The sequence below is a fragment of the Molothrus ater genome, chromosome 10 (genome assembly GCF_012460135.2).
Source record: "Molothrus ater isolate BHLD 08-10-18 breed brown headed cowbird chromosome 10, BPBGC_Mater_1.1, whole genome shotgun sequence".
Lineage (NCBI taxonomy): Eukaryota > Metazoa > Chordata > Aves > Passeriformes > Icteridae > Molothrus > Molothrus ater.
Window position 1 is genome coordinate 5906508 of NC_050487.2, and position 433249 is coordinate 6339756.

General features: G+C 46.3%; 14 protein-coding genes across 25 annotated transcripts; 7 read left to right on the forward strand and 7 right to left on the reverse strand.

Moving 5' to 3' along the window:
* The first annotated feature begins 9186 nt into the window (after window positions 1-9186).
* KY (kyphoscoliosis peptidase) lies at window positions 9187-27602 on the forward strand. The gene is made up of 12 exons (XM_036388371.2): window positions 9187-9334; window positions 10295-10357; window positions 12275-12337; window positions 14318-14392; window positions 14524-14556; window positions 15158-15208; window positions 16280-16362; window positions 16732-16840; window positions 19441-19558; window positions 23735-23923; window positions 24860-25050; window positions 25870-27602. Exons 1-12 carry the CDS (start codon window positions 9202-9204, stop codon window positions 26778-26780), a joined length of 2019 nt encoding a protein of 672 aa, XP_036244264.1. The 5' UTR covers window positions 9187-9201; the 3' UTR covers window positions 26781-27602.
* A 3514-nt stretch (window positions 27603-31116) lies between these two features.
* On the reverse strand, window positions 31117-52278 carry CEP63 (centrosomal protein 63). Of its 4 annotated transcripts, XM_036389144.2 has the most exons (16): window positions 51929-52278; window positions 49563-49630; window positions 47834-48014; window positions 46558-46653; window positions 44298-44417; window positions 43358-43471; window positions 41541-41588; window positions 40769-41002; window positions 40382-40527; window positions 39537-39671; window positions 38631-38745; window positions 36574-36771; window positions 36303-36389; window positions 34573-34772; window positions 33754-34042; window positions 31117-31634 (listed from the first exon to the last, which is right to left on the reverse strand). In XM_036389144.2, the coding sequence occupies exons 2-16, from the start codon at window positions 49604-49606 to the stop codon at window positions 31476-31478; spliced, it is 2166 nt and encodes a 721-aa protein (XP_036245037.1). In that variant the 5' UTR covers window positions 49607-49630; window positions 51929-52278; the 3' UTR covers window positions 31117-31475. The 4 variants fall into 4 exon arrangements, with proteins under 4 accessions (XP_036245037.1, XP_036245038.1, XP_036245036.1 ...); XM_036389145.2 differs by having other exon boundaries at window positions 38631-38724; window positions 49563-52278; XM_036389143.2 differs by having other exon boundaries at window positions 49563-52278.
* ANAPC13 (anaphase promoting complex subunit 13) lies at window positions 52263-55873 on the forward strand. Of its 2 annotated transcripts, none has more exons than XM_036388366.2 (3): window positions 52263-52352; window positions 53171-53296; window positions 55420-55873. In XM_036388366.2, the coding sequence occupies exons 2-3, from the start codon at window positions 53198-53200 to the stop codon at window positions 55543-55545; spliced, it is 225 nt and encodes a 74-aa protein (XP_036244259.1). In that variant the 5' UTR covers window positions 52263-52352; window positions 53171-53197; the 3' UTR covers window positions 55546-55873. The 2 variants fall into 2 exon arrangements, with proteins under 2 accessions (XP_036244259.1, XP_036244260.1); XM_036388367.2 differs by lacking the exon at window positions 52263-52352 and adding an exon at window positions 52413-52522.
* Window positions 55874-57994: 2121 nt separating this feature from the next.
* On the forward strand, window positions 57995-70812 carry LIPH (lipase H). The gene is made up of 10 exons (XM_036388937.1): window positions 57995-58046; window positions 62466-62833; window positions 63506-63614; window positions 63693-63794; window positions 64757-64846; window positions 65903-66070; window positions 66857-66952; window positions 67851-67962; window positions 68928-69101; window positions 70648-70812. Exons 1-10 carry the CDS (start codon window positions 57995-57997, stop codon window positions 70718-70720), a joined length of 1344 nt encoding a protein of 447 aa, XP_036244830.1. The 3' UTR covers window positions 70721-70812.
* A 349-nt stretch (window positions 70813-71161) lies between these two features.
* On the forward strand, window positions 71162-74527 carry TMEM41A (transmembrane protein 41A). Its single transcript, XM_036388525.2, has 5 exons — window positions 71162-71306; window positions 71383-71536; window positions 72312-72473; window positions 73020-73158; window positions 73667-74527. The coding sequence occupies exons 1-5, from the start codon at window positions 71209-71211 to the stop codon at window positions 73885-73887; spliced, it is 774 nt and encodes a 257-aa protein (XP_036244418.1). The 5' UTR covers window positions 71162-71208; the 3' UTR covers window positions 73888-74527.
* Window positions 74528-77677: 3150 nt separating this feature from the next.
* MAP3K13 (mitogen-activated protein kinase kinase kinase 13) lies at window positions 77678-147153 on the reverse strand. Of its 3 annotated transcripts, XM_036388522.2 has the most exons (17): window positions 147090-147153; window positions 138444-138558; window positions 120954-121099; window positions 99672-100246; window positions 92661-92844; window positions 92310-92501; window positions 91307-91465; window positions 88397-88555; window positions 87082-87190; window positions 86395-86504; window positions 85207-85323; window positions 84605-84742; window positions 82910-83624; window positions 81677-81747; window positions 79363-79660; window positions 78611-78708; window positions 77678-78522 (listed from the first exon to the last, which is right to left on the reverse strand). In XM_036388522.2, exons 4-17 carry the CDS (start codon window positions 100171-100173, stop codon window positions 78486-78488), a joined length of 2889 nt encoding a protein of 962 aa, XP_036244415.1. In that variant the 5' UTR covers window positions 100174-100246; window positions 120954-121099; window positions 138444-138558; window positions 147090-147153; the 3' UTR covers window positions 77678-78485. The 3 variants fall into 3 exon arrangements, with proteins under 3 accessions (XP_036244415.1, XP_036244417.1, XP_036244416.1); XM_036388524.2 differs by having other exon boundaries at window positions 77678-78708; XM_036388523.2 differs by lacking the exons at window positions 120954-121099; window positions 138444-138558; window positions 147090-147153 and adding an exon at window positions 112237-112274.
* A 6097-nt stretch (window positions 147154-153250) lies between these two features.
* On the forward strand, window positions 153251-178910 carry EHHADH (enoyl-CoA hydratase and 3-hydroxyacyl CoA dehydrogenase). Its single transcript, XM_054515922.1, has 8 exons — window positions 153251-153321; window positions 159684-159787; window positions 160519-160691; window positions 162086-162104; window positions 162287-162397; window positions 162619-162723; window positions 168734-169075; window positions 176436-178910. The coding sequence occupies exons 1-8, from the start codon at window positions 153251-153253 to the stop codon at window positions 177704-177706; spliced, it is 2196 nt and encodes a 731-aa protein (XP_054371897.1). The 3' UTR covers window positions 177707-178910.
* A 4423-nt stretch (window positions 178911-183333) lies between these two features.
* C10H3orf70 (chromosome 10 C3orf70 homolog) lies at window positions 183334-203821 on the forward strand. Its single transcript, XM_036389121.2, has 2 exons — window positions 183334-183651; window positions 200756-203821. Exons 1-2 carry the CDS (start codon window positions 183474-183476, stop codon window positions 201307-201309), a joined length of 732 nt encoding a protein of 243 aa, XP_036245014.1. The 5' UTR covers window positions 183334-183473; the 3' UTR covers window positions 201310-203821.
* Window positions 203822-204675: 854 nt separating this feature from the next.
* VPS8 (VPS8 subunit of CORVET complex) lies at window positions 204676-268828 on the reverse strand. 3 transcript variants are annotated; one of them, XM_054515919.1, is made up of 45 exons: window positions 268685-268828; window positions 267934-268002; window positions 266383-266513; window positions 264884-264977; window positions 264316-264348; window positions 262907-262961; window positions 257772-257896; window positions 256249-256335; window positions 255183-255250; window positions 254441-254594; window positions 254279-254338; window positions 253382-253489; window positions 252514-252594; window positions 251773-251943; window positions 251036-251110; window positions 250530-250565; window positions 248257-248326; window positions 247121-247167; window positions 246877-246966; window positions 246435-246481; window positions 245721-245943; window positions 244896-244985; window positions 243721-243772; window positions 243423-243465; window positions 242783-242855; window positions 240795-240914; window positions 240163-240234; window positions 237660-237779; window positions 236524-236580; window positions 236099-236181; window positions 234751-234835; window positions 233672-233770; window positions 230679-230768; window positions 230198-230244; window positions 226200-226341; window positions 225514-225603; window positions 225031-225073; window positions 224159-224262; window positions 223035-223113; window positions 221808-221890; window positions 215889-215969; window positions 214466-214635; window positions 213756-213924; window positions 206034-206114; window positions 204676-205383 (listed from the first exon to the last, which is right to left on the reverse strand). In XM_054515919.1, exons 1-45 carry the CDS (start codon window positions 268790-268792, stop codon window positions 205243-205245), a joined length of 4146 nt encoding a protein of 1381 aa, XP_054371894.1. In that variant the 5' UTR covers window positions 268793-268828; the 3' UTR covers window positions 204676-205242. The 3 variants fall into 3 exon arrangements, with proteins under 3 accessions (XP_054371894.1, XP_036244769.1, XP_036244770.1); XM_036388876.2 differs by having other exon boundaries at window positions 248236-248326; XM_036388877.2 differs by lacking the exons at window positions 248257-248326; window positions 250530-250565; window positions 251036-251110; ... (12 more) ...; window positions 267934-268002; window positions 268685-268828 and adding an exon at window positions 247622-248216.
* A 103-nt stretch (window positions 268829-268931) lies between these two features.
* NME9 (NME/NM23 family member 9) lies at window positions 268932-275264 on the reverse strand. Its single transcript, XM_036388954.2, has 8 exons — window positions 275203-275264; window positions 274985-275108; window positions 272533-272590; window positions 271895-271998; window positions 270698-270769; window positions 270146-270259; window positions 269665-269740; window positions 268932-269046 (listed from the first exon to the last, which is right to left on the reverse strand). Exons 2-8 carry the CDS (start codon window positions 275015-275017, stop codon window positions 269042-269044), a joined length of 462 nt encoding a protein of 153 aa, XP_036244847.1. The 5' UTR covers window positions 275018-275108; window positions 275203-275264; the 3' UTR covers window positions 268932-269041.
* A 1417-nt stretch (window positions 275265-276681) lies between these two features.
* ARMC8 (armadillo repeat containing 8) lies at window positions 276682-339589 on the reverse strand. 4 transcript variants are annotated; one of them, XM_036388857.2, is made up of 23 exons: window positions 339454-339589; window positions 337503-337579; window positions 324328-324399; window positions 313599-313741; window positions 313402-313499; window positions 305992-306084; window positions 302653-302712; window positions 301387-301467; window positions 300014-300089; window positions 299838-299928; window positions 296149-296209; window positions 293224-293424; window positions 290515-290610; window positions 289074-289156; window positions 288728-288809; window positions 287438-287524; window positions 286358-286450; window positions 285744-285893; window positions 283996-284091; window positions 281954-282049; window positions 281411-281483; window positions 280426-280519; window positions 276682-279174 (listed from the first exon to the last, which is right to left on the reverse strand). In XM_036388857.2, the coding sequence occupies exons 1-23, from the start codon at window positions 339496-339498 to the stop codon at window positions 279141-279143; spliced, it is 2082 nt and encodes a 693-aa protein (XP_036244750.1). In that variant the 5' UTR covers window positions 339499-339589; the 3' UTR covers window positions 276682-279140. The 4 variants fall into 4 exon arrangements, with proteins under 4 accessions (XP_036244750.1, XP_036244753.1, XP_036244752.1 ...); XM_036388860.2 differs by lacking the exon at window positions 339454-339589 and adding an exon at window positions 336150-336222; XM_036388859.2 differs by lacking the exon at window positions 324328-324399.
* A 1476-nt stretch (window positions 339590-341065) lies between these two features.
* Window positions 341066-349322, reverse strand: DBR1 (debranching RNA lariats 1). Its single transcript, XM_036389074.2, has 8 exons — window positions 349125-349322; window positions 348907-349031; window positions 348736-348816; window positions 347633-347718; window positions 347017-347241; window positions 346135-346215; window positions 344062-344207; window positions 341066-343571 (listed from the first exon to the last, which is right to left on the reverse strand). The coding sequence occupies exons 1-8, from the start codon at window positions 349319-349321 to the stop codon at window positions 342896-342898; spliced, it is 1617 nt and encodes a 538-aa protein (XP_036244967.1). The 5' UTR covers window position 349322; the 3' UTR covers window positions 341066-342895.
* Window positions 349323-366383: 17061 nt separating this feature from the next.
* LOC118690157 (serine/threonine-protein phosphatase 2A regulatory subunit B'' subunit alpha) lies at window positions 366384-406545 on the forward strand. The gene is given in 14 exon segments (XM_036388885.2): window positions 366384-367725; window positions 367727-368414; window positions 380968-381228; window positions 382636-382739; window positions 385211-385313; window positions 387020-387094; window positions 392088-392174; window positions 394385-394541; window positions 395318-395366; window positions 395849-395938; window positions 396924-397099; window positions 397551-397669; window positions 398435-398541; window positions 402747-406545. Coding segments are annotated over 14 exon segments (3357 nt in total). The 5' UTR covers window positions 366384-366475; the 3' UTR covers window positions 402838-406545.
* A 2078-nt stretch (window positions 406546-408623) lies between these two features.
* On the reverse strand, window positions 408624-425076 carry MSL2 (MSL complex subunit 2). Its single transcript, XM_036389099.2, has 2 exons — window positions 424501-425076; window positions 408624-412757 (listed from the first exon to the last, which is right to left on the reverse strand). Exons 1-2 carry the CDS (start codon window positions 424640-424642, stop codon window positions 411160-411162), a joined length of 1740 nt encoding a protein of 579 aa, XP_036244992.1. The 5' UTR covers window positions 424643-425076; the 3' UTR covers window positions 408624-411159.
* Window positions 425077-433249: the final 8173 nt, after the last annotated feature.

Here is a 433249-nt window from a genome sequence, read left to right on the forward strand (position 1 = left end):
GCTGGGGACAGGGGTGTCACTGCAGTGACACTCAGCATTTACTGCTTTGGCTCTGCATGTCCTGACCTGCACTAGCGAGAAAGGCTCCCTGCCCCAGGGGATGTTCCCAGGCACTGCCACGACACAAATAAATAACAACAACAATGCTCCGAGGGTGGCGGTGGGTGGGGCTGTCATCTGACCCAGCAGCACCGATGGAAAGAGCGAAGCGCTGGAGCCTGGGCTTGCCCCCAGCCCTGTGAATGCTCTGGCATTCAATCACCAGCGGGAAGGACTGGAGGGTTCTTTGGAGAGGAGCAGCCACGGTCACAGAGAAGAGCTGTGCTGGCGCTGGCATCCACACAACTCCAGGCTCTGCTGGGGTGTCCAAACACCAAACATACCAAGCACAGCCCCCACAACTAACGTCCAGAAGCTCTTCTCTTACCTTTTGTATGGCTGCTTATTTAAGGAGTACTTTTAGAGTGATAAAGATCTTTGCCTCTCCAGGGTATTCCCTCACTGAATGAGGACTGCTCCTCATTTCCTTGGGTCTTTGGGGTTGGGTCATTTGAGCTTGAATAAGCCTAGAGCAGAAAAGGACACAGATCAGGAAGGCAAGACATGCCCTCAGCCCAAAGGCACCAGCTCCAAACACAACCCTGAGCCATGGGCAGGGAGGAGGAAGAAGCAGCTGCCATGTGCATGTCACCAATGGATGTTCCCTTGCCTCCCTTGTGTGGAGGAAGCAAAACACAGGTTTGAGGGAGCACCACTCCCTTGCAGGTCTGCAGCTCTGTCTCTCAAGCACTGAGAAATGACAGCCATGTTTTCCTTGCAGGCTCTGCCCAGGCTTTGCAAGTGAGGATGACAATAAAGCCAATGACCTCAGTAAGTCAGTTGTGAGACCAGCACTGGAATGACAGACCAGGTGACACTGGTACTTAAAAATGTGACCATAAGTACAGCACCCTAGGGTTCATGGAGGACATGGCCTTACCTCTTCTGCTTTTCCACTTTTGGGGGGTCTTGGGAAAAACAAAAAGAGCTTTCTCCAATTCTACCAGTCAGGAGGGATAAACTCCAAGTGGTGCTGTATGGTGGATGCAATACCAGATTGCCACTGGCACCACCCCAGTTCCCCAGCTCCCAGGGAACTAATGAATGTTCATAGAATCAGGGCATGGTTTGTGGTGCCATGGGCAGGGACACCTTCCACCAGACCACTGTCCAACCTGGCTTTGAACACTTCCAGGGGTGGGACAGCCACAGCCTCTCTGGGCAACCAGTTCCATGAAGTTATAAAATATTTCTAGAAAGACAGAAAAGAACTAAATGCCAGGCTCTGCTGGGCACTGTGGCAAACCTGGGACTTCTGTGGGCAATCTGAAGGGGCCTGGGAGAGAGAGGCAAAGCAGAGCATCACTTCTGGGGTAAGAGCCAATGCACACTCCTGCCCTGAGGCTGAGCCCATCATGTTTCCAAGAGGAATGCTGAGGGAACAGCACTGTCCTTGCAGCTGCCTCAATGACAGGAATAATGTGCTGCAGAGCTAAGGGGAACAATGGGATGATGATAATGAAAGTACAGGAGTGAAAACTCATTACTGGAGATGCTCTGGAGGCATCCTGAGGGATCCCCTTAGGCTTCCTGGGCTGCTTTTACCCTTTGGGCGTGGCTCTGGTACTCAAGCCAATGTGCTGTGCTGCTGACTGTGCTTTCCTCCTCTTTTCCTCCCATTTCTTTATGAAAACAACTTTCGCTTTCTCCACACAGAGCACAGTGCACATCACAGCACGGACCTGCTGTGCCCTTCAGCACTCAGCTTCCTGGGACTGTGCATGCAGAGCAAAAAGCATAATGGGGTTTCTGGGTAGCTGGTCCAGAAAAGAGTCCAATAATATTTTCTCCTATTCCAGCAGTTCACATGGAGATGGGAGCAGTGACTGAAGAAGACAGGCAGCCCAGCTCCACAGGTGAGCTCATTCCCTCCCAAGGGGAGAAGTCTCTCCTGACTGCTTTTGGGCCTCCTGGAGCAGAAGGAATGTGTTTCAGCATTGTTAATGTTGCTTAGGATGCCCTGGCATCCTGCCAGGTTCCTGAAAAGGTAGAGATGCCCATCAGGCATCTCCATGGCAACTCTGGGATGCTGATCCCAGCTGGGTGCAATGTCCATGTTGGAACAGCAAGCTGCCAGGTTCATCTTCCCTGGTCTTTTGGAAGGGCAGAAGGAACTGAGAGGGGCTCTGATTCCTCTTGATGCATTCCCAGGCTGCTGGAGGAGCAGCACATCAGACACCCAGGGGCTCTGACCTGTGGAATGAGCCAAATGGCTCTGCCCAGCTGGAGGCAAAATTCCTGGCAAAGGTAATTTTGGCAGGTTTTTTGGAAGGTACCTGGTAAAAGAATTTTTGGAAGGTTTGGCTGGTACAAAATGATTTGGAGTTTTGGGCTTCTCCCACAGCCTGGAGGTGTGCAAGCAGCCCATACCTGGTGGGTGTTTCATACCCCAGCCCATATCAAACACCCCAGCATCCCCATGGCAGGGCAGCAGGAGTACAGGACACCACTGTGGTGTTGGGATTTTGGGTGGGAATGGCAGCAACTGCCAACCTGAGAGAAGGTGTGACCCTCAAGGAAGACAGGAGATGCAGAAAACGAGGATTTTCTCCATACCTGCAGGGCCTTAGCCAAAAGAAATGAGTTTATGTGCAGAAGAAATAGTCCAGCCTCCCCTGGGGACACATTCTTCCTGCCACCCAGCTTCACATGTTGTGGGGGACACAACAGACCTCCTTTGTGTCACTCCAGTCCTGAGGACACACAGAATCAGCAGGGTTCCAGGTCCAAGGATGCCCAAAGGCAGCCAAACCCAGCCTGACTCACCCTGAATTAAATATGTATTAAATAGGTATGACAATACCTTTTGGCATTGTCACACCCCATCCCACTCAGACAAGCACCAGATTCTTCACCCAAGAGCACCTGAGACAGTGTTTTGGTGACCATAGCTCAGAGGGGTGCCCAAAGAAACACCAGGGGTACTTCTTCAAACAGAAGCCTTGCAGCAAATTCCAACTGTTCAACCCCTGCTCCTGACACTGCAGAAAGTCTGGATAGAGCTTCTCAAAAACAAGAGCCAGTTACCTCTACACTTCTCCAAGGCAGTGGTGAATTTGTTTCTATTGCCAGCGTTGTGTCCTCAGCTCATCCAACAGCTCAGGTGTCCAAGATCACCATGAGAGCATCCAGCTCCCTCCACAGCGTCCTGGCACCTTGGGTTAAGGAGAAATAACCCCAGTGAGGGCTGTTCCATGCCCTTGCCCCCAAGTGACCACTCAGGTCCTTCAGCTCTAGCCCCTGTAAACCCAACCAGGAGCCTGTCCTCCTGCAGGCCAAGCTCCCAAGGAGCAACAGCCCCACTCACAGGGTGTCTCAGCAAGGAAGGTTTGCAGGTTCGGCCCCCCAGGCTCCCTGTCGCTCCGGAAGGGATGAGATTCCTACTGCGTCCACTTCCCTTCAAACACCATGACTCACACTGAGCTCCAGGTATTTTTTCCAAACTTGCCTTCCATTTACCTTTGCCATTGTATTAGAGAACACCAGGCTGGCTGGGCAGTCGAGATAACTCCTTTGTCCACTGGGTCACCAAGAAGGGCTTTGCTCATCCCTGCAGCAGAGAGATGTTGATAAAATGCAGGAAAAGTACTTTCTGCATCTCCCAGGATATGCCATGCTGCTTGTTTAATTAGAAGGGGCAAAACTCCCTCCTGAATAAACCAGAAATAGCCTTCTAGGGAAAAAATAACCCTGCTTGGGTATTCTGGGGGATTCTTTGAAAGAACAGCTATACAATCTCCCCCAGTCTTGCACAGTACAAGAGCCAGAATTTTGGAGGAGGAATCTGCTCTGGGGGAGAAACCTCCTTCACCTTTAATGCTGGTAAAAGGAAATAGAGTGTGTTTTCCTCTCCCCTTCATTTCTTCTCCTATGTGTTTTCATCTGCCCATCTTGATGCATTTGGTGTCAGGGGGCAACTTTGTAGGGGGTGCTTGACAATAAAGCACATCTCCAAGGGCACTGCTAATGAATAATGCAAATTATCAGGACACCTGAAGAAAAGAACCCTAAACCCTCTACAGGGTCCCACAGGCCCCCACTGCCTTCAAAGGATGAGTTTTTTGAAGATTACAAGGATTAATGTCTAATGACTGCATGCAGCCTGGCCAGGACCACTCCCCTCATGCAGAAATGCCAGCAGCAAACCCCAACCCTTAGGTCAATGATCCGTGCTCAGGCAGGGCAGGACAGCTCTGGAGAGCCTGGCAGCCTCTGCCAGCAGCCCCATCCTGTGTCCCGGCAGCGCTGGGCAGAGCCGAGCCCCATCCAGCTGCCGGGGCAGGAGCAGCTCCCTGCCAGCGCCACCCGGGCCCCTCCTGCACGTCTCTGCCCCGGGACATCCATGGGGCATTTTTTGTTTTTAAGAAACCGTAGCAAAACACCTGCTCAATCTCCAGCTGCTTCCAGAGCTTGTTCTTGGAGGAACAAAGCAGCAGTGGTCACAGCAATGTCTTTTGTCGCTGAAGGAAGGGAGAGTAGAAAAAACCGGAGCGCTGAGCTGCGACACGCCCCGAGCACACCCCGCTGCTCACACAGCTGTTCCCACAGCTCTCCGCAGGCAGGGTGTCCCCAGGCTCCTCATGGAAGGAGTGCTATGAGCCAGGGAGCAGCCAGGCTGGCCTTTTATCGCCAGCAATCCCACTCAGAATGCAGGACCTCCTGCCAGAGGCTCACCCACCTGCGGGCAGGTATTTCCCCACAGGAGGCAGAATCCCCCTCCAAAGCATCAGCCCCGCTGAGTCTCCCAGGGCTCACAGCATCCACTCCAGCCCTCATTGTCTCCCTGACATCTAAACACGTCCTTGACCTCCCTGGCAGGGCTGCCCCTGCCATCAGCTAGCTTGTGTGGATACCAGGAAACTGAATACATGGGCTTACAGCTCAGTGGAAAGTTCTGCTGCCGTCTTAAATCATAAAGCACGGCTGCTGACACAGCAGAACTGCAGAATGAGGCATCTGAGCAGCCTGGCTTGGAAAACGCCAGCAGGAGAATAAGGGCAGGGAGGGAGAAAGGACAGGGAGGCCAGGAGAGCAGATTAAAACTCACCAGAGTGCAGCTGTAATGTGTTATCCACCATGGATGTGCCCAGCCCTCCAGAGTGCATTTGCAGTTGGGAAAGGAAACAGGAGCTGAGATTCAATATCTGCAAATGCAAAGTAATGGCTGGTTAAAATAAAAACAACAAACCCCAGACTTCAAACATATCTGCAAACATACACATGATAATGAGCTCTGAATGAGACATTCTGAGGAGGAGAGGGATCTTGGGAGTCTGGGTGGAAAGTGCAGGGAAAGCAGCCAGCTCCTGGGTGGTGAACAAAGCCAGCCTGAGGCTGGGATGGCTTGGGCAGGGAGGGAATGGAGACCAGGACAGGAGGCACTGGCACATCTGCACGTGGAGTGTGGCTGGCCTTGGTCTCCCATCTCAAAAGGGACACAGCAGAGCTTACAGAGCAGCAACAGGGAACAACTCCTGCAGGCTCAGAGGTGACACTGGAACTGCTTCATAGACAGCACAGCTGGCAAAACCAGGGACACTTTGCTGTGACACAAAGAATGCCAAATAAAAGGCAAAAGTTTCAAATAATGGGTATCAGCCATTGATCAAAGGGTCATCAGGATATGTTAGTTCCAAATTACATTAAGGGGAATTCACCTTTTGATTACTTTGGTGTTGCCTCCAGTGGGGCTACAGGCCCAGGCTTTCTCTCCAGACAGTGGAGAAGGTCCTGAAACACCAGGGTGTAACATGGGCCCCAAGGTGGACAGCCAGAGCAGGTCACCACACCAAGGAGAAGGGCAGCCCTGGAACTTCTTCCAATGCAGGCATCTACAACACTCTTGGAAAAACATTTGGACACCCTCACCCATGGCCCTGGCAGGACCAAGACTCACAGCAGCCTCCCTTCGACAAGCAGAGGTGGAATATCTTCCCAACACACCTTCTGCTAGAGCCTTTACAGGCCTTTGTGAAATCAAAACACCTGCACAAGAGTCAAAACCCTCTCCAGGAACGCAGCCTGCAATTTCCCTTTCCACCCAATGGGATTCTGATAACCTAATTCTTGCTCTACATTCATACACTCCCTCTCTCCCCCAGATCCCCCCTAGAGAAACACCAGCCATGTGGTAAATACATGTAATCATGGCACTCTGATAGCAGCTTTTGCTTTCTGGCCATTAATTCTTCTCCCTGGGACCTCGGTGAGCATTTGAAATCCTGCAGCAAATCCAATGAGCTGCCTTTATTTGAAAATCAACATGGCATAAAAGGTTTTCTCCTTTCCCTCCTCAAAATGTAGATATTTTTAGCTTGAAAAATATCCTGGCCCATTGACAGATGTTGCTGGTCACGTTCTTATCTCAGGCCAATGAGGAGGTTACTGTTTTCCTTGGAAAACTCATGGAGCAGGAGGACTCACTGCTGAATGGGAGGCAGCAGCACCCACCTCAGGCACAGCCTGGGCCTTCCTCATGGTACATGCCACAAATCACCATCAGAAACCTTCCCTTTCCCCTCTCCAGAAAAAAGAGAGGATAAAACAGGAGAAAGGAAAATGCAAAAGAGCCTTTCAAACCCAACTACCCTCTCCCTGAAGACTGACATTTCCAGGAAAGCAGGAGCTCTCTGGAGATGCTTTCAGTGTGCTGGAAATACCTTGTGGCAGGACATGGGCATGCAGGAGGGAAGCAGGGTGTGCTCCACCCCTGGGCAGCCAGGCTGGGAGCAGCCATCTCATCACTGAGAGAAAAGGAGGTTTGAGAGATTTGTACAGCCTGGCAGGAAGGGCAGAGCCAGCAGCCCCCAAAGGCAGCAACCACCACCACATGCTCAGCTGTGGAGGCTCCAGCTCAGAGCTGCCAAAGAAGAAACAGCTGAGCTCCTCAGCTGGTACCACCAGAGTGTCCACAGCAAGGTCAGCTCAGGTCCCAGCATGGCCTGGGAACTGGAACTGGCTCTTACCAACACCCCCAGATAAGAACCATCACATCACCAGGCTGGAGAGGAACAAGGACAAGAGCAGACCTGGAGGAGCAACAAGGCCAGGACACACAGGGAAACCCCTGCAGATGGGAGGCAGGAGCAGAGTGAAGAGGGTTGGGGCAGATTTTGGTGCAGGACCTGGGTGACACCAGGTTTAGGATTCAGCTGTGCCAATGAATAGCTCAGGAGAGCAGACTGTCCCAGCTGGGATGTGAGGGAGGAGGGACACCAGGAGCAGGAGCTGCACCCCAGGTGAGCGGCCGGGGAGGAAAGGGTGCTCCAGACCAGGCAGGAGCTGTGGGGCTCAGTGACAGGTGACAGGGGGGTGCTAAAGGCCAACAGGCAGATGGTGAAACTGTGATTAGAAAGTCACTCCAGCCATAAATCTCAGGGACCTGAAATGGAGATGGGCAAGCCCCAGATGGCTTGGAAATCTGCTTGGCAGAGTCCAGCATGGCTCAGCATGCATCTGGCCCTCCTTCCTCCTCATCCTCCTCTTTCTCACCAGGTTTAACCACCTCCAGCCAGCTCCTCACAGCCAGAGCTGATCCTGAAACAAAATTCAGGGCACCCCTGAAACAAAAATTCCTCTAATGCGTGAACTAAAGAGCAAATCCTGGGTCCCAACAACATTGTCATCCACCCTGGCACGGGACCCTGGCCACATTGCTGGGGTTACAGGCACATCCCATCCCTGGTGCCCCTGCCTTGGCAAGAAAGCTGTGGCACCATCCAGGGGGGCACAGGTGGCTCAGGACTGTACCACGGGGCACCAGCAGAGCTGGATGGATGCAGGTTCCCTGCAGCCACATGCTATTTCTGGATATGCTGAGGAGCTGCTTAGGGTTGGATTTGCAGGCAAGCACGGGGGTATATCAGCTGTCCGTGCTCTGGAAGGGGCTCAGGAACAGAAAAGGGGCAGGAGATTGGGAGGGGACAGGTTTTATATAAAGATCCACGGGAAAACCCGCGTCTCCAAACACAGTAACCTAACACCAGGTAGTAGTACCAGCTCCTGCCCGTGAAATCCAGGACAACAAATTTCCCCACCTGCAGGCAGAAGAGCCCACTGCTCTCACACTCCTGCCCGGAAAGCACCAGCAACACCTACAAAAAGCCCCCCAGCCCATGCCAAGCTCCCGAACCCCCTCTCTGCCCACGGGTGCCTCCCACAACCTTTCCCAAGGCTGCCGGAGAGCCCTGCAGCCCACAGGTGCTGTCGCTCCCCCGGGACCCCCGGCCAAGGCGGGGGCTGGCAGCACGGCCGGGACAGGGGCCAGTGGTAAAATTAGAACGCGTGTCCCTGCCAGCCCCTTCTGCGAGCTACAGGGACCAGCTGAGCCCGGCTAACCCGCACTGTAACCCTTCATGTCCCCCGTTTGGTGGGCTGGGACAGTTACTAGAAAGCCAGGGATTTGCAGGGCTTTGCTTTTTGATCAGCCGTGCCCAGCTACCCCAGACAGCCAGGCTCACAGGCTGATGGGGCAGAGGGGGTGGGTTTTTTGGATCCTTTGGGACAGTCAGGATTGAAGCCTGCAATTCCCTTCTCTGCTGTCCCTTTCCACAACAGGCAGTCCTGCAGAAACCGATCCTCCCCACTTCAAAGGTTCGTGTCTCCTTTCCAGCCCCTTCTCCCCACCGCTGCCCTCCTCCTGCAGCAGTTAGTGTTATTATTTACGCTCCTAAGCATCCTCTGAGTTCTGCCGGGGGACAGGATCCAAAGAGAAAGCCTTTTAAGGATTTGTGCCAGCGCCGGGAAGCGAATCCCCCCCAGCGAACAGTGGTGCTGGGGGATTTGAGTGTAGACAAGTGCTTCAAGCTGAAAAGGGCAGAGAGAGGGGAGGGAGCCGGGGGCACGCTCTGAAACCAGACCCCCCCCCCCGCCCGAAACGCAGCTCCTTCCTCTGCTTTAGGAAACGGATCCCTCCTGGGGTTTCCTTTCAAAGGTGACTTGTAACCTCTTCATTAGGGTCGGCTTTGGCAGAGCCCCGATGGTGCAGCTGGCAGGGCCGGGGCTGCGCTGGGCGGGAGCGCGCTCGCCGTGCCAGGGCTGGGCAGCACTCGCGGCTGCTCCGCGGCGCAGCGGCGGCAGCACCGGCGCCCCGGCCATGCGCTGATGGGTACCATGGACTTTAAGACAGATGCCAGTGCAGTCACCATCAATCTGCTGCTTATTGTGCGCCCCGAGGAGGCAGCGAGCAAGGAGAAAGGGCAGCGAGAGGGGCAGACGGAAGGCGGCCGAGGCGCAGGTAACACCGCGCCTGCAGCGGGCGAGGGAGGGCAGGGCAGGGCTGCACACGGAGAAGAGAAGCAGCAGCTCTGGAGCAGGATTTGGGCTTCCTTCTGCTCTTTGCACACTTGATGCCAAACTCCAAAATGCCAACTTTTTGCAGAAGCCCAGCGTGTCCCTGCTGGTGCAGCAGAGCCCGGCTGGAGCCCCGCTCCGAGTGCAGCCTGTCCGGCTGCAGGGCGTGCAGCCCCGGGAGGGCACACACGGGGACACCAACCCCAGGGCTGGCTTTGCACCTTGCTGTGTCCTGCGCCAGCCGCGAGGTGCCCCACGGGCTCTCCGGGCTGTGCAAAGGGAGCAGGGAGAGGGCTCGGCAGTTTCCAGCACTCAGTGCCCTGGAGTACAGGAGCAGAAGTGTTTTGCTTGCAGCGTGCCCAGGCTTTGTCTCCGAGGCTCACTGTCCTGAGCCATTTATAGCTACAGTTTGGGACAGTGTCCCTGGCCCAACTCCCTGTTCTGCAGAGGGTCTTCTAAAAAGCTACAGCTGTGCTCTGCAATTGCAAGGGGAGCCTCCCTGCAGAAGTAAAGGGAGGAGAAGGAGTATTCCTGCTCTAAAACCTGGGAGAGAAGCTGAATTTTCAGACAAGCAGTCCCAGGCTAACAACTATAGGCAGAGCTATCACGAAGTGGTGTCCATGCTCCATCAAGCACAGCATTCAGCACCTGCTCAAATCAGAGCAAATCCCACCAAAGCAGCTTAGGCCTGGACTATTGCACTTTCTGCCCCCTGGTATTTCATAGTTTAGCAACAAGAACTGCAAGCCAAGGCTGCAGATGAGACAGAAGGTGGATCCTGGTGACACCTGGCACCAGCTGGGTTAATGGGTTGCATGAAAGGGTTTGGGGTGTTTGGCCTTCAGGCAGCACCAACACTTCAGTCCAGGAGGACCCTTTCCAATCTCCCATTTCTATCTCACAGGTTCCAAGGGTGATGGCAATGGAAACAGCAGATCCCAGCCACCTCAGGGCACAGGACTGAATGGTAGGTCACCCTCTCCCTCTGTGAGAAACCAGCCCCAGCACACAACCCAAAGCTCCAAGCTGAGTCTCTCCAGCAGAAATGTGCTTCACACAACCCATCCCTCTCCAGTGCTCTCAGGGGAGGCACATGGAGGGCCTGGCAAGCTTCCCCTCCCCATGTGCTCCCCATGCCCCATGGCCAGGATGCAGGGGTGGCACTGCCGAGCCCCCACACCTCCATCCCTCTGCAGGGATTCTCCTGCCACGGAGCTCGGTTGGATTACAAGTGCACAGAGCTCTTACATTTCACAGCCAGCTGATGGCAGGGGAAATTCAGTGCCCCCAATTGCTCAGGCTGCAGCTAGAGCTTCCAGAGACTTCCCCTGCACTCAGACAGCTTAAAGGAGGGTCTGGGGGATGCAAAGAACCTTTTCAACCTTCTTTCCACCAGTCCTTTCTTCATCTCCCCCCCTCAGAGACTGAGCACAAGGCAGGTGGGACTGCTGACTGATGATGTGGATTCTAGTTCTCGATGTTCCACTGCTAATTCCCAGGGTTCTGCCCTAAAATAGTTGAGGGGGAACATCTGAGAAGGTGACCCCAGAACTGTGGAGCAGCTCCCAGGGAAGGGACTCAGATCATCCCTCTTGTTTTCCTGGCAGTCTAAGCCTGCCATGGCTTAGCAGAGAAAGGCAAGGGCAAAGGTAGAGCAAGACACAGGTAATTCTCATGGTACCAGACAGTGGATTTCAGTTACATCAAGGAGGAACTTTGCTTCCACAGGTCAAGCAATAGCAGCATGCAAAAGCCAAGGCTGCTCCCAGCAGGATGCCTGGCAGGAGCCCTGATCCAAGTCCCTCTGTAATCAGTGGTGGCTGGAGGCTGCACGTAGTCTGGGAGCAAACAGTATTTCATGGCAAGGCACTACTTTGAGGCATTCTTTACAAAGCAGATAACAAAAGCCTCCACTCCAGGAAGCAGATAAATATCCTGCTTTCTCTCCCTCCGTCATGCTCAAGAGGTTCTGCAATCAGAGCTGCAGAGTCAGCCTCCTCCAAGAGTGAGTAAGAGGCTGGTATTGATCATTTCCCACCCTGAATTACTGGCAGGGGTATTTAGCATGCACATGGGAATCCTTCCCTTGCAGGTCTACCTTAAGCACAATTTCAACACCTGGGAGGGGGGAATTCAGGTTCCAGAGGAGCAGGCAGAGCTTTGGCTCCTCTGGCACCACAAGGGTTAATGAATTGCCCTTTCACCAGCCCTGTTAGTGTCCCTATGAGGCCTCTGACACCCCTGCTGCTGCCACAATATTTGCAAGCTTATATAATGTCCAGCCCCACTGAGTCAAAGAGGCTGTGGCCCCACTCTCGTTGCTCTGGGGACTGGTCCTTGTCATGGCCACATGGCACAAATGGCCTCGGACAAGCTGTGAGATCCAGGCTCCCCCCGGCTCCTGGTGGGATGGGGATCCCAGGGCACTTTGAAAAAGAGTGAGAGTTCACCCTGGCCACCCCCCAGCAGAGCCTGGAGCGAGGGCTCAGTGTCCCCTGGCGTTGCTGCCTCCCCCTGTGTGAGCCCTGGGCACACCAAGGGCTGCCCACACCTCCCTCTGCCCCAGCACTCCAGCTCCAACACAGCCGGGCTCTCCCAGCGGGGAGAGGTGAGGATGAGCTGCTGACAGCCACACCAAAGTTCCCACTTTTCCTCCAAGCCCCCAGCACTGCCCTTGTGTCCCACCCACCTCTCCAAACTGCCCGGGCAGCAGCAGCAGGCTGGGCTGGAGCATCCCTCCCTCTGCTGAGGGGTCAGGCACCAGGAGCAGTTGAGCTTCCTGAGTGTTCCTCACCTGAAAGCTGAGCAGGGCAGATTTAACCCCATCCTTGCTGGCTGTTTGGCTCTCCCCAAGGCACTGAGCTGTTCCCTGTTGTGCCCCCAGGCCGGCGTGGCCCCACAGATCCCTGTGAGCAGACACCGCCCATCACTGCGGGCCCTGACAAAGGTAAGTGGGGAGACAAGAGACAGAGCAGGGCTTCACTGAGCTCCCAACAAGCTTTTTCTCCAGTAAAATAACCTCAGAATGTCCCAAAAGAGAAAATATCCCACCCTGGGACAGCTGCCCCTCAAAGTACTTACTTGCCTCAAAACACAAGGAGAGCAGCAAGTGCTTCTCTGAGCTTGTAGCAAACTGGTCTAGTGGCAAGGAGTTGGAGCAAGAGGATCTTTAAGGTCCTTTCCAACCCAAACCATTCTATGATTCTTTATGAAGGATATCTCAATTAGGAAAAATTAAATAAAAGATCATAAAAGTACCAGCAAACATTTCAAGCCACCAGTTTTTAAAGCAAGGATACAGCACGTTGAAAAATTCCTGTGGAATTACATTTTTCATTTGTTAAATGCCTTTTGAACTCATCTGCAGAAGGCATTCATCACTAGTAAGTTTGTCTCTTGAAAACAAAGATTTTTAATTTATGGGAGGAAACTTAGTAAGTGAAAGTTGGGGACAAAAAGCCACTAAAAAACAAAGTAAAAGTAATTTTGAGCAATAAAAAGGACCTGAAAATATCAAAAATTTAAGGAAAACAAACCATTTACATAAAGTCTTCTCTTTGAGAAACAACTTCATTCTATCTTTGAATTAACTGACAAAATACACCAGCCAGCTCTGTTCTGACACCCTGATATCTGCAACCACCCTAGAACTGGAGTCAAACTCTGAGATTTAGGTCTTTACAGCTTATACAGTTTTTCTTGCTTTCTGATTTTGGGCCTTAAAGGACATCAAATCTCTCTGCATAATCACAGGAGAAACTTCACTTTTCTAAAGGTAAAGCCAGCAGAAAAACTTAATCTTTGATGAAAATGTAGATTCCCACTTAATTAGCCAGTTCCAAGAGCTGACTTTAAAGGAAAAGCCCAAACGTCATGAGGTGTAGGAGGCACAACTGGATGGCAGCCCTGAGGTGCATTAACAACTTGACCTTCAGTCTCCCAAGTAACTTCTGCCTGATCCAAAAGAGAAGCCCAGGAGCACATGGAGCTCCTCCAGGGAACCTCAAGAGCTGCAAACCCTTCTGAAATACCTGCCAAAAAATGCAGCCTCTGTCAAAAAGTTCAGGTGGTTTTTATAAGAGATTCCCTCACTCTTTTTCTGGTGTTTGCCTTTCTGAAACTTTAAAGACCAGAGCCCAGGTTTCCTGGGGAGGTTTTTCTGGAGCATCAGGGCATGCCTGGACCACAGCTGGCTCCTCCAGGATGCTGCCTCTTACAGGCAATGGGCTTTGCCAGACATTTTAGTATCACAAGTCCAACCATTTTCATCACTTCAAGCCTTTCTCTGTTTAATTCCAAGAAAAATCAATGCAAGGCATTGATTCTCTGCTTGCTGTAGCTCCATCAAGAGCTCTTTATTATGGTGATAAACCTTGGTTATCATCAGAGCTGCTGCTCTGTCTAAAGTTAAGAGCTGCCTCGGCACACACTCCTGCCCTCTCCTCCATACCTGTGGCATTCACATTCTCTGAAAAAATCCCTTCTCCCAGGATTTTTCTCTCCTTCTCTGAAGCTGAGAAGCCTCAGAGAAAAGGAAAACAGTTCTTATCTCATTTGCTTCTCCTGTGTTTTGCCCCTTTGGAATGTGTTTGGAGACTGTTTACCCACGGGTGATTGTTCCATTGGATTCTGCTGGGAGTTGTTTCCACTCTTTGGCCAATCAGGGCCAGGCTGTGTCAGGACTCTGGAAAGTCATGAGTTTTCATTATTATCTTTTGAGCATTGTGTAAGTATCCTTTCTGTATTCTTTAGTATAGTTAGTATAGTGGTTTTTGATATAACATAGTATTATAAAATAATAAATTAGCCTTCTGAGAACATGGAGTCAGATGCATCATTCCTGCCTTTGTCAGGGCATTCCCAGCAAATGCAATACATATCCTGGTTAGTTTTCCCTTTTTAGGGGGTTTATCACTGTTTCTTGCAGGAACCCAAGTGACAGTGGAGATTCACCACGAGGACACCAGCCCCCAGCTCATCAAGAGACTCTCCTTGGGAAAAGGTACAGCCCAGATTTAAACCCTGGCAGAGGCTCAGCCCATCCTCCCTTCCCTGGAGCCAGGGAGCTCCAGGGGATGCTGCAGCCTGGGCAGGGCTGAGGGGATCCCACTAACCCTGCCTGGCCTGTTGCAGGTTCCCAGAGGCTGAGAGGACACAACAACAAAGGTGAGGCTCTGCTCTATCAAGCTCTGCTCTATCACAGTGTCTCCAAGCTCTCCCTCCCCTGGGAGGCTGCTCCCAGGAGGAGACAGGCTCACCATTCCCATGGGGACGCTGCTGAAGGGCACCTGCTGCTGGACCCTGCCCATGAGTGGGGCTTGAGGAGCAAAATCCTTCTGCTTTTGGGCTGTGGGTGTCTCCTCCTCCTCCTCTGGCCCTGGGATAATGTGGGTGGTGACACTCCAGGGTCCCTCAGCAATGCCCCAGCTGCTGCAGAGCTCCCACTGGGGTTATCCAATAGCTCTGGAGCCCAGCACTCCCTTCTTCCACACCTGGAGAGGTTTGGCCATGGTGGGCTGGGGTTTGATGTCCCCATGCCTTGGGCTAGAACAGGAGATGCCTGTCTGCTGGGGAATGTGGGCTCTGCAGGAGCACATTCAACAGGATGCTAAAATCCATGTCCAAACAGAAGGGAATGGGCTAAGAAGAGCCTCAGTTCCAGCTTTTCCCACCCAATCCTGCTCACCATAATGATTTATTTCTAGTTGGTTTTTTTTCTGTGGGCAACAACCTCCTCCCTCCCTCCCTCTCCTTCTCTGCTTTGCAGGCTTCCAGAAGACTGAGGCCCCACGGCCACCAGGAGCAAAGGACCTCCATGGTAACCACCCATCAGCACCAGCAGGGCTCAGCTTCCCAAGGCCCTGACCTTTGGGGTGGCACAGGGGAGTGGCTTTGGGAACACCACACATGCCCAAGGGAAGGCAGACAGGCACAGGACTGTCGGATGTGCTGTGGATCCCCCTCCTGCACAGAGCCTCTGCAGACAGAGCCTGGCAAAGACAAAACCTGATAACCACATTTTAAAAAAAGACCATCCCCCAACCAAAAAGACAAGAAGTAATTTTCAGAGCTGTGGAGAGTGGGAACCTTTAAATGTGTAAATCTTCTTTCTCTCTCTTTAGGTCAGTGTAGTACCTCTTTTCACGAAAAATACAGATAAACAAACCAGCCTGTTAAGAAATAGGCTGCCTGTATGCTGATTTTGGCAGACAGGAGCCTGCCTGCACAGGGATATGTCCATCCATTCCCCATGGCCCACTGATGGGAGACAGCAGTGTCAGCTCATTCCAAGACTGTTTTAAAAAATCAGTTATCTGGTTAATTAGGGCAAGTTATTAACCCTTTGTTCACACTGAGTAGAACCAGGAGCTCAGAACCTGCAAAGATGCAGAGGGTAGGCTCTGAACAGTGGGTTCAGTCCAACTGCTCCCAGTGTTACATTCCTCATGTGCCTGAATTCCTGCAGAATTGTGGCCCTTTACCACAAAATACTCCTAGAGAAATCCAGCCCTTTATTGCTGGGTTTTTTTAAGAAGTCATATATTTTCTAAGGCTTGCACAGTACAGGTTTTCCCTGATACTTGTGCATTGTTCTCCTGCCCCTCCATGCAATATCCCAGGATTTTCCATGCTGTTAAGCAGTGCCAAAGTTGCAGGGGCAGCTCACACTCCAGCACTGCACAAATCCTAGCAGTCTAGACAGGATGGCTCCTGCTTTCCATGCAGCTGGCAGGGCCCTCCTGTGGGTGCCCTCGTGTCCTCTGCTCCCTAAGACCTGCTGATGGATGTGTCCATGGGCCAGGCAGGAGCTCTGTCCCCTTGTTCCACCATACTGCCAGGAAAAACACTCCCTCCCTTCCCAAAACAATGACAACTTGTTTCTTCCCAGCATATCCATGGGACAAATCCTCTTTGAAATCCATGCCAGTAGATCTGCAGCAATTAGAGAAGCTGGATGCCTATGCATTAAAAGTAAGTCTTGCTTTTGCCTCTGCCCTCCTCCCAGCTCCCCTGCAGCAACATTCCACAAACCTGGCTCCCAGCACCAGCTTAGGCTGAGCTATGGGGCAATGGCATTAGAATCTCCCAAACAAGTGAAAAACCTTTTCCCTTTGAACATTAGCAAAGAAATCCCACTCTGGGAACTATAACCCAAAATACATGGACCTACAGCACTGCAGCTGTATTTTCAAGGAAGCTGGAGGCAGAGCAGCCTCTGGCAGGTGGGGTCTCACTGGCTTCAGAAGAACAAGAGGTGGGGAGGACAGGAGATCTACCACAGGAGATCTCTACAGGGTAGATCTTCACCATGACCTTGCAATGCTCCCTCCCCACACACAGGTGAACGTCACAAACAGTGTGGAGGAACTGGTCAAAGCCCTGCTGAAGCAAGCCCGGACTGACCTGGAGAAGGTTCGAGCCATATGGATGTGGATTTGCCATCACATAGGTAGGCTGAGGTCTCTGACTGAAGATAAGGCTGTCACCCTCACCCTTGTCCCACTGCCATGGCATTTTACTGGGTGTTTGTGGGTTATTTCCATTTGGGGAGTGGAATGAAGGCTTTCTGGAGGTTTTTATCCAGAAATGCATCCAGAGGGTCTCTCACCACCTCTGTTGCCCAGTCTCTCTCCTCACACTGCCAGGCTCCACCAGGTTTGTGTGCCCATGATTAACCTGTAACTCCATTTGAGGTGTGACCAGACAAGTCCCTACCATCCAAGAGCCAGAGCAAAAGCCAGGCTGCCCAACACCAGGGCCCTGCTTGTCACCTTCAGAGCCACCCCACACCACCAGGGCCCAGTTTTGAGGGGGTGAACAGGGAGCAGGTGATGATCCAGATTTCAGAAGGAACCTGGTTTAGTGGAAGGTGTCCCTGCCCATGCCAGGCAGTTTGGAATGAGATGATCCTTAAGGTCCCTTCCCACTCAAACCATTTTAAGTTTGATCTCCATCCTGTGCCAAGTCCCCACAGCCCAATAGAGCCCCTCCAGCACAGTCTGATGCTGGTGCCTTTGCTCTGGGAGGGTCCCAGTGTCACACAGGTACCACCAGGAGCCATCCAGCTGCTTTGCCCAGCTCCATGTCCCACACTGGCACCTGTATGATTGCAGTTCCTACACCTTTCCAACCCTCCAGAGAGCTGCACCCACTCAGGCTCCCCTGCCCTTTCCTACTCAGTCCAAAGGCTGGAGTTACACAACAACCAGGAGATGGGAGGAGGAGGAGGCAGCACTTGTAGCCTCTCCCATCTTGCACATCAAAAGGGGCTTCTTGCCCCTTTTGGGGGAAAACTGGGTATGCAACATGGAGGCATTTTGCATAACATAAGCAAAAATGTTTATTTCCCATTAAGTCTTGGGGGCAGAGAGGCAGAGTTGTCCTTTCCCTCACCTCCTACAGCTCCTGATGGGGCACTGCTGCAGTGAAGGCCAAGTGATGGAGAGGAAAGGAGCAGTTTGGGCAGCACTGGCCTCATCTCACACCCACTGAGATCAGCAGCTGCAGGGTTAGCATGGTTAGGTCAGGCCCAAACTGCTGTAGTCTTGCCCTGAAATATGGAGAGCGCCGATTTCACAGCATGCCCTGAAGCCAGGCTTTGACTCACCCAGCCCTGGTTGTTCTGTCTTTCCACTGTTAACCCATTTCTGCCCACACTACCTGGGCCAGGCCTGGTTGGAGTCAGTCCATACTCCTCAACGTTCAGGGGATGTCTCTGGCCCTGACAGCTATGCTGGATCTCCTCACAAGATCTTTTACACCACCTTGGCCCTGACTCTCATTCCTTCCTGTGAGACTGACCCCTATTTACACACACAGACAAGAAACAGAGTTGGGAATTTAAATCTGCTGGCAAAAATGCAATGTATCTATCCTGGAATTGCACTGATGACATAAACTCCTTCCTTGGATGGATTTTAAGTGAGAGCACTGCTCTCTGGGCATCTCTTCCCACTCTGTTCAATTCCTGCCTGTGATGTGCTGCTATGCATCAGTACTAAAGGAAATTATTATTTCAGCTGTCATTTGCAGCACAAATAGAAAGGCCCATGGAGCCAGCACCCCTCCAAGTGCCTGGAGCTTTGCTGGTGGTCAGTGAGCAGCCAGGGTGGAGCAGGCAGCCTTTCCCAGTGCCTGGAGCAGCACTGGGGGGACGTCGGCCGAGCCCCTGGGATGAATGACAAGCAATGGCAGCATTTCATCAAACACACACAGCCTACTGCTGCTTTTCTTCCTCTGCCCCAGCACTGAGGGCAGGGGGAACCAGCTGATGCAGCAGCTGGTTCCTGAGAGCTTTGTCAGAAAAATACATCTGTATTTTAAGAAAGGGGTTATGGATAGGGCCAAGGTTGGTGGTATTGAATTAACCTCCCCAGACCAGCTCTGCAAGCTCTGTCTGAAGGAGTCCTGCTGTGCTGCTGTTGTGTACTCACTCCAGCAAATCAAGATCTCCAGAGCTTCCAAGTATTGATATGACCAGACTGGACAGGGCTTGGAGCAACCTGGTCTAATGGAAGGTGTCCCTGCCCCTGGCAGAGCATTGGAATGAGATTACCTTTAATGCCCCTTCCAACACAAACCATTCTACAATTCTGTGACTCACAACAAAACACTTCAAGTGTTTCCCAACAAGCTGCTTTTGAAGTATTTTTAATATAAATTGCTTGTAAAGAGTGAAAAAGGCTCAGCAGTTTCTTTTGAGGTAACACCAATCTGACTCCTCCAAATGCAGCATGCTCTGGTTTATACTGGGAACTCTTCAGACTGTAGATCCTCCACTTGAGGATACCCATTGTGTCCAAAAATCAAAGTTTTCCTCCCACTTGGATTCAATGCTGACCCCCGGGCCAAGCTTAGAGCAAAGGGTGATGAGGGACAGACAGAGCTGTCCCTCTGCCCAGCAGTGTCCAGGCCACCCTCCCCAACACAGCCACTGCCTGTTTCCCTCTGCTCACAGAGGTGAAAAGCAACCTGAGCATTGCTCCTGCTGCCCGTCAGCCCCTTGTCTCAGGCTGCTGGATGAACTCTTGTCTGTGTTCCTTCCCCCAGAATACGACGTCGTGGGCTACCACAACAAAAGCCAGCTGTCCAGCAAGCCCAGAGACGTGCTTCAGATGGGCAAGAGCATTTGTGAGGGCTATGCTGAGCTCTTTGAACATATGTGCAGGTAAATGAAGTTCAGAAACATTCAATGCTGTGGACAGTTAACATTCCCTGTCACCTCCATGCCTATCCCGTCTACCTTTGCCTTGACTGACGTGACTTTAAGCAGGACGTGGAACTTCAGCTTTCCAACCATGCTGTGGAAAAACAGCAAGTCCTAGAAAGGTCAATTTTGCTCTCTCCTCCACTCCCTCCACCCCCCTCCCCAGCATAATTTACTTGGTGCCATCTGCTGAGCTTCGCATTGCATTAACATAATGGCAGATGAAAACACACAGATAATTTGATTAGAAGAAGTAGGATTTTCCTTGGGGTATCTGGATGTGAAGGTTAAAAGCATTGCAAGACTTAAACAAGGAGTACTGTCTCCAACATGGTCCCTAGCAAGAGGTAGGCAGAGTCCCAGGAGGAAGTTTCCCTAAACCCTCTGGAATGCCCTGTCCCCTCCAGGAGCACCCCAGGAACACTGCCTTGCACTTTCCAATCTGTTCTGTGCCCAGTCTCAAGGTACAGCACTGTGGAGGCCAATACTGCCATTCCCATTTTGTACCTACCACTGGCATCTAATGACTAAAATCCTTTCTTCCACCAACAAAATCTCACGGACTTCATCGGGGGTGAGTCACCTCAACGTCCCCACAGAGCAGGGCTTTGCAGTCACAAAGCCATTCTAAGAGGCAGCCCCTTCCTTGGTAAGGAGACAGGGATGCAGCCCCAATCCCTAAGGAAAAGAGAACCCCCAAAATCCACAGCAAGGAAAGCAGTGAAGGTCCTTGGAGGTTTGGGGATCAGCCTTAGGCAGAAAGGTTGACCAAAAGGAGAAAACTGGACCTAACACCTCAGGGAGAGGAGATTGGAAGGGACTTGCTAAAGTAATCCTAAGAGGGTGGGCTTGCAAGATGGCCCTCCCAAAAAGGGGCTTCCATTCTCTTGGAAAAATCACAAACTAATTATTAATCACACATGTAAGTAACAATTGGCTTTCCACACAATCCAAAGGAATTTGAGAAGGTTTTTACCATGGAACAGACAAAATCTACAGGGAAAAGGAGAGATTAAAAAAAACCCCAGCATACTGTGCCAGATGCTGAAGTGGTAAATACTTCCAGCCAACAACATATCCCACAATATACATTTGGTCCATTCCAACCCAAACCATTCTGTGACACTGGATCTCGTTTTCTAAAGAGTAAAGAAATAGGATGGTGGAGTATGCATTTATAGCTGCAACCTATGGAACAGTTATTAGCAGTTAGAAGGGGGGAATTTGCATCTGTTCATTAAAAAGCATATGCTTGGTTCATTAAAAGCATTAATCTTTCCAAGGATATCTCTGACTATTTAAAGGCTCTGTTGATTTACTCTCGATTCCTCAGTTCCAGGCTGATTAGTCACTATGTGATTCAGGAAACCTCCAGTCATCAAGACTATTATATTGTCAAATATTAGCAAAATGTTTAGCTCCTGTCGTGAAAAACTGTACTTAAAGACAGCACCCCTTTCTTGAACAGAGATCCCCTCATCCCTTCTCCCCATGCTCTGTTCTGCTCTTACACTGAGTCTAAGCAGAAAGGCAGGAGGCCAAGAGCACTCATCTTACAGAAAGGTTTTTCAGAGCCAGGTTTTTGGGGGGGAAAAGGTGTTTTAACCTGCCTTTTTTTCCTAGCTCCTGTGAGGGAACTTGAACAAACAAACCAATTTGCCAGTCACCCTAAAAGTCCTGCTGAAGGCAACGGCTGACATTGATTGAGTCCTACTTGTCCCAGTGCCAGAGGGAACAATTCCCGTTGCAGACACAACACTGTCACCTCTGAGCACAGCTTTGGCAGCCAGACTTCCTCCCATTAGCTGAGATTCCTGTCACAGAGGCAAGGTGGGCACAGATAGTGGGAAGCTGGCCATAAGGCATCACTTTCCAAACATCAGGTGTGATAGCAAGGAATGCAAACACAGGCTCCTGACCAATGTTTCAGCAGCACCTATCAAGAACTGGCTTCTCAGCTGACAAGCAGACTCGAGGAGTCTGGCTAAGTGAAGCACTGCAAATTCATGAATCCAATTTAGGGCAAACCTCACAGCCTGGAATTAGGGAGACACTCGCTCACCAGGGTCAGTGATGAAGGCACAACAATTATTTTCCCAGGAGAGGTTTCAGCAGCCCTGGGAGCAAAGCTGGCCTCACTGCCTAAAGGGGATCTGATCAGTTAGCTAGCTGCTCCTTCTTCCTAACCAGTCTGTAAATATCCCAGATTTCACATCCTCTTGCTTCTCCCATTTCCTGCTTTAGGCAGTAGCTTTCCCTCTTTTCAGGGACAGAGGCGTACACCTACCTACCACAAGCATAAATCATTCTGTTCCCTTCTGGAGAAGCCAGATTTGCTCCTTTTTTAGATGAAATGATCAAAGTCAACCTAAAATCAAAGGGAAGAAGATGCCATTGAATTCCAGTGACACCTGTAGTAAGAGCCAGACTATTTCCTATGGTTTTTGAGGCAGAAGAGCAATTTTGTGTTTAATCTCTTTGCTGCACCAAGCAAACATTGCCAACTGTTTCTTAATTCATTTCTTCCAGTCCATTTTGTATCTAGGTCATCTTCAGCCTCACACTGCCACTTCAACCAGTCCTGGAGATCTTCCCAATCTCTGCCTGCCTAATTTATCTCTATGAAGTCACTGACATGAGAGACATGAGCACCCTTTTCACCAATGCAGAATTGCTCCTTTACTGGATGTTTTAGCTTGGATTTTTGTCTGCCCATTACTAGAGAGACCAGTTTAAATGCTCTGGTCTTTATTTTGAGAGCTTTGAACACATCCAAGCACAAACTCTTCTTGCTGCTTTGCCAACCTTCACTGTAATTGAGAGCACCCTGAGAGCAGAACTTGTCCCTTAATGTTCCCTCTGAATATCCCAGCTAACAAGAATGTCTAGAGAAGCCTGGAAGGATTAGATCCAATCCCCATGAAATTAGTGGGAATTTGGTACTGAGCTCCTTGAAACTCCTAGGATCAAATCTTCACTAAAGCTCCCAGGCCAGCTCCTAGTCTCAGTTACATCATGCAAATCCAAGCTCTCACCAGTCTTGTCAGTGGAGTTGTTCCAGATTTACTGCCCAGCTCCATGTCAGAACTTCACTCACAGGGGCCTGCAGGCTGGCAAGGGCTTTCCAGACCACCTGCAGTACCAGGTTTCTTCATGGCATTCCTTCCAGCCTGGCCTGTTTTTTCTGGATACTCATGGAACAGGCAGTGCCTGCCATCACTGCTCCATCCTCTCCTTTGCTGAGGTGCCCTGGAAACCAGCATCCTCTCCCTGGAAAAGCAGCCCTCCCTACAAGCTCCACTGCACTGACAGTCACCAGCCAGTATCTGTTATCAGGCCTCGACTTCTTAACAACCATGCTAATTATCTTCTCCATAAATATCACTTTTCTCCTGAGCTAAACCCACATTATGCAGACAATCTCACTCTGAAAGCCTGCACACTTTATTACTTAAGGTAGTTGTTCCATTTAACACACTTCTCTATGAAGAAGAAAAATGTCAATGCTGTCCTACACAAAAGACAACGCTCCAAGTGAAGCAATTTTAGATTAATGGTGAAATAAGATGCCAATGTTAGAATCCATCAGCAGAGAGCTTATTAACACAGTGCTTATTTAAATCTTATTTACACATCCACGCAGGTATTCATCATGCTTTTAGAAAGAGACTCTTTAATCATTTCTACCCTGGGCAGGCACAAGCTCATTCTGTCAGGAAACTAAATCAGCATCCACAATCCCGTGAGGTCTGAGATTCCTTAGCTGGTGTCAAACACCAGGCCCACTGTCAGGGGGAGAGAACAGCCTGTGCTTTTAATTTATAATTACATGGGCTAATTGTGGACAGCAGCAAAGGGATTCCACTGAGTAACAAGATAGAGAGCAATTAAGCACACTTTATCTTGTCATCCTCTAACAGCGCTGAATGGATGGTGCATCAGGCAAAAAGACAGGGAATATGCAAAACTGGGAGAGAAAAGGCCCTTCCTCCAGCAGGATGCTCTCAGAATCTCTGTGCAAAGACTACAAAAACAAACAGCCCCACCCAACACCTCAGGCACCTTTTCTCCTTCCCCAGAAGTACCTGACAGGTTTAACACAGAACTCTCCTGCTGCAGCTTATCATTTCCTTTCAGTCTTGCAGGGATTCAGTGCAAGAAGCTCTCAGGACATGCCAAGGGACACGGGTACAAGACAGGGCAGACCTTCACAGGGGAGTCTGACCATGCCTGGAATGCTGTCTACCTTGAGGGAAGGTGGCATTTACTGGACAGCACCTGGGGGAGCGGGTCTGTGGATGATTCCTTCACCAAGTTCACCTACAGGTAAAGGCCTTCCTCTCTCTGAGTACACAAACCCTCCACAAAGGCAGAAGGAAAGCTGATGGCATTGGCAAACCAAACAGGCACATTTGGGGCCATAAGAAGACCCAAAGCTGTCACAGCAGATGTCACAGTATGTGCCGCAGTCAAAAGGGCCACAATACACAGAGTGTCACCATACAAGCACTCACCCAAACACAATAACACCTTACCTCATCAGAAGGCTTCAGGCATCTGCCCATAAACAGTAACACCACGGCACTTCAGAAGGCTGCAAGAGTCTGCTCCTCCTGTTCTTGAGCCCAGCCTTTTATCCCCTCCTGTTGATGCCCTGCACCTGTGTGCCCTCTGCTCCCTTTGGTGGTTGGTCAGTGCCCCTGGGCACTCCATGGCTCATTGCTGTCAGTGCTGCTCACCTGCTGCTCACAGCTGTGCCCATTGAGGCTCAGCCCCACTCTCAATTACCACAAACCGTGTGCCTACACAAAGGCATGAGCAAGGTAGCCAGGCTGTCTGTACAAGGCATGGAGCATAGCCTGTAGAGAGGTAGTTGCCCTGAGCAGCAAGTCACAAACTGCTAGAAGCCAGCTGGGTTTGCTTGTCACACCTTCAGTTTAGGCAATAGTCTGTGGCACTCGAGTCACAGCTTTTGTGAATTGATTGCACTCAACACCCAGTGACTCCCTCTTTTTCCAGGAGCCTGTGGGTGCAAGGGAATAGTGCAAATACCCAGGGTTTATCCTAAAGCTCAGCATTTGCCCTGGAAACAGAAGACCAAAGCTCAGGTTTCTTCTCTGCCTGGGGAATTTCAAACCCATGGATCTCAGTTTATCAGCAGCTCAAACCACTCCAACATCCTCCTGCTGAAACCACCACCACGTGGGGGAAGAATTCCCTGTTTGTAATAACTCATTTTCCCTAATTTCTCCCTTCTCCCAGGTACAATGAGTTTTACTTTCTGACTCACCCGGCCCTGTTCATTAACAATCACTTCCCAGACAACAGTAACTGGCAGCTCCTTAAGCCCACGCTGACGCTCAAGGAGTTTGAGAACAACATGCTGCACAACAGCAACTTCTACACGCTGGGGCTGCTGGCCGCCCGCCCGGACACCCCAATCATCCAAACAGGTAACGGAGAGGCCATGGAGCATCTTCCCACATGTGCATCTTCCCACACCCAACACACACCACCGTGCACCTCCTCAGGCAATGCTGAGTGAGTCCAGCAGCTCTTTTAACATAAAACCACTCAGGTGACACAACTGAACATTTAAACCCCCCTCCCTTGGATCAAGAGCTGCAGGAATTTAACTGGATGGCTAATTTGTGAATGCTAAAAACAGAGTCAAAACTTATGGACATCAACATTTTAGAATGTAATGAAGACTTCAAGCTGTTTGGGAACAGGCTCACAGGGAGGTGGATTAATCTCATTCTACATACTGGAGAGTTCCTGCAATTTGAAGCTCCTGGGAGCAGCTACTGGGCTGGCAATCGGGTCTAATCACCTCTAATTCAGCTCTCCATGATCACAGAATTCCATAATAGTTTGAGTTGGAAGGGACCTTAGAGCCCATCTCATTCCAACCCTCCACCATGAGCAGGGACACCTTCTACTAGACCAGGTTGCCCCAAACCCCATCCAATCTGGCCTGATGGTACTTTCAGTTACATTTCACACAGGCTTTCACATTCTAGCTGACCACAGCTCCCTGTCAGGGTGTATCAGAACAGGCTAAATGCACATCTCCCAAACAAAGGCCACTCTCATTCTTTCTGAGGGACACTGGTCTAAGCGGACAGATGTGACCTGCCAGTTGCAGCTCTTGGTTTTACTTCTAGAGAAACAGCAATTTACTGGGCCAGATTAACCTTCTCAGAACAGGGGGTACATTAGGGTTAAAAACTGACACTTCTATGCAGCCTCTTTTCTTTTGTATTTCCCAGTAAATGGAAAAGCCTCTGTGTCCGTGGACTGCCGTTCTGGCACGTTATTTATGTTTAAGCTGAAGGGAACAGATGAACACGGTTTGATGACTTTGAAACGACATGGAATGGAGCTGGATATCTACCCACAGCAGACAGGGAGCCACAAGCTGGAGATCTTTGCCAAGCCCTCCAAGGCTGAGGCTGCGGATGACGTCTACAAGTGCGTGCTGGAGTACGTGGTGGAGTGCGAGTCCGTGGACAAGGCCATGCGCTTCCCCAAGGAGCTGCACCAGCCCGTGGGGCCCAGCTGGTTCTCCGAGCGCCAGGGCTTCCTGCGGCCATCCCACAGCCAGCCCATCCTGCACACCAACGACGGGCGCTGCTCCCTCACCTTCACCCTGAGCAAAGACATCAGCGTGCTGACCTCGCTGCACACCGATGGCAGCAGCAGCCTCAGCGAGGACATGGGCAGGCGGCACGTGCTGCAGATCCACCGCAGGAACCAGATCGAGCTGAAGGTCCATCTCCCGCACGCAGGGAACTTCGTGCTCAAAATCTACTCCAAGAAGAAGTCGGACCCTGGTAATTACGATTACATCTTCAACTACCTCATCAGGTGCCTGAACACAGAGGTGAAGTGGCCAGCCTTCCCCCAGAGCTACAGCAAGTGGCTGCAAGACTACGAGATCCTGGAGCCGCTCTCGGGCCTGCTGCCGGCCAACCGCAACGTGCAGTTCAAACTCAAAATGCACGGCGTCGCCAAGGTGCTGGTCCAGGCTGAGAACACCTACCCTCTGACCCAGAACAAGGGCTGCTGGGAGGGAACCTGCAACACCTCGGGGTGCAGAGAGGTGTTTGTGATGGTGCACGAGAACGCCAACCACAGCTTCTACTCGCACGTCCTCAAATACGAAGTTGAGACCCAGTAACACCCACTCCTTGTTCTTTCACTCACCTGCATGAACTGACCTCCCCAACATGCCCCAAACCAGCACAGCTTTAGGAGATTGCTCATTCTCTCAACCAAATCTGTTCTTTCAACAAATGCAGGACAACACTTGCAGGCTTTTGCCAGACTGCAGGTTCAAAGATGGTCAAGGAAGCAGAAAATCCTGTTAAAAAAAGGAGCAGCAGTGGAAGACATGAGATAAAACCATCACCTACATTTCAGTAACGCTGTCCAGACAAATATTTAGAAGAATACAACTGACTGTCTGCAGGGCATTCTGTGCCAGCAGGGATTGCTGGTTTCCAAGTTATGGACCATAAGAAAAGTCTTACGAGGGCTACTCCAAGAATTCACCTAGTTGTGGGGCAGGATGAAGAAAGTGTACCCTGGTTTTGAGCAGCAACACTGGACACGAGGAACTTCGGGATATTTAAACCAACGTTCATTATAACTGTAGTCAAGTTGCAAAATACATCCAAGGAGAGAGAAGAGTTAGGAAGAAGATACAACATGAAGTTTCCTTGTGCACTTCACTGTCTTACAGATTTCAATAATACTGGAAAAATTCTTTTTACACTGACTCTTAAATACAATAAACAAAATTATTTTTATCTTTTTATATTAGAGTATTGTAGAGACTTTTTCTGCTGTAATTACATCTGAAGCATATAGGTGTTTCCATAAGGAAAATTAAAGTAAAAATGAGAGTAAAGTTCTCAGAAATCACTCCTTCCTCCAACCTGTCTATGCAATACTGCAGCTATAAACTGATGGGGTCACATGGGACAGCAGGCTGAGTGACATTATTATCATGTAACAAATCATTTGGTGCTGTACTCTTGGAAAACACCTCCATGCACAAGGCAAAGAGGGGCTTCTGCTGAATCCCACCACAACTGCACATCCTGAGATGGAGCAATATTTTCATAACTGATTCAGATGCCTGTGAGCGTTAGCATGACCCAAGAGGTATTATGTTTGAGCTTGTATTGAAAATAAACTTGTTATGTTTTTGCACTCTGTTTCATTGACCAAACAATATGAATTCTCTTCCTAAAGCTGCTGTATCTTACATGCAAAAGAGGTGGGTTATTCCTACATTCCCTCCTTAGTGACTGGGTGGCAGGAATTACTCACAGGGCTGCCCACCTGTAGCAGGCTCACTCCTACATTATTCCTTTGGCCCTAGCACCCCATGTGAGCAGGTTAAGTACCTGCAGCCAGATTCCAGGATCAGCACTCTCTGTGAGGATGCAGGCTGCTGCAGACAGGAGCTGCAAGCATAAACACCACATGGAAGCTAACAGGGCTTACTCCAGGGTAAGCTGGGAGCACAGCAAAACTTCGGGGTCTTTTTGTACTTGGCGACAAGAGGCTCCATTTGCAACATAAAAGTAGATTTTAAGTCCTCCCCTAAACAGCTCAGTGTCTTTGCCCTCAAAAACTGGTGGCAGCAGCTCCTCCCTGCAGGAACACTCACAAGCCGTGGAGCCCAGCAGGCTCCCACTCCCTGGGCGTCAGCACAGACTGAGCAGCACAGATGCAAGGCAGATCTTTTGTTTGCCTAAGGACCTTGAAGGCTAAAGCAAGTATTGTCTGTCAGCACAGACAGTCCTGGTTTATTTTGGTGCCTGGCAGAAGGGTTCTTTTTTCTCAGATCCCACTTTTCAGATCAAGGACGATACACTGCAGTAGCTTTCATTTCACAGGTCAAGCTGGTCCAGTCAAGTTTGTTACTTCTTACAATGGCAGGATAAGGAAGCATCCCAGAGAGTTTAGTGACTAAAGAAAACAACTACCAAACAGGGTCAAGAATACCAAAGTACAGACACTGTTCATGGAACCACACATTTGATGCTCACAAATAGGCACAAGCACACAAACAGACACTTGGGTAAAACCTCTCTGCAGGTAAAGTTCTCAGAACTTTGAACTATGAACGTGGTCCCTGCTCCTTGTCTCAAAGACTCACTTCCACAAGCCCTCTCTCTAAGCTTTATTTGTGTCTCAAGATGGCAGGGGGAACAAAAACTGACCCCAAGAGAGCAGAGAGGACAGTTTATTGCCCCCTATTTAGCACAGCCTCAGGGAGTATTCCCTGTTCCTGCAACCCAGTCTGCAAAACCCAGGTACCTGCAATTGCACACATCTATAGAGTCCCAGATTCTTTAACTCCTCAAAGCAAGGAGTGACCCCCAAGCACTGTCACACCCACAGCAGAACATCTGTAACACACTAAAGACAGATGAAGCCTGCACAGCTTCCCACTCTACAGATGTACAAAAGGAAGTGCTGCAAATACAGTTCCACACTTTTGTCTCAATCAGAAAACAAACATTGGCTCTGCCCTGCAAGAGTGTAAGAAATCCTTTAGTGCTATTGAAGGCATAAGTTCAAAGACACAAACCCCCTCTCCAGCTTCATTAATTATAAAGTTTCCAGGGCCAGGTGATTATTCCAAGGGAGCTTTGACACTGCAAAGGCAGAGAATGCCTGAGAAACCCTGCAGCCCCAGATAAAAGCACCTCAGAAGTCTGCACTTGCTGTGACATCTCCCTCCAGGATAAACACAGCTCCTTCTCCTCCTCCTCATAAAAAATGCACATTCTTCAGTGCAGCCAAGGTTCCAACACCAGGAGAAGAGTTCTGGAACAGACTTCTAAGTTCTCTCAGGGCATCTGCAATGAGAGAAAGGGGGAAAGACAAAGCACACACACACCAACACAGGGAAGTAACTCAGCAATTCCCCTGCTGCAGATGCTACTTCAGATTACATTAGTTCAAATTTTTAGATGAATGAAGCTGATGAATGAATTCTCCCTGAATGAAGCTGCTTATTACAGGTATTATAAATTGATAAAACTGTAGGATTATAGCTGCTAATTAAGCAAATGGATCATCTTCAGTCTTGCTCTTCCCCTCTGCCAACATGAACTGCCAAATATCTCTGAAGGGATATGAAAGAGCATATCAGAAACAAGGCAAAATGTCTCCTGAACTGCTGAAAACACCAACAGCATGATGCAACACTCACTAACTAATCTGACAAATCAGGAAATACAATACCACTTGCAAGCTATCATTTAAAAAATGAAATTGGTGGCCTCACTGAAGGCTGTGAGGGATCCTTAAGGGTTCTGGCATATCTCACACACCCAGTGCATCTATAGGTTCATCTGCAAAGAGGAAACAGTTTGGTGCATTCTGCTGTTCAGATTTTATCAAAATGCCCCATGCCCAACAAGTCCTTACTTGAGATCTGAACAGACAGGGAGGATGTTCCAAAACCACCCATGGACAGCTCTGCAGAGGATCCAAGGCCAGTGCTGGATGATCACAGCCCTGCTCCAGCTGGGGGCAGTTCAGCACCTCATTACCAAGGCTGCACAATGAGAATCCAGAATGGATTTGAAGGTTTTACCCTCATGCAAGGAACTCCACAGAAAGCCAAAACACAAGGACTTTTGGATTGGAACATTTCTAAACTCTGGGATGCAGAGGTGCATGCCCAAGTGCAGTCCCAGTCTGCAGCCAGGCACCCCCCTGGCTGAACTCACCTGACACAATAGTTGGGCTCTGTGTACATGTGGTGCTTTAAATTCCTGTCCCTTGACAGCATTAAGCTGCTCTAAGACAAGGTGAAGCTGATGAAAAGGAACAGGAAACTTATGGACATGGAATGTCCTCATCCCAAGGTTTGCCTGCACAAAGACCATAAAGACTCAGCCACAGGAGAACAGCAGAGACCCCAAAAGAAAACAAGTCCATAGGAAAGAAGTCCTGTTCACTCACTAACAACTTACTTCTCTCAAGGAAATACTGAATATTTTCCCCAAAAGAGGTCACAGATGTATTTTGATGCAGCAGTTCCATTGGACTGTCCAGATTCAACCCAGGCTGGCACCAGCTCACAAGGCAGCTGAAATGTAGATGAGCCTCACCTGCTTGTGGGTTCTCCTCCCACCCAGTCTCATTTCTATTTTTCTTTTCCAAGAGCCACATCCAGAATTCAGCCACTCATTCCTCAGCTATCCTGCAGTACTTCAAGCACCCTGTACAGCAAAATAAAGACACCAGATACTACACAAATTGGAAAGGGCAGAAGCTACAAGAACCAGGAAATATTAAGAAATTACACTAAGGGCAAATTAACTGGAAAAAATGCAGACAGCCTAAAGGAAAGAGGAATTTTATTCCCTGTTCCTTGAAGAGCATAGCTATGCTGTGATGGAAAAGGTGTTGATCCAAGTTCCTGATGAGAAGGGAATATAAAGCACAAGAGTCACTTTGTGTATTTGTATAAACAAGAAAAGAGGTGTTCGCCATTCTGATTTATTTCAATGCTTTTACACGTATAAAATATACTTTAAATACATAAAAACTAGGAAATGTTTTGCTTTTAAAAAATACCCTCAACTTTGTGAGTGAGCACAATAGCTGTGATGCAGGTCTCTGACCTATGGCAAGCTGACTAAAATGTTTGTGGTGTAACACCCCTCATCAGAGCAAGCATGTAGACACGAGTTCCTTTTCCTCAACTCCCTCCTGCTGACTCAGCTCCAAGTGGGACACATGGCCTCTCACTCAAGCTCCAAGCCCAGCTGGATACAGGCACCTTCCCAGTCACAGTTTGGAAGCACATAAGGAAACCAGCATTCCAATTCCACAAGGAACATTATTCCTGGTGTTCAAATCGTCTCACTATCTTTGCACTCTCTTTTTTCAGTTCCTCAATGTGAGCATTTAGGCACTCCAGGATGTGCTGGGATCTCACTTCTTCATCTTCCAGGTATCGTGCAGCAATGGATCCCACAGAAGCTGTAGGCAAGGGGCACTAAAGGGAAACAAAGGGATTATCAGGCATTCCTTCATTCCAAGTTTTGGCCAGAAACACCACTGATCTGCAAACCACACCACTGAACAGGCTCCTAGAGGGCTCATTTCCATCTAAGTGGCCAGACTAAGCACTCAGATCTCCATTTGTATCACAGATCACATCCCTCCCAACAGCCAGCAATGATTGCTGCACGAAGCCAAGACCGCAAAAAAATCACTACTAAAACATCACAACTAGAGAAGGTCACTCTAGAATATCAAGGAGTTTGCCCTGGGTGTTGGTGCAATATCATCCTGCTCCTTGTTTCCATAAAAATCCCAGTGAATGGGAGCACCTCAGAGTTTGGGTTCAGAAAAGGGAAAACACTGCCAGACGGTTTTTTCTACCACATATTCCAGACTGGGAATATCTCTGCTTTCTTTCATACACCTCCTCTTCTTCCCCAAAGTAACAGGCTCCTGGTACAATCCCACAGGCAAGTACAGGCCAAACTCCCATTGCAGCTCACAGAACAGCACTTCAGTCCAGCCAGCAATGGCCAACAAACTACTCCAGATTCTTTCCTTTACAGTCAACAACTATTCCTGCTCCTCACATCACTTACCCACAAGTTATTAACTTACAAAAACAACACTGTAAACCAGGCTTAATGTACAAGTTGATGAAGAGAAGCCTCGTGCACAGGGGCTGGCACGTGAAATATTAAGGTTACTAAGGGGCTGCTTTCCATTACAGACAAGTTGTCTCAGTGTCTTGGCAAGAGAAAATAACTGGTTATTTCCAAATCCTGGAGTCTTGTGGTTTTCAGGTCCTGTCAACAACCAGGAACAAAGGGAAACAGAAAAGGCTACAGACAACAAGCAAATCTCTCGCACCCCACTACTGCCTACTGATGAGAGTTCTGTTCTCTCAGTGCTAAAGGAATTGATTTAAAGACACTGAGCCAGAGGGAGCCTGACCCAGTCAACACCCGGAGAAATATCTGCATTTCCTTAGAAATCTTATTTCTACCTCTCAGAATAAAAAGCAGCCCATTCTCTTCTATTAAACATCAAGCCCTAGAGCTTCTCAGACCCCGAAGTGAAACTGTTCACACTTTGGGTCCAATCTTGCAACCTGAAGAGTTTTCATTTACAATACTGCAGTTCCCTAATTTCCCAACACTGTTTTCTGGGTATGTGCACAAGCTATTTTAGTCTTGAAAAATCAAGACCTGTTCTTGGTCATAAACTTCATCAAAGACATGACAAGCCTCAACTTATCTGTGCATTAGCCTTTGAGCCTCTTCTCTGGACTATAAAAAGATAGCTAATAGTTTAATAGTTGTCACTGCTACCAAAGCAAAAACAGAGGAGAAACTGCTCTGAACACTGCTAGGGCAACACATCTGGAACAAGGACCAGTGCTCAGCATTCTCCCCTCCCTAAACATGACAGGAAGAATTGATTCAGTGCAAATTTTCTATATCTTGGTCAAGTGCTTCAGCAACTGAGCTGAGTTAGGACAGAGAAAGTGCTAACACTGCTCCTGATGAAAAAAGTACCATCAGCAACTGGGAGAAAGAGCAGGCTCCCCTTGTGCAGTGAAGCAGGGATTTCAGGCTTTGTCATCTGTAAGCATAAGCAGCTTTAAGTTCAGTGTGCTGACTGCTGCAGCCTGTTTGAAAAGGGGTAAAACTCACCCTGTGCTTTACAGATGTGCAGCAACCAGCCACCCAGAGACTGTGAAATACTGACATACTCAGCACTCCACATCCACTCTGAGCCTCTACTACAGACCCAAGCCAAAAGCTGAAGCAGAATTCTGAGGGGACACAAGCAGGTCCTGGTACACACTGAGGTACAGCACCATGAGCTCCTGGAATTAACTGAGCGAGCACACAAACACAAAGCTCCTCTCCAAGGAGCTCTGAAGAGCCTCTATATGGAACCTCCTGGCCAAGTCTTAACCATTCAGCAGTGGCTTTCCTTCCCTGTTTAACATTTGATTTACTTAGAGGATCACACACAACATGCAGTTAGGTCATGCATTCCAATGCCTGTCCCTTTTTGCCAGATAAGAACCCAGCTCTATTTTCAGCTGTTGAGCAGCAAGTAGCTCCTTTACAACTGCTTACCAAAACCACAGATTCTCTGTGATGATTTAAGGCAGGCTGCTTAGATGCTTCCTCTGCAAAATCTTTGTTTTCATGCACCACGTGAAGCACAGACTCCATTCCCAGCCAGGCACATGACTCCTTGCAGTTCTTGCTGCTGCTCTGGGAGGGTGGCTCACCCATCTCGGGGGTCACAGCTCCTGTTTCAGCAGCCTCACACCTTTGGGAGTGCCTGTGATGATGCTGAGCAGTCCTGTCAGGCTGGAGATGTGTGCTCCCTGCGTGTTCATCCTGCTCGTGCTGTGCTTCCCTGGAAGGCAGGTTTGAGCACAGAACTGAGTTTGTCTCTTAGCAGCTGAACTCCAGCAAAAACTCACACAGAAGCAACAATTAACATAAACGTTACTAACAGCCCTGGCAATCCAAACTTGTTTCCATAGCACTTCCAGACACACATTCAGTCAGTCCCCGTGGAATTCTCTCTCTCTCTCTTCTGCTACTGTAGATACCAAAACCCACAGCCTGCACATCCTAGCAGAGCAACAGAAAGGAACACAGCTGCCTGGGCCACATCTAATCCTGTCACCAAAAACAGCAGAGACTGCTGCTCCAGAGAGAAGCAAAGGCAGACAAAAGACAAACAGTGCTGGCTCTGCAGAACACAAACCAGCTGGGACTCAAAGCTACTGCACTGCTTAAGGCATAAAGGCAGATTCCCAACCAGTCCTTGTGTTCTCCCAGACACACGATGCACTGGAGAGACACCCAGCATGCCATTAAACCCCACACATCCCCTGCTCTCCTTCCCCCTGAGGAAGCAGCATCCCTGGGGTCACTCACCTGTGCTGTACATCCCTGGGCTCTCTGCCTTGCCCCTGCTGAGCCATGCCCTCAGGTTCACCTGGGCACACCTGTGCAGTGACCCCCAGTTTCGCCCTGGTCTCTGCGAGGTCCTTCCGCAGCTGCTGGTTCTCAGCTATTAATTTCTGGAGCTCAGCAGTGTAGTCCTCCCTGAGGGCTCTCAGGGTGCCATCACCCCCCTAACAGACAAAGAAGGACAGAAGTCAGAAGTTCTGGTTTGCAAGACACCACAGTCACATCCAGAGCAAAGGCCAGCAAGAGATTGTTTAAGGCATATCCCCTAACCTCATTTTGACTGGCAAAACCTTCAAGACTTTCCTAGGAGAAAATTAATTATATATATGCCTTACTGGGCCTGCATCCAGACTCACTGTGCTTATCTGCTTGGGATGGTCAGTCTCTCTCACCACTGGATTCCTTTTAAAACAGGAAAACATAGACCTAGGATAGTTCAGATGTACCTGCCTCTGGCCTTTCTGAACCTCTGAACAACTTGCTTCTTCCCATCATCTTCTGTTTACTAGGCCAGGTGAGTATAATTTCCACTGCTTCTACCCCTGTGACATTCCCACTTGCTTTTTGCCAATTCTATTAAATTTAGATGCTTAATTAATTCTCATCAGCTCAGTATCTAAGGCTTTCCCAAATGTGCATTAGGACTGCCAGGCCAAGATCCAGCTCCTGTGCCTTGGGGCTGTGGGGCTTTTTTTTAAGGAAGATTTCCTGCTTTTCACACTGCTGGCACATTTTTGGGAATTCACACACGCAAAAGCCACCAGGCACTTTTCAAGCAGAAAGTAATGGGCCTTAAGTTATTTCAGTTTCAAACCAGCCCTCCAGAAAGCTGTGCTTTTAATCCATCTCACCAGCCACAAGCTTCTGTTCAGCACTTTGCCAGGAACTTGGCACATTTGACAATCACCCAAACTAATACTAAGAGGTGAGTATTTCCTTCCCACAGATCTAACAGGATAAAAGCTCTGACATACTCTCATGAGGTTCTCAGCTGTCTGAATCCAGCCCTTGCCCCCTACAGGGAAGCAGCCATTCTGCTTAAGTTGAGATAGAACTTGCAAACCTGCCATTCCTTCACAAAATGAGTCAACTTCTTATTTCTGCCAAAGCTGTACCTCTGCCATGCAGGCTCCTCTTCTCCCCTCTGCCTCAGGAGTTTTGGAGGTTTTGTTCAGCTGCAGGAGCCCACCAGAGGGCCCCTTCCAAGAACACTGCCCCAACACATCCAGCCCATATTCCCAGTCTGCATCCCACTCATGGAGAGCAAAGGAGAGCCCTGCTGAATGGCTCCTCACCAGGGGAGAACATCCTCTCACCCCAGGCATTTCAAGGGCCAGAGCAGTTACATCTCTCAGACAGGTCAAAAGGACATCACAGGTTGAGAATCAAAGGTTTGAGGTAAACTGGCTTAAAATGGAAGTGTAATTAAATGTACTAAAAATCGTGGGCTAAAGCCCATGGAGAAGACATGGAAATTGTGGTTGCTTCTGCAGTTCTCTTCACCAGTCTCTGACTGGACAAATGCTTGATATTTCTGCACCTTATTTCCTCTCAAATTGCCTCTTTTGCTTGGGTTTAAAGCTCACTGAGCTCTATTCCCCATTTTGAGAGGCCTAGGCAAAGACTCTGACTATTCCCAGGCAGGTACACAAGGCTAGCCCATTCCCAGCTCCTGGTCCTCAATATCTTCATACCTTCAGCTTACCACACTCTGTTTTTTCCAAAATCTCTGAGAGATGACGGTTTTCCAGCCTCAAGGTTTCCAGCTGGACCAGAATTACCTGAGGAGACAAAGGCAACCAACAAGCTCAGAAAAAGAACACAATGCAGGCCCACAACACCCTCAGCTTTTGTACAGAGGCTAAAGATAGAAGGAAACTACTAATGTAGCTAAAAACCAGGATGGTGTTCCAAGCCTTCAGATCCCTTAAACAGATAGCATAAGAATCTTGTGCCTTTTTTTACCCTGTGCTCCACTGCTTTCCTCTCTGCTCTTTCAATCTCTGCTCTGAGCTGCTGCTCCAGGTTTGAGGTGGAGCCACTTGCTGATGCAATGGTGATGTCCCGCTGCTGCAGCTCCTGGGTCAGCCTGGAGATCTCCCTTTTCATCCCCTCCAGCTCACTGCTGTGCATTTGTTCAGCCTGAGAGAGCTGGTCTTTGAGCTGGAGGAAGACATGCACATATCACCCATGAGCTTTTAAAACATGTTTCAGCTAAAAAAGCAAAAGTATTGCACATGGGAATGTGAAATCTCAGTCCTGGAAAACAAAAAGCTCCATGTAACAAACCCTCTGCACGTGCTCACGTGCTTGTCCTTCCTGATTGAAAGCCACCTCATCCCAATCCCTACCCACACCACACACTGCCAACTGGAAAGAAGTTTCATGCCATGAGGTACTTGATAAAACCCACAATTTATCAAACCAACAGCCTCTTCAGCTCATCATTCAACCTCTGTAGGCAAAGCCAGAGAGCCAAAGGTTCACTGTGACTGGGGAAGCACAGTAACTCTTGCAAAATATAACCCTGCAATTTGCCACTCTGCCTTCCTGAGGTATTTGAAGATACCATTTAAAGATGGTAACTTTAAATAGCTCGAGCTGGCTTTTTCTTCCAGGAATTAATTTGCCCTAAGTCTTTTGAATCAATATTAGAGTTGAATCAATGTTAGCTCGTAGCAACTAAAGCTTCCCATGGCAAGCTTCCACCAGCCAGCTATGCACAGGGTAAAAATACATCTCTTTGTTTTCATAACTCTGTGTGATGACCACTAGGCCCTGTATGATGAGAGAATAATCATTCCCTATTTACTTTCCACATGACAGGCATGATTTTATTTTCTGTCCATTCAATCTCATTTATCTCTTTTCCAGTTTGCTAAGTCCTATTCCATTCAGCTGTTGTTTGTATAAAAACGACTCCATCCTTTATGGTCATCTTTTTCCATACCTTATCTTGGTTTATTCAATGCATTTTGAGGTGGCAGACCTGCACCACATACAATATACTGGTAGGCACACTTTATATTTATTCGGTGGCACGACAGACCAACAGCAGCATAATTCCTTCCCGAGGACTCCATTCCATTAGTCAGAAATATAAACCACCCAAACACACAGGATTTTTCTGAGAATTACAAGCATTTTAGAAAATTGAACCAGATGATCTCTGCCTACCCATGTAAATACTGTTCACATGGTGATTTATCTCCATGTCACCTCAATGCCTCCCAAGTATATAAAACAGAAACAGCCTTCATAAATCTCTCCCTCCTCCCCAGCAGCCTGTGGGAGATTCATTTACTGTGTGGCTGTTTAGATGTGTAACCAAGCACACATCTCTGGCAAGATCTGCACCTCTGTATGTTCAGAATAAAGGATGAAGGATTTCCACACAAGTGAGGTTTTTCACTCAGGTTCAATGAGGCTTCCACTCTACCAGGCTCCAGTGAAAGCTCTCACATGAGCTGATGCAGACCATTATGAAGAGCCAAGTGAGTGGAGGGCCTGCCCCCTTGGGTGCTCAGAGCTCTGGGGTGAGCCCCTCATGGCAGGTGAGCTGCTCCATTCCTCCCAGCCCCTGCCCTCATGCCCAGCTATCCAGCCTGAAACACACTCCCTTATTCACACAGGGACCAGGACACATTTGAAGTCCTGCCTCAAGTGTGACAGGACATATTACAGCAAACTCACTCCTTCTCCGCTCTTCACCCTATATTAGGCTTAAACTCAGGATTCCAGACCCTCATTTCTTTGCATATTTGCCCCTCCAGCAGTAATTCAAATATCTCTACAGTGTACAGAAGTACTGGGGGAGGCCCAGGAGATGCTCACAAAGCCAGGTTCAGACACCTGCAAACAGGTGTCCTCTCAACCCTTCCTCTGCCAGGTGGATTCCTTACCTGCAGCAGATCCCTGCCTGCCAGCAGCCCTGCCCTGGTGCCACTGCTGAGGCACTGGCACACAGGGATCAGCTCACCCCACCAGTGCCATCCCACTCCCCAGGAACAAAGCCAAGTTACCTTTTTAATCTCTGCCCTTGACTCAGTCTGGTCTTCTTCCAGGGACTGCAGCTCTTTGATATTCTCACCCAGCTCCTCACTCAGCTGCACACACCTGGCATTTGAAGACACCAGGCTGAGTGCCAAATGCAAAAGTATAGATTAGAATAACCCAAGGAGGAGGAAATGGTCAGAGAAACTTTGATCTTTCAGGCAGTCCTTTATGTCCATTACAACAGAAACTGAACTCAGCCTACAAGTTCCTTACCAGTCCTCTGGGTTTGTTTTCCAAAATGATTTCACAAGAGATCAGGAAGCTCATCTAACAGATAACAGCTGTTTCTTACTTGTTTATTTACAAACTAAGATTACAAAATTTATATGTAAACACAAGTCTGAAAACCACAAACTTGGAGCGGAATCATAGAATCACAAAATGCTTTGGGTTAGGAGGGACCCTAAAGCTCTACCCCATACCATTTGTTCCACCCCCTGCCATGGGCAGGGACACCTTCAACTGGACCAGGTTGCCTCAACTCCCATCCAGCCTGGTCTTGAACACCTCTAGAGACAGGGAGTCCCCAGTCTCTCTGGAGAGATTCGTTTATAATCCTCACTTCACAGGAAGGTCCAGATCTGGCTCTTACCAGCTGCCTAACAAAGACTCCTTAGCCTACTGTGAGTGAAGGTGCCCAGCCTAAGCAAGCTGGAACCCTGAGAGCACCCACCATGTGCAGAGAGAGGCAGCCAATCAATTAGCAAAGCAGTCACTATTACCCTGCAAAATGAATAGTACTTGATTTCTTTGGCCCTTTGATATTTAAAACAAGCCTATAAAAATCACTGGTTAACTTGATGAACACAATTAGGTGCTGTGTTATTATCCAGAACCACTTGCACTTGCAGAGGGAGCAAGCAGAGGGTTACCTGTTCTCAAGACGAGTCACCTCTGACTGCAAGTGCTGTTCCTTCTTCTGGGCAACACCCAGCTGCAGCAGCACCTGCTCCAGCTCCAGCCCTGCAGAGGACAATGGCTTCCCTTGCAAGCGCTCCTCCAAGGCCCTACACAGAAACAGCAGCTTTAATCCAGCACAGAAACATGTCTGAGTTCACTGGTACAGGGAACATAACTGCTGTTTTTCTGGAGTTCTCTGAAAAATACACAGCACTGAAAAGCAGGTGACCAGTGTGAGTAAGCAAACACAGCAGCTGGGTGACAGCCCCTGCTTGAGTTAAGGCTGAGTGGAAAAGACTACATTTTATTTTGATGTTGGCCTCCCTGTCAGAGACTGGTAGGTGACCAACACCCAAACCTTCTGCCACAGCCACCAGAACCCAACAGCCTCTGCACATTGCCAGGGCAGAAGGCCAACATGATTTTGTCACAGATGTAGTTACATCACCAAGCCCCAACCAGTGAGAACTTTCACCTAGGTTAATAAGCATGTTATCAAACCCTGAAAGGCCTCCAGCACTTGGCTGAAAATGCCTGGGAGAAACATCCTCAAAAGCCCTGCACTGCCTCCAGAAACCCAGCTGAGAAAAGTGGATTCCCTCCATACCCTTCACTGATTATCTGCTAATTCCAAAAGCAATGCAAATTGAAAAATGCTGCAAGGCAGCACAGTGCTTGTGATAAACTGCAGTGCACTATGTTAAATACAACCAATACAGATCCAGCTGCATGAAAATGCTGTTACTGTCCTCAGTGAGAAACCTGGAACATAGATCTGGATTGAAGAGCCAAAGTACCAGCAAGGCACAGATGCTACCTGATGAGGAGTTCTTTTGTGTGAAGAGTTTCAGTCATCCTGTCCAGCTGTTTCTGTAACTGTTCCTGGTGCAGTTTCGAGCTGCTAATGAAATCTTCTTGAGACTGCAAGGTGGCTCTCAGTTCCATCTTCTCATCCTGCAGCACCTGCACAGGAGGCAGAAGGAATGACTGCTGCAAGATGGACCAAACCAGTTAGTTGCAATGTGACAAGAGGTTGATCAGATTTTTTAGGACCCTTTGAAATACTGCAGAGCAGCACATGCCTATAAAGTCAATTTTGATGCTAATCAGGACCTTTACAAAGGCTCTAGAAAGAGACAAAAACTCCAGGATGAAAAGCCTTCCCACACTTCAGACCCGGTTTCTTAAGAGTTCCTCCACTGACCTCTAACATTGTCTTGGACTGTCTTAATTCCTCTTGAACTCTGCGCTGATCTTCCAGAATGATGCGATTGTCCTCACTGAGGTCATCCACCCTCATGCTGAGCCTCTCCACCTCCAGCTCATTGGCACTGATGGTGTCCTTGGCCCTCTCCAGCCTGCTGCTCAAGTGCTGGATTTCCGAGCGGTTTGCCAGCTCCACCGAGTCCAGCATCTGCTTCCGACTGGCCAGCTGGGTCTGCAACAGCAAGCACCTGCTAGAGCTAAACTGCAAAACCACCAAAGTTCTACCAAAGAGACATTCCAACACAGCTACTGATTTCTTAGTCCAATGAGCCACATTCTCATTCTCAACAATACCTTCCAGGGACTTAGGGACAGTATTGTTCCAGAGTTACATGATGGATAAAACTTCCCAAGGCAAATAGAATAAGTAAAAATTAAAATGAAAAAAGGGGGAGACATTTGATTCCAAAAGCAGTTCAAAGAAAATCTGGAAAATGAGAATCTCAAATCCCTCCAGCTGCCCAAGTATGATTTGTCTAAGAACAAAGCCTCCTGCTATTATTTTGCTCATGAGCTCAAGGCTAGACCAGGACTAATAGCTGCAGGTAAGAAAGTTTGTAAACCAAACAGGGCAGAGATTACCCAACCATTAATTCCACACCAGGACAGAAAGCAGCTCAGGGTGCACAATTGCAAAGCCACAACCACCAAACAGCCCCAAAACAAGCCAGTTGTAACAGCCAATTTGCTTTGCTCTCTGCAGTAAATACCTGGTTCCAGCAGCTTGGGGGAGTGCTCACTTTGAATTTTTCAGTGTTCTAATGGCAGACAAAAAAGTTACAAGGAATTTATGAGTAGCAGACAATATCTGCTCTATAATTTATAGGCACAATACTTTATTTCATAGCATTTCTTTACACACAGCTAGCTGGTGAAATTTAACAAGCCAGCTCTCACATAAGCTTCTAGGAACATTCATGTAGTCCCTTATTGTATAAAATCTTTGAATTTTTAAAGGCTCAAACAAAATATTTGAGCAGTCCTATCTTCCCAGTTTCAAAGAGTAGCAACGCCTGCCAGCTTCAGAAGCATCACATGGCTTGATTTACACAAACTGTAAGAACTGCTCATTTGCAAGGCTATGGCATAGTTTTGATTACAGCCTTTTATTATTATTTAAATAGTCATGACAGAAAAGGTAATCAAGAGGGCCAAGAGTTTAGAGCAGAGCCTCTCTTCACCCAAGAAGCCAGAGTATCAGACTGCCTGAACATTTATTTCTGCATTAAGAAAACATTTAAGCTGTCTCTTGTTTCCAGCCACACAACATCCAGGCCAGCAGAGAATTCCAGGCTTTTAGGAAAGGCTGACTTTAAAGGCTGCAGGTGCTCCAGAAGGTGGTCTGTACTGGGGAAAATTCAGGCTTCCCTAAGCTGCTGTGGAAGAGCTGAGGGGAAGCCAGATGAAAGGAGAGAGAGGGGAAGTACTCCATGGTCATGGATCTCAGCTTGACCTTGTGCTAGAAAGACAACTAAGCATGTAAAATGTACAGAAACATCCAAGGCAAAAAATTTAGCACTTCCATGCTGGGCTTTTCAAAGCAATTGAGGATTCAGGCAGTCTCTTCACAGTACCTGTGCACCTAAGGCACTTATGCTGCTTTGGGAAAACCTCCCCAGCCTCCTGGTTTTCTGCTGCACGGTAAGACAAGCTCCTCTGTGCCCCAGTGTCCCAGCCTGAGCTCCAAGGACACATCTGTTCCCAAACAATTGAGCTATCAACGACACACAGACAGCAGAGCAGCAAGACCTTCTGCTCAAGGACTCTCTCTGCATTTGTAGATCTCCTGGTGTCAGCCTCTCACAAAGCCCCTGTCAGAGCCAGCTTCAATCCTGTCATCACAGTCTCCCTCCTCGCAGGAGCTTCCACTCAAGAGCAACTCAGGAGCCCATTAAGGCAAAGTCCCCAGCAAGAGCTTCTTATCAGTGTCTGCTGTGATTGTGTCTGTGTGACTTCACAGCTGTGCTCTAGGTCAATTCATCTTGCTCTGCTGCAGCACCACTAATTCACTGAGCCATCAGCTTTGCAGAACAGCAGCCCCACTACTTCTTGCCTTTGAGAGACCTAAAACAAGGGGTGGGGGGCTGAAAACTGCTGTTGCTTCAGTATTTTATGGAAGTCTCTGCTGCAGGGGAAGATTGTTTTCCAACAGTACCCTCTGAGCTGGACCCACAAGGTACATATCTACCTGCTGGCAGGTACACAGCTTTCAAGTAGACAGCACGATGTAACATATTTTAAAGTGTCATATGCTGTGGTTTCTACCTCTCAGGGAAATCTGCATCCTACTCTCTTCTCTGCTCACCAGAGTGATGGCAGGGAGAGCTGCACAAGGTTTATCTAATCTCTGATAACAGACTCCAGTCCTTTTTTCCATACAGCACTCGTACAAGCAAACCTTATTTCGCCAGAACATTAAAAGTCACTTCAATGGCAATCTGAACTGGATAGGAGCCTGAGAGATTTCATTAGCCTCTCCCTCCCTGCCACAAACAAAGCAGAAACTTCCAGCACACATTAATTGTACCTGCATGAGCTCGGAGTGCTCTGCCAGAGCCTTGCGCTGCGCCTCCAGCGATGCCACCTGCTGCTGGTACTGCAGGCGCTGCTTCTCCCAGTCAAGTGATTTCTGACGGAACTCCTGCAAGGACAGCAGGGGTGGCTTGGAGCAGTACATCCCCCTCCAGTTCACATCCACGTATGCTTCTCTCCCCACCGTATCCTCACACCTTTCCCCCAGCAGGGAAACCATTAGGCAGTCACCTGATGCAGCAGCTCAGCAGTGCAGAGCCCTCACACACCATGCTCGCTGCACTCCTTCCCCATCTAAGGTAAAGCTCACAAATGTTAAGTGCCAAAACATTCATGGCTGATTTCATGGCTTTGCTGTCAGGGGTTTAACAATTCAGACTGGCTTTGGCTTCCAAAACATGCTGCTATTGAAATCACCAAGATGACAAGAATTAAATACAGAATTTGACTGCTAATCTCTGCTCCAAAAATTGGGCACTACATCAGTCAGATGTGTGTTGTTACCACATCTCTCAGGAGGAGAAAACTGAGTGGGGTTGAGCTCAGCAGAGCAGAAAGATTAGAAGATGAGACAGGGTTGAGAAGAAGTTTGACATGTAGCTCCCTCCTCCTCAAAGAAGTGAGAATACAACCTCCCCACACTGGGATTCATTCCATTCACATAATTAGTTACTCTTCCAGTACCTCCTTCCTTTTATTTAGTCTAAGGGTAAGAACAGCACTAAGGTTTATGCAGTGCAGTCAGAGGCCCCAACACATGAAGCTGCCTTTATCACACATGCAGTTGAGAAGAGCTGCACCTGGAGAGTGGATGGGCAGTGCTCCTTAAGCAGGAGTCACTGTGCACTTCCTAGTGGACAGTTCAGTCACCAGTGAAGCCCAGTAAGGCAGTTAATACATACAAGCTGGTCAGCACTTGGTTTTTCACCACATACCTCCAGCTTCCTGGTCAGTCGGCTCAATTCAAACTTGTCCTCCTCTTGTCCCTTGTTAGCTTCTCCTCTGCTTCTTTTTTTCTTCTGCAGCTTCTCATAGTTCCTCCTCAGCCGGGACAACTGCAGGATACAGTGCAAGAGAGAGCTTTGCTCAAGGCCTCAAGACAAGAATTAAACAGCCCTTTGAAAGTGGTTCACACAAACAATGCCCTCATCAGGGCCACACAGCTCCCAAGTGAAGGCTTCTATTTGGATAATGAGTCTTTTACTCCAACAGCACAGCAAAACACACGAGTTGTATGAGAGTAGCAAGATGCCACTGAAGTCATGACATCAGCAGCTTTAACTAAAGCTCTGTTCGTACCATAATTAAAGCATGACTGAAATATTGATCAGATGGAGGTTTACAGCCAGCTGTCAATGCAGCAAGAACACAGCATCCCCCTCTCTACAGGTGGTTCCCAGCCCCAGGAAGAGCCAGCAGCATCTGTGGCTGATCTGCTCACCCACAGGAGCACACCCACCACACCACACACAGGTAAATCTTGTGTGATCAAAATACACTTGTGCAGCTCAGGTGGGAACTGGAACTCTCCTGCTTAGTGGCAGAAGGAAGGTTTGAGAATTGCCATTACCCATAATATCAACACCACTTCATCTGTCATTTTCTGCTTAGATACACTGCGTATTTCACAATGAGTGGAGAATGCCAACAGAAAATATCACTCCTACGCCTGCTGCTAGGATGCTGAAGTTGTATCAGAAGCGGGAATGAGGAAAAAACTCTTGACATTTAAATGACCCTCCGTGCAAATAATCACTTGCAACTAGCAGCAAATTTTTCATATGATGAGCTCCCCCCTATTTAACTATTAAATAAAAGGCTTCCAAATAGCCACATGAATTTGAAAAGCCATCACTGCTGTTTTACTGATGGACAAAGCTAAGCCCATGGATGAACAAAAGGACCATGAGAAGAAAAAATATCTGATTCGAGACCTGATGCTTTCAGTAGTTTGGTGTGTTCAGTGGGAACAGACAGATGTTCAGGCTTAGAGTTAATACCAACATCTTTTGCCAAACATATCAGGAGATAAGAGGTTTATTCTTTCAACAGTCTCAGTAAGTTAGACACTGTACCTGTAATTGCACTGGAAATGGTGGTAAACAGAGACAGAAATAATTTCCCCAAACAGTAGTAAAAACAGAAGACTGAGGAATATTGGAGCTCAATGTCATCAGCATTAATACTGTGTAGGTAAAATACCCACAAAATGCAATTTAGGCCAAAACACACAGGCTGTATTTCAGCCATAGCAATTTAGGCTGATCTGCCAATGTACCTCAGCTTTGCTCTGCAGCTTATCCACAATTCCAGTGAGAACACCCAGCGAATGAGGCCTGTTAGTCATATGGAATAGTGAGGTGTTTTTAAATGAGAAAAGATGCCTTCTGTCATCAGAGCAGAGACTACCAAATTAATTTCACTTATGGCTTACAGTGAGCAGGAACTAGGCCCAGCCCTCCAGAGAAAACAGGTCAGTGCTCTATGAGCTGCTCATGCCAGTTCACTCCCTGCTACTGGCAAGTGCAGACAGGCAAGGAGTTCAGGCATAAATCTGGAATGCTGTTATACCACCTGCAGGACAGGTATCACCTTGCACTGAGCAAGAGGCTTTGAGATGGAAGCTCTGATACTACTATCAAACAGCATTTTCTACATACACTCGGTTTTTATAAAAGGTATTAAGACTAATATTCCTTGAGAGTACAAAATCCCTGCTAAAGTCATCAGTGTTAACAAAGGTAAAAAGATGAGACTACACACCACCATTATTTCCTCATCTCACACTAGCCAAGCCAGTTACATCTCCATCCTTTTTGAATTTCAGAAGTGCTGAAAGAGCAAACTGCTGCTGCCTGTACCTGTGGCAGCTCCAGAACCAGCCCTGTGACAGGTGGGATGGGCAAACACAGGACATTCTTGCAGTGAACTTCTGCAGATGTCCAACATATGAAAACGTTTCTACTCCAACAGTTCTCTGTCTGTCACCAACCTCCTCCAAATCACAAAAAACAGGCCAATTGAGCCATACAAATGTCACTTAATCTATGCTCAATCCTCTTTTTGCTAAGCACACAAACACTAACAGAGTGGGCAGTTTTAAAACCACAGCATTGAAACAAAAACAATGACACAAAGTAATTGATCCATCATCAACTGGGAACTAGAAACCAAACTTCTCCTTTTGCAACTCACCTCCTCCTGAAATTTCTTCAGCTGTTGTTCATACTCTCTAACCATGTCCTGCTTGGATTTTTCCACATCCTCAACCTGGCGACGCAGCATGCCAACCTGAACAAAGGGATAAAAAGCAAATAAATACAACAGAAAGGGACTTTATTGCCTTTATGGATATTTCAGTGGAGCCCATCATTATGAAATAGATGGAGGCTTTGGTAGGCTAGGCCCACAGCTGTTTCTGTTGTGGTCTTGTTTTGACCCAGTTTCTGGATTTCCCTCCTGGGGACAAAGCTGACGTATTTGGCTTGTGCCTACTTCTATTCAGTATTTTCATAAACTCATCACAAATATGCATTATGATTTCAAGCTATCTACCAAGAGAAAAGTTGGCCATGTCATCATCTTACTATGCTCAGAGAAAGGAGAGAATTCTAATAGCAAGGAAAAAGTAAGAAAAGGGGTTTTGAAACACATAGAAAAGACTTCCCTGACACTGATTCAACTGCTCCTGTGACTCATTTTTCTCCCTTTCTTTTTTTCCTCCCATCTTTTTCCCAACCACAACCTGAGTGGTCACAAGCCAACAAATTAAAATTAAAAGAAAACCCACAGAAAATTCATATGACTAAACTAAAAGTGTGAATATACTCTAGCAGTGACTTCAAACATACTTGACAGTTCAGTTTGAAATCCATGTTTGCTTTTGGTGGTAAGAGACATTTCAAGTGTCTTGAGAAAACATAATTGATAATAATAACAATAATCTATATGATAAGAATCATCATTCTTGCAAATGAAAATCCTGTGGCTCAACTGCACCTTACGGTCCACATCCTGCACAAAAACTTTGCTTACTAATAATTTTCCACCAATATTTTTTTGTACTTCCCTCAGGCTTTCATTTAAAGATCACAAAACCAGAGCTCTGTAAAAAAGCCCATGGAGAGTTTCCCAGCAATATCTTGGTGTAGTTCATAGGAGGAAATGGTTGTCTTGGTGTAGTTTATATAGTAGGAAATGGGTTTTTTCTACCAATGACTGCAGGTTGCTCGGCTGTTCATTACTGCTGTAGCCAGAACCAGTGCCCCTGGGCTCTCTCTAATAAGTCTAACAGTTCAATATGTGGACTTCCACCAACCCTAGAGGAGCAGACCACTTGAACTGGATTGAGTTATGAACCAGACACCTTGTTCCAACACGTCCTTTAAAAATTCTATTCCTGATTTCCTGATTCTAACAGGTAAAACATACCGCCGACTCCAACCAAAAAATAGTAATGAAACCAAGGTACCTCCTTTTGTTTTTCCTGCAGAGCTGCCTTGGCAGAGGAAAGTTCCTGCTCCCGAGCACTCAGACAAGTTTCCAAAGCCTGTGTCTGCCCTTCCCATTCAGATTTCTTGTGAGCCACCATGATGTCTATCTGTTTCATCAGCTCCTGCAGCTCGGCCTCACAGGAGGTCAAGAACCCACCACTGGAGGGGAGAGAGCCTGGAGTTAAAGCAGGTCCCACCCAACACATTCAGTGTCCCAAGCCAACAAAGGCAGCAGAACTGACTGGCACCAAGGCACCAACTCTGCACACTCAGTGCTTTGAACTCTCTTCAAATGAGTTTGCACAGAATAGAATCACAGAATCATTAAGGTCAGAAAAGATCTCCAAGATCATCAAGTCCAACATTTTACCCAATACCATCCATGCCACTAAACCACATCACCTCACACTTGGGCATTCAGCCTTTTGCCTCGGGTACTAGGCATTATGTAAGTAAACCAAAGCGTGTTTAATTCATATTTTGTATTGCCTTAACTGCTCTCTAGGCAGTGGCATTTTATAGCAGGTTTCAGTCACCAGAGGAATCTCACAGCCAAGCTATGAGCTCCCAAAAACAGAAGTTTATCACAAATGCAGACAAACCCTGAAGCAGAGGGGGCTGGATGACAACATGATAATGAAGAATCAAACCCTCACAATCCATCGGGGAGCACAAGCTCCCTAGCGATGCCCAGATTTCTAATTTGGTGCAGTAATTATTGAAGCCAATTCAAGTAACTCCTCTAAAACTTCCCAGCTGCCAAGACAGGGACAGTATTAAGGTTTGCCAGACACAGCCCTAGAGGGTGGTGAACTCCATAATGATCTCTACCCCTTTAATTTGCCTGTCAAAGGGAAGAACTGAAAAGAAATGGAAATCAATAGGTTAAGGGATGGAAATTTCTCTGATCCCCCAGGGCATATGCACACTTCATTACTTGGCACTTTTTCTATAGGAAAAGAAATACTTCTTAAAGGAGCCAAAATCAGTCACATTTGAAGTTCACCCTGTCCTGTGAGTTAACCAAAAATTAGCAGCTATTATGCAGAGCAGGAACATTTCCTTCACAGCATCTGCTAATATGTAGCAAATTCTAAACTCGATTTCTGCCACCAGCTCTCTAAAGAAGATACAGTATCAAATAAATTTGTGTCACATTCTCAAGGATGACTAGGAAAATGGCACCAGTGACTTTTGCTTCACGGTTGTTTAACACATAAAGCATTTTGTTCTGTTATTGTCACTACAGTCTCTCTCGGGGATTGAAAAGTCTAGAGACTCTCACCTTAGAGCATTAAGGATTCACTCAGAGCTGAGTGGGACTCTGCAGTTTCAACACAAGCAGGAAATAATCAGATGTTTTCAGTGAAATCGGATAACAAAGTCACATCTCATTAACCTTGCAAGGCTGTTACAAAATAAATATTTATTCACAACCCTATTTACAACTGCTCCTGATGTTGGACAGTAAGAATAGTTTACAACAACTGAGAAAAAAGAGACTGAGGTTTCAGGAAGATGTGCAACTAAATTCTGACAATTAAGACTATAAGCAGGGATTAGTGCAGAGCCAGCTCCCCCAGTGACTTCACTTCTGCAGCAGCTGAAGGCCACTGCACACTTACACCAGAGGATTTATTCTGAGTAAGAGGCAAGATTAATACTTAAATCATTTGGAATGACTGCTGTGTACAGTTGCATACATACCCTCCCCGCCCACTTCTTTGCATTCCTTCCAGCAAAGCCTCCATCGCTGAATCCTGGTGGCTTCAGTTCTAGGGAAGTACAGGAAAGCAGTGGTCACCCATGGCAATGCACAAACCAGGCTGCTTCTCCATCCAGCTGCAGGAAAAGTGGAAGCCCACAAAGCAAAGAAGTCAAAAAACATACAAGGAGCATGCAGTTACAGGAGAGGAAAACAATGGCACCTTCATGAACTTACAGCCAAATAGAGGAAAACAGATTTTTCTACCAGAAAAATATACCCAGTGCACCAGCACCACCAGCATGGAACATCTGGGCTCCAAAGGGGCCAGCCCAAGATCCACCTCTGGCAGGGAAGTTTGTCACTTCAGAGGGAAAACACCAGAGAGTAGCAGCAAGAATTCATCCATAAATTACATCTTTTCCAGGCCTCTATTACAGACTAGGTTAAAGAGACCATGCAGGTTACCACCACCCTCAGAACACACTGGTTGTTCATACGGTTGTGTTAAGAAAACATAAACTCCTTAAAATTTCCTCTCAAATTATGCCTTAAATTATGAAAACAAGTTGGACAGCTTTACAGTAGCAGTACATTGCTTCAGTTATAAATTACACCTTTTAAGTAACAAACATATGCATACTCAAAGAAATTTCAGATCTTGGTGAAAGTGAGAAGGGTTTACATTAAAACCAAAAATGGGGAATTAGAAGTTGCCATGAAGCGGGAATTTATTTCAATGCCTCCTTCATGAAACTGCATTTAACACAAAAATGGTTAAACTTGTCCAGAGCTATTAACACAAATTTCTGTGTCCAAAATCTAAACACTTTCCAAATACTGAAGATGGATCCTTCCATCATCTTTCCTCTACAGATTAATATGGCATTATTAAGCAATCAGCAAAAGGGGAGCAGGTCACAGCAAATGCAGTCTCAGCTTAGCTCTCTTTCTCAAAGAACCTTCTATCATGCTCCTACAGCACTTTAAAACACAATTTAGGGATTAAAAGCTGTCCTTGGGAGCTGTGTTTTAAACCACAAGCATATAAAAAATGCACAGAAGAAAATCCTATCCCTATTCTGACAGTGTTTTGTCTGTCTTTGGTCCTGTTTGTGCGTAGCAAAACTCAATCAGTATGCAGAACAACTTGGTGGTTCTGCTGAGGGCAGGGTGCTGAGGAGAGCAGATGAGCAGATCCCCTGAGCTGCTGACAGCATTCCAAGAGCTCTCCAGGTGGCAACAGCAGACATTAGACAGTAGCAGCTCTCCTCTTTCATTCTAATCACACCTACACAGAATCAATTTTCAGCGGGCAGAGAGATGAGGAGACAGACAGCATAGAATTCAAGAACAGTTTGGGTTGGAAGGGATCTTAAAGCCATCTCATGCCAAACCCCTGCCATGGGCAGGGGCACCTTTCACTATCCCAGGCTGCTCCAAGCCCTGTCCAACCTGGCCTTGGACACGTCCATGGAAGTGACAGCTCTGTGCCTCTGCCTTACCACTCTCACAGCCTGCCAGCTTTGCTAACTTTGCTGGCATACCCAGATTTTGGGGAAAAGCCTTAAATTCAGACACTTCTAGCCAGTTTTATGCTACATAAGGTTTGCTAACTTAGTATTAAATTTTGGCCTCTTCTGTTTGCAAGTTGCAATGTGCAAGTTACAGGCACCTGAGTAAAGACCCACAAGAGGAAACAAGGAAACAATCTCCTTCATTAACTACAGCTGAAGCAAGGGGAGCTGGCTGGTCACTTATTGAAAGTGAAAAAAATTGAAGTTTTTCCAAAAAAAAAAAAAAAAGCTCAAAACAAGACAACACATTTAAAAATAAACAAGGTTTAACACCCCAGCTCAAGGCAGAATTGTAGCAGAGTTAAGTGGAGAGAACTTTACAATACGCAGGAGGGATTTAAGAATAGCGCCCATGAGACAAGACTGGGATTAGTCCGCATTTAAAAACACAGAAAGATGCGATCTTCAAGCGGTGCTGGAAGCATGCTTCCAATGAACACAACAGGAGCAGTAACCTCCCACAGGCAATACCACAGGTGAGCTCCACTCGCCAGCGGCAGGAACGGCACCTGCGGCTGGAGCCCGGAGCGAACCACCCCTCGCAGGGCGAGAATCCCAGAGTCACTGAGCTTGGAAAAGTGCTCTGAGACCATCAGGTCTAATCTGTGACCCATCCCCACTTTGTCACCCAGTCCAGAGCACTGAGTGCCGCGTCCAGTCTTTCCCTAAACACCTCCAGGGATGGGGACGCCACCACCGCCGCCCTGGGCAGGCCCTTCCAATATCCAATCAGCCCTTCGGCGAAGGAATTCTTCCTGATGTCCAACCCAAGCCTGCCCTGTGCAGCTTACGTTTGTGAAGGGGCCGGGGCCAGCGTGCCCGGGCAGCGCTCCCCGCTCCAGGCCCCGGAGCTGCCTCCGGCAGGCATTCCCCACTCCCGCCGAGCCGAGCCGCTCCCGGCCGAGCCCTTACAGAGCCTGCCCCGCCACCTGCCCGGGGCCCTTCCAGCGCCGCGCCCCGGGGAGCAGCCCCGAGCCCCCGGGCCAAGCTCCGCTCCGGGCTGCCCGACACCCCAGCTCTGGCTGGCTGGCCGACCGCTCTCCTGCCTTCCTTGCTTGTTTCCTTCCTTCCTGCCTGACCTCCTTGCTTCCTTCCTTCCCTTCCTCCTTCCCGCCTTTCCCACCCTGGCGGCGGGCACGGCCCGGCCCCGCGGCGGCAGCGTTGAGCATGCGCTGGGGCGGCGCCTGCGCAGCGCCGGCCCCGGAGATGGGCAGGGTAGGGCGGGCAGGGGAGCGCGGGGACGCCGGGGGGACACGGGGGGACACCGCGGGACACGGGCGGTCACGGAGCCGCGGTGGCCGGGAGAGGCAGGGATCGCAGCGCGCCGCGGCTGGGATGCGCTCAGCCCCCATCGCGGCTCCGGCAGCCGGCGAGTGCCAGGCCTGGCGAGTGTCACTTCTCCCATCATACCCGCCAGGATCGAGCTACCTGCTGCTGCTGCCCCGCAGGGGGACAGCGGGGCGAGGGACTGGGGTGGCCCTTCAAGGAGGGCAGAGTACAATGAAACACTCTGGAGTAATTATAGGAGCTGGGAGTGAAAGATAGGTCTCGTTTTGCTTCTGTTTCACCGGTTTCCCTGGACTTCAGGTTGGGGAAGAATTTTGGGTACCTTGAAGTCCTTTGTTGTGGCTCTCCCAGACATGTGAAGGAGTCGGTAAGGCACGGCACTGGTCAGGGGCTGTAAGCCAGCAGTCAGCAAAGGGTTTTGGGCAGTTCTAGGTGCTCAGACTCACTCAAATTAGACTTCTAAAAGTCAGTCGGTAGATAGAAACACACATAAATATAATCAATAATAACCAGATGGTTTTATAAATTCATCTCTGATGCATATCAATCTGCAATTCACTCTGATAGAGTTCTTTTCAGATGAAGTTGTTCTCTGTGGTTATAACCCCTTTTTGAGTGGATTAGGGAAATCAAGGTATCGTTGTAGGTTTAAACTTCATATGGATTGCATCAAAACTGGAGCATAGTCCAGACTCCAGCTCCTTGGCTGGGGATGTTGTTAAAACAGCATCTGCTTTGTGTCACAGATTTAGCTGCTCTCCCCTGCTGTGACGATGGACAGCGAGGTGCAGAGGGATGGCAGGATCCTGGATCTGATCGATGATGCGTGGAGGGAAGATAAATTGCCCTACGAGGACGTGGCCATCCCTCTGGTAGGTGAATTGCTACTTATCAATCTGAGTTAAGGCTGCTGCTTTCATCACAGTCCCTTCCAAGAAAAGGCACAGAGTGTTGCTTGTGGTGCAATTACTTTGTACAAGAGGCTCCTGGATCTGACTACCTCTTGCCCTTTATGCCAGTCATTCCTGAGTGCATGAGGACATGGATGCCTCTGTCCCTTGTCCCCTGAGCAGTTCCTGAATCCTCTCAAAACTGTAGTGCCCTTCCCATTGCACTGTCCTGGGTTTGGTATCAGGGAGAAGTAGAATCATCCTTTCTCTCTACATCCCTTTTTTGTTCCTGGTGTTGAGGTACTTTCCTGGTTGGAGAGCAGAGGATCAATCTCACACTGACAGTTCCAGTCTTGGTTACACTTTATTTCCACTTCCTACAATGCCATTAAAATAAGCTGAGACATTTTCATACATGTTTCAAAGCAGTCTTTGCCAGATACAGTGTTGTTGTTGGCACTTCCAGGACAGCAGGGAAGGAATGGCAGGTGCAGCAGGACTCTTGCCTGCAGTGCTGTGCCCAAGGCATGGCACCTCTCCTTTCATCCGGGGTACAACTGCAAGGCTAGAGAGGGGCAGCAGGGGAAAAGCTACTGCTGATCACACAGAGTCCAGAGCTGAAACTTCAGATCTCCCACATTGACACCTTTCCTTGGCTATCTTGAAATTTCCAGGGAAGTTAAAGGTAGCTGAGCATTTTCCCTTCCCTTTTTCACTCTGGTACACCAGCTTTACCCCAGCTAGCACAGGTAAAGCAGCCATGGAGATTGTGGGGTGCTGGTTTCTTTCAGCAGAGAGACATTTCCAAATCTGTGACATGGTTCAAGCTTTAGCCCTGCCACCACTGGCTTTTCAGAGAGAGCAAGGAGCAGCTGCCCAACTCAAAATCCATATGTCCAGCACACATTTTCCTGCCAAGATTTGGGCTTGAGGGAAGCATCTTGCAGAAGCATAATTCTCAGCTAAAAGAGCCCAAACTCTCCTTTGCTTGGGATAACCTTTATTAGGCAAGCTGAGTATCATAAACAGGGGTTCCTTGTTGACAAGTGCCTTCACCCTGAGTCCAAACATTACTGTTTGTTCCCTTAGAGCCATCTCATGATGGCTTACAGTCACATACAGATAACAGCCTCAGAGAAGCAAGCCTCACCAACTACCAATAGAAAGAAAGGCCTGGCTGTGATATGAAGATCCCCAGAGATGGGATTGGTTCTGATCTCATAGAAAAACCAGCATAGATTCACAAAAAGAAGCAAGCTATTCTGGTTGCAAAAGAGCAACCAGAATAGCTGTGAAAGTGGTATTTGAGCCTGTCCTGAGAGTCTGCTCCAGTGCTCACTCAAGACATTTCTGGGAACTCAAATGGGTTCGAATCATTCATTGTTTTCAAAGCTGAAACATTTTATTTAGCTCATACTGACATTTCCAGAGATCTAGAACTCTGAATTCCTGCCTAAATGGTATCTGGCAGAATAGCACACACTCAGTGTGACTACACCAATACAGCAAGACAGAGAACAAACAATAAAAGGAAGGAAAATGAAATCTCAGTTAAACTTTCCTTCCCTCTACTGTGCTGTGAGCAGCTCTGTGGCACACCTGGCAGGAGGTTCTGGCTTCTGCTGTTGATCCAGCACAGCTACACCTGAGTCCAGCATGCAGACAGGAAGGACTTCTCACCTGCCATAGGAAAATAACATTTTACAGAACCAGTTGTCTGCAGTATTTGTATTCTTGGCAACAGCAGAAGCAGCACATTGCAAACAAACAATGGAATAATTGCATTGTACTGTTATTTACTTACTTTGCATTTGCTGTATATTCTCTCTCACTGCGTGTGCAGTCTGAGTGTATAGCAAGGCCCCAGGGTCCTGAAAACAATTTACCTTTCAGATTAAGCACCACATTCAAATGAAAAGAATACTGTTCATGATGGGACTCAGCAATATTTTTAAGTGGATCAGTATGTATGATATTTATTGTTCAGATACACCCTCTGGTCTCATTTGTGGGGTTTTGTATCTATCCATACAAATCATAACAACCTGCTGCTTGCAGAAAGTATATTACATGTGGAATCCATTCCACTTGTGTTTTGTTCTCAGAATGAGCTCCCTGAACCAGAGCAAGACAACGGTGGCACCACTGAGTCTGTGAAAGAGCAAGAAATGAAGTGGACAGATTTGGCTCTCCAGTATCTCCATGAAAACGTTCCACCCACAGGAAATTAGTGAATCAGAGGGATTTCATACAGTGGATGCATAAATGCAACATAAAAATATTTTTTGGCTGACCATTGCTGTCATAAGCTGCCCTAAGAAAGAAACAACATTTCTGAAACTTTCAGATTCCAACAGTGGTTCTGCTCACAATGAAGAGTTTAAAATGCTTCTTTCTTGAATGTGAAATAGCAGAGGCTCTGACATCTCAGAGCCAAGTGCAAAATGTTCCATGCCTATAACATTATTTCATGTTTTCTGTTAATTTGTTCTTAAGTTGGTGCCAATTCTGATCTTAAATGTTTTCTACACATGATTAAAAAGTTTTTACTGTCTCAAATTGCAATTAATTTCAAAGCTCACAGTGGGATTATTGTCTAGAGCTCAGTGTACAAAACCCAAATAGCTGTGAGTTGTTGCCATCTTTAACAAGTGTGTGGCTGAGGCAGGATGTGTGGGGCAGGTGTGAAAGGTTAGTCAGCAGAACCTGTAAGCACTTGAATTCCTGCTCTCAGGATCTGATGGTGGTGGTGGACAGCATTTCCAGTGCTGACATCCTGGGAATGTTTGCCAATGTGTACAGTGAACAGACAGTCTAATCTATGCTGAAATGGTGGTTACTCAAAATCATGGTGTTCCAAGGGCTGGTTGAGAGTTCCAAGGAGGAACCTGCCAGTCCCAGTGTAGGCCTCTTGACGTGCAAGCCACTCAGATGAGCAACCTCAGATGGGAAATTAAAATTAAAAAAAAGTGATGGGGAAAAGAAATGAGGAGGGCTTAGCTTCAGGCAACAAATTGTTACCTCTTTTTGTATTGAGATGAAAGGCAAGGCCCTCAAGGACCTTATTTTATCTCTGATTCTCAGATGCCTTTTGCAACAGGTAAAAGCCTTCTGTTCTTCATGTTTCACTGTTGGACCAATTCCGTCTCACCATTGGCAGAACTTCTTGCTAAGGGAAAATATTTTGACAGAGTTTAGGATTACTGGTAGAGGTGAGAAAGGAGCTGGAAGGAAAACAATGTTTAAATTATATTCTTTTGTCAGTGCAGCAGAAGAAGCACTGTCCTGGAGCTTCCAGATCCACAAATGTTATTTGGTGTCTTTTTTCAGAGTTTATCATCTTCAAAATAACAGGCCCCAACTTTTGCCTGGGTGATTATCAACATGGTACATGTTCAGTGAGACTCAGATTGCTGAGCTGCTTGAGGCTGAAGAGCTCAAGATTCTTGTGAAAGAATCACGCTAGACACATGCTCTGCCTCAAGTGTGATCCATGCCTGCACCACAGGAGCAGCACACACTTGTCTGAAGGAAAAGGAGCTGCAGACAGCAGGAAGAGTTAAGGATTAACCTGAGAATTAGCAAAGTCAAAAAGCTTAATAAGTGCAGCATGGACCAAAGAACCAGCTATGCCACTGGGAGCTCTTATAGTTCAGTTCCTCATTGGATCATCACCAAGGGAAAGAAAGCAGAGCCTGGGCTTAATGAGGTGTTTCTAATCCACCCCACATTCCCTTTCCCTGGCCTATGTTAGAAGAATTTGCTAAGAAAACACCAAGCAAAACTACCACCCAACTTCTATCCAGCAGCCATCCCTGCTCCCTCCCTTCTCATCCCTTTACAAACTCCCCACCATCTTCATTTTCCAATTTTGCCACTATACCTTCCAGCTCCAATTTCAGATTTCCTTTCCTGCCCCTGATAGTTGTCTTTCCTTGGCAATCTCCTTCCTCCCATCCAGCAAAAAAAAAGCCTTCCTTACTTGAATTAGAGCTGAATTTATGAGGTTCCAGCAGGTCTGTGAGAAAATGTGGGAATGCCAGTTGTATGAGTGTTATCCAAAACTGCAGTTGCTTGGGAGCCCAGTGGAGAGCCAGACACCTCCAAGTGGTACTTTGTCACAACACAGTGCTGTACACCTGTCTCCTACCTGAGGTGGTGACAGGATTTGTAGAAGGGACTCTGGACTATGGCATTCAGGAGAGCAGGAGGGACATGGAAGATATTAGGGATCATCATGAAATCTCCAAAGGCAGGGCCCTGTGAAACCAAGCACCGGCCCCACCCAGATGCTTATCAGACTTGCAGTGCCATCTGCAATCTTCCTGACATTCTTTGCAAAAGACAAATAAGCAATAATTTCATTAGTTTCAACAGGTGTAGTCAAATTGCTGCTTACAGCTACCAACCCATTTGTGTCTTTGATTAGTCATCCCCCAAGGCAAACTATATTTAAATTAAGGAAACCTGCTAGAATAGAAGGTGCCCCACCTTCTTCAGAAGAAGCTTCATTTCACTGGTCTTCATTTCTTGGCTGGTAACTTCCTCCTTTCACCACACCTACTGTTACCGGCAGAAAAAAAAGCAAGCAAACTGCTGTCAGAGCCAGCAGACACATGCCAGAGAAATTGTGGGATCCTTCAAATCTCCTACCCGTAGAAGTTCCATGTGGAAGTCCATATGCTGAGGCTGTGTGTTGTGTTCATCTGCCTTTTGTATGGGGTGAAAACAGGTAAGAACTCAACCATTTGTTTTGAATGTTTTTGTCAAATATAACACATTTTCTGTGCTTTACAGCAACATGAATGTACCTGCCCTCTGCATTTACAGGTACTGCACAGGGTTTCTCACTAGCATTATTTATTTTGGCAAAGCAGATTATACTGGTTACATGAATGTAGTCAGCTCTAAGAGTTCCAAATGGAAAACCAGAACTATTTTTTATTTTCTTTTCCTCCCTTTGCAAACATTTCTCTTATATAAGTACTATCCATCGACACTGAAAATGTCATTCGAAATCTTCAGAGAATAATGATTTCTTCTCAGGGGTGTCATGTATGGCAGAGGCAAAGGATGAATTACCATTTATGAACAGTAAGCTCCATTTGATAGCCTCACAGCTCTACCAGAACAAACCCGTGTAACAATAAACAAATGTACTGCCTTGTGTTAGCATACACACGGGAGCAAGGTAAGTTACAGCTCTCTGCTTTGCAGGGAAAACAAACAGGGTTAAAAAAAAAATGTTTTTATAAATAATAACTTGTGTTTCATCGGGTCCTCTGGAGTAATCTCAGGGTCGCCTTTTGCTTGGTTTGTTTGGTTAAGACTCTGTAAGAAATGCAGTCATGAGAAGTGGGAAAAGAGAACGGTCTGAAAAGGCACCAGTGAAATGCAGTGAGCTATTGAGCACCGGTTTAGGAGTGGAGAGCACATCCTCTCGGTGGAAAAGTGATGGAAATCTGCACTACTAAAGCCCTCGAGATTTTTGGTGTGGTAGTCAAGTGTGCTTAAAGGGGGATAAAGATATTGTTGGTGGTTAAGACCAGTCTGATGACATTCACTGTAAAAAGCCCAGGCAAGGTGGCAGGAGCTGCAGGGTCAGAGCTCCTGCAGATAGAGAAGCAGTGACACACTCACCTGAGCTCCATTCAGTGGAACAAGGAGCTCTGTGTCCCAAGGACCACAGCTGAGACAGCCACACATCCAGCCAAGTGACCACTGACCCACTGAGGTGATCTGTTGGAACATCTCTTTGCAAGAGGACAGGCTGGTAAAAACCTCAGCTGCTACTTTATTCATGCAAATAGCTCGGTACCACAGCCCCAAAATGCCACCATGGCAAACCCTGCCTGTCCACAGGATCAACGTCAGAGAGAAAGCCTCCAAACACCATCTCCTAGAAAGGAATGAGACACACCAGGGGAAGACAGGCCTCAAGAGCACTGACTGCAGTAAATACCAGGAGTCTGCCCAGGACTGTTCCACTCCCTGCAATACTCCCACCTGGGAGTATACCTAATTTCAGAATATATATATATATATATATATATATATATATATATATATATATGTATGTATGTATGTATATGTATAACTTCAGAACCAAGTAATTCTGAAGATGCCTCCACTGCTGCAATAGCACCTTGGAGGCTGATCTCAGGCTTGAGACCAAACGTGTCCAGCTCCCTGGCAGGTACATGGATTTAACACATTTTTATGCTCCCTGGTACGAGTTCTGAGAGATCAGAGCATCTTGCCCAGCAAACCAGTGTTTGCCTCCTATTTTACATATCAAAAAACAGAGCAGAAGGAGAATGGGGATTGCCAGAGGCTGTCTAGCAAGCTAAGGCAGGGATGCTGGGTTAATGGCCATGTTCATTCCCCTTTACTGGAGGGAAGTGACCTGTTGGACATGGGTTAAGTACAGTGCCAGGGCATAAGTTTCTACCTCATTTATTTGCTTGCAGAGTAAATCTCACTAAGCCACCTGCCCCAGTCATTCTGGAGTTTCAAAGACACTTCCAGCCATTTGGGTAGGAGTCACTGTGCTCAGCAGAAGGAAGAGCAAAGCCAGGTTAACTGGCCCTCCTCATGTGTCAGTTTTTGAACACATGGTGATGAGGCTGGGATTGGCACCAGCTTGCCAGAAGAGAAGCTGGCAAGTTTCCTCCCCTTATTAGCACTGATTTGATTTTGTTAATCAAAACAGAACCAATCTAACAGACCTGGTGCAGATATTATACAGTCCTGTGTTAGGTACCAGCAAATGCTGACCAGCTTTTTGAAAGCACTTCTGTACCAGAAGGTTTGGGCTGTTCTGATGACAAACATAGTGCTCCTCTGGGCAAGCCTCAGCACAGTGCAGGAGATACAGAAACAAATTAAGCAATCAGTGCAATCTTGCACCATATAGAAGTAATTCTTGCCTGGCATTTCTGCCTGTATTGCTACAGTTTCAGTGACAGTAAAGCTAATTAACAACACTATATAGTGCTACTATACAATAACTGAAACAATGCCTAGTTATTAGTAAAATACACAGTTTTATTTTTTTTTATGCTGCAGTAGCACCTAGAGGACAGTCACTGAGTCTCACCGTGTGAGCTGGTGTGCATGAGCAAAAAATGTTAATTTTTCTCTGCTAGTTACTTTGGGGTCTCCACAAGAGCAGTGTCACAGAACTCTTGCTGCTGTTTCCCTGGAGCATCTTGGCACTGTAAGAATAAGCTGAGAGCAGGCTGGCCAGGAGGGAGCCACCCAGGCCACCTTTCCTCTTGGGAGCAGGGCCCAGAGTCACACTGTTCCTGGGAGCTCTGAGTGAAGCATTGCAGAGGCAGGACACCCTGCATTAAAAGGCCTCTGATTTCACTGGGCCTGGCTGGGAGCTCATTTCCCACCACTCCTGTCACACCATTCATATGTTACCATAGGCTTTAAACAGGAAGGACTCAATGGATTTCAGATGTTAAAATTTATTTCTGAATTTATGGTAGCAATTAAAAATATTCAGTTGGACTTAACTGCAACATCCTTTTAGCCTATTAACTTTTATTTCTAGAGCTCCTGGGGCTTCTGCAAAGTAATTAGCAGAACTGTGGCAAGTGAGCAGATTGTTTAATGTGCTGGGCACATAGCATTTATATCACTCTCATGCTCCTGATTTCCTGAGGAGGAGAAAAGGGAAAGTTGCTCATAGAAACTGTGAGAGTTTCATCATTCACAAATTAAAATGCACAGAGCATTGGAGATTTGCTAGAGCATAATTAACTTACAGCTGCAGGTTTTCTAAACCCTGCTACCTACTGAGCAGTCCTTTAAGCAACCAAGATCAGGGAAATTCCTCTAGGAACTGTAGCCTGAACAATCACTGCAGCCCAGGACATATGTGTGAGAGAGACACTCTCCCTCACAAGGTTCCTCAATAAGATTATGAGGATTTGAGGTAAAGGATTATAAGCCAGGAAGAGGCTACTAAACCTGGGAGGGCCTTCATAAGTAGTGTCTGTCTGGAGACAGTTATTCCATTCCCTGCCAGTGCCCTGTTGGAGACTATGGGGCTCTGAAGGCTCAGCTGGTGTTCTGCTGGAAAAGCAAAGAACAAAGACAGGATTTCCAATGGCACAGGCCATCCCATCGAGCAGTACTCACATAAAATTCAGTTACACTTCAGCTGTGTATAAAGCACAATTACCATCTCACAGACCCAAGGGTGCCCCATGTTGCAGTCTGTAATGCCAGGTCACATCTGCACATACAAATGAAGCCTTGAGCTGCCCCTCACCATGGCAAGACTCTGCAGCTTGGCAGCTCCAGGCTGGAGGTACAAACCAACCCCAAGGACACCTGTTTGGCTGAGAACCTATTGATGCAGGACAACCCCCAGCTAGGGAATAGCATGCAGTGACTCCAATGATTCAGGAGGCTGTTCAATTGCTTTATTAAGCTATACTATATTAGATACTATACTAAACTCTATAGTAAAGAAAAACCCGTGACCTCTTACAGACAGTCACAGCACAGCTTTGACCTAATTGGTCAATCAGTCCAAACACCCATCACCAGAGTCCAATTAACAAATCCCTTCTTTGATAAACAATCCCCATAACACATTCCACATGTGCCAAACAACAGGAGCAGCAAGTAGAGATACAAGTTGTTTTCTCTTCTCTCTCTGAGCTTTCTCACTGCCTTCCCCAGGAAAAATCCTGGGAGAAAGAATTCTGTCTCTCTCTGTTCAAAGAGTATGTGAATACCACAGAGAACCTGTCCAGAGCACCTGAATGTGGTCACAAACCAGTACAGCAACCATCCCACCTGTTGGTCTCAATACCTTCCTCACACCAATGAGATATTTGGACAGAGTCCCTGCCAACTCCCAGCTGCCACAGGAAGCAGGGCTGTGGTGTTTCAGGGAATGCTGCTCCAAAAATATGTGATTGCTCTCTCTGTTCCAACACAGCAAGAAAACCTAAGCTCAGGTACTCAGTCATGAGCAAGAGAGAGTGGAGAGGGAGAGAGGAGACAGGAGCAGCCCCTGTGCTCAGACAACGCACAACACACTTCCCTGCCCTGTGCAGGATTGGCAGGTACAAGAGGCTAAAGAAAACCCCTTGGTGCCAAACTCCAATTGCCACTCTGCTCCTTTCAGATCCTCAGGAGACATGTCCTGCATTCACAGCCCTCAGCTTCGGGAATGCTTTGATAGGGACAGATCTGAAAGTGAAGCTGCTGCTCTACACCCGGCAGAACCCAAGCTGTGCCGAGGAGCTCCACTCAACAGCCTCCAAGTTCCTCAATGTGACCAAGAAAATTACCTTCATTGTCCACGGGTACCGATTCACAGGCTCTGCCCCCGTCTGGATCCCTGACCTGGTGCATCTCCTGCTTTCTGTAGAGGACATGAATGTCATCGTTGTGGACTGGAACCAGGGGGCAACAACTCTCATCTACAACTATGCTGCCAGGAAGTGCAAAAGAGTTGCTGAGATTCTGAAGAAACTTATAGATGAAATGTTGGTAAGTTGGACGCTCATGCTACGATACAGTCATTAAGGCACAGTATGTAAAGGGCACAAAGGAAGTGCTTAAACCAGCAGGAAGTCTGGGAATAGAAACTCCTAAAAAAGGAATACATTAATTTTTGGAAGTGCATGTGTACTGCAGTGCCAAATCCTACCCTTGGACTTGGTACAATGGTATTTTGGTGTAATATTCAGTTTACACTCTAAGTCTCTACATTTCTGGGTACAAAGCTCTCCAGACATGTTTTCTCATACACAGAAACTCTACTTCCACTTTCTGTATATCCAAAGGCAGCTTAAGGGGATCAGCTACATTTCACAGCTCCTCTAAGGTGTTGCACAGGCAATGATGATGCTGGATCCTTTAGGATCTGCTAATTCCTTGCAGGAACCACATGTGGGGCAACTGGAATTTTACTCCTGGGGCCCATCAGTGGTTCCTGTCCACACTTGTAGTCACTGCCCCAGGAAAATACAAGCATTGCCTGAACTGTTCTCATCACAGCTCTCAGAGGTATAGGCCTTAAACAGCAATGCTGGCTGCTCTGTGGGACTGTCAATGGGGAAATATCTACACAAAGTGCAACACTGAGAGATGTTCCATTCCTCCTCCTGATTTTTTTTAATTTTCCAAAAACACATGACCACGAGTACTTTTACATCTCAGATTGATGGAGCGTCCCTTGACTCCGTGCACATGATAGGAGTGAGCCTGGGAGCACACATCTCTGGCTTTGTGGGACAGATGTTTGATGGCACACTGGGAAGAATCACAGGTAAGCCCTGCTCCAGCAGTCCTGCTGCCCCAGGGAAGGGCAGCGAGGTGATGCCACGCCCATGGCTTTGTGCTGCAGGCCTGGACCCCGCGGGCCCCCTGTACAGGGGCACGGCACCGAGCGAGAGGCTGGACCCCACGGACGCACAGTTTGTGGATGTCATTCACTCCGACACCGACGGTAGGTGGCATTCCAGCTCCCTCCTGCACACGGAAACCCGGAGACTGACGGGGAGGAGCGCGAGGGGGGCTGCTGGGGGGCAGCAGCGCTGGGCTCCTCGCTCCTTTGGCCCAGGAGCGCAACAGGCTCCCTCACTGAGCCTCCGGGGTGCTGTGCTGCCCACGCTGTCCCCAGCACTCCCTCAGGAGCTGCTGGTTTATTTGCATTCCAAAACGTGCTGCTGACACAGCATTATCACCTGGCCCATGACTTACAAGGACTTCCTTAGGAACCGGTGGAGGAGGTCCTGCAGCACAGTCCTGCCAGAGCAGGACACACCAACATCCCACCAGGGGTCAGGCTGCATCTGAGCACACAGCATTTCCAGAGCTGATCCCACAGCTCAGTGACATGCACAGCAAATCAGTTATCCCCAGCCATGTTTCCCTGCATGATGCTTCCAGTCTCCATCCCACCTTTAGGAGCTAAACTTTCCTCTAGGGCAAATCTGGACTCTCCCTCAGCCCTGTCCTTTTCCAGACCCACCAGCCAGGCCACCAGTGCAATGCCAAGCCCCCCATGCTGCTCCCATGGCCACCTTACCACTAACACTTGGCTTTCCCACCTATTTGCTGCCTCTCTTCTCCCAGCCCCTCTAGAAGTCAGATTTCAGCATCACAGCAACATCCAGGTTTCACATCCCTTTTCCTCTCCTGCACACAAGTGACACAAACCCCCACATTTTGTACTGTTGCATGCACAGACTTATTTTAGGTAGTTGATACCATTGTTAAAATGACCCAGCTGGGACACAACTGTTTGGCCTGCTGCCTAAACAGAGGGATGACATTAGTATTCCTGTACAACCAGGCATCTTAGAGCTAAATAACTACTATTTTTTCCAGTTAGGTTGCTGTATTTCCTTCTTGTGCATTTTGCAATTTAATGTTCCCTCCCTGAGCCCTGGTATTCCCTTTTGCTAGGACTGGGTTATGGAGAAGCACTGGGCCATATCGACTTCTACCCCAACGGCGGGACCGACCAACCAGGCTGCCCACTGACAATATTTTCTGGTAATTAATCCTGCCCTGAACTGCACAAACCCTGACAAACTGTTTCCAATCAGAAAAAGAGGAGAAAGGCAGAGAATCATCATCACTGCTTAGAAAATACATGAAATCCATACTCTGGGAAAGCCATGGCAGCAACTGGTCTGACAGGGGTTTAGCTGATGTGCAACAGGGAGAGGTGAGAGTCAGGGTGACCTCTCTGTGCCCCTGTCACAGTGCAAAAGGGACTAATCCTCTGTGCAAAAAGTTATCAGGTAGATGTGTGCCTTTGTTTTGTTGCTATGTCCAGAAAATCTGTGGGATTTTTTGTTTCTAATTACTTGGAGCACACGAAAGCCCAAGGCCTAGCAGTGGCAAGGACCTGTTCAGAAAAAAGGCTCAAGATGAATGTGGAGCAGGCAGTTATCCCAAATCAAAGACACCTTCCTTGGCAGTGACAGAAGGTGCAGTCTGGAAGGCACAGCCCTAGTCTTGAACAAAAGAAAGCTTTTTTTCCTTTCAGCCTGGCAGCAGAACTGGTTTGATGAAAGCTGGGTAAAGAAGATACCTTACAGAAGGAAATGCAGTATTGTGAATTCAACCCTTATCAGACTCAAGAGAATCTACATAGGAGAGCAGCCTGAGCTAAAAATCCCTAGGAAACGAGGCTTCACTGATTTTGCTGCTCATGCAACAACTCATTTTATTAGTTATGTCTTTCTAAAGAGTTTTTAATACCAAAATGGAAAGTCAGGTGCAAAGCTAAAAGCAATATCCAGCTGTCAGGCCTGAGCTCAGAGAGGAGAGAACACCAGAGACAGAAACTGATCCATAGCTGGATCCTCTGGAAATGCAGCAACCACACAAACAAATGTTTTAAAACCAAAAAGACAAGAGGAAAAGCAAAGCAGACACAGGCAGAGCTAAGTGCACTCAAAGGGAGAGGCTGTGTGCTCAAATGGAGAGCCCAGTGCTCCCCAGTGCAATTTGTTGGGTTCAGACTGGTCAGTGACTGTCCACTGGTGTGTCCTGAGACATGAGGATTGCTAATGAAATATTTCTTCCCTATACATGATTAAGGGTTGCAGTATTTTAAATGTGACCACCAGAGGTCTGTTTTCCTGTTCCTGTCCTCCCTGACACAGAACTGCAATATCACCACATACCCCTGCAACTCGTACAGGAACTACAGGAATGGCAAATGCACCAGCTGTGAACCCTTCTGGCCCATGCCATGCCCCATCCTAGGTAAGGATCCAGGGAATGTCCATCCATCCTCAATACTGAGCTGCCTGTTGGCACTGTAACTCGGAGGGTGATGTTTTGCTGGAGGACTAACATGACATGGTGCTTTGCAAAAGCATCAAAGTTATTTCACTGAGGTGTTTGAGGCATCTCAGGCCTGCTCCTTGTAATATCAGATCATGGTATGATTTAGAACAGAAATCCACAGGTAAAGGATCCAGAACTAGGAAAGCCAAAACTAGACTTGGGATCTTTACACTAAAGTCAGAGAAACAGTGAATTTAACTCCCTCAGTTGCAGAGTTTGGGGGACAGGGGCCTGTTCTTGCTAAAATAAGATTTACAAGTAAATTCCCAGCACCACAAATCCCTCTGTGCTCTAAAAGGAATGGCAAATGGGTGAACAAAGGGAATTCCTGGACTTGTCTGCCCCAGCCTGGGTGTGACAGCCCAACCTCAGGCTGGCAGCTCTGAAATGTTGATGCTGAAACACCTGACACTTCCAGAAAGGAACTGGCAAAGCCAAGGGGATGATTTTCATTCTGCACTGCAAAATGAAACCCTTGACCATGGATAGCAGATGTGGAAAAATGTCAGCTTGAAGAAAGTGCTGAACAGTAACCAGGCATATTCAGTGCTAAGCCTTTGGAGTACAGGAGGATGGGTGTCAATGCTACTTGGCAGCTGGCAGACAATGCACTATTTCTTAAATACTTGCTTATTTTCAGCCATTTAGTGGCTCATCTACCTGTGCAGTAACTTGGTTTCATTTTCAAACTGTCACCTGCAGGTTATTATGCCTATGAGTGGAAAAGCTATTTAACACAACAGAGCCATCCAGTGACAAGTATGTTTTTCGACACGGCGGACAAAGGGCCATTTTGCAGTAAGTGACTGAGATTTCTGAGATTATTTTTCTTTGTGCATTGCCTCTGTCAGCAGCAGCCAAGCAGAGATAGTTATTTGCTGGTGGTGTTACAGCCAGCATTTTAAAAACTCCAGTTGCTGCTGGATGAAATTGTGTCCATCTGTGGTTTGCCAAAATCTTCTTTTATCTGCCAACCTGTCCAGTGCTGGGAAAGCCAACTTGCTTACAGTTCTAGGAAATTGATTGAGAACTTTCAAATTAAGTTCAAATCATGTTTCAAAGCAACACACCATTCTTTTGTCAAACTAAGAGGTGTGTGGGAACAATAAGAGAGAAAGGCAGGTTGTACAGGTGAAAAAGCTACCCCAGAGAAAAATGAGAGGTGCAGGGAGAGGAAGAGAATCTGTGGAAAAAGGTTTCACCAAGGTGAAAAGTTTCATCTCATCCCTGTGATTACCAACATACCAGGGCATGGGCTGGGATTATGGCCTGAGCTCCAGTGCTGGTCAGCAAGTGAATTCAGACTGACGGATCAAAGAACAGAAAATTCTGCTCTGTGACAGAGATGACAGATACAAAGAACAGAAATGGAGGGGTTCAGAGGGGGATCAAAGAAAGAAATACAGTCTGGAAGTGAAGGGGGAAGGCAGGCAGTGAAAGGCGGCGTGCTGGGAACCACACAGAGACCATCCTGCATGGATAACCCTTGCTGCAGTGCTCTCCTGACACCTCCTAGTGTTTCTGGTTGAAATCTCTGCAAAGGGAGATGGAGAGAAGGGAGGAGAGAGGGATTTTCCAGATGAACTGCAGGGGCTGTGTCCATGCTGTACCCACAGCTCTGCTCCCAGACAGTGCACAGCCTGGACAGCAGACTGAGCCCACAGGGCCTAACCCCACTCACTCTCTCTCCCCTCAGTCTATCACTACCTGGTGGATATTATCACATGGAACAGAGACACCAGGAGAGGCACCTTCAGCATCGTGCTAGCTGACGAAGATGGGAGGAAGGCAGAATCAAAAGTTAATCCGTAAGTTTTACTAGTCTGAGCTTTTCTAAGTGTTAGTGCATCCCTTGGTACAACTGCATCTGGGAGGAGGTGACACAATGACACAATTTCACAATTTCCCAATTGCTCTGCTGATACTTGCTAGTGCACATGTGATTTATTGGCCCTAAGGGATTTCCACAGCCTCCCCCAGCACACAGCCCTGACAGCCCAGCCTTTTGGTTTGGGCCCTTCTCTGTCATCTTAAGGACTGAAGTGTACAATCTCAGCCAGCAGCACAGCTGCCCTAGGCTTCCACCAAAGCAGAAAGAAAATATATCCCCCTGTTTCCTTCCTCTCACAGGGTGTGTTCTGTTCTAGTTCCCAGTGCCCAAGACAGTTGGGGATTAACCTGGGCCTGAATATGTTACATCCAAAATCAATTCATTCCACTCAGAGAGACAAATTAATGGTGTTTATGTGACATGGAAATTCCTGAGTGATCAGAACTACACTTCAGCCAAACAAACCTGCACAACTAGTTTTCCCAAGTTTCTCTAAGTGCACATTCCCTCAGGCATATCTGATATCTGCTTGCACTGGAGCAATCAGCATTGATCCCACACCAAGGCCAGAGCAGATTTCATGCATATCTCAAAGTGACTCCGTGTTCAGGCCTGCACAGACAGCCAGGCACAAATATCACATGGGTCCAGTCCACTTGGGATCAAAGCAGAATCACAGCGAAAATTCTGGTTTGGGACCACATAGCATCCAACCTCTGTGTCCCCACTTCCACCCCAAAAACCTGAGGGCAGAAGTGGCTGAGCAGGTTGACACCAGGAGACCCGAATCCATACCCATTTCCTGTAAATCAGAAACTGATCACTGGGGGAAGCTCAGGCCGCCTCCCCCAGCCTGTTTCTCATATTACAGTGACTACATTAAACCCAGTGCTATTCCCTTGGTGACTCTCTGACACTCTCTCTTGTCTTCTTCACCTTTAGAGAAGCTGCCACCTTCCAGAAGTACAAACAAATCACTTTGCTCATTGGGTTTGACCAGGATCTTGAAAATGTGGAAAGAATTTCCTTGACATTTTCCACGGGATCTGTCATTGGCCCAAAATTCAAACTCAGGATTCTCCAAATGAGGTTCCACTCACTGACAAACCCAGAAAGGTGAGCAGATATTTACAAACCAACCATTTCTGTTGGTGCAGACTGGACACAAGTAAAGGAATCTCCCAAATTCCTGGCCTGGCTGAGTATGTGCAGAAGAATTAGATTTATTTTACATTTAGTAATTCACATACACATATTTTGGGAATAATTTCCTCTTTAATGGAATCCCACAGCTGAATACTTACTCGAACACAGGGGCTGTCTTATTGCACTGGGAACATGTCATGGGCGATGTGACTCTGACGTGGCCTGACACCTCAACCTTTGGTCAGGAAAATTACCTTTGGGAAGCTGCCCAGGCCTGAGCTCTAGGATGGAGGGAAATGCAGAACTCTGGGAAGAACAGATGCTCAGCCCCAAATACACATTTTATATCCCAGTCAATTTGTATGGCTAGTGAAGCAGGGAGATTAATTTACTCCTGGAATTCCAGCAAGTGGGAGCTGCTGGCTGCTTTGCCCCAAAGCCCTGGCTGGTACCCACAACATCAGGGGTACCTCTCAAGCATTGCTGATGAGATTTCTATCACCTCATTAGCCTCTGTCTGCTCTGCTGTCCTACCCCTAAGCTTCCCACCTCTGGAGGTTTGGAGCTCTGCCTGAGCTCAGCAAGCACAGAATCTCTTACCCTGCCCCTGTGTGCAAGGGCACTGTGGACACCACAGCATGCTCTGAGTTTGGCTTAAAACAAGGCTGGAAGATCACAGGCTCAGGAGGGTGAAGCAAACAGACATACAGAGCCGCAGAACATGTTTCTTTGCATTTCATGAGGTCTGCTACCCTTATCCTAGCCTTGGAACAAGGAAAAGATTGTGTATATCTACTAAACAAGGTCCTGCAGCTCTCCCCTTGCTGCCACCTCGTCTCCTGTCCCACACCTCCACAGTCACTTCCAGTCCCAGATACACATTTAGTCTTTTAAAAAGCAGACACAAATGCCCCCATATTTAATCACAGGATGCTGTCTCTCCCCAGTGAGGGGCTGCCACAGGCTATAAACACAGTTCAGGACTTTCAACACATCATCTAATCAGTCATTGCCACAGGGAGGGATGTCCTGCCCTCTCCCCTTCCCTGTTGCTCAACCTACTACACAGGGCTAATGTTCATATTTCCCTAGTGAAAGCCCAAGTATTTCCTCAGTTTTTTTGGCTGGACTAGGTCCAGACCAGATCTGTGTTTGGACCCTGGTTAGAGCAGTGGCAGAATTTCTCATGCCTGGAGCAGGGAAGGGGCAGAACAGCCAGGTGGGTAGAAGGACCTCCTTGTTTTGTGGACTGGATTAAAGGGAACCATGGACTCTGCAGCCAGTGCCCGTCTGTTTGCTGGATTTTTTGTGATCCTTTTTTTCCACAAGCAAAAGATAACATAGAACAGAATGGTAAAATGCTCAAGGTATCCCTGGCTTAAAGCCAACCTCCCTTCAGGTGGACTTGGAGCCAGTTCTCTTGAGAAGATGACTTATTTTATGTGGGCCTTCAGCAGGTGGGGAGATGACAGAAAAAACCACCGTTTTTGTCACTTTTGGCCGTGTTTTCACACAGACCCCAGCTGTGCCGGTACGACCTGGTCCTGACTGAGAACACCCAGAAAACCTTCAAGCCCATCCCATGCTGAAGCAGGAGCTGAGTCCCGAGGACGCTGTGCCCGGACAGGGCAGAGACGTTTCCCCGCCGTGTGGGGACTCACCTGGTGGGGCCCGGGCGCCTTCTGAGGGGACCGAGCAGCGGGACCGCTCTCCACGCAGTGTACAAACGGGCTGGGGGAGTGACAATAAAACCATGGCGGCACACGGCTTTAAAGCGTGGCTTTAAAAGGGGGGCTCAAAGCGAGGTTTTCAAACGGGGATTTAAAGCGTCTATGCGCGGCGTGGAGCCCACATGAGCAGCAGGTGCCAGCCAGCTCCACGAATACCCCGCAGCCCCCTCACGCCCACGCCCACCATCGCTGCCCAGAGGCCCCGCCCCTTACTGAGGCCCCGCCCCGCGCCTGCGCAGCCGCTCGGGGTGCTGAGGGCGGCAGGGCCGGGCCGGGAGGGGCTGGGTTCGCTCGGCTCGGCTTGGCTCGGCTCCGTCCGGCGGCGGCAGCGGCGGCCCCGACCCGGGATGTGGCGGCGCCCGGCTGGGCTCCTGCTCGTCTTCGTGGCCGCCACGGCCGCGCTGTGGCTGCTGTCGGTGCGGCTGAGCGCGGGGCAGACACGCAGGTAGGTGTGGGCGGCCGGCGCTGCCCGTGGGTCCCTCCCTTCCCCCGGCGCTGCCCGTGCGTCTCTCCCCTCGCAGGGCGCTGCGGTTCCCGGCGGACCTGGAGGAGCTGCGGGATCTGGCCGAGGCGCTGCGGGACTACGAGCGACAGCACCGGGGCGCGGCGCTGGCCCTGTTCTGCGGCGCGTACCTGTACAAGCAGAGTTTCGCCATTCCCGGCTCCAGCCTCCTGGTACGGGCGGGCGGCGCGGGGCGAGGGGCCGGGGGACTCACGGATCGGGCAGGAGGAGCCGGAGGGACCGAGCGGGCCCGCACCTGAGCAGGAGTAACCCTTAGTAGCAGTACGGGTCGGGGCTGACATGCTGGAGAGCAGCTCTGCTGGGAAGGATCGGGGAGTGTTGGTGGATAATGTGTCCTGAGGGCCAGGAAGGGCAGTGAGATCCTGCATTGCCAGCAGGTCAGGGAGTGATCCTGCCCCTCTGCTCAGCCCTGTGAGGCACAGCTGGAGTGCCAGGTCCAGATCTGGGCTCCTCAGGAATATAGAGACAAGGAGGAGAGGGTCCAGTGGAGGCCACAAAGAGGTGCAGCTGGAGCATCTCTCTGATGAGAGATGGTTAGTCTGGAGAATACTGAGAGGGGATCTCATTAATGCATATAAATATCTCCAAGGGATGTCAGAGGATGGTGCCAGACTGTTCAGTGGTGCCCAGCAACAGGACAAGGAGCAATGGCCATAAACTAAAACACAAGAAGTTTCACCTCAATATGAGGAAGGACTTCCTTCCATGGAGGATGGGAGAGCACTGTGAACAGCTGTCCAAGGGAGGGCAAAGTCTTCTCTGGCGGCATCCCAAACCCACCTGTTCCTGTGTCACCTGCTCTAGGTGACCCAGCCTTGGCAGGGCATTTGGACTGGATCATTTCCAGAGGCCCTTTCCAACCCTAACAATTCTGTGGTTCTGTGACACACCATGTCCCCCAGGCCTCACTCCATGTTGTCCCCACAGAATGTCCTGGCTGGAGCACTCTTTGGACCATGGATGGGGCTGGTGCTGTGCTCAGTGCTCACGTCTGTGGGAGCCACCTTCTGCTACTTGCTCTCTGCAGCTTTTGGCAAGCAGCTCATAGTGCACTTCTTCCCTGAGAAGGTGGCTCTGCTGCAAGGGAAGGTAAGAGCTGGCAGTTCTGCTGACACCCATGATGGCCCTGGGCCAGGCTGCTCTTGGGGTGACAGTGAAAGCCAGTGTATGCAGGGGATGCACCAGGCCTGCTGAGGGCACAGTCTAGGAGCAGGCTGCCCTCTTGGAGCAAGCCTGTTGGCAGAGGGGCTGCCAGGAAAATCCTGGATCCTAAGGAAAAGCAGATATGAAATAAAGGAGGATTTGGGAAGTCTCTGTGCTCCAGAACTGCCTCTATCCATCCCATGCTGTGTTGTACACTAGAGCTGGTTCTGCTCTTGACTTTCTGATCTTTCATTCTGGTGAGATCCCATTTCCACCCCTCTTTGAAGAGGGCTGGCTCACCATTAGGCTCCATACAGACACAGTATTGCTGCTTTCCCTCAGTTCAGAACTGATGGTACACGTCATGGTACACAGTAATTTTTCTTTTAACATGGTGGCATGTTAGAAGAAGAATTCACTCCAGTATCGTGGCCATTTGAATGTTACTGCTGTTTGAGGAGCAGGAATGATATGGAACATTTCTTTTGGCAGGTAGAAGAGAACAGGAGCTGCTTATTTTTCTTCTTGTTGTTCCTGAGGCTGTTCCCCATGACACCAAACTGGTTTCTGAACCTCTCGGCTCCCATTTTAAACATCCCCATGTCCCAGTTCTTTCTCTCCGTTCTCATTGGTAAGGCCTGGGGACACAGTCTGAGGGGACAGTGTGACACTGCTGCTCACTGAGCCAAGGAGGGCAGAGCTGGGACTCTGACCCTTGGTCTGTTTCCTCTGTGCTGCCCTTGAGCATTCTGGAGGTGTCACCTGTGCTGCAAATTTTGCTTTATACCTGGTTCTTTCTGTTACAAGTACAAACCCCAGTGTCTGTGTAATGGCTGTACATTAAAACACTGAGTTCTACCTCAACATGAGGAATAACTTTCCATGGAGGGTGGTAGAGCACTAGGACAGCTGCCCAGGGAGGGCATGGAGTCTCCTTCTCTGGAAATGTTCAAGATTCCCCTGGACACATTCCTGTGTTACCTGCTTTGGGTAACCCTTCCTTAGCAAGGGGACTGGATGATCTCCAGAGGTCCTTCAAACCCTAGCAGTTCTGTGATTTCTGTGTCTGACTTTGGGCATATTTAGCTAATTTTCTCTAGAGGGGAACTAACAGCTTTTTTCTGCTCTGATTCCTTCAGGCCTTACACCATACAATTTCATCTGTGTGCAGACAGGGGCCATTCTGTCCCAGATCACCTCTCTGGATGCCATCTTCTCCTGGGACACACTGCTCAAGCTGCTGGCCATGGCTGTGGCAGCGCTGATTCCAGGGACCCTCATCAAGAGATACAGCAAGAAACACCTGAAGCTGGACGGAGACAAGCAAGCTCAGACACTAAATGGCAGAAAGAGCTTGTGATGGCTTAGGTGCCCCAGTTTTGGGGTAAAAGCTGCAGGACTCTCTTCCCAGGGGTTATATTCTGCATGCTCTGTGCCACCAAGGACAGTGGCAATTTTTAATCATCCTTCTCATCTCAGAGGAGGTGTCCATTCTTATTTTTAATGAATGTTTATCTGTGCATGTATCTGCACGGAGAGAGAGATACAGGGGTTTTGTGAACACTCAGTTAATTTGCCTGTTTCATTTAAATCAGTCTCCTGTGTGCCTGAGGCTGTGGGGAATAAAAGGAGTACTGGCATCCTGTGAGGAAGGCAAACCAGAACCCAGCTGTGGATCACTGGGCAAGCACAACCCTGCAGGCAGTAGGCAGGCCCTGCTCCCTCCAACTGCAGACAGATTTAGCATTTTTGGCCTGAAATGATGAGCCATGTGCTCCTGTGCAGCTGTACAAGCACCAAGCTGAAAAAATAATGGTGTTTCAGGGTGCAGCTGTAGAAGATTCTTCTTTGATTCCCATGTTAAACCAGCACACTGCAGCAAAATGCTGGCGATTGGAGCTGCCTGAATCAGTCATGTCAAAACACTTGAGACAGCTTCTCTGGTCTGCCAGTGGCTGCTACTCCCCATGGAGAATAAAGGAGGAAAGAACAGGAATGGATGTGCCTGACTGGCAGAGATTTGTCCTTGAAAAGCACCTTGAAACCCACACATTTGCTCCTGTATAACTAGGAGAATTCCAAATAAAGAGGTGGGCTCTGTCCCAGCTGTGGAGAACATAGCCATCGCAAAATGGTTTGGGTTGGAAGGGATCCTAAAGCCCATCCTGTTTCACCCCCTGTCATGGGCAGGGACACTTCCAGTATCCCAGGTTGCTCTAAGCCTCATGCAGCCCGGCCTGGGACACTTCCAGGGATCCAGGGGCAGCCTCAGCTTCTCTGGGCAACCTGTGCCAGGGCCTCACCACCCTCCTCCCCCTGGGATGATACTCTGCTCTTGGGGTTTAGGTATTTGCTCTCCATAAGGAGATCCACTTGGATGATAAAGTAACCTTCCTGGTATGGAAGGGGGCAGATGGGAGACCCCAGAGCTTCATGACATCATCCCAAAGTCCATGAGAACCCATTCCCAGATCACCAAACCAGCCTACAGCATTGAAGTACACTGGCTTTTTATTCCATGCATTGTTTGCTTTGATAGTCATTCTTGTTTCCATCACTGTACACTGGTCAATACAAAAAAAAATCAAGTTTGTCTCAGGAATCCACAGAGCAGGGAGGAGGGGATGAACACTACTGGACAGGGCCAAGATGAAATGGGTACTTAACACGACAGTGGGGAGGGCAACATTCAGCTCTGGGAGAAAATCTAGGCTAGTGTTCAGGAGCTGTCAGCAGCCACGAGAACGGGATCAGGGAACTCGGGATGCTGGAAAGGAAACCCACAGTTTACTCCGGCCCTGGAATGCGCTGTTACTACAAGGAGTAAGCAGGCTCACCTGCACCTCTCAACCCAGACCCTGCCAGGAGAGGACGTGCAAGGAACCATAGCAGAGGTGCCAATACAGCAATGTGGGGACTGTGTCTGTGCAATCCAGGGAGGTGTCACTAAGGAAAATCCTACACAACCCCCCCAGAATTGACAGCAACCACCCCGGCAATGCGGGGGTGCTGAGCCAGCTCTGCCCACACACAGCGAGGCCATGGGAGGTGTGCAGGGGAGGCTGAGGTGGCACCTCCATGGGCAGGGGAAAGGGCTGCCCTAGTGGCATTCCCAGAGGGATGCAGGGGCAGGAGCAGCAGGAGGAGCAGTAACACTGGACTGGAACGGTGCAATGACCCGGGGGTGTGAGAATAGAGCTAAATGTGGCAGACTGGAGGGGGCAGCTATGCTTGCCCAGGCAAGGATGGGGAGGAATCAGCTGCATCCAGGACAGCTGGCCCAGAAGAGTCTCAAAATCCCAAACACCAAAGCTCTGCGAGCCCAGTGAAGCTTCATCCCATGGTGGAGCCTACGAAGAGACCACAGGCGCCCAAATCCCTCTGGAATCTGTTTGTCAGGGACTGGATCACCACAGGCCAGAGGCCCTGGGGACAGTGACAGGCCTGAGCTGGAGGCAGCTCTGCTTTGGGGCTGTTTGTGGGACTGCCCAAGGATACCAGTGCTGCCAATGGGTCTCCCAGAGCCTGCCAGGTCTGAGCAGAGTCTATCCAGGGACACAGGGCTTGCCATCCTCTGATGGGGACACCTGATGGCAGTTCTCCAGCTCTCTTTACACCACAAGATGTTATGTGCACACAGTTCTCCACTGCTAAATTCCCACACCTTGGCCACCAGCCTCCTGAGTAACCATCTGCACCACCAAACGCCCTCTCACACCACAACAGCAAAGCCATCTCTGGCCCTGCCGGCTCCTCCTGCCACTGGCTGAGAGACAAAGAACATTGGGGAGGAGAAACAGAGGGTGGGAAGAGAGAGGGAAGGAGCCAGGAAAGAACTTCACTCCTCACAGGGTTCTGCCTCTGCCCAGAGCAGGGTGAGCAGGTCACTCCCTCTCCAGGAGCCTGTTTGGTCCTTGCCCAGGTGATCCACTACATGGACCCACTGCCCAGGGCAACTGCCCTCCTCCCTGACATCGTTTTGGATGCTCTGGCCAGGGAACTCTTGTCACAGTTATTCACTCTGTGATCAGTTCAAAAGCCTCTCACTCCCTGACCACCCTTCCCACATTCCCACCAGTTCAGTGGCTGCCAACCATCAGCAACGTGAGCAAACTGCAGCTCTGCCCACGAGGAACCTGACTGCAGCATCCAGCCCTCTCTGTTCTCTGCCCTGGAGTAAAAGCATCCCTGGAAATCACGAGAGGCAGCAACTCCTGACAGCCACTGAGCCCAGCTCTGCTCCCACCCCTCTGGCGAGCAGGGAGAAGGTAACATCACACACAGAGATTACAATTGTGCTAGCGGTGAAGCCAACCTTCTGATCTACAGAAATGATAATAAATAATAAAATAACATCATAACTTAAGATCTGTCTGTAGTCCAGCTACAAAAATTTAAAAATATGGGATAATTTAACTCATACAATACTGCTCTCTGTATAAGTAAGACATTTTCCTTCACTTTGCCATGAGGCTATAAATTACCACAGTTAAGTTCAAACCAATATTTTAACATAAAATGTAAACAAACAAAGCAACAGAAGTACCTGTCCATGGTCCATTCCTGCCATTCACCTCTGGCTGGCTGTGCCAGCACACTGGGAAGGGCAGAGGGAGAGCTCTTGCAGGGGGACATCAACTAAGGAAGGGGAGGGGAACGTGCTCTATCGTTTTGTTCTCTTTCAATATTGTTTTAGAAGAGTAGTGTTTGAAGGGAAGGCACTATGAGTTCTATCAGAAAACAAATTTTTCTCATCTGCCAATGCCTCGGCCTGTCACATACCAGTACTATCCTCACTTGCACCTGCAGAGTTTCAGCTTGGAGGAGAAACAGAGGCCTCGGGGCACACCCGAGACGCAGCGGTGCCACAGCCATGTCAGGATTCCCTGCACAAGGCCTGCCATGAAGGGCAGGCAGCTGCTAATGCTTCCAAGAATGTACAGTGAATAAGGAGACAGGGCAGGGCTGATGCTCTCAGCCAGGCCAGCGATTCCCAGTCTTCCCCCTCAACACACAGCCCTCTGCTGGTTCTTGATGCTGCTGTAGGTGAGAGGCTGCTTCTCCCAGTCCACTCCAGGCGTCTCCAGCGTCCTCCCCAGAAGTGCTCGGGCTCTGCGGAATGTGCTTTCCATGCTTTGCAAGTCCTTGCTTGGCCAACACTGAGTTGATTGATTTCTTTGACTGACTGAAACAGACAGGAGGTAAGAGGAGGAAGTAAACTGGGAAATGGCACACTGCATCTGAGAGAGGTTTCCCTGCTCAGCTGGAGGTTGACACTCCCAGAGTGAAGCAAGGACGGTGGTAAGAAGTGCTCTGATACCAATTCTCAAGAGGACGAGGTTAGAATACATTTGCAGGATCTCACAACAAAATGCTGATTAAAAAAAGAAACTAAAAATCCTTAAAATAAAACCCATCATTACATTCCTGGGGATGTATCGACTCAGAAGACCCTGGTTGTTAGCACCTCAGTACCAGTTTTCTCCAGGAACATGTCCACCTTCTGATTAAAAATGACCCAGCTGGTTATACTGAAAACACTTTGTTCACAGGTGACCCTACAATCAGGTCTTTTTCTGCTTTTCCTCATTTGATAAGACTGAGTGGTTTAGTTTTCTTGATCTGTTCTCCAATCTTCAGGGCCACGAGGCCTGGTCCCCTGTGCAAGCAGCAAGAGAATCCCCCGCGTCTGTACACAAAGCTGTCCAGGCAGGACTCCCAGGATGTTTCTCTGTAGTGTGCTTGCTTTCTGAACTTTTTTTTTTTTGCAACAAGTCTGTGTGTCTATAAATACAATCCACTCTTTACAGTAAAAAGTGTTAAAATGTCAAAAAAATAAATATCCATGTTACAGTAACTAGATTATTCAATAAAATACATCCCTGCCATTCTTGATTGAAATGCTCAAAGAGAATTAATTTCATTTGGACATTTTCCAGAGATTCGGGTTATTGCAAATCACTCCTGGGGTGGGAAGGAGAAGCATCTTCTCTTCCTGTAAAGTGTGATGAAGGGGAATGAAGTGGAATCTCAGGGAAATCAAAATGCCAGTACCAGGAAGCTTTGGGGGAGATCTGTATTACCAAGTAGCAGAGCTGCAGGGCTTATTGGTCCTGACCGTGGCATCAGAACACTCCCCTTCAGAAGAGTCACAGTCTGATTCTCCAAACTGTGGTGGGTTCTGCAAGACAAAAGGAAAGGGGGCGACTTGAGCACCATTCCTCTACTGCACATCACCTACACATCTCAGTCTGTCACAGCAGCCAGGTAAAGGTCACCACCTGCAGAGGAGAATGGCACACATGGGAGAGGGCACAGCACACGACTGCCCCACCAAAGGTCACTTGTCTCCCCTAAGAGAGGGGACAGCACAGAAATACCTGGTCACAGCACTCTTAAACACAGAGTTGTGAGGAGATCATGCAGCAGGCTCTGCCCTACCCCTTCCCAAACACTTGAAAGGCAGAGAAAGGAAGAAAGTCATCCCAGCTTTGTCAGCAAGGCTGCCAATGGATATGTCTGAGGCAGTTTATATCCACTCCATTTCATTATGTATTTTTATCCCACGTAACGCAACTGCAAATCTGATGGGCTCCCAAGATCACACTCATCTTGACCAGCACATTATGTTCAGCTTTGTTTGTGCTACTTTCCCCCACCCACTCTTCTGCCAAGCAGGAGGAAGACTGGATATTGCAGCACTTGCTTTGCCATAGTACACCTACCACAGCATTTTCTAGGCAGTGTTCCAACTTTCTGGTCCCTGGATTCCTTTCCATAACATTTATGCAGTTTTTTTCCACTGAGTAGAAAGAGGAGGGAATAACCAACTCACCTCACAGCTGTGTTCATCTGCACAAAGTTTGCCCAGAGACATCTGAGTCTTGACCCTCCGCACAGCACACTCTTTGTCCGAAAGCCCATCCGACTGCGTGGAGATTTCAATGGGGATCTCTGGAGTCTGGGACAAAATGTCCTCCAGCTTCTCAGCCAGCTCATCCTCCAGCTTGTTGGCCAGCTCATCCGGGCTGTTCGAGTGGTCGCTTGTGTTCCCCTCCTCTCCATCCGACACAGAGAAGTTCTCAGAGCTGAAGGTCGAGTAGGACTGGCAGCTACTGATGCAGCGGTGGGGTCTGCAAACAGGGAGAAGTTCAGTGCTCACCTTGGATGGCAGTCACAGGGAACTTTCTGGGTGCTGTGTTCACTGCTCTGCTACACCAGGCCTTGTGGAGTGCCTTCCACATCCTGGAGCTACAGAATTCTACCCCTTCTGAATGATATAGTTCAAGACCTGCATCTTTAAATTCATCTCTTCTATCCTGTCTGGTATGTCCTTGTTAGCTGATCTGCCCTGCAGCATATTTTTCTTGGCCAGTGCATTTTCCTAAAGTGCTAGGCTATACTGTGGAGTTCTGTTTAGTATTTTTATTGATGACATGGATGAGGGTATTGAGTCTTTTATCAGTAAATTTTCAGATGACACTAAGCTAGGATTGTGTGTGGATCTCTTGGAAGGTAGGGGGGCTCTGCAGGGAGACCTGGAATGGTTGGATGGATGGGCACAGTCCAATGAGATGCAGTTTAATAAGTCCAAGTGCCCAGTCCTGCATTTTGGCTGCAATAACCCCCTGCAATGCTATAGGCTGGGGACAGTGTGGCTAGACAGTGCCCAGGCAGAAAGGGACCTGGGGGTACTGGGCAACTGGGAAATTTAGGTTGGATGTTAGGCAAAAGTATTTTATGGAAAGCATGATAAAGTACTGGAATTGTCTGCCTGGGGAGGGGGTGGAGTCACCATCCCTGGATGGGTTTAAAAAATGACTGGATGTGGCACTGGGTGCCATGGTTTAGTTGAGGTGTCAGGGCATGAGTTGGACTTGATGATCTTAAAGGTCTCTTCCAACCCAGTGACTCTGTGAGTTCAGGCAGGAAAGAATAATCTGGGAGAAGTATGAGAACGGGGTATGCAGACAGAGCCTGCTTTCTCCTGGCATCTCTTCCTGGCCTGTACCATTCAGCAGATCTGACTTCCTAGCAGAAGCTCAAACCCAGATGACAATGCTAACAGTCACTGATGGATCCGTACTCCAGAAATTTTGCACTTACGGCTCTTCATGCTCTGATTTCCACAGCACACCTTGACAATGAGCTGCACATCTGAAAATGTTCTGGATGGAAAAAGCGCTTCCTTTTGTTCATTTTACCCTGTTTGCTTCACTGGCTGCCCCTACTATGAATGTGAAGAATCATTCCTTGTCTATTTTCTCCACATAAATTACAATTTCATGCACCTCCGGTGTTGCCTTTCCTCCTGCTAGAGAAACATTTCACATGGGTTTAATCTCCTCTTCTACAGAAACCATCCCTAACCACTCCTGTCACACTTCTCAGAACCTTTTCAAACTTTACTGTGGTCTTTGAGCTGGGGCAATGAAGGGAGCATTAGGATTTAAGCTTCGGGTGTGCTGTGAATGCACATGACAGGAGACAAGATTTTATTTTCTTCTCTGGTCCTTTGAATCAAACCTTTAGCCTGTTTGCCTACGGGATCACTCCTGCACTTGAAGCAGCTGTTTCATGAAGCTGCAGCACCAAGTCCATGATGTTTCCCTGGGCATAGTACTGTAAATCCTGCTGGTCCCCAGGCTTATGTAGGAACACTCCCCCTAACTCTTATTTTACAGGCAACACCATCAAATTTGATCTGCTGTTGTCTCCTAGTTCTGCAATCTTATCTGAATTCAGCTACAAAGGTGCCAGGCTGGAGTCTGACCCACTGCAACAACAATTAATAAACAACACTGGAGTAGCCCACAAAGGGTTCCCACGTCCACTAAGTCTGATCCTGGTGAAACAGATGCAGCAGCTCATTTACAGAGGCAGAATAACATTATCAAGTGTGATCAAGTTGTGCTGCTAACAGCCTGCAGGAAAGCCAGCAGGAAAGCTGGGCCAGAGAGAACATCTCAGGACTGGCTGGAACAATGAGTGGACATGAGAGATCAGCTGAAGGTGGATGGGACACATTGAATGGGATTCTGCTCTTCTGCCAGCACCTTCACCAGTTTCAGTGCTGGTGTGCAGGTGCTTTGAGAGTTCTCCTCAGTTTTGTCCCACCAAAGAGAGATTAGAGTGAATTCACCTTTTACCTTTGTCTACGAGGAAACTCCACTTCACTGTCAACTTCGCCCTCCTCCTCTTCTGATGACTCATCCCCGCTCTGGCAGAAAACAAGGACAAAAAGGGTGTCATGTTTGGGGAAGTTCAAACATATCTGACCCCTTGGTCCTTCAGGAAAAAGCCACTGCAAAACAGTGCAAAATCCACAGGCTGCAAGAATCCAGACCAGAAAACGGCCTGTGTGTCAGGAACACTGACTCAGACATTGCCAACTAGGAGGCTGTTTCAGACAGTCTCAAGGCTGCTATTCCCAAATCTGGAGTGACTGACTGGGAAATACACTGGAGTATTTCAGCAGGTATGGAGTACAGAATGTTCCAGATTCTCACTGAAGCAAATCAAATAATGAGTATCACATGGAAACCCACATAAATTATGGAGCTGATTTGGCACTCTTGGCTTTATCCTCTTCTACCACAGCACATCAATAGAGCAGGATGGAGGATGACACAGCCTTTGCCAATGGGTTTCCCCAACTAGGAGAACCTGGGATTTGTTTCATACTCAGTGAACACAGAGCCTTTTATTCTCCTTCTCCCATCCAAATCTACCCCCACACTGTTGTTTCTTTACAGCCTCCTTCTATCCTATCCAACCTGTCAGCCCCTCATTCAGATTAAGCCTTTATCTCATCCCATCCCCTTGTCTAACAAGGTCCTAGTCCCATCATGCTGAGGCCAAACCACACTCTTGGTCTAGTAACTACATTATTTTTCTTGACTTTTCCAGCCAGGCTCAGATTTCCTGCCCTTTAAACTCAAACTGGTTCTTACTTCTCTCACCACCTGGATGGAAGCAGGAAGAACAAAGAGCTGCTTCTGTACAACTGTGTCATAATCTCCTTTTTACTCTTGCAAAATCTTCACAAAATACAGGAGAACTATAACTTTTAGTGTAGGGGGGCAATTTCTGACAGGTGCAGCAAAAGGGATGTCTTCAAGACCATGGGAAATGTTGAATCTTTGCCTCGAGACATAGCAGCACCACAGATTCTCAAACAAACTCTCACATGATATTACAGAACAATTTAAAGAATGCATTTATCCCTTCATTTGGAGAAAGGCTTTAAAGCTTTTTGAGACTGTTTCAACATCAAAAACTGAGTAGAACAAGCTGCAACTCAAACCAATTGGCGAAAGTGCACATAACAGAACCAGGCCCTACCAAAACCACATCTTCAAACGGCAGTGGTCCGTCCTCACCTTTTGGAGGGATCTCGCTTTGCAGGGCAGCCCTGAGGAAGCCAAGTGCTGGGGAGTGCCCAGGGCGGACACTGCCGTGCCCTGCTCCTCCAGCTTCTCCATGAACTGCGCGCTCTCGTAGAGGGACGCGGGGGACTGGGGGCGGCTCCCGCCTGGCTCCACAGCCGCCATCTGTGCCTGGCCACTGTCCTCATCCCTGCACTGCAGGCAGGGGTCGTAGGGATCCGCCTGGCAGCACTCCCAGCGCTCGGCCGTGCTGTCCCTGCTGTCCCGGCCGCGGCGGCAGTCGGCCTCCATGGCGGTGGAGATGAGGTCGGGGCTGGAGCCGGAGACGCGGCGCTGCGCGTGGTTGCTGAGGGGGCTGCGCAGCGCGGCCGCGGGGCCGAAGTAGCGCAGGTTGTTGGCGCAGGTGGCGATGTCCTGCCCGTGGGCGTGCAGCCGCGAGTGCTGCCCGTGGGGACTGTGCCCGGGCTGCTGCGGCGCTGCGGGGGCGTGGGGAGGGCCGGGCTGGGGGGCATCATCCTGCGCTGGCTGGTTTTTCAAAATCCCTGCAAATTCATTGTAGCTGCCTTTGCTGTTCCCCCGGCGGTGCCGGGGCTTGCTGCGGTACCGGCTTTTGCCACTCAGGGTTGACATCTTGGGACTTCCTGAGACTGGGGAGCCATTGGATGCTGCTTCTGTGCTGGGTATGCCCTCTGACTTCAGTAGATCTGGCCTGGGAGACAAGGAGAAGTTACATGTCAAGCCACAAACAAAGAAGTGACACCGGCCCAGAGCCAGGTGGGAAGAGGCAGCTGGAGCCAAAAGCACTCTCTGCTTCCTAAAATCTACAGGCTGCCCTCCCCTTCAGCTGCTTGACTCCTGCATTTTGGTCCCTATGATTCTCTCCACTCAACATCCTCTCCATTCAGCCCATCCTGCTCTACACTCTTGTCTTGCTGTTTTTCCAATAGCTGTCACACACTCTCCTTTTCCACTCTTATTTTGATGTTCTCTCCCAAAATAGCTCCCTCTCAGGACCCTGGGGTAGAGCATGGCTCTCACTCTGTGCATGTACAATGGCGGTGATCAGGCTGCTCATCTAAGAGCCATGTGGGGATATTAATTCAGAAGTGATTATTCACTTGTAATCAGGACTAACTCCTGGAAATCCCCAAAAAAGTAAAGACTAAGACAACTCTTTTAGAAAAAAAAAATCTCCCTATCTAAAAGTCATGCAAATGAGATAAAACTGAAAGGACAGCATGAATTCCCAAATCTCAAATCCCAAATTAATTCCTCAACAATGAATCCAATCCTTCCTGAGGCCTGCCTGATTTCTACAATCCCTTGCCCTGCTTATTCCCATCCAAGTCAAGGACGATCTTGGACAGCTAGGAATTTGAGAAAACACAAGAGATACCTCCTGTCCAAGCATCATCACCTGCTCAAAAATCACATGGACCAACAATTAATTCATTCAACCAAGACATACTGTGATTTCGTGGTTCCAGAGAGCTGCCCAGATGGCAGGGATGGCAGGATTCATCCCCTTCACCTTAAGATCATTAAATAATTATGGTTCTGAGGATCAGACCAGGCTTAAGTGTGAAACCCCTTTGTCCCACCCTGCATTTCATCAGGCTCAAAGGGAAGGAACTGCCCAGTGGGGATCTACCACTGGCTCTGGCACAGGACTGGGTTGTTACTTCTCACCGTTTGGTCTGGCTGCCTGGTTTATGGGAGACCCCTTTCCTCTTCATCAACTTCTCCACTGTATTGGGGTGGATGATTGGTCTGACTGGGTGGCGTTTGTAAGTTCCAGGGTACTTCTTTTCCACTGCTTGTTCCCTCCTGAAACATCAGGAAAAGAAAAAAAAAGAAAACCACATCAGTTGTGTCTCTCTCCATTTGCTGCTCCCGCTGGACAGGAACTGGCTCTGCAGGGAACACGTTACATATCCCATTGCTCTGCTGGGAAAGCACACAGACACTTCTAAACTCCTTCTAAATTCCTTCTAAATCAGGTAGCAGGCACAAGGCCCTGGCACACAGTCCAGGAGCAGCACTGCCATTCCCTTCATGCATGGGCCAAAGGATGACAGCACCAAATGGGAAGGTGCCTTTCTCCAAGTCAGTAACCACTGACAGTGGTCTGCAGGAATTCACTACAAAGGGAATTGCTGGTGAGCAGGGAGAGGTCCCTAACTGTTGTGGTTAGTCAGGGGACACTAAATCTGCAATCCAGTTTAGAAATGAAGGGCTGTTTGTGCTCTGCTGTGTGCAGACTGCTCACATCACCATGCCCAGACACGTACTTGATGAGCTCCTTCTCCCGCACCTCCAGCTGCAGCATGATAGCGCTGAGCTCCATGTACAGGTTATTGGCTCGCTCCAGCTTCCTCTCGTAGTGCTCACGGATATCCAACGCATGTCTGAAAGGCACAAAAGGCTTTAGTCCAGCCTGACTTCCAGGGACCAAGAGAAGAGAATGAGGAAAAGTACAGGTGCTTTAGGAAAAGGCCTTTTAAAAGTCAAATTTGCCAGCTGTACTGCACTGAATCCCAGATACAGCTGACAGTGAATGATGACTGATTAAGAGCCTGACACAGCAATAAATCATGGTATGGTTTAGAAAGTGTTTAACAGCCTTGAAAGTGTGGCAACACTTCTCCCAGAAGAGCTGCAAATGCATCACACACACCCAGGAGCCCTCTGGCCAAACCCTGATCAGCCTGTTTGCACAAAGAAGAGGCTAAACCAGCCTCTACAGAAACAGGAAAGAAGTCATGTGTCTGTATTTCATTAACAGCAGGGTGTCCACCAAGCTCCAGTACAGCTGAAATACATGGCCACCCAAAGCTCCCTGGGGATCTTAGAGTTTTATGTTTCCTGTCTACTGTATTTGCAAATTTGTATCACAGGATACAATTTCCCTTCTTTAAATAAACCCTCTGCTTTCATTTTTAAGCTGGTATAATCAAAATGCATTTCAGTGGGCTGTTTATATGAAGTATGTTCACTTCTCTGTAATAACTAACCCAAAGAAAGTATCAGGGCAGAGAAAGCTCATAGCCACCCTCAGGATGGATCTCCCACTGAGATGGATGTCTCTGCTTCAGTGTTGTTATCACAAACACCAATTCTCAGGCAGAAATATTCCCTGGGAAACACACAAGCCTTTGCCACCCTCTCTGGAGCAAACTGTTGAGACTGCCCAAGAACAGCAGCAGCTCCCACTGCGTCTCTCCAGATTCCATGAGCCAAGTGCTCATGGCCTAGGCCAGGCCCATGGCAATTTTGGTTTCCAGGTTCACAAGGAATTTTGGCTGCCTGAACCACCAGGAATACTGGGTCCTGTTTTGGGAACCTCAGTACAAGAGGAGAATAAAAAGAGTCAGGGGCTGGAGCAGGAGGCCCTGTGAGAACAAGCTGAGGGCTCCTTTAGCTGGGAAGGGAAGGCTGGATAGGAAAAGCAAACAGTACACACAAAAGACTGAACAGACCTCAACTCTTCTCTTCGACGGCGAATCAATTCTTCATCCAGCCGGTGGATACAAGTTCCTTCACTTTTAATTTTCTCAAAATGTTTCTTCACTTCTTCTCTCCATTCAGCCTAGGAAAGCAATTTACCTTTAGCTATTTACAAAGAATTGGGATCTGTAGGTGTATCACAAAAAATTCCTGGGCAATGTTGTTTGTGTCTGCAGAAAATTACAGCTTTGGGTTGAGAATGTATTTTTGTTAGCTGAATTATTTTGGGTAACAACACCACAGCACATTTAGTGCCAGCATTTTCAAATGGTATTTACAATTCTGTGCTTCAAACAGAGAATTTACAACATATCTACATTTTCTAAGAAATATTTTTTTAATTCCTAGAGTTCTTTTTCTTCTAAGAGAAGATTTTCTTTACTTTTGGCAGTGAAAATAGGTAGAAAGGTTCATGATTTTGAAAGCCCCATGATGATGCCTGTCTAGAGTGAGAGTCTATTTGCCCCTTGAAGCCCTGCAGCAGAAATCTCAGCATGGGAAAGTTTGGATAAAAGATTTCCAAACACCCATCAGGTTGCTCCTCCCCAAGATTCAAACTGAAATCATGGATCCAGAATTTCTCTACTCAGTGCACTCTCCAGAATCAGATCCTTGGAGCTAATTCCAGTACTCACAGGCTACAGCCTTTCCCCAGTTACCTGGGATTTGAAGTAGGTTTCCTGAGGAGTAGCCAGCACATCAGCAGAGGCGATGTCCAGGTGCATCAGCGTCTGCCGGAAGGACGGACGGTTCCGGGGCTTGCTCTGCCTGAAACAAAACAGAAACAGCCAAGAGTGAGGTGAGGGATGGGCACTGCCAGCCTCTCCTGTCCTTCTGGGGGGAGGGATGGGCACTGCCAGCCTCTCCTGCCCTTCAGGGGGGAGGGATGGGCACTGCCAGCCTCTCCTGCCCTTCAGGGGGGAGGGATGGGCACTGCCAGCCTCTCCTGCCCTTCTGAAAGGGTCTCACGAGATCCTATTCTCTGAACCAAGCAGCTGACAGGTTAGAGCAAAGGAGCTTTTCTGGTTTTCTCTTTTGCTGAATACAATTTAATTATGCTAGAGGTGGTTTGTGATGGACCATTCTGAAGAAACAAAAGAGGTGCAAATGTTTAAAACCAGAAAATGAGAGTACAGAGTGAAAGATCACAGAAAAGTACAAAAACGTTTGGATTTTTGAGAAAAAGGACCAGCACTTGAGTTTCAGCACAGAATCCACCTTGCACAGGGCAAGAGCAGCTTCTTGAGCCTCCTCTCCCCTACCAACCACCTCCTTCCACTAGGTGGGGATACAAGTGTTTGTAGGTACTCTGTTGTACCGAGCTGCCACAGCCCCACTGCTGCAGCTCAGGGTAAACAGCCACTGGGAGAAATCCACACGTGCTCTGGCCTGGTGTCCCCTTTGTGCCATGGGGAGGATGGCTGGTAAAACCCATGGAGTGGAAAAATGCTGGAAGACCCTTTACACTGTGTCAAGATGTAATTACAAAGACAAAGCCTCAGTGTGAAACCCAAGACAAAGAATATCCAATCTGGTACATGGAGGAAACTGAAAGCATTTTCTATATCTGAACCTGGAAAATCTGTGTTCCAGAAGGAAAGCTCGTATTTCTCTTTGTCTAGTCCAGAAGTCAGTTGCTCACAAGGGGTTTTCTGAGTGAAAAAATCAGATCCCTTCACTCTGGATGTGGCCTCAAGGAATTTTACCCCTACTTCCAGCTCCTTTTGTCTTCCCACAGAGCCACCTTTTATCCCCCACTTTGCTACAGCAGAGCAACACCCTCTGGGAAGGCTCCTGAAGATGTCTTGGCATCCAGGCCTGCTGCCACGAGGAAGCAGAATCCAGAATGTTAAAACTCTCCCAGGACAAGTGTGAGAGTATTTCAGAGTCCTCTGCTCTGGGCTCCATACTCCCACCCTGACTTTCCTGGGTTTTTGCTGGGAGGTCTGTGCTGTGTGGGGTTCAGGCTCTTACCAGGTTTGCTTCATGAGGATTTTGAAGCCATCTGGGCAGGTGGAAGGGACAGGAAGGTGGAGGCTGTTACTGCCCACTCCCCAAATGATGGCTGAAGAGTCCACATCCTTGTAGGGAATCTCTCCTGTGAGCAGCTCCCACAAAACCACCCCAAATGACCTGATGAAGAAATAAACCACGATAAGCTGAGTTCACACAGCAGCTGTTAACAGAAACACCTGGAGCTTGAAAAAAACAGTTTGTTGGGCAAAACAGGGAAATAGGGATGTCTGGTCCAAAACTGCAAGTAGGTGCAACAGTGGTTTTTAGCACACCAGGTAACTCCTCTGCTTCAGCACAAAACCACACTGGTTTCCACCCATCCTTTCCTGCTTCTTTGTGAGATTTTAAAGACCCTGAAAGCACATTTTCTGTACAGATTAAGTCTTGTTCCTCTTAAATTAAAAGACTCCAAAGTCTACTCTCATATAGACTTTGGACTGTTCTTGCTGGTAAGAACAGATGATTGACTACTGCACAGACTGACAAGTGTCTTACAGAGACAACACAACAAAGGTTTTGTGGCTTTTTTACATTTCATTTAACTGGTTTTCTTTTCTTTTCCCTAACCAAAGGCTCCCTCTGCTGTTACCTGTAGTCCCAGGTAAAAGTGTCAAGGTCTGAGATTCAGCACTACAACTACTGCAACACAGAAATTAGGAAACAAATGCTACTTGCATAACTGTCAGTACCAAAAGCACATGAAGTCTCATCTGATATTCCTTTTGTTCTGAAGAAAGGAAGGATTAAGCAAAAAAAAAAAAAAATTTAAGAGAACTCAGGGAAACAATCTCCCACAAGAACTGAAAGATGTAGTTAAGAAAACTCACTTTGCTTCTCTTCCTTAGTGAAGGTACCAGAAAGAACCAAAACTTAATTTTTAACAGCAAATATTTGTTTTGTATACAATCATCACCCAATAAAACATCAAAGAAACACCAAACCAGTCAATACAGAGATAAACAAAATGCTGCTGAGAACCATCACCACTGTTACTGCACATCAACAACGGGGCTGTGATACAGGTGAGGCACCACCATCCCTATTTCCAAGCCAGATGTGCCAGCTCACTGTGTCCCACTCCTCTGTGGGACACCAACCCTGCCAAGCTGCAGACTAGAGCCAGGTGAAAGGTGAGAAGGATGTTTCTGGCTTGTACCAATATCCAGTGCTTTTATTAAGTACAGAAGAACTTCTAAGGGACAAACTACCAGGTCTGAATGACCATCAGTCAGGAAATAACTTCATGTGAAAAACACTGCACTTTCAAAGCCCATGGGTTTCAAATCATGTAAAAAAAACAAAGCAACAAACAAGCAGAATTTGAATATATCTCGCCTAAAAATCCTTTTCTGTGAGCTCTAGGAAAGCAGGGATCCAGGAGGCTGGACAAACTACCAGGGAAAGCTCATCTGGTTTCATATTTGTTATGACTAAGAACTGAGAAAGGACTTCAAGACTCCTGATAAGATTATAGATTTATTTTTCTGCATGCTGTTAGAGATGAGAGAGAGCAGACATATAAGCAGCTCAGGAACTGTTCTCATTTGTTGGCAGCATTCATGAACATCATTTTTATTCATCTTGAAGGAGGATGGCAAGGGAGAGTCTGAGCAATCACCACTGTTGTGAACTCCAAAGGAACTGCACCAAAGAGCAACATCTCCACGTCACTGAGGGAAGGAGCAAAGGTTTTATTGGACAGGATGTTCTGTGAAATATTCCTGAACAGAAACCACTCTAAAGGACAGAAAGCTGAAGGTAGAAATCCAGCACCACTTGTCCTCACAATCCTGTGATTCAAAGAAAGGGGTTCAGCAGACAAATGCAGGGTATATTTTCTTTCCAGAACTACCCAAGTGTTCTTCCCAGAGGAGCTGGCTGTGCTGTGACCTGGACATCCAAAATAAACACACAGGACACCGTGGGCACAAGAGCAGCTGCACCATCACCTGCCCTGCAGGAAATCTTGCCCTTCAGGTCAAGCCCAGGCCTGAGCTAGAACTCCAGCAGCAGCTCCTGACTCCACTGCACCCTGGACCACCCACAGCTTTGTCCAGCAGCTCCCTGCCCTGCCAGGGAAGGGACAGCAACTGAAGCTAAAAAACCACAGGAAGCAAAATCCCTCCTGGCTGTAAAGCAGGGAGAAGGGCATTTGTCCTGGCTGCTGACATTTATTATGCAGAAATAATGAGGCAGAAACAGAGATGCAGATCCCTTGAGGGCTCTGAAACCTGTGGAGAGGCTTCCCAAAGGAACTCCAAGGCCAAGCCCTCTCAAGCATTTTTAATAGCACGGAGACTGAACCATTCCTTGTGTTCATTTGGACACAAAGCACGTTCCACATCGATGGAAACAAGCTCCAGAACTCTTACAATCTATCCTGCTTCCTCCCTCTTGGATCTGGGATTGGATTCACTGGACTGTAATCCTGAGGCTGCCCACACAACAACCAGCCTGGTGTGCAGGAAGCACAAGGGGTGGGGAGCAGAGAGGGGCCTCCCCACAGCTCCAGAGTGGCCCTGAAGAGGACCAGAAGCGATGGAAAAACCACCCTGGCTGTGGAGGCTGCTGAGGGGGCCCTGAGCACAGCACTAGGAGAAAGCTCTGGGCTGGATAAAGACACAGAAAAGAATTTCTGCATTTGCTTCCTGCAAGACACAAACTGCACTGAGCCTTAGCTGGAACCTGTGTCATTTCCCTTTCCATGAGAGCCCACCAAAGCTCAGGGCACCAGGCAGAAGGAGAAATGAACAGCCCACCACAGAGCAAACCATGCTCAGGCACAGGATGAGGAAAGGACATGGAAAGTGCTGGGAAACCAAGGGACTGAAGAGAAGGTGAAGGTACATGACCATGAACACCACTCACCAGATGTCCACCTTCTCAGAGACGGGCTCGTTCCGTATCACCTCCGGGGCCATCCACGCCACTGTCCCCGCAAAGGACATTTTGGTACTCTTGTCACTGAGCTCTTTAGATGTACCAAAATCTGAAATCTTTACTGCATCTGTGTGTGTAACCAAAACACTGGAAAAAGGGAAAAAAAATAAGTCATCACTACTTTGTGATTTTTCTTGCACCACAACAGCCACTGAAGTAAATCCCTTCTTAACCAACACAGCCTGTTGATGAGGCCACACTGCTCACAAGTGCAGTAAAAAAGAAAATATTTTGTATTTTCCCCAATAAAAGCTCTCACTCTCTTTTGGGTGGTTGTGTTTTGTGCCTTAAATGCATTTCTTAATGCTACGAGTCAAAAATCAATCTCAATAAAACTGCAAATTAACAAGTAACTGAGGATCCAGAGGCAAAGCTGTACCTTAAACTGTGCTGCAAATCATCTAAAAGCATTATCTTAATGCACTGTCACAGACTAAAGAAGTAATAAACATCTAGGGAATAAGAATATAAAGAAGCCAGAACATTTTAGTCAGAAAGCAACAGAGAAACGAGGAAGACACATTCCAGAAAACCAGGGAAATAATAGGAGAATAAGATGGAAAACTAAAAAGGCAGAAGGCAACAGAATATCCCACTTTTTGGAAAGACCAGATATCATCAGATCATTAAATATCTCCTGACTGCTATTTATCACGGAAGATACCAGTAAAATTTCCACTCTTGTTAAGTGCCAACAAGTTGCAATAGTTTCACTCTCATTAGTTTTGAGTCAACATGGGGCAAAAAATAGTAGAGCCTTTTGACCAAACTTTAAACTATTTCTCAAGAAAAGGAAAAAATAGCCCCAACCGAGGGATGTTTAAGCAGCTGAGACTCACTTTGATGACCCGAAGAACCACAACTGGGGGATGTTTAACTTTGGTGACTTGAGGAACCCAAACTAAGGGATGTTTAAGCAGCTGAGACTCACTTTGGCGACTTGAGGTCTCGATGGATGATTTTGTGGAGGTGCAGGTAGTTCATGCCGCTGGCAATCCCCGTGGACCAGTCCACCAGCAGCCGCGGGGTGACCTTCCTGCCGGCCCGCAGGACCTCGTAGAGCTGCCCGTGGGCACAGTACTCCATGATGATGCAGTAGCACGGGGCCTGCGTGCAAACTCCCCTGGCAAAGACAACACACAGTGAGGAGCAGCAGACAGACAACTGCACAGGAAGGGTGACCATCGCTTTGTCCTAGACACAGGATTGTAAAAGCCATCCCAGAGAACTTGAGCCAACGGCTCTTGCCTGGGCAAAGCTCCTGACAAGGGTCACAACCTACTTGAAGGCGATGATGTTGGGATGCTTGAGCTTGCGCAGGTGCTTGATGTCCGTCTCGTTCTGGTCCCTCACTTTCTTGATGGCCACCTCCTCTGCGCGGAACTTGCCCAGGAACACGGCGCCCTGAGCCCCGCTGCCCAGCCACTGCAGCTCCGAGATCTCCTCGAACGGCACCTCCCACGTGTCTGGGCACAGGGCAAACAATGGATAATGGAAAAGGTCAGGAACATGGAAACTGTCAGAGCACACCAGGGCAGCACCTGCCACCTCCTGCACCACACGGTGGGCTCTTCTGGAGGGAGTAGGTGACATCTGCTCCTGGCACACACTGCATGTGCTCAGCCCAACAACCCAGCCACCTCCAGCCTGCTCATTCCCATCCTTCCAGCTTTTTCACCACCCTGCTAACCAAGCAGGGTGTGAGCCACTCAGCTTGGAAGGCAGCAATTCACCATACCAGGGACCCTGGACTGGTAATTTTGGGAGGAGATCCTCTACCCCAACACTGAACAAAGTGAGTGACTCCATTGAAAAGCATAGATTAGAAGAAACATTTAGCATTCACAAGTGATCTAAAAATATTGAGGGTCTTTTTCACTCCCTGAATTAAACAAAAATAGGAAATAAAAGTCAGAGGTGGCAGGCTGTAAAACACAGAGCAGCAACCACCAAGATAGCCAACACAAAGCATATCAACCACCAGCAGCAGGCACAGAAATAGGTCCTTCCCACAACAACATCGTGTATATCAGTGTCAAACAGGCAAAACAACCTTAAGCAATTCCTCCTCTTTGGTACCCACACACATTTGTAGGGATAGTGCTGGAGAGGTCCAGTGACACTGTATAAACTGCTTCAAGAGAGCTGTACCCATCAGAACAGAAAGCCCTGTTCCCTGTCAGTCACCTTGAAATTACCTTAAATCTCACAAACAGCAGGATAAAAGGCAGGCAGCTGTTTATTTACTGTAATTCAATAAAGATCTACATTTGGAGAATAAATTATTTAGCAGCAAAGCCAACAAGTAACCCACTGATTTCTGAAATAAAAGGAAGTCACACCTGTACAGATCTCTGTTTCAGATGACTACAAAGGTTGTCTCATCCAGATTCTGAGCCTTTGGGATGTTCCCAGGGCTGCAGCTGGGATTATGCCAAAGTGTCTCATTCTGGATACTGTTATCACTGAAGGGAAACTTGTATATCCCATCTCTCTGTGGGCTGATCCCAGTTCAAAGCTCTCCCTGGGATCACTCCTGGGACAGGCAGGGCAGAGGCTGCTGTCTCCTGTGCTCCCCTGGCATGGCCATGGAAAAGCTGCTCTCCCCCAGAGCCAGACCCCAGCACTCCTCCTGCTCACTGAACTAAAAACAAAAATATTGCTCATCCCCAGCAGAAATTCCCTCCCCTTGGCAGGGCAGAGTTCAACCCCCAGCAAGATGTTCCTTCCCAGACACAAGGCTCCATGCTCATGGATCTGCTCACAGCTCTGAACACAAACTGGAATTTAAATCTTTGGACATTTAAACACTAAGAGATTTTAAATATGAAAATAATTAGATCATTAATAAAATTCATTCATTCATGATTAAATCAAGATCTGTATTTCAATTTAATTCACACATGCATCACTTCTGAAAGGAGGTGGCAAATAGAGGTGATTTTTGTGCATGTTGATGAACAGTATTTTTATATGGGCAACATCAAAACTATTCTGTTGTACTAAAATAGCTGTTTCTTTTATAGAATCATGGAATGGACTGGGGGGAAGGGATCAAGGGATCTAAAAGCCCGTCCAGTCCCACCCCCTGCCACAGGGCAGGGACACGTTCCACTATCCCAGGTGGCTCCAAGCCCTGTCCAACCTGGCCTTGGACACTTCCAGGGATCCAGGGGCAGCCACAGCTTCCCTAGGCACCCTGTGCCAGGGCCTCCCCACCCTCACAGGAAAGAATTTCTCCCAAGTATCCCATCTATCCCTGCCCTCTGGCAGTGGGAAGCCACTCCCCGTTGTCCAGAGTCTCTTTCCATCCTTACCTGTGGGAAGTCTGTCTTTCCTGTACAGGACACTGACATTCATTTCCATGAGGCATTTACAGTTTGTGAGCACTAATGGATAACTGCATCCCCTTGGAACCCTAGTTTGCTCTTAGTATTCCCTATCAGGTAATATCACCTTCCTCTAATATTCCCTCTTCAATGGCAAAGGCTGAGAGAGGCTGTAAGCAAAGTAAGCAAAAGTTCATGTGGTTCTTTCTGCAAAGTCATCTCGTGTTTATTTCAGAACACAGATGCTCTCCCATATCCCATTTGCATCCTGACTGTCAGGGGCACAATTCAGGAAAGAGGTTTCAGTGTAGTGACAGTGAAATATCCCACATCTTGGGGAATATCAAGAAGAACAAAGAGCCAAACCATAGGTAACACACAGTGCAGTAGTCAGACTCTTCTGGGCCCTAAGAAACCAGTGGGATACTTCCCCTAAATAAATTACAGTGTAATAGCAGCAGGAATTGCACAAGAACTTGCGTTTCTGAGGTGATTAAGAACCATTTGAGTAGAATGATGAGAATCTATTTCCCATGGGGAAGAAACGCAGGAGCAGCCTGAGCCATTGAACCAATCTCTTTGGAGGAAGCTTTTCCCAGCACTGGCTGCTCTCCAGCACTGGCACTGTGACAAGAAGCATCTCTGGTTTATACACAGACCCCCTCAACACAAGCACCCTCTGACAGGCACCTGCTCTCCAGGTAGACACAAAAACTCTCACAATGATGGTAAACACACAAGTTGTGAAAGGGAAGGTGAAAGCAGCTCCTGGACACAGCTTCTTAATCCAAAGGAAATGGCTGGGAAGTCTAATGAGTCTCTAGGAAACACAAACAAGTCTTGCTTTAAAGTGCTGGAGTCCCCACAATCCCAATTAAATAACTGGTAGATGCAAATTAAAGAACTGAGTGTGTCTTCCAGAAAGCACTCACCAATAGCCTTTAGAAATCAGGGTAAACAACTAGAAAAACATAGGAGGGAGGGATTTTATGGGTCAAACCCCAAGTACTTAAACCTCAGATAATCAGCTGGCACTGAACAATATAAAAGCAAACATTCCCCACAGGAATGACTCCTCACCAAGCAGTGATTGGCATCACTTGGTCAACCAGCACAGAGCCTGAGCAGCTCCCAGCTGACCAAGGCTCTGCCCAGCCCGTGTCCTGCAGGGAAGGACAGGCAGATCCCTCTTGTTGACCATTTAGGTGTCAGGAAGGACACTCAAGCAGTAATTTCTACAAGAAGATAATGCAGAATCATGTAAAAGCTCTTCTTATCTCTTCCCTCTTTCACCAAGTCACAGCCAAAGCTTCACAGGCAATATGGGCTCAAGGACATGAGACCCATGTCTTTTACTACTTGGCAACCACAACACCACCACCATGTCCCAAAGAATGGCCTGCAGGGCAGCCAAAGCAGGTGGACAGGGACACCAGGGAGCAGCAGAAAGTACCACAAAGCACCTGCAGGCAAAATAAAATTGTTTGGGTTGGAAGGGATCTTAAAGCCCATTCCCTTCCATGTCCTGCCGCAGGCAGGGACACCTCCCACTATCCCAGGCTGCTCCAAGCCCCATCCAGCCTGGCCTTGGACCAGGGATGCAGGGGCAGACACAGCTGCTCTGGAAAGCTGTGCCAGGGCCTCAGCACCCTCATAGGGAAGGATTTCTTTCTAATCTAATCTTAATCTCTCTTCTATTAGTTTAAAACCATTCCCCTTGCCCTATCACTACTTCCCCCTGTAAAAAGTCGTTCCCTCCTCTTTAAGTTCTGGAGGGCCACATGGCTGCAAATCCAAACTGGACTCCTACCCCTGTTGTTGATTCAGCCTAACACAAAGGATTACTCCTGGGTGAGGCTTTAAGTAGTTGTCTCATAAAGAAGGGAGGAAAAAATCATCTGCACAGATCCATGGCAGCAGCCCAAAGCTGTAAAGCAGCTCCCAGGGAAATGAAAAGCCACCACAATCCTCTCCCTGCTGCTGAAAGAGCCCCAGACATTTCCTCAGCCACACAGCACTTGCACAAACACAATCCATGCATCCTCTGTGCTCTTGCTATAAGACAGCAAAAATAAAAATAATCACATACATCAGTTAGTGAACTGCTGGCTTGTATGTAGCTGATGAAATGCACACAAAGATGATTTTCTGGTGGCAAGAAGCAAGAATGAGATCATCTGGAAAAGAGAACATGAATATTCTCACAAAATCCTCAAGTTTCAGCACAGAAGCAGTTTGAAAAGGTTTATCCTTGGGTAGCAGAAGTGTAGTACTGCCATTAGGGTAACAGATGTCATCAAAATAAGACAATAGAGGAGCTCCAGAAGAAAAAATAATTATTTTTTTTAAATCTTCTTTTCACTCCCCTTTCTAACAATGAAGACACTGAAAATGCAGCTCAACCACACAGCTACATATAGCTGATCCCAATTAATCCTCAGCCTTACCACATCTGTAGCCAGTTCAAATCTGCCCTTTTAGAAGGGCCTGATGCCAGCAGCAAACAGCAGAGTGCCCCTGGGTGTGTGGCTCTGAACATGCTCCCACCACAGGGAGCAGCAAGACACCCTGTGCACAGGAACGAGCTCTGTGTGCACCCTCCAGCCCCAGCACTGCTCTCAGCTGCTCCTTTTCATTCATTAGTGCTTCCATCTTTTAGTTTGGTGTGTGAGTGTCCCCAGTGGGTCACCAGAGCACAGATTGCACTGTGGGCTCCAGTGCAGCTGCTGGCCCTGCTCAATGGAAATGGGATCTCTCTGTCCCACGGGCAGCTCTCCCAAAGCCACCACTCTGAGGTGACAGGGACACACCAGCACAGGACAGCTCAGAGACAGCAGTGGGGACAGGTGTGGGACACACAGAGAATTGCTGGGAGTAGCCACTGCCACTCTGCACCTGTGGCCTTTCCTCTGAAATTTTTAGCTTCCCTTACAAACACTGAGCATCCAACCCAAAGCACTGTCACACAGACACTGCCCAATGCCTGCTCTGAATAACATCTGACTGCTCAGAACCTCCTTTTCCTTCCCAAGGGAGACTCCCCACCCAGACAGCCCTTCCAAAACTGCTCACCCTTTGTGCAATCACCCCAGCAGCCTTAATTCCCCAGGGAATTTCTGTCACTGTTTTTATTTATAGTCTGAACCACATGTGCCACACCAAATTTACAACATGCAAACAAAACACAACCAACTGTGCCAGAGAATTTCAAAGCAAGCAAACCCTTGCACAGAGAGCTGCTGTTCAGGAGACACCTGGAATGTAGAGATGCATTTCCTGCTTGCTTATGAACTAGAAACAACTGACTCTAGAAAGCTGATTTCAAGGCAAATTCATCCAACATGTTATTTAACAGCTCTGTTCCCTCATACTAGGAGCTGTTCCCTATCCCTCTGGGGTTTAGATTTGAACCACTCAGACAGGTTTCTGACCTTGTATCTTGTAATTTGTCAGTGCCAAAAAGCCATTTGATTATTACTGAGGGATGCTCAAAGGAGGCTTTGCCCCATGGTACTGCGATGGCCAGGCTGTTCCCATTTTCCATAAGCCTCAACCGTTTCAGCTCCTTAATTCTAATGACAGCTTGTTCCTTTCCCATCTGCCACCTCCCTCCCCCTGTGCTAAGGGAGAAATCAGACACCAACAGCAGAGCATACTCTGCTCTTTGGTTTTCAGTACCCCCTAAAATATATATAGAGATAGATATATAGATATATATGCAGTCAACTGGGACATCACTTATTATCAAGCTACAGATTTTATATGTATTTATACTCACATACACTTACACATTTATGCTTACACATCCAAATGGAAAAAGTATAAATATTGAAAAACATATTTCTGGAAAGACAAGTACTAAATGATATTTTAAAGAGGAAAATTACTCCTGAATGAAAAGAAATAAAACCCTTTTTAAAAGAGAAGCAATACTCCTGCTATTTGGTGGTCAACCGGGGACAGCCTGCACCTGGAGGTTCTGAAGTGGAAGTGCCTATGTCAGTGTTTTCCATCTGGCATAAAAATTAACACAGGGATTAGAAATTAACACAGGGATTGTATCAAGTACTTCAACACAATTCTTTCTGATCCCCATGCTCAGCTTAGATTCAGGCCTTGTCACAATGGCCCAAGCCATGGGGCTGAACAGGTTGTGACTCCCTCACTGTGGGAACCCAGAACATCCCTCTGGCTTGTCCAGGACGGCCAGGACCCCTGCCAGGGGGCTCAGAAGCCCTGGCACAGAGCCCAAAACACCTGTGGGTTTGATTATGACCTATGGAGCAAATTACCAACCTTACATGAAGATCTGCAAGCCACAACAGTTTAGGTAGAATAATAGTGAAGTTATCATAGGGTGGAAAAGTAGATTTTGGGGTTTCTGGTAGGGGGGTTCAGGGGGCCAGATGGAGGGAACTGGGCGTGTCCAGCCTTTCTCCGTCTTCTTCTTGGGCTCCATCTTCTGCTGTGATGTTGGCACTTACAGATTGGTTTAGAGTAGAAGCTCACTGTCTAACATAGGTGATGGGTATTGGAAAGTAATTGTAAACATTGTATATGTAGTTTTTAGTATAAAGACAAAACACCACCCCGAGGGCAGGCAGAGTGCCTGGAACTGTCCTGCTGGATGGACCTCAGCAGGACAGGAGAAAGAATTTTATAGATAAGAAACAATAAACAACCTTGAGACCGAGAAATGAAGAGCCCTGACTCCTTCAAGCGCCGGGCTGGGAAAAGAGACTTTCGAACTTTTCTCGGGGTCACTCTGATAAGCTAGAAATCCTGACACCTCACGAGCTGCCTTTGCCACACGTGATGGCTGTTGGCTCCATAGTGCAGGATTTACCCCTGGAAACCTGTGGCAGGGCTGGACAAGACAAAAACGGCCAAAAACGTGGCGAGCTGGGGAAGAGCCCAGGCTCACTTGCCTGACCCCACCCAAAGCAGCGAGTGCTTCCCCTCACCTTGCTGCTGCAGTTTGTAGTCCGTGGAGTAGGCCTTGCCTATGATGTTCCACACGGGCCGCAGGCACCCGAAGAGCCCCTCGAGGAAGCCGCCGCTGCCGCTGCCCGTCCTGTTGAACTGCACCTTCACATCGTCGCCGGCACCGTTGGTGTCGCCGTCGCCGGGGCTGCGGGTGCCCTGCGGGAGCCCCGGCTCGGGCTCGTCGTGCTCCCGCAGCTGCAGCACGCTGTTCTCGAAGTGGTCGCGGGCGTCCTCGCTGACGCTGCTCAGCACGGCCGCCGTGCCCGGGCTGCTGACGCCCTCCAGCAGCTCGGCCGGCAGCGAGCCCCGCTCCCGCACGTCCTCCAGCAGCTCCGGGGACGGGCGGCTGCCGGCGGCCGGGGGCTCCTCGGGGAACCTCCCCGAGTCCTTGTCCTCACAGAACGCTTTGCCGATGGAGCTGGGAGAGGAAGACAGGCTCAGGCGCTCCTGGGTGCTGGCCATGATGCCGTGAGTGTGCATCAAGGAGACGGCCCGACAGGGTGCTCAGAGCATCTGGAGGACACAACTCACATGTGACATGTGGGCCCAGTAGCTGAAACAAGAGGAAAAAAGAACAACTTTCAATTTTTTATTGAAGTATTTTCACTACGTGCGGTTTCACTGAGGTGAGCTGATAATTAACTAGACTTTCCAGACAGCCGCTGATACTTGGTAAATAATTACTGCCCTAAAAGAAACAAATAAATGGTTCCAACAGAAACTCCACTCAGGCAATACTCTCGGTAACATACTGCAGGAATTGCCCAGGAAACAAACACCACAATTTTATACAAGAGCCAAAAGGTCAAAATCGTGAAAGATTCTTTGCAGAGAGTTCCCATAGCATTCCCAGACTGAAGCTGGCCCCAGCTCAGCTGTGGTTTGAGTCCCACCACTGTTCCTGGGCCTGGCACAGCCCACAAGCTCAGGATCCCTCTGCAAACCCTCAACACAAGGTGTTAGAGAAATAAAGCCCGGTGATACAGGTACCTTGATTCCACCAAGGGATGGTTTGTGGCTGCTCCCTCAGAGCCCCACCTAGTTATTACCATCCTGGACCTTCGACTGACCCTCCATGCCCATTGTGGCAAGATATGTTCAATTCTCTAACCACATCCAAGCCATCCTCATGAGCAAGTAAAACTTTGAGTTTCACAGAACAGCAGACCCTCCTTGCTGTTCTCCCAGCACTGCTCTCCACTTCTCCCCTGCAGGAGCTTCTGGGAGGGTGCACATAAAACAAGAGCTGGGATCCCTTTTAAGAAGTGCCTCCGTCTCTTGCTCCATGCTCCACTGAGGTCTTTTTTCCACAACCCATGGTGGTGCCACCTTCCCACAGAGCCAGGCTGATGGCTGGGGGTCATGCTGCCAGAGCTGCCCACCACAAAAACAGTTCTGGGATAGTCCCTTCTGGAGCAGGAGGCTCTAACACTGGGCCACAACAATTAAGTGAATTCAGCTTGCAACACGGAACAAAGTCCAGTTTTAAATTCCATGAGAAGCTGAGAGTGGGGCAAAAAAAATGGCCTTAACAGAAAGTACTTTGTTAAAAAGTAAGATCAGTTACAGTGGGTGCAAATTTCCAGGCTCTGCAAACAGCCATTGGAAGGAAGAAAGAGGTGGCCAGGTAGGACACAGCCAATGGCAAGGGAACAGCTCAGTGCCATGACTCCTCAGGATGAGGTCACTGCAGAGAGGAGAGATAAGCCCTTCAGCCCACAGGATGAAAAACCCTGGGCTTCAGCCCCTCTCCAGCAGCAAACAGGAACAGCCAGGAACCTGGATTACCTTCCTGTATCCTGCCTGACCACATGGGGCTTGCATAAAAGCTTTATTTAGGTTGTAAACTTTGTTCTTTAAAAGAAAGCAAAACAGCAAGTGAGGCAGAGGTTGCAGCACAGCCCAAACCAGTAGAGGAGCTGAATCAGACCCATATGGGAAGCTGGAGAGTTGGTTATTCCTGACCTGCTGGTGACCAGCACTACAATGACAATTCAGCAGCGTGGGAAGCTGCAGTGTGACCTCAGAGTACAATTACTACCAGCAGTTGTTCTATTATCACAGACTTTGTCAGAGATAAGAAGATGCTTCAGACCTGAACAGAATTTCAGAAAAACACCAGGCCAGGCCCAACTCAGTGTTCCTGGGCACAGCCCCAGCTCATCACCTAAAGTCAGGGAGTGATAAGTGATTGTTTAAACTAGAGCAAAATGTGACCACTGCACCTACAGAGAAATCTGCTTTTTGTAACATAGAATATTAAGCAATGCAAATAAAACATCAGCCAGGTATCCTGCATGAAACCCAATGTAAAGGCTAGAATTTGAGGTAACAGTGTCCCACAGTGTCTCAAATTTAAGCCTTGGGAAGTGCATTAAGGATTAAATCAGACTTGGAGGATAAAATAACTTTCCTATTATGCGACTCTCAAGAGTACACTACTACAGTGTAAGGTTTTGCTTTTACATTTTTACAGTTCTCTGCCTCTGGAATGTTTGATTGTGAAGGTTTTACAGGGAATGAAGAGCTTTTCACTACACAACTCAGCCAAGAACAAAGCCCCAGATTCAGGGATATCAGGTCTGTTTCCCCAGATCAAATTGCTTTCCCCAACACTGAGATGTTTCAAATAAAAAAAGCCTTCAGGCACAGTGTCCTGCCACTTTACATGCCCCTTTATGTGCTTCATGGGGAGAGAAGGCATATAAAAGTTATGGAATTATTCCAAACTAGCATGATACAGCCTTATTTAGGCCCTTACATAAGCAGCCTAATTTTCAGAGGTGTAGCAAACTCATTGTTTGGAGAGCATGAGACAGCAGCACTCCTTTTAAAACAACTTCCTCTCAAGCCAACTTGAAGCAAAGTGGTGCAGAAACCCTGGGAAGGGGAGAAAGTGGTTTCTGCCACACCACATCAGTGCTGACTTGTTGGGGGAAATTAATTTTTTAATTCTCTTCTATTGCAGTAAATTCTGCAATGTGCAATCTCTTGCTTTAGCAAAATATTATTTAATCCAATGAAATTAGGCTGGTTTAGATCTCACCATCTCTTGAAACAAGAGAAGAAGAGCATTTCCCAAGTTCTATTGTCATAGTTTATGTTATTCTTTTAGTCATAGTACCAAAAGGCTGAGATTTTTCATGTTGACCTCTTCCCAATAAAAGAAAAGGCAAATAAAAACATTTTCTTAAAAGTTTTAGGTTTCATTATATCCAAACTGCCATTCAGGATGTACTCATAAGGGCATGTAGAGCCAGGACAGGGTGGAATGGCCTTCAGCTGAAGGAGGGCAGGTTTAGCTTAGATATTAGGAAGAAATTGTTCTCTGTGGAGGCAGGGAGGCCCTGGTACAGGCAGTGTCCAAGGCCAGGCTGGACAAGGCTTGGAGCAACCTGGGATTGTGGAAGGTGTCCCTGCCCATGGCAGGGGGTGGGACTGGATGGTTTTTCAAGTCTCTTCCAACACAAAGCAGCCTGGGATCCCATGTCTATGATCTGCATGTGCATCATGAGCTTTCCCAGGGAAAGGCCTGGCCAAGGCTGTGCTATTTCCATCCGAGTGATGCTCCTGCTGCAGCAGCCTCCCAGTCAAAAGCTGGAAGCTCCATGTGTGGGAGGACTGTGCATATTTAAGAGATTGAGATTTCACAAAGTGCTGTTGCACACACTGACTTGAAGGCAGACCCTCAGATTTGAACTGTTTTGATGAGTTCATGCACTCTGCACTAACAAATTTCTTTTCTGTCTGGAAGGAGATTCGAGGCTCGATGTAATTTTGTACAATCACAACTTCTCATAAATGACTCCATTTCTATCAAAAGTATTTTTTCCAGGCAAAATCCCACCACCCTCAGACAAGAGGAGCGTGAAATGCACCTCTTCTCAAAAGAGTGAGGCTGCTCCTCAACATGTCAGACAGCCCAAAATTCAGTCTGAAACTACAGATAAGTGAGAGTTTACCTGAATCACCAAGTGGGTGAATGAGCTACCAAGGCACCCTCTCACCTTGCCTGATATTGTGCCTGTCCAAGGAAAGAGCCATCCAGGAAGCGTCCTCACACTCCCCCAGAGCCACCAAGGCATGTGGCTGCCTATGCAAGTTCAGTATTCCCAAGAGTGTCAACACAATGGTCAGGTTTGCAGCTGAGTTAAGCCAATGCCTTGTGTGAACCATTACTGAAGCTCCTCCTCTAAAGTTTCTCCTTTAAAGACCTATGCTAAAAATTGAGTGGCAAATCAGACACAGCATTCCAGACAGCACACAAACCCAACCAAACAACAAGTCAGTGTGCTGGAAAGGTGGTGTAAGCTCAGAGGCCACCATTCAGCCTCGTGACAGCCCAAGTCTCCAGTAACACTACGTTTGCTTCCTTGAATGCTATTTCTTTCTTAGCCAGTGAAGCATAATCTCTGCTTGCACTTGCAACATGCAAAGGGAATAAAAGCAATTGTCTGACCCATGTTTAGGGCTGAAGCAGAGCTGCTGGCAGAAATTATCCAGCTGGGACATGGAACTACCACAGACAGAGGAGATTCCTGCCCAGATCATTACTTACAGCCAAGCCCTGCAGTTCCCTTGCTTCTTCCTGGTACCCAGTGTGATTTCCTGCTGGCTGCAGTGGGCACAACAAGGTAACTGCACATCTCCTCACTGATAACACAATTGGAATTTATGGGTGTGTCATCTCAACTAGTGGCTTGTGACAAAGCTTTAAAAATGTTCTAAAATCTAACAAAACCACAAAAAGCATATCTATAAGGCACAGACATCATGTTCTCCTGCCTCTTGTGACTCTCTCTCAGATTCTACAGGGAATTTTCACAACACATTGAAGCACAGTCCTCTCCCATTGCTGTACAACTCCAGCACAGGAACAACTGAGAGTTGCTGAATTGGCAAGTCCCAGAGCTTTTGTTGTCACTTCTGACCTTTGGGGGTGGTTTTACTATACAGGATTTCAACAGACTTTCTTTCCTGGTCTCCTGATGAAGAAAATATTACATGAATGGATTAGATACTCCTCTTCTGACACATGTTTTACCTTACTTGGAATATAGGTTTGTGTTCTGCATGGTTGCTTTGAAAACAAAAAGTAGAAGCAGATTTATCAATAGAGAATGAGTTACATATCACCAAAAGGCAAACTCTTTGTTTTCAGGAGGGTTGATTTTTTTTAAAGTTACATTATTACATTAATTAATTACATTACATTTTTATAAGTTGCATTATCTGTTTTGTTAGGTTATAAAAAAAGAAATCCCACTATGAAGCATGCCCACATTAACTTGGTATAACCCAGCCCAGGCTATAGGCAAAGCTTTAAGCCAACTATGGAGTAGCCCAAGCAAAAGCCTGGGTGTTTTTAAGCCATCAATCTCCTTCTCAAGACACTGCTCCTTCAAGGAAGAACATTTCTTCCCTTCTTACTCCCACATGAATGCCCAGCCACAACCCAGCCTTATCTTTAAATAGTACAATTACATAGCCAAAACATCATCAATGGCTGATAAAACAAGTGAAAATTCTTCATCTGACCCAGCTGAGACTTCCTGTTGCTACAATATCTCTGTTTATGTTTATGCATATAAACATTTCCTTACAACCAACAGCATGTTTACCTGGGAAAGTTAAGACTTGTCACATTGGCTTTTTTGTGCTTTACACTGCTCCTTCAGGTTGTCAGATAAACACTACAGTACTTCTGCACCTCCTGCAGAATCCTGACTTGAGCACATACTGTTGCTTCCTCTCTCCAATAAATATTTGGATGCCATGTTAACATAAGACAACTTTCTTCTGCAGACACCATAATCCTCACCTGAGTGATGCAGTAGCAACTGCTTAGAGCTCACAACTATAATAATCATCATCATTTTAAAACATTAATAAAATATTAAGATAACCATGGGCATTAAGCACGTGAGACCACAGACATGTAACTATGTTGTGTGTAGTCTCTGTTATCACAAAAAAACCCTGACTTTGTGATAATTTAATTTAGCTTTTCAATATATTCCATCTATCTGAAAACAGAGATATATCATTTTTTGAAAAGCGATTTTAGTTGTGCTATCCTTTTGTCTGTGGCTGTACCAGTGAGAAAGAGAACCCTGTCCAGCTCAGTGGCCTGAACCTTTCTGACAATGACAAAAATAGCAGCATGTACCAGCCAAGAAACACCCTAATGGCTGAACTCCTGCTCTGTGCAGGGCCAGCTGCAGGTTTGCTTCGCACCTTGCACACCCCAAGCAGGCCTGCCTGAGGAGAAAGAAGTGGCACCTGGGCTGCAGCAATGGGATGAAGCCACAGAAGCTCAGGAGGTCCATCCATGCCCCTTTCCTGCTGCAGAGCCAGGGGAAGGGTGTGCAGGCAGGCAGAGCTGCCCCCAGCAGTGCCACCAGCTGCCCTGCTCACAGCACACTGGGCTGGGGCTGTGCCTCTGCACACAAAGCACTGGGCCTGTCTGGGCAAATGGGCCAAGGAATTTCTTAACCAGAACACCTCAGCAAACACTGGGCTGTGGCAAGGAGTTTTGTAGCTTAACTCTGTGTTGTAGAAGGTAACACCAGCCCTTCTTCACTTTGCATGCCTTTAATTCCTTCATTTCTTGGAACAGCCAGTTGTTCACTGCTTCAGTGGCACCTGAACATATTATCTCTAATTCCAGCTGTGATTTTAAAAATTATCCCATCCTCCAACTCCAACATTCTTTCTCAAGTCTAACAATTCTCACTTGACCTTCTCACTCTCCCTATGAAACTTGCTCTGAGTCTTTGATCACCTCTTTCCCATTTCTCCTGTATCACCTTAAAGTTATAGAACATAGAATCACAGAATAGTTTGAGTTGAAAAAAGCTATAAAAACCTTAAAATTCATGGGCAGGGACACCGTCCACTAACCCAGGTTGTTCCAAGCCCCACCCCAACCCGGCCTTGAACGTTTCCAGGAAAGGGGCAGCTTCTCTGGGTAGTTGAGGAAGTCAGACCACAGCCAGGATTCCCAAAAAGGACAGAATGCCACAGAAATGCACAAAGGCACAATGGTCATTTTGGCTCCTCAGGATGCTGAGCTAACTTCCATGGGTCTCTTACTACCTAAGATCTCATTACTGAGCAGAAAAAGCTATGTCAGAGCCTAATTCTGGCTGTTGAGACTGATATTAAGACTGAATTGTGCTTAATCAACACTAAATTGAACTGATATTTTATCATCCAAGTTCACTGGAGGCTTCCACTACTCCCTGCAGGTGGCCTCCATAGTTATTACCCTCAACACCTTCCTTGTGAAGTCTCACAGCCTAAACAGAATATTCCTAAAATATCTGGATAAGGGAAGAAAAGGTGGGAAGAGTATGAGTAGAGCCATCTCCAAAGCAGAGAAAAATGTTTTAACATTACCATCCTTTTATCCCTACTCTTATTCCGTATCATTTAACCAGTAATCTGTCTGCCAGCCTGGTGTCTCAGTTATTTAATAGCTGTTTAGCCTCTTTAAGAGCCTCTGGTAAGTATTCCTGCCAAAATCCCAACAGACTGTATCAACCAGATCCCCCTTCCTACCATGCTCCTGTCTCCTCCAAAGATATTTAATAGATTTCCAAAGCAGACTTCACCTTAAAAGAACTGAAGAACTGGGGACTCTTATCCCCACATGCAATGTGTGCATCTGCCCTGGCTCTCAGCATAGGAATGAATTTCTACCTCCAGCACCATGCGACAAATGTTTCACTAGAACCTCCTTCAGCATAAGGTCACAAATTTGTGGGGGGTGGTGAAGCTGTGCTTGATTTGGAAAGAGAAATCAAACATCCACTTCTTTTATTTTTTCAAAAGGAATTTAAAAAAAAAAGCAATAAAAGTTCCTCTTGGTGAGGAAGAGACACAAAGAGCCCATCCAGCCTCCTGTGAGTGCAGGGAGACCTCTCGGTGGCAGGGAGAGCACGTCCTGCTCCACCTGGCAGCCCTGCCAGCGCCGGCTGGGAAATAAGCACCTTACGTAACGGCGTATTTTCAGCACTACACACAGAAATGCTGCCTCTACCCTGCAGAAGGTATTTTTGGATCTGCTAAAATGCTACTGTGTTCTTCCAGGGCTTTGCATTCTTCTGCTCAGAAATTGCATAATCTGATGCCATAGGAAATAAGTGGTGTTGCATAATGACTCTTGTATTGGCTGCAGGGACCAGGGACTGCCCGTTCCTGCTGGAGAGCAGCCCTGCTCTGAGCCCAGGTGCTTGGGGAGAAAGGGGAACCCACAGCCACCTGCCCCTGGGGAGCAGGGGAACACAGCAAGGACCATGCAGGTACCTCACAAAAATCAGGGTAACTAAGTCACCCATTTGCTCTTTGTTCCCCTCCCCATGGCTGCTGCGTGCACACAGGGAATACCAGCAGCCCCACACACCATCTCACCACTGACACTCTCCACCACAGGCCCATCAGAAACACTGGAAAACATTCAGCTGGGATAAAGACAGACTAAATGCTGATCAGCCTTTTATACTATGGAATTACTACTGAAATTTGTCTCAGACTAAAATGTAGAAATGACCTTAAGTTACACTCTTCTCTTTCACCTTTCTAGCTGTCTCCATAGTAGGAAACAACTTTTCAAACCCAGTCACAGGCTTCAGGCTCTGTTCTCTTCTCTTCATCCTTCCCAGTTCTGTACTTTTACCTCATTGACAATCCCCATGCTATTATCGATCCATATGTTATTATATTACTATATAATTACTACATGTTGTCATATTACTATATAATTACTATATGTTATTACTATTACTGCACAACAACAAGAGATTTAAGGATTCAAACTGAAATATTTTACAACAACAAACGCCAGTAAAATTTCCAGTTTAGTTCACAGAGGCCTTACAGCCTCACATTTCCATATTAAGGCACTAAATGTTCCAGTCCTATCAACAAACAATATCTTGGAATTTCCCCCCCTTACAGAACTGTAACACCCTATTTTCCTCCAAAGAGTAGCATTAAAATTAATTAATGTCTGAAAGATCTTTGAGGATGAAGATCAATATCACAGTGCTGCTTTCAGGAATCCAGTGAATGAATCAAAGTCTCACTTTAATTCACGTGAGGTGTCAGACTGGTCTCAGGTAAACTCGTTCACTCCCACGCTTGTTTTTATTTTTATAGTAGATATGAATTATTCAACATTTGCAAAGCACATTCAACATGTAAATGCTACTCACACAAACTTCTCAGGACTAAGAGCTTATGTGCTTCACACCCAGGACTAAACTCAACAGCTGTCCATGAAAGTACAACAATTCCTGGGGTAGGGGCAGTGCTCTGGCCCCTGTCACCCCACACCAGGTCCATGCCTGGGTGTACCTGCTGGGAAGGGGAAGGACACTCAAAATCCAGCTGGCAGATCTGGGAAGGGAAATGACAGCAGTACTAAGTTGTATTTAGCAAGCACCATACACACAAAGAGGATTACTCCTTGACAGAGGCAGCACAATGCCCTGCTCAGGAGCCTCTTGTAAGCCTGTATTAGTGACAGTGCAGGGTTAGAGGTGTGAGCCTGCTCCACTACAGCTCTGTGTGCTGCTAACACACAAACAACACTGACCTGGGCCTGCTCCTGAGGCCTGGCACAGCTCCTGCCACCCAACCCTGCAGAGACCAGCACTCAGCACACCCCAACTGGACCACTCTTGGGCTGCAGCTGATGGCTCAACACCTGAGGATCTCCTCAGGCCCAGAAGGACAGTGAGGCTGGACTTCCCGTGTTTCAGCAGGAGAGTCACAGCTGTACAGCCACATTACTGATTTGGGTGTCCTCCAGAAGGTAACAGAGATGGGGGACAGGACAAGCATCACTGGAATGAACAGAATGTCTGCACAGAGACCTCCATTCCTCCAGCCCACCAGCCTCTCAGCCCTGCCAGGACTTTCTCCTTCCTTCCCTCCCAGCACCTCGGTGCTATGTTACCAACAGCTCCAGAAGGAACAGCACCAACAATCACAACTTCACCAGAGGGTTGTAAATCACAGACTTTACACAGACAAATCTGCTCTTCCTCCTGGCCTGCACCCAACTGTTGCCAAAGCCTTTGAACCCCCTCCAACCACCAACTTCTCAGCTGAAGTTGTAGCAGGGAGAGAGCACAAAGGTCAAAGCACACACTGAGTATTTACAGGGGTGGGAGTAACTACACACAGAGCTGCTGCTCCTGGCCCAGCCATAGCTGCCAACTTGGTATTCAGCCCTAAGTAGTCTGTGTTTTGGGTGAAACATTTATACCCCACTACCCAAGAGATGAGACAGATTTGCTGCAATGACACAAAACAGGAGCCTACAAAAGCCTCTGCACGGGATGTATTTTTGCCAAGGAGGGATAAAAGACAAAGTCCCATAAGCTGGACAGAGCTTGGTGAAGTGCCAAACTCCTGAGAGCTTCAGAGGTAACACTTGCCTCAGTTGACTCATTTAGATTCAGTTATGGCTGAGAACTCACTGGAAGTTGTACAAGCAGTGAACCTCCTGCTGCCTTCCTCCACTAAGACCTCAGGTCAGAGCTTGGCTAAAAGGCTCAATGCACCTTCCCCTGCCTGCCCTGGCCCCAAGGACCAGAGCTGAAGGGCAACTAGCACTGATTTAAAATCTGTTCACACAAGCCATGCCAGATTTATTTTTATCTATTTTTAAAAAGTTTTATTTTATAACTCTGCCATTTTGAGAAGCCCTACCCTCGAAAATCCACTACCCACATCTCAACTACAGACAGCCTGGAACAGGTACCAGGCAGGAACAACTCAAGCCTAATCAGTCACCATCTCACATTTGCAATTAAAAAAATCCTGAGAAAACAGGAAATACTTAAAACTTTTCTTATTCTGCCACTGCTTAGAGCAGACCCCTGTTTAAATAACTTGTAATTGTGAAAGGTCTTACCTAGGGAGAGATTTTCAAATAAACCATTACTCAATTTTCTGATCCACTGGAGATAAGCAACTTACCTAGTCTTTACAATAGGAGATGAAAAAGGGAGGTTGAAAATGCAACCAAAAAGCCCCCAAACAGGATTAAACCCAAGTTCACCTATAGCTGGGGAACAGTGGGAGTCCCTACCATTTATTCTGTGCTAGAAGTTACTTGCTAATTCCAGGCACAAGGGTCAAAATGAATGCTAGCTATAAATTTAACTATCGGGCAGCAGGGGACAAAGACAAATCTGAATGACAGGACTGCTCCAGATCAAAGACTCAGACTGAAGGCCCCAAAGACAGAAAACAAAACTGGTGTTAGAGCAAAACAAACAAACAAACAAAACCCCCACTACATCAAAATCTGGATTGATTTGTGTTTCTCAGCGGAAGGCTGTCACAGACAGAGTTCAAAGGGCTGCCTCTCTCTAGAAACAAAACCCGTATACATTCATTCAGGAGCACAACAAAAAGGGTAGTGACAAAAACTTTTAAACCCATGACAACTCTACCCTCCCCATTCTAGGGTATCCCAAGGTGTCTGTGGCTACCCACACAGCAGGTACTGTGGAAAGTGCCCACATTTCCAGCCAGACTGACTGCATCTCTCTCCTTTCAAACATTTTCATGTTTTCTCCCTCAAAATTATTGATCCAAACACATTCCTTCATCTTCTTCTACTGAACAGATTGCCTACTGCTAAAATCAGTATATCCAAACACATGGGCCTGATGTCATCTTTCTCCAGATCTACTTAAAATATCCCATTTTTCATTTACTTAAGGGAGACATGTGGTTTGATATGATTAAGCTACTGCAGCACCTAAACCACCCCCCAAAACAAAAATAAAGAGGAGCTCTTCTTTTCATTGGGAGAAAACATGACATCATGCCCATTCAGGTGAGCAGGAATATGACAAATCTTGCCCCAGTGAACAGTATCGTTAACTGCAAAGGTACTCCCAGCTCCCTCGTTTATTAGGAAAATGAGGGGTGAAAATTGTGTTCAGCACATCAGAGACAGCTCAAACTGCTATTTTCAATAATACAGGAGCAAATTCCTACCCAGCTGACTGAAAGAAAAACACACCTCCTTCATCTCAGAAATAAAATTAAATTATTTAACACTGTAACACACAAGAGGAATTGTCTGATTAGCCCACAAGGAAAAAAAATTACAATTCCCCAGAAAAGCAAAAATTACAATTCTGCCTCTTTACACTGTCTAGTAATTCTTAAGTCATTGGATATAAATGGAATATACAAGCATTCTCCATTGCCATTCCCTTCCCCTTTAAAAGGGGGGCACAAGAAGATAACGTGCAAAATTGCAAGTGAAAAATGTCCAGCACACCGACAGGCAAAGGCCAGGCCAGCTCTCAGATTCATATGCAGTGATGGATAAATTAAGGTTTCACGTTTCCTCTTCCCTTTCTCAGCATCATTTTTTCAGCCCTTTCCCATCACAAATGCAACATCCATCTGTCCTTCCGAAATAAATGGCGAGAGGGGAGCGCTGACCATGAAACACCACACACAAACACACACCCCTCACAGAAACACACTTCCCCCTCAAATACTCACAAGGATGAAGATTTCCTATGTGATGCTCCATTTTCTTGTTTTAAAAAGATGGAAGGCAAAAAAAAAAAAAAAAAAGGCAAAAAAAAAAAGGCAAAAAAAAAATAAAAAGGAAGTGTTGCAAAATAAAAGGAAATTCCACCCACACAATCCTGCAGCCTGCTGCAAAGAAGCACCGAGCGTGCTGACGTCACGGATTCATGAATGGATGGAAACGGGGCTGGATGGAGCCCGGCGGGGGCTGCGCACCGGCAGCGCGGCCGGCAGTCCCCGCCCGCTCCGGGCACCGCCGGCAGAGCCCCCGAGCGGCGCCGCCGGGCCCGGGCATCTCCGCGGCCGCGGTGCCCGCCGCTGCCGGGAGCAGCCCCGCATCCAACAGCAGCCATCTGCCGCGGGAACCGAGCGCGTTCGGCAAGCAGAAAAGGAGTTCGCCGCCGCCCCGGCTTCTTACGGGATTACAAACCACGCGGATTATTATTAAAATAACTAAATATAAACACGGACAGGGAGGAAGGAGCCGGGAGAACAATAGGAGGCTTGTGTTTGATTAGCGATGCAAAAGCACCAGTAAAATAAAAATAGGAGCATTAACAAAATCCCACATTCGGCTCCAGTCAAACATTCCCGGCAGCAGGAGGACAAGCTCTCAACCCCAGTGAGGTCTGGGAACAAAGATCAGAGCAGGCAGAGTTTCACTCGGGCTATGTAAGGCATGGGGGGCACATCACCCACTCCCATTTCCACCCCTGTGCCAATCCCAAACCAGTGGGATCCACTTCACTGTGCAGAACATCCAAATCTTTGGCAGAGTCCTGGTAACCACCTGCAAGAGCAGCTGTGCAGCTGGATATGGACAGGGAAGGAGCACAAGTTGTGCCAATCCCAGTGCCAATCCCAAACCAATGCGATACACTGCACTGTGCAGAACATCCAAATCCTTGGCAGAGTCCTGGTAACCACCTGCAAGAGCACCTGTGCTTCACCTGGATATGAAGAGGGAAGGAGCACAAATTCTGCCAATCCCAGTGCCAATCCCAAACCAGTGGAATACACTTCCCTGTGCAGATCAGAGGCAAGGAGACCAAAATCTCTGGCAGAGTTCTGGTAACCACCTACAAGAGCAGCTGTGCTTTACCTGGATATGGACAGGGAAGGAGCACAAGTTCTGCCTTCTTTTTGTACCTTTGAAACATGAGGGAAGGAATGGAGGGATGAGCATGACAAGGAATGAAGGTGAAGGTTTGAAGGATAACCTGGGCTTCAAGCTCTGCAATTGCACCATCTCAGAGTTGACCAGAATTCATCAATTTGGCCTCAAACTCCTTCTGAACAATTCGCAGCCTCAAAATTATTAAGAGACAGAATTCCCATATTTTCACCACACCATTTCCTCACCACTAGGAAGCAATTACGCCAAAACAGGGTGTCCCAAAACTTACTCTGGTGGAACACATCTGAAAATAATGTCTGAGACAATCCTACCTTTCCTTATGGAAAGTGGGTAACATCCCAAAATTAACCAGGATGTAACAACAAGACAGATCGGGGTTGAAAAACCAAGGATTTTGTGCCTACTTGATCTCATGTGAACAGCACCACTTCTGCAGAGAGGGGAGGAGGGCTTGGATTTTGGACTGTGGTTTCTGAATTGAGATTTATAAATCTGGCTAGGGAAAATGAAAAGGAATGCAAATTTCTTATTACCTACTTTCAAGATCAAAGAAACCACAAATTTAGTTTTGCTTTAGAAATATCTCTTCTTTAAGAGCTAAAAGTCACCAAAGCACAAGATTTCTGCTCAGGCAGCATCACTGCTGCAGCCTGAGCACTCCTGTACCCAAGGGGAAGCAGGAGTGGTGGGATAGAGACATCTCCAAAGGGATCACTCTCTGTGCCCCATTTCAAATCCCAGCTGCACCTGCTTTGACTCCCTGCCTTGCCCTCCAGAGCCCAGCACTCAGCTTTCCACTACCAAGAGACAGAGACAGCTTCCAGATTTCCCTGGCATTTTCAAAACAGACAAAAACATGAATTTACTTTCTTACCCTAAAGGGATCAATTCAGGAACTAGAAGGGGGAGTACAGTAGCACATGCAAGAAGTGGAAGAAGAGGAGAAATATTGCTATAGAATAAGAAAAGTCAGAATAAAAATAAAAGGAAATAATTTTCAGAGATTTCCAAGGGTTAATTGCAGTGACATTTATTAAAAAAAAAATGCAGCAGAGAAAATAAGTGGGAACAAAGCCCCAGGAGGACTCCAGGAGAAGAAAAGAGTTTGTGCATAGAATTTCATATTTTTTTGTCCATGGTGGTTTGGTTCAGTATCCCAACGCTTGATTTCATCTATACCTCAATGGCTCAGGTTAAAATTTTTAAACACAAAGGTCCTGAATTTAATACAAGGTAATGCCTTAAATCATTGTGAAACAAAAAATCAATCCACATTGTCCTAAAATTGATGGCTGCTACACGATTATGTTGTGTTGCAACCAGGTAAGTATTTTCATAGTATACATTACACAGCTCCTTTGATCAGTAACTAAGTTGATCAATATTAAGAAAGAGAAATTATTCTCCTCTCACTCAGACAAAATCATTGGTAAAAGCAGGGAACTCAAGTATCAGATGCCAAATATAATTTGGTTCAGTATTAAAGTGAAAACAGAGGAAAAAATGTACTATATACAACAAAGGTATAAGATACTAAAAATCCAAAGTTCTTAAGGGACCACAAGAGTGCCAGTGAAAAATTGACAGGCAACAGGATTTCTGAAAGAAATTATGGGCAACCAAGTAACTAAACTAGTAGAAGAAATACCAGGCTAAACTGATGGCAATGGGTGCAAAAAGAAAGCTAAAAGTATTTTTAAAACTAACTAGTTTACCATATTTGAAAAATACAAGATAATTAAGTATTTCCAAGCCAATTAATAACTAATAGGAATGTTATACAGCATCTGCTAGGCATAACATTTCTAGTTGGCACATCCTATTGATTTGAGCCCAGTCCTAAAATAATCATTTAACAAGTTCTCCAATCCCGTGACCTTCAATTTTAATAAATTGGTGAACAACTAAAATTGCAGAAGACTGAAATACCAATATTATGCCAATACTCAAAAATAGCATACGGTGTTATTTGTAGGCCTTGGCAACTTGGGAAGAAATCCTAAGCCAGCCTTGGACAAGGAAGGATGGTTCTGCTGCCCTGGACCAAGGGCTGAGTTGTCCCAGGATCCTGCCTCTGCCAGTGGCCCATGGCAGCCACCCAGGGAAGCACAAACCCAAAGCACACACTCAATGCTTCCCCTGGCATATTCCTCTGACAGCAGCAGCAAATTAGAAAAGAGATGGGAGTGACTCAAAGGTTAATTTCACAATTATGCAGCACTTAGGCTGTTAATAAACCTACTCAGCACACACTTGGAGGTACAGGAGGGACTGCTCTGTGAAAAGTTCCTACCTGGATGAGTAAATAAGTGAATTGAAGCAGCAAATGATTCTCTACCAGGAAAAAGCTTGGGTGAATATTTGCATAGATAAGGTGGCATTTCATTGTCAAGTCCTAAACACCTGTGAAACCTTGAATCCACTCTTCCCAGCCCTAGACACACATCCCTTCTCTGAGTGTCCAGGAAGGAAAGAATCAGAATCACAGAATCAGATTCTTGTTTGTGCTGTCATTATGTCCAGACCTGAGCTGGTGCAGCTCACTTTTCTCTTTTGTAAGGAGCAAAGCTTCTATTTCACACCCTTCCAAAGGTGCTGTTTACAGAGATTTATGACTGGACCCTATCTGATGCCCCACACATTCCAGAAATATCAGTTACATGAAACTGGAATATTGTGAAAAAATTGAAAAATTGAGCATGCAACACAGTAGTATAGGGCAATTTATTTTATTATTTTTCCTTTTTTTTTGTAATTTTGTATCTCTCTTACACACTCAATAGGGCAAATACAACACAGTTGTCTCAATGGCACTTTACTAAGACCAGAAATGAAATTTATGTATTTATCACTTAGGATTTTATCCAGAATGTGCCCAGACCTGGGACTTGAGAAGTCCTCCCTGCAGCGGCAGGTGAACAAAACTGTAATTTGACAAGACCAGCATTGAGACCTGAGAAGCTTGACAAGAAGAAAAGAGAAGAAGCTCCAAAATGGGACATGTGCAACATCCAGAGAAAGGTGAGCAGCACTTCCAGTCAGGAGCCTGTTTGGAAAGGGAGGCTGTTTACAACAGAACAGCCCTGGTGATTTCAGACCCCGTTCCTGAGTCACCACAGCCCATGGCTGGGAGAGGAGTCCCACACAAATTAAGGGGTAAAACAAAGCTGGGGGTAGGTTTTGGTGCCCAATTGCTCCTCCACAAGCAAAAGGGCTGTGCCCAGAACATGGCTCAGAGCCTCTCAGATCAGAACTTGAGATGTGCCTCTGCTCTCTGAACAGCAGCTTCAGTGAGCCACCAAGAGATCTCTGAATCTCAGAATCACAGGGTTGGAAGAGACCTTCAAGATCATTGAGTCCAAGCCATTCCCTGACACCTCAGCTCTCTGGGTCTGCTTAAACACGAAGGCAGGGAGCTGGAAACAGGCACAGACTCGCAGATCTGCAATACCCCAAGGGAAAGCTCCCTCTTCTTGTAAGTGTATCCCTAAAAGCTACTCAAGAAAACTCAGAGACACTTGTACCACCACTGCACAGTCTCCAAATCAAAGTATCAAAGTACTACAACTGCTGTTAGCCAGGAGTGAGGTTACTTACACAAAGCACCTTCCACACTGTTGCCTGGTGTGTTTTGAGTGTGCTCACGTGGGTAGGAGCACATAACAACTCCAAGGACTTCCTCTAACCTTGTATTGCCTTCAGCAACACTCCAGGAACAGAGAGCAAAGTAAAATAAAGACACTAAAGGCACTAAATGACAAGGCAAAAAGGAGTATGTGTTTAGGCATGGGGTTAGTAAGGATTCCTTTTTTAAGGAGTTTCTGAGTGGCTTCCCCTCCTCTTCCAGGTGAGCCCTGCCTCTGCAGTTCCAGTCTGTGTAGTTTTAGGAGGAGACATAACACTGTAATGCCAAGAACATGCATTGATGAGGCTGGGAAAGTTCAAAACACTACATTTGCAGACTACCTTCTCCTGAAGGATGGCAGCCCAGCTCCTGGGACATAAAGAGAAGTTCTGGAATTCTATCAGGAAGGAATATGGTGCTACATAAGAGACATTACAGCTGCTGAAAGGGCAGCTAATGCAGCAAGTGAGCAACAGCCTCCCCAGACTGACAGTGGTGGTGGCCAGCTGAGCAGAAACCATGAGAGAAAACCAGATCTATTTATTCAGGGAAACAGGCACAAAATAATATCCCCCTCAGAGAACAGGCTGAAATCAAGTCTTCCATAATAATAATGAACTCTAATAGGGTTCTCAGCAGTGAGAAACACTGAAGAAAAGAATTTTAAAAATAAGTATTCATCAATAGCAGTTATAAGGGACACTTGTAAAGCCAGCTGAGCCACTGTCACTTTTCCTCTGGCAGGTGAGGAACCTGCAAAGAGCAATGAGAGCTGACAATGAAGCCTCAGTATTAGTGCCATGTGGAAAGAAAGTCCTATAATTTATGTTGTTGCCACAAAAAGACATGCATAAATGGGAAGCCATTGCAGGGAGGAATTAATGAAACTGAAGAAGTGATTAAAAAATGCAGTCCAATTCCCCAAGGTCAAGTGTTGTTCAGAGAAAAAAAAATCACCTGCATAAATATAGAAACAACTGCTGAGCAGCTGCACAGTAGATAAGGATTGAGGATGGAGAGGATCAGAGACTGAGCACAAATTATAAATATCCAGCTGTCACAAACAAGGCAACTTCTATCCATTGACAGGAATACAAATTCCTGATCCCCTCAGATTTGATGAAGCCTTGGGGAAAGTCCATTTTTGGGAAAGGCTTGCTGGGAATGTGAGCAACCACCCCAGAATGACGAGCAAAGGCAGCCAGGTCACCAGGTGAGCTCTGAGGGATGGGGAGGTAACTCAGAGAGGTGGCCCAGGCTGGACAGAGTGAAATGAGAAGCTAGGAATGAGATATGTATGTTTCTACTAAATGCACAAATGGTTTCTTCAAAGAAAGAGGGAAGTCCTGCTCCTCATCTGCAGTGACCAGGAAAAGCAATGGACTCAAAGTGCAAGAAGAAAAAAATACTCAGGCTGTGAGAAGAACTTTTCTAAATGGTAAACAGCTCCAGCCTAAGGAACTTAAGTTGTTTCCTCTATTAGGAAGGAAACAAATATCATTTCACAAAAGCTGTCCAGCAATAGTGATATTGCTTTGATGCAAAAGATCAAGATGAACTATTGGAACCTCTGAGGGATCTTCTCTGAAGATACTGAGGCACTGAAAGCTTTACAGCAACAGCAGAAGCTGAAAAATTCCTCTGATCTTTTGCAGGGCAAGGTCTCACCAAATTTAATCTTTCTTATCCTTGCTACTGTTACACAACCCCTTTGAGGAGTAATATTCAGATTTTCTACCAAAAAACCTACAAAAACTGGAGAAAGCCCATTAAGAAAGCAGAACTCAAGTCATGAGACTGCCAGAATAAGGCTCTATATTTAGCACCAACAGTTTTCTCTGTAGTACTGTGATAAAGTTCCTTCAAGAAGAGTGGATCAGCTCTATGTAAATATTCCCAAGGCAAACAAAACCTGCTCAGCATCTTCCTCCCAGACCCATGTCACTCATGAAGCTTTCAGCAGGTTTTGCTTTTTTTTCCTCCCTCCCAAGAGGCTTCTGCTCCCCAGTGCTCACTGCAGACCAGAAGAGTCTCTGATCTGTGAGGTATCACAATGCAGAATTACTCAGTTCAGGAGTTGTGACATCACTTTAAATAGCAGAATATTCGAGTTTAGAACTCTGAACTTGTCAGCAGTGGGGCTTGGTCCTTGTTTTCAAGCACAACATTGGACACTGCAGTGTGATGGAGAAAGCACCCCAAAGGGGTCACTGCACAGCACCCCAAGTATTTTCTGAATTAAATCACAGAACTGATCTTAAGGGACAAGCAAAAGTTAAACAGACTTCACCCAAGGGGCACATCAAACTTTGCCATTGTCCTAATACTCTTGCCCAAACCACCAGCTTTGTATTGCACAGCTTTGTATTTGCCCATCTTGGGAAAAACCAGCACCACATCAGTAAATTCAAGTCATGGCTAAGAGAGGCTGACTGAGAGCCATGTTCAAAAGCACATCAGCTGAAGCATTAACCCTGGGACCCTCCAGAGCTTCACAGAGTGTTCTGTAACCTCCAGTGCTCTATAAATGTCACAGTGCCCCTTAGGGCCAGACCTTCCATCCTCAAGCCTCCTCTACTCAGCACCGCCATACAGAGCGCTCCCATATTGAGTGCCTTGCCTATTAACCACAAAGAATCAGATCAATTAGAAGCAACTGATGAATTGTCACTGATGAAGCAAGGACAGGGTGCTTCAAGCAACTAATTGCTTTCACAGAGATGGAACCAGGTTCAAATCAAGGGAGAATTCAATTCTTCAGCAAAATAATTCACCTTAATAATAGCTCGTAACAAGAGACAGCCAGAATCTAAATATATGGATGCTCTGCCTCTACAGCACCCACCACTCCTCACAGAATGGGTAAAAATTGACAGCTTTTATATTAGGAAACAAATCCTAAAATGTAGCTCCATCTCACATCTTCCTGCAATCCCACTCAGAGGTGGCTCAGGCACATCCTAAAATTATGTATCTGTAGCTTTCTCTGCATGAAGCATCTCTGTACAAGAAAGATCACACAAACGTAAAGAAGATGTGTAGAACAAACCCATTTTCAGTCTCCTGGAGTAAAACAACTACTTTTTTTTGCATTACACAGATACCCAGCCACCAAGTGAAGAAAACTCTAAATAATTTTATAGACAAGAAAAAATGATTTTTCAAGCAGCATCTACAAAGAAACAAGCAACTATTTTTTACATATTCTTCTGAACTTAATTCCCCAAAGCTTACAGAGTTTTTATAGAATTAGCTCCTTTTCAACTCTTCATATAGACAGATATATGTGGTTTGCTAACAAGTTTTACCACTTAATTTTTAATACATAAGATAAATGTAGTTAAAATAAAAAATTGCACATATGACATAGAATCAAGAGATTATATATTCCTAGGAATGGCAATATCCAAAATAAACCATGGATTTCTGCTTTTCTGGAACTTTGCTGGTGTCTCTACTCCAGCTACAACAGCCTTGATTCCTCTGAGAATCTGCATTCTCCAGCCAATCATCAGGGAAATACCATAAAAAAGTACTCATAAGAATGGAAAATAATGTGCTAAAGCTGTCCCCTCACAAAATCAATACAGCCAAATTAATAGATTCAAATGCTTTCAGACTCCAAGTTATACTGGAAAAATGTAAACGTTTACTTCACCTCCATCTATGCACCAACCCCTCTGGCACTAATCCCTTCCTGTTACTCCCATGGGAGCTGGATCCCATCAGGTCTCTACAGGTTCAGCAGGGAAATGGCTTTGGACACAACATAAAACAAGAAGGTGAACTCAGCTCATGCCTACCTTAGAAAGGCAAGTGTATTTAGAAATTAAGGACAACTGCAGGAGTGAGCACATTATCATTTGATATCTCTTTGAGTTTCTGACTGGTAACTACAATTTGAATATCAACAACTGCTGGTACCTGATCATTGTTCCAGATGCACTGGAAGCCCATGTCCTCTCGGCTCACTGCACATGTGCCTCCTCTTCAAGTCACAGAAATCAAGCTGTCCTCGGAAGCTGCACCATGGGTAGTGTTTAGGACAGTCCAGCACTGAATTCTTCTCTCTGGAAAGAACAAGGAAGCTCAGAATCCTGCTGAAGTGCATTGAAAAAATGCTCCCAGGACCAAGCCAACACATCCCCGCAGCACATCGTGATGTTACGTGGCACATTCGAAGGCAGCAGAGAACATCCAGAATTAAGTATGCACTCTCAAAAAGGAGCTGGGAGTAGAAAAATACCCCAGCATATTTAGTACATCCTTTCTTAGCACAGGCACACACTCTGTAATCCTTTTATGGTACAATTTTAATCTAAATTAAGCAAGCAGCTCCAGTAAAAGAGCTCAAAGCTTTCCACGTTACAAAATTACATCAGGATTGGATTAGCCTGTAAAATAACATACATCAAGGTAATCTATTAATAATATTTTACACCTAATTTTATACTCAAACTCCAAGCTATTTGTTTTCCTAATTTTAAGCAAATTTTAGGAAAGCATAACTTACTTCAGTCCTCCTACATACATATAACTCAAAATATCATTATTCCTGTTACTACCAGAACTATGCAAGGAGAGAGACAACAACTACTGAGACTCCCAGTCCTGAGCCCACTGCACTTTTTCCACCACCCCAGCCCCCTCTCCCCCCCCAAATTTACCAGGCTGCAGGACTTAGCCCAGTTCTACATAAAATTAAAGATAAACCAACACCTTGAAATTACAGACCTTTAATGCAAACTCAAAACTACCGGGTCTTAAAAGAGCTCCTCTCTACCCACACATATGGTTTCCCTCATATGCTTCAGCATCCTTCAGACACAACCAAGCTACTACAACACTGAGGAAGAGGGTTAGAAATATCAGCACAGTGACCTGCCAGAATTAAGAGACTTAGACAAAAAAAATCCAAGTGGCACCACCCGCCTCATGTTCTGCACCATAATTCAGCTGCTCTCAAGGCCACCCCCAATGTTTGGGAAGTTCAGCTCATTCCTAATTTTTTCCTGAAGTAGGAGCAAGGGCCAATTGTATTTGAGAAAAATACTAAGTTTTGTCACTACTGTCATTTAATTTTATATCTCTCCTTATCTTTGCTGGCTTGCCACAAAAACAGGACAGGTAATTCCACATTCCCAATAAGGGAAAACTTGTGAGGTCTGGGTCAGGCTACATTCACAGGAGGATGATGATATAACAATATTCTTGCACAGGAAAGTACCAATTTGGAGCCTGTGTGGCCCCATATCAGGCCTGCATTAACTATTTTAATTACAGAACAATTTCAAAGTAAACTCTAGAGAAAACATACATGTATCTTAACAGTTTTGTTAGACAAACTTTAGAGTTTATACTTTATGTATTAAAAATGTAAATATTTGCCTTTATTCACAAGAAAACTATATGGTTCAATTAAATCAATGAAAAAAGCCTCAAAAGCTAGTAATTATAATTTTTCCCACTATTTTAAGACAGGAAATGATACATGTAAGTATAAGGTTTATTTTCTTGCTTAAGAAAACAAATACTGTAAGCAATACTACAGATGAAACAATAATAAGATTGAAAGAATCAAAACCACACAAAATAGGAAAAAATATATTGGAATACCTTATCCTTGTAAACACAAATCATATACATGTATAGGAGACAGCAGAGAAAATTGGAGAGATGTTCATAAAAAACATGAGACACCAGATGCCCAAAGTTGGCCAAATGCCACTGGAATAAATTACTGCATTTCACATGGGAAAAAAATTACAGGTTTTAAGGACAGGTTTGAAATCACCATTTATCACTGGCAGCCAAGGTGGGAATAGTCAGTGCCTAAATGGGAAGGGACTTGTGGGGCTGGAGGACTTTCAGCTCTTCCTGCAGTTCCATTTACCACCACCTTTTATAGCCTTGGATTGGCTTTTAGCACTTGCTTCCCACATCCAACCTGAAAGATTTCATGCCTCTATAATCCAGTCCAGGAGCCAGCATGGTGTGTGGCAGCCTCAAGCTCTTAAAGATGCATAAAAGCACTTACTGACAGTGTAAAAACTGCCAATGTGAACAGGAGAGACCCAAAGGCCAAAGGTGTGCAATACAGAAACCACCCCCGCTGGGAGCAGGGGCACAAACACACCTGCTGATTGAATTTTCTTTTTCTCCTTTAACATAATCATTGTGGACCCAAAGAATTCTTTCAATCTAGTATCCTACCAAAATAGCAGCAGAATTCCAAGTATTTGGATTCAAGTGCAGACCCCTGCAGATGGATTTTTGTTTAACACACTGAACAAACACAACATTATTTGCTTCGAAATTCTTCTACTTGTGATGAAAGCCGAGCTGTGCTGAAATCAATAGGACTGTTGGCATTGTTTTCCACTGAGCTGGAATTTCATTTCCTGTACCCCACTTCAGATCTGCTAAAAACCACTAGAACAGAGTTTTGACCTTTCACAACAACATCTACAGCTCAAAATAAAGCGTTTTGTGCAAAATAAATACTTACAGGGCAGGTTACGTAAACAGCATGAAAGCAGCAGCTGTGGCTGCTTTCTTCAGAGAGAAAACTTTGCCCCCAGCCTGGCTGCTCTGGATTAATGATGTTCCTGTTCCACACCATGGCTCTGAAGCCTTGGGAAGTCCCTATCCCAACCCAGCAAGGTGGAAAGGTTTGTTGTTTTAACTGTTGGCTGATAACAGCTTATCAGCAAGTTTTCAAAGGTTAAGCTCAACACACACCATGGCACAAGTGCAAGGAAAGGACAAAGGAAGTGTTGAATTAGTGCTCCCTCTCCTCCTGCAGCAAGGGACAGAACTCTCTCATACCCCATGTCCTGCAGCACTGCCAGCAAAGAAACTTGAACCAAAACTCCTGTTTGAACTGAAAACATCTGAGAACCCAACAGAAGTGCCTTGTTTCAAAGGAGGAGCTTGCTCTGCCTGCTGCATTCCCACTGGCTGCCACGTGGGAAAAGCTAACCAAAATCTTTAAATTTGGTCCTTAAACACAAAGCAGTTTTATTACTGCTGCCAAATTTATCACTGACACCAAGCTCCATGACAACTCACTGGAAAACAAAAACAAAACAAAATCTTCAATTTAGGGCATGCTATGATTTTTATTTCTATCCCAATCATGTTACTGAACTATAAAGGGCTGATGCAACCTTAAACCAGAAAAAAAAAGCACCCAGTTACAGACTCATTACTAATTCATCCTGGCTGAAGCTGCATACCAGCAGCTGCTGCCTCTCTCAATTAACAGCAAATATTGAACAGTATTGTCATTTAACGGTGTTTACTGCCTGCTGCCCTGTCCACTGCTGCATTTTCAAATGCTCTGGCACAATTTAATGCATCAACAGGAATAAACAGAGCTTAGTTTAACCCCTTATGTATCACAGCAGAAGTTTTACTCCCTTCCTACATTCATGAGGTGCTTGGCAGAAGCTGAAGCCCAAGGATGCAAGGTGCCACCAAAATGGGATTTGTAATTCAGAGGCCCACAAGGTGCCTGGTTTCTGCAGAGGGCTGAGCACAAGTGTGAAAAATGATGGCAGTAACTCCAGCAGAGCAGCTCTTTAGGAATTATTGCCAAAAAGTTGAAACAAAAGATGAGAAAAAGGAGGAGACCACACATTCAGCCTCTGCTGTTGAAAATTTAAAACAAATGGGGTAAAAAACTTTAAAAAAGCCATTCTTCAGGGAGAGCATATCAATGCTGTGACTCCTGATGAGCCCATCTCTGCACAGGGGAGTCAAAAGAGCCCAGATTTGGACCTCCCTTCCCTCTACTGTGCCCACAGCTGCCTTTTGGCCAGGCTGGGTTGGAAGTAAATGATTATACAAACAATGCAGCCAGAGCAGGCAGCTGGAAGTGCAACACTTCCACTGCAGGCACCTCTGTGCCCTGCTTGTTCCATGGTGTCAAGTTTGCCAGAAGCCACTGCTGTATAAGGGACTGCACAGATTCTACATTTCATTGCCACGCTGTGTTCCCAGCACACAGCAGGAGGGAACATCTCCAGGCTCTCCTGGGAGCCCACTGCCAGCTGGGCCAGGGCCAACACGTGGATACTAAGGACCTGGAGAAGGGAAGGGATGCTGGGCCAGCCCAGCTTGACTGCAAGGTGCACACTGGCAATTTAGATACTACAGGAAAAGATCAAGCAGCTTCTGCACTGCATTTATTAGAGCAGAAGCTAGGATAATGTCATTCCAGCTGATCCTGAAATTGGGGAATTCAGTTATTTCTGAGGTACCTGGACCTTTGTTCTACCCCTTGTGCAGAGGGAACAAAGCATGGGAGCCCCAAGGAGTGATGCTCTGAGAGCTTGTCAAATACATGAGGGAATGGCTTGGAAAACTGGGCAGATAAATGTAGGCCCAGGCTCTGGCCAGGGCTCTCTGTGAACATCCCTTCCTCAGGTTAGCATCTGGCTGCAAGTCCCCTCATTTTCTCAGGTCACTCTGCCTGTATCCTGTGCGACTCCAACAGCCAGCCTGGTCTGCTGGAAGGATTCCTTCCCTCTAGGTTCCCCCAGCACCTTTGTGCCATGGGGTCTGAGGTGCTCAGATACATCAGGTGATATGACTAATACCTGCCATCTGCTCATTGTTACCTTCCCTCTCCTCTCCTGAAGAGGAGTCAGCACTAAAGTGCTCGTTCTACTCGATCTATTTTAGGAGCGTGGGCTTTCAGCATCCATGCAGCACTGCTTTAAGCTAGCAAACTTAAATCAAAGAAGTAGACCATGCTCTAGAAGGGAAAATTGAGCACTAGGTCCTGTAAAAGTCTCTGGCAAGGCTCAGGAATGGCCCTTTTTTTGCAAAAGTTATCTGCACTCCAGCATTCCCAAGGAACAGAACTATTGCCCAGGTTTGACTCCGGGCCACAAAGCAGGGGCAGATGAGATGCAGGCCTGGGAAGGATCCCACTGCTCTCCATGGAGACCAAGTCAGCAACACAGCCTGCAGCATCAACAGGCAGTGTGCTGCAGCATTGGGTTATTCCCTGCTTCCAGCAGTGAGGAGCTCCTACACAATCACACCACCTTGGAACAGGCCAGGGAACAGAAACAGGTACCAACAACTGAGAGCACATCTCTGCCCATCAGACTGGGGGGAACCTCAACTCAACCTCAATAAAAACATTGATTCTACCAACAGCTGCTCCCCATATGTCATGGTCAAGGGAAAAAAAGCAAACCAGGGACACAAAGGAAAGATGGAGAGAGAGACAAGTGGAGAATAATTTGATTTCACTGTAATTCTTAGAGGAGCTGTGTCAAAATGCAAAGAGAAAAATCATCACAGTGTAGGAGGCTGAAAGATTTGAGATGGAGCAGTGAGGAGACTCTGGCCCCATAAATGTTTAATTTGAGCAAAGCAGCAGATAAGTAGTAAGCACAGTTTTGCTGCTGTTGCTGAACTGCACACTCCTGCTTTGATTTCTAGATGACACACAGTGAGAACATAAGTATAAAATAAAAGCACCAGGGAGATTTTCATACCTGACACTACAGACAGAGCTGCACAAGCCAGTCACACTCAGCTCCCTTCCTTCTCTCTGCTCAGGGCAGCAGCACCAGGGTGAACAGCACACAGGGAGCTCTGGAGTGCTCCCAGCCCTCAATTTCACAGCTCTGCCAGCCCAGCCCAGTGCAGAGGATAACAAGAGCTACTGCACCACACCTGAGGAAGCAGCCAGGGCTGCAGATCACCGATAAAAGGCATCATGCTGCCCGCTAAGAACACTGTGAAACTGGAGAACCACAGAAGGAAGATGCACGTGGAAACACAGGAGAAAATGGATCCCCAGAGACCTAGGAGCAGAAAAAGGACCCACCTGGAACTGTTCCTCTTGCAAAACTGTCCCTACAAGGACTGATTTTCTCCCTGTGCTCCTTTCCTCACAAATTTAATTTATCAGTAAGGATCATTCTTTCCCCATCACTTCCTTGAGTTATTCCCATCCCACTCAAAACAGTAAGCTCAAATTGGTTAGATAAATCCTGAAGAAAAGTTGCTAATAAGTGTTTCTTCCTGCCTAAAATGCAAGAAGAATATGAAAAAGAAATGCATTAATGCATTCCATGACCCCTGTGGGGTCTCCAGCTCCATTCTTCTTCCCTTTCCTGCTCTTTGATTCCCTTAGACTGCCACCTGGTCACCATTATCTGCTTCTTTCCCCTTCACCATCAGAGAGAAGGCTATTTCCTTTCCCTCCTTAAATCTTTCTCATCTCACTCTTTTCCCTGCATCTATGGCCAGTTGCTGAAATTCAGACAACTCCTCTGCTGCCTCCACCAGCATATCTAATCTTCCTCCCAGTCTGCAATCCTAAAGAGAAATGTGACTTCACTAAAACCAAGCACAAAGGCTCACTTAGACCCAGATTTTACCCCAGCAGCATAACTGTTTTATTGGAATTATGTCCAAGCAGCTATGCCCAAGACTGCCTGGACAAGCTCAGAATGAGAGCAGGAAACCCTTTGGCTTAGTCTTCCTCACTCCCAGTAGGAGAGACTCATCCAGCTGCACACACTGGTAAGGTAGGAACAGTGCACAACAAATGCTGCTGAAATTTGTCCAGCCTCTGGAAAACATCCACACTACAAGTCAAGGTTATCCAGGAGTACAGATTTTCTCTTTTAAAAGCACAAACAGATTTAAAAACATATACACTATAATTCTTTTTTTTTGCATTCGCCTCAAGGCTGGGAGGAAGTGACAGTGAGATGTGACTCCAACAAGTAGTTTTCTGCTTGTCAAAAAAATCAGGAGGAAACAGAAACCCACAGCACAGCCCTGATTAACCTCCAGGGACACAACTACTCATTGCAGGTACAGACACATCAGAAGTCTCTTTTTCACTGCATTTAGCTGCTGGAGAAAACCTTGCAATGCCAGGACAGCACCCTGGACTCCTCCACACACACCTGACACAGGATGGTATCACCTCTGATAAAGCAGGGCCCCAGTTGTCACTGCTGGCTGCTCTGGATTTTCAGCTTCCCAAAAGCTGATGTCATGGCATTTCTCCTTGCAAAACAATGACCTTTGCAGGCCTCTGGAGAAAGAAGCTAAGTCCAACACTAAAAAGATACAGATGACAAGGAAAATGCTGGTGTACACTGCTACTCAAATGACAGAAAGCATTAAACACTTACACTGACACATTATGATACAATTCCACTGTAACTGCAATCTCTTGTGACAAAACCATGTCATTTTTTCTTCTGAGAAACTCACTCTGAATATACAAGGTAGATGGCACTGAGTAGGGGATGCAGCTCCATCTCTTACCAAACACTGGTGACCTCCCCCTGGTATGGTACCAAGGCTGCAGAAGGGAGAACACTCCAGGGAATCAGCTCTAGGACCAACTCACAGAACAGCTCAGGAGACTCAGCCAGTCATGCTTTGTGCCAGGGAGGCTCCCTCCTTACCAGGACCAAGATGACACAGCCACCCCCCAACCAGGACCCTCTGCCTCAGAGGAAAGCACAGGAACATTAAATAGCTTGAGCCATAAAAGAAACCCACCAAAACCCTCTTCCAGCCATCACCAGAGCTGCATTTTACATCTTGCTTCTCACTGGAGAGCCAAAAGGAAACTTCCCTCACCTCCACTGACAGCAGCAGCTCCATCCCTCCAGGACAGAACCAGCTGTAAATATTGGCTGGAAATGTGCATTCCCACTGGGGACTGGCACCTGTCTGTAATTGCTGGCAGCAGGGGAACATGGGGAAGTCTCTCTTGTGCCAAACAGCAGACAAAACAAACCAAAGGAAAAAATAATGCCACATTAATATACTGCAATACCTGAGCCTCCACAGCACTGATGGGGCCACTACATGAAAACATTTTAGAAGAGCTACACTAAACTAAACTACAAAATCTGCTTATGAGCAAAATGACTGAAAAGATGCTGTGTCCTTTATGCTGTAGATCCAAGGTGAGGAAAGGCCACAAGGGTATGTGACCAGACCATCAGAGATGGATCACAGTGGTCCTAGCAGAGATTTTTCCATGAGTATTACAACACAGTTCATTCCATAAATACAATACATTCCTCAGCTTGCTAGAAATGCATTTCTGACTGAGCACAGCAAAGAAAATACACACTGTGAGCAGAAGACTCAGGTTAATCAATGCTCTGTGTGTATGTGTAGTTCAGCCACATCAACATGGACTGTAAGAAATTTTTCTCCATTTTCTTCTTCTAGAAAATGTTCAGGAGTTCATTTAAGTTTTTCATAAGAAATTCTTTACACAAGTTGATCAATAAGCCAAGATTTGGGAAAAAACAGACAACTATTAGACTTTTACTGTGGGACAGTATTTTCTACTCCTACCAGGTGTCTGTGTAAGCTGGGCTGCAAACCTGAAGGTCAAAGCTACACGCTGACATGGATTTGTTGACTGACACCAGGAAAACCAAGAAAATATTAAAAGGAGCACACAGGAAGAAGGTCAAAAGACAACTCAGTACATCTTGTGAAGACTAGACAAAAGTTTATGCAGGAGGAAATTTCTGGCTGGGATACAAATGTGAACTGTTCCCTGAGAAACAGCCCAGCTCACCTGCTGAGTACCTGCCAGCCATTCTGTAGGAACACAGGATGAATTTATAACCTGGTAATTTAAGGCTGAAGAGGTGGAGAGCAGTAGCATGTGGCCTTTGATATCAAGGTCTTTGCTATTGCAGCTTCAGTACCTTCTCTTGCTCCAGGCAATCACTTGATCTCACATGATTCCCAGAAAGACCAAATTCTACTTAAGAGGTTGCAACAAAGCTCAGGAAACATTTCCTCTCTAAAGACATCTTGGGAAACCGAAGCAATCAGAATGATGAGGCTTTTTGCTCCTGCCAAGTGCCCGAGGTAACAAAGGTAATCAAAATAAAGGCACAAAATAAGATTCTGACTGGAGCTGGTCAGTGTCTAATACAGGGATGATATTTCGGGGTGGGATTTTGTGAATATAATCATCTGAGATGACAAGAAGAACAATTTCCTTTAGCACATGAGAGGAGCTTGCAGAGAAGACAAGAACACCTAATGGTCCCTTCTGCCTCCCCTGTGGGTTTGCCTTTCCTCTATAACAAACAGGTTGATCAAACTTTTTCCTTCCCATGTGCTCCATGGGAGGGAGGCACTGCAGACATAGGCTCATTGCTCTCAGTAATTTAAAAGTAAATGTGTTGTACAGATAATGAATCTCAGCTACACAGGAGCATATGTATTTTAACCTGAAAACCACAGAAACTAACCCTGATGTTGCAAAATACCAACCAGGGAGACTAAGGGAAGGGACTGTATTTTTACCCAAGTGTGAGAAGAGTTTCTCCTGCTCCAGACACATCAGGAGTTCAGAATGGGCAGAAGGATGTTCTCTAGGCCCTGCAGTACCTCCTGGAAGCCTGAACACACTGGTCCATCCTCTTGTGGTCACCCCAGAGACAGAACAATCAAATGAACTGCTCAGGAGTATTGCATTCAACACTCCCTTGGCCAAGGGAATAATGGAATGAGGTATGGAGGGTTCTGAAGCCAGACTGCTGATAGGAGAGTAAAGATAAAGCACTATCAGAAATTAGTCCTGAAGATCAATCCTCAAGCACAATGCTGAGTTAGCTCCTTGCAAAGAAGAGCAGAGCAGAACATCTTCTCCTTTAGCAAGGAGCTAATTTCTTCTCACAGGTCCCTTATTGATGGTCCCCTTGGACTAGAAGACTATCAGCCAGAAAAAATAAAGGTGCCTGGTTGTGGCTCCTGGGCACACAGCCCTCACAGCTGCACATGGGGCTGTTGGCTAACACCACAACACCTTCTCATTCCTCCCAGTTGTCTTGTTACCCTTGCACTTCCAAAAGAGACTAGAAATTCTGCTTCCTGAGTAGTTCCAGTGAACCACCACGGGGTGCTGCAGAGAGAAGGCTAAAGATTCCTCTCACACAATCCCTGTCAAGGTCCTGGTCCTTCAATATGCTGCAGAAATGTTACTTCTACTGCAGTGTCACAATCCAACACCTCAAGACATGACAGAGAGAGAGAGAAAAATATACCTTAGGAAAAGGAGGGAAAGGTACATTTAAAAAATACTTGATGGCATTCCTCCAAACATTTAAGTATGAGCTAGACAGTGAAGGTGATTTACTGGAGCCTCTGAGCTGCTCCCCTGCTTCCAGCACCAGGGAAGCAAAGCCATGGGATGAGGGTCAAACTCCTGCATGGCCAGTGAAGCACTGTTTGGTGGGACTTGGTTGGAGAGAAATGACTCAAAATGGCTCAAACATCAGGTCTGAAAGCAGAGAAAAAGCCTTTCCTGACAAACATGCAGGTCAAAGGAAATCCCATATTCCTTTGACCTCCATGTCTTACTGCAAATATTCATCTAGCTTGAATTTTTTTGTTGTTGTTTTTTTAAAAAAGCCCCAGAAAGAATGAAAATCATTCCTATTGCACTTACATGCAACATCAGTCTATTTTCACTGGTAACTGCTACTCACCCTCCTTCCATTCCAAATGCTGTAACTCTCCCCTCGAACCACCAAGACTGAGAGCTGACATGTCCCTCACCCTTTCTTCCCCTCTTGTTGAAACCTTATTTCCACTGCTCTAATAGTTCTTGACTTAACTGGGACAAGGAAAATTATTCTGGGCTTCTCTGTCCTAGCAGATAGTCTATTCTGTATTAACCATCCAGAGCACTGCAAAATCATACTGAAGCCCCAGGCAACCATTCTAACGCTTCCTTAAATTCCTGCTTTAATCAAATTGCCCATTTTTACTGGACATATCTCTAGCCACATATATATATACATACACACACACACATATATATATGTAAAAATTCAAATATATGAACTTGTTGTATAAAAATCCTTCAGTATTAAGACAATTCAGAAAAACTCACTTAACAGTATTCATCGCAAGAGCTCACACTAAGCTAAATTTCTATCCAGCCTTAAAACAGAGCTATTCCTTATGCAAGATGGATTTTTTGCCCATCCTTTTAAGCAAGATGCAAAAGCATTTATCACACTTAAGAACAGAAACTTCAGTAAATATTACACATGAATGAAATGTATAATTGCATCCAAAAGTTTAGGCATGGAGCTGAAAGGCCTGGCTTTCAAAAGCTGGCTACACAATGGCTCCCTTGGCCTGTTTTAATCTAAACTATCACATTCAGCCACCCAAGCCAAAGGAGAGGAATTTTTAGGTGCACTCATCTCAAACTCTGACCTTCACTCTGTATCACCTGGCTTCCAATATTGGCACCATTAATTTCTTTAAGGGATGCAAATTAATTTCTGCAAAAGTCCATTTTTCACAGCAATGTAATTACAAACTTGGTTTGGCTGATGGCAGCAGCAGTTTTTGAGCACCAAGAGCACCTCTGAAGGGATGAGCTCTTTTCAGAGTAAAGCAAAATGCAAACTGCAGTGACCTACACCTTACTCCATTACAGAGCTGTGCCATTTCTGGTGGGGAAACAGGAAAAGGAAATTTTCTGTACTGTACTAGGAGAAAGCAAATCCCTTGCATTTTTCAGATGGCACTTCCCAAAAACTGCCAATCATTTTAACTGCAAGAGACAGCACACTACATAAATGTATTATGACTTTCTAGAGACATTCATCCAGAAAAGCCTTTACTTGGAGACACAGAACTTGTTTGGAAACTCTTCTATCAGGAAAAAATCAGGGCTGGTTTCCATTTCCTGCAGTCTGTGCCTGAGAGAAGCAAGCACAGTTTGAATTCACCACCAAGTTATGCTGTCCAGTTTCCCAATTAACACTCTCCCATCCACAAGCAAGGCATTAAGCACCAGCTCATTTTGCAGCCTCCACTGTGCCCATGCTGGAGCTGGACACAGAGAGGGCTGGCTGAGGGCTGGTATCAGCACAGGGGCAGAGCAAATAAAGATAACAGTGTAATCACCTCTGAGATAAGGCAGCCAGTGCAAGCACAGCTGTGTACAAAATACACAGCAGAGAAGCAGGAATACAAAGTGTAAGCAGGAGTTCTGTTAGACCTGAAATTACCTGGGCTGAGATACAACATCCTCTGCTTCTGTTTCAACATTCTGTCAAGCAAACATTAAGGTTTCCCCCTTCTTACCTTCCCTCTCAGAACAGAGCACAACCATTTCAGAGAACACAGTTCCATTTTCCAAGCTCAACAGAAAAATACAAAGTAGCAGCACACAATCAGGTTTTGGGTGGTAAACTATGCAGACTCTTTCCCCTCCTAAGTTACAGCTGTAATGGAGAATGCCAGGACAAGGGGAAGGGTTTTAAACTAAAATATGAGAGACTTAGATCAGATGTTAGGAAGAAATCCTTCCCTGTGAGGGTGAGGAGGCCCTGGCCCAGGTTGCCCCGTCCCTAGAAGTGTCCAAAGCCAGGATGGACAAGGCTTGGAGCAAGCTGGGTTAGTGGAAGGCATCCCTGTCCATGGCAGGGGGTGGAATGAGATGATTTTTAAAGTCCCTTCCAACCCAAACCATCGTGGGATTCTGTGAAACCATTCAGTTGATTGTGAGTCCTTTTTCTGCTCCATGTCATGTACCAGTGGCAAAGCCCCTGATTTCAGCCAGCCCTGCCCAGCCTCCACCCAGGGATGCTCTGGCAGTAGCAGCAATGCCAGGGGAAAGGCAGGACAGAGCTCACCAAAGGTGTGTGGTACCCACTGAGAGCCAGCACCTCAAACCTCTGCCACAGGGCTCTTCACAGATGGACAAACCCTTGAAGGTGGATGGAATAGCAGCTGAGATTGCCTGCACTCGCCTTCATAGGCTGGGACTTTAACTGGAGCACACTAGAGTGCATTAATAACTATTTTAGAAGAAAACAATACCAACTTCATTTACTTTTACAAAGCCTTTGCCCTCATCTTTGCTGACTGCAAGTGTCAAAGAAAGGTCAAAGTAGCTTAATTTTCTTCTGCACTGGACAAAAAGGCATGAAGAACAGACAGTAAATTCAGCTTTCTTCATTTGCATTGGGGCTTAAGGAAGGAGAGAAGGAATTTATTACAATCAAATTGACCCCAGCATAAACTTGGTTGCTTTTATCATTGTTGTGCGAACCAAAAAAGAGAAAACCAGAGATTAAAGTAAAGATTTTAAAAGATGCATCACCTCAAAGACAGGGGTTAAAATTTCAGTGCAAAAAAAATGTGGTAACAGACACCAGAATACAAAAAACTGAGCAGCTTTCTAAACACAGCTACTCCAAAATAGCAGGATATGCAACACTCAGGCACCAGAGAATGGAGACCAAGCCAAGTGGTTAATGAATTAAATAAAAGTGGATTGTGGTCCTTATCAGTAATGCTGAATTCTCCTTTACCTGGAAGCTCTGAGCAAACATTATTTTAACAGAAATGTAATTCTGCTTCAAGATGGCAAGTGCAATGTGCTTGAGAAACAATATAATCTTATTTGATAAAGGGACCTGCCGACAAGCAATGCTACCTGGCAAATTTACAGTTTCTTTATTGCTGCACCTGTATCTACTAATCAGTAGCCAAAAGTTACACATGACCAGAACATGATCAAACATTTTTAAATGCATCCACACAATATTTACATGTAGGAAAAATATATCTTGAAAAGAGAATTGTTTTACTCAGGCAGCTAGAAAAACCACCATGGGAATCTGAAACAATGGCTTCTTTTCCCTCCAATGTGATTACAGGTTTTTACAGTTTATTCCCTTCATTAAACGTCAGACTAAAGTTCTCTGCTTAGCAAAAATTATTTTCTTAACAGCAGATCTTAATAAAAGAAAGATGTGCAGTGGTTTTAGTCTTGACACTTTCTAACTAAACTGGGCTGCAGACATCTCCTGGCACAGAAAGGTCCCAGACCAGGAATTCCTGAAGTTTTGCTCAGGGCAAGTTAATTACAGTGCAGTGGGCAAACAGCTCACCCCAGGCTGATGCTGACTGTACACTGTGCTGTTAAGGGAATCCATCAGGCCACAGTGCTGATATTTCACATCCAGTTAAAGCAAAACAAATGGTTCCAGCACAGCAGCTGAAACATCCCAGAAAGGCCACGTACATCCAGCAGCCAAGCTGCCAAATCCACTGCTGTAACACTGGCTGAAAATTCAATGTGGGGATGAATCTTATGGGTCTTCCTACAGCACACTTGGTGTGTCTCAGGCTGCTCACACTGCTTGTGCCACAGCTCAGCAGCACCTACTGGGCTTGCATTTATCATGTGGAACCCTTGGGATCCCCAGGAAACAGAGAGAACCACACCATGAGCTGGACTTACTTAAGTGTCTTTGGAGGTGGCTGGGAGGGCTTCCCTTGGCAGAAGGGAATAAGCAAAGCCCTGAAGGAAGCATCAGTAAAATAAAGATGTAAATAGAAGTTGATGCAGCTCTGCCTCACAGCTCTGACCTCCAATGGCCTGGTCAGCTCCTCCAGAACAGTCCCAGCCAGGCAGCACTGTAAACATTCTCTCTCTCAGAGAAAATAAGGATGGTAACTGATTCTGGCTGGGCAGCATCATTCAGTTTTTGCCTCAGGTTCAAACTGTCCATATTTTGTCAAGATGCAGGTTAAATTGATGGCATATTTTTGTCCTAATGAGACAAGAATTTCATCCACAAACACCAAGGCATTTTCAAATCCCATAAGGCCATTAGTGATGACATACTGGGGCAGACAGGCAAGGAGCTATCCTGCCAGGGACCTCTACACCTATTCAAGGTTTTATAGTTAGGATAGAAGCCTGATACAGGCAAATCTCCACAAGAAAAACAGGCACAAATCCAGGCTCCAGACAAAACCCAGGGGTTATCCAATATCAGAAAGTGTGCACACTGCAAGTCACTCTTATGGTGCATGGGTGGGCCAGTGGATAACATGGCCTTGTCCCTGGCTAGTAGAGCTTCCCAGTGAGCACAAACACTTGAAGCACCCTGTCCCTGTCCCCACAGAAGCTGCAAATCTCCTCCAGGAGATGCACCATGTCATCATATGTTACCCAGAGAGGCTGTGGCTTCCATACCCCTGGAATTGTTCAAGGTCAGGCTGGATGGGGCCCTGAGCAACCTGATCTAGTGACTGAGCTTTGAGGTCCCTTCCAACACAAACCATTTCATGGTTCTAGGATTCAACAACCATCCTGCAGCAGCTGCTGGAGGAGCACAGCTCACAGAGCTGCAGCCCTCCCTGCAGCAGCCCAGCAGGAACAAGCTGCTGAAGGCTCCAGTGCCAGCTCAGAACACTGTGTGCTCCAGTGCCCCCACGGGATGCACTTCCTTCCCATGCCCTGTCCTGCAGGAGGGATGGAGCCAGAGCAGGCACCACCACATCCAGCCCAGGTCACCTGGCAAGGTGCCTCTGATCAAGAGCCAAGAACCAGAACTGTTTTACTGGAAATATCTCCAAGTATTTCCCAGCTACTGTTGAAAACCCCTCCATGAACAAGGCTGGAACAGGTCCTGGCTCCAGTGCAGGTGCCTCTCCCCAGCTGCACACCGTGAGAAGTCCCTGTGCTGACAGAATCTGCTGGGGTTGTGATAGCAGCCACGAAAACAGCGAGTAAACAACACACAAGAAATAAGAACAAGTACTCAGAGCAGGAATACCAGAACAGCCTGGTATTTACTTAATGACTCATCCAGAGGAGGATCTGTCCCTTTAGGCTTCTGGCCAGCATGAGAACAGGTAATAGGAGAGTGTATGAAATCACTGGAGCTCAGCTCCTCCTGACCTCTGAGAACAAAGAAGCCTTAGAACAGCAAAAAATATCCTCTTTTCACTCTTCGCTCTGTTGCACAATCTTTCTCCAAAGAGTAAAGTTGCACCTTTTACAGACTGGGAAAGGAGAAAGCAAGAGGCAGAGGAAGTATTTCTGCTCATCCACACAACAGCAAAACACAGACTACACCAGAAAAGTACTTCCCAGTGAGATTCCTACCTTTACAGGCTTTTTGGCAAAAGGTTCGTAGATAACATCTGAAGAGGACACTTGGAAAACACAGGCACTTAGGAAAGACAAGAGAGCTTTTAGAACTCAGTCACACCTTTTGCTTTGGGGCTTTCAGGTTTCCATCCTTTTATGCAGAACTGTGCAGATCATTCCAGACACCAAAGAGCACCAATGAACGTGAACAGTATTTTTCTCTCCAGCTACAAGACCTTTCTTCCTCAACAAGTAAAATCCCTGACACTGCATCCTCTTGTACCTGTCAAGTCCTACATTCCTGAGAGGCTCTCCTCCTACCAAGTATACAAATGTTCAAGTAACTCACATGGCTCATGAGCTTCAAATCTATAAAAGCACATGAAGAATTCACTCTAGGTTAAACTTCTACTGGGATTTTTACTTCACATGGAAAAGCATTTATGTACAAAAGGCCTGTGACACCAGCGCTGAACATTTTCAAGCAATTTCTGTGCAGGCAGAATGACAACTGACAACTACCTATTCTTCACCCTTACACTCCACTATTGGCTTTGAGTTCAGAGCTGCTAGTTGGCTCATGCCAAAAAACAGGAAAAAAATTATTAACAAAGTAGCCATCAGAAAGGCAAATTTATTAGTCTAATTAAAAAAATAAGAATTAATGCTGCTAAGTAGGCAAACTTAGACCTACATAACTCATGGCTTCTTTTTATATGTTATTTATGACAGTGAGAGTAAAGTCTAAACCAAGATATTTTAAACCTTAACTGTCTCAGAAATGCTGATTTTATTTCAATGTTGAGTGCAGGACTTATGTAACATTTCCCATTTTGATTTCTGCTACTACAGGATTTTAAAACAAAACTGTACGGTCACTGCCTACAGCCCTAAGGGGCTGAGTACAAAAATAGCATAAAAGATATCACAAACTCTACAAAATACAATTCTGATTTAATTTCATTCAAGCATTATGTTCTTTACTTTGGGGAAATTACTTTATCATCTTTGATAGCAAGTACTCTCCTTCAGCTCTTCTGAACACTGAAAATATCATTTGAGGTACGACTGGAACAAAACTTGAAAATGCCTTATGTAATTTAATATCCTTGCCAAACTAAACCAAAGTTTGTATTACAAGCTTAACTTTCTCATGCTGCAAATAAAACGCCTACATTTTTTCCACTCACCAGAAAATATCAGTGTTCCCAATGGCTCACACCTCTTTCACTAAGCACTCCAGCTTTTTCAAAGGCTTCTGAATCAATGATAATTCATTAGTGGAAAATATTCCCTGCTTCCTCCCTGTTTCTCCTGGTGATAAAATACACATTTTCACAAGCACGTTTCCATGGGCTGTGCCAGCCCAGAGAGGCAGTGTCAGGCCAAGCTGGAATGAGGGTGGATCCGCCTTTGGTCAAGGCCCAAGACATCAGGCAGCTCATCTGTCACATACAAAACCTACTCACCTTCAGGACATGTTATTTTCCAGTAGGAAAGTGTGAAAAGGCTCATTTCGGAAGATGTAATGGTCCATCAGTTTTTGTCCTTAACTCTCTTTGCTGTTCCTCCCAAAATGGTGTTCTGGAGATATAAAAAGAACTTCAATTTAAACTACAGCTCAGATAAACACTACATTTTTCCTGCTTTTTACCAAGCCCACTGAAAGGTCACCTGAAACCCATCTGATGATCCAGTCACTGAATTAATGCTCTTTTATCTTAAAGGAGGCTGTAAGGAATTATTTCCTCACCCTTGCCACCCTCACAGCTTACACATCTACCATTCACAGTAGCATGCTGAGAATTCATCCTGAAGACTGGGAATGGGCAAGGGACTTATTTAAAGTCCTGCTGGTGCCAGAACTGAGAATTACACTGCGTTATCAAAAGTCCCTTTTCAGCTTGCCTGCTACATTTGACATACTGACATATATTTACTACACTCAGGTTTTTCTCCAAAGCATAAGCACTGAACTGCTCTGCTGAATTTTGCTACAATTCCCTCAATAACAGATTACCTTCCTTCTCCTCACCACAGACACTTGGGTCCAACTGTGCAGCACAACCAGGGCACTTCTTACCCTGCTTGGGACTAGAAGAAGTTGGACATATGTTTGCAAAATTGGGCTGAAAAGGCAAAGCAAAAGCACTGGGAGTGTAAATGAGTAAATGCCACGTTAGAAGCAATTTCCCTGGCAGTCCCATTTCACAGCCAAAATAATTAGATCACTAGCAAGAAACAGCCCAAGTAGCTAAATGGTGTGTTATGAGATTAAGCAAGGTCACTTCTCTTAAATCTGGCTTTCTAAAAAGATGCCTCCCCCAAAAACTTAACCCTAGGGCTCCATCCAAATTAAAAATTCACTGTTGATGTACATCAGTACAAACCAAATCAAAGTATTCCAGAGCCTGCCAAGTGCTGACTGCCCAAGGAAAGGCCACATGCCTTCTAAGTGAGAGAAATCTCCATTTGAGAGCCACCTAAACTCTGAGACTGCTGCTGCTGCTGGGTGTTCAGAGATAACTGCCAACTCATTAAAATCCCACATTAGAAGTTTATTAAATATGCAAACATTAATGGAATTGGACTAGCAGCTACTTAGGCAGATAAAATTTCAGCGTGGCGCATCCTGAAGTTCCCGTTATCAATGTTGTTCCTTTTGGAAGCATCTGTCAAAGAGTCACAAAGTTACTCAGGGCACTGAAACCCTTCAACTCTTCCAGATTACTCAGGTCACCCTCTGAATGTTCCCACTAGCCTAGAAAAGACTCCTGCTTCCCAATAATTACAGCTCAGTATCTACTGTCCATTTCCACTTTCACACTTCACTGCTGGAGATGCAAAGTATCCCCAAGGGTTTTTCTCCTTTTGGGAATATCAGCAGGACAAGTCCCATGCCTCTTTGCAAGCTCACAGGTTTAGAGGTTTGACACATATCCCAAATTCACAGTCCTTGTCAACTTGCTGCTGGAGAACTACAAAGGGAAGAGCAGAGTGTCATACAGACAACAGGAATTAAAGAAAAGTGCTTAAAAAACTGCTCTCCTGAACTTCAGGTGACTCCACACATGCGGGTGTGTGTAGAGCTCTGCTTGGAGCTCCTTCTTTCATCCCTCTCCAACACAAGCATCAGTCCCTCACACCACTCTCAGTACATTTTGCTCCACAAAATGCAGCTTCATTCCTGGGTTACTCTGCAAAGTCCCAGTGTCTGGTGAGTGTCTCAACAAACCTCCAAGGTTTTGCTGTAAAGTGACATCAGACTTGGAATCGTTCTTCACTAATGCTATCAGTATAATCTGAGTTAGCCTCAGAGAAAGGAGGACAAGAAGTATCACTCATCACACAGAGAACAAACAAGCCCCTAAGAATCCCTCATGTACCTCCAGGTGACTGGCAATAGCCTTGCTCTCTCAGTGGCTTCAAAGAATGTCTGGAAGATTTAATCCTCTAGTTATGGAAAAATAAGTGTGGTCTAGCACCACCTTCTTGGAGATGTGAGGTTTCAGCAAAAAGAGGGAAATGAAATCTTGGGGAATAACCTTGGAGAAAGCATGATTTATAGGGGAAGAAGGGAAATGAAGGAGTATGAAGTGACCTCCAAAGAAAACACTGAGCTCAAAGAGGCTGAGCAGGTTCTTTCCCACCACCTTTTCTGGTTCCAGTGACAGTCTGCAGAAGTGAGGGCTCTTGTAATTGTCAACAGCTTCCCAGAAGCAGCACATGGGATGCAGCACTAAAGTTTGTGTTTCCTTCAGTCCTGCGACCATATGGGCCTCTCAAAATAGAAGGTTCAAGGATGCCTTGGCCAAGAGGGATCAACAAAATCCCCCATCCATCACCTGATGCAACACCAGGCATCACATGTTGCAGAATCTTGAGCAGCAGCCAGTTTGAGGTCAGGCACACAATAGCCTCCCACTCCATGAACCAGGAAGCCAGAGCTTAGGTTTAGATTTTTTAAAGGAGAACTGAATTATTTGGGAAATTAAGGCAAAGAGGGACTTTGAGGTAGTCTGGATTCTGGAAAGAGTCCTGACTAAATCTCACATGCATTCTGGGGACTGATCTTTGCTGCTTCAGTGTGTTCAGAAACACAGAAAAGCAGTCAGCTCATAGTTGGCCCCAAGGTCAGCTATTCCCTGACATAGCAAAGGAAAACACATACAAATCCTTTTACCTCTCAAGAGACATCATGATGACTTTCTGTTGCAGATGGTACATTCTGGGCCTAGACACAGGGAAAAATGACTGTGCCAACATTCCCTAAGCTCTGAGCACTAGGAGGCTTCCACACAGGTATGTGCTGTGTCAACTGCCCATTTGGTCAGCCCACTGAGCTCCTCAACTTGACTGCACTGCACAGAGCACATCAACAGTTTGGATTATCTCTGCCCAGAGAGCTCCTGCCTGCAGGAACATGCAATGGATGACAGAACCCAAAAATAATACTTATAGCTTACAGCCAGCACCCTTGCTCTGCCCACCAGGCTGCAGGAGGAACCTTTACCCACGAGAACACACTAAATCAGTTAACCAGCAGCAGCATTTCCTCCCAGTACAGACAGACACAAACATTGAAACTACAGGACACTGTGCCTTGGGGAATGTAAATAACCCATTAAAGAAGAGCTCTGTTTGTAAGGGAACCAGGGAGGTCACAGTGCTCTGTGTCAGGTGTATGACACACTGACCTGTGCCCAGGGACAGGAGTCCTTCCAGCAACCCTACAGCTAAAGCAACTGCTAAACATTCTTATTCCCAAAATGGTGTCCCAATGCTGCCAAGCAACATGGTGAACTCCAGTGTCCAGGTTGTAAGGAAAACAGGTAGAGAACAAATGACTCCATGAAAACAGCCATCCATCTGCCACCTGCTGAGGTCCACGGCACCACCACCATGAGAGCCCAGCACTCTCTTTCCTCCACCAACATGGAGGTGTCAGGCTGACCTGAAGGCAGCAGCAGCAGCAGCACTGGGTACACAGCATCAGTGGGAAACTCCTCTTTGAGGGATACCTGAGTAGCCCAGACACAGGGAAGGATAACATTGCAAGGAAATTTCATCCCCCTCAGCACTGAACCATCCTGCCACAGGCCAGAGGTCACAACTGTAGTGGCACCAGCTAAGAGTGACAATGGAACCTCACAAGACAGGCTGGCACACTGATCTGGAGGATGCTGGAGACAATGCCCTCTATCCATGAGTTGTAGGGCAAATCTGTTGAGCTAAGATAGAAGCAACCAAAACTCACAAGTCTCTGAAATGTGGACAAAGTGTTTCCTGGCAACAGCAACAAACCAATGGAGTCAAATGAATGTTTTCTCAGCATTTTGCTGTCGGGTGACCTCGCTACCACCCTTCTGCAGGAGACAGGATCTTCTGTGACAGAACCACCAGCAGCAGCTGACCCAGCACAGTGACCAAAGCTGACACTGCTGCACTCCCCTCTGCTCAGCTCCAAGGCTGGATTCCTGACCACCTTCTCCCCGAGGGAATTTCAAAAATAGCCTCTGCTCACTCAAGGGAGGCCACGCCTGAATAAACCAGAGGCAGAGGCCTTTGCTCACAGCCCACACCACTGCAGCTCGCCTGTTCTGGAGGTGGATGTGAGAAGAAATGTAGGCCACACATGCAGAGAGAAAGAGACATCCAGAGTTCAGAGATGCCAGAGATCCCACGGGCAGAGTCAGCAATGAATGCCCATTAAAACAGCCTGCAAGTGCTGGGGTACATTCAACACGAGCCAGGCAGGCTAAGGGCAAAACACACCTCAACAGAAAGTTAAAAACGTGTGGGATATTTCCCTACTAAACTGCCTGATGAATCATTAAAGAATATCTTTGTGATGTAACTATTCAGACTTACACAAAGAAGCCTTGTAATTAGCTCTCAAAGTAATCCTCTGGCCACCATCTGGAGCTCAGCCTAAACCTTGACCTCAGTCACAGCAGACAGGCACACATCCGTAACACACACCTGACAGTGAGTCACACTGCTACACTGCATTCACAAAGTGCACCAACTTGACAGGAATGCTAAAAACTCGAGCCACTTTTTGCTCTACAAGTTCTTCAGTTCACACCCATCACACTTAAGGAAATGGTTTCAAAAATATCAAGTTAAAAAGCAGGAGTCATCAATCCAATCCTGCATCCAAAATGCTTCCTCCATCGAAACCTCAGTTTATAGTAAACAAAGTTGGCATTTGACATACCCAACCTTCTTCCAATAACACAGGAGGAAAATCTTCCTAGAAGCAGATTCTGACAGAAAACAGACTTACCACAGATATAAAATAACTTATTCCCCCAGGTATAAACAGCTCAAAAATTTTACTATTAAAGGATGGCAAAATTCTTTTACCTAAAGCACCATAGATGACTGGATGTTCTTTCTTTACTAAAACCTTCTGATTAGTTTGAAATTCCTGTTCCCCACAAGCAAATAAAATCTAAGATGGCTACCACCTCTTATAAAGCCTCTTAGCTAAAGAAAAATTAGTTTTCTTTAATATACAGCTCTATGTTGCTTTTTGAGCTCCCCACAGCAAAGCAGTCAAGAACGATACATGCCACATCACCAAGAAGAAAATTTATCTTGTCAGTCCCAGAGGAATTCTATTTCCAATGAAGTTTGGAAGCAAATTTCAGACTTTTGTAAAAAAAGCCCACAAGACAAGTAAAGATGGATGGAGCAGTGAAAGTGCTGAAACAGTTATTGCTTAGTTCATATCTGAGAGCAAATCTCTGCAAGAATGAGAAATGTTTATTTTTTCTAGGGATCACGTGTCTATAAAGCACAAAGAGCCTTCTGTAGTAGGAGCCATGGTCCCAGAGCAGAGACCTCCTACCAGCTGGGCTCCTGGCACACACAATTCCCTCCAGCTCCAGGGATGGTTAAATACAAATAAGAGCAAGATTGGAACAGACCGCCAGATGTGGCACCACCAGGAGACCCCAAATTCCGGTCATTTCACTACACAGAGACACACTGGGGCTGTCACCACCGCCAGGTACAGATGTGGCTGTCCCCTCACATCATGCAGGCTCCCAGCCCTGAACATGGGGACACTATGGGGGGTTTCTGAGCCTCCTCTGGGACCACTCCCCACAGCCAGATTGGCTTCAGTTTGGTCGGGGGTGGTTTAAAGTGATTATCTTTGCCACAACTCCTTTCTCCTGGCTGCAGTTTCAGCAGGGATTGCTCAAGACCAAAGTTCTACACAAGTCAATATTTAACTTCAGCTCTGCACTGCTGAGACCCACCTGGAGTATTGGATATGGTAATTTATTAAAGCTTATGCTGCCATTTCTAACAAAAAAAAAAAAAAAACAATAATAAGTTAATCTTCTTCATGAGAACTAGTGAAGAAAAATTCTACAGGGACAGCAGTTAGAGTCAGCATAAGTAATTTTAATAAGGGAACTAAAGGAAAATGCTTCCAGGAAAGGAGATGTAAACAATGGGAGGTGTACACTTCAGAGCAGGTTCAAGGCAGGGGCAAGAGCCACACAGCAAAAAGCATTTAAAGCCAAACCACACCAAGGTCTGGAAATTCAGCATATGTCCCAGAAGCAGTATTTTAACATTGCAATTAAGCCATTAATCTATGTCACAAAGGCTTATATATGTCTTGCACATTACAAGGAGAAGCATTTATTCTCCACTAATTACCACTAACTATGACCTGCTGTACTAACACAGACTTTAAAATAACATAATAAACAAAAGTGATTTTTTCCCAGGTTAATTGTTCCTAGTCTTAGTGAGGGTAAGAAAACTGCTTATGTTTAAAAAAATTCTCTGCATGCACCTGATATAAATTTTTGCCAATGGTCTTACCTTTTATCTTTTTGGAGAGCTTTCTGCTGTGAGAAACAGCTGTTAACATACAAATCAGGCCAAAAGTGAGCAACTGAGAGTAATTCCTTCTTTCATACATCTGTTTCAATTCTTTATCCACCTGTTCTCTGTGATTTCTTTATTTGTTGTTAGCACTCCCATCTTTACATTTAGCAAAAGCTGTTTTTGTTCTCTAAACCAGAACATCTGTTGTAGCAATGATTCCTGTGCAGTTATGGGTGAAAATCACCACAGACACCATTCCAAAAATGCCCCAGTTCTGTATTTCTAACCCTTCACAGGCACCAGTTTGGTCAGCACCCAAAAGGAAACTCTGTCAGGAAACAAAAATATTTCTGCTGGGAGAGTGGAAGGAAGAGGCTGAGGATATTAGGAACATCTGGAAATAAGGAGTAGTGCACAGCTTTCATCTCAAAAAGATCCAAAACAAAACAACAAACACCACCAAAAAGCCAAACCACAAACACCAGGACCGTCCAGCAAAGTGTAGCCTCGGGGAACACTTTCAGGAGCAGCTTAACTGGTTTTGATCCCTGTCACTGCCTAATGGGTGGCCTGCCTCTCCCTGCTGGATGCACAGGCACACAGCTCCATGGATTCAATTTCCATATGGTGCTAGTTGCCAGTGGGTTTGGCACCTGAATCCGGCCCACCACACCACCACTGACACCTGCACTTGAGGAGCAAGGAAAACAGACAAGCAGAGGGATGGAAAAAAGGTGCACAGGGCTCCCTTTTCCAGCAGAAATATAATATCAAACCTGTTTCTAAAATTCCATGCTTCCAGATCCATAGAGTTACCACAAAAATGCAACCTTTCACAGCTCAAATACCTCCTTGGAGCAATCAGATCACAACTCCACTCCATCTTGGAGTGAATGCAGAAAGTATTTACCTTTATTTTCCTGCTCTGCTTTGAGAATGAGACCAGTACACTAAGAACAACCTACCTCTGAAGCAGTAAAACTACAGGTTAAAAGAACAGCTGCAAGTGAAGCCACAGCAAGGTCTCAGCACTTTCCAGCAGCAAAATTCCCGCAGAGCTCAAACGAGAGAGGAGGCAGGTTCCTGTCTGCTTTATCTAAAGGTTTTATTTCCATTGCACTACACCTGCAGGTGTTACACCCAATTGTCATCCATTTAGCAAAACTGAGGCACCGTACAAGATTGTGCCACGGGCAGTGCCCTTCCCTACAAGGAGAAAAGAGGAATAGTTTGGATTGGAAGGGATTTGAAAGCTCACCACTTTCCATTCCCTGCCATAGGCAAGGACACCTTCCACTATCCCAGGTTGCTCTAAGCCCTGTTCAACCTGGCCTTGGACACTTCCAGGGCTGGAGTAGCCACACTTCTCTGGGCAGCCTGTGCCAGACCCTCACCACCTTCACAGGGAGGAATTCCTTCCCAATATCCCATCTAACCCTGCACTCTGGCAGTGGGAAGCCATTCCCCTTGTCCTGGCACTACAGTTCCTGCCTTTCCTCATTAACTTAAGAGCTGCACTTCTCTGGGCTAAGCCACATAGCCCAAATGAAACATCCACTGAACTCATCCCAGCCACTCTCCCAAACGTCTGCCAGCTGAGAGAAGCATCAAAACTCCTACACTTCTTTTTTTTTTACCGGAGAGGGCACAAAACCATCGGAGCCTGTGCTGGTCTTTGTTGTTGTCAACAGCCCCCAGACAAGATTAGGACAGACACCAGAGGCTGAGCTCCGGCGGGATTTGCTCCAGGATGTCTGGCGACTGCCTGAAACGCTTCCTGCTGCCCGGAGAGCAGCGATAACACCGTGGGACTGCTCACCTGCCTCCCAACAGCCACCGCCAGCACCTCGGCGGCGGCTCTGACCGCTCTCTTAAACTGGAAAAAGTCCCTTTTTTTTTATATCAAATATACAAGCGTGAGGGCTCCGCGCCTGCAAACAGGAGCGCAGTGTCCTGAGCACCCTGAAAGCCGGGCACCCCATTCCCGAGCACCCCGTGTCCCTCAGCACCGCCATTCCCCGAGCGCTCCGGTTACCTGCATACCGCATTCCCTGAGCACCCCGTGTCCCCGAGCAGCGCGTTCCCGGGGCATCATTCCCTCAGCACTCCGTCACTCAGACACGGAGCTCCCTGCGCTCCCCGCTCAGCCCGTACCCCGCGCTCCTCGTTCCCTGCACAGCCCTAGCCCCGCGCTCCCCGCTCCCTGAGCGCCCCGTACCCCCGCGCTCCCCGCGCAGCCTGTACCCCAGTCTCCCCGGTACCTGCGCAGCCCGCTCCCTCAGCTCTGCGTCCCTGGCCGGCTCCGCCCCGCGCCGGACCCGCAACGTCACCTCCGGCAGCGCGCCGGCTGCGGAGGCCTTTAAACTGGGGGCGGGGCCTGAGCGGTGTGGGTGGGTGACGGGGCGTGGCCGAGAGCTGCAGAAGCACAGGAGGGGTCTGAGGGGCGTGGGCGGATTTTAAAGCGTGTGGGCGGGGCCTGATGGAGAGCGAGGGCGTCGGGACGTGGGCGGGGTCTTGGGACATGGGCGGGGGAGTCTGAGGGGAGTGGGCGTGGTCTAATGCTGCGTGGGTGTGGTCTGGCGCGTGGGCGTGGTCTGCGCGGCGCGCGGGCGGGTTTAGGGCGGGAAGGCGTGAGGCGACCTCGGGCCGTGCCCGTGAGGGTCTGGGGACAGCGCACACGGCCGGACCCGCAGCGCCTCAGGCCGGAACCGTGAGGGGCTGGCTAGTCGAGGCGGACACCTCGGGCCGTCCTCAGGTGCTCCCGATGAGCCCTGGGCCGGGCGGGACGTGTGCAGGAATCCCAGCTGGCCCGGGCAGGGCTACCGAGAACTGGGACAGCATCACCGGCGTGGGCCGGCACGGACAGAGGAGCACCGGACTCGTGGCTGAGCGCGATTAGGGCGGCCAAAGCAGCACTCGCTATCTGAGGTTTACCCTGTTTTCGAGTACTTGGTAATAGCAGCCCCAATATTCTAATATTACCTGTCAGTTCTCTCAACACCAGGTTACAGCCTTGCCTGGCCAAACTAGATACTAAGATGCCAAGCTTTGACTACTTTTAACACTGTTGTTTACTGCTGGACATAAAAGAGTTTCTTTAGTGCTACATCAACGAATCTGGAAAGGAGAACAGAAAAACATTGATTACATGTATCTTTTTGTCACCTTCATTGGCGATGTTACTGTCTCCTTCCAGAAATATCCCTCCACAGCCACTTGTGTCGGTTGTGTTATGAGCACATGAACATTTCTGTCACATCTCAGCCTTCTGCAGCCATCACCTACTGTCTTTCAGTCCAACTCCTCGTGTTGTTCCAGGGTGTTGCATTATTCCATGGGATGCCAGTGCAGCACAACAGCACCTTGAACCACGTGAAATGCTGTGAGTGGGGGCACTGTAACCTTGTTCTTTGTCCTGTGGTGTAGTCTTGGTTGCTCCTAAGGAAACCCACGTTGATTTAGCGCCCAGGGAATGGGATGCTTGAGGCACTAGGGAATTTTTCTGAAACTGCTCTGAATTTCCCTTCATGCTTCTGTTTTCTGCTTAAATAGTCAGGTATAGTCTGGGAACAGTCTCTCAGAGAAACTGTGGTTGCCCTGGAAAGGTCAGGTTGGATGGGGCATGGAGCAGCCTGGGATAGTGGAAGGTGTCTCTGCCCGTGGCAGGCGGCTGGAATGAGATGGGCTTTGAGGTCCCTTCTAGCTCAAACCATCCTGTGGCTATCACTCCACAGCATTCCTGCTTTGTCATGTATCATCCCACAAGGAAGGTCTCTCCCTGCACAAGCAATACCACGGCTTGCCAGGAGGTGTTGCTTTGCAACCACGCAAAAATCAGAGCTCAAAAGTCAAGAGATAGCCTTGTAATATTAAAAATAACCAACATACTTTGTTCTGGCAGGGAAAAATCAAATCTACCTTTGAAATGGCGATTTTTAAGACAATTTAGATCTTAAACGCCCAACATGGCACAGACTGAGATAAATGCTGAACAGACAACCCACTCATTGGGAAATGCTGTGAGTTTGTACATTGCTAACATATCTGCCAGACCAGCTTTATGTGTGCAAAGTTGTCCATGGCTTTGTGTTTGCAGGGCTGGATGCTAAAATATACATAAATACAGACCAGGCTTGATGCAGTGGGGTTTCAGAGGGGTAATCCTGGGTTTCAAGAAGCCAAGGAGCAGAGTACAGCCTCAGTAACACAACAATCCTTCAAGACCAGATTGGATAGGGCTTGGAGCAACCTGGACTAGTGGAAGGTGCCCTGGCCATGGCAGGACATGGAGTGAGATGAGCTCTAAGGTCCTTTTCAACCCAAACCAGTCTGGGATTCCATGGTAACAGCTGTCATGCCCACAGGGCTGTGTCCCTGCTCTCCACACCTGCACAGACACATTTTAAACAAAAATGAGCTGTTTGTTTCTAAGGGGCAATGCAGAGTTGGGTATACAACTGTTCTCCACCTGCATAGTAGGTTTTAAGTTAATAATGTAGTAACAGGGGCAAAGTTAACTATGCCCAGACTTATTTTACAAGACAAAACAGGAAGCAAAGATTCCATGACATTTAAAAACATTTTTACTACAGAAAAAAACCAAACAAACAAAAAAAACCCACAAAAACAAACAACTCCTCAAAGGATATCCAGTTAGGACAAAAACGTTTATGAATATGCCTGCATCATATCAAGCTGAAATAACCTTCATGGCTGACAGAAGCTGTGGCTCTTCAGCAGAAATTTAAACTCTGCAATAGGATGATATTCCATGGCCACAGTGTGCCTTGCTGTGTGATTGTAGTTATCACACTTGCTCCAGCTGTGCCTTTGTGAGAGCTCTCTGTGCCAGCCCTGAGGCACTGAACTCCAGCTCACTGAGGCTCTGGGAGGCTGAGTTTTGGAGACAGTTTGGAAAAGAAACTTAAAGTTATCAAAGGATAATTCCTAAGGGTGTGATAACCAAAGAAGACTTTGAAAACAATTTTGTGATCAAATATTTACCAGTATTGTAAACTTTTACTACACATGAAGGGGTCAGACAAAGATTACAAAGGTTCAACAGCTCTTTTTACATCAGATAATTTCTAAGGGGAATAAAAAGGCCATAGCTGTAAAAGGGAAAGCAGAACACAGTTGTTGGATTTAGCTAGGCCTCCAGGCTGTCATTTCAGCAGCAAGGTGTAATTCAGGCCTGAAGCTTAGACCAGCTGATGACAAGAACCCAAAGGTTCCTGCCCCTCTTAGCACTGTGGCCATGGGCTTTACCACAAAGCTCCACTCAGATTGCACAATACAGCTGATAAGACCTTCCATGTTCCTCAGAGGCGGTTCCCACAGAAATACTCTACTCCTCCTGGAACATTACTGCATTCACCTTTTCCAGTCTCCCTGGGTGCAGCTGTCAAAAAAGCATTTTCCAGGAATTTTTGTTCTGTGTGAATAAGGTTAGAGCAAATCAAGGTGCTTCTTCTGGAGTACCTTGCAGCACTGATATACTGGAATAAAAATTAAGCAGAGGCTCCTATAAATAAAACACTTGTTTTTATCATTCAGCACTTCCTGAACAGGCTGATGATCCCAGGGGGCTGTAGGAGACTTGACATATTTGTGTTGCTCCAGCTCAGAAAGAAGCAGGAATATTTTTTTTTCTACTATGGCACTTTCTGAGGGTTCAGAAGACAAAGCACAACATTCACATCCATTAACATCTGTCCTTTGGTCAATATCCTCATTGCCACAGCTAGAACTGGAGCTTCTAAGAATTTGCTATTCCTGTCTGAGAATCTTTTCCCAGAGCTGGGTGCTAGGTGTATTTTCTGAGCATTATCCTCTAATGCATGGTCAAAAAGTCAGTAATCAGAGGGGTCTGGAACAGTAAGATCTCTTTTCTCTTGGCAGGCCTAGGGCTAAAGAAAGCTGCCTGTTGTCATCTTATCACAGGGGCTCCATACTGTTATCTCCTAATCACAAAGGTTTCATTCATACCTTCTTGGTGGTTCTCATAGGCAGCTCCTCAGAGCACTGACCCTTTCTTCTTCACAAACCAGCCACCCCCACTCTTTTATAGCACTCTTCTTCTCATTGCTTACAGCTGTGGCCTGTTAAAGTCAGGCCTGTTCCTAATCTTTGATAATTGGCCCAGCTGCAACTCCTTAGGGGTAAGATTACTTTCTACACTACCTTTATTTTCTTATATTCTATCCCCCTACAGCTGCCCCCTTGTCCTGTGGTTCCACAGCCCACAGCTGCTTTCCAGGGAAGCACAAAGTGCCTGGCAGCCCCTGCACAGCTTTAGAACAGCAGGGCTGACAGACCTGCACAAGCTCCTGGGGAACCACACAATCTGCAGGAACCAACTGGACCATTCATAATATTTTGCCAAGGTGAATTGCACTGACAGTGCACTGCTCCCCCCTCCCATGTGCAAGATCAGCTCAGATGTAGCAGAGCTGCACAGCCTTGGGTCTGATTGCCGTGAAAACAGCAACACTGGGAGAGGAGAACAGCCAGAAGCATAACTGGGGCCTGTACCACACCCTCGTCTTCCCCCACTGGTTTGGGAGCTGGATTTAAGCACAGGCCTTTGCACTTGCTCATTGCACAACTTGCAAGACTTAACATTTCTCTGCTGTACACACTGAAATGCATTTCTTCTTCTCACTACCAAACTCCATTCATCTTAAAGGAAAAAGAGAAAAAAAGACAAGAATAAGGCCTACAGCCTTAAATATTACTTGACCTTTTGCTTGACAATGTGGAACTTTCTTCTTTTTCTTTTTTTCTATGAGCTCTCTTTTCCCAAGCACTGCTTTCTTCTGTGTTTATTTGGGCTTGAATTAGGGCTGTTTATCACAACTACAGCAGTTGTATTATTAAAGCACAAGTAGATCAGACCTGTAAATTATAAACACAAAGTACAATTTAGAGTGATCTTTGCTTTCATTCTGGTTAATAAAAATTCAACAGACCAGCTAGCCCTCCAAGGCATAATTTACACTATTTTTATAAACTCCCAGAAGATGCTGTTTACAAGCAAATGCAGAGTATTATCACTAGTTTGGGGGGGGTTGTAACATTATATAATAAATGCCAGAAGAGCTGTAGTGATCCACCACAACAGCTGTAACAATAAAGGTTATATAAAAGCAGCAATAAAGGTTGCTTTTAGTGAAGGACCTTTCTGTACAGGTAAATCAATTTCTAAAATTGTGTACGCCTATTCCAGACCAGGGAAAGAGCTGTAGCCATTCTGCCCAGGGACTGACTTTTAAAGGCCAAGAGACAAAAAGGGGAGATTATAGAGATATAAATAAGAATATAACAATGTATAGATAAGAATCTTCTCTGTCCCTTAAATAACATTTTACAGCAACAGATACACGTTGTAACATTAGAAACTATGTTTCCCCCCCTACCTCTCAGCTCTTTTTACAGTGGCATTATTGCACTGAGCTGAGGGGCTGGTGTGAATTGATGCCTGAGAGGACCAGAGGGACAGAGCTTGACTGGGGGCACACATTAAATCCCAGTGTTGTCCAGAATAGGTTCTTTCACCCAGTGTTCAAGATGCCAATCCAACAGTGAGTCAAGGTATTTGATTTATTTACATTTCTGCACAGAAAGGAGGCTGGGTGACAAATCCACAAAGCCAGCGCAACTATCAAAACTTTTCACTATTTATACATTTTAGCAAATGAAGGTATTGATGTTCATTGGCTGCAAGTTATAGCATTCTCTTATTTAGTGGTCTATCTTCTACTGATTAATGATTCTCATTCTCTTATTTAGAGGTCTACCTTCTACTGATTAATGATTCTCTTATTTCTCATGCTAATTAGCCCAGTATTTACCTTCTTTTGGGTCAGTGGTCTGTGAGTCACTGGTCATGACCCGCCCCTGCCAGAATCACCTTTTACCCAGCTGGGGCTGATTTCAGCAGAGTTGCTGGGTTGCCTTTATCAGTTTGTTCCTTATTTTTGGGGTCCTGCCAAACGTCCTTGTGGCCTCTAAGTTCTGCATTCTGTGTGCCCACTCTCAGTGGCACATCACACACATCCTTCCAAGCACTGTCAGCCTTCCCTAGGACCGAGATCACTGAAACGTGGAGCCCTAGCCCTTAGCAAGGCAATTCTACCACAAAAAGAATTTCTCTTTCTAATGCCTGGGCATCACTTAGAGCTTGTAAGCTGCTGTTCCACAGATTAAATCTCCTTTCTAGTTGATTAGGCTTGAAACTTGCGAAGATCAAACATTAATGAACACCCTTTCTTAAGAAAATCGTCCACATTCCGCATTTTGCCCCCCAGCCGAGGCGCTCTCTGCAGGCCGGGGCCAGCCCCGGGGTGACCGGGCGCTGAGGGCGGGGCGGGGCGCGGCGGGGGCTGGCCCTGGGACACGGGGACCCGGCGGAGCGCTCGGCATGGCGCAGTACGCGAGGGGCTCGGCCGTGGCCGTCATCCGGCTCCGCAACCCGCCGGTGAACGCGCTCAGGTACCGCCGGCAGCCCTCGGGGAGCGCGGGGCTGGGCCCCTCTTGCGAGCGGGTGGGGGATTCTCCGAGTTCTTCCTTCTCACCGAGTTCCCTCTCCCCGAGCCCGGCTGAGGCTCCCTCCAGTCCCGGAGCGGGCGGTCCCTGACAGCCTCGGCCGCGACTTCTACGCCGCTCAGTGCTCGCAGAGCCCCGGCGGCTCCTTCAGAGGTAGCTTGGATCTCGCTTTGCAAACATCATGCTGAACTTTGCCATAACTTCTGCTCTTTCTTACAATTTCTAGTTGGGGAGTTTCACAGGAGAGGGGCCAGGCTCAGCAAACCGTACTTCCCGCCATCCCCCCCGGAGGGTGTTTAAAAACTTTGCCTATTTCTCATCACCTTCCAGTCTGTAAATATCAAGACATAGCACAGCAGCGTTAGCTCAGCCAGGAGTGCCTTCGGCACTGCTTGGTACGAGTCAATGCTCAGATTTCCTGGTCTGATTACAGATCACCTGCCCCACACTGCTCGGTGCTTGCCTGGCGAATCCCTGCGCTGTCCAAGTGTGCACAAGGGGGAGGGCAAAGGCCTCTGTGGATATCAGGCGTGGTTCAGCAAGCAGAGCGGGCAGCAGGATTAAACTCAGCCAGAGCTATGAGAAAACAGTTCATTTGGCCTTTAAAAACGATTAAGGAATTGACCTCTAAATACTGATCTTAGTCAAAACGGGTCCTGTGCAATCTGAAACACGAGACAGTGAAAAAAAAGTCAAACACCAATCTGTAGGAGCCTCTGAAATTTAGGTTTTCATGTGTCTTGAAAAGGACTTATGTGCTTTTAGCTTTACATTAGTTGTGGGGTTTAGTTCCTTTAGCTCTGAGTAGCACATAAACCCTTTCTAAGCAGCTGTAGTTGTTCATAACAGTGACCATTCAGTGACCAACAGCGTCTATTCAGCCTGTATTCACAAGCCAAAAATAACCCCACTGCAGTTGTGCTTGATTTGCAAATGAGAAAGTTTGATAAAAAGAAGCTCATAGAGACAAGGAAGAGCATGAAAAGGAGATAAAAGCTGATACTCTTCTGTAGAAAAGCTACATTGTAGCTGGCACTGCTCACTCTTCTGTTGCGAGTTGTTTAGAAGTGCAATAAAAACATTTTCAAGTGCTCAGGTGATTGCCAGGAGAAACTTGGACTGACTTGATGAGTTTAGATGAACCAGACCTGTAAGACTCCCAGAACTGTATGGTATCCTTTGGACCTCCTGTGCCCAAGACCAGTCTAAGAAAACTTCCAGGCTGTGCTCACTATAAACTTTCAGTCCTTACCGTGAAAAATACAAAATACAGACCTAAAGAATCATAGAATCTCTGAGGTTGAAAAGACCTTTAAAATCAGTGAGTCCAACCTTCAGCAGTAACAGACAGTGCTTAAGGAGCTTTAACTCCTCCCTTTTGAGAAGTCCTGGAGAAAACCCAAAGTCACCTCTGCCTTTGAACAGCAACAGTGCAACAGCTTATTCAGGACAGATGTCTGCCTTTACTGCCCTTTGCTCCTGGCCCTGCAGTGCCTCACAGCAAGGTGCAGTTCTGATACACCAAGGGAGACAGATTGTGTGCTTGTGGTCCTGTCCCTCGGCCCCACAGGGAAGAAGAAAGATCCTGGCAGACTTCAGATCCATTAAGCTACAACCTGAGACATGTCTGTGGTCTCTGGGGCACGCCAGGGCAATAACTGTTTTTAAAAGAGATCCATAATTCTCGCACCCGTGCCATCAGGTGGGTGTTAGCTGAGATGTGACTGCAGCTAGCAAAGGTAGAGCACACTCTGATCCCTGGCTGCTCCTCCTGCTCCTGCACATTTCTGTACTGGACCACAGGGAGCAGGTTTGTTAGTGTTGCTGGAAATGTTTGACTGCACAGGTCCCAGGAGGCAGTGAAAGTTACAGACAGGAGCAATCCTGTAAATTTCATTTCACTGCAGGCACAAACGCTTTTTAAGGCCAGTGAGGTTTTGCTACTGTGCTCCAGCCTCCCCTACCTCTCCCCATTATCCATTTCCCCCCTCCTGGGCCATCACACAGGCCATTAGCACTTCAGAAGCCACTGGTGGGCAGGAATTTGCTTTCTGTTTGACATCATCCTCTGCTGGTACCTTGGGGCAGTGCTTTCCTGAGAAATGTGTGCTGACTTGAGAGTCTGGCAGCAAACTCGGTTCCCACACAGACTCCCCTTTAAGCTAATCACTCCACCAGCAGAGGTGGCATCTGCCAAATTTGATTTGTTTGGAGGGTTTTTTCCTGGCTTGCAGAAGTTTAGTGTTCAGAGATCTGAATCTACAAGACCATGACATTGAGAGAAGGGATTTAGATATGCAAAGAACTGGGGGTTTGGGGGAACGGAAAGACAAGAATGGCAAAGGAAGGACTGACTACCCCTCCTCAGCAGAGGCAGGCTGCTGGCACTGGGAATTAGAAGGACTTTAAGGAGTATTTCAACATTTGAGCTGACAAGGACAGAAAAGCTCCAGGGAGGATAGGGGAGGCCATGCAATAGGGCAGCTTATGTGTGGGATTCTATGAAGTGTGACAGCATAACAGGTTTGATTGGGAAAGGCTCTCCCTGGCTGCCAGGGTTGTCCTTCTGAGCCTGATCACCTTAAAAATCAGAAAGTGTAAAGGAGATGAGAGAAGCTGCAGCTTCAGACAGGCAGCAATGAGGGGAGAGCATGATTACCCATGGATCAGCACCTCATCAGGATGAGATACAGAGAGAACATTCTGAGATTAATTAGGATCTGCTCCCTAAAACAACAATTCTAAAATTCCACCCAAAAGATGCCATTCTGGCTCTGGCCTTAATTTACATTCAGAAAGAGCAGAAAACTTTAACAGAACTGTTCAAGCTGTATTAGCAACTTGTCACACAACAGTGTGTGACAGTAGCTACTACACAACTGGATCTGGCACTGAAGCAAAGGAAAGCAGAGCAGGTAACTCCAGCACACAAGTCCTCAACTTCAAGTAGGGGATTATGTAATACCCAGGAGTTAGTTCAAAGAAAAACACTGCAGGAAGCTATCCAAAGGAAAAGGAGCTTGTGACAATGAGAGAGCCTGGATTTTGTTGTTCAGGTTTGGGATTTGCAGGTTTTTAAAGTCTATTAGAAGCTGAAAAAAATACAGAGGAAAAGGACCAGACCTGCATGTTTCCCATAAACAACATTTTCCACTGTGGGACTTGAGTCTTACTTCTCTAAATGTGACTAAGTAAATTTTCAGTGTTCCCTTATATTACTTTTTTTTTTTTTAAGAAAGAAATTCACATTCACAAACTCCAGCTAAAATGTGAGATAATTAAGGTAAATAGTAAAACTCTGTTACAAATCCAGCACCTCACAGTCACTACAATGAGTTCCATAAATTAAAACAACCTGGTATGGATATCTCCAAAAATATTTTCTTGCTCTGGTGTGCACCTACTCTTTAATAGCACCTGTTTTGAGTTCCTGAGACACTGAATCACCTTGGCAGAATCACTTTTCCTGCAGTCAAAATTGTACTCATGGTGGAAATGACTGCATGGCATGGGATACAGCCTTGGAAAGCATGGAGGGAATTTTTGCATTGTTATTGCTAAATGAATGACAGTGTCAGAGTAATGAAATACTTATGAAAATTACAGTGACTTTTTGTTTCTTTAATGCTCTAGCAGTTTGAAGCTGGGATTCTCCTGAGTACTTTTATAATTCTACTGTCACATATTTTACTATGATGTTTTAATTGAAAATTACATCTTTTACTGCCAGTTATAACATGAGAGTGACAAAGCAGTGCAGTCTGTCTGTTGGACTGTGACATATCCAAGGCAAACTTATCACTCCATCTTAGAAAAACATGAAACTGCAAAAAGTCTGATTTTTCTTCCTTTTTACCCCACAAAAATTCCAATTGGGAAGAAGTTATATGGAAAAATAGGAGATATTTTTGCAAGCACCAATTTAAATTATTCACTGCCATGAACAGTCCAGTTGGGTTAATTAAGGTGAGACAAGGATCAAATTGTGATTTTGTGGCTGCCTTGATGACCAGTTTTTATTTTATTTTCGTTGTTGTATGTTGTTTTAAGTGCTGAGGGCTTGGAACTGATTTCCTCCATAGAACCCTGAACCTTCCCATTTGCTGCAGACAACCCTTCTAGCTGGGCATTTTGCATCTGCCTGGAACAGACACAGAAATACTGATTGCTTCTTGTCTGCTCCTGATGGAGTTGTGCCATTTGTCTCTATAATAGTTGCAAATTAGTAACTTCACATTTGTTTGGATCATGGAACATATTTTTTCTCCCTCTTTGCCCCATGGTTTGTAGAGTGTAATGACATTTCCTAATGGCTTTCCCTGCAATCTCCCAGCCCCTGGGTGATTTTGGTATGGCTGTGGCCTGGCTCTTCACTGATGCACAAACAGAACTCAAAGAGCAGCAAGCACTGGGGGCAGCCTGTGGGTGCCCCTCAAATAGCAGCAACCACAGATATGCCAAGGGGAGGGACATAAACCACGATTTTTTAACATATTAAAAACACATTTAGTGTATCAAATTTGGAAAGGTTTTCATATTCTACTATGTGGACCTATATGCAGTGGAGAAACCTTTACTGACTCACCTCAGTTTTACTTTGGCATGGCCAAATTATTCTCATTTTAAGTTTCAGCCTTCAGAACCATTACTAACATCAGACTTCAGAGCTGTCTTTGATGTCTAGATTGGGTAATTGGTACATAACTGGCTGTTCTCTCTCCAAAAATAACACTTCTCCCAGTCTCTGGCTGTCAGGTCTCAGAGCTCCCACTGACCCTTCTGTGTAGCACAGCCTTATACAGGCAGCAGATGGTCCTAGAGACCCTCCTAGACAGCCCTCCTCAGCCAAGAGCCCTGATTGTTAGACTTGGCCAATGGTTTGTCTTGAATTTTTTTGATTTTGAAGGAGGAATATGCAGAGCTTGGCTGGGATTCCTTTACACAGTTGGCTTACAGGGAGCTCCTTGGGCCTTCAGGTTTCCCTTTGCAGACTATGGATTCCCACATGAATTCTGCAAGCATTGCTCTGGAAAAATGTCTGCACACAAGAGTACAATGATGTGGTTTTCATCTACTTCACCACAAGCTTCTTTTTTAGATGAAATGCCCTCTAACACATAGAGCAACATGCACAAGCTGACTATGCCTCCGGCCTTTTGATTAGCTCTGTGTAATTAACACTGCTCCTCTCCACTGGGCATCAGCAGAGCTCTGCTCCCTTTTCCTCAGCACCAAGCTCACATGTGGAGCTGGGCCCAGGGTTTGGAGAAGGTCTAGGAAGAAAAGCTGATTTTAAAAAGGACTGGGCAAGTGTGGATGATATTTCTTGGCTATTCCTCCAGCTGCTTGTGGCTCAGATTTTCTGTATCAGAGGCATCTCTAGCCAGAATAGTCTCTCACAAATGATATCACTATGTGTGTATAAGTACATTTTATTATCCAAATTATATATACATTAAATTTGTATTAATATTTCTATTACTAAAGTCCTAATGCTTCTATTTTTGCCTGCTATTGTTACCACCTTCTAAAACAGACTAGGTTCTCTAAGTCCATCCATACAAACACCTGAATTAGCTTTAAAGAGGCAAATGCAAAGTGGACATTCAGTTGGGTCAGACTTTTTAAATATCACATTTGAAAAATCACTGTTTATGCTTCTACAGATCCATTTTGAAATTCTTCATTAATTCTTTGCTGGCCACGTTTACTGTTGGTGCCTGCAGAACTACCTTTTCAGATGAGTCTAGACATGTTCTCTGTGGTGTTTCATGCCCAAATTCCCTTTGACAGGATCCCACACCAGTTTAAGTCCAGACCTGTGTGCAGTTCTTCGCAAGATGAAAGCATTATTAATATCAGCAGAGCCTGTGTCAGGTGTTTGAAAAATAACTTTTTTATCCCTAGAGCTCCTTTCAAAAAGTTCTTAGATTGTCAGTGGTTTAGCATTAATTACTTCTAAATTATGCTAAACTGTTTTCTTGAAAATCTGAATGTTTAATTCATAAAGACATCTTCAAAAGAACATTTCCCTGTGCTGCTTGTTGTGGAAACAGCAGTGTCATAGCCTGAAGATGAGTCCTCCAGGCAGTGACTGACAGGTCAGCAGTCAGCCTGTTGGGTTTGGGTGTTTGCCCTTGGAGTAAGAGGAGACTAAGGACAGGATTCACCTGTGACAGCAGCCAGGCATGGGGACTGCCTGTTGGACATGGTGCTCATTTTCACTGGGCTGCTCAGTGTTCTCAACACAGACCTCTTGGAAGGGGATGTATTTCATGGCTACTCACTGAATCTCTATTCTATTTCAGTCTGCCAGTTCTCCAGGCTTTAGAGGATGGGCTGAAGAAAGCAGATGCAGATCCCTCAGTGAAAGCTGTTATGATTTGTGGTGAAAATGGGAAATTCAGTGCAGGTAAGACATCAAACACAGGCTGAGCAAAAGATGAAACACTCTCCACCCATCATATCTGAAGATTCTCTGCTTCATCACACTGCTGACAAAAGTCCTGATTTGGCTGGAAATGACCGCAAGAGAGGGTGCTTTGTCTATTTTGCTGTACCACAATTGACATGGAGCACATAACAAGCTGGATCTTGAAATAGGCCAGAAGTAAACTGGTCTGTTCATTCTGAAATGAGGGACAGCTGCTCAACTCCATAACATCCTGGTGTTTCCTCAGTGTCCATAGCTTAGTTTATGTAAAATCTCTGGACCATTTACTGGTCTAGTATATGGAACGTACCCTAGAGTGGGGCAGTGGTGAATGACAGATCTCCAGTAGAAGCAGCCTGAAAAGCTAGGGAATTTCTGAGGAGTTCTATATTGCTTGTTCATAGTAACTAAACTATTCCAGGCTCAATATCACACCAAGAATGTTTGCAAATTTCTGCACTGACGACATGATCTTTACAGTTACTCTGTATTTTTGTACTCCGCCTTCCTCTGAGCTCTGTGAACAGGATCAAAGTTCCAGGGTTCCTTGAAGCTGGTCCCAAAAGGGGGTGATTCCTGTTAACCCCTCCCCTGCCAGCAGCACGTTCTGCAAGGGCTTGTGCATCTGTGAGCAGCTGGCACAGAGGGAAGGATTCTTCCAGTCACCGCCTCGCCTACTAATTCCTGCTAATCTTTTGGTGCTCCCCCAGGAGCTGACATCCGAGGATTTTCCTCTCCGAAGAGATTTGGAGGTGCCCTGGGCCCCATCGTGTCTCTCATCGATAGCAGCGAAAAGCCGGTGGTGGCGGCCATCGAAGGCGTCGCTTTGGGAGGAGGCCTGGAGGTGGCGCTGGGCTGTCACTACCGCATTGCACACGTGAAGGTAGCGCAGCCTGCACAGGGCAATGTTCTTTGGGGGCCAGAGGGGCTGCTGGAGGCAGCGGGAGCCAGCTACAGATGGCACGAGCAGAGGGACAGGGTGCCTTTCCAGGGACCCTCTGCCCACAGGAGAGTGGCTTTACAGCTATAGGATACAAGTCTGTGTGCTCAGACATTCTTCACCTACACCACCACCCTTGACATCTTTCCTAAGCCTTACTAACACACTAATTTCAAGTCATTTCTAAATATAAAGTAACTAGTAGGATAAGATGGCTGCCTAGAACTCCAGTAACCAAATGTTAATTTGCCCTAGGTCTCATTATCTATATTCTGTTGCAGACAGCTGTATCTTACTGACTCATGCAGCGTGACTTTCTCTATTTATTTTTTTTTCCCTAGCCTTGTGAATTTTGCACTTCTTTCTGCTCATGGCCTACTTTCTATAGGCAGTTGAAACTCAGCTAGCATGGAGCATTTAGGGTTAGATTCCTCATGAGCTCTGGGTCCCCAAGGAGCACTTGGACCAAGAGACAGCTTGAAGAGTCCTCAGGAATGATCTGGTTTTTTTCCTTCAATCCCCTCCTTCAAGGTTCAGGAATGCTGAACCACCCTGAGCAGTGCCTGTCTCCTTGTACAAACTCCTCACTGACAGGGCCATCCCCTCACTTCTGCAGTGAGTCACTTTCTCTGTGGCAGTGTGGGTTGCTGTAACAGCATAAAGAGATACTCCACATCATCCTCTGTGCCACCTAAGGTGAGGGCCATGGAATCACACAGAATCATTAAGGCTGGAAAAGACCTCCAAGATCACTAAGTCCAACCTTTGACCCATTACCACCATGCCCACTAAACCACATCATGAAATGCCATGACTACTGGAACTATAAGTAGTGGTCTTAAAGTAATTCAAAATCTCTTAAAAGCTCAATAGAAAATGTGCAAACTATTTTTTAAGGCAACAAAATCTAGATATTTTTTTAAGAGAAGACCTCCATACACTTCCTGCTGCCCCTGGCTTATCTGCCATGACTCTATCAGATATGAAAGGCACCAAGAGACATTTGAAGGAAGATTAGGGAAGAGTTCAGTGGTGTTCAAAGCCAGGTTAGATGGAGCTCTGAGCAATCTGGTGTGGTGGAAGGTGTCCCTACCCATGGCAGGTAGTGAAACAAGATGTTTTTTAAGTTTCCTTCCAATTCTTTGCTAAACTTGCAAGAATTAGAGGAGGGAGATGAAAGTTAAGCCAGCATGCCCTCCACCAGTTGGTAACTACTTGAAACATAATTGACAGATGTGTCAGTCTAGGGAATGCTGTTGGCCCTACAGCTGTCCCCCAGTGCTGTACTAGCACACAAATCCTCAGAAAGGTCATGTTTTCCTTGTGCATTTGTACAGGAATCCTTCAAATGGTCAAGTGGGTTTTTTTTCTTAAATATTTTATGTAGCAAAAAGCAAGGATGAGGTTTCTACATAGAAATTCTGAAGCTTCCTAGAGGAGCAATGTCACTCACATCTGCTTGTTTTTCCTCTATTTTGCTCAGTTTGCAATTACCACTCTTTCTGATCAGCTTTTTGTTTCATTTTACTGCATTTTAGGCTCGATGGGTTTGCCAGAGGTCACCATAGGGTTACTTCCAGGTGCTGAAGGCACTCAGCGACTCCCCAGACTGATTGGAGTACCAGCTGCTCTGGATATGATCACTACAGGTAACTGCTGTGTCTATATAGAAGAGCATGTCATTGAGTCATACCAGCTTGGTCTAAAAACCAGGAATCTTTTACCTGTGTAGCTTCTTGGGTTGTAATTCTACTTACTTCCACCCATGAGGGGCTAATTACCAGCTGCACAAGTCATTTGATCAGATGGAAAAGAACAAAATTGCCCATCAGGCTCCACTGCAGTCACCTTATTTCTCTTTTTATGGCAGGAAAACACATTCCAGCAACTGAAGCACTGAAGCTGGGCTTGGTTGATGAAATTGTGGAAGAAAACACCATTGAAGCAGCAATCCGTTTGGCAAACAAAGTGATTGGTGAGGAACAAATTGTAGCAGCACCAGGAAATAATTGGTGATGTTTCAGGGCTGAAAAGAGTCAGAAAAAAGCCCACCAGTTTGTTCTAATTTATATGCTCTATTCTTGAGTTTTGGCATCCATATAAGAGAGAATTAATTGCAGAATTTGTTTCCTGTTGTCTGAAGTGAAAAAATTCAGATGCTGGAAAGCTACAGAAATTCAACTGAGATTGAGAGAACAGATCTATATCAAGTCCTCCTGCTTTTTAATTGTATTTCCAAACTCAGATGCTCCTCTGGGATGCTGCACTCCCCAGGTTTTGGGGGGTAAGTGCTCTATCCATCTATAGTTCTGGATCCCAGCTGGCATTGCACGCATTCTGGTTGCACCATCCATAATGGCTGAGCAAAAATAACTTTCTCCCTGTAGTGGAGGGGCTGGCACATCCTGTGCTCAGTTTAATGATCCATGGTCTGTATGTGACTCTGTCCCTAATCCTTTGGGTGCCATGTAAAAAAATGGCCTGTGCAAATGGGAGGAATGGGGAGAGATTTTTTTTTTTCCCCATCTTAGAAATAACAGAATCAAATTTGCTGGAGTTATCTCACAAAGAGGAACATTCCTCCTGCAGCATGAGGAGCATTGCCTTTAGAGAAAACAGGGCATTTTTCCACTGCTGACCTTGTACCTTTGGAACCTGACCACTGGATTTCATCTGGGGCTCTGTCACAATGAGCTGAATGCAGGAAAGCAAAAAACCCTTCCTGCTTTGATCACATGGCCTGTACAGGCAATGCTGTCCAAGTTGGGATGTTGGTTTTGCTCCTCCAGTTCTCTTCACAACACACAAGGCCCCTTCTCTGTGCTAGAAGCTGAGGCAGCCTAAGCTTTGTCCTAGATGACAGTGCACCATATTTTAAGGTAATTCAAAGAATTGACTGTTCTTAAATATCAGTGTCTTGTGTATCTCCCACACCTTGAGATGTACCAGACAGGCACCAAGGTATCCTTTGGCTGGGTTTTCTGTAGCGGATGCCCATCCTTCTCACTGTATTCATCCCACAGTATGTTAGGGCTTCATTTTCTAGTGCAGAATCAATGACATAAGCAGTCCTCTTTTTTCTTTGCTTTATGTCATCAGACTAAATATAATTCTTTAGCAAGAGATAGGTGATATACTTCACTGCTGCTTCTAAGAAAAACAAAGGTACTTTGGTTCGCTGAGTTTGTCTGTTTTGAATGAGAATTCTGTTTCTCCATCTGTTGGGAGAGCAGTGAAATATTACCACTCTTCTAGGCAAATTAACCCAACAAACAGTGCTCCCTGTGATGTACCCTCTGGGCTCTGAATGATGCTTTGCACAAGATCTATGCCAGTACTGATGACAGCAGCAGCAGTGTGTCACGAAATGAGTAATGGATACATTGCTGGAACTGGCAAACCTGAAAATTCCAGATTTCAACAAATGATATGTGCAATCAGTTGAAGTTTAGATATTTGCATGCTTGTTTCTTCCATGGCAGACATTGTGCAGTGGCTGACAGCTGTGAAAGCCAGCTTGGCCTTCCAGGAGACCCTCAGGAAGGTAGCATTGACCACACTATTTCTCAGGGTAACTTGCTCTCTGGAGCTCATGTCCACTACCAATACTGGCAAAATCCTGTTCTTTAGCTTCATCTTCTTTGGAGATTGTAGCTACCAATGTGGGTTTGGTTTTGTTTTTTGAGCTGTATAAGCATACAAGGATCCTGGCTGAAGGTCCAGCAGGTAGCCTGTCCAGTCTTACTCATTATTAGACTTTCACTCTGTTTATTGCTGGTTTGAGTTCTCCCAGCAAAAATGAGTAATGTCATTGACGGTGTTGCACATCACACTATATATCAACTCCCACAGAACTTTAAAAATGCTTTCAGACTCTTTCCAACAGCTTTACTGGCATTTAAAGTACACATTTTAACAGTGAAAACACTGGTGAGCCAGCTAATCTATTTCTTTCCTGCTTGAAAAATTTCTCATTAGACCCCGCAGAAGACCATGACAAGTTTTGATGCACCATTTACCCTCAGGTTATCTAATAATTTGAAAGATTGGTGCACCCAGGGCCTGTACGTTTCTTTTGAGTCATTCCTTGTTTGGACTTTGCCTAAAGTTAATAAATTTCCTGTCCTACAAAGGCAAGGCAGCACTTTCATTTTTCTCCATCAAGCACTAACAGGGCTGCAGAAGAGATGACAGTCTTGGATAGCTGGTCTGGAGTTTGTTCACATAGAGTTCTGTTTTTAGTGAATGCTTCTCAGATAATCTTAATAAAACCAAAGAGAACGGACCAAAAAAATGCCATCACAAAACTCCACTGGCTTTGTGTGGCAGGCAGCATTTTGTTTCTGATGAGATTTTTTTAAAACATGAAGCTCCAACTGCTGACTTCTTACAGAGCAGTCTGGCTAAATAACTGGTTTTGTCACCACTGGAATTTCTATTCCTGGGAAGGCTGTACTGCAAGATAACTCTCAAAGAATCAATTCAGAAATAATTTTCTTCTCAAGCTTTTTCAGCACCAGAGCTGCAGTATCTCATGGCAAGAGATCAGTCTCAAATAACTGCCTTACTGTATCAGGGGTCCTTGATTACTGTTGTGATACACAGCTAACAGAGCTACTTTTATGGCACATTGGGAGAGCATTGTCATCCATACATTTTTATGGGTTGTTCCTAATGAAGAGCACCTTCAAAAGATGCTCTGAAACAGTAAGTGGGTGTAGGAATACACAGAGGCAATTACTGATTCCAAGTCAGATTTTTCATTGAAAACCAGTATTTATGTATTGCAGATAGGAACCAAGAATAATTCCCTGACCTCTCAGGCAAACTGGCTTCTGCAGGCTAAAGAAAGTATCTTCACTTCTGAAGGCATTTTTTAAAAGGAATAGACAGGAGCTAAATCCTTAGGGACAAGGAGAATGTCCTTTCATTAGATGTGCTTGACAATCACTGCAGTAATCCAAAGCTGCATTTCAGGCTTTTCCCAGCTGATGGCATCACAAAATTGACAAATGGCTGGAACTGCTGGTGACATGCAGCAGCTTACATCTCTGCCCATTTCTTGTTGGCCTGCTCTGGTCTTCCTCAGCTGGAGGAGAAATTGGCTCCTGGCCTCTACACAGCAGACTTTGAAACTCTCCACATACACCCCTTGTTTTTCTGACCCCATCTGCTGATTGACCTCAGAGCAGAGCAGTACCAATGTCTTGCACCAAAGAGGCAAGGAAAACCAGAGCAATTTGGAGTAGCTCAAGTTCCCCAGGTATTAATCTGTGGGGAAAAGTGATGAGTTTCTGCCTGTAAGCTACTGGGAGTTGCTGCAGAGGAAGCAGTTGTTCCTTCTGAGGCTCATCAAAGCTAGGGGTGGAACAGATGCTGCTGTGGGTAATTGCATCCTTCAAATGGAGAGTGGAGGAAAAGCTTTCCTTTAGAGCTGCAAGGCCTTTCCATGAGCCATCTCTGCCAAGATGCACAATATCAAGATATTTTAACCTCTCCCCAGGGCTCAAGGTTCTGGCTGACAGCTTCCTTAGACAGAGCCTAGCCAAGTGTCCCTTGGACACAAACAGAGTTTGCAAAAGGTCTGACATGGCCTGGAATTGTGTCTGGCAGCCTGAGGGGCAGAGGCAGGGCTCAGCTTTATTCCTCAAAAATTCACAAGCAGTTCCCTGCATGAGGACAAACATTAGGCTGGCCCTGTCTCTTGCATGTGCCATCTCAGTGTCCCAAGGGTTTACAACTCTAGGATAATATTTAATATTATTTTATTAATTAATATTTATTTTAAATTATTTTATTTAATTAATATTTATTTTAAATAACACGAAATTTGATACTGCCTGCATATGTGGTGCATTGGCTGATAGAAATTCTATAGATTTGATCTGCCCTTTGTGCCCCCTGGACTACAAACCTGGAAAACAAACAGGAGTCTGTGTTAGCTCCTGTGTGTGGATGATGTTTTCCTGCAGCACTGATGTCTGGCACTGTTCATCATCTTCCTGCTGCTTTGCTTTTAGAAATCAAGCTGCAGGTGTCCCACACTGATCTCTTATTGCCAGACTTGGATTCTGATAATTCTTCCCTCATCATAAACATGTCCTTTATTTTTATTAGCATTGCAGAAGCTAAGATACTGCACAGAGGTGCTGTAGAAAACCTATTCAGTTTGCAGCTAAAATAAGAGTTTTACTACAAGATCCTGAAGTTTTTTTGGTTTTTTTAGTCTGAGAACCGTCTCCTGTCCCTCATCACTATTTGTGCTTACAGTATTATTTGCTGTCTGAAGACCAAGCTTAAAGGCTTCCAGTGGTATTCTTTTTTTACCAGCCCTTTTCACTGGATGTCATATGAAGTTCCTTGATCTGCCCAATCTTCCAGCCATCAGATCAGCTTTCCGGGACAAGCCTGAGCTTTCCTCTTGTGATGGAATATAACCCACTATTTAAGTCCTAAATAAAGAACTGCACATAAAGAGCATTTCTGGGTTAAAAACTTAAGGGAAAAAATTATTCCAAAATAAAGGAACATTATTCTGACTAAATCCTGCAATACTGGCTGATACAAATTATATCCACTGTCAATGTGAAAACATTTTTATGAACTCTGATTGCAAGGGAAGCTACTTACACAGTGAGTGTTCATCTTTTTGTGCTCACTAAGAGGCTTAATTAAAAACCTGAGCTCTGAAGACCTATATTACAAGAAATCAGTGTATTAACTCATCCTGGAAACTTGTATTTCAATTTCTCCTAAGCATTGCTCAGTCTTTGAGGAAGAGCTAGAGTCAGGACATGTATCTCAGGCAGCCATGCCTGCAGTGCTGCCATCATTCCTGCTCTTCAGTATCCCCTGTAGGATTCCCTGAGTATTCTGCTGGTGCACTGGCACTTCCCTAGCTCAGACAGCAGGACAAGAAAGGGGAGCCAGATGCAATATGCTGCCTTGGAAGGAAGTGTGCTCCCATGGCAGAGCTTATCTAAGAGGCCAGAGCAATGAGACACTGTCCCCAGAGAGCTTCAGCATAAGGGTCTCAGCACACCACCTGACTTTGGTGGCAGTCCTGGCTGTTTCTGGGAGCAGCACTAGCAATCCATGCAGTGCCATGCTGCAGTTAATGATCTGGCTATGGCTGTGGTGACAGCAGGGTCTTTGTGACAATGTTGCAGTATCAAGGGGATACCTCCCAAACTGCTGAACTTGTTCCTCCCTGGTCTTTACTGAGCAAGCTGCCTTTAGAGCAGAGGAACACCTGAGTATGGCCAGCTCAGTACTTACAAAGAAGACAGAATTTTGGCATCTGAACCATAACTATGTTCTCCCAATTAAAATCCTTTCTAGGTATCACCATGGCAACCTCTGTCTGTAATAAACTTCACATATTTGTGTGGCTGCTTGATTCATCACTTGCTGACACAAACATGAACTCTCCCATTTGCTGCCAAAGTCATCCTGAGTGAGATCTTTTGGCTAGTCCAAAGTGACTTGAGGGGCTCCTTCAGTCAGGGAAGAAGTCAGGGTGTGTTTTCCACTCTCTTGACAATGTCTGGGTCAGGCCTCTGGCTGAATGCCTCTGGGTAGTGTCAATTGGGTCCTGAATACTAAACAATACTGGAGGAAATCTTCATTACTGAAGCCTATAGAAAGATCCATATGAAAGTTGCAGCTAGGACTGTAGAGGTAAAGAACTGGAAAGTCAGGGCACTCTGAAGCTGAGAAAAGGAAGGAGAGAATTACTTATTTGAAAATAAAGTCTTACTTTTTTTGAAGTCTGAGAAGGGACTTGAAAAATTGTAATTGTCAGAGCAAGCAGAAATAAGGAGAAATGTCAGAAGCTTTAGTTCTCGACCCAGCTCACTGTGCCATGCAAGCCCCAATGCAGGGATTGGAGAAGAGGAGGCAGACTGCATCTGAAAAGGGTCTGGAAAGACTGCATCTGAAAAGATGTGGATGCTTTGTTCTGTAACTCCATTTCTTTCCCCCAGGTCAGCCCCTGGGACCCCGCAGGCTCAGCCTTAAGCAAGTCCCCAGACTGCCCAACATGGAAGCGTTTCTGGAGGAGGCTCTTGTGAAGGTGAAGCGGCAGGCGCGGGGGTGCCTGGCTCCGGAGCTGTGCTTCCAGGCCGTGCGAGCCGCCGCCGAGAGCCCGTTCGCCGCGGGGGTGCGGCGGGAGCGGGAGCTGTTCCAGGTGCTGCTGAGCTCGGGGCAGGCCCAGGCGCTGCAGTACGCCTTCTTCGCCGAGAGAGCCGTGCGCCGCTGGGCCACCCCCGGCGGAGCCTGCTGGAGCAGCGCTGCCCCGCAGCCCGTGCGCAGGGCCGCCGTCATAGGTAAGGACAGCGAGCCGCCGCGGTGGGGCACCCAGCGCAGACAGCAGCTGCATGGGAGGGCCCAGCCGTCACTCACACCCATCACACACTCCACACCCATCGGGGAAGTTGTCACTGCGTGGGGAAGCTCGAAACTCAGATGGCAACTCACATGCCACTAGATTAGCACCTGAAGTCTCCTCTTGCTTTGGAAGAATTGCTTTCTCTCACTTCAGAGACAGCTTTGTGTTGTCATCTTATGGCAGGGGTTCCATACTAATGTCTCCATACCACAAAGGTTTGATACCTTCTTGGTGTTTCTCCTGGGCAGCTCCTCAGAGCACTGACCCTTTCTTCTTCACAAAGCAGCCATCTGACTCCAGTTCCCTCCTCAACCAGCCACCCCACTCTTTTATAGCACTCTTCTTCTCATTGCTTACAGCTGTGGCCTGTTAAAGTCAGGCCTGTTCCTAATTCTTGATAATTGACCCACCTGCAACTCCTTAGGAATAAGATTACTTTCTACACTATCTTTATTTTCTTATATTCTATCCCCCTACAGCTTCGTGTGTCGACCATAAGCAGTCTGCTCCCTTTTAAACACTAAGACCCGTTTTTGTTTTATGCTAGAAGCAGGTCTGTAGGAAATTCTCCTCCTCCTGGTCTAGTTCTGTACTGCAAGTGCATGTGCACAGAGTCACTCAGGATATATTAATACAAAAATGTTTTGACAGCTGTATTTTAAGAAGATTTCATCTCACTGGGATCCACTCCTGCCATTTTGTAGCCCAGCAAGATAATGCCTTCATTAATTTTTTATAAGAGCAATTTAAATAAAGCCTTCAATGCACTGCTGAGATTAAAAAAAAAAATCTTTTAGCTCTAGCTGTTGATAGTAGCACTCAAAAATGGTTAGACAAGTAATGGAGCACTTGGAAAACATCCATTCTGTTTCAAGGAAATCTCACCAGATCAACACCACCTTTTTTCTGGGTGCTTCTCAGGGCTCTTGAGCTGTCTGACAACTCATTTTAGGCCATAGAGAATTTTTTGGAAGTTCTTTTCTCTTCATTAGCTGCCATGCCATATTTTTAATAGAAATGGGTTTTTAAACATTAGTCCACAAACCGTGTGAGAAGGATCTGTGGCTGTTAAAACATTCAGGTGAAGAAGCATTAATTATTAGCAGATTTGTTCTATGACTTGAAGAGCACAGAAGTTTGGACACACACATTTGTCAGTGCCACACAGTTCTGCAGTGTATGCTTTGACAGGAGGGCCTGTGTTGGAGTTTGGGGGAATGACCAGGTGACCAGGAGGGACATTCTCTGCTCTGTGCTGCTAAACCATGCCAGAACAACACACTTGCAAAGACCTAATCACAGTGACAGTTTAGCCAGAAGGGCTGTTAGAGCTGAGCTGCCTATTTTGGGGCTGTAACTGAGCTAGAGGGAATTCTGAGGACAAATGCAACCTCTGTTTGAAAGTTTCTAGTAGAAACATCATCTATACTTTATTTCCAAGCAGAATTGGCTGGGCTGCATGTCTCTTCCATTGGATTAAGTATTTGCAGCTCATCTCTGGACAGATTTCTGAATTATGGTCTGAAACTGCCCCAACCATACCTCCAGGTTTCAGTGTTTTTCATAGCTGATTACAGACAATCAAGTTAACTCCTCCTTCTGCAGAAGAAATAAACTAAGTGCTTTGATACTTCTGCTGCAAAGCACAATCTGTCACACTCTGGTTATGTGATTTACCCTGAACTTCCACAAATTTTTCAACACTTCATAAAATGTGCATAACCAAAGTGGGAGCAGCATTCCAGGAGTAATTACACCATAGCCAGGTACCAAAGTGTTTCTTCCTTGCTCCTGCTGAGCATGCCCAGGCTAACAGGCAACGTTGGCATTAGCCACATTAACACATCCAGTTAATTATCTGCTGGCAGGGAGCAGCTGCACCCCAGGGATGGGGAGCCAATGACAAGAACAGGGAATAGAACCACAGAATCCTTGAGGCAGGAAGGCACCTCTGAATATCATCTTGTCTAACATCTCCTCACATGGGGTCACCTAGAGCCACTTGCTCAGGACCATGTCCAGACAGCTCTTGAACACCTCCAAGGATGAAGACTCCACAACTTCCCTGGGCAACCTGTGCCAGTGCTGAGTCAGCCCCACACTAAGAAAAGTTGTTTCCTTTTGTTCAGCTGGAACTCCCATGTTTCAGCTTGTGCCCATGACCTCTGGTTTTATCACCAGGGGCCATTTGAGCCTGGCTGCATCTCCTTTACCAGGTACCTTTCTCTCAGGTGTTTATATACACGGGTGAGAGCCCTCAAGCCTCTGTGCTGAAGTCACAGGTCCCTGAGCCCTTCCTCATGAGACATACTCCAGTCCCTTCATTATCTTATTTGCCCTTCACTGAACTCACTCCAATCACTCTTGTGCTGGGGAGCCCAGCAGTGGGCCCAGCACTCCAGCTATGTTCTTATCAGTGCCACACAGAGGGGCAGGATCACCTCCCTCAAGCTTCCAGCAAGAACCTGCTGGCATAGCTCCACATACCATTGATCTGCTCTGCCACAAGGCCATATTGCTGCTCAGAGTCAACCTGGTGTCCACCAGCACTTCCAGAGCCTTTTCTGGGGAGCTGCTTTCCAGCAGCCAGCCCCACTATGCACCATTCCTCCCCACACACAGAACTTTACACTTCCCCATTCCAGAAGATCCTGCCCACCCCTTTCTCCCTCTGGATGGCAGCACAACCTACTGCTGCATCAAAATATACAGTACCTGGGCAAGGCAGGCAGGGCAGGACCAGACATGGTGCCAGGAGCTACTGGGAGTACAGGTGATCAAGCAAAGTTCCCAGGATGATGCAGGTCCACAGTAAAGGTGGGACATCAGGCTGAGGTCTGGATCAACAGTGACCACAGCCACAGTAAGTCAGCACAGCTACTCCAAGAAACCTTAAGAAAGTATAAGCCCAGGTCTGAGCTTAAATGGGGCTCAGAGGCAATGGGCAGTATAGGTGGGTGGAAGGTCCAGGTGTGGCTGGTCAGGGACATTAAATCCTATCAGTGCACTCAGGGCCTTGACACTCACCCAGGCTCCAGCCCTTGCTGAATCACTGCTCCCATTACACAGCCCCTGTATCCCACCAGTACAGCCTGCTTTGCTTACACTCTTGTTCATGTCGTACTTCATTTCATGTGACATAACTTATCTTGGAGGTTTTTGATCACCTCCATTTAACCCTGAATCCCACACCAAAGTGTCACTGCTTTTTGGCCCTTCTTTCTGCATCTTGTGCTTTTTCTCCTTCCTCTGGAGGGTTTCCCTCCTATTTTGCTTTTTGCTATAAGTGAAATTGTAAGTCCATTAGAGACAGGCAGAGAACATGCCAACACAATTGTATTCTTTCTTTCAGGTTACTGAAACAAAAAGTAATTTTCCAGCCAGTACAATGCTCTACAGTGTTTTGTAACTTCATGTTTTTGATCTGAAGTACATCCCTGCAGCACCAGAAATAAAAATCTGAGGGATGATTTTTGAGGGACTGACACCTTTTAAAATAGTGCTGCTCATCCATGCGCGTATTGAGTCTACCCTAGGTGACCCAGGGTCTCTCTATTTTCACTGCAGAGAGGAGGTCAGTCAGAGAAAGATGCTGCTTCAATTTCGGCTCCTCAGAAATCATGCAGACCCCACTTTCCCACAGACAGTGCTGTGCTGTTTCACACACTAAAACCATGTTGCATTATCTTGCTGCTTCCATCTCTTATTGCTGCATGGTGAGAAGCAATTGAGGAGATCGTGTTGACTTTTTCATGTTGACTTTCCTTTGCTTCTGAACTCTTGGTTCCAACCTCTTTTCATTTCTCTGGTTCCTCACCACCCAGAAAGAAGGTTCTTTTCTCTCTGTCCCTTGCAGCTGCATCTCCCAGAGCCCCCTGCTTGTCTGTAGTATCACATTATTTCTGCTTGAAACTGCTACCCTGAAACAGAGAAAGCAGCAGCCCCAGTCTACAGCAGCCCATTACTGCCAATTGCTTATTGTTGTTTTTATCAGGAAAACTGGAACAGTCCTTGCATATTTTAGCAATCTATAAAGAATTATTTCAATTGCCAGGCATTTTAATGTCCAAATATTCATTGTAGTTCAGAGTGTTTTCCACAGATAGGTATTTCTGTAGTGTGTGACTGTACATGATCTGCCTTGTACATATTTCAAGTGCTTTTGTTTTGAAATTTGTATTTTAAAGTCCTTCAATTAATTTTGTATGATTTTTTGTATTCTAAGTACCTCACGTGACAGATCAATAATTAACCATCATTATTCACTCAGCTTGCCCAGAAAATGGATTTGTTATACCCGTATTTGGCCTGAAATTACATATGTACAAGTGTAGTTTTAATTATATGTCAAAGCTTCATTTCACAATAAAAGACCAGGAGCAGGATGGCTGGGAACTATTCTTGCTCCTAAAGCAGATTTCAGTCTTTTCTGGAAAGATGTGCCTTGGACATGAAACTAGTCCCCTGCATGGAAGAGGAGAATATAGGGTTTGGAGGAAGAGAGAACACTATTGAGTAAGAAAATGCAGCATACAGCAGAAATTCTGGAGCAGTTCCTCACCATGTTTCAGTCTGTGTGATCTGAGCTGAGCATGAGACATCTCCCTTCTTCTTTCTTCCACAGGCTTCAACACATGTAAGGCCTAATGATCCCTTGCCATTTTTTCTGCTCTAACATATTCTTCCCCAAAATCACTTGGCTTTCTGAATTGCAAAAGAGGAATCCTCAGAAATGCCTCTTTTTCTGCTAGATAGCCAAAACTCTCCTTAGTTTTATAGCCCAATTTTAGGAAATATTTCCAGGGGAATCATGCTGTGCAAGCTCTAATGTAACAAACCCCTTGGGGCTTTCATTACTCTCTCTGCCAGCTTCATTAAACATCATTTCATACAGGCCATTGCAGAGTTCTGTAGGAAGTTGAGAGACAGCTTTTCTAGGTCAGAAACAAGCTTGGCAAGCTCATATCTTATCTATAAGCCTGTTACTGTGGCCCAGAAAGTATAGTACTACAAGCACGTGTGCCTGTCTCTCATGGGATGGCTAAAACCTACATGGAGTACTCATGATGGAAGCAACCAGGGGAATCACCTGCCACCACTGCAGAGCTTCCCTGGGAAAGAAGCTTGAGGAACATCTGCTCACAAAAGAGGTCTTGATTTAGGAAAGAGCAGTGTGGAAAATTAGGAAAAGCTCATATGGCAAGAGAACCACTAAGATTTCAGTCATGAGACTGAAGCTGGGAGGATCAGAAGTGCATAAGACCCAGGATGTGTGGAGAACTTGGAAATTCTAGAGAGAAACCCCAGGCCTCCCCAGTGGGAAGGAAGAGACTTCAGGAAGGAGCCATGTGGGACTGCAAACACTTCAACTCGATGGCTAAAGAGAGCCTGACAGATGGGGCTGGGTTAGGGGGTGAGCTACCCTCCTGCTCTGCAGGAAGAAAGCACTTTGTGTGGCTCACCAAAGCCAGGGAAAACCTGTCCCTAATTCTACCTGTTCCTGCATCAAAGGCTCTGGAGACTGAGCACAGTGGGAGGAGCTACTCACATTCAGGTTTTTTCAGCCAGCAAACCATAGACACTGAATTACTAAGAGTTGATTCATGTTATTCTAGATTTATTTTCAAATTAGTTTGCAGTAGAACTTGATTATGAAATAGCAAATCTAATTTTCTTGAAAGGAACTTCAGCATTTGCTTGGGAGTGTAATGATGGTTTGTAAGCAGGCTGCCAGGTAGTGATGCCAGTAAAAAACATCTTCTGGTGGCTAAGCAGGGAATGTTTGAAATGTCTTGTGTGCTCACAAGCTTAAGGTGGGCAGAACTAAACCAAGAGTGTGTAGCATGCAGGAAAAACATCCTACCTTGTCTGACCTTGGTTGCTGGAACTTGTTTAAGTGATGACATCATTTCAGCTCTTTTTTACAAAGCTGATTTAGACAAAATTTTTAATCCCCTTGTTTCTGTTTATTTGTTTAGCTGACTTTCATTTGTAAACCTGAGATTAAAAAAATCATTTTTACAGAATTATAACAAACCTATACTTTGTCTGGTTGCTGCTATATTTAGGATATTAATAATCCTCCCATTCAGAGGCTTCGCACTATCAAAGCTGGTAAAATTGTGCTGACCTTCCCTCACTAATTTGTATTAATTTAGTTGGAAAAGCCTCCACCATGGGAGAGCAGGATCAGTGGTGTGGGTCATGTGTCACAGGAAAGTGCAGCTTCATTTAATGTCATAGAGGACAGAGCTGGTGCAAGGGATCAAGCCAGTGATCTCTACACTGGTATTCCTGGGGGTAGGAGCTGGGGGTAGCACATTTACAGACCTTGGAGGAAAAAATTACAGTGTGAATGGATTCTCAGTTACAGGAGTTCTGGGCAAGAGCTTTAACTGTGTGGCTGGACAAGGAAGACTGACTTTGAGAATCTCCAGAAGTCAGGAATGGCCTGTGTTGGAGGGCTTGAAGAGTTCCTGGTGGGCAGAGATACCTGACAGAAAGTGAACAGCAGGCAAAAGGCTACTGATGTGGCAGCATGATTTAAAAGGAGAGAGAAGATGTTGAAATCTAGATTAAGAGCACTGCATTGGTTCCATCCCGTTTGACCAGGCACTGAGAGACACAGGAGGCCTTAGAGACAAAGTTTAGAGCAGATCAGCAGCCAGGTCTTTACAGAAATAGCAGCTGAGGTTTTTTTTGCTTCAAAGATCACGCAATGAAGCGCAGAGGGAGAAAAGGAGGGAGACAAAGAGGAAGCTTGGAAGGATGAGGGAGAAACCAACTTTGCCAGTGTCAAAATCTCTGGGGGGGTGTATCTGCTCAGTGCCCATAACAGACCATCTCACAGGAACAGTGAGGCACTGATACCCTCAGGGTGAAATCTTGCTTTGAACCTGCCTGCAGAAGGTCATAAGAGGGTGGCAGATGTAACTCAGAGCTTCTCTCTTTGATCCCCAGGTTCTCACTCCTCAATGATCCTGCTTTCCATAGGTGTAAAACTTTGCAGAGATAAGACATTAATCACATGGTCTGTGCACACTAGGTGAATCCCACTGGCATTTTGTAAGCTTGTGAGGGTAACTTGCCTTTGTGCTACCTCTTTTCAAACATTTAGGTTCACTGAAAGAGCAGATTCACCTTCCTTTTTCCAAGTCTTCAATATCTGTTTTCTATGTGTGCACTACTTGTTTTCAAGAGGCTTCTACGTTTTATCCTGGAGATACAAAGGAAATGCTACTTTCAAGAGATTAATTTGCTATTCATAATCTTTGATTCTATCTTGCTTTTATCCCTAGGGCTGGGAACAATGGGCCGAGGCATTGTGACTTCTCTGGTTAAGGCCAACATACCTTTGGTAGCCCTGGAGCAGGATCTGGAGAATCTCAACAAGGGAAGAAAAGCTGTCATGCTCCTTTTGGAACGTGAGGCTATGAAAATGGAGGGGGGTGCCCAGACCCTGGATTTCCATAACCCTGCACGTCTCCAGTTCACTGTGGACTTTGATGTGTTGCATGATGTAGACCTAGTCATAGAGGCTGTGTTTGAGAACATGGCACTGAAGAAGGAAATATTCCACAAGCTGTCAAAGATCTGCAAGCCAGGAGCTTTGCTGTGTACAAACACATCAGCCCTGAACATCGATGAAATAGCTTCTGCCACAAACCGCCCACAGCAGGTCATTGGCACCCACTTCTTCTCCCCTGCCCACGTGATGAGGCTGCTGGAAATCATCTACGGCCGCCACACGTCCCCCACCGCCATTGCCACTGCTATGCAGCTGGCCAAAGCCCTGAAAAAAGTGGGAGTGGTGGTTGGGAATTGTTTTGGGTTTGTTGGGAATCGCATGATGTTTCCGTACGTCCAACAAGCAGTTTTCCTTTTAGAGGAAGGAAGCAGACCAGAAACAGTAGATCAGGTTCTTGAAGATTTTGGGTTTAAGATAGGCCCCTTCCGAATGTCTGACCTGGCTGGGCTGGACGTGGGCTGGAGGTCCCGGAAGGACCAGGGCCTGACTGGGCCATCCCTCCCCGCGGGCACGCCGGCCCGGCAGCGGCACGGCCAGCGCTACAGCCCCCTGCCAGACCTGCTGTGTGAGCAGGGCCGCTTCGGCCAGAAAACCGCCAGGGGCTGGTACCTGTACGAGAGGGTCGGGGGCAGGACAGCCACGCCAGACCCATGGCTCCACAACTTCCTGTCCCAGTACAGAGACAACCATGGCATCCAGACCCGCTTCATAGACCAGGAGGAAATCCTGGAGCGGTGTTTGTTTTCCCTCATCAATGAGGGGTTTGCCATCCTGGCTGAGGGAATAGCATCAGGCCCAGAGCACCTGGATGTCATTTACATCAATGGCTACGGGTGGCCGAAGCACAGGGGTGGCCCCATGTTCTACGCCTCCACCGTGGGGCTCCCCCGCGTGCTGGCCAAACTGCAGAAATACTCCGAGGCCCACCCTGATGTGCCTGGGCTACGGCCCAGTGCCTTTCTGAAAAAGCTGGTGGCTGTGGGGAACCCCCCACTCAAGGAGTGGATGTCCTACCTCAGCCAGCAGAGCTCCAAGCTGTGATTCCCCTGACAGAGGCTGATCTCCTGAAACCAGTGCTTCAATTGCACTGCCTCCTCCAATAAAACCCAAAGTGCTACGAGCCCATAAACAAAGCCACAGGCCTTCTGAGACCTTTGCAGGAAATCATTTTGGCCAATAATTGATCTCAGTCTCCCACCTGCTGCAGGTCACCACTGCTTTCATCCAGCCTTCTCTCTCAGCCCCAGCCTCACCCACTGCTGGGTAAAGGCCTGTCTCATTGTGCACTGCCTGCAGGTCATCACAGCTGTACTCCTCTTCCTGTCTGTCTTTGGGGAAGGCAGGGAGCAGCATTTACAGCCCACAATGCAAATCATGCTGGAGCCAAGAAAATTAGGATCACAGTCCAATCAAGACCTGCTGGATTTACCAAATCCTGTCTTCAACCTATTTCCCAGTTTGTTTGAGTTCTTGCCTGTGCAGCCACCTCCCCTCAATTCCCTGGCTCTTCTGCAGCCAGCCAACTGGAACCTGCTCCCTTCTTGCTGCTGGGGGACAGATGGCACAAGGGTGCAGCAGCTTTCAGAGGTAAAGTCAAATGAAGTGGAGAGAGCAGGTCTGGGCAGAGAACAAGGGGCTGTCCCTTGCTGTCCTCTGGTACTGTCTCTTCTCCCTGCTGCAGTGGAGGCTCAAATAAATGCCAGGAAAGCCACAAATACATCAGCCTGACCAACCTGCCCTGTGGCGTTGGCTCATGACTGGCTTTCTGCATCCAGACTCCATCCTCTGTTGCCATTATCCCCACCTGGCTTTGTCCAAGCAGAAACATCTTCTGGCATCCCTTCAGTGTGGAAATGTGTTGCCATCGCTCCCTGTATCTTGACTACAGCTACCAGATCTTGGGGCCCAACATGCTCTAATTGACCAGCTTGAAACACGGCCCTGGCACTGACCAGGTTTTCCTATGATCAGAGGGTGCTCTGGGAAGGGCATGGCACAAGAGCTGTGCAGGCAGGGATGCTGCTTGCAGGCGGGCAGGGAGGAGGCAGATCTCTAGCAAAGGGCAGAGCAGAGTGAGAGGGAGCCAAACTAGCTCCAGGCTTGATGCTTTGGGACAAAGTCTCCCATTTCACACATCTAGTGAATATATCTTCCAGTCTGGTGTGGAGAATAGGTTGGTCTGTATTCCCTTCTCAGGCACACTGAATGTTTAACTTTTGATTTTAATTTAATAAAACTACTTTGATTATCTAATGACAGATTATATAGTATCACGTGAGAGAGTGGGGTAAATGCCAATGTGCTTGGTTTTTGTTTTTTCCCCATCCCTTCTTTACAGGATGGAATTAGATAATTTTCCTGCTTCTGTTTGGAAAGGGTGCATGCCTCTTTTGTCTAAATACGTTTTACTTTGCCCTTACTCCTGTCCACCAGTGGGTGAGGGAGCAAAATTGAGGGCAGGAAACCCATCAGGAGTTACAAGCCAACTCAAATGCCTTGTTCCAGGGAGGGCTTTTCTCCAGGACTGGAGAAGGAGTCACTCTAGGCCCAGCAAATTGGGGCAGTTTGCCCCTAATCACTCGTGTGCCACAGCTGAGAGCAATCTAGCTTGGCTCAGAGGTGAAGCACTACTTCCACACGAGCAGGCTCTGTGGGACACATTACACAACAGCCCTGGCTGTGCTGGCAGCTGCTCTGTCATCCCCAGGACAGCTCTGGACACGATGCCCTGCCTGTGCTAACCTCCCTTCTCCTGTGCCTCGTGCTGTGGTGCTCACCCGCACTGGGGATCAGCTGGGAAAGGGCAATTCCCTTGCAGCAGAGGCTGTGGAGCAGAGGACGTGCCCTTCCTCTGGAACTGCAATGTTGTTTCAGGATAACACCAGCTTCTATCCTGGGGCCAAAATGCTTCTCATCACCTGCAGCACCTGTGTGCTGGTGCCTTTGATGGGTCTGTTTCCCTTATCAGGAACTGCTGAGGACAGAGGTTGTTCACACCAGTAATGTCTCTCCTGACAGAAGTTCATTTGTAAATTCGCATCGACCAAAGCAGCCCAGCATCGATCGTTCTGTCTGCCTGACGTCCCCACGAGCAGCGGTGACACTGCTGCCGCCGCGAGGTCGCATTGCCAGCTCCGGCAGGGCGGGGGCAGGGCTGGGAGCCCCGGCCTCTGGCCTGCTCCGCTCCGGCAGGGCACAGCACACCCAAGGGCAACCGCAGCTCCTTGGCCCTCAGCCCTGCAGGGCAGCCCGATCCAAAGCCCTTGGTGCCTGCTGACAAGCAGCCCAAGCAGCAGCCACCAGCCTGTTCTGTGCTTCTTTGGTGAATTGTAACAGCCTTGCACAGTCCCCATCAGCTCAAATGTGCAGTGATGACAGAAATATACCCATGAGGGAAATGTTTCTTTATTTAACAGGAGAGAACACAGCCCCATGCAGAGGAGACCTTGATAATCACTTGGTACAGGATTAGTTTTCTCTCCTCCCCAATAGGAGAATATCTATTAAAAAGGTTTTCCAGGTAAAACCATCCCTACTGGTGAGGAATGTCCCCAGCTCTGCACACTTGCTGCATGTCTGACTATTCCAAGCTATCCATGAGCCGAGGTTATACAGTTCTCTGGCATGGTGAGGCTTTGGTGACACACAATGTGAGCTGGCTCCAGTCCATCCTTAATCCTTGGGCCCTGCTTTTGCTTTCATGTGGTGTCTGGCTGCATGTCTGTGCTTTCTGCACAGCAGGATGCTTGCTTTCAATCTGAGGAGATTCGGTGTCAGCCCTGCAAGTACCCGTGGCCTCTCTCATGCAGCTGCAGGATTGTTGGATATCTTTAATTAAGTCAGTGAACTCTGCCAGTGCAGCAGATGCCTCCATTAACTGCTCAGCCACAGGCATTGTGCAAAACAGTAGTGAATGGGAGTGCACCAAAGGGGAGGATTGCCTTAGCTTTGATCAGAGTCCCCTGCAGCACTGGCCCTTCAAAGGGAGGCAGAGAGCTCCCTGCCTGAGGCTGCTCAGGAGTGCAATCCTGCAGCACATGCCCAAATTGGATGGGGCACTTGGGTCTTGCCAGAAACACCTACCCCTCTCTTTCTGTAACCCACACTTGACCTTCCTTCTTTATTTCTTTTGAACAGAAAGTGATCTGACAGCCCAGGCTGGTTTGAGAGCAATTCTGGAGGTGAGACAGTGCTGGAGAGGAAGGATTTCATGCCAGCAGGTAGAAGTGCCAGTTCTCCTTGGGCCAGGGTTCTCTTGGGAGCTGAGCTGCATCCCTCGTCTGCTGCTGGCAGGCTCCAGGGAACAGGGGGACATCAGGACAGTGTCAAAGAAACACCTGGATGTGCAATCAGTTTCTCCTCTGCTTCCAAACAGCTGAGCAAGGTCCTAAATGTTTGTAGATTTCAGTGGGATTTCTGCAAAACAAAGGCAGATAAGCCTCCAGGAGTGTAAGAATACTCTCTTTCCAGTGTAATTTAAAATGTAATTTAAAATTCATTTAAATTGAGACATTTAAAATGTACAGGGCTGTGAAGGTCTCCCACTCCTAGTGACCAGTGCCAAGGTTCAAAGCTTGGCACTGGTCACTAGGCTCAAAACCCCTGCTCAGTGCAACTGGGCAGCCATCTCCTCCCAGATAGGCTGAGTTTAATGGTGTAGCCATCCCAGATCTGAGAAGGTGAGGGCACAGCTGGGACACAGTCATGTGGCGCTGAGGAGGGGAGCATGGATGAGCAGGAAGGGCCAGCAGCACTGCAGAGACCAGGTCTGCACTGCAAGTCAGGCATCACAGTCAGAGCTGGTTCAAAGCCTCAGTGCAACTCTGTGCTCTGCAGTTATGACCCATATCCCTTGGTCTGACACATAAAGTGTGGAGCTGATCACAGCCAGACAACAACTTGCCTGTTCTTAAACCTTTCTTATTGGCAAGAAGCAATTGGTCCTCTCAGCACACCCTCAGGAGAGTGTACAGGATGGGGACACCTCTGGGATCTATCCAAGGACAGATGCCATATGAACTGTCTGGGAATATTCTGGAGAACAGAGAAAAATAAGTATGTTTTGACTATTTCTGACATAGAGCTATTGGGTATTGTACAAAGATAAGAGACTATGGAAATGACCGTTTGGTTTCTGTTCTAACAGAAAGCTGACTTCAACTCCCAGTGCTGAACAGAGCAGCAATAAAACTGCAACTTTCTTTCAGACATAGCAGGGAAACAAGTCCACCACCACACTTAGGAAACAAATGATGTAGCCAAGGCTCAAGATAAATCCAAACTTGAATTTTGGCCTAAAGATGTAATTATTGGAAATTAACAATACACTTTCATATGTTTATTAACCATAATTATATCTACTGATTATTTTACAAAATGAAAGACAAATTTTATCAGGTTTTTTTAAAATCACTGTGTGCTTAGAAATTAGATTAAGTTCTGAATTAGATTAAGTAGCATGATGAAAAAAAAACAACTAAAACCTGCCTGTGCTGTGGGCCACGTGTGCAAGCAGCTCAGTGTTCTGTTCCATTGGCTCTGGCACTGCAGGGGTGATCTGTGTCCACCTGTCTCAGACTTGCAAAGAGCTGCACGCTCGGAGCGCCCCAGATCGCTGCTTGTAATCGGGGCTGCTTGCCTGCTGCCCACACTCCCCGGAGGCTGCTGTGCAGTGCCAGAGTGCCCGGATCCCATTTATCAATCCGCTGGTGTCTGGACAGGAGTTCCACATGGCCGCGGGAGTGCTCGGGGCAGCCTGGCAGCCGGCCCACAGCCCCGCTGGGAGCCGGGCTTACTCTCCCGGGGCTGGTGGCCGCTCCTGCCCGTGCGCTCCGGCCGCTGCGAGCGCCTTGGGAAAGCAGGGAAATCTCACAGCGGCCCTCAGCTGCCGGCAGCGCCCTCGGGCACCGTCCCGGGCTCAGCCCGCTGCGCAGAGCAGCCCGCGGGTCACCCTCCCACCCAGCGAGGGGACAGAGCTACGAGGGGACAGCCATCGAGGGGTACGGCCATGAGGGGCACAGCCATGAGGGGCACGGCCATGAGGGGCACGGCCATGAGGGGTACGGCCATGAGGGGCACAGCCATCGAGGGACACAGCCATGAGGTGTACGGCCATGAAGGGCACGGATATGAGGGGACAGCCATCGAGGGGCACGGCCATGAGGGGCACGGCCATGAGGGGCACAGCCATGAGGGGTACGGCCATGAGGGGCACAGCCATCGAGGGGCACAGCCATGAGGGGTACGGCCATGAAGGGCACGGATATGAGGGGACAGCCATCGAGGGGTACGGCCATGAGGGACACAGCCGTGAGGTGTACGGCCATGAAGGGCACAGATATGAGGGGACAGCCATCGAGGGGTACGGCCATGAGGGGCACGGCCATGAGGGGCACAGCTAGGAGGGGTACGGCCATGAGGGGCACAGCCATCGAGGGGCACAGCCATGAGGGGTACGGCCATCGCGGGACACAGCTAAGAGGGGCCACGGTCACCGCAGGGCATGGTCATCGAGGGACAGAGCCATCGGAAGGTATGGCGATCGGGGGACAGCGCCACCGGGTGCTGCAGCCATCGGGGTACCGCGGGCGGTGCTGAGGAACCGGGGCGGGGCAGGGCGGGGCGAGGCGGGCGGCCGGGCCCTGCCCGCGGCGCTGCCCCCGCGGCGCTGGGCGGGCGGGCGGTCCCCGCTGCGGCTCGGCGCCTTCTCCTCCTCCTTCTCCTCCTCCTCGTCCTCAACCTCCTCCTCCTCCTTCTCCTCCTCCTCTGGCCGCTGCGGCGCGGGGGCTGCGGGCGGAGCGGCGGCGCCATGAGCGGGGCGGCGGCGGCGGCGAAGAGCGAGAAGCTGGACGAGGCTCAGGCGCTCGCCCGCAGCTGCGCGGGCAGACCCGACTTCCAGCCCTGCGACGGGCTCTCGCTCTGCGCCACCCACAGCCACGGCCGCTGCTTCCGCCTGCACTGGTGCTGCCACCTGGGATGGTGCCACTGTGAGTGAGGGGGCGAGGGAGCGGGCGGGGGGTGCGCGATCCCGGCCGTCCCGAATGCCCTGTCGGTCCCCGCGCACTGCTTCACCGCCCGTCCCGTTCTGTCCGTCCCGTCCCGTGGCCAGGAGCAGCCCGCTCCCGGAGCTGTCCGTGCCCAGGCGGCCCCAGTGGGACCCTGACCTCGGGTGCTGCTTCCGTAGGAGCGACAGCGGCGATGCCCGGAGAGTTCTCTCGGGGCCTGGAGTCCCAGTGCCCCTCTCCCCCTGAGCCGGCCGGAGGGTGGGCTGTGGCACCACTGTCCTTCATTCTCGGTGCTAATGGTTTTCTTTTTACAAGCGTAAACCCCTTTGAGCAGAGAGGTAACTGCTTTAGGCTATATATAGCAGATAGCTTCAAAATCCAGTATTGAGCCAACTCTGGTGAAAAGGCTCCCAACGACTTCAATATCAGTATTCAAGATCCTGATGTATCTAATCATGGAGGCTGAGATTGAACTGTGGATGTCCAAACATAATTTGATGAATAATTAATCACGTAGAGGCCTTGAACAGCAGGCTTTCCCAGCAGCGTGTTGATGCGAGGTCAGGAGATGGTGATGGAGAATTGTACTTGGGTCGTGTTGTGTTCTGGAGATCTTAAAGCTTGGATGGTCAAGGTTAACACTGGACCCTTATGTGAGGGTTACTCAGTGCTGCTGAAGGTGTCCCTTGGACTCCTGATATCCCATTCTGGTTTTAAATCCATTGCCATCTCTCCTTGCAATTTAGTCACCTTCACGGATTCCCCTTCACACAGACTTTTTGCAAATTTTGTTTCACAGGGAAAGGGGGCTGCCCCAAAAGCTAGCTTTTGTTTGGCAAACTTCTATATCAATTAAATATGCATTTCAGGAATTTTGCTTTGATTTGGGATTCTTTTGAAAGCAGTTCAGGACAAAAGGTTTTCTTCTGTTTGTGCCCTGAGTACTGTGTGGCACAGCTGACTGTGTGAGAAGGTGCCATAGCCACCTGTTGCACAGGGACAGGGACACTGGTGTTTCATCAGTAACACAAAGGTTATGACATAGATTCTTCCCAACATTTCCCTGGCCTCAGTTATTTGTGGCCACCATCAAGATATAAAAGATTATGAGTGCTCTGGATCAGAGCTCAAAGTGGTGCTTATAAACTGGAGATGTCACCCAAAATCATCTGGGAATGATGATTTTGGGATGGGGAAGTCAAACGTGGAACTAGGAACACCCAGAGAAGCGATTGCAGAGAGGAATCTGGGGATTAGGATGGATCACAAACTGCCTGTGCCTCAGCAGCAGGAGGGCTGTGTGGCAGAAAAGCCAAACCCAGAACACCAGCCTTCGCTTTGGGATGCATTACCAGGAGCATGGCAAGTGTGCAATTTAATTAGTCTCTTCAGCTCAGTGATGAGGAAACCAGACTTTGAGTGTTGCACTTTATAGAGCTGTAGGAGAACTGGGGAGGAGATCACAGAGATCAGCTTAGAAAAATATGCTTTACAAGGGGGTGCAAAAGAAAGGGTTGTTTGGGCTGTAAAAGATTGAGGGAGGGAGAAAGGAAGGGCTGATGAGTTTTGCAAAGTGTAAGGTGGCCTTGCAGAGCAGTTGTGTTCGAGTCCTCCTCTGCGCAGAGGTGGCAGATAACCAGGTGTCTCTTACCTGTGACCAGGAGAGTTCAGGTTTGGATATGGGAAAATATCATAACTAGAAAGAGAAACGCATCAGGGGAACAGAGTACTCGAGAAGGTGAAGAGTCACGGTCCTTCAGGGAAGGCTTAGACTGGTGTCTCTTTGGCATTACATGGAGCTGCTTCCCTCTTGGAAAGACCACTTGAGATCCCATCCAGCCCTTTGCTCTGTCTGGCAATTATAAGATTTAAAAGTTGTTATAGCATTTGCAAGAAGTACAGACCTCCTTCTCAATTCCTCCTTTATGGCTAAGGAAAAGTTGAGGTAGTTTTGCCTCAAGAAACCAGGATTTTAAATGGAGGATTTTAAAGAAAGTCACACACTTCACTGTCTTGTTTAATCTTCTGAAAGCCATGGTGAAGCGCGCTCCCTTCTTGCCCCTCATTTCCTAATGCAAATTTCAGAGCTAAGGATCTCTTTGTATCCTGTTCCTGTGGAATTAGTTGAGTTGGACTTAAAAGGGGTAAGAATGAGGTCTATAATGGGAAATTGTATAGAGGTCAGAGATGTAATTAAACAGTATTGGGAGTTACCTTGCATAAACGCAGTGCTGTAATACTGACTTGGGAATCCTCAGAGGGTTCTTGAAAGTGCTTTTCTGTGACTCTTAAGAGCTGTATTGGGGAACAGGAAACTCTACATCAATTAAAAGGGCCATTGAAGTATTATTTTCCATCAGTGGCCAAGGTCCTCGAGAATGTCAACTCAGTTAAAGTGCACTTACACTGAGAAATTACAAAAACTCACCATGCCATGATGAGTAGATTGTCTCCTCATGTGTATTCAGGATCGCATCTGCTTACTTCAGTGACAGGAGCAATTTAGCGTTGCAGAGCCACTTGGCTATGGAAGGAATAATTGAGAAAGGACCCAGCCTGAATTCCCAAAGCCCTTGTGGTTGGCATGCTCGGAAGTGAGCAGTACTGGAGGCGCTCTCTTTACTGCCGATGTTTCTCTGTCCGTAAAATGGCAATAATAGCTGCCAGGGAGATCAGAGACTGACTGGTGTATCCAAACAGCTCTGAGAGCCTCAGCTGCCCTGGGTGCCTGTATGACTTGTGTGTCTAAGCCTGGAGTTCATTTTAGGTCCTTTTCAGTCTGTTCTGGGCTTGGTGAGGAGCAGATTTCCCAGTGTGGTGTTTCTCTAATGCGCTCCCGTGCGTGGGGAGCTCTGAACCCAGGTACAGCCTCCATAAGAGGTGCATGAAAAACGTGCAGGATGGGTGTGCCTGGGGGGGCTGGGATGGGAGGGTGCTGGGGTGCCTTGGGTGTCATTGGAGCTGCTGGGCTCTGCCCAGGGGTGCAGGGACACCTCATCCCTGCTGCTGTACTGTCCTCAACACCCCTCCCCTGGGTGCTGCCAGGTGGCTGTGCTGACTCCAGTCTCCATGTGGAAGCAGGATGAGGGCTCAAGCCTCAGAGTCCTTTTCCCAGCAGGGAAGAAGGTGTTGGCCCAGGAGGTGTTTTTTACCTCAGCCCCTGTGTTTGACCCACTACACATTTCTCCTGCTTGCTCTATGTGCTGCACGCATTCCCTTTGCCAGGGTGGCAGCCCTCTGTTCACCTTCCTCCCCTCTGACAGCCTTGGGAGGTTTTGTTTATTAGATGCAAGCTGAGAGCCTTAAATTACTCTGATCTACTTTTTTCAGAGCCAGAGAAAACATGCCAGAGGCAGGTCTGCAGCAAGGTGCCTGCCTCCCTTTCCTCACCTCGGGATTTCCACTGCAGCTGTGATTTGCACTGGTGCTGGCTGTGAGGCTGCTGGCTCTGAGCTGGTACCTGCTTATGTCAAAAAGGATCAGATCCTCAGGGTTACATCTGTCCTGACCTGACAGCAGGACTTTGACTTTTGCTAATTTTACTTCCTAAGAATTAACTGTGAGAGAAGGCACCATGCTTGATACAATTAAGAGCATTCTCTTGCAACTGGGTTCATTTGTAATCTGAATATCTTGCATTCTGTTAACCACCCTGCAAACCCCTCGGTACATTATGCTGCAATTATCAATAATACATGATGAATCGTGGTTCCACAGCAGTTGCATCAATAGACAGTAATTGTGCCACCTTGTATTAGCCTTTCTATGCTTTTTCCCCCCCTGATTCAGCATCAAAAGAGCAAGCTTTTAGCTCCTTAAAGCCTCTTGCATATCTTATATTGAAAAGTAAATGCAGCAAATAAATTTCAGTACCACCACTTTTACAGGTTCAGCTGTTTAGAACCTTTACAAGAAAACAAACCAAGCATGGGGAAAGTGTGAAATCTCCATTGGGGGGCGAGGAAGGGAACATATTGCTAGGCTCAGGCAAGGAACAAGATCGTGGTGGCAGGAAAGGTTTTTAAAAATGCACCTGCTCCCCCTCCCTTGCAGTTTGCTGGGTGGTGGATAGCACTTGCAGGTGTGCCTTGGATTAGTTTCCCACTCCCTGGTGTGCATCACAAATTATGGCACTGCTCAGCTGGAGTCTGCAGCCAGACCTGGCAGGTTCTGCATGAGGTCAGGCAGGCCTGGCAAGAGATCCAAGGAAATGTCATTTTTCAGCTAAGAGGAGAAAATGGGTTTGTGTGATGGGTGGCATGCTACAAAGGGCATGTTTGTTGGGTAGTTTTGGGGAGAAGGGCTTCTCTAAATTTGGTCAGGCTAGCAATATTCTGGGAATGTAGAACCAGAGTACATTTACATTTTGTTGTTCACCTGAACAGGCAGCCCAGGGTTTCTCTTGGCTCTCAGAGCTCCATTGCTTCCTCTCAGTGTCTGAGGGCACCCAGCAGAGGCACAGTCCCTGTGACTGGGGTCTCATCAGTCCCAGCTGTGTGCTGGCCAGGGGAGGGGGCTGTCCCTTATCCATTGCCCACAGCTGCAGCCAGGGAATGAGCCAAATCAGCACAGTCACTGCACCTGGGTGTGCTCTGAGCTGATACTGCTCCTCACATTCTCCTCTGCTTGAATCACTAGTGCCTTTCTTTTATAACATTTTGAAATGAAGGCATTTGTTGTCTGTCGCACAAAGCTGGTGAAAGTTCTCTGTCAAGGCCATCCTTGATTAAACCTCTTCCAGGGAGCTGATGTGGTGTGTGTCCATGGCAGCTCCTGCCTGCTCTCTGGCAGGTGCACACCTGGCCCAGATGCAGGCATTTTCCCCTGCCACACAGTGATGTGGGCAGCATTTCAGGATCTCTGTGCACACCAGCAGCATTTCCAAGGTGTCTCTGCCCCTCTCCAGCGACAGAAGCCATCAGCAGGGGCTCTGACAATCTCCCAAGCCCATGTAATTATTCAGACCCCAGTCTGCCTGTGGGAATTGTGAGGAGGGAATCAGTGAGGGAGCCCTGCTTTGCTGTGACAGAGCTGGTAAGTGAGCTGAGATGGTATGGGGAGGAATTCAGGTGCATCCTGATAGGGCTTGGGGGTCTAAAGAGGAGCTGTGCCCGCCTGCAGCCAGTGTCTGTCGATCCCTGCGTGTTAGAGGAGCAGCCACAGCCCTGGGGTGCTCTGCAGCACAGCATGCACTGTACATCTCCAAAAGCCTTGCTCTTATTCCAGTGGGTTTTCCTCATGTTGGCTTTTGGTGGCTGTAAAACTCGTTTCCACACCCAGGAGGGAGCAGAAGGGCAGCAGTGTTCTGTGTGTCCCTGAGTGCAGATGGTGATGTGCGCTGGAAGCAGCCAGCCTGGCAGTGGGGAGGGCAACTTGAATTTCCAGCAGTTCTGTTCCACAGGGCAAAACTACATCCTGATGACCAATTTGTTGGATAAACAGGGAAAGGGACTTGTAAAATGCTTATGTCTGAAATTCTGTGTATTTCGAGGAGCTCATACATTTTTCTTCATGGAAAACTCTTGTTTAAAGTGTAATGGAGTAGTGGGGCTAGGAGCAGTAGGGCTGGGAATTCCCAGAAAACACAGCTTGGTCTAGAGGGAGAATGACACAAATCCTGGGACAAATAGGCATTTTTAATTTACTTCTGCTGTGAAAAGGATTTGAACATTCATCCTGTTAAGTCCATGTATGACGGGATGTTTGTGCACAGAGCAAGGCATTATGCTGAGTGCCAGGCAGGAGCTGCAGAAAGGTGGATGTTGCAGCTCGTAATGGGAAAAGACTTTTAATGAGGATTTGTTGCCTGTGGCTGTGCAAGATCTTCTCTTCACCTGTATTTTGAAGAGCTATGATATTCCAGCTTCGTTTCACTAAGCTGTACACAACCAAGGAAAGAACGTCAGCTTAATATATTCTGATATTCTGAAGTGTTACTCTAAGGGAAAACACTGCCAGTTTTTATGGGTGCACCATTCCAGACCTGGATGGGATTTTGTTCCTCAGGTTTTAGTTATGATCTGGAAATCACAGTATGAATGTACCCTTGATAAGAGAACTCACATGTGTTGATTCCTTGTACCCTGTGGGAATGTCAGCACCTCTGGAAGAACCTGCTGCCATTCATTTTGAATCCTTACTATAATGTTTAGAGACATGCCTGTTCTGTCATTATTAACAAAGGTGCAGATATCACTTAACAGAATTAGACCACTGGAAAATCTCTGAATTCAGGCTACTTTCTTAATGTGTCTCATAGGACTAACTCTTGTACAGCTCATGAGAGATTGAACAGAAATCACCTGTACTTCTTTCTCCAAAAGTCAAAGAAAAAGGGACCTGTGTACCAAAACACTTCCTGCCAGCCAAAATCTCTTTGTCATGCATGACTATGAGGCTGTTTTGTAATCTGTCTGTCCACCTGAGAGGCATAATTCACAAAGAATTTTATCTGCTTGCCCCAAATTCAATGATTTGCTGGTAAGAGCCTCTGAGAGTGGCAGATAACTGACACCCTTCCTCTGTAGCTGCTTGAAGGGTTAAGTGCTGATTTTGAGAAACCTGAAAGGACAAGGCTGGGGATGTTTCCTACCAGAGCAAGTTCTTCTGAAGAAAAAGTTCATTAATCTTGTCTCTCTTCAGCTGGTGGGGTTGTCTGTGAATGCAGGGTGTCCTCAACCCTGCATGGTGAGGGCTGGGCCCGTGCTTCTGCTGGTGAGAGGCTGCTGGCACTTTTGTCACTGCAGAGGAACAGGCTAAAGATAAAACCTGCATGGAGCACTGTGCCTGTGGCGAGCATGTGGCTTCCTTCCTGGACTCTGCAGGTGAGGGAATCTGTTTGCCAGCCTGGTCTGTGAGCCTGCTTAATGCCAGTGCCCAATGCAAAAGTGCCTGCTGTCACATCCTTCCCCTTGTGGCTCTTGATGGATGTTTCATGGGTCTTAACTGGCAGCCTGTGGTCATAGCCTTGCATTGTCCCATGAGACTGAGTCACAAGATTGTCCTGGCTGTGACTTCCATCCTGCAGGTCTGCAGAGCTCACACTGCTCAGCTCTGCTGGAAGCACTGAAGGGGCCTCTCAGGTGCTTGGCACAGGACCTCCAATTTCCTGGCAGCACCTGTGTGCTCATCAGGAACACGTTTTGTCACCGCTCGTGTTGCTGCACCAGTAGAGCCGGCCTTGTAGAGCAGGGGCATCTTGGGGTGTTCTTATGTAATGGCTCTCGATTTAACAGTGCTGCTGTACACTTCATGACTCACTGCCAGCCTTGGTAACTTATTTCTGCACACTGGTGAGGCTCTACTAGGAATTTGTGTTTCTGTAAAGGATAAAAAACAAAATGCTTTACTCACAAACAGTGTAAGATGTTCCCAAACTCCCGAGAGCTGTGACAGTGTGGGCTTAGCTGCTGATGGATGGCACAGGCTTATACTAATGCAAAAGCTGGTTGACAGTAGATTGGATTCCAGGTAGAGCATCTCTCTCTCTGCATATAAAGTGACCCTGGTTTAATGTGTTGTGGTTTTCCTTCCAGCACCTCTATGAATTTATCTGCCCACAAGATACAGAGTATGTTTTCATAATGGCTTTGATTCTTCCACTAATCAATTTTTATGTAGTGACTGATCACAGAACTCAAGAAGTGCAGTTTGTGCCATTTGGAGATGTTTTTGCCAATAGTTGAGCATATTCACATAGAGGGAAGTCAAAAACCTACTGGGAAAGTGAAAACCGATTGCTTGGCAACTGGGTCTTGTTTTTAACATAGCCATACTTTAATTTAGGCCATGTAACAGTTGGAATTTATATGTAACCTACGTTGTAAAACAATTTCAGCAAGAGGCATGCATTTGTATTCTTGTTCTCACTGGTGGCTGCGGAGCTCGAGAGCCCACACGTCTGCTCTCGAAGCTGCTTGTTTGGCTGTGTGCTTGCACCCAGCCCTGAAATGACTCCCTGCTGTGCCAGGCTCTGTGTGCCAGGCTCTGTCTGTCCCTCTCCCTGCCACACATCACGCTGGTGCTCACCTGTAACTGTTGCAGGCAGGGTGCTTGGCTGCTCCTTGCTGTGTAGCTGCCTGGTTGGATTTCAGTGCTTTCCCGAGCCTGAGCCCCACTCCAAGTGTTTGCACTCCCTCACTCACTCCCTCCTTCCCCTGGTCCCTGGTGAAAGGTTGTGGCAGCATCAGGTGTGCCAGGGTGGGCTGACCAGCTCTTGCAGCCTTCCTGCAGTCCACCAGCATTAGCCCAGCTGTGGGCAGGGCAGGTGGAAGGAGACACTCACCTTTTGCCTTGTTTTTCCTCCCTGTGCTACTAGACCTTGATCTGCTGGCACAGGAGCCATTCTGCAGCTGGTCCTGTGGGATCTTGCCTCTCTGGATGTGAAGCTGGGGGCAATGCTCTCATCTCTGCCAGCACTGGCTCACAGCAGAGAGCTGTTTGTGCTCCCAGCTGTGCTGTCCAGGTGCTCCAAGTCACTTGCATGCAGTGGCACTGTGTGACACAATGGCTCAATGTGATATCCACCTGCTTCACCTCCAGTGCTGGTACTTGGGCTTCTATGTATTGATGCAGAGCATTGCTGGATCCCATACCCCTCCAAGGGGAGCACTGGTGCCCATACTTGCACTCCTCAGCTCCAGGTGGTGATGTGTTTTGTGCACAAGCAGGGAGAGCAGTCATTTAAAACCCCCAGAAATGGGTTCTCTAGAGGCTTGTGACAGAAATAGCTTGGTTTGAATGGCATGTGAATGGAGATGTGTGTGAGGCACCAGGAACAGCGCAGGGTTAACAGAGTGTGTTGGGAATAAGGACCCTGCTCCCAGCACTGGAGCTGGAGAACGTGGGGTTGTCCATCCTGAGGGCACCTGCTCCCACACAGCAACTGCACAGATGATGTGTCAGCAGATCCTGGGCTCTGGCCACAGGGAGGGATCAGCACAGGTTCAGCACATCCCATGGGCCATTGTTTCTCAGGAAAACATTGTGGCTACAGAGATGTGTCTGTTCCAAGCTGTGAGTCCCAGCCTCCTGCCCCAGCTGTCCCCTGTGGGTGCAGAGCGCAGGTCTTTAGAGAGGGCTTTTCCTTCAAGGACATGGTGAGCTGTTGTGCTTTTTTAAGAATTCCCAAGAAAGCGTTCCATCGTATGCAGAGGCTCAGGGTGCCCCCTGCAGCACATACCACACACCTGAAGACAGCTGGATCTTGTGTCTCCAGTCCCTTTGATTTCCAGGCAATGCCATGGACTTCTGGGTAGTTTGACATGGAGCTGTGCTTATGGTGCTTTGGTTCCCTGTCAGTACACTGACTGGCTGCATGGAAACCATGGGCTGCTGAAGCTTGAGCAGATGGTGCTCAGGGATGGGGTTGTAGAATAAATATTTAGCACTAAGCCATTTTTTGCTATTTTCTCTACTGAATTTTAAAAATATCTAGTGTAACTTGGGGGATAAAATTTCTCAGGGGAATGTGTAAGAAGTGGCTGTTCTGGCCTTTGGGGGTGGGTTTGGAAGGGATGTTGGAAGATGAAAATCCTTGGATTCAGAGCTTGGGTAGTGTTGCCCAGCTGCTGTGCTGGCAGAGGTAACCAGGGCTGTGCCACATTTTCCATGCCTGAGTTTCTGTGTTTCTGGAACCCAGCATGGAGCTGGGGTTAGTAGCACCTGTGGTATGGGTGACATTCTCCAGCTACTGAAAGGAAAGAGCTCCTCCAGAACACACACGTGGTGTGTGCTGCTGCTCACTGCCTCGTTGGGCGCTGGTATTCTGTTCCCTTAGAATGGTTAGTGAGCAAATACGGCCCCTTTAAGAGGGTTTATGGCTGCATCTCTCAAGCCTTCAGGGTTGCTTTTTCTTTAAGTCCAGTAAATCCATGTAAGCAATGAGAGTAAAGAGCAGGGATGATGGAGGAAGCTCCAGGGTCTGTTTGCATTTAAGCGTTACCTGCTCTTAAGCTGATGTGCACAGAAACTCCTCAAAGGCTTAGACAGCTCACAGCATCTACTGTCATGATCCTTTTTGTATTTAAAACAGATCAAGACAAAAGGGCATTAAAATACAAATTTGATGAGGAAAAACTTCCTGATTTTTCCCCGTCTCTGCTGATTTCCTGTGAAAAGCGTTGAGTCAGGGGCTGGCACAGCTGTCTGGCTGTACAGCAGGGAGGGAACACCTCCACAGGAGAGAGCTGGCAGCTGTATGGAATTGCTCCTAGGCAGCCACTGCCAAAACATTGCTGGGCTGGTTCTTCCCTGTGCTTGGATGGGGTCTGGAATGGGATGGATTAATTAGTGCTCAGACGGAGGTGCTTCTGTGAGAAGGAGCTGTTTGCAGTGATACATTTCTGTTAGGGCAGAACCTGCCAGCCCTTCCTGCTGCACTTCCAGCCTGCTCTGGTCCTGGTGTGTGGCTGCTTCTTCTGTTGTTCCTTTGCTGAGTTGATTTGTGCCCTTGGAGTCTCTTCTCTGATCCCTTACTGGGCCTTCTATTTCTGCCAGAATTCCTGCAGGTATGCGGAATGTTCTGTTTGCATTCCCCCCACTAGAAATTTGTTTGAGCAATCTCAGTGCTTTTTCAAAGTTGTTTGGACAAAGTGCAAGGCAGAAATATCACTTGCACTGAGGTGCTGCATATCTTTACAAGGCTTCTTCAAGGTGGACAATCATTTCAGTTATGCCTTATTATAACCTTATTATAATGGCCCAGTTCAGCTCTACTTGAGCCTGTCAATCTGGCAGTGCCTCAGTGTCCTGAAATGTTTTCCATTTCCTCTGGTGGCTCATTCCACATCTTTTGTTCACCATGCAGCCCATGAGGATTTGCTGGATATGACATGATGTCTATTCCATACATCACAAAGAAGTGCAGACTGGGTGAGCAATGAAGTTCTTCACCATGTGCCATCTGTAAATGTGCTCTGGATTTCTCCTTCCATTTGTTCTCACCCCTCTGGAAAAGTTACAACTGTACTCTAAGTATGGTTTGGAGTTGTGATAGTCCTTGACAAGTATTTATGGTTAGGGCAAGCTTTGTTTGCAAGAGTTTGTGGTTCCAAGCTGTGCATGTAACTGGAGAGAGAAGGAGGAGAGGCAGAGCAGTTATTCTGTCCACTGTTCAGCTGGAGGGCCATGACCCCAGGTGGGTACTCAGCCTAACATCCCACTTCCCGATGGAATTCCACTCTGCTGGGCACTTGGCAACAAACAGGTGTGAAGGGCACCTCCAGCAGGCTGAGGATGCTGAGTGCCCTTCATAAACCTGTCCAGGATGTGCAGGGAGCTTTGCCTTAGGCTGGGAAGGAGGAAACCCTCCCTTGCTCCAAGGTTCTGCTGTGCCAGCCTGTGAATCCTAACTAGTTCCTTCCCATGCCCTCTGGCTGGGTTGGCAAACCTGTGCCATCCACTGCCCTGGGGGGCCCTGGAAGCCCAGCTGGGTGTGACAACTTCTGCACTGTCCTGGGGCCACTGTGCCAGCACTGGCAGCAGGGCACCACTCCCACTCAGAGCTGTCACCACCTGCCAGAGAGCTGCACATCCACCTGGTGCTTCCCCAGAGCCAGACTTGGCTCTCCTGCCCCACCCAGGAGATGTGGAACAAATGCTGCTGGAAGAGCACTCGGTTGCTCTCTGTCTCTTGTGTGAGCAAAGCCAGTGCTCGAGCAGCTCATCTCCAAGGTTTCCAGACCCAGAACAGCTGTGCAGGGAGCTCTCCTTGGAATAATGCAGATCCCCTCCAAGGCAGTGCTGTCTCCTGTCACACATGCATTATGAATGCTTCCTTTGCCTTCAGTCCTTCAGAGCTGTGTGGTATTTTAATTAGAGGGTTTTATGTTCTTCATAGTGGGACCAATTCCCCTCCTGTGTGAGCTGGATTTTTTGGCAGAGTCACGAGAGGCAATAGCAAAGTCTGGCACAGCTTTGGAGTGAGAATCCCATTGGACTTCCCAAGGGGGGATTACTGGTGCTGTTACACAGGTGTATGTTCAGGGAGCACCAAGTCACCAGTATCTGGGGTGCAGCTCTCTGCTGGTGCACAGGACACATTCCTCCACACCCTCACTGGGGGCCCGTGCAGCCATGGACTGTGCCTGGGGTCACAGCTCCAGCCCCTCTGGAGCATCCACCACAGCCAAAGGCACAGAGATTCCCCTGGGATCAGAGCCAGCTCACCTCTGCCTGGGACTTCCACAAGTACTCAGCCCACACAGGAGCAGCTCTTAACCTGAGCCAGGTCATGTTCAATAGCTGCCAAGTACCAGGTCTTTGTTAACCTTGCTGATTTTTGGAGATAGATGAGCTGGCAGATGGGAGGCTGTAGAAATATTTGTTCCAGCAGCTGCAGGGGGAAGAATACATATGAAAAAAAGCTTTTATCTTTCAGTTAATAGATGTCTAAATGCCTTGCATGTGAACAAATATCCATGGTATGTATTGCTGACTTAGACTCGTAAAATCCACAGCTCTCTCTTACCATTTTCTGAAGTGCAGTGTGATTCATGGTGTTAGTTATTAGGACTAAGTCCTTTTGAGAGGGTAAGATTTGAGAATTTGTTCTAGGAAAACCTCCCTCCTGAAAGCTGGACTTTTTTTTTTTTCAAATATGTCAAGCACATTAATGAGTGTTAGAGGTAAACCAGAATGCTGGGATGGACGGAAGTGGAAAAGAAAATTTTCCAGCCACACCTCTGCTTATTTCATGGTTAAGTTATTTCATATTAGCCACAGAAATTGCTGCTGTTTTGTGTCTCTTTGGTGAAGATGCATGCCGACTGCCCAGTTAGCAAAAAATCAGAGAGAAATGACCTCGTGGCTTGTTTCTCAAAGCTTGATTTGGGGTTGTGGAAGCAGGAGGCTCTATAATACAGCTTCCAGTCAATCAGTCACATAGTTCTGCTTATTAGTGCCATGAACATAAAAAATTTTCCAAGTTGCACGAGTTTGCTGGAGATGTGCAGGTGATGGTAGAGCTCCCTGCTTTGCTGGATCCTGCCTTAGCCTGCTGGCAGTCTCACTGGAGGCATGGATCCAAGGCTTTGGGGAACAGCATCCATCCAATCTGGCAATAGAAATCCTATTTCTGTGCACAGAGCAACAGGGAGATGAGCACTGGCCAGCACTCACTTCTTGGACATAGTTGAATAGTTGTTCTGCAGTTGAGTGTTGGCTGTAGCATGTGCCAGGTCCCTGAGGATTTGGTTTTTGTGCTGGCACAAGGGCGAGCTGAAGAAACGGAGAAACAATTGTCCCTTTCTTGTTGTGCACAGGCTGCTGTCACTTTGAGGGGTCAGACAGAAGAGCAGTGTTGGTGGGGGATAATGCCCTGAGCACAGAGCAAGCTCAGGAGGACAAATAGTTAAGTGTAGCCTACAGACCTGTTTCTGGGGTCTCTCGTTTTACCATCTCACCTGTCAGCCAGTGGCTGTCATGGACATCCAAGACTTACCATGGCAGTCATTCTGGCAGAGCCTGCTTTCACACTTTTTCCTGGAGGGGAGCAGGTTCTTGTTTCCCCTGAGCCCTTTTGCCACGGTGGAGGAAGTGCAGAGCCAGAACTGTGACACCTCTTCACAGCAGCTCCTAAAGTGCACAAGAACTTCCCAAACTTCTGCAAATGCAGCACATTTCTTTTCACAGGATTTGGAGTTTGATTTTTAGACGTGTTTGACACGAGCAGTATTTTTCCTTCACCACCTTCCACATGGGCAGTGGTGGGGAAGTGACCCAGGAAACAACTTCAGATGTGGTGTCTTGTGTGGCATCTGAATTTGTGCAGAACACTGTCATTTACAGGAGTGTTCATCAGCACAGTGCAGTCACAGAGTTCTTCAACTGACTTGGAATAAATAGGCAATAAGTTCTGAGCTAGTGTATTAGATGGGATGGAGCAGAATAGGTGCTCAAAGTACTGTTTTATCACAGACTGTTGCCAGCTGTTCAGAGTCAGCAAAAATATTGCTGTTGATTTCCACAAGTATTTGATCAGATTGAGATGGATTGTAAGAGAACCTGGGGACTTGTGCTTCTAGGGGCATTTCTAGTGAAAAAAACTGGCAATCCTTCAAGGTGCAGGGGTGGGGGGCAATCTTATTTCTAATTTCTGCATTTATTTTTCATAGGCTGCATCCTGGCTGATGAGTTTCCATGCATTATGTAGAGTGAGGGGTGGTAACAGAGGCTGTAAGCTCAGCATTGCCCACGATCCAGTCTGACAGTCCCAGTTCTGAGCACCTGGTCATGTTTTGAAACAAGTTTAATCTGTTAAAAATTCCTCTAAAACCACCTAAGACTTGACAAACTTGTACCAGAATTCTAAAGAAATGTAGAAATCAGTTAAGGTAGAAAATTCTCTTTGCTGTGTGTTGGCTGGTTCCTGCTTTACCCTGGCAGAGCTTGTCCTTGGAACGTGAGGAACGTTTCAGCCCCTGTGAGGCCGCACAGACAGGCTCTGAAATCCTGTGCTCTTTGCTCCTGCTCTGGAATTAGTGCCAGCAGGGCAGTCCTGAGACATGCAGGGAGCTGCTGTGTGTGGCTGCAGTAGAGAAACAACCAGCTGAGCTCCCAGCAACTCCGTGGCTGACCTGGCCACCGCTCTTCTTCTTTTCCCAAAAGGGGAAAAACAAACACCAAAAAAGTCAAACTGAGGAGTCTGCTTTACCATTCCATGCCCATGCTGTAAGCTTCCTTGGCTTAAATACATTACTTTCTATTCCCAACATCCCTCAGCCTTCTGCCAGGACATGGTGACTGTTTTAAATGGAAAAACAGAGTCCTGTTGTACAGAGACCTTTTTTCTTCATCCTGGTAAAATCTTCACTGGACCCTTCCTTGGACTCTTCAAATAGAGGCAGCACAGAATTGAGTTGAAGAAATGTTTTTCACCAGTATCTGGTTGTATTTTATCATTGGTTGTCAAAGGAGCCCACACAGAAGCCCTCCAAATCAATGGATAAATAGAGCATTGTGGTTTCAGGCAAGGGCAGGCTGCACTTCAGTTTCCATGAGTTGAATTTATCAGACACTATCCCAGCCAGCAGCACAGTAATCATCAGCTGTGGGGCTTTGCAAGGGCAGTGGCATATTTAATGTTCACTAATTTCACAGAAGGATTTCTGGGAAGCAGCAGATGGCAGGAAGCCGTGGGCTGCTGCTGTGGCTGTGAGGGTGAGGAGCTTCCCAGGGAAGTTCTGTCCACAAGATTTGAGACACCTCTGAGGGGACCCCATTGCTCAGAGATGCCAGAACCAAGGATCTGTGCTGGAGGAGTGAGAGCTGTGCTCTGCCTGTGGCTGGAGCATGCAGCTGCTGGATGCCAACATTCATTCCTCTGAGTCACAGCAGGTTTAGGAGCTACACCATGGTGCAGAGATGGCAAGTGGAGAGGATGGCTTTGTGTTTTCTGTCACCCAGCCATAAGCAGACAGGGGAAAAGCTTGATTTCTTGTCACTGAGCTTCCCCGTGGCTCTGTCAGCAGTTACCATTGCACAGATCGTAGGGAGAAAACATTGGATGAGGTATTCGAGGGGAGCTGGTCAAAGCTGTTCACACACTTCCCTCTGCTGCCAGCTCTGTCTGCACTCTCCTCCCATGGCACACGGGTGGGCTTTTCCCTCGCCCTGCCTGGAGCCTCTCCCACGCTCCAGGAGCTCTTCCTTCGGTTCCGTGGCCTTTCAGCTGTACTCCCTATCCTTGGGCTACAGGGATTGGAAATCCCAGCCGACTTTCACATGACCCGTTTCCCTTGCAGCAGCACTGCGGGGTGGGAAGGGCCTTCCCGGTGCTCGAGGTTGCCGGGGACGGCCCGGAGCTGGCAGAGCACAGGCTGTGCGTGGGCCCCGGAGCGCCGGCAGCACCCGCGGCTGCCGAGAGCCGACAGAGCTCCTCCGGGCCTGGGGGTGTTTCCCGGCCCCAGGGGCATCCTCTGCTGCGGAAAAACTTTGCAGGGAGAGCGAGCCCTGCCCTGGGGCTTACAGCAACCTGGTCTAGTAGGAGGTGTCCCTGCCCACGGCAGGGGGATGGGAACTCCGCGGTCTTTAAGGTCCTTCCCAAGGCGAGCCATTCTGCGATGTTCCAAAGGAATGGGTAATTCAGGGAGAAAGACTGCATCTGCCTGTGAGCTGGAAACACACCAGCACTCTGCCTTCCTTTCTGCCCCTCACCTGGAGAGCTCCAGGCACCCACACAGCCCCTCCATGCTTTGGTGCATTTGCTGCCTGTGCAAAGTAGGATCTGCAGCGCGTGCAGCAAAACTCTTCCGACAGCCCCACTATTCACAAGGCTTCTGAAAATTTGTGCTTTCCCAGTGGATGAGCCCCCGGGGAGACATGAATCTTTCAGAGCCTTCATGCAAATAAAATGCAGCATTTTACAGTCTTAGGCATAGCCTCGGGTTTCTCAGTTTTTCCTGACATAGTCCCAATTTTCTGCTCTCTTATTTATTTCTGTTAGTGAAGATGTTCAGTTCACACTTTGTTCTGCTCAATATAACCAACATAATCCTATTTTCTTACTACTTAACCAGATAATCAAGATGCCAAAAGCTTGGAAATTCCCTTATTTTCTGCCTTAATATTCTAATTGTGGTTATATATGAACTTCTGGTTTATAATATGGAAAAACACGATTTAGTCCCCAAAAACAAAGAACGTGGAGTCACGGACAAGGAGACTCACTGGAATAATAGGAACATAATAAAATTTTGATCATTGTAGCAAAGATGTAAGCTAGAACTTGCATGTTATGTTCAGTTGGGGGAAAAAAGCCTCTGAGAATCTTGTCCGTTTTCTTTCTCCTAGAAGGCAGGGTGGGCAGACTTGGCATCTTTCCCACTTCATGGCTATGGAGTTGTGCCCTGGAGTTAATTGTCCAGAGTTAGTCATGTCCTACAGCAGTCCTCGAGGCAGGGTAAGGGAGGGGAGCAGCACTGGGGTACAGGAGGTTGTGATTACCTGCAGCATTAGGTGTCAGAGGATCCATACCTGAGAGGCCACGAGAGAAGCAGCAGCTGCTGGTGGTGTCCAAGGGCGTCAACATCATCGCTTTTGTCCAACCTCAAAGACCTTTAAACGCCGCTCCTGTGTGTCCCCACAGGTAAATACGTCTACCAGCCCATGACCCCCGTGGAGCAGCTCCCCAGCACTGAGATCCCCGTCCGGCCCCGGGAGTCCCCCAACACCATCCAGATCTCGGTGTCGCTCACCGAGCACTTCCTCAAGTTCGCTCCCGCCTTCCAGCCGCCGCTGCCGCCCGAGGCGCCGCAATTCTGCACCATCGCCGACCTCTTCATTGACAACTACCGCGTCAAGTGCATCAACGGCAAGATGTGCTACGTGCAGCGCCAGCCGCCCGCCCCGCACAGGGCAAAGCCCGACGAGGGCTCCGTCCGCAACGCCTTAATCACAAAGGAGAGCAATACACCAAAACCAGAGCACTGCTCGTCCCCGTCCAGCTCTGAGGACTCTGGCATCAACGCGGTGGGGGTTCACTACATGGAGTCGTGTGACGAGGACACGGAGGGGGTGGCCGAGCTGAGCTCAGAGGAAGATTACAGCCCGGATAGCAGCTGGGAGCCGGACGAATGCCCGCTCCTGTCACCCTCGCAGTGCGAGATGGAAGTGATTGAGACTATAGAAACCACTGTGTGACCACACAAGTCGGCATCGGCTCAGTCCACTTCCTTCTCAGTAATGTTGCTTTTGTAGTATTTCTATTTTCTGTTTTTTCTGACAATCCCTTTTTTCCAGTGCACTTGATATTTCAGATTCCTGTCATGGGAGCGCGGTCACAGGACTTACACATGGTGAACTAGCAGCAGCCTGAGCAATTTTAACACGTTCTCAGCCTGATCAGCTCTCCCACGTCTGCACGTAAGGTAGTGACAAATCTTAAGACTTTTCTAGCAGAAATAGGCCCTTTTGTTGGTCTGGGTTACCCCACACACAACTTCTCACACGAGGACGTACCACTTGAGATGTTTCCACCTGTCAGGTTGTTGGCAGGGGTCCCTCAGAGCATGGGGGGTGCACGCCTGGAGCAGCAAACCAAGGTGCCCTTAGTCTTTCTCAAACAGCTACACGAGGCTCCTCCTCGTCCAGCCCCTTCCCTAGTGCTGGTGCAACCTTCTCCGAGGCTGTCGGTACCAAGCTTCCAGCAGGTTGGAATGGCAAGCTAGAGAATGCACAAAGTGCCTCCAACTTTTCTCCAGGCTATGCACCAAGCAGCTGCTGAGGTAGGCCAGGCTCTGAAATCTCCTGAGAAGGCAGGTCTTGCTCTGGAGGGGGATGAGTTACCTGAACCCACATGGTCCCTTTTCTCTGCCTGGGTCTTGGGAAGGGGGTCTGGCTTTTGCAGGCGGGCAGGAGGGGGAGCAGGCAGAGGTGGGGCATGGCCATCTAACCAATACCACACTGGACTGGGGAGTACCAGGACAGGCGAAGGAAGCGACTACCTCCGAACACCCGCCCTCGGCTCCGCCTCTGCCTCCTCCTGGGCTCTTTGGTGCCGGACACTCAGGACCAAATGGCCTCAGGGCCTGCATTTGCCTGAAGAATAACAAAGTTTAAACAAAAAGTATTTTACCAGCCACACCACTGTGTCGGCAGAGCTTGGGGACAGTGTGGAGATGCCCCTGGGAGGTGGCCCACGGTCTCAGTGGCATGTGAGCTTGTTAAAATAGAGCCTAAGGTCATCCTAGTGGAGAGAGGAGGCTTTGGCTCCAGCTCCATCACTCCCAGTCCAGGAGCAGGTTCAGAGCAGGGGTCCCTCACCCAGCTGGTAGTGGAGCTGTCTCACAGGAGGTTCAGTTTCAGCCCTGCTTGAAGGAAACAAAAATGTCACTCAGATTCCAGCCAGCTCCATGGAGCTGAAGCCAGTAACTCCTGTGTTCCTGCAGCGGTACTGCCGTTCTTTGTGTAGTTGCTGTTTGCGTTTCAGAAGTCCCTGGTGAATCCAAGGCTGTAAAAACGTGTACAGTTAGTGACTGATCCTAGATTATAGTCTGTGGTAGAGGGTGGCTCATCTCTCACTGTAATCCTGACAATGTATTCCCAATTTTATACACTTTGTAATCAGTATCTTTAGAAGACATTTAGGCAACAGTGTGTGTCTGTGCACATGCGCGTCTAGGAGTTTCCATGGGTGGATATAAAGTAATCCTGTACTTTTTAGACTAAGACTTTCAGACAAAAATAATAGGTTTTATAGTTTTGATGACTTACATAAAAATGTGCAATGCTTGTGAAATGAGGAACTTGGGCCATTGCATGAACAGATACATTCTCACAAGGCACCTGAAAGTACTCTGTTTTTCTGAGGGCATTTAACAAAGGCTGTAGTAAAACTAAATAGGATTTATTTTGTTTTTAAGGGCGGGGTTGTCTTTCTTGGCTAACTACAGTTTCTAACAACATTTTTGGTGTCTTTGGACCATTCAGACACGTTCCATAGGTAGAAGGAAACATTATGTATAAACCTACAGCATTTATTCATATTTAACCTTTCAATTGTAACCTGAGTGGAGAGCTGAATGAGCTCACTCTCATGCCTGGCCTCTGAGCTTTCCTCCCAGAAAGAGGAAGGCTCTTACTCCCCTGGGAATGGCTTCTCCTTCCTAGGCAGGAAGGGTGGGCTGGCGCAGCACGGCCTTTCCCGAGGGCAGGGAGCTCCACACCAGTTCTCCCTGGGGCACCAAGGGCAGGGAACGTGAGCAGGACGCCCCTGCCCAGCACAGCTCACCTTGTTTGCAGGCAAGCAGGAGCTGCAGCCCTGCCCAGGCACAGGCTGGGAGCACGGTGACCTCGGGGGGTGCTGGTGGCAGAGACTCCACAGGGGCCCACAGGGTCCCATCCCTATTCTTTCTTAACTGTAAGTAATTAGCAATACCCACAAGCTGTGAGTGTCTCCTACCCAGGATTTGTTCAGATGTCTTAAGCACAATAAGCTGCCTCTTCCTTCTGTTGTTCCTGGAAACGTCAGCGGCGCTCTGGGGAGTGCCGGGGCTGCTGGAGAGCGCTCGGGCAGGGCCCAGCCACGGGGATCTCCTGCTCCATCACACACCCGGCTCCTTCCTTTGCACAAACATGCCCTGGGCTGGCTGCTCCCCTTGCCAGGGAGAGGTGTGTGTATATTTCCTATTGAATAAAATACTGAACAACTGGCTTTCTGCTTGTCCTAACTGCCTGTGTGCTTTCCATGCTAGAGAGAAGCACTGCGGGACTTCCAGCTAAGGAAGGGCTGCTCACAGCTTCAGATGGCAGCCCCTGACACAGCCCCAGAGCCAGGCAGATGAAGGGAATAACCAGGGGGAGCACACCAGGCCCTGGTAAGTGCTGGGGCTGGTGGGCAGCCTCATGGCCCAGCTCTGACTCATCTGGAAAGAGCTGCTCCAGCTGATGTGTGGGCAAAGCTCCCTGACTTACCTGTGCCCAGGATGTGGCTGCAGGCTGGACACATCCCATAGTAGTTCTGCTCACGGGCAGGAGGTGAGCACACATGGCACCTCAGGGCACTGGCACTGCTCCTACCCAGGTGAGCTCTGCACAACACCTCGTGCTTCAGTGTTCCTTGGAGGCAGCTGTGCTGCTCCATATTCCTGCCATTCCATATGAGCTCTGCACAGATCAGCCACAGGAGTTCTGTGTGCAGGGAGAGCAACACCCACCTGCTGCTGTGCTCTGGGAGCAGCTGGAACCCTGAGGGCACCTCAAAACACCCAAGTGTCGGTGCTAAAGTGAGCAGGGGGAAGAGGAGTGTGTGTGACAACACAGAAACCCCTCCAACAGTGGGTTACAGTGCTGAGAGCAAAGTGCTAAAAGTTCTGTGACCATCAGTGCCCATCACATCCACCCTCTACTCCTTGCAGCCCCCAAGGGCATGAGGCACCTTTTCTACACACACACTCCTCCTACCCCCAACACAGGTAAGAGGTGAGAGGGGAGGTTTGAGCTTTACCCACAAGATGTATCTTTCTCTTAGCAGCAGCCCACTCACAGAAGTGCAGAAGTCACAGGAAGTTCAACCAAGGGCCTCTTTAATGGGTTGGTAGAACACAGTGTGCGCAGGTCAGTTTGCTCACACAGGTGTCATTTCCTGCATTATTCAGCCTTCCCCAGATTTGCCCATTCTGTGCCCTCAGACCCCTTGGCTGTTGCTATGAGACAGCAGGGCCAGGCCTTGCCAGAACAGCTGCTTTTAGCAGAACACAGAACTCAGGTGTGGCCCCCAGCCACAGAACCAGCACAGCACAGGGACACAGGGCCTCTGGGCATGGGACAGGCTCCTCCAGCACGTCAGAGCTGATTTGGTTACTTGGAAAAGTTCCCACTGCTGCCACAAGCCACTGGGTCAGCACAGGCAGCCCTCCCTGTGCCCCAGCATGCTGGGGTTTGTCCCACAGTTCCAGCTTCCAGCCCAGCTGCCCCATGACTGCCAAAGCACAGCTGGGGCATCACCAGCTACGACCCACCAGTGCCCAGTGAGGGTGAGCACAGCAGGGTCTGGGAAGGTGATGTGGGGGATGATCCTGTGGTGTGGTGGGAAGGCTCCCCAGCACCACATCCTGGGAGCAGCCAGGGCAGGAGCTACTCTTCAGCCAAAGGAGGGGGCGTCAGGTGCAGCTGGAAGTTCTCGTTCTGGAAGACGCTGCTGGTGGCCGGGTCCCCGTGGGAAACGCTGAGCAGCCCATGCTTGTCACCACGTGCCAGCTCCGTCAGGAGAGCCAGCTGCAAGGAAAACCCCTGGTCACCCCAGGAACACTCCCACAGGTACACAGAGCCCAGGGTGTCACTGTGTCCCTGCGGCAGAGAGAGAAGCTTTGACCCAGGTAAAGCCAAGGGCATGGATGGCATGGAGGGACCCTACTGAGCTTCATGCAGGTCACCAGTCCTCAACCGAACAACTCTCCAGGGGTCTTTAAGTTAGTTTGAAGTCACATAATTGAAAAACAAACCCAGAAAGAACTGAAAGTGCCAACATCCACAGCCAAAAAAGGCAGGAGGCACAAGGAAAATGCCAGGGACAGAGGGAGCTGTGCTCTCCTTGGGACAGCAGGGGCATAGGAGGAGGGAGTGTTCCCAGCCACTGCAGGAGCTACAGTGTCCAGAGGAGAGCTTAGCTACAGATCCACAAAGGATCATCCCAGGGACACTTGTCAGGCCCAGCCACAAAGCCAGAGCCATTCCCATGGTTTCCCTGCCAGTGGCTTCCCCAGCATGGCTGCCCTGCAGTGTGCCACAGCCAAGTGCCAGCACCAGACCAAATCCCAGAGAAAAGCCAGAGCCCTCGCTTGCCAGTGCCAGTGTCTGGCTGGGCCACAGGAAAAATGCCCATCACCAGTGTGGCAGCAGAAGGAATACTGGAAGGGGGTACGTACTCGGGAAGTGCCTCGGTTCAGTCGGCAGAGCTGGTCAAAAGCTTGGATTTGCTGAGGATCCAACACAGACTCTGAGCTCATCTGAAAAAGAGTAAGAAAGTTACAGAAACCACGCAGAGCAGGCTGTCAAGTTCCTACACAAAGAAATTAATTCCTGGGCCAGGAGCAGTCAGTCCACAACCTGTTTGGGAGGACTTTTTAGCCATCTTTGCCTTGGCATGAAGCCATTATGTGCACCCCAGGTTTTGGGGGGAAAAAATTAGTCTTGTTCTTGCCCAAAGGACAGTTACACCCCTGCATCCACAATGAGTTATTGCTGGGCTTTGTCCCTGATGGCACAGACTGGCAGTACTGGGATACCTCTGAGGAAGGAAAAAAAGCATGGGAAAACTCACTCACAGCCAGCTGGGAAGAGGAGCAACGGGCCCCTGGGGCCAAGCAGCCTGTCCAGGCTCCTTCCCAGGCGGCAGCAGGAGCTTCCCCCAGCCCTGTCTCGTGTCCTGGCCCCGCCCAGCCCGACACCGAGGCAGAGGAATGTCAGAGGGACACGGGCTGTGTGTGCCTGCTGCCCCACAATGGAGGGACACGGGCTGTGTGTGCCTGCTGCCCCGGGACTCTGCCAATGACTGCTGGCATCCTGTAATGGCATCATGAGGTCCCATCTCTTGTCCTCCAGTGGGGTGTTACAGACTGAAAGCTGGGAAATGAGGAGCAGAAAGGGGAGGCAAGGTGAGTCATGTGGCAGTGGCAGCCACATCCCGTGGCCCTGCCCAGCTGCTGGGTACAAGGCCAAGTGTCCCCCAGCAGTGAGGGGCAGCTGCAGGTGAGGGCAAAGAGAAGGCCCAGAGCTGCACCAAGGCAGAGAGGGTGGCACACAATCAAACTGCTGTAAATGGCACCATTTACATGTCCCAGGGAGAGATGACAAAGCATCAGATTCTTGTAGGTTTGTTCCATTTATCATACCACAATGTTTCTATTTTGAATGTTTCTGCTCATATTGCAAAGCAAAAGCATCATCAAGAAACCCCAAGAGGAGCCAGGAGAACAGCCTCCCTCATGAGCAGCAGGCTGGCATCTGTTGTCTCTGGGGATCTATTTTTAAGGGAACATTCAAATATCCTCTCCAAAATACATCTTCCAGGGGCCACCAACCAAAAATGCTACAATTCTGCCAGTGGGTACCAAGTGAAGCTGCACTGATTTTAAGGTCTTTGGCAATGGGAGATGCACTGAGCCCCCCATGGGTTTCCCGAAGCCTGGACAGTTCTGAGACCACCCCAAAACCCACACATGTGTTGCCTTTGATCATTAGTGTGGGAAGAAAGGAGTGTCCCAAGTGCAGCTTGCTTATGCTGGAAACATTTGCCAAGCTCTCTCCTTCTCCTCCAGGATATTCTCTGTGGTGTAAATAACTATTTGCCAGTCAGGGAGCCAGATGCCCCCATTCCCTGCACACCTGGCATAGGCTTTGAGCCTGGGACAGGGAGGGTCAGGGACTCACAGCCAGCAGGTTGCACCGGTGCTTCCCAGAGACACACAGGTCATCCTCACTTGGAAAACACAAAAAGCAAGGAAAAACTGCCCTCCACAGTTGCTGTGGCCACAAGCATTCAAGGACAAGGAAAGTGCAATATAATTGGCCTCACCCCTCTCCTGCTCTCTCTCTACCACACATACGTAACTATCAATCAGGCTGTTCCCAGGCTGATGAGCTGAAATATTGCAGGCAATTCTTTCTGTTGTCATGGAAACAACTGCTGTCAGGCCTTTTCCTTTTAAACCATGTCACTAAAGGCACGTTTCCCTTCAGGAGCCATGGGAGGCTCCCAGGGTCCAGCAGCAGCACTCAGGTGTCAGTGGAAGGTGCTGAGGTCACCCCACAGCACAGCCTCTGTCTCCAGGGCTGGCCATCTGAGATGGACCCTTCAGCACCTCCAGCCCATTTCCAGCCACATCCCCACACCCCCTGGGAAAGGCCTCAGACAAGACACAGAACCCCAGAGAGGCAATTCATCCCCTGAGGATCTTGGCCAGGAGGAAGGGAAAAGGCTTTTTCCATTTCCCAGCTCTCCCAGATCCCACCACTAATGCTAATCTCTGTTGCATGTTTTTCTTGCACGTATTCCACCCCCTCTGGTAGTCACCACACAGCCCTCCCAAGCTTGCAATTATCTTTAATTTCACAGTTACAAATTCCATCGTCAGCCAGTGCTTAGGCAAAGCAGATTCCAACAGTCTGAGCAGAGGCACCATCCACAGTCACGCCAAGAGACCCGTCCCAGAGCTGCCCCTCAGCCATTCCTTCCACACAAGGTATTGCTGCATCAGTTAGAGCTTCAGAGCACCCCACTGCCCCAGGGACTGCTCTCTTAACACACAGAGATGCAGCCAGAAGTCCTGGGGAGGGTTTTGGGATTCTGAGGAACAAAGGCAACCCTCCCACGCTCCCATTTACAGAGCTGAGTCCACAGGCAATGGACATCAAGCTCACCCTTGGCCTTCCTTCCCCTGCTTCACCATGGCTCATCAGCCTTATAAACAGGTACCCAAATTCAGGGCTCTAATGAAAACCCAGCCAATTAATGTTAAACTAAGTAAATCTGCCTCTCTTCTGTCAGATAAGGCCCTGCTGCTTTTAGGGTACTCCCAGGAGCCCAGAAGGACCAACCAAAGAGAGAGCAAGGCAGGCTGTGACCCAAAGTCACTGCAATGACAGTGACAGTACAGAGCTGCTAAGGAGCTTCAGGGAAACCTCAGGACACCCCTCTGAGAACAGCAGGGTTCTGCTGCTGCTGATCTCTGCAGAGCCCCTGCCCAAGGAGACTCTGGGACAGGCAGAGACTCCAGCCCACAGCTGCCCAGGGAACAGCCTGGAGTGTCCCTGGGCCAGTCCCAGAGCCTCCAGAACCTCACCTGTGGTAGCACACAGGGGCCAGTGCTGGCAGCAGGTGAGCCCTGCCTGCTCCCTGTCAGCCAACAGCCCCAGGTGCCCAGGGCAGGGCAGCCTCCCCAGCACAGGCAGGCTGGCACACAGCCCTGGCAGCACCAGGGGAAGGGCAGATGTCTCTTGTTTCCAGCTGAGCTTGAGGAGCAAACCTCCCACACAGGGCCTGGGAGAGCACAGGTCTGTTTGTGCTCTCTCAGTCACTGCTGCAGCCACGTGAGGCTGCAGTGACAGGAGGGGAGGGCACTGTCTGTGTTGGACAGGGAGCACACAGGCACGTCCCTGTGCTCCTGCTCAGGCTCTGGGTAGCTGCTCCTGCCTACACCAGGTGCTGCTGGGGTATTCCCTTGGACCTGCACTGATGCCTTCAGCCAAAGGAGCAGTAACACTGCTCAGAGTTAATTAGACAAACACAACCCCCACCCATCCTCCCTGGACACCAGGGCCCAGCAGACAGGGTGCTCATTTCTCCTCCAGCAGGCTCTGAGGTAAGCATGGCAGCACATGGATTAAATGTGAAAGGTGGCACCCAACAGGCCTGTGCTTGAGCTGAGCTCAGCACCTGCATCTGAGAATTCAGAGGTCCCAAGGACAGATTTTTTTTCTAGAGAAGAGCCAAGAGGCTCTTGAACAGATCCCACAGGGCCAGACTTTGGATTGTAGGCAGTGCAAGGAGCATCCTGCCAGGCTGCAGATTGCTCTGAAGTAAGGCCAGGGGACACAATTACAATTCATTCTGATATTTCTCAAAAAACCCCACAAAACAACAAAACTCACCCAACTCCCCAGCATGAGAAGCTCAAGAAAACAGTCAAATTTGATTTAAAAGCTGATATAGGATAACTTTGGTTTTCAAATCAGTCTTCTTCAATTTGTACTGTTTGCAGTTTTAACTCTGGTGCCATTCCTCCTCTACCTGCTCATGAAGACACCTGCACTCAGTATTCTTCTTACTAGATCACTTTTGTTTCCATTACAAGCAATCAGAGATGTTCTGTGTCTCCAGCTCCTTCCTCACATGGATTTCCTGTTCCCCGCTGAAGTGAAGGAATCCACCTCCAAAGCCAAAGGACTGGATATTTGCTCAGGTAATTTTTACGTGGGAACATTCTCCACAGAGGAGAGAATGTCCATTCCTGTAACTGTGTAAAACACTAATTATCTCTGTGGTGTTACTGGGGGGATCACATCTGGATATTTTTAAAGTTACAAACCCTTGGAAGTATTTTGTAATCCTGGAGACAAGTTAGTAACTGATTACAAGTTATTACAAGTTAATAACTGTTACCCTGAAAACAGTAACAGCAGCTCTGTCTCCTGATGGATGCAGGTCATGTAACATCTGTCAACTCTACAGTAAATTTTGGTGAAGAAACCCAACCTAAACCTTCACTACTGCCCAAGAGAAAGCAGAAGGTGCAGAGGGACCTTTAAGGTCACATGAGGGATGTGGTACCAGCCCCTCCCACGGGGGAATCATTCAAAGGCTCCAGAAGGCTCTCACAGGGAGGGACATGGGAAAACTGCAGGACAGAGCCCAAAGGTAGAGCCTGACAAACTGGATTAACTATGGATCACGTCCATTGTCCATCCTGGCGTGACTTGACAGGATTAAACTCCTGAATAAAACATATCTGCCATCTGGACAGCTCCAACAGCAGCATGCTCAGAACTGCTCGGCCACAGAATAACCAGAGCATGGCAGCTCAGGGGTTCATGGCAGGGCTTATGGCCCAGGAGCCAAGACTCTTCCTCTCCTTCATCCCCAGTGCATAAGCTGGCAGAATAAATGGAGAATATTTGCTCACTGAAATGAGGCAAATGAGTTTTGGGAATCAGTGGCTGAGACATCCAGAGCCTTTCCTGCAGGTATTCAGGCAGTGGCCCAGCTGCTGAGCCCTCATCCCCCACACACACCACAGCAATCACTCAGCTCTGCAAGTGGATTAGGGACCCACCATGAAAACAAGCTCCCATTTCATTTAACTCTCATTTAGGGGATGCTCCAAGGTAGGGAGAGCAGGATAGATGATTGTCCAGCCCCAGAGGATTACCCTTGGAAAAGCACTGAGGCTCAGGGGTAACACAGAAATCACAAACTTTCAGTAGTAGAACCAGAGGAAAAGAAAATCCCCTGTGCCCTTTTTTCTGCTTCCCTTGGCTGGGGCAGAGAGTGCTAAGCCCTCATCCCAGCGAGGTTCCACTGAAATCCACACTGTCACTAATCCCATAATGGGTCAGTGCTGCCTTGTGGCACCTCTCCACCTCCCCAGTTTGAGGGACTGGCCCCAGCATCACACACAGAGCACAGGGCAGAGGAAGCCCTGTCTGCTTGGCTGTCGCTTCACATACACATCTCAGCCACACTGCACGATTCAAACTGACAGCCTTTGCCTGGGCAGGGCAGAATTAGTGCTGTGAAATGCACTCCAGATGCTCAGTGGCATTTCTCAGTAGGACTCTACTCCTAATTCAATGCTTCCCAAGAAAATAAATACCTCAGCTGAAGATGCCCATATTAGATTTTGCTATGAGAGGAACAAAGCTTGCAGGGTCTTCAAAGGGGCTACAGGGAAACACCCTCCCCACAGATCTCTGTGCAGAAGGGCCTGGGAGCCCCAGATCTGACTCTCAGGAGGGCAGGGCTGGAAACACAATGCTGTTAGCAGGACCTTGCTCAGGATTTCCTGCTCACAAACACCAGCTGTGGAGCCAGAGCAGCTTGTCCAGCCCAGAGCTGTGGGTTTGACTGGGGCCAGCAGAGTCAAGAGAGGACACAGAGAAGTCCCATCTTCCCCAGTTTGCATTCCCAGCATTGCCCCAGCACAGAAACTCCACTCTGCAACTCAGCCCAGGCCAGGTCAGAGGAATCCTTACCTCCCAGGGTTAATTAATGCTGCTGAGCAGTGATTGTTCAGCAAACAGATTTCCTGCAGGAGCTGGAGATTCTCCACTCTATTGCCAAGCCTAAATACACTCAGCTTTTTTAAGATGTGACTGCACAACAGTCTGATCACATGTGAGTACAACAGTTAAATATTGTAATTTGGATATGTGAGGAACATCCCAGACTTGGAGAGGATGTGGGACACAAGGAGGAGGAGCTGGGGGCCTGAGCAGTGCTGGGGCTCTGTGTGTGCAGCAGGAAGCCATGACTTCCCTGCCAAGAGCATGTGACAGCAGCAGGGCACCATCCTGCACTGGGATGGCCTGGGATGGACACTTTCCAGCTAGCACTACGTGATCCAAGTCCTCTTCCCCACCCAGTCTCTCCACATCTCCCTTCAGGCCCTGAGTCCCAGCCAGCCCTTCCCTTTCATCAGTTAAATAAAAGGAAACATCTCCTCCTTACCCCAGTCACTGCCATGGCATGTGGAGCATTTCCCCTTCTTTCTCTACAGGGTCAGTCAGACTGATGTCAAAGGGGAGCCACAGGGGCTCCCTGACTGACTGCCCTAGAGAAACCCAGGGATAACCCAATTATAAAGCACTGGAATCAAGTGTCAGGCACTCAAATGCTGAATGCAGTTTTAGTAGTTAATTCTGCTTTTAGTTTTTAAACTACACCTCAGCCTGTCATCCCCATTGATGCTCACTCCTTTGGGGCAGGAGTGCAGAGGGTGAGATGTGGGGCTGCTGAACTTTCCCAGCCTTAGATGCAGTGCCCACATCCCACTGTGGCAGGACAGGACAGGACAGGACAGGGCACACACACTGCTCAGCCTGCTTGGATCACACTCCATTTCCAAGCTCCTGCTTGGAAAGCTTTGCTGCTGTCACCAAATCAAAGACTAACAGAGCCTGCCTGCAGAGCCTGCCTGGTGCTCCACACAGGCCTGCAAGATTCCCTTTCCCCACATCTCCCCAAGCAGGAAGGCTCTCCTGTGAGTGCAGCAGCTGACTCAGGCCCTCAGCCAGCTTTTGATCGGGATGGGTTTGGCAGGAATTGAAATCATCTGCTCCAACAAAACCAAAGTACTACTATAAAAACATACTCCAAGATTGAATTAGTTTGGTTCTAGGAGTGAAAATGCTGCTCTGTGCACATCCATAGAGTGACAAATGCACAAAGTACCCTGAGGCACTTGGGAACAAACCCTCACCCAGGGGCCACTGGAACATGGAGCAGCAGAGCTCAGCTGCCCACATGCAACATCCCTGAAGAGAACCCAACAAACCACCTGCCATGGGGGCTTCACCATCCACAGCACCAGCCCAGGAAAAAAACAGCTCCATGCATATTTGAGGCTGTACTTCAGTTAGAATTAGGGATGATGAAACTTTCAGTGCACAAATACTGACAATAAATACAAATTAATTCTCTGTTCTCTCACCCAAATCCAGCTGCATCAATCTTGGTTACACTCAAGCTTCTTAAAATATTGTGCAAGCACTTAGTGAGTCAAATTAATCCCAGACCTTTTATCCAGAGCCAGATTATCTGCTAGGAAGGTGGAACAGAGGCTCTACAATCCAGCCACAAGGAATATGCCTGCTTTCAATCTAAGATTTATATAAAACACACCTAAAAATAATTTGACAGGAATTGTCCAGCATCCAGCTGCCCCTCACACCAGCTCCTAGACCTTCTGGATAAACAAATTTCCTTGACCTCCAGAGCTGTACCCCCACCAAAATAAACTGGCATTCAGAACAGTGACCAATTAGCTGCTGAGTGTCTTAGCTACTGAATCAGAGTCTTGCCTGGAAGCACAGACAGAGAACAAAGTGATGATGAAAGTTTACCTGACAAGAAACCACCTCGCAAAACTTACCTGTGCCAGGGAGGCTGCAGTTCCTTTCTTCAGCTCTGAGAAGTTCTCACTCAGCTTCCCTCCCTTGCTGCTGGAGTTGCATTTGTAGCACATCCACCTCATGAGGCCCTTGGTGACCACCCCACACTCCTTGCTCAGCAGGCACAGCGAGTGGTACAAGTGGCCACAGCTGGAAGAGAGCAAGTCTGTGCTGGGAAGCAGGGCAGCACCTCCTGAGCCCTGCAGGGTGGAGGGCAAGGGGCTGCCCAGTGGGCAAAGGCTGTATCTGGGAACCAGCAGTGTATCCTCACCCTCCTGCTGATTTCCAGACTCCCAGAGTCAACACTGGATGCCCATTTGCTGATACACCAAGGTAACAATGATTTCACCTTATTTTACAGACACCTGGGCACAGACAGCACATGGGAGATGCCAGGGCTGTGGCAGGTCCCAGATGTACAAACACACAAAGGAGCCCAGGGTGCTGCAGTGCCCAAAGCACACTGCTGGGAGAGGGGACAGAAAACTGACAGCCAGCTCCTGGCAAAGCTGGCTGCATGCAAAGCAGCCTCTGATGGGTGTGATCAGCCAGCCCCTCTCAGTGCAGGGCAGCAGGGAGGTGTGCTCCCAGGAATACAGATCACTACTCGGGCAAACCAGCCAGCAGAATTCGTTTCCCCTTTTAAAACTATTAACATGATCACAGCTGCAACCCCAGCCCTTAACTTTACCTGAAAACAATGATCTCATCAGCAGTTTCTTGCCTCCTTTTGTACTGTTGGAGACAGATGCAGCAGTAATCCTGCTTTGGGGTAAGGCCTCTGGTGACAGAGGCTCTCAGGTTGCACAGGGACCAGTGGAGATCGTGGTTTAAAAGGCTCGTGGTTGTCTCTAGCAGGGTCTGTGTGAAGACAACACAGAGAGCAGGTCAGTCTGTCACCTCCAGGCTGCAGAAACTCCCTGCCAGCCAGTTCTTCAGAACAAGCCACTTAGCAGCTCACTAAGAGCAGAAACAACCCAATAAAATCACTTCTCCTATGCTTTCTATCCCCTGACCTTAAAACACTTATCCTTTCATCAGACATTAATGGAGCAATTCCTCTGCACTCTCAAATAGACAAGTCCTGTATTGACTTTTGCCCAAGAGCATTAACAGAGGCATGGCAGGCTCATTTTGTCATCTTCCACATCAAATCTCCTTTTTTTTTCCCTTCTACCTGGCAAGCTACTGCTTCTATCCCCATTTTAGGAGAAATGTGCTAATAAAAATCAAAGCTCAAATGCACTATAGCAATTAAAGTACTTAAAAAAACCCCTGAACTGCTCATCTGCTTGTCCTTCCCAATGGATGCTTGTTTTCCAAGGGCCCAGAGAACCACCCTGAGTTTCAAGCACCAAGTTTCTCTCAGGCACAGGGGTCTGCTCCCTGATTCATCCCTGCTCCACAGCAGCAGCTGCAAAAGCAGCACCAGAGGATCCCAGCTGGGCACACAGCCTGTCCCAGAGCTGCCAGGCAGGGACAGGGGCTGCCCAGGCCTTCTGCAAGAACCCAAACCCAGATAAAGGCTCCTGGTGCTCAGCCTGCACAGCAAAGCAATTTCCCACTGTGTTTCTGCACTGGCTGCTGGTGCCTGGGGCTCTGCCACGTGAGGGGGCTTGGAGGAACACTGTGCATCCTGTTCAGGGGGAAAGTGTGGAGATTTGGGACTGGACTGAGAAAAGCAGGACTGAGATTAAGAGGAAATCTCACCAGGACACAAAGGAAGTGCAGCATTATCACCTGGAAGTGTAAAACCAGCCTAATTTAAAAAGCTGTTATTTAAAACTGCAAAGAGAGACAAAACATATCAGCTTTGTGCCTTTGCATCCCTAACTGCAGGAAGAGCTGGAGAAAAAGCAGATGTTTATCCTTCTGGTACATTTAACACAGAACTGAGCTGCAGAGGTGTTCACCATGTACCTGTCAGTCCCTTCACTTGCAATCTGTGAGCAAACCAAACTCCTTCCCCATCCCCCAATCACACAAAAATCACTCGCATGCCCATTGACTTTGCCCTGCAGACAGAAATGACGAATAAGAGAGAGAGAGAGCAGTAGGCCAGGCAGCTAAAATGATGCTGCATGCAGTGGTGGACAGAAACACAGGCAACTTACTTGTTCATAGTTAAAAGTGTCCAGCATTCCCAAGACAAGCCCTTGAATTTCTCCAAGTTTCCCTTTTCCATAAACTGGATCCTGTATGAAGAAATGCAAAGCTGCAGTTGAATCACAGGATATGAGCATTCTGATTCTTCTTAGGCCATTTTTCCTCTGGATTGGAACTGCAAATGGAAGCTATGACTGCAGAGTTAAATATACTGCACATACACAGGGACAGCAGAATAATCCCACACACTGATGGGAAAAATCAGTAATTAGCAAAACCCAGTAGATAAGAACATCACTGTAAATTAGTGTGCCTGGGTCAAAACTGGAAAGTCCATTCAGGAGCTGCAGGAGCTGCAGGAGCTGGAGAGTACATTTGAGGAATATTGAAGGGAACAGCATGGCCAGCCAGCTCCCAGCCCCCCATGTCCCATGCTCTTGCCCAGCCAGGGGTGCCCCATGGCCAGACTCACCCCAGCCCCCTGATCTGCAGGCTGGAAGAGCAGAGCCCACAGCCCAGCTGGCAGGGGAACAGGCCCTGGGGCTCTCCTGGTGCTGCAGGGCTGATTTTCACATGCCCTGAACAGCTTCTTTGCCATGTCCCAGCACACAAGCACAGGGCTGTGGTACAGGTCATCAGCCTGTGCATCTCCCCCTTCCTGCAGCCCAAGCACACCCCGCCCCCCTGGAGCATCACTTTGTGCAGGAAGCTGAGAGAAGCTGTCTGCTGGAAGGGGCAGGACATTGGCAAAAACAGACCAGCAAAATGTGAAAAGGAAACTAACCCAGAGAGTAGAAAAATGGTGGGGACACAATGGAAACAGGAACAGCAGTGGGATAAACAAGCTCTGGATAAGATGAGTGAGAGGAGTAGGAGCAAGGCTGATTCCATGCTGGGACTGGGCAAGAAGAATTGAGAGTGACACAGCCAGGTGACAAAGACAACTAAAGCAGCATGGAAGCTACACTGCAAGACAGAACAGTAAGCAAGTCAAGCAACTCTTGAACAACAGCCCTCATGGGCAGTGTGACAGGCAGAGACATCAATGGTCAAGCCCAAACAAAAGCAGCCCTCAGTAACAGCACTGAGTCCAAAGCAGCTGTAGGTTTGGAGCATGTGGAGGAAGCATGAGAGCTGGATGTGCTGCACAGGCTCCTTTTCTGCTGGGTGAACAGCACAGCACAGGAAGAGCATTGCACGGCAGGGATCATGGGGGCAGTGGGATTTCCAGAGAGCAGGAATGTGACCCAGAGCACAGAGCAGTTAGGCAGGCAGCCAGCAGCTCCTCTTCTAAAGCCATCAAGTACATGGCCAACAGGTCACTCACAAACTGTCCCAATCCCACAATTTCCATACAGCACCTCAAACTTGCTGAGCTAAAAGTGGAGATTTTCAAAGCCACTGGTTTCCTGTCTGGACATAGAGCAGAAGAAGAGATGTGCAGAAGAGGGAAGAATAAAGACCCACCTGCAGCTTTGCAGAGGGAGAACACAAGTTTGAGGGCTTTGAGTTGCTGTCTTTTCCTCAAGTCATGCTTGATGATCTTTAAAAATAACAGCAGCTGGGAAGAAAATGGACTTTCTTCTTTCAGAGGAGGCCCATGGTCTGGCCAAGCCTCACCCTGAGCCTGGCAGCCCAGTGCCAGCAGTGAGCCCGTGGCCACTCCTTGCTGGAGCCATGCAATGGGATGGGCTGGAGCTGCCTGCCTGCCTCCAGCATGGCACCCACAGCCTCCAGGTCACCTCTCCAGACAGTTCTAATGCTGCTAAATTGCAGCTTCAGACCCCAGAGAACTTCCAGCCACAAAAGCCTCGTGGGATCAATTAGTTTTATGGAGGAATATCTTTCATTAATTCCACCTGGTCTCAGGTTGGAATTGAGGCATACTCCAGACATGGATGTGCCATCCCATGCTGTGGAACAGGCACTGCAGCAACCAGGAACAGATCCCAGCAGCCTGCATGGCATCAGCACAAGGAGCCAGAGCCAAACTGGCTGTCCTGGGCTGCCACCACCAAACAGATGGGAAGAGCTGGCAGGGCTCCACACACAGCCCAGAGGTGCTCATGCAGCCCTTTCAGCTGCCTCTGTCTCTTCCATTTCCCATTTCTTCCTGGGTCCAGGAAATAGCACTTGCTTTGCTACCAGTGCTAATAAATGCACTCTGCTTCTCCCCTCTGCAAGGGGCCAGAGCAACCACTCCACACACAGCTAATCCCAGTGCTGATCTCCCAAACTAGGAAGAAAAAACAGCCAAAGCCCTAAGCAGGAGTGTAAAAAAATATAAGGAGAAGCTTTCTGAATCTGTCTGCTTCCACTCTGGAACAGTTTTTAGAGAATCATTCCCTCCCCTCTTTGGGGTCCCTACTGGTAGCTTTTACATTTCTGGCTTCTCCAGTTCTCCATTTTGTAGGAGACATCAGCTGCATCTGCTTACAAAACATTCATGAAGGATTACAGCTTTGTAAGGGAATTAACACTCAACCTCTCAGCCCTCTTCAGAGAGCACTCACATCCTTAATAACATGGAATTTTTCTTAATGCTCAAGAGGATTCCTCTGGTATCTCTGCTAATGCAGTTGGTTCAGACTTCCCAGTTAATAAGTCACTCCCCAACACCACAAAGGATGAGCAGGAGCAAATCTATCAACCAGATAACACTGAGCCCAGTGCTGGGACAGGCAGGTGCCAGAAGCCTGTGTCCTCTCTGGGAAGCTGCAACTCTGGCCCCAGCCCCTGCAAGGTGCCCTTTGGCCAAAGACTTTGGTTGCAAAGTTAACATTTGCATAAAGTATAATCTGTAAGCAGTTAAGCCCAGAAGAGGAAGAAAAACAGTCTGCTAAAATTAGAATACTCTTAATTCCTTTTCAGAGAAGGCAAGATAATCTACCTCAGTTTACTGATGTTATCCACCTTCCCACAAAACCCCCAGTGAATTCCTGGGCAGCTGTGCCACCTCCCAGCCTGCAGCTCAGCACATATCTGCCTATCACAAACCTTGAGCTCTGCTGAAACAGCATTTGAGGGCCCTGTCAGACAAAGCACCACTTGTAATTCTGCATTTCACCAAAATATTTGGAGGGCTTGGGAAAGGCTGTGTGCACTCCAGGGAAAGGCTGGGTTCAATATTTCCTTGTGGTCACAGTTAAGGTGGCACATCAGTAACACATTTAAGTGCCCTGCACAGAGCTCAGAGCCAAGACAGAGGGTTTGGCACCAGGGTTTAGAATTTTGCATGGCTTCAAAGAGCAACTACACAGCTCTGCAAAGGAACACACAGCCAGGTTAACATCACAGGGATCTTCCTGTCTGGGAAAGCCCCATGTTGTGATTCTTCCCTGCAGGGCATTTAAATGGCATTCGCAGATAACCCAAGGAAGCAGATGACTGGAAAACAAAACCCCAGTGCTCTCTGCTGCCTGGCTCCAAGGGAGTTTTCTTCCTGATCCCCAGCATGGCCAGGGGTCAGAATGTCTGAACATTTAAGCTGGGCACTCATGACAAGGCCACAGAGTAAGACCTGCTCATCAACATCCTGACACCAGCTTCCCAGCTGGACTCAAAGCAATGTTCTCGCCAGGGCCAAGCTGTGCATCCAAATAAACTTCACAGAAACCTCCCACAGGCACCCTCTGCAAGCCCTGGAGCAAGAGTGTAACAAAACACAGCCACAAACCAACAGGCAACAGTGAGCTGGAGCAGGGCAGTGCCAGGAACCCAGGAATCAGGGCTGGTGGTAAGGCAGAGGGAGTGGAAACGTGAGGGTTAAGGACAAGAGCACACGGTTCAATGAAGGGTTTGTCCTGTAACAAAGGAGCTGTCCCCACAGGAGGTGCCAAGCACTGAAGGCACCAGACTGGTGAGACTCAGCACAGGCAAGCTCCCAGAAGAGCCCATCTCCTAATGAGGAGGATAAGAAGTTGGGAGAGGCTCAAGTGAGCTTCAGAGGTGAAAATCTTCCAAGGTGAAACCAGCCAGCAATTTCTGAAGGACACAGCTGAGCTGCTGGCATCTGCCAGAGGATCCCCAGGATGCAGCAAGGGGCTCACACTCTCTCTGCTGCCCACAAACAATCCAGGTCACATCACTCCACACACCTCAGGGTGTGAGTGAAATCTATAGAAGAGTAAGTGTTAAGAGGCAAAGTCAACTTAGAGATCCTTTATACCAACACCACCTCCCCCTTCCCTAGGATCTTTTCTTGATCTTTATGATGTTATTTTTCCTACACCTGTTTACAGCTACAAGGTACCAACTACTGCCCCATTTTATGAACTTCTGATACTAATGCTCTTTACCTGGAATTCAGTCCTCTCTGCATTTTAAGAAGTCACCATTTTTTGCTCTAGTTGTTCAAAAAATCTGCCTTTCCAAACCTCTCTTTAGTCAGACTGAATTTGTCAGGCTGTCCAGGGAGGTGGAATGAGCAGGAGCAGTTCCCCCCTGCTCCAAACCCAGTGACCAGAGCTGCACATGCTGCTCTCAGTGATGCCTGACCCATTTCTGTCCTCAGTAAAGCACCTCACCTGATGAAGCATCCCCTCAGCCTCCCCAGCAGAGCCACCACACCAACCCCTTCCCTCTACAACAGACAAAACATCTCCCTCCCCTGCTGCCTCCAAGACATCAGTGCCAGCCCCTGGAGAGGGATTTTCTATTGCTGCTAGAAAGTCCACCAGAACAGAAATTGAATGAAATATGTGAAGATTGCCATCAACAAGACTTTCCCTTCATCCCAAAGGAGAAGAGGATCTTCCTCCACACTGTCACACCTCCCAGCTGTGTTATCAGTGTGGTCACTGCTCTGACTCCCACCCCATCCTGGCAGTCCTCAGCACAAGCAGGGAAGCCTCCCTTCCCTGGCAGCCTCCCATTCACTCACAGCTTCTCCATCCTTTCCTGCCTACATTAAACATCAAACAAGGCCCAACAGGAGATTATACCAAAACCTCAGCTAAAAGTAGACTAAATAAGTTATTGAAGAGCCATTAGGTTTCCTTAACACTTCCTTTGATAAAACCACATTTCATTTGAACAGACTTTTTATCCACTCTCTTGCAACATGCTTTGCTATCTTAGGAGTTTGTTCAAAATCCAAGACTGTGAGTAATATTAAGATCAAACCAAGGGGCTGCTAGAGGTGTGTGTGCACCCTGTGAAGCTGTAAGCCCTTTTCCTCTCTCACCTGGAACAGAAACCCTGAACAGTGTTTCAACACTGTCTCAACCCTTCAATCAATCCACTCCACAACACAGACAATTCTTCTAATTCCTTTTCTGCATTTCTCAAGGTTTGTTATTAAATCCCAACATCAGCTTTCATGTGTTTTGCAAATTAACAACTTATAGTTGCCTGTGATCACTCAACCCAAGGTCCTGCTTAAAATCAGCTCTTCTGCAAGTTTGCTACTCACTAACTGCATCTCTAAAATAATATTGCACCATCAATGATATTTTGGGCCCAACCATGATCTTTCTGCAAAGCCTGTACACTTTGCTGTAGTGTCTTCACAACTGTCCATCCCAGAGCCTTCACTAAAAGGCTTTCAACAAATGTAGTGCTGATTTTTAGGAAATTCATTGTGGCTTTGCCCTTGAACCTGCCAAGTTTCAGTTCTGAGTAACTGCAACCTTTTTTATTAGAAAATAGGTACTGTTTTATAAAACAGGTACTGTTTTATTATATAATAGCTACTATTTTATTTGGTTTGCAGGAATTATTTCAATTATCTTCTCACAGGTCTGTGTGTTCCCACATGTCTGCCCAGGTAATTCTATCAGCTTTTACACCTTATGTTTCACCAACAGGACTTTTACTGAAACACTGAACAGACAATAGCTGATCTGATCTCCAACAACCTGGGAATACCTTTTCCCATTAACCCATTGGCACAGCTTGGTGAAAGCTCCTTCCCTTCAGGAACTCACCTGGAGAATCCTCTGCAGGATTGAGGGCAGAGCAATAAATGCAGCCATGTTGTTCAGCACTTGCATTGTCAAACTCTTCAAAGCTGGAATGTCAAACATAACAGCCACAGCAGTTCATTAGGATTCCAGAAGTAAAGAGAGATCAGTCTTACAGATAGAGAAAGTTTTATTTCAGGTCACGGTTTCTGGTTTGAAAAGAGTTTTCATGTTTTCTCTCCTGCATGTAGTGCACTAAGCACACAGCTTTTTGCAGCTTAAAGGCTGTTTACAAGGTTCTGATCCCACAATATCTCTGTATTCCCTTCCACACCCCCTGCAGTAAACACCCACATTTTCACTTGGTAACAGCACCATTCACTTTTCCTATTGCTACCAAATCCTAATTTGGATCCTTGTCTGTTATGGCCCACAGATTCTATGAGTTCCAGCATTGATCTTCGCATGAAACTTGTGGCTAGATCCTCAGCATGGGTCTGGGATGGAGCAAAAGACATTATTCAGAGAATCCCAGAGTAGTTTGGGTTGGAAAGGACATTAAAGCTCATCCGGTCCCATCCCCTGCCACAGGCAGGAACACATTCCACTGCCTCAGGTTGCTCCAAGCCCCATCCAGCCTGGCCTTGGACACTTCCAGGGATCCAGGGGCAGCCACAGCTTCTCTGGGCACCCTGTGCCAGGGCCTCAGCACCCTCACAGGGAACAATTTCTTCCCAAAATCACATCTAACCCAGATCCCTCAGCCTTTCCTCCCAGCATAGCTGCTCCATCCCTCTGGTCACCTGCTGTTCAAGCTGTGCTGCTGACTCGGAAGTGGAGTAGAGAATTTGGCTGGTGTACTCAAGTCCCACTGATTTTGTCCATGGCAGACAGGTGCAGGCAGAGGGGCATGCACAATGACAGTGTATTATATTACCTCATGAGCTCTCCAAGTGCTGACTGCAACCCACAGAGCCTTTGTACACATTGGGCACCTTGGCTCCTTCAGGGACCACCCTCAATGCAACCAACTTACTAGCACAGGCTGTAGTAGGCTGCTTCTTCCACACAGGACAAAATAAAGTAAATGAGAAAAACCCTATCCACCTGACAGGTGTAGCCTACCAAACACCCAGCCCAAGCTCCTGTCAGAATATTTAGGAATTGTGTAACAAAACAATTTCTATTCATTCAGAGGAGAGACAGCACACAACTTTTACTGCTTGGGGTCACAAATGCCAAAGTACTCACATTCAGAGTGTGGACACTGTGATGAACCAGAGGATTTCTGTGGGGACATCATGGCCTCAAGCAGGGGAAACCAGAGGGCCTGGAATCATGGAATGTGAGGAGAGAAGCAGTAAGAAGAGGGCAGTGCTAAAACCAAGCTGTGAGCAATGTCAGAGGCCACTGGCCAGAACTCACTTCCACATTCTGAGAACAGAACTGCATTTCTGATGATTGCTGTGGGACAGAGCTGAAACATGGTAAAGTACCCTCGGAGCAAAGCACTTCACTGGAATTGTGGCAACAGTCTGTGTTTGCTTTATTCAATCCACAGCTATTTCCCCACGTGGGAGGCAAACTCTCCAGGGCAGAGACAGCTCACAGAGTGGGTAGCACAGCAAATGGATCCCAAATGGAAAGGGACATCTAAATTCTCTTCCTATCTGTTGCAGAATGACACCATTGCAGGGAAGAAATTGAGCACGTCACCTCTCACACTGGGCAATGCTTGTGAAGAAATCAGAGTTCTTGACTTCCAGCCATGCCACCTCCTCAGGCATGGGAACAACATTCTCTGTTCTGAGTTCAGAAATTACATAAATTATGCAGAATCTTAGGACTAAAGATGCCTTTGTGTCACTGACATGGGCAAAATGGAAACACAGCCTCAGTCTGAGGGGATGGGCAAAGCCAGCTCCCTGTGCAAGAGCTCAAGGCAGCTGCACTGCCTCCCCTCTCAGAGCTGACACTCAGTTCAGGGGCTGTGAACAGCTCTGCAGCCACAGTGACAGCAGCAGCAGCTTTGTGCCACCAGGAAGCTGGCTCAGAGCTCACAGTGCCTCTGCAGTGTCTGACTGACATCTGTGCCCAGCTTCCATCTGGACCTGCAAAGGGGGAAAGGCCATGGTCTCATCCCCTGCTCCCTCTGACCTGAACTTTGCTTTGTGCTTCACCCTCACGAGTGAGGATTTCACTGTTAGGGTTCCAAACCCTGAAGCACCACAGGGACACCACAAGGAGAGGCACACAGTGACTGCATGGACATACCAGTACCCAATGGATGTGCAGAGCAGGAGCCATTTGAGGCAAAGCCTCAGGAGACCCAGAGGCCTTGGTTGATTCTGGTGACACATTTTTGACTACCTTACCTCTCGCTGTTGCTGGTCTAAACTGTGTGAATTCCTCTGGCAAAGAGCAATTGTCTTCATTAAAGTATCTTCAATATTTTCTAGCAAGGAGGGTTCAGCTGAGCCTAAGTGTCAGGGGGAGGAAAGCAAATTATCATCATAAGAACTATTAGACAAGTTAACTCCCATTAGATAACTATCAATCCTTCTGCAAAATAAAATCACACTGTTCATCTCAAGTCTGCTCAGCACTGTCAGTAACTACATTATAAAGACAAGTTCTGATTTTTGGCACTTTTCCTGAATAGCACAGAAACTGGGCAAGTAAAACATTTCATTTAATCAAATAAGGAAGATCTTAGCTGTGGTTTAGGATACAAAATTAAGTAACAACTATGGGCACTGCATTTAATTAGGTGCCCATGAGTCCCTGGGCTAGTGAACAGCACATCTGTGCATACACTCATTTTCTGTGGGCAGGACATTCTTATTTACATATCTGAGAAATTTGCTTTCAAAAAAGCTCCCAACTGTCTCCCATCACTGCTCCCATACAATGCCAGCTGAAGCTCAGTAATGAGTTTGAATGGATTCTGACATGGGAAATGTGTTTGGTAAGCCAGTGAGAGGACCAGTCCCAATGGGAAAAGCTGACAGGGCACCTGACACCACACACACACACACAAACCATCCCTCACAGTGTTCGAGGTCTCTACCAAGATCAGAACACCAGAGTGAGGGAGTGTCATCCAAATAGCTGCCATATGAACAGTGTCACCACAATGCCTAGAAACCTAAAACAATCTCATTATACCAAGTGTCAGACACAAGCACTTCACATTTTGTGTTGATCTTCTGTTTTTAATAGAAAATGGAATTGAACTCAGTCTTACTTTCATCATCTTGAGTAAGCACCAGCAACTTGCTCTGCAATCGCTGAAACAAAAGAGAGGACACAGAACAGTCAACTTGAGAGTTTAATCCCAAGAATCCTGATAGAAGTGTTTCTCAAAGGTCTGGTTACACAGGCTTGCCCCCATTTTCCTCCCCAGCACAATTAACATGGCATAAACATCTTTCCAAGTATGGAAAGGAAAGCAGGAGCTGAAAGATGATTTTTGGCTATGAAAAACAAATTTCAGCATCTAGTATCTTCTAAATGTTTGAAGATTTGTCAGAAAAACATACTGATGTTCTGAGACATCAGACAGATGCAGACATATGCAGACACCTCAATTTATTGGTATTTGACCAATACTTCCATGGATTCTAGTGGGAAACGAATTGAGGAACAAGGACAACATCCAAACTGAGCACAGGCTACCACGCTGAGAGCATGGCAACAATGCCACATTCAGGATTTGGGAGTACTGTACCTCAAGCATAACCAAAAAGGCACCATGGATATCTCCCTTCTTCTCTAGTAAATACGAGGAAGCCTCATGGAGCTGATGTTTTTGGGTTATCTGAGTTGAAAGGAAAAAAAGGTACATGTCTGTCTGAAGAAAGCTGCCAGTGTTTGTTTATCCACAAGACAATGCCAAGCAGATGGCCAGGGCTGAGAGTGCTTTACCCAGGCTGAGCAGCTCTCCTCCATCTCCTTTTATTTCTCAGCTTGCACTATGGCCACCACCAGCACTCAAAAATGACTGGTACAATTTCCATACAGAGAAGGAACAGTTGCTCTCCCAGCACAAGGCAGATTTTGGCAGCGTTGCTTTCCAAAAACCCCAGGCCTGTGATTTCATATACCCCCAACATGATTAATTAGCAGCAACACAGCCACCCTCCACTCTGCAGTTTCTCAGCAGCTTCAGAGCACTAACAGCCCTTTCTTATTAGCCCTGAGACCCAACTCAGTGTTAGTCTATTATATATATCCACCTGTGCTGCAGAAGAGCAGTTTAGCAGCTCAGAGGGACAGAGAGTGCTAGAAACAGATTGGAAGAGCATCCAGGAACTAATCCAAGCCTAAAGTAAAGTATCTTTACAGCAGTTTAAAGGGGTAGGAGCTGATTTGAATGCATCCCACAGCCCCTGTCATCATACATCTCTTTCCTACCTGGATGGTTTCCTCCAGTCTGCAGCATTCCAGAACTTTGAGTGTCTCCAAAACCTGGTCTGGGCTGTACTGACAGAGCAGCTCGATGAACTGCTCAGTGATACAGGGTGGGAGGTGTAGCAGGTCTTGGTTAATGCCTTCTCTGGAATAAAACAGGCACAAGAGACTAAAATCAAATTCTAGCCCAGAAATCTGGCTGGGAAGAAGAGCTTCTTATTCAACTGAGCGTTGTCTTTTATCCTTAATGGTGAAGTTAAAAAATCTGGTTTTAAGAAGAAAATTATGCTACTTCTACTAGTTACTGGTGCTGGAGGTCTCTCAGCAGCCATTTCATTTGTTCCACAAGATATCCTCCTGATGCCTCAGTACAAATTAAACTCTCAAAGACCCCTGTGAAGAAAGAGACCAGCACAGACCCATCACCAGCAACTCCATGGCAAAGAGGCACAAAGAATTAGCCTCATTTCCTCAATGAAACCTTATGGTCTGAGTGCTCTGTTCAGATCCTGATTGTCTCTGTCCTACAGACCTGCTCTGCATGTGTTGCTTTTTGCTTATTGTTCCTGAAATTCTTCTTTGACTTCCTTTACCACATTTTGATGTTTCATCCCTTTGATCTACCTGAGAAAGGAACTCATACTTCTTTTAGAGAAACATCCCCATTTTCAATCCCTGGGCTCATTATTAAGCAAACTCCTCATGTGCAGAAACAGAAGAGGGAACAGAACTGTGAGCAGTGCCCACCTCCCTTTGTCCTGACAGTTTCCTACCGATCTTGGTTTTAAAAAGAGCAACGTGAAGGAGGAGACTTCAGAGTGAGGAGGGAAAGGATGAGGCTTCCCTGGAGCCAGATACAGCACCTGCAACCTTTAAATGAACAGCAGCTCTCTGCCATTGCACATTACACTTCCCGTGGCAGTTCTAGGACTGGTGCATTGCACAGAGAAACAGTGGAAATTCATCCTGCCTACAAAACAGGGGCTTCTGCTGAAGCTCCTACTAGGAAAGAAAATGGATCAGGGTGTATGTATTGAGTTCTATTACCTTTCTGAACACAAATTCCTAAGCAGGAGAAGATCTGTTAGTGTGCAAATCCTACAGCCATGGGATGGAAAAGGTCTGATATCCAATATCCTCTATTTCCTGAGAGTTACAAAAGGCATATTACCATCCAAAAAAGGCCAGGACAATGCTGTGGCTTGAGGAAGCCAAGAGAGCAGCTTCCTGTGATTACAATGATTATAAATGCAACATGCCCAGAAACAAAAGCCTCACCTATGTACTGATCACAGCGTGCAAAGTATGAGCACAACTCCACAAAAACTGTGCCAAAACCATTGTGTTCTGACAGCAAAGAGTGAACCTTGAAGGACCAAACAAGAACCCTGAACTCTGCATTCACCATCCACTCCTCCCACAACAAACACCCTGTAAACTCCCCCAGTGCCTGCAAGGGGGTGAGTGCTCTCCTCTTGCTATGGGTAGACTAAAATAAAACACTCTATCTAAAGTGATCTTGTCTGCCAAGGCAGGAAAAATGGCAAGTCAGGCACCTACAGCAGGAGAACAAACTTCAAGTCTGGAAATAACTCTGGCACCAAGTATTCATGATTTCATGAGCAAGCTCACTCTTCTCTCAGCCATTTATTTAATCAAAAAACACAGAGAAGAGACAATGGAAAGAAAGCTGGATTTTGATAATTTCTAAAACTAATTGACAATCCTGAGACTTGCAGGTCCTTTTCAGCTACATGGGATCATTTTCACTCCAATATAACCATATCCAATGTCTCCCCTGCCATAGTCTTTCCAAAAAGCAAGAGAGGAGCACTGGTTTCTCATGAAACCTGGCACCAGGGAGCCCTGCAAGTGTCACAGGCAGCTGGGCACAGAGGAGAGCCCTTGGGACAAACTCTCATGGTTTAGTCTGTTACTACATTTATAAAGCCAGAACACTGTGCTGCTAAATAAGTTAATATTGTTGGTACAATACATAAACACAAATGCCAACAGACAATGCTTCACTGTGTTGGGGTTTTTCAGAGGAAAAAACTCTAGAGTTTAAAATGGAAACGTAGCAAAGACTGTGATTAATGAGCTGAGCAATCCCTACTACATTCTCTGTTTCCTGGGGCTGCTTTATGCTACAAACATTCAGACATTTGGTTTTAATTTCCCCAGGCAATTCCTGTTAACCCTGTTTCCTCCCTTCCCCCTTCCACCTCCTTAAAAATAAATCTCTAGCTAAATTAAATGGGCCAAATTAATCCCTAATGCAATTCCACCAACTCGGATAGCTAGACCAGCATGATGAGTCTTGTCCCCGTATGATCAAGCAATCATTTGTATTTGAGACCTTAAAAAGCTCATTTACTGCTCTAAGAATCTTTACTTTGACAAAAATTTTGCTTCACAAAAGCATATAAGCATTTAGATTGGATGAAAAGAGACAGATGTTGCAGAAGAGCCTAACCACTATTTTATGTATAAATATACTACAAAGCATAGGTGCCTCTGCAGGTAGAGCTGCAGAGCAAGATTTCACCTCTCTCCCTGCCTCTCCCAGGGCACAGTTCAGCTCCTTTCAATAGGTTTTAGAAGAAAACAACTTCCCAGCACTGAGAACAGACCTCAGGATCTGAGTGTTATTAGGAAGAAGCCATGAGGCCCAGTGCACCACATGGAACAGCATCCTTGGGGGAAAGCAGAGAGCTGTGGGGAGATCAGCTGCACAACCTTGTTTCCCATTGCTGGTTTGAACACATCACATGTTGCCTGAGATCAGAAGGTAACTACAGGAGGAATGAGTCTATTTAGCTCTAATTATGGCAGAGTGAAATTAGAGATGTTTATTACTCAGAGATTATGGGAGGCACTCTGTGCATAAGATTAGAATCCAGGTTAATTACTACCTTCACTAGGTGCAAGTGATATCACAGCATAAACAAAGTCCTACTTAACATCCAGCTGGGTTTCATTTCTGCTTAACTACTTTTTCAATTAATCAATGATTAACTAAATAATCTGATTTCTTTCCTATAAAATCTAACCAAGATATTTTTTGATTTTGTTTTGACCCTGGAGAAAACAGGAGGTGTGGAAATTAACACCTTCCACACAAACATGTCTGTAAAACTCAGGAAAGAACAAAATGTATGTTTGGGGTTTTGGCTTTGGTTGGTAGGTTTTTTCCTTAATTTACATTAAAATCCAAGAGGTGATTGATTAATTCCAGGTTCTGCCTTCCAAAGTATGCTTTTTATTCCACTTCAACAAAAACTGAAACACTGACACTTGGATTTAGATAATATTGCTTTCTCCTACTCCTCCTCTTCATAAAGCACAATTAATTTGTGATTAATTGACAACCAAGATCTCGCTCTCAGTTGCATTAACAATTGCTTGAAAGCAACTGGAGCTGTGCATATATAAATGTCTTGTGGCATTTGATACTGATTTAACAGAAAGGGAACATAGTGCTGAAGCACTGAAAGAACAGGCACAGAAGGAGCAAGCAAGTAGTTAAAAAGAGGAACTTGCAGTGAAATATGGCAGCAGTTCTGAAAGACAGAAATTAAAAATGCCAGTTGACCAAAATGCTCTTCTGTTTATGTTAAACTCAGACACCCCAGTCAAGTAACCAAAGCAGTGGGTTAGGAAGAGAAGCTGCCATCGCTGAGAAGAGAAATGGGTGCTCCAGCCCCAGGTAACCATTCCACAGCCCTCTGGAGCAGCAGTGCTCAAGCTCCAGAGGCAGCACATTCCACTGGAGCCCACAGCAGCTCCCAGGCAGAGAGCTGGCAGGGACTCCCCTGAAGGATGCTCCCCACAGTGCTTCTTTGGGCTGTTCTTCTCAGCTTGGAGCACCCTGAGGAGCAGGGCACCTGTCCTAAGCCTGATCTTGGCCACAGGCTGGCTGTTGATGCACTGCTTCAAAGAACTGATTTGAATCCCCATTTGCACACTGCAGTTTGTGAACAGTCCAACTTTCTACATACCTTGGATCAAGGAGACTCCTCAGGAACTGGAAGAGCAAGAACTGGTCCTGTACAACAGGAGGAGACACAGTATTGTTATTTTAAAGAATGTGATTTCTTTTAAATACAGTGATCCTTGAACTACATCCACTGAAGAAAACACAGTTCCCAGCTGCTGCCTGCTGCAGGAGCTGCTTTAGGCATGTCTTGCACAAATATTCTGAGGATGTGGTTGGCTGACAACAGCTCAGCTCTGGGACTCCAAGCCACACTGAAGCCCAACTAAAAGCTGCAACCAGCAGCTCTGAGTTTATACATTTTTATGGCCAGAACTCTACAAACAGGCCAAATAACTGAGATGTAGCAATTCCTATCAGTGAGTAGCTATAGCCTTCTGTTTCTGACACAGCAATACCTCCCCATGACTCTTAGCAATCATTTCCTACAGGAATGACATCCCTGCTGTACACAAGCCCCACACTAATGGAGTTTGACACTTCACCTGCAGGTTGGAGATGATGCTCTCGAGCTGCTCGCTGAAGTGAATGGCTGCCAGGTCAGCTGCTTTACCTGGGCTCAGCACCAGCAGCTCCTTGGGGGGGGAAACACAACCAAATTAATTCATTTTGACTTCACAGGCAATATAATTATGCAGCATCACCGAGCCCATCCATACTGTAACTGCACCTTTGCTGAGATGCAAGTGTAAGACAATAAACACCATTGCACAAAGAGAAGTATAGAAAAAAATAGAAGGGTATTTGGTTAAAAAGGGTTTTTGAAAGTTGAATTTTTTGCTACACACAAGGCCTTGAAAAATACAAAACTCCTCACACCAAGAACCCACCTCAGTCCTAAGGAGAGGAAGTTATTCATTAAGGTTTCTGACAACTGCCTTTACCCCCTGCCAGCAAGACATTCCTAGTGCCAACTGTGAGCCAGCAGGAAAGGGGAAATAACTAAGCCTTGGGAATTTCTCAGTCCAATGGAAACAGTGTTTACCTGGTTTAACTGAACCAAATCAGAGGTTTTAAAGCAAGTTTCCTGCAACTGTTCACCATAACTGATACCTGTCCAGACATGAAAAAGCAATTTCTTTATAGTAATACAAGGAAAGAAAAATCATTTAGATGCCTGTGGGTCTGCTTTCTGTCAAGCTTGAGCTAAAAGGCTTCATATCTTACAAGTTTACACAACCTGCAATGTGAGCTTTTTGCTTCTAACCCTTCCAAATAAAGGAGAAGCAACTGCTGCAAAACAACACTGTGCACCTGCTAACCTGTCCCAAAAGCCCTTGCTGAACCTAAAAATGAGAAAACATTTCTTTACTGAACAAAACCAACTGTTACAGCAGTAAAGAAAGAAAGTTTTCAGAAATGTACATCTGGGGAAAATCCCAAACTGAAGAAGTCCCTTAGCAGTTGCTTGGCCTCCAGACAGACAGCAGCCACTGAATACAGGCAATGGCAGCAACAGACTGGGACAAAGGCAAGCAAGGAAGAGCCTGACCACTCCACAAGCTCTTTAAGAAGAGCTGTCACAGCTGATGCCTTTGGTGAGGTTTCCAGAGGAAAACCTGCCTGCTCCAGAAGCAGCTCTGCAGTGTTTGACCCCACAGCTTCACTGCACAAGCTCAGCCCCTCACTGTGTCCCCACAAACCCAGGCAGTCCAAAGCACCCAGGAGATCTCTAAGCACAGCAGTGCAGAGGGACACAGAAAGGATGCAGTGAGACTGCCTTAATCTACTTTTCTCTCTGGACAAACCTTCCCTGGGAGTCTCCAGGACTGCTGAAAGCAGGACTGCCAGGCTGGTCTGGAATCAGTGCACCCTTCTGAGTCCATCCCCCAGCAAAACATTTGGTGCTTGGGTTTCTACCCTCTCCCAGGTCTGAACAATGTGCCAACATGGTACTGCTTAGACAGCCCTTGAGGGGACAGAACTGACACAAGGGATGTGGGTATGAGGGTAGAAAAGGACCCTTGTGTGACTGAAGAGAACAGAGTTTATTTTTTAAAGATAAACATCAATGAACAATGGCTGTGAGATGATGGGAAAAATTAAAAGTGGCACTGATCACAAGCTCCACTTTCTGCCATACAATCACCAGGAAATCCTCTCCAGACACTGCTGGTTTTGCCTGAAGAGGCTGATCTGCTGCATTCATAGCTCAGCAAATGACAGCTGTCCTAAGAACTGAAATCACAGCTTCACTCCAGTAAAGTAAAGTATTATTTACTGTTCCAAGTCTTTTGAATGTCTGAGAGCAGGATTAACACAATGGAAAAGGACAAAAGCCCAGAGCAGCCATCAGGCTGCTAAACCACCTGGTTTACCAGTCCTGGGAAATAGAAGATGCCAAAATGAACCAGGGAGCTGATCTCAGTGACAGTACCTAAGAAAGGTGACCCACGGAGCCCATCACCTGCCCAGCAGCTTCTGGGGGACCAGGGATGCAGCAGAGGAAGGAAGCAGCACAGCAGCTGCAGCTTGCCCAGCCTGGAACCCCAGTTGCTCTGATGAGGTTGCAATGAGTCAGGCCTGCTCAGACCCAGCAGAACCATCCCCACCAGTCCCACAGCTCTGCCAGTGCCTCTGGAGAGGGGCTGTGAGCTCAGGGAGCCACGTGTCAGGCAGCAGCATTCCCAGGGTTTCTTTGTGCATTACCTTTGCAATCACTCTCCCTCTTGGTCCATTTTCTCATTAGTCATGCACTACTTGCAGATGCTGGTAGAAACTAGAAGTACTCTGGATGTGCCCATTAGCTTTTTGTCTGCCTCACAGGATACAGATTCTGTGGTCATTTTCTGCTAAGGAGTGATGTCTGCAAGGCTTGTTTTACAGACAGAATTATTTTCCTGGCTTATCTCCAGATCACCCTGGTGGGAACTGACAGCACCTTATAAGAACTAGAAATATTACAGATTCCCCATATCTACTGACTGGACAATCATTTCAGACATGTTCATCCCCTGAAGCTGACAGAGATTGAAAACATGGGAAGAATTATTAGTTGGAGAAATCTAGCAGCAACCTGTGTCTTACAGAGAAGTCATGACCCCATCATTGCCCAGGTTAGCAGTGCCAGGGCACCAAGGCTGAATGCACTTATCAGTGTAAGGAATCAGGATGAGGAGCTTGATCCCAGAGCCTGTGAGGTCAGTGATGTCCATACCCTGCCTTGCTGCTGCTGCATGCTCAGGAGATGGAACATTTGCTAATGGATCCCTCTCCTGCTCCACAGCACTCACTGCCCATCACCCCCTGAGCAGGCACCATTATCCAAAGAGCAGCACTTGAAACCAGGAAGGCCAGGAAGGCAGCCTGACTGAGAGAGGCACTTACACTGATGTGGGAGAGCTCTGAGCTGATGTCAGAGCTGTCTCAACAGCTGTGACTCAGCACTGGACACTGGTGCTTCTGGAAAAGCACCAGCACATCCAAGAGCCATTATCAGGAGCTGAGGGACTGTGGGTGCAGGACAGACCCTACCTACCTCTATATGGTCCAAAGCTTTCTGCCACACCAGCTGCTTCTCCTCAGCACTGTAGCCAGGCATGGACAGGATGTTGTGGATGTAGTTGAAAACTTCTTCCTGTAAGGCACAAACCCATAAATGCTGCAGTGTGTTCTGCAGCACCACTGACAGCACTGGCTTTTGGAAACCAGAGTGTTTCCAGCAGCCTTGGCATGACCTCAGGGCTAGTCTTCTCCAAGTAGGTCAGGATGAGTTATCTGCAGGGAGGCTCTATGTCCCTAAAGAGCTCCTGAAGGAAAAGAGAGCCGAGGGGAAGCTGATGCTAATGTGTTAAGCACTGAGGTCAAAGAGAATTGTTCTTCCCCAACCAGAAATGTCTCACTCTTGCCCATAGGGAAAAAGGACAGGACATCACTTGAGCTAGGAGCCCAGGCAGAGAGAACACTGCCAAACACAGTTTTCCCAGCACATTCCTGAGCTCCTCCCTGACACTGGCCTCTCCCCCAGGCTCTCCTGCACTGTCCCCAGCTCAGCTCAGGTGCTCTCCTGTGTCATGGTTTTTGGTCACCTCACTATCACAACCTCCTCTTCTGACTCCTTCACCCACACAACGTTCAGCATTGTGGATTTATAAGGACCTGGAGAGGTCACATTTGCCAGACTCTCATCCCAACTTCTGTTGGTGGTAGGGAAGAGAACTCCTCAAAAACTGTGGCAGGTGTGCATGCTGAAGGTAATGGCAGAGAGATAGTAAGGGCAGAGAGCCTGTGTCCAGGGGAAGAAACGTGGGGACCAATGGCACAAACAAAAAAGCACTGCAGTTAGCCACATCTGCAGCAAGTCCCACCTTGCACTCAGGTTTGATGTACTAGCACTAGATTTAAAAATAAAGGAAAACTCTGAAACTTAAAGAATCAGCTCCTCTCCACTAGACAAACACAAACAGCTTTGACTAGTGAATTGAAACCTGAACTGTGGAGGGCATTTTTAAGGTAATTATGCTAGAAGAGCAAGGCAGCTGTGCCCAGTCACTGTGGCCAGCAGGACAGGCTGCATGGCCAGGAAGCAGCAAGGCCAGGAGCACCAGAGTTCCTCACCTTCCTCAGGGGATCCCGCAGGTAACAGCCGATGATTTTGTCATAGCGAAGCTGCCGCTCATACATGAACTCACAGATCTGATAGCTGAAAGAAGGGAAACTTCCCAGGTCAGGAAAAGCACTCAGCTGAGCCAGCACAACAGACAGGCAGCATTTGGAAGTGTCTTACATTGTAGTTTTCAGCACACAGGCTGGGTGGCTCCAGAGTGCTGGAGTGCCCTTTGTACCAGCCTCGGGCCAACCTCAACCCATCAGGGCTGCCCATCAAGCTCCCTCTTCTGGGAAATTATCACACAGAACAGAGAAAAGTGGAGTTACTAAGGGGAGAGGCAAGGGACACAGGATAACAACTCTTAATGAAATCAGGTCTCCCAGGTTCTGCTGTCAGAGATGATCTTTGTTTCCATGACACTCTGCTCTAACTTAGGTCACTCCACTACACTTAATTGAAGAAATTCACTGAACATGACTCAACAATGTGCTATGACACAGCTTCCTACCTTCACATTTTAATAAACATCTTCAATATCTTGAGACTTTACATAAAATCAGATGTAACTGAATCAAACCAAATCAAGAGTCTGATAATTAATATTACACTACAGCTCTTTCAGCTCTGATGGAAGTGGCTGAGTTGGGGGGCCTGGCTGTCAAATTCTCTGAAGCAAGGAGAAAAAATGTGTTTATTGACTCTGAAAAATTTGATTGAGTTACTCCTTTTAGGACACACAGGAGAACAGGCATGGCACACCCCCAACTGTTCTCCCTCTGGTCCTTTGTAGCATGGTGGATTCATTCATGTAACTCCCAAACTCATGGCCTGGATGAAGATGCCCTCCCTGGCTGGCTCTGCTCTGGCATGACAGACTCTTTCCAGAATCATAAAGCATCTAAAGGAGATGCTGGAAATTTTCAGCCTTTCCAGACACTGTTTTTGTATCTCCTACAAGTACCATGGGGGTGGCTCCAGACCCCCTCATGCTTTTAAATCCACCTGTGGGTCTCACCCCAGCCAGGCATCTCCATCTGCCAAGGGTAGAGCACTCCAATAGACAAATGCACCTCTGAACACAGCCTGGGCTCTAGGATAGGGAAAGTTAAAATTCATCAAGTCCCACAGGGTTTCTCCTGAAGGGTTTCCACAGCTCTACCCGTTTTTTTCTGAACAATGCTTTCTCTGAGAACACCCAGGAAAGAAAGTCTGGAACTAAATGTGAACATCTATGTGAATGCACAGGGAAAATAACCCCAAACACAGTTACAAAGTAGAAATGAGAAAAGTGGAGCCAAGAAAGATCTGTGGAAGAGTTTTAAAGGCAGTTTTTATACATTGTGTCCAGCAACTCACAATTCAGCTTTCTCTGCCATTTGGATAAGGCGGCTCTCCTCAAACTGCACGATCCCTCCTGCCTGGAGCAGCTCCAAAAGGACCTGCAGGAATTGAACACCAGTTATGTCCAGGGCATCAACAGCAGCTGAACAGCCAGTGCCACCACAAGTCCATGGCTCCTGCTCCATTAAACATGGTAAGAACACAGGGCTGACTTTATCGATTTTTGAATTGATTGTCCTTTAACTAGGAAGGACATGAGCTTATGAGAACTTTCCTGCCTCTGCTCTTGTTCCTGCAGGCAGTGCTGGGATGGACCCTTCCCTCCTGCTGTGCCCAGCACTGCCCAATATTCCCATACCCATTCTCACTCCCAAGGCCAAATTCTGCTCCACAGCCTGGCCTTGGGGGTGCTCCAAGGGGCATCCCGGGAAGGCTCTTACCTGCTGCCTCTCGGAATGCCGGGAGTCGTCATCCGGGCTGCACAGGAACTCCAGCACCTGCCAGGGAGAGGGGCTGTGAGCCAGGCCTGGCTGGCACAGCTGGGAGCACAAACTCACCAGCACACCCTGGGCACCAGCAGTGGCACAGCAAACCACCACACAACAGGGCCATCTGAATGTACCTGGAACCAAACTGGGAATGCTGGAATGGCAGAGAACTGCTGAAAGACTCCTGAGAGGGAAACACAGGACTCTGCATCAGGATCTAGAACCAAACTTTAGGGAACCCAGGCAATATAGAAGAACTCAGGGAACCCCAAGTTTCTGCTTCAGACTATGCACCAAACAGCTGGCATCACTACACTGACCCACTCTCCTGGACTGTGCCATCTCATCAGGAAAACAGGAAATTCTGTAATTCATAACATTTCATATATGTGGAATAAAAGAGTTTAATCCAAATGTGTTTAGCCTCCACAGAGTTCTTCAGTCTTAAATTAGGACCAAGGACATGATATATTCTAATTCACTTCTATTAGTGCTCATACATCCCTATTATCATCACAGCAACACTGCTGCAGACAGTGAAGCCTCCTCCTCAGTCCCAGGAATTTCTGGGACTTAAGCTGAGATACAAAGTTAACTCATGCAAGCTTTGGGCATACATTGGTGTAAATTCCTTTTTCAAACAGCAGAGAAGGTAGTGGCCAGCTGAACTAAAAATTACCAACTATACTTATGTGCTCTATAAGCTCACCAATGTAATTTTAGTTGATACCCCTTATGTCAGACTGGCTTGGGATGGAAGGGACCTTAAAGCCCATCCAGTTCCACCTCTCTGCCATGGGCATGGACACCTTCCACTAGACCAGACTGCTCAGAGCTTCATCCAGCCTGGCCTTGAACACTTCCTAGGATGCAATGCTGCTTGTCCCACAGCTCCAGCCAAGCTGAAATACTGTGTTCCCATGGTGTGTCCTTCTCTGCTCCCAGGAAACCACAGCAACAGCCCAGCAAGATGCCACCTGGTTGTAATGCACCAGAACCTCCAGATCTGCTCCAGTCTACAGCACTGAGCACACTTTCTGCAGAGGTGCATCCTGCTTGGAATGTCACACACACTCAGGAATACTTGCCTGGTCAAACAGTGTCCTGTTGACAAACAAGGTGTTGTTGGGCTTGGCGAGCTGCCGGGCAAGGAAGGTAAAGAGACAGCCAACCTGTGATGGGGTGAAGTCAGAATTCTCCACCATGACCTGAGAAATGTTGGAGACAAAAGGGAACAATAAACCCACAAGGAACTGATTCTGCAGCTGCCTTTGGGAAAGTTAACTGGGGCAAGAAGAACTCCCTGTGAGCCATTGTGTCTCCTCCTGCCCCAGACACCTCCTGGTGTTAGTCCATCCTGAAGGTCAAACACAAGTCCCCTTCCCCAACATTCAGCTGTGTCACCTGAAGACACAGGCAGTGGATGGCTCCTTGCTAAAGCACTTCTGTCCCAAAGCTGAAGAGGCTCCACCTCTCTTCCTCTAATCAAGGGAAGAACTCTTGCATGTCCCTGTTTTTCAGGTGTGAAGAGGCTCCAAAACCACATTTATCTCTGCCTCTGTAGCCTGTGTTGATCACGGGACATGGAACAGCTTCTGAGCAGAGAAATGCTGTCACACGGTTAAAGGACAATTATTATAGGAGAAAACAACCCCAAACACCTAATTTCAAGCCCCATTACCACTTCAACTGTGGCATGCAAAGAACTACTCTAATAGCTAAGGAACAACTGCAGGTTTGGGGAAAGGTTTTTCTCCCATTATGTTAGCATTAGTCTAACAATATTTAGAGAAACTTGTGGCTGTGCTGACTTGAAATTACAGAAAAAAGTAATATCTAAGATTCACTACAAAAGGGATTGGAAACCCAAGAAGTGCTTTTCACCTGTCTGGTGTAAAAAACATGAGCCTGATGTGTCCTGACTTGGTGACTCCTGCTTCAAAAAATCCTAAACCCCAAGTGAAAGTGAAATGCCCCTGTTTGGAGAGTCCCCTCTAAGAGCAGTGTGTTTAAGCTGGGAGGAAATCCATCACCTGGACAACTCTGTCAGCTAAGATCTAAGAACTGCTGCAGCAAAGCCCATGGGGCAGCTCACAGTTCACCATCTCATTCACTCGGAGCTGGGGGGAGTCAACTGATCTCCTCAAGTGACCCAGAGTTCCAGACCCCAGGAGATGTTAATGGTTTTGTGACACAAGAGAGGCAGGCAGGCCAGACACATTAGAGAATCAAGCAGAGCTCTGCTTGAGACACCAGCTAATGTAATCATTCTTTTTCAGTTTTCATTTTCTGTCTAAAAAGGCTATTTCTTACAGGGCCTAGTCAGAACAGCACTACCTAACACCATTAAATATTATCCACTGAAATATCTGGAGTGTTTTATTAATTTTAGCTTTGTTTTTGACAAACTGGGTCCTTGTTAGGCTATGTGAAGATGAACATACTGCATCCCTGGAATAGAGCAACTTCCCAGAGGCTGCAGACCAGCCACACAGATGATTCATTTGGCAAAGTTTTGATGAGCATTAGCAGAATGTCTGTGTTCACCAAACTATTTCAAAAGCAGAGCTACTTCCTAGGTGTTTTCTTTATTGCTTGTGACAAATTTAAATTGAAAGCTTCAAGAGTTTTTAACTTTTAGATAAAAGGACAGCAGATTCCAGACCAAAGGACTGACAGTTTTCTTAACACCACATTGTTTGCCTGAAGGTGCAATGCTGCAGCCTTTCCAAAGCTGCCCTCCTGCTGTTGGTGCCATGACAGGAGCACATCCCCAGCAGCTCTGGAACATGGCTGCAGTGTGCCACCTCCTGCTAACAGCAGCTCAGGACACAAAGCAGAGCAGCTGAGCCAGCACAGGGCTAAAACAGCCCTCAGAGCCACTCACAAAACCCCTCACAATGGCATTGTCTCAGCCCACTGCAGCAGCACTGCCACCCAAGTCACTCATCGTGCCCTTGTCTCATCTATCAGTGATGACAGGACAGGGAAATGCTACTTAAGGTAGGTTTATACATAAACAGCTTCCAAGTGGAGTCACTCATGATTAATGGTGACAGCTTGGAGGGGAAAGCAAACAGTGCTTGGCAGTGAGAGCTTTTAATGGGAACATCCTTGTTGGGAACAGGGGCTGGGGGTGACAAGTGATTTCCAGAGCACCAGGCTGGTAACTGACATTCCTCTTCTCTCCTAAACTAAAGATAGGCCTGTCATCTTGGAAATGCTGCATCCCAAACATAGCATTGGCAGGCACAGGGAGCAGGGATTCAGCAGAAAAGCAGTGGCACCCTGCCAAGCCCAGGTTACCTGGGACCTTTTTCAGGCTCAGAAGCCATCAGGGAGTGGATTCAATGAGAAGCAGATCAAAATAAGCTTAACAGTTCAGAGATGAGAAATTTGACAAAGCACCACCCAGGAAAGGAGACCTCTCTGTCAGCAGAGGCTGAGGTGAATCCATGCTCCTGCCCAGCACCTTCTGAGAGGTGTCAGCCAGGGCAGGACTGGAAACACCTCCTCCAGATTACAGGCTGCACTGCAGAGCACTGCATGCCATCAGTCAGATACAAACAGTTCATTTTTAGGCACACTCACTTTCAGAAGAATGTCAACAATTCTCTGTTGATACTCCACAGCTTGCTTATCATTCTTGAAGTCTTCAAAAGTCTGCAAGAGGCAAAGCACTGACACCTTGAGCAGAATCTCTCAGAAAAACAGCAAACACAAAGCAGCAGCCACATCACAAAACAGACAATGCTAGTTTAAGTCCTTTCTCTACATATCCCTAAACAGCAGGTTCCAAGATATAATTTGTTCTTTTGTAACTACCAAAATGATTATTACACGTTCAGGTAAAATTAATGGGTCCAAATAGACATAGGAAATTCCAGAAATTTGGAAAGTAAGAAAGACAGATTTCCATGCAGGAGATAGAGACAGGCACTAGAACACTCTTTACAAATATATTATTCTTGTTTTTCCTCTGTTTTAAAGACAGCTGTTGTCAGAACTTTCACTGTGTACTGTCATGTTCATCACTCTGTATTTAATGCCACAAAGGACTGCTGTGATTCCCTCTGATATCTCACGGGAAAAGCACCAGAACTGTTCCTGCCCCGAGCCAGGAACTCCTGGTTTAGCTAAAGCACAGATTTATTGACAGGAACCTCAGTGATGATGGGAGAACTGGCAGAGCATTTTCCTCTCAGAAAGCCAGGGTCTCTTACCAGAGCCAGCACGTTGAGGAATTCCCGTGTGTCGAAGTGCAGCAGGGTGCGGACGTAGGGGTACACCTCCTCATCCACAGAGCCCTCAGCTGAGTGCAGCCTGATCAGGAACTCAAACACCTGACAGGACAAGGCAAGCAAAGACAGCAGATTTCCTATGGATTTCAGATAACTGGGAGCACAAGTGTGTGGGAAAGCAGCACTGTTATCTGCTTTGTACTTGAGCTTTAAAGCCCCTTGGGAGTCCATCAGTTCGTATTTGAGTGGTGTTTTCTGTTGCTTGTCAGCCCCCCCTAAGACTCACCAACCAATTTAAGATCAATCAAAACTTAAGATCAAACAAAAATAAAGGCTTATTTATACTTGCACACAGAAGTGTGTGAAATTAGAAAACTCCCTCTCCCCCTTCCTGGCAGCTTTCCTGAGAAGCTGTGCACTCCTCCTTATCCAGGGCACAGCTCCTCTCCTTGTCAGCAGTTCACTTGGGAACAGCCAGTCAATCTGCCCCCTCACTGTGAGGCACAAAGCTTTTGGCACTGCAAACATTGACTGAGGTGCTTTTCAACTCTTGTCTCTTCCACTGACTTTGCAGTTCATGAAATTTGAGGGCATCTTCCAAAATCAACTCCTTTTTCTGAGCCCTTGACAGAGGTGTCCAGACTGTTCCAGGGAACCAAGAGGGCAGGGCCAGCTGCAGGTGTCTCAGCCAGGCTCACAGCAGAGCTGGCTGCCAGCAGCAAGGGAGCAGGTGGCTCCAGGCTGGAGCAGCACTCAGGAATATGTGTCAGGTACACACTGGGATCCCATGGAAAACTGACAGGCCATGTGCTCTCCCAGCCGCCCTCTGCAAGTGTGCTGCTCCCCCATTTACTCCTGCTCTGAGTTCAATTTCTGGCAGCACAGTGGCAGTGAATCAGCAGAATTTAGCAGCTTGCCTGTCAGATCCACACCTTCCCTGCTGACCTCTGGCAGCTGGGAATGCCTAAGAAAACAAAACAAACCCACCAGACACAAAGGTGTTACTTAAACCCAGCTCTCAGGAACACCACCAGGAACCACAGAAAGGAGAGGCTGAAGGCTCTTCCCAGGGCTGCTGCTGCTGGCAGGGCTCCTGCCTGCCCTCAGAGCCTGAGCAGGAGGCAGCCCAACAACCTTGGGAGAGGGCAACAGCCAGTGCTTGGCCCAGCAAAGTGAGGTGGGCTGGTTTGCACAGCTGCTAAGGAAAGAGGCTGCAGGAACCCAGAGCTATCACATACATAGAGCTACAAGCTCTGGACTAGGAAACAAAATCCAAAAACAGAAAAACCACAAACAAAAATCCACCCCACATTCAAAAACTGGCTGTTCCATTGTGCTGGAAAGAGAAAGTGCAAAATAAAAAGCACTTCCTTCTCACTGGAACCCTGAAACTGATGTGAAACACTAGAAGCACAGAAAACTATTTGTTGTAAAGCTAGCCAGAAACTTAGGAAGAAGTTCTGTGAGCACAAAAAGCAATGATAAGTAACATCCTGTTTCAAGAAATTGTCAGATTAGTCCAAAGAAGTCAAAAGCCTTCAAGAAACCTACAACCAAGAGCTACTTAGAGACATTTCTCCCCAGAGTCAATCCAGTGTTATTTGCATTTAAAAACAGGGAAGACCCTCCCATATTTAACAAAGTTAAGTTTACAAAGAAGAAACAGCTACACATTTCTGGTGACTCTGTGGTAAAGAATAAGTCAAAAAACCCAATCACTGAGAACTCTCTGTTCCCACCCACCAATTTACAATTGGAAGAAAAATATTACATTTAAATGTTCAGACTGCAACAACTGTTTGATTTCATCCATTAAAAACTAATTTTGTAATTACAGCAGGATACACTCCTATCACAAAGATGCAGTATCAGACTGATAATAGTTTTCCCTTGGAAACCCATGAAATAAGACATATGCAGCTTCCTCTAAAAGCCTTGTGTGGGGAAGTTGCCTTCCAAGAGTTTCTCACCTGATTTTTCACCAGAGGTACCAGATCTTCAGGAATATCACCCAATGGATATGCACGGCCTGCCAAGCAGCAGCTACAGAAAAGGAGAGGAAAGGCATTTTAATACAGCTGACATTAAAGACATGGAGAATTGTTCATTTTTTTACTTAATTTTTAGGAAATTCTCAATTTAAGGAGGCTGGAGTAATGCAGAAGGTAACTTCACAATCTTGCACAGACTCCAGAGAGGAGATTCACTAATGAGTCCCTCCTGTGCAAGCTCCTGTAAATGACAGGGAACTCAGCAAGGAACAGCTGAGCAGAGCTATCCCAAAAGGCAGGGCAGAACATGGCCTGCTACAAAACATGAGGCTACTGAGCCCTTGGTCAAGGAGCTCTGTGTCTCACACAAAACAAAACCAAATAGTGACATTAAAAATGTGCATCAGCAGTAACTTGGGCTCTAAGCCTCCAGCTTGATCCCTCCTATTCATGCACACCACATGCAACAGGAAGGGATTTTAAATTTAAGTGAGCTGTAGTGAGCACCCACTGCTATTTTACACCATCTCTCAGAACCTGAAGCTCCCAATAAGGTTCTGCAAGTTTAAAATCTGGGGCCACCACTAGACAACACCTCACACTTTCTGAAGGACCTTACCTTATATACACAAGCAGTTTGTTGCCCATCACCACCTGCTCATCTACAAAACAAAAATTATTCGTCACCCTTTCTTCACCAAGACAAGAGGCAGAGATGCAGTTCTTCTCCCACAAAACCAGAGTTTACCACACAAAGTAGAGCAGCTTTACACACAGTACAAGAACACTCTTCTGTTCTCCAAGACCCTTATATTGGGTATGCATTCCCTTTTGCATCTCTTTGTTGGAAGTGACTAGGGATATTCAAAATATCAAGTATCAAAAGTAGAAACCTTAAAAGGGAAAGCATTCTGTACCTGTGAGAGACTTTCCAGCATTCAGTGGAGGAGCAATGACTTTGAACAGCTTCTGTAACAAGAAAAAAGGCAGAGCTCAAGCAGCTGGAAAAGCTCAAAGCAAAGAACCTGTGTGGTTTCAAAGCAGAGATCAGTGGGGTGTCTTCCCACAGAAACTCTTTATCACCGTGTCTTCTAATTAACAGGCACAGAGGACTCCAAGACATGGCAAAAGATGCTTTTTACAGCTGATTTAATGAAAAAACAGCTTTCATTCCATCATCTCTAACCTTAAGCACAGGCCACACTAAAGCAAAGCAATGTTCAGCAGTCCCAGAGGTCAGCCAGAGCATAACCCACCAGGCCCACATCCTGTTCCTGTATATCCTGGAACAAACACTTCCACCACTCAGCAAGGTCACCAGAGCCTAGTTTGGGCATGTAGAATGAGGATTTTCCAAACAGTTGCCTCTAGAAAGCAAAGTTATTTGTACTTATAGAGCTGCTGCTCGGTTTTCAGAAGTCCTTTTTAAATTATGATCACCTAAAGAGCCTCCTTCCTTAGAAAAATCAAATGAGATTACAGCTGCTAAAGCTTAGGCAGGTGAAGATTTTCCCATTCTAATGGTCCCAGCTCTCTGTTTCAGCACTACTGAGAAAAACACCAGCAGTGCTTCCATGGTGAAACACATTGGGGTTATAGAGCCATTGGCAGATCTCCAGAATAAACAGCAGAATCGACAGGGCCTTCAGAGAGCCTTACAGTGAGTCCTGTGCTTCCTGCTGAGAGATCTCTTCCAAGTGCTCAGAACAAGGCCTGCCTCAAGCAAGGGCTGTTTCTGGCCTTTTGTATGAATTGTGTACATGCAGTCTCCTTAAATAATCATGTTATTATCTTCTGCTGCTTTTCCTTTTTATTTTATTAACATAACTGTATTTCCTGCCCTAATTCTGCAGAGGATTTCTGCCTCAGCAGGGAATTTGGTGTTCTAAAGCACAGTAATTACAAATCACTTCTCTCCTCTACTGCATCCAGTGAAATAAACTGCACATATCACACATGATTCCCCCCTTGAAATGGAAATGAGCAAGAAGGCAGAATACAGAGAATAAAAGAAGGCTTTGGGTTTGAAATGCTGTTTCTCAGGAAGAACGTGTGCAGAACATCCCAGTAGGTGCAGGAGCAGCTCTCCTACCTCCATGGGGCTGATGAAGTCGTTCATGCCGCTGTTGTAGACGTAGATCATGGCATCGTACAGGCGGTTCTCCCAGCACAGCACAACCACCTGCAAGCCACCAAAGCACAGCCCAGCTACACAGCTGCTCCTAGCTCACAGCTTTCTCACTCCCCAGGCCCTGTCCTTGCACTTCCCTCATCCAAGAGTACAGCTTAAAGCAGAATGAGAATTTCCACTTTCAGAACCAGTCTCTCTGAAAATCCCAAACCCCCCAAAGGAGTGTTCAACTTAGCAAGCATGGAATCTAACTGTCTAGATTCTAGCATTCGTATGAGGTTAAAGAATAAATTTTGAAATTCCACTTCTTCAAAAACCTTGCTTGCAGTAGTTTGGTTGGGTTAGTGAATCATAACATCAAGTTTCCAAGCAGCTTCACCCTTGAAATGGAAAGCCATGGCATCAGAAACAGGACTGCTGAGCAGGAACACCTCCCTGCTCCACTAACTGCTGTGCAAAAGCAAGTATCCAAGCTGACAAACACAACTCCAGCCTTCTGTGCTCCTGCAGCCTTTGATGCCAGGTAAGGTACTCAGAATGGGAAACAGTGACTGGGGATAACCCTGCAGGATTTTCCAACACGTCCAGCTGCTGATACATTAACCTAGGCCAGGACAAAAAGTGGAGGAACAAAACACAGCCACACTGTACAATTCCCAACTCCCTGAATTTGATCCCAGGGACACAGGGAAACCCCACATGCCATGCTACACTTAGAAGCACAAGATGTTGTAATTGCTGATTTATTCAGAGGAGCTCAATACAGTATGCAACACAACCACTCACCTGCTGGATGTCTAAACTGGTGATATCCATATGCACAATGCAGGCTTCCAAGTTTTCCAACCTGTTCTTGTCTTGGAAGTGAAGCAGCAAGTCTTTCATCACTTGAGGTGTGATTCCCATCAGCTTATCACTCAAGATATATGGCTCCAAGCACTCCAAAAAGATGCCTTTGGCTACAGAGTTCTCACTCATCTTGTCATATATCTGATTAAATAATAGATCCCTAGGAGGAAGGAGAAGTTTAGTTATCAAATAATTTTACGGAAATCTCTTTGCTTATCTACTTTCCAAGGGCTCCAAATTAAACTCCATTTTCTCTGTATTTCCCAGGCTCAGGAACTGAATGCCCTGTCCAGCTCCTGTAGTGAGGCAAGTTAAACAGCATAAATCAGCTAGGGATGTTACAGCAAAAAAAGTGCTACTAGAAGGGAAGCAATGAGAATGACAGAAAAATCTATCAAGGCAGGTTCTTGGTTCAAAGCAACTTTTCTTCCTCAACACATCAATGCAAATTTAAGAGATGGTTTTGTGTGAGCAGTGGGTTCCTGATTTCAGTACTGGTTTTTAGGCACTCCTCTGAACTGTGATGTGACATGTGCCATGGGATGATTTGATGCAATTCCTCTACACCACGTGGTGTCACAGGAAACAGCACTGGGGCTACCTGGGCTGCTGGGGTGTGCCCTGGGGACAGGCCAGCAAGGGCAGACTTACATGCGCTGCAGCAGGAGACAGTAATCCACGATGACAGGCACCACATCCTGGGGAACAAACACAACCAAGTTGTAGGGACTGACTGGCAAAAATCCTGCCAAGCAGCACATCCTGAAAAGCGTGAAAGGCAGCCTGGCCAACACAGAGCAGAAACAATGAGGTATCTGACTCAGCTGGTAGCTGGCACAGTTACAGGTTTTCCATATGCTGTTGCATATGGAAAAAAAGCTCTGCTGACACTCCTGCAGAGCACAGAGAGCACACGGGTTCTGCTCTGCCACCCACGATACCCAAGTCTGATTTTGTGAGGGCATACAACAGGTGAGAGCCGAGCTGAACCACAGCAAGGTTTTTTCAAAAATAGGCAAGTAATGTTTGCAGCAAAACAAAGTTAATTAAAAAAGCCAAAGGACTTCTACAAGAGTCCCCTGGAGCACCATACCTGAAAGTGCTGCTCCATGATCTGGATTTTTCCTTGGTCAGGACATTTCTTCAGAGTCCGATCGGTGTAATGGAGAAGGATTTCTACCATCTGAATTACAACAAAGAAGAAAAGTCATTCAAATCCTATACTGAGGCCTTGCTTGGTAGCACATTTCAGACTGGCTTGGGGCTTGGCAGCACTGTAAGCACAGTATCACACCAGCACACATGAAAATCCAGTTGGGAAGAGCTCAGGGACTCACTCTGTCAGCAATGACTGCTCTCCTCTTGCTCATGTCCCCAGTCAAGCCTAGAAAGAATGAGGGAATGAGGTGAAAACCAAAGCTTTTCTCATCTAAACTACCAGCAGAAATAAAAAAACTCCACAGTTCAGATGCTAACACAACTACCCATGAGATGTAGAGGTCAGGATATGTAAATACACAGTTTTGTGTTCTACTTTTAGCCCCCTCTACTTCCAAAAGGTTTGTTCTCCTCACTTAAAGACCGTTCCAGCACAGGAATGGCAAGAACAGTTCTGAGTGCTGTTTAATACTGAGAGAACAATTAATGGAGAGCTGTCAAAGACTGTACATGAGGGTGATTGCTGGAGGAAGTCTTGATGCAAATAAGCTGAATAAAGTGCACTAAAAGGGGAGAATATAAATGCCAATTCAAAAAGACAGTTTTTCATTATTCAAAGCATTACAATCTGCTTTATTGTGCTATATCCATGCACTAAAACAAAACACATCTTCATTTACCAGCAATTTCACAGCAGGATCCTGTCCTGGGAACTTGCATCCCACTGTCAAAGCCATCAGAAGTTATTTGCTGTAAAATCAATGTGTCCAGTACAAATGTGACCACACAAGTGGCAGTTTCTGGCATAATTAACATACTTCTCAAGCAACCTCTTTTGTAGGAAGTGTGGTGCCAAAAGCCAGTATGATTCTTTCAGCTCCTTGTACAGTCATAGGAGAGACCTGGATCAAAGCACCTACTTGGCAGAGCTGACAGAAAATCACACTGGAAGATACCTACAGGTCATGCATGGCCTTCAGGAATATTTTAGCAGGTTGGATATTCAACATCTGGATCTACCTCCTTCATGGCAAAGTGACAAAAGCATGGAGTCACACACAGATCAAGCCTGACTTTCATTTGAGCTGGTAAAAGGACTATAGTTTAAAAAATAAAAAAATCAAACTATTCCATATAAAGGTTGCTTCTGCCAAACTCAAAGCAACACATCCTATCTTCTCTTCTTAATTCAATTCAAATCTGTTTTCTTCCCCTAAAAAAGTGATTCCTGGATGTGCAGACATTAAAACCATCCCCAGAGGTTTCAGTTAGAAGCAAACAAGTCCAAACTTACCTACAACAGCCTTTGCTTTACCTTCATAAAAGGACCAAGCAAGAGCCAGGGCATCTGTGAGACGTTCTTGTTTCAGAAGGTGGTCAACTCTCTAAAATAACAAGGAATACTGGACCTCAGAGCTGCAGAAAAGATGACTCCCTCCCCTTTAAGACTGGCATTTCCCAGTAGTGGGTTATGGTTCCTGACAGCAAAGCAACACAAGACCTCAGAAGCTCTCACCACACTGCAGTAAAGGACAGGATCTCAAAGAGATTCTCTCCAATGGACACTTTCTGCTGGACTAAGAAATGTCAGGTCCCATACATCAAGTCCCTATGTGGGGACATTTTAAATCAGGTGATTGACAGATGAAGACCCCCAGCATTACTGACTGTCTGATAAACAAAGGATAAAAATTTTCCATTCCCCATCCTTGCCTCATCACTTGGAGCACAACAGCTTAGAGCAAACAACTCTGCCATGCTTTCAGCAAAGCATGTAATCATCCTATCCCCTATTTTCTCCTGAGCTAATAGTCAGCAAGGACTGAAGTAGATCACAAGTCACAAGTATTGTCTGCTTTAAGGAACATTAACACCAAGGCTGAGCACCACTGGCCTTGGTATGATAGGTCAGTGTCAAAGAGCTGCTGGAGAGAAGAAAGAGTCCAGGTCTCAGCCCAGCATCTTGTCCTGCAGCCAGAACTGACTCTCAGCTTCACCCTCATCACCACACACTCAATTCAAACTCTCAGTTAAGTCCCCTGTGATAGAGGCACAACTGCTACACAGCAGAAACCATATAGGAATTTAGGAAGGGGCTGTCTCAGAGAACAAATTGTGTTTGACTTCGGAATTCCAGGAAAATCTGTGCCTGAAATTATAAATCAGAGCAAGACTCTTCATTACAGCTCTCTAAACCAAATTCAGTGGTGAATGGCAGGAGACAAAACTGGCAGAGAGAAGCAGCCATGGTAACTAAAACCTCAAGAGAGCTTCACTGTTCATATCCTATTCAAGGTCCTGATACAATGTCATGTGAAGGAGTCTATAACCATAGATGAGGACAACAGCTCTAAAGCAACCTAAGCAAGAGGAAAAATGGGGAAGGTCACTGCTTAAAGGAGAAATACAAGATTGCACAGATGGCTACCAGATCTCCTCAGGAATCAGTCTAGAAGCTGATTCTTGATTCACTGAAGCCTTCTACACATAGGCGTAAGCTGAATTTACTACTTAAGTTTGCTGATGACCAACTGGGAGCATGTGAGGTGAGACAGAAGAGGAAGACACGAGAGATGTGCCCCTGAAGCTGGAAACAGAAGAATGATGCTACCCAACAGTATAAGCACCTTCCAGCAGAAATCAGTTTGGCTACGGGGCACCAGTGAATCTCCAGAGTGCCCAAGTCACTGCCATCACATAGCCAAAGGAAGAGAAAAATGAGATCCAAGGATGCATGAGAAATGACACATCCAGCAGAGACTGTGAAGAAGGGGTGACACTGTACATTGCACTTGTAAGACTTTACCCAGAGCAATATGTGGCAAACTGTTTGCCCATGCCCAAGATACTGAGCACACAGGACACACAGAGAACAGGGACTACAAATAAAGAAAGGAATGGGAAAATAACCTCAAGAGAGAGCTGAAAGAGCTCTGCTTAGCCTTGCAAAACAAAGCCTGAGAGAAAACATGCACATACTGAATAAACATAGTGCAAAGTGGTGATGCAGAAAGGAAAACAGCTGTTTGAGTCAAGTGAAAAGTACAACACAGGAAAAGATCTAAACAGATCACTACGAACTTTAGTGTGGGCACTGACGGGGTTTCAGCTGTCAGAGAAATTAGGTTCCAAAAAAAACTCTTCAACAAGGACCTAAAATCCTATGGACTTTCTAGGTAGTTTTTGATGGATTTTATAATGCAGCTCCTGCAGTAGCTGGAGATAACTCCAGTGAAGCAGATTCTCTTTCCCTCCTGGATGTTTATGTGGCAGAAACAAGCTTGCACACAGCTTGTGGAAGGCTTCATCACACACTCAGTAAATCACGCACTGCACTAACAAAAGCTGACACACAGGAGGCATGATGTCTTGTTTGGGAGAACAGGGTCTCCATTCAGCCTGGGAATTTAGGCAAGCAGGAGTCCCAGTGTCCCCACAAAAATCAGTGTATCCACAGCACTGGCTCTGTGTAGCAATCAGGAATGCTGAACACAGTGCCCAAAAACTGCTTCACAAATGCTCCCTCCCTCCTTTGAGCTAGATTTAAGCAATTCAAGCCTAAGCTGTGGAGTGTCCCTCTCAACATACCTCTCTCCAGCTTCTCAATGTCATGACATGAACAGACTGGGAAAGAAAAAAAAAATTGAAAGTTATTTACTGGCAGTTGCTCATGCAGCCTGTAGTACCCCACAGACCCACCACAGCATGCCAGTACAGATGACTAAAAAAGCATCCCTCAAGCAGTATAAATTGAAGCCCAGTTTTAGTTGCTGTCTTATGTTTTTCTGCTTATTCCCTAGCACATTTATAACAGAGACAGAGAAGCTTAGGGCAGAGGCCATCTCAGTAAAGTAAGGCTAAGTTTACCCTGGAGCAGAATGAATCAGGATATTGTGAAACTATGACAATGTCTCACTCAGCCCGTACCCTGGCTAAAAACAAATTACAGCACATTTCCTTCACCCCACAACATAAGTGCACAAAGAACCTTTCCCCAAAACACATCTCCACATAAGACAAATTGCCCTTTTCTAGAAGAGCTACCATCAACAGTGAATACCCTGTGTTTTTACTGAAAAATTCCCCCCACTTACCTTAGTTCCAAGGTAAAAGACCTGACCACCACAGCTGCTGATGGACTGGTAACAAGCTTTCTCTCCAACCAGTGCCTACAGGGAGAAAAGTCACATGCAAGTAAAACTGCATTTTGGTTTTTTTAAAGATTTCCCAAACAACATAAATAGACTTCCAAGATCCTTTGCAATGCAGCAATCAAAATGAGAGTGGAGAAAAACACTAGAGATTTCTGGGCCGTAGCAAGTCAAAGAGCTCTGCTGTCACCCCCTCCTGCTTGTGAACTCAGCTTCAAGTGCTGCTGAGTTCTAGCTACCCAAAAATCATGAAGTAGGGCTCTGACTCTACCCTCAGGTGCCAAAAAGGTAATGGGGGTCCTTTCGTTGCCACCTGCTTCTTCACCTATCTTCCTCAAGAGCAAATGTGTAGGGCACACAGATGGGAAGACAATAGTTGAAGTGGGAGTTGCTACAACAGCAGTTTGACTGCCAGTAACCAGTGCTCCAGTCTGTATTAAGTAGAAAATCCTCTTAAAGAATAAAGCACATCAGCTTTTTGTCCTATTCCATAGCCTGGTAGAGGAGGAGCAGTTCCTACAACCTGCAATGCACCAAAGGAAACATGAGCTGTCTGTTAGCTGCCCACATCACCACCATGTCTGATTTCTGAGATGCTCCCAAAAGGCTTTTTCCCTCCAGGCTTCCACTTGGAGCCTACATCAAACACAGCTGCACACAGAGAGGCCACCAGTGCTTACCAAGGCCTCGCTGACATTGCCCCCTGTGGCCAGAGACTTGAAGTGGCTGCTGTTGTAGACCAGCTGAACCTCTGAGATCTCGATGGTCTCCAGCTCCTCCTGAGTCTGACGGTCTATGACGTGCAGCTTCTCCACACTGTCCAGCAGCACCGCTGTCCTTGAGTTGATCCACTGCAAAAGCATCCAATTCCACACCTCAGCAATGCATTCTCCTTTAGAGCCAAGAAACAAGTTCTGGCCAAATCCCTGAGTACCCCTGCTGGGAATTCTGGGACAGCCAGTAGCTTAGTTACTATACACGGCTGTCATGGACATGTTTTGTGAAAAATCCTTTCCTTAGGATTTTTTCTCCTGAGAAGCAGAGAGGCCTCAGAAACAAAATGTAAACAATGGTTATCTGCTGCTGTGGAATGCAACAGGTGCATCTTTGATTGGCCTTCACAGAAAACAGCTGTAGACAGATGGCAATCCACCAGAGCTCCTGTCCTCTTGGCACACAGTTTGTGCTCCAGCACACTTTCTATCCAGAGGTGTCAAAGCCAAGACAACTACACACTGCTCACAGGTGGTTACCACACCGTGCTGGTTTTCCAGAGTCCCAAGTATAAGGACATTTTCAGTTAGTTATCACCAGATAAACAGAGCCAAGAGCACAAAACTAAGGGCTACTGAGACACATTTACAAGACAACTAGTGCAAAAAAAAAATGTAACCATTCTGCAGTACTGAGATGAGACTTACAGTAAAGTTGATGAGATCATAGTGCAGATGAAGCTGCCTCTGCTTTGTGACATGTATTGCACCACTATCATCCCTCTTGACCTAAAAGAGAAATCAGACAAGGCTGACCTAGACTCAGACTTCCTTCAGCTCAGCCTCTCAGTTCCACAGGGCACCACAGTGACTCCAGGAATCTTGAGCTCCCCCAGACAAGCATCTCAGCAAGGAAAGTTTAAACCATGCATCCTTTTCTTTCTCCCCAGTTTTACCAAGAGAGATGAGAGAGGAGAAAGAGAATTCAATCCAGACAGCACGTCTGGGTGATTAAACAAAGCTTAAGGTCCAACATGATAGCAGAGTTGGAAAACAAACTTGGCACTCCAAAGCCAAAATGCCAGATTTTCAGAAGCCTAGGTATTGCTCTCCTACTGAAAGCAGCATGAAATTGTCTCCAAACAATCATATCTGCACGTGTAACTGCTGCAGATCTAAACAGGATGAGCACCATGCCCTCAAGTTACACATAACAGGACTGAAAGACCTTTTCTTAAGTGTTTTACACAATTTTTTCCAGACTCATGTTTTAAAGCAAAAACTAAGATGGTGTCTCAAATTCACGGGCCCTCCCAGAAAACAATCCACACACTTAAATCTCCAGCAGAAACACACTGCAAGTCAGTACTTCTGGAACAGGTAAATCTCAAGCCTCCAGGCAAAGGCACCACTGCAGCTGAAGAGCAGTGACCACCAGGCTGGTTTTCTCAAGTGGGAAGCTGCAGCTGTTCCCAGCATGCTCAGCTATCACACTGTCACTGACAAGGAGGCTCAAGCCCTACTGTGTGGATGAGATGTGACCACCTGAAAGCAGCACAGAACAGCCCAGGCTCACCAGAAGGAAGTACACGACATCTCCTCGACAGAAGGCAAGCATGGGGTTCACCGAGTTCTGCACAGCCACAAAGTGCCACGCCAGCAGGGGGACACTCGAAGGGTCCATCTGTCACACACAAAGCACAGCCAGTGGTTAAGGCACACCAGGCAGACCCTCAGCTCCAGGACATGTGGCTCATCAGCTGCTTCTCACTTCTGCCTGTGCCTAGTACACACAGGGGCTGCAAAGCAAACTCCTGGCAGCAGTTTGTGCTCTTTGGAACAGCCACAGACTTGGGAGCCCTTGGCAAAGAACACCCAGACAGAACACCACTGGTGTCTGAGCTGCTCAGGGTAGATCAATCCCACATGGACACATGGAATACAACAAGCTGCAGCTTGTCTCCATCCCCCTAACATAACCCATCCCACATCTGCCCCCAGCTGCTTTTACAAGAGGAATTAGGCCATTGACCAGTGAAAGTGAATAATCAAGAGTTTAGAAGACTAACTGCTTAATGCTCAAATTCCTCTTGGTTCCTGTCCCTGTAATTAAGGGCTCTGTTGTATTGCTCTAATATAAAACAGTGGCCCCAGTCCAAAGTGATTGTAGCCATAATCAGGTCAACATTTCATCTGTGGATGCTACAGACTGCAACAGGAAAGACAAGAAGCTGAGAGACTCCCTCCTGCTTATTGGAGAAAATCAGCATCTTCACAGAGGTACAGCTGGAAGCAGCCTTCTCACCTCCTCTCAGCCACAACCTCCACACATCAGACCCACAGATTATCACTACTATTTCACAGTGCTGTGGAAGGCAGTGGTATCAAACACCTGTTCCTGATCTCATCTCCTTCTGTCCAAGAAAATGTTTGTACATAACCCAAAAAGCACCTGTTTGGCTTTATTACTCACACGGCCGTAGGGAAAGGTCATCCACACTTTCAAAGATGGCTTCAGGCCAATAACCAGGATCTTCAAGGAAAGCAAGAAGGCAAAATAAAATGTTTGAGTACACAGCAGAGAACTTCTCCTCTGTGATCTCTCACATCAAGCCTCCCACAAGCAGCAAGTTACCTTGGTGAGGGAGGCCATAGCCAGCAGTGAATACTGGGTGATAGGATGGTCTCTCAAATCAACCTTTGCATGTAATGGCTCAATACAGCAAACTTCCCCCTTGGAGCCACTGAAGAGACACCGAGACTCGCACGTCCTCACTCCCATTACCCTCCTGCAAAGAGCAAAGATCAGCTTGGTGGCAACCCAGCAATCTCAGGAGTGATCCTTCATAAACACTGCTTCTAAAAAGTCCCTTACAGAGCTCCAGAGATCGCTTCTGACATGAAACTGGAGGCAATCCCACACAGCTGCTCAGATACAGACAAGAATTCAAGATCTTATCTGAGAATAAGGTTTGGGAAATTCCTGGACTTTATCAGATTAACTGTCAATCCTTCCTCCTAGTCCTTCCTCCTCTTGAAGAGGCCAAGAGTAAAACAAGCAGCTACTGCAGGACAGCTCTCACTAATGAGCCAAGATACAAGAGGCAGCACTTTTGTGACAGCCACCAAGAGCCCACAAGGAGTGTCAAATTCTGGACAATACAGCGACACCTTAACAACTAAGGCTATTCTTTGGCTATTGCACTGCCACACAGCATCTTGCTTCAGCTGAGAAATTACACTGCAGCCCTAAATTACATCTTCAACATTCAGGCAGTAACTTTATTGGTTTCAATGGGTTTTTTTCTCCTTATGTTTTAGAAACCATGACCCAGAATTGTTTCTTGTACTTTCTTTGGGGAGAGTTATTGCCTTACTTAAATGACAGTTCAAACACGGAGCCTCCGCTGTCATTGCAAATTGCGAGTGTTGGATCATCTGTAAACTGAGCAGAAAACAAGATTAAAATGGCCCTAAGAAATACATTACAACAAATGGATATAAAAACACATGCTATGGCAGTACTAACAACACACAGAGTACCTACAGAAAGCAGTGCACCTACAGAAAGACATCTTTAACATACCAAGTTCAGACAATTACTGGGGTTTTTTTATGACATGCAAGAAAAGCAAGGTTTGTGTTTCACCTTCACTTCCCTAGCAAGCCCTGTTGCCAGATTTTGGTTCCAAAGCACCACTACTTTATGCTGCAGCTCAGAACTGCAGCACACCAAAGCCTGAGCTGTCCCTAGACGGGCTCTCAGCCTCAAGCCCATGGGTTGGTGCCAGAGCTGGTGGATGAGCTGCAGATACAGACACACCCAAATCAGAAACATCCAGAACTTCTAAAAATACCAAGTAATTCAGACAAAAGATCACAGTCTCCACTGGGGACACTTCTGGAAGTGTTTATATCCAGAATAAGCCCACAAGCATCTGAGGCTATGTAAAACGAAGCCAGGCACAAACTCAGATATGATTTTCTGTGTATGACAATAACACTGTGCTGAACAAGTCATAGATGATTTCTCTTTCAACCCAAAACATTCCCAACAAGCTAGATGAAAAACTGCTTACAGAAGCTACTTTCTACAGTTCAGATTCTTTTAAGTTCAAAGTTGGCAAGTCATGTATTCAGGTCAAAACACTGCAGTTTTAGAGAAATGTGTTCTAACAACTAATTCTTCATACATTTTGGCACTGGAGAGAGGAGTTATAACAGACAACTGTTGTTTGCTACAGTACAACTCACAGTCAAAACTCTTATGTCAGTATACACAGTTTCATTTTAAAACAGAATTTCTGCTCATTTTTCTCATCTCTGGACACTACTGCCATAGGCAGCTGCTCTCATATTAAATCTAAAAGTACTGCACAAGGAAAGTCCCCACGTCTGACTGAACAAAACTGGGATAAAAGCAGTACATTCAGTGTTTATTACCTTGATGTGCAAAATGGCTGTTCCTGGAGGGTGGGCATCTGTTATTGATCTCAGCAGCTTGCCACTGGCCAGGTCCCACATGGTGATCTGCAAGCAGACTGTGCTCAGTACACACTCACTGTCAAGGGGTTCTCTCCATCACCTTGTGCATTACAGTACAGCAGCAAATTCCTATACTGACATCGTCACCCTGCGTTAGTAGGGGTTTCATATCAAAAAAAGTGACCTGAAATCTGTTCCTGCCCTGTTTCTCCAAGCACTTCACTTGTCTGCTTAGAGCTGACACCATGTGTTATCTCAACTCTGCATCATCTCCTTTTGGCCAGTTCTCCCCACTTGCCCAATCTCCCTCAGCTCACAGCTATCTGCCTGATAAGAACATTACAGAGTGTAAGATAACTTTGTTACCACCCAACAAGTCAAATGCATTTCTCTCTCACAGAACCAGTGAACAGGTGAAAAACTTGTGCTAACACCCCTGAGCAAAACTCAAGCATCTCCATGGCTGCCATGAACCTTGTTCTGCCTCTCCTCCTGAGCTTGCTCAGCATGACAAGGCAGGTAGGAAAATAGACCTTGGTTGGTACTTAATATTAAATTCAAGCAATTTCTCAGCTAAGAAGCAGGAAGCCCCAAACTGCACACTGCATAACTGCCTGGAAGAGCTGAGATTACAATCTGAATAAAACTTTTTTAAGGGAAACAGTACTTTATTGATCCTATAAATCGCGTATCAATGCTTCTAGAACCTATGTTTCAGAGCTGTTCTTCCAAAATGTTTTGTCTAAGCATCATTTAAAACTGGCAGCTGTCCTGGATGGATTAAGTATTTCCACATGGCCTGCAGCAAGCTGTCATTTATCCTACCACAGGCACAGAGGTGTGTTTTATCTACTATGAAGGTGAAAGCAAAGGGAAATGAATGCAAAAAGAAAAAGCCTTCCTTGTACCCCTCTAAATGTCACCAAGGTGATGTCTATCTATTTTGGTTTAGTCTTGTTACTTTTGTTTAGGAATTGCTTTCTCTCCTTTGGTTCTGAGAAAGGGCATAAAACTACAACAGACTCAACCCTTTTCCCTTCAAAAGCTATGCTACTCATGTCACACAAGTAAGGTATTAGCAAAAATTCATTTTGGGGTTAAATATGAGTTTCAAGAATTTCAAGTCATCACCACAGTAAAAAACATGTTTAATTACCATGCACAGACCTCAGAGAGTGACCTAGAAAGACTAAACTGCTTGTCCCAGTGAGCCCTTGCACATTTCAGTTTAACAGGAATTATGTCACAATTAAATTAACCCTTTGCTATATTTTGCATTAGTCACTTCCTCCACAGAAACCTGATTCAGCAGGAATTGGCTGCCCCAAAAAGCTCTGGGCACATCACACTGTATGTGCAGCTTCTGAGCACTGAACAGCCAACAACAGCTACAGACTGAGGGGGCTTGGCTTGGAGCTGTTGGCACCTCCAGGGAACCTCTCAGGACAGAGCACTGGAGCAGCTCATCCTTTGGGAATTACCTGTCCTTTTGCAAAGCCACAGAGCAGCCTGGAGCAGTCATTGTTGATGCTGAGAGCAGAGATGGCCCCGTACTGGGCCCCAACTGCGGTGCTGCCCAGACACAGCCGGAGAGCCTGGTTCTGATCTGGAGCAGAACAATCGGTAAAAGGTAAAGGAAGAGCAATGGTTAAAATTAACATCATGAAATAACTCACACATACAATTCACCTGGGGTACATTACAATTCACAGACTTACAGTTAAGTTCTTTTAAAAGGGGGTTTAGAAGATGAGAGCTCATGTTAGAACAAAAAGAGTGGGACATTGTCTTGCAGGGAAATACAAAAATTATTTTTTGGACAGGAAATATGGAAATGCAGAGGTGTTACATACTGAAAAAGAAACTACTAGAAAAATCAAATCAATATCTAGCTTTCCTTTCACTATTCTGCAACAGTGCTTAAGTTGTAGCAAGGAAGACAACAAAATTAATTCTACCTTCTGAGCCTTGTATTTCTGCCTTTGAACATCAACTACAAAACCCCAACAGAGGCTTCTGGTAAGTGCAATTTTATGTCATAGCTTTATTCTTATTATGTAATTTTACTCCTTGGTTTTGTTGCTAAAGGTGAAAGGCTGGAAGGAAAAGGCACTTTTGTCTCCAAGCTGCACAGCTGAAACACCCAATGAGTTCTGGTGCACACAGCTCTTACTCTAGAAAGGAACTCCCTCCCTGAGCCACAGGCTGCTGCAAAGGAGGTGCCACGGCTTGCAGAGCCTCCACAGGGACTGCACTGCTGCAGGGCCATGCCCTGTCCACTCCTGCACACCACAAACCATGGGCACCTCTGTTTGTGCCAAGTTCCTGGAGGCTCCCACCATGGAAGACGCACAAGTGCTTTACAAGATGCTGCTCTTCATGAGTTTAGACAAGAACCCTCTGCCTGTCTTTGGTGCACTGCTCTCAAAAGCTAAGAAAGTGTCCTGGAGCTGCTTCTTCCACCCATCTCTGCTTTTGTCCTGCTTTTGAGCGAGGGAGTGAGAAAAGATGCTTTGTGAGAACTATTGGAATGAAGACTACAGGGATATGAAATACATCAGAAGCACCACAATAACATCGTGTGCAGGATTCACCAAGAGCAAGGGAGGGAAAGGATTGGATCCAGGAAGCAGAGCTGAGCACCAGAAATGCCCTGGAAAATGTGCCCAGGGCACGGGACATGGTTCTCCAAGCTGCAGCACTGCTGGGAATGTGAAACAGAGCATGGATGTATCCTACATTACTTGCCCAAAGTAAAGCATTTATCAGTCTGCTCAGACAGATTAGAGGGTACAAGGTACCTTTCAAATCCCATCTGTATGAAGAGGCAGGAGTGGAGTTCAGAAATAAAGACCAGCAAGAACAGCTCAACTCCTGGATTACTCTAAAGCACTGCTCAGAGTGAGGAGAAAACATTCTTGGCCAAACTACTAGGGACACACCTTGACATCACTGTGACAAGAATGTTCACAGCACGGATCACAACAGGTCAAGGAAAAAGAAGATGAATTTTGAAAGATTTCCACGGAAGTTCAGAGAAAACAGAGCTACAGCTGGAAAACAAGTTTCAGACAGAGATATTCTTCAAATGGTGTCAAGATCCAAAGAAATAATGCCTGTTCCAGAGGCCTGGAAATGCAGTTCATTTACAAAAATATCACTTGCTAACCATAAAAATTTGTTTGAAAATAGGGGAATACTGCAGCTCCTTATATTAAAGGTGAATGACTTCTTCATTCCTGGAAGTACCTTCCACTTCAGCCTAAGTCTGTCAGTGACTCAATCAATAACCTGTTTCCTCTCAGGCATGAAAAAGGAGAATCCTCCACAGCTTTCTCTGAAAAGGTTTTACATCTTTATATGTATCCCCACAGGAACTTTCAAGAGCCATTTTCTTTTTCCCTCACCTGCAATGTCAATTCAAAACAAACAAGGCCTCTATTGTATCCCAAAACTAAGTGATTTGTATGACCAATCCAGTACCTTTTCTTGTTTCCAGACAGTCAAAGGATGACACACAATAAGAACCATTAGACAAGATTTTTTAAAAAAAACTCAACTATAATATGAATGAAATTGCTTCCAAGGCAAATCAAGATCAGAAAATCAGTGAGCTTCTACTAATAGTCTGGCAAAGTAATAAAAATAGACAAAAGCAAAAGGTTATAAAAGCTGATTGATGGTTTTCCAGACTTGTATTATCAGCTTGCAAGTAAGGCACATTAAGGATTAAAAATAAAAAACTTTTGCCAAATGCTTGAAACAAAGGTGGCTATCAACTGTCAAAAAATTTTTCAATTTAGATAAGGCAATTCTTCATCTGAAAATTTTCCAGCAGTAACTGTGTTGCTCTCAGAGTCTGAGGTCAAAATGAGATAGAGTTTAAATACAATTCTGCACATAGAGAAAGAAGACAAGTTTGTGGATGTTAAGAAGTCATTTTCCAAACCTAACAAAAGAGCACAGCACTGCAGAAGCTGATACTGCTCGGATCACCAGGTTTTCATCAAGATCTTCTCCTTATGCCCTGATTTTCCTGAGTTTGAAAGGCTTGCTTGGTTTTCTGCAGAATTACTGACAACTACTAATTTTATTAGGGACAGTGCCAGGAAATGCTGTGAGAAGATGCTGATCTCATGGAAGAGCCTTGTCCTGCCCTGAAACAACACCTTCACAAACAGCTATGGACCTGCTGCCCTAGGACATTACAAAAATCATGTTTACCTGCTCCTCTACTGTCCCTGCCTGGAGAATTTGGGGGTGTGCAGTGCACATGCACCCACTGAGCAATTCCCAGCAGCATCATCCACTGAGTGGCTGCTGCACTGCTGAGCTGCCCCTGAAATCCTGGCACAGACAACATGCAACCTGGGCAGCACAGGGCCTGGGCATGCAGGGACATGCACACAGCAGTGGTACTGTACCTTTGCCTTTCAATCCACACAGAAAGGGCCAAAAGAGGAGAGAAAAAGCCAGAAATCAGTGTAAGAGGAAGGAGTGAAGCAATGAACAGCACATATGTGACAATCTCCAAAGACACAAACTTCAGATTTTGCTGAGTGTTTGCTCTGGGTAATGCTCCCCCTTCTGATTTATTCAAGAAATGATGCTGTGAAGGTTAGTGTTCTAAAACCAGGCAGTTGAAAAAGTGAGTTTATAAATTTGAATTTCATTGCATTGAAGACCAAAAAATAGAAATGTGAGAGGAAATAAAACTGGAAGTTCACTGTAACATAACTGGTAAAACTATTTTCACCCAGGTACCAGAGGAGTGTCTCCAGTCCTCCAGACATCCCTTCCCACCCTCTCTTCTGCAACACTTCCAGGATGTCAGACCTGGCATCTCATCCAACACTAACCCAGAAGGAAACTCTGCTTTTCAATATGACATGTGCAGCCTGAGAACTGCTCTGTAATAATGTTTCAGGAGTCAACAGAAGCATTCAAAAAGCAGAATGAAAGTTTCCCAAGTCTTCTATAATAAGGACAGAGCAGACAAACCATGAGTACAGGTGGACTTGGGAGAAGAGACAAATTAGCTGAAATCAAATATATGAAAGAAAAAATAAAGTTTAAAAATGTGTTAGTGACAACAATTCTGAGAAATTTGTTCAACCAGGAAATGGATCTACAATTTTGCATGTAAAAAAGGATGTTATGTTCCCATTGTACAGCATAAACCCTGCACACACCTTACAAACCTTCAGGGAGTAAGTCTGACCCTAATTTACACATCTTGTAAAAAAAAAAGTAGAGATATTGGCTAGTCCACAGAAATTTAGTCTTGGTTTAAATTTCAGAATAAATCCAAGCCTTTGCACACAACAATGCCTTCTAGAGCCCTATCCTGCCCTGTTTTCTCTCTCTTTAGATAGATCTGAGAGCACTGGGATCAATGCCCAAGTTTTAGTTACAGAACTGAAGGAATTCAGCAGAGAATAAGTGACCAGGAAGCATCCTGAAACAAAACTGGACACTACTTCCATTCCTCATCACTTTTAAATTACAGCACAGACTCATGGAGTAACTTCAGCTGTAAGGGAGCTGTGCATGGAGGGCTGTGGCCCAGCCCTGCTGCTCCAAGCAAGGCCAAAGAGACCAGCCAGTCAGGGCCTTGCTGAACTTTGAATAATCCCAAGCAAAGAGACTGCACAACCTGTCTCAACTCTTATCTCATGCTTCAACCCCCTCAGAATGAACATCTTTATCAGAGCTCCCCTCAGTGCAGGTCCACTGCCCCTTACCTAGCACCTCTGGGAGGGCTCTGAGGCTCTCTTCAATCCACCTTCCCTTCAGGGAGCAGAATTGTTTCAATACTGGATTAGGCAAATAGCATCAAACAGTTTAATGCCTAAATACCCAGGAAGGTGAGTCTTGCACTGTCACAGTCTTTCCCATCTCTCTGGAGTAACTTTTGGTCTCCAAGAACTTCAACCAGCACCAATAAATACACTGACATTTCTAAACTGGATAAGAATTGGGTGCTGCACAGACAAAGGGCACAAAACCTGAATGTGACTGGGAACAGTTCCAGAGCTGTTCTGGCCCAGCTGGGCAAACAGAGGCACAAGCTCAGAAAACCTTGTAAGAGAGTCTGGTGATAAGTGGAAGAACAGAATGACAGAATGCAGGGACCAGAGGGGCCTGCCTGGTGCAGGGGAAGGGCAGGGAAGGAGACACCCAGGTCTGCAGGACAGCTGGGGTCAAAAGCCCCAGCTCCCAGGGAACACAACTTCCACAAAGCTGACACCTATTCAGACACAGGGCAGGAGGCTATTACTGATAATGGCTGTATACAGGTTGTGGGCTCTTCCACATGAAAACAGAATATTTTCTATTCAAACATAGAAAAGGTTCTTTAGACAATTCCCACGTGGTTAAATTTCTCAAGATCAAAGTGCCAAACCCCAACAATGCACAAGAAACATGAGTAAGGATGACAAATATTACTTGTGCTTCATTTCTTTACTGAAAGAAAAACATATTTAGCACAAACAACATCCTAGAAGAAACCCAGCCTGCAGTTATAAATCAGGCTGGTGGTTTTTGGCTTGTGCTTGCATTTTTTTAAGATTATTAAAATGCAAAAAAACTCCAAACTTTATTTTTAACTTACCAAATATCAGTGCTAACCCATGGGAAGTCCCCACTGCTATCAGATTTGATGCTGCCTGAAAGAGTCACACAGGAAGATTGAAAGTAGAAGAAACATCTTTCATAAATCCACCACTTATCAAGCCAAGTTTGCCAAAAGGGGAAGATTTCAAAAGTTGTAACTTTTTCAATTTATAACTGAGAAGCACAATTCCTGCATGAAGACAGATAGGTACTACACCTGAACAACCATCACACAGATTATCTCAAGGTCAGAGGGCTGCTTGTTCCTCTGCTGTTTGAAATTCAAATGCTCAGAGTGGTACCCACAGCAAAATTTCATCTTTTAAAGTCAGTCTCACTCTTTTGGTGTAGTTGCTGAGTATAAATACGTGGGATTTTATCCTAAATCAGCTGCCACTTCCACATCTGAACTCTTCTAAAACCCTGGCCAGTGCTGGTCCCCTGAAGCCAGTGCACAGCAAGCCAGAGACTCCAACTCCTTTCCATGGGGAATTAAACAAATCCTATTAAACATATCCTCAAAGATCCTACTGCACTTGCCAACCTGCACTCAATGAAATAAAACTTACTAGAAATCACATAATGCTGCAGATGTATTCATCTTGTTCTACCTTTTAGTTCCTAACAAGTCTAAGTCAGATGAAAAAAATTCAAATGCCTTAATGTCTGGATGTGTAAGTACAGGTTTTTGTTCTATGTCCATATCAGTTAGAGCAGGTTTCTAACTTCACTCTGCAGTCTTTTGTCTTAGAAGTAACAACTTTTTCCTTTTCTTTAAAAAAAAAACAAACATATTTCCTTATGGGCTGCTCTTACTACAGTCAAAGGGACTGAGCACACCTTTAGTTCCTTTGTAAAACATTAAAACTCGCTTCACAAGGGCAAATATTGACTGCATTTCATCTCATTAAGACGTTTCTCTTCTCATTCTACTACAGGCAGTTTCACTTCTGACATATTTAGATATGATTAGCATGCTTGACTTCAAAAATTTTGATGCAAATTGCTAAGCAAAAGTATCCTTCAGACAGCCTTTTAGTTAATGCTTCAGACAGAGACAGAGATTTCGAGCCCATCACTTGGAGTATTCCAGTAAAGTTTCTATAAAAAATTGTCAAAGCAGTAACTTGCAAAGAAGAAACAATTAGGGAAATTCAGTGTGCTCTACAGATGGAGACAAGTGCTCAGCTAAGAAGCCCTGGTGAAGGTATAAAAAAGGGAGAGTGTGGGGCTCACTCAGCAGAGGGGCAGTGAAGTAAGGCTGGACTCTGCCCCCAGGGAGCTTTCATGCTGCTCTTCACACTTGAAAAGTCAAGGAAGATGCATTTATCAGTTTCTTAAATACTGCTTTAACAAACTGGCATGAAAACTAAATATACAATCCTTGACAATTGTGAGAGTACTTACAATTGCAGTGGGCAAGCCAGCATCCACTTTGTCCTGGGGGAACAGGAGAACCCATGAGTGAGAGACACAACATCATGCATGTCTAATAATAAGAACTACAACACACAAAAAAATCAACACCAGCTGCATTTCAATGGCCCCACCAGGGCAGACAGCTGAGGGGGAACCAGTGGCTAGAAACATCCAGAAATAGAGAGGAAGTAGAATATCCTGTAATTCCACGTGAAACTTACTGTGCTCTTCTCAAAGAGCCATGTGCCTGTTGCAGACAGTGAGCAAACCCACTTCCAGCACCTTCACGCACACTTTCATGTTATATGAACATTTCCCACCAAGTTTCATGACATCTAGCAACACAAATCAGTGCTAAAAGTGACCCACCACATCACTGCTGCAGCAAGTCAGCAAAGCCCTGATTCACTGCTGCCTAGAGAGTACAGGTGAGTAGTGGATGCCCCTAACATGGTGTTACACAGAATTAATAGTAGGGCCAGACAGGAGATCTCACACACACCCCAAAAGAGTTTGAAATTTTTCTTAGTGGAGGTACCCAGAAGATGACACTTACTGCTGCAGACACTATTTGGGCAGAAATTCCTTTCAGGAGTGAGAGCCGGATCACTGATCCATGGAGTGAGAGAGAATCTGGGAGTTTTTTCTTCCTAAGGAATTAAGGAACAAACAAAAAGCATTAGAGCAGAATAAAAGCTTGGAACTTTGCCTAACCCAGAGCCAAGCCAGCAGGTAAATTCTGCATACACCTGTAACTCATGCAATTTCCATTCTTCTCCTGGGGGCCACAGAATGAGGTAAGACATGAGATAATCAGCAAAGCCCTGCTGTGCCTGCACACAGCTTGGTTTTAACTCATCTCCTGGAGCAAAAAACTGACTTCCCCAAATAAATGGTCAGTTTCAAGCACATGTCTGCGAGCCTTAGAATTCACTAATACATCCTGAAAGAACACTTCAGCTCTTTCAGTGAATGAGGAAGTTTAAGCCCATAAAGGTGAGTAACTATGGAAAAATGCACAACTGGAAAAGGCTCATTAGGAGAATACAGACCCATAGGAAAACTGGGTGTATGGTAAAGAACAGCCTCCAATTAATACTCAGCTCACTTTATATGAAAGCTGAAGTGCTTCTGTTTATGGAGAAAATGTCTTTAACTAGTGCAGGATCAGTTATTTCAAAACAGCTCTGGTAAACTCTAAAAGGCAGGACAGAGAAATTCCCCAGCAAAGCTGCAATTTTGTTGCCAAGCTCACACCACCAGAGAGCCAAATTCCCAAAACTAGCAGGGAAACATTGTGTTCTTCTCCCTACAGAGGTGCACAACCAAGCAGTTCCCACAGAGGTTCATCAAACATGTTGTTGGTAGCTGGTATTCTGACTAAGAACCCCTAACCATGGCAACCAGCCTTACCCAAAGGTGACAGAACACCTCCAGGTTTTTCTGCATACTCTCTGCTGGAAGAAGTTTAAGACACTTCAGGTAACATTTCTCTCAAACAATCTTATTTGAAAAAAGAAGGGACAGAGAGTCTGTACACCACCCTATGTCAACATAAACCATCAGACTTCAGAGTGTTTATATCCTGTGCAACTGCTCATGGCACACAAGGCAGCCATGGGAGTGGCTCAGGCCATCATTTGAGTCATTAACGACACACATCAGCATATTAATTATCACATATTAGATGTCAATATTAGCAGTCCACTCACAGAAGTGACAGCAGTTGCCTTTTACAAATAACCACCAGCTGCCTGCAGACTAGGTCAGACACCCTTTGGAAACATTTTCTTTAGAGTCATCATGATTCAGTGTTTTAAAGATTTCATTAAAATTTGGAGAAATTTAACTAATTCATCTCCCATAAAATGCTGTTATTGCTCAAACAGGCCAGCACCCTGTGCAACTACAAATCCCATCTTTGCCTAAGTGACCCTGGAGGAATAACAGTGTCTTGTGAGAAAAGGAAAACAATCCCATCTGTTTGTTTCTAAGAGATGTAAGCAGAACCCCTTCACAAATAGTTTGACCTCCCAGGGCATGAGGCTGCAGTACCTTTTCAGGTGTGTCCTGTCCCCACTGTCAGAGCTGGCCACAGAAGAGGTGTCATAGGAGTGTGCATCTGTGTTATCAAGGTTCAAGAGAAAGGGATCCTCCAAAATGAAAGACTCCTCTTCATCATCAGTCTGGAGGGCGAGAATCACCACAGCTTGCTAAATGTTCAACATGCACAACAGCAGAACTGAAACACTAGCAAACAGCATCAGTTCAGCAGGGAAATGGAGAAGGAGGGCACAGGAAAGCCTCAGATTTAAAACCCAGAACTATTTACTACTTTACTGGGCTGATTCTGTGGAAGGTTTCCAGAAGTCACAAAAATCACCACAGTGGGCTGGAGAACAAGGCAGCTAACCTTTATTCCCCAAATATTTTGTACTCCATCAAAACTTTAACTTTGACCTTTAACAGAGCTATTTCCAAGTCCCCAAATTGCCAAGAGAAGGTCTAGAATTATTATCATCTGCTCCAGCACTTCACCAAGTGGCACTTAGAGCCCAGAAGTCCCTCCAGCTACGCGAGAGTTGATTTTGCTCTTTTCTCAGCTCTTCTGTTTGCAATCTCTCTCTCCTTTCAGCCTTAGCCTGGAATTTTTTATTATAGTTTTTCAAAAAGCCCCTCTCCCTGATGTGTTCTAAAAGCAGTGCAGCTCCTGTTGGTCTCTCAGCACAAAGCCAGAGGGAGCAAACACAAATCAGCCCCAGCTGATGGCAAACAAGCAGGGAGCAGAGCAGCTGCCCCTCATTTCACTTAAACCTGGCAGCCCTGTGCTCATTAAGCAGCTCTTTCTAAACTGCAGCTGTTTGTCTTTTTGGCTCAGACAGATTGCCCTCTGCTAAAATCCATTTCAGAAAATGTTTTGCCAGTCATTCCCATAATATGTTTACTGACATATTGCAGTAAGACTTTGTCTGCATTGATCTGTATTTTCTTCATTATTACCTCTCAAGTTTAAGACTTGAAATCTACTCTTCTGACATGGATGACACTGCCTATCCTTACAGTTTGAGATGATACAAATTCACTACACTTCCACTACTCAAGGCACCAGTGGAAAAAGGACATAGCTACCCCTATTACTCCTCTTGTTTCTAACCTGTCTCTGTTTGGGACACCTTATATGTGAAAGGAATAACACAAACGAAGCTGTGAAGACTCCAGCTCTTATCTCCTCCCACAGCTTCAGAACTACTCTGAATAAGCTGCAATTACTTTTAACTAGAAACAGCTGTTTGGTGACCCTGATCTTTAATAGGCTGTCTAGACTTCAGGTGACTCTCCAGATCTACAGATGAATGCTCTTGGACTTGATGAAAACCTTTTATGCTGCAGCTGTGGATATTTAAAAAAAAAAAAAAAACAACAAAATTCCATATCACACACAGTAGAGCAATTACTCCACTGAGTATGCACCTGCTAGCTATCAGCATCAGGAAACCATGAAACTCTACAATTTTGTTTTCCAGGAAAAACACAGTAAGCAGTAAGAATAGAGGAAAAGGAGCATGAGCTGCCCCACCTGAGTCCCCTGTCCGATGGTTCACTCACCTCATTTAGGATGCTCTCCAGCGTTGGAGGGGTATCAACTTGAGGAATGTCGAATTCTTTGTCGTCAATCTGTACATCAGAAACCACAGCCTGAGTTCAGGTTGCCTACTCCGCCTTCCAAACAGTAATTAAAGCCACATAAAAGCAGCTATGCACACACGCCTCTGCGGGAAAGGAGGAGAGCTCCGGGCAGGCTCACACACAGCTTCACCTGGCTGAGTGAGGATAATATTTCCTTCTTGGAGGCTTGTGTGAGACTTATTTCCAGAAACAGTCATAGAACACTTCTGATGTTTTGAGAATAAACGCGCTATTGCATTATAAAGAGCTTTGCAGCAAGAGTGAAATTAGTTGACTGACAGTGTACCTGCTACATGAGGCACCCGCCATACAGAACTTCGGGGCTTGTTGGTTTTTTTTCCTATATACAGTGAAGCACGCGAAATTTACAGTAAATGACAGTGTCACCATACAGGAACTGGCACAGATGAGCCTGGGACCCACCCCGCCGAGCCTCCCTCCCTCCCTCCCGGGTGCCTGAGAGGCCCGGCCCGCCCTCGCAGGAGTCTGAGGGGAGCCGCCGGCTCTCCCTCCCTCCCTCCCGGGCTGTGTGAGGGCTCCGACCGTCCCCGCGGTGCCTCAGGGACCCTCGGACCCTCCCTCAGCGCACCCCCGGCCCTGCGGGGAGCGCCCGGGCAGGCACAGCCCCCGCGGCCCGGCCGTGCCGCCTCCGCAGCGCTTCGGGACGCACCAGCTCGCTGCGAGAGTCCAGCTCACGGTCGAGCTCCGCCACGCTCAGCCGGTGCACGGGCGGCTCCGGGCACGGCTCGGCCTCCGCTGGCTCCAGGGCTGCGGCCATGGCCGGGCCGGCTCCGGCGGGACTCGAACCCGCGACCCGAGCCGCCTCCCCACGCAGCCGCAGCGCGGCGGGCCGCCCCCGCCCAGCCTTAAAGGGGCCGCGCGCCGCAGGCGGGGACCGGGGGGGACACAGAGGGACACCAAGGAGACGGAACCGGTGCTGCTGCTGCTGCGGGAAAACCTTGTATTTATTGAAAGAGCTCGCATCTGCTCCACGGCTGTGCTTGTCATCCCGGACCCGATGGGTGCGTCAGCCTCCGAGGGAAGAAAATGAACGAAATTAACAATAGGCGCAGAAAGGAGAGGCAGAGACCAACATCCTTCACGCCCTTTCATCGCATGGTGCTTCAGCTAAAGCCAGGAGCGTTTTGCTTCGATTCCCCATATTCTGGAGCCTAAGATTTGGTGTGCACAGGGCCAGGATGCAGTATTGTTCCAGAAAAAAAATGTCCCTTTTAGGAGAAGATGCAAAAGCGTTTGGGAATTGACGGCCAATTTTAGACAAGGCAGGAGATGGTATAAGCAGATTTGGAGCCCAAGCACTTGTGTTTTCTTTTAAAAACCACCTGGAAACAGAAAGCTATGTGGGGTCTCCAAGGGCCCTCTAAGGGCAGGGGGGGCAAATATAAGATAAAACACATTGGAAAGATAAATACCCCCAGTTTCACAATGCCAGACACCCAAACTATGGGTAAGTTTCAAGGTGACTCTCCCTGTAAGATCCGATGTGCAATACAACATCTCCCCATGTGCCCAGGTGGAGGAATGGCCCCTCTGGTGTCCCAGCAGCAGCTGGATCCCTGCTGGGGGTTCCAGCTTTTAAAGTTCCAACTCAAGGCCCAGAGAACATCCTACACCCGTGCCTTGCCTTACCTGTTAGTCCTCCCCACTGTTCCTCCTGAAGGGGAGCTGTGCTTCCCTGCTCTCTGGAGAAGGCTCTGTCTGGCACCTAGCAGCAAGAGCACATGGATGGGACAGGAACACCCCACACCTCCCCTCCAGGTGACCCTGTGCCAGGCAGGGCCCCACATCCCAGCTCCCCCTGAACAGGAGCAGCCCAGCCCTCCTGCTGTCCTGGGCCAGGCCAGCTCACAGGGACAGCAGAGGATCTGCCTCTCCAGAGTCACCTGCTGAGCTCTCAGTCACTGCACAGCAAGAACTGGGGGAAGAGCATTCCCAGGAGCAGGCCAGCAACATCAGCAGAGAGCTGAGCTGCAGGCTTTAGAGATGCCTTAGGAGCAGCAGGTCACACAGAGGTGAGACACTTTTGCTCCTGAGAAATGTCATTACTTCAGACCACACACACAAAGCCAGTGCACATCTACAGGTGTCTGAAGCTTCAGTGACCCATTACCACCACAGGCTCTCCTCCATGGAATCCCTTCCTTTCCCCTGCCAGCTGTTTCAGGATGGTCTTCTGCAGCAATGGTGCATCTGCTCCTCTTACAACAGCCACTAATTCTCCTCCCTGGAAGGTGTGGAAAGCAAATCAGTCAGCAAGTGCTCAGGTTGTGTTCTCTGGGCTCTGGAATTCCCCACAGCAGCACATCACCCACACTATATGTACCAGGCCCTCCTCCCCTCAGAGCTGCTCTGCTCCACAGCAAGAGGGAAACTTTGGAACAACATGCTTTGTGCCTCCTCATCAATCTCAGGAGGAAGCAATGCAGCTTGTGAGAGCAGTGAGCTCCTGCAGAAGCAGCAGGCTGAACCTGAAGGCTCCACAGGGCAGCACAGTGGCTGTATATTCTTATCTGCACAGCATTTGATTACCAGCAGATACAGAGCAAATAAAGTTGTTCCATATTACGTTAAAGAAATAAAACATCCTCCCCAAAGGACTGTTGTTCCCACCAGCACATCATATTTATTGCTACTCCACCACTGGGAAAATATTTTCACTCACTGTATAAAAGAGAAAGACAGGCTCACATTGTCCTCTGTATTTTTCCAGAGCATCAATGGAATCAACTTCAGCCTAAAAGGAATATAAAATAAAATAGGTGTTTCTAGAAAAGCTTTTCTGCTCCAGAGGGATGCACACACAAGTGCCTGGACTCAGACACCCTCAGCTGGCTGGTACTCACCCCCCACACAGGAAAACACCTCTGGGCCCCAGACTTAGGGGACAAAATGACACTGGTAGGAAGCAGGGGCACAGCCAGCTCACAGCTCACTTCCAGAGCCTGAGAAGCAGGCAGATGTCACCTGCAGGAGCTGGAGCAGCACTCCTGTGGGACAGGGATATCTATTCTCAGCAGCTTGCCTGGGTGAGTCCCAGAGAAAAAGCCTGAACAGTGAATTCAGGGCTCCTGCCCATGAGGCTGAGAAGTGCCAGGAGGAGCTGCAGAGGCAGCAGAGACAGGAGCTGAGCTATGAGAAACCTCACTGTCCTCAGCTCTGTCCTCAGTCCAAGCTGCCACCAGCCAGGAGAGGCACCAGAACACAGAGTCACCATGGCTGAGGCAAGGAGGGACTTGTGAAGGGCTCCAGCCCCAGAACCTGCCCAGGCCAGGGCTGCTCTCAGTGATACAGGAGGTTGTGTCAGTTTTGAGCTTTTCCAAGAATCAGCTCTGCACAGCACTCTGGGAACTTGTCCCAGTGTCCTACACTCCCACCTGAATACTTTTCTAATACACACCCACCTGAATACTTTTCTATTTACTTGGACCTTTCCCTGCTGCAGCTTATCCCATTATCTCATGTCCTGTTGCTGTGTTTCCCTGACAGACATCAGTCTCTGCCTTCTCCATCCTCCCCCACTGGATATCTGTCCCTTTTCCTCTCCAGGGTGACCAAATCCAGCTCCTTCAGCCTCTCCCTGTACATCAGAGGCAATGTGTTAATAGCTCTGTCTAATGTAACTGGCTTACGTAGAAAATCTAGAAAGCATAGAGCAGTTGAAGCCTGAAAATCCTTAATTATATGAATTCTTATAGATATACCCAAGATTCTGTATGTGGCAAGTTCACTCCCAGCAGCTGCAACTCCTGCACTGCTATGGTTTGGGCTAAATATTGGAAAAGGAAGTGATTTCAGCCCTTGGACCTCAGCTGATTTCAGAGGACTGGGTATTTTCAAGCAGTGCCAAGTGAGATCTTACCACAGCAAAATGCAGGAGATTACTGCCAACTTCATTCTTGATTTTTTGGAACAAATTCACTACTGGTTTGCATGGGCCACACCAGGCTTGAAACACATCAACAACTGCAAGCAGGAAAATGGGTCAGAAGGAGGCACAAATGGGTCAGGTTAGACACAGACCAATAGACCACGTGCTAGAAGGGCTGGATTCAGCTCTGAACTGGAAACCCTTGCAAGGTTTGAAATGCTGCATCAGAGGACAGAATTACATTACAAAATAACAAGCCAAGAATAATGTGGAGGAGTCTTAAGTAGAAACATGGACATGGCTGTGACCTTGGAGATAGCAGATTTCCCAGGGAAAACTGCTGCAGAGGTAGAGCACATGAGGTTTTCCCAAGAACCTTGGGAGCCAGGACTGTTCCTTGTGCTGGGGACAGTCCTGTTCCAAGCAGTGGAGACTGGACCAGCACTGCTTGGATTGCAGGATGACTGTCCTACATAAATGAATGTCCCACAGCCTCCTGCTGGTCTCAACTTGGTGAGAATATTTTTTTTCTTCCATTTGGGGTAAGGGGCATGGAGAGACTGGTTAAACATCCTTAACACCAGTAATTTTTAACAGTCCTGGCATCCTCTCAACAACCAAATCCTTACCAATGAGTCCTTTGAGACACAGCACTTCTTCCCAAAGCTCCTGGCTAGTAATGTTAATCTGTGTGGAAGATTGAAAAACACAGTAAAAGCCACAGTAATTCATCAGGGACTACCCAGTTGCTGCAAACATATTGACAAACCACTCCAGAGGGACACAGCTGCCTGAAGAGGCATTACCTGGGCACTCAGGAAACTCCTCTGACTGTGTTTCTCTCAGGATGTCTCACAAGGTCCAAGAAAAGGCAGAGGGAAAGGGCAGCAGCATCCAGCCAAGGGCAAGTCCTCCCCTGTTTAGTGGCACTACTGGAACAGTGGCTGCTTGGGGGTCCCAGACTCGGTTGGGGGTTGGCAGGGGGCCCCAAACTGGGATCCCAAACCCACAGCCCCTGTCAGGGTCTCCATCTGCCTGCCCAGAGTTCCAGTTGAACCACACCTCGTTCAGGCCTAGTCCTCACAGGGGTTATGAACCTGCCTGATTCTCCAGCAGTTTCTCACCTTGCCTGCACACAAACTCTACTATTTGAGATGTTTCAGCCTTGATAAACTAAACTAGCAAATACACAATTTCCATGATGTCTGGGCATTAGAGGGTGGTCTGAACCCAGCATGTCCTTACCTGAATTCCCTGCTGTTACCTAAAGACTTCCAAAGCACAGTGAGCAGAGAACACAAAGTTCTAGGCTGGGAAGGGCCTGTGGAGTCCTTCATCTAATCTCCTGCACAAAACTCAGCATTAGATCAGCTTGCTTGGGACTGACCCTGTCAAGGATGCCCTAGACCATTCCACACACAGCACCACCCACTCTATTATCCCACACTCACAATACTGTTATTAGAAAGGATATAATCCTTCACATTTTCCCCATCTTCCAGGACTTGCCCTTCAGGATGTACTTAGAAAAACACAGCAAATTAAAATAAAAAAGGCTTCTGGAGAAATACAAGATCTGGTTTTGTTCATCCTGAACAATGAAGATTCCTGATTCCTTCCTCAGTGGGTATCATCAACCCCAGCTACACTGAGACTGCAGTGGAAGAAGTAACTTGCACCAAGGCCAGCTATTTCAAAATAATTAACACAAATGGGCATTGAAGGGCTGCTAAAACCTTACAGCCAAGAATTGCAAGAGTGGAAACTCCAGTGCAAATGAAATGCCCTCTCCCAGGTGTTCAGAGCTGTGTCACTGGGGGTCACAGAGGGCAGTTTCTCCAGGGCCTTGTCTCACTCAGGGAACAGGGAGCTGTTCAGACATCTCTGTTTATTTGCCTGTTCAGCACATGACCCCAAGCTTCGTTTTCTCACAGAACACCTGCAGAACTACAACATTTAATTATTTATTCCTGGTGCTGGGACCACCCTCAGAGTGTTCCACAGAATGCTAATGAGTCTAAATGATTTATCACAGTATTTTGTGATAATGAATTTGGCCATAAGTTCAAATGCTGGCACTCTTCAAGGTGCTTTGCTAATTTGGATATCCTGAGGCTGCTTGGACTTGGCTTTTCTCTAACAAAAGCAGATCCCTTCCAGGACATCCCCTCATGTCCTACACAGGTTCAGCTTTCATCTGCAGATGTAAAAAATCCCAGCTGTGCAGATGTAGACCTGGATTTCCCTTCACTGCCAATGGGGCACACTCTAGTTGATGTCAAGTTCCCCATCTCACAGGAACACATCTGGACAAGTAGCAACAGAAACTATTCCTACCTTCATACAATGCCCCTCTTTCCTGGTTACACATGTTCACATTTCCCAGTGTAAACAGGGAAGAAACAAGGTCATAGAGCCCATAATAGCTTTCATTACTTCTCTCTTGTGAAGACTGAACTGCTCTCAAAATTTGAAGCAGATCTGCAGAACCCATTCTTGGTTTTCAATGTTTTTGTGTTGTGAACTGCTCTTAAAACCCCCTTCTCCCCATGAAGTAGTTATAAAGCATCACTAGGTCACCTGTACAGTATAAACAGGAAAAATTCCTTTACACATCACTGTGAAAATAGATTGTTCAGCCTTTGAGTCTTTCTTGTACCTTCTAGCTTTTCTACCTTTACAGCAATCTGTCTGAATACATGACCTGGTCAGAAATGTCCAGTAATTCTTGCCATCCAGGACATGTGCCAACCCCACACAAACTCCTAAATGTCCTCTGAGCTATTAACTTACAAAACAGAGGAATTTTGGTCTCTGACAGCAGCCAAACCTGTGCTAGGCCCCAACGGCCCCAACCACAACCTGCAGCAGCTCCCTCTGCACCCCACAGCCCTGACTGGGGACACACGTGACCTGCAAGGTCCTCCCACATGTCCCACCTGCCTCCAGGGACGCCTCTTCCCCACAGGGACCTCACAGTGGAGCTTTGCCAGCAGAATCTGAGATACCCCGAGACTGAACTCCATCCTTTGCACTTGCTGAGAGTTTACAAGGTCTGCTAAAGGCCTGGCTACTACTGACCTGCAGCACTACCTCCTTTTTCTTTGCAGCCATCCTTCTGCAGAACAGGGTTCTTTGAGCAGCTGTCCTAAGCACAAAGTGCTTTGATGGCTTCTAACCAACCTGGATCCAAGTACTGGCCAACCTGCACCACAGAGAGAGGTTTGTACCAGGCTCTGCTGCTCCAGCCCAGGCACAGCCCCGACAGCAGAGCTGCAGTGCCCCAAACCTGGACTCACCTTTGCTCACACCTCCCTCAAGAGCTGAGGTGCTGCTGCAGGGCCTGAACTGCAGCTCCCTTCCAGGGCCTTGTGCAGAAGCTGGCAGGACCCCAAGGCTGCCATGGCAGCGCTGGCAGTGCCAGGGGAGCGTCAGCCAGCCCAGCCCAGCCCAGCCCAGCCCACTCCCTCCCTCCCTCCCCCGTGGCCGGTGCTGCCTGTAGCTCCATCTCCCCTGGCACTCCTGGAGCAGCAGCTGCAGGTGGAGCCTTTCTGCCTCCTGTGCCTGCCTCGCCTGCCCAGCACCCCCAGCCCAACACTCACCCTCCACTCCAGTCTTCCCACCTCTCTCCTAAGCTGGGGGCTCAAAGCAAGGTGTGGATCCAGCTGTGAGCTCGCAGCACTGAGCAAGGGTGACCCCTCCAAACAAGCTCAGGTTGTGGAGGTCTGTGGTTTTCTTTTCCTCTCTGCAGTGAGAGCAGTGCTGGTGCTCAGCACCCCTGGTGATGCTGTTTAGGCAGGGCTGCTGCTCTTACCCCATCCCTTCCCACACCTGGGCACACTGGGCTGCAGGGGCACATCTTGAAGCTGCTTCTTGTCACACAGCACACAATGCCTGCTGGCCTGGTCCTCCAGCTGCTCACCATCCTCCTGGCTGAGGATTCAGGTTTTGGTGCATCAAGGCCCCTAGAATGTCTCTTTTGGTGGCAATCAGTCTGCAGAAAAGCCCTGATGATTTTGACCACCACTTGCAAACTGACGGCTCTTGTGCTCACATTTCAGGATTACCAAAGAAAGCCCTTTTAAAGCCATTTTCTACTCTTCAAGAACCTAATCTCAGGCACCTCAATTATTCCTCTGCTTGCTGTGTCACTGCTTCAGCAGTTTTGTGGAGGCACAGCACCCACAGCAATGGGTAAAGTCTGTAAAAATAAATTTTAAAAAGTGTGAGATGTTTGCCTTTAGAATATCCTGACACAAGCTGCTTTACACAGGCTACTTGGCTTCTTTCACTGCCACAATGCAAATCTGTAACTGGAACAATAGCCACGAGATGTTTTATTTGATTTTCTGTGTGAGAAAGACAGTCCAAATATGGAATGAAAGTGGTGGGGAGAGCCAAGGGTACCATTGTCTGACAGCTGGTGTCCCAAATGCCCTGCTCAACTTCAGTCTGTGGCAATGTGTAACCTCTGAAAGGAGGACTCCCATCACTAGACCCATGTATAAAGAGAGGACATACTTATCAACATCCATCAGAATGGCTTTTCAGCAGAGAAATGGCCCAAGAACAGCAGAAATCCTGGTGATTCGTATGATGTCCAGACAAACTTTGCTTTGGTTCTGTAAGCAATCCTGGAATTCACAAGCTGCTGCTACCTCATTAAGTTGGGAAAGCTCTGGGTGACCAGGAAAGTCTGCCCCACTGATTCTCAGGCTGTAGAGACGCTGACATAGAAAGCTCATATTTCTTCAGGAAGCTGAGAAAAAATCTAGATGTTCTGGCAAAGTTCTTTTTATTTACAGTATTCTTCTTTTTGTACATACCTATAGCAACATCAAAAATTATTCACAAATTTTAACTGAATGTAAAAATGTTCTCATCCAACAGTTTGTCCTCTCTATACCTGTGGAAAACGTCAACTGTTCTCATGCAGCAACAAGATTGTCTGAGCATTGGTTTTTAGTTTTTCTGGCAGAATCTTAGGAAACCACCTCAAAAACTGTACAGAGATATACTTTTACTCACCTTTTTTCTGAACACCTGTAGGCACCAAAGTTCTATAGGATCAAACTCACATTTGCTTTTAGAAATGTGAGCTGGGGAAGGATGAGAAGAGATACATAAGAACTCGAGCTCCTAAACACAGGCAGGAGTGCAAATGGAGCAGGGAGATGCCCACTGGACAGTTTGGCATTTACAATAACTGCCTCAGAGCTTTTTTCTCAGTTCAAGCAAAAATATATTTGATTGAATTTTATAAACAAGACTTTGCTTCTGAGGTACTGAGATTTAACAAGTTCTCGCATATTTTTACTTTCCCTTTTGTTCAACCCCCAAAGTCCATCATGAAACATGTGCAGAAGGACATTAAAAACTGCCAGTCACTTACTGCAATGCCAGGGGGGAAAGTGTCAGGTGCTCACTTTTATTTGTCTTTGAGAGTGGAAGAAGTTACATGAAATGCAGATATTCTCCTTTGCAACCAAGTGATAACAGTTATCTGATATACAGCACATTCAAATTCCAGGCCAAACTGTGGTCATATTTTCTGACACAAAGAGTTACCTTGGAAAAAAAGTAAGGCTGTCATCACAATTTGACCTTCTGATTAGAAATAAAAGATTTAGATAATTATCAAAATTGGTTAGCAAAGTTACAGACTTCTCTTCTTGCTGCAGCCTTCCTGAAGCTCAGTGTAAGAGAAGAAGGATTTGGTTTAAGACATTGGCTGCAAACTCTAGTGCCTGTTAGTGCTATGTAAATACAGTGTCTGGAGAGTCTGACTATGAACTATTGTCTAAACTGAAACCAGAAAGGAGACCTGGGCAGAGTCAGAGCCCTGAACTGCCTGAGGGCTCTGCCATTCCAGCCTGACCTCACACAGTCCCCTTCACTTGCACTTGTGTTTCCACCTGCTCACTTGCAGGCACCATTTCAGGAACATCTGGACAGTCCAGGCTTCTGGATGCAGTCACACCCCACCAATTATCCAGCAATCTAAATCCATGCATGTGTGTATAGCTGCATATATACAGAAAATCTGGAGCAACATTACTGAGTATAAAACAAGACAGAACCCACAGTTTTTCCATCCCTTCCCCAACTTAATGCACCCAGTTGATCATTTGTGGAAATAATTTGGAAGTCACTTAACTATTTGTGAAGATAAAGGATGCAAAACAAAAGCAATCCATTAATCCTGCTTGCCAGCTCTTCTAGTCTCTGGAAGGTGTAACTTCTGCAACACACTTTGCTCCACTGATATCAGTGATCAGCAAATCCTTCTGACCATGAATAAGCCAATCCTTCAGCAATTAGCTGAGCAAGTTCCTGGCTGGCAAAGCAAGTGCTTATTCCTGCTGATCTTGCAGCCACCTGCTCCTTTCTGAAAAGCATCAGTCATGCTAACCCTGAAGTATGAGCTTGTTTTCTAAAAATGTAAAGAAACCCAAACCAATGCAGCTGGCCCATTCCATGGATTTGAGCATGTCATGGATACCAGGTGACTTTGTATTGTGGCAAAGAACTCTTGGACCTTGTCAGTACAGAATGTGCTGCTTGGAATTTGGAGTCTATTGTCTCCCTCTATTTTTCTCTTTAAAAACAAAGTATAATGTAAGTTAAGCTGAAGTTCAGAAATGCATATATTTTACTTAAAAACATTCATCTCTTCAAAATTCAAAATAAACTTTATGGGATACAACAGTTTGGTTTTTTTTTTAAATAACATTTCATTCAAACGGTATATAATTCATTGAAGTATTCGTACAGCAAACAATGGTTAACCCTTGAAAACCTGTAGAAAAAGATTTTCACACAAAAAAAAAGGAAAACCAAAAGTGAGGTCTCACACCCACACACTCAGCCCAGCACACACACGCACTCGAGCACCCACGCACCCACACAAGGCTGCAGCAAAAGCAGAGAATTGGAGGCCCAAAAGGAAAATGATGACTGATTGTTCTATCTGAGAGTCCAGGTAGCTCAGGAAAAAAAACCCCAAAAAACCAAAACAACCCCCCCCACCCCGAGTCCTCTGAGTAAAGAAACTACCTCAAGAAAATTCTCAAGTGCACTGGAGACCTGATCATTCAAACTGTTTCTGCAAAGCAGCTCCCTGCACCTGAGAAAAATGCAGCCCAAGGTGACTTGTGCAAATATAAGGAGTCAGGAGTATCTCCTGCTATTCCTTAAGTAGACATGAGGGGTGTCCATAGATTCAGTTAGTCTTTGATCATGCAAGGTACTGCTGGAGTGCTGTCTTCGCCCTGCAAGAAAGAACAACCCATTAATTACAGGAATCTGGCTTCAGCAGCAGCTTCACAGGGCAGGCCCAGAATGTGCCAGCAGAGAGGGAGGGAGGATGGCTGAGGAAAAGGCTCCCACGCTTTGGAAGGATCTGGCCCGTGGTGCAGAAGTGCTCTGTGGGGGTTGTAACTGTTAAAGAATCCCCCTGGCATCCAAGGATAACCTGATCCAGCCAAGGACACTGGATCCCAGCACAACAGAGGCACTCCCAGCATGGTGGGCCTTCCAAAATCCCACAAGAGCAGGAACTGAAGAGCAATTGCTTTCTGTAATACAGGTGTACCACGAAAAGCAGGTCTTTGACCTGAGAAATCAAGGAGTGTCAACTCAGAATATACTAGAGGCACATTGGTCCTGTCAGGAATCCTGTAGGAATACTGGTCCCACCAAAAGCATACAGTGAGGTGAGTGGGAGGAAGGAGCCAGTCTAATAATGCAATTTATGTAATCTAATATTGCACAACATTTTTGTTAAAACAAAAACACCTCCCACCAGTCTGGGGTTACAATTCCATCATCATGTGGGCTAATTCTGAGTTTCCTCCCACCTGAAGTGAGACACTTTGCTCTTGCTTTGTCCCCCACAGCTCCCAACCTGCTATCATGACCTTAACAGACTTTTCCAGGACCTGATACAACTCATCAACACAGAAGAAGATTATTTATTTGTTTCTTCCCAGCTTCCTGCTGTGATCACAAGCCATAAAAGCCATAACAGCTCAGGGGGATGCTGGTGTGGCAGCAGTGGGATATCAAAATGTTCCTGATGACCATTTTCAGGGCTAATACTCTGGTATAGATTTTAAGATGAGAAGCCCTAACTTTACTACAAAGATGTCTAAAAACACTAGAACATCTTTCATAAAACCAAGAATACCAAATTTAATGTATTTTAAAAACAACTGCACAGTTTTGAGTTGTGTTGTCTGTGTGTGACATCTTTCAAAGATCAGATTTTCTCCTTTGTACAATAAATATGGGCTGTTGCTAACTGTAGGTGGGATAATTGCAAAAGGTTAACATAAAATCCCAGAAATTGTCAGTAACTGTTTTGGTTTTACACGTGTTTGGGAAGCAGCCAGATGATCTGTGTGGATACTAACACAGGTAACAGCACAGGTGTGTGCAAAGTTACTGTTGGGCTTGATTAATTAAAAATGATTTGATTGAGATTAACAGCTGTGGTGATCCTGCATTATCTTCATACTCACTTGTCACACAGATTGGGATCTGAGGACTGACTCAGTTTATGTAGAATATCCACCACTCCCATGTCTCGGAGCTTGTCCTGGCGCTCCTGTGAACCTGCAACAACAACAACAACCCCAGTGCAGGACAGCAGGGAGGGGTGGGAGCAGGAACCAGCTGAAGGAGGGGTGAGGAGCAATGTCCAGCTACAGCACAGCCATGCAAACACTCCCTCAAACTCCCCAGGGAGCTCCAGCTTCTTTTGCTGTGCTCTGTTTGCACACGTTTGGAGCCAAGAACATCTTGAAGGCAAAAATCTTGATCCTAAGGTATCCTGACTTCAGCAGTTTTATTCTCATCTCTGATCTCACAGGATTTGGATGCAGAGAACATTCCCCTGGAGGTGTTTCTGAGCCTGACTTCTGCCCTCTCCTCCTCTCATCATATTCACCTGAGCAGCACCATCCTTCAGCCTCCTCCTGAGGTAACCTCCCACTCTGCCAGGCCATGACTTCTCACCAAATGCCTTATCCATTGCTCCCAGTTCCACCCACAAGTCCTTTAACTGGTTTTGGCCCAAGCCACTCAAACCAACTATACTGTGGAAAATGTCTTTGCCAGAAAGCCCCTACTAATCCATTTATTCTCTCCAGTGAACCTGTTCCCTCAAAAAATGAGTTTCCACAGCCCCTTTAAGATCTGGAAGCCCTTACAAGAATTCTCATTCACTCCAATAGTTTAGAGACTTCAGAGAAATGCTGCAGGTGAAAACCTCTCCTTTGTCTCTCCAGCTCCTCACTGTGTCCTTGTGTCTCCCCCAGAGAGCTCTCTGCCTCCTCCTCAGTGTTTCCTGACCACTCCCACATTCCATACTACACCTATGATAATGTTTCCCATTACACTTTGGATCCCACTGCAGTGTGCACTGCAAATATTGATTGCTATTCAACAAAAGCTTTTTGATCAGGATAGTAACTTGTCTGTGCATTAATAAGGAGGGTTTCTTACCTTCCTCTTCATTCCATATGAGATTAGATATACAGAACATGGCAGCAAGCTGTAGTTTAGCATTTGAATGACTCTAAATGTAGAAAAATAGAACTCAAGTTTAGAAGAAGAAATTCAGAAATTCACAATATTTGTATTTTGGCATTCATTATGTAATAAATAAGATAGAAAAGCTGGGATTAATTCTTGTCTACAACTTCTCTCAAACATAGGGCCATAATATAGGGCACTCGAGTAGTGGTCAATCACTTCCTTCCAAATGTTTACTGACATCTTCAAGATAGGCCTTTTCCAAGTTCATTAAATGTTTTCTATGTAGATGACATCACTGCAATGTTTTTATAGGAAATAACCCCTGGATTTTCCTTTTAGTCAGTTCCTCTGTACACCTCTGCCATACAGAACTGCACTTACACCCCACTGGTTATATGGAAATTAAATGCATGATAGTGAATAATTCACAAAACAAAATCCTAAAGCACTTTCCTTCTTTTCAGTCCTGCAAAAGACCAACACAAATCCTTTAAGAGAAATCCCCCTTACCATGTAGTATTTGATTTTCTGCAGGATGTCATCATTGGTCATAATCAGTTCTTTTGCTGTTGTGCCATCTGCTATATTGGCAAGGATACACAATGTCTGAAAGAGAGAAAAAACTGGGAAGTTATTTGGCCCCAGATCACATCCCATGACAGCTTCTCTGACAGCTCTGAACTCGAGACAAACAACTCCTTTAATTAGTTTTAATATCTTTAATCTGGAGTTTCCAGCTTGCTCACATCTAGGGCCAATGCCAAGGAGTCACCAGCTGTGGGGAGCAGCCCTGGCCAAAAACATTCATCACCATTTTAAAATGAAGAGCAGCATTCATCAATTCATTGCCAGAAAGAACATTTTAAGTCTCTTATGGAAATCTTCAACATATAGGAAAGAAAAAATGCCCCAGAATACAGAGCAGTCTGTTCTGTAGCAGTGGCTGGGGGGAAAGGAAAAACAACAAACCCCAACCATTTCCAGCTCATTCTTAAGGCCAGGAAAAGGAGAGACAGAGGCCTTTCTGCTCATCTGGCAGAGGAGTAATTTGTTTTCAACAAGTCTAATCACAGCTGTCACCTGCAGAGGTAACTGTAGCTACTTTTGCAGCTGTTTGATTTCTTTAAAATTACAGAAGCCATCCCACAGGATGCCCTTGAAGCACCCTGGCCCACAGTGGCACTGCCTGCACAGAGTTTTGACAGGCACAGCCCCTTCCCTGGCTCTCAGGGTCACCAGCTCCACAGGCTCCTTCCCAAAGAGCTCTGGAAGAACTTGACCATCTTTTCTGGACATGCTGGAGGACACTGGAGCAGGATCAGCACTTGCATGTGCTTGTGTCTAAGCTGCACTACACTGTGTCAGCAGCTGCAGAGACTAATTACTTCCAAGCTGCTAATTACATCCTGATGAGGCCGGCAGTGACAGAGACAATCACTGTCCTGCAAGCAGGGGCTCTGGTGTGCAGACAGGTACTTCTGGATCTTGAAATAAGAGCCAGCTGTACCACAAGGACCAAGGAAATGCTCAGTGGATATAGCCCCCAAACTCCAAAGCCCATATTCAGCCCCAGTCCTTTCCAGAGCATTTCCAGGTGTGCTGGTTCTCCTGTGAAATAATTCAGATAGGTGTGGCATGGTGAATAACCTACAGCAATAAAGGCCATTCCTGTCACCACAGCTTTAGCAGGAAGACCTATTTAGAAACACATGGGGTTAATTCTCAGCTGTTTCAGACCCATGGAGTCACTAAACTTACTAGCAAGAGTCTTTGGGGATTTTTTTGCTAACTTTGCACTTTCATTGCCAAAGGAGGCCTGTTGGCCTTCAGCCTGTCCTTCCCTGAGCAGAGATTCAGACCAGCTCTACTCCTACACTCATTTCCCATGCTGTTGGCTACCCATATCCAACCTAAGCCACAGCAATCCTCTGGCATCTCCCACAGCTCCTTGCTGCCCCCATCCTTCCCCACATGAGGAAGAAACACAGTTCTCCCACTACCTGTCTCATCTGGCACAAGAGCTATCCAACCAAATCCTGCCCAGCTATCCTCTAACTGCTGCTGTCCTTGTACATTGGCTCCCAGATGCCGTTCCCTGCTGGCCATCTCCTCTTTCCCGCCACCTTTCCTCTTGCAGATTGCTTTTTTTTTTTTAAATTTTAATTTGTCAGGCCAGGTCCCTCCCCACTTTTTCCTGGGCTCCACCAGGATGCTCTTTGCCCTGCTAGTGCTTCTCTTCTATTCCTACTGATCCCTTCAGGCCATGCAATGGCCCCAATTTAATTCTTCTGCTCTCACATCCCTCCTCTTTGCCAAACCTACATTTGCAAAACCAATCTGAATTCAGTTCAAACAATTTTGTAACAATCCATTAGAAAGAAAAACATTCATGTAGGTACTCAAGTTATTAATCTGACAGATCTCAGTAAAATATTCACAGCACATTATAATCCCAATTATAATAAACAAAAATGACATGATGTGAACAGTAAGCATTCTTTGCTCTTATATTTTATTCTGCCAAGACAACACAAAACATAAAAAGTACCTACCTGCTCTTTGACTTCTATATTGTGCTCCCCTTCCAGAATGAGGGTCACTGCTTGCATGATTTGCTTCCCATGAGTGCTCATTATGTGGTCTATGTGCTGCCAAAGCAAGGATGAAATACATTTAGTTTAACTCCCCAGATAAGGAAGGGACACTCCTGCTTGAATCACTCCAAGTGAGGAGTAGCAACACTGCACACAGAGCACTGCTCCCAAACCAAGAATTCATCACAGCAGAAACACTTCAAAACATTCTTCTCCATGTCTGAAAGAGCATCACACGGGCCTTGGTGGTGCTTTCCCTGTCACCTGGAGAGGTGACACTGCTGTCCCAGCTGCCAGGCTGAGGCCTGAACCCTGCTGAGCCAGGCTCTAAATGTGTGATCTGCAGTTGGAAACAACCACTTCCCTTCTGATAACCAGGGGTAATATCAGAGAGGAGTGAGAAAACTGATGTTTCTTCTCTGGTATTTGCTACTGTTGCAGGGACACTGTGCCCACGTCCAACAGCCACATTTACAAAGCCTTAAAGAGGGCAGAGAAATAAGCCAGATGCATTGGTTATTGTCTGGGAAAACTGCCCTAAGTTCACAGAGTCACAGCTCAAAGGTCACTTTATGACAGACTATGAACACCTACACTAGAATAAGAGAAAAGATTAAACAAGATCTACTGGATTAGTTGATACCAAACCTCGGGAGTGGCAGCAAACAGGCACCAGAGATGACCAGCACACTGCACACTACAATTCTTTTAAGACCTCAGGGATTCTTATAGGATTTCTTAAAATTGCTAATAATGGGATTTCATTGGAAAGCTGCTGAATGAGTTATTCTGGAGTGAGTTTTGGGTAGAGGCTGAAAATGGCTGGTTCTGGCTCTAAAACCTGCCACAGGAAGCAGTGAAGCTGGCACACAGCTCCAGATGGAGAACACCTTAAGTGACAGTGAGAGTTGTCAGGGTGAATTCAATGAATGACAGGCTGTTAAGTATTTTTTCACATTAACACAGAGCTAATTTCCTATCAAGGTTATTGAGACTCAATGAGTAAAAATATCAGAAGATTTTTTACAGTGACCTTTTTCTGGTAGAAACACAATATGTGATAAACGCACAGAGAGGCTTCATGGGGCTTTTCCCCTCAAAAATGTTGGCTTGCCAAATTCTTGCTGCATGTTTTCCCTCTGTTCTTCACAGGGGATTACCCCTTTCTTTTCCTCCATGAATATCTCTTTCTGCCTGTCAAAAACAACTCCCAACATTTTCCAATCATTTTATTTCAGAGTGTAAAATAAATGTCTGCATTTTGTGAGTGCACAGTCCCACACCAAATTCACAAAGCCCGTACTACCTATGTAGATGGATAAGAACAGATGCATTTCAAGTGCCAAGGAAGAAGAAAGACAGGTATCTGAGATGTGGACCTTCCCATACACTGACTCAATGGTGCAACCCTCAGTGTTGTTTTGGACAAGTTTCACAGAGAAACTGCTATGAAAATAATGCTGCTGAGAGCTAAATGCAATGGAATTGAACATTAAATGAAAATGTCTAGCTCTGATAATAATTACAGTGTTTCCATGGATGCAGAGGATTTGTTCAAATACCTTCTCACACTGATTTGCACATTTTCTTATAGATACTTGAATAAATCCAAGTGGTGTTAAAACAGGAAAATGCCCTGCACAGAAGCACTGGATTGGCTGCTTGTTTGATCAGATTTCAGAAGGTCTATGTGCAGCTCTACTTACTGGGCGAGTGGAGAGAAGATTCCTGAGCAGTCCCAAGGTCTTCATCAGAACATTTACATCAGAATCAGAAAGCAACTGAAACAACTGCTCTGTGCTCAGACCTCGCAGGATGTCTGACTTGATCTTCTGTTCTGCTTGAAATGCCATGTTCTGAAACAGACACACTTTTTAATGGACTTTTTTTACCTGGGCTTTCACTCTTTTAGTAGACTATTCCCTAAAAGAATATATCCTTCCTAAATTAATCTTGCAAAAAGGCTGTAATTTATGAGCAACTGCTACACAGTGAATTCAATTTTCACATGGTCTTACACCTGACCTGGCTATTACCTGCTTTTATTTTCCCCCTGGCATGCTACTGACACTACTTAACTGCTTCCCTGAATGATCTTGGCAACAAAATTAGTACCAGAACTGAAGAATTTATTTTACTTTATGGACTAATGGGTGAAGTGCTCCAGGCTGATGCTGTTTTTCTTTTGCAGTTTGGTGGAACAACAAACCAGATTTCAAGTATGTCATTATTAATAACAACTGACAAGTTCTACAGATATGTTCCCAAGCTTTTCAAGGCACACAGCCACAGGTGCTATTTCATTGGGTGTCCTACTCACCATTAAAGCCCAAATGCCGTTCACTCGCAAGGCAAGATTTTCACTCTGGGTTAAACTACATAGAAGTTCTATGGCTCCTGATTCTAAAATAGGCTGAAAGAAGGAGGGAAAAACAGATCTTTACAACACTTAGACTAACTGCATGTATGAAAATACTAAAAATATACTCCTAATGTCTTATTCTTTAGCTTACAACATGTCCAGTGCACCCCCAGGAACTGGCCATGCCAGAGCCCATATCCATGACCATTTAACAGTAGGTTTTATGAAAAAAAGCCAGGTCAAGGCAGCTGCTTTTTCCTATGTCTGTGTTTGTGGAGACATGGATGCACACACATTTATATGTGTATATACATCACCTCACACTGCTGCTCACACCCCACAAACACTTGACCTGCAGTCTGCTAAAAAAAGCCCCATGGGTGGCCTCATGGCCAGTGAACTGTGCTTGGCATTATTTCAGTTAATTTGCTGTCTCACAGATATGATTAAAGCCACCAAGACCAACTGTAATTTGGTAATCCATAGAGCCCTGCAGGATCCCACATACAGCACAATCTTGCAAATATTTCCTGTAATTAAGAAGTATTTTAGACTTCAGGAATTGTTGCACTGCTGTGGAGTGTTGATTTGTGTGTCTGATCTGTATGAAATACAGACTCTGCAGAACCAGATATCCTGTACTGTTCATCAGAGAACAATAAAAACACAGGACTCAGCTAAGCCAGCATTTTCAGCATTACAGTAGCAGTAATTCTCTAAGACAATGGATCACATTGCAAATTATCAGTGTGGTTTCTTCTTGTTTATGATCTTTTTAGATAACAATGTTTTACAAGTAAAAAGGAAATAACAAAACTTCATGTCCGCTTCTTTTCTTTAGAGGCCAAATTAACTGTCACAGCACTGTAAGCAGATGATTTTTTTGTTCCCAAGCCATCAGTGGCACAGCTCTGTAACATCACAGCTCCATAACTGTCACAAGCAATGGCTGCCAATTAACATGCCTTTATGCTAATTGAACCATTGTGTAATCTGACTTCAGTCCATTCCCCTCCCTGCTGCTGGCTAAGTACTCACCTCCTTGCTTGGAGAGAATTCCAGAAGAAGATTGCATAGCGTGGAAGATGCTACTACAAGAATTTCATTTGGAGCATTCTGTAAAACCTGCAGGCAGAGGGGAGAGAGAGGAATTCTGTTAGCAGGATAATGAAGAGATCACTAAAATGGAATACCTGGCATTATGCTGTAGCTGGGTATTCCAGACTTCAGGAGGTGCTTCCATGCTAGCAGTGCAGACCCAGATTGATACACATCACAGGACAATGCATTATTTCACAGAAGTCAGATTTGAGAGCTTTCAGTCCAAGTTAGTAGAAAACAGTGGGGACAAGCCCTGCTCTGCAAAGGACACATAGGTAGAGGAAGCTCCAGGAGCCTCTTAAACCTCTCTGTACTTCGTGCTAAGCACAACATAGCAAATTCTCTAAGGAGCATCCTGCCAGAGGAGCACAGCCTGAGACAAGTTATATAGTCCCTTATCTCTGCCTGGATCTCCAGCAGCACCAAAACACCAATTCCTGAACCAAAAATGTTCCTCCCTTGTTCCCTACTGCCAACAACACCTTCTGTGTTCCAGCCATTTCACTTCTGAACAGTCAAATCAAGCTGACTTCAGGAAATTCTTATGGGTGTCAATACTGCCCAAACCTTCAGGTGTGCTAGCAACTTGGTCTGTTCTGCATTTTCAAGGTCTCAAAGATGTTGAAACTGAGAAACTGGTTTATTATGTGTGTTTATGATAGTGACATTACAGGATGAGAGATGACATATCTTACACACTTGAATCTCACTTAATCTTGTGGAAAACTGCTCTATATGACAATGTGTCTTTTTAAAGGTCTTTCTGAGCTCTTTGGTTTCAGCTATAGAATCTGCAATGAGATAGAAGAGGTAGAGAATCACAGGAGAAAACACATATCTGAATTCTCTTACAGAGCTCACAGAACAAGTCTGAACTGTGCCATCTAGCCTGAGTGTGACATTAAGGGATATGTAGTACTTGTAGTGTCCTAGAAGAGTTGTAGGATTGAGAATAATTTAGCTTCACTCACTGATGATAAAAAACTCCACAAAAACAATAATGAAAAAAAGGAAACAAAAGGCCAACCAAAACCAAGCAGGAATAACAGGCTTGCTGTTGTTGGCTTTTGTTGACTTAGGACTCTCTTAGGAGAAGGCCCCAGGATTGATTTCTAGGTAATTTGTATCATGATTCTACAGCAAGGCATGCCAACTGAACAGTCACCCTGTGCTCCCTGAATGGACCAGAACACTCCAGGCACTGAGACCTGACTGCTCCTCACTTACCTTCATTAAAGGCTTCCATACAGCATGATCCTGAAAACTTGTCCTGAGCTGCTGGACAGAACGGGACAAACTGTGCAAACATCTGGAATGGAAGAGAAATCCTCCCTGTGAGACATGCACACCCCCATGGGCACTGCTGTACACACCCTGCTGCTCCACAAGGATTCCTGGGCTGGGAGGCAGGCAAGGAGAAATCTGGGAGCAGCCAGGAGAAAACCCTGCACCAGCCCAGGATTACTGCCCCTCCCCCCCAGGAGGGCTCCCAAGAGCAGAACTGAGTTCAGGGCAGCTCTCAGACAGTTCTCCCAGTGCAGCCAAGGTTGTGCAGGGACGAGGACAGGCTCACCTGACTGCAGCCAAGCGCACCTTGATGCTGGACTCGGACAGGCCGTTAACGATGCGGTCCATCATGTTCTCAGTCTCAATGATCTGCACCAAAGAACTCAGGTCAGTGCACAGCTCACAGCTCATGGCTTGCTGGGGCTTTGGCTGCAGCATTTTCAATGTTACATATAAAAACTGCAGCTAAAACCAGCATGCCACACTCTTGTCAGATTAAGTGGAAAATTTTGTGTATCTACAGACAATTAGTAAATAAAAATTCTATATTCTATGTTCCACTATGGCTTTTAATCATCAAGCAACAAGAGGGTGATTTTTATATATAAGTATCCATCTCTCTATCTATATATACACATACATATATACCTGAATTACCCTTAATGTTATATTAAAACAAAAGTGAGCATGTGTGAGTGCACACAACATATACAAACTACAGATCAGAGACAAGTTGTAGAGCTGTGTGGATAAAAAATATCCAGTAGCTCACCTGCCATATTTAGACAAGGCCAGCACAAACACTTAAGACCAGTATAAAAGGGAGTTAACACCCAGATGAATGATGGATTTTTGCATAATAAATCAACTTTGGCATGTACACACTCACTGCTTATTAAAAGCTGTGTAAAAGGAGGATCTTCCAATTAACTAAAGCAACAAAGTAGGAGTTTATGGTCTTGAATTCTGGAGATCCTGAGTCGTTCCCCACTGATAAATCCTCATGATGTTATCTTTTCACCCTCTGTTTACCTGCCTCTTCCTTCTGCTTTTCCTATTTAACCAGCAAATAAACTCAGAAAACATTCCTGTCTTCTACACTTGCTACATGACACCGCAAATTCATGATTAATTAAAAAAAAAATGTTCCTTCTAATTATTCATTTATTAAGTTCCCTCCACTTTCCACACATTAATTTTTAACTACGTGAGTGGCCCAAGCAACCAATCTCTGCGCTGTAATGTTTGAATCACCAACTGCTTTGTTATGACAGTGCAAGGCTTTGGTCACTTGAGAATCAGGAAACAAATTCTGACTTTGTTTATGAGCAGACTTTCCAGAGTTTTTTTTTTAATATTTGTCATATAATGGAATAAATGAGAAACAGAGGTGTATTATCTCTATGTTTCAGAAATTTCTCATATGCCACAACTATATTGCTTACAAGTAGCCAAGTACCAAAAATGCTGAAAGACAACTCTTTGTGCAAGTCTAGTTCATCGCTGTGAAGATGCTCACACAACTAAACTTAACTTTGTTATACTCTGAGAGCAAGACATTAATTTTTCCTCCAATTCCACGCAACATGAAAATTCCTATTAATGGAGGAGAGAGGCTTCATTTCAACCTATTCACATCATAACGGGGAGACCCCTGGGAGGGTGGGAATTGCTGCTTTCCAGTGCCCCCGTGGCTGAGCAGTGCCCAGCAGGCTCCCTGGGCTCACCTTTTTGCGGATGTCCTCGTCGTTAGCCCCCAGCGAGGCGTAGAGCTTGAAGGCGGCCTGGCGCAGCTCGTGGGCGTGCTTCAGGTCATGGTCCAGCTGGGAAACACAGCACAGGCACAGGCTCAGCCCCCAGAGCAGCTGCAGAGTCATATTCTGCTTTGTTCCACACTGCTGCTTACCCACTGTCTTTGTCTGCCACCCACAAGGTGCTGCTCCCTGAGCTCATCATGCAATAACCACAGTTAAGATTATGGTTCATTTCTCTGCTCAGTTACAGAGAAGACAACTTGGTCTTCAATTTGAGGCCAAAATAAGGTTAGGGGTCTATCAAGACCATATTCAGGTAAAAGCTATTCTTATCTCCCAATAGAGACTTACAGGAACTAGCCAGAAGGAGTGAAAATACTGAGAGAGAATCAAGACAAGTTTTATCAAGAAAACTGAAGCAATACCAGGAGCCAAAGTTGGTCTCTAAATTTCAGGCCATGTTAAGGAGGGTGAGGTTGAATATCAGGAAAGGTTTTTCCCCCAGAGGGTGCTGGGCACTGCCCAGGCTCCCCAGGGAATGGGCACAGCTCCAAGGCTGCCAGAGCTCCAGGAGAGTTTGGACAATGATCTCAGGGATACCCAGGGCGGGATTGTTGGAGTGTACAGGGCCAGCAGCTGGACTTGATGATCCCTGGGGTCTCTTCCAGCTCAGCACATTCTGCTATTTTATGATGATTAATGGGAGTACTAAAGACATCATAAAATAGTGGTGTTTGAGGTTGACCCTTCTTGGAACAGCAAATTTGGGCTCTCAGATCTCCTCATGTTCTCTTCTGAGAATAATTCTGTGACTCTGACTATCCTCAAAACTCTGTACCAAAGTGTTCTACAAAACAATACAATCTTCAAAGTCTACACAAAATGCCAGGAAAATGACAGTATAAGGTAGCAAAGTGCAGAAATAAAAGAAATGTCAAAATTAGGCTCTATGAGTAATTCTCTCCAGTGCAGCTATATTGGAGCAGAAGTATTAAAATATTTATAACATAATATTTTAATATTATGTTATAAATATTTTAAGCAGACAAGTTCTCTGCTTGGCAGATTCATCACTCACTCCTCACGCAGTTTTACCTTACAGGGTGCAGTTCCAAGCACTCTGTTCAAAGCCAGTACCCTGGATTCCCAGCTGGCTGCTTCTACAGACTTACTGCACACTCAGAGCACTGTCATAATATTTAGAATTGCCCCACTCACTTTTGGAACCTGATCATATTTTTGGTGCTACAGCCAATGTCCATTACTCCTCAATAAGCTGCTACACTTCTTTTTGCTCAGTTTTTTATACTGCAACTTTTTTTTTTTTTTTAATGTTTCATTTTCATTTTTACAAAGCATTCAAGAGGGTCTCTATGCAGAATTAACCCCATTCTATCAGGGTCAGAGAAATTAACCTGTCTCTTGGGCCAGTTTTAGGGAAAAAGCAAAGCTCTGTAATGTATTTTTTTGGGTTCTTTCTAATAATCAGTTTCAGCAAGACTCCAAGGTACATCTGGTCTCTGTTTATCCAACATCTTGCAAGTGCAGACAACTCATAATATAAAGCAGTGCATGGCATCCACATGTTTTTGTGCTTAAACACAATAGAACAACCTCTGAATTTCAGATTTTCCACAAACCTGACCTAAGAATTGAAAACAAATCTCTCTTCACATGGACTATTCATCTCTTATGAAGCTGAAGTGTACTGGTCCCTGAAGGCAAGATGTTTAAACTTAGAGGATGGGAAGACCAGATATACACACTTCTGTGTGGTTAATGAAGTCTCCAAAGAGCAGTGACTGAGCCTTGGAGAGTACAAACATCAAAAATCAAGTGCTGCTGCACCTCTGGTCACCTTTCAATTGAGCACCTCAGGCACCAGGTTGTGGCAGCAGCTCTCTGGCCACAGAGGACGGGCACAGACTTTTTTAGAAAAACCTTGGAAAGCTGTGTAGAAGCTGTGAGAAACTTAGAGGAAAAGAATTCAAACAATTATTATCTCTCTTTCTGTAACCATTGTTTATACATATGGTTCTCTAGCAGTGTGCTATTGATAACCACCAATAGTGTGTGAGAAGTTTTCACTTTGAGACCAATCAGGTCTTAGGTTCACCAATACTCCTTATAGGAATGTGGAGGGGCTTGACAGCTGGCTTGCAAGCAAAGCTGAGTTAATAGAAGAAATAACAATTGATGATTTTCAAGTGTATCTATAGCAAGGAAGAAGACAAGGTCGTCAGCATAGAAAGAGATTAGAAAAGATAGATGAAAATTTCTGCCTAAGTAGATGTGTATAGGTGCCTTATTAAATTTCTGTCAAACTTTTGCCAATTATATCGAATTAATTGCTCTGCACCAATGAATATAATAAGTTATTGTGATGTAGTTAATGACTTAAGATCATGCTTTGTTAAGAGTATATAAGCTAGAGAAGATGCAGAATAAAAAACTTTTTTCTTCTTAGACCCTGATCCAACCTATCAGGGACATAAGAACTGTAGATTTCTAACAATAAAGTGTCTTTTATGCCTTCTGGATCATGGAATCAATGCTATGTGGTAGCAGGTGGGGGCCTGCCAGCACACCAGGTTTAACCAGGTTTAAGAAGCCCCATCCTGAGCTGGTTTGTTTTTGGTTTTGCCCATTTCTCCAGGGCTCAGAGCAGGTCAGGAAACTCACCCTCTTGATGTCGGTGATGGCGCTGACGGAGCTGGGGTACTTGAAGTAGTCGGCCAGCATGACGATGAGGTGGTCGGTGATGCTGGCCATCCTCTGCAGCTCCATGTCTGTCTCTATCAGGTAGGCCAGAGTCTCTGCCCCCTCCACCCTCTCCTCCAGCAGTCTGTCCTTACTGCACATTCGAACCAAGCATGGCAGAGTCTGCAGAGATGAAATAAAAGGAGTTTCTAGTGTAGCTACATTGATAAAGAAACTCCAAAGAAATGAAAACAATTGTCCTACAGCAAAGCTCTGCATTGTTCTTTAGATAAGAACTCTCACACACACACATTTCAGTGGGTTCAGAGATTCCACACACAGAAGAATTGTTCAGGCATTGCTGAGTGTACAATCCCCTACTTTCACACAGCCAAAATCATGCAATGTTTGGAAGTAAACATAGACAAAGTTTGACAAAGCCTTGTAAAAAATTTTTAAAATCCCCTCAGAAGTTGATATTTTCCCAGGCTTGTTCTTACTACACACCAGAACCAAAAGTACCCAAGCTGCCCTCAAGTACTTGACCCCTCCTGCCCTTCTGTGACCCAGGATTAACTAAGGACAATGCAGTCTGAAATAATCTCAGGGCTCCTTTCCCACACACTGGCCGCCTGGAGCAGAGGGCAAGGGAGGAATACTCCTCAGCAAGCAGCAGATTGGATCAGCCAGAAAAGAAGCTAACCTGGAACCCAGGTCCATTCTGCCTTTCCTGACATCCCCCCTACCTTGGTTACACCCACACAACAGTTTTGCTCCACCTTCTCTACTAAAACAGAAAAACCAATCAAGTCTTTCTTTACCAGAAGCCCAATGAAAAGTATTTAACTCTGGACAGGCCAATTCTTCAAGGGCTGGGACTCTGCTCCCTCAAGCCTTCCCAAATATGAAAATGGACAAGGAATAACACCAAGGTTTGTGCTTGTGCAATGCCACCAAGTTCAACAGAATAACTCCAGTAAATGTTGTTCAGAGTTATGTTTTGGGGACCTGAAATAACATCCACTCATTGACTGTTCAAATGATTAAATAGATAAATACCTGATCTCCGTTGCATAGGAAACAGGATTTGCCTACATATTTTAGAAAGCCAGATGTCACCTCAAAGATTATCACTGAGGTGATGAATCTTGCAGCTAATCCAGTGAGCCAAAGCACCCTCTTCTGCATACCTGGCCTTGAGGCAGCAAGGAAGACTGCACACAGGCTCTCAAAAAATTACATTCATGTGGAGTGAGAAAGAAAGAAGTGGAACTCCATGTCTAAATCACAAAGACAATGTACTTCTTAATTCTTTCCAAGGTCAAATGGCCTGAAATGAAATGAGCTATTTCTTGGAACTCAAGGCCTGGGCATTGTTAAGTCACTGGCTGCATGCACCCAAGAAACACAGATCTCATGTTTTTCAACACTGAGCAATTCCATCTGCTTAGAAACAGAAGCAGGAATTCTGATTGACACATTTTAACTGTTCCATTGGATCTACAGGTCAGTACAGTGCAAATAATGCACAGGAGTAGGGGCTGTGTAGGGGTCTAAGATGGAAAGCCACAATACACACCTGGACAGCAGATGAAAGTGTGGAAATTGACTGTAATGATGGAATATCTTATTTCCATGGTATGGCTGGGATGTACCTGGGTTATCTGGACAGTTTCATTATTAGGATTCCAGAGAAATCATTTTCCTTCCCATCAAATCCATTATTTATCAGCCTTCCCTGCCCTTCTCAAGGGTTTTATTTTTTCCCCACGTTGCAGATCAACCCACTACTCAAACTGAGAAATGAAAGTAAATTAAAACCATTTTGGAAACACACATTCTTGACTGGCCCCCAAATGCAGAAAGTTTGATAGCAAAGGGTCAATAATTCCTGAATGCTAAAGGGGCCATCACTTCAGCAGAGGTTGAAGGATTTGGGGCTGGATTAAGCACAGTGACACCTTGCAAGTATGAGCTCCTGGAGGAGGAATCACTGGGGTGTTTTGAACAAGGCAAAGGTTCTGTGCTTTCCTTCTCCCCTCACTCTTTTGTCTACTCTCAAGTACTACAACACATTTAATTCCACAGCCTCAAACATGGATTTGTGCTGAAGCAGCTTCCACAAGGAAAAAATGCTGCTTTTGCTGTGAGCTGGCCAAGCACATCCCTTTGCAAAGGTTTGAAAGGATGGTGGTTTTCCACAGGGCCCATATGGAGCATGTGCAGCTCCACAGGGCAGGGTCCAGCTCCCAACAGCGACCTGCCACTGGCAGCAGGCCCTGCTCCCTGTCCCAGGGCAGAGCAGCTCTGGAACATCCATCCTGACCAGGGCACAGCCCAACAGGGGTATCCGTGAAGGGAAGGCATTTCCAAAGAAGAAAGAGATTTGCAGGAGAGAGGGGTTGGGAGAATGGAACTGTTGCCCCCAGTTTGCAGATGTTGTAGGGAGAAAGGAGAGCAGAGAATTGGAGTGTCAATTTGGACCAAAGCTAAGGAGGGTGAGGGAGAACAATGCAGCTTGGCTTCCTCAGCTGCACATACTAGGTGCCAGTGCAGAACAGATGCCAATATGCACACTGGAATGAACAGTACATTGCACTTTCTTGCACAAAAAGACAGGAGGGGCAGGCCTTTGTCAGAGCCAATGCATAGATTTTTTTATCTATCATTACTTGGGGGAGAAAATCAGGGAGCTATTTTTTTTAAATTAAAAAAGTTAGGAGAACTTGGTGCTTTGCAATCTTTGATGTAACAGATTTTGTGCTACCTTTTATATGAGAAAATAAAACCAGGATAAACCTACATGAGAAAACCTTTTGAACAGAGAACTGTTTAAGGATCTGTCATGGCTAGCACAAAGAGAATTACTCTGTATTTACAAGGTGGTTGAAGCAGGACACAGCTCACCTTCAGAACGATGCAGGGATCGTCCGTCCGTATTGCTCCGGCTCTGCACATGGAAGTAAGGCTGCAACAACACAACAAGACACTGTCACCTACCATGGCTTTGCTTCACTTCACTCAGCTGCTGCACAACATCTGTCCTAATGAAACATCCTCCTATCTTTGATTTAAATACATCAGAGCTTACTAGGCCTGGGCACACAAACTCCTCCAGGTGCACCTTCTGGCAGGTTTGCAGTGCAGGACCCCTGATCAATACAGCACACACTGCCACAAAGGGTCACACCACCACCCTGCCTGAGCCCCACACCTGTTGGCATCTTACTGCAGGGGTTCCCTACTGTTATCTCCTAATCACAAAGGTTCATCATACCTTCTTGGTGTTTCTCGTGGGCACCACCTCAGAGCACTGACCCTTTCTTCTTCACAAAGCAGCCACCTGACTCCAGTTCCCTCCTCAACCAGCCACCCCCACTCTTTTATAGCACTCTTCTTCTCATTGCTTACAGCTGTGGCCTGTTAAAGTCAGGCCTGTTCCTAATCTTTGATAATTGGCCCAGCTGCAACTCCTTAGGGGTAAGATTACTTTCTACACTACCTTTATTTTCTTATATTCTATCCCCCTGCACACATCCAAAAGGAACAACCTGCACTAAGCAAAGGTGCAACCCACCCAGACCTTCCTCTATATACCTGGCTCTGGGTATGCAGCCATGAGCAGAGAAACACAGCCTGACAGCTCAGGCACAGACACCCAGGCCCTGCCCCAGCCCAGGAGAGGTGGAATTGCTCTGCTGCCTGTCCACAGGCAGGGCTTTACACTCTGCAGGGAGCAGCACACCCTCACTAACAATGCACACAGCCTAGGCTCTGACACTGCACCAAGCCAGCATTTGGTCCTTATTAGACAACAGCTCACAGTGGATATGACAACCACAAGGTCTCACACAGCATCAGACAAATTCCAAGTTCTTTGTTATGTACTTATAAAGTGCCCCAAACTACCAGAAATGCAAAATAGTTCACCCATCAAAAAAGTGTTTTACTTTGAGGTGGTTTCATTTCTACCTGCTCTGCTACAAGGCAGTGGAATGGAGCGGGAGGGGAACTGCACCAGTTTCTCTCCCTTTAGCTTCTGAACTAACCATTGGAGCTGGGTTTTATCATGTCACAGTGGAGGTTAAAAAATGTAACTGTATTTCAGTAAAGGTAACTTAAAACTAACATGCCTGGACCCTCGGTTGGGCAGGCTGAAGTTGTACACAGGGTCAATCAGAACTCAGCTAAGGGACAGCAATGTGCTCATAAAACCATGGTGTGTCTCACCACATCCCTGAGCTCCTTCCAAGGGCCCAGAGCGAGTTCTTTCACCTCAGAGGCACCAACACTGATCCTCATTCTGAGTACACCTACCATCAGAACTCTCTTAATATATTATTCCTCCAAAAGTAAAAGATAAGACTTGAATATTAGCACAGAGATAATCTGCTAAACTTTTACTGCCCAAGCCTTGCAGCTGACAGCAGGAAACTCTTTTTCATACCTGCAGTCAGGAGGAAAGCACCCATCCTGCAGCTGCCATTTAGTCTGGTGAGACCCTATTTGCCAGGCAAAGTAGCTCTATTTCAGCAATGAAAGAAAGTAACTTTTGACTTCAGGTAACATAGGCTTAGCTTAGCTGGAAGCAATTCTGGTGATTTTAGCAGGAAAGGTTACTGCTTCATTTATAAGTGCAGAGCACTCTCCCAAGTGGCATCCTGATCTTCCCTCTGTCCCAACACTGCTGCTCAAGAGAAGGATTTTTGCTCTATTTCAATCAGAGGTATTTCCTTGAGTCCTCCAAGTCTACTTCAATTGTTGAGGGAAAAGACTTTTTAAAGTAGTCTTGTATGCCAGTCCATATTCAATAGAAATTATAGAGAACATTCAAAAGGGAAAACCCTTCTAGAGCTGCACTCCAAAGAGTCTAATGACAAATCAGAGGAACTGCAGATTAACTGACTGAAACTAGCAAGGTAGGGGTGAAATCTAATTTACAAGCAGAAAAAAACATAATCTATGACAATTTATACCTACTACTCTCATTAAGAAAATGGAAGAGAGAGTCTGACTTGGAGGCAATCAGGTAGGGGATGGACCTACAGAAGAAAAACCAGCAGGGCTTTGCAAACCCCAGGACTGCTGTAAAAATGAGAGCCCTAAGAAGGATGAGTGCCTGTGGACTAATTGAGAGAAACCCAATCTAAAATTGAAGAGACTCGGTTTGTCTGCCATTTCCTTGCAATTTTCTTTTGCTGCTTTTCACCACATAACTTTCTTTCATGCTTCAAAGGTCCACAGGAGGCAAAGTACTGCAAAGCAACAGCAGAAGATGGATACCCAGTTCATTCAATCAGCAAAGAATACCAATAGACCTGGGAATGTCCATCTCAGAACAATTCTTCTAACTCAGCCTGTCTTTATGACTTGTCAACTGCTTTATATCTTGAGATTAGTAAAAAAATTACTTTTAATATGTCATTCTCTATGTATTTTCTGATTTCTCAAAGAAACACATAATCAAAGACTGCTACAGTGCAATTAATTTAACTTGCCTTCTTCACTAAGAGTTGCTCAACAAAACCAGTAAAACCAGACTGCTTGGGCCAATTGTGGCTGGAATTGAGGCTGGGAGGTCCCAAGACAAGACATACCTCCTACATGGAGTGGGATTACCCAAGAACCCCCCTCACAGACATGCACATCACTGAAACTGCTTTCATGAATGAGCTGGGGCATTACAACCTGGCAGCATGAGCAGAGAGTCACAGATCCTACCTAGCCCACCTGTTCCTCATCCAGAATCAAGAGATTTGTACTGACACAAGTGGCTGTGAAATTGTTTGGTGAACTCAGAGAACTCACTGCTCCTTGTCAAAAAAGCCATCAAAAACTACAAGAATAATCAAGCAACGCATCAGCGACCAAACTCCTGAGTTAAACTTAATTTTAGTAGTCCATACCAATGGGTGACTTTATCTCTTGAACCCCCTGGAGTGATTTATTTCAATGCTATCAACACAAGAAAAGGAAAATGATCCTAAAGGGTGTCAATCCCAGCTTATGGAGTAGCATAACCAGGGTGCTGCTATTACAGAACTGGGTCACAGCTTGTCACTGGGTAGGAAGTCATTATGGATCTGCACACAAATGTGCCCACACCAGCAGGGAAAGCTGAAGTACAAAATTAATTAATAACATTAATTTTGCTCTATGAGCTCATGAAGCCCGAAGAATAATCTGTTTTATTTAAAACAGCTGGGTAGAGGGACTAACTCTGCTCTCCCATCATCTTGGTGCAGTCTCCAACACAGCACAGCCACCAAGGATGATAGTTCAGGACTGTGCTCTGCCTGTTCAAAGCAAAACTTATCAAATCCAAGATACATGTGAAAACCCATATGGCTGAACACACATTCCCACAAAACTGCTGCCCAGCAATATTTTTCCCTGCTTATGTACAGCAAAGAGGGAAAGTTACATTATAAAATGGGGTGAGATCCACTTGTTCAAGGATTCAGATAATGCAAACAGTATCTTGAATTATTCCTAACATTTTACATCCCATATTACTTTGGAACAAGGAAGAAGGGAGCAGTTGAACAGTAAGGATTAAACTCCCTGCTATTTCCCCAGTTCCTGAAGACAATTACCATTTGGCTGACGTGAGCTGCATTTCAATGGGCTTGTCCCTTTGTAACATCTTCACAAAAATCTGTGGTAACAATTCTCCATCAACAGACACTGCAAAAAGAGAGAGCCCAAAGTCATTCTCATTGAGCCAGGCAAAGAGTGAGTGTCAAACCAGCAGCAGCAGCACTGCACTCACCATTGACCAGAGTCATGGATACCTGGGGGTTCTCAAAGGCTAGAACTGAGAAGCATTTCAATGCCTGCATTCGGACCTGTGTAAAAACATAATAATATGAAACATCAACTCTGACTTCAAAGCAAAACTGGGCTACACTGCTGGATAGGCTTGTAGAAAACAATGCTGTATTATCAACAAGAAATTGAGATGAAGAACCATGGGCAGATGGAAACATCTAACTCACACCCTGACTTCTGTCATCTCCCTGTTGGAGCTATCTTTCTGTAGGGTATGTTGTAAACTCTCAAGAAAACCAGCAAGGTTAAAACTTGGGAACTAAACAGGAACTACTGGTCTTCTTTGTAATGCCTCACAAATGTGTAAAAAACAACAGAAGAATAGAAGAATACTATATAACAATGGTACTTTTACTTTTCAGGACTCATAAGTACATTAGAGAACCAGAAATATGAACCCTTGAGATTTCTATTTCAGAATCCTTCGAAGGTGGGCTTACTGAAATGTCTGAAGAGAACCATCCAACTGCAATGATTCCAGATTAATCTTAGAACAAATGTACACCCTAAGTTTTACTGCCATTACACAGCCTCAGGTAGCACCTGGATGAAAAAGATGGACAAATTTCTTCATCTTGGCTCCTCCTTCTTCAGTCCAAAGTTTTGATTTAATTAATGTTTCATGGCTGCCTAGTTCATGAAATCTTTATAACTTCTTTTTTGTCACAGGGAAGATAACCATTATCACCTTCCCAGATCACAGAACCTAGATTAGTTCAGGTATTAGTCTTTGACTTGCCCTTATACAGCTGCACGTATTTAAACTGTGTTCCTGTCTTCACAAGTGGAAGGACCAAGAAGAGCTGACCCCTCCTGGCCACCAAGTTACAGGTAAAGTGTGATGTCCTCTGAGGTGATGGTCCAGGATGGACTTCCAAAACACAACAGAGAAGAGAGCAGAGACTCAGGAATTCAGGGAGCACAACACACAGGCAGCTGCTGGCCCCCACACATTGCACACCCATCTATTTTTACAGGTAGGACTCCCTTTTCAGGACAGACCACACTTGCTTCTCTTCAGCTTAACTTCTTGTTCTCATTTATTGTTCAACAAATTAGACCACTTGGGTTTTCAAGTGCCTGTTCCTCTTTGGAGCAATGCTAGGCAGCCCTGTTTTCATTACTGCTGCTTTAACTTTACAGTACAATAGCTGTGGTTTTGACAGAATATGGCAAGTAAAAGCAACTGTTATTCTACAAATACACATCATACCTGTTTATAGCTTTGGTTCACAGCACAGACATGGTTTTTATAATCTCCATTTGAATTCTTTTCATAAACACATGTTACACAGGGTAGATGAAATGTCTTACTTTGTAGGAGGTGGAGACCAACAGATGTGCAATGTTCTGAACAGCTCCATGGTTAAATAAGATTGTCTGGTGATCTGGACCCTTCAAAGGAAACATAACACAGGGTTTTTAAAACATGCAAGAGATTTCCACTGTCTGCAATTTATTGTTAAATATTTAAGATACATTTCCTAACATTTACTTTGTAATCAGCTGGCATAGCAATTTTATTTTTTTATATATAAACAACTTCAATTTATATTTTTATAGCATTTGTTCTTTTATGGTAATCATTTCCACTCTCTCCTTCAATAGGCAATGACATTAGCTCACACAAATGAAGAAACATGGATAGAGAACTTCTGTTTCTACTCCTCCTACTGGAAACAACTGAAAGCTCCTGATTTTCTCTACAAATCACATAAAAGATCAGCAGTCACTAATGTCTTCCTCACTGTTAAAATTAAGCATTTTTAACAATTCTAACTGCAGAAGGGAAGGGGTTTCTCCTAAACTGGTTCCAGACAGAGTGACAGTTCCGTGAGAAGAAATTCACATTTTCCTCCAATTTTTTATTATTTATTGTTTTAGTTTCAAGCAGGTTTGGCCATAAATCCAGCCAGCCATCACCTATTACTGACTTCAAGATCTAAGTTGGTAATGGCTGATATGTCAGTATTTTTTCCAAAACAGCCTTTGGAATTAAACACAAATACTAAATTTTGCAGGAGAAAAGTCTAAGAACTTCTGTAGCATGACAAGGCTTGCTAAGGTTGAAAAAACAACATGAAATATCAATACTTGCTGCCCTCAGCAGTCTCTTGCCAAAGCTGGTATTTGATTTGCAAACCTCTCTTTAAAAGTAGGCTCATAGCTCTGGTCATCTCTGCATTAAGCACAGGCTATGCAAATTTAAATTCAGCTTATAGGATGCCACAGCATTTATCATCTCTCCATGCATTTCCTTGACTAATCTGCAATGAAGAAAGTCTTTTCACTCCCTAATCTCTAGTTCAAACCTGGCTGAGTTAATGGCACCTCTTACACCCTTGTAGGCATCAGTGACACATTATCTTCAAATCTGAGATACAGCTGAAATCAGATTCCTCTCACAGTCAAAAGAACATTTTTAGAGTATCTCTTACCTCTAAGAAAAAAAGCATAAAATTACTTTCAGATGTAACATATCTGGTGCTTTAAGAGATGCTTCAGCTGCTACTGCCACCAAGAGCTTTCTACCAAAAAATGCAATTAAAACAGCATGGTTGAAGGAGGAAAACCACTTACATTGGCACACAGAAGTGGCTGAGGCAATGAGTTAAAGCCGCAGCTATGCCAGTGGTGGAGCTGAAGAACAGATATTGAAATATGTGAAAAAATGAGTGAGTTTAAAGTAGAAGAAATCATACTGCCCTAGATTTAGTAATTCCCAAGTATTAGTGACTCCTCCATGGGATGCAGGTGGCAGATTCTGTGCAAGCAGGACAGATACCTGTACAGAGGTGACACCTGGGTGTATCTGAGTTGCACAAGTGGAAATATTTTGTCTGTACACACTGTGTTTGCACCAACCAGCACAACCAGGGAAGCACTAACCCATAAAGAGGGACAGCTGCAAATATAAAGGTGAAAACTTGAGGATATGATGAAGCACTTCCAAGCAGTTCAAGCCCCAGTTTAACAGCAAGGCTGCCTGGTTTTGTTCCACCTTGGGCACAGTGAGAGTTCCACTCCTCTGACAGTGACCTTGTTCTCCAAATACGAATGACTGACATATTTCAGGAATAAACATCACTTCTTGCACAATTTTCCATCACGAAATGCCAATTTTCAAGGAAACATTAGGGTACCACAATGTAACAGCTCATTCCACAATGACAAGCAGGTACCTAAGTGCCTTTGTCCCTTGAGGCAGGGATCCAGCAGCAGCCTAAGGTCACCCAACAAAAGAAGGCCTGGAGAAAGCTGCCTTGATTACAGGCTTTATCCTGGATCCTTCCTAAAACAAATTCTACCTGCTCACACCACTTGCTCTAAAAACAGATGAACTGAGACAGAGAGACTCTTTAAAAGTAAATTTTGACTTCCATTTTCACATCCCAGGTACATCAGCCTGATTTCAGTTTACTTATTTGCTTCTATGTTGATAGAATCCTGGCTCTGTATGTTAAGAACTGCATCTGCTCCCCTGTAAATCAACTCTTCCTTGCTCAGGATGGCTCTTCTCCAGGGCAAGGCTCCCCTGCCATTGATTTTAACTCTGAATGTGCAGGGAGAAGCAGCAAAAGAGAGCAGCAAAAGCAGAAACCAGTAGCAATATGCTAGGAACACAAATGATGGATTTCCTAGCTCTAGAGAACTGGTCTGAACTTTTCCAGGGAAATGGAAGAGGGCAAGGCAGAAACCTGAGAAACCAACAAAAATGCTGGAAAGGCAGAGAAAGAAATGGCTACAGATGTGAGCTGAGAACAGTGCAGGGACAAGGAGGGCAGGAGCTGTGATAAGTCACTGTTAGTTCAATTAATACATCTACTAAGAGGAGGAAAAAGAGAAATAAAAGCATCAATGCCTCTTAGAACATATGCTAAGCCTTACCTAAATACAAAGGTTTATTTATAGTAACTTATTGCTTCAGGGAAAAAAGTAAGAAAGGTTCTCTCTCTCAAGGCCCTTTGGAGGAAGATGGAGTCTCCATTTAAAATGCAGTAAATACTGAAACTTTCAGTATATATATATTTTTTTGTTTGTTTATAATTATAAGAATGTACTTTGCCTATTCATTGAAGTGAGAAAATCCCCTGCAAATGTGTCTTCATTGTATTAGGTGCATTTTGCTCTGTCTGAAAATACAATCACTGACATTATAAACCTGAAACCCCAAAACTAAACAAAACAGAAGGAAGGGGACATTTCAGATTTTTGCTGAACAGCTGCATTTGCTTGAGCAAGAGAATGAGTTCTTGATCAATTTAACATTTGTGATGATCTGTTTACTCAACCTCAAATATTTTTCTTTGTTATGCAGCTGTTTATTCTGCAAATGCAACCATTTCCTCACACTCATACCCATTACCCTGTCTTTCTTGTGCAGCCTGGTTTCTCTCTGTTTACACAGCCAGTAACTTCTTTCCAAAAACCTGATTTTTTCCAGACATTGACTCTAAAATTTGAGAGAGATTTGAGGTTGGAGGAGACATTCAAAATGGAATGGTGAGTTCAGAAGACCTTCCTCACTTGTGAAGTGACTGTGCATTTGCACTGTAAACAACATTTCAGAAATGCAAGCCACCAGGAATTGCTGGAGCTGCAAGGAAATAACTCCTTTGGAAAAAGATGACAATAACTGTTTTCTGTTCTCTCTCAGCCAACAGGGTTTATATTCCCAGAGCCAACCCCTGATTGTATAAACCAACTCTTTTACCATCCCATAATTAGGCCCAGGTTATTTTTCTTGTAGGCCAACATGGCCTCATTTTTCACCTGTTCAAGCTCCTCAGCCTGTTAAGGAGACTTTCAAGGGCCACTTAAACAGGAGGTGCCTCACTGCTCCATTTTTGTTCCCTCAATGCCAAAGTTTTTCCCCACTATTAGGTATATATGTAAACTTCCATGGTCCAGTGTAGGATTTTGTCTTTATGTTTTCTTTAAAGAGTTCCCTAAATATTAGCAGCTGAGTTCTATCTTTATATCCCACTAAGTGGAGAGTTTTCAGTTCTCAGCTTCACTTAGCAGAAGAAATGCAAAGGGAAGAGTGTACATAAATAACAGTCAAGGCAGAAGAACACAGATACTCAACAAAGGAACAATTCACAGTTCCAGAGGACTCATTTTAAGTGATAAGGTAGAAAGATATTTTTCAAGGTAAATACTTATAAATCCATAAACTTAGGAACTTTCTCCTTTGTTAGTACACAATCTGTGATTCTTTAGTTTTAAACTGTTACTAAAAGGGAAAGATGCTGTGAAAAGCTCATTTCCTACCCTGAATTATTTTGATACAGTTATTGCATAACTCACTGGTACATTAACTCCCAAAAAACTGCAACAATAAAAATCAGTGGAGATACTTCGAGTGGGGGAAGGGAAAGACAAAGCTATGTTTGGGGTGGGGCTGCAGCTGGTTTTCAATCAGTTTTCTCATATCAACAGAATTGCATTACATAGCAGGAATGAACCTGTATCTGGATGAACCTGTAAGTGATAGAGCTAAGCTGAGAACAGCATTTCTTCTCCTCTCAACCAACAGCACCTCTTAGAGAACAATCTCTGTGTTTAAAACAGGTGAAAGCAGCTGCACAACCTCTGCAAAGAGATGCTCACACTATCCTCAGACTTTCAGAGGAAAACCAGAAGTGTTCCAAGATTTATAGTGTTTAAAGTGAAGACTGATGCTTGCCCAGACTGTTGGCTTTGTTTAGCAGCCAAAGCCTATAAACCCCCCAGATTTGCATATTTTTTTGTACTGCAGAGCAGCAGCTATTGACCCAAATAAATCTGTACCAAATACAGAGCAGTACCAGTTCAGTCATTACTGGCTCAAAATTCCTGCCACAAAAGGCAGCACACATACAGTTCTTAGAGGCCAGAAATACAAGTTGCATGGAGAACATGAATTGTCTTTCTTACTTTGCAGCAGTGGGAGAAGATCTGACATATGTATTCTTGTGTGTATCGAGACCTACTGAGCAGTGCCATGAGGTGGGAGATAACTGTAGCATCCTGCAAACAAGGGAGAAAAAAAAGAGTGTTAACACTGGATTTCAGCACAGCTTCTTTGCAGTTTGTTACTTAAAGTAGCACTCCTGATTCTGCACTCAGTGTTCTTCCTTCCACCAAAACTTTTATGGATACAGAGCAAGACCATTAAAAGCAGTTGATTAAAAGCTGAAGGCAGGAGTGACAGCTCTGAGCCAAATCCCCATGGAAAATAAATAAAAGGTCAGTGCAATTGGAATAAATAGGAATAACAGGAATAAAACTTCTGCAATTTGCCTCCAAAATATTTGAGACAAAACCAATAAAAGAATGGGGGGGGAAGCATTCCAAAATCAAACATGGCCACTGACAGGGATTAGCCCAGGAGTTGTCTTAGTGCTCTCTTCCCACCAGTGTGGCTGACTCAGCTCTTCTCCCAGCTCTGAGTCCAGGGGAGCAGGGAGGGAACACTAAAATGTGCCCATCGTGGACAGGGCACAGTCCCCTGGAACTGGTTCATGGGCAGTCATCATGTCCTTTGTCTTGCAGTCAAACACACACACTATAGACACTGCCAGTGTGTGTGACACTGGTGACAGAGAATCCCAAATAAATCAGCAAAAGAAAACCTTTATACTTCAGTGGGAGGTTCCCTTAGCCAAGGCAGGGGGTTGGAATGAGAATATCTTTAAAGTCCCTTGCAACTGAAAATTTTCCTTGATTCTGTGGCAAGTTCTCTTCTGCAAACATATCCAGTCACTTATCTCTGTGGTGAGGTTCAAAACCATAATGTTCAAAAGCTTTTGCTTACTTTTGCCAGTACATTTTAGTGGCAGGAACTATGGTGATATTAAAAGAAACAATGGGTATTTTAGCTTGGAAAGGGATAAACTAAATTACTTCCATGAGATAAAGGGAGCTGAGCAAAGGGAAAGATTGAATGACCCTTCCTTTCCAAAACACATGTGCTATATTGGCCCCAAAAATCTAAGACTCTGTTTTATCTGCACAATGATGAATTAACAACTCTCTGATTTAGAGAGAGGTGAATTGAAATTAGTGCAAAACCTTCCTGCACCTCAGCTCCTATGAGAGCACTGAAAGCAGCACCAGCCTGACTGTTCAGTGACTGTATCTTCACACAGACACCCTGGTTATGAGAAGTTTTACTTTCCAACTACCTGGGAAATTTCCCACCACGTTTTTTAATATTGTCAAAATAAACATGTGTCAGTCTCCCCTATTTGCAAAAATATTTGAGATTATACAAAGCTTTGCAGTATTTATTTAATATTTTTTACTTATGTATATACACAATTATCATACTTATTTTAGGAAGCTTTGCTGCTGACAATCCAGCCCTCCTATTCTCTACAGAAAACAATAGGACAAGAGAGCCAAGAAACACACTGAGCATAAACTCATTTCTACTGCTTGTTTCTCACCAACTGGAAAGGATCAACATGCAACAGCCTCATTTGGCATCTCAGCATTCTACAGAGAGAAAGTCATTTATAAATTACTTTCTCCCAGGTACACCAGCCATATATCCATGGTCATTTCATGCTTATATAGGAAGACCAAGGGACTCCCATTTCAAGCAACATTTTCAGGGTTTAGCCAACAGCAGCTCCATCTGATCTGCCTTTACACAGAGCCCAGAACCCAAAGGCCAGCAAGGGACTGGTTTGCTTGCAGTGCAATAGAGGAGATTCAATCCCAGAATGGGTGAGGCTGGAAGAGCCCAGCAGTGACCTGGTCCCACCTCCCTGCTCCAGCAGGGCCATCCCAGAGCACAGGGCACAGCACTCCAGACTGGAATAGCTCCAGTGAGGGAGACCCCACACCCTCTTCTGGGCTGCCTGCTCCCAATTTCCCTGAGTGAAAGCAACACCAACTGACAACACACCCAGGATTCCTCTGTCTTCTGATGCATTTGACCCATTAAAACAGATTCTTGTCCTTTTCTGCAGATCTTCAGCAGCTGAAGGCATCAAGCCCCATCAGTGTACAACACAACATCACAATCAGTGCTAAGAGGCTGCTCAGGTACAAAGTTCCCCTGAGAAACGACCATCAAGAAGCCAGGAGGAAAGGGAAAAGAGAAGAAAGACACACCAGGATTCACAGGCAGAAATGCTTTAAAAAGGAGCTTCAAATTGTAAGATGCAAGACCTGAAATCTCCTGCAGGGAAATCCCTGACTATGAAACCTGCATTATTTCAAAGGATTCAAACTGCAACTATTAAAGCAGCACATCTTTGAATAAAATAATTATTCAGTTAAACTTTTTTAATCCACACAGATGAATGGGTAACATCTCTCCATCTGTATCTAACACCAGGGAAGAAACCAACAAACACTTATTTCACATCCTCACCAGTGACATCCTTGTGCAATGGTCCATTTCATCTAAAAATCCAACAGCATTGATCACAGGAGCATTGACCACAGGAGCATTCCAGCTGCAGTTTATAGATTGGAGATTTTTGGTAAAGATCTAAGTGGACAGAAATTGAGCCTCAAACTGCTGGGAAGCTCTACATAGAGGTACAGAAATGGGAATGAAATGGCACGTGGTGTTTTGTGTTTTACTGACCAGTGTGGCACCATGACCCAGTGGTGAATTCCTGGATAGGAGGATTTTTGTATTGGGTTATGAAAACCCTTTTCATGCAGCATTTATGAGACAAGGCTGTTCTGCCACCAAACACTGTGGCAGGGTACTTGTGGTGCCACTGTCACCCCAACAATGTCACTGCACATATGATATAAGAGTTAATGAATCCTTGCAAACAACACAGTGACAGTCCCCTGAAATTCTGCCAATACACAAAAATGTATATTATTAGATATTCTGGACTATACATTTAAGAAGCAATTCTTTATAGACATTTTTTATACACCTTCTCATTATGTTCCATCAAATCTGAAGTGTTGTGAGTATGAAAAGGTTAAAAACTCTTGGAAAATTCCAAGAGGGCTTCCTTAATGTATTTTTAAGAAAACTGTTAATTCTACTCTACAATTTTGCTAAAATATCCAACTTGTAAAATAATTTTGGCATGTTGATCAGAAAAGAACCTAGAAAGAACTAAGGGATGTGTGGACATAAGTGACTTCCAACTAAATGCAAACAGTGATTAGGTGTCAATGTGAGGCTACATAATTCCACTTTTAGTCAGTATTGGTATCTAAGTAACAAAGGCTCTTCCTAGCAACCCTAGTGAGACTGAGTCTACACTCAAACTATAGTTAAATACTGATAAAATACTGTCTCCTAACAAAGTAGTTCCAGGCAACTTAGGACAAATACCTCTATATCATATATATTGTAACAAAATTATTGTCCATACAAACAGAACTCAGAGAAATAACAGTTACATCTACCTGCTGGGATCCCAATACCTAATTTCTTCATATTCCTTTCTAACACAAATTTTGTAAAGACCTATTCTTAAAACATTTCTTTTTAATTGAGGGTTGCTCTTCTTTTCCCCCAAGTCAGAGAACTGAAATACTTCTATCCACCCAAATAACTTGAAATCAAGCTCTATAAACTAGAATTGCTTCTTTTACAACTCTCATTTTTAGGAAGCAGTTTGGACTGGAGAACATTCAGCCTTGCTCCTGGCTCAGCCACTACAAACAGCCAGAAGGAAAGAAGGAATAAGGCATGAGAGGCTGACCCAGATTCTTCCCTTAGGAACTGTGGATCACTGAGCTGTGGTGGAGCACGTGCACACTTGGCAGTGCAGGCTCATTGCTCATTAAACACCTGGTTATTAATCACTGTAAGATATCCTGATCCTCTCAGGTGTGCCTCCTCCCTTTACCAAGCCTGGCCAATACCAGGTGACGTCAGGTTTTTCATCCCAAACCTGCCCAGGAAGCAGGAATGCCTTTCACTCATCATTTCTTAAGACTGAGACTTCTCAAACTGATTCCTCACTGTCTCTACAGGACAGAGTCTCATCCTGCTGCAGTGCCTTCACTCTCCAAACTCCTGTAAGGACAGGATTCCCAGCAGGGAATGCACCTCCTCCTGCAAGGCCAGCACAGCAGCCACAGACAGCAAGCCCCCACTGGAATTGTATCTGGGTCCCACTGAGGAAGGAAAATAGAATCACAACTGAGAACATCTGCCAGGAAACATGCAGAATGCTTTCATGGGCTGGAAACATTTTCTGCCAGTCCTTTGTTATCAATAAGGTATCAGGAGTTGAAGTAACAGGAACTCAGTCAAACTGGATTTACCTTAGTGCTTCCATCTACTCAGCAAGCCAAAACACCCAGCTATGGTGAACTGGCTGGTTTGCATGCACAATAATCTTGGAATTTAAAGAAGTCTGAACACATGTCTGCACCTCAACAGATCTCTCCCCCTGAACTCCATGTCATTCCTCATTTCCAAGTGCAGCATGGTCACTAAATGGGTCTCAGCACCAAAGCCTGCACCCTGCCTGTGCAGGAAGCCTCCATTAACAAGGGTCCCTCTGGCACAGCAGGTCTGGATATAACTTGGTGTCACAGCTCAGCATCAGACCCTAAAACCCTGCCCTTTCTGAGAGCTCAGTGTCCATCCAGCTCAATGGATGGATCTGCACATTTTCTCAGTACAAACGCTAAGTTTCTATAGGAAACTGCCCAAATGTTTCCAACTCTCAAGAACTATTTTATCCTTGGAACTGAACAGAATTAATCACACAAACTGGCAGCAGTTTATCCTTCAGGCTTCTGTCCATAAGGAAAGGTTCAAGAGCAAAGGTGCAGTTCTGACACCCAGCACTTCTGCTAGGAGAAATATTCCCATTACTGTGGGTGATGTGCATCTGTTACAAACAGAAAGGAATGTTTTAAGCTGCATTCTTTAAAGCACTTGTATATCCTGGATTTTAACTGAGAGGTCTTCTGAAACCTCTAGAATGACTGCAGCACTCTTGGAGATGTTAAGCTAACTCCCAACACCTTGTCTTGGAAACAGTCCTGCCCAAGGTTTGAGAGAGAGCATCCTCTCTCTGCAGTCAAATCAAGAAAAAATTCTGGGAAAGTTTCCATGTTAGACACAACTCAAGATACAACTTTCCAGAAGTTTTTTCCAGAACTGCTGGGCTGGAATGAAAAGCCATTGACAAACTTGGTCTCCTACCTTTCAAAACAGGACCTGAAAAGGGCAGAACTTGAGAGACCTTCAAGTGCTGCAGCTGAACAGAGATGGTGACAGTCTCCCCGGAGCTGCTGGGACCAGAAACAAAGAGGGAGCAGGGTGGCTAAATGGGAACTTTGAATTCTTCCTCTTTTTCTCACTGTTGGAATGTCTACCATGAAGTGTTCATTAGGCCCATAATTACTCCTTTAATTGCAAAGCCAATGTCTCAATTGCTGCCTTGTGAAACACAGCTTGCAGCAGTGTGGGCTGGGTTGTACCTTCCAAGAGATAAGAAAAGCATCTTATCAAAGGATCTGTATTCAGCTCTTTTCAAAGCATGGCTTTGGGTATTCCCACAAGAGAAGGGAAAAAAAAAGGATTTGCAGAAATAGGACTTTAAACATAATCATAAAATACTTAACTTTGAGGTGTCTAACTGGAATGGGAAATGGGAAAATGGGTTTTAGAGGTGAACTAAGGAGCAGGGAGCCCTCACTAAATGATCATTTCCTGTAGTTATGGTTAATTCCAGGACATCCCATTTGCCTGAAGAAGGACTGGGGGAGCAGTTGATGTCATGGCTGTGCAGCTGAGAAAGCAAAGCATCAAACACCAAATCCAGTCCTCAGGCATATTGTTCCCATGGTAGTGGTTATTTCCATGCTAATGCTGGTTCCTTCCCATTTCTATCCATTTCTCTACCCCTTCCTCTATCTTCAAGACATCAAACCCTCCAGAGAGGGAGCAATTAAAAGTCCCTATTGAGCACTGATCCCCAGGAAGAGATATGGATTGTTAATGGAGATAGTCATCTTAAACCCCTCTCTGAATGCTGAGGGCAGGAAGCAGATGCCTCTGCACTTATCAACTCTTAGAGGCTGATTTGGGGGAATCTGGGAGCATGGAGTGAAGCCAAAGAAAGACACAAAGAGGAAGCCCTTGGATCACTCTGGAGAGGTGTCTTTGGTGTTCACACATACAATATGCATTGAGATTTTCCATGCTGCACAATCACCAAACACCTGGAAAAAAGGCAGTGAACAGTGCAGGACAAAGCTGGCTGATTGTCTATACACACTAATTGCAAGCTGACTTTCTGAGATGGACTAACTGGCAGATGAAATTCAGAACAGGTGTATGGTAAGATTGAGTCCATAGAAAATAACGAGTTTGCCTACCTGTGTCTGGAATGAAAATGTAAAAATTCAGTGGAAAAATGAATAGAGAACAAAACAGATATTGCAGCAGTGCATAACAACAAGACAAAAAAGCATGAAGAAAATCTTTTGACTATTAACAGCCAAACTGTAGAGAAAGTAGGACATGAGAGGCCAGCTGTGCCCTTCTCTGTAAGCATCAAGACTTCCTCAGCAAACAACAGCTCCCAATGAGCGGGACCAGAGTGGTTCTCATTGTGCCCGGTTACCCTGAGAAGCTGGAGCTGCTCTGTGACCCCCTCCCCTGCCCAGACTGAGGCAATGCTCCCATTTTCCAAGCAGGAAGAGATTGCTGGTCCACTACAGCTTTCATTCCATGGCTCACCTTACACCAGGACAAAGGAAGCTGCTGAACTCTCCTTGCCCCTCCTTCCCAATAAGAGGCAGTGCCTGGGCTTGGGCAAACCCCAGAGACAGCAGTGCCTTCAGAGAGGGCTCTGCCCAGTCACCCAACCAGGGCCAGCACCAAGAGCCCTGCTGGCACATCTCCAGGACAAACTGAGGACTACAGCAAGTGGAGAAGCACATTTTCTGTCCTCCTGTCACTTGAATGCAAATCACACATATACCAACTAAGAGCAGAGACATTTTAGAGGTGAAGCTCTTCCACTGGAAGTACAAAAACTGAGCAAGGGAAGACAGTGCTGGATAAAACTAACTTTCAGAAAGTAACTGTTGCCAGTATAGCTCTGATAACAGTACATCTAAATACCATTTAGAGACAGTTTTTTCTCCTTAAGATTGCACACAAGTCTGGACATGTAGGTATTCTCTTTATCAGTGGGCTAACCCTGGTGACCAGTTGATATCAAACCAGCCATAAATGGCAGAGATGCCAAATTCCTTAAAGGCAGGTGAGAAGTGCTAATGCTGTTGGCTCAAACAAGGCCTTATTACTACTCCAGACAACAAGATTTTTCACTCCCACCCTCTCCATAACCTTTAAAAAGACATAATAATCTGCTTACAACTTACTGTGTACAGCAGATCCTCTGGAGTTACAGGGCTGATGAAAATGGTACGGAGACATCGCAGGCAAGCTTCAATAAACTTCAAATCTGGCGAGAGCAATCCTGTAAATATGGGCACATCAACCATTCAGTCTCAGTATCTTTGTTTATTTCAGTACTTTAGGAGCATTTACTGACACAGATCCATTAAGGAAGAAGTACCTTGCAATAAGGCTGGGATAATATGGCAGTCTAGGAGGGATTTGACATTGTTCTCTGTCCCCATGGCAAGGCTGCCCAGGACCACTGCACATTCTGTTCTCAGCTCCGTGCTCGAGGTCTCTTGCTGGAGTAAATACAGCAACCTGCAAACACAAGTATTTTTAGAGGAAAATTCATATGGAAGAGAAAATTTCACTCTAAAAGAAAATAATCTGAATCCTGCTATGTAAAGAGGATGAAAACCTTAATAGAAAAATGAGGACCGAGCAAAAGAGTAGAGTAACACTTCATTCACAACCTTTTCACACTGTGTGTTCCTACATAACTTTTACTTGGTGTAGGAAAAAATCCCATTGCTCTTTCTAAAAAGGTACTGTCACATCCAGGATGGGCCTTTCAGGATAACAGGGAGATCCCAAATTTCAGTTAAAGGAAATGAGTTTGCAGTTTGAGGCTGATGGGATTTGATTACCATTGTGGGGATGGTTATCTTTGGCAGTGATTTCTTCTGGGTCACAACTGCAAAGTAACTCCATCACCAAGCACAAGCATGGGGTGGGCTGAGGGTAATCTGAGTTTGGAACACTGAGAAATGATCACATAAACAAAGAAAGCCCAGGAAAGTTGTATGTGCAGAAAGGCAGCTGTATTGGAGCTAAACAGGATCACTTCAAGTCTAAAGCATATCTTGCCAATGGTGTCATTTGGGTCCCAATCAATTTGGGCTCTTTCTACAGTACCAAGAAGCAAAATACATAATGAGTGGTATGCAAAATCATCACCAAGGAAAAACAGCACTCCCTCAATCCTGTGGAATCAGGTAACTTTGCACTACTATTACTTCTTTACAGACAGATGATTTTTTTTTTTCTCTGCTGTCTAGATTAGGTAATGACAAGAAACAAAAGCTTCTGAGGTCATGTACAAATGTACTGAGAGATCCTGGCTAAAATTCATCCTGGAAAAGAAGATAATATTGAGCTCCTATGTAGAAAGCACAATCTCATCTACTGTTCTAACCCTGGCTGACTCCTCTGCTGTATGTGTTGGTAAATATTGATCTAATTACTAATTAAAACATGTCAGTAGCAATAACCTTTTTAAAAATAACTTTCAATAACCTAGAGGCCAATTTAGAAATTCAGAAATGCAAGAGTATTTCCTTCTGTTTTCACTAGAAAGTCCAGAGGACCTGTTCTATGTCTTCCCTGTACAGACCACATCAATGGCCTTCTCTTCATTATCAAGGCCTTCAACAAATAACCTGCTGCTTGTATGCAGAAATGTTCAGTCACAGAACCACAGAATCATTAAAGTTAGAAAAGTCCTCTCAGATCATCAAGTCCAACCATTAACCCAGCACTGCCAAGGCCACCACTGCCCCATGTCCCAGATGCCACATCCACAAACTTTTAAACCCCTGCAGGGATGGGGACTCCACCACCAGTGCCCCAGGCAGCTGTGCCAGGGCTGGGCAAGCTTTTCCAGGAGGAATTTTCCCAATATCCAACCTGAACCTTCCTGGCCCAGCTTGAGGCTGTTCCCTCTCCTCCTGTCCCTGTTCCCTTCTCCCCCAGCTGTCCCCTCCTGTCAGGAGTTGTGCAGAGCCAGAAGGGCCCCCCTGAGCCTCCTTTGCTCCAGGCTGAGCCCCCCCAGCTGCTCCTGGTGCTCCAGCCCCTTCCCCAGCTCCATTCCCTTCCCTGGACACGCTCCAACCCCCCAATATCATGTCCTAAAAAGACTTTTTTCCCCAAAAGGATTTTTAAAAAATTCAAAAGCACATGAAATTCTGAAGGCTTTTCTCTTCCAAGGAAAGTAATTGGTATTTTCTTTCCTATTAACACCCCACACGTGGAACAAATGTTACAGTTCTGCTTCTCTTAAAGAGCAAAAATTAAACACATTGACTACAATCTCAAGTCTAACATGCTTAAAATAGAAAGTCTTACCTAAACTTTATAATTAGTGGAGATCAAAATTTGAGTTCCCATTTTACATACAATAAGTTTCTGAAATACTAATAATATCCTTTTCTACATCTTTAAAATAAGTCTGAGGTTCAGATCAGGTGTTCCACAGAGCTAGACATGCATATTGAAATATTTTCTATTTCTGTCTTTAAAAGACAGAACTGACACCAAGTAACATTGAAAATTAGGTACTTCTATGATGACAAACTATAAAATTACAAAAAGTTTCAAGTGAGGAGAATCCATATAGTCACTAAAGATAAAACTTTATTAATAAAGTACTGTCAAGCATTAAAGACAAAGATCCACATCCTTCTATTGTCCATGGGAACATCCTGCACTGGTTTGTTGTTCCCAAGCTCTAGCCTAGACAAATTCAGCAAAGTTGTAATGCATTCCTCCTTTACATTAACATCATCAGGATAAAAAAGAAGAAAAATGGCATTTATATGCAGGGGACAGAAGGGCAGATTGTAATTTGGATTCTGGAAACTTAAAAATATGATTAAGGTACTTGTTCATAGTTCACAAGTCCTAAGAACACAGCGTCTCTGCATAACCTGGATCCCTGATCTGCAGCCTTGTCCCTGATCAGACAGCCTGTGGATTCCAAAGTAGCAGAAATACTGGAACAAGGCTGTGCTAGAAGCACCACAACACACCTTTGTGTGCTTCAGGGGAAAACAAAAGCACAGATACACAGCAAAAGGTTGTCCAAAGGTACTGATGTTCTTGTTGACACTCTTCAGCCTGTGGTCCTGCAGCAAAGCTCATTACAACAAACAGGAAATTAAATAAACCCAATGGAAGGACCTTACATCTTCACAAGCATTTTTCACTGATTTAAAATGCAGTATTTGGATTTTTTTCAAACTTCTATAGGGCTTCTTCAGATATTTTCCACTTACATTTATATAAAATACAACTTCTGCCCTTCTAAAGGCAATTAAGTGATGAAGGTGTTTTTTCTCAAGTGTCAGGAATGATATCCAGGAAATGAGGAAGGACAGGAAATCCATCCAGAGAGACACTCCAATGGACTCCATGAACAACCATGCCAAGAAACAGAAATGAGGTCAACTGGAGGCATGATGCACACCTGGGAAAACCATTGATTATTTTAAAGTAGAAAACTTCCTAAGGAAGCAGCTGCTGAATAAAAGAGAACTCCAGTGGCTTAGCAAGGAAGAGACTCAGCTCCCCTTTCTCTTTCCTTTGATGATGACTGAGCTGGGTGTGATGCACCAGAGTTCCACACCATAACACTCATGTGCATGATTTAAACCTCCCAATCCAGTCTGAGCACCAACCTCACAGTTACAAAGAACAGGAATGTCCTTTTTCACATTCCAGCCCATTCACAAGTTGTCACAAAAATTTTTTAAGTTCCTGAAACACCTGGCAAGGAGATGAGACTCAGCACCTCCTCAAACCCCACAGGCAGGCACGTGGAGGAAGAGCCCAGGATAACAGTGAGTGCTGTGAAGCTTAAGACATCTTTTATCAAAGTATGTTAATAAATAAGAGCTTTAATTGAGTCATGCTTAGCTGAACTTTTATTACCAGCCCCCTTGCAAAGGGGATGAATACACTATTTCTGGGATTATTCTATCTTATTCTGCCTTGGAAGATGCTTGCACTCGAGTCCATTGCAAGAAGGCCCAAAAGCTCTTCCCTGGAAAAGCCCCGTGATGAACACAGAGATGAAAGCACTGCTGAGCTGAGTTACCCCTGCTGGCTGACAGAACATGGAATAAAAAGTCACTGCACGCATAGAGGTGACCTCTGAACACGCTGGAAGTCCCAGTGAGAGTCAACTCCAAATAGTGAATGGAATGAATGTATTGAAAATAGCTCAAACAAGGCAGGAACACCAACTTTTTTTTCAATCTGTTCTTTTTCGTGCTAAAAAGCACTACTTTTCAGACATAACAAGAAGCAATCCCTTTCCACAGAACTTCCCAAAGACAGAACCAAGTACAATTTTAAAAGCCTTCACAATAATTTCTGCATAATAATATCTAAAGTGACAAATTAAATAGCTGTAGATTCTTACACAAGAAGACTCAAAAATGAGTGATTTTTATGACTGCTTGACACAGAAATTTATCCTGGAGTGAATGCCAGTTTCTCTTCTGGAAGCAATGGTAATTCCATATCTCCAGAGGCTGGAACCAAGAGACCTAGGCTAACTCTACTTCCTAAAAAGCCCTACAAAGCAAGGATAACTGCTTCTGAAATATTTCACACGGTGCCCAGTTTTCTAAAAGAGCCAAGTTGAGCAGTATGCAGTGTATAAGTAGGGAAGCGGCTGCACAGAGAGCTTTTCCCTTGGGAGTAAAACAAGGAGTCTCAGCTTGCAGCTCTAGCAATTTATCCCAGTGCTTAGACATCCTCACTAACATTAATATTCCATGAGCTGTTCTACATACACCACAAAAGCTGCAGCCAGTCTGATCCTTCATGTAACTAAATCCAACTTTGGAGAGCTCCAATATCTACTGAGCTGCATGAGGTCTGCATTTGAAACTCCACATTTTTCATGACTACGATCACGTTTTCCCTCCCCTTCCTCTTCAATGATGTTTCACTTGGAAACAGCCCTGGCTCCTCCCCTGGAGCCCTGTTTACAGCAGGAATATTCCCCCAGCACTCCATGGGTCCCTGTCCTGGTTCCCAGCCTGCTGCTCCCAGCTCCCTCGAGGTGCTCACACACCCCCTTCCAAGTGAAGGCTCCTGAGGTGGCTGCAGCACAGCCTCTCCTCTTGGTTCCTAGATCCAAACCCTCCATCCCAGTGCATCACCACTGTCACATCTCCAGTCTGAGCTGAATTTATTCCAATGTTTTGCCCTAAGCCCATTCCATGACCCGCTCAGCAAAAGATAAATACATCCTTTCTTTACAGCCATTTATACCAAAATAGGAACACACAGCCCCTGGAACCAGAGATAAATTTACACCAACAGCACTCACTTTTTAACTTCCACAGTGAATTACACTGGTTCAGTTTAAGACTATTTTTGAGATTACAAAAGCCTTTTGTTCCACAAAAAGTGTGTTAATAGGCATTACACAAAGCAGCATCTTCACCTGGTCTTGCTTCAACCATCTTATCACTTTTTCAAGACTGATGTCTTATTCCTATGTTCACCATTGGACTGTTCATTCCATTGACTTTGATAAAACACATTCAAACTTTATTCTAAATCTTCCAGAAATTCCTGTCTGATTAAGAATATCAGCCAGCTTATGATCACCATCTGAACCACAACTGTTCATTAAGACAAACCAACTCTAAAAGGTTTTTGTCTGAGGATATCAAGTGACTTTATACCAAAAATCAAGCTGTTTTTACTTCCTATTCACCTGCAGTTTGAAATTCTCCATTGTATATAAAAAGATTACACTACAGTCTCACTGAGTTTGGTATCACCAGCCAACATCCTGCATCAGCACATAAGAGAGGATATCAAGAACACATTTTTGAGTAATTTTGTACAGATTTGACTCTTCCAGCTCCTTAAGAAGAAGTAACATGAGGTATCACAAAGCTACCTCCTACATGATATTTTTAAACTTGAATCTTAAAATTCTAATAAAAATACACAATAGAAAAGGTGGCATTGGGAATACATCTTGTATTAACATCCTTCTTTTTGCTATCAGAACAGGCACTTCACAGGTACAGGGTTGTATAGCTTCTAAACAACAGCTCTCACACAATTCTGCTGACTGCAAATGTTTGCCTTGACTCACCTGTACTCCACAGCTGGGTTAGAAGAATACCTTGCTCCAGTTATACACATCATCCTTGTGGAGAGAGTTATTCCTCATTAAGAGATGTCTAATTATGCAATCAGGTCCTGACTCCTGACTTGATTTGAAGAAAAGCAAAGCACAACCACAGGAGAGCCTCTGCTCCCCACTCTTTCACCACCCTAGAGCAAAGCAAGCCTTGGAAAACACCAGCAAGGCAGGTGAAGCTCCTTCCCCTAAGACAGCAAACTGTGCACAGATCCCTATCCTGAGGGGTGCATGACAGAAAATCCCAATGCAAACTGCACAAAGAACAGAACAAGGCATCAGGAAACAATTGTGTCCTGACCTCTTAAGGACTTCCAAGAAGTTTGGACTAAACACTCCCTAATGTGCATGACAGACCTCACAGTACTGAGTCCAAGTGCAGGGAGTTCCTGGAAGCAAGCTGGGAACAGGCCAGGGACAAGGAAGGTCCCAGAGGACGTGCAGACCTGATAACAGCACAGTTCCTGACAGCCCCAGCAGAGGCCAGCCCTCAGCTCCTGCAGGCACCAGGGCAACCAGCTGGGCACAGAGGAGCACTGGAGGCAGGAGGAGCTCTGACACATCCTCAGGCTTTGCTCTGAGGCAGGATCAGACATGGAACCATTTGAAGTGGCTGTCCTGGTCAATTTTCCAGCTCCCACTGATGGAGATCCACAGCACTGCCACCCCAGCAGCCCCTCAGCATTTCAAGGCACATTTCTCCACTGCTGTAGGGCAAGTCCTGCTCTCCCCATTCTCTGCTCATCTGTCTCGTTTTTAACTCCACAGAACAAGACCTGCTTTTTGTGAGAGTTAGTTTTGTGTGATGATTGAGCTGAGGCAGGTCTCAGTGCAAACACAGGACAAGAAGTGGAGGTAGGACATGGTCAGAAGCACCGAGGGCGGTTCTGAGAGAGGAGCTCTGTTACACCAACCTGGCACCTCAGCTGCACTGCCAGGGGCACAGCCACCTAAAGCATTTCCTTGCTCACCTTTTTTACCAGGTTACACAGTTACCAAAGCAGCAATCTTTTATTCTTTTGGCAAAAGAATTATTCTAAAAGAATACTGCCTGAAGGAATTTGATTATGTTTAACAATAAATCAAAACATAAAATGTCATGTTGGTGTGTTTACAGCCCTAGAAACAATTTAAAATCCCAATAAATTCTTACTAGTTTTCACTTCCATAGGCAACCTAACAGTCTGCTGTGCAGAACTCAAAATTCAAGTGATGGAATGGAAGAGTCCTTCAGCTCTTCTACATGGCCTTTAAAATGTACTCCAAAGAAATTTTAAAATTTAAAAACTCAACAGTTAAACAGAATCACTGATAAATGCCAGGGAAAGGTGAAAATTAGCTACACCAAATTCTTTGAGGTGCACCTACCTAGAGAAAGCTTTGGGAAGGAGTGCACTACCACCTTACAATGCCAAATAACTGACTTTATGTGATAGGGGAACAATCAGCTGGAAGTTAGAAAATCATTTTCAGTAAGTGACAAGAATGATTTAGTGATTCTGTTAAAGGCCCTGAGTGGTTAGGACTAAGATTTGATTTAAACACTGTATTAATTTTGGAGCAAAGGAATAACTGAAGCTCTTAATGAAGTGGATTGGACTTTAAATGCTGAACTCTCAGCAATAATTAGATCAGCAGTAACTTCATTCAGGTAAGGGTTTTTGTCAAAATCACACAGAACAGAGCTTCAACAGCTAACCACAACAAACAGGAAGACAGAGAGAGCTCTGCTCTGCTCACTGGAATTTAACATTGCCTTCCCTGTGCTCTGCCATCCCCACGTGAAAGAAGGAAGGGAACGATCCCAGGACTGAAGGGCCCTGCTGGTGCCTGCATGGCAAACCAGCAATGCTGCATCTCTCTGGGTACCAAGAGCTGCTCCACAGACCTGGAACACTGACTGATCAGGAACTTCCTCCTGCTCATTTCACTCAAGGGTTTTCTTCTCCAATTCCACCTCTGTGAGCCGTTTACAGTTCAGAGGGTTGGGAGCCAGCAGCACTACAGACTGCTACTGCCTGAACAGCACTTAGTTCAGAAGCCCTGTTAAGATGACTTAGAAAAGAACAATTTACATTTGAACTGATGATTCCATGATTTCCCTGAGATTTAGGCTGGACAAGGAACTGAGAGAAAGCATTAAATATTGAACTTGGACTCCAAAGAGATATCTGACATGGTGATAGACACACAGGCTGCAGGATTTGTTCTTATAAAACTGCTCAGTAAAGGGGCACACCAACAATTACTGTGGATTTCTTGGTCTCTGCTAGCACTAATGTGGGGCAGAAAGAAAAAAAGAGCTGAAGGACAGTACAAGTAGGAAACTGTTTCTGCTAATGCTGTTGTGTCTTAGCTTTAAGTTGGTCTGCCACTTAGAGAACTTGGCCTTAAAATAACTTTTCCCCTCTAAACTTTAAAAATTCTATTTTCTAGGAATACTACTAAAATGCAAGAATTTCAAAAAGTAACATTTCTGCAGCCTTGAGAGGGGCCCAAGGCCAGCATTCCATGAGAATGGAAATTCTATGATTCTAGGAAGAGATACAGAAAATCACTTCTTGGGAAACAAAATCCACACACAAACTGGCTATTTCCATTCTGAACATCCAGGGCCAAGTCTGTGCACACATCTGTACAGGTTTAACACCTCCAAGTTTTAAATTCCAGACACGGCAATTCTGCAAGCTTTCTTTAAGCAACTTTGTTCTCCCTAGCACCCTTTTCAGAACAAGCAGTCCAGAGATGACCACAGGTCAGACTGAACTTTAAAGGGCCCATAAAAATTCATTTAAGGTACTGATACATGTCCCTTTCCAAAGATGACACCACTGAAGAGCCAGCTCTCAGGAGGCCACTGGTCCAGAAATGACAGGGATCCACCATTCTTCCACAGCAATTGCTTCCTTTGTAGGAACATCTTCAAAGGACTTTGCATTTCCTTGCAGTATTTTAAAATAATAGGGTTATTTCATACATTCCAGTAGTATTTGGCCCGATTTCAAACAAAAGATACTTCTAGACTTGTTTCCAAACCCCGGATGAGTCTGGTCTAATATTTGAAGATACTGTATTCTTCTCCACTGAGTGACAGGTCTGAAGGGGTTCCTTGGGTCTAAAGAGTATTTTCTGAAAGCTTGATAGAGGAATAGTTGGGGAAGGAGAGAGAAGCAAGAAATGAGTAAAAAACAAGCTGAACCACAAGACAAAGCTGCAGCAGAATTCTAACAATTCCCATTATAGAAGAGAATCAACTTCCCGTGGGAGCCTGCAACTGAACTCTGTGAAAAGAAAACTGTTCCTAAAGACTTAAACCAAAGCATGTCATGTTGGTTATTCCTCTCCTCACTGAGGGAGAGGCTTGGCTTTGCAGACTGCAATTCTCCAGGCCCCTGTACTCCACCAGCTTCACTGATTAGAAGGTACATCAAAAGAGCCAAAGGATTCCCACCTCCTTGACAGAGAACAACCAGAGGAGTTCTCTAATCCAAACATTTATAATCTAGAGAAGTCTGTCTGCAACACCTTGAGGAAATTGTAAAGCCTTCAGAAAGGCACTTGGGAGTAGATGATGTCAGGTTACAGCCAGGGAGGATCACCCTTGGTTACAATAACTCAGTGTATTTCAGCTAGTCCTTCAGTCTGAAGAGCCTTTTCTCAGGATCTCTGAAGAAAATTCCAATCATTTGAGAATAACTTGTCCTGAAGAGAGGACAAGTGTGATAGTTCACTTTTTAACATTTCCCAGGGCCAGGCATTCCTCTGCAGTTGTAGATTAACTGTATAATTCACCTGGGCAGCCAGAAAGCATTAACAGTAATGAAGAAAAAAGCACTTTTGCATTTTCCTTACTGGGCACAAAACAAGCAGCAGCAAAAAGCAGGTAACTGATGGAACAGAAGTCCTACAAAATGTAAGAACAGGCAGATTCTAGATTTGGAAGGTGAATCAGCAGGACTTGCAAAAACTCTTTAAGACCTGTTGATGATAGAAATTCCTTAAATTTCTCATCATCTTCAACAAATGCCCATTTTCATCTTTTCATCTCCTGTGAAGTCTTCTCTTCACCTGTTTGTAGCTGGTCAAAAGGGAAGAAAATCCAGCAGGGTTTTGTACAGGGGTGGCCCCCTGCTAAGGATTTCAAGGGCCAGCCTTGGCACAAACTCAGAGTGTCAGTGAGAAGATACTCTCTGCAAATAAAAAGCATTTTTGACAAGGCAGCAGCAGCAGCTCTGAGGTAGAATAGATTGGGACCTGGTTGCCATTTAAGCACAAAGATACAGGTGGGTGCCACACTGACAGCACAAGGACTGCAGTGCTCAAGGTTTTCATTCTCTATTGCTGCAAACTGAGGCTGAAAGAAAGCTGGAGGAGAAGAGGGATGAAATGAAAGCTGTAGTGAGCAGTCTAGAAGCTAAAGTCACATGTTCAATTTGTACTAGTGGAATCGGGGTCCAGAAAATGTTAACATCAGCTGAAGCAGCAAGGTACAATAAAGTATGATCAATGGGTTTTAATCCTCTGAAGCAAGTGGAGCAGACAAGCAAATTATCTCAGATGTTTTTCGATATTTGAAATTAAATCTTAAACATAACCTTACACATTTTCAGTTATGAACTCACCAGGCAGTTGGCTGAAGAACAGGATTAAGATACAACCACTTTCATCCATCATTAATATCAATGTCAAAAAAATAGATTTTATTCCTGAGCTGATAAAGTTCAATAAAAACACCAAGACTACTTTAGAGAATTCTATGAAATTCTAAATGAAAAGCATTACTCAACAGCCTGTTCTGTAATACATGAGTTTAACAGATATCTCTCTCAGTTACATTAAAGAAAGTATTCAGTCAACTACAATCAAAGTTAAAACAAAAAAGTGCCTGTGATCGAAGGATCATTATTCCAGACCTGTTGTGAATCAGTGAAAAGGAGAGTAGCAAAGGACATACCTTGGAACTGCTCCCAAAACAATCAAGTTGGCTTTTTGTTTGTTGTTTCCAATTACAGCATTTTTCATATCTCTGTAAATCCAGAAAGAAAAACAAACCCTGGTAAATTATGCTGAGGTACTGAGGGCTTATCTATAGAATTTACTATTTCCATGAGGCTTATCAAGCAGTTTTCCACATGTCCATGCTGCAGCTACAGACTGGGCAGTGCTTCAGGGCACTGTTTCCTCAGCCCACAGGAAAATACCCCAGAGCTCTGGGATTCCACTACATCCCAACTCCTGCAAGTAAGCAAAAACCCAAACTATCTTACATGCACACCATACACCAAGAAGTCTTATTACTGACAAAAACTATATATACTGGTTCTTTGTGCCCACATTGTCACTAGACTTCTAAAACAATTAAAAAACCCCACTACTGGTTGGGAAGTCAACTATTGGGAGTTTAAAGTATTAACTGAATAGTCTACTGGGTGCAGGGGAAGGCAAGCTAAGAAAAAGGAACAAGGAACCATCAGCAGTCTCCAGAGACCAGGCTTTGACTCTCTTCACCCCAGGCTTCCTTTCATGTATTTCAGCAGGACACCTAAACATCTGTACATCAAAATCTCAGGAACTAAGTGGAAACCAGAGCATTTTCCCACCTGAGAGTCACTGCAAGGTTACACACATGACAGGCATTCATACCAGAGAGGTGCCAGAACATGGGAAGCACTTTGGGAAGTGGACACTGATTGCACACACTAAGAATTCCTATGAAAACATGTGATTTGTAACCTTGTTCAGAAAATTGCTACTGCAGCCTAAAAACTATCAGCACCTGCTCTTTTTTCTCTTCAAATGAGCACATTGAGCATACATGAACATCCAGAGAATCTGCAAGCAAGCTTGCAACTTAGAACTGGTTTCCAAAAATCAAGACGATTCATTTCTAGGAAGCTTTCTAGCTTTAAGAACAGAGAATAAAGAGAGATCAACTTCAGGTAATTCTTTATCACCAAAAAACCAAAACTAGATTGATTACAGTGTTAGCAGCAAAACTGATAAGTTAATCACTATGCATATAATTTATTCAAACAATTTGGGAGTGTTAGTGGTTGCTTTAAGTGAGCACATTTTCTTGCCTCTATATCTCTTCCAGCTGCTATCTACAATTTTAAAGAAACATAGAGCAGCCCTGTCCTGTGAGATCTGCCCTGGCCAGCAGGAACACTTTACAGTCCTTTGGTGTGCACTGAAAAAGCAGATTTCACTGCACCAAGCAGCAGTCCCAAGTGCCCCAAGTTTAACAACTCCCTCCACTAGAATTGTAAAAGACTTCTTAGCCAAGGCAGGCAACACCTTACTGGCACAAACAGGACCTCCATAAAGCTCAATTAGCAAAAGGTAATTGCCTGTTCTCCCTGAATTTCTCCACGTGCATGCACAAGAGTACTTGAGGAATTCCAGGCTAGCTCCAAGTCTAGCTGTGATCTCAGAGCTCCAGCATGAGATCATCACTAAAAGCAGCTCAGCTGCAGTTCTGTGCACATCTGAACCCAGAGCAGAGTCAGGAACCCCCTGAAGGAGCCACCACTGAACAGCAACTGCCAGCCCAGCCCAGCTCCACTTAGCTCAGCATCAGTGGGAAATGCTGCACCTCCCTGTTGTGTCCGCCTAAGGTGGGTAACTTCACACCACAAGGCAGGAGGTAGAGGAGAAAGAGCAAGGTCAGGAGACAGGCTAAGCTGGAAGCCCCTGAAAATTCCACAAATGGAATTGAAGTTGTCACTAAAATCAGAAACAGTACATCAGTGGTTTCTATGCTGAACCCTTCACATTAAAGGTTATTTATAAGTTTGTGAAATGCAAGAGTCAGTCCAAAACAGTGGCAGAAGCAAGGGTCAGATGTCTCAGAGGAATAATGGAAACTGCACCAACAGATGCGTCAAGTTCAGGCACTGAAGTGCTCAGGCCACTCCAAGACTTCTGAAGAGGCTGCCCCTCCCTGCTGCCCTGAGGCACCAGAGACATCAAAAACTGCACCTACCCACAACCTGCACAGGCATCTCAGGCACCTAAAGGGGAGGCACTAACCAAGCACTCTGGAAATTAACAAACAGATTTTGGTGATGTTTTAATACTCTGTGCTTGTGATTTTACATCATATTTTGTGTAAAAAAAAAACCAAACCAACAAACAAAACTGAAAACAACACTATCCAACTTTTGTGACTCCTGCCCCAATCCCCAGTAGAATGGTCTGTTGACCTTATAACCATTTAATAAGTATTGCCTATTAGAATTTGATTCAGAGACCCTTTCACAAGTGGCAGGAGCATGGCCAAGTTCCATAACACTCAAGTGGAGAGGGTTAGTGAGGGCACAGTCCTGATTTGTAAATTATTCAGATTAATGTCTCCATCCCATGTTCATAAAGTTCCTTAGAAAAGTTATGTCAGACAGGTAAGAAATGGCACAAGCTTGAGACTTCTGACAGATCCAACACATGAACATTTGACCAACTTCAACTTGCAGGCAAGTCAAAAACCTTGAGATTAGTAACATGACCAACACCTGTCAGACAGGGCTCAAAGGTCCCCATGCCTGTGTGCACTCCCAAGCTCCCTGCCACACTTCTCTCTTCCAAGCTGCCACCTACAGAAGTGACTTATTCAATACACAGGAAGCTGTGGATATGGAAAGCAGAACACCCTTGGAATGCCATATTCAAATGCTGCACAGTAGTAGACTTTTTTTGTGCACTATGAAAAATAATTATGTGATTGCATATGATATTTTATAGAGATTTTCCTGATCTGGAAGCTAGTTCCCTAAGAAGCAAGGAACTACCATATGCTGTCCTAGACTATCGAGTCCTTGGTGAATCACAAACCTTGGAAAAACTGAGGGCAACTCCCTCATTTGAGAACATTACCTGCAACAAGTTCAAGCTTGCCTGATTTTCAGATCCAAGACATCATGAGATACATCCGAGGAAAAAAAGCAGCAAAGATCACTATCTTGTACAAGAGGCAACAAAGAAACCTCAGAAACTGAGTCCAAAACTAACCCCCACTTTATTTCCAAATGTCAGGCACCCTGCTCCCATTTCCTCTGTGCAGGAGGGAAAAGGGAGCAGCAGTAACAGTGCAGTTACAGGGAGATGAGAACTTCAGAAGTACAAAACAGCCCTGGTGACTCCAGGCCTGACCTGTGACAGGACCATGATCCAGAGGGAGATCCAGCCTTCCCAGCTCCCAGCTCAGGGTAAGAGCCAGCTGCCAGCAGCCTCCCAAGAAAAGCTCAGAGCTGGCACCTGCAGCCAGAACACCTCAGCACCAGTGAGTTTCTCAGCTCAGAACAGCAACTCTGTGGAGAGTCAAAAGACAACCCTGAAGCTCCGTAAAACAGAGCCCTTAAGATGCATTTGAGGTTGGCTGGGTTTTTGGTTTGGGCTTTTATCTATCCTGTATATTAAATCTTTGATTAGGTTCAAACTAAATTCCAAATCATTTAACAAAATAACCTGCATTACAATCAATTGAATGCATAGATTTAAAATCTGATATTTATGCTGACATGTATTATGGTGCAATAAAGTAATTTACATGGAAAAAACCTACAAGAAGGAATAACACAGGCTGCCAACAATAAAATACTGCAGAGCTCCTAGCTAAGTGCTTGGGAATATTGCCTCCTGAAGTGCTAAACCAGCTTTTTCAATCTCTTATTGCTTCTTAAAGAAATAAAAATATCATTTCATCAGTTGAACCTGTGAGCATTCAGCTTTAAATTATGAAACAACCTAGAGACTGGAAAAGCAGCAAGACTGATTTTCTTCTTACAACTTGAGAAAATCAGAAAAAACTATGGGGTGATGTTTATCAGCTCTAACAATGTTTCAGAACATTGCTACCCAAAAGCAATCAGTTTAATTAATTAGCTATAAATAAAATGCAGTGCATGCTAGTATATGAACACAGCATGAGTGTTTAAAAATATTTTAGGAGTACATTAAACTAAAGCAAAATCTAATTTCCATCTAAATACAGTTTGACAAGATTTACAAGAAGAACTAATTTGCCAACTGTGCATGAAGTTCTGGTTTTATTTTGACATTTAATGTGTAATTGTTTAAAGGCACCAGATATAGCCACTTCAGACAAGCAAGAAGTGACATTAAATATAACAGTCTGCAAGTAAAATATGGTCTTTCAGTTTCAATGGTTCCTAACCAATAAAAACCAATATTATTAAATGTCTACATCCTGAGAAAATGAGTAGTCAATGAAAATTACAATTGCAGAAGGAAGCTGAGGAGCTGACCTTTACCCTACACAGAAGCTACTGAAGTTCAACATCTTAATGAAGTCAGTTCTAAGTTTGGGACTCCTTCCACAGAATAAAACCCCAGTGAAACACAAGAGTGAGCTCAGGTCCCTGCTGAGAAAGAAGAGACTTTCACAGCATCCCCAGTGAGCCCCCACACCTGCATCTCTCCTGCAAAAGAAATCCTGAGAAAGCAGCATGGATACAAGGACAAGGTGACATTTTGGCTCTACCTCCTTTTTTACAATATAGTAAATCAAGCACAAACAGAAAAAATTACAAAATTCTGTTAGGAAGCCCTGGAGCTTTCCTACATCACTTTCCATCAAAGCAACACAAAAGATCTTGAAAGGAACCAGAGTGACTTGAGGAAGCAGCCACAGGAACTCCACAGAAGAGGAAATAAACAGCCTGCATGACATTTCCTCATCTTATGGCTTTTGAAAACAGCAGAGAGCCACATCTCAGGGGTTCCTGACAGAGAAGGGTATCAAACACGAGCTGAACAATCACAGGAGGAAAAGTAGCCCTTGGCACCCCCAGCCAATGCTTTCACTTTTAGTATGAAATAGTTCCAAGAGATTCTGAGCCAGTTATGCAGCCAGACAAAGCTCCCAACACAAAGCACTGTCAGGGCTGGAGATTCATCTAGCAGGGGCTGTCCAAATCACAACAACAGAGTGACACAAAGCAGCACTCCCAAAGGTTTCAAAAACTCAAAATGCAACCCTCTAAAAAGCTGAGGTACTGCAGCTGATACAGGGACACAGCTCAGAGAAAAACCAGCTGCCCCAAGGGCAGGAGAGTTTCTCAGTTTCAGGATCCATCATATGAGCAAATGGCACCTGTGCTGGCTGGACTACGGCCAGAAGCTCACTGTGGACAAGCTAAGTTTGGATAATTATGCTTCCTACAGCTTTTGTCTCCTCCTCCTCCTCTTCCCTTTCCTCCACGCTCCCATTTTTATAGATGGACAGAAAGCAACATCAAGATTTAATGATCAGGTTTTGAGTGTTAAAATACACCCATCACTGTTGTCACAGAATTAATTTCTAAGATGGATACTACTATGGCTTGAAGCTGTTTTCTACTCCTTTAGTAAGTAGAGACCAACATGACTGCTGGTCCAACCGAGTGAATAAAATTTTACAAACTCCTGTCAATTCAAGCAAACCCCAGAAGTCCTAAATCAACTTATTTTTAAGGTTAATCATCAAGTTGGGAAGCAAAGTTTCAAGATTTCTAATCCCATTCAAAAATAGCAGTTGATACAACAAAAAAGATGATTTTACAGGAAATAACAAAGCAGCAGAGCAAGACAGTGTTACTCAACTCCTTTGAATTTTAACACCTAGAAACTGTGACACCATCAACATACAATGCAAACTAAACAAACAACATTTAGACAAAAGCCCCTCAATCCATGGTTGTTCTCAATCTTAATTCTGCAGTCTCAGTGCATAAAATCAAAGTGCTGTAGAAAAATAGCACCTGGCTATAATTACAGCACTGCAGAACAGTAGAATTTAACACACATAAAGCTAAAAGTGATCATTTACTCCAACTCCTCCATATCTCAATGCCATTGAAAATGCTTGAACTCTTATCTCAAGTATCCTCTCTGCAGAGGCAAATTACTGTGTCAGGAGTTTCCTAACAAAGAAAGTCTACCAAACAGAAAGAGAAGTGTTTGAGTGACCCATACCTGTAGTTAGAGATATTGATAGCTTACTCCTACCCTGAATTTATCCTGCTTTCCAAAGCTCCTCTTGCTGTGTGTGACAGACTGAGGAAACCTCTCATACCAAACCTTCACTTCCACATAGGAGTTTACATCATTCAATTCACCTGCTGCCCTTCTGATCAAGCTTAACAAGGTCAGCTCTCCATGTCTTTGGCTACAGTTTCAACTCAAGTTCCTTTCCAGTCTCTATTGGAACTGACAAAAGGGAGATGCTGCTTTTCCCTCCCCTCCCAAGCACGTTTTATTGCCTCGTCCTTTGCATTGAGTCTGGATATGGTGCTACAAGTTGCATGAGATCACTAATGGAGAAACAATTTGCCTCACTCAGTCTTAAAAACAATGTAACCCAAATTTGAAGTGTTTGAAGTTAGTGGTAGATGGGAGTTCAGCGAACTTCTATTATGTAACCAGTATAAGCTAAAAAAACCAAACCAACAAAACCACACCATCCATAGCTGGAGAGAGCTCTGTATTATCAGCATTTCAATTTCAGCATCAATCTCTGCTATTTAACCACACTAGGTCCTAAAGAATAATCCCAACAGAGGTGTGGGAAAAACAGCTGCAGCTCAGCAGAACTCTCACAAATCCTCACTCAGAAAATCCCTGCTCTGTGATGCCAGATCAGCAAAACACTTCTTTCACAACTGTCCCAAAACAGCCAAACCACATGAAAAGAGCAGCTCCACTGCTGCTTCACATGAACGACCCAAAATATCAAATACAAGTAACTGTGGTACCTTTTTTTAATGTCTCTATCTTCCCCCAAGGATATTTCATTCCCAGTATGAAGGACTGCCTTCAGCATTTAGCAGTGCATCCCCCAGCTTAAGTAAAAATTGAATGAAATTTCATTAAACCAAGAGGTATCTGTAACACTACATTTTTACTGCACTATTCTTCATTCACTGTCCCTTTATTTAAAGTTGCTTTTGTCCACTGTCCCATTTTAAACCCACCACTCTTTATCTACAGAACATCACCCACCACAAGGGCTCCACACGGAGAAGTTTTGAGTTTCATTCAGGACAGGAAAATACCTTAAAATGGCCTTGCAACATGTGTTTGGCTGTTCAAAATGTGAACTTGCAATATTGTTTGACACTGTCCACTGCACCTTAGGCCAACAACCACTGAAGGATCACCAAACCCTATTAATTTAACATAGCTACTACTCATTAGATTATCATAATCTGAAGTCTCTCTGTCATGAAGCAAAACCTCTGATTTTTATCTCCAAATAGCTATCAGAGCTAAGATGATGTACTGGCCTAGTCAAGCCTAAATTCCCTTTTTCAAATGGGTGTTACTCAGTTCTCATTAGAACAGAAATCCTCTAATATCTATATACCCATAAACTCTCTCATTCTGGAGTTTCTGGACATTTCAGATAATGCCTGTTTGAAGTATATTTTAGCAAGTAATTCTATGAGCTACCCTTCCTGCTATAATCCCCCAAGAAAAGTATCTCAAGAGTTGACATTATCAGTTCAGAGCACAGCACAAACACAGCACACATACTACAGTCAGCTGAATCATCTGGTACATAAATGAATTGGAAAACAGGGGTCTGTCCCTTGCATGTTACTAGAAATATCAACCCTTTATGTTAGCATAAAAGTTCCATATTGCAAATGGAAAATGAGCTTCTTTTGGAAAGCTACTAAATTCCAATTTTTAATACAGATTCCAATCAGTGCAAACGGGCAGCTTGGAACCAGAAACTCCAACACCAAATATGAACAATCACAACCTCAGCAGCATTGGTTGTGGCACATATCCCTTGGGCCCAGCCTACAAATTCAGTCTTTACAGCACTCCCCACACCCCCAAAGGGCAGAACTATTTCTCCCCCAGCTGCCTGCTGCTTGCACCCTCCCTTGCAGGTAGCCACTGCCTTTGTGTAGCAGATTAATGAGGGGAAGGCAAGTTCTGAATGGCCACGTAATGTTCAGCTGTGCTCAGCTTGAGCTCTGTTCCTGAGTCCCACCTCAGCACTCCTGTGAGCCCATCCTCTCCAGCTCCATCAGCCAGTCTGACAGAGGCTGCTCCTGCTCCCTCCTCTGACTCTGAGCACCAACCATCACAGCAACAGTACCACCATGCTGAGGGCTGTATCAACAGAGAGGCTTTGGTGAAAAGTGGCTTCACAGCCACCTCAAAAGTAGCAGTGAAATGGAGTCGATAACCACCATTCTCTCATGGGCTCAGAGCAGTAAATGCAAGTTCTGAAATATTAAACATCCTTGTGAGGCTGAAGATTGCTGGCCAAATATCATAGATACACCTGAAGTTTAACCCACCTCTAAATATTACACCAGGAGTTACAATACATAACTTACTTGCAAAAACAAGCTATTCTGCATAAGTACCTTTTACTGCATTATAAAAAAATGCAAAAGTGAGAGTACATTTTCTCTGGCAGGAACACATTTGCATTGAAGTGCATCTCCCTCTCTTCCCTCTGTCTACACCATCCTTCCACCTGACTACAAAAACCACTGCACTGAAAGCCCCCCTTCACAGAGCACTACTTAATGCTCAGATGTTTAAGCCTTTCAGTTCCTCCTCTCCCTCCAAAAAACCTTCTTTCACAGCTCACCTCTTGAAAGGGAAAAACCAAGGAGCAGAGGAGTGCTCCCAGCACCACCTAAACCTGCTCCAATTTCTGTCAGATCCTGCAGCTTCCCAGCTCCAAGCCACAAAGAGCCCATCCTGCAGTTCACAAAGCACCAACAAGGGACTCAGGAGCCTCTTCCCTCCACACATGAATGACTCTGCACAAAAACAATGCTCCAAAAAATTACATCACTTGTTGTTAGCCAATAACATCTCCAAGTTTCATGCAGGATATGCATTTACTACAGTGTACTGCCTAGGAGGCAACAGAACTGACCCAAATGTACAGGGGCAAACTATGACAGGAATCACCCTCTAAGGACTGCTCTGTTTCCAGACAGCCAAGGGAATATGCAAAAAACCAAAGAAAGCTCCTGCAGAAAACTGAGGTTCAGAAGTGCCCACTGAGACTGAAAACCTGATGCAGCTGTTTTGGATGCAAAATGTGGAGACAAGTGCTGTTCACCACTTAGTGTTACAGAAAGTTGAACAGACAAGAAGAACAGGAAGCAAAAAGTAGCCTCTTCACAACTGTCTGAAGGGGGGTAACTGTTGCTCCATTAGAACTGAGATGGGAATTTCATCTCTTTCCACTTCAGGAAGTTGCCTCTCATATTTCACAGTTTTTGTGGTGGCCGTGTGTGAACACTGCACTGATGATTCCTCCAACAGTCATGGCTGAGAACACAGCACACTATTACACAGCCATCTAAACCTCTGCCTGGAACATTTATTACAGACCCAAACTACAAAAAAAAAAAAAAAATAGTTGGATGCAATACACACAGTATGAGGGTCATGTGCTGTTTCTATAGGATGTTTCTTTCATTGTGCTGAGAAATAAAATGCTCACACAAGAATGGAAAACGCTTGTCTACTAATTCCTGCTGGCCATGAAGGACAGGAACAGCAGTAGCACAGGAATTCTCAGTGCACCACAAAGATGATAATTTACAAGTCTTAAAGCATGACACCCTTTGACTGCTGAGGAATAGCCTGATGAGAAACAGCTGTAGACCTTGAGTAAGCCAGGCTTGTCAGAAAAGATGCTGCTTTCAAACCCAGCCTTGAGGTGGGATTACACAGTTCTCCATAAAATGATAGATTGCCACTTTGAAGGCACCAGGCTAAATGTAATCATAATAAAATGTCTCTCAGAGAAGCCCCTGACCAGCAAAAAAAAATAGGGGATAAAAACAGGTATCAGTCTTGCATCTGAACAATGTAGTCCTGAGCTTAATAGCAGGTGAAAAGTAAATGACAGTCTAAGGATCACAGCCCAGATATGCTTTAAAAAAAAATACTGCAAAGCACAAAATGATCCTGCGGGAACAACCCTGGGACAAATGAAGCTCTTATAAAAGCACAGAAATTTACAGAAGCACTTCTGTTCTGTTCCTCTGCCAATAACAGCAAAACATTGAAGAGAACCTCAGAGAGACCACAGCATTTAATGCACTGCAGTATCTGTGTGAGGCAATGCAAGCACTGCCAACAGGAGCTGCACACCTGACATCAGTGCTGACCTTGCAGAATGCACTCTGAACACACTGGAGAAAACCTGATCTCTACAACAGCAAGAGAAAAGGGTCACAGGAGCACCTAAGGAGACACAAAGCAAACCTGTAAAGATCTCTCAAGCATAAGCACGGCCACAATTTAGAGTCCATGTTCACAGAAGGGAACTACTGTGTTAACCTTGCCCATCTACAAAGACAGTAAGTGAAAGGTAAATCCACACACTGCCACACAGATGTGGGTATGGAGATGGGCCTTGAACACTTTAGTGCACTACAAGGTACAGTACAAAAGGCAGTAGTCATCTCAACTTCTCAAATCCTGAACTGAGATTCAGGATTTAGTGGCAGGTACAATTCTCCTCTTCCTATCCACACCCAGATGAAGAGGACAGAAATTACGTGAACAGAAGTTCTGCAGAAAACTTGGCATTTTGAAATAAGATCAACAGATCCACATGCAGCAGTAATGGACAACAAAGAAATGGTTTCTGCTTTCCCAGTAGAAGGAAAATTAAAAAACTCTTAACCAGGTAAAGCTTTATTGTCTGGACAAGGAAAACTCTGAACATCACCTCTGAAAATTCATGGGAAAGCAAGGAAAAAAGGAGATTTAGAATTAGATTAGATTAGATTCAGAATATGTAATTAAAGCTTTCTCAAGTTACAAGATGAAAACTGGACTGGCATGATTTTCAAGTTCAAGAAACATTTCGGTACATTTTACCTTTATCAAAGCTCATTCAGAAATTGGGTTTCATTAAAATTACAAGGATGCAATGAAAAAAAGCCCCAAGCCCAAGTTATTCATTCAAGCATACAAAAAACAGAACTATCATAACTGAAGACAATCGGCAGAAACAAAGCCTCTTACAACAGCCCATTTTCTGATCCTTGATATTCATACAGTTCCATCAATCAAAATAAAAATCTAGGTCATCAGTATTTCCAGCCAGGATGCAGGGAAAAACCAGCACATCTTAGGAAACAAAGATTTTCTGCAAAGGATGCAGCATATCTGGTAAAGCTTCTGATAGGCACTTCTGGAAAAACTTTAATCCTTTCCTACTCCACCCCAAATACTAGATCATTCTAACTTCAACATCTCTGCATATACCCCGAAATCAAAGAAAGAAGGACAAAGCAGTATTTTTCTGCCCAGAAAGAATCCTGGGCTGACAGAAATTTTTAATATATACACTACTCTAAATTCCATCTTTTATATACATTTTTATTCTTTCATACTCTTATTCTATCTTTTATATAAATTTCTCTAAATTGGACTGTCACACACCCACCCACCAATATTTGAAAAATAACATATCTGCCACAAAGGACTGGCTCAGAGTCAGTAAAGATATTCTCACAATTAAGATTTCAGCCAGAGCATCACAAATACAGTTTTACCATCCAAATCTGCCCTGTGAGAGATTTTGTGAAATAAATTGGTATTTTCTTGTCTTTAAGTACAAGAAAAGGATCTCAGCATAGAATCCACTGACAGCCACAGACAAGATGAAGAATTTCAGATGTTACCCAAGACACAGATACTGCCTAAAACTCCTGTTTCTGGGAGATCAGTTATACTACAAAAGATGAATAACATATCAAAAGATAGGGAAGGGATTACCAAGGGTTGTGGGCTCCAGTCCTTTGAAAAGGAAGGAGAGCAGGGACGGAGCACCAGCCATGGCTCAGAGCATCTGCCAGGGAGAAAAGAGGGGCTAAGTCACCCCACTGGGACACTGGATGAGACACATCCTTCCCCAGGACCACCCCACCACCCTTATGAGGAGGGGACCACGAAGGCCAAGGGGTGGACACAAAACCAGGCTCCCCTTGAGCAGAGTTAAGAACCTGCACACAGTTCCAGCAGGGTATCTAAAGTTCCTATACAGGAAAGGGGGTTGAGCAGAGTTAAGAACCTGCACACAGTTCCAGCAGGCTATCTAAAGTTCCTATACAGGAAAGGGGGTTGAGCAGAGTTAAGAACCTGCACACAGTTCCAGCAGGGTATCTAAAGTTCCTATACAGGAAAGGGGGTATTCCAACCAAGGAAACTTCCAGGACAGTCTCACCTAGACTTGGTTCTTCATGTATTTTAAAGGGACACTGACATGTTGGCCCTGGACATTTGGAATAAGTGCTTTCATCTGCTACTAGGGAACACCTCAGGTCATGCTAAGCAACACAATCAACATTCCTGGTTTTTGGTCCACTTGTTCCTCTGATTTCTCCTGGTGTTTTACTAGACAGCCACAGCCAGCAAGCTACTGGTAAGCCCAAAAAGGTCTGGTTTCACCACCAAAGTCAGTCCTGGGCAAGGTCTCATTTGCCACTTTGCTGGAAAAGTGATTCTAGTGGAAAGCTCATGGCCTAAGGACAGCAAGGGAACACCCAGAGCTTTGCAGCAGTTTCACTCCTGCTCCTTGACTCACTCTCAGTCCCTACCCTGACCGCTGGCATGAAACAGAAATACTGAAATATAACTTGCATCCAAATTCAGTTCTGTGGGAGCATTCTCTTGCAGCCTGCAGTTCCCATGGGGAGACAGAAGCCAAGCACTAAAAAAGTCAAAGCCAACACGCAGGCATGGCAGCAGGGGAAGGAGTAAAAGGTAGGTACACTGACTTGGCAGTGCAATGAGAAAAAAGAGTCTCAACAGACCTGGAAGAGCAGCAAAACAGGGCCAAAAGGCAGAAATACATCCCAAAAAATTTCAGTGCTCACAGAATGTTTAACCTCATTTCTGGCAACTGGGAGGCCGTGTTATGAACCATATGCACTACAGAGTGAGAGTCTATATCAATACTATCTCTATATCAATACTGACATATTTGTACTAAGATTTGCCAACTACATTTCTCAAAAAAAAAAAAAAAAACATAAGAAGAGCTTCTTGCCCTTGACCTATCACTCTAATGGGATCAAGTACACCTGGCCTATGCACAACCAAGAGCCCAAGAGTGTTTCAATGACTTACATGACACCTTGCAGGACTTTTTGGGGATCGAGATCAAACAATCTATCGACATAGTGGCGGCTACTGGCTGTGACTTCCTGCAGAGAGAGAGCAAACAATTGCAATAGTTTATATCAATCCATACAATGCAGCAGCAAGTGTAAAAAACTTCCCAGGCAAGAGGCAGGGAACCCACAGAATTGTTTTTAAATGTGCAGTGTGTTACTGCTGGGCAACATCACACAAAGATAACCCTGTGTTCAAGTGTAATCTAGAGAAGATGAGGTGCTTAGTACAACATGGTAAGTGTCAAAGCAAGTTAACAGAGAGCTATTTATGAACTGCAGTTATTAGCACTGCCTTGAATCACAATTTTATTATGTTTAATTACTGTATAGAATAAATTCCTAGAAGAAAAAGTTTCAAAGAGCAGTTAATGTTGCCCAAGAACCATACCCACAAACAAGCTCTCCAAAAGAAGGAAGCTCATAACAAGACATTTTTCTGTAACTTACTTTGTCACAACATAGCTACATTTCAGAGCCTGTGCCACAGACCTTCCACAGCATTCCCCACTACATTCTCATAGTGCTGTATAAGACAAAGAGAATTCTTTTCTCGGCAACAGGACCGTGCTTGCAAGCTACACACTTATGCACCACTGATTTGTTATTCCTTTTGAGAAGATCCAAAGTCAGAGATGGCAAGCATTCCAAAATACAAGGGTGGGAAAGGGGAAGGGAATTTTCCCTCCAGGTTCTCAGGAACACTTGCCAAGATATGTTGCCATTATCTCACCTTTTTTTTTTTTCCTTTTCACCAACTCTCTTTTCATTAAGCTTTGCCCATTTTTTCCTTATGAGTTTTCCTTGAGAGAAGCTCTAAGAGTTGAAAACTCTTCCTTGCTTTAACAAATATCTGCTATGGGGTTGAAACTACTCCTGCTTCCCCACCCTGATGTCAAGAGGCATCAGCAGCTTCTTGCCTGTGGTCTCACATCACAGAGAAGAATCATCTAGAGGCAGCAAGGCTCCTTTGTCTCCAGGAACACTGTTAAATTATGCCACGTAAGTCCTACAGATGCACTTCCACCGTGTAACCAAAGACAGTATTTTTGAGAATAGCAATGGACTTCTAGCTACCTGACCTATGTATTTACACGTAAAACTCTAGTTCTAGACTTCAAAGAACCCATAGCTTTTTGTTTCTAAAATACCTTAGCGTCCACCCTATCAGCTACGAGCTCTGCAATATGTAGAAGTGTATTCGTATGCAGGCAGTCCCCTCAAAATAAAAAAAAAAAAAAAAAAGCAGCCAATTTATCGACATAATCAATTTCACGGAACTCTTAACCAACATGAATTTTTCAGGAAACTGAAGGAAAAGCGCCAACCCTCCACTCCTGCGGCAGCGCCCGGGCTGCACCTTTTGCATCGCTACTCGCAGCACCGGTGCGATGCAGCAGGACCGCTGTGCGCCCTGGGCCGTCCCCCGGGAGGGGAAGGCGGCTGTCACAGCTCCCCCAGCACGGCGGCTCCTCCCTGCCGCAGGAGAGAGCCCCGGTTCCGGCAGCGGCACAGCCCCCGAGCCGGGGCGGGCTGCGAGCGCACCCGGGAGCCCCTGCCCTGCTCCGCAGCCCCGAGGAAGGGCAGCACCCACAGCGCCCACAGCACCCAGAGCGCCGGGCCCTCCGCGTGCCGAGCAGCAGCTGCCTGGGGCCGGCGAGCCCGAGCCGTCAGCAGCGAACGACACGTCCAGAGCGCCGGTGCCTCCGCGGCCACGGAATGGGCTCCTCGTAGGGGGGAAACCAGCGCCGAGAGAAGTTGCGGCGCGGGGGCAGAGGGAAGGAGCCCGGCCCCGCCGCCCGCACCGCCCCCGCTCCCAGCGCAGCCCCAGGGCCGCTCCCGGCGCCGCCGGACAGCGGGGCCCAGCGGGGGCCAAGGTCAGGCAAGGCCCGGCCCGCGGCACTCACCGAGAGGACGCTCATGCGGAGCGGCGCCTCCAGCACACACGCCATCTTGGCGGAGCGCTCCGGCACCGGCGGCGCCTCAGGCCGGCGGGCGCGGGCTCATGGCGGGCGCGCGGCGGGCGGGGGCCGGGGGTAGCGGGGCGGGCCCAGCGAACCGGCCGGCGCCGAACCCCCGCTGCCGCCCCACCACGCCTGCGCCGCCGCACGCCACCCGCGTGCGGGACGGCGCCTGCTGTGCGCACGCGCGGCGCAGGGCGCGGCCTCCGCGAGCCGCGGAGAGTGACGGCCCGAGCCGAGCCGGAAACCGAGTGGAGCCGAGCGCAGCGGAGACGAGTCTGAGCCCAGCTGAGCCGAGTGGAGACGAGCCCGACTCGAGCCCAGCCCGACTCGAGCCCAGCCCGAGCAGATCCGAACCTAAGCCGCGAAGAGCCCGAGCCGAACACGAGCCCGAGCTGCCGAGCCTTTGTCCGAGCCCGAACCGAAACGAGCCCGAGCGGGGCCGAGCCCGAGCCCGCCCTTTCCCCTCAGCCTCGCTGCGCACATTCGGTTTGGGTTTCTTCAGTTTGACATTACTTTCGTTGCCAGCATTGATTTGTTTGGTTTTGAATTTGTTCTTCACAGAAAACACCGCTAACAACCCAGGATTTCACTAAGATGTGCTACAGGCTCTATAAGATCTGCTATTTTTTATTAGCTCCAGTGTATTACACAGCATGAGGCATGGGGACACTGACTGTACCCACCCTGAAGTCAGAACTAAACGGTAGGAGATGGTAAAACCACGAAAAGATAGCAGAAACATCGCAGCTCGGGTTAACCTCTCTCAACCTATTCCCTTCCCAGGAAAACAGAGGCTTGGCAGCTGCTAGAGACTGCGTAGGATAACAGGAGTACAATAAACATACCTTAGGATGCAGTCACAAGGTGACTTTAATAGATTTAATTTAAAATACTCCATTATGAAACAAGGCTATACGTCTTTGCTGTTTTTCTCTGAGCAGACTGATGACATGCTGTGAAAATACCTGTGTGCTAGCCTGGGATGGAACAGGTGAACACTTTTCTCAAGCACTAGTAACAGCAAAAATAGGTTTAGACTAAGTACACACCCTGAAAAAATACAAGGGATGTACAGAGAAAGGTTTTCCAGAGGTCTCTCATCAACATTTCAAAAGTTTTCAGAGAGACTAAATCTTTTTTAAGAGGACTGGAGACTCTGGGTCTTAAAAGCCAATTTAAATTTATCAGCATTCCCTAGAGTTTTCCTTTTTGATGTATCTGGCCTTTACTAGAAAAGCTCAGCACTTCTACTGAATCCTCCTTGCAGCAGAGAATCCTGCCGACAGGGAAAATCCATAATGGATGAAAGCAAGGTAGGGCAGGACACTGCAAACTGCAGAGGGTGTGAACAACTGCAAGGAAGGGCACAGCAACTCTAGAGGTCAGACATGATTCACACTCAAAAAACATTTATGTTCACTATATTTACCAGCTGCTCAATGGACACTGAAATACTTTACAAAAAAATCTTTAAAGGTTCAAAAATCAGTATTATATATTGAGTTGGAGACTCCTGCCTTCTAGAAACACATTCATCAGAAGGAGGGAGGCATGGTACAACATAGGAGAGATGTTTATTTTAAAAACAAAAGGAATCAGACCGAAAAATCTATTACATGCTAGATACATTTTCTATTTCTGTGCAGACACCCTGAGAGCTCAATGCCATGCTTAGGTTCCCTGGGAGGCTTTTCAAGTCCATAACAGAATTTATATTTAAAATACTTTATTTCCATTATAGTGTTCAGATCATGAGGTATGATTAAGATTTTACCACTGCAGACCCAGGACCCTTAAAGAGACTCATCTGCTTCAATAATTTACCTGACAGTTCACAGCCATTTTACATACCCTGAGTGTCACACCCGGGTCACTCCCAGTTTCTCCTCATCTGTTCTGACAGATGAGCTGTTAATTGAACTGTTGAGAGCATTAATTATGCCCTTTTCTAGCCCTTGAATACTTAACGTTTGGTTTTTGTAGTGAACTGCTTGACAGGAGAGGAAGCAAGATGAACTCCAGACAAAATGGAAGTGATTTAAGGACAGATTAATTCCGGACCCTAATACACAACTCACACTCACTGATGTATTTCACTCACTGCTCCCTGTCCAGTTCTCTGTTCCTGTCAGGATGATTTCTCCTTCTCAGTGCCTCTGTCTTGGAGAGGGAAAATCACAGGAGCTACCTCTGCTCTTGGGCAGCACAGCCATGAAGAATTCCATCTAAGAATTCCATCTGTCAGGAAGGCTAATGTCTATAATGACATATGCTTGAAAACACTGTCATTTTCATGAATTCACTCAGGTTTATCCCCATTGCCTCTTAGGCCAAAGGAGAGTGCCATTTACTAATAATTCAGGGCAAAAAAAAAATTAAAAGAAAATTTCCAAGAGGGTCACTATTCTGGCAGCTCTTGCGTCCCTCAGCTAAGATTACAAAAGTGCTTTGGAAGATCCCAAAACCAGTTTTAAAAGTTCAGCAAGTTACAGCTACTGAAATGACAAGTGAAAAGTGACTCTAATGATAATGGGAGCTGTTAGTGTCCCAGACAACTTACACAGCCACCACCCTGTATGAACACAAACCACAACCCCAATTAGTCAGAGACAGTGGTGGTGTCCACATTTTGGAAGCTGTCCTTCCTAAGTACTTCCATTTTAAGACATTGTTCTCAAGTTTTAAGAAACAGAACAAAAGAGTTTTTAAGAACAGAGATGCACCCTTTCATGGTCCCCATAAAACCATCATCCTCCAAATCAAGAGACTTGATTTGCTATCAGAACTGCAATTAAAAGCCAATCCGGGACAATACATATTGTTTTGTTTATGACCACAAAGTTTTTCTGTGGCATGACTATCACCAGAAACAAAAATCTTCATTCCTCTGTTGCTATTTTGTTATCATGGGAATTCTATTTTCAAATTTCATTCACAGGGTTATTGCGTATGCTACTTTGTATTAATAGTTCAGTATAAAACAAGATAAAAGCAATAATATAAAACTATTCAGTCTTGTAAGTCAGACATCCTCTCACTTGGACTCAGGGTAAAGTTTAAGAGTTCTTGTTAAACAAGCATGGTGAGTCTTGTTCAGCTGAAAATATGGAGTGCACACCATACACCAAGAACTGAAACAAAATCAAGGATATATGAACTTTACATCCTTTGACAAAGTACTTGGTTGGAAAAGTCTCAGCTTCTTTCTTTGATGTCTATTCTGTGTAAATCACCTTCCCTGTGAGAAGTACACCCAGCCTCTGAGCTTAGGAAAGTAACATGACTAAAATCATGTAACATTAAAAGCACATGTAGTCCAGTACAATTCTCACCACCTTCCCACAGAAAGGCTGGGAGAGAACTTAGTTACACACCCTGTGAACTGTTAATCAGTTTTATCTTCATCCTCTGCAGCATAGATAGCTTGGTTCCTTCTCTTGATTTTTTTAATGCTGCTGTTCCCGTTCTCATCACCACCGATGCGCTTTAAGGACCTCTCAGGGGGGCTCCTTTCCTCCCCCTGCCTGCTCCCCCCAGACTTGTCCAGCTCCTCGTTGTTGGAGTCCGTGGCATCGTCAGACGACACCACCATGGAGTCGGGCATGACCCGAATGTTGGAGAAGCTCGTGGAGAACTCAGGAGGGTGGTCAGGGGAGGGATCTACAGAACATGTACTCAAGTCTTCATCACCACCTTCTTCATCCAGCATTATTTCATCTGGGTTAAAGGATGAGAGGCCAGAATTATCTGTATTGTATTCACTGGGTTCCTCTGCTGACCCAGTACTGTCCATCTCCTCTTCCTCCTCTTCCTCACATTCACCTCGTCCTGAGCTCTCTTCTTTAGCCTGCTGGATCCTGTCATTGATGTCAGTGAGGCCAAACTGGGCACAGAACTCAGTGGTCTGTGGATTGATGGTATGAACTGGCTCCATGGTTTTTTGGGGCTTGCTGGGATCGTAACAAGCAGCTGTCAATGTGAAGTTGCAAGGAATTTTGAGGTCATGGTTCAGCTCTTCTAACACCTCTTTAATGGCTTCTTCTGTCACACTGTAATCCCACCTAAACAAGTGCATAAAGTTTAAATAAGTGCAGCAAGTCAAAAGGTACTGCCTGTTCCCACCAGAGAGTGCAACCTTCACAGATGGATTACAAATTCATCTTACAACAGACACTTTATTCCTCAAGTGCTTTTTCAAGAACATTTTCATTTTCTTTTGGTCAGTACTGAGACACCCTTCTCCCCACCAAGGATTAGTGTATTATGTCAACCCATGCCCATTACCCAGCCTGGTTTTCAGGCCTCATGGTTCAGTTTCTGTCCCTCAAATGCTGGTATCTAAGTTTGCAAAACTAAAGTAACTGCCCAGGTAGGACAGTAAAGAAGCTGTATGCTTTAGACTACATTTTCTGTCAACATCCCCTTTTCTTTCCAAGGCATTTAGCAAGTCCTACAGGCATTACAGTCTACAGAACAGAAACACAACTCCAATACATCTTTACTTCCAGTCCAGAAAAACAAACAAACACTTCTATTTGGCAAACAACTTACTTGGCATGGAGGCCATTATTTTCAGGCATATTCCAGGAGTTCTGGGTCACATTAACAAGACTGTTGGTGGCCTTGAGGATTGCAATCCACTCAGCATCGTACTCCAGCGAGTCGCCTGCATTGGGATCATGCTCCACGTCTATTATCTACTTACAAACACACAGAAAATAGATGAAATGAGTTATTTCTCTTGACACCAGAATATGATTAAAGTTTACATGTTACTTTCACTGTACACAGTTTGAATGAAGTTTAAAGTACACTGAGCTAGTGGTCTAAACCAAACAAGTCCAGCCCCCCATGAAGGGCTAACAAAGGACAATCAGTAACAGTAAAAAAGGCATTTCTAAATTTCAGCTTACAGCAATTAAAAAGCAGAACACACTCCCTCCCTTACTGCCAGCAACTGATAGGGATGCAACTTAGAAATAAAATTTGCTTGCTTCTAAATTGATGCTGCCTTCTGTTGGAGGGTAGGATTTTTTCCTTTTTTAAATTTAGTTTCTCTTAGGGAATTTTTCTCCCATTTGTTGCCTAAGAGACCAGAACAACAGACACTTAAGAGAAAAAAGATGTGGCCAGGACAAGGGAGAGGATACAGTTTGCTTCATCTCTTAGCTGGGGGGTTTTTCCTTGGGAAAGGCAGAGATACTGCCAGATTTTTTGCTGGGGGTGAGGGGCTAGGGTTGGCCCTCACTCACTCTCAGAGATCAGAGGTGAGAGTTGGGATGAGAGTTGTGTTGAGAAATGAGAATTGGGGTGCTGGGCTGCTGCTGCAGGGAGAATTTGCTGCCACTGTGGAGTTCTGTCCTTCACTGGCTCTCCTTACTGTGGGTGAGCCTCTGCTCATCAGAGCAGCCATGGGATTTGCTAACACCTGATCTCACTGGGAAGGACCCTCACCATCTACCCGGGTGCCTCAGAGGAAAACCCAGGGCCCTGACCTCCTCCTCCTCTCCGGAGGGAGCATCTCCCAGCTGCTTTCAGGAGCCCCTTTTCCCTCTCTGCGCCATCACCACGGGCAGAGCGGCACCGAGCCCGCGCCACAGCGCCCCCTGCAGGCGCGGGGGAATCATCGCCCCTGCCCTGCCGGGAGCCACCAGCGCCCCTGCTGGCTGTGACTGGAACTGCACCGAAGGGAAAGTGCCTGCAGCCGAGAGAAGGCCGAGAATGTATATATATAAATACATATATATATATATTCTAGTAAAAAACTGTTATTCCTTCTCTCGTATCTTTGCCTGAAAGCCCCATAATTTAAAAGCTGTAATAATTTGGAGCCATATTTTCTATTCCAAGGGAGATTCCTGCCTTCTTTGGCATACATCTCTCTTTCAAACCAAGACACTTCTAAGTGGATACAAACCAAGAACTGACAAGAACAGTCATTCTGCTGTATGAACAGCACTCTTAACAAAGCTATGAATTAAGAGGAAATATTTTTAAGCTTTTTTATTATCACTTTGTCTTCAGTGATATTAACCCATATCAAACCATGTGGGTTAGCCAAAGCCCTAGTCAGACTCTAACTTTAAATACTCCACAAAGTGGTTAAACCCTCCATGCTGCTGGAGGCTGTACTAATCCAGATCAGTTTTGTTACAGGATTTTAAGTCTGGACTAGCACTCATGTCCCTTTGCACAGATAGAGCCCATCCTCATACTCTCTTCCACCTTCAAAGGTATTTACTAGGGCAAATGGATCCCACCACACATCCAAAGGACAGACAAAAAAAAGCTACTCTAAGACTAGTAAAACACTTGAGTGCATTTGAAAAACACACTGTCAGCAGCACACTCTCACAGCAAACTATTTTAGACTCATCCACTGGAGTCAGGTACTTGTTCTACGCTGGATGGAAATGGCAGGATTAAGGAAACACTGCACCTACACAATACATGTGCTTAGTTCAGGACAAAATCCTACAAAGACCATTCCATACACCCAGCATTCCTAGTTTCTTTAAAATTCCTCCACTTATTAGCACTATTCTTCATCTTACACCTAAGAACAGCACTAGCAGTTCAAACTAATGAAATAAAAAGTGAAAAACTTCTACAAATGTTTATCACCTGCAGGAAGTCTCTGTGTGGCAAGCATTTATCCAGAGCCAGAAACTTGGTTGCTTTTGGTAACTCTTCTTTGGAGTTTGTCTAGGAAGCAAATGGTGTTAACACAATCATTAGCACTTATGTAAAATTTGACCATTCTAAACAAGCTGTATAGACAAGTTGAAAGGTATAATTTCTACAGAAAAATACTTCCTGAAATAGAAAATTAGCTGGGACAAAGAGAATGACAGACTTCACTGGGAGTCTAGCAGGAAGCAGGATGCAGATAATAGCAAGATAAAGCAAGAGCTACATTTCAGCACTAATTTCAGCTGCGTACATTCAGCCTTGGAGCAAAAAGAAAAACTGTAACTTAATTGGAAACACACTTGTTGATCCTAGGAGGTCTGGAGTTACATTTTTACAGATAAATAACTTGCAAATAGGAACAGCACTGGCACCACTTCAGTAATAACTGTTTCAACTACAGGCTGGACCTGGGCTACCAGGCCTGCAAAGCTGTACTACAAGGATCCTCCTACCCTCAGGTAACCTCTCTCTTCAATCACTCCCTTACCAGGTTTTTGAAGTTGCCTCCTTTTTCTCACCTATTGTGAAGTTATCTGCTTCCCCAACAGAGTAAGAGAGTGCTTTTCTATACAGTCATGTTAACAAGTTTCAAGAACAATAGCTATTCCATGCTGTTCTTAAAGGAGATTAGCAGTCATTTACACCCCTTTAATTTACATAAAACAGTAGTCCTAACACCACTTAATCCTTCATGGTTTTAACTGAGTTTTAAGAACAAAAACCACTGAATTGCTTTTCTGGACATTATTACCTGCATGAGAATTCTAAAGTGTGTCTGGGACACGCACACATTCATTTTCTGTCCCCCTTTACCTCGTGTTGCATGAAAGCTGCAAATTTAACGTGGAGATGTGCTGAGAACCAGTAGGTGGGTTTCAGGTGCTGCAGCAGCTCTGAAGCAGCAGGGCTTCCCAAAGTGTTGCTCTCCACTTCTTGCCGGAAGAAGGATTTCATTTTGAGGAGCTGTTTCTTGTTTCCATAGTGATAGATACTCCTTGGCCAGTCATGTGACATAAAAATATCGATGGGACGCTTCAGCTGTCAGGCCAAAAAGCACATGGCATAAATACAACATATTGACAAAGGAGTTTAGAAATTACTTGAGGCAGCCGGCTGTGCTTTATAGTGCCTTATAAGAGAGTTCATATCATCACCATAAGTCAGGCACTCAGAGGAAATCACAGATAGAGGGCAAGTCCTCTGCCTACAATCAACGGCATGTTCTTCCCTATGAAATTTTTTAAGGCTTTATTTAAAAGGGATAATGGCTAAGCATAATAGTCCTCCTCAAAGGACACACCCCTCAGATGTCTGATCAACCTGTTAAAGCATGTTCAATATTCAGCATATGTGATCAGAGCAGCTTTAACTTTCTACTTGCAAATTAATGAAAATTACCCTTGTTTAAAAAAAGAAGCTTTTCACTGACCTGTTTGAGTTTGAAGACTTCAATATTCCTCACATGGTAAGCACTTCTGATGGTCTGCTGGTTGTATGGTGGGCACTCAAAGTGGCCTGAAATGTTGGAAACAAGAACAGTTGCCTGAATCACTAGCTCCTTCCTAAACAGCAGCTTTTTGGGGTCACACAGGCACCTAGAGTAACCCTAAATACAAGACTGATTTTTCATGAGTGTTTAGAGTGCTGCCACCCACCATGAAACTACGGTTTAACAGGTTCAGCAGCAGCCTAAACATCCCAGTCACTGTCCACAGGCACCACAGGCTCCGGAAGCACCAACCTGTACCCTGACATAAGGGATGAGTGACCAACTTTGCCTTGGGACAAAACACATGAATGCCTACCATAGTTCCTACATACCCTACAGAATTAACAGAAAAATTGCTCTTTCAGTTATTGTCTAAAGAGACTCATCTCATCTCCCTCATGCAATATTCAGGCATATAAAGCACCCCCTTGATAACAGCAAATTGAATTAGTGTTGGCAAGTATTAGACAGAATCAAGTGTTTTAGAAAACTGGTTCAGTACTTTATAGCTTGAGAGCCACCTGCAAAGTTTCTCTGAAGCTGTTTGTTAGTAAAGACAGCACAGTACAGTAACCACAAGTTCCACTCTTTTAAGTGCTGAGATCAGAAAGAAAAAACTATCTTCTACTCACTGACATGGGGTATCATCTGTGACAACCTTCCCAGGAAAAACTCTTGAATACCCACCTACATAACCAGGAGGAACCAGATATATAGTGGCCGTAAACCTCAGGGCAGGACAATACACTTATATAATGTCACAGTTATAAACTGCCTGTTTCACTCAAGGAAAATCAAACAGTGAAAGGACACTGCCATGGAAAAATCAACACTGTTCCAACAACACTCCAAACAACACTCCAAAGGTGCCTTGCTCCCTGCTGTGGTCACCGGGCAGCTACAGACTTATCTACCAACTCCAGAAAAATCCGGGTATTGAACCGAGGGTGGTTTCCAGGCTAAGAGTCGTTTCGGGGCTGAGCACAGCCAGACCCTCACACCACGCCGTGGCCCTGGCTCTCTCCTCCCCGCTGCCCCGGTACCTTTCCGGTAGTCGTGAGACTTGAAGATGCCCGAGATGCCGCCGATCCTCACGCCGCGGAACCGCACCACGCCCGCGTAACCTGCGGGACACGGGAGGGCGGTCACGGAGGGGCCGGGCAGGGCAGGGGCTGTGGGGAAACCGCCGGGGACCGGGACCGGAGGGACCTTACCCAAGTAGTAGATGTTGGGCGCGACCCACCCGCCGTAGGGCAGCTCCTGCAGGTGGTTGGAAGCCTCGTGGTTGCCGCCGATGAACACGGTGAGCACCGGGGCTTTCTTCTCGCCCGAGTAATACCTGCGGAGACACGGCAGCTGCTGGACCCGGCCAAGCCCGCGCGGGTCGGGCGGGGTCGGGGGCCGGGGCCGGGGCCGGGCCGGCGGCGCTCACCGGTAGAAGGTCTGCATGTGCCGGTACTTGGCGGGCACGGCCATGCACCGCAGGTCCGCCTCGTTGCGCACGGCCTGGAAGTCGCCGCAGCAGAGCAGCAGGTCGAGCCGCACGTTGTGGCGCCGCTGCAGCAGCTCCAGCGTCTCGTACATCTTGTCCAGGGCGCCGTGGCAGCACCCGGCCACCGCCACCTTCATCGCCAACCGCTGCACTGAGCGGGCGCCGCGCGCGCCTTTCGCGTCACCGCCGCGCGCGCCTCGCGTCACCTCCCGCGCTCCTGTGCGTCACGGCCGCGCCTGCGCCGTGTGTGGGACACAGCCCGGGGGGTCACGGGGACACAACGGGCCGGGGCGGGGGGAGCTGGGTCCGTCCCTTCATGGCCGCTGCCCGCTGCGGGACCCTGCACGATGGCCTCCGGTGGTCCCCTCCCGCCCCACCGAGCAGGGAGGTCGGACCCTGTGATACCCGATGATCCCTTCCAGCCTTGCCCGTTCTTCACAGAAAGGGTGGCCAGGGATTGTAATGGGCTGTCCGGGGAGGCAGTGGAGTCACTGTCCCTGCCGGTGTTCTCAGAGCAGGGAGCGGAGCTGGGAAAGGATCACCAGTCTGAGAGGAGGAGCTGGGGGGGCTCAGCCTGGAGAAAAGGAGGCTCGGGGGGTCCTTCCTGCTCTCCACAGCTCCCTATGACAGAAGGGTGCAGCCAGGGGGATGTCGGGCTCTGCTCCCAGGGAACAAGGGACAGGACAGGGGGACATGGCCTTAAGCTGCACCAGGAGAGGTTTAGGTTGGACATGAGGAGGAATTCCTTCATGTAAACGGTGATGAGACACTGGAAAACGGGCTGCCCAGGCAGGCGGTGAAGTCCCCATCCCTGGAGGTGTAACCTTAGTGACTGACTCGGTGATTCTGTAGCTGGCCAGTGGGACCTTCGCTCGGGGCAGTAACACTGGCACAGTGATGAGCTCCACGGTCTGTAACTGGCCAGGAAGAATTGTCACACTCCTGGAGTGGGGTTGTACAGCGGGGCAGGCGCCCCTGCGGGGCACCCGGGCTGCACAGCGAAGGCTGCACAGCGAAGGCTGCTCAAGGAGGGCTGCACAGCGAAGGCTGCTCAAGGGGGGCTGCACAGGGAAGGCTGCACAGCGAAGGCTGCACAGCGAAGGCTGCTCAAGGGGGGCTGTCCGGCTCCCCCGGCACGACAGCACCGCCGAGCGCTGCCCGCACCTCCTCGGCCAGCCCAGTGGGGAGCAGCACAAGCTGTACTTGTTCCTCACGCGTAGCTCACAGACCACAAAGTGGTAGTGGAGCAGCACGAGCAGTGCCTGTGCACGCTTCCACCTGGAGTTTGAGTTGATAAAACACCGAGTCGGACCAGTTCAGCCTCAGGCAGGCGTGGTTTTAGCATAGCCAAAGCCCTGGCTTCTGTAACTTTGTAGCACACAGGGACAGGAAGAGACAGGGACATCACCAGGGCAAGGGTGCATGAGGCAGGCTGAGAAATCGGGTATCTCCCCTTTTCTTCGTGGACTGACTCTTGGGAGAGCACTGATTTCCTGCTTTGGAAGGGCAGTGGATTGGATTGTAGGGTGGCCTTGTATTGTCATGTAGTAAAACCGCTCCAGACTTTCCACTTCAAGACTGGTTTGGAAGTTTTAAAGTCTTGGGATTGAACCAAATTGCGGGGACATAGTTAAGCATTAACTTGGTACTGCTCCCTCTGTAATCATGGAACCAAGTAGACATTCCTGTTCCCCCATGGTAGCAAGCATTACATAATGGCTTCTCTTTTGATACTAAGAAAATATGAGTGTTGTCTCCTACATTTCATAATTTCACAGTGTTGCATTACTTTGTGTACTTTGGGGCTCGTCCAAGCCCAGCTGAAGTGAAGGGGAAAATTCCTCTGGTTTCCAAACCCCACAAGTCTCCAAGGGAAAAGCACACGTCGGGTGACCTTGGTTCTTTCACTAACTTTGCTTAGACCTACCTGGAGTAGTGCAAGAACTCACTGGTCCAGCACTCTCCTGGGAAAGCTTTTCAACTCTCTGGGGGAGAACAACAATCTCTCTGCCATCTCTCAGACTTCCTGAAAGGAAGGGGGTGAGAGAGGAAAAGGTCCATGAATCTCTGGAAGACACCACCTTACCCAGGGTACACCATCTCGAGGGGCTTCCTGAGATGCCTGCCCACCTAAATTCCTCCCCAGACAGGCAAGGTAAGCTGATACTGTAATTGTATTTCCTGAGTTTGTTGGCTCAGGCTCATTTCTTATACTCTATGTGCCACTTATCCCAAGTGAACTGGTGCACAATAAGAGTCTATAAAGTTTGGCTTTTTTTATGTCATAGTATTTTAGTACTTGTACACAACTCATGATGCATCTCAATATCCGTAATTAAACTCAGTGTTCACTGAGCAAAGCTGCTCTGACCTTTGCAGAGCACAAAGGGAATCAGCCATGCTGCTGTTTACAGGGTAGGTGGCAGCAAGTTAATGCTTAACTATGTTATTGTAATTTTGTTCAGTCCTTCAAGACTGTTTGAAAACCCATGTGACTGAAGCACAGTTCTCTTCCAGTGCATGAATGACCCATGTTTGGCCTTGGATTGGGTTTTGCAGTCATAGTCTCTTGCCCCAGTTGCCTGTGCATGTGTCTCATGTCTGAATGTCCAGTCCTGCAGCAAAGGACTGAGTGCACATCCTGTCCTGCATGAATGGCCAGGGAACTGTGAGGCTAAGGAGGGAAAAGTCCCAACAAGCAAGCTCAGGTCAGTAGATTGCTTGGGTTGCCCTTTTGGGTCTTGCCTGCCTGCACTGAGCAGTAAATAATGGTTTCTTCCTGAGCTGATTATGGTGGTTTAGTACTATGAAAGCAGTTTTTCTCTGCAGAGAAATGAAGAATAAAAGGCATCTGAAGGTGCTGTGGATGACAAGAGTTGCTTCCCTCATCTCTGAGAATGGAACGAGAAGACCTTTTGAAGACTTTTCTGTCAAATGCTTCCTAGTGTTTTTAGAGTATACTAACAGGTTTCTAGCATGATTTCCATATTACTAAAATGAAGAGGAACACCAAAAGGGAGGCATCTGTCTGACTTTTGGGGAGTGACAGCATGCCTGAGAAGGGAAGTATAAGGAGAAGTGCTGGGAGACAGTTTGTGAAGGAGAAGGAGATACACTGGAGTGCAAAAGACAAATCTGAGGTGATCCAGCTGAGATTTTGAGCTGCTGCTGTAAGCTGTGAGAGCATGTGAGGTGGCAGGTTGGTGTGTGTGTGACTGAAGGGAGGGGCTGCTGCAACCAGACAAGACTAAAGCTCCCTTAGGAAAAGGCCTCACGAGGTTGGCCTGAATATCACATGGCTTACCTGCAGCTGTGCCCAGGTGTCTTTGGGCATCTCCTGCCCTAGATTGTGTCTGATGATTGCAACATGATCTGCAGTGCAGCAACACAGCTGCCAACGCAGGGCCTGTTCCTGGCTGAGGCACTGCAGCTGCCTCCCTGTTCCAGCTGCACCAACAGGGCTCTTTCCCTCTTAATTAGTACCTTTTGCCTGAGGATGCTGCTTTGCTGGAGGGCACTACTGTTGGCCTCCAGCCAATGAGGGCTGGAAGCTGTCTGGAGAAAGAGATGAAGCAACCCTCAGTAAATTTGCACATGACACGAGGCTGGTTGAGAGTGTTGCTCAAGGGCAGGAAGGCTCTGCAGAGAGACCTGGACAGACTCGATTAAAGGGCTGAGGACAGCAGTGTGAGGTTCAGTAAGGTCAAGTGCCACATCCTGCACTTGGGATCATCACAGCAACCTCCTGCAGCTCCAGTCTGGGGCAGGGGTGGCTTGAGAGCTTCTCAGCAGGGAGGGACAATTGGGGGCTGGTGGACAGCAGCTCGATATGAGCCAGCAGTGTGGCCAAGAAGGCCGGTGGCATCCCGGCCTGTATCAAGAGCACTGTAGCCAGTAGGACCAGGGAAGTCATTCCTCCCCTGTACTCAGCATTGGTGAGGCTGCACTGCATTCAGTTCTGGGCCCTTCACCTCTAAAAGGATATTGAGGGGCTGTGGTATATCCAGAGAAAGGCAACAAGGCTCGGGAAGGGTCTAGAAAACTTGTCCCATGAGGAACACCTGAGGGACCTGGGTTTGTTTAGCTTTTTGAAGGCTCAGGGGGGAACTCATTGCTCTGCAGTAGTCGCTGACAGGAGGCTGTAGTGAGGTGGGGCCGCTCTCTGCCGTGCCTGCAGAGAGACGACAGGAGGAAATGGCCCTAAGGCAAGACAAGGGAGATTCAGATTAGCTGCTAGAAGAAGAATTTCACTGTTTGAGCGGCCAGGCACTGGAATAGGTTGCCAGGTAGGTGATGGAGTCGTGGTCTGTGGAGGTGTACAAGAAGCGTCTGGATGTGGCGCTGGCTGATGTGGTTTAGGGGTTACAGTGGCAGTGCATGGTCGGACTCGGTGATCTTGGAGGTCTCTTCCAACCTTGCCGATTCCGTGATTCTATAAGGGCGTCGGTGGCGTTCCTGAGGGAAAAACAAAACCCGCCGTCCGCGATGACTGGAGAGCCGCAGGCGGGGCTGAGGCGCGGACGGGCCGTGAGGCGGCCCGGGGGCTCTCTGAGGCGGGACCCGCCTCCTCCTCCGCCCCCCCGGCCCGCGGCGCTGGGCGGGCCCGGCCGTGCGGAAGGGGCGGCCGGGGCGGGCGGCGGAGCGCGCCCGGCGGCGGGAGCGGCGCTGGCCATGGGACGGGACGGGGCGCTGCCCCGGCGGGTACGTGCGGGCAGGAGGGCGGCGGGGCCCGGGGCCGGGGCTCGCCCTGTCTGGGGCAGTGGGTCGGTCCCGCGCGGCCCGGCGGCGGGGGCCCGGGCTGTGTCTGTGGATGAGGAGCCGGCGCGGGGGTCCCGCTGTGGGCGCTGGCTCGGTCCTGGAGGGTCGGGCGGGGTGTGCTGAGGGCGGTGGGGGCCGGCAGTGCCGGGCATACGCGGGAGGCGATGCTCGCCCCGCACGCATTGAAGCTCCGTGGTGTCCCGGGTCGGGGCTGTGCGCTGTCCCCAGAGACTTGTCCCCAGGGGCTTCGGAGTAGCAGGTTCTGAGCACAGCGTGTCCCCGGCCCGGAGGTGTTGGCTGTTGAGAGCCGGAGGTTAACTCCGGTGAGGAGTCTTCAGGCTGTTCTTTTTCTGTGAGCACTTGCCCCAGTACCCTGGGTAGCTGGACCTTCCATTATCTCCACTGCAGCTGTGAATGAATACGTGGTCGTGAAAGCAGGATTCAGTTTTTTCCCCCGGTGTATTTCTTCATGAGCGAGAAAGGGAACGGCTTTGGCTACCAGACTCCTTGGTTCACGGGCAGATGAATTCGAGATTAAGTTGGGCATAAACTTGTGAAACTGAGTTTGAATAACGAGTGGAATGATTTATGAAGAAGGTGTTCCTGCCGGAGTAATTCTCTCTGCAGGTCATCAGACTGCGTTGGTCTCAAGTAATGTAAATATTTTTAAGCCTGGGACTAATTATATTAACTCTCTTTTTCCTGCTGAAGAGGGAAACCCTGGGAGGTGTGCTGCTCTATGCTCCCATCTTTGCAGAAATGTGGGCTGGGGAAGGATTCCAGAGGCAGGTGGTCCCCCACTTGCTGTTCAAGTGCTCCCTGCAAGGCAGGGCACTTCTTTCTTGGTGGTGGTCTCATGGCTTTAGCTCACATGACGTGATGCCTACTTCAGGAAATAACTCTTCCGAAAATTGAATAACCATTTCTTTAAGTCACCTTCTCTCTTGTTTTTTTCTTGTCAATCTCTCAAGCTTGGCAGGTCTGCTCTCTCAGGTTGTGTAGGGGGAGGTTATTTTAGTGAGAACTTTAAGGAGATTGTCAGTACTGTTAGACTTTGTTATGTAAAATTATGTGCTTAATGTCTGCTGGATTCTGAAAAACTGAAGCATGAGACAGTGGTGGGTTGTTTGGGTTTTTTCCCAGTATTTATATATCTGGAAAGGGTAATACTGTGTATCAGTTGCAACTGATTTATATTTGCCTGAAAATGAAGGAGGAAAGTCGAAGTTCCTTGCTGGCACGCAGCCAGTTTCATTACCTAGACCTTTGCAACCACTGTCGCATCATATTATTTTGTAGTTGTAATTTACTCAGAGGTGTAATGTTAAAGGTAGCTGTGGGCAAAGCTCCTCAGATTACAGCTGACTGATGTGTGACTGCCAAACACTGCAGAGATTTTCTGGTAAAGCATCTATTTAATTTCCTTCAGCTGCAACCTGTGGAGCAGGTGATGAATAATGTGGCTCAGGCAGTTCAGAAAGCTCTGTGGTGGAGCCCTGCGGTCTGACACTCGTTGCTGCCAGCCCTGGAGGTATAAATATGATGCTGCCTGGTGGAATTTGTTTTCCCTTTTTTTTTTCATGGGTGGGGTGAGTGTTGGCTGGTGGTTTTCTGGTTTTAGTAAGGACCGTTCTCCATAGAGAGCTTCTCTGCCCTTGAATTACACAGAAAACCTGCCTTGAAGTAACTCTGAACTTGGTGTGTCCTGGTGCAGGACACAGCCTGCTTTGCCTTCGTTGTGTAAATGTTTTCCAATACTGATTTGACTTAAATGACTGCATTGTTTTCTTCCCTGTTAGACCAGGCTTTCTCCTGAAGGTTCAGTTAGAGCTTAGATCCTGTGCTCCAATTCTGTCAGAAATGGGACAGCAAAGTAGAACTACAGGAGGAGGGGAATTTTCTCATCCATAATTAACCTAGTTGAGTGCTGTCATAAAGACCTGTTTTCATGTGTGTTATGGGACAAGATTCTTCCAGCAGAATTCACTGTTGTATTTCCTCTGCTGCTTATGTCCCTGGGTCTAGTTTGTGGAATTTCTGAGCTAGGACTGGCAAGGCAGTTGTGACTAAGCAGGTGCTTTGCTTTGGCCACATGAAACACTTCCTAATGTCACATACTTTGGAAAATCAGGGCTTGAGCACCAGAAACAGATGTATTCTCTTTGCAGAGTAAAATGAGGATAATACTGGAAAATATTATTGAAAAATATGTTGGTAATTAACCACATTAACAATTAATCAGTGTTTGATTAGCATGCAAATACTCTGCTGGTGGAGAAATGAGTAATTCTGACCGCAGAATAGTGTGTGGGTAGGGTGCAGGAGGCAATACCTGAGGTCATACATATAAAACACAAGTTCTAGTTAAAAATGACTCCATTTTAATGAATATGCAGCTTCACAAATGTGAACACGGCTGTCCACTGAAAGTGAGGTAATCTTTACATCTATCTGGTTTTCTGTTTGGTTTTTTTTTTCCCTGTTTGTATTGCTTTTCTTTTTAATCTGCTTCTATTTAAATACACAGGGCAAAGAGAGAAGTTAATGGAAATTCTCTTTGCTTCATTGCTGTTTTGTAAATCTCCCTGGGTTAATAAAGACACAGGAGAAATGATTTCCTAATCTTACTGGGATGTCAGGCTAAAACACCTTTAGTTTTCCTTGGTAGAGGATGGAGGCCAGAAAAGTTATGCTCCCTTAAACTGTGCATTGCTTTGAGCACACTGCTCTGTGCCTCTGGGGTGGCTTATCGAAGGCACAGGCACAAAAATCTGTAGCAGTGCCAGACTTGTTGAATGCCAGGACACGCTGCACCTTTTGGTGAAATTTGTTGCATTTCGGCAGCCGCTGCTGTTCCCAGTGGGAGATGGAGGCTGCAGGAATGGGCTTGTGGAAGGTATGGCTGCTGGGAATGGCAGCACCTGGGGCTCTGCCTCAGAGGAGAGGGGGGAATGCAGCAGAGCTGGAGCTTTTCTGTGTCACTGTGCTTGCTGCTGACCCATGGAATAGCTGCAGCCGTGCTCCAGCTGGGGCCAGATATGGGCTGGAACTGAGGCTGCCCTGGAGAAATGGGCTATCACCTCAGACAAAGAGAATTTTACCCAAAATTTTGGATGCCTGAGGGTTTAAGTGACTCCAATGTGATACATGTAAGACCTGAAGAAGTTGGATATGTCAAGCAATGAGAACTGCATGAGCTCTGAATAGATGGGTAATAAATGAAAACAACTGTTTTGTTTTACTTGTTATTAAATTAAAAGTGTATTTATTCTGCAGACCACTAGCAGATGGCTACTCTGCTACAGGAGAAATTTAACTTCCAAGTAAGTTTCCAAAAATGGTTTCAGGGAATCTGTAAATTGTAACCTCAGTGTCAGCAGAAGTTAATGACCAAGGGAATGCTGTGTTGGACACAAATCTTCCTTTGTTATTTTAACACTTAAATAAAATCACTTTAATTCGTGTAAAGTGAATGGATACTCTTAATACTGAATTAACATTCCAGGGACAATAAATTTATCTTGCTATATGAAATTATCTCTTTCCATATACGGTTATAAGCAGCCAGGAGACACATTACTTAATCAAGCAGGCTTTCTGACCTCTGCCCTGAGCCTTGCTAATTATGTGCTTTTGAAGCTTGTTCACCTCCAGTGTTTTACTGGTTGGTCACCTTATTTTCTGTCAGAGCTCAGGCGTTAATTTTTCTTCTTCAGCATGTTTGTGAGTGTATTTGGGTCCTTCTAAGTGAGCAAGATTGGGTCTACACAGACATGGGGCTGGAACAATAATTAGTTGGCAAAGTATCTCTGTGTAACAGGCTGGCGTTACGTGGAAAAATCGTGTGAGCTTTTACTCTCTTGCTGTCTCATCTGTCTAACTGGAAACCAGTCTCATGGGGCACAAATTCCTGTCTGGTCACTTTCAGTTCCAAGACTGTGCAAATGGAAAGTTGAAGAAAGGTATTTCAGAAAAGCTGAAAAGGGTGACATCTTTCCTGGTACTGTTAACTCCTCTCCTTCCCAGCTGACACCCCCAGTGACAAGCTGTGCACAGCCTGTGCTCTGGTGCTCTGCAGCAGTTTCTGGTGTGCTCCTGTTCAGGGACTCTGTGCTGCTGTTTGTGAAGGAGATAGAGGCCCTGGAGTATTAGATAACCCTGTCACTTAACCTGGAGGGGTTACACTGAATAATATTACATTCACTGACTGCAAGACAGTATCTTAGAACTATAGGTTATGGTCTACTCCAGGTTTACTTTTAAAAATCAGTGAATACTGTTACTATTGATACTAGCCCAGATATTTTTGGGTGGTGGGCTTGCCTTATGTTGCTGCTGTGAATGTGGAGAGGTTGTATTTAAGTTAATGTTGGGTGATTATTTTTCTTTAGGGTAAATCTAGTAAAACAGATTTCTCAGTGTAAAAACTGACTTCTCTGAATGCACAGTGACTGCAGAGCAGTGTTAATGGTCCTGCCATGGACAGTGAGGCTCAAGGTCATGTCTGCTTGGAAGCCTGCCTTGGTAAGTGTTCCCATTGCAGTGACCTCCATGGGTCACTGCAGGAATGCTGGAGTCCAGATACAGCTGGTAAAGTTTGATGGTCTGGAGCTCTTGGACAAGAAGGCATGAGAGACAAACAAGCAAATAATCTGCTGTGTCTGTGTTTTCAGAGAGATTAACAAAGGACTTTGTTAATGCTCCTTAAAGGAAGTGAAGTGCCATGGAGCAGCAGTGTAGCTTTCTCAGTAATGAATACCTGGTTAAAGCCTAGGAAGGACTGTCAGCTTTTCTAGGGAAGAGTGATCACCCTTCACTCCTGGGGGGATCCATGTTACGGCTTGTGTTGTTAAACCAAGTTATAAATGGCCTGGGAGAGAGGCTGAGTAATGAAGTTACAGTATATGCTGAAAATCACAGAAGGAGGGTAGCAGAAACAAAAGCTGGCTGCAGTTGCAGAAGGTTCTCACAGTACTTGGCTGTAGGGACTTGATACCAGCAGATATAAACTAATGTGCACAAGGGATAAACAACTCCCTGTGCCTGTGCAGTGATGAGCTCATGAGAATCTGTGCCATTCAAGAAAGAGATCTTTTAAGTAATGCAGATAAGGCTCTGTGAAACTCGCTCAGCAGCAGTCAAAAACAACAAAAAATGCAAATAGAAATGACATCTCTAGGAGAAGAAGAGGGAGCAAACCAACATGCCATGGTGTAAATCGATAGTGTTTCTGTGTAATGAATAACATACCCCCCCAAAGTTAGGGGCAGACATTCTCCCCTCTCCAAAGAGTTGTAGTCAATATTACAGAAAAACACATGACTGAAGAGCTTTTGTAAAAAGAGTAAGCAAATAAACTGGAACTTAGTGTGGAAATTGCATGTTTGGAAGTAGGAAGGATTAGGATAGAAATCTGCAGCCATGGAATTATGCCTGTTTATTTTGCCACCCAAGCACAGCTAGAATTAACGGGTGTCAAGTGGCACCCATGAAAAAGGTGGTGGCTTTTGACAGAGGAGGTATAAAACCATGGCTCCTCAGCTGCCCAGAACCTTTCTGGGTCCATGGCATCCTTTGAGGAGACATTTCCCAGGTTTGCTGCATGTGTGTGCTTGTTTTACCCTGCTTCTTGGGGCACTGACCAGCTGGTTCTTGTGCTGAGGAGTAGGTGAGCAGTCTGACCCTATCTGCCCTTTCCATGCCATTCATGACTTTGGAGATTTCTATTTCTCTGAAGTCACCTCTCTTCCATTCTGAAGTGCCTGGTCCTGCTCCATCATTCCTCACAGAATAGCTGTTCAAGACCTCTGGGTCATTATTGCTGCCCATCTCTGAACCTTTTTTCTGAGGCTACATGAAAATATTGATCTCTAAAAATGAGCACCTTCCTCTTGAATAGAGTGTTCTCTCAGTAGATCTCTGAGCATTTTACAAAGGACAATAGTATCTTTATTTCCTCTTGGAAGACAAGTAGGAAGAAGGACAGAGTGAGCTAACCCAGGTGGTTATAAGAGCAGACACTTGGGAATACATTATCTGAAAGCAGTGGGGCTGGAAAGGGGAAAACACTATATAGGGATAATGCTGATTTTTTGAAAGGCAGCTCAAAAATTCATTTCTGCTCGTGGTTCTCATCTTTCCTGAATGCTCTGCCCACTTTGGGTTCCTGTGTCTTAAAGTGTGTAATTGAACCAGAAAAGCTTATGAGAGGGGTGGTGGGAATGCTTAGAGGTGCAAAGTGGCTTCTGCACTGGGAGAACTGAGTAAGCTAAGAGAAGGCAGAGGGATGACATGGAGTTCTGTAAATTTGGGAATGCTGTGGACAATGTACATGGAGTTACAGTGTTGGTGCAGTGTCTCAGTAAAAGATCTTGGCATACTGAAGCTGCTGAGTGACAGGGTGGAAAGGGGTGGTGGATGGTAGAATGTCTTGTCAAAAGATGCTCAGGATGCAAAAAAATTTTGTTGAATCCAGGGGTGCTCATGGAAGAAATAGGAGAGAAATCCTGCAAAGGTTAGTAAAGTACACACAAACCACATCCAGCTTCACAGTTCTCATGAACTGGGAGCAGTTGGAGACCAGGAGAATACTCCTAGGAAATTCAGAATGTTTTTCTAATACTGCCCCTTGAGCATTGCCATTTAACCACTGTTGGAGACAGAAGTGGTTTTTCCTGTGTTTTTGTGTAATCCTGAAGGATGGGATTCATCTAATGTAACTCATCATCTCAAAACTAGATTGTTAAACTCATTGGGATGATCTTTGTTTTTGAGGTGCCTCCCTATCTGCATTGCATACAGATAGCACCAAACACTTCATGGCTCTGTAGGTGAGATGAATCCCACCTCTGCCATGGTTTTGTAAGAATAATAGTAAATTACAGACAGAACTCAGACAAAGATTTATAGCAATGACTGAAGATATCTCTCAGACTCTCTGGCACTCCTGGAAAATGCTAAGAGGTGATTTGATTATACTGTGTTAGTACTTGTAGGTGAAGAAATTTGTCTTCCTGAAAGCTCTTTTAATTTAGCATAAGAAAGTGGGATAGCTGTTTGTGGAACCTGATGTTGAACATACTTCAGTGGGAAATGATGACTCTCTTTCTAGAATGTGTGTAATTAAATACTGAAGCACTTGAGAATATGAGGAAGTGTCCTCTGGTTCAAATAGAAGCGCTTGCTTTGAGTAGGTCAGGTCCTCGAACTGGGGTTATGAGGCAATCTGGGATTTGTAGCCATCACAGTTTGTTGCAGTTTCTAAAACATGAGATAGCTTGTAGCTAAAACCTTTCAGAAATAAAGCTTCTAAAGGTTCAGGTTGCAGGGCCAGTGTCAGTGGTGTAAGCCCCTGTAATCCCCAAACTGTGCAGATGCAGTTGTGAGTGGTTTCTTCTCCTGTCCCTGAAATGTGTGCATGTGCATCAAGCTTCTGCTGCTCCTGAGGACTGAAAAATTGCCCTTCCCACCTAAGTCCTACATACAAAATAGTTCTGTTGCCATTATGCATATCAAAATATTATAAATTGTAAATATATAAGAAGTGTGGGACAAAGGAACAACTCAGTTGTTTTTTTCTTCTGAACTTCTTCAGCATAGAAAGAAAAGTTACTCATTTTAATCTCCTGTTCCTTTTTGAGAAGCAAAAGGTTGTGCAAGTGAGGGTGAGTTGTTAATCAGTTCCTTTGTGATCCAAAATAATTTATTAAGTGTCTGGTTGTAAAATTTCCTCTTAATTCATCAGAACTGGATTTGTTACAAAAAATTCTTGGAAAGAAACATTACTTTGTTGTTTGGCTGCTTTTTTTTTCTTCTATAATCCATATAGCTTGCTCCTAAATCTGCTTTGCTCAGTAAATTCTAAACAAAACCCAATCATTTCTAAATAAGAAGATACAGTTAAATGCTGCTTTTTCATACCACAAGCCCTTCTAAGGGGGTAAGACCTGACACCTGATTACACAGGCATGGTGATACAACTGAGGCTATACTGGTGACTGTCCAAATGACAAAGCAGTTGTTCTGTCTTGGTTTTCTTTTGCAAGAGTACCAAACTGGAGGGTTGGTCCTACCACACCTTCCACTAGAAATGAGCAGCTCCCCAGTGATGCTCAGGCCATGCCCTGGTGCAGGAAGGCTGGCTGAATCAATACTGTGTTGTGGTGGCTTCTACCTCCTGTTGCTAGTGCTGCAGATAAGGGTTCAAGAAGACTTTTGGTGAGTTAGAGACTTTGAGAGGTATTGGAGCCCTGTCCTGTAGCTTTCTAGACTTCAGTTTGCAAGTGCTGGCTGACAGTCCCAATCTGAACAGATTGTCATTGTCATTGTTGAATTCTTTAACTTCTGCATAATCTTTGCATGAATAGAATTGCTTGTGTGTCTTGTGGAATAACCTTTTATATAATTAGTATCTGCAATAATTTTTTCCTTTGGAAAGTAATTCATGTCGTCTTGCAGAGATAGGACAGACATAAAGCATTATTCTGCAGTCACACAAGAAGCACCATTCATTCACAGTTTGTGTTGTGGAGCCAGTCCTGTGTCCCCGGGGCTGGGCTGGTTTTGTGGCAGCAGTCCTAGTTACAGAACTTTCTGCAGTGGTTCTGAACTGGGGGCTGCTCTAGAGTCAAACTGGAATGAAGGTGCAGCCTGGAAAGAGCCAAGTAAAGTTTCTTGATGCATTTGGTCTTTTCATTCTATTATAAATAGTAGATTTTAGTCACCCACCAGAGTCACAACTGAAGCTCGGTTTGAGGCCACGTTCCCAGATCTGAAAACAGGGATGCTCCTCTCTCAGGCTTTGTCCTGCCTGGGTTTGCATGCTGGATCATGTTCAGGGGATCACATTCAAATAAAGCTGCAAGCTGAGCATGTCCTACCTTGGGCAAGGCAGTGGGAAAGGAGAGAAATTTCTACTCTGCATCTGGAAGGATTTGTGCTGCTCCAGCCCTTGAATAACCTGAGCATGTTTCTGCAGACAGTGATAATAAAGCAATTAGTGAATAATTACTGAAAAGACATTAGTTAGTATGGTAGGAAAGAGGATATTGGGGTTTTGTATTGATTGTTTGATTACTTCCTCCTCAGAGCAGCAGTAAAAGGTGCTGACAGCAGAGGCAGGAGGCAGCAATCCTTGTATTGGCCTGGGCAGATTTGTGTTTGCATTGTGTTTGTTTGTGATAGTACCAGAGGAATACAGGCAAACTGGAAAGGAATTAGAGAGTGCAGCAATCATTGCATAAACACCTGAAGTTGTTATTGGGCACAGCTGGCAATACAAGGTTGAACAACAACAAAAAAAAAAGAGTCCATTTAGGTTGGGAATCTAGGAGACCTTTTCCTTGGAGGATAACCTTACAGACACAAAAACTTCATTGCTTGAAGGTGGCTTAAAGAATTAGAGAAACCGGCTTAGTCAGTGGTGGGAGGAAACTACCCTTGGAGTGACAGAGGAGGAGACAGTGAGTAATCCATTATTACTCTAATTAAGAAATAACTTAATCAAGATGTAATTATTGCCCAAATTAGGTATAAACCCAAACTGTTCTTTGCTGCTAAAAGAAGACCAGTCTGTCCTTGCTGTGTATGACACAGAGGGAGGAAGGAGCTCTCAGGAAGTCCTATGCTTTTTGAGAGGCAATATTAATTCTTCATCAAACTTGCTGTCATGAGGGCCTCTCCTTTCTCTAAATATTATATAGCAGTCATTTCAGGAAATGCCAGAAGGCTTGTCTGAAGTTGATGGAGGCTCAGAAAAGGAAAAGCAGCAGACCTCTTACCCTGATGTGTTGAGGGGAGTCCATGGATCAGTGGACTTTTTGGAGGCCTAGCATGAGTTGCCTGACAGAGCCCATGAAGGCATTGGGGAGCCCAGAGGCCTTGTTAAACTTGGGCTCTGATTCAGCAGAGGGTTCAGCACACGAGGCAGTGAAGCCTGAGAGGAGTGGAGGGTGTGGAGTGTTGTTCCCTGGCTTTGTGAGTGATGGTGTGAGCACCTCAGGGTGAGAAAAGGGTTCTGTGCATGCCCTTTCTCCACCAGCACCCTGACTCACTGCAGTGCCTGGGGCACACCTGGTACCTGTGCTGTTCCCTAGCGAGGGGCACAGCTGGTGCCACTGCCGTTCCCTGGGGAAGGGGCACAGCTGGTGCCACTGCCGTTCCCTGGGGAAGGGGCACAGCTGGTGCCACTGCCGTTCCCTGGGGAAGGGGCACAGCTGGTGCCACTGCTGTTCCCTGGCGAGGGGCACAGCTGGTGCCACTGCTGTTCCCTGGCGAGGGGCACAGCTGGTGCCACTGCTGTTCCCTGGGGAAGGGGCACAGCTGGTGCCACTGCTGTTCCCTGGGGAAGGGGCACAGCTGGTGCCACTGCTGTTCCCTGGCAAGGGGCACAGCTGGTGCCACTGCCGTTCCCTGGCGAGGGGCACAGCTGGTGCCACTGCTGTTCCCTGGGGAAGGGGCACAGCTGGTGCCACTGCTGTTCCCTGGCGAGGGGCACAGCTGGTGCCACTGCTGTTCCCTGGCAAGGGGCACACCTCATACCTCTGCTCATCCCTCAGGAGGGCCCTCCCGTGCCGGAGGGGCTTTGGGGCAGTGCCAGTGGGTGTGGAGGGGGGCAGGCCGGGACAGGAGGAGCTGAGGAACTGCTTGGCCTGCAGCTGGGATGGGCAGGTGGCAGCCTGTTACAGAGCCCAGCGTGGCAGTTAGCTCTCTGTCCTGAATGCAATCTTTTCAATGCCTTATATAATCCAAAGAACAATGTGGGAAGGGTTCTTTACCTGTGCCACTCCACATAACTGCAGCGAGCAGACGTGGCACATCACAAATTCCATCGAACACTCCTGAATCAGTGCTTCTCAATTTTAAATTAAGGCTTTAAAATATGTTAAATGTGAACATTTAGACTTGTGCTCTCCCCACTGGGTAATTACAACAGCACCAGACTCTTAGGGGACTTGCCTTGTGTGGGCTATGTTTGTCCAGGCTTTGAGCTAAGTTATGGGATGGAACTGTGGGGATGGCAGTGCTTTCATCAGGTGCAGGCCTGGCCTTTCACAGTGTTGGATATTTGCCTTTGAAGAAACCAAAATAAACCCCTGCTGTGGAGTGACTTAGCTGTGTGATATAATAATGTTTTATTAAATAGATTTCTGTTTGTACAGGAATAGAGGGTGCTCAGAATTTCACTGAGGTGTTTTCATTTGATTGTTCACGTATTAAAGAAAGATGAGGCAATGTCTAAAATTCAAGACCCTTAAATCTGAGATTTGCTTTTTTTCATAACAAAGTTAAACAGCTTTTGAGTTTTTTTCTGGTGCAGTTCTGACCATGATGATAGGAAATGCAGCTAGAAATGACTGTGCCAAGTGTAAACCACTCAATTCCTAGTTTTCATAGGCCTAACCTTTATACAAATGTTACTATCCTCAATGTCTGCAGCAGTGGACTTACTACATTAAATATGCTGCTATTTATGGGTTGTAAGAGCAAGTTATTCCTCCTTAAAATATATTGCTATGGTCCCAGAGACCTTGGTGAAGGCTAATGAAAGCCAATGTGGCCTTTACTAAAGACTGCATTCTTAGAGGCATTCAGCTACTTTGCTGCAGGCTTTTTGCAGCTTTTTATAATCCAGAGAGCTTGGAAATCCTGAAAGTGCTTTTCTCTACTGCCCTTTGCCTTATCTTTAGAGCCTTGGAAAACAAAAGGCAGAAATTCACAACAGGATCAAAATATTTTGCTCTATTAGAATTAAAGGTAATGTTTTGCTCAGTCTGGAGAGGAAAAAAAAGCAAGTCTGAAAAAAATTAATGAGTGGCTAAAATAGAGCTGTTAAAATGGCAGCACACAGACAGCCTGTGTATAAATATAGGCCAGCTCTTCAGCACTGCTCTTATATGGTAGATCTGAGTGAAAGAAGACTATCAGCCTACTCTGTTCTGTGCAGGCCTGTGTGCTGCTTGTTCTGTCTGGTGCCAGATGTTTGGTAGTAGACAAGGCTGCACAATACATGGCAATCATAATGACTGTCACCTTTATTTCTGTTGCAGGGACCTGTGTCACCAGTGTGAGAGAGGAATCTCCCAAGTACACTGGATTCTTTCTCTGCATATGCTACTGGATTATCTACCTTTTACTGACCCACCCAAAAAGAGAGAAAAAGGGTCAAACAGAAGTTGCTGACTTGTCACTTCTGCCTTAAAACTGGCTGGATTTTATGGCCTCTGCTGGAGAAGCTACCTGGACCATTGGAAATGGAGCAGCTCGTGCTGCACCTCTGCTGAGCATGGAATATGAGCATCAAGGTGCCTTAAATTAAACCATATGCAAGTTGCACTAGTTGCTGTAACTGTACTGCTGAAACCACTCCAGACTTCTCCAGGGCTTTCCAAGGCAGTAGCTCCTCACACAGTTTGGATGTTTCCAATTGACATTTGAATGTTTTCATCCAGTCTGGTGTGGCTGTGAAAAGTGAGCTTCTCCCTGTGAAGTTCACGGTGAGTTTTGCAGCCTCACTTCCCAGCGTGGTGTGTGCTATGGCAGCGAGCTACAGGCTGATGGTGACTTCAGTGAACTGCTACAGCAGCGTGCTGGTGGAGCAGCACTCCCAGCACACTGTGCACTACTGCACAGGCTCCTGCCAGCTCCTCAGACAGGGACTCACCTGCATAGTTCCTCACCACAATGTCTGTGCAGAGCTCAGTGTCCAAGATGCCAACCTGGACCATAAAATTCCTGTTCCTGAAAATGGTCTTGCCTTGGCTGGAAATGAGGACTATCACCAAATCCTCCCAAATAATCCAAGAATCAAGAAAGGCTTTTCAGTGCAAGCTTCCAGCAGTTTAAAAGACATTACTGGTGAGGCAATAAACCTTGCCAGTGGTAAAATAAAGGAATTCTCCTTTGAAAAGCTCAAAAACTCTTCCAGTCATGTGGCTTACAGAAAGGGAAGGAAAGTTCGGTCAGAATCTTTCAGCAGACGATCCTTTGATTTTGACTTGATTTATGGGCACTTTAACAATGATGAGAACTGCCCTCCATGTGGCTTTTTGCAGAGCCCCTCACCTGTGGAGAAATGGCAGGAGAGCAGTGATGCTCCAGAAGTCACCATGAATCCTGTCGTTCCCTTCTGCCCTCATTCCTTCCCTGAAGAAAACTTCATTACCCAGATTTTGGAAAAACACAAGCTAGATGGTTCTTCTGGAGGGGATATAAAGGTGTGCCTGGACATCCTGCTCAAGTGCTCAGAGGATTTGAAAAAGTGCACGGACATAATCAAGCACTGCATCAAGAAGAAATCTGCAGATGTCGTTGGTGGAGGGAGCAGCAATGATCCCCTGGCTAATTCAGAGAGGATATACATGAATCTGATGACAAGATTTTCTTCCTACCTGAAGAAGCTGCCCTTTGAGCTGAAGACAGCAGGGCAGAGGGAATCGAGTGACTGGGCAGAGCTGATGAACTGTTTCCATGGCTTGCAGCAAACTCCCTTTCCCCCGGTATTTGGTGATGAGCAGCCACCCAGGTATGAAGATATCATTCAGCTGCCATCCTCAAGTGCAGTTCCTCTCGCTCTCCCAGGTCAGGGTGAGGTGACAAGCACCTCCCAGTCCATCCAGACAGGCACTGTGAGCTTCACCTCCAGCTCCCTGCCCGCTGTCCCTCCAGAGAGCAGCGGGAGAGCTGTGAAAGATGCTCTACCTCAGCCAGCAGCCCCGAGCCCCTGCGACTGCACACCTGCCCCCGAGGCGCTGTACATCGAGGAGGAGTCTGATGGGGACAGAGCAGCAGGGACAGAAGAAGGCAGAGCAGAAGGGGGGCTGGCAGAGCCTGGAGCACAGCTACCAGCGAGCTGCTGGCTCAGACCTGGCTGCTGATGCTAAAGCAGAGCGGGCCAGGGCGGGAGATGCTCCCGAGCAAACTGCTCCTTTAAAACCAGTGTCAGACCCTGTGCTGGGTGGTGCCCAAGCTGCTGTCCCCAAAGGAGCCCAGACATGCAGCAGGGTGGACAAGGAGGAGATAGACAAACTGCTGCTGGACTTGGAGAGCTTCTCACAGAAAATGCAGAATACTCTGAGGGAACCCTGTGGGAAGGAGGGCGAGCCTGCCTCACTGCAGGTGTCTGGCAGGCAGGGTAGGCAGGCTCCAGCTCTGGCCCTGGAACCCAAAAGTAAACCTGCTGATCCCCCTTCTTCTTTGTCAAAAATCATGGAAACCAACGGTCATAAAATGGAAGAGGATGACAAAGCCCTTCTACTGCGTATCCTGGGAAGCATTGAGGACTTTGCCCAGGAGCTGGTGGAATTCCAGACTGGCAAGGGAAGTTTGTCCAAGGAGAGGGAAGTGATGCAAATTCTCCAGGAAACTTTAGCAACTCCTTCACAGTCCCTGCTTGCAGGGCAAAAAAGCCATGCTGGGGCTGCCTCCAGAGACTCTGTTCCAGCTTCAATTCAGCAGGCCCCAGAAGTAATAAAGGTAAGAGAACAAAACTTTTGATGGGATAGTGAGTAAAACAAACATGGGAAAATGTGGGGGAGTGTGGGGAATTACATCTAAGTGATGCATTGTGCTTTGAATGCTGCAGTGTGGAATAATGTGTTCAACCTGGCAAAAATGTAGCCTTTATTTAAATACAAACAAAAAAAGGAAACTGAAACCCATGAGAAAATAAAATAGGTCCTGACCTGGAGTTTCACCTTTGAGCTTGATCCTTTCCTGCAGGTGCTCCTGTAGACTGTTTACTTGTGGTTTAAATGGGTCCCTTATAATAGGGTGTAGTAATAATTACTTTAATAAGTATAAATAATTATTTCTGGGACCAAGTATTGGACTGCCTCTCAGCAGTTCAGTGAGAACTGATTCTTCCACCTCTCCCTTTCCCATCTGAGCAGCCTTTCTTGTCCTCCTCATCACTGGCTCCTAAAGGGACCAGTCCTCCATGGGACAAAGGACAGAATCTCAGAGGGTTTAGTTTTGCTTTCCCTGTCCCCAGTGCATGGAATCATGTGGAGTCTGCATTGCTTGTATCTCAGATGAGGAGCAGGTTTTTCCAGGAAATAGGGTCTTGATGGGAGCCTGCTTCAGAGGGAGGCCAGGGCTGTCTGTCAAGCACTCGGTGCTTTTTGTTTGGTAATGGCTGCCAAATCTCAAGAAAACTTGTTACCATCCTTCCAAGTAGGCAGTAACTGTAGAGAGGACTTCAATTTCCCCCTTCCACATAGGCACTGCAAAAGTGCCCAGGTTGTAAGTGAATTTTCACAGCTTCTTCCAGTTGGAGCCTAATGTGGATGTTTTCAGAACTGGCCACTTTAGCCCAAAATTTGATGCAGTTCTGAAAAAGAGTGCATGGATTGTGTCTTACCCTGCATGATGGCACTGAGATCCTTTTAGGCCAGGCTCTCCAAGAGTTTCTGTTGTTGCTCTGGGAAGCTTTGCTTACAGAAAATGGAATTCTGATATTTCCAGCAAGGGAAAGAATCTTTGTCCTCAGAGAGTGTTGAATTAAACAGCTCCAAAATCTCCAAAGTAATCCCTTGTAATCTTGCCTTGTACATTATTTTACAAAATTTTCTGACTTGTGAGTTCAAACAAAAATGTGTTTGATGAAGTGTGACACTGGCTTTGTGGCAGATTTTATGTAATGCTTGAGAATGGGATGCATTTATGCTGCCAAGTGACTCCTCAGTGTGGTGCCTTGGCAGGTTGTGCTCCCCTGATCCCACCTAGCTGTGTTTGCTCCCAGCCTGCCTTCTATGGACATGTGCTCCACAGCTCCCAGAGCTCTGCTCCTCTGTGCAGTCACACAGCTCCTGCCTTGTGCAGATGCCCAGACCCAGACCCTGGGGGAGAAGAGGTGTTTTGGGGAGGCAGAGCTGGTCCCCTCAGCTCTGGGCACAAGGCACTGGGCTGCTGGCTCTGCACTTGCCCTGAGGTTTGCTGTTATTTGTGGCCCAGATGTGTCCCTTGCTAGGTGTAGCATCTAGGGAATACATCCATATTCCTGGATCACTCTGGGTGTAATTGAAGCTGCATGTGGATTCTCACTTGGTATTGCATGTGTGCCTCAATTATGCAAAGTATTTGTTCTATTTTCTTAAGGCTCATAAAACTGTTATCAAATAGCTGGGCACACATGCAGAAACCTCAGGCTCTCAGACTGATGACAACACAGCACACCTTTTGTTTGTGAAGGTTGTGACAGATTTAATATCCCTCAAATGCTAAGCAATGAAAAAGGAGAGGGAGAGTCCTTCAGACCAGGCTGTTCTCTGCTGCCCTATCTGTATTAAATCTGTGTTAATTTATATCAGCAACAGACTTCCTCTTTATCATCAACCCAGCTATGATCCTCCACAGAGAACAAAAGGATTGCTTGCCTCTTCATCTTCAAAACCCAAATATTTAGAAGCTAGGAAATGAATACTCAAGAAGTCCATCAGTTTTGCAGAGCACATAGTAAGAGCATCACACTTCTTCTGGGCAGGCCAGGAAGCATTGCATACTTTTAGATGTCCAACATTTCCCATTCTGAGATCAAGTTTTCCATTGCTTATCTCTAAACCTCTGAACTATTTGTTTTGGGATTTCCTGTTCTCTGTGCCTTTCTTAAGCTGACTTTTTAGTATGTTGGTTTTGAAAAAAGTAATTCAGTGAGAAGAATGCAGTTGCCTTTTAGAGATCAGTAAGCCCCCTAATATTATCTGTATTTTTGTCTGGAGTGAGGAGGGCTGGAGTGACCAGCAGGTTTGAGGGAATTGGGGGAAACTGGAACCAATGAGCAAAGAAGGTGGAGATGGGGCTGTGGGGATGCTCTGGGCTGACCTGCAGAAATGCTGAGTGTTGGGCTGTGTTGGAAGGTAAAGACTGCTGCCTTTGAGTAAAATGTCACAGGCAAAGTCCTTGGAGAAGTCAGTGGGGGATGTTTTCAACTGTAACCTCTGTCCTTGGTCTGCCAACTGTACAGGTTGGCTGATTTGACAAAGTAAATTCAGGCAATGCTTGGAGTGGTGCTCTAGTGGTTCTCTAGAAAGAACCCTAGAAAAATCTGTAAGCAACGTGGTCCTTCTGTTTTCATAATCAAGTGTGAGTGATGCAGGGCTCTCCTGCATGTTCTGCTCATGTGTTTTATTTTAAGAGCTGTTGAATAAAGTTTATGAATAATTTTGGGAGCAGAGGTCAGGGCCAGGCTTTGATACAAAGAGACTCTTTTGGTTTTTGTCCTTCCACTGTTGGGTATCTCCTCAAAAGGATTACCTGTGTTGTAGTGAGCCAGAAAGAGCAGTTCTGCTTCCCATTTCCCTCTCCTCCATGCCTCTACTTCCTATTGTATTGTTCTGAAACCTTCTTTATACTGCCTTTACTGCTTATATGTAAGTTAAACCTAGCTCATACTTTTGTTTTCTGCCATCTTAGTAGGTGGAATAGCTCAGGCTTATGTCAGGTGGGTGATCCAACCATTTGTGGCCAGGGACTGTGGGTCTGGGAGCAGAGGGGTTGTGGGTTGATGAGACCACCTTTATAACCATTCTGTATCTCAGGTGGTAGAGCCTTGAGTGGAGTATCCAGAGGCTGTTCCCTGTTTCCACATTTCCTCTGGGTGGGCTCTAGGTAGTGTCTGTTTAATCTGCCTCTCCTGAATGATGATGGGGTGGGTGTTTCTGGGATTCTCAGAAGGTTCTTGACTCCCTGTGCCCTGAAACACCATCTCAAGGCCACACACTTGGCTTTTTTGTATCAAAATGTCTGTGTTGTGTGCTTAAATCAAGGGGGCCTAAGAAGGCTCTGAGTGGAATTAACTGCTTCTGCATCATAGAAAGCCAAGGTTGACCTTGCAACTTGTAATTTTGCCCCTTCATAATTTTGTGCCCTTTGTTTTACAAGTATAATGATATTCTTTTCAAGGAATATAATAATAATGGGGTGATTAATTGTAAAAATGACTTCTATAATGTCACAGTAACTTTAACTTTTTTCTGAAATAATTCTATATTCTCAAAGGGTGCCTAAAATGTAATGTAAGACTCTCTGGAAAATCAACTTTCATCTTATATATGTTAAGAATTGTTTTGATCAGATATTGATAATATCTGTCACTTAAGCTATGCACACAATCTTCATTCCTTTCAAACATCAATTATTCATTACTTCTCAACACAAACAGTGAATAACGATGGGCTTTTTTTTCTGTTGGTAACAGTTACTGAAATAAAAACAAGTCTAAGTGAATCTAAAGTATCTCAGAATGAAAGGCAGCTGACAGGCAGTCTGGCATCTCTCACCTTTAAGCTGGGTCACCTACAGCAAGGAGGGATTGCTGGGTTTGTGGTTTGTGCACTTGGTCTGGCTGTTGAGACCCCACTTTTCTCTGTGGGTTTTGTCCAGCCGACTTTGAAGCTGTTAAAACAAGATTCACTTACTGTCGATTTCTCCTAGTCCTGTATGTTTATATCTTTATTTATACCCACCTTGTGTGTTTTGAGGATAGGAAGTAGCCTGCTAGAAACCTATTCCAAAACATTGGAATACAGACACAATGAGCCTTGCCTCTGGATTACTTGTTTTTTTTCAGGTTAGCAGTGAAAACCTCCCAAACTTCTGAGGTCCTTTGTGATTCGTTAATTTGAGCATGAAAAGTATTTGGCTGTGCTGGCTTTTTAGAGGAGCTAGTGGCTGCAGATTAGTGTGTCTCTTTAATGCATACGTCTGTAAAGGTCTCTGTAGCTGGTCTGGATGCAGCTGGAGGTCAGAGAGGTTCCTTGGGCTTCATTTCCTCTGCAGGCTGTAAGCAGAACATGAGGTAATTCATCACTTGCCACAGATGATTTACAATAAATCACCTCCTGACATGCTGCTGCATGAGATCTGCAGCACTCCCAGTACAGTGCAGCCTCATGGACTCTTTAGGTGTTGCCTTAATGTTTAGAAAAAAATTGTCAGAGTAAGAAAAACCAACATTTGTTCCAAATGTGTTGCATATGGATCTGTGTATCCTTTATTTGGTGGCAGTTCCTCTTCAAACATTCCTGCCTGCCTTTTCCTTTTTGGAGGTTATTTTTTCATCCCCATCCTCTTTGTGTCACTGTTAGGCTTTGTACTCATTTGGACTTCAGGTTAACTACAGGAGCCCAGGAAAAGACATCTGAGGCACATGTCCAATAAAAGCCTTCTGTTGCTCACTGAGACCTGTGCATTTCAAATGCAATACCTTGATGAGAGCAAGCCCTACTAGCTTGAAATTGGGTGTTTTTCTGTGCTACTGAACTTAGACAGCATCCTGGCAGAGCAGCTCATGTTTTACAGTCAGGTAGGAGAAGCACTCCATGGGACTCTTTTGTGTGGGAAGAATTGGATTTAGGCCCTGGTTCAGCACCTTTCTCATGATAAGAGAAGGAGAACACACTTCTAACAGGCCTAGACAAAGTTAGAGCAGGGGTTTGAAGTCTGCTTGCTCCAAGTTGTGCAGAGAAAAAGTAGAGTACTGTCCTCTGAGAATTGCTTTGCCTTTGCCTCGTGGGAGTTATGGGGAAAGTGAATAACAAGAATGATGCATTTTGATGTCTTTAGGAAACTGTTTTCTTAAGAGCTGCCTGGGAATGACTGAGCTTATTATCCAAGATCATCCTTATGTGCTTGCTTGGCAATAAAGGAACCAGATTATTTTCTTTTTCCAGCAAGAAGGAAAAAATGATGTTTTTTGAAAATTACAGCCTTCAGTTGAGAGTGGGAACTAATGCTGCTCCTGTGCTTCACCTCAGCAGCAGGGACCTCAAACCACTGCCATCCCACAGGCAGGGCCCTTGGCTGAGCCTGCTTTAACTCTAGCTGAGCCTGACTGACCCAGAGGTGCCCCTCAGGTCTCAGCACTGGAGCACACAAGTAGGAACTATTGGGGAAGATGGTATATTTAGCCACCTCTGCAGGGCATCTAATTTTAGAGCTCTTGGTAGTGGTGGTGGGTGCTTCCTTTCTCATGTCACCCCTGGCCTATTACAAGCCAAGGACAGATTGTCTGTCATGTAGCCAGCAGGGAAATAGATTCACTTGTAGATCATGTTTCTCAATTAAAGTATTACAAGAAGGCAGAAGATCCTGGTGGTACTGAAAGACACTTTGAATATTGGTTCAAGTAGGGAACTCTGGCTTCAGGAGTCAGATAAAATTGCTAGATGTTGTCCTTGTGAAGAGAGAGAAGACATAATATGTTGAAGCCATTTGTCATTTTTTGCCTGTAAAAAATCAAACCCAAGAAAGCAGCGTGCTGGTCTTGACGTGGTCTCCTCCAGAGTGCCCGTGGCCCTTCTGGAAAGGTCAACATCTGCTTAGGAGCTGCCCAGGATGATGATCAAGGAGAGTTCTCTGCGGAGGGACCCAGATCTGGGAGGGGAGCTAGCTTTCCTTGCCAAGGGCTGTGACTTTGTTCTTCCATCTCGGTTCAAGAGGCGCCTCAAGGCCTTCCAGCAGGCCCAGGTTTGGACACTTGGCATTTCTTTATCTTTTTTTTTTTGTATTTTTTTTATTGGATCACAGAATCAATCTGTGTCCCCTCTAGGCGTGTCTATTTGCAGAAAGTTATTTGCAGCTAGATACCAGCAGGTTTAAAAATAAACCTTCCAGGCTTAGATTGCAGAGTTAAAATGTCTTTGTAAACAAGGGGGGAAATCAACAGCAAGGGCAGTGATTTAATAATGGGGAGAAGTATTGTAAGACTTAAGTATTTTCTGTGGGATTTTTTGTGTGGTTGCTCTGAATGTTTGCTGTTGCACGTTGGAAGAACCACGAGGTTCTGCTGTCTGCTGTGAACTGTACATATCTCTGCAGACCAGCCTACCTGGCTTTGGTTTTATGATTTTACCATCCCAAGGTGCTTCTTTGTGCTGTTTCCTACCCTCTCTGGGCTGTGGCAGAAGGAGATAATAGAATCATTTAGTCTGGAAAAAGCCCTGAGAATCACAGAGGCGTAGCCAAGGAAATGGAAACTGTATCCCAACTGTGTTTCTGGTAAATCCCAGCTGCTGTACTCGCTCTCTGGAACAACTGACAAAAGATTGGATGTGCTGGGACACCAAATGGACATGTAGTCACTCCAGATTTAGTGTTCACAATTTGCTGAAATCGGCCCATCTTGAGCTTTATCTGTATTTAAGTAATGGGTGACCCAGTTGAGGACGTTAAAAAGTTGAAATTAGGAGCAGTGCAGCTGTTTCCTAAGAAACAGCATTAAAATTCCTCCAAAACATATTGTGGCCCATTTTTTCATGCGTTCTGCTGACAGGTTAAAGTACAACTCAGAGGTTAATCTGTGGAACGTGTGTTTTTCACTCCCCAGGGGAGAATTGGATGAGGTAATAATGTGCAGTAATGGCTTGGGCGGGGCCGAGCACTTGGGAGAGACTGTCAGGAACCCCAGCACAGCTAAATTCCCTCTCCAGAGTTAGTCTGATCACTGAGGATGTAACCGGGGTAGGGTTTGCAGGGTGGGATGAGACCTCCGGGTAGAACAGCTGGAAAAATGGACGAGGCTTTGTTCCACGAGCCCTCTGCCTGGTCAGAAGCAGGAACAATTTCTGTGCTGAAAGCGTTGGGAATGACTGGGGCTGCCGGTTCAAGGCAAGTGAAATGCTGCAGTGCTCAAAAAAGATGGTCTTTTTCTTCTTTTCTTGCTGCCTCCTCACCATGTGTCACTCTTCTCTTGTCCTGGGCCCCACAGGTTTTTCTGTGAGCTGCTTTTATTCATAACACAGTTTGGTATCATCCAGCATCAAGGCCAGGTCTGGTTGCTGCCTTTCCACGTGGGTGAGATGGGTTCCCAGAGGGACAGTGGACCTCTGGAGGTGGAGGGCAGGGATGGGGGTTCTCCCAAGTGGCAGCAGTGAGGTGTAATTAAATTTTGTGCCTTGTGGGGCTATACTGGGGCATGGGATGAGCTGAGAGTGGAGGTAACTGGGCCCAGTAAGAAAACACAAGTGCTGGCAGGTGGAAAGGTGATAAGGTGGTGATAGGAGCAGAGAGGTCAATGAACACCTCTTTGCTTTGTGGAACACACAGATGTTGGCCAGGAAGGAGGGGAAGAAGAGTGCTGGTAAACTTCTATCTCAAGAGCTGGACATTGCAGTTCTTGTGCTTATCCTTTGCAGAACTATTTATGCAAGGATCAGAGTTGTGATCTTCCTCCCATAGCAGTGTTGGGAGGAAGGCAGGTCTCTAATCCAACATCTCACTTGTAGGAATACTATTTCTAACCCTGGGTCACATCAGCACTGGCTTTCCCCAAGGACAGGGATTTGCCCAGCCCCTCTTGGTGACCTCTCACAGGCTGTACTTCCCTCAGTGTCCTCCAGCCTAACCCTCCCAAGCTGCAGTTTGGTTCCATTGCCACTGTAACTGCATTTCCAAGAGCTGCAGGCTGTGCTTAGCCCATCCCTTGGCCTCCCTTCCCCCAGCCTGCCAGGCCTGATCCTGATCACAGCTTTCTGATTTCCCTCCTTCACGTCTCTGGCTGGTCTCTTCACATCACTTTTTTGAAGTGAAGGCCCAAAACTGGTCCCAGGAACCCAGATGCAGCCTTGCTAGTGTCAGACAGAGATAAAAACTTCCTGGCCTTACTCCTAGGGCAGTCCAGGACATCACTGGCCTTATTTGTAATCAGCCCTTGCTGCAGACTCATGCTCAGCCCGTGTGCCCTGTCCCCTCCACCAGCCCTGTTCTTTCTCAGCCAGGGGATTCTCAGCCTGAACTGCTGCTGAGGGCCATGTCCGAGGTCCATAGGCACACTGGGCAGTGGAGGTGTGTGATGCCTCTGTTTGCAAAGCTCCACTGGGTAAGGCCACGAGGAACTTGATCCAGCCTTACAATTAGCACTGTGTCTACTCCTACCTAAATCCTTTTGTGTTTCTGAGTTGCTTAGGTAGAGTTTGTTTTAATTTTTGTTTTGCTGTGATTGGACTTTGTTTCTGCTGGTGAGTTTGTTTCCTGGAAGAAAATATTCTCTCCAGAAATGCATCTTCTCATAGCTCTGTGATGTTTGGAGCCTTCGTTCTTGCTGTCCATAGAAATAGGTAAGAAAGAGGCAGCAGGAAGGTTCCTTGATGGGAAAGGGCTTTGGGGAAGGAAAGGAAGAGAAAGTCTTGGGCAAGAGATACAGAGCAGTGCTGGAGAGCTGAGGAGCTTTGAGGATGGCTTGTGTCCAGGTACCATCAGACTTGAGGAAGGCAGGAACTATGAAAAATGAAAGGAGACATGAAGTCAGCATTGTGGACTGCGAGAACCCAGGCTGAGTCACTGTACCCTAGAAAAGAGGATTACACTATCCCCTTTGGAAATAAAGCAAGAAACTGGTAAATATATTATCTAGGACCCTGTTGGAGCCTGGGACAAGGAGGATGGAGCAGAAAGAATTTGAACACTTAGTGTGATACTGCTTCCTTCCATGGAGTTTTCTGCTGGGACTGGCACATCCCTGGGAGACAGGCTGGGATGGCAGAGGTTTAGTCTGTGCTTTGTTTGTGTAGCTACAATGAGGCTGTAGTTCTGTCTGGTTTATTTATAACACAGATGTCACTATTTTTGTCTGTCTGTAAATAAATTGTATGGCTGGCAAAAGGTGATAGAGTGGATAGACAGATTTTAGTTAGGGTAAATTACAGAATGCTACAGAGTGGTATTTAAAAATGGCCTTTAATCTCACCTTTCTCTTGAGCACAGAAAGAAAAAAAAATTATCTGTTAATTATTGTAACAAAACCAAAAGGTTTATTAGAGTATTTGTCATTTCCTTTCTTAGTTGTCCCCTCTGAAAATGCACATCCCTGTTGGAGAAGTGTGTTCTGCTAGGCAAGCAGTATTTAAGGCTAATTTTTTGTAATAAGAAACTGTTTATTTCCAAGGAATTTCCACAGAATTTCCCATCATACCACTTTCTTAAATTTTTTTCACAAAGAGTTGTAATTAACTTCTTATCCCCATAGTGGTTTGCATCTGGTTATACCCATCCCAGAGTATTAATTTGTAAGGTTGTTCTAGGGAACAAAATCCTCAAGGACTAGTTGCCGCTTGGTTTTTTCTCTCTGTGTCATTAACAGCTCATTTCTTATATGAGAAGGAAGAAGACAGAGTTCAAAAATTGTATTTCTGTTCCTGAGGTAGGATGTGAAAAGCAGCTCTCCCTGAGCAGTGCTTGCTCCTAGTTTGGCTTGGGCTGAGCAGGAGCGAGTGAGTCACAGTTACAGGGAAGGTCAGCTGGGAACCTGAGTCTAAACTGGCTCCCTCCTTCCAAGGCCAGCAGAATTCCCTGGGTTTCCCTATAGGTTTCTGACCTTCTGCCTTGTGTGGTGGGTGTGGATCAGGAAATTAATGATCCTCTGTGGTCCTGACCTGTGTGAGCTGGTACCAAGCACTGCTGGCTCTGGGAGTGCCTGGCAGAGGAGTTGCTGGGGTTTTTGGGAGGTGGAGACCGGGGCAGAGGGGGTGAGTTATGTTCCAGCATGGTCAGCTCGGGCTGTGTGCCATGTTGGGATGTGTGTGAAATGCAGAAGGGAGGGAAATGGCCCAGAGAACTCTTGTGCTCTACTTGGGAACTTCTCTTCACCTTCCAAGAAAACAAAAATACAATTTTATCATTCCCTTGTACTATAAGGGAAAGAGATGTATTCTTACAGTGAAGAGTCCGTGTCCTTTGAAAGAACATCTTGGTTTGTGGAACTTTTTCTGAACTTTGAGTCATTTCTCTCTGTTCCTCCCAGTGCTGGCAGCCGGGAGTGCCTGCATATCCTGAGGAGATTAGGGAGCAATAAACCTGTTTGTGAGAAGTGGCCTCCAGCAAACTGATGTGAAGTCCTATTATAGAACTCAAGTGGCTGCAGTTGGCACCTCTATGTCTGTTCCAGCTTTGCATTGTTTGTATGAATATGGTGCTGTGAGAGACCGGCAGGGACTTCCCCTCTGCTGGGATCCAGAAAGGGAAAACTCCTGAGCAGAGCTGGGTCCTGGCTGGAGAACCCCAGGCAGGGCAGGGTGGGAACAGATGGTAGAAGCAGACGTGGGGATTTGTGTGACCCCTGAACTGGGGCTGGTGCTCCCTCCCCACACACATTCACTTGGTCTGGGCTTTGCTCTTGGTGCTCTGCTGGGAAGAGGGCAGGAGGAAGCTGGGAGAGGAGTTGTCTTTATTTAACCCAGTGAACTGTGCTCCCAAAGTGAGTGTCCAGCTCTGCCCAGCTTCACCTCTGCCACCACCTCAGATCACCTGCATTGTCCTGCTCTGGGACAGAGTGACCAGGGCTGGTGCTCACCATCCTCCAGCCCTCATGAGCTCCAGGAACTCCCTGGCCCCCCCTGAGCTCCAGCATCACTGAGGAGCAGACACAAAGATGTGCAATGTCTGAGGAGAACAGGAAGGAGAACAGGTATCAGTGATCAGGCTGGTATTGATAGAAATATTGAAGGCTGAAAATGATCTCCAGCTTTTCTGTGTAGCAAGACAGAGAAGAGGACAATTGAAGAACCCCAAGCTCCAGGTTAATGTGTTCTATACAGAGCAGTTAGGGACTGTTTGGGCTGGTGGGATATGTGTGCCAGTGTTCCTGCTCCTGAAATGGAACAGCATTTGGGAGAAGAAAGAGGTCTCCCATTTAAAGAAAGAGCCATGGAGAAGAGGAGTGAAGAGGAGGCAAATCCTTGTCTCTTCTTCCATGGGTCTCTGATGAATGGGTTATAAAGTATTATAAGCTGCAGGTAGAAGTAGTGCTTAAAGAAGCCTTTACAATTCTCACTTCTTTACCTCATTGCAAGCAAATCTGTGGCTAGTTGGGAGATTCAGTATATGTTAAGAAAAAAGCTCCAAGTTTAAAGAAATTAATGAAGTAAAGCCAGTTCATCATATACATTCTTCTGCATTTAGTGGACTCAGACTTGGCTGCTTTATCCTGAAACCATTTTGTTTTGAAACAGTTAGAATAAACAAACTGAAAGTCACAGCTGTATTTACTTGACTGTTGCCTTCTGCGCCTTATCACATATGTTGTTGTATTAATAAAACTCTTGTATTGGAGCCATTGTGCAGTGGGAAAGCCTGTTGCCTTTTCCCAAGAAGGAGTGTCTCCCTGGGGGAGCAGGGAATTCCTCATCCTTCCACATTCCAGCTGCTGATTTTGCAGCTTATACTGTAGTTACTTGTCAAAGTTTAAAAAATGTTCCCTCCCATGTCTGAAAAATTCCCCGGTTTAGGGTCTTATTGTGTTCCTAAATACAAATGCTGCCTGTGATGTAGAGCTAGAACTGGAGATTCACTGGGGAGGGGATGCAGTGGGGATCACCATATCAGCCATATGCTTGTTACAGATAGGAGAGGAGTGAGGAAAAGACATCATGTGAATGCCTAATGACACTCTGCTGGCTGCTCCTAATTCCTGATGGAAAAATTGATTTACCAGTGCTTTGTACCTTTCACAAAATCAGGTCTGGGACTGTTTAAGTTGGGCACAAAATAAAAGGCTTGCTGAAGTTGGGAAGGAAGTCTTGAAAATATTTTTGTGATTTATCTCTGAAGCAGTACTTTGGCATAGCTAATTATGCTCCCAATGGATAGAAAATGTCCTTGTTTGAATGTAGCCTTGGTCATACTTTAGGCAAGCTGCTTGTGTGGGTGGGTGCTCTGCTTCAGAGGGGAAATACTGAAGAGCAGATACTTTGTTGTTCATGGGGCAGAATGACAAGACCAAGTCCAGCATGAGAGGAAATAGCATTGTCCTTTGTGGTATCACTGAATTGCAGAATGACTCAATAGGAAATCATGAGCCACATCTACATATGTAAAATGCTCAGAAATAGCATAAAATAGGTGTGACATCCTAAATTCACACTGGTTAATAATGCAAAAAATTGTCATTGCCTATTTAAGATGTATTTTTATCCCCAGGCCATAATTTAATTGTTGGTGGGGTTTAATCTTCTCCTAATCACTGGAAGCACAAACTGTTTTTCCTGCTCTGTGTACCGTGATGTTAAAATGTGTTTGTTATTTATTGTATTTTCAGGTTCAAAGTAAACAAGAGAAGAAGGCAGGAACTTCATCCCCAGCTCCCCTGCAGCCTGTGGTTAGCACTTGCACTCCTCTGCCTGTGAATAAAGCCAGCAGCAGTACCCCTGTGCCCATAAACATTCCACGTTTCTACTTCCCTAAAGGACTCCCCAGTGTCTGCACTAACCATGAGGAAATCATTGCCAGGATTGAAGAGGCCTTTGCAGAGTTTGAAGATGGGAAAGCAAACATCTGTGAAATGGGGAAAATTGCTAAGGTAACCACTGATGGTCTTGATGGTCTTTTTCAACCTTAATGATTCTGTGAATCTATTCTTTAGGTTTTTAATTTTGGGAGAGATACTTTGTTTTAGTTTCAATCTATCTCACAGCTGTTGTAGGGAGAAAAAGAGCCAGTTTCCTTTTGATCTGAAGTTTTTTGTTTAGATGTAGATAATAGTAAACAAAAATGAGCTCAGTTTGCTGATTGTCACATCAGATATGTGTTTCTTCTGGCTTTGATTTATGAAGCAGTTCTCTAAGATTTCTTAGCAAATACAAATTGCATTTTTGTTTCTCCATTCCTTCATATTTCTGCCCAGAAGATTGAGAAACTCAGAGGCAGAAACTTGTCTGCCTCTGTGGTTTCAGGTAGCATCAGCTGCCTGTTTTGTGGCTTTTTGTAGCTGTTCTGCTCAGCTAGCATGAGCTGTAGGTGCAATTGCAGTGTTGTGTGAGGAAGCAGCTTCCAGCTTCCAGCTCCTGGACATGTAAGGGGGAAATGTCTAGTGAGCCCCCAGCCCCTGAGCTGTGCACATTCAGTGGCACAGCTGGTGATGAGTTCTGCCTTCAGGGGACAGCACACAGCACTTGTGTGGGAGCACACAAGATGGTCCCTTCTCTTTCCCTCTCCCTCAGCTGCAGTTCACAGTGCTGCTGATCTAAAACCAGCATTTATCAGACACATCCTGGATGATCAGCTTGCCCTGAATGAGTCTCTGGCACTATAAACAGAGCAATGATGCTCTCTCCAAGCTTTCATGGACTGCCATTGAGAGCCAGCAGCTTCTGCAGGGGCTGGTTCAGGAGTGCTGGTCAGAGAGTCCTTTGGCTGGATTCAATCCTTCCCATGTGTGCTTCGATTTTTGTGTTCCCCTGCTGAGATCTTGCAGTGTTGGAAATAATGGACTGTGCTGGGTGGAAGGCACTGCACTGAAAATTGCAGGGTGGGATTTACTTCACCTTTAGGCATTTACTCATTAATTGTCTTTAATCAGACTTGAGGTTCCCTTGCTGCCTGTGACAGGTTATCCCATAGGAGAATGGGCCCTCCTGTTTTAGGGTGGGTGGGGGATGTAGCTGCTGTGAGTGTCCTTCTGGAAGGAGGTGCCTGTCTCTCCATTCCACCCCCAGGAACTGTGCTAAACAGTTCAGAGCTTGAGTAGTCCAGATCCTTTTCCTGAGAGGAGTGTTTCTCAGCCACTTGAAAGGGCACATGACAAAGTAGAAAGTTATGTGTGAATTCTCAACCTTGGCAGGCAGTAAATGGCACACAGGTGAGTCAGAAAGCCATTGCCACTTTATTTCCCTTGTGTCAAGTCTCAGTGGTGAATCTGGTGTGTAAATGAGCAGGTTCCTCTTGGGACTGCTCTTGTATTCCTCCTTGCCCTGGTTTTTCCTTGCAGATATGTGGCTGCCCACTCTACTGGAAAGCACCTCTGTTCTATGCATCTGGAGGAGAAAGGACAGGACATGTCTCTGTGCACTCCTTTGTGTCCATGTGGAGAAAGTGAGTATAGCAAATGCAAAACTCTTTCTAGGAGAAGACATCAGCCTGCCATACAAATATTTTTCTTTTTTTTTTTTCTTCTTTTCCACCAGAGTTTTCAAATAATTTCTCTTCTTTAAGTGGCTTAAAAGTATCCATCAGCTTGAGATGTTTTCCCCCCCAAAGCCTCTGAACACTTGTTTTCATGTGATATCCACAACCTTGGAAGTAATTGTATAGATAGTAAGATGTTTTGAGTTAGTTGGTGTATAAAATATATTTACAAGCTCCCCAGAAATGTCAGCTATTCTGAGGTAGCTGGTAGTTGTGGATTTGGGGTATATTTGTGCCCAGCCTTATTGCTCTAGACTGGTGCACTAAGCAAGTGCCATTTGGGAACTGGGGGAGGAGGTATGTGATAGTGTTACAGGACAGAAAGAGGAATGTGGAAATAAGCATGATCATATAACTGGGTACTCTGGGAGCTTTAATAGTTACTACCTTCCCAAGCAAGCTATTGAATTAATCTGTGGAGTTTGACAGTCCACACTGTGGAATTGGAGAGCTCTGGGTGGATGCATTATGCTTGGAGTCAGCTCTGACATGGAGCAGACTTGTTCTCTTGCCTAATCTTTTTCCCTCCAGGGCAATTCAGGCTTTAGTGTACTTTGTGAAACACCTGAACAGCGTCTCCATCTTCTCTCCTGAGAGAGTTCTAATTTTTTACTTAATGGTTGCTCTTCAGATTCTTGATGTAGCCTTTAACCCTGAATTCCCAAAGTATTTCCTCTGATGATGTTGTCAAAACAGCTTCTAGTTATCCTGGCAAAGTTACAAAAATGTAAGGGGTGACTGTGTTCTCTAAGTTTGTTATGACACAGACAATATATTTTCCTTCCTTAGGTTCCTCCAATTACTTCTAATTAATCCCTAATGTATGATACCACATTTTCACTTCTCTGATTTTCACATCCTTCAGATATTTGCAGACTGTGGTCATGTCCCTCTTCTGTATCCTTTTAACTACCCCATTTCCGAGTCAAGCTTTGTATGCTTTTCTCACTTAATTGCTCTTTTAGAAAGATACTATTTTTTATCCCCTCCTCTTCCTCTCTGAGTTACAAAAGTTACAAAATCTTTGCTGGAAAGCTGAAAAACAGAAGGAATGTAGGATTTCTGGTAAAGTTTGACTGCAGCCATGTGAGCACAGGTGTAACTTTAAACAAGGTATCTTTAGTTGCTGAAGCCTATTTCCGATTTCCTTAGTATATGACTGACTTCTCAAGATGCCACATGCTCACTGGTTGTCAAGTCTATAGGAATTTCTCAATATAAAACACTTCTGAATGTCAGATCTTTTTGTTTGTGGCTAAAACAGGGCTTTGGGATTCATCTTATGTGCCAGATTTTTTAAGCTAAAACATTAGCAACTCTCTTTGCAGCTGATTTAGAATATATCTGTTAATTGACAGTTACCATGATAGGAATGTGCAGCCAAAAGGATTGCTAAATCTTTTTTTGCTTATTTAAAGGAACCCTTTTTTTGTAAAGTCTGCCTTTCCCAGAGTGATGAGGCCAGAATTAGCAGGAAACAAGTTAGTGTGATCTCTGCTAGAGAACTACAGCCACTTCAGCACTATGTTTATGCACTTTCAGGAGAGGAAAGTGGTGAATAATCACTCACAGTAAATAATTACAGTGCATTTGCATTTTCAGAGTTAATGAAGAAAACAGTGTAGTTTTCTGAGTTTCCCTAATACTAAGTGAACAACATAATGTTTGATATATTCAAATGTTGTGTTCTGTTACCAGTGTTTGGTAAATGGCATGAAGTTGCCCTCTTTATGAGTTTCTCTGGGGTTAATCACATAACTGTGATACCTTTGGCAAGTGCAGTATTTTGTGTGAGAAGAAGAGAGAGACAAGAACTGCTGTGTCAGATGCACACTGTCAGCCAGAAGGGACTGAGTTTACACCTTCTCCAAATGCTCAGTCCTACCAATGCCTTCATTAGGCTGTTCTCTGTGGCTTTGGTGCACAGCTCCAGATGGACCATAATTAACAGGGGATGCCCTTTTTCATTCTGAGAAGTGATTTTTGTGGGTGAATGCTCAGTCCCTGTAGCTTGGCAATCTCCCCAAATATTGCAGTGCAGTGAAGGGTAACATTGGAGAGCATCTCCAGTGGCATCCCATTGGGCTGGTGCTGTTCACTTGGAGTGAGCCTGCAGCATTAGCAAGAGTCAGGTTACTTATTCTGATTCCACAGATGTTTAATAAGAAAGCTGCTTTACCACAGCAGTGTTAACCTGGAAAAAATCCCTGCTGAGTGCCCTGGTGCAGCTGAAAGACCTTGAAGGAAGTGCTGGCAGTCTGAGGTCAGCATTTGAGTGATTCCCAGCACAGGTGTATTGTGCTTTAAGGCCCTGGTGACCCTCCCGGGGCTCCTGGGAGGTGCGAAGGGCTGGCAAGAACTCCTCCCCTCTCCCACAGAATCCTGAGGAGCTGCCACGACGATGCCTCCAGGTTCACTTCCCTTCTGGCAAAGCCTGGCTGTGACTGCCTACAACAGGAGGATTTCATCCCGCTGCTGCAGGTACTGCCCCAGCTCCGCTGCCTTCACTTGGCACCTTCTTTGTTTCCATGGCAATAAATGTTTACCAAGGACGAGCAGACCTTTGGTTTGAGCAGCACCTGGGTGGGGTTCATCTTGGAGTGAAACAGAAATTAGTTTCTGAAGTGCTTAAGTGCCGAACCAGCTGCAAATGCTGCTAAAGGCATTGAGGACTGGTCTTTTCTCAGGATTCATATTTACCAGTGCCTGGTAACCCAGGCTGGAATTTGCCCCATTTCCCAATGTGGATATTGGGAAAAATGCTTGTTGCTGTTGGTAGTCAAGTACAACATAAAAACTTATTGGAAAAGCTGTAAAAGTTGCTTGGCAAGACAGTTATAATTAAATTTGTCTAGCCAGACTACCAGATACAGTATCACATGGAGATCTAGGCAAAATTTCTGCAGTTCCAGTTGTTCTGTATATGCCTCTAAACCTGCTAGTGCACAAATGTCACTGCTTTTTTTTCCTCTCATATTCAGGCTAAATCTGCACATCCTCATTTCATGTCTTTCTTTCCCTTTCATTAACTTTAACAAAGAACAGTTGTTTTAATTATTTGTGGCCATTTATGCAGCCTCTGGATAGGGCTTCTCTATAGTGTCTCTAAATCATGTCCATCTGCTCCTCTGATCAGCATTACTTTTTCTGATCTTTTCCACACATCCCTACATTTCTCACACAGTGCTGCCCTCTGGGTAAAACCTCTGTGGAGATGCTGCTTTGGGGAAAGATTTTGTGTCTGTGCTGGCTGTTTCTGCCTCAGACAAAACTGGGGCTGTGATGGGTACATTTTCTCATGTTGCTCTTCATCTCTTCTCCACTGGGCACCCTGCCTTTCCTGGTGGATTGCAGCTCTGCTCTTTAGCTCCTGGTGCAATCCAAGGCATGCACAGTCCTGTCTGTCAGTCAGCCAGAGATCAGCAAAATTACCCTGATTTACGCCACCATCTGAGACATCCTGTTATACTGCCCAGAAATTGGGCATCTCACACCCCTGAGGGCACCATGGCATGGAACAGGCACAGCAGAACTTGGAACACCTTTAAAGGGTAGAGGAGTCAGACATGGAGAAATTACACAGGCATTGATTCATACAGGATCTGAGCAGTTTCTCCATGGATTTGATCATGCAGATTTGGCATTGTGAGCCAGTGTTTGACTTACAAAAAGCTGGTCTTGAGAAAGAGGCATCTCCACAAGTAGTCCAAGTGAATTTTGGAAAAGCATTAATCATATCTGTAAGCATTCTGAGGCTCACACAGCTTTCATTGGACAAAGGAGACTTTCTCAAGGCATGTTTATTTCTGACACCTAGTTCTAACAAATGTTAATGCCTTCAATGAATGGAGGAAAACAAAAATCTTGGAGAGGAGATAGTTGCATGGTCAACTAATTAATTTTTGTATCGTTCAATGAAAATGAGTTTTCATCTACTCACTAACTCTCTTCCTTTGTTTTTCTGTCCTTAAGTAAATCAAACTGGCCCACCAGGTGCGTATTGCCCAGCAAATGCATTCTCTTACTGTAATAGAAGGTTCTCTCGGTAGAGTAAAAGATTTCAGTTTTATTGTTGATGCTGCAAATAGTTTCAAGAGTAAGCAAAAGTATTGGTTTGTAAACCCATAACTTCTAAGCATTAAAAGGAGAAGAAAATCTATTTCATTTCATTTTCTCTTACCTTGCAGGATGTGGTAGAAACTCATCCTGGCCTCACGTTCCTGAAGGACGCTCCGGAGTTCCATTCCCGGTATATCACCACGGTAGGCTGCTTCTCTGATCCCCTGAGGTGCCTCTGCCTCCCTTTGGGATCTGTCACTGTTCCTACCAGCAAATCCTTCACTTATTTAAAAATATAGGTGCTTTTAATATTGCTCACCATGAGGTATTTTAACTACTGCTTCCAAAAGAAAAATAATCTACTTGTGTGTGCCAAGGGTTATTCCAAAGGTTAATAATGGTTCTTTCTGGTCTTAAGCAAATCTATAAAAACATCTTTTTTGGCCTGATGAATGGAAAAAAAGTTCTTTGGTCTTTGGGAGCTACTAAGTCACCTGAATAGTGCTGGGCTGCTGAGACATGGAAGGCTGCCTGTTTGAAGGTTTCTGTCACTGAGGCTTGGAGAATCCGTGACTGTTCCTCAGTGCAGAGCACCATTTGCCTCCAGGGATCTGCTGTCCAACCTTTCTTTTGCCAGGATGCCTGTCCAGGCTCTCTGTCCCCAAGCTTTTGTGGCTGGGGTTTGTTCAGTAGCTTTGTTCCAGCTCTGCAGTCAGCACTAAGACTGGTACTTTACCTAAGTGTGTTTGTGCTTTTTTTTAAGCCTTGAACTTGACTGGTGTTGGGTGTGAATCTGGATAAAAGGTATAAATGTTGGGAAGTTTTATCTCTGCAGCAGTAACAAATTCAAATAATGACAGACCTGGTGGGAGCTGTATCCAACAGGGCTCAGGGCTTAAAGTTTCTCCTGTTTGCTTGCCAGGGCCTGCCTGGGGCTGCACCACACATGGCAGCTGGGAGGCTCCTGGCACACACATGCTTGTTCCTTTCCTGTAAGGAGCAGATGGCACAAAGACACTTCTTCAGGGCAAGCCCTGAACTGTCACACTAATGAAAATGTATAATGAGAATCCATTCTAAATGTTGTAGATGCACTTGAACATGACAGTGAGCAGCAGTGTATAATCAATATGTTTAGTCCCTGTGGAGCAAGACAACTTAAATATTAAGCCAGAACAGGTATAGGAATGGCCAGGGAATTATGGAGGCACATGAATGGGTGAGTGTGGGAAGTGCCTGTGGCACAATGCACCCTGGTATTTGGTGTTTCAAGTGTGTGGAAGGGTGAGACTGAAAGGTTTAAGGTCACACCTAGGGCTGGTTTCTGACTGCAGTATCCATGGGTCAGTGCCATGTGTGGTTGGTTGCCCTGGCTGCTGACAAAGGCAATTCTCTGCATCTGCCTTTATGGGTTCCTCTTAAGTCACACGCTGTTCCTGTATTCTTCAGGCAAGAAACAAATGTCTTTGTAGGGTAATCCCTCACATGATCACCCTTGCTGCCCTTTCTGGACTCACCAGGGGCACTGCACAATGTGGCTGGGACCAGCTGTGTGAAGCTGAGCTTCCACTTCCAGTTAACTGAAGTGCAGGCTGCTGCTAAAGGCAGCACCTTTTCCTTCCTCTCTCCTTTTGCAGCACTTCCCTGGTGCCTGGGTTTGGTGCTGTGTCACCAAAGCAGTCACAGAACCAGACTTTGCTAAGTACATGAAGCTCCTGGGTGCTTCTTGATCCTGCCTGTATGTGTGCTGTGCTTTCCTGCTGCAGTCAGAGCCTTTGGGCATCCTTCTGGCAGTGCTGGGACACAGGTGGATTCCAGGCTTGCTCCAAAGGCACAGGGAATGGTGGTGCCTGGAGCTGAGGAGAGGGCTGTGGAGCAGCACAGCTGGCAGAGTGTGTGTCCCCTTCAGCTGTCAGGACAGTGCTGCTCTGGGGGTCTGTGCTGACAGCAGAATCTCCCTGGGCTGGAGCAGGGCCAGCCCCTGGGGAGGCAGGAGGCTGCTGGGCAGGCTGTGCCCATCTGGAGGGGCAGCACTCAGGGCTCTGCAGCAGTGGCTCTGCTCTCTGGTAGCAGGAGTTCCTATTGCTCACCTCTCCTTTCACAGACAGTTTGGCACATTCCTCTTTAATGCTACAAAATCCAGAATTTCCACCAGGAGGCAATGAAGGAAACAGCTTTGTCCTTGGATTTTGAGACCACTTGGATCATTTTTATTGCTTCAAGGTAGAGTGCCTTGTACCTCCTTACAGAGACAGAGTGCTGTATTTGCTGCCACACAAGAGTCACAGTTCATGTTTGTGTTACAGAGCAGGGCCATAAGGACACATGGCTTTGTGTTCATTGCTGGGTACAGCATCACTTGGCTGAGATCTCCTGGAGAGTGACCTCACAGTCTAGGATGGGTAAGATGTCAATGCACATTTCAGTTCTTACTGCCACCTCAGAACCTTTTAAAGGGGCCTTTTGGACACAACAGACTGGAATTTCATCTGTCTCATATCTGTTTTATTGGCCACTGTGTTACTAAAGCAGTTGTGTTTGTTTCAACAGAGACAACTCCTGAAGCTGGTGAAGATGGTGCAGAACATCACAGAATATCCTGTGGCATTTGTTGTAAAGCTTTAGTGTGACTTCCACCTGAATGTTCAAACCAGGCTCAGAGTTAGCAGTGCATGCTGCCCTTGTTTTTAGCTGTGTGCTAAAAACAGTTTAAAGATTAAAGCTTGTGGAAAAGTGCTTCAGCTTATACAGTAGCCTCAATACAAATGTGTAAGAGGACAATGGCCACAGGGATTAATAAAGGTTCCTGTTTTGTCCACAATTGTTTTTGTTCTTGTGTGGGAAGACTGGGGAAAAGTCTGGAACTCATCTGTGAATGGTTTGGGCCTGTAGGTCAATTAATTGCATGAGGATAATGGGGCAGTAGAAAGAGTCTCCTCTTTCCAAGGGCTAATTAAGAATTTGACTCCATGATCCTTGTGCCCTCTTCCAGCTCAAGATGTTCTATTGGTCTATGGTTGTGTATTGAACTAAGAAAAATGAAGCCAGTTATGGCCTAAGGGACAAGTGTGACTTTCATGCTGCACATCAGCTCAGGCTGGGTCATGATCTAGGACGTTTTCCAAATGCTTTTTTTGACAGCTTGATGTTTACAACCTGGAAAAGAAAAGGATAAATACTGAGATTTTATAGCGAGATATGTACTATGTACTGTCCATGGAAACTGGGCCATTATTTGAATAATAAAGCTTTCACTGAGTGACTGGACATGGTAAGAGACATGAAAAGAGATCCCATTTTGCCTCTGAATGGCTTTTTTTTACAGATGGGTGAGGAGGGAGCAGATGGGATATCTTTATCAATGTGGTCTGGTAGACAAACAGTTTCTTATGTGTCACAAATGGGGATATTTTGTTGTCTTTTACTACCCTGCAGGCAGAGGAAAAGAAGGATTACTGGTATGGGGTCCTGTTTCTGATTCTTGGGATTGCTATTTTTGAGTCCTTGGAATGGTGTGAACACCCTGTATTTTTAAGAGTTGCTACAAAGTTGTCAGGTGTGATAATGGGTGATGTGAGAGGTGACACCACTCCAGTCTCTGAGCTCTTGTGCAGGCTGGAAGCAAAAGCCAAATAAAGTCCAGAAATGGAGACCAGAATGGCAGTGGCTACCAGAGGCATGAAAGAAGAAACAAACATTGTGCTTAAGACCAGAAAGGATCATTGTGATTACCTAGTCTGACATCTTGTGCTACACAGGCCACAGAACATTGCTCAGTGATTGCTACAGTTAGGCTAGATCTGGTTTTTGGTCTGTTTTTAATTAAAATGGCACCCAACTTTAAAAGGATATCCACTTCTAGGGCCTGGAGGGATGAAGAGCCTGCAGTGTTACCAAAAGGTGTCATGCTCAGCTAAGTTGAATTGATCAATTCTGTCTCTTCAGGGTACATTTGAATCCTCACATCATTCTTGTTGCTCTCAGAGTTGTGTGTGCCATCATCAGCTGCTGTCTCACTGTGTACCCCAAAGCAGACTGCTGGGAGCAATCTCATACTTGGTTCTGGATCTGTTCTGGACTAAGAACCAGCACTTGACTGAGTCCAAAGGTGGCCCTTCAGTAGTGGTTGCCCACTTGAAACTAGTTCTGGCTAAAAGAGAAATCCATCCCATTTAATCTGCTAGCTGGATTGATCCCTGTAATGTCCACATTGTTGTGTAAAGTTAATTTTTGTGTTGGAGTAGTGTGCACTGAAGGTTACCAAAATTCTGGGGTAATTTGCTTAGATGTTAGAGACATCAAAGGTTTGTAGTAGGTTCGGTCAACAAGATTTCAGTCAAATTAATTCTATTCCTCCTTTCTCATGCCAGTGATATTTATTTGTTGTTGTTTACCCTGTTGGGTTTATTCTTGCATGTGCTTGGTCACACATTTGTGTTTCCCACCCTGTGATGTTGCTTGACAGCTGACAGGGAGGGAGCAGACTCGGAAGGGCTGTTGGCTGTTTTGAGGAGCTTGGGAGTGAGCTCAGTCTCACACTGGGAGCTGTTTGGCTTTGGCTTCTCAGAGTTCTCTGCCTCTCCCCCATGATTTTTGCTCACTTTCGCCAGAGGCAGATCTGGAAAGGAGCCAAACAAGTTTAACACCTGCCCAAAATAATTGCAAACAGAACCTTTCCTGCTTACTTTCAGCAGAGGCACTGGGAACATGCGACATTGTTATAGTTACAATGGGTCAGACATTCACCTTCTCTTTTATTTACATGTCTTGCTTCCTCTGCAGGAACCAGAAGAATCAAAAGTCCTTTTTTTGTTTGTTTGTTTTTTTCTTCTCCCCTAGAACCTTATTTCATTGGGGATCCATGCAAACTACATCCCCTTAAATGTGAAAAACTCAAAGTGATTCATCAGCACTTTGAGCATGTTTTCTGACATAAATACATCTGCATGCCCAAAGATGTGAATTCAGAGCAGTGGAAAGGTTTTCACACTGGAAAGAGATTATACTGTTTAAGAAGCAAGTGTTACTTTCAGACTGTGTAGTCAATTAAGGATAGTACTATCTACAGAAAAGATCCCAAAACAGTTTTCAAACAGATGTCTCCTTAGGATGAGTGAATAAACCAGGGTACCTCATTTAAATTCCCAAACTGCTGTTTCAGGAGTTGATTTCAAGAGCAGTGTTCATTTGTTGCAGGTTATCCAGAGGATATTCTACACAGTCAATCGCTCCTGGTCGGGGAAGATCACTCTGACAGAGCTGAGGAAAAGCAACTTCCTGCAGGTACATGGGTGTGTGTGGGAGCAGGAGCCAGGGTGCAGCAGCATCCCCTCTTCTGTGCCTGGGTGCTGAGGGAGCTGCACCTGGGCTGCAGTGGGATGAGCCAGGTGCTCAGGGCCACGAGTCTGCTGGGGCTACTGGAGGAGCTGTGTCTGAGTTGAGGTGAGAAGAGCAGGGACAGGAGTGACCCCAGGGTGCTGGGAGAAGGTCAAGGTGTGACTCTTTTCCTGCTCTGAGGCCACATGGAGCAGCAGCCTGGCTCCTGGTCCGGACAGCAGGAGGGGAAGCAGGACATGGCATTGCACCCATGTGAAGTGGCTCACAAGCAGCCAAGAAGAGCTGCAGGAGTGCCAAGGGTAGGAGAGCCAATTTCCTGCCTCCTAGGCAGCCCTCAGCCCACTGACAGCTGGTCAGGAATATCTCTGCAATTGCAGGATGAGGCACCTCAGGAGCTGATCTCCACAGGATAATGGATGGAGCTTAGTTCTTGTTCCAGTGCCTGCAGTGTGTCCTTATGTCAGGATTTGCATCTCTGTTCTCTGTGTATTTTGTCCAAAAGAGCACCAGGTTAAGACTATCTCAAGCTTCTCATGTCCAGCCCAGCCTAAAGAGCCAGAAAGTCTTGAGCTGAAAGGTAAAGGACTGGCTAAACCAGTGAGATTTCCCTCCTGTGTCCTGTTTGCCCTTCCAGGTGTAGAGTGCTGTCTTCCTCAATCCCCTCAAGTATGAATTCACATTATTTCTCCTTTCAGACATCATCTCCCCTAGCTGACCCCATCAGCTAATGGAAAAATGAGTGCTGTTTTGAATTGGCTCATGCCAGTCAAAGCCTTTGGATCCCTGTTCCTTCCCAACCTCTGTTACAAATAAATCTTCCCAGATTATCCTGCATCTTTATTCACTCATTTTCTCCCTTTAAACATTCTCTCAATTTTTCTCCTTTCATATCTACTCTGCCTTTCATCTCCTGCAGCAGGAAAGTTTAGCTCCTTGCTGCAGGTATAAATGGCATCTTTGGGTGTGATCTACAAAGGAAAAAAATAGTTATGGCAAAAGCTCCCCAGTGATTGTCATCTGTAAAGGCCCAGTCTGGAGAGGCCAGTGAGTGATGGATCAAAGGTGTTGAGACTTTGGTGTCAGCAGGTCAGAGTAGTGCAGGTCTGGCAATGCCATCCTGTTATCCCTGCCAGGACACTGAACCTGGTGGATAGCAGGATGTGAGAGTTTTGTTTGGATCCAGTTGGACTCCTTGGATGTGGAGGTGGCTGGAAGTTGATGTTGAAATACCAGTGCCAACACATAACACAGCATCTGTTTTTATGGCTGTGGGCAGCAGGGCCGCTGGGCCTGCCTGCCTGGGGACACCATTCCCTGGGATAGCTCAGGCTGTGTTTTGCCTGCTCCCTTGGGAGAGGCTGTGAGGGCAGGAGGGGCCAGGAGTGCAGCTCACTGGAGCAATGCTTTATTAGACAAGAAGGCTTCTGGTGTCTCGTGGCCTCAGCACCAAGAAGAAAAGTAGGAAGGTGGCCCTGGGAAATGTGCAAAAGCTCTCTTGTTGCTAGGAAGGACAGGGAGGTGTAAATTGGAAATGAAACATGGATGTTAGCACTAAATGTTTCCTAGTAAGACATGTCAACAGATGTTATGGTTGGAAATCTATCTGAGCCTCCCAGTTAAACCAGAATGATTCCTGCAACAGCACAGGGAAGTCAGTGGGATTAGTTTGGGGTCCATCCCTCCTGTCCCCGTCCAGGTATGAGTCTGGAACAAGAATTGATTTTGCCCTTCAGGAGGCAGACAGGGATGTGTGATGTGTAAAGACATACCTCAGGTCCTGTGGAAGACTGAACTTGCTGCTGGAAGTGGCTCTAAGAGTCTCTGGTGCAGGTCAGGATTGTCTCCCAGACCATGGATCCCAGCTGACACAGCAGTTTGTGTTCCTGTTTCTCTGCCTCACTCTTCTCTAGAGCTGAAAATGAGCAAAAATTGTTGACAGGAGTGGCAGAGATGTTTTGCTAAGCAGGATGGCCCAGCCAGGTGCTCTGTAAGGGCCTGCTAAGGAATACAGTAACCACATCTCTTGGGGAAAGGCTGCACTTGGGGTTAGTTCTCAAGGCTGTGTTCACCCAGCTTCCTGAGAAACTGGAGCACTTCAGCTGCTGAGCTGCCTCTTCACCCAGCTTTAACTTCCCACTGTGTTTGTACCCTTTCAGACTCTTGCTCTCTTGGAAGAAGAGGATGACATAAATCAGATCACAGATTACTTCTCCTACGAGCACTTTTATGTCATATACTGCAAATTCTGGGAGCTGGATACTGACCATGACCTTTACATCAGCCAGAAGGACCTGGCTAGGTACAGTGATCAAGGTATGCTGCCTGCAAATGTGGTGAGGGCATTGCTGAAAACACAATGTTCCTACTGAAGACTAAAGCCTGCCTTTAATTTGGTTCATTTGATGCCTCAAAAAAAGTTTTAATGTAGCCAGCCATCTCATAAATAAATGTTGCTTTAGAGAAGGACTTGTACAAGCTTAGACACAGGGAACTGCAGGACACAAAATTTTCTGCATGAGTAGCTACAGATGGAGCTTCTGTTCCTGTGTGGGTCACTGCCAGGAGGACAGGCTAAAATATTGTCCTGAAACTTGTTTATTATTTACTGAGGGCTTTGCAGGAACTTTGAAGTAGGGACAAGAAGGATGAGCCTGTGTGAACCTCAGAGATTGTTTAAGTGCAATCCAGTTAAGCATGAGAGGAATCCAGAGTCCAGTGAAGCTTGGGGGATCTCAGCTTGCAGATGAACTCTGGAGAGTATCTCTGCAGTTCAGCATAGAACTTCCTTTCCCAAAGTTATGTTTGTGTTTGAAGGTTCAAGGGCCGTAGATAAATTAATGGAATACAAATCCACCAAGGGCTAAAACACCCATGTGTTCCAAGTGCAGGCATTTATGGGGAGGCCATGGGGGTTCTGGGTGAGTGTGGCAGTCACAGGATTCAGGAGTGTTGACCATAGGGCTGGTGGGTGAAGATGGAGCCCCTTTTAACAATGGGAAGGGGCTTTGTGTGGATTCAGCATGAACACCTGATTGTAGTTATTGCTGTGAGCTGTACCTTCATTTTCCCCATGTTTTCCTTGTTTCCAGCTTTGTCAAACAGGATCATTGAGAGGATATTCAGTGGTGCTGTGGTGAGGTAAGGAGTAACACACTGCTTGGGGGAAGAAGGGAAGGCAGTTTCTGTCAGGCTGAGAAATACAAGTTATTCTCAGAAATGCCCCTGATCAGAATGATTTCCAACAGGGTGCTCCAGCTGGAGCTGCCTGAACATGGAATGATATTTCTGGGTAACTTAAAAAAACAAAATAAAAATCCCATACGATGGGATAACTGGGCATAGCTGGAAGACATGGCACAGGGCTAGCTGGAGAGCACTGCTTTGAAGTCTCTGAAAAGGGATGTGCTGTGGGAGGGGATGTGGCAGATGAGCTTCAGCTCTGCAGTGATAAAAGGCAGCAAATGCTGTACCTGGTGCTGCAGGGTGCAGGGAGTACAGGCTAGATAGGTGACAGTGCCCCATTTTCTCTCACTAATGATTTGAAAAATATCTTTGATGACATCTTGAGTGTTTAGGGGCCTGGTTATTTTTAATTATTCTTTTTCTGCTATGTCTTCTAGAGGCACTGAAGTTCAAAAGGAAGGGCGCATGAGTTATGCAGATTTTGTGTGGCTCCTGATTTCAGAGGAAGACAAAAGGAGTGCTACAAGGTGAGACTGATTTCTGTGTCTTAGTAAAATCATAGAAATGAGCAAATAAGATATGGAAACTTCTGTGACCTACCACTTTCTAAAAGAGACAGCAGCTCAGGGTCTGGAAGTTGTTAGGAAGAAAACATCTTACTGGTGACCATTGGTCAAATAATTTGTCTTTCTTGAGGAAAACTTGTGTAGAAGCAGAGTTTTCTTGTAATTTTAATGTGTTGGTAGTCACCAGTGCCTTTGTTGACCTCATACCATGAGGCACTGGCACTGGGCACTCACTCCTGAGGTGCTGGCAGCAGCTGGGCACATCCCTTCACAGGTGGAGTGGGTGTGTAAGGAGGGTTTGTGGGGAAACTTCACTATGGCACTTTGTAAAACTGCCTGTGCCTGGTTTATACAGCCAGGCAGTATAAACTGAGGCAGTATAAACAGAGACTGCTGTGCAGGGGTGATCCAGGTGTGCACGTGAGTGTTAGCACCAGGGATCTTACGCATAACAAGAGAAGAAGAATCCAGAACTGCAGGCTTGGACCCTCCAGAGGAGAGGAGGGGTGTAGAGTGCAGCTGCCTGAGAGCTCTGCCTTGTGTATAAAGGAGCAAATGAGTGCATGCCACAGCTGCCTTGTCCCTCACCAGGGTCCCTGCAGTGTCCCGGGCTCAGAGCTGGCTCTATCAGCTCTTGCTGATGGGTCAGATAGAGACTCCCTGCCCTAGGTGAGCCCTCCTTGGGCTGCAGCACAGTGATCACTGGGTACAGGTGAGGCAGGTGCTGAGTGTGGCTGTGCTGCTCACAGCCATCAGGGAGACTAACAGGAGGTGCTTGGAGTGCTGGCCTGTGCCCTGACCCTTCCCAACGGGTCTTGTCATGCCTGGGTTTATGGCAGGCTGTGGCAGAAGAGCCTTGGGGGTGGGTAGGGAGAATGTGCAGTGCTGCAGTGTGTGCTGTGTGGATGTCCCAGAGCAGTGTGCAGTGTCCCTGCTGTGTCCCCAGCATCGAGTACTGGTTCCGCTGCATGGACCTGGACGGGGACGGCGTGCTGTCCATGTACGAGCTGGAATTCTTCTATGAGGAGCAGTGTGAGCGCATGGAGGTGATGGGCATAGAGCCACTGCCCTTCCAGGACCTGCTGTGCCAGATGCTGGACCTGGTTAAGCCAGAGAGGGAAGGTGAGTCCTGTTTAGGCAGAGCTTTCACTCCTTTCATTTGGGGGGGGTTGAGAAGGTAAAGCCATTGTGAAACCCATCTACAGGCAGAAGTTACTGCACATTGGGCCATGATGTTGTGCATCTGGAAGGCTGAAATACTAAAACAAGAGAGCTTGTGAATTAACTGCCTGGGACTGAAGCAACAATTCTTGTGTGCTCCAGCTGTGGGATGTGCTGACAGCCTGCACTGTAAAATTGAACCATCCCCATTCACATGCCTTCATATTTCACATGAATGTCAAAGGCCTCCATATGTATGTGAGATTTAAGCTTAATTAACACACCCATCTATTGAATAATGTTAAAATCCTTGACTGACTTGGGAAGGAATTTTGTGCTTTTGAAGTCTACTGGTGTCACAATTAAAACCTTTGTAAGAACTCAGTAACAATCATGTGGGGTTTTTCTGTAGGAAGAGTAACCTTGCGAGACCTGAAGAGGTGCAGAATGGCTCATGTGTTCTTCAACACCTTCTTCAATTTAGAGAAATATCTGGACAATGAACAGAGGGATCCCTTTGCAGTGCAAAAGGTATAAATCACCTTTATTTCTAAATACAGAAATCTCACACTCATCTTTGGAGTGCTCCTCGATGTAGGGAAAATTCAACTGAATAAAAGAACACTTTTTTCACAAGTACAGCTCATGGATTGTCTCCTAGAAGCCTCTTATCTGTTCAAAGTACAGAAAAATGGAGGGGATGCCAAAACCAGCTTTGGTTCCCTCACAGTTATTTCCACATAATCTGCAATAGAAACTTTGTGGTTCCATGATTCAAGGCTTAAATACATCCCAAGACAGAACCACTCTGCCTATTTGCTTAAACAGGATCATCATAAAAGCAGTCAAGTGGGACCGGGGGATAACTTACTATCCCCATCTGTAGTAAATGGCAGAGGACCAGGTATTTATAGAGGTGATCCTGTAATCTTCTCTAAAACTTCCCTGACTTGCCCTAACTGTGAAGAGTCCCTCAAAAGATCAGTTACAATGAACCTTTGATGGACAGATTTGAAACCACCAAGTTCTTCTGTCCTGTATGGAGAGCACAAACTGAGCTAGAGCACAGCAAGTGTGTGGTGGTTGCATTTCTGAAGTGGAGCAGATGCAGTTTGTTGGCATCTCAGGTCACATGCTGAGCTTTACAGACCCTGAGAGGTATCTTTTCATAGTCCTTTATATGCAGATGTTAAAACACTCCCAGATGGTTGTGACTTTCTCAGTTCAGGCAATTTTTGCCTGCCTGTTGCCATCCATTCCTTGCTAGCCCAGATGCTGACTGTGTGATCTCTTTAGGACATGGACAGCGAGAGCCCCGAGCCCTCAGACTGGGACAGGTACGCGGCTGAGGAGTACGAGATCCTGGTGGCCGAGGAGTCTGGGAATGAGCAGCTCCAGGAGGGGTGAGCAGGGGCCTGGCACTGCCCTGGGCACTGCCCTGGGCACACAGGGCTGCCTCCAGCTGGGCACTGCTGGGGCATGTGGAGTGGAGAGTGGGGTGAACACTGGGACTGGACTCTGGAGCACATGGGGCCCAGGACAGCTGCTCCTGCAGCAGCAGTGCAGTGGTGTTGGGGCGCAGCCACTTGGATCAGCTGCACACAGCTGGGAAGGGGGAAAAAAGGCAAAGCCTATTGCTTTTGGTCACCTTCTAAAAATAGAGATCAAATGACTTTTGCTGGTCTTGGCTGTGTATTGACCATGTCACACTGTCACATATTAGAAGCTGTAGCTCTGTTACATTTATTATACCTAGCAGAGACTTTCTTTAGTCCAACTTTGTCTATTAGTTTGTGCTCTTTGTAAATTATACTTCAATATTTTCATTCATTTACTAAGTTTGTTGAGACTTTTTTTTTTTTTTTTAATTTGGTTATTTCAATACCTACACTTAGGTTTTCAGCCTTCTGTAAGATTCTGGACAGACACACCAGCTATCTTTAGCCAGTGAATTTAGGGAGAGCAGTTGTTCTAGAACTTCTCTTTGGGCAAGGGCTTCCTGCAGATAAATGGAGACTCAGTCTAATCTTTCTTTAGATTTGTGTCTGTGTTGACATCTTCTTGGGAATATTTCTTTCAATCACCCAAAGAATGCTTCCCCTGTGTTAATCCTGCATGATTCAGGATTGCATCCAGTCTTAAGCAGTGTTTATAGAGCCAGTAGAGTATTGAGAAAATTGCATCGTTTTCAGAACTTCCTACAATGGAAATTGCTTGGGATAACAGTAGCACCAACTAATTAGGCACAGAGATTTGCAAAGCTGTTGAGAGCTGTTCCCCTCTCTGCCTGTGTGTCCAAACAGCAACAGGCTGTTCCCTCAGCCCCTCTGAGCTGCCTGGCCTTTCTGTGGCCTTCACAATGGAAGATGAGGTAGGGCAGGATGGAAGATGAAATTGCTGCATTCCCTACAGCTGCTTTGCAGCACCTGTGTCCTCAACACAGAAAAGAAACAGGAGGCTGCCATTAAAGCTTCATGCAGGACCATGAATTTGAATTCCCAAAGTCACCAAAACCAGGAGAAGAGTGACAGGTGATGTCAGATTTTTGACATTGGTCTGAAGCAGCTCTGTGTCTTCCTGCAAAGAGCATGTCAGCAACCTGGCTGCCAGCTTTTAGGAGCCCCTGAAAAGCTCTGTAGTCATGGCAGCAGGATTAGATCTCATTTGTGGAGCATAGCAACAGACCACGAAGGAAAAAAGAAAGGAAAAAGAAAAACAAAGAGCTGGATGCCCAGACAAATTGGCCAGAAAGAGCCATTGAGTTTTTGCACATACATTATTTCTGCTGTGTTTTGAGGATGACAGAAACAGGGAGTGGGGACAGAACCAAGACAATTCCTGGTGAGCTCTGGGAGACTGGAAGATTTCTGGCTAAGTTAGCTGGCAGAACATGAAATATGGTCCTTGTCTTATGAATACATTTGAAAACAACCATCATTCAGCAATCACAGATGCATTAATGAGTGTGTCCCACTTCTGTGATTAGCCCTGTCCCTGCTTCTCTGGAAGGAAAGTTTCTAAAGCCAGTCAGTCTAAGCTGGCTGAGGCATGCCCAGGAGAGAGCCCTGCTCCCAGAGTGGGAATCTCATCAAGGCAGTGGATACTCCCAGCATCCACAGATACTTCCAGGGTGCTGGACTCCATTGAGAGCTGCACTCACCAATAATTAGAGGAAGGTCTTGTCATGCTCGAGACAGCAATAAAGCATCACATTTCACTGGAAGCCTCAGCTGGTCTGAGCTCTTCTGAGCCAGGCTCTGCTCTCTGACCTGTGTGGGACTCCACAGAGAGAGGCTGTCCCTGGGGAATGGATACTCCCACTGCTGTCTGGAGGTAGCACCAACAGCTGGCTCTGGCCAGCACAAGCCTTTGATGCAGATACAAGCCTTGGTTTTGCAGCAGGCCAAGCCTTCCCTGCAGGGCAGGGCAGCACTGCTTGGTTCTTATCCCAGAACCCAGCCTCAGGCAGCTGATGGACATGGAAACCATCATTGCCTTCAGGGAAAGAGATCTTTCTACATGGGAAGGAAAAGAAGGAGGGAGAGCATCTTTCATCAGCTGCTGGTGGGAAAATGTCCCCTGAGCAACAGGGAGGCAGGGCACAATGCAGAGCATCCTGCTCAGAGTGGAGAGGGGGGACAGAGGCAGAGGATCAGAGGATGTTGCTTTAGGCAGCTTAGACCATTGTTCTTGTCTCCCTCCAGTTGTCTGATGGCTCAGCTGCTCCACTCCCAGAGCCCAGCAGTGTGAGGAAGGCAAAGGGGCAACAAGGGCATCGTTGAACCACCCAGAGCCAAAATGTGTGTTTGCCAGAAGGAAGGGCAAAGAATTCCCTGGAGTAATTTCCCTCCTCTGAACAACCTAGAGTTGCCACAGTTGAGTCTTAAGGAATGGGTATTGAACCTACACAAGGCCATATTTGTTTTCATGGGACTGAAGTTCTGAAACTGGCCTGGGAGGAGAGCAAGGAGTGAGTGCCTTTAGTGATAATCTTGTTCAAAAGCATCCCAGAGATGCTCCTTAGCTATAAAGCTGGAAAGCATTTATTCCAGGATGGGAAAGGCAGGCACTGTTGAGCCTTAAGGAGCACAGCAGTGCAGTGGAAAAGTGTAAGAATAAAGGACAGTGGGAAGTCCCTTTGGAAGCAGACATGAGAGGGTTTAGTGCAGAAGCAAACCTGAAGAAAAAGATTATAGTGGAGCTCCAGCTGCACATTCCCCTGGTGCCTGTGCAATGCAGGGAAGAAGTCATGTTCCATTTGTAGGAGAGAAAGGGACAAGGCTAACAGAAGGTGGTAGAATTGGAGGAAAAGGAGATAAAAAAGGAACATTCTAAGAACAGCATTCAAATGGAAATACAAAGTTTTCTTCAGCTGCATCTTTTAAAGCAAGGAGAGATTAGAGAAGCTGAGGCACCTGCAAACATTCCCAATCCATTCCTGATGGGAGAGGCAGGGCAGCACAGCCCCCACAGGCACCATTGAGCCAGGAAGGGTGCAAATTGCACATATTTTGGCAACCTTGCACACGTGGTCAGAAGAGGTTTGGTGCAGGATCCAGACCAGACCATTGTTTCTCTTCTCCTACTTATGCAGGAATCCTGAAGGTGGCAGAATTACTAAGCAGGTGCTTTCCTTATGGAAGAGAGAACAGTTCTCCAGGAAGGTCTGGGCTGGTCTCCCTGCACACAGGGAGCATCCTGCCTACAGCAGGACAGACCCTGACAGCCTCCCAAGGGTTTGCTGTGTCTGCATATGGGTCAGCCAAGGAAAAAACACCACAGGAAGGGGTGGACCATTCCTTCCTGGCACATCCATGCTGGGCTATCAAAGGAGTTCACCTTTTTGCAGCCCAGTTTACCACTGAACATGAGATCCATTCCTGTCCTGGCCATTGGAGCACCTGCTCCAGCATTTCCTTTGTGAGCAACCTTGCTTTAGAACAAAAGGAAGAACTTTAATTTTTTGGGAGCCCTGCAAAACTAACCCATAGTATGCTGTGACTGAAGGGAAACATCTTAAAAGCATCATTTCTTGGGACTAGGAATGGGCTGAGAGCCCCAGAGCCAGAGCCTGTGCTGCAGGGCATGGAATCCAACCAGCCTGGATAGTGTAGCTGGAGCTGGGAATTCCCAGCAAACCTCCTTGGACCATAAATGCTCAATCCTGGGTATCAAACTTCCAGCTGAGGGAGAGAGGAACATGAAAGTGTGGCCACAATTGTTCTGTGTCTGTCAAAACACACCTCAGCCAGAAGATGCTTTGAACCAGGTGTTTCTGAGCCAAGGCTCCTCTGGGGCTGTGGCTGGATGAATTTATTCTACACTGAACTACTGAGGCTCTGGAAGTTCCTGACAATTGTTACTGAAGCTGGATTCAGATTTTCTAGTGCTGAGCACCAGTGAGATGAGGCTGGATGGGAGCACAGATCCATGGCTGCTGTCAGAGTTCTGGTGACTCCCACCCTCTTCCCCATGCCTCAGGAATCTCCTCCTCAAGGTTCACCTCTCACATGCTCCTGCCTTTTAGCCAGCTGACTTAGTAGCCACTGAAATAACAGCCTGGAAAACCAAAATACAGCTTTTAAAGACACACCTTTTGTCTTTGCAGATCATGTGAAGATGACTATGACACAGATGAAGTCTTACCTCCCCCTGAAACTGGAGAAAAGTCAGACAAGCTAATTATCTCAGATCTCTGAGCTTAGAGAAGTGGAAGACAGCCCATGTCTTTCAAACTGGATAGCATTCAGTCCCAAGGCACTTGGGGGTTTTCCTTAAATCTGTCATTGGAACAATGTGCTTTATTTTGTACACTGAAACTTGAGACCCCTTTTTGTCTTCCTGTGTAATTGCAATAAGGTAATTTCTATGAAAAGGCTTTTTACAATGTGTTATCATGCACACTCCTGAAAATGGTGATTGCACCTTGTTTCATTTCTATATAAATTCTGTTATGTCCCCAGATGTGCAATAAATGCCAGCAGCTAATGATTACCTGTAACAGCTGGATGCAACATCTATAGTGGTCGTTTCTCAGTTCTGTCCTGTGCCACTCTGTCCCCTTGGCTTTATACCAGGAGTGACAAAAGAGCTGCCAAATTAACTTAAATGTGTGTCTAGAAATCTTTTAGAACACAGGTCACTGTGAAGTTCTTTTTTTCCTTCCTGTCCTGGAAACAAAAGGAATGTGCCTGCACAGGGGGAGAGTGAAGTCCCTTTGTGCTTTGTCCCCAGGCTCGTTCCCTGGGCTGTTTCACTGCTGTGGATCTGTGAGCAGTTTCAGCACTACACCACATCAGCTTCTCCTGGAATCTGAGACAGAGTTACCTGTTCTAGTCCTGTGTCCCCTCCTGTGCTGACCTGCCTCTAGCCAGAGCTTTGTCTGTGTAGATTTCTACTTTGTGGAAGCATTTTGCAGAGTATGTACAGCAAATACAGCTCTCTGCTGTTCAGCTGCTGCATCTGATGTGCACCACTTCCGTCCACTCCTGTGTTCTCCTCCTCACCTGTAGCCTTCTTGAACCTGTAGCCAAGAGACTAAGCTGAGATAATGAAGAAAAAAACCAACCCCCTCTATTAACTAGTAAAGGCATTAGTCTGTATTATTGCCAAAATTAATTTTTCTCCCAGGCTCAGGGAGGAAATGCTGTAACTAATGAATTCTTGCTTTAAGTGCAAAATTAAACCAACTTTCCCCTTAGAATCACAAGTGATATCATCACTGCTGCTGCAGCTGGCTCTCCTGGCCAGCAGGAACTGTGGTTCAGCACAGGGGTGATTAGAACAAATTCTTCATTTTAGCCCTCATATATGTACAAGCAGTTCTGGGCTTTATCTTCTCAGCTGGGACAGGTGTGAGCCCTCCCAGCTGTGCCCAGTCTCTAATGCTGGGTTGCTGGGTGTGCCCTGTATCTCCTGGAGAGCCTCGGGCTGTGCCTCCTGCTGGAATTCCTGGGAGTCCCGGGCACTGCAGGACTGTGTGTCCCTACGGACAGGAGGGGACTGCATCCCTTCGGTTCCTGCAGGGGTCACTATCCAAGTGAGGAACGGGCTGATCACTCACTCCAGTGCACTCTGGGCTTTTCAGGAGCCTCTGAAGCCCAGGCCTGGCTGCCCCTGCCCAGGGGGATGTGCTGCTGCCTCCCTGGGGGCAGAACTCTCCACCATCAAACTCGGGAAGTGAGAAAAGGTTTCAGCTGAACTGAGCAGATGCATACACACCCCCGGATCCTGGACTTGGTATTTGGGAAACTTCTGGATGCCCACACTGTTAGCAAAGGCCCTGCCAGGTGACCTGCATCCCATAGTTACAGATGAAGCAGGGAGCACCCTGTCCAAACCAGGACAAGCCCCTGGAATGCAGCAAGCACACAGCGTGTCTGGATCCCAGCTCCATCACTGCCATAACCTCAAAGGGAAAATCTTCCCTGGAGTGATTCCACAACTGCCCAAATGCAGAACCACCAAGGAACTGACTGCAGGAATGGACACAGGATCAAGGTCCCACAGCTGCTGCTTGGAACCAGCTCCAGCCACGTTTTCCTGAGAGGAACCTGAGCACAGCAGGAGTTCACCTTTCCCTCACTGCCATGGTCCAGAGGGCCCTTTCAGTTTGATGTCCTTTTACATCTCTCCAAGGACTAAGATTCCTCAAAAGGAACAAGAACCTGACCCCATTCTGGGCTGAAATGGAGCCCTCATGGTGCCCCAGCAGCAGCAGTACTGCAATGGCTCGTTTGCCAGTTCTGGAAGGCCTCAGTCACCCACCACGTCAGGGTCTTTATTCAGGGCTTTTTGCAGAGGGCCTTTAATTCAACCCATCCCTGAATTCAGGCTCACACCTCACACCACACCAGCCTAAACTGATGCTGCAGAAGTCAGAACCCAGAGTCTGGTGAAACTCACCAGCTGCCTTCCAAAGGTTTGGCTCAATAAATGGAGACAGGAAGCTGAGAGCTGCTCTGCTGAGCCCAAACCCAGCCCCTCTCTCCTACAGACAGACACCCAGTACTGCTACAACAACATAGACCCAATCCATGCTTTCTGGTCGGTCAACACAAGCTAATCCAAAAAATCCTCCAATTTACAGCAAATATTTTGCATTCTGTGTGAATAGGACAAGCTGTAGAAGCCACTGTTACTGTGGTGGCAATGCAGAATCTGTAGTAATATTCCAGGAATGGAAATCCATTCTCTGTCCCTAAAGTACTTGAAAATAACCACAATTCAGCAGGCACACGTGCATTAACAGAAGGTGTTCTACACCCCATCTGTGACACAGCCCTGTCCCCAGCTGCTCTGGATGGAAGGTTTGTAACTCTGCAGCATTTAAGTGAGGTAAATTTCCTGTCCTACTTCTTTGCTTTTTTCTGAGATAGTCAAGGGTGCTTGTGTCCAGCCAGAAGAGCTGCTCAGCTGCAGTGAAGCAGCCCCAGAATTCCTGCCCAAAAGATTTGCAGGAGTCCCTTGGCTCTGGCTCTGCCTCCTGACTCCATGTCAGTGCCACTTCAGATGCTGCATCCTGGGAAAGATTCATCCTGCATTGTTCAGTGCACATCCAGCTCACACTGAAGGCTTTTTAGGAAAAAGCCTAAAAAAGCCTACTACAAGTAGTCAGAAAAGTGAGTAAAATTCAGTTTTGCATGATAAAAATAGGATTGTGCTTATTTGTTCTCTCTAGTTTGCCTTTGTCTAGCAAAATGAAGCCCTGTGTTCTCACAAACCTCTTGTTTTTTACTGTTGTATCACAAACAGTAATACAACTGTTTGGGATTGTATTGTATCATAAATATTTTCTCTCTGCAGTACTGAGGTGGGAGGTATGGCTCAATATTACTGCTGGAATGGTACTGGTTGGATTTTTTCTCAGTAGTGCTTGCTGCATCCCAGTTTTTGGCAGTGAACCCTGGGCACTGCTCCAGCTCCCCTCCTGCCTCTGAGGGGCAAGTGCTGCAGAACAGACATGGGCAGCAGAAGAGGGATTCCAAAGCCTTCCTGCTCTCCTGAACCAAGGATTTAATGAAGCTGACTCAAGACACTCTAACCAAGGTACTGGGCTTAGTTTCTAAAACAAAACAGTCCTGAAAGATCACTGAACTAGCACTGTAACAGTATGGATTTGGAGGCTCTAGATCAGTATCTTAGCTCTATGCAACCAAAACTGAACCTCAGTGATGAGCAGGAGCTACTGTAAGAAAAACATAAACAGAGCTTCCCCGTGTGCTCATCTTCTCACTGTATCACTGGGTGAGGGGGTTAGAAACTGAATATTTAATAATAATAATAAAGGTTCTCATACTTTGTAAAAGTAGATTTGGATACATTTTGTGGTGGCATGGTTTGATCTTTGTATTTTTACTTTATATTTTCTTCTTTTTTGGCAAATAAAAGACTTTTGAATTTAAAAAGGAAAACCTGTCTTGGTGGTGGGGTAGAGTGTTACTGCTCACTTCATCTCCAGCTGCTGTGCCAAACCCTCCTTCCCTGCTGTGGTGAGTTCACACCACCCAGGTACCTGCAAGCAAATGCCTTCCAAAGCCAAAATTCCAGGTTTTCTTCTCAAAAAGACTGGGATAAAGCAATCTGACCACTTACCTCACTCATATCTGTGGTCTCAATGTGGAGCACTGTCCCTATGATGACTTAACAAAACATCCAACTCTCTCATTTCAACCTGTCCAAAAAAAAAAAAAGAGATATCTCATGGATCTTTTGCAAGTGGAATGAACAAGAAAAAAAAAGAAGAAAGAAATATAACGAAAGGGAAAACTAGTAATGCCTTTTCTAATTTACCTATATGCAAATGCTCAAGCAGAGTTTGTGCAGTGTGTTGTTCTTGTATTGCTTCACCAGGGAGTGCCTAAATGTGTCTATAGAACAGCCACTTTTTGGTGAGTTTCTTTAGGGTATCAAAAGCACTTCAACTTCTAAATTTAAATAGTTAAGACCAAAGATCTGCCTGTGATATTCTTGGTAGTACTGGAAGCAGCATCACCTACCTTTCAGAGGGGATTTCCTCAGCTGTGCCACACACTTGGAATGATCCTTTACAAGGGTGCTTGTTTGCATCCTTTCAGTTCTCCAATTTAGCAATCAAAAATCCTTTTCTAACTGATTTGCATAGAATTTAAATAAGAATTATCTGGGGAGGGGGTGCTTCTTGCATGCAGTAAAAAATGTTTCTGTGCTGGGTCTCACTAGAACCTCTGCACCATCCCTGTGCCACAGCTGTGGGATCTGTTCCTTGAAGCTCTGGGAGTTTCACAGAGGGAGCAGCTCCCTGCTGTGCCAGAAGTACCTGCCTTGGCAAACAGGATTTTCAGGTTTATTCTCTGTAACTCTGCAGGTTCTTCTGACACCACCGAATGCTGGGGCTGGCAGGGGCAGTCCCAGGCTGTGCTGAAGGCACCAAGGGCAGCTGTTCCCTGGTAAAATTTTCAGCTCCCATGCAAGGGAAGAACATCTGCAGGGAGAGGCTGCTGTGCCCCAGTGCCCCTGGCTCTGCACGGTGCTCAGACAAGGCAGGGAGGGAGAACAGCTCCTGCTGGGAGAGCCACAAGGTAACACATCCAGTGGGTAATGTTTTGTCTCCCCCCTCCTCTGGGATTTAATCCCAGACCCTGGTTTAATGTAGGATTGTTAAAGTTGGAAAAGACCCCCATGATCACCAAATCCAACCTTTGAGAGCTCCACCCTGCCCTCTAAGCTCTGTCACCAATGGCCACATTGACTTGTGTGTCTGAACGTTTTTTAACATGTCCTAATGCGTGATACCTGGGAAGAGCCTTTCCATTCCACTGGGAAGCACAGAGGGCTTCTCCTCCTTGTTCAGAACTATGTTCAGATCTGGATGGTCAGAAGCACTGGATTTTGTACCACTACACGTGACCAAAAACTGCTTTTTCTTTTTGACTCTGCTCTACAAATTACAAGCTTTAATAAAGTTTGGCAGTTAATCCCTGCCTTCAAGGGGATTGGGAAGAAAACTGGAATACCACACGCTTCCTCTATAAGAAATGCCCAAGCAGCTCCCTCTGTGCTAATGCTGAGAACAGCTCCCCAGATCCAAAGCCTTGCAGGAGGAACACCGGGAATTCCGGGCAGCCCAGCTGGGGCCAGGCTGGAGCTCAAATAATCACTGAGCTGCACCCACCAGTGACTCTCCAGCTCCTGGGGATGGGCAGCAGGGACAAGTCCCTCTTGGGCTGTGCTGGACTGCTTCTCACCCTGCTCTCTGCCCAAGCCAAGGCAGGAAGGCCCCAAACCAGGAAGCTGCTGTGGAAGGAATGCTCTCCCAACTGGAGCTGCTGGAATTCCTGTCAGCACCAAGACAATCCTTTCCATTGCTCAGCTCATAAACAACTAGCCAGGAGGGCAAGGAAACCAAACCAAGCCAACCCTAATTTAAACAATTAGAGAATTAATCATCAACACACTAAGTAATATTTAGACAGTGAGTTCAACATATGCCACACTGATGCCTTCAGCAGTTGCCAAATAGAATTAGAAAACTAACATTTATTAAATCAATTTGAATTTTAATATACATTTCAAGAATGTGGCAGCATAAAAGGAAATGTTTTTAGAAACAACCTGAATCTACCATTTGCAGTTTTACATTAACCATCAGGGCTCTCCTGTCGGCGCTCCGAAACACTCTTGACCTAAGTTCTCCAACTTTTGGTACCACATTGAATGCAGCAGTGAGATAGTAAAGATTCCAAATACTCCCACGTTTCTGGAGCAAAGGTACTTTGTATTTAATTTCATGAAAGTCCTAAAAATGTACCATCAACAATCTCAGCAAAACTCTGAACAGCTCTGCAAAAGCATTCCGACACAACCCGTGCTGTGCAGCCACTCCCAGACTCCGGGTCGCTACTTCGCTTACACGTAGTGGACTAATAAACAGATTTACATTAGTAGGTCACGATCAAACCACCAAATTAGAGACTGGTAGGATCCCTCTGGGTCAACACAAAAATCACATACAAGTTTAACTAAATACATTTTAATAGGACATCGTTAAATCTCATGAGGGCTAAAAAACACAGATCTTAGGTACTTGGGTTGGCAAATAAAGACAAGAATACTAAGAAGCATTTTCCACCATTTACTCATTATCAAAAATATTTTTCAACTCTTCTTGCAAAACAAAAACAAAAAAGTACAGACTGGACACGTACATCACATTTTTCTTCCTATGGCTTTAACCCCCCACCCTGCCCACCCCACAAAAAAGACGGGGGGAGAAACAAACCAAAACCAACAAAAAGCTCTGACCACATTCACAGAAAATGACACCATGGTACACTACAAAACAAAAGGAGGTGCCATTTGTGTCCAAAGGGTTTTGCTCATTTCTCGGTGAGGAACCGTCATTGTACGTGCTTTGTGCCAAATCAAAGCACACCCAGCGCCGGGCCGGAAAGCACCGCGGGGGCTGTGCCTGAGGAAAAGGGGAGATGGAAGCAGGAAAGGAACTAAAAAATCCACACACTATTTAACATGCTGCTGAAACAGGAATGGCCTTTAAAATCAGACAGTAATGTTTGTGTTCGAATCAGCCCATGTTTGGGTTGTGCTCTATCATTCCAAGTGGAGAATTTCTACTTTCACAAAGCAATCTCAACATTTTAGGCTTCCAACAAAGCCCTGAAGGCACAACTGAATCTTGTGCCTGCACTTTTATTTAGGGATTGCGCTGAAATCAACCATTTTTGCACAAAGCTGAATTCCTAAGAGGAATTCTTTCACTGTAACACTTTTCCAGATAAGCTCAACAACTTTGTGTTATTTTTCTATTTTCGAGCCTTTTGGCCCAGGTTGAAAAGCAATGACCTTCAAAAGCTGCTTTCAACATTTTAGCAAAAAGTGAGATAGGTTTAGGGTGGAGTGAGTTATAGATAGCTTATTCTGTTTAGAAAACACCCCAAAAATTTGACCTCTGATAGCCCTCGATCCCGTGCCCTGGCTGGGAGGTGCCTGTCAGCAGGAACTCCCCTCCGTGGGAGGGGTCCTGGCTCTGTTACAAACCTGATCAAACCCCCCCAGTGGTGATAAGTGCTGCAGCATCTCCCTGTAGCCCCGGCACCGATCAGCACCAGAGGGGGGAAAATCAGCCAAGGACTTCCTGTAACCCACAAAACCCCTTCTCTTCCCTAGAAGCAACAGCAGTGAAACAGCAGGAACTTGAGAAAGGGAGAGGATGGTGCTAACAGAACTCGAGCCTTTGAAGGCTACCAGTGATGTTCTGCCCCAGCCCAGCCCCTCAGTGACTTGTCACGCACAGGGGGCTGGCACAGAGGGGCAACTGAACAGGGATGTGACCCGTGAAGTGTCAGGAAGACAAACCCCAAGGATGATGATGTCATTACCAGGACAGGGTATCCAAGCTGGAGCTCAACCTTTGCATCCACCCAACCCTCCTGAGCCTTGCCTGCAGCCTGAGATGCCTTTTGGCCTGCCAGCTCAGTATATTTATTAATCTTTTTTAACTGTATGCTGTTCAGTAGAGGGCACAACCAATTCTCACAATCACCACTACCTACCCTTTCTGGAGTGTATCCCCCAGCTCGTACTGCCTTTCCCACAGGAATGTCAGGTCATTTCCTGCTCATGGTGACTGTAACCCATCAAATAATTATTTCTCTACACCATCACCTAGCACAGTTGAGATGCACTATCTGGATGCTACACTGAAGCCAAAGCTTTGACTGAGCACAAAGCATGAGCAAGTACAATGAGGTCAATATATTCCTTGTCAAAAGATCTTGTGATAAAATCATTTACATCAGCAATCCATCTCAAACTATGAGGTGCTGTAAGAACTAAAAACAGTTTTAGGGTAACTCCTCCATTATCTGCAACTATTTCCCAGACACTAATACACAGAACATAGCAATGAAAAACACTTGATACAAGTGATCTAAACGCAGGAGCTCCAGCAAGTTAAACAGAACCATAGCTGCCTTAAACCTGTAGCAGTTCCCCTACGGATGGCAGGGAAAAGAAAGAAAGGTTTAACAGTCATATCTCATGTCTATAGCTTCATCCAAACTTTTCTCATCGTGTGTACTGGCAGCTAAAAACGTCGTTACTGGTGACCCTGTCACATTGATTACACTGGTGCTTGTGCTGGCATTGCGCACGGCAATGCTTGTCACATTAATGCCCAAAGTAAGCCGAGTCTGCTCCAAGGCCTTTTCTGGCACTGCAAAGGCCTCCAGCTTCTTCTCCCCGTTAGCCATGTAGGAGTTTTGGCAGCCACGGCATATGCAGTCAAGGCAGGCTTTGCGGTTAGAGTAGCAAGGGCAGCGTTGGCCACGGCATGTAAGAACACTTGGATTTTGGGTGGCACGACCACATTTACACCCTTTCTTTTCTTGTGGCTTTTTATACACAGTTTTCGTTGGGCTTCCTGGCATAACATTACTGCTGGGAACTTTCTCCTTTGCCTTGTCTTTTGTTTTCAGCACCCCCGGTTTGGCTTTCGGGTGGGATTTCTTAGGGGCGTGTTCTAAGTTCTTTTTCACGCTTTTGTTAGACAGGAGCACAGTTTTACTGATTTTGGGAGTAGTTCCTCCATTGGGTACAGTCGCAATAGGCTGCAAAGACATTTTATTTTCCTGTTTGACCGTGACGGGAGCCGACGCTCCCAGCGTGGGGCCGCAGATGATGCTGGAGATGGGCAGAGGCTGAACCTTCTCGCTGTCGCTTTCGGAGCGAGAGCGCTTCCTGTTCAGCTTCACCACCTTGGGCGTGGCTGCCGTGCAGGAGAGCCCGTGAGGAGAAGCATCTGTGGCCATGAAAATGTTATGGCTGAGGGGAGGGGGGGAGAGCTGCAGGAAGGGGCCGTTGGCCATGTTGGCCTCCAAGGCGGGCTGCAGGTTGGAGTCGCACACCTCGCCGCTGGACACGGTCTCCAGGCTGCGCAGCACCTCCTCGACGCTGAGCAGCAGCGACCCGCCCGGCTTGATGTCCTCGCTGAAGCCGCAGATGTCGATGCCCGCGGGGCACAGGTCGCTGGTGGCCACGGTGTCACACACGGGCTGCAGGCCGCCGGGGATGTCCTCGGTTTTGATGTAATCCCCGGTGCTGCACACGTCGATGGCGCTGGCGTGCTCGGGAGAGGGGATGCTGACGCCCAGCTTCTCCACCGCCAGCCCGTTGCAGGGGGGCAGCCCGTTGATGACAGAGCCCCGCAGGTCCAGGCTGGGGGTGCTCTCGGGCAGCGCCGTGAACCCCCCGGGCGCGTCCGTCGCCAGCTCCGACGTGGAAGGGACTGGGGAGTGCGTCAGACACAGAGCCAGGGCTGCATCCGAGGACTTGTCGGTGTCCTCGTGCAGCGGTGCCCCATCCTTGAGCAGAGCCAGCAGGTCTGCAGAGCAATCCACGGCCTGGATGATGTCCCGCGCCAGCGGCGTCTGCGTGATGTACTCGCACAGCTTCTTGTAGCAGTTCACCAGGATGCTCAGCTGCTTGTTCTCCTCAAACTGCTCGTAGTCCTTGCACCAGCTACACGAGGGCTTCATCATCATCTTCTTGCCTTTGCACGTTTTGCAGACATAATGCTGACAATTGGAGTTGGTAGGAGCAATAGGGTCTTGTAGCAAATTTCCTATGAGAAAAAGGAAAAGGAAGATTACAATGGACTTAAGGCAGGTTTCCGAGACATTACTGGATGAACTTTTTTTGTACTATCAAAAAAAGTTACTCAAAAAGTTGAGTTATTCACAAGAAAACATCCCATCCAAACAACTGCCCATACAAATTCCCACAGCTGCCAACCTGGTTTTAAAACATTAGATAAAATTAGAAGAAAGCCATCGCACCACAACTTGAGTGCTGCAGCCTTTAGAAACATTCTCAACTACAACACTAATGATCACCTTCTCCCCTTCAGCTTTGTCCAAGGAAACTTACAGAACACACAAGATTTCTATGAATTTACCAAAAGTGAAATAATAAACTTCCATGATAACTTACTGCAAAGATTTTAATGGAATTAGTAAAAACAAATGGGAACAGAGCAGAGAGAGGGAAAACTCTGAAAGGAATGTAAAAATTATGAAATATCTACCTCTAAACAGAAGAAGACACAGCAGACCTTGTTATTTTTCATTTAGCATTTAGTGAAGCCATCAGAGTAAAGAATTTTTTTCTCAATATTTTACTGTTTAGAATGAAAAAATAATAAAAATCAGCTACTAAAGGAATCCATACACCCCTGACAGCCCAGAAAGTTTCAGGCCCCCAGCACTGACGGTCTGGAAGGTTTTGTCTGCAGATCCCCAAAACTGTAAAAACCTGGAAGAATGGTTTTGGTTTTCCTTAAGAACAACTCAAATATTACCTAAAGATAAAATATGAAAGAACAAGTGAAACTAAATTCTGTATAGAAACAATCCAACTAGTTCCTATATCCAGAAAGTGACAGCATTGCTTTGCTATTTCCAGGCAGCTCTAGGCCAGAAAGATATTCCATCTCCTAAATTAAATTGCAGAGTATCTATAGTCATCCCCAGCAACAGGGCTCCCTCCCCTCCCAGCAGCACATTCTCAGCTCTGATCAGATCTTTCTCTCATAAGGAGCCTCTGCTGGATGAGTTACAGCCATCAGGGAATTCCCACCCAGCTTTTCCAAAGTGAAAACAATCTGCTGCAACAAGTGAATAAAATTAAAACTTGGGAAGAGGAAGCAAAGTGCATGTATCAAATCAGACTGGGATAAAAACCCCAAAATATCAAAGATAATTTCTCTCATTGCTCACTTCTCTGACCCCTTTTCCCTGCATTCCCTGATTTCTCTTTGGGAAGGGGCGGCTCCCAGCACCTGAGCCGTCATTCAGTGGGTGTGGCTTGATGTAAACTGGGTTTTGGGCAACAAATCACAAGAGTCAGTGCTCAGGTTGGCATGACACAGTAATTTTTAACAAATGGAGAGAAATCCAGTTGTTCAGCAATCTGGCAGGTGGCACAAAATGAGCCCTGCCCTGTGTCACAGTGTAACAAGGCCCCACCAGCAGAAGACAAACACTCATCACATCAAGCTGGGAAGGTTAAAGCCAGCAGACAGAACATGAAGTCTCACAGTCCAACCTGCAGGGGGAATTATTGGGTTTTTTCCCCAAGTTCCCTTGACATGACACAATATAAACAACACAGGCAGAGGTGGCCATTGTGGTCCTAAGATGGAAATTGATTTCAGGAGAAAAGTTCCCTGAAGAGAACAAAACCAAAACTTTAAATCCCACCATCTCCTCAAAGAAGCTCTGTCCTTCAGCAGAGAGCTCCCCAGCAATGGTCCAGCCCCCTGGATCCTGAGTCCAACAGGACCAGCAGGAGCTGTGCCCTGGCCAGTGCAGACACTTCAGAGCCTTGGAACTACAACGCTCCCAGGGCCAAAAGCCACCAGTATTAATTAATTCCCAATTAATTAATGACACAAAGCAGCTGGGAGCACTCCTCATCCACCAGTAGCCTCTCTTGGCTCCTTAGGACAATAAGGCTGAGTTATTATGCTTTGCAGAACTAAAATACTTCAGAGATAGCACCAAATAACAAGATACCACCTTAACTTTTAATTAGATTTTTAAAAAAAGGCATCACCAACAGTGTGTTTTATTTCTCCCAAAATAAATTTGGCTGTAACTCCTGAATAAGTACAAATGCTAAAAGAAGATACAGGAAAATTTAAATTTCTGGAGGCTTTGAGGGAAAAACCAGACGGACTGACAAGACAAAACACTTCACATGCTCTCACTGCCAGGAAGAACAGAGCAAGTTCTACTCCCAGTAAATGCCAGACAACCTACACTGGAGAGACATTAGGAATTGCCTGAGCTGTGGGAATATTTTCTGTTTCAACTCATCTCATTGAATATTCATTCTTCAAAGTTTCTCTCTTGTATGGATTCTGTGGCACTATCACTCTTCTCAGTCTTAATACTGACAGGTTTAAAAACAAATGTCAACCATGAGATGCTAATTTCCCATAAAATTAAGTTTCAGTACTTGTAATACTCAGGGAGGGGCACTAAGTCAGCAGCACTGTCCCACAAACAGCAGCTGAGCCTTTTTGGAACCTCGAGGTTTTGCATGGCAAGATCTCACTTTTGCCTGGGGGCCATCAGTGCTGCCCCTCTCTAGAAATTTTAAAATTTATATAGATCTCCAAGATATAAATACCGTGGGCCCTGAAGTTAATATTTTTCCATGCTTATAATTTAGTATTTATCTAAGCTAAATGTAATTTTTCATTTTATTGTGCAGCCACTCACCTGCATTAGACCCTTCCACAATTACTCACACCCTGTGTGGCCTGGTGCTACTGAACCCTGCTCTGTCCTTACTCACTCTCTTTTCTAAGGGGTTTATCAATAGACCAAAAGCAAAACTGTGTTCTTACAAAGCCTCCAATACAAGACTTTCCTTCCACATCAGCTCTTAACTATCCTGATTTCAGGAAGGTTGACTAAATACATTCCTTAATATCAGCACTTACAATTAATGAGGAGTATATACAGAGGAAAAACTTTTAATATATTATTTACCAAACATCCCAGCTGATCTGGAAAGGCTGTCCCGGGGGCTGGAGGGAGGTCACTTAAAACACATGGAATACTTCCTGCTGTGGTCCTTAATGAGCATTATTTCACAGCTGCAGGGACAAGGGGAAGCATCTGCAAATTGTGTCTCTGAGACCAAAGGGAGGAGAAGAATTGGGAATCAAAACAATTGTTAAGGTGTCTGTATCTAGCAAATACTCTCCTAATGGATGAAATTCACTGTGAAGAAAGGCTTGAACAGGTAGCTCCAGCTATTCTCAACTATCCTCAGCAAAGGCAGAAAGGGCTAAACACAAATATCTAATTTAGGGTCCTTGGAAATGCTACTGGAACATTAATCACTAAAAATTATCTTGGCTTTTCCAACAACCCAAAGTCTTAAGAATTATTTCATTATTTAATCTTAATTTCATGAAGTAAAATAGAAAAAAATAAGTCAAATTCTTTTTACAAATACAAATTTATCCCTGGGGTTGATCCTGGCTGCACTGGGATCACCAGAAGCACTCTGGTGCTCAGCCAGCACTGGGGCAGCCACGGCACACAGGAGGAGAGGGCAGCTCACCCACCAACCTGTGCCCAGCAAACAGCACAGGGAGCACCAGATTATTCATAAACCACAGCTACAGAAACAGAAATGCTGAGCCTCTACCAAGCTCTGAGGAGCAGGAAGCTCTACCCATCTGAGGTTTCACACACAGACTTCTACATGCCAAGGACCCCGAAGTCATAGCCACAGCTGGAGCTTTGACAGCTGCACTGCTGTACTGTCAGTCTTTTCATTTTGGGATTAAACATCATCTGATTGTTTCTACTAAAATAATCAGCAACAGCCAGAAAGCTCCAACAACTTGTCCAAGCTTCAGAGCTCAGGAGCACCTGAAGGACAGGAGCTGGATCTCAGAGTGTGACACCACTGCTCAGGGTTTGTCTCAGCCACCCCTCTCCTGCAGCTCCAGGGCTGCAGCACAGCGGGAAGGCAAATCCTTGCTCTTCCCTGAACTGCTCCCTGCCACCCCACACAGCATCTTCTCACCCAAGAAATGATCAGCTGGAGGCCACTGAAGAATGAGCAGCAGCTCAACGAGGCTTTAAGGCAAAACACAACAGAAAATACCCTCAAAAGCAGCGTTTCCCGAGTTGGATAAACCCCCTAAAAGCTCTATTTGCAAAACTATCTGACGACAGACAGGCAGGCATATGATGAGCAGCAAAAAGGTCTGTCAGCCATCTGCAGAGGAATACAACAAATGTGTGGGATCTGTTTTAGAGGGGTGGGAGATCTGGGTACTTCCTAGAAAACAAGAAAACTGAATACATTCTGACTCACAGAGATTAGTGCATGGACATGACAGCAGAGAAAGGTCTCACAGACCCCAAGCCCTAACCCCCCCCAATTCCAGACCCACACTCAGGGTGGGCTGGACCACGTTGGATTTGATGAATTTCACCAAAACTGCACCAAAGTCAGGAGACAGATTCCCCAGACTGATGTTTGTCCCACCCCTGCCCTAGTAGCTGTCTCAGGTAATAAAATGTTGGGCAGCTCCTCTCAGTGAAACCTGCTGGATGCCCTGTCCCCAGGTGTCCCACCCAAAGCATGTTCCCAAAATGTGCTCTGAGACACAACCACATCTCTGCAACATTCCAGGGGCACAGCTCTGAACCCACAGCTGCAGAACATGGAACAGAGTAAGGGCAGTTCACAACAACAGCACTACAGATGTGTGATCCTTCCATGGGCTTTGACACAAGGCTCTGTACAGAGAAATTGTTCAATTCGGCCAAAAAGAAGAAACAAAAAAATGTTCCCCAAGATTCCCAGTACAGAACTCTGAGAAACAATAAGAGTTTCCCTGCGAACTATGAGAAATGATTTCTTCCTGCAAACACCACCCTGCCCTTAGATCACCCCAACCACACCACCAGAATTTGACCAAGACATCCACAAACACTTAAAAATTCCTTGCTGGGTATAATGGAAATGTGAGGGACACGAAAAAAAGAAGCACTAAAAAACCCCAAATCAACTAAAAATACTTATTTCAAAATTTTATCAGAGAAAACGTTTTGCTGGCTACTGAATATTTCTGCACATCCTCCATGAACACACAACTATGAAAAAATTGCTAAAGACATTATTACCCTCATATAGGGACAGTTGTGACTAATGAATTAATGTTTGTATAACTCTCTGACAAAATAAAAACTGCACTGTTTTTGCCTGAACACCATGGGAACCCAAATTAACCATGATCAGAAGACAGTTAGACTATTTTTCTTTATATTTGGAGAAATACAGTCAACCTATTTAGCTGAAGTTCAAGGAAAAAAACTACAACAAATTGCATTATAACTGCAGAAGGGACTGACTGCCTTGAGCTCACCCCCCACATAAGACACAACAGAATATTTTTACTAAGTCCTATGTCAAAGTTATAGTTCTGTTTGAAAGTCCTTGTGTTTACAAAATCTCTGGAAAAATTCTAAATGTATTTTTAGCAAACTAGGTGATAAAGTTCAAACTTTGAGGCTTTAAGAAGATGGATAAATTAATCTTTTTCACCTTGCATTGTAAAATTTTCACATAATGATGTTTTCCAAAAGTCAAGATTGCTGTATTTTGAGAAGTTTCAAATAGCAAAGTTAACATTTCTCCTATGGGTATAAAATAATGACATGTTTCTAAGCTGCACAAACACTCACAAGAGTTAGAACTTCCTTTGGAAGTTATAGATCAAGTTCATCACATTCCCAGAGCAAACAAAAAGCAGTGAAAACAATTTTTGCACACCAACCAAAAATGCTGGCAATGAGAATCTCGGAGTGAAGCGAGCAGTGCCACAGTGCAGAGGGCGCCAGCCGCGGGCGGGCTCAGGAGACCCCGAATTCCATCACGGCAATGCCTCCGGGAGAGTGGGAAACCTGTGCTCCCTGCAGAGCTCCGAGCGCAGCACAGGCTCCACTGCCAGCACTTCCCAGCCATTGCCCAGCCCCAGGGAACGTTTTCTGCCCTTACTAAAGGCTCCAACTCAACATCCAGGAATGCGCAGTCGGTATTGAGAGGCATGACTGTAAATCTTGGGTAGCAAAGCAAACAGAGGCAGAGGAAGGTGCTGGAGTGCTCCCTGCCCAGGACGGCAGAGCTCAGCCATCCCAATAAAGATGCCTCCTGGCAACACATTAACTCCTCTCTAAACACTCGGGAACACAATCGCTTTAATCAATATCCTCAGGCACCACCAAAGCCATCCATCACCTCCCAGCTCCTCTCCAATCCCAGCAAAGACAGCACTGCAACTCTCTTTGGAAGTCACTGTCACCCAGCTGCCACCGAGGGGACCACAGCTACTTCTCTTCCTACTCGATTTTCCTCTAAGGCAGAGGAGTATTTTTAGTTTAGAAACCAATTTAAATTCTACTGGCAGAACTTTCTGTTATCAAAACTTCTGCAGTACAATGCAGACAACCTTGACAAAGCAGTTCTCCCAGGAGTCACACACAGGGTTTGAAAACAGGAAAGGGAAACGAAGTTGAGTAGGGAGATTTTAAGAGGAAATCACCCAACATGTTCTTGAGTAAAAATTGGTGTATACAGAGATGTGTGACTGGACATTTTATAGACAACTGCTCCCCACACCAAGCACAAACAGAATACCTGCAGCAGAAGGTATTTGATAGGTACTTAGTCCCCTGGTCCATGCTCTCTGATGTTTGTTTCAGAGATGCTGATTATTTTTCACATTCTCCACAAATTCAGAAGTGTTTTGGCAACCATTCATGACCATATTTAAGGGAAAAATAATGTACTTTTAAAAACTACCAGTACTTTTGTTTACAGTATTTCTCATAACTGAAAACAGAGGAAAGAAGAAAATGTCAATGGAGAAAATACCTAAAAAACCCCACGGAACCAGATCAATTTTCAAACATAAAAGGAAGCTCTGATCTAACAGCACAGATCATGAATCAGCCTTCACTCTCCTCAGCCTTGGAAGAATGGACAAGGAAGAAGTCCTAAGCTAAACTTTTCCATCACAAAACTTTAAAAACTCATGGTTTTTTCACTCTAACACTGTTATCATCCAAGCTCAAATTAGCCATGGCTCACATCCCAAATGGAAACTCCAGTATCATCCATATAATTAGGTTTTATTAGAATGGGAATTTGTTTCATCTCCCTTATTCCATGTCTGTGACAGGAAACTGAATTTTCCAGGAAGTTTCCATCTGTTTAGGTGTCACTCAAGTACCTCCCCTTTGAAGGAAGTTCAGTCCAACTGTCCAGGCCCAGTTCCCACCATTTCCCAGTACAGAGTGCTGCCCACAGCCCCGAGCTCTCTGGGACCTGGAACCACACCCCAAGAGCTGCTGACCAGGGAAGGGCACTGGGGGACACAGGAACTGCAGAAGCAAAGGAGAATGACCTCAGAGAGAGGAGAGGAAGAGGAGGAGAAGCCTTCACATGGACAGAATGGCACAAAATGGAAAATTTTACACAACTGTATACCACCAACTATGGAGGCATTTCAGATGTAGTGCCAAGTATAATTGATTATAATATGTATTTATATTGTACACTCCATTCAACTTTGGCAGTACAAAACTCTCAAAACAGGCTATTGCTTTTACACAAGAGCAGGAGGGAAATAACATCCTTACACTATTCTTTATATAGAAAAACAAAAGTTAACAGTTTTTATTTTACTTTTTAGGCAATCCATGCCATTGTCCATGCTGGGAGTTGCTTCCACAATGCTGCTGCAGCACTGAGCCTTCAACCCCTGGCTAAAATCATCAAGAGCTGCCTCAGAGCACCGGATGGGGCTCTGTGAGTACCAGCCTGTGCTGCCATGGGTTTCTTTGTTCCTCCCCCCTAATCTCCCTAAAGCCACATGTTGTCTCACATCCCCTTACTGGGATTACAGGATGTTTAAGACAAGAACTGTATTCTCATCCTGTATTTCCCAGCACCAGATGGGTTCCTGGCCAAGCATAAAACGTTGTCCTGCAGCCCTGCCAGCTTCCAAGACCTCTCTCAAACAGCAATAACCATCTTTCACATACCTTTGAAATATCTTTCAGAGATTCCATAATGAAGTTTGCTAAGGATAAAAAGCTAAGCTGATCTGACTGGCAATCCTATCTCTTATAAGCATTTCAACTCTTACAAGAATTTCAGAGAAGGCTTTTAATGTTGAAAAGACCAATGATTTGCAGTTACCAGAGAATGGCACTGCTAAGGTGTTTATCCCAATGGACAGCACCTTTAAAACATAGAAGTTTGTTGCATAAATTCTACTATGCTATTTTCAAACTAAATGTGTATTAACATGCAATTTTATAATAATCACTTTATTGCAGAGGCTGAAACTTGTATTTCACATCCTCAAAACACACAAGGCACAGCCCTTCTGCCTAATGCACACTTGGGAGTAGTTATTTTCAAGTTTTAAAAGCTCTAGGAAATATTGTCTTATACGTCCCTATAAAAGGATGATGTATTACCTACAGCACTGTCCAGGAAACTGTCACATGATCACACTGAAATCCTAGAAATACACACACGGCTGTTCCAGCTACAGAACTGAACCCTTATCACCCATCATGAGGCAAGAGGGAGACCTTGAATCCACCCAGAACTGATTCAGCTGACTTGCACTGACATACTGTATTTACATTTTGGCTTTCTACTGCTGCAACTCCATGTGTGCCAATCTGAATCTGAAATCAGAGCTTTAATTAGAACTTCATAATTATGTGGGTCCAAAAACTTCTGCCACCCCCCTGCTATGTGAGCTGGTGTAAAAGACTATGGGATCACAAGGAAATGAGCTGGCTTATGCCTCGTGCTTTGGGAGCACAGTGGAAGCCCAGCAATGTTAGCTGATTTATGTAGCTAGCACTCATTTCTCCTAAAAACAGCTCCCTAAAATTAAAGGGACAATCTGGACCATGGAATTAATACCTGCAACATAACAAAACATTACAGAATGCACTCAAGAGAGATTACACACTGAGAAAAAGCTGATGACATCAGGAGCACTAATTTGTGGAGTAACTTCCCAAGGGAATTCCTAGAAGTCCAGCACTTGAGACTTTAACCACTAGTGATACTTCCTGCAGCATTTCTCCAACAAAGCACTCAGCACTTTACAAAGATCTGTGCAAGGAGAGTACCAGACACTCCCAGTTCCATGTCCATGGACCCAGAGCCACCTATTTGGGTCTCAGGGTCTAAAGAGACAAACAAATAGGGCAGCAAGAAGTGAGCATCAGAAAAACTTTCAAGTATTAAAACAAAAAAGCCAACCCAAACCCACAGTGCCCAGTTAGCTCAGCTGGTCAGAGCTGAGAGCAGCAAGGTTCTGTGCTCAGCCCCTCCATGGGCCATTCCCTACATGCCATGGCCCTTGTGGGTCCCTTCCAACTCAGAATATTCTGGGATTCTGGCAGAGTTCTGAGTGCTCACTGTCATGATCTCTCAATGTAGCCTTTGCTTCAGTAATTAGACTTCTATCTTTTAAACACCAAAGCTAAATGGCTGATGGTTGTACAGCGTTTAATGACCTTAAATATTCAGAAGGTGTAAAAGGTGTAACAGCTCTTAGCACTAAGAGAAAAGGAACACAAAAAGCAAATAAGAAAAAGATGGACTGGCCTTTACCAGTCAGAACTGCAGATTTGTGACACTGGGAATACCAGAGTGAGCAGATCTGTGTGGGGCAGGCCCACTCCCCCATGGCCACCTCGGGCCCTATACAGACACCTGAGTAACTCTGTTTTACTGCATGGCTTCACAGAGAGTGTGGAATTTACTGAGGCCCCTGGATACTGACACACCACAAACAGGAGTCCAGGAGGCACAGATAAGACTGGTTAATCAGCTGTAAGCAAAACATTTCAAATAAACAGCAGCTACAGTTATCTGAAAGCTGGCCACAGTGGGAAAAAAATATATACACCAAAGGAAGAACCCTAATATTCAAAGAAAATAAAGGGTCAAGAGAGAAAGCAGAACCATCAAGAGGTAGTTTTTAAATAGGAACATCTATGGAGGCACAAGGAAATAGAAGAAAACAAACTAAAAACCTGGTTTGGTCTACAAAACTGAGAGTGACAGAAAAACCAAGCAAGAAAAGCTGAAGAAGGGGGGGGAGGAAGCTCAGGAATTTGTGCAGGGACAAATTAAAGATAGACAATTTCAACAGCACAGAGTGTAAAACTAAGATTGCAAAAGGCCAACAAGGGAAGAAGACAAGGCAAGGAGAACAAAGAACATATTTCAGAAGACCAGGCTTAAAGTGGAGAGAGCACAGCAATGCAAATATCTTATTAAATAAAATCAGAACGATATTTGCATATTTTTTGGCAAAAGCAGTCTGGTGACTGACCAAAAGCAGGAGGAATTTATGGGAAGAAAGCACAAATGGAGTTGGAATCAATCGGGCCTAAGGTGATAAAAAATTAGAAGCAGAGATGCATCAACACTAGAATCGGGATTCCAGGAGGAAAAATCCTTAAGACAAATTACTTCAGGAAATGACGAGGCAGAGATCCTGGGAACGGGCTCCCTCTTTCCCAGTGCAAAGAGATCTCTATTTTCAAAGACTTTAAGTGGGAGGAGCCAATAGCGAGAGGATAGGAAGCATCTAACGCTACTTTAGCCGTCTCAACAGTTAAATCCTGATCCTGTAAATAAATAAAATATTTAACTTTCTAAACCCCAGTAATTCAATTCAAATCCAGTGTAACACACACATCGGTATCGACAAACACAGCGAACATAAAACCACTCTGTCAGGAAAATACAAACACAAACAGGCAGGACTTAAAACTACCAGAGGGAAAAAAGGAGATTTAAAAAAAATTACCAACCAAGAGGTCTAAAAAGGTCAGAGCTCCCTCCCGACACTGACCAAGGCTTCAAAGGGAAGTTCAAGGAAACCTAACAGTTTATTCCAGAGCTTCCTCCCAGGAACGGACACATGCCCCACTCCGTAAACACAGCAGAATGCAATTCCTTCCCAGTATTCCCCAGCCTGTAACACCGAAATTCCGGACACTGCCATTGCCCACAGCACACTGAACGCTCTTTTCTGGGGGACAGGAGTGGGGAAAGCCCAGCACACTTCCAGCCTGGATGCTTTTAATGGTAATATTCGTTACAGAACATTTATCTACTAGGCACAAAAAACCCAAAATCAGTTATTGTTTCCTGGCTTTCAATCGGAATTACTTATTGTTTACATTTCAAGGAGGGGGGAAAAATTACGAAGTTCCTCTTCCCCTGCCTCTACGGTCTGTATTTCGTTTGGGGCATCTTTTACCACGCTCGCTCTTAGTCATCGCTTTTTTAAAGCGATTAACTCCACTACACCGGGGTATTCCAATAACCACTGACAACCGCCGTACCCTCGGTGAAGCAGTGACCATAATAAAGCGCTGCATTTCGAGGCAAACACTCTCTCCGCGCCGCCACCGCCTTGGCAGCGTGCGCGGCTGCCGAGCCACAGCCCCTGCCGCCTCCCTGCCCTTGTGACCGGCCCTGCCCGCGGCTGCCCCGCGCCGGGGGCGGGTTCAGCCCGGGCAGTTCCCACTCCGCCGCTCCCGAGCGCCGAGCCGCCCCCCCGGCGGCCGCGGCACCGGGGACTCCGGGCCCGGCAAACTTTGCCGGGAGCTGCCCCGGAGCGGGCCGGGCGAGGCGAGGCCGAGGCAGCCCCGGTGCGGGCCCAGGGCCGTGCGGGAGCCCCGGGGAGGCTCATTGTGCCGGAACAAAAGAAAGATCCTCACCGCACACGCAGCAGGAGAGGGACTGCCTGAAGTAGGGCAGGAGCTTGTTAATCTCGGAAAAGGATTGGGGGTCCGCCGGGTCGTAGTTGAGCACCAGGCGGCTCGCGGACACGTAGAGAGCAGTGGCATTCACCGGGTTCATCGCCGCCGCTCGCTCGCCGCCGGCTGCGCGGTGCGAAGAAGGTCTGCGCGGGCCGCGGGGGCAGGTGGCCCCGGGGCGGGGGCCGGCCGGGTGTCACCTTGGTCCGGGGCCACCTGGAGCCGCGCGGCAGCGGCGGCGGCAGCGCGGAGGCCGCGGCGGCCCTGCCAGAGGGGGCCGCGCCGGCTCCTCCTCCGCCTCCCGCGGGGGAGGCCTCGCTCCGAGCGGCGGCTCGGCCCGGGCGGCAGCGGCGGCGCTACTGCAGGTCCCTGCGGGCCATACCCGCCCCGCCGCGGGGCCCCTGCTGCTGTCGGCGCCTCCCTCAGCGGCGGCCCGGCATGGCGGCGGCCGCAGGCAGGATCCGCGAACGGGCGCGGGGCGGCGGCGGGGCCGCGCTGCCCGATGCGGCGGGAGGGCGGCGGAGGCACCCGGGGTTCACCGCGGCCGCATCACCGCGGCGGCGGCGCCGCCTCCTGCGCGGGGCCGGTGGGCGCGCGGGCAGGGCCGGGCGGGCCGCGCGCGCTCCGCGGTGGCGCCGTTAGATCCGGCCGTCACTGCGGGGCCATCGCCGCCGCCCGCGCCGCGCATGCGCGCCCGCAGCGGGGCGGGGGGGCGCCAGCGCCCTCTAGCGGCGCCCGAGCCGGCAGCGGGGGCCGCGCGCAGGAGGGCGGGAGGGGCGCGCGCCGCCTCAGCGCCCGCCATGGGCCCCGCGAGCTCCCGGCGCTCGGGGCTTGGCACGGAGCCGCGGCCGCGCGCGCCGCCTCACGCACCCCCGCCCCGCCGTGTCTCCGGCTTTCCCCCTCACGGCGGCCGCGCGCGGACGCCGCGTCCCGCCCCTGTCATGGCGAGCGCCTCCGCTCGGGCCGAGGAAGCGGCCCCGCCTCTGCTCTCAGGCCGTGCTGGAATCTGCGGCCAGGCCTGTCAATACCTCGGGCTCCCGGCTGACGCACCGGCCCCTCCGCCGGCACGGACCGAGGCCGGGGACCTGTGGGGCCTGGCAGCTCTGGGGAGAGGTAGCGCGGGAGCTGCCGAGCGCACAAACCCCTCAGGACATCGCCAGCCTCCCACACACGGCTCTGTGGACAGAAGTCTGTCACAAACGTTCCTGCTGGAGACCCCATGTATAGCACAGCAGTGGATGCACAGGCTGAGGGCAGGTATGACCAAGATATAGGCACAGGCAGGACGTTTATGGAGGGAACTTGTTTTATTTCCTGCGTAATCACCAAGGCCATTCCACAGACTTCCAGATCCTGTGTTGCAACACTGCCAGCACCATCGGGCAGCCCTCTCCCTGCTTTTGTGTTTGGTGTTTTGGGGAACTGCCTGACAGAGCTTCTCCTTTTTCCCACATTGCCCTCTGTGTTCACTTAGAGTTGCCCATGTGAAACTAATTAAGGAGTTCCACCTGTATCTTTTAGTTCCTTGTTCGCTTCCTGAATCCCCCCCACTCTTTCCAGCCCAACACATAATGAGTGTACACACAAAATACAGGAATTTGGGTCTTGACTCCAAATACTCATTTAGCACTTGAGGTTCTCACCAAGCAGCTCATTCCCCACTTGGCACTGTTCCTACATGGCCCAGGTACAGCCCGTGTGGGTGCATCTCCATGTTACCACACAGACCTACAATGCCCTTCTGCCTCCCAGCAAACACTCAGTAGCCATCTCTGGACTGTAATTCCTTGCACACATTGAATCCCCAACCTGACTTCACTCCAAGGCACAGCATCTTCATTCTCAGCACCAACCTGCTGTTACATTGCTTGTAAAATGCCCAATTCCCTCTTCAATTTACTGCCAGGAACACCTTCTGTGCTGAACCAAGCCAACAGACTGAAATAGCATCCAGAAAATTCCCACCATGTCCACATCCTCATACACACCTCCCTGTATCACATCCTCTGCCAAACTCTGAGCACACTGTGTCTGTCCTGCACACTCCCAACCCCTTCCAGCTCACTCTCATGCTGCTCTGGCTCTTAGGCAAGGAATTTAGTTGCCACCCAACAGCCAGAGTTTTACCAGTCTCGTCTAATTTCTGGGATACGCTCCTTTGAGGTATCATCCACAGCCTGGGATTCAGTAGTAGGGTTCCAGGCCAAACCTCAATATCCCCATCCAGAGCATTAACCTGCACTATTCTGTCACTCACTGATGGAGCTAAATGAGTAGCTCTGGATTCCACCTAAGAACAATTGCAATCCTAGCAAGACAGATAATATAAACTCTCTAGAACTACAAAGAATTATTACTCTTGAAAATTATGGTAATAATAGAATATGAAACTGCAAGAGTAGCAAAACTGACCAGGTCATACCTTTCAAACCAGAGGAAGGCCATAGTGCTTTGCCCCATTATTGCTGGTTGATCTGCTGAGTTTCACTTTTTTTCTGTCCAGACCCTTGAGTTCATTTCTAATAGTGCAGTCCAAGCACCAGATAGAATTTTTCTTGCCTCTGTTGGTCATTTGTTCCAGTCTGTCAGCATCACCATCCTGCAGGAGGAGTCCTGCTGTCTCAGGAGGGTGGGTTAGGGCCTCAGCTGTTTGTGACCACTGTGGCAAGTGGGGTGGTGACAGTAACTGTGAGGGGTTGAGTGCCCCCCCAGCTCTGCAGCCTCCCTGCCCTAGGGCTTGGCTCAGCCCTAATGTGCTGCACCTGTGCAGCACCATCAGGTGCTGAGAAACAGCCAGGTGGGGAAAAGTTCCACTTGAGCCTTCTCTGCCGTGCCTTAGGAGCTCCTTTCAAGCGTGAGAGCTGCCCTTTTGCTGCTCCCCGACTCTGTGTCTGCCCTGCTGGCTGCCTGCTTTGCCCTTGGACCTGCTCCTTGCTGCAGATGGCTGCTCCTCAGGGGCTCACCCTGCTCTGCTCTCCTCACTCAGGTACCGTGGGACTCCCTCTTGTAGTTGCTACCCCTGCCCTGCCTGCCTTGCTCCTACCTCCCTGGCTCAGCTTTCCCCTGCAGTGGCCACTTTTGCTGCTCCCTCATGCTAACAGCCTTGTGGAACTGGTCTCCCTCCCTGGCCAGTGGTAGGTGCTTAACTTTGAACAAGCACTGAAACACTCAATAAACCATTGAGTAAATCCCCTTTCACTGGAAAACAAGGGTGGAATAGGAATGTTATTTCATTTTCTAGTTCCTATCAATACTCTGTGTTTGGGAAAAAAGAGACTCCTTGTTGAAACTAGGTGAGAGTACTGCTTATTAACTCTGCAAACACAGATACCTGTGTTAATGGCCCAGGTCCTTGGGTGATAGTTTTTGTTTCTTTCCTACTTGAACAGAATCAACATTTAGATCTCAGTGAACAGTCCTTTGTAAATGCATAATAAAGAACATGAGGTGTTCAGCTAGCTCTGCTGTGGAAGTGGTGCATCCTAAAGTGTCTGATAACTGCAGCACTGCATCTTTAAGGGAAAGGTATCAACTGAGCAGGAAAAAAATACAGGCCAGCATATACAGTGCCTCTGAAAACTTGGATGTGAATAAAATGGTGGAGTTTTGTTGTTGTTTTGTTAGGGAATTTGGTTTTTCCCTCAGCAGGCTGCCAATGGCAAGCTTGTTTCTAATTGCTTGTTTGACTTGATGTAGGCTTCCTTCTGTGTCACTGCACTTTGAGTGTCATAAGGAAAGGCAGGGTAAGACCAGAGGGATTGTCACAGTTCCAACAACACAGCATTTTCTGGGCTGATGCTATTAATGAATTAACAAAACAAACAGGTGATAACTGCAGAAGAAGGGAACAAGAAGCATCCCCCCAGAGCCTCTAAGAAAGACACAAACTGACTTTGGCCAGAGAGCAGCCAGAGGAGCTCGGGATGGCTTTGGTCACAGCTTTGCAAAGCCTGTGGCCCTTTGTAAAGTGACCCCTGGCTACTGCTCACCCTTGTTATCATCCCAACAAGACACAGCTGCAGAGACTGCTCCTGCAGTACAAGCTGCATCAATTCCCTTGTTTGGGCCTTTTTCATTTGCCTTGAATTTGTCTCATAGGATTGTCCTTTTAGTTTTGTAAGTCCCAAATATTCCAGGGGGTGTCCAACCATGCCATGCCTTTGGAATGCTGGCAAAGCAGAGCATACTGATACTCCCAGTCCATTGTTTTTGCCTCCCTTTTATATTCATGAACAAACCGTAGACTTCACCACTATAACAAATTTTCTCCTTAGTGTTCAAAAGTATTCTTTTATGTTATTCCAGAGTGGCTACACTTTTTAGAAACATATTCCAGTTGCTTACTAACCTCTTACCAACATCCCTCTCTGAGAATTGCTGGTTTTGTTTTGAGAGGTTCACACCCACAACACCAGGGACCCCGTTTTATATTTTTTATTGATTATAGGAGTGGTTGCAATCAATGGCCCTTTCATTCAAGTTCACCTCCACATATGACAAAGCCAATTTCTGATTTCTGCTTTTTTATTTGGGTCTGTTTTTTGCAAGCAGCTTTTTTTTTTTTTTTTTTTTTGGAGGGAATGAAACAAAACAAAAACGGCATCTCCATTATCATTCTTGAGACCTGGAATAGTGCAGTACAGTTTGTGTCTTTACTGGTAGGAGGAATTCCCTGTTCTAAGCCAGAACATATCTGTTATTGGACATTGGAATAGTCAATGCTGTACAGTTTTATAGCAGTGCCTGTTAGACCCACCAGTTCTTTGTAACTGTGTGTGGGGTTTTGTTTGTTTGGTGTTCTTTGGTATTTTTTAACTATCTACTGCTTTCAGAAACACCCAGCAAATAAACAGGAATCTGTTTGTGGTTTGGATTCCCAAGGACCTGAGAAGGAATATTCCCCAACAATTTTAAGGTCCTTGGATCTCAGTACAAACCCCACCCACTATGTCACTATTGTTAAGGGGTTTGCTTATTGTTCTCCACAAGCCAGTCCCCCACAATTAATTTACTTCATTTGGGGTATATATTTGAAGGGAATTTTCATAGGATGAATTTGTAGGGCATCTCCTCCAGCATTTATTGTTCAGTACAGCTTTCTCTTTCAGTTCTCCCAGCCCTTCCCCAATTTGAACCAGGCTAGTGGGGGTAGCTGCAATAGCTTTTCTCCAGCTGTGTGAGCATGTCTGGCCTAATAATTGTTCTATTTGAATCAGCATCAAGTACATTGTGCATATCATATTAGATCTTTGGTAATCAAATTCCTCCTCTTGTTATTAAACTGTATAAGCAGAAGCTGAGGTACATCTGTGCATCTCTGAAGTTCACAGAAGGTGAGCTCAAATCCTTTTTCAGTTATCTTTGCCTTATAGTTGTACTTACATGAACCATGTGAGTGAACTTTATATTGCAGCTAATGAAAAAAACCTGTTTAGCTTACCTTTCAAAAGTGTCACAACACAGATTCCCAATATGCATGTCAGAAGCATAGAAGGAGGGATTGATAGAGCTCACAGCAGTCCAGCTCCTCACTGAAGCTGTTCATGTTTTTCTGATGTTGCTAAACAAAAAAATTAAAGTTCCTCTCTGGATATAGAGCTGTAAGTCCAAAGACAGCTGTTGCTTGTTTAGGCTGGGGGTTCTTGTTGGTTTCCATGTGCCAGGAGGATCCTGTGCCCTCTGTCAGTCCAGTGCAGTTCCACTCTACTCCTGCTGTAGCTCTTACACCTGTTTGCCAGCTCAGCTTTGGGAGGGGCGTGTGGGCAAGTTCTGCATTTGCATAAATGAATTGGCAGAATTGAGCTGGCTGTTCACTTTTACTTCCAGGAGCATCATGCTCTCTGTGAGGTTGAGAAGGGCTACAGAAACTCACACAGGGAGCCCCTCATTCAAAAACAAAACCAGAAAAAATTAGCTTACTGGTTTGTTTTACTGTTAGAACTTAAGCAGGGATATTCTGGCCCTTCTCTTTTGGCGCTTACCTGTAAGTGGACAGAAGAGCTGCTGGAAAACACTGGCTTTACTTGTTTCCTGAACTGCCTTGTTCCCAATCTGGACAAATTACTGTGACTTCCTAAAGGTGACTTCTTAGATCCATATGTCCTCTGTGCACCTCTTTTTTGAGTAGAGCATTTCTGGTGTCCTCTAGTGAGAAGTCTTGTGCCTGATGACAGAGAGATGGTTAAGCCCTGTGGTGCTTTTCCTTATTCTGAAGGTGTAAGACTACAACTACATCTTTCAACAGGTCCTTTGTAGTGACCCCCTGACACACACTTCATCTTCACTCTGAGGTGTTCTGACAGGCTTTTTCTGAGAAACCAGTACAGACTGATTATTTCACTGTATCAAACAAAGAATATGAAGTTCTCCCTTTAACAATGTGATACAAGTACTTGATAGTTGGTTAAAATATGGAATTGATAGAATATCTTGCTGAGACAATCTCACATTGTACAGCATGTCTGATGTAATCACAGCAGTCTCTGCTGGCCTTAGTATCTATAAATCCAGTTTTGGAGGAGATCTGCTCCTTTGCTGAGTGCCCAGCTCATCTCTGATGTGGGTTGTGAGTCTGGTCTAAACCTGTGCTTCCAGGAGTGCGGGAGCTTTGTCAGAACAGGACTCTCACTTTGGAACAGCCCAGAGCAAACAGAGATGATCTGGGATTAGCACTAAATAGTTGAGCTGATTCTGAGCCAAACTGCTAATGCAGAAATACTGGTTCAACTCTGCATGTACTCCAGTTTAATTTGGGTTTAAGGATTATCCTACCCTACATACAACAAGAATGTGCCTCTTACACACCTGAGTTACCCCTCTGATTTAAACACATCAGCTGACTTTGACCTTGGGTGGTGCCCTACAAATTGATAATGGAACTGGGTATTATTACCCACTTCTGTTTACCAAAACCAAGCACAAATTACTATTTGACTAAATATAGAAAAATTGAATATCAGGAGACTGTTTTCTCATGGTTTAAAGTCCTCTTGTACCTGGATTTGGCCTCAAATACTTGCTTCTCTTTCACTGATTTGCATTAAGGGGACTTCTTGAGAAACTGCCTGGAGAATTTTCAGTTTCTGATGCATCCTTGTGACAATCTCTAGTTTGACAATTCTAACAATACTGGACTGTATGAATGACTGTCAGAACTAGTCTAGTATCCTGCTTCCAAAAGCAGGCAGTGACAAATATGTAGGGAACAGTAATAATACTGTAAGCATACAGTGATATTTTCTGGCATAGTCTTCCAGCAATTTGTGTCTTGGGGACCTACAGAGAGACTAGCAGCTCCTTTCATTTTGTATTCCTAGGGAGATTCCTTCTCCATTTGTGTGTCCAGGACCTTTTGACTCTTTGGCCACTATTGAAAATGGAGCTGATGCTTTTGCAGGGGTATTGTGAACTTGTTCCTTTTGTGAACAGACATGTATTCTTGGGGTTTGGTTTTCCCCAGTGCATCTTAACATCCACTTGAATTACATTTCTCTCTGAGCTCTGTGAGGTGAATTCCTTTTAATCTAATGACAACTTAGTTTCAAGAGCTCCTAATCAGAAACATTCTCAAAGGCCTCTGGAAATCTGAGTTTTTATATGAACAGGATCTCCATTTTATGTCTTTGACTTCACTAAATAAAGGCACTAGATGTGCATGGCAGGAGTCTCGATACAAAATCTCTGCCAAGTGCTCCCCAGTATGTCCTGTTTATGTGTTTGCTAATACTGGGTTTTGTAGGTTGGGTTGGTGGACTTTTTGGCATATTGCTTCATAATTCTTATTGGACTTACAGGTTTAATGTTTTCTTAGGTCCCTTAATGCCTGTCTTTAAAAACTGACATTGCACTAGCCACTGCCATAGAAGCTTTTAGCAAGAGACTTTAAATTTAAGCAAGTTATCTCTGAAGGGCCTTGTAACACTGAGGTGAAAACAGTTTGGTCCTGAAGGATTTGTTCTGTAACTTAATCTTCTACTCTTTGGGGGTGAAACAGGACCTTACGTCCAGTAAACATTCAAGTAAAAGCCCAGGAAAAACAGGCTTTTTAGCTTGAAAATATTTTCAAGTTCCTTTGCACTGGATTCAGATAAAACAAACCAAAAATAATTATTATTATTTCTGTTGGATAGTCTGAACAATCCCTTTAATCTTGGCTTGTTTTACTGCCAGAATCTCTGGCGTGCTTCTTCTTCTCAGGTATTTGAAAAAGAATTTCCTAGTTTTCATACTTCCAGCAAGTTGCTCCTAAAAGTATTTTTTGGGCTCTTCACCGTGTTTTTTAACATGTAACCTGCAATTCTTGACCATTCTGTCTCCCCTTCTACTCTTCTATTGGGCAGAACTTCAACTATCCAAAGAATGCCCTTTTGCCTCTGCTGGCTCCCCTTGCCATGCCCTTGCCTTCCAGGATGGGGGCTTTTTGAAACCCCTTTGTTCCCAGAATGCAGATTCCAAACCTCTTTTGCACGTGACCCATGTTCTGAGTAGTGGTTATTTTAATTTCTGAAATTGCAGAGTTGCTCTTTTGAGTGTATTTTTAATGAAGAAGCTATTGCTGGCAGCCTGAGTGATGCTGAACCCACCCGAGGGGGATAGTGGAGACTTTTGCTTCAAATATCTGTGGTGTGATTTCTGCCTGAGCTGTTTTGTGACCAGGAGAAGCTTCCTGAGTGGGGAGGGTGAAATGCCTGTTTGGCTGCTGTCAAGGAGC

What these genes read in the sequence shown, in the direction of transcription:
- KY (XM_036388371.2), top strand. Translation starts at nt 9,202, where the DNA reads ATGGGTACCATGGACTTTAAGACAGATGCCAGTGCAGTCACCATCAAT. An exon ending in GGAAGGCGGCCGAGGCGCAG is followed by an intron (nt 9,335 to 10,294) that starts GTAACACCGCGC and finishes TCTATCTCACAG; the next exon opens with GTTCCAAGGGTGATGGCAAT. An exon ending in GAGAGGACACAACAACAAAG is followed by an intron (nt 14,557 to 15,157) that starts GTGAGGCTCTGC and finishes TCTGCTTTGCAG; the next exon opens with GCTTCCAGAAGACTGAGGCC.
- CEP63 (XM_036389144.2), bottom strand. Translation starts at nt 49,606, where the DNA reads ATGGAGGCTTTGCTGGAAGGAATGCAAAGAAGTGGGCGGGGAGG. An exon ending in CAAGGGCAGAGATTAAAAAG is followed by an intron (nt 36,772 to 38,630) that starts GTAACTTGGCTT and finishes GTCTTCCTCCAG; the next exon opens with CTCAAAGACCAGCTCTCTCA. An exon ending in ACAGAGAATCTGTGGTTTTG is followed by an intron (nt 31,635 to 33,753) that starts GTAAGCAGTTGT and finishes GTTTCCCTTTAG; the next exon opens with TGCCCCTTGCCTACAGCTTC.
- ANAPC13 (XM_036388366.2), top strand. Translation starts at nt 53,198, where the DNA reads ATGGACAGCGAGGTGCAGAGGGATGGCAGGATCCTGGATCTGATCGAT. An exon ending in AGGACGTGGCCATCCCTCTG is followed by an intron (nt 53,297 to 55,419) that starts GTAGGTGAATTG and finishes TTTTGTTCTCAG; the next exon opens with AATGAGCTCCCTGAACCAGA.
- LIPH (XM_036388937.1), top strand. Translation starts at nt 57,995, where the DNA reads ATGCTGAGGCTGTGTGTTGTGTTCATCTGCCTTTTGTATGGGGTGAAA. An exon ending in CACACTGGGAAGAATCACAG is followed by an intron (nt 63,615 to 63,692) that starts GTAAGCCCTGCT and finishes TTTGTGCTGCAG; the next exon opens with GCCTGGACCCCGCGGGCCCC. An exon ending in CATGCCATGCCCCATCCTAG is followed by an intron (nt 66,071 to 66,856) that starts GTAAGGATCCAG and finishes TGTCACCTGCAG; the next exon opens with GTTATTATGCCTATGAGTGG.
- TMEM41A (XM_036388525.2), top strand. Translation starts at nt 71,209, where the DNA reads ATGTGGCGGCGCCCGGCTGGGCTCCTGCTCGTCTTCGTGGCCGCCACG. An exon ending in TTCCCGGCTCCAGCCTCCTG is followed by an intron (nt 71,537 to 72,311) that starts GTACGGGCGGGC and finishes TTGTCCCCACAG; the next exon opens with AATGTCCTGGCTGGAGCACT. An exon ending in TGGCTCTGCTGCAAGGGAAG is followed by an intron (nt 72,474 to 73,019) that starts GTAAGAGCTGGC and finishes TTCTTTTGGCAG; the next exon opens with GTAGAAGAGAACAGGAGCTG.
- MAP3K13 (XM_036388522.2), bottom strand. Translation starts at nt 100,173, where the DNA reads ATGCACACTCACGGCATCATGGCCAGCACCCAGGAGCGCCTGAGCCTG. An exon ending in CGTCGAAGAGAAGAGTTGAG is followed by an intron (nt 85,324 to 86,394) that starts GTCTGTTCAGTC and finishes TGTGCCTTTCAG; the next exon opens with ACATGCGTTGGATATCCGTG. An exon ending in CGGGAGAAGGAGCTCATCAA is followed by an intron (nt 84,743 to 85,206) that starts GTACGTGTCTGG and finishes CTGATGTTTCAG; the next exon opens with GAGGGAACAAGCAGTGGAAA.
- EHHADH (XM_054515922.1), top strand. Translation starts at nt 153,251, where the DNA reads ATGGCGCAGTACGCGAGGGGCTCGGCCGTGGCCGTCATCCGGCTCCGC. An exon ending in TTTGGCAAACAAAGTGATTG is followed by an intron (nt 162,724 to 168,733) that starts GTGAGGAACAAA and finishes TCTTTCCCCCAG; the next exon opens with GTCAGCCCCTGGGACCCCGC. An exon ending in GCGCAGGGCCGCCGTCATAG is followed by an intron (nt 169,076 to 176,435) that starts GTAAGGACAGCG and finishes TTTTATCCCTAG; the next exon opens with GGCTGGGAACAATGGGCCGA.
- C10H3orf70 (XM_036389121.2), top strand. Translation starts at nt 183,474, where the DNA reads ATGAGCGGGGCGGCGGCGGCGGCGAAGAGCGAGAAGCTGGACGAGGCT. An exon ending in CCACCTGGGATGGTGCCACT is followed by an intron (nt 183,652 to 200,755) that starts GTGAGTGAGGGG and finishes GTGTCCCCACAG; the next exon opens with GTAAATACGTCTACCAGCCC.
- VPS8 (XM_036388876.2), bottom strand. Translation starts at nt 268,792, where the DNA reads ATGGCCGCAGCCCTGGAGCCAGCGGAGGCCGAGCCGTGCCCGGAGCCG. An exon ending in TCTTTTACCTTGGAACTAAG is followed by an intron (nt 250,566 to 251,035) that starts GTAAGTGGGGGG and finishes TTTCTTTCCCAG; the next exon opens with TCTGTTCATGTCATGACATT. An exon ending in TAGACCAGCAACAGCGAGAG is followed by an intron (nt 223,114 to 224,158) that starts GTAAGGTAGTCA and finishes CCATGATTCCAG; the next exon opens with GCCCTCTGGTTTCCCCTGCT.
- NME9 (XM_036388954.2), bottom strand. Translation starts at nt 275,017, where the DNA reads ATGGCTGCAAAGAAAAAGGAGGTAGTGCTGCAG. An exon ending in AAAAGGAGGTAGTGCTGCAG is followed by an intron (nt 272,591 to 274,984) that starts GTCAGTAGTAGC and finishes TCTTCCACACAG; the next exon opens with ATTAACATTACTAGCCAGGA. An exon ending in ATGGAGGAGAGCCTGTGGTG is followed by an intron (nt 269,741 to 270,145) that starts GTAATGGGTCAC and finishes TCTTGCTGCTAG; the next exon opens with GTGCCAGACAGAGCCTTCTC.
- ARMC8 (XM_036388857.2), bottom strand. Translation starts at nt 339,498, where the DNA reads ATGGCGTGTGTGCTGGAGGCGCCGCTCCGCATGAGCGTCCTCTCG. An exon ending in AGAAAATCAAATACTACATG is followed by an intron (nt 281,484 to 281,953) that starts GTAAGGGGGATT and finishes TTCTACATTTAG; the next exon opens with AGTCATTCAAATGCTAAACT. An exon ending in CATATGGAATGAAGAGGAAG is followed by an intron (nt 280,520 to 281,410) that starts GTAAGAAACCCT and finishes TTGTTGTTGCAG; the next exon opens with GTTCACAGGAGCGCCAGGAC.
- DBR1 (XM_036389074.2), bottom strand. Translation starts at nt 349,321, where the DNA reads ATGAAGGTGGCGGTGGCCGGGTGCTGCCACGGCGCCCTGGACAAGATG. An exon ending in GCCCAACATCTACTACTTGG is followed by an intron (nt 348,817 to 348,906) that starts GTAAGGTCCCTC and finishes CGTGTCCCGCAG; the next exon opens with GTTACGCGGGCGTGGTGCGG. An exon ending in AATAATGGCCTCCATGCCAA is followed by an intron (nt 343,572 to 344,061) that starts GTAAGTTGTTTG and finishes GCACTTGTTTAG; the next exon opens with GTGGGATTACAGTGTGACAG.
- MSL2 (XM_036389099.2), bottom strand. Translation starts at nt 424,642, where the DNA reads ATGAACCCGGTGAATGCCACTGCTCTCTACGTGTCCGCGAGCCGCCTG. An exon ending in CCTCTCCTGCTGCGTGTGCG is followed by an intron (nt 412,758 to 424,500) that starts GTGAGGATCTTT and finishes TTTTTCTCATAG; the next exon opens with GAAATTTGCTACAAGACCCT.